This window comes from Streptopelia decaocto (assembly GCF_964273445.1).
Source record: "Streptopelia decaocto genome assembly, chromosome: 2".
NCBI classification, from domain to species: Eukaryota; Metazoa; Chordata; class Aves; order Columbiformes; family Columbidae; genus Streptopelia; species Streptopelia decaocto.
In genome coordinates, this window is record NC_138655.1 from 75,312,160 (window position 1) to 75,881,678 (window position 569,519).

The following is a 569,519-nucleotide window of genomic DNA, read 5'->3' on the forward strand; positions in this document are numbered from 1 at the left end:
TTCCCACACAACCCAGAGATAAACTGTTTACACAAATCATTAGCATGAATATTACTCTCCAACATGTGAGGAGATCTGATGGACCTCCATCAGTGAAATGAGTAGTCTAGGTTGCTGATCTCCTGGGAGCTGCCTGTGAGTAGCCACACTTTGGGAGGCAAAGTTCTGTGTATGGTGCTTTAGTTTTTGTTAGTGTCTCTTTCGGCTCTCATCGAAACTTTATAGACTGTAGTCTTGGAGCAGAAATGGCAGATCAGCTTACTAGCAGCCCAGTGGTACCCCTCTTAATGATCACTAATTGGCCCCTGCAAACCTGGTGATATTTTCTTTAATGAGAAAACCAAGAGGATGTTGAAGTCAATTTGTATTGACTGGCTGAGTAACGCTTCAGATGTGATAACACATTATTTAAACCAAAGGCTGTCAGCACCTACTGCTCAAATATTGAAGCAAATCACATTAACTACTCCCACACAGAAACCTGTTTTTCTGTTTTGTGTTTACATATCAGATCTCAGTCAGTGCGTGAGCTCCCAGTTATTGGTAAGAAACACGACCACAGGGAACATACAGAAAAAGATATCATTATGCACACACATTAAAAGCTAAAACTATGATCTGACAGTGTCTTCAGTAATCTTTGTCCCAGTTGCCCTTTGTCATGTTGGACATGTATGTGCTTATGTGCACGGGAAAGAGAACATGTGAGTCCAGATGGACAGGAACATGCACATTTTGTCACAAATATGCTACAAACAGCAGGGAAAAAGTCATAAGGCAATTCTGCAGTACTTTGTCTTTTGAGCAGGGACTTTTCATCCACAGACATCAGAGAGCAGAGATACATACACAAGAGAGTTATGCTAACAAACCCAGCCTTGAATCCCACCTGCTATTGGTTGCAGAAAATGTGCAGGTGAAATAAATCAAATCCTGACCTGTTCAGCAGTAGAATTCTTTCTGCTTTTCTAGTAAAGCTTTGAGGAACATTCCTTGTGTTAGCTAAAATAACTACCTATGTTTAAATGTTATTATCTGTAAATTTTCAAGGTTGATAATTGGATGATGTCGTCACACAGCTCTTGCAACACAATAGGAGTGTAGCTTCTCTGGATATTAGGATGCTTTTTGCTTGTTCACTTATTTAGCTGGGGTTTGTGAGGATCTAAAAACTGTCAACTGTCTTTAACCATTTAATAGATGCTGAAGTCTAGATCAAGTGGATGTGCTGAAGAGGTACGGTGGATGAACTTTCTTGTCTTGAGACTTCTTTGGCTTTTTTTGTGTGGTTTTGGTTTGGTTTTGTTGTTGTTGTTTTTTGTGTTTGTGTTGGTGATGGTGGGGTTTTATGGTGGTTTTTTTTTTTTTGTTAATCATCAAGCTTTCTTATAAATTTTAATCACAAGGGCTGTGTAAGATTTTGGGAATCTAAACCACATATTTCCATGCCATGAATGGCTGTTAACATGGAGGGTTGAATTCACTTTGTCTACCTACCATGTTTTTTATCTGAAAAATGTTACTATCTTAAAAGTTACCAACACCCTGTCCGTCCCTAAGTGCCCATCTGAACCTTCTGAAATCAAATGTTTGCTGAAACACAGGGACAACTTCTCAAGTGGAGTCTACAGTAACCCACTCACAGCAGATCAGGGAGTACGCACATATCAGATTTAAAATTCTTAACCAGAAACCAGCTTCTGAATTGAAACAGAGAAGGTGGAGGCAACCATGCAACTGTCTGGAACTTCTGCTGGAGTAAGGGCTGCAAGATAACACCAGCTTACTGCTCTAGCACAGAGCAACAGGTGGAGAGGCTTTGCAGTTACAGTGGGGGAAGGACTGCTATGCAAGAAGCAATCCCATTATGACTCAGAGCGCCCTAATTCCTGTGAGAATAAAAATTAAAAAATGATGAGCATTTGATTCCATAGCAAGGAAAGGCTATCCTTTAAAAGGGTTATAGTAAAATAAAGAACAATTTAAGCAGAAATAGAGATGCTCTTAGTTACTGCCAGGGGAGAGGTTTAAAGATGCTTTTGGTCTTACCCAGCTTGACAGCTCTTATTATGGCACATTAATTACTGTAATCTATGTGAGGGATTTATATTCCAAAACTACTCCCAGTGAACCAGGCTGGCTAACTTTCCACTGTTTTCAGTTCCTACATAATAGCCACCAATGTTAAGAATAAGAGAATGCCCTCCTCAACCTGTGCCTTTCTGCAGCAATGTGTATGTTAGTTAACAGAAATATCTTTATTATTAGAAAGTGTCTTCTGCTTTAATCTGCACCTCAGGAGAAATTCCACTTCAGGTTTCATGGGCAATCACAGACAAAGGTGGGCTTAATATTGCTATTAATAAATAATTTATAAGGTTTCAAAAATAAATGCACACATACAAGGAATGGTCTTGAGAAGCTAGGAATATTTCTAGGAAATCAAAGGAATTACTCTAATCTGTGTCTGGGGCCAAATCATAAGATTTGAAAATATTTATATCCATGTTTGTTGTGTGGGTTGATTCCAAGTTTTGTGTCTGTTTAAATATCAAACACACATAACATTTCACAGGATCAGGGAATCTCATGAGCACGGCTTTAACTGTAAGCATTGACTTGAAGAGAGGAATACATGCATATACTAAGGCCCCTGACTAACTCCAGGCAGGAAGCTTCAAAGGGAACATAAAAAGACAAGTAAGTTAATTTTTCTTTTCTTCTGTACAGAGTTCAAATTTATCCCTGCAGAACTTGGTATTCCCTTGTGCTTTAGTGCTGTTTCCACTAGTGCAAAAAAATGAAAAACAAAAAGTATGGCTTAGAAGGTTACAGATGTATGACTGAGATTTGAGTATGCATGTTAAGGAGAAGTGTTCTGATTTGGGGAAAAGTGTTAAATAAGTACAAAAGGATGAAGTTCAGGTCATGCTGACATTAAAGACCTGAAAAAAAAAGCAGTAAAATCCTTACAGTTGAAGCAAGGCAGTTAAATAGTATCAATATGAGTAATGGAGACTAGAAAGGTAGTACCCTCCCCAACTCCCCCAAACCAATTTGATTAAAGCTAATCCATCAATTTAAATAATTTAAAATATCCCAAAATATCACTGGTGAGGGAAATACAAGGTATAGACATATGATGGAAAAACACTCTCACCACTCATCAGTTGAAATTCCTTCTCTCTGTACCAGATGTTCAGTTAAGCATTATGCTAAGTTACCTCCCTGGAGTACTAAATAAGTCAATGGACAGACATTAGGATACAAATTTGGTGAGCTGTCTGAATAGGTGTAAATTCAAAGTGAACTCCATGTCAGAGGAACGACTCTGCAGCTGTAATCAGCTTAGATCCCTGCACCTGTGCTTCTGTGCTGGAGCCACCGCAGCAGTGCTTCTTTTTCAGCATATCTTTAGCAGCTTTCCTGAGAAATTTTGCTAAGGAAGCTGTTTTTGAAAGACTTAATGGTAAGGGAAAATCATTCCCTATGAAGTTCTGTACAGGGTTCATTTACTCCTATTATTGCAATAAGCAATGGCATTCTCCTGATATCAAACCAAAAGTGTTTACTGTTGTTAAAAATCTCTGAGCTCTATTTCATTTATTTTATCTTGGATACAACACTACTAAAAACAATTTTTTGACTGTACAAGACATTTCACAGGGCCATGACAAGAGAAAGCACTTTAAGGCACACACATATAAAAGTAATTTCTTCTGCAGCTGTACTGGGTTCAAAGCTTTATTTAAAAGTCAGAACCTTAAATGTCCCATTTATTTGAAATTTCATATTTATTTCACTTTCAGTCAATGATGCCTACTGCCATAGCTAACAAAAGGGAGAATTAATCCAAAACCATGGGCTTACTGATGAGCAAATATGGTTGCTGAATCCTGAAATGCATACCGTATTACTGTTAATTATCTTCCATAGTATTTTAAAATCCGAAGCTATTGTTGGATGAGGTTTGTGGATAAATCCTTTAGGAAAAAAAAAGCACAAATAACGTCTTCTTTCTGCATTCTCAGACTCTAGGATTCGATGTGAGAATGCTGAAAGCTACACTGACTGATTTCTTTTTTTCTGAAATGATTTTATGAGACTACTATCTCTGCTCAAATGTTCACTTCAGTTGAGGAATGACTATAGTGCATTCAGTTTAAGAGCAATTAAAATAAACTGGACTCAGTATCAGTAACACTTTTTGTACAGCCTTTGATATCAGTTTTACAACACAAATTTTCAGCAGGCTTCTGTACTGGTATAAAATTATTCCTTCAAATTGGTAGATTCTCATCTAGGTCGAGCCGCAATCACTTTAGCACAAGCAGAAGAGTCAATGGGTAAGTATTTGAAAAAGTATCCAACCTGGATCCAAAGAGCCAACTGGAAAAAGGTTTATCCATACCATTCCATTCCATTCCATTCCATTCCATCTGGGTGTTTTCTTTTTACTTTTTTTTTGGTTTTGTTTTGTTTTTTCTTTTTTTGTTTGTTTTTTTTTTGTTGTTTTGGTTTTTGTTTGTTTATTTTTTAATGAATGAAGGAAACTAAAGGAGTACACTCTAACTGGTAATGGATGTTCAGCCTGTGGGACCAGCCTGAAGCTAATCCAAAATCCCTGAGTTCACTCCTGGCTACTTTTCTCCTGTTGCCATGTCCTTCCTGCCAACACAGATACTGCCAAAAATCCACCAGTACAAAGGTACTTTTTGCTCAGGAAAGCATTTTGCTTCCTTCTGGTTAACTTGGTGCTGAGAGAGTCACCAGTTCATTTCTTCCCTGACTCTGAGTAACAGCCACAGTTTTGCACAGATACCTGTTGCAACGAGTCTGCTCTTTGCATGAGCAACTATTATAGTTGGCTTGACTACTTGGGACGTTACAGTCCCAACAGCCTCACCCTTGGCAGTTCCCAAAAAGCCTCTTAAGTTTCCGTGAAAGTTTACTGATGAGTTTGCCAAGCGTTCAGTCACATTCTTCTGCATTTCTGATTCCACTTCTGACTACCCTTGCTACTGCTGGGGTTGAAATCTTCACCAAAGCTCCCAGGTTAGCACATTTCCCTTTTTGTACAATCCCAGTTAGAAAATGTTGTCACATGGCAACACAACGCAAAGCAGTCATTCAATTACACAGAACAGTCTCACTAAAGGCCATTTCAGCTGCACACAGATTCATTTCTGTGGAGAAGTGAAGAAAGACAGAAAGGGAAAGCATTCACAGATCCCAGAACCCTTCTTTATTTGAAAGAATGGCATTTAAATGAAGTCAAGCAGTATCTTGTTTTATCAGTCATTTATTTAGCAAAGAAAGGAATGAATTCAAATACCCCACACAATGAACACATATCTATTCCCTGATATCAAGATGCAGATTTGCTTGTGAACAATTTTAAATGAATTGTTTTCTTACTATTGAAGTCATCTTGTACTGTGCATGGATTTGTGCGGAAGCAATATATTTTGGACTCAATCCTGCAAACACATTAAAATAAGTGTTACATCCAAAACACTGAACTCACTTTGGTTACTTATGTAATGAGTAAAATCATACTCAAGAGCCTAGCTTTCACCAGTCTAAATTTAGGCATCCAAATGACAGGGAAAGTTAGAAGTGTAACTCTCTAGGCTCACTATAGTGTTGGTGAAGAGACACAAGCTCTCACCAGGATGTAACTCTGTCTGTCTAAGGATGTTCTCCCAGACAAGATACAGAGGTTGCTGGTGGCAGCTACAATCAGAAATTGGTCAGATGTCTCAAGCAGAGCAAGACAAGCTTGGACCAAACAGTTTACAGAATTGATCTCGTACAGCAAAGCCACTATGCATACAATTGACTTAGGAATGTGCTTATGTTGCACTGATTTTAATAAAACTGGTCCCACATTTAAAGAAGTGAATATATTTATTCTACATGATGTTTCAAAAATATGGACCCAATTTGAAATCACTATATCTCTGCAATCACAAACCGCCCATGAACGAAACTCTTACAGTCTGTGCAGCAGGTGGGGGGAAAACAGGGCATTTATAAAAAGTTACCAAAACTTGATAACTCAGAAAACTGTTTGTAAATTTTCACGTAACTGCAATATGTTGGGTCCATCTTTTTGAAATACCTTGTATAATTATGAGGAAAAAAATACTGAAGCATTTATTCCCATTAGCATTTTGGTTTCAACTGTGATCTCTTACTTTCTTTTCTAGTTTGAACAGCCATACGATCTCATGCTCTGAGAACATTCTTCACTTAATATAAGTGCTTGGGTAGCTCTTGACTTGTACATCGATGCGGTATTTTCCCAGAGATTACTGTGGAGTTGTGGTAGAGCTAACTAAATGCACAGTGTCCTACACCCATCTGAGACTTTAATCAGTGCTGCTTAATAGCCTGGAAATCAAAGCCATTTAAGCCCCATTCTTTCTCTCACTCTCTTATGAAAATCCTAATCCTAGTCAAAAATCTCTTGATTAGTTTTAGCCAAACCACACTGCTCCAACAGCAGGTGACTGCAAATGGCTGGAAAAGCGCCCACATAAAGTAACTTCAAATTACCATAAAGGTCATCAGACTCAAATCAAAGTACAAGGTAAAACTGCAAGCACAGGAGTCCATTTTCTAAGCAACTGAAGAACATATGCTACATATCAGACACAAAAATAAGCCCAAAATGTGTACTCAAGCAAAATTCTACTTTGAGTTACCCAATGAAAGTATGCTGTGCAGAATCTGACTGGCAATCCTGCTTCCTCCTCATTCTGTGTAGCAGATCTACACAGAAACAGAGAATTTTGATCTATCTGCTCAAATGTTGCATTCAAAATAGAGAAACATGTTTAAATTTACACAATCAGTGCAAAAAGTGGTTTAGTAATATTAACTGTTGGCATCAGAGGTAATATTAATACAATTATTTATCCAGGAAAGATCACTTTATCCAAGAAAAAATATAAAGGGCATTTAATGAGCAAGAGAGTTGATCTTCCATTTCCAAGAATAGAAAAATGCTGTAAGAACTATATTCTACCCTTGCACAAATTTGAGAACTCCATCAGCTCAAACAAGATTTGCAGGCAAATGTCCACATTTGTTACAATTTTGGCAAAATACAAATAAGAAGTTTCATGGAAAAATCTGCTTTTCATCAAAAGTTGTGTGGCCTATTTTAGAAAAAAGAATGTGAAATAAAGTACATTGAAAATTAATAAAGACTGCACTTTGCTTTGCACCTTGTATTAAGAAAGGCTGTACTAATCTACCTGGCCAGCTGTGTAGAACTCAGAAGGTGAAAATACTGATAAAGTCATTCCATCTGTGCTCCTCTAAAATCACCTAAGACACAAATATCTAATGGTTGTAAAACCTATTGTCTCAGAATATAGCTTGACAAGGAGATTTTGCCATCAATTTTTTCTCATTGAAGTGCTGTGAAATTTCCATGTTTTCCCTACTGTTTTAGACAGAAGTTTGAATATACCTCTGCCTGCGATTTAGAACAATGTAAATTAGGAAGCTGAATGACCAAAACAAAAAGAAAAAGGAAAAAAAGATGTTAAATAGAAATACTTTTCTGACAAGTTGGCATGGTGTTTAAACGGCATCACATGGGAGCTGCTCGAAGATCTGGAACACCTGAAATACTCCTTTGGGAGACAGAAGCAGGAGCAGACTGAGCACGTGCTAAACGTACTTCTACCTATGATCATGCAGACTTAACCTAGGGTATCATTATGGCATATCTAACGCATATCTAACATATGTATCTACCCATGAAAAGAATGGAAAAGAGATCACTGTAAAGATAGGTGTGCCTCAGACTACTGAAGAGTTAAAAAAAAAAAAGGCTAATTTCAGATAATTTTAATTAAAAAGCTTAAAATTAAAATACATAGTTCAAATATTTTTAAGATATTGTCTCATAACTAATAGTCTAAATATAAAATCTGTAAGTCAGACTAATGTGCTCTTAGGGTCAGAGAGGAACAGTGTTGTGCATATGTGTGTATGCTGCTTTTTCTTGGCAGTGGCAGCAATATAGATTTTATTTTCTTTATTTACATGTAAAATTTTATCTTTTGGCATGAACAGAGTGATTCAGATATGGAACTGGTTATGATTTGGAGAGCTCTTCCCTACTCTATCTTTGTCACTGAATTTTCTTGCAGAGAAAACTTCTCTTACCCAAGGGCAATTAGCTAGTTTCTTCCTGGAAAACCCAATCTAATGTACAGTAAAAAAAATCACAAATTACGAAGAATCAGTATTATTATACCTTCTGGAGGTGAACTGCTGTGAGGGTGGGATGCTTTCTTTTGACTTAGTAACAGGGAGAACTATTCAGATGGAAAAAATAGGCAGCTGATCTTAATTATTTTTATAGATGGTAAATGTGTGTTCATTTTACTGCACAGGTTTTCAAAGACCAGTTGCTTTGTATTTTTTCATTTTACTGCAGAACAGAGATAGGAAGCATAGTGCTACATTCAGATCTGTCCCCATTCAAAAATGTTGCTCATTGCTGCCATTACATACAGTGTTTATTCTTGCTATGTAAGTGGCTGGACCACCAAAGCAGTGCTCAAATGCAGTCTCACGTGATCAATGTTTCTTGGCACTTTTTGCATTTTTGCACATATTTGTGACTCATAATCTGTACATTTTTCTCTATTTGCCTATCATAGTGTAATCTAATGATCAAGGGCTCTAACTGCAGAATTGAAACATTTCCACTCTGCTTCTCCTTTCATACCTTCCTGGTATTCTGGTATGATGATCTTCGCATCTAATATTCTCAAAAATACAAAAGTCCAGTTCTTTAATCTTCATATTCATTTTTCATTTCTTTTCACAAGCTTCTGAGAATAGTGAATGATGTCTTACTACTAAGTACTCTGGAAAATCTGGCCCAAATCCTGCCATTTTCTTTTTAGTTATACATCTGGAATTTCAGATACAAAAATAACAGTGTCATGAATGTGGGTGAAGACAGAACAAAGAAAAATGGTATAAAAAATTTTTGTGTCCTCACCTGCCACTACAAAAAGAATTAAAACTGATAACTTAAACAGTACTTTAAATATTTACATCAATGAAGTCCAACAAGATAATCACTTAAAACACCAAAAGAATGTTCCCCTAGGGGCTGACTAGCGTGGGTCAGACACAGCAGCAAGATGAGACAACACTTTGCAAATACATCTGCATTTTCTGAGCCAGCTTTTTTTTGTCAGACACGTGCATATGAAGTAGAAGCCGGAAAGAGAAAAGCAGATCTATGATTACACCTAGGTACTCCCGAGAGCCTGAGATGGCACACAAAATGCGGTGCAGTCACATCTTTTTGTGATCAGCCTGACAGCAAGTGCTGCAGCAAAGAGACGAGCGGGTTCCTGTACGCACGCACCAGGGAGAGGAAGCCTCTGGGTGCCACAACTTGTGCAAACCCACATGCTGCAGTGAGGCTGGTTTACTAATGACACAGAGAAAAATCTTCCAGTCTGTCTCTTCTATCTGCTCTCCTCCCTGAGGGACATGCCCTTCCACACTCTTCCAAAAACTGAACGGAATTAGGTAAAGCCTTTATGTGAGTGGGCTTGGCTCTCAACTACAAGCCACTGACCCTGCAGCTTTCTAGGTTAATTACAAGATTGTATCCCTTGCATGGCCTTCATCTCTGTGCTCTGAGCAGCTGAACTGCAGCTGGAGTGATTTACAGCCCAGGAAGATCAGTCCTGCAGGACCCAGAGCTGCTGCACTGCATCACTAAACCACCATGTCGCTTGTCGTCGTTCCCAGCACCCTGCAAGATCTTTTTGGTGGTGTGAGTTTCAGGAGAGCGCACAGAGGGCTCTGTGGCAAGCAGCAGAGCTCCCTTTTCAAACCTCATGGAAATAAAAGACAATTCCTTAAAAGAAAATTAGATTTGTACTCCTGATGTAGATTTAAGGGGTATCACTGTTGTTATTTTTTTAAAGCTCAGGAATTACTTAGTCACTTGCTAGAGAAATCTGAATGGAAGTTCATGAAACAGTGAAGTGATACAATCTTCATGAGTGGTCCAGCAACACTGAGGGGGCTACAGCTGCACCCAACACTGAGGCCAACCTTGCACTCTGCAAAGAAAACATCATGTCACAAACAGGTGTTTTGGGCTTTTGGCAGCAATGGGACATTGATGGCTTGGATCGTGCTTGAAATGTCTCTGAACTTCACCTCTGAAGCCTCAATCACATGAGCAGTCAAGTAGCACAGGCCTTGGGGACTGGGGAGTTACAGGAGGCCAGAAAGTACACAAGCCCATTAGTACTCATCATAATTATTGAAATCTGTAAAATAGGTATTAGAATAAGTCTTTGCAGTAAGATGTGGATTGAAGTATTTGTTTCTCTCCTCCAGAATCAGGTTATTTTTGTTAAATGCCTGGGGGAGGAAAAAAAAGAGAGATAAGAAAATGGGAAGGACAGAAGAAAGGCAGCCACTAAGTGCTCTTTCACCAAGGCAATTTTTGTGGCAAATATCTGTGTATAGTAAGTCAGTCAAAAATACATTGAGAAATACCTGCATTTGCATGTATCTGCTTACATAATAACATTCCTACAAAAAAGCAATTCTGCTCAATAAAGACAGGCACTTTTCCCCCAATATTATAAAACTAATTTTATGGCTAAAAATACTTTTTAATCATACATAGTCAATTCTAATTAGAATTATTCACTCATTACTTTTTTTTTTTTTTTTTTTTTTTTTTTTACTGAATAAGAATTATTTTCTCTTTACTGCATTAATTCCTTGATTTTCAAATGCAATATGTAGGAGAAACGTCTGAAAGTCTTAAGAGTGTAAATCCTGTTTTTTTTTAAAGTTATATGGATTCTCAGAGTATGAATTTTTGAATTTATTTTTTGGTTTTGTAGCTATCCAGAGAGATGATTAGTGGAATTTGCAAAAGCTTTAAATTAGGTATATATTCCAACACTGTTTACAAAGTCCAGACTTTTCTTGCCATTTTTAATGAAATTCTTTAAAATCTTTTTAATCAGCAAGAAAAATGCAGAAATTAAAACTAGATTATCCAGGTAGGATTTCAGAAAAAGCCTCATTTATAAAAAACTTTGCAGCTGCAGGAATAAACTGTTTAAGGAATAGACAAAGCTAGGTATTTTCAGAATGCTCATCCTTCCTTAATTCAGTGCATCTGAAAAGCAGAGCTATTCTAAAAGGTCATAAAAAGAAAATAGCTGTTTGGGAACAATGATCATACAATGTAGATATCATGCCTGACTCTCAACTAATGTAAATCTGTACTGCTCATTTACAGAAGATTTTGGGTGTGAACAGTATCTGAGAGTCTGATCCAGAATATATTCACCAGATACATCTCCTGTATAAAGACATAGTGCAGGAAGATGAACGGTGCCCTCGACACCATATCGTTGGAGTCAAAGCATTATCTTCAATATATGTCATGATGATTGTTAATGGTCCTGTTTATTTCTTGAACAAGCCATTAGGGAACACCATTATGGAAAAACAAAACAAACCAACCAAACAGAAAACTTGAGTGGTCTGCATTTTTCCAGGAAAGGCTGCTGCTGTACAAACTATACATACACACAAAATCTCACTTCCTGTGCAATAGGGAATGACAAAGGAAAGGATCTGTAATTACAATGCTTCTAGTTTTGTTATTAAAAATCAGCATAATTTGAGTCCAAATACCATTGCAGAAAACTAACAAGTAGCATTCTTTTAACACAACAGAACTGGTCTAGGACCATATGTGTTGTGCATTCCAGAGATCCCAACCCACTTCTCACCTTGATGGCTTCTACGGAATCATATTTGTCCAGTTTGTTGATATGGTTGGTAATGCTGGTATTGAGAGGAGCTGGTGACACTGGATGGATGACAGTTGCGTCGTGGGACTGTTGCTGATATCGTTGGCAATAAGTGTAAACAAGCAGGGTAAGAAGGCAACCAAGAATTGAGCTACTTAATCCCACTGCGATCATGTGAAACATGTTGAATTCTGCTGAGTGGAGAGAAGATGACAATCTTATTTTTAAGGAAGGAGCAATTGAAGCTTAAGTTTGGGGAGAAATGTAGATGAGTGCTTGATTCAAATAAGGATAAGGGAAATTTCATGTGTTTCCCAGAATAATCTCAACTGCAATGGTTTATCCCTACAGTAGCAAACACATTGTACTTCTCTGAAGGGATCATTGTAAGAATTTTAGATACCCATAGATCTCTGTAAGTAATAAGACTGAGATTTTTGAAAGATTCTTAAACAAGTTCAGAACACAAATAACGGATGAATTAATTGAATTTTGTATGTTTTGATAGTCTGCAAAGTATCTTTCTTCAGACTGTATACTAAAGCCTTGTTATATGTAAATTGTGTATATAATGTACACATCTAGCTTTTTTTTCAGTGAAATACAGTATCACCTCCTCTGCTCTTCTTCTAGTTCTTTCTCTTACACAAAGTGACTTGTGGCAGAACTAACAAAATACTGATACCTTCTAATCACAATCCTGCTTTCCCTGAAAAGTTTTCCATTTTCCCTTTATTTGGTGCATGTCCCAGAAGCAGTGGCATATGTTTTTTCCATCGCATACTTTGATTTTTGCTGGGTCTCACTGTTTCTGTATATTTGATATATGGCCAGTTTGACCCCTTATACAGCCTTCAGAATTCTTCCTATATGTAAGATGAGGGAGGCAGGAGAAACGGTAGCGTTTTAGGGGAAAATGGGAAGGAGAGAGACCCCTTGAAACTCGCTGTGCTTTTAACCATAGCAGCCAGAGTGCAGTCAACAACTCAGAACTCAGCACTCTCCTGTCTGCTCTGCCCTTCAAAGATACTATGGGATCAACGATGGGAAACTCTCTCCACCTATGCAAGGATTAAAACTGAGAGGAAACTCATTGCTGCATGAAACTGTAGAAAAGGAATCTAAAGCACAATCATGCCCTGACATTATTGAACAGAGATATCAGCTCAAATGTGGCACCAGTAGGACTAGCTGAAAATAAACAAATTACACAGCTTTTCATTGTTATTTCAAACTGGAGCTGTGATTTTAGATTAATAAAGAGGTATCAGTGAGAAGCTCATATTGAAAATTTCATCTTAACACTACCGAAAATTTGTTTGTGGTTGCCTATATGCACAAATCAAATATTTTAAACTGAAAAACTGGCACCAGTCTGAACAACATATGTTAGACCTTTTTCACTGTAACACAGAAAAAATGGGCCAGCACATGAGTCTCATTTTAGCAAATGCCTAAGGTAGGTTCTGTACATGACTACTGGGTATTTAGAAACACAAACTGATATTTAGGTGACTAGGTTGACTACATCCTAATAGATAAATTATCACTGAAATATCCTTCTGCACTTCCGTGAAGGTTTCTCAGTGTTGCAGAACTTAGCCAAATGTTTTCAATGTACCACTGATAGTTAGAAAAAAATCAAATTGTATTACCCTGGCTACCAGAGCAAGTTACCACACACACTAGTACCCCTGTATAACTCTTGTGTTTCCTTATTAGGTCAAAAATCCAGTTTATCTGTGCATGGAAGAACACTAGAACCAGTCAGAGCTATTACCATGACGACACAGACTAAGCACGATAACTTAGCACAAAAATGGTCATTTTTCCTTTTTTCTTCTTCTTATTGTTTGGTGTTTTTAACAGTTTTCACTTTCAAGATTTATTTTGCTAGCATCAGAACTCTCTGGAATGGAACTTCTTTGTTTCACTTTCTAGTTTCTTCTTTGGCAGTGAAGCAGAAACGGAGTCCCAGATGTAGTCTGAACTATTAAATGGGTTAGCAGGGTGGCTTTCTGCTGTTCATTTGAAGTCCCAAAAAAGGTTTGTGAAATTATCCTGAAAAAGGTGGAGCAACTTTAAAAATTTTGGCCTACTGATAACTAGCATATAATGGGAATGTCTTTTTGAGACAAAGGTGACTGCCATACTGAAAAAGAAGAAAATACAAACATCCAGTAATACAAGTTCTTGTCTCAAAGGTCAGTAATGGCAGATGGATATTTAATGAGAAATCCTGTAGTAACTACATCTCTTTTTTCTGCACAAGTGTAAATAATGAGAATGCAGCATTTGGAAGGAGGAATAAAAATAAGAGAGTGCAAAAGGTGAAACAAGAGGAAAAAATGCGGAATCAATATTTCAGCATTTAATACACATCTAGAGCTGAAAAGCTTACCGCCACATCGTTTTTCTTCTATGCTGCTGGATCTTGCCACTGATATTTCTAGAAAAATAAACAAACCACTTATGCCAAGGAGAAAAAAAATATTACGAACCGCTAGTTTGATTAACACAGTGAGAATTTAAAAATGTATTCTACTATATTATGTGCACAGGAAAACATTCTTTGTGGAGTTTAAACATGTTGAGAAAGTGCTGTTTTTCTGAATAGTAAAATTAATGAGACTTTAATTATCTTGTGTTCAAATGGGCTCATTACTTCTAGAAGTCATGTCTAGTGCTAATGTGAAACGAGGGAATTTACCAATCTTCAGAAAAGATGACTGCCAATTTCATGGGTTTCAATCGTAAACCAATAAAATATAATTCCAGCCAGTATCCTTACCACTTTGACCTTGGAAAAATTTTGAATAAATATTAAAAAAAATCTGTTAGCAGTCAAGTTTTCCTACACTTTACTTCAGGACCATGGCTTCTGTGAAGCAACGTCCTGTCTTACAAATCTCTTTAACCTCTCTGAAAGGGTCAGTGATCGTGTGGATATGGGTGGGGTAACTGACACAGTCTACCTGGATTTTGAAGGAGCTTTTAAGTTACATGTCAAAGGCTTTCCAAGCAATACATGAGATGAGGGGAAAAAGAGAAAACAGGGTAATACTATGAGCTCAGTTCCTCCAACGGAGAAAGGTTTCCCCTTTTGCAGGGGCCTAGGCTTCTCAGCAGAGCTACAAAAGCAGGAGGCAAATGTGAGTTTGAAGTTTGCTGATGATACGAAGATAAGGTAGCATGGAAAAGCATGGAAATGTGGAGACCTGCAGAAGACCCTACAAAACTAGGCAGTAAAATAACAAATGAAACAGAATGTGGATCAGTATAAAGTAATACATACAGTGGAAAGCAATCCCTAGTGTCACATATAAAATAGTGGGCTGTGAGGTGACCATTACTACTCATGAGTGTTACTGGGGTTTTATGACAAATTGTCCCATGAAAATACCAGTTTAATGCTCACAAGTTAATCAAAGAGGCAAACGAATGTGAAGAACTACCGAGAAAGCAATAGTTAACAAGGCAGGATATCAGCATTATGGCACTTTACAAATCCATGTATTGTCTACTCCCTGAACACTGTGTGCAGCTCTAGTTTTCTACCGGAGGACATCTCTAGTAGAACTGATAACAGACCGGAGAAAGACAGCAATGATGGCCATAGGTATGCAGTAGATTCTGTATGAGGAATAACAGTCTCTTCACCACCAAAAGATGATCCACATGCTGCTACTGCTAAAGGGATGACAATTTTTTACCTTTCTTCACATGCTAAATCAATACCATTTTCAAAATGAGAAATGATCAGACCTGATGGAACATCACTCCCACAGAGAGGTAAAGACTGAGAACAGACTTTGTCCGTCTGAGACTGTTAATTCACAATCCAAACAAAAAGAAGAAAAAAAAAATGTACCAGAAAATCATAAAGCTCTGCAAGGTGAAGTTGGTAAGGACTAACTCTGGAAGCACAGCAGCAGCAACGATGAGGAGTCATTTTTGCACTCTGTCAGAATCACTCTATATACTAAGTTCTGCAGAGGAACAGAGCAAAGATAAGCAGGAGGGGGAGCAGAGAACATGAGGGTGGACACACCAGCACACTAGATGAGGAGAGGAGGGAGGTGAAATAGAAAGAGAAGGAGAGAGAGAGGGAGGGAGGGAGAGAAGGAGTGAACTCTGAGTCAGAGGACCTGGAGGAGCAAAAACAAGCTGAGCATCCCAAGAAAGTAAGCTAGTTTGCCTAAGGTGAGCGTATTCGGCATGTCACCTGCTGGGATATGGGTGATCTGAGGAGTGGCAAACAAACCAGGAGGGTGAGAGAAAGGTGTCTCATTTCAGAGTCTGAAAATGTCTCCTTTCCAAAATAACTTGTAAAGATATATTGGATTAAGCAGGGTGATTCACAGAATGTGAATATTAGCAGAGCTGCTTCAAAAGCCTGAGGAAAAAGGGGAAAATACAATGTGGGAGTTTTTGCTTTCACACAGATATTTTTCAGATTGGTTTTGGAGGAAAAAATAGTATTTGGGAGTTAAAGCATTATGTACCATCCATGAAAACAGTTTTTAAATTCATTGATTTCTTTGTTATATTGCACTAACATAGTCACAATAAAAAAGAAGGTTGCTGCACTGAGTAAACACAATTACATCTCAAATGATATGTTAAAATGTAAATTTCTCTGTCTGTGAATAGACTGCTAGCCTTCTTTTCAATGTACACGGACAAAAAGATGACTTGTTAACAGCAATGCAGTGTGGCCACCCATGCTGTTGTGTGGATTTAGATGGCTGCTGTGATTTTAAAAAAAATAAAGTACAGTCATGAGTTTCGACAAATGCTATAGAATGATATATGACGTGATTATCCATCAGGTACTTAGCAGTCATGTGGGAGATAAGCACATGAGATACAGTTAATAGTATTTATCTTTCAAGCACTTATTAATTTAAGGCAATCTGATAAATGATTTCCAGATTAACTACCACACAACACTCACTTTTGTATTTGCAAACCACAAGACCTAGAGGAATGTTTCTCTAGTAACCTCAAAGTCCCAAAAACACTTAAAGGAAAAAGCTAACTATTTCTCCTAGCTGTGCTCCTAAGTAGGATGGGAGGAACCTGAAGAATGCTGTGACAGTGATTAACCAAAGTCCCTAACAGTGACAGTCAGGACAGCTCCATAGCACTTGGTGCCATGAGGCACATTTTCATGAAGACACCAGATCTAGCAGCATTGACTCTACACAGTAGACCAACACACTTTGGCTGACAAAATGCAAGTTGTGTTCCAGCTCTCAGCTCTGTGCAGCCGTCTGGGACAGTACTACCCCTCACTCCTGAAACGTTGAGGGATTTCACTAATCCTCCAAGGAGCAGGCTGATCTCACCTGGGATAAAGTTGGAGTCCAAAGCACAGGCTCGGCTCTCCGTGGTGTTGCCCGTACACTGGCTGCCTACGGGAAACAAAATGATGCACTGACGGGCACGGAACTGGAAGCCAGATGAGTCGCACTCGGACCACTCAGACCACTCGGACCAGCTGTCTGCAACAAGCAGAGAGGGACACACATGCAGACACTGTAAACAAATGCTTCAAGTACACCGAGGGAGAAATAACCTATATTTCTCAATTATGACAGAAGGCCTCATCCCCAGCTACCACCAACTAGCAGGGGAGAGGTCTTTCCTTACAGTAAAACAAAGGCAGTTTCCCTTTGGCAAAAGTCTCTGAAATTTAGAGTCAGATGGTAAATTTGTCACAGATGTATTATGGCTTTGGCTTCTGCCACGGCCTTTGTGTGTGGAAGTGAGAAGTGGGAGGGATCCTGCAGTGGTGACTGAAAGGGTGATTGCTGTGGAGTTAATTCCAGTCTAGGTCATTAGAGGGGACAATAATACAGTCTTTTTTTTTTTTTAATCTGAGAAGTAGCAATGAGAGATATAAGAATATGTATTCCAGGTCTGAAACAGCATGTTTATGTAACCACAAAATTAGTAATGTCTTGCAGATTTTTTTTTTTTTTTTAGCTTTTGTTATTTCATATCCATTTCTTTGCTGTAGATAGAGGAGTATTTTCTCCTCTTTTCATTGAGTATTTTCTCCTTCTCTTCTCCATTCAGTTCATTAACAGCTTCTATTGTTTCTCTATATTTCTTCCTCTGCCTAGGTAGTTTTGATTAAGAGATTTTTATTTCATGCCTGTGTGATCTCAGAATACTTCCCTTAAATGAAGTGAATTGATCTCATTCCCATGAGGTGCAGTGAGTTTACTGAGCTCAGCTTTCTTATAATTCAAGCACAAGTCTTGCCTTCATAGGACTCTTCTGAGTTTGGCATGTATAGTAGAAGACAGAGCTGAGTTAAACATTTTTATTTCATCTGTTGGCTTTCTCACTGAGATATGTTTTATGGTTTTCATATGCATTAAATAGTCCTAGTAAGCCAAACTCAGTTTGTTTCTACTTCAAAATTTTAATTGATTTTATGTCACTATGAAGCAAATTCAGAAATTTTATTTTGCTTCAAATAAAAAAAAAAGTATATAGTAATATAGTTTTGTTTCAAGTTAGATTGAAGAACATGATAATTTGTGAATAATTTGAAAAATTCATGAAGGCTTTGTACACTTTTTGTGAATCAGATGAAAAGTCAGGGAAGTCTTGCTCTGTTTTGGGCCCCTTTCAATACATTGCATAAATCCAGCATACAAGGTTTGCATTTACTCATTACTTTCCCCTAGACCATAGAGGAAAAGGTTAAAACTCTTCATCATCTAAAATTTAACAGATTCCAGTAGGAATACTTGAGATTGCAGTTTTGAAAAATGTCAAGTAATAGATGCTTTCCATGACAGTGTTGTACATTCAACTCCTAACCAATAGCATGCTAAAAAGAAATGGATGGAGAAGGTGGACATAACTTTAGCACAGAAGATCTCAAGCAGTGGTCCTGAAACCTCTCCAAGACAGTAGGAGAGTGCTGGTTAGAGACAGCAGCAATCAGTCCTAGCAGCCTGTTGTTTACATGAATGCCATCATTTGTGGAGTTGTTCATAAAATAGATTTACTCAGCAGCTCAGGTAAGAACCTGGATATTGATATTTAGGAACAATTAGCAACTGTCTGGATGGGGCCTCCTTTGAGTAAGAGAACAAATACCTTGACAGAAGCAGGTGATGTCAAACAGTAGGATCTTTTTATTGTAAGGAACAAGAATACACAGTTCTGTCCTTCAGCTCTTGTTTCCTAGGAGAGGTCCTGGGAGTGGGTAGTAAGAGCATGGAGGCAAATGATATAATGTAGTTGGATCCTAATTCTGGGGGGTAGGAGAGCTGAGGTAGGAGTCAAACAAATGGAGGAGGTTTCATCCTGTTTAAATAGTGTGGCAAAGCCAGGAGCTGCTGTTGTCACCTGCAGTGTCAGCTGCTAGACTTAAGTAAAGTACATGGATCCTTACCTTGAATAATTAGTAACAATAAAGCCCTGCTCATTCAAGTTTAAAGGAATGTTACTCATTACAAATCTTGGCACAATTCTCATCAGTGGCAGAGAGCATGCTTAAGCCAAAGCCAATACTCCTGCCCAATCCTGGTATAATTTGGACATATGCAGCAGCTGCCAAAATGCTTGTGAGCATCTTAAATGCAGCTTGTTGGCTGAGGTACTCTGCAGCCTCACCTTGTCCAACGTGCTTTTGGCCCACCAGGTTCCTTGCTGATGGGGCTACATCTCGTGATAAAACAGGAACCTTGGAGTACATGTACATGACTAGCTGGCGGCCAGTCACTAGTGGTGTCCCCCAGGGGTCAGTGTTGGGTCCAGTCCTGTTTAACATCTTTATTGACGATTTAGATGAGGGATTGAGACCATCATCAGCAAATTGCTGATGACACCAAGTTGGGAGGGAGTGTCGACCTGCTGGAAGGCAGGAGGGCTCTGCAGAGGGATCTGGATAGATTGGAAAAATGGGCTGATTCCAATGGGATGAAGTTCAATAAGGCCAAGTGCCGGGTGCTGCACTTTGGTCACAACAACCCCCTGCAGCGCTACAGGCTGGGCGCAGAGTGGCTGGAGAGCAGTCAGGCAGAAAGGGACCTGGGGGTACTAATTGACAGGAAGCTCAACATGAGCCATCAGTGTGCCCAGGTGGCCAAGAAGGCCAACGGTATCCTGTCCTGTATCAAAAATAGCGTGGTCAGCAGGACAAGGGAAGTGATCCTTCCCCTGTACTCTGCATTGGTGAGGCCACACCTGGAGTATTGTGTTCAGTTCTGGGCCCCTCAGTTCAGGAAAGACATTGAAGTGCTGGAGCGGGTCCAGAGAAGAGCAACACGACTGGTGAAGGGACTTGAACATAAGACCTATGGGGAGAGGCTGAGGGAGCTGGGGTTGTTTAGTCTAGAGAAGAGGAGGCTTAGAGGTGACCTCATCACTCTCTATAACTACCTGAAGGGAAGTTATAGCCAGGTGGGGATTGGTCTCTTCTCCCAGGCAGTTAGCAATAGGACAAGGGGGCATGGGCTTAAACTCTGCCAGGGGAAATTTAGGCTGGATATTAGAAAGAAATTCTTTACAGAGAGAGTGGTCAGGCATTGGAATGGCCTGCCCAGGGAGGTGGTGGACTCGCCGTCCCTGGAGGTTTTTAAACTGAGATTGGACATGGCACTTAGTGCCATGAGCTAGTAAACGGACTAGAGTTGGACCAAGGGTTGGACTCGATGATCTCTGAGGTCTTTTCCAACCCAGTCGATTCTGTGATTCTGTATGATCATGCTAGGCTACATACCAGTGACTAGACAAGGCTACTGTTCTGGCCTGCGCTTTAGGCATGGGTATTCTGTCAAAGTGTTTTGATCAGGGGGTCCTGTAAAAGACACTATGTCCACTGGGACTTTCCCACATACACAACACAGGCCATCTTCTTCCCATCTTGGAGTCCCGTGGTGATGCCCAGCCACTATAGCGCAGGTAGTCAGTGGGTCTGGCGCCATGCTGATCAGCTCCATCTGGCACACAGAGCCACAGCAGAGGAGAGAGGGGACATCTGTGCAAGTGTGGGAAGGATGGACATCTCTGCAATGGTGGATGCTGGTAGCAAACCTGTGTTCTGAGGAGTGACACTGTTGGGAGCTCAGAGAATGACAGAGAAGAAAGGCACACAAGACTGACATGTATCATTTCAAATTGGCAGACCTGCCCTTTGTGGAGACACTACATCTGCCATCACAGAGATGCTGAACTTGCATGCACTTCTACAGACCCAGTTATCCTGCCTCAACCCTTTAATTTCTTTATCTTAAAAGTATTTGAGGCTCTCTTGAACCTCAGGCAGGCTCCTCTCAACTTGCTTCTCAGTTCTTTGCAAAAGTCGTAAGGATGGGAAAGAAAGGGTGGACTGGACCGGTGTTTAATCTGGAACTGCTTTTCACCTCTAACACAGCAAGGCTTACTCAGATACCATGTTTTCTTCCTACAGAGTCTTGGCTGGCCTTTGAAGCCAGGTTAAGTCCAAGTACTTCCTGAAAGGTCCCTTGGTGAAGAATGCACCTCAAAAAGATCAGGCCACCAGTCTGTAAAAATATAAATTTCTTTCACACAGAACTGCACCATCATTTCTAAATGCTCAACTGCTTCATCCATAATTTGCATGTGTGAGTTAGCAATTCAAGGACAGAATATATTTTCCCCTCTTACAGGAGCAGGAAATACTTTAGGCATAAAATACTGTTTTATTCAGTACATTAGAGACAACATTGCAACCAATTATACTTACTGATAAGTAGCCTATAAACCACTACTGATCAATAGTGAAGCACTTCCATTCATACTAATGTGATTGCATGTAGAGAAATTAACAGAAAAAACACAAACACAGTAATATAACTTTCAAGATAAAAGATGAGAAGAACAGATGTATTTTGCGGAGACAAATCTGTTACTTTCTTTTAAGTGGATACTTGTCTACTTTTAGTTGGATTTGCCATTAACCCTCTATATCCTCAAAAAGTCCTTAGCACCAGGATTCCAGAAATTTTAGTTTTCTGCTGGTTTTGTTTGGAGAAAAAACAATCAAAAAAAAGTACTATAAAAAGTACTATTTCAAATGCCAAGAAATCTTTACTCTTTTCACAAATTAAGAAACATTATAAATAATTTCCATTTTTGCATATGCATTTTGGTGTTTCTTGGTTGTACTTAGATTCCAAGTGTCAGTGTCATTACTCTTCCCTTCCTATATTAAATATATCATTCAATCAGCAAATGTCATCAATGGTACTTCCAGATCTGCACAAGAAGGAACCACTGGCCACATGATCCTCACACGAAAATGGCTCTGCAGGAATGCAGGAGTATGCCCAAACTTGACATGTGTAGCACTATAGTTATCTTTGTCCCATACTAATGTGAAATAAGAACAGTAAACCAAAGTTTTGAAATCTACATTCTAAACATGAGGCAAGGGTCATTCTCACAGCTAGTTGATGATATGCTGTTTCAAAAACCTATGGCAAATTTTCAGTGAGATCAAAATATTAATAAAATATCACAGAATGTGAGAAATACACGTCACCCTCTGAAATTTTATTGCTTTATAAAAGTTTTCATTTTCTGGAACCAAAATGAAATGAACCTTCTCCTCCTTCACCTCCCACCTACTTCAAAATCTGGGTAACAAGCAGGTCAAAGATGAAGAGATTATTTATAAATGTTTGCAAACTGTCCTTTTATAGAAAAATGATGGTAGAAAATAAAGGTGCAGCAAGAGAAACAGCTACAATACCAGCACAATGAACGTGCCGGTTCTGACCTTTTAAAGATGCCTTAAGGATCCCAAGGCAGCTATGTAACTGCTACACACAAATATACACTATTTATCTTGAAAAATCAAATCACCAACTGATTTATATGCTTGGGGTTTTTTAAAACACAGTACAGAATGTTGCCTCTGCTTTAATTTGGATGAAGTAGGTACTTCTATTACGCTGCTAGACATGCAGTGCCCAGTAAAGAAAATTAACTTAAACTGTAGTTCAGCACAGGTAATACAATCCATAAATTCAAACCCATGGGGCTTGTGCCTTCACTTGCACAGTCTGATCATGCGAACAGAAAACTTTTGCTACGAAGTCTAGGAGCCCTCAATGAAGCAAGTAATAAAATGAAGCATCAGAGCTGCTGCTTTCTTTTTGCTGTCACCTGCAATGATTTGATCAGCAATGAACGAAAAATTTTCCCACTGGCTTTTCACTAATTATTTTATCTTTTTTGTTGTTGTTGTTTGGTTGACTTTTTGTTTGTTGGTTTGGTTTTGGGTTTGTGTGTGTGTGTGTGGTTTTATTCTCTGCTTCTCGTTTAAATTTCACAAAAAATAATTAGTTTCCTTTAATATGGTCAAAAGGCAGAGTCAAAGTTACAGGAAAAGTCATGTTCCATAATATCATACAACTAACAGGACTGCTGAGACATTTCATTTACTAAGTACTCCATAGGCATTCAAAAAGATGAAGCCTCTGCTGAACATCCAAAGTTGAAGAAGGTATTTTACTAAGACCAGTAGGTTTGCTGTGTTTCATATGAAAACAGGGCAAACTTTTGTCTATGTGAAGGACCTTGTGATAGCACATTGTTGAATGCTAACCTCAGCAATTTGCTTGCTGTGAATGTTTAGTTATATAACAAATGCACTTTGTGATATTGTTATTAAAAGCTCCCATGTTTACATGATCCACTTCAAATTTTAGTTTATCCAGACCTGGAACCTGGTAACTTAAATTTTAATATTTAAAGAGGGAGGTGGTGTCCTGTGGGCTACATCTGGCTATTATTTGATTTACTAAGACTGTAGCATATAAGAGCTGATTGTGCACTTAATAATGCTCCTGAACAAAAGATCAAGCAGCACTATGTTACCTAACTGTGAATGCTTTATTCTGTGGCATACAAACAACAGAGCTGCACAGGCTGCTTTGCCCATACCTGGACAGGGCTGTGTGTTGCAAAGTGCTTCCTCGGTGTGCAGTCCCAGGCAGATGTCTCCTCCATAGGCTGGTGCTGGGTTTGTACAGGAGCGGGTTCTCATGTAATGGCCTCCTCCACAAGTTGCTGAGCACTTTGACCAAGATGACCAGCAAGACCAGCCTCCATCCACTGAAAGGACAAAATATATCATATTGTTCCAAGTTAATGTGTGACGTGACATAATCCAACCCATCTTTCTCATGTTCTGTGGATCTAATCCATGGCCTGCTGAAATTATTGGACATTTTTAAGTGCCACTGAAGCTCTAAGGCCAAAACTCTTTTTTTCCTTTTCTCACTCGTGAGGAAATAAAATACCAAAGCCTTTTTAGCAGAAGTGTTATATGCTCGAAGTAAATTTCTATTCATAAAATAAATCTTAGTCCAATAATACTGAGAGACACTGAGGAAAACAGACTTTGTTTTGCAACCCAGGTGAGATTGCCTTAACCTTAAAACCCATTTCAATTGATCTAGCACAGTTGTCAGGTTTGATGGACCAATATAATGTTGCAATCTTAATGCAGGTCCAGCATAGATGTCAACAGCAGAATGATGGCAGTAGTTCAAAAAAGCAACAGACGAATGACAAAAAGGACTTGCCACTTAAAGTTTCAAACACAGGTTGTTGAAGAGTATTTTTCCCCCATTAGTATTTACCAGTTCAAGTATGTCAAACCAGATTTCAAGGGAGCACCTTTTGTCAGATGGCTTTCGCCACATAGCCACTAGACAGGCTTCTGACAAAAGTTCACCTCATTGCCTGCACTGGACAGGTTCCTTTGCAGCCTCTGTTCTTAAAGCTACTGCTCCAGGATGTATTTCTGGCATTTATGGCTGTATTGCCATCCGTCTGCCAAAGACTTCCTATTGCAGCCATAAGACAAAGCCAGATGTACTTCTCCCAGGGACAGCATTGCCTCTGTAAAGAACCTCACTATTTCTCTCTCTCTTTTTTTTTTTTTTTTTTGGTGGGGGGGGGGGTAGGAGGGGAGAAGTAACAAAAACCTAAACTTTCAAAATTTTCATATCCTACAAAAAAAGAATTTATTTTCAAACCTCTATTTAAAGTGTTATCATTTGCTCTCTCTATACAATACTTAAGTAAGGAAGAGATTTACCATGTCTGCAAGTGATTAAAAAAAACAGAATGTGTGTAATTCAACTGACACTAATAGATGAGACCATAAGTATAATAAAGGCAATGTGCCAGTAAAGTTTTGTCATACAACAGGGCCCTAAACTGAGGAGGAGTTTTGCCTTTTTTTCTCCCATCACTCAGAGCAGTAGTGGGCATTTTACCACACAAGACAGTAACTCTTTATTGCCTACCTTCAAAAATTCAAGGTGAATACACATTTTCTGTACACAATTTTTACAGTGTGCTCATTTAAGGCATTCCTTTTAAGACTTTACTTCACGGTTTGTTGAAACAATTGGTTGTCACTGAAGCCTCCAAAATATTCCTCCAGCATTTCACAATGTCTCTTTTTTGATGCTTTCTGTTCAATTAATCAAACAGCATTTTCAAGGAGTAAACCAATTTCTCCTGGTTTATTGAAATGCTATTCCATAATTATATCTTACCAAAAAAGGAGGTTCCAAATCAGAAAAAAAAAAATAACTTTCAATGAAAATATCTGTGCAATATTTGTATTTAAATTCTCTCTTAGATGGAAACGTCGAACATTCAAAAAATAATAATTTTATTTTGGTAGCATTGCATATCACAAATTCACCCACTGAGTTGAGTAGAATGATTTCTATGCAAAGGCTACAACAGTGAGAAAATGAGCTAAGAGAATTTGGTTATTGTGATATTAAAATCTATACGTGCCTTTTTGAATGCAATTTCAGACACAACATACCCTCAGGTTCTCATCTGCTAATCACACAGGTAATTCACTAGTGCATACCTAAGGCTATTAAATTATCTGCAAGTGAATTTGTTGAATATATAACATTTTATTCTCTGTATTGTTTTCATTATTATCCTGCAAATCAAGAAAGCATGGAGTTGGCACTACCTTACTAACAATAGTTGTAAAAACATTTGCAGGTAATATATCTGGCCTCTGAACAGCCTGACTGAACAGACAGGATTCATGGAATCTGGTACAATATTCCAAGTATGTAATCTAAATAAATTATTTCCATTATTAAGGAAATCAATGTTTGCTATATTTTTCCAGGATATATTTATCAGCAAAATCATCTAGCTATACAGATGCATAAGAAAGAGTTATACTACCTATCATAAATAAATACTGCATCTCAGTAGAGTGCTTGACTTGTTCTCTTATTCATATAGTCACTGGAAAACAAATGTGTCTTTTTGCCCAAGATAACTCTGTTAATGTAGTATTATGCAAGCTCATATTTAAGAAAGCCACAGGTTATTTGTCTTCAGTGCAGGTGAAATATACTGTGTGATTTTATAACAATTTCAAGACATGGTATCTTTTATTCTGAACTTGTCCTTTTTTTCTTTTTTTAAGTGATGTCAAGTTAAAGCAGAAACTGTTACCTAAGCTATTCATTTCATTCAGTATTAAGGTTTTACCTTTCCAGATATTGCCTTTCTTCTTCTCTTTTTTATTTTTTTTTTAATTATGATTAAAAATGATCCTTGATTAGCTGAAATGAATAATCAGAGGCATTTCTGCTGCAGTGTATAGACCTCCATGAAACAGAATGACAGTCTGAAGTTGCTTGGACAGTAGTTAAATTGTCTGCCAACATTACCTGTGGCTTGTTCACTGTAATGGAGACAGTGACCCCCAACACTTTCTACTTACTTTTCAATGGATCAGAGTGAGAATTACAAATGTGCCTTCAGTGGACACTGCCATCTGCCATCTATCTATAGGTGGTTGAGACCACAGAGACTGATGGGACATCTAGGAATATCAGGATGTCCCACAACTGTAGTGATCATGGCTATACCACAAGCCTTGAGATGTCAAGGGAGAAGTGGGTCTCAGGAATATGGGAAAGGACAGACATAATACAATAGACAACGTTAGATTTGATCATGGTTGAACTGGACATTGTAACTGTTTTTCTTAGTGACTATTTACTGACAGACTGCCATGCTAAATCTCTAGGCCTTTCAAGGATTATCATAACTACCTCCTTTATTTGTCCCCAGAAGTTTTCTTTCTCAGCAGCAAAGGATGATAAAGCATCATCACGGTTAAATAAGATCAAAGCAGTGGGTATTTACTGCTTGAGTTTTTACAAGTCCTAAATAGAGCTCTGTGGTTTCTTTCATCTTTCTTTTAAGTTGCTTAGCAACACAGCACCATCTGGGTTTTTTTATTATTTTTTTTTCCCTTTTGTCATGGAGTCCTTAATGTTATTTCTGCTTCTTATAGAAGGAAAAATACAGAGCTGTAAGGAAAGTTGCAGTCGCTATGGTTTCTTTACATAAGAGTTCTGTAGAGCTGTTGGATAAAAGAAAATTGTTAAAGCAGTTCCACAATGAAAGATACAAAGACTCTTTACATTTTCTGATAATTACTGAGATTGGTCCCTTTTGGAAGAAGGTACCCTTCAGCTAGCAGGGTGCTCTCAAACAATGCTCTTTCCTTTATAGTAAAGCAAACAACTTTTTGCTTACTGGCTGTTGTCATGGTTAATAAATATTTCTTCACCATAATGAAAAAAAAAAATCATAGGGAAGATGTTCTAGGGAGAAACAATACATAGAAAGGGGTTCTCCTGGGGACATGATAAAACATCCATACTACTGGAGAACTTCCAAGAGACAATTAAGTAAACTGGAGAGCCTGCTATGCACTTTTACAAGGATGTGGACATGTGGGCAGACATCGTGACCTCACGTGCTTTCATATGAACACAGATAGGGTTGCGGGCTCTTTTATACACTGTCTGGTCTCATTTCAGATTTAAGCAATTAAATATATATATATATATTTGGGCTATTTGGTGTATGCCTTTAGGTTTATAAGTTTTAATGTTCATCTTTTTGAAAACATAGCAAAAGAGAATAAAATATACAGAGAAATCAGCCTTTTCTATATGCATGAAGGAGTATAAATAGAGGGGCAGTAGACCCTTTCACCCACAGAAATGCAGATGGTGTGCTTCCCAGTAGCTGAAAAGAAGTTAAATCGAGGGGCACTGGCTGTTTTGCAGCCTTTCGACCTGAGAGAGTACTGCTCCCTTCCAGGCACCTGTGGATCATCCCATTCCACATCACTTAGTCTACTGCTTTTTCCTAATCCTGTGACATATTGTTGCATTTTTCAGGGTGAGAAAGAGTATTTTTTACATCATAGTTTGCAAAGTCTTGTTTCTGTTATGCTTTTATTCGTAAAGGCAATGCTGAACGAAACAGCCAACATAGCGCAGTGCAGAAACACAGAAGGCAAACGAATGCTTCTAAGGAAAGTACAACAACGAAATCTAAGAATCAATCCAGGTTTAAATCTGTAACTGAGATTCTTAAGTTAGAAAAGCAACAGTTGCTTCCAAAGGCCCATTCAGCCCCCTACTTACTGGCTACAGAAGCAGCCTAGTGAGATTAATCACTGCATGTGGAGAGATGGGCTTCAGAAGCCTCAGAGACAAGCTTTATTGGATCACAGCATTTTTTTCCCCTGATTTAGGAAGTTACTGCAGGATAAATTTTGTCTGTTCCTTTAAATATATTCCTGTTTCCTTGTGGCCAAGTATGATTGCAAGGAAAAAAAAAAAATAGGAGAAAAAAAATAAAAGCAATAATGAATAAAAAACCAACAAGCAATAACTGGCTTTAGGGGATGAATAAATAACTTAAACAGTCTTTCAGGGAGTTTTGTATATCTGAAACTCTTTATTGTTATTAGCGCATTTAGAGATATGTGAATTTATTCAGCTCTTCTCAGCCAAAATGTCATAACTAAACAAAACTAAAACTACTATAATAAAAATCTGAAACTGATAGAATCCAAATATATTGTCAAAAAGTATCAGAATTTCATGTCTAAGAGATGGCAAATGTCTTTTCCCTCTGAGCCACCACTACGCTCTCAGGAGAAAAGGGAATAGAAATTTGTGTAGCTCATGCTACTCAATGGTGCTCACGTAGCTACAATTTAAACTCCTAATTAAGGCACATTGGTCAAATGCCTCTATGTGCAAAAGAATCAAAGAGAAGGCAACAAGAAATAAAACAAAAATGAAGAAAAAGTTGCCTTTTCCTATGGTAATAACTGAACAGATGTGTAATACTGTAAACTAGGACAGAATTCCTTATGTTTGGTTATTATGTTCAGGCAAACAAATCTTCTAGTTAGTAAATTCCTGAAATTTTTGTAAATTTGCAGAATTTGCCAATCAAACAATGCGCCTCTTCATCATCTGTTTCTCTTCACAATGTAAATAGCTCGCAAGCCCCCAAGGGTAACAAACCCCTAAGATGTTTGATTACAGATTACACATACTAGTAACTGAAAGAAAACAGAAAAGTCTGAGTATCCACAGATCCTTTCCATAGTTACTGAGGCTGTTCAGTGCTTGCCAGCAAAACTCTATTCACCACATTTCTGAGCCATAAAAAAAGGGGCTGTGGCACAGGGCCAAAGTATAATTTGCTAGTGCAAGACAAAAGTGCAAATTCTCCTCCCTTATCCCTCAGAGCAGTTTGGCCACATAGAAGCTGAATACTGGGAACAGGCCTTACCTTGCACTGACTCCCAAACCATTTCTGCAGATTATTTGGGAGAGTGCTGGTTAGTTGAAGGAAAAATTGTATGAGAGATAGTTCTAAAACTTGCACAAAAGAGACAAATCATATTCCTGGGTCTGGGTACAATTTCTGGCAATTTTCTGGCACTGTTCAATTTACTATTACATATTCAGCCTTCAAATACTATGAATGAAAAGTAATCTGCCCAGTGACTGCTATCAATCCACACATCAGGAGACCATTTACTTTGCTACAAGCTGTATCACTTTCCCATGCAGGCTCAAGAAAGATTTAATAGTAGCTGCTAAAGGCAGATTCTAGGTGGTTTCAGTATTTCTTTAAGTTCTGGGATCCTACAGCACATTTAGACCTAACTTATTGGCTATTAATATACTAATATTTACATTTAAAACTATGTTGCAAGATGCTTAATGAGACAAGAGAGCCTTGGACACTCAGTCATTGCTCCATGGGCTCTTTCATTGTATCAGAGCATTGTATTCAGAGCACTTAGTATCTTCCAGGATGACACTGAGCCCAGATTAATTGATTTAGAAGCATCAAGTCCTATTGGCATTCAGCACGAGTTAGACACTGCTCAGTATATTTCTGTACCACTCGTCTTTCTCAGCAGTTTACATCATGAGGGTTTGATCCTGTCAGCAAAGAGCAGGGCAAGGAGCAACGCAGAACCTGAGCCTGCACTAGCAGGAAGGCTTCTTTACTGCTACCATCTCACCCCTTCCTACTAACCGGTATATTTCTGAAAGGCTATTGACTGGACTGGACTGTAACTAAATAGTTCTGTGCCAGCAGGGAGCATGTGAAGTTGTTCTTAACCCTGAGGGAGCTCAGGTAAATCTTAGAAAGCATCAAACCCTTCTTTGTTGCATTTTCATTTCTAGTACTATGGCAAGTATTTTTAGGTTGAGGTCACAACAAAATCTCCTCGTATTCCTTAGCTTTTCTGCCTACACCTCACTTACTTACACAGGCACACGCGCAGTCCCTCTTTTCCTCCTCAATGCTCGCAGTGCTAAGAAGGACCTGGTGTTTACTCTCCCGCAGTCCCTGCATCTCTTTCTACAGCCTCATCTATGTGAGGAGGGTACAGTCAATACCATGATGAGATTTGCACCTACACCAGCCTTTCTCATAAACATTTGCAAGGACTGTGTGATCCCCTAACAGGGACATTTTAGAAACTTACTTACATAGCTAGGCTAAGAGTGACTTTGTATAACTGGCCTACACGCAAGCACTCAGAAAATGAAATCCAGTGCCAAGCACTGCAATTGGGAAAAAGGCTGAAAATTGACCCAGCCATGGTTTCTCTTCCTGGTTGCTCTTCTCTGAGCCCCACTGTGGGGTCTGCCAGATTCGTACATGCAGGTCTGGAACAAAGGCACGTGGATTTTTTATGTCTCCCATTTCTTGATGAGTTCTTATGAACATCAACCTAGTAGATGTTCATGTTAACCATCCAATTTAACTTTCTGCCACTTTCATTAAAAATGGAGGTAATTCAATTTCATCAGTATGCTAGTCTAATAAAAAAATATTCCCTTTCTACAAATTTATAATGAGATCTAATTTCTGGATAAGCCTTATTCTGCAATCATTTTTTACTCTCCCATGTCTTAAAGGGAAAAATATAATCAATTGCATCTACTGCTTGCAATGTTTTCCCTTCAGATTTATCTGAGATCTGACTCAGCCCCTTATGTTTCTTCTTAATTACTGGCAAACAGTAGTTCTGTAGCTGAGAAACTTTGTGATTCCTTGCAGGCTATCATACATCTAAATACTTCATTCAAGCTCTATATCTTTCTTCAAATTTGCTTTGCACTAAAAAGAAAAATGAAACTTGTCTCTGAAGAAAGTTATTAGATAAAATAAGACATTCCTTCTTGCTTCAGAAAGGCCCACCACACTTTATAGCAAGTGAGCTTTAAGAATATTTTCAAATTCAGAGACAGAAGAAGAGGGAAAGATTTGCATATAAAGCATGATTTCAAGTTCTGCCTTACAACTTCATGTATTTTAGTTTGGGGTATTGGCTAACTCATAAGAAACAAGGACCTCTACATCAAACTTATGTCTGTATAACTGTGTGTTTTACTGGTGGGAACAAATTCTTTCAAAAAAATATCAGTGTATAAGCTGCCGAGCTAGTTAAAAATAACATTTCTGAAAACCTTTAAAGTATTTTAAATTTGAAAAAATGCAACAAAATTCAAGACAGCATTTAACTTGGGAACACAGTTTTAATTTGTAAGCATATAGACACAGATAAATACACACATGTTTGTATGTGTATCTATGTATTTATGGTAATATATTTATGCAATATGTATATTGCCATAATAATCCTATAGGTTCACACTTGAATAAATACCAAAAGCTCCATGTCTTCAATAATAAAATATGAAGCACTGTTCTACATGATTAATACAATTAAAGATGTATGAAATCTTATTTCTTAATTTACTTGTTGATACTGGAAAGAACTGGGTCTCTCAGTCATCATCCTTCTTCTTGTCTATTGTTTCATACCTTGAATTCCTTCCTCCTGTTCCACTTACACTTTCTTTTCTTTATGTGTTTTCCTATATCCTTCCTCTTTCTCTTTCCACAAAGCCCATGCAAAGCTCAAAGGCCTTTGAATTTGGATGTTTTTATGAAGGGTGAGGGGTAACTGAAACCAAGATTTTTTTTTTGCCCAAATGTCTAAGACACAGTGATGTTTTTATAACCCAAACTAGTTTATTGAAAACATATATTCTACTTGTAATCCTTTTTATAGAATCATAAAACAACTTTCAATGAAGGAGAAGCCCAATATTCCTAGAACAATCTTTATGGCCTACTTGAGATACCATCTAGTTTGCTGATCTGTCCTGAACCTTATTTGCTGGAGGCTCTACACTCAAAAGCTAGCACAAATTTAATGCCAGGAACCATTGTGATGAAAATATTTTGAGTTTAAATAAAGACTAAGCCAGATTTCTCAGACTTCTTGCATCTTTTTTTCTAAGTTTACTTATTAAAATTATACTTCTACAGTCAAATTCTCACAAGTGAAAAAACACACAGCTGTTAGTAATGTTGATGATAAACATGACATGATGACATCACTTAGGAATCTTACCCAAATCCACTGACATTAGAAAGGTAAATGTGAGCTGTAGTTTATTAAAAAAACCCAAAACAAATCCTAAATCCACCAAGTGAAAACCAAATCAAACCAACAAAAAAAAACAACAAAAAAAACAAACACAAAACATAACAAATAAAAATCAAAACCAAGCAAACAAAAACCCAACCTATTGCAAGATTCGGCCTTGAAGATGAGTCACTTTATTTTCACATACTTCTCTCATTTCTGTTGACTCTTACCTGGACAAGGCAGAATGTTGCATTCCTGGTACTCAAGAGATGGACCAAGGCAAGGAAGTCCCCCATACTTGGGCTCAGGATTGCTGCAGACCCGTTTGCGATTCCGTATACCTCTACTGCAGTCACGACTGCACTGAGACCATGGAGACCAGGGTGACCAGGCACCATTGATGGTATGAGCAGAGTATCTTCCAGAACGCAAGAAATCCCCTGACAATCCTAATAAAATAAGGATTGAAAAAAACATTAGAGAATTAAAACAGTATCTCACCCCAAAACAACCTTTTCCTCTTCAAATTTAGCCCTAGACTTCTAATAGTTACATGACCAGGAGGGTCTTGTCCTTTAGTTTCACAATCCAAAACCCTAGTTTCATCTCAAGAATCTCTTCCATAATAGGAATTTCATAATCATTTGCACAGAACTACAGTGAAGACTTGGATACAACTCTTTAGTTAAAACTATACAGATGAATTGGATTCGGTAATGACTGGACTAGAGTCAATGTACTCCACCTGAGGAGGATAAAAAATAACTTTCTCTTACACATCAGTTTTCTTCAGAAAATCTCCAGATACATTACATAGGTATTATTGAATCTGTTTTAGAGTAAGAAGCTGGCACAGAAGACAGGACTGAGCTGCCTGTGACCACTCATGGAGCCAGCTCCCTTGGTCCAGCTGCAGAGCTCTGCTCACTTTATCTACCCAACCTGCCTCCACTAGTGCTTGCTGTGCCCAGAGGGTCACGGCTGTCCTAGAAAGCAATGCACTCTACTTATCGTAATCATAGTCAGACTTCAGACAGTGTACAGCAATAGTTCCACAAACCCCAGTGGCCCTCTTGTGAAGAGCCGTGTCTTGACACTTTAAAAAACAGTTAATTTTCCACTGAATTGGGGCATTCTAAGACACATATAAGCTATGGAAGCATACTCTATCATGTATGCCTTTTGGAGACATACATGATAGAGTACTTCCTAATTTAAAAAAAACACCTTGCAAGTGGAAAGCATCTTTTCTACATGAGTTTACTACTGAGAAAAGGCATTAGTTTAAACACTGATGGACTGAAATCCACTATTTACTAGTGAAAGGAGAACACACAGAATCTTGTTCACATCATATAACCAATACATCTGGATGTAGCCCCGGCTGAAGTTCTAATAATCTGCAGTTAATTTGAGTATTTTGGTAACTTCCAGGCTTGGTCCTGCATGAAAGAAGACTCCCTCAACTATACTCAGCACAACACCAAACTCACTCTTGAGCTGTAGCATTAGCTCCAAGCATCACCACTAAGCATATCCAGTAACACTACTGGGATTTCCTACTATTGCCAAATCAGTTCACCTTCCCCAGTGCTATTATAGCATCACTGGAAACTCTGTGATCACTGGACCACTAATGCTGCTTTTATTACAAATACTCATTCAAGTAGTTGTGATGAGAGAAGGTCCTGTGAATTGTATTTTAAACAGCCTGCCTATGCTAGAACTTCAGTATTGCTAATATAAATACAGATGAATGGTGTATCATCAACAGTGGAAAAATACAGAGGATTGTTTGCAGATTAAACTGTAGCACAAACTTTTATTCTTAAGAAATTGTTTTATGCCCTACCTCACAAGCACAGGCACTGTGGGAATATTACATGGAGCTGAAGAAAGAGAAGATGTACTGAATCGCATACTGAAAACAGCCAAAAGTAATACCATGAAGACAGTGCCCAATGAGAAACCTGGGCTGAACAGGACCAGCACTCTGGATAATGAAAATGGAGGAGCCCCTCATTTGCGGTGTCGAGTACTGAAACAGTTGCACCCTATTTCTACCTGTGCTTGTGGCATTAGCAGTACTGCTTAAGTTCTGCCCCGAGAAGTACATTCACAATCATCCCAAAGTAGATGAGACTTTGCGTATTTTTATTCAATGCTTGATAACAACTGACAGTATTGTAATGATGATGCAGTGACACAGAAGCACTTGTAATAAGAAACGGTTGAAATTAAAAAGAAAACAGCAGAACAGCAATATAAAAATGACTAAAAATGGGTAAAATCTTTCAGTGATTATAGAGGGTAACTATTTCACTCCTGCTGAGCCAGTTTCTATTACAGAGATATTAAAAGCAGCATTTCAAGAAACATGACATACATTCAAATCCAGAAGGAGAGCAAGTACAGAGAAATAGTGTTGAAATTATGAGTACAGCTTCACTTTCCAGCTCTGTAAGAGCCATTTTTTATCACTTTGATCATGGAAATGCCCAGCTTATTCACACAGTGAGCTGTGAGACCAAAATAGCAGTAATTTTTATACCAGAATTTCAAATAAAGTTGTTGTTGTTTCTTTTTTGATTCTTTGTTGTTTTTCGTTGTTGCTGTGGTTTGAGTTTGTGGGGCTTTTTCGGTTTTTAAATTAACAGTAATGTAAACAATGGAAAAAGTGACAATCAAAGCAGATTGCCAGTAATTTTCGTAATAAAACACTGCAGCATGCATCACTGCACACCAACACTAGGATGTTCGAAAGACATTTTTGCAAGACAGGTGTAGCTTTTTTAGTTCTAAGAAAAATTATTTGCCACTATGACATTAGATGTCTTGTGATTTAAATTGGGGGAGTGGGGAGGGGAATCTTCTAAGGGAAAGATCTGAGGTACTTTAGCTGTGAAACAGAAGAATATTCGAAAGAATCTTTTCAGTGTGGAGTTTGGTCTGCAGCAAGTGTTCCCCTGTGTTTTCTTACTTCCACAGCATTAAAAGTTTTATTACAAGGAGCAGTCTTTTCACTGTTTTACATTAATTCATACAGTGTTCATAGACAGTCTTTTAGAATTTTCTTTTCAGACAGAACCTTCACGCTGAAAAATTAACATTATGACACTAATAGCATTAAAAATAACAAGATCAGTTTACACTCTGGAAATATAAAACTATATATTGTTTGAACAACCTTACAGCCTTCTACAATGAGGTGACTGTGTTCATGGATGAGGGGAGAACAGTGGATGTTAGTTTTCTCAACTTTAGTAAGGTTTTTGACACTGTCTCCCACAACTTCCTGATGGACAAGTCAACAAAGTATGGCCCAGATAAGTGGACAGTGCAATGGATTGAAAACTGGCTTACCAACTGGGCCCAGAGAGTTATGATTGCTCATACAAAGTCCAGTTACAGGAAAGCCACTGGTGATGTATACCAGGGGTCAGTACTGGGTCCAATCCTGTTTAACACCTTCATTAATGATGTACACAAGTGTGATGATGATACAAAACTGGGAGGAGTGGCTGGTACACCAGATGGTTGTGTCACACTTCAGTTTGGCAGAGAGAAACCTCATGTTGTTCAACAAGGGGAAACGTAAAGTTTTGTATCTGGGGAGGAACAACCCCACGCAACAGTAGTTTGAGGCCAACCATTAGAAAGTAGCTTTGCAGAAAAGGACCTTGGGGTCTTGGTGGACAGCAAGCTGACTGTGAGCCAGCAGTATGTCCTTGTGGCAAAGAAGGTAACAGCTTCCTGGGTTGCATGGGGAAGAGCCTTGCTAGTACGTGAAAGGAGGTGATCCTTCCCCTCTGCTCAGCGCTGGTGAGATCCCATCTGGAGTGCTGGGCCCAGCTCTTGGCTCCCCAGTACAAGAAAGATATGGATTTACTGAAGAAAATCTAGGGCAGGATCAAAGCATGATTAAGGGCCTGGAGCATCTTTCATATGAGAAAAGGCTGAGTAAGCTGTGACTGTTCAACCTGGAGGAGACCGAGCTCAAGGGGATCTCATCAATGTGTATAAATACCTGACGGGGAGAATAAAGCAGAGGGATCCAGGCTCTTCCCAGTAGTACCCACCAAAAGAACAAGAGGCAATAGGCACAAATTAAAACACACAAAATGTCATGTGAACGCAAAACCACCATATTTTCGCAGTGAGCATGGTCAAATACTGGAACAGTTTGTCCTTAAGAGGTTGTGCAGTCACCATCTGCAGAGACATTAAAAACACAAACTTACAAGCTCCTGGGCAACCAGTACTAGGTGACCCTGATCAAGCAGAGGGATTGTATTAGATGATTTCAAGAGGCCCCTTCCAAACTAAACAATTCAGTGATATTTAAGTACAATGGGAAAAGAAAAGGAAAAAAAAAAAAAAAAGAAAAGATAGTGAACTCACAACCCCAGCTTTACTTTTCCCTGGACTATTATGAAAAGTAAACATGATCCATTTACTCTATTAAGGAGGAGATTTGACTGATTATTCAAGACATGACTATTATTCTTGCATATTCATACTTTCCACACCTAAAATCTCCTTTGCTGATTATGTCGAAAATTTACCTGCAACTTCTTATAAAGGGAGAACACTATGAACAGACAAATTATAAATCTGTTTTATAGAAGTATTATAAGACATGGGGAGAGAAACTAGGCTGGTGGTCCTCTCTTTCAGATACATTGAGAAAAGAATAAGATTATTTATTTCAGAAGATGGCAAGGCACAGAACAGCTGCCTCTCTGTAAAGAGCACCTCTGACAGTGACACAAAACTCACTCTCCGTAAGTATCCCATCAATGCAGCCTCTCAAAAACTGTAAATATCTCCTTCAGGGACAATGCAAGAAGTGTGACCTGAACAAAATGATTGGATATAAACATAGCAGCAGATGCACCATAAACCAGACAGACACTAGAGAAGAAATCTAAGTGAAAAGAAGACATAGTTGAAAATTGAAGTAATGAGACAGCAGACTGTAACCCCTTCAGTTTCAGGACCTTGTGCTTCTGAGGCTTTTTCACTTTGTTACAACTCAGATCATGCAGTGTCTTTTAAATAAAAGTTGTTCAATATCCTATATAGCTAACGTTTAATAAAGGAACATCTCTAACAAGTTTTTAGTATTAGAATATTGATACTTTCACACAGTATTTTAAAAAGCCACTATGAAGTACGAATCTTCAGAGTGAATTTGGCTAGCATAATACCAGCATGAGAACAATCCGATAAATCATGTGTACATATACATGCATACACACAAATATGTACTTATATATGTGCATATATTATCAATACATACACACACACATATATATATATATAAAAAGAGCAGTCATGTCCATGGAAAAACTCTGTTGCAAATGGAAAGTACAACCATCCCTTTCTTTGGCCAACAGATGTGTAGTAACTTCTTAAGCTTTGCAAAATGGAGGGAGAGTAAGAATCATTGAGTTCTTCAGCTAAGAAGTCCTGTTTCTTAATTGAGGTGGTGCTGGGGAGAGGGGAATGTGGGATAATGCAAAACTAACCAGACAATACACTGTAGAACTTCTTCAAGAAAATCTTCTTCAGAAAGTGTCTATACAGACCACAAGTCCTATCCATATCACAGTTTACAACAAAACAGACAGGGGAATGTATAAATATAAAAGCATTGTAATATTTCAGATCAAGTAACATGAAACTACGAAAACTACTCTTCTCATTAAACTGTGGTTTTCTTGTTTGCCACCTCTGTTTGAGATTTGGGTCTCTTTCTGATTGCTCCGCCTCCAAGAACAGAAACCAGATGGTGCCACCCAACAGAAAACAACATTAACCCTTCAATATTTCTCAGATTATTGCCCCCAAGACAAAAATATCTGTCTAAAACAAAACGCAAGGACCAATGCCTTTGGCTTAGTAACAGAAAAAATCTAGTTGCTAAAACAACACCTAAATTCTCCTTATTTAAAGCCTGTCTACAGAAATAGTTGTGAAATTTGGAAAAAGAATGATCAGTCATAGAATCATCAGTGAACTAATGAATAGTTTTCCCAAGACAGACAGAACAGCTGTGAATCAAATCCAGATCTGGTCTTTATGACAGATTCATCATTCAAATGTTTTAAACTAAATCATTCTCAGAAAGGCTCTGGCTGACTTAAAGCCCTGTGAATGACTAGAATGTATGAATTCTGCTTGCAGTTTACTAGTAGGCTTATTTTCAGTTGTTTAGAAGTTGTACTCAAGTAATAAATGGCTAAACATTGAGGCTAGAAAAGGGAAGTTAACTATTCAATCACAATACAATTTTAAACAGGCAGCTGTGCTTCCCTAAAGCAAAAATTGCCACAAGTAACAAGTCATACTGCAAAAACTTCGGCAAAATCATTCACAGGGATTTAGTGGGCAAAATAACCACCAAGTTCTAAGACCATGGAAGACAGAAGATATGACCTGACACCTGAACAGAAGACTATTATCTCATTTTAGTGCTTATGCTTTGTTCAATATGGGCAAAATTACAGACCAATTAGTGCTGATTTGTTACTGACTGACTTAATCCATTATACTTAGCAAGCATGTATAATTGTCTAATTAAGTTAAATAATTCTGATCTAAATCAAGATGATTTGATAATTTCTAAGCACTTTTTATAAACTTTTTGGTTGATTTGGAATAGTCTTATAACTCCACAAGAAATTAATCCTGTTTGGAGACAGGTTAAGAGGAAAGTCACCTGCCCTGACTAGTACAGGAGAAAAAAAATATACCTTTGCAAAAGCCTGTAATGAGACTTTCATTGGCCTGATTCTTCTCGAAGACTGCAACATTCCCAGCTGTGTTCAATTATTTTGCCTTAAAAGGGAGGCTCTAATAAAATACACATATATATAATAATTCTCTAGTCTAGCCTGTAGCTAAGGAACACAGCTCTAAATAGGAGAGAAGTAGCAGTGACATCTGATAAATTATATTCCTTGAACTGATTTATACCTGTTCAAACCTAACAAAGAAAATTTAATTATCCAAGCAGTCTTGGTTCATGACTTTTGGAAAAGATGATCTGGAGCCAAAATTCAAGTATCCCGAATCATTTCTAAATGAGAAAATGAAAAACTGTTTAAAGAGCAGCAGGTAAAAAAGGATAACCAAAGACTGTTTCTGTGTCATCACTTGCTGAAGATAAACTGCAAGTATTTGAACATATAATTGAAGCATAAAATATATATACCTTCAGGCCTAAATACTTATAAAAACCTTATCAAAAGTTACTTAGTAAAATTTAAATGGTAAAATGCAATGCCAAATATTAACAAAATGCAAAGATAACATATTAAAAAAACAAACCAAACCAAACCCACAAAAAAACAGTATGCAGGTGGAGGATGTTATCAAAGAATGTTAGGGATTGGAAGGGACCTCAAAAGATTATCTAGTCCAAGCCCCCTGTCGGAGCAGGAACACCTAGATGAGGTTACACAGGAAGGCGTCCATGCGGGTTTTGAATGTCTCCAGAGTAGGAGACTCCACAACCTCCCTGGGCAGCCTGTTCCAGTGTTCTGTTATCCTCACTGAGAAGAACTTTCTTCTCAAATTTAAATGGAACCTCCTGTGTTTCAGTTTATACCCATTGCCCCTTGTCCTGTCATTGGTTGTCACTGAGCAGAGCCTGGCTCCATCCTCATGACACTCACCCTTTACATATTTATAAACATGAATGAGGTCACCCCTCAGTCTCCTCTTCTCCAAGCTAAAGAGACCCAGCTCCCTCAGCCTTTCTTTATAAGGGAGATGCTCCACTCCCTTAATCATCTTTGTTGCCCTGTGCTGGACTCTCTCCAGCAGTTGCCTGCCCTTCTTGAACTGAGGGGCCCAGAACTGGACACAATATTCCAGATGTTGGAAATAAAGTTCCACAAGAACTTTATTTCTTATACATAGCTTTTCTGTGTTTAAATATTTAATCCCAAAGTTCCACTGAAGACTTGTTGCTTGTGAATCAACTTGAATTTGTCATCAAATCTAGTTCTACCACAGTTAATTTTGTTCTTATCTTAGAATACCACAGTGTAGCTTCAGTAAGACAGTATAAGCGATAACAACTCAATATGTACTCTTCCTGACTACAGGACATTACTGATTATCAGCACCTTTTTTATTTTGTACCCAATTCTGGATGCACTATAGATTTCATGTGGGTAATACTAGGATTAATCAATTTCTTCACAAGACATCGTGGCCCCTAAAACAGTATTTCAGACAAAATTACACCTTGGCTTCAAAAATAACTATTGTTTTAAGTTTGACATAGAGAAAGCTGTGATAACTGGGAGTCAAAGTTCAGGTTTCCAGGTGCCTTTTTCTCCTTTAAGGAATTTGTGACTTTTCTTCAGATTTTGTTCTCCTGCCTCCTCCAAAAAAAGGGGAAATAAAACAGATAAAAGTATCTTTCAGACTGTTTGACTGAAATTAGAAGGGTTGTCTTTGTTTACTTGTTTTCTGAAAGTATTTTGGGAGCTAACCTTGTCTAACCTCGGCCATGTCAAATTCAAGTGTCTCATCTAAGCTCATCATTGCTGTTTCCTTTGTATACACCATGGAAAAACAGTGGTACCCCTAGAGCAGGGGTGTAAAACTCTTTGTCACATGGGGCTGCATCAGCCTCGCGGTTGCCTTCAAAGGGCCAAGTGGAATTTTAGGACTGAATAAATGTAGGAGTAGTTACATTTATGCAGTCCTAAAATTCCATTCGGCCCTTTGTAGGCAACTGTGAAGCTGATGTGGCCCCCAGTGAAAATTAGTTTGACACCCCTGCTCTAGAGGGTGACTTGTGCCCATTATATCAGACGCTTATCTTCAGATGGATCCCTCATTTCTCAGGGATGCTACTCATCTTTGCATACTACAGTGGAATCTAGAGATAGGTGAGATAAATTCAAACTGGAAAAATCAGGTAAGCTCATACCTTGTGACATTTTCATCCCTGGATTATACACTTACGTTTTCAATACAATTCGGAGTGCTTATGTATCAGATAATCCTACAGAAAGTTAGTATGTTTAACATAGATATTTAATATGTTTCATAAGCACACATTAAAGTGCATGGTAATATAATTCCTAGACTTTTAAGGCTAGACTGTACAGACACTTGCACTAAAATGTGCAACAATGCACACAATCTCAGTTTATTTGAAATAGCTGTCCCTTCCACCTTGAGCACTATCTGAAAACCCAGAGGCAGAGAACAAAATGTAGTTTTCTTTCCTCTTAATCAACTTTAAATAAGAAAAGCATGAATACAGTGTGCAAATGCTACTGCTTGGTTGATTGAGACAGAAAACTTACCACGCTCAGGAGGAGTCTAGTGGGTTTCTGGCAAGAAGTTCTACCTCTAAGCTGAGACTGGAAAGAAAGTTTGCTTTTCTAGCGTCTGACAGTGAAACACGATTCTGTTTAACGCGGCATGACTGTAGTTGCACAGTGGGAGATGATAGGCAATGGGAAAATTTCTAACAAATGGTCCCCTTCTGCAAAGAACAGAGAACTGATCTTTGCAGAACACATCTTTGGTAATGTGGTATGCCAAGCATGCTGTACCAGTATTGATCTTTCTATAAAAGCCAGCAAATCGCTACATTTCAACATGGAGATAATGAAAAGAGTATCCGGGCTGTGGTCAGGTGGAAGTAAGTGATGATATTTCCTTTCTGTCTACCCAGAAATTGTGAAAATGTCCCTCAAAATTAATGGTTCCCATTCTCATGAGATCCTTCTATTCCAAAAGCTACAGCTACACTACTTGACTCTTACTCACATATTTTCTTCTCATGAAGTCAAGGAGCAGCAGGGGGGTGGTGTGTTGACCTAAGTCCATATTTGGGAGCGGGCAAGTGCTCCTGAATCCTGCAGTTTAGAGGCTGCCAGTAGGTTTCATCACATCCGCAAAACCAAGCAGTGCGTCCCCTCCCCAAATGTTCTACTCCATGCTGTTCTGACATCCATGATCAGAAAATGCCTAAGCAAACAGGCTCAAAATAAAATGTGGCTAAAGGAGACATAACAGTAACTCTTTTTACCAGAAGCATATTGGATAATGCAGCCACTTCGAACACTGATTTGGTCTGATCTTTCACTACAGAATAACTAAAGACTTGTTGGCCAAAGAGTCAAAGACTGAGCATAATTAATGGCAAAGTTATGAGGGCACTCATGAGGAAGAATGGACAGATGTATAACAGTTTCTGCCTTGTCAACTACTTGATATAAAGTACTTAAATATTCAAAAGTTCTGGGATTAGTCAGCAAAAATCCATCTCTCAGATGAACATTTAAATTACTATGCAACAGAATCACTCCCATACATTGGTCCAATGATTAATTCTCTCCAAACAAAGCAAAGCAGCAGCAGCTTCAGCAAGATGCAGCAAATCAGCTACAATACCAGGAAATTCAGGAATCTGATATTCAAAAGTGAAAGAAAAATCTTCCTGCTAATCAGACAAAGGATGAACTTGAACCCACACCCTTGTCTCTTGCACTCTGAATGCTTTATTTAACAAAATGTAGGCACTGTCACTTTTGACTATATTCTGTAAGAAAGTATCAGCTTATGCAACCAACTCCAGCAGAGCCCTTATGATTATGACTTCAGAGCTGAGAAAGGTATCCTCATGCTTAATTTTCTTGCAGCAATGTGACCTAAGACAAACTGGCTCCTGAACTCATTTGTCCTACTAACCTGCTCTCCAAGTAGTGTGTTGGCTTTTGTATACTCCACTCTTACGTGCTGATATCTCAGCTGTCAGAGAACACATCTAGATTCTTCTGTAGACCACCTTATAGTTGTTGTGATGACTCTCCTAATTCTGTACTATCTGGTGGGAAAAATATTCTCTTTCTCTAATCTCATGAATTTTTTTGAAAGGTGTCATAAATATGAAAGTGGTGGAAGACAGCAAAAAGCAGCACTGCCACCCAGAAATCTTATTTAGGACAAGGTAGGTAATACATCAGTCCCAGCAGAGAAAAAGCTTTGCTTAATGCTAGCTTGAAACTTAATTTAGAATAAAACAGGAAAATAGCAGAAACACTTGTTACAAGAATTGCTCCACAAAAAAAGGGTCTTGCTATCCAGACCTGAAAAATAAATATTAGAGACTGCAGATTATCTGAAATAGGAATGACAGAGTAAGAGACTAAGTCTCATCTGGAGTATCATTATTATTATTATTATTTCATGTAGTTCACTACTGCGTATTTCTTTAAAAAATTAATAATGTCCTGCCACCTACAAAGAGCCACAGCTGTCATGTGAATCGATGAAGGTTTTAGACAGGATGAAAGGCATGGCATCTCACAGAAGTCACCCCTGCAGTGCCCCCACTACCAAAACTTTGCCACATAAACCCAGTACAGGCAGGAAATGCTTAACACTGATTTTCACAACAGTTGGTCTGTCTGAAAAAAAATACTGAGACTTAGAAGCCTTTCTCTCTTGTGGTCTTAGATAAGCTAAATGCCTTCAGGTGAACACTTTGTCAGCAACCTGGGTGTTGTGAAGATATAAAAGTGTAAGTGGAAAGCAGGACTATAAATATTAAAATATAACAATAAAAAATCAGTAGTTCCTTAGACTGTATAACTAAAATATAGTACCTAAAATGACACCTTGATGGATAATTAAAACTGGATAATTAATGAAATATATTAATAAAATTAGAGTGACTGTCAGAAGTTCTAGTTTTTACTTTTTGTATACATGCACAAAACCTTTATTCAAAACTCTGTATTACTGATAGGGAAAGAACAAAATTCTGATATAAAATAATTCCAATTTAAAGTCATCTGAAGTGAAAAACACTTTGAAGGATTTCAGTTTTCCATCTCAGAAATAAACAGAACTTTAAATTTCTAGCAATAGCATAACATAAACTTTTATAACAGAAATTATCCAGTTCATAAACTCCTTATTTGGTTAAACACCTGCATGAATCTTACAGTTGCTACTTTAGATTTACTGAGCAAGAAGTTCTTCTCAGCATCAATACTACATATTCTAGCTAAATATTTATCAGATACATTAATGTTGCACAAACTCTCCCTCAGTAAAAACCCAAGGGAGTATAACAAGGTGACAATCCTTCAAAAACCAGGCTGCCATGCAGATTAAAGAATGTTAAATGACCTGGTAAACCTCATAACCAGTTGTAAAAGACACTTGATTAGTCTGAATGACTTCCAGAAGAAACACAGCCTAGATCCCCAGTTGTGGTCATTTTATCCTCCTTTTCACTATCACTTCTGTTATACAAAACACCAGAAAGCAAAAACTTCTGCTCTGTGCTGAAAACGGAACTGCAGACACCTCGCTAGCAGGAGGCATCGTGCAGCCACTCTGGCTTCGCTCACCATCTGTCGAGCATCCACTGGTGCCATCGCTGGAACAGTAACGCATTTCAATCCTTTGCCTTCCCACCTCTAGCAAATTTGGGTCAGGCAAGCGTGCTTTGCAGGTGTATCGGAAGCGTTGTTCATAGTGTCCACCGTTGTCTGAAATATTGACTGGGGTCCAAGGTGTCCAAGGAGTTGTCTTTTTTAACTCTGGACAGGCATTGGTGTTACAAGGCTGATATTCCTGAAAGAAAATGGTCATAATGAATATAATCATTAAATATGACTTGAAAAAAATCCCCCCAAACCCTCAAAACAGACAAAAAGCCAAGCAATAAAAAAGTGTGATAGTTTTTCCAGGATTTCCAGTATCAGTGAACATCAATAAACTTCTAATTCCAATCTCAAACTGAAAGTGTTTCTTTTTCTGCTCATAGGCAAGCACAGTATCTCACTGCTAAAAGCAATAATATACCAGTTCAAATTAGATCTATTATATCCATAAAATCAGTAAGACAAGCACTGTAAGTACCATGATAAAGCACATCCTTATAAATTAATAGCTCCAAATAAGGTGTAGCTAAATATGTTAAAACTTTTAATTATGAGGAATTCTGATAAGATGCAAGTACAAGACAAAAACCAGCAAATAATTCCTTGGTAAAATCTAGTGGCATATGAATAAGCAAACCACTGTCCATTTTGTAAATTGTTTATGTTTATTGTGTGTTATTACAAGGGGACAATGGACAAAAAAAATTTTCTATTACAGAATCTGGCTCCCTGAGGTATATGTTACCCATAGCTCCAGCATTGCTAAACCTATCATCAGAAGCAAATTCCCTTTGGACTGATATGCACCAAAAGGAACTACACCTCAGAAACAAATGCAGAATTGCTAATATTCTCAAGCCCTGCAATATGTCTTCTGACAAGTGTCATCAAGATCTGTAGGTCCTGCCCATTCATTTCCCAGAGCACAATACGCTTTATCTGATGCAAGTGCTTTGTAAACTATATGGGTGAAATGAAACAATCATTAAATATAAGAATGAATTCACACTGAAAAATTATTTAAGACAAAAATAAATAGGCATCAGTTGGATGAGTTTTAAATTATCTCTCTACTTCTGACTTCTTAGAGAGAGATTCAGCAGAGGGTACCTTCTCAAAAGGAGCCTACTAAGTAAATTTGTAATTCTACTAAATACTAACAATTATGGACACAGTAGAAATAATGGTTTTATCACATAGCACAACCTCCTTCTTCCATAACCTCTACCCCAGTTGATACTACCATGTTCCAACAAGCAACAGATTATGTGCCTCTCTTTTTCCAGTGGTGATAATACCCTTTTATCTCATACTTAGTCCACTAACTCATAGATGATCTAACTTATTAACATATCCAATGAGGCTGAAAGAATTGCCTATAGTCTTGTTTAAAGGCTGTGTTGCTATTTCAGATCTAAAATAAGCTTCTTTGTCTGAAAGCTTTTCTAATTTTTCCATTGATTAGAGCTGGAAAAAAAAAATATAGCCCAGAAACCCCTGCCCTGCTAACACAGCAAGAAACCAGAGAACCCAGCTCTGTGTTCAGGACTCTCATGTTCTGAGGCCAGGTGGACAAAGTTCCTGGTTTGACGGTTTTGTGGTCCTTCAGGCAAGAATGAGCTCTTAGCCTAAAGACTTCAGTCCTTTGCCACCTTAAAACCTGGTGATCACTGCAGTGGTGACCACATGACTCATACTCAGGGACCAGCTATGAAAGAGGATCCCTTTAGAGCACAAAGGACAGGCTCGGTGTTTCTGGGATCCAAGTTTCAGTCTGGATTGGTTTCTGGATCAGAAAACAGCAAAGAACAATCAAACTATCTCGTCCTGTGTACAGCAGGGGAAGTAATTTATTCATGACTCTTCTAGGCAACTGTATAAATCATGTGTGTTTTAGACTGAGGACAGAATATGTATGACTGTTCTCGCAGCAAATGAACTGTAAAAAGGAAATAATAAAATTAGCAGATCCCAGGAACAGCCAGAACCACTCCAGTTGCTATCCCAACTGGTTCTTCACCTTCAATGTGCAGACCCCTCCAGTGGCTGGATCACAGTGCATCTTTTAGCAAGAGCGCTCTCTCTTTCCATCTTCTTGTTTTTAAAGGTGTCTAGCGCTGATGAGTCTATCATGTCCCTGCATCAGCTGTTCCACTATTTAGTAATCCTTGAAGCTAACAAATTGCAAGTTAATTCAAGGTTGCGATTTCCCCTTAATTTAATTTTCCAGTCACTGAATTTTGTTATGCCTCTATCAACGACACTGAAACTGTTCCTTGTCCTGTACCTACAAACATATTTTTCATGCCCAAGTATCCATACATAATGATAAACTAAGTTGAACTTCTTAAAGCTACACAGGATTTAAAACCTAATCTCCAGGTACTGTGCATTCCTATGTCTTCCTTTTGTCATATTTCCTTATTTCTCTTAAGACTGGACACCAAAATTTGACTTGGCACTCTAGAAGCAGTCTTATCAATACAGCATGCAGAGGCAATCAAGACCCTGTTCCACTTGACGATCTGACTTTAATACATACATTATTGCATTAGTGTTTTTTTCCTTCCACAACATTGCACAAAGAGCTTAAGTAGACCCAACTATCTTTGATAACCTGTCCTTCTCTAAACCACAGCTTTACAACTACATAGTTTCCTATCCCACAGAAGTGGATGATGTTTGGCAATACTGAAATACATTTTATTGCTTCTGCAATTATCTAGCATATTATTTACTACCTCAACACTGTCTGTCATGGTCAGGCTTTACTGAAGATGTCTTATATCACTGTCTAGACTGTTGATAAAAATGCTAAGTGCTATTGACCCATGAACTGATTCCAGACAGACTCTGCTAGATGCATCCCAGTCATTTATATCTGTCCATTAACACCACAGTTTTCAATCTGTCAGTGAGTCATTTTTTATCCATTTAACATTTGCCATATATTTTACTTTTCTAAATCAAAGTATTTTCTGTTGCAAAGGCAAATGCCTTGGAAAAATTGAATGACAGTCTGTGAGAAGTACTGTATCACTTTCGAACATCTTGAAACACAAGCTCTTTTCTAGCAGCATATGAGCAGGAATAATTAAATCAGTACAGCAGCTAGTACAGTATTCATTTTAATACAGTCACAATGGTCTAAAAGTCTCAGTTCCTCATTTGCTATTGATTTTTGTGTTTACATTTTTCAATAAAAAATAAAAACTGCTAGAATGTGAGGTCTTTCTTTACTGGATATAACGTAGACAGGTGAGGGTCAGGAAAAGCAGAATGTGTGAAACGTGCAGAGAACACTTTGTCAAACAAAAATAGGCAACAGAGGAGAAAGCTAGTTTAGTGGCAAACTATTGAATGTTGCTCTGAGATGAACATGTCAGCTCACTTGTTTATATAAAGACAGATTACCACTAATGTGTGCTTCAGGATGTGTAGTCCCTTCATACACCCTAACAGACGGCATACTCATATGTTGTTACATGAGCCAGAAAAGAGAGATGTTCCTTAAGAGTATCTATGGAGACCATTTGTTAGTTTTTCCTTTCTTCTTGTTTGGTGCATGGTTTATAAGAAAGTTTGTGTCTGTCATACTTATCTATTTAACCACTGGATAATTCCCATGAAAGCACCAGAATGGCAAGGGAAACAAAAGTACATGTCTCAGAAAATATTTACAGCAGAAAGTAATCTGTCTTTGAGAATATTCAGAGGAATATCCTGACAATGGATGACTCCGTGAAGTTCTGGCACTAATGATGACCTGCGAGAGCCTGCTGGCTTCTATCACAAGCAGGGAGTGTTGTGCTGCTCTACCAACTACTGCATCTACCACAGGGGAATTGAAATCTCACGGTGCCTGATGAAAGCATTGATGTGATGTGATGTTACAAAACTCCAGTATGAGCAGAACAGTGATTGTGCTCTGAATGGTCTTGGATTTGGAAGTAAGCAAAGGAGGGGAGAGAAAAGGTGCAATGCAGATCACACATGGGTATGACTGCCGCTAGCATGAAGACAGTCTGATTGGAAGGATCTGCCAGGAACTGGGAATACATAAACTGCTTTCTCTGCTTGAATTATCCTCCTCACCTTGGTCCAATGCTTGAACAATTTACTCAAGTGAGATTTCAGAAATGTGGCCCTCTCCAAAGCAATTCGACCAGCTAGAGTCATGGATACAATAATAAACCAAGCAAATAGTGGAATAAAAGTCTCAGATGAAACACTGAGGTCTCCTCTCAGCAAAACAGTGGTAAGAAAGAACTAGAAAAACAGTGCAGCATTCTGCTTCAATAGGGCTGTTGAGAGGAATCAAGACAGTGGCTGCCCAACTCTAACTCATGTGCTCCACGTGGACTGAAGGAAGAGATGGGGCTGAGCTCTTCTGGGAGGGGTGTCCGGGACCCATAGAGGAAAACTTCAGGGGCTCATATGGTGGGTTTAAGTATATCGGTTCTTAGGGCACACTTGTGGACTCAGAACAATAACTATTTGCAGGTATTTTCAGACTCCAAAAATATCATTGCAATAGTTCAAACTTAAACACATTTTCAAAGTTCTCTTTGCAACTTGTCCTAAAACTTGGGGCATAATTCAGCATATTGTGGCTTTTAATTTAGAATGCATTTAGTCAACTGAGATTGTTAAATTTATGCCTGGCAATGATGCAGTAAATCTTTTAAAGACTAAATTTCCAGGGACAGCTCAACAGTTAGCTTGAAACTTTACCCAAAATACACAAATAAAAAGATACATCAGAAAGTACATGTCTATGAAAATGATAAATTAACATAAAAAATTAACACAAAGCATACTGGTGGTAATATGAGAAAAGGCACCATAATTTAGAAACACAATTTGGAACAACATAACACAAGCATAGATTATGCTATTAACCATAACACATGGTCTATGAAAACTCTCACAAAATGGACGATCTGTGCAACGTGCTCTGAAGGATCACATATTCAGCTACACTCAAGAACACTGCAAATAGATATCCCTTCAGGATTTCTTTTTAGATAACGAATTTTATTTTCATGATTTTTACCACATTCATGCAATTATGTGTTTTTCTGCTTTTGTGTGCACCACTAATTCTAAGTGTCACAGGCATTTTGTCTGTCACGTAATTCTTACAGACTTGTCACTAAATAGGAGTCCAAGAAACTTAATTGCCAGACCTAAAAAATGATAAGTAGTAATGCAGGCACTCAAAAATAATTTTAATGGCTTAAAAGAACTCTAGAGAGGGGGCTGGAGTCCCTCTAGTAAAAGAAGCTGTTGAAGTTGTTTATGGACTATCATTACTAGGAGTGTGTCCCAGACTTCTACCAAAAATTACTGTTTTGCAGATAAGTTACTGTTCAGGAGAAAGGTGTCCAGGGCTTATTTGCTGCAGTTCATAGTCAGGAGTCTTACTGCAAATCCCCCCTTATCTATGGCTTTGTCTGCCATATTGCATTCTGGCACGGCACAAACCTGCCTCCTGTTCTAGCAGCTCTACTGTGAAGTAGGAACCTCCAGAAGGATGAGAGATGGGAAGCTGGGGACATCAGCACCTGAATACTCTGAAATTTAGTAAGTCCAGAGGTGTTTGCCAAAGGACGAAGGATTCGTTATTTTTGCCCTGAGTGTTGTCATTTAGACTGCTGCAAAGCCAGCAGAAAGGGAAGTATAAGAGTTGTTGATAATAGAACACAAAGGACCATAAATAATCATGGACAAAAGGGTGAAGGTATTGTCCATCTATAAAATTACTGTATGGATTTACCAAAACTGACTTGAAAGTTATTTCAGTTAAGCATGCACTATATTTCCATATAGTGAATGGATAGAACTGTGATAGAACAGACATAACTTCCAAATCTGAGCGACAATATGACAAGTAGATGGTGGAATATAAATACCATTAGAGGTAAATGATTTGTTACTTGGACATGAATCAATATTAATCTTTTCAGCATTTAAATCAGTATTTAAAATTAATGTGTAAACATCAGCCCCGAAATCTCAATTTATGCATTTAATTATAAAGAGAGGAAATTCCACTTTAAAATTAAGAATGTACTGGTTGCAATTCACAAAAGATGGGGGAAAGAAATGTAGCTTTCTGGGAGCTAAGATTTTGCTTATCTGATCACCCAGTACTTCAGAAGTGGGGAAAAAAGGGGGTTGTTCAAAATTTCATTTTGGGGGGTATGATCAGCTGATTGGAAACAAGTGAGTTGCTGCAGTTTAGTGAGTTACCATTCAGCTGTGCCTGTGGCTTTATTCACTATAAATGCAAAGGCAAGTGCAAAAGTAGGTGGATTAAGTCAGATGTATAAGGGGAGATTTACTTTGTTGTAATAACTCAATTGTTTGCAATTAGTTTCCCATACATTTACTGAGAAGCTTATGTTTTTCACATAGGCCCTATAATTCCTGACAAAAATATTTTAAATTGCTGAAATAGTGATTATTAATTTAAATTGTGGGGTTTTTTTTAATTGCTGGAAATCATGGCTATTTATTAACTGAGAGTAAGAATGTTGAAAGATAATACAATAGTCAAAAAGTCAAGAAAAGGCTGTCAACTTCTCAGTTTTAGAGACCGCTGCAGTGTAGGTTTTCCTTCACATGGGCTTCTAGAAAGATAATGAGAGCTATATTCTTGTTGTAGAAGGAGATCCTCAACAGCAAATTTTTAAACACAAAAAGTGGAAGCAAATCTGGGACTTCAGTTTTCACAGGCTAGAACTACTTGGCTACTTTCTGACCTGGAAAGAATTTGATACTTAGATTCCTGATTCTTAGAATCACCCTTTGCTAGCCATAATAATTGTCAATGTGCCTTTCCCTGAACTTACAATGGGAGAAATCTGCAAACAAGTTTCAGTTGGGTTTGTCTGCCACCATATATCACTGTCTCCACAGGCTGCTAAAACAATGTGTAATTGTGAAACAAGAACAAGAGAAGAATGTAAAAGCTGAACAGCCTGGAACCATGGGGTTGAGGATAAGGAACCAGGGTGGTAGTCCTACAGAGAGAAATGGCTCATTTATTTCACAAGGCAGTTTCAAATTAAACACAGTGGTAAAGTTTTTCTGGAAATTTACATTCTGAGGACACATTTACTTCCATAATATTTTGGCCTGGAAAATCAACTGTGTGAAAAGTCTTCCAACAAGTAATGCAGAAAAATAAAACAGTTATTACTATTTTATATCCAGCCATAGAGCACACTTTCAGATTCTGATTCATTTATCCATAGTAATTTATTGTATCATCAGTAGAGTCTTACTATATTAAAATTAATCCTTTTATCAGCCTATAGACCATCATTAATCTTATTTTCTACAATTACTCAATCTTTTTCATTCAGCTGAACTTTCACATCTTAAGCTCAAAATCCAAGGGCAAAAATGCAACTACTAATCAGCAGCACATCAAAACAGACCTTAGAGTATGAAATTATTAATTGCTTGTGAAGTCATTTAGACAACAAGCACTCAATTGCAGCTTGTCTGGTTTTTTTCCCCCACGCTTTTAATTATAAAGAGCTATAAACTGTGTTTTATACAAAAATGGCAGCAAAATTTAAGAAAGATAATAATGTAAAGAGCTGAAGTCTGAGTTTGCTCTGGAAATCTGATTATTCTAATATTCTTACTGTATTTTTCTTTGTAAGGAATGATTTGAATGATATACAAATCACTGAGGGAAAAAAGTCCTATAATGTCACCACTCCTGAGATAATACTCTAAATGTTAGAGCAGCGGGTAAACGACAAAGGCGCGATAAAAATGGTACAAATTCAATAGATGAGGAGCCATGAACTTTAACTCAGAGCTACCAGTCCAAACCCAGGAGCTGCAGTGAAAAGTGGAACTGCTTGTTGAAATGCATTAAACCGTGCAAGTATTTAAATCCACTGAAAACAGATTTAGCCTTGCAAATGAGGCACATTCAAAGATTTTTATCATCTTCACCTTCTGATGAGGTAGCAGAAAGGGTATGCTTTGTGTTTCCGGAAATGAAGCCACTTAGTAGGGGACCTGAGTATGGATTTGGAAGCCTAATGGAGGTGGCAAAATATGTTTGCCAGAGATCTCTCCAGCACCAGATGGATTGCTCTCATTTCCAAAAATTCTAAATATTAAGAAGCTCCAATTATCTACTAGTGGGGAAGTCAAGATTGGTAAGTTAATGTGTATACAAATATCCACATCTGCTTAGCTCAAAAGCCACGCTTATCTTCTGTAAATAAGTGAAAAGGGAAAACCAAACACAATCCACATCCCTAAATATCTTTCAAGCAAAATTTTGCTATATGTGGAGAAAGGGGACAACATCTGTGGAAAATGGCTATAAGAGGTAAGTTTAAAAAAAAAAAAAAAAAGGGCACTATGAACCTCTTTGACCTCTTTGTGCATTGACCCAGGCACACTGAAGAAAGCAGTAGTATAACTGAACTGAAAATGCATTTAAGTGCAATTTAATACTTTATCATACCACAGACATCTGCCTTTCCCCAGGGCAGAAGTTACAGTAGAGCTGACAGACATAAATATGTGCCCACACCTCAGTCACTGCTGCAACAGTTGAATGTACAAACACAAAATCATCTTAAGTTATAGCTTGCAATCCCTTGGATGAGGAAGCACAGCAACTGAGATGCTGACACATTTGCTGCTGCCAGCTCCACTATGGGAAAATATGACCTCTAGCAAACGGGGACATCTGAGCTGGTTAAATCACCATAGCAAGCGTCAGTGTGACTCATCTGTCAGAGGCCCTAGCTGTGCAGGCTAAAACACCCACAAAAGAATAAAAAGACAATAAAATAGTAGTATAAAATTTTACAGGTTGCCTGGTTGGAAAGCAGAAACACAGAAACAGATATATGAAAAATTCGCCTCTAGTTGTTCTAATAAATGTAAATTCAGGTTCCCTACACACTTTCACAGGTTTGTGCTTAGTATGTTCAGTAAACTGAAACTGCACAGGCAAATATAAATAAACAATTGTCTTTAACTTTCTCATGATACCAATTTCTCAAAGCTTGTACCCTTAATATAGTATTCAATTGCCCAAATGAAGTGCTCTGTTGCCATTTTAAATGCTGTGTGTTATCTCACCTGCCTTCCAAACTGCTCTAAAAGCATTTGGGTCTCTCACACAGACTCTAACATATCTGCCACTTTTACCCAGATGTTCCAAATCCCCTATGGCTTCTTAAAAAGCAACACGTGTTTCTATTTAGGCAAATCTGCATCCTGCCCTTGAAACCACCGATGGAGTATGGCATTTTTCAGAATCATGTCAGAACCAAATCTCCTGTTGATTTAAATAACTATTTCACATTTTCCATTTAATTTATGGCAATCTAAAAAACTCCCTATAAATCAATTTATCTCACACAACACTCTTCATTTTTAGCTTTTGTAATATTGTTGGGTTTATATAAAGTTTATTTACAAAGGGTTTAATTTGTCTATATTGTATTTTTGGAACTCTGCGGTTGCAAATAAAACACTTTTTTTTTGATCTCCAGCCAACTCCTGGTAAGACAGATGTTTCTGGGGAAAAAAAAATTACTAATTGGATGCTGGGTTCATATTATGTACTATTTCCAGTCTGAGGAAGAAAAAGGCAAGTACAGCTGTGTACTCCCATTGCATCTGCTCAAATATGAGGTGTTCTGTCACTGGTATGACCCTAGCACAGGGGTGTCAAACTCATTTTCACCGGGGCCCACATCAGCCTCGCTGTTGCCTTCAAAGGCTGAATGTAATTTTAGGACTGTATAAATGTAACCGCTCCTACATTTATACAGTCCCAAAATTACATTTGGCCTTTGAAGGCAATGGTGAAGTTGATGTGGCCCCCAGTGAAAATGAGTTTGACACCCCTGCCCTAGCATAAATCAGACCAGGTTTTAATTGACAACAGCCTGTGTGTTTCAGTTAAGAACTAAAGGGGCCTGTGCTCCACTGCTCTGGGGAAATTCCTCAGGAGAACATTAAAGCCCTTTTATTTTATACCTTGTTTGAAGTCTCAGCAAAAAGGCTAAGTGCTATATAGGGGAAAGGTGATACTGCTGAAGACATTAAAGCCAGTAGGTTAATGAAGAAAACAAAAGGAGAAAGCAATTGTAGACTGTATAAAAATAGGAAAGAAAGTAGTGTGATAGGAAAATAAACTGACAGAGTATGGTTCCCTGGTAAAACTGAATCAAAGCATGTTTGAAATGGAGCATTTTATGAGCTTCAACAAGTGGAATGTGTGACAACAATATATTTTCTTAATACATACTCATGAGCACTTAAAGAACTTTACTGCTTAATGCACACACAGGATCCTTAGCTTCTATACTCATCTATGCTCATCTCAGTCTATTTCTGTATGCCAGCTTTGCCCCACTTCTTATCATAAAATTCATGTAACCTCACTTAAAAGGGGAAGAAAAAAAGGAGATGATCAATGATTGATTTACACTGCAGTGATCAAATTGGGTAGTCAGTGAATATGTCACCTACCCAAATTCTTCTTTTCAACAAACCAGAAAAGGGATTTAAACAGCTCTGAGTTATGAGAATTGAGTTACATGGCAGAGACTGGAAAATTTAACAATGGTCTGTGCCTCCAGGATGCTGAAGCTGTAGATTGTCACTGGGTAGTAGTATTGTTGCTTATCAAAGCACTATGTAAACCCACATTAAATTATTGGAAAAGCAAGGGCTGGTCATCACATGACGTGTATTTCTGACATTCCTAGCAATGTGGAGAGGACTTACCACCAGCAACTGCATAAACACGGCTGGAATATACATGTCAAACTCACAGGACTGAATTTTAGCTCAGGTTGGGCCAGGATGGGTGCCCTGAACATACACTGTGGGCTTTGTAATACAGGCTTCATTGTGACAGCTCAGTAAGCACAAAATCAGCTCTTTGGCATTTTCCAGTAACTGGAAGATAAAAATGTTAGTTACAGACTGTAAATGGCTTTTTATAGGTAAATAATAAGAAGCATTTTGTATTTACATTATGCTTTTAAATTCAAAATGTCTGACCATTTACAAAGAGTTCTGGCTGATCAACAAAAACTTTGAATGCAAGTTTGCTGAGCACTATGCTATCGGAACTGGATGACTTAATAGTCTTGTCCTGCAGGATGATTAGGAAGTTAAAGCAGCCTACAGAAGGAGTTCTGTTTGGGGAAGATGAGGCAGGGATGCAAAGGCAGCTTGAAGTTGCACATATAGAAAGGGAAAACTATAGCAAAAGGGTTTTTTTTTCCCCCTTGGACAAGCCAGTAAGTCATCCTTTTCTCTTTCCACTGATCTAAGATACTGAGAGAAACTTGTTACTAAAATAGAGAAGTTCTGGGGAAAATAAGTCTTTCTTCTAGACACCCAGAGACAAGACAACACCAGTAAGAGCAGTAAAGGTAGAAAATGTTTCAGAATGGGTAGGAAAGGCAGTCTCCCTTGTTTTTAATTTTCGCTTAAGAATTCTAAGACTCCTTAAAGGGGAGGGGGGGGGCAGAGAGAAGGCAATAAGGATAATAAATAAAAGATAGTGAAAGATAATGACACTGAGCTGAGTTTGCAAACCCACAGACAGATGTTAATGTAACTACAAAAAATAAAAGCAGCAATAGCTAAAGAGATTTCACTGATAAAATGCAGGTGTTTGGCAAGAATTTGGGGATGAGAGTGGAAGGATGCAAGCTGTCAATGGGATTCCAAAGTAGAGGGAGGAATGAAGATGACAGAATGTAATTTTCAATAATCTTTGTTTTGCAGAATAAAATTCTCACAAAGCCTTAAAGCGAAGACTTGAATCTTAGTGTGTGTGGATTTTGGTGGTGGTGTTGTTTTGGTTTTAATGCCAACTAATTCACCTATTCATACTCCTGCAGTTTTTTAAAAAAAACACAGTAAATGGTATATATATTATCTTTCAGTTCTGTAAGTTAAAAATGTGTATAATGTGGTACTTAGTTTTGGTCACAGTCTCTAGCACATCTTAAGACAGCGGTGTCTCAGTAAGGTGTAGGTGTTATAGTAAATATTTTAGTAGCAGTGATGAAGTATATGAGGCCCACATGCCGTGCAGTTAATTCTTGGATCATAAAAGCAATCACTTTGCAGACACCGAATGATACATAAACTCTCTGTGTTAATGGATACCAAGATTACATGAAACCTAAGAGATTCAGCCCAGGTATTTGTGGAAAGCCAAGAGAAAGATGCCTAAAATGATTTCAGGAAGGAGGAACAACAGATTTAAATCTACTAAAGATTTGCTTAAGGTGTCCAAAATCATGCATCATTACACTGCTTTCTTACTCTTTAAAACACGTACTGCTTAGATGTATTGTTTCAATACATGTTATTTTGGAAAAGAAGTTTGTTGTTGTTGTTCTGGGGTTTTTGTGGTTTTGTTGTTGTGATATTTTTGTAAATGTTCTGCCACCTAAGATTGCATCACTGTCTTTTCATGTTTAGACAGGTCTGTGAGAAGTCACAACTTTGAAGCTATTGTTATTTGAACTGTAGTTGATGTAGCCAAAAAAATTCAAAAACTATGGAAGTGCTTTTTTAAACCCCATGAGAAAGGAAAAACAGTTATTGTGGGATGACAGAGAAAGTCTCTGATTTCACAAAATTTAAAGTTTATTACCCATTTTTCTCCTTTCCTTTCCTTTCCTTTCCTTTCCTTTCCTTTCCTTTCCTTTCCTTTCCTTTCCTTTCCTTTCCTTTCCTTTCCTTTCCTTTCCTTTCCTTTCCTTTCCTTTCCTTTCCTTTCCTTTCCTTTCCTTTCCTTTCCTTTCCTTTCCTTTCCTTTCCTTTCCTTTCCTTTCCTTTCCTTTCCTTTCCTTTCCTTTCCTTTCCTTTCCTTTCCTTTCCTTTCCTTTCCTTTCCTTTCCTTTCCTTTCCTTTCCTTTCCTTTCCTTTCCTTTCCTTTCCTTTCCTTTCCTTTCCTTTCCTTTCCTTTCCTTTCTTTCTTTCCTTTTCTTTTCTTCTTTTTTTAACAAGAACTCTAGAATGTATCAGTCCAAGGTGGCATGACTTTTTCCAGCTCAGAGGCAAACAGACATTTAATTTTGTACATGGAAATGTTCCCAAAGTGTTTAACTAACACTTGAACACAGGATCTATAATCATATGGCTGCTCACATGTCTCAAAGATACACAACATTACAGAAAATGTAAATTATTTTTGTAGGATTCAGTGACATTAAACCTCAAAAAGATTAAAATCGTTGAGTATTTCAGGTCAAATGAGAATAACATTCTCAAATACTTTACATCCCCAGCTTTCCTTCCATCAGTTTAGCCTCAGAGAACACTTCTTAACACAGGAGGAAGCTGAGATACAGGAAACTGTGTCTCTTGCACTATAATATTACTAGATGAGATTATTACATCCTAAAGTTGTGTTTTATCTGAAAAAGCACCCTGCTTTCTTTCTTCTACTGATAGCAGGAAGGACAAGCAGGCACAGAAATTGTATGCATTTTTAACAAAACAAAGCAATTCCTTGCTAGGGGGTCACACAGATTTACATGAATGCCCAATTCGGATTTCTTTAAGACTCTTTATTAGGTCTTGTATGCCCCTTTTATACCCTGAAGATCATTAACTTAAAAAAAAATACCATAATTTTAGGTACAGGGGTTTTAGAGCAGCAATAAGGAGGAGAGCTTTGTGGTTTATATCTACTTTAACTGAGTGATAAACAGAAGGATCTGACTTAGAGGGGCTTTTGATTACAGCACCAACATCTAATTTCATCTTATTTCTGGCAAAGGAAGATCAAATGGGGGCCTGCCTGGAATCACAGACAATGAGATAAGAATCTAAAACAGTTTCATTTGATCAAGGGAGTTACCTATCAATCAGCAGGTACATAAGAATGTCCAGCCTTCCTCTAACAGGACAAAAAAACCCCAGATGTATCTCTATTTGCCCATGGGATAAGACCATTAAGCAGTATTAAGAATTAGAAGTTCATGACACAAGTGATTTATTCCAGTGGATGTGAAATCTACTGCATAAATTCAAGAAACAGAGAACTTATTTAAAATCAAGGTCACTATCACAATCCCTAGCTAAAATGGGTTTTCTGAAAGACTGATGAGAATACTAAGAGATTCAAATACTGAAAATCCAATGTGTTCTGTTTTCTTCTCATGGTTATGACAAGTACCATCAAACCTTCTGAGGAGGCATCCTTGCATTCCAACACAGATGGTCCATCTGAAATCTAATAATAACTAAACCACTACCACGCTTCCTAGCTTGGCAGCTCAGCAAACAGGAGTCACCCCCTGTTCATAACAGGCCACAGGTTTCACATTAAGCAAATGACACAGGACACAGGCTCCAGGACCTGTTGGGCTTTGCCTGTGCTTGTCTTGCTCTGCCTGAAGATTTGTTTTTGCTTGCAATAGCAATTATCTAATGACCAGATCTCTATTACCTACTTAGTTTTAACTTTTCATTAGCTCTATATAATTGCATGATGTAATGTCTATAGTGATACACATTTAGTGATAAGTGGGTATTTGTAACATGTAGCTACTGTGAGTAGAATGACCTATTAGACCTTCTCTAATAAAACAGCACAGAGGATTATCAGAAGCTTTGAAGGAACAGGCAGAGGGCAATACCTGAGGCCCAGGGGCCATAAACACCCCACTGATGGCCAGTTACTGGTCATTAAAGGAATACAACCTCAAGAGCAAAGTAAATCAAGCAATTTGCCAAGCCTTAGGGGTAGCAAAGAAAACAAAGAATGGGCACCCAATGCATGTAAAACCCACTCTACGTAATAAATTTAGATACAATATGGACTTGCAGACCAATGACTAATAAGCAAAGGGTAGAGCTGTTAGCAAATATAAAAAAAGATCCCAACCACATCCTAAAGTAAGAAGAAACCGCACTGGTAAGTACTGACAAGTAAAGTACTGGCAAAGTACCTGGAATACTGACCAGTTGCTGGACACCCACCTTCAGATTGAAACCATCAACCTCAGCAGAGAGAATGGAGGGACTAAAGAGTTTCTGAATATTTGTTACCTGAACATAATTGAAACTATTTGATTAATCTGTTATGACCATTAAGACTGTATTTAGAGTAAGGATACATTTTTGGCTTTACGTGAATGGTGTATTCCTTTCTGCCTCTAACAGGACTGTGACTGTAACAAACTGGTGAGAGTCCAAGTAATCTACTCTCTAACCTGACTGCAACAAATTTTGAACACAATTTCTATATTTACTATCATGATGTTCTAAAAATAGGAAAACAAACAGACCCCTCTGGACTTGTACTGCTAAGATTTCACGTTAAAGGCTGTTAGTAAAATGGGTGCTAATAAAAAGGTTTTTCAGTACTATTTTATATTGTACAGATTTTTATATTTTCTTGCCCATACATTTTTCAGCTTCTTCTCCCAAGACACATTGTAACAGATGTCTTGCTGCAAAAGTAACATTTTCCTTTAGTAACTGTTTTCAAATTTTATTTCTTTATCCTTACATTGATACTAATGCATGTAAGTTGATTAAGATATGAGTTCTTCAACAACTGTGAGTAACTTCAAAACTTGCAGCAGAAAGATGTAAGCTACCATGATGTCCCTCTGGTCTAATGCTTACATATTTATTTGTCTCTAGGTTTTTTTTGTAACCTTTAATCCAGGAACAGAAGGGTTTAACAAAGATGAAACATCAGATATTGACCTTGCTAGATTGAAAAAGAAAAAAACAAAAACCAAAAAACTTGAAGAATGTCCCTAACCAAAAGCTAAGTTCAAAGCGCTTTTCAACAGGCATATTATCCTCCCTGATATCCAAATTTGACATTATAATTGGGAATGCAAGTGCAAGAGGGTATTTTTAATATATATATCAAGGTATATATTTTTACTGTTGATCCAGAATTAACTCTATCTTTATGCCATACATCTTTGTTGTAACTTCATTTTTTTCACAGTTTTAATTAGAGAGATTCACTCTCCTTGAAGGTGACCACAGTTACAAATTTTCCATATGACTGGAAATATTTTACCAGCATTTGGAAGTGGAAGGACTTGGAGGGGGAGGAGGAGAAAAGGCAGAGATAGTACATTGCCTCTATTGGGATGCCTCATAACATACTGTATGGTTAAAGGTATTTTTAAATTTGCATGGGCAACATTAATTTTTATTTTCATTAGATCAAGAACTGGAATGCTTAAGCTTGCAAATTCATAATTTCTTTAATTATATATATTTTTTTAAAAATCATGATTCTTTGCTGTTATTCCCATGAAAACATTACCATTATCAACAAAATTATGTTAAACACTGGTACCTTTCAATCCAGAACTACGAGATTATGCCAGAAAATATCAAACAAAAATCCAGACACTGCTAGATAAAACGTGCTCAAATCCTATACACCTAGGTGTCTTGGTTCAAAATATGCCTGGATAAATATGTAAATCTATGCTGTTCCTGAAAGCATCTCAGATGCAAGAAAGGATATTTATGTTGGGGGGGGGGGATGGTCTGTGGAAAGTGGAACTTCAGGAAAAATATGAATGCACTCATGTGCATTTACGATATAATGAACCCAAACTGATAACAATACTGGTTAGTTCTCTGTTCCTTCTCTCTTGTCTGCAGATGTACATCCAGTGGTGAGTATCAGCAGCAAAGAAAATTGTTAAGAATTGTAGAGGGACTTAGAATACATAATGAAGACTTTTTGACTTACAGGAGAAAAAGAACTACAGTGTATTTTTCTATTTATGGTTAAGAAAGGACTTTAAAGGGACAATTTTTGCCTGGTTGTGATTATACTGTACATGTACTAATCTAATACAGATGAAGCAGATAGGACCATAAAATGGAAATATCTTTAGAATTGAGACCTAAGACAATAACGAAGACAACTACTCTACAGGGTCATATTTTGTTTCTGAGTATTCAGATATTTTCATAAAGGTCTGGGAATTGTTGTGAGGCAGAGACTGACATTTCAAATTTTTATTTTATTCAGCCTTCATTTTCATACCATTTTCAGAAAAGAATTGAAACCAGACTTCTCATTCATAGAATGTAATTTCAGTGCTGGAGTGAAGAAAAATGACAGAAGGAACCCCCATCACCACCCAGTCAAGGGGAATATTGTAAATCATAAGGTAAGGAATGAGCATGAGATCCGAATCTGGTAGAGCTACTCCTTCATCTGCAGGCAGCCAGCCTTCGATTAGCAGAGGAGGGAGGGGAAGTTCTGCTCCAGCACTTCTCAGGACAAACCAATCCCATTAAACGCTTAGGCAGTGGTGAGTGAAAAATGTTTTCCTCTTTCTTCTATTTTTTCTGAAAAGGGTGAAATTATTTACCTCATTTGGTATGTTGTGAACAGCTAGCATGTAGTGATTTTACAAACAAAAAACCTGTCTAGGAAGTTAAAAATTTTAGGTAGTGGGATGAAGAGAATAGTAACAGAAGTCCCAGCACAATCCAGCTCTAGTTTCCTTAGTTCAATACTAATACACAGTTCAATACTGTGATGATAGGCACATAGTGAACTATTAAGCTGTAGGTTGTGCTGGTATAGGTAGAACTGCATTCATCAGACACTCTCAGCTCTTTAATTTGCCTCTTCCTCATTAATACATACTCTTCAGATTTATTTGTAATTTTGAAGCCATTTCAAAAATGCTCTGAACTTAAAAAATGTGTCGAGAATTCTTTCTCTAAACCTAAAATATTTTAATATTAATTACAGTACAGTCCAAATGTGCACTGTTCTGTCCTAGACACAGTTTAAGGGTAAGAAAATGGGGACATCATAATTCAGAAAGTCAGGAAGATGCTGTTCCAGTACAACAGGCATTACAGTTATTGCTCCTTGGATCCTCATCTGAAAATAACAGCGTTTTTATTAAACAAGACATTTAGGGTAAGCTTTATGTTTCCTAATGTTGTCTTTTGTCTAATCCGCATGTATAATCTGGAATACTGACAGTATAATGATTCAAAGTGTTGTTAGACAATGCTTTCAATTATAGATGGGACTATACAGGACCTAAAGTGACCAAGATGAAAATTTTATTGGAAGTAATTAATAGAAGTCATTCCTGCTCATTCCAAGCTCATGCAAGGATTGATACTATTCAAAGTAAGAGAAATGAGAACTAAGCCACAAACTGAAAGAGGTAAAGTCATGAATTCCAGTGATTCAGTCAAGCCAAAGCTATAAAATCAGTTTTGCATCCTTCTTCTTCAGTATCCTTTACCTCGAGCAGACTCCCATACGAACTGTGATTATGCTGCTCCCCAGAATGTGGTCATCTCTTCTACACTCCCAATATGGCTGTGTTTTTGATTCTCACTAAAAGCTTAAAATATGTTCAACTATCACGTATGAATAGTCCTGAGCATACACGCATCTAAGAAATATGCATTTACAACACAAAATATATCACATGTATACCTACATATATGGATATATATCTTCTCTAACTCCAACACTAACTGAAAGTTGGAGTCCACTGTTAGATTTTAACTGGAAAGTTTTAGGGGTGGCCTTTAAAGGCCCATCTACCTTTTTGAGGTTAAAATAAAAAGTCTTCTGACATAGTATAAACTCTGCAGAGTTAGAACTTCATGAGTTTTCTATCACAGCGTAACTACCACTTCCTCATTTACTTTTCAAAACTCACATACAGAAAAGCCCTGAAAATTATACTGCTTTTGTACTGTACACTAAAAAAATATACAGACATATGGTTTGTTTCATTAATTAATGGAATCAAATAAGCATGTATCAATTTATGAAAATCCTTTCTTTATGAACTCACATAATCTCTTCACCACTTGAAAAAAAAAAAAAAAAGAAGAAAAAAAAAACCAACAACAAACAAACCGCAGAGCACTTTACATTTTTCCAAGGAAAATGTTGGGAAGGAATCAATTGGAACAGCTTTATATTCAAAATCATCTGTGAAGCATCAAAGTTATGTTTGTTGGCATCTGTGCTCCAGCTGTGGGATTTCAAGCTTTTTATTTTTTTAATCACGTTCCTTATTCCAATGAGTAAGTACTTGATTTTGTGCATTGAAAGAGTTGGAAAGTGAATTCATCAGGGACTGTTCATACTCCCACAGCCTTTAATGGCATTTTACTAAAAGAACATGGCAACTTTAAAGCTTCACCAGGCATGTATTTTACTAGATCTTCACAAGTGAAAATTTCACAGTATTAAGCTAGATTAAAAAAAAAAAAATCTTGGTTATACTCATTGAACTGTGTAGACAGAAAAAGATGCCTAAAAAGACAATTAAACCAGCCAACAAACAAAAGCTTCCAGTATCAGACTCATAAATAAATTATGTTATGGCAATGTTAACCGATTCTTTGACTGTTGGGAATCCATTTGTGACCCAGTTCTTATCTTTATTAAAAAGCAGTCAGAATGATGGAAAGTCTGAGACTGACCCAGATGCCCCTGAAATCAAAGGAAGACTAAATTGACTTCAATGCCTTTTGGATGAGGCCCTGTTTTAGCAGTGACTATCAAGCACTAAAACCACTTTGTGTGTCAGTTTGACTCCATATGAAGTGTAACGTGATTTTGAAGAGCTACAGAAATCTAATGGTGCATTTTCTCCATGACTTTCAGAGATTGTGTACTGATTATTATCTTGCTTGACCTCCCATAGCCACCATAAGCTTATCAAGGTGCAAGTGGTGAGGAGGGGGTGTTTTGGGGTTTTTAAGTGTAATGTAGCTACTGCCCAGTTCAGCAGTTCCAAAAAGTGCCCTGCAGGATCTCATATTTGCTTTTGACTGAGTAGACTAGGTTCCTGGTTTAGGTGCCCAAGGTTAAGAAATATAAATACAATGACAAAAATAACTGTATTTTGGTCAACTATTTTTTTCCAGAGAAACATCAAAGAATCTTCTTTGCTGCTTTCTGCTCTCTTGAGAGGTGACTCCATTCAAGAGAAAAAGCATTAAGGGACTAGTTCCCAACCTCTTCTCTGCACTACAAATGAGCAAAAAAGATAGTCAAGTTCAGTACAACCATTGATGAGGGACATGAATCATGCACATGAACCAGCAGAATGCTATAGCAGGGAAGCTCATCTTGAGTGCTGTATTAGAGGCAGAAAGGAAATGCCTGCTGTCAGTCAAGAAACCTGAGGAATGGCAAAATTAAATCAGCAGAACTAAACACTAGGGAGAGAAAGGCTATTAAAAGCATGAAACCACTCTTCAAAAAGCTGCACGTAGGAATGAAAAATGAATGGAAAGAATAACGAAATTTGGCATATTACATGTAAAAACACAATACAAGAGGCCAGAAAATAATTCAACTAGGAGCTTAGAAAGGTATAAAAGCTAAAACTCAATCCTATATTTCAAGCACCGCAGGGACAGAAAGATTGCTACAGAGTCTACACGCCCCATAGATTATGAAGGTACACAAAGGGCATTTAGAAATGGCAGGGCCAGAGCAGGCTGTTGAAGATGTTACAGAACAAATACACAAAATTGACAAAAAATGTCACCAAAGACTTTAACTAAGGAAATGGAAATAAGTAAACGATACTAGTGACCCACACCTTCTTGCGTAAATTTCCCTTCTTGTCTGAGGCCTGGAAGATGGTAAATGTGCCACCATTTTTTAAAATACTTCAGGAAGCTCAGGGCAACTGTGAAACAATGAGAATGAAATCTGAGTTGGGGACAATCATAATAAAGCATGAAATTAGTGGACACATGAACAAATATGAACTGCTGAAGAACAAAACTATGTACTTTGCTCTTTTGTGAAAGGAAGCCATGAACCTATCAGTCTCTGAAGAAGTCAACAAACATGGATAGAGGAGGCAAGCTGATACAAGTTGTTTACTTTGAATTCAAGAAGACATTTCACAATGTCTCTCAAAGTGCATTAAGGAAACTTGCAGCCACAAGCTAAGAGCAAAGCTATTATTCTTTCACAGGCAATTAACTGCTTAAAAGATGGGAAATGGAAAAGAGGAATAAATGGTCAGTTTTCACAACAGAAGGTGTCCAACACAGTCAGTACTGGGTCCTGCATGGTTAAACATGTTCAACACCACGGGAAGTACTGTAGTGTCTAAAATGCCATCTACTTTCAGGAAAGCAATCTAAAGCGGGTATTGCAGGCAAAAAAAGAACGGAGAAGTATACAGTTAAGGAAGTGCACAATCTATATCAGGCTGGCACAGAGGGCAAAATGCAGTTCTAAGAACTAAACTCACCAATAAATTTCCCCCAGATAATCAAAGGTGCCTATATTGTTGAAGGCAAGAGATTAATCATCCATTTTCATCTCTATTTGTCTGACTATTTTAGGCAAAGCCCTTTTGTGACTTTAGCCTAAACAAACATTTTTTTAAAATCTTGCACTCTTGTGATATAAATTTTTCTTTCTTCTGCACATTTCACCCTACCTGCCTCTCATAACACAAAAAATCCTACTAATACTTCCTATGAAATTTAAGGCAACATAAATTAGTTTTTCTTGACATTTTGGGACTATCGTAGCAAGTCAGATTTTACTTTATAGTTAGAACATATATTGCTATACTTTTTCAGTTTTATTTACAAAACTAACCAGTAAATAAAATGCTATTAATTCTGAAAGCAAAAGAAGTGAAAACATTTCCCTAACTAAAGACAGCAAGATAGACTGTATTCTTTACTTTTTTTCAAAATTACATTTTTATAACCCCCAGCTAGGTTTTTGATGGATTAATTCCTATAATCTATCACTTGCTTTTTTTCTCACATTCTGTGTAACGAGTCATTTTTATACTTCATACCAAATGGTTGATGCTAGATTTCACTCTATGTCTAGTATTCCTTTTAGCCCTCAATTTCAGAAACAGCTTATATGCACCAATATTACTTCTTTTTCTAAGTACTTTAAAACCTCTTTAACAAAATATTAATGCTGCCTAACTATCTCACACAAATGTTTCGATATGTGAATGGGGATTCTGGAACAGCTTTTTAGTAAGGGATAGGACACATAAATTAACTATTTTTAATAGGGAGCTTAGTGAATTTGCAAAGAGGGTTATGTGCCTCTATGTGATAGCATAGAGTAGAATTCTAATTTTGTGAGAAACTGTCTGAAAATTTTTAAAACTTCTGACTGAATCTCTTTTCATGCTTTAAATAAAGTGAACATACTTCATTTCAGATTAAAGCAGGATTATAGGTCTTGGTTTTCTAGATAGAGTAACAGGCAGATACACTCTCTGGACTTCTGCTGGCCCATGTCATTCACAGCTGTCAAGTCAGGCAACAACGAGCGACATGGGTCTATTGACAAACTCTCAGGTTTTTCATATAGTTTGTATTGATTGGGCTGGGGACAGAATAAACTCAGGTGTGGGAATTGCAAATTTTGCTAGTAAGAGGTACATCCACAGTAGTAAGGCATTACCAGAACATTAAATTGACAGAGCCAAACTATCCAAGCTCCCACATTGCAGATCTGAGCTGTATACAACATCCTCACAAGTGCCGACATCCAAATGGCCTTTGGAAAAGAATCTTGGAATCTGCCACTACCTTCATAAATAACCTTTGTGTACTAAAAATGGGGTTGCTTGTGAGTAAAGCAGCAATCACAAAGAAGAGTCTCGTGTTGAGCACTGTGCAGATGTTGGCTACGTAACAGTCTCATAGCTGAGCTGGCATCTGGCAATCCAGCCTGAGTAATTGACAAAGTAGCCGTAGTGCCATAGGATCTGGGGAGAGATTTAAGTTTTCTTTCCCTCTCTAGTCCACAAAGAAAATGGGGTTCAAGTACTATCTCTGACAGAGCCTGTTTCTCTTCAATAATTGTGCACACGTCCAGCTGGCATAGAATCATAGAGTGTTCTGAGTTGGAAGGGACCCACAAGGATCATCAAGTCCAACTCCCGTCCCTGCATATGACAACCCCACAGTTCACACCATGTGTCTGAGAGCATTGTCCAGTCTCTTCTTGAACACTGTCAGGCTTGGGGCCGTGACACCTCCCTGGAGAGCCTGTTCCAGTGCTCCATCACCCTCTGCATGAAGAAGCTTTTCTGAATGTCTAACCTAAACATCCCCCGGCACATCTTCCTGCCATTCCCTCAGGTTCCCTCATTGGTTGCCAGAGAGAAGAGATCAGCAGCTGCCGCTCCTCCTCCCCTTGTGAGGAAGCTGTGATGAGGTGTCCCCTCAGTCTCTTCTTCTCCAATGTTGTGGAAGAGACACCCAGGCCCTGCAAAGCAGGATGAACCGCACAAGGAGCTGCTGATGAGTGTACCCTGAGTGAGGGATCAAGAATGCATTTAGGATCTCCTAGTACTGTCTTATTCTGCAGAAATTGTTCACAATTTGGAGATTAATATGTCAAGCTGTAACTTCCAAGTTTTCTCATGCACCCTAAGAGAATCAATAGGGTTTCATCACCTTGTACCAGCTGAGCAGCTGGTCAACTCCTCTTAACTTTAAATGTGAGTACATTGCTAGCAGAGTTTGCATGTCAACTCTACCATTTCTTTTCCACTTTTCCTTCTTGAAATTGATTCAAAGCCTAAAGAGATCAAACTGAGTCTGTCCTTCCTATTAGTCAGCTGAAAAATAAAGGTAAAGTCTACAGCTGCTTGTTTCCATCTAGAGCCTCTCTGACAAAGCAAAGAATGAACTGCATTTCTGGACCACTCCCAGACTGCATAGGGGCTTTACCAACTTCAAACAAAAGATAAATCAGCTCCTTTATCTTCATGAAGTAGTATATGCTTCATTGATCTCTCATGCTGTAAATTGTTTTAAGAAACAAAGTTGGAGATTTTCATAATGTAAACTGAAAGGTCTATTTTTATGACTTCAAATTAATTCACCTTTCTGATGTTTCAGATGATGTAACAAGTATTGTAGAATGAGAAAAACTCTGTTCTGGAATCTGATGGATTAATAATTTTTCTTTCAGCCACATTTCTCTGGCAGAAAATAAATTTGCTATGTGATACTGCTTTCAAGTATCGTAAGGGGTCCTGGATAGGGGGGCTGTGAAACTACATCCTGCCCTTCAGTCTGCAAGGGCGAATCACTGTGTGCTGGTAAATGAGCTCAGTGTTTGCGTGAGCTTATATTTTCAGACATGAAGAATACAATCCCATCTACTGGAGGATTCAGGACTACATATTATCATTTCAAAATGCTGCAACAGGCTGAGTCACTATGTCCTGAAGATACAAAAGAAGTTATAAATAAACAATTAAAATGTATGTTTACCTCTATAATGGCAACAGAGCATATTACTTTTTCAGGCTTCACCCATTCCTCAATTTACTGAGGCTGAAGTGAAGAACACTGAAACAAAACTCTCTTTTGTGTTAACCATCAGGTCTACATGTGAGCACATTTGTTTATAGAATGTGTAAATACAAGTACTATATTTGCACTGTAGTATTTTAACTACAGGTGATTAAACCTAAAAGGGACAAAATAAATCAGAGGGACAATTTGTTGTAAGCTGATTCAACACTTAGAAAGAGCAGCATTGGAAATGTCATTCTAGATCAGAGATGCTGTCCTTGATTATTGTCAAAGTACAGCACAGAAATAACCAGAATGCCCAAAGCAGAGCTCTTGATCTGATTGTAAATATTCAGAAAAAGATTTAAAACTTTAAAATGTGATTTACTATACTAAAATGTAACAATTTTTTTTGCTATTATAATTCTAGTTCATCCTGATATCCTGCTTGTCTGGGGGGTTTTTTGACTCTAAGGATTTAAGCCTCAACTATTTCTTGCAACAAGTTACATCATCTAATGATGCCCTGGACAGAAATTAATTCCTTTAATTGGCTTCGTATTTCCTTAAAATTCCATATATTACAATACAGACTGCACAGAAATTCCAGTGTTCCCTCTCTAAACATCTCATTACTTTATATACTAGTCCTTTATACACTAGGACCCTGCCTACTCTGATTTATCTTCTTTAGGACATTTTCCATGGCTCAGCTCTCTTCCACCACTTGCCACAGCCTTTAAGAACACTAAGCGTTGCTACAGAACAATTTTGTGTAACAGCTCTGTCATGTTTCTGAGGTTATTTTCAATGCCATGCTTCATGCACCAATTTTTTCCCATTTTGATTGCGACTGCAGAATGACTTAAGGTTGTTACTGAACCGCCTACAGTAAAATTAAGGTTTTTGCATACTTTCAAAGACATGTCTTTGCAATGGAAGAGACTTTGAAAATTTGTAGATGAAATCACAATGAGCTTCCATGACTACAGTCATTGATCCAACGGTGTCAGATAAATTCAGCTTCAAAATAAGCTCAGCTTTGAAGATAACAGCAGTGGTGGAGACATCACATTACTTGCAATATGTGAAACAAAAACTGTGATTTCAACTAGCTTGAGTCCAGACTCTTACAGTCATCACTTCTGAGACTAGTTTATATGAACCCTCAGACTACCTTTTTTAGTCTCTATTGGAAATACCTTGCTGAAACATCCTAAATGCTAAAACTGAATCTACATTTTTCACTGCTGCACAACTTTTCTGGCTTATAGCTAGTATCATAAACAACTCACACACCAGGGTCATTCTCCTGTGTTGCTCCTCACTGCTTCAAGGTGAGAGCAGGAGTTTCTGTTAATTTTACATTAAGTTCACTACTTTGTAATTACAATACAAGTCATTTCTATTACTTCAGCCCTCAAAGACGTCAATACAAATCAATCTTTGTATTGATGGTGCACCACAACTTCAGGTCACCAGCAAATGTAGTACAAAGTAATCAAAAGTATTAAGAACACTAATAAGCAAGATCGGTCCAAAGTAATTTCTTTAGGAAATCTGGAGTAATCTCCCAGTAATCTGACATTTTCCCTCCCAGGACAGCCCACTGGTATGCTCAGTTAGCTTTATCCATCTTTTAACTCCAACACCTTCTTGCTAGTATATTGCTTTAATGGTGCCCCTGGTTTTGTAACACCGTATCACAAATTTAACAGCATATACTTTGAAGATGCTTCATTTTGATGGTCAGAAACCCCTGTTATCTTCTTGAAGAACAATGCCCAAAAGATACAAAGTGGTCTATATTGGTCATATCTTAAGGGATTGCACTCCACTTTCCATTTACATCTGAATTAATTTTTACCCTAAAATTGTTCAGCATTTTGAAAATCAGAGATACCTGCATCCCTTTTTTATTTTCCTTGAGTTAGGATATGAGGCTTGCTATCTTGTTTTCCTTTCTAAAAACAAACAAATAAACAAACATATTAAATACAGCTCTAGTCTTTCTAGTACTCCAGGACAGAGATTACTTTGTTCTTCCTTCTTCCTTCCAAATTAGTGGTCTGTATAGATCTATTACATTTACCATTTATAAATTGGTGCACTACCATCGTCTAGTAATTACCATAACCAACTGTCATATTTTGACTTTTAGCCAGGTGTTTTCAGGAGTCAGGGAGGATGATTTTGTATAAGCAAAACTGTCTACACAGTTTTTGTCTTATTCCTTACCTTCTTTTTGGCATCTGAGACTGGTTGCCACTGAAGGCAGGGCCCTTACTGGGCTTAGCCAGGACTCCGAGACAGTACAGAAAATATTAGATGGGTCTGGTGTATCCTACTCCCATGATTGCTAGATAGAGGATAGGAATAAACTTCCTCCCAGAGCAGACTGGTAGAAACACTGCATGTTATGTCTGTTGTTCTTTTTTTGGCTTAAATCCCCTCAAAATACATTTTGGTTGCCACAAAATCACCAATTCCCTGAGTCTCCTGAAATCTCTCTGTAATTTTTTTTATAGTTCTTCTTGTTTAAGTCAGTTCTGATTTCATGCAAATAGTACTTATGTATCAAATAAAACCACAATAAACATACTACATAAGTAGATCCATAAGCACTGGAACTAATGAAGCCTCATTTCCTATAAGTTTATATTTCAAGTCTTTTACGTTTTGCTTCTCTCATTTCCCTTTCCATATCTCCTGACAGTAGGACTTAGCAGTCTGCCTGCTGAAAATTAAAAGACATGCAGTGGCTGGGCACAAGGTACACTTGTGCTAACATGTACAGTAACTGACCAGCATCTGATGCCACTTGGACCAAATAAGGGACTCAGCTGCAACTCTGTCTCTCATGGTGGGAACTAATTTAGGTTTTTGTCATCTACTGGGCCACTGTTTCTCATGCAACTTGTAATTATGTGTTCTCATCTAAGATTGCCCTCCAATCAAGCACAGTTGTAATGGGGTAGTTGGTTCCTTCCTTATGGGCGGAAGGGTAAGAACACCTGACAGACTACAACATGATCCTGTAAGCCTTATTACTTGATGAAACTTAGCTAAAACCGTGCCACCTTTTTTTTTTTTTTTTGATTTTTAGTGTTCAATGACAGAGTTATAGGTTACTTCCCAGAGATAAATGAATGTTCTAGGTTCACAGCAATGAAAAAATCTCTGGCTGTATGAAGCACAGGTCCCCAGGAAATATTCTCCAGCTTCAGTATCACTCATTAATTCATTCTACAATTAAAGCAGCACAAAACCTCAGCACTCAATAGCCTTTCTTCCTAAATATCTTTCTCATTATAATTCATATTCAAAAACGAGCTGAGTCAAAGGGAAGTAAAAAGTTGATGTCTCATAATGCTGAGCCCTTGATCCCAACTCTGCCTGTTGGGCACAGAATGAGGGAGGTTTCAGATACTTCTGCTTTCTATGGTTATCAGATACAGTAATGACGATCACAATTCAAACACAGAACCTCATATAGCCAGGTGTAAGGTATTATCTCTAAGTAACAGTAACAAAGGCTACATCTACAGCGTGGGAGCTGCTGAAAACTGCAACAAACAGCAATAACTGGGACAGGACACACTCTAGTGAACTCGGTGTTTTAGGAAACTGTGGGAAATTGTGGATGCAGCAAATTGAGTCTCCTATCTCTGATCAATACAACTCCTTAAGTGGATGAAAGCACTTGACTATCATCTGACCTTGAGGGACAGATCGGCTGTTCCCTACATCCAAAGCCCGAAGAACGTTTGTGCATAGGTACAGTAAAATTTGCTTCCTGTATTTTTTTGAATAAGGTTCAGATTTCTGAATGAAACACACATCACCTGTATCACAGGTATACATATGTCCAAAATAAAGCTGTTAAATGTGAGAATACTCACTTTGGAGAACCTTTCTAACTAGATTTGAAGGGGATTTCAAATCAGCTGGCATTGGTCCACAAAAGAATTTATCATACGTGACTTGGAAACTCTGATAGAGTTTCCTACAGGAGCCTCGGAACAGGAGTGTAGTCAATATCGATTGTCACGGGTTGGACTAAATTGCTTGAAGTGGAGTAGTGACAGTTTTCCAGAAGCTGAAGATTTGTTTCTCAGATTTAAATTGTTCTAAAAATTACATTCTCAAAAAACAGATGTTTCATACTGCTCTGTTTTAAGCAAGAAAGCAAGCAACTTGCAGTTTAGCCTATTTTTCAAAATGAAACAAATCAAATAGCAAAATGATCACTGGATGTGTAGCTGAAGACCACCCTGAATATCCTACATTTGGATACATATGCACATCAGTTCAACCCATTTATATTTCATGTTTACTTTAACTATGCATGTGAAGCTGATAACTCACTTTACTGAAAAAGCTGAGCACTACATGTACCATTAATTGATACGTGTTAGCATTTTCTGAAACTATTTTTTGTGATTTCAATGTTTTTTGTTTTACCCTCTTTAATTACTTGGCATTGCTCATAATTGCAGTAGCATATCCAGAAACAACAACAGGCTTTACTTTGCTATAATATAAATCATACAAAAAACATCTAATATTCAGACTTTACATTATAGCGAGAAAAAAGTAGTGGAAAATGAAATGACTATGATGCAGGCAAACATCATAGAAAAAGTAGAATCTTTTGTACCTCATGCTTGTGCGAATACATTTTCTGGTTTTGCAATGGATGACGTATTATTTCATTTTTCTTTAACTCAAAGAGGCCAAATGGAAACTTAAAAAAAGAACCATAAAAAAGCATAATAACAATCTTATTTTCTGGTCCCTTTTATCTAGGTTAGGAATTTGGAGTGTGTTTTGTGAGATGGCAAGTATTTTAAAGACAGACTATGTCCTTTCTGATGGACAAAGTACTTCTGAAAACCTTCCATCTTTGAACTCCCTCTAAAAACTTAACGAAAGAAAACATTTTTGTCATTTATTTTTCCAAGAGTTTGGTGGGGTTTTTTGTTTGTTTGTTTTGTTTTGTTTTTAATCTTGTGTCATAACAAAAACTTCAGAATACAGATAGTTTTTTTATTCTCAAAGTTTTCTGTTCAGCACACTTATGGAACATTGTAATAATAATAATAAGATGAATGTGTCACTAGTAACTTCTTCTAAGAGACAAAAAAAAAAAATTCCTCTTTTTTTTTTATTCCACAGCAAAACCCAACATGTTTTGTTTAGGTATATGAAAAGTACATACACTTCACTAGTCTTCCAATACAAAAACTAAAATTAATGTGTATGTTAGCATGCCTGAAATGAAAATACAGACAAAGATATGTAAAGTGTGGCACCCAACCTGAGCCTCAATCTAGATTTCTTATTCTAGCAATAATTCTTTAAAAAAATTGGTTTTTTATTACTGGCCTGAGGCAAATTCAACTGAGATTATGTTTCTCAGGGGAAAAGAAGCATTTTCTGAAGCAAATGTACAATTTATCTGAATATGCTATAAAATCTGGAAATATTTGCCCTCTGAGTCATATTAGCACAATCCACACAATTCCATACTTCCTTCTCCAGTGCACATACCACTTGAACACATTACAGTAATACCTGTTTTGTGATCCATTTAAGCTTTCTATTACCAGATTTTAGCTGGTCCTAAATTTGGCTCTGATAGTCCTATCTCTTACTAGGCAATTTCAAGCATTCTTTACCAGTTTTGATTAACAGACAGACCTTGACACGTCCTTATGTCTCCAGATCTGCATTTCAAGTTTCATCTTTTTGACCTTTAGGAGTCTCTGTGGTCTAATTATCCTATATCATAATGATTTATGTTTTTCTATATTCAGTGTCGTCCTAAGTTTCTGGCCATCTATTTTCATGTATTAAATGCACTTCAATAAGAGATGCATCTTTAAAATATCATCATTTTTTTCTCTCTTTGAAATATTTATATGTCTCAAAAGATCTATTATTAGTAGTAGTAGTAGTAGTATTACATAAGATTCTAAGTTTGCAATAATTGCAGGGAACTCTCTATTGAGTCCTGATAAAAAATATTCAGGTGTCTTGGTTGATTTCTGCTGTAAGACAGATAAAGCCAAGGAACCAACTGATGAGAAACATGCAAAAAAGCGAAACACAGGCAGGAGCCATCTGCTGTGATATTACTGACTAAGAGCGATCCAAAAACTAAAAGGAAGGAAAAATGCTCAGTAAAAATTATGTGGTATAAATCATTAGGTGGACACAGAAAACAGCCACGAATATGGTAAAAGCTGCAAAACGCAAAGAGCTAAATAGATTAAGATTGGCAATACTGCAGTCTCGCAGCCTGATTGCAGATTGGAAAACAGGAGAGGCAGGTTCTCCTATGACATAAAATCTGGTCTCCTGATACTGCTGGCAAACAAGCTGTAAGACGTCCCCTCTTAAGCTGTATAAAAACAGTTGTTGCTGTTTTTCTCGTCCAAACCCTACTGAAAAATAGTTCTAAAAGCAAAGAATCAGCATAGTTGAAAGAGGTCCTAAGACAGCATTTAGACTACCCTACACCTCTGATGCATCAAAAGTTTTTTTTCATTTCAAGATGAAATGAAGCCCAACACAGTTATTATCTTATTAAAGGATATGTTCTCCAGTCCTCTCTCTATACATTTTTCTTTCCCACTTTTTACAAACACAAGTCTTGACTCTACAGACCACAGACTCTGAACTACACAGTTGCAGAAGATCTATGGCAACTCATGGCATTCAAACATTGTGAAAGTTTCCCAGATTCCATACTCACTGAAGGTAAATAAGAAACATGGAGACTCTCCTTTTACATTAAAGCTATCACCTAATGGTTGAAAGGGAGAACTAGGCATTTTAAATCCTTGACTCTATTCTCAGCTATGCTTTTAGTTCACTCAGTGAAAGTTTGGCTCAGAACATTTTTTACTCCAGATCTGATCTCCGGTAGAGAGGGTAGATTACTAGCACTTTCATTGCAACTTTTCCTGAAATTGTTTAGCTTTCCAAGAGCTCTGAGATACCCAGAACAAAAGGTTTCAGAAAAAAATCAAATTCAGTAACTATATTCCATTATCTAAGTTTAGTATTACTACAACCAGTAAAGATGTGAAATTAGTACCAATAAGGTATATTAATCTCTCCTTTATTCACTATGGTAAAAATTCATAATTCTAATTGTTTTCAAAGATATATACCTAAAACAATAAAACCAACAATCTGGTTGAAGCAGAAGAACCTTTGATGTATAAACAAGTTTTGATATTTCTGCTCCTCATTCATTAGGTTTTTATTAATATAAGTATTAATAAAATAAATAAAATTTTAAAAAAATAATAAAATAAGTATTTCACATAGCTCTTTCCTACATTAATGAAACAAAATCTTAGAAGAAATAAAGTATTTTCTTCTCCAGGTACACTCATTGACAAGGTCCTACTATGGCTGCAAAATTTTTGACTGGAGACAGGTAACTTACAGGTTTAAATTCACTGAAACTTAAAACAGAACACCAACTTCATACCCAAGTCCTTTGTCTTGCAAGAAAACCAGGGTTTACAGAGGATTTCTAGCTAGACTGGTTTCCATTGGTGTCTGAGTATTAGCAAGACAACTGTATACCCCAAAGCTAAGCACTTTTTGAAACCATGAACACAATAAATTTCTTATTAATGAAAAAACCCACAAACTTTTCCATAGCTGAACCAGTAACTGTTTTGTGACACAGCAGAGACAACATGCTAAGACCGCCAATAAATTACAAAACCCAGTAACATTAATCTCAAATCAGTTATAATTAAGAAATTTTTACACTAAAGGTTTCCCTATGTTTCTCATAGAACCTCCAAAGAAAATTAGAGCTATGCATTTTTCATTTTAGACCGGGGAAGATTCTGTGCAAAACAAAATACTGCTTTCTTTCACAAACATTAGTATGGGATAAACAAGGATGACCAAGACAGAAAACCTTCAGACTGTGCTCTTTTCTATGCTAGTCAGGAACGTTTAGCAATAGATCTAGACCATACGTCTGCTTTTTTTTGTGTACCATCAGGGGGAGACAAATATTTTGGAAAACTTGGCATAATTCTAAGTGATTAGATTGCTTCTTAAAGTTCAACTGAAAGACAATAACAAACCTGTTGGATGTTTTCAATCTACTGAAAATGCGATTCTACCACCAGGATAAATGTTAGAAAGAGAACAAACCCTGGGAAAATGCACAAAACCTTAAAATTAGAAAAAGGTAACAAATGATCCTTTCTTCAGTATTGAATTACTGCCAGTCTAAAAAATAGACCACAGATGATGACAAACCTCAGAATTAAGCTTACTCTCTGAAATAAAGGCATGTAAAAATTGGTTTAATATGTGAAAAAAATGTGTTTTTCTTCTACCTCTTTAATATTTTGGAACAAAATTGAGTACTTGTTTCTCAGTGTGCAACATTAGGCCTGGATATTAGGCACAACATGGCTAAAATTAAATTCTCATTTTTCCTTTAAGCTGTGCTCATTCTTGGTCACTGGGGAGATTAAAACCACCATCTGTCATTCATCAGCGGAATGTCTTCTGCAGTTTTGGCCACTTCAAAATTTCACCCATGTTATGCTTTCCACATAATAAACCCTTCAGTGACAATCCACCACTAGAATTCAAATTATCATGAAACAGCATCCCAAGGTTCATCTTCTGATATTCACCTACACTTGCTATGACTTTGCTTTAGCTTTTCCTTGTCCTGCAACACTATTCATTCCTCTGGCTTCGATAGTATTACCTGTTCCAGAATGTTCACACCTAGGTTATCTTCCCAGTCTACCACGGTTCATGTGTCACCCTGCTCTCTACAGGTCTCTGCTACCTTTCTCTCCACCCATATACTACTATGCATCATCTCATTCACCTTCAAGGAAGCAATGTCCCATTTTGATGTTCCCATCACATGAAACGTACCACTTATATTTGTTCAGATATAAGAAAAAGCCCCTATATGCTTTCTCATATGTTTCTTTTCATAAACTGGGTATCCACAAAGCACTTCTATTCATTCAAAATCATCGCACTGTAGCTTCAAAGCCTGACAATGCCTAGCCTGCTGCTGTGCTAAGATCTCTATCATTATTCAAGCTTACTTCAGCACTTCCAGGCGATTCCATGTATATTCATTTATTGACTCTTATGCATCTAGATTTTAAACTCATCTTTTTTCTGTGCTCTGCAGGACCTGACACACTGGAGTCCTGGGCTCACAGGTAGAGTTCCTATGTACCCTGGTGATAAAATTAAAAACCACCATAAACATGCCAAGGACACACCCATCTCTGTATCAGTCTTGCCTCAGGAAGCTCATTGTCTAGACGATATTGTGAAAAAGCTGAGTTACACATATTTCTGACTGATAAACTGCGTGAATTTCAGCACACATGAGCAACACAGAGACAAACCCACTCTGGTAACTCATGTTAGGGGAAGAGCATACAGACATATACAGATGCCCTGTGGACACAGGGCAATGTATGGCATATAGCCATAGATATTTACTGAAGGGAAAGCTGCAAATTGCTTACCACACTGCAGCCAGGACAGTCAGGACCATTTTCACATGTCCTACGCCGCGCCTGGATTCCTCCTCCGCACTGAGCAGTGCAGCGCTCCCATGGACCCCAGCCTGTCCAAAACACATGAGGGGGGCACAACAAATGCTCATTGCAGTACCTGTGAGAAGAGGCAAACAAGGAGGCAAAGAATATATTTAGTACCAAGACAACACTTTCCCCAAAAGCCCATCATTTGCATTATTCAGATAGATGTTTGTACAGGGAAATATTTTATAAAAAGGGCCCCTCCCTATTCATAAATCACTGAAAAAAAAAGTTTTCACACTGCATAGTGTTTAAACATTTGAGATTTTTCTTTTTTTTAGGCTGTAATTGTGGGGGTGAAACATTTTTTTTTGCTTTATTCATGCCATTATACAACATATGTGACACAACCATGCTATTGTACTGTGAGCTCGTAAGGAAGGTTGACAACTACTCTGTTAAAACCAGTTGTGGCTACACATCTGGGACAGAAGTGAGTCAACCAAACAGAAGGCAACCATTTATGTAGGTGGTCTTTTATCAGTCTCCAGCTAAGCATTGATTAGCATCCATCTCTCATGTTCAGAGAGCTAAACTTGCTTTTTCTTTCCACAGTGTCTCCACTTTTATGGGTAAAATAAAAGCTAAAACATTGATTCTAGGCATAAAAAACTGCACTGTTTTCATAATGTTATTACTTTACTTTTTAAAGTGTTGTTTTAGCTATTACAATCTTTGAAGGATTTCCCAGTAGGCTTCAAACTGATTCAGAAGCCTACTAGGTTCTTGAGGAAAGCATGAATATTTTACTACTGAGCTGTCATTATTGTAACAAGACATTCAGGTATGTGGGAGGGTCCCAACTTTTAGTGAGTGTTTTCATTTTTTGTAAAACCCTAAGATTCGTGACTTTTTAGCATGCCATCCAATACCTCTAGCCCTAGCATATGCTGCTTAGTAACGATCCGCTACACAGGTCCAAAGGATTTGGGCCACCAGCAAGTGTGACTGGGGCTCTTAAAGAGACTAAGTTGTCATTTAAGATAAAGCAAAGCCAGGACATATTCAGAAAACAGATGAAGCTGAAGAAGTGCTCTGATATTTTATGGATGTGGCTGGGTGGCTCTTGCTCCAACTACTGACTGTCCTGAGCAAACAATCTGTTACAGTATTCATCTTTTACACCAGGCATCGAAATCCACTGTCTTCTTGCCTTTCTGACAAGTTTCCATCACTTTGCACTCTTCTGCAATGCAAACCAAATCTAATAATGCAGTAATTAATTTTCTACAAAAAGAGAAATGATAGTGTAAACTGCTGTCATTTTCAACAAGAATAACCATAATCACATTTTCTTTAAGAAAGCTCTAATTCTTCATTATGAAGGAATTCTCATGTTCAGAATTGTTTGGGAAAAAAATGTTGTCTATGTTATATCCAAATAGGTTTATCACATGTGCTAGAACCTATGATTCAGAATTTTTCTCTAGGTCTGAGCAACCCCATCAAAATTTAAAAGGGAGTGCAGTAAAGAGGGGAGTGACATTTAGTTTTGTGTTTCTGTATAGTTAAGGAAACTATTAACAGCTTGTATTGACCTTATCTGCTCTTTAAGTGGGGAAAAAAAAAAACAAAAACAACACAACAAAACCAAACCCTGAATATTTATTAATCTGCTATCTCAGAATTCTTCAATGTGTGATGTGGACCGATGTTTTTCAGTAGTAGCTTATACATAAAATACCTTTTTTCCTCCTGCATTTTCAAAATGCGCAGTTCACAGTTCACATTATGTTGTCACTAAAGATGAGGAACATTTTGTGTCTGGATGTTCTTCCCCCAAAACTCCAACAGCTGCACACATTCTTTATCACATGCAGTCATTTATATGAATGTTTGTGATAGTTTGTCTTTGTGATCATTTATTGAGAACGTGTACCAAATGAAACATAGATGCAACATCACCATTTATTTAGTCAAAAGAGTACATTTTTTGCATAATTTCATTAGGTCTTAATGGAGATGTGATAAGTTAATTTGAGACACACCACAGGATAAAGCAAGTTTGCCATGAAGTTGACAATTACCAACATTCAGCCATGCAAAAAGTAAAATTAAGGGTGGGACTCAACTTGCCTTTTACACTAGGCATGTACAGTGTAGCTGTCTATAAATAGTCAGCTAAACTTGAGACACAGTTCATGGACAGAAACAGCCCTTTTAAAAACATGATTTATGTCACCTGAAAGCAAATATCTAATGTAGGTCATACAAATACAGCCCTCAATATACTGATTTCTCCCTATTGACTATAAAGGCTGTGTGAGACAGCCAATGGAAATTTTGTCAATACAAGCTATGGAGGCTAGAATGATTAACTTGATCAAATTTAGAAATATAGAGTAAAAGGAGACAAATCACTCTGTTCTCCACAGCTTGAACTGACTGAATTTCTACAGACCGTAGTGGAAGTTCAGACACTTGACTCACACGTAAGCACTCACATTCATAGACACCTGAAGTTAGGTGCGAAAAATCTCACTTAGATGAGACGCATAACACTATACAAAGCCTCTTTTAGTGTCAACATGCCCTATCATCTACTCGCTCACTTAAGCAGAAGACAGAAAAGAAATCTAACAACTGACTCAGTCAACACTTCAAAGGCTGTTAAATTCTGTTAACCAATACTATTTAAAGATGCAGTTGAAAATACAAGATGAAACTGAAAAATAAAACAAACAAACAAACAAACCAAACCAAAAAAAGCCCCACAAAGACAATCCAAAAAAACCCTAAAATGCCTATGCAAGCTACTTAACTTCAATTTAGGATTTTTTTTTTTTTTAAACCAAATACAGAAGTGAGTTTTGGTGTTTTTTGTTGTGTTTTTTTTTTTTGTTTTTTTTTTTTTGTTTTTTTTTTGTTTTCAGGGAAAAAAAAAAAAAAAACATGCAGCATACAAGCAGAATCTTATTTTCATTTCAGCCAGCGAGCCTCTGAAAGCATCAGGTATGTTTTCACAGCTAGAGACATCCCTGCAATTGATCTTCAAGAGCTGTGCTACAGCATGGGGCTTTGAGCCAAGTTTCATTATATCTCTTCTTGGCTGCATTTCAAGTCATTCAGTAACCCTTTTCCCTTTTGCTCTTTCTGCCCCCTTAATGTTGTTCTCAGGACCCACAGGGCTAACATTTTACAGCAATTCAACAAAACATGCAATGCAAGAAACTTGAATCTGTGAAACCACTGCCCTCTCCCCTAATCTAACTGCAGTGAGGTCAAAAGGGAGAATAGCCTAGAGAAATGTGACCCTTCCCATTTCCCCTTGCAGTGGAATCAAGTTCAAATGCCCTAATAAAGAAATTATCATACTGGGACGAGAACATCCTCTGTCCAGTTCTGTTCATAACCACTGGTTCCTACAGTAATTTTTAATTTTTTACTCTAGGCAATTCCAGTAAAACTGGAATTACTATTCTTTTTCCTCTGAAGATCTCGACCTTTACTGAAACATCAATTTATCTCAGTGTTGCCATGTGTACCACAGGCTAACTACATGACAGTTACAAATGTGTCTTTTTTTTAATGCCACAGAGAAATGCTATTTAATTTAAACACACAGTTCTTAATTTTGACTTATATTATACTAGGACATATGGAAGAAAAACTAACCTTCATCACTGTCTGCCCATGCCTATGTAATATACTGTTACGTGGTAGGTACTTGTGATGACCAGCTGGTGACTTACTGGGAAGCACAGACTATACTGAGGTTGTTAGGAATGCTGGATCCCTTTAATTGGAGGCAGACACAGGATGCCCACACAAGCCTTACTGTAGTGAGATTGCTGAATTGACAGAAATCGCCACCCAGGAGACTGTGGAAGGTGGTGGGGGCTGGGGCGTGTGCTCCCATGGTCTTCTGTGGAAGAAGAGGATGGGGCAGAGAAAGCAAGGTAGATGGGAGCACAAGCTTCCCAGCAGACCAGACAGCCATGGGTGGACGAGGAAGCCAAAGCCTTGCAGTGTTTGATCCACTCTGGTGAAAGGAACCGGGCTCATTGGCACTGCTCAGAAACAAGCAGTGCTACACAGAACAGGCACTTGACTCTCAGCAGTTCCTCCTTCTCATGGAAACAAGCCCAAAAGCTCTGAATATTTTGTGAGGATTGTGTATGAAAATGGTGACAATATGTACTGCTTCTAATCTTCTTATACACCCCCAAATTTCCAGGGCTTTCAAACATGTAACTCCTCATCTGCAGACAGTTTATTTTTCTACTTGTAATTCACCATGCTTGCTTTTCTTTTTCTTTCTTTCTTTCTTTCTTTCTTTCTTTCTTTCTTTCTTTCTTTCTTTCTTTCTTTCTTTCTTTCTTTCTTTCTTTCTTTCTTTCTTTCTTTCTTTCTCTCTTTCTCTCTTTCTCTCTTTCTCTCTTTCTCTCTTTCTCTCTTTCTCTCTTTCTCTCTTTCTCTCTTTCTCTCTTTCTCTCTCTCTTTCTCTCTTTCTCTCTTTCTCTCTTTCTTTCTCTCTTTCTCTCTTTCTCTCTTTCTCTCTTTCTCTCTTTCTCTCTTTCTTTCTCTCTTTCTTTCTCTCTTTCTCTCTTTCTTTCTCTCTCTCTTTCTCTCTTTCTCTCTTTCTCTCTCTCTTTCTCTCTTTCTCTCTTTCTCTCTCTCTTTCTCTCTTTTTCTCTTTCTCTCTTTCTCTCTTTCTCTCTTTCTTTCTTTCTCTCTTTCTCTCTTTCTTTCTCTCTCTCTTTCTCTCTTTCTCTCTTTCTTTCTCTCTTTCTTTCTCTCCTTCTTTCTCTCTTTCTCTCTCTCTTTCTCTCTCTCTTTCTCTCTCTCTTTCTCTCTTTCTCCTTCTTTCCTTCTTTCTTTCCTTCTTTCTTTCCTTCGTTCCTTCTTTCCTTCTTTCCTTCCTTCTTTCTTTCCTTCTTTCTTTCCTTCTTTCTTTCCTTCTTTCCTTCATTCCTTCTTTCCTTCTTTCCTTCTTTCTTTCCTTCCTTCTTTCTTTCCTTCCTTCTTTCCTTTCTTTCTCTCTCTTTCTCTCTTTTTCTTCTCTTTCTCTCTTTCTCTCTCTTTCTTTCTTTCTTTCTCTCTTTCTCTCTTTCTTTCTTTCTCTCTTTCTCTCTTTCTCTCTTTCTTTCTCTCTTTCTTTCTCTCTTTCTTTCTCTCTTTCTCTCTTTCTCTCTTTCTCTCTCTCTCTCTTTCTCTCTCTCTCTTTCTTTCTTTCTCTCTTTCTCTCTTTCTTTCTCTCTCTCTTTCTTTCTCTCTTTCTTTCTTTCTCTCTCTCTCTTTCTTCCCACTAAAAGCAAAGAATTCTCATTTTAATGTCCACCATTTCTGCATAAATAGGAGGGAAAGCAGTGGACTTAACGAGCACATATCCAAAACATCTTCCACAGAGAGGACAAATATTTTCACTCAATGAAAAAGTCAAGACAGAATACCATAAACACTGTAAACTAAAATGTAGGTAGTTTTCCAGCAGCTTCAGTGAATATTTCTCATACAGGAAAAAACAGAAATTTTTGAGCCCCTAAGGAATTCATGAGGATGTCTTCCATCTGGAATATTAACTGCAAAATAGTTTTATCTGATTAGCAAACTTTGCTAAACTATTTTCACTCCTTCTCCATATTCTCTATAAATGCACATGAGCTGCACTTTTGACCTTTTTCTACAATGCAAATTGACTTTGTAGTATGAGTCTTTGCTGCTATCTGTCAACTGTTTTCCACTGCCCCACACGCCTTTAGCAGCAGAGCATGCAACAACTTAACCTAGCTGCAACACTTTAAATTGGTAAATATTGCCATTGATTTCAAGCGAATGACCAGCAAGCACAGAGCTGCCTGATACATTAGCCATGATAGAATCATGGCTTTTGTGAGGTAAAACAAACACAACGTAGGCAAATATTTAGCTCTTAACACATGAACAAATACTTTCAAACTAAATATGCTTTCACATCTGCAGGTGAATTTACCTCAGCTATAGGCTGCCTTCTCTGTGTTTGCTTTCCATGGAGTTATGCAAAGGACTTCTACGGAAATCACTGTTGAAAAGCTTTTTCAAAGTTTGGCACAATGTTGGTCTGTATTTATGCCCCAGAACATATGAAAGTGATGTGAATATACACTTTTCTAAAGACAAATGCACACAATGCGTAAACCAACTAATTTTTACTAATACTACACATAGAATAATTTTATATATGAGCTGGGACATGAAGAAATTAGTATGTTAGGCTATTTATAAGCATTGATTAGTTTAAATGAGAAAATCTGAGAAGCTGCTTATTGGTACTCTGGATACAAATCCAAGGTAAACATTTGTTAGGAGTTACTGCACATGGAATATTTGCCTAGCCTGCCTAAATGTACTGGGCCCAGTTCTCAAAGGAACTGTTTCCATTTGGTGCAAATATAACTCCGATGGTACTGGAGTGAAGTAGTGATTTAGGACTACTGTAAACACTTCATTTCCCTCACAGCTCAAAACTCTATGAGCTGTCAGAGCCCTGAGGACTCTCATAAAGCCTTAATGGCCCCCAAAAGCCTCACCTGGGACTGCTACCCACACCTGTGAGCCCAGGAGATCTATTTAAGCTCTGCAGGGACCTTCAACCCCCACCTGAGCTGCGCTGCTGGAGAAGCAATGGACCTTATCCCTGGCCCATCATGGCGCCCTATAGTCTAGATCTCAATGTGTGGACTGGCCTTGGCCCTGTTGCTATAGATCAGCCCCGTGAACACTGAACTTGACCCTAACCCTGGCCTGTGGCTTGGCTTCCCAGCTGCCTTCTTGTCATTTCACCTATGATCTAGGCTCTTGATTGAATCTGGCCACAACCTCCAGGCTTGCCCTGCTCTCCTGCTGGAGGTGGTGGGATGGGCCCTGGATGGCAAGCTTCCCAGGACTTTCTTTTTACAGCTCCGAAAAGATTTATTCAAGTACTTGACCTGACACTTAACAAAAATCCTGGCAAATAACTGGTGCCTCATTCATTTAGCTGCTTTAAAAATGATATGACAAATCTTCCTAACATATTACACCTTCTGGAAATAAATTTTAAAACTACTTCTAAAAAAGGAAAAAAAAACCAACACTTTAAAAGTATCAGCACACATCACACTTAAAATGAGGCTAGAGGAAGGAAGGTCAGCTGTGAGCAAGCTAGTGGGTGAGAGGAAGGTGCAGGGCTGGTGAGAGCGGAGGGTGTTTCAAGGCGACAGGAAACAGTGACAGAGGAAGTATATGAGAAAAAGGCATCCTGCACTAAACTCACAGGAACGTACATCCCAGATTCCTGCTGAACCTGGATGGAGAGGGAAACAAGTAACTGCAGGCTACAAAAGCAAAGCAACATAAGCTTGCTGTTCCTTCAGAACAGGTACATAACAAAATTCAATCCTTCTAGGCTGCTGTTATTTCAACTTATTCTAAGTATCACTTTCCATTTTGTAACTGCATTTTCAGTGCACCTATTGTATTAATATTGGATATTTTATCCTATAATTATGAGAGTATTTCTCATGGTTTTCTGTATTTCTCTGAAATTCTTTACTGGGCTTTTATTCCATGTTAAACTTAAGATGAACAATTATTTATAACATTCATAGTCCATCAACAAAAGGTCTATCAAAACTAAACTCTTCTATATTAAGTCTTATTGTATCCTGCCCTGGACTGACCTCTCAGTTCAGGAAAATCAATAACTTATTCATGCTAAGACAGAGCTATGTAATGACAGATATAATGTACATTTAGTGATGATGGCTTTTTGGTGGGGCAACCCACTTCCAGAAAGCAATTTACAAAATAACAAAATGCTCTCCTCTGCAATGAAATGGTAAATATTCATGACTCTGAATCAGCAAAAAGTGTTTTATGATACTGATCCTTTACATTTAGAGCTAGAAAGATCATGTCCCTGATGATCTGTTAATACATAAGTGTGTGACGACACTTCATCTGAAGAAATGCCAGAATTGGCGTTTAATTAAATCCCTCACTGAAACTCATCATAAAGATTACTGAATCTTGCTTTCATCCAACAGCAAATATAGGATACTAAATCATCCATACAGAAACAATGAAGTAAGCTGCAAGTACATAGTGAGAGGAAACGAATCCACATACATCTCTTTGAATGGATAACTATAGGACTCCAAATTCTTACACCAAAACAAGTCTTCTGATATCTCACTTTTTGGCATGCCTCAGGAAACAACATAATACATCTAAGAGTTGCAGTTTATCTGAATATATTCTAGTATTTAAATAAATATTTAATTCCTGTTAAAATTCCTAATGCACAAACTACAATTTAGAGAGATTAAGGTGCATGTAAAATGGAATCAGAGGCCTGAACTCTACATTCTGAGCTAATGACAAAATGCCCAGCCCAGTACCAAAGCAATAGATGGTAAAATCAAAATCTGAGCTGACTTGATCTGCTCAAAAGTTACTATATATATACAAACAATTTTTAAAAACGCTGAAACCTTACTAAAAGATAATTGACTTCAAGGTGTATTATATTTATTGAATATAAAAAAAGCCCTTGAAACTTCCTTTCATGTTATATAGGTGCTTAATTCTTTTATGACAGAAAAAAATGAACTCAAATCATCAGTAACATAGTGCTGTGACCTTACTATATTTGCTCTGAATTCCAGGTTCTGAGGCTGGGCGAGTTACAATACAAACGCACTGCAATCAGTTTTCAAGGAGAATCAATTTTCGGGGTCTCAAGGGACAGCAGCACTTTGCTTCAGCACAATTCTCTGGCACTACCAGGAGCGCTCAGCTGGCTCGGAAAGATGCAGCTAAGTGAAAGATGAAAGAACTGCTGCAGATCCACAGCCTTGCTAATGGGAATACTGCTACTGTGCAGCAGTGGAGTTAAAGCGCGAGTGAAAGGAAAGGGAAGAGAAAACCAATGCAGGTAAAGGAGAAAATGTCCTACGGAATACAGCTGAACAGAAGAAATTAAAACAGACAGCATAAAAAAGGTAGCTCACCTCTCCTCACGATTCTGTCCCACACAGACCCGTCCTCCATGTCGAGGGGTTGGATTGCTGCAGGAACGCTGACGAACTTGAAAGCCTATTCCACAAGTGGTACTACAAGGTGACCAAGAAGTCCATGGTGTCCAGCCTCCATTTCTGGTAGAATAAAAAGCTCAGGCTCTGTCATCTGTTATACATAGCGAATGGCTGATTAGGTGTGACTGACAGCAGAATCTTGCCCATTCATATTTCTGTAGAAGTCATTAATACTACATTGTGTTTCATTTCTTAAAGCATATTGAACTAAAAGAAAGGTGTTCTGATCCTTCCATATTTCATGCTTTGTAACCAGCAACTGTTAAAGTGACCTTACTACACAAGAAGTAGAAAGACGTGAAATTATTTAGCTGCTTTTGGTCACTTTATTCTGGGTAAATGTCATCTGCAAACTCATATCAAATTGATGAAGATAACTTTTAATTACATATTGTTCCACTTATTATTTGTGGGTCTTTTCTTCAGGGAGATTAAAATGTCAAGTTTTGCTTCTGAAAATGATGAAAGGAAAAAAAAAAAGCAATAAGTGTCAAAATTCATTAGTTTGCAATTTCAACAGGGTTTTCTCACAAGGCACCAAATACCTCGTTCATAATGTAACAAAAAACCTAAGAGAATTCAAATGCTGTACCCTGCACTTGTGAACTTTTGGAAAGGACACTCCTGTCCCTCCCCAATATACCCTAGGAAAAAATATACTAGACCAAACATCTCAAAAGGAATTTCATACCCTGTCCTAATCAAAAAATGATGCACTTCAGCAGTTCCCAAAATCTTTTGATGGCTAGCTTGAAGTTTCTGTATTGGTAGAAGACAAACAGAAATCAAGAAAAATAAAACTAAATTATAATTAGTTCTTAAGGTTTCATCATGAAAGCAAAGTTAAAATAGTGTCTTACTTGATTTTGAATTCACTTTTTTAGCAATGAAAACAAAATAAATCCAATAATAAAAATGATATGAAATTGTTCAAGTAATTTATCACAAATATTACCAGTTTAAATTTCACTCATCTTTGTGACCATTATAAGGGATATGAGAATTGATGATGCAGAAAAAGCTTTTGAAAAACAGAGTCAGATATCACTGGTAACACAGACAAAAAAATAAGATCTCTGTCAATGCAATATCTGACTCAAGTGGCAAAAGGAGTAAAGTATCTGGATACACTGCCAATGGTAGTACACGAATCAAGTCCTAAATCATGTTCCAAATTCTCTTCTAAACCTGAGAGCCAATAACTCTTGTTTGATTGTTCGGTATCTCACAGCCTCCTTATCTTTTTTATTCTTCTTCTCATCTAATGTTATATACTATATTGTTATGTTTTTAATAATTACCCTGAAATGGACTATTTCGACTTACATAGCTTGCAGTTAATTGTGCAGAAGGATAACCACTTTTATTCACTACCATGATGTGCTTCTGATGTTCAAAAAAGAAAAACATAACAAAACAGAGACAAAAAGCAGAAAGAATCACTGAAAATAAACAGAATGCACCACTATGTAAGTTTCATCTTGCAATTAAAGTTTTTATAATGTTTTGACAATGAACTCCTAATGCAGTTCAGAATATGCAGTGTTGTTTGCCTCTTTGAAGTGATCTGCTCTCACTGTTTTTTTTCTGGGACTGGTTATGTGTCCGAGGAAGACAAGACTGGCTGAAGAGTGCCATACAGGTTGGTAATAGATCTAGATGTCATGATACAACCAAAAAGATACAATTAAAGCAGTTTTCCCAAGGCAGAATGGGGGAATACAACAATGGCAAGAGATCTCAAAAAAAGTAAACATTTCTGACTTCCAGAAAAAAGTTTTGTGACTTACAAAACTGAGAAAAAGTATCATACTCTGGATATTACCTCTTTGTTTTTTTTTTTTTTTTTTTCTTTTTGAGCTTTTGTTAAAAGTAGCTGAGGACAATATTATTTGGCACACAGCTTTTGAAATCACTATTTCTCATCTGGCTCATTCTTTCTCCCACAAAGTCTGAGAAATACTCTCTAATGTCTCATTTGCTGTGGTCATTGCTATAAGCTGTTTTGTGCATAGAATGGGATCAGTGGGTTGCAGCCGAGATTTCAAAGGGTAGGTTCTGATTAAGTTTAAAGCATTTAAACCACAAGCGATAGAACCTGAAATTGCTTTGTGTACCTGGAACAGTTGGCAATCTCCATGGTTGGTCCTTCACACAGCCAACCTCCACACTGAGGAGCAGGACTGTCACACACACGTGTCCTGCAGAGGCAGGAGCCAACACTGGTACTGTCTGTGTGGGTGCAAGGTTTCCATTGTGACCATGTTCCAAAATGCCCATCCACTGTCAGATTCCTCATCTAGAAACAAACACAACAGAAAGGCTTACCTGGGACCTGACAATTCCTTCATACCACCTTTTAATTCTGCAGTACATGGAGGTACAGCCTTCAGCTACCAACAATAAAAGCTTCCACTGGAGAGATACACCTTCCAGACAGCAAGATCCCCCTAAAATTTCTGTAGCTGCCAGGCCACTGGATGTCACCTCTATAGCAATAACAATAATCACAGCTAACCATTACCTTTTGCAACCATTCCTGACTACAGTGATTCAATTGAATCTGTTCTGATTACCATATTCCCTGTTTCCTGAAATTTAACTGTGATTAGGTGCATGGATACTGTCTGTAAAACAGCATGTGTAAGAATGCTTGTGGAAACCTAAACCTAGATCAAAAGGCAGAGGCAGCAGAGCATAATAGTCCAGGGTAACAAACAGGGATGAATCAATTTCAAATCTCCACAATGAGTATCTTTTTCATAACAACACTTTTTCGAAGTACATATCATATAGCATCATTTCATAAAAGCGAAATGTGGTTTTAAATATAACTCTGTCTAAACATTAAGTGTAATTACATGTATAAATCCTAAATACATTTTTAAAAAACAGCATCAAACCCTACATGATGAGACAGTTTGCTCCCACTGAAGTCAATTCTCAACACCTTTGGATGGAAGGGTCAGACCATTTTCATCTTGACTGGAATGTTTCCATCATGCAGTTATAACACATGTTAATAAGAAATCTCTACTGTCCAGCCAAAACAAAATGTGCTAATGGAAATTACAACAGCCTCCATGGTTACTGGAACTTTTAAAGAAAATGGGGCTGGACATGGGGAATTCAGCTCTCTTAACAAAGACAGGAGTTCATATTATTAATTCTTTTAGCAAGGTGTTAATCCTGACAAAACTGTGATCATAAATGGAAATGTTGGCCACTTTTTCACCTAAATGCTGAAGGACTTGCCTTTTGATTGTCACGTTTTAACTTCCAGTCAAAACAACAGTACTAACAAGTGCAGGCTAAACAGCATTTAAAGTCACCCTTAGATAATAATAAATATGTACCAGTTGTAGTCAGGCATATTTTATCAAACGTGTAAGAACGTAACACTGTAAGATTTACTTATATATTGAAATAGGAACTACAGTTGTAGCTTGTCACGATGGTCTGAAATGGTGTCTCCCTTTGCTATTTTTAGTATTATTTCATTTTAACAGTGGTGAGGGAAGTATACATTTCGCTAATAACTTGAAGATACAAGAGATTCGATTACAGCACAAGAGATGTTTCCACTGCAGTGCTGGGTGCTGGCTGATTCTTCCCACTGTGGTAAAGGTTCCATAATTTCACTATTAATTACATTTCTCATGATTTATTTTTCACAGATATCACTTCACCGCAGAACAGCTATGTGTATATTCTGCCAGCTTCAACTGACATCAACACAATTAATCATTTAAAAATTCTGTTGACAGCTATTTATTGAAAATAACTCCCCAACCTTTGCTCGTGCAGAGTATACATTCCTGTTTTTCATAAGACAACAGGAAATACTTCTTATTAAGTGACAAGTAAACCCATTCTCTCTTACACTGCTAGTCTAACAAATACACAGTCCATAAACTAGTAATGATATATCCCCAATCCAATTAATGTCAGAGATGTAAAAATGCTTTCTATTTCTATGCTGTACCAAAGTATCTTTATTGTTGCACCTACAATTACAAACTAAAGCTACAATTGTCTATGGTTACTATGATTTACATCAAGTGGCAGGGAAAGTATCCATAAAACTTAGCTGAAATCTTGAGCGCAGAAGCACATACTGATGGCAGGTTTCTCTTTCTTGATTTTTTCCCCTACCTCTGTAAAGATCATCCCACTGCAGTCTCTGCTGTTCCCAGTGGCTTACCTGCTCTGTCTCTCTATGAATATCTCCCTTTCAGAAATGATATCAAACAATTTCATCATAAGACTCTAGGAAATAAAAATCTACTGGTGAGCCTTTCTGCATCCATCTTTCAGGTTCGTGCCTCTGTGCTTTGAGTAAAGGTCACATCTTGAGTGACCAAGTACTTACATTTGCTCTTTGGTTTGAGATTACTTTGTCTAGAACTCAGTGGCTCTGGAGCATTTCCTGAAGCTGCTAATGAATTAATGTAAGATCTTGTACTATACTCTTTCCCATCATTTGCCACAGCTGTAAAAATAAAGTCATTTCATCTTGCATACTTATGCAAAACAACCCCACAAATTAAAAAACCAAACCAAACCAAAACTTTCCTTGTAAAAGTTCTCTGATAGTGTCAGACTGTATTTTCAAGTGGTGGATTGCAAGTGGTCCCACTGGAAAATATTGCAGCAAAACAATGAATCTTCCTTGCTATAAATAATATTGGATAAATAATAAGGATATCTGACCAACTGGAAGAAGTTCAAAGTAGATATATGTGCCACAGCATGAGTTTCTATCTGTATTCATGCACAATTGGTGTACTCATGCCAACTGAAACAATAACCTGAAAAAACAACTTGAGAATTAAATCGAAGAGAGCTAATCAAAATAACCACATTTGCCACAAATTATCTTCAAAGTTCAGAGAGACAGTAACACAGATGCTCAGCTACCTCTCCTAGCCCACTCGCTGCTCCACCACAACATGTCAATAAATATTCAGAGAGATGAATAATTCCCTAGGAAATAATTTTTCAAGTGCAACTGGTCACACTTTAAATTTTGGGCTAAACTTGTGCATAAACAGGCCCTTCTCTCTGAACCGAGTTTAGAAGAAACTGGTCATGCATGAATCTGACAAAATTTCTGTAGTTTTAAAAAGATCAGTGTAGTTTCACTAACAATTAACATATTGGAACCAATTGGAAACAAAAGAGGAAGGGTAGTTGGTTTCTAATATTCTGTTATGTTCTGCATGCAACATTATCTAAAATGTATATAGTGAACATTAAGGATGTACATAGCTCAGTTGGCTACAAAATGAAATTCATTACGTCTTGGCTTATATATCCTGTGAATATAGCACATTAAAATGCTGTAAAATAAATATTTGAAAGCCTCACTAAGCAAAATTGTAATTGATTGCAGTTCACCAGAATACAGCGTTACTTTAAAGGAAAGTTTCTATGAAGTTTGAGAATTTGTTCAATAATGTGTTAGTTAGAGTTCAGGGATTTAAGACAGTGGTAAAACCATGCTTTTCAATTTACAGTTAATTCTATAATTTTTCTTACATTATGCAATCCCAATCTGTTCAACTCCAAAATTCCTTTGGAGGCTTGCTAAATCTTTTCATCTCTGATATGCAGAATAAGTCTCATAGCTGTGGATGAGTTTCTGAGCAATCCTTTGGTGCTCCCCTGCTTTCACTAGACTGTCAGGTCTTACGTAACTGTCATATAACAGACATTAAATAATTGTTTTTCCAGTTGAATGGAACACAATTGAATTCTGCTTTCTAAACCATTCCTCCCTCCCCGCCCGTCCCCTCCTGGCCTCATGTTTTGTATCTATGAAAGAAAATAAGGGCTTATGCCAGAGTTCAAAGATCTACCCATTACAGTAATCCTTCCTAATATAGTAACCCAGCCGGGCCACAAGCAAACCCTCCACATAACCTCATTTAGCCTGTGGGATTAGTGCAAGGAGATACAATATACTCCATGTACTTAGAAATAAATATACTGTACAGTGCATCCAGTTACTTGCCAGTCAGGGAGGCAAGGACAGCACTAGTGACTGAATCCACACTTTCTGTAAGACTATGACTATGTCTATGTTAGCAAGTGGAATGCATATAAACTGCAAATCTGGAAAGTAAAACAGTTGGTGTTGAAGACTTGACACGTACACCATATGTATTTTGTGGCTTTACTTTGGACTCACTCTGGCCATGGACCAAATGCCTAGTAGTAGTTGGAGCACATTTTTGATTTAATTTCATCTGAAAGTTATGTGTCTTGTCTGCTTCCAGACTGTTTTGTGATGTGAACCAAAGAATAGTAGATTGGGAAAATCAGAGTATTTGCCCCCAAACTGCTCCTGATTTGAGCTAAAATGCCAATGAAGATAAATGCATTACAAACCTTTTTTATTTGGCGACTATGTGAGAGCACGGATGCAAAGGACAAGACAAGATATTGTTTAAAAAATTCCTATTTGATGTCAAACACAGACAGTCAGAACACAGGACCTAGGTCTCAAGAACCTCAGAATCAGTGATTTGTATCTATTAGGCTGCTGCAACACACGTAGAGATCACAAGTGAAAGCTGGCAGGACTTCGTACTAATTTTGCACATCTCCAACTCCTTAAACAAAGCCCAGCTTAAGAGAAGGGAGTGTCAGTAACAGGTTAAAAGGAGCTTGTTGAACACAGGGACACTACAACATAGATGTTGTTTGAGCATAAATTCATAAATGCATGTACTCCAGTGGCAAGTGGGGACAAGTTCAAGAAGTCCTTAGCAAAAAAAGTAGAAATGATTTGGAAAGGTTTCCTCTTCATGGGCAGAAGGCAAAGATGAAGTAGCATCAGTCCCCAAAGGAAAGAGCTTAGTAACACAAAGAAGATCCTTCTTGACCCTCTTTTTGTGCTTTTTGGAGTGAGGAAAAAGAATCAATATTAAAACAACACTGGAACCATGTTAAAAAGGAGAGATATAAATAAACTTTGTTGTTTTGTTTTTATTATATTAAATTTATTCAAAATTATTTTTAAAAGAGGTGTTTTAAACCACTGTAAATATTAACACTAAGTCTATTATAATTATCACTCCTGTCATATATGTCTGTGAGTCTTCCAATTCATGGACTTCAAAAGATGTTATATGGTCTTTTGTACTAGCAATGATTCTAAAAGATTATACCACTTTTTTTCAAAGTACAAAATTGAGAAAAATTCTGCAGAGAAAAACATGTCAATATCACTTATCTTAGTGAACATTTGATTTCAAGGTGGGAACACAGACATTACAGGTAAAAAAACCCTACCCTTTGAAAGTACTATAAATAATTTGATCACATTATATAAGGAGTTTGATAAAAAGTAGAAAAGAAACTAAATATCCTGTTAAAATCTGATGGTAAGGCCTGAGGAAAATGGCATTAAATACAGTTTTCTGAGCTTGAAAAATCTATGCCAGCTCCTTTTCTTGGAATTCACATGGAATCAAACATTTTGAGAGACAAATGAATGTATTTGGACTTACTGGACACACTGTAATGCTTTGCTCCCATTGACTCATGCTCAGACTTTCTTCCAGCGTTGTGCATTTCTTCATCACCATGTCCCAGCCACAATAAGGGTCTTGGGATCCAATACATGCACTGTGAATGAAAACCAGCCAGAAAACATGAACACTGATCTTCATCTCTACTAGCCAAAGTTCTCTAAATAACTATGAAGCATCTCTTTGTATTTCATAAGCCTAAAACAGATAGTGAAATTGATCCACGTTGTGGTATGACAGAGATGAAATGACGAAACAGAAGAAAAATTAATTTGAGTGCTTACACAAAGCTAGGATTTCTTTTAAGTGCACAGCTGAATTTCTGTCTGCATGCATGGTATGTTGTCAAAACTTACTTTTGTACTTACTACTATAGAATTACAGCAATTCATATTATAAAATGTATACCTTGTCTGCTCAAAGTACAAAAGATTTCAGGAGTTACAGTTCATAGTCTTTTCTATCCATTTTGGAATTACAACTGTCATTTTTGTCAGAAATCAAATTACAATGTCTACTCTTTGAAAGTTAATTTGAAAACACTCTGATTTGTTTTCTTCCCTGCTACAGAATTCCTGGAAATAAGTTCAAAGGGGTGCTGGTGGCTGACATCACACCTCTCCAATATCACATGCTGCCCTATATCTTTCCTTCTAGTGGCAAATGAGGAGGAAAAAAGAAAGTTAGAGAGAAAGATGGAAGTCCAGCTTCTTACAGACTCTGAAATACCCACTATACAAAACTAGAAATTATTTTCTCTATTAAATGTCAGCTTTCTCTTTCTACTGGCAGGTCAAGCCTTAGCAGCCCAGGCAATAGTTCTGCAGCTTCATAGCTCAAGATACATAAGAAAATTGGTGGAAGTCCCATCATAGTGAAGCATAATATAATTAGCACTTGTAAAAATACCTACAAATTCCACATAAAAATAACAAATTCAAACATTTTGTCTAGGTTATAAAAAATGTTAGACTGATCATTCTTGTTCAACTTAAATCCATGGGTATTATCATTCTCTCTGTAATTGTCCATTCACATCACATATATCCAGTGAAGGATCACAAAGATGATTAAGAGACTGGAGCATCGCTCGTGTGAGGAGAGGTTGAAAGAGCTGGAGAAGAGAAAGCTCAGAGGATCTCATCAATACACAGAAACACCTGAAAGGAGGGGACAAAGAAGGGGCAGCCAGGTTCTTTTTGGTGATACCCAGTGACATGAGTACGTTATCACTCTGAGGGTGACTGAGCACTGGCATAAGTTGCCCAGAGAGGTTCCTGAAGCCTTCTTCCTTAGAGATATTCAGAAGCTGCCTGGATATAGTCCTAGGCAACTGCCTCTAGGTGACCCCACTTGAGCAGAAGTTTCAACCAGATGATGTCCAGAGGCCCCTGCCAACCTCAACCCTTCTGTGATTCTGTCCTTACAAATCCTGTGTTTTGTTCATATTTCTGTTTATCTCTGGCATTCCTCAGGTAGTTCCATGCTAACATCAGAAAAAATTCAGACTTACTAATTCCCATGGATGCTATTCCATAATACCATCAGAGAGGATTCTTAGTGCTTATAAATGTCAAAGAACTCGTTTCTACAGTATACTTGGCAACGTGGACTGCCAAGACTATGTGGGATCATGGTTCCCATCTGCAAAATGGGCACAGAGTAAGAGACGTAGTAGCCAAAACTCCCTAAGTACTCCTAACCAGACTGCCAGTTTGAAGAGAAATCTTTTGGTTTAGGGGATTCAGTGTTCAGAAGAGGGTTCCCAGTGATGACTCTTGCAGCTGTGAGCACTTAGCATTTTTGTAACGCAGGCTGCACATGTTTCCATTTAACTATCTAGAAAGTGAGGAGAACAATTAATGCAAATTACGGAAAGTTTTAAGTGTCTTGGCCTTCCAGTATTTGCAAGACAAGATGTTCAGTGATCTACTTCAGAGTAGCTCTGATAAAGCACGTGTTTTATGAAAAAAGAACAACAACAAAAGTTAAAGGCTGACATAATGCACAACTGGCAACTTTAGCTGTGTTATTTCTCAAAGCAGAAGTGCTCACTTTTCCAACTTCACTATTCCTTTATGTTAAGTGTTAATATTTTTTAAATGCAGCTAATACGCTTTAGATGCTTTTTATTTAAAAATATTTTAAGTCAGTATCCTTTCACTTAAAACCACACTCCCTCTTTCCTGAGAGTAAGCTGATCCTTCTCTCATTCTGCTCTTAGACCCCATTTCCTCTTTTGCTTTTGTTTCCACATTACTTTCCACTCAGCAAAATCAAAATGGCTTGAACCTTTCATTACAACTCATTTAGAAGTTACAAGTAGGGCACTAACAGCATATTTTGATCCATCTTACAACTTCTTGATATCAGAATAGATCCTAGTCTGGTGGAAGAAATAAAGTTTAAAAAAATGCTGAAAAGTCCTTGCAGTGCTGGGACAAAACATGTTCAATCACTCCATGAACACTGAACATGGCCATTTCAGTAAACAAACAGGTTCAGAGAGCATTGGACCAAAATAAGATGAGGCAGTTCTTTTCAGAATTTAGTTGAGAGTGTCTACTGAGCATATGAAACCCATAAACCATAATTTCAAGAAGTTAATAACTCAGCTAACCTCATGCAGATGACAGGAGGCTAAGTATGAAGAACTTTCTCCAAAACTGAGAAGTATTAACAGTCTTCAAGAATTATTTTATTTTTCTTTACACTAGGATACATAAATTAGTCCCGGAAACATGGACTATTCCAAACAAAGTAACACAAAATTTTGTCTGAGAAGCATACTTCACATGAAAAACTCCAGTTTTGCCAACTTTTTTTTTTTTTTTAATAATAATATTCTAATTGATTGTCCCAGACATTATTATATTTAAGTCTCATCTTGTAAAAAGCTTAAGTTTTGAAATCTTATGTTCAGACAGAAAAATCATACCACTAACATGTAGTTCAGCATCATCACTCTCTTTCTGGCATCTCAGTTCACCATGTCAGATATATTTATGAAATGAGGCAGGACTTGGCTTAAATAGCTGCCCTGTTCTCAGGTATTGGCAGAGCAATCCGTAATCGCTTATCACCCAGAAACTGATGCCCAGCCTGTTCCCAAGCAGCAGCTCTCCAGACAGCTTTCCCCCTAGTTTACATACTGAGCGTGACATCATGTAGTATGGAAGATCCCTTTTGTCAGTTTAGGTCAGCTATCTTAGCCATGTCCCCTCCAAACTTCTGGTGTACCCTGAGCCTACTCACTCGTGGGGTGGGGTGAGAAGCAGAAAGGTCTTGACTCTGTGTAAGTGCTGATCAGCAGTAGCTAAAACATCAGCATGTTATCAATGTTATTCTCATCCAAAATCAAAACCACTGCACTATACCAGCTACTAGGAAGAAAATTAACTCTATCCAGCTGAAGCCACGTCAGCTTGCAAATATGCAAATATCAGAACTTCTATCTGAAATGTGAAATCTAAAGGAAATATTATTTATCTCTCAAGTATATGTCGTTATAGTCCTCCATAAATGAAAACTGTATATTGTTTTAACTCTTTTTTAATGAATCTCTCTCCCAAGGGACAGCAATAAGAGGAAGAGCTTCAGTGCATACATGAAACAACAAAATGGTTGTCAAATTTGTGTAAGCAAGGAAAGCAGAAAATGAGATACCACTACACAGCTTTATCCCTTCCTCCTCCCAAATCTCTGTCTAAATTAAAGACACTTTAGATGCTACTATTGAAACATTAGATTAATTTTATAATTGGTATTAGGTCTTTCAGTTGACAGGGCCCTTTCAGATAGTGGCACTGGAAGTAGCAGAGCTGTTCAGTAAGCTTATCTTGTCTTGTTTACCTTACATCTCAATTTCACCAGATATAATAATAAATGTTTTGTCTGTTATTCCCAGTAGTCACCAGCTTACATGTCTAAGATGTCACATGATTTGACCCAGGACTGCTAAAAGTGGCAATTTTGTGCAGGAAGAAAATTCAGGAATAAAAGTGAATTTGTTCATTCTACGACTCTTGATGCCACTTACCCTGTAGAGTCAGTACTCTACAAAAGCATTCAACAGTTTTTGGCTTCTACTGATTGATTCTAATTTTCCTCTACACTGACAATTCACATTTTTTACCAAACGTAGATGGTAGGTAGTTGAGCGTCTCTCCTGCAAGACATTCATTTGGTTGTGATGATTCCATATGCCTACTGACAGTCATGCAATGATTAGTCATGACTGATTAGTAACAGAACCATAAGTTACCCCCCTCCAAAGGAAGCCAGCAATAGCAGGTCGTTTTCCTCAGCTATTTTATAATTATCACCAAGTGGACTAGCAAAACTGCTCTACTTCGATTACATTTGAGATGATTTATTCAGACAGAAAATGAGGCAGAAACGAACACCGTTCAGAGCAAAATATATTAAAAATCCCATACAGTTTTAGACTAAAAAGAATTCATTATGTTTTTCAAAGAACAACAAAAAAAACCCTTAATATTAAAAGCTATGTCTTGATACCTTTGATTTCAAAGAGATTTTTAAATCTCCTTTCAGAGGAAAAAGATATTCCCATATTAATATACACTTTAAATGCTAATCTGGTATCCTCTTGAGCCATAACATTTTATTCAGAGAATGTATAAATGTAAGAGGTGCATCTTCGATGACTGTTCAATGAAACATTCTTCTGGTTTTACCTATACACAGCATTTTGAAGAACAGAGGATATTTGAGCCTTCTGACTCGTTCAAATCCTTTGTACTGAGGTAGCAATGCCCACCTAGTTCCAATTACTGTCAGCTGAGATCTGGACACTTTGTATATCAGGAACGGAACATGGGGTCAACATCTTATTTCACAGAAGCCAGATTCCTCATTGCAAATTTGAACAGACAACTGAAGATAAAAGCCTGTCTCATGTTCTGAATGCACTGTCTTATCTGCTTCTGAATGAAGACATCAATCTGATGCTGGACTTCTGTACACAGGCACCTATCCGTGTTTTCATTACTATTGATTTTGTAGCTATATATATGTGTATATATATATAAATGCAATGAAGAATGGGGATGTAAAGATATAGATCAATGAAGAACATGAATAATAGGCACACAATTTATTAAGTCCTAGGAATTCAAACTAAGATCCTTGTCAAATATTCAGAATCCTGCTTAACCCTTGCATGTACCATTAAGAAAAATAAAATCCTTTAATTATCTCAGCCACCCTCTGTGGATTACCATTGCTTCTTCGTAAGCAAATTTCTATAAGGCAACAAACAACATCTAGGCACGATTCAATCTAGCAGTATGCACTGTCAATACTAGCCTTAAATTTACAAACTCCTCCTTTCAAATCCAGAATCAGAAATTTATGTTTGGTTTTTTTTTCAGTAAAATTGTTTATAACACACAATTCTCTGAACACAGATGTTTCCAAGGGAGTCTACCTGGGACAAATTTAAAAGACAACTTTCAGAGCATATTCTCTACAAGAGAAGGTAGGCTTGCCATTCATTGTAAAGAAATAACATCTGAGGTCTTCAACCATGTCAATCAGCCAAGACAAAGCTTCCAGCCCTCTGATTAAGAGGTAGGAGCACTGAAAGGCTGGGACAACCAGGTGCAGATAGGGTGTTCAGAGCACATTCGATGGGCTGAAACTAGAGCCTGCAAATCTGTGACTGGTAAACAGGGTCTGACAATCTAAGCTATCTACAAAACAAGACAACTCAAGAACAACAGATTTGGGGGTCTTCCTACATATCAATGTCTTCCTAGATCAGAACAGCAACAATAGTGCTTGCCCAGGTTGGACATATTTGCTTCCATACAGCATCCCCGTGTCCTTAAAAGACCTGTAAATCTTTAGCGGATATAAATGTAAACAGTGCACACAACTTCCATATACTTCTAGTCAGCTATAACCTAGGTTCTTTTAAACTTATATGTTGATATTAACTTTATACCAGAATATGAATCAGTTTCAAAGATAGCAGGCCCAGATTTAGCATGTACAATGTGACTCCTTAAAAGTAGTAACCAGATAGCAAGTATCTCAACATTTTGAGGGCACTGTTACCTCTCATTCCAAAAGTAACTGTAGGTGCCTCCACTGGCCTGAAAACATTGTGTAGAGCATATGGTCTTTAAAGCCACTCAGTTTGGGGTCATAGAAATGGAGCATCAAAACTCCTGTCTTGGAATCCTGCCCACAGTGCACACTACTGCATCAAGAATACTCTGTCTTTCTCTTCCATGCATTCAGTGAATTCCAAACTCAGATTTTAATTTTCTGTACAACTTCACATAAATGAAAATGTCCACAAAAAGATAATAGAATATTAAGAGAACTGCAAATAATTCTCATGAGAAAACAATTGGTGTGTAATGCAGAACATCATAAACTGAAATACATAGGATATGTGCAGGCCTGACTGCATAGCAGGCTAGTATCCGATATGTTAAATTATTTTAAAATAAAAAAGAAAAAAACCTTCCAGAATTGCCTTTGTTTGTTTGTTCATTTCTTTTTAAAACATCCAGTGCCTTGAACTTTTTTTTCCAGAAAATACACTTGCCAAGTATCAAATGACTAGTGAACTGATCTCTTGGAAAGTGGGTTGTTTTAACCATGTCAGGTGATTTTCAAGAAAAACTTGACAGTAACTACACTGAACATAAAATTCCTCAAACTTCTGGTATTTTTTAAAGCAATGACTTGGACCATGACATATGAAAAACATATGCTGGTTTTAAATTTTTATTTCTAAGTTCACTTCTTTCTTTAATAACTTGCTAATAAAAATCTGAATTGCAAATATACAGTCAAGTCCATCTGGTTTTCTTAAAACTTTGCAAACTAAAAAGAAAAGACATTTTCCTTTGTCCTCATAGGGTACTGCAATAAATACATTGGGAGCAGGCTGTAAAATTCTACCTGTTTATCAAAATTCCTTCTTGTTCGCCAAAAATTTGTGCTTTAAATATTATATGTACATGCATAGATCACACACTGTAAAGAGTTGTGACTAAATATTTCAGGTGCAGAATAATGTAATTGTGTAGTTTGTCCTCTGATGCACTTTGTGGGCCTGACAAAGACACTTTCTGCAAAAATGCGGGTCCTCAAAGAGGAAGAAAGAAATATAGGCCACCCTCAGACCTGTATAGCTTCAACTGAGTCCGTAGTATGGGAATCATATTGTACTTGTTTTGAGTGTGTTTATTTCGTAGTTTTTCTGACTTTGCTAATGTTCTCATAGTTTCACACCAATGGGAGATAATTTTGCAGCACGTCTAATACCTAAAAAACCTCTTCTCTTTTTTTTTTTTTTTAAATGTGCTTATAATCTAGACAGGATTATGTTTTTTCCTAGTTTGGGAAATTTATGAAGACTCTGATTCTGGAATACTACTCTGGAATCACTAATTCAGACTATGCCTCAAGGGGTTCCAACAGTCTAATGTAGCTGTGTGTTTCTCTGATTGAAACTGCAATAAGGCTTGCATAAGGAAATCCACCTGGAAATCTAAAAATAACTATTCTGGAATGATTATTTCAAAGTAGCTATTTAAATTCCATGTGTTGGCAAGCTCTTCTGGACACATTAGCACCTAGTAATAGTTTAGACCACATTACTCTTTGTTAACTTTTATAACCTTAGTATATAGGAATCGTTATTCTGCTATGTAGTGATAGCCATAGTGGTTTATTCCCAGGAAAAAAGGCTAGCACTGAATGAAAGAGTTACTTCTGAGGAAGCTGCATCTATGGACAAGGAAAAATAAAAGAATGCAACAGCAGTTGAAATACTTAATCCAATAATCTTGCTGGAGTTCTAGGAATGAAATAAAGCACAAGTAAATTTGCAAAAAATTTCTTACGTTAGTTAATCCAGTACCTCTCTTATAATTGTGCTGCTACAGTTATCTTTTGTGTATGTACAGATTGCATAGTTGATGGTTAACAATGAAGCCAAAATAAAAATGATGGAGTACAGAGAGAGAAAAGTCAGGGTTACAGTTGAATAGTTATGATAACATTACTCAGCAAAACAACGTTGTGACCCAATAATATTTTAAGTACACCAAGTAAGAAACAATACTCAAATTTTCCGAAAGTTGGTTTTTCACACTGTTTATACAGCTTTTAGCAGATGGCACTATTTATTTACTTAGACATAACATCATAGTGAGATCAGTTTTCAAGCCTTCTAAGTGTGTGAAACATACCTTCCATCAGAAATACCAATTCTTGACCCTTGCTTGGTAAGATTTTGCAGAACATTGGGCTGAAAAACCTTTCATTGCCCCTACTTTCAAAACTGATGCGCTGAAAATTCTACTACAAATTATTACATCAACAAATTTGCCTCAGAGAAATCACTGCCATCCAAGGTTGCTTTGAAGGCTACAGCTGCCAATAAAAAAAAGCTGACTAGTTCTCCATTTCAGGGCATGGAGTCCTGACCCCCTGCCACAGATCTTACTCCTTATTACAGATGGTTAGAGCCTTCAAAGTAAATAGCAAACGATGTAACTTCAGGGAGCTTAATAGTTATCTTCTCATGCTTATCATTCTATCTCGCATTATAGTCAATTAATGAGTATACAAAAGTCAGTTACACTTTATGCTTGGCCTACTCAACTCTGAAGAAGTACAGAGAGCTGGAGAATTCTTAATGAAGATAAAAGCTCTAGTAAATAATGTTGATGGTCTTCTGTAAAAGTTTGATGTGTAAATTACAATACCGAGGTGATAATAACCCGGTCAAATCTTAAGGATTTTTCCCAAGGAGAGCCAAACTAAGGTAACTGCTTTGCTGTTTCCTCCTGGAGCATGACAGTGGCAGGGCTTTTTGGAGAACTGTTTGTAAGAATTCATACGGCCCAAACTACTTTTCCCTACCTGATTCCTGAAAACAGCAGGATTATGACAGGATGTTCAAAACTATTCGGCCATTGGCAGAAGTCTGAGGGAGACCCCCTCCATGAAAACTGTCAATCCTAGTAACTAACAGAAGCTACTTATAAACAATGAAAACATCGTGGCATAATAGGAAGTGTTGAGTAATGCAAACTACAGGTGTGACAACAGGCTCTGCCTGTGGTATGGTCTGCTGTCACAGCAATAAATTGCACTGAACTGCACCTAGAACACACACACACAAAAAAAACAAAATAAAAGAAAAACAACAAAAAAAATCATTCCCCAAATGTAAAACAATATTTTCAAGGGCCTCCGATAACAGTGTCTGTGGGAGTGGAGCCATGAGCTGATAGAACAGGACCATCCTGAATCAGAGGGAATGTCTGCCAGAGGCAACACTGTGTCACAGAGGATTCCACTACAATAAAGTGCTGGAGGAACAGATCTACAAGGAAATACATGTTAGCAAAATATGTACAGAATATCAGGGTGATAACTAAGGAGACATAAGAAGTTACAAATAAAAGCAGTAACCACATGCTTTAGAGTTTGGTACATGAGGACAAAACAAGGAATAATGCAATAAAAATAAAACCCAGACAATCTCAAGAAAGTTCTCTCGATACTGAGATATTAGCTTGTGTAACAGTCTGCTCAACAGAGGGACTGCAGTTGCATTGTCTGAAACCCTTGCAATAAACCTAAACAAAAAGATTAGAAAAGATTAGACAGTGAGCAGTCTGCCTGTGACACAAAAAGGCAGGACAGATGAGCTAGCACATCTCCAGCCTTTTGGTTTTTTTTAGGCTGTTATTTATACACAAGCATGCTCTATTTCTCAAAAATTATGTGAAGTAGATACTAAAGAGTACACATGCCCTTGATCTGGGGAAGAAACTCTAGTTATTATTGACAGAAGTTCAGAATATAGCCTTGGCACAGTATGACAAATGTGAATAGATAAAATTAAAATAATCCAAAAAAAAACCCAACATAATGTCCCAAGGCATTTTCCTTAGGTGAGGTATACTCATTACTCTATTTACCCATTGCTTAGTATAGAAGTAATAGTTGGCAACATATAACAAGAATGTGAGTATTAAAGCACCCAGCAATGCAGTGACTAAGTTTCAGATGTCTCATCACCTAATGAAATTTATAGCCCCAAGTGATGTACCTACACTCTCTCCACATGCAAAGAACTAAATACACTTGAAATCCAGCGTAAGACAGGAAAAAACATGTCAAGCCAAAAGTAAGTGATAAGTGAGAAAAAGATTATGTCTGCATTTTCCAAACAATCTGAGTCTCTAATGATAGATGACAAGGAGATGACTTATTTCATCTAGATCACAGCTGTAAATCCACTCCTTTCACATGAAACAGAGCTAGAATTGCTGGTGAACTCTTCAACCAGGAAGAAAACATGGATGGCAACTATTCTGGTGCAGCAGTTAGTTAATTATTCAAATAAAAGTGATATAACTACAAAATATCTGACTGAAAAACACCACAAGTAATAGTTTTATGTCCTTTTACGTAAGTCATTCCAGTGGAAGATGAGATCTTACACACCTCTGGGCAGAGGAATAAATTATTATTTCAGCAGGATTTGCGTCTTTTAACTACTGTTCCACTCAGTAAAACAGGAACAGCACCACTTTAAAAAAAAAAAAAAAAAAAAAAAGAAAAGTAAACTAAACACCCCCCTCCCCCCCAAAAAATCCAAACAAACAAAACCACAAAAATAAGCTCTTAAAATCTAGTCAATTAGACCCTGCTGCTCAAAAAGGGAGAATAATGGCTAGGCTGCAGCTCTGTAGGGGGTCTGTGATTTGAGGCAGCAGTCCCTCCCTCTAAGAGCAGAAGCAGTTTGGGCCCTGCAGCTGGGGTACAACTGGTGTGCCTTGGGAACTATCTGGACAGAAGCACAGGTACCAGGGACCCTGTGGGACCCTCTGCACAGACACCAGTCAAAAAGGTGCTCTGGAACTATCACCTCTGGATATTGGAGTTCCCACATCACTAATTACATAATAAAGCCCCAGCCTTGAAATGTTTGAAGCAGAGTGCAGACTTGGTGTAAACATGGGATGCCCATATTATTGAGCTATCTGTGTGTGCAGAGTATACAGGATAGCATCCCAATCTCCCTTTCTGAAATAAACACATCGGTTTAAGAAAACATTTTTAATGTTTTGTACAACCAAAATGGCATAATCATGGCATAGTCAAGAAAACAGAGAAGCACAAGTATATGTCATTATATTTTTATCTTCTCCAGATACACACACACACTCCTCCCTCTCGCAAAATACATGTCCTTCACTTAACAAAAAGGAGGAAATGAAACAAAAAGGGCTACAGGACCAGCACACATCCTGTTTCACCTTGCAAAACCAAAGATGAATCTTGGTCCTATTTTGGCCCCTAAATCAACCAAAAGTTTGAGGCAGAGACTTGCCTATATACAACTTCTCTTTAAAGTGAGCTTTTCAGGACTTCCAATAGGGCTTTGAGTGTCCTGTCACTTCTATTTTAGTACAATATGCCTAAATATGCTACATAAGACCGCATAAGAGGCTGGTAAAAAACTGTACTAATGATAACACCTCCCTTCCCTGGTCTGCTCTGGTTCTTCAGGGCACACCTTTTTCTTAGGTCTTGTTCTCAACCCAGTAGCCTTTCCATGGCCTCCTGCATGGCAAGAGTCCCCACACAGAGCCAGGTCCCTCAGAAAAGTCCTTACACTGCCTCTGAGCCACCACTTTTCACCTGTGTCCTGCAGTCACCTCCCTGCTGTGACCATATGCGTGTTCCCTCCTACAGTCAGAAATGTCTTCACCTGCACATGGTCACTGCCTTTCCCGGCAGGTATAGTCTCTCTGTCTGCTGCAGAGATAATGTTTCTGTGAACCTGAGTGTAGCAGTCAAGAAAGGCTACTGGCAGCCTTTCTCCCTCCTTTAATAGCCCAGCTTTTCAAAGGAACGTATATTAAACAAGCTGAAAGCAAAACAAGTCAAAACACAACCAAAAGCATCTGTCACAGCTCTCAAAAAGCTTGTCACACTGGGTCAGAGTCTATCTGATACATAACAGACCAATTCTACTGAATTACCGGAACCATACTTGTATCAAAGAGAAGATATAACTAACTGGATGAAATAACCCATTTCAGTGTATGTTTCATAACCCAGGAGCACTTTTAAATAACCTATAGAAAAAGTTATATGCTGAACTTCAAATTCCTTCACTGCAATAATAACGTCTAAAACCAAGTGGTAATTTGTAAGTTATTATTTTCCTTATTCGATTGAACAACTGTTATCTGCATAACACCTTCACCTAGTATATTTGCATATATCATGGTTTTCTGATCCAGCACCACCTTTAAATAGCCATTTTTCCAGATAGTCTTAACTCTCAGTTCATCCAGTACAGTTTTCTTTCTGAAGTCACAGAGATATTGTTTACTCAATTATAACACAGCTTAAAAAAAACCCGAAAAACTTAAATTTGTCCAAGTTTCAAGCTTTAAATATATGAAACCAACAGATTTATTGCACATTATCAGATACTTGTTTTCTGTATAAACCATTTCTTACTGTTTCATTTCACAATTTAGAGTCTGTGTAATGGCATTTAAATGTCAATCTAATTCCCAGATTCATCTAGTCCTAACAACTTAGTACAAGAAGTCAGAGACACTTCTGATAAACAGTGTACATAGGAAGCCATTGGCGAGAGAGATAACTGGATTCCTAATTACTGTCATTTTTCCCCCCCATTTTTCCACAACCCCTCGCAAGGATTTTTCTCCAATCAAATCAAACTTGATCAACTATGAAGTTGATTCTTCATACCTGTATGTTTTGTAAAAGGGACATCTCTTCAGGGGGACCTTAATCACATGTTCCTGCAGGCCCACAAAAAGGACGCTCTGGCTGTGCAGGATCTGAAGGCTCCTGATGGGCTCTCGCTGATTTTTTGGCAGGAGTTCAATTTCCTCGAGCAGGCAGCTGCTTGAAGTCTGGTTCATTGGGGCAAGTACTTTCTTAATTGTGCCATAGTCTGCAAAGGCAATAGGAAAATGAGTTACTAAAAATCATACTAACAACTCTACATACTGGATGTCATTCAGTGAAAAAATCTTTGACCTATGCAGGATGCTTTCAAGAGCACTCTAAAATATAGGAGTACTTTGACTGGAGTTTTCTAAATGGCTTATAGTAGAGTGAAAAGAACTTGAAAGCATCCATTAAAGTTTTCTATATGAAATAATACAGTAAGAAATAATTTCACTTGTGCAGAACAGACTTCACAGCAGAAGTCATTAGAAAACAAGCTTTCAAAGTCTGGTTATTATAAACGCACATTCACGGCAAGGGTTACTGATTTCAGTTTACCAGAATGTACTACACTTTGTCTTTAAAGCAGTTTAAAAAGCAATAAAGTCCACCATTGGCCCAGTCTGTTCTAAAATTCTATCTGTTAAAAAGTATTTGGTTTAGATATGTATCGCATTCATTTAATAAAGCACACATGCATGAATATCTGTAGGTCTTAATTGAATTTAGGTGAATATAACAATAAAATGAGTCTGCTATCCTTCTTGTTAATTATCTGCATTTTGACTTTTGAAAAAACATGTCTTTTAGCATTTGCTCTTCACTTCTATTCTTATTGGGATTTTTAGCAAAGACAGTTAAGCATCACAAACCCATGTCATACAACTGACAAGATTTCTGATTCACTCATGCAAAGTTTTTAAAATAATTTAAAAATATAAGAGAACATATGTTCTGACCACAAAGGACCACATTCTCACACTGAGAAATATTTTAGGTAGCTGACTATAACTGCATTATGCAATCTTCTGTGTGCCAGAAATGATAAATATGAAAGATCCAACACTGCAAACACATTCTGAGATCAGCTCTTACTCACGTCTGGAAAGACTATAACATCTCTTGTGAGTTGGTAACAATTGCAAGAAAAATGTTTGGGATGGCCTGCTGTAGACATGGCAGTGCAGGGTCTCAGCACAGGTCTGGCCCTGTCTTGGCAGAATACGGTTTTAGCCATGGCAGCAATTGTCAGATGGCCACATACTTGTGACCTCCCTGAACTCAGGGCAGGGGGCTGGCACCCCTTCGTAGTCACTGTGGGACAAACAGCCACTCTGGGGTAACAGGGCTGGGGAAGGACAGCCTGCAGCTCCCAGGCTTTACTTGAGGAGCCAGGAGGAGCAGCAAGTAAGCAGCCTAGAGAAAATACAAAAAAGTAGCCTCAAGCAGATTCCAAAACTGAAGAGGAGGTGGAGAACTCAGGATGTTAATTACTGTTAAAATCTTCTCCCTCTTCCTGAGGAAGACTGAAGAGTCAATTTCTAAGACCTGGAGAAGTACTGGAAGGGGAAGCATAACATCAAATAACAGAGGAAGCAAGTAGGAAGTTTATGTATAAGCTTTTAACCATATTACTAACAAAACTTAAATAATTTGATAGTATGGACTTAATTTTATTAGACAGTGAAAACTAATTAGATGAACCATAAATGCTTAGCTCAGTGTCTAAAGTGTATTCCCTCTGCCCAGAATAAGATTTTGAGTGAAATAGTTCATGTCTACATATCAAAGTCTTCTGACTGACCTCTCAATTCTTAACATAATTACTTCATATAACTGTTTACATTTTTGTTATTTCTTGGTATAAACAAGCTTATCAGGATTTACTGTATGTATTATAAGAGTAAAAGTTAGAAAAATACTTTCCTTAAATGACGATTTTAATTTTCATTAGAATTCAACCTTTTTGATGGAAGAAAACCCTCTAATTTGACTATCACTTTTTTTCCAAATCATCTACAGTAAAATTATACTCAAAAAATAATTAAACCTTTGCCAAGAGTCAGTTTTGCCTCACAATTAAGTGATAACCAACTCAACCAAACAGAATAACAAGCAGTGTTTCCACTGGTGCTTGCTGGATGCAAGTACCAAGGTCAAAATATGGTCTGAGAACTGGTCAGGAAAAAAAAAAAAGTGAGTGTTTTTTAGTCATGAAGTGAAAAATTAATTTGGAAATTGTTCTAAGAGGAAGAAAAGCAGAAGCAAGACCATTTTACACACATGAACAAGTTGGTATCACTTCATAGATCAGTTAGTACAACTCTCTATCACTTGTCTAACTGGCAGGCAACAAATTCAGTATGATTCATGGCACATTGCACTTGGCTTGCCATTTGTTCCTGTATGAGACAAAAATCAGGTATGTATTCAACACTTGTTTCTCATATAGACCAAAATTTCTTCCTCCCACTTTGCCAGGCCTGGCATCTACAGATTGAGTCACTTGTTGTCACCTCCACAAAGATAAAAGAGATGAAAAAAAACCCATGACTGGAAGCCTCCTTGCCCCATGCCTACATACACATTTAATTTAGAAGCACATCTTTGGACAGAAGAATATGATCAAAATCAAATGGTTTGTGTTTCTTTTTTTCTCATTAAATTTGTTTATTTTAGAGGGCAGAATTAATTTTTTTTATGTTTAGGTCTATGACCTGGAGCATACTACCTTGGAACAAAATAAAACATTTTTACTGCAGCACTAACGCCTTTCCCAGGACACCTGTCTTTGCTCTTGTTCTTCCTTCTTATCTTTGCATGCAGTCCCCATTCCTTCCATTTCCTTTTGCTTTCTTTCAGCATCTCGCAAATAATTCCTTTCCAATTGCTGTCTGAGAAGATCAGCACTCATACAGAAGTGTCGAAAGTCATAAATGACAGGACTTTAAGTGAAGAAACAATGCCAGAGACCTCATAGATTATCACGAAGAAACACTACCCTTCTCAACAGCAATACAGGCCATATGCAAGTTCAGTAAAAGGGAATAAAATGTTAGCTGAGATCTACCTTTGCCTCAGTAGACTCTCCTCCTTCTGACCTCTTATATATTTTTTCCTTTAAATTTCTCCTTGCTTTGACTTTGAACATGCATGGACCATATAGAAACCCAAACTAGAGTGAGGATGTGTTTTTATTCTGCAACTTTGAGACAGACACAGATTGAACTGGTAGCTACATTTATCAGACTATGGTATGTAGCAAGGGTACATAGCTATCAGTCTCCTCAAACTACACTGGCATGTAATACTCGCTATACCAGGCTCCCTTGCAGCAGAAAATCATAGCCACTGCATCAGTACTTTGAAAAGCCAGGCGCTTTGCTCCAGTGTTTCCAATTCTACTACAATGTGTGCAACATTATGGATCCAGCCTCCAGCAAAGATTGCAGATTTCGTAAAGAACTTGTAAAAAGTCCCGTCCTCAGAAGTGTTGTCTGTTCAACCATTTTCACATCATACTTGTAAAGCAAAATAAAGAGAGAAGTAGGGAAAGAAATGAGTCTTGAATACACCTCTGGAGCATGGAGGTTTTCAGACCCGTCAAAATAACTCAAGTGAATATTTACTTTATAATCAAACTAACTGTTCACTTCTGCCAAGAAATACCTAAGAAGAATAGTAAACACAGACCTTCCTAATGGATGTAACTTTATTGCTATAGACACAGTGAAAGTTCGAGTTTCATCACAAATGTCAAGGTTGAGTCCAACAGCTATTTAGGAATGCAAATGAATGGTGTCTTCACATCCTAAGCATAAGCAAGACGGGCTGGAATAGATCCAGACACCTGACAGCCTTAGTTTAAAGATGATTGAGTATATACAGGAGTAGTGAAAGACAATGACATTGGCCAGAATGAGTAAATACTGTGCTTTGTTAACTTGTACCACAATACTTCCAAAGAGACTTGCAAAACCAGCAACTGAATATTAGAAAGGTAATGAATGTGAATTAAGATGAAAGAAAACTCATAGTTGAAATATCACTATGTAATGCACAGGAGACTGTAAAGAACTGAATGCAAAAACTGAGACGGAGTTTCAGAGAACAAGTTTGGAGGCAACAGAGTCTGTAAAGAACAAAATGATAATGGGCCAATATGAAAGGATGATCTGTAAAACTGTAAAGGAAAGTTTAAGATGTAAATGGTAAAAAAGCATAGCTAGCAACGGAGAACACTACAATAGTGTGGTTGAAATCATTATAACATCTATGATGACAACTGCAAAGGAAAAAAATGAACACACAAAACAAGTGGCAGATGCAACAAACAAATACACCTGTAATTTCTTAAACTCAAAGAAGCTGTAGCAACTTCTTACTATGGAGAAGAATAAATATTTATATGTGCTATTATGTTTACAAATATTGTTGCATTCTTCAGTTAAATCCATCTTTAACAGATCACTCAAAATGAGGCAGTTTGAAGTAAGTTCATTTAGCTTCTTTAAAAGAAGGGAAAGAACCTTTACCAGTTCCTTTATTGGGAAGGAAACACCTTCAGTCTTAACTCTTGCCATAGTTGACAGTGAAACAAAACCTAATGTAATCTTCATTTTATTACAGTTTAGTGCACTACCTTGGAGAGAGGCTTGGTCTCCAAAAAGCAGCTGAACCAGCCCCAGAACAAGGAATCCAAGTCAATGTTTTTCATTGGAGAAGTTTATGGTATTAACTTTCAGTAAGGTTGCAAAAAAAAACTCCTTAGTGCCTTCTAAATTATATGAGTTGCCAGCAAAAGAAACTTATAACAGTCTCCAGTATATGTTAGGCTAGTTGTATGCCCATGTTTGTGACTTTACAAGTATTCATGTACTGAGCACAATAGAGTGCCTTTACAGATCTGAAATCTCCTCGCATGTACCAAGAAAAATTCAAGGAACAGCAAGATCAACTGCAAATCATAAATTAAGAATAGCCAATATAAATAAGGGCCTATTTTACAATTTTCCCCAAAAAATATTGTTTAGAAAAGCAACATGTCTTAAGCAGATGAAAGAATGTCGTCAATATGGGGGAAAAGGGCAGTCTACGCAAGACACTGAAAATGGAAGCTAAAATTATATTGGGAACTTCAAGTGACATTTGTAACTGAACTTGGATAGATACCATCTATGCAAGAAATACACTACTCATGGATATTACAATATGTGAAAACAGAGTCATTGACATCCTTAACAAATTGTCAATGTAATAATCATGGCAGGGTTTTTTATGTTTAAATAAAAGTTTGGGATTCATAGATGGATATTTGGGAGAATACATCTTAAAGTGTGGCTGAAATGGATACAAACTACGTATATTTTCAAGTGTAACTTGATAGGCTTCAGAAAATTATATTCACTAGCTATTTTGATTTTGCCCATTATACATTGGTTTTGCATATTATTTGTTGTATACAAATTATGTTTCCTGTGAGTAAATAAACGCATTCAGACAGTATTAAAACTGTTGAAATGAAAAAACAACTGTTAATGTTAAATTCCTTGTAAACATCATCCATATGTTTATATAAACAGTGCTTACACTCATCATAACATTTGTATTAATTAAATACCATAGAAACAGAAAAACTAGGGTATTGGGGTTGTTTTCAAGGAAGAAGTCTTTCAGAAGAATAAACTGAAATATCAAACATGAAACTGATCTAAAGAACACATAGAGCACAAAATCAAAGAAAGTTCAAGGTGATTGATAAACATCATGTAACTGACAAAAAATGTATTATCAGTATCATTTTCCTCCACCAGAGGAACTGAAAGAAAGCCCTACCATGAAGCATTGTGCATTTGGTTAACAGCAGAAATTTATTGCAATGACAGAAAGTACGAGGTTGCATAAGGGCTTAAGTGTGCTCAATACAGAAAAAGGACACAGGAACAGCTAACGCAGCTGCTGGTTGAGCCTACAAAGGCAAAGCCTAGATTTAATAATCTGTGCAACATCAAAAAGATGCATATGGTACACAGAATCTGAGAGGATTTAAAATCTACTCTTTTTTTTTCCCTTCCTAAAAATAACTTTTAAATTAGCTAAATCATCAGTAGAATATGGAAAATTAAAGTCTTTGTTATAATCTGTTTTCCCATATCAGGGTGGGGTACAATTTGGTTTAAAGCAAAGCCATATTTAAAAGATAAGAAAATACAACCATTCTCTGTAACTTATCTCTTACCTTCAGGTTTCTGAGATATGTATTTATACTTCATTTACAGGAATAGGCTTTTAATCACACTACAGCCTAAAGGACAAGTGAAAGACTGATTTTCAACCCTTTTGCTTTAAAAATTAAAAATATATTATGAGCAAATGTAGTTCGCTTCCACAATGATACAGAAGACAAAAAGAATATAGTTCAATCTTAAAATTTCCAACTTAATTTTCAGAGTTTTACTTATTTTATTTTATTTTATTTTATTTTATTTTATTTTATTTTATTTTATTTTATTTTATTTTATTTTATTTTATTTTATTTTATTTTATTTTTTTATTTTATTTTTTTAATGTATATTCATTACTTCTTTGGCAGGGGGAGGGGGAAAAAGAGTGAACCCCAAAAAATCAATATGGAATTCTGATGTTTCATCAAGGCATAGATTTCAATTTTAAAAATTTTTTATTTTTATCTTCAGAGATGTTTTGTAAGTTCATAGTTTATCTCTCCAATTGAAATTAAACCACTGTTCGAACAATCTGGTCAGTGTGCTAGTTAATTTATTCTTTTCCTACACTTTTAATATATTTCTTGGTGTAGTAAAATATAGGATGTGATTTTTCTGCAAATTCCAGTAAAAAATAGAGGTTAAAAATCTGTACATATTCTGTTTTGCAGGCTTGATAGAGTATAAAAAACTGTGATAAGCTTATGAAGAACTTCAACAACAAACTACTCTGATTGCCTTGCTAATACAGCCCATTATCATCATGATGATAACAAGACAATGCTGGGTATTAACAGAAATGCAGATATAAAGCAGATTTATTAGATTAAAAGGCAATTATGTACCCATGTAAGAAAAACTTCTAACAAATATTGTAGCTGAAAATACTAAATAGTTTTGTTGCATTTCCCCAAGAAATGTAAATTATTCTGACTTGTTAATATGGAGACTTAAACACTAAATACACTAAATGAAATTTTGATTACCCTCTGTGCCATCACTTATTGCAGTGATGGCAGTAATCTGTGTGACAAACTCGTTACTATAAAAGCTAGTATTAATAGCACTGAAAATCTACAACAAAAGTAAATACTAATTAGTTTCTGTCACCTGCAGAAAATATACACAATCCACCGAGAAGTGAGTCTGCCCTAATTGAAGTTCTTAGACTACCTAATTGTTTTTTATAGTTGCAAGAATGCAAAATAACTAAACATCTACATAATCTACCAAGTGAGCGATATTTTCAGCTGAAACATTACAGCAGATACATCAATGTATCTCAAGAAATTGGACAGAATGTATCAATCAATGGAAATTAGGACAACTACCATCTCAATCCTCTATTTATTGTTTTCCAGATAAAGCTTTTAAAACACAATGCATTCTTTTGAACATTTCTTACCCTTGTAGACTTAGTTCAAATGTATTAAAATGTTTCAAAAGCATCAAGGACATATTGAATTTGCAGTTGAATCAGCAAAGGCTTCTTCCAGTAATTACCAAGCAAAGAGTTAAAACATGGCTTTAATACTGAAAATATCTGCCACTCCTTAAAACACAACAGAACATCAGTTGGTACAATTAAGGTTTCCACCAGCAATGTTTACTATGAATCAAAAATGTACTAAATATGAGCAAAACATGCAATTTCTGTATCATCTTCCAAAGTCCATTTCAGGTCCTCCATTCCAAATTAGAATTTAAAGCTAGCTTCAGTCAGATTTATCCAAAATCTTTCAAATCAATGAAGAATTCAAGTTCTAAAGTGAAATTCAGATATATTTGAGACTAAAATGCTGAGCAAGCAGCAGCTAAACCAAGTTTTGTGCCTTTTTTTGAAGGACTATGCCTACAATTTTCAAAGTCCTAACTGTTTGTTTGTTTGTTTGTTTGTTTGTTTGTTTGTTTTTCCCTTCCTGCTTTCCTCTTGCTCTTTTCTGGAAGTTTAAGCAAAACCCCATGCTGAACAACAAAACACATGCTGAATTACATCTCGGGCTCCACATCAGTTAGTTCTGTTTTCTTCACAGAGTATCAAACCAAATCACTCCTTCTCCTCAGCTTGTTAGACTGAAGCTCATATGCAGTAGTGGCAAATTTGTACTTTCCCTAGATCTAAACCAGATGTTTCTTCCTGCCTGACAAAAGAAACAAAGTAATTTCAACAGTCTTAAAATGTGTATATTTTTAATGATTCATGCTCATTGTTCACACCTTTATTTACTACTTCTCCTCTGTTGTCAATCTTATAAGAGGATTTCAGCTTGCCAAAGATGTGACTAAGATAAGATATAAATTAATTTTTATTTTCTGATTTAAAGTAGCTGTATATATTCATAACAGTTCATGCACTCAACTTAATTACAAGTAACACATATCTTTAGAATTCCTTTATGCAAAAGCTTTAGCAGCTACAGCTCCTTAATAGGCTATAGTTGATAAAAACCCATTTATTAACATTTTAATCTGTGGCACATTACTTTTATTTATATGACATAAAGCATTTATTATTTTAAGACTTTATGAAGCGGTATCTTTTCATGATATTTAATTTGCAATCTGAATTATTTTTCAATCATAAAAGTTTTAATAAAGAAATTGCTCTTATGGATCAAACTGTGAGATCTGGGTTCAATTGCCAGCTTTCTCTCTCCTAAGACTCTGTGTGTGAAACTGGTATTCAGAACAGCAATATTGTGTAAAGGTAAAAAAATAAAACTTGGAACTTCACTTTTTGCAAAACTCTTTCATGTAACTATAACAATACCTCAGTATAGGTACTTTTAACAGGTACCTTTTCCTACTGAAGATTTAAAACTTCTTTTGTTACCCTGTTTTTTGCTGACAAATTCAAAACCAGGGTCAGGCAGTTACCTTAGCTTCCCTCGATGCACAGGAGACAGAAAAGTCTCAGCTGCAACCATGAAAACTCATGAAGGCTTTGAGAGTTTTGTTAATATACACCAGAGGGAAAGAGTATCAAAGGGCTGGAAACAGGGAGGGGAGAGATAAGTAATGTACTGAGCCCGTGAAAAACACCTCTTCCTTAAACTCTCAGCAGTTCCTGATAGGATTTTACGCCCTGCAAGCAACAAGTGCTTTATGTGTCTTTAGGGAATTTTAGGGAGCACTTACTGCTTATTTAAAAAGGCATCCGAAAAATATTTTGATAGTCCTTGAAGCAGGGAGCAAGGCATCATCTCTCTCTAGCTGAATTCTCTCCCTACTCACCTGGTGAGATGCTGTGCGCCTGCATCTGCAGGCCAGATGAACCGTGTGCTCTCCAGATTAAAACACTGTCAGGGAGTGGACCTGGGAGGGCTCCTCCCCATCCACAGCAGCCCCTTCTCTCCCGCGTCAAGCATTTGGCAAAGAAGTGGCAGAGATAGCTGTCAACTTCAAAGCCCAGTAGAAAATAAACCTCAGCTCCACATACCCCATACGAGTGCTGCTACCATCTGATCACTGTATCAGTTTGTTGACTTTCTTCTCTCATGTTGCTGTGTTCATTGCAGAAGGTAATCTCATGGAAGTGTGTCAGATTCTCTCTAGGCACAGCTACTTGATAATGCCCCATACCAATTATCACCATCTATATCCCCTTCAGAAAGTTATATTAAAATGTGAGAAACTGAACATATAACAATATTTTAGACACTAGTATTGGTTTAAGAAATGCTGTTCATGCAGAGAGGATATGGTTAAAACTACAGCATAAAATCCATAGATGAGGTTTTAATGAGTATGAGAACAGAACATTGTTTCTTGGGACTTGGCAAACAGATGACTGACAACAATTCCAAGTTTGGCTCTAATGCACCATGCTTATTTTCCTTTTCTTCTTCATGGAGTTATCAGGAAATCTCAGGTCAGCAATACAGAGCAAAGACATGATTCATAATAACATCAAGTACAAAGTCCTTGATCTTACCAAGCAATAATCTCATTTTGAATTTGTATTTAATCTACCCAAGTTCTGTCTATAAAGTTAATCAATAATAGAAAATATTTACAAGGATCATGACAAATGAAGCCACCATCCCTTAAGAAAGCCAGTAAAACATCTTTTTCTCTTGCATAATACTGAGTTAACTTGGCATTCAAAAGACACATTCTTCCAGCTCAGAAAAGGAATGCACTTCAACAATGTCAGGTTCAAATAGAATATTAAGACTATGTTGGTCCATCAAACCTAAAGCCAAAACAAATTGTTCATATTTATTGCCTTTGACCATAGTTACTGTATTTGAATCAAACATCCTGCCAATATGCACATAAACCTGTGAACATGTGCTATGTGACTACCTTCAGCAAGAATCCCAACAGATGTTGTTAGAAGTCTCAAAGATTTTAATTCATTAGATACGAATTCTCCTTTTATATCAACACATTATCATAAGAAACAATTATGTAAGGATTGCTTAGGGTTATACTTAAGGTTGTAATTGATATAAGCCACCTAGTTTATACTTAAAGAAATAAAACAAGACAAATTAGGAAGCATTTCAGACACCGGTGGTTGAGAAAAGTGCGACTGGGAACACCCTCATTCTCAAACATGAAAAAATTGTACTCTCTAAGACCAGTTAGATGATACCTAAACAGATTCAGTATCAAGGGCTACCTGTGAATAACATCTATTCTGGAGAATGCCCTTTTGGCAGTATATTGTAAGGACAGCCACTTGTATTGGTAACATTGAGCTTTTACTGTACTAAAAATCACACATACATGGATAAAACCTGAAGCCCTGAGGCAAAGAAGACACAAGAATTCTTATGGATCTGAATGGGAAATGTTACACCTGTCAAGAGATGCATCATTTTGATGCCCTGATAAGGTTGGTATCAGGTAAGATAATTCACAATGAAAGAAACAAAAAAAAGTCCATGTTAATTTCCCAGAAGCTTCTTCTCAGGAAAACATTCTGATTTTGGAGAGACTTGCTAAAATGTTTAATCAGGAGGCAGGACTGGACTTCTCAGATAGTGGAGATGAACATTTCTAAAGAAATGCAGAACCTCTAACTAGAGTAGTAGAGTAGATAATAAACATAGATTTTAATAACAGGATGAAATGGTTCTTATAACTTAAAGCCTGCTATCTGACACAGAGCAGCAGTGAAGAATGTCACACTGTACACAAATAATAAAATTACTACCAAATACAGGCCCTGGATCTCTGCCAGTCTCCCAAAGTTGAGATGTGTTAACTCTGACTGGATCTGACCAGACAGGGAGTGCTTACTGCTCCTATTATTTTTTATTGCCTTCCTTCATGCCACCACAATAATAAATACTTTGTACTACCTAATGCATGCTATGAATATGATCGTGTTTTCCCACTGAATAAATCTTCCAGTGTCTAGATCAAAGAAGCACTTACATGCAAAAGTGGAGAAAAACTTCTTCTCAAATAATAACCCATGATAAACTGCCTGATTTCTTAACTGAGTCATATGTGGCTGTTTTCATTTGAAGTGTCAGAAATACAACTGACTATTGTACGGATCCAGAAGCATGACAAACTTGGCTGACTAGAATGTTTCAGGGACTATCCTCTACTCAAACACTTCTGCAGTTTGCATATTACATGCCTCTGTGTCTCAGTCCCTAGATGAGCCATATCCAGTACCTATATCCATTTCAAATCCAGTATGATGTGTATGGAACTTCAGCAGCAATTTCACCATAAAGCACACCTTTTGTTCAGAAATACAGAAGAAGGGAATAATTTTCTTTCTGATCCAATGAAAGTTAGGAAGTAAATGGACAAGAGACAGAAGCAAAGCTGGGATTAGAGACATGAACCTAAAAATCCTTCACCAGAAGATGTTAATCTCACTACTTTAGGACATTAAAGCAGTAACAGACATGGTATATAACATACATAATCATGTTATATTATATTCTTTATATAATAGTGTAGGAATTAGGACATCTGGTAATAACCAGGAAACCTCACACGGCTTGTTAAAAAACAGCTCTTATCTTCTAGGCAAGTGATCTAACCACTAAATTGGTTGTGGTCATGGTTAGTACTCCTGAAAGCATGTAGTTGTAGAACTAAATTTCCAAGATCCAGGGGATAAGAAAGAAAAATAAAAGTAAATAAAATAAGAATAATTAATCTGTAGATAAGCTAGCCTCTAATATTATTACTCTTACCCCATGACTGGATGGAGTAAAATGCATATGGAACTTAATCTATCCTTTTGTGAGTTTGTCTACAGGTTACAAGACTCTTCACAGAAAGGCCACAGTATTCAGAATAACACAACTTCACATTTTGATGACTCTTAAAAGTCACAGAACAAAGTAAATAAGGCGTATCTTTATTGAGAAATTCTTTAGCTTATGAAGATTTGTGATGCCCTATGACCAGACCTGAGTAAATACAAGGAAAAAATCCCCCACAAATACATGAGAAAACCCTCACTGATTACTGGTGGCACTGCTTGTATTTGCTTAGTTGTAAACATTTGGATTTATCAAGGTTTATTGGAAAAAATGCTGCAGAATGAAGAAACACATACATGTTAACAAAAACAGGATAGCAGAAAATTCCATCGAATGATTGCTTTACCGACAGCTCACACATATAAAGTCATCATGAGCGTGGCCCAACATTCTGAGTTTTTTTAGAGTCAAAATGAATTCAATATGTGGTTTGAACTTGTTTCCCCACCATGATTAACTATTCCACCTCTTAGCATGGCAAGATCACTCTTACACACATCCACCTTAAAAGAAAGGCTTTTTAAAATGCCTTGAAGAAGATTCTAAAAATGTTCACAATGCTCAGCAATGCATCAAGTTGCCTAATCTTTTCTGAAAAGTTCTGATGCAGTCAAGACCCTTCAGAGGGAAAGCTTCCTCCCCACATCTTCCAGGAAGAGTCCTGTGTACTCACTGTGTACTCACGCAAGAGTTACACAGTTCAAAGGTCAAAATTCACCCCAAGATAAGGCTAATTCCAATAGCCTGTTAATTGACACTGCACACTACCAGGGACAGAACAAGACATTTGAGTATAGGCTTAGATGCTATTAGACACCTCAGCTTTGAAGACAGCAGGATAACACTGAGTACCATGTAAGATACCTCTTTCATTCACAGCTTCACATTCTGTGCATTAGAATTATCTAATAACAAATGTACGTAGGGGTTGTCAAGTCTAGTGTCCCTGCCAGGAAGAAGAGATGATAGTACCAAAAAATCTTGAAAGGAAGGAGTGCTTATTTGGCCATTCTAGGTTTACAAAATAGTCAAACAGGGTTTAAGAGCTCAGTATCACTGTAATAAAGAGGAGCTGGTCTCTTTTTAATGGAAGGTTGAGACTTTGTCTCCAGCTCTTCACAATCTCCCTCCCTGCCCACCCATTAGTCTCGCTCCCATGCAAACAGAGCCAGCTGTTCTTCAGCCAGTAGCTGCTTCTTTCAGTAATTCAGACTGCCAGTGATGGCAAAGAAGTGCACACACCGTATGTTCTTTGAACATTTATTTATAGTCTTCATCTGAAAGAGCTGGGCAATCATAAAGACATAACAATGATTTGTGAACAGAAAAAAAAGGGCTTCTCTAACTTAAATTTGTCCCACAAGAGAACAGAATACAAATGCCATTTACTTGCAGCAGGCAATTGATGAACATGCTATCTAAAGTACAAACTGTAAGAGCAAATAGCAGCAACAAATTCACCAAAATCATTACCTATTCATGGGTTGATTATAATAACAAAAAATGACTACAAATAAGTGGTAGGTAATTTGTGAATCAAATAAATGGCTACAAGTCTCACATATAAATTGCTGCCAATGAATAATTTAAGCAGCTCCAGTTAGAGCCATCTATTTATTAAGAAACCTCTTTAGCACTCTCCAACTGGAGCTGGCAGAATGATTTATCTCTACCCACAGTGCTAAAGCCAAGGGAAATCAGTACTACTAGACATTTAAAATGCTGGGTTTGGTTCTCTAGAGCCCTATAATATCATTTATAACTCTGTAGCCTGGACTTTAGACATGACCGTTCTCATTTGGTAACATTTTAAAGCCACTTTGCCCAGTACAGATGACAAAATATACAAGGCAGTGGCAAGTCAACAATTCTGTGTTTAAATTACGTAGCAAACCAGCTATGGTTTACACTGTCCCTCTTTGTCTTTAAAGATATTGTACATGGAAAATAACATAAATATTCTAGCAGGAATATATAGCAAGCATCCGTAGTAACATTAGCATAAATACCAGAGTGAACATTAGACTCTTGAAGACAAAACCATGCAATCTTTCAAATATATTTTTTTTAAACTTTGCAGCAACATGTTTCCTAGAAAGACTAATAATGTAAACAAAGTATTAATTCATCTAGGGTTTTCTTTTATCAGAGGTAGTGGTCACTGCAAAAGGAGCACAGAATAAGGTTATTAGTTTTGTGGTTTACTGCTTGAACAAATAGTCAAGATCCTCATGTCGCTGTTAGGACTCGTGTCTTCCAACATGCACCAGTTTTAGACAGCAGAATAATTGATGACTGTCTGACTGTCCTTGCTTCAAGCCTCTTAAAATGACATTTAATAAGGCCAGAAGAATAAGAAGGAAGTAGTTTTAAAACTGTTGCAGGGATGCTTTACAACTGCATAAAAGCACACTATACCCTTGTCAAGGAAAGGCATAAGAAACAAAGCAACTACATGTTTTACTAGAAAATAAGAAAAATAATTTTAAAAGCTTTTTAAAAGTTTTCAAAGTTTTAAATTATTTTTTAAAAATAGGCTTTAAAGATTTTAAACTATTTTAAAATCGCTTTTTTAAAAGCCCAACACAGTGCATGTGTCTCATTATGCATCTGGTTTTGAACTAGGAAGTATTAATACATGCAAACATACTAGCTACCACTTTCACACTTGATTTGTAATTCAAATTACAACTGCTTCAATCATTACTATTATTGCATTTCTGTTACAGCTTCTAGACTAAAAAGGTGCTTCTGAGATGAAAAGCCTATGGTTCTTTTCTCCAAAAATGATCTGTAGATTATTTCCAAGAACCTCAACAAACTTGAGATAATACAGTCAGAAGTAGCACCAAATTGGAAAAAATGCAGTCAATTTAAGCTTTGCCCCTTTCTTCACTATGTATGAAACACACAAAAGCATATATTTTTGCTTATAATTTTAAGGTCCGTAACTTCATATTACTGCTTATATTGTGACACTATGTACATTAAACTGTGTAAGCTGCACAATTTGATTAGAACCTGTAGTCTGGCAGGAAAATAACAGTATTTCTTCTGAGATTTTTTAGCAAAAACACTTGCAAAACTCCATTTTTTTTTTTTTTCAAGATGTTGGGTTGTTCCCCAGCCAAAAGTATCATATATTGATTACAAAAACAAAAAGAAGAAGATAGCATTATTAATAAAAATCACAGAGCAAACGAATCATGCACTACTTTGCATGAATTTACTTCCAACTAGTAAGACTATCAGGAGAAATACACACTGTTTCAATAGCATTTCCAAAATGAGTTTCATGCACACTTCTAAATCACTTAATGAGGTGGGGACTGGTCTCTGGATAATATCCAGCATTGAGGCTTCATGAGAAAAATGTTACATTTGTGGAATTTTATTACTTGTTATAACCCTTCTGAAGGTAAATGTATGAAAAATCCATCTGCATTTTCAAAAAATGTCTTTTGAAATTTCTTTGGGAAACCTCTCCACTTCTTCATAATAATTGTGACATGTGTTTCATCAGAATTTTTTTTATCATTGTTCTCAGCATTGCTACCTGTAATTCTGAGGTCGTAAGAGCAGGGAAAAACACTTTCTTGAATTTATTGGAAAGGGAAGTACAAAACCTGTTGTAAAATCTTCTAGTCATCTTTAAGCCTCCGATAAAACCTGACTTTTGGCATAAAAATTCAGGTTCAGTTCAATGAACAACCCACTCTTCAGAGACATGCAATGTAGCCAAAAATAAATCTTTCTTCAGGTTTCATACTCTCTTTGTAAGTAAGTCATACCCCAACCTCATCAATGCCAAACTATTATAAAAATCCCAATAATCAAGATCCACCACCAGGTATATACTGTTTCTACTCAGGATACAGAGAGGACACCCTCGACACCCTCAAAAGTGAGACTGAAGAACAGAGAAAACATGGGAGCTTTTGCAACAAATCATTTTTAAGATAAGGCCTTAAAGTTTCTTTTCAGACAGTGCAAATATTACCTTTTCTGAACTCCCAAGAAACAGCAACCAGAAACTTTTTTTCAGAATACCCTCAAACTAGCCATCATACCTAATAATTTTCTTATTAATTCTAATAAATCAATATATTTTTAACAGTCTTCTAAATACGGGCTACTTGCTCTTGTTGCAGCGTCTTGTTTTTTGACAAATGCTTTGAAGATCTTTAGATATTGGCAAAGTTTTTAACCATGGGACATGTAAGCATTAAAATTGAAAAATAAAAGGGAGAAAGAAATGGGAGGGCGGGGAAAGGAACAAAAGGGAGGGAAACAAAACTATGACATACATAGCTTCAATTTGTTTTGATTTTTTTCTGATGAGAAAATACGTCTTTTAACCTTGTAAAGTTATTAGAATGTCATGTTATTTTCTAGCTTGCTCTACTTTGAGCTTATTAATGTAGATGATTTTTACTTCAGAACTTCTGTGAATGCTTTCCTTAATTTTTCTTTCTGAATCACTGAAAATTGTTTTAGGGATTTCCGGCTGCCTAAAGCCAGCAGCACTGCTAGTTCTAAGCAACACAAAATGTGCAGGAATTGATAGATCTTTTCATTCTGTGTTAAAAGTCAGTGCAGCAAAAGATTAAGAGGTACTAAAGTGTATTTTTGATAGGAGCAGTAGCTGTTAAATCTGAGCATATCAGAATCTTCTAGTGGAATGATGACTTGGCAAAAGTTTAGGAAGTGAAGACTGTTGACACAGCAGATTAATGCATTTATTTGCTTACTCCTGGTCTCTCCTCAAGTAATATTATATCTATTTAAGGTTTAATGAAATTAGATTACACTTTTATACTGTCAGGGTTATTCACTTCTGTAATATATGTATTCTAATAACAGGGTGGATAGGTAAGTGAATGTGAGGGTGGAGGAAGAAAGCCCATGTGCTTCAAAGAATGGGATTTTTGCTTTGAGTAACAAAGACAGCAGAGCATTCATTTATATTCAATCCAACCTACATGCCTGCCTTTCCACTGAATCAGTTTTGTGCATTTTAGAAGATGTTTTTTGTAAGAATATTGTAATGAATAGTAACTACAAAAGCTATGCCGAGTACACCACACACAGCACGGGTTGGATCTATCCTGCTTTATACCAGTAGGTGTAAATTGCTTACTGCCAGTACTCCTATTAGAGTTAAATGCACTTTCCTTTTGGAAGCAGGAAGTACAATGCTATCTATTATCACAGGGTTGAATAAAAACGTAATTTAGCCAATTTGCCCATTGCACTGGTATACAATAGACAGAAGATAATTGAAGTTGGAAAGGACATCAGGAGGTCTCAAGTCCAAACTTCTGCTCAAAGGACAGTTAGCTGTAACATAGACTGGGTTGCTGTCTGTTCTTGAAAACCTCGAAGGATGGAGACTACACAATCTCTCTGGGAAATCCCATTCAGTGCTTGACTGTGTTTCTTTATATCCAATCTGAAACTCTCTGTCTGTTGTCTCTTGTCTTCCCACCTTGCACCACTGTGAGCAGCCTGTATTGTGGGCATGGTATTTATATATAAACATATATGTGGGCATTTTAAAATCTACCAAAAAAGGTAATTATTTCTGAAAAGTGAATATTAATATTTCTTGAAAAATAAAGCTTAATATTCACACTCAGGGGAGAAGAAGGAATGTTAACAAAAACACTGTCCTTCAGTGAAATAGAATTGACTCTGTCAAGAAAACTTCACGAACACTATATTGTTACCTGGGGTCTTTTATCATATGGTTTCTCACAGACACTGTGTGATTACATAAAGAATGTGCAGGAGTCAGTCTAAAGATCCAGCTAAGGTAGGATCATGAGTGATCAAAATCCGAGGTATAGAGAAGAATGGAAGTGGAAGGCAAGCATACATTGTAAGGAGAATAGGAGCAATATCTCCTAGAACCTTTATTAAACACAATTTATTAATAATAGAATCATAGAATGTCCTGAGTTGGAAGGGACCCACAAGGATCTTCAAGTCCAACTCCTGTCCCTGCACAGGACAACCCCACGGTTCACACCATGTGTCTGAAGATGTTGTCCTGTCTCTTCTTGAACACTGTCAGGCTTGAGGCTCTGACTGCCTCCCTGAGGAGGCTCCTATTTTAAAGAATCCCATGCCTCCACCCCAGATAAATCCTGTTTAAAAAGAAAGCTCCCAATCAGCTGTTTCAGTATCTCCATTCCATGAGAGATCTGCTCCCATGATCTTCCTAGTGTAGAGGCGCTCTAGAGTTGATGAAGTGCAACAGGTAAGAGAAGAGATTCTGAAAATCTACTAGAGTTGGATCCCCCCACCATTCAATTGGAAGAATTAGACATAACTCACAGCAGGTTCAATGTGAGCATCAACTCAGAAGTAAGAAAGGACTAGCCCAAGAAAAAAACTGTCTTCAGCAGACTTTGAGAATCATGAAACAAAGTTTTAGATCCTCACTTACTGAATCAAACATAAAAGGAAACACAGTAAACTGAAATCAGAATTATGACAAAAGACATCATTCTCAGAGCTGCCATTATAATGTAAATATCCCACAATGCAGTGATAGTCTGTTCATATAAAACCAATTCAGTACATGTTTCTGTTCTGTCAGGAGACCTATTCAATACAAGAAGCATTTTGTATTGGCATGATTTCACTTAAAATGTTATGATTTACCAACCAGCAGTCTGCTTTGACAACAATTAGTCACATCCAAGCACAGTTTTAACCTACTGAAAGCTTTTATATTACTGTCTGTCTTTCAAGGAGCACAATGAGAAAGCTACGGGGATAATACGCAGAGAAGTACTGTCTCACTCAGATGCACCAAATTACCATAAAATTTCTTCAGACTCAAAAGAAGCAATCTGCTCAGAAAAAGAGTGTCATGCTTTCAAAGGAAAATTAAATCGTATATAGAAGCAAAATGCACATTTTTCTTGGGCTTTTGATAAATGATAAGCTAAAGAAGATACAATATTCATTAGTAGATCATGACTTTAATAATTAAAAGGACTGATCCAGTTTCTACTGAATCAATGACAATTTTAAAATTTACTTCATTGATTGCAAGACCAGATAAATAGGATTAGAATTGTTTTTTCCTCTTGTTGATCAACAGATTCTTTCCCTACATTTATTGTACTTTGTGCCTACTCATTGTGAGACAAGCTATGCATATTAGCAAACCATTACTCTGATGAGCTATCCCCTATTAATGTGCATGGGACTAAGCATTTGAGAACTATTCTGTTTCATGCCATGATGCTCTAAACATGCTACTTCAACCTAGTATTTCAGTCCCAGCTGGGGATATCCTAATTCTGCAAAAACAGTTCTCTGACACCCTCACTATTTTGAAAAAGCTTCAAATTTTGAACCAAGAAAACGATACTTCTAACCAAGGCAATTTTAGGTGAAGGATTAATTTTCTTTCATTGCTAAGCTCACATACAAATGGACAAATGACAAGGCAGGGTGTCAAACAGCATAATGAATGACTTAAAAATGAGATGAAAAGGAAAGGTGATAAAATATTTGTGAGCAGAAAAGTCAGAAACAGCAATAGCAGTAATCAAATTTGCCATTTGTAGAGATATTTCTGTCTCAGAGGATCCTAAACCATCTTATCTTGGGTGAGATTGTTTCCTGAACTACATAAAAAGGACAGAACACAGAGAAAATTACAAAGTCCCATTTGTCAAATTTCATGCTGTTCACTTCCCCAAGACCAGGTAGGCTTCATACCTTCAAAAGAGAATATGAAACAGACACCAAAAATTTGATTTCACAATCTAATATAAACAAAGACATTGCAAACTGCTGAAGACATCTACTCAGAAAAGGTAGAAGGTAGAGTTAACGCTGTCAAAGAGGAAAAGCTGTTGTTCAAGGTGCACTGTATATATTTCATAACCGATTCACAAGACATCAAAACTCACAGACCTCATCAACCTTTGCAGTTACCACAGCAACACAAAGTTCATACCTGTGGCAAGATAGATGATATGGAAAAGCATGTCCTTGCCCTGCACAACATCCACAACCACATGGGAAAATCGGCTGTTGTCTTCCATGAAGTAAGGAATTGGAATAACTGGTTGAACGACCTCATGCATTAAGAAGAATTTTTGAGCATCCTGAAGATTTCTTTCAGTCAGATTTACATACAAGCCCTGGTCCATGGTGCCACACTGTAAACACAAAAAAGTAACATTACTATATGTGTCAGCAATAACAACAGATTTACTCCCTGATTTACAGCATAAGGAAATAAAAAACAAGAATACATCTTGTAGTAACACTGTGGAATTCCACTTTCAGGTCTCATTTTGGTGCTGACCAGACTGTCCACACAGTGACTGAGGAAGCTCCACTTTCCTGAGGCAGCACTACAGAGGGTCCCTAAGCCTGAACAATATGGAAAAGCACCAGACTGACCACCACAAGTAAGCTACAGTAAATATTTTGCTATATCCTATGTTCACAGGGCAGGAAGGAGAAAAAACTACCATTCAGCAAACCCACAGAATTTTCTGTCTGTTTTTCTTTATAATTTACACAGACACAATGCTAAAGACACAACATTTTTTCAAAGGAAATCCCATGTCCTACCACAGCTAGCGGCTGACAGAAATCCCAGGTCACAGCATCACACACAGTTCTAGCAGCTCCTTCAATTCCTGTGTTTACTAGTCAAGAATAGACAGCGAGGAGCTCTAAGTATAAAGTGTTATCCATGGAAAAGACATTTTTGCTTTGAAACTAACTGTATTTTATACCTGAAAACTGTAATCTTTTCTTACAAGAAAGCATTAGCTAATTGCACACACAAATTTCAAGCACAAATAAACAAAGCAAAATAAGTGGCAGTTAATTTTAGCAACCTTGTGTTTAAGTCTTCAACAAACTGAGGACACAAAAGCGAAAGCTCCTTAGCACATGTGAATATGTAAACATCCATATGTTTACTCACATAATTGCATCAGAGAAGTAAAGATGTACTTCACAGCATTTATCAAATCTGTCAGCGATGTGAAAGGCAGAGCTAAGTCATACTTTTTGATTCTATTCTACTATGTCATAAATTATGCTATGAATTACAGCATGAGGAAAATAAGACAGTGTGCAAAACCCAACTAGTTATTTTTTCATTATTGCTATGTTTTCAATCTGAAATTAAATGATCATTCCAAATCCAAAAATGTTAAGAATAACTCAAATAAATAATTTCATTATGAGAGATCATATGATGAAGAAAGATGGTTAAGCAACTCGCAGGAAACAATTACTTGCTCTGTGTGCACCCTGCATGTCAGGCCAGTGAAAAAAATAAACCATGCCAAAGAAAAATTTCTCTGAATCTATTAAGCAGGAAAGATTCCAGCTGGAACACTCATAGTACACTGAAATACATATGGTACTTGGTCTTACGATGGAAATTGTCCTATGTAAAGAGAAAAGCAACAATCTCTGGAGAAAAACAGTGTTCCTCTAAACCAGGGTTCCAATAGTATTCTAATATGGAAAATATTTCATTAATATAATACAGTCTTGGAAATACAATGTCTAATGTAACTATCACTACATAGCAGTAGTCTTCCTTCAAGTCATGTAGTTCTTTCTGTTATTGTGAGTAGGTGAATACTCTGAGGATAAATCTACTTCCAAGACTACACAAACAGAACATCTGATATTTTATCACAAGCACTCTACAAAAGAAAAGTCCTTATTTCTGGGAAGGAAACCAGTGACTCAGCCAATGAATATATCCCATCTCTGTGCAGTGTGTACTTTAAAGCACCATCAAGTCACAAAAAGTGAGTTATTATACCTAGCTTTAAGAATTAGACTAGCTTCTAGTACACAACAGTGCTGCAGTTACAGAGCCAGATGTCTAAAAGAAAAGATCAAAATAACAGAAGTTTGACATCACTGATGATTTCTAGAGATGAGTTAATGTCAGTTTGCTTCAGTGCTATGTTGTAAAAGGCCACGTTACAGCTTTCTATACTAGTGCTGGTCTGCAAAGCTGTTGCTCAATGAGATGTGATACAACTGTCACCACTGTTCTAGTAAATTTTATTAAGTGCCAACCATATTAGAATCAGCCAGACTACTCAAGCAAGAAATTTCTTCAGTACCTCAGTCTTGACTGGGATTTAGAGTTGAGCACCAACAGCACAATAGAGACTTAAAATGTTTTACAGTAGAGACTTAAACTCAGGCTGTCATCTTCGTTTGTATGTACCATTCTGTATGGTGTGCTCTTACAGGAATTACCATTGTAATTAACATTGATACATTTGTAGGGAGAGGTTAATAACTTTTATTGGACTTGCTCACCTAGTTAGAAAGAAGATTATTACATACAAGCCTGTCTTCAGGCTTTCTCCTTCAAGAATTTAGCCTCGCTTAGACGCTCTTACTTCTATGTCGATAATACAAATATTTTTACAATATATAAAAAGCTATATTGAATTATAGCCCACTTCTGCAATACAGCATACTTAAGTGGTGTCTTGTCACTTGGGGCTAATGCCAAATATACTGTTTAGGAAAGATAACATGGCTCTGGCCTATAATTCAGGGCAAATTCAATGCTTTATTTTCCTTTGTTTGTATAAATCAGGAAGTAATTAAAACTATCTACACTCTCCAATGAGTGATTCTGATTCATGCTTGTAAAGATCTCGTGACCCTTAGAAGAAGACAGGGAAGGCTGCTATAGAAGCAGCACAGAACTGATGAAATTGCATTGAGATTAAGGAAGGGTAAAAGGTGGATAAAAGTGAATACACTTAAGTATCTTGGTGAAAAGCTGTTGTTGTTAATCACTAAATTAATGCAATTTTCCATTCTATTTCTCTTGCTAGAATCACACTCCCTAAAATTGTCCTTGTAGGAGTGGTCACTATGCAGAAGAAAACAATGCATATGTCTTTACCTGAAATATCCTTTTCTTTTTGTAGAAAGTTACACTGAGTGACCCACCTTGCCCTAACTAGTTTTACGCTGTCAGCCAAATGCAGATTATTACACTCTCTGAGATCTTAATCAGACCCTTCAGGGAGTGTGGGCCATATAGAAAATCCTGACGACTCCTCCTCTACCCCCCTCCTTTATTTTTTTCTGTCAAACAGTGACCCTTTTTCAGATTCTAATAGTATAAATACAGCATAAAGGATAATAGCAGTTTGACCATACTTCAGCCAGGAATTAACGTTACCTTGACAGAAAACTATGGTGTTTCTTTTGACAGAAGATTGAAGTTGAGCTTTTGTTCTCCTGCCGTTCAAAGAACATCTGCTTTTCAACCCAACTTATTTTGTAGAAGAATAAAAATTAAATATTTTGAAATAAGGGGACCTCTTGAGCCTTTTAGTTTGTTTCATTGTTTGGTTGTTTTGGGGGTTTTTGGTTTGGGTTTTTTTTGAGGTCTTAGGTTATAATATACTGAAAAACTGGATTTATTAACTATAATATGAACCATACAGCACTTTGAAAATACTTAATGTAAACTGTTGTTCTTCTCCCACATATCTGTACCTGGAAATTAGGGTTAGGATTGGGATATGGAAGCCAAGCAGACCGAGAGTTTTCCTGGTATTTGAAGGGTCCGTTAAAGGTCTGAGTTATGGCACTCAGGTTGAAAACACAAACTGCTGAGGCTGCTATGCTGTTCCTGCAAAAGAAATATAAACATTAACTTAAGTAACAACATTAAGAAGTCCACTTCCTGAAAAAAATAAATCAAAAAGCCAATCAGTCTTCAATCCTTCAAGTAATTAACAAAGCAGATATGATCAGCCAGGACATGATATCTCAAGATAATGATAAATGTTGTGCTGATTTGAACATTGACATAGGACTTAAAATTCTTGTCAGCCTTGCCAAGTAGCTGATGTGGGAGAAACTCAGAACTTCCTACCTTCTGCTGCTGCTCTAATACCACAAGACCATACTTCCACAAATAACCACATGCATGAGGCTCAGCTTTCTTCTAGTTAAAAAGTTCAGGATGAGATTATTCTCAGGACTCACTAATGTTTCTTCTACACAACCAACGGCAGTGCAATGGAGGTAAGGATTTTCAATGTATGGTATATCTCTGGGCCCTATGGAATCTCTGGGTAAGACACCCTCACAAAAATCCCATCTTCCAAAAGATGTTGTACAGCAATAAATATGCAAGTTCCAGAAACCCATCAAGAGAAAACAACTTGGACTGCACACTTTACAAGATACCCCATTAGAAGAATCAACGGGAATAAACAGCAGTCAGGCAAAACATAAAATTTCCTGTACTTGTCTTGAAAATGTGATAAACATGACAATAAAGTAATTCTGTAGAGTGTAAACAACATAATCCAGTGACTATGAAAGCTAGTAATATGGAAAACTGCATTGTTCTCTTTGACAATTTGAGGCAAAGGGATAGATAATGAAGATTGCAGTTGCACAAATTTCCATTGCAGGTAAAACCGCTGTTAATTGATTCACATAGTATTATTTTCTTTTTTTTTTTTTTTTCTTATTTCCCCCCCCGCTTTTTTAAACTTAACCCGTAATTTACACAAGGCTTAAGGAAGCCTACTATAGAAACTCCAAAATTATGGTAAGAAAAAATAACATCAGGGGATCAAATCTGACAACAACTGTAAACAGTTAGGATACATGAATTTAATAGCAGGACAAAAGAGCAATTTGTTTTTTTATACTTGTCACTCTTATTTCAAAGAACCCATGCATCTTGAAGTTCCACGCTAACAATTTCTGCAGAATCAACTATCATTTGATTTGATAATTCCTTGCCTATATAAACTATCACTAAAGGTAGCTCACTAATATAATTAACCACACCAATGTGTTCTTGAATTTCTTGAAGTCCTTAAAGGACATCAGATTTATATTTATAGATTTTCAGATGGTCTGAAAGAAACTAAATCAGCTTCATTATGAAGCAGTGGCCATAGTAGGCTTAACAGTCAACCACACATAAAGCGTGAAGACTTTGCTATTATTCAATCTTCATTGACAGAAATGCTTTATTTTTTTCCACACAGAATGATTCATAGTATATTTTAAAAAGCATTAGGGTACAATAAAACCATTGCAATTCTGAAGATACTGAGACTGACAAATGCTGAATGTGATTAAGTAATATCTGATGTTGTTATAAGAACAGAAAGGAATATCTTGTTCTGTCTCATGGGAAACCTTGACACTTTTCCACTGCCAGGCTGGAGGGCTGAAAGGTGGATCATACAGTTTGTGCAGATATCTTTGAATGGGTATTCAACATGGGGAAGTAACCCTCACTTTGTAACACTTCAACAATGTCCAAATATCTACTTACAATATTTGGTGGCAGGAACAAATATAATTTAAAGGGAGCTATCAAAAACTGCATGCCCAAACAGTTGTAATTAATTCCTCTTTGAATTGTCCATCTCTCTTGGACAAGGCAGAATGCTGAGCTACTGGGGAAGAGGCAAGTAGCAGCAAGGTTTCAAAAACTGCCTGCTTTCATGTGGCAAAGGTAGTCCTCCATTAGTGAGTCCTTTCTGAGAAGAGCCAAGGTGTGCTGATGGCAGGCCTGAGATCCCTAAGCAATCTCAAGAACTGTAGAATTTGTAGCATAGGAAAATCTACCATTCCCCAAATTGCTAGGACAGCCCTTCTAAAGAGAAGAGCATTGCTCCCCTTCCATGGCCAAAGCCCTGTGGATGTTCTGCAGCAGAATTCTCCAGTTAGGCTTTCCACAGTAGGAGAGTACCAAGGCTACTTTGACATCTCATGAAAGATCATGTTGAACAGTGAATGAGCATGCCACCTGAGAAATACCTGTCTTCTAAGACTGGAACTAGTTAGTAAACCAGGTCAATGAAATTAAAACTACTGTTGAAAACACCATCAAATTTTTTATCCCCAGTAGTCCCAAAGTTTTTACTATTCTCTTTTAAAAAGCACCATTTAGCTTCAGTGCATTGCTCCCACGCAGGAGCAGAGTTAAGCTCATCATCGTCAGAAATTATCACAGCCTGGTGCAAGCAGCCTCCCACTAGTCAGGCTCATCTCCTGAGTTGCTGGTGCAAGGGCCAGACTCAGTCTGGAAGGTGCTTTGATGTGTTAATAAAAGACTGTACTCAAAGCAGAAGAAATTAGCTCAAGCCCAAATTTATGTTCATGGACTAAAAAACTTAGGGATCATAATTTGCTGGCATTAATTTGTGACTGTTTCTACCTGGTTAGTGGATATTTATAGAAGGTAAGCTCCCTGCTGTAAGGAAATACTAAGAATTTTTCCTTCTTTCCTATGCCTTCAACAATTCATGTAGGAAGCATTTGGAACTGACACTTTTTCACAAGAGGACAGTGGATTGGGCAAAACAGTCATTTGAATTTATAGTGTTTACTTGGCATGCACAGAAGAAAGTAGCTCAGAAGCTTTAGTTTTGACTGTCAAAAATAGCAAGAAAATAAAATATGTCATAGAATATACTTACACATTAGTGGTAAAAATCCCATAAATCAAGTCCAGTTCAGGCAGGAAGAAAGTGCTCTGCAGTTCATTATAGTAAAATGGAATTTCTCCAGGGCGAGAGCAGTTGAGCCGAGCTTTCATGAAGGTAGTCCAGGTATCCTCCAGCACGAACTTGCCACCAATATCATTTTTGCACACCCGGGCAGCACGAGAGAAGACTGTTTTGCCACAATCATGTTCCACTGCATTCTCCCGGAAGAAGAAGTAGGTAAAGTTCCCAATGTCATAAGATGATACAAAATTTGGCTCTGAAAACAATAGAAGAAAATACTATTCATCACTTTCCTGTGATATGTGCACTTATGCTAACCTGGAAGATGGATTTATCTTCAAGCAGTAGATTTAGAAAAACACATCTCTTACTGTACTTGCAAGGAATCGATCCCATGATATGTGAGCAGGCCAGCTCACATCCAGCCAGAATGATGAGCTACATGAACATGGCTGGACAGACCATCTGCTCCGGGCATCTGTCCCACACAACTGTGCTGGGCAGCTCTGGCCCAGCTCACTGTGCTCTAACGCCAAAAGCATCCCTGAGTTTTTCTTCTCCACATACAGGCATAATGTACTCTTAAAATATAATTGCTCCATCAGTTGTGTTAACTCTGCTTCTGCTTTACCACCATGCCGTTACTTCAGATTAGAAGAATAATGGATGGTAACCAAGTGTGACTAAGAATGTGCTCAGAAGCTGTAATGAAAAGAGAACTCTACACAAGAGTATTTGATGGTAAGATAACCTAATTTCAGCTCTCAGTTAAATATTTTAATAGTATTACAGTATTTTTTCTTTTTTTTTTTTTTTTAATTGATTAAAAACTGACCAAAGAAAATGATGGTGATGCAGGAGATATTAGAGAATAGATATATATATATAAGTACCTAGGAAACAACAGATGGCCATATTTAGTAAAAGGAAAAAAAAAAAATGAAGGAAACAGTCGATATCAAAGACAATAAACATGTGGTCCATTTCCCATAAGGATTACTAAAAGTGAGGAAAGTCCATGACTGAGACTGATAACTTGATGAGTTACTAAAGGAAAGACAAATTCGAAACACAGATTTGTGGAGAAGAGCCCCTCTTGTGTAAGTAACTATTATAGAACACTGATATCTCTGAGAAACAAACAAAATTTTGTTTTCATTCCCAAATGTTATTCTGAAGTGGGAAAACAAAGAAACAAACAAAACTATTTTTAAAACGTCTATTGTAAGAAAACACTCCAAAGAAATTCAATAGGTGAACATTTCTTGACAGCACTATCGTATTGAAAGAAGCTACTGTAATTGAATTGAAGCATTTTACAGGAACATCTCAAAACTTCCAAAACTTTTGAGAGGAACTAGAAAGGCAAGCAAGCTGGCATTTCCATGCAGTAGCCCAAACCCTGTCGGACAGCTCTTCTCGAAAGAGGACCCAGTTCCCAGCTTACATGGCCTCTGGTGTCACTTCCCTCTCTATCTGTTGTGCTGAGGGTATCCAGGGCAGGTTTTTTGGCAGCAGCAATGGTCATCAGCTGCCCAGGATATCTGAAGCTGAGCAGATATGATAGCGTTCTCACTCTTCCCTGTAACTTTCATTCATTATCATACTTAGCACTTCCTTGAGATTAGTCTGTACTATCTCCCACTTTCCTCACACTCAGATCTGCACAGATGTTTTGCTGGAAGATAGAAACGAAATAATTTTGAGGAGAACCTGTTGGTATCGTGAATTCTCAGAAGTTGCATAGTACCACTGCGTTTGTGTCTTTAAAACAAACAAACAAACAAAACCAAAACAAACAAAATAGGCAAAATAGATTGACAAGACTTGTGAGAACAATAAAGGTGAACTTGGGTTGACAATATACAAAGAGCTAAACTATGAGTAATGTTTTCCCTATTAGAACCTCATATCTCCTTTCCAGATGTGTGTAAAACTTCCATTACAATAGGAATTTTGCTTCAAAGACTTCAAAAACCTTCCAACTTCATTATTAGAGTTTACAGATTTGTAACTTATCATAGTTGCTCATGAGCTCTTGTTCTTTAAATATAACATCTAATGCTGTTATACATTTGTACACTAAACATTGAAACTGGAGAAAGCTGAAAAAAAAAGACCTCAGTTTTTAACTTTGTTAATTTTTTTTTTCCTCTAAAAATGTACATGTTTGCAGAACAATACAGAAGATTTAATTACAAGTGTTAAGGCTAAGATATAAAAAATATGTTGCTAAAAATCAGATACCTAGCTGCAAAGCCAAAACACAACTGGAAATGTGGAGAAAAATTGATTACAAATAAAACCTTCACGAACTTTAGGAATAAAAATATATTAAATGCATTCAGAATGTTTTAAGGTTCTTGAAAAATCCATGTATCTCTTTCAAGAGACAATATTTTAAAGTTGTGCTAATAATCATAACACATGTATAAATAAAAACGAGTACTCCTATTCCGTGCATTCAAAACTGAGAAACAATACATACATCTTCAAACACCTATGCATATACTCTACTGATTATGAACTTATGAAAATGTGGCCTGCTGTCGAAACTTGTGAAAATTGTTTTCATTTGCATGAAATGTAATAACCTCAGAGCCACTTCAGGGAATTCTGTGGATATGGGGGGATTATCATGTCAGACTTTATTTCATTTTCTCTTTGGGAAAAGTGAAATGAATTGCTTTAAAGCTTCAAAGGAAAAAGGAGATTCCTGTCTAGGAAAAACTAGTTCATATGTTTCCAAATACTGTGCTGTGAACTCCTGTTTGTTGACATGGAGGAATTCCCATAAAAGTTTTTAATGCAGAAAATGAAGTGACTCTCTTGTTTCCTGCTGAATTTGCAAATAGTTCTGGAAGGACAAACACATCTCATTTGTGAATTATCAGATCACCAGAACAAGTGCAAGGATTCTAGTATGTGACAGAATACACCTAGTATGGATCAGCCTGAGAATGTCAATCTGTAATAGTGTCACAAGTGTTTTATATGACCTTCATGAATTTTTACATATTCAATTTACGGATGCATGAGGCTGCCTAGACTCTCCCAAATTAAATGGAAGCAACGGAATGAGGAAAGCAAGAAAATTATTTCGTCAGCACAACACAACGTAGATCTCCAGCATACAACAGAGAACAGTGCTACACACATAAACAAGCCCATGCACTAAAAGCACAAGGTGGCTACTTATTGCTGCCTCTGAGCAAACACACTGTAGTGTGTTATTTCTGATGTCTTCTTATTCAGCACAAAGTCTGGGAATCTCTACGGCTTCTTTCATAAACCAGCGTGACTGTCCTGCAAAGACGTTTTCCCACAGACTCTTCTAAGTTAATACAAAAAGATAACTGAACCATATGAAGTCCAGATAGTGCTTCTATCTGAAATACTCCAATTGTCTTCCTAACGTTTGGAGACAAACCTATGTTTTCCAGGGAGCATGGTGGCTGTTCTTAACACGCACTTACTAGGAAGAGACAATGGTTCCCTTTAGATTATTTTCCCTTTCCGCCAGCCCAGGGGACTCGGAGACCAAAGAGACCAAGCCCACGCTCGCTGCCAGAGCAGACACATGGTGATGCCATCTGACAGCACCAAATGCTTCCATAGGAACTGGCGGCAGCTCTGCCAGGTAGCACATGCTCATACTGCAGTCCAGAGAATGGCATTCTTGCAGCATGAAAGCAAGGATGTGCTGCATGCCCTGGGAGGTGGTGTAAAGACAGACGGGGGATTTGGGAGTGCAAAGCTGATTAGGAATAGGATGGGGCACCCTGGAGGGCAGAAGGAGCCAAAATGGTGCAGCCCCACCTGTACTGTCTCATGCTACCCGTGTGTAAAGCAAACTTCTCCCTGAGTTGCACTCAGGTTTCTACTGGGAAAGCAGTAGTTGGAGTGGTCCAAAACAAGGCTGGGAATTGAACGAACAATTAAGCAACACGGATGACCAAAGGTGTTGTGCATAAGCTTATTTCCTGGATCTTTTTTATTAAGTGGTGTAGGTGTAGTCTGAGTGAGTAAAAGGATGAACGGAACTGTACAGAAACCTTGTCTGGGAAGAGCAAATGGAAACAGGAGCCTGAGAGAGTTTTGTGAGAGCATCTGAAGGAGTTCTGGCCTTTTCTCACTTCCTGAGATTTGGAGCAAAAAAGTTCGCTTCTGCTTTTTATAAAACTCCACATAGTCTGAAGTAGACTAATATGACTTAATTTACCTAGTTAGTGGATGCTACGGTTTCCAGAGTAAACCAAGTAACAGGGAATGATCTGTCTGTCTTTCTGGAGGCAACAGCAATTAATCTTAAGAATTATAACATCCAAAGCTTACTCTGAGCATGAAAGAGCTGTGATTTACACTGACTGTCCTCTGACCACTCATGTTTGAAGTGCAATGCATTCAGAGTCAATGCAATGCAACCCAGTCAAAAGTGAAATTAATCCCAGAAGGTGAAAACTGAAATCAGAAGTTTGACAGATCTAGACACAGATCAGATTATATATATACACAAAATAAGACACACACATGGATTTACGCATGTATAATAGATTCAAAATCTTAGCAGTCTAGATGCTGGTCTAATGCTGAATGAGATCTATCTGGAGCTTGTTCATTCACCTCACCACGTCAATGAATCACACCCTCATACTGTTGGCATCTGAAGACCCATTTGTTCCAAATATTTGTATTCAGCAAAATATTTAATGGCATTAAATTCTAGAAGGATGCTTTTGATTTTTTTTTTTTTTTTAAATAAGGTTCAACCTCCATCTAGAAATGCTTGCCAAAAGGGAATTTTAAAATAATGGAAAAAAACGTAAGCTCCAAATGTGCCAGCCTGTTTTATTTTCTTTCACCTTACTGACATAATTAACAAAGTCAATTTCCTATTTAACTTTTGCCATCCTCATATATTCATTACTTATATTCATTTAGTGTAGCCCTCTGCAGCTGTTGAAAAAACAGTATAGATCTTGCATAAAGCTGACCAAGGTGTCACTGGTCATGAATATTTAAAGACAAGTCTTAATCATAGAGCAAAATTTTCCTACTGCATTAAACATCTTAAAAGTAATATACAACTTGTAGTCATCATAGCTATATCCATCCTCCATCCTGAACTGTGAAACGTTAAGTCCTGGTATAAAACTGGCATAAATAATTCTTTATTATTTTTCCTCTGTGTTTCATAATTATCTAGGACACATGCATAAAATGCTAGTCTGTCATAGCATAGCTGGCTACCAGTCTATTTTGACTACTATTTATTCTGCAATGCCTCAGCTCTCCATCATTTCTTTCACTTTTTATTTTGTTAAATTGAAGATTTTATGGATAATGAAGAGCAAGAACTTCAAAATACACTAAAACTGTGTATGCCTGACATTTTTTTCAAGCTTCTCTTATATTGCTGATAGATTTTATAATACGATTCAATATAATCATAAAAGTGAATGCACTCATTAGGTATTGCATTTTATGGATGTTCACTAATAAATTCTGAACAGCAATTATTTCATTTCTGAAAAAACATTTTAAAATATAGTATTTTAGAATTCCTTGGTTTATTGCCTGTTGTTTATTTTAAATAAATGTCCTTCATTTTCAAGGTAAAGCACTCTTACCTGGCATAAGATTTGGCAATTTATTATAGAATTTTACCGATGCAAATTTGCCAGTGACAAACTTAGTGACAGAAACCATTCTCTAGTAGGTAATACCTATGCAAGTCCTTGAGAGTGTCATCTGAAGTACAGTGGATTTTGCATCACATATATTCACTGGATAGAGACCTTGTACAGCATTATATTGGGAGAGAGGTGAGGATCATAAATATAGAAGACTACCTTAATTCACTCAACACCTCTAGAGGTTTGGGCTATAAGGATCTATCCAAAGATCCGGAAGTTTGCATGATTACTTAAAACTCTGAATCCAGAATTCCCCATACATGAGAAAAAAACCCAAACAAAAAAAAACCCAGCTTGTTTTCAGCAGATTTTGCCAAACAGCAAGTATGCTATGGAAAGAAAAAGCAACTATGATGGCTTACCCATTTCTCTCCAAACATTTGGGCTGCCATCTATTTTGTTTTCTCTGATCTAGTTTTGCAGGAAGGGAGATGATCAAAGGGCACTTCCTGCAGAGCCGGTCCTCTTTTCTCTCTCTTATTTTATTTTGTTTTATTTTTTTTTTCTATTTTTTTAATTTTTATAACAGAAAATTAAACAGAGTCCAACCCCTTCCCCTTTCACCTTAAGGCTTGGTATACCTGCTACTGAAAGTCTTGTCTCTGCCTCCAACAGTTCTGTCCTCCTCCCTTCTTTGGTGAATGCTGTTTTTCATGTGTTCATGCTCCCTGAAATGGGAAATTTTCTAGCCTCTCAACCCTGGGTGAGATGTATTTCAGTTCTAAGTTCTTTCATTCTCTCTGGCTCACTGTGTATTACAGTTTTCTGCACTAATGAGTGATGCTCCTGTCACACCTCTCTGCAGCTGGACACAGATGATCTGATTTCAGGGGTCCTTTCTTCCTTCCTCATTCAGCCTCTCCAATTGGCACCTGACATGAGGAGCCTAGATGAGACACAAAAGCACAGGCTCTGTCCTCAGTAGCCTCCTAATGGAAGACGGTCCTTCCTGTTTTACCTAGGGTAGATAAGAAGAAAAACAAATCCCACCTTCATGGATAGTGCTGCCTGTCTCCACCATTTTTGATGGGTGAAGGTCTGCTGTGAAGGTGTTTTGTAACAACAGTCTGGCACTGCAGAAAGGGAGTCAGAGGAGGCACCTTCATCTCACATCAACTTACTGCTCTCCTACTCTGTCTCTGCCATCTAGGAGAAGATGTACAGCTTTGAAAGGAAAAAACAGCACAACTGCTCAATTTTTTCCTCTGGTAGTAGCTCCACTGAAGAAGCCTAAGGATGGGTTTCAAAACCAGCAGTCATTTCCCTCTCATTGTAGAATACTGGCAAAAAGGATGATACAAGCAAAAAAACCCAGAACCTCACAGGTACACCACCAAAGGAAAGTAATTATTTATCTTCTTGCAAAATAAGCAACAATTGTTAGCATCTGTTTTGTATATTTTCAGTCAGGTCTTTTATCTGAAAGCTGAAGACCAAATTGCATGTCTCAAGAACACAATGGTTTTGAGTTACATGAAATATTACATAATAAAAAAAGCTTGCACTAGGTAATTACGAGGCTTTCCATTAAAAAACAGAAAAATGAAAGGATAACCCTGAATTATTATAGCCACTTCCATTAATCCTTAAAAGCAAAACTGAAAGGATTAATTTTTTTGTTCTTAGTTCATAATTTCTCTCCACATATCCTACTAAGCAGCAAGAGTTACAATAAGTCTTCTAACAAACAACAATAGTAATGGATCCAGAGCTGTATTAAACCCTGCTAATCAAAGCACCTGAGTAAGAATTTTACTTTTATTGTTCCTTATGAAGACTAAAAGTACCTGCTCTAGATTAATAAGGTTTTTATTAAGCAAAATGTTTTTTAAGAAAGTGACCTCAGAAGAACGACTTTAAGAGTATCTAATAACCAAATGCTATAAGCAGCAAGAGGAAAAAGTGATAATATTACGTCTAGCAACAGAGCAGAGAACTCCAAACATTCCTATACTGTTCTCAGCTGGAAAGGCACCTAATATGTACAAGATTTCACCACCACCCCTCCCCCCACCTTGTTTTGGAGCTACATCTGATATAAGATTACATTTTAATCATCTATGGCAGGAATAGTTACATTTATACAGTCCTAAAATACATTTGGCCCTTTGAAGGCAACAGCGAGGCTGATGTGGCCCCAGGTGAAGAGGAGTTTGACTCCCCTGATCTCTAGTCTGCCCACTGATGCCACTGATTACGTGTCTTGACAATTAGAAGAAAGGTTTTATTTATTTAATGTGTTCCAATATCATCTATCATTGTGTGTCATGGATAAAGAAAAAATTACAATGTATTTCAAGATAGATAGAGACCCAAGCAACTGTAAGCAAAGGTACTTGGAACAAATTGTCCCAGTATTTCTCCAAGTCATGAAACAGAAAGGTATTGATTGGGATTTCAATTGTTTCTTTCATCTGATTTGCCCCTTTATTGGCTAAATAAAGCAAACAGACATCATAGACTAAGGCAAACTTGCACACTGAGGCATCAGAACAAACATTTACTGATTCGAGGAGGTGACTCGAAAGGAGAAATACCTTTACTGACTAAATGTTGGACTACAGAAAAAGTTTCTAAGTCTAAGCAGTGAAGGCTTTTCCTTGCCTGTCTGGACCCACTGCAGCTGTGGAATACAAATATAAGTATTCCCTTCACCGCTGTCCTCTAGAGCAAATGGTGATGAAATCTGGCCCTACTGTACTTTGGAGATCAACTCTAAAGCGAAGTCCAGTTAGAAGCACACTACAAAAGTCAACTCTGGATATGATTTAAAGTCTATGTCATACTGAGAGTTTAAAGAGACTCAAATAAACAACATGCCAGCCGTAAATCAAAGTGTACTTTTTTCTTAATGAAAAAAATAATTTATTTGCTATTATTTAATCATGTCCAGAGCAGACTGCTAAGGCAGAATATTCTTTTTATGAAATACTACAAAAGTAATTTTGAAACATTCTAGCAACATGCTGCCCTTTACTGACTTGAGAAGTTGGCTGAAGCTCAAGGTCTTGCTGATTGCTTTGGTCAGGAGAAGAAATCAATGGAAGAGCTGTCTGCTTTAGACATAATCTTTAATGTGTGTTTTATTACCTCAAATCATTTCTCTGAGGCATCAAAGTACTTGAACAGAGACTCAGAGAGAAAGAAAGTAGGTAGCAGAATAACACATCTTGAAGAGTAAGTTACTGGTAAGCAGCCTTTCTGCCTTATTATCTGTTTGTGCATATATTCATGTCAGTAACTTCAGGCACTACTTTTTTCACTACACGGGAAAAGAGAGGGCCAAAACATCACATCATGAGGATAGGCAGGTTCTCTGCTTCACATTTTGAGTTTTACTACCCTGCAGCGAGCTGGGGAGTTGGATGAGGACGGCACTGTTTGGCAGCCGTTGTTAACTCCTCTGGGTGTTCCTCTTGACTGAGAATAAAGACAGTTACAGAGTACTGACAGATTTGGCAAGAAAGGTGAAAAAAACAGGGGGTCTGTCTCCTCACTGTCAGCTGATAAATTCTTTGTGAGCAACCTAACCTGTAGAACTGTTGAACTATGGTGAATACTCAGGTCATAACACTAAGGTAGCCTGGTCCTTCAATGGCATCTCTTCATGGAAACAAGCAGAATGGTGATGACTGTGGTCAAAAACCTGCTTTAGGCCAGTTGCATTTAATGTTGTCTATAGGAGCACCAAGAAGACAGAAATAGGCTCCATAAGCAGAGCATTAATTCCGTTTTGTAGAAGAGGAGGGAAGTACTGAGGTAAAAACATTATAACTGATCATTGTATTCAGAGATAATTAAGAGCTGAATAGATTACTACTCTTAATGTTAAAAGGGAGTAAGTTCAATAACTACCTACAGATGCTTCTTCCCTCTATCACTGAAGAAGACATGACTGTTTACACTCTAAAATTTTCCAAAATAGGAAAAACTTTTAGGAAGTAGGCAGATACATGTAACATTTGGCCAACTGTTCTTTCTGCCAATAAAATTGTCAAAACAGACAAAATTTAGGGGAGTCAAATCTCAGATGTTGTCAACAGATTGTCTAGTGGGTGAACAAACAGCATATTCAGAGACAGTCTAAGACGGCTCCACAATAACTAGCGCCAGTTATCAACAGGATTTGTGTTGGCAGTGTTGTGTTGTCCATCTACCTTTTTGGATCAGTGCTTGCTCAAGATCTTTGTGCTTCACATACTGTGTGTTCTTCAAACTTTATTTTTTCCTTTTAGTTATACTCTCACAGTATAATATTGTAGCTTACTTTTACACATATCCTGAATAATTCATATTTTTAACCAAGCTATCCCAACTCCTCAGCACCCCAGCTGAGTGTTGAATGCATCAAGACCCATGAATTCACTGAGAAGTGTGCCAGCCATTAGAATCAACAAGGTGCTTATTGCATAGCAATAACATGTGGACCAAGATAATCAGCTATGTTTTAGAGTATTGTCATTGCCCACCAAGATGGTTTGAATTTGTCCAATGTGATTTACAGAGTAGAAAAATCTAAGTGAGAAAAAAAAACATTGTGCCTCTGAGGCAAACCTGGATGTAAAAGAAAAACTTCCTTTACATTGGAAACATTCAGACGTGTGCATGTGCATGCACACCTCAAGCAAGGCTGAATTACAGGAACTGTCAGCTACTGTTGCTGAACAGATATTGACCAGAAAGCTTCCATTCCAGTTGATGCCTTACATTTTTTGCAGGATTATCTGTGTTACTTTCTCACTGAAAGCAGCAAAATCTTCACTTCCATCCAAGCACTGAAAAACTAATGCAATTTCTTGGCACTGAGTCACATATGAGCAGGCAAATTGACATAAAAGCAGAAGAATCCACAACTCCAGCAGATGAATCCCCAACTCTTAGCTACCCCAAAAGACATTCCCCTCCCTTTCATGTAGTTAACTGGGCTGCTTCCAGACTTTTATTGGATTTGCTTGAACAGGCTGCAACTACAAAACTCATCTTGTTCTTCCTCCTCGAAGATAAAAGCCACACTTTCCTGGTAACTTAGTTCTAAACAGTTTTGAGGCAGAAGAGTGAGCTCAGAGAATGTATAAGTGCAGCTGAAGCCTTAAATAGACAAAATGTAAATACAGTGACTCTAATTAGAGACGTCCGAGGGGGAATTGTAGTCTGCCCTTTGGAATAAAACATACCCAGTTAAACTGAAAATTCACTGTGAAGAATTTTTTTCCTTTTGACAGAAGGACCCAAGTGTGGCACGGGAATTAGTTCCAATATCATGTCTGTGTGGACTAAAGGTGCCTGAAAAGGGATATCTATTTGAGTTCATTTTTCCTCTCCCATTTCTTTTGCACTGCTATAATTCTGTTATGTTTCATACAGTTTGGTTTGGTTTTGTTAATTAATATTCTAAAATCAGCTGACCTTCAGAGAAGGTCACAAATTTCTCCAAGCTACCTCTGACGGCTTCTTTGTACAAGGAAAATACGCCAAGCAAATATGCACAATTCAGCATTCAGATTATATAAGACCTGAAATATTCAAAATAAAGTCTGTCACTTTCAGCTGACCTAATGTTCTGAAGCTAGAAGGATTTATGTTTGTACTTAATTTCAAACATGAGAATAATTCCATCATAATACAAAATGCACTGTGGGAATATTGACTGGTGTGTCATGTAGACTGCACTATGAAAAGATGGGTTTTTTTTACTACTGGGACAAGCATGGGCAAATTATATACATAATTTCACATTTTATGTTAAATAACAATTTTCATTTTAGAATAATCTGTTTCTCTTATAATACATAAAATAGCAACTGGACCTGTTAAAAATACATTTCAGGTATACCTATCTGTTCACAACTTCTCTCAGCTGGAAGTCCTCATCAGGTGATAGACATTCATGACACAGGAGTAATTTCTACAACATGATTTTATGATGTGTTTTGCAGACTAGCCCCTGTCCTTTGGCTATAATAAGCATCAAAAACATCAGTCTGACACCTAAGCAGCTTGAAAGCACAACCTGCTGCTTTTCAAGGCTGGAACCTGCAGGGAAAGCCAGGAGAATTCAGCCCATTCTAAACTGTTTATTTTCTGCATTTTGTTTTTGAAGGACTCAACCTAACAATGCTCCAGGCAAGCTACTGCTCTTGGCTGACTCAGCTTTGCCGTATACGCGCTCTTGAGAGATCCAGTACAGCAGGCAGTATGTCTGCAAACATGACTTATATGTAATACTTAAGTGCACATCTACAAACTGCAGCTATATTCAGTAAATGTCATAGTACTTACATTTGTAAAAAAAAAAAAAAAAAAAAAAAAAAAAGTATTACACAAAATAATTTTAAAATTAGATTAAAAATGCTCTAAAAACATTGAAATTCTCATAATGGAATTTCAAGATCGTTAATGTAGAGAACATGGGTTAAAAAGAGATGAGTCTCATGGTCCATCAGCACTCACCATTCAGCCACTTGGAGTTGTACTGGGCAGTGCGGAGAGGAGGAAGGGCCCCCAGACTGCGATAAATAGCAGGATCCCTTCCTGGAAAGTCCATGGCTGTAGCAGCATATAATTCCCCACTGGCAGTGAGAAGAGCAGTGGAGTTGTGCTGGGGACTGTAAGGACAACGAGCCATGCCACTGATTTGATCGTGGATCTCTGTCAAGTTACTTAACTGTAAAAGAGTGAGAAAAAAGGATTAAAATGACCTGAAAATTATCATTTCAGCCTAGCTGTATCAGTGTGAGGAATATCCTATTATAAATATCAGTTATCTGCTTTTGTATTGTACAACAGTAATGAACTGACCTTTACATCAATCTGAAACTGTCTCTTATAGAAAGCTTTACTGTAATGTCTGATCTTACTTTTGCCACTTCGGTGTGTAAAACATGTATCATTATCCACCAGGCCTAAAATGTTTTATATTAGGAGGGAATAACAAATTAATTGATTTTTATTATGACAAAGAAAACCAGATATGATTGTCAGAATCAACTAAGGTATTCGCCATAGCAAGTAGTTGACATTAAAAAAAAAAAAAAAAGCAAAGCTATTACTTGTTTCATTTTGTTAGCATGTTCTAAGAAAGAACCTCACATGAAAAATGAGATTAAAAAAATAAGCTTTCCAGTTCAGCAGAACTATCTCTCTGATTTTGTAGCCCTAATACTTTCAAAACCACAATATGATATTAATATGTTATTTGAAAATAAAAGTACAATAGGTTTAAATATAATAAGTGTGCAAAGGAGTTTTTTGGTGATGCGGCTATTCTTTGTATTTAAACACCTCTTGTCTCTTGAAATAAATAGCCAGCTTAGTCCAAACAGTGACATGTTGACTTTTATTATGACTGTTATTGATCCTTAATAGACTCTCTTTCCTTGATACATGTAAATTATAACTAGGTTTCTTTCAGAAACAGAATGGCAGATCTTCTCAACCAAGAATTCACATTCTCACCAGTCAGAAATCGCTAATACAGGTTCTCTCAAACTTCACATACACAGTATGCAGCTACCCATCTACATTTTACAACTAATACACAAATAGTGTGGATTCAAGCACAGCAGGCTCTGCCTTTTAATCTGCTGTCTCAGAAAAGAGACTGGAGTTTGCGGGATGAAACATGTAGCTCATACCGTCCGGTTGGTGCAGATCGGAGTGAACGCATTGGTTCCACAGGTGAAGAGATGGTTGCCTCCAACAAGAAGCACTCGAATGTAGTTCTGGCATTCCTCCTGCCACGCAGAAAAGAAATCCATTCAGTAATACTTAAGAGGACAGAGGAGACTAATTATGATTTGTTTTCCATGGTTGTGTGTCCACACATAATTTAGGGGAACGAGGCTTAAGCATACCTGATGTGTTCGCAATCATGACATACACAGACATCCTATTTAAAACACATGTATCCATCAGTCTTAACAGGATAACAATAAACCTCTTTAGTATTGAAGATATCTTGTAAGTGTATATTTCAAATGTTTGGCTAAACTAGATACCAGTATAAGTTGGGGAATAACCTGTTGGAGAGCAGTGTAAGAGAAAGGGACCTGGGGGTCCTGGTGGACAGCAGGATGACCATGAGCCAGCACTGTGCTTTTGTGGCCAGGAAGGCCAATGGCATCCTGGGGTGTATTAGTAGGTCGAGAGAGGTTCCCCTCTACTCTGCCCTGGTGAGACCACATCTGGAATATTGTGTCCAGTTCTGGGCCCCTCAGTTCAAGAAGGACAGGGAACTGCTGGAGAGGGTCCAGCGCATGGCAACAAAAATGATTAAGGGAGTGGAGCACCTCCCTTATGAGGAAAGGCTGAGGGAGCTGGGTCTCTTTAGCTGGGAGAAGAGGAGACTGAGGGGTGACCTCATTAATGTTTACAAATATATAAGGGGTGAGTGTCACAAGAATGGGGCCAGGTTCTTCTCGGTGACAACCAACAGTAGGAGAAGGAGTAATGGGTACAAACTGGAACACAGGAGGTTCCACTTAAATTTGAGAAGAAACTTCTTCATGGTGAGGGTGACAGAGCACTGGAACAGGCTGCCCAGGGAGGTTGTGGAGTCTCCTTTTCTGGAGACATTCAAAACCCACCTGGACACCTTCCTGTGTAACCTCATCTAAATGTTCCTGCTTCAGCAGGGGCATTGGACTAGATGATCTTTTGAGGTTCCTTCCAATCCCTAACATTCTGCGATTCTGTGTAAACTCTGAAGTGAGAGATGTGAAAGCTTTATGATGTTCATTTCTCACATTTCAGAAGCTAGAAACCAGCAGCAATTTCCACTGTTTATTCAGACAGAAAGCCAAATTCTGCAATACTAAAAATCTCCCAACACTGTATGTAGGAAAGATTGAAACAGTCCTCCTGCAAAAATCAATGTCCCTATCTAATAAAATAAACAAAATCAACAGTACACTCGGAAAAAGGTTTCTTGGAACCTTCTATTTGTATGTTCTCTAGCATTCATTCACAAGATAGCCTCATGTAAAGCATAAAACCAAACAAATAAAAACCTCATGAAAATACAGCTATGCAACTCTAACAGATATTAAGTGGAATCATGTAAGTAAATACATGGAATAGCAATGGTGCAGAAGTCCCATTATCTGGCCTACAGTTATATTAAATGTATTGCTTGTTTATCTTGAAAATAGACTCATCCTGGAAGACAAGAAATATAATCCTGAATAAATTGAACAGCTGCAAGATAGACTGCAAAGCAAGATGAGCAAAACACCAGAAAGCTCTCTGAGAAAACTCTCAGAATTTACTATCTATGCCTTTCCTAATAAAAAATACAGGTTAAAAAAAAAAACCAAAAACCTAAAAAAAAAATCCCCATGAAATCTCAGAAATAAACTACCTCTTTGAAAAAATACCCCTCAAAACCACATTTGCATTAGTGTCTCATGAAAATGTTGTTAAAAGCTTCTCTTTGAGCCTTTAAAGGTAAGTGTCAAACATCTTATAATCAAGATTTGGTTCCCATTGGGTAAAAATACAATGTCTTCATTTTGAATTTACCAAAAATGTCATCTTAATATATTTTTTCAAACAAACAGAAGCTAATATACTACCATATAACAGAGTTGGGTAGTGCAATAAGCCATTTAAAATGTAATTATTTCACTTTGGGGCATTTTCTCTATCACAAGTCAACTACATAAAAAAAAAAAAAAATGAAGGCAAATCTTTGGTGGGAAGGGTGTTCAAGAAGGTTCACAGAATATAACATAGTAATTTATTCTTCGGGCTGTTTCCATCTTGCCCTTTGCAGCAATTCATGGAATGTAAGTGTAGGAAAAATAAGTGGGTTCTGACATTAGAACCCATCCAACCTCTCCTCTTCATATTCCAGAGCTCCCTGAAATAATGGCACTGCCAAATTACTTGCACGCTGATCACCCACTCTTTCTGTTAAAAAATAATGTTAATTTTTTAAACTATGACATTCCTGGGATTCACAAGATTCTCTCTTTAATGTTCCCAAGTCCAGTGCCAACTTGACAACAATCCATACTGTAACAGTGTAAATAAGTTATCTCATATCAAAATTTTGTTGGGTACCTAGTACAACAAAATCAAAAGTGAAATAATAGCTTTTATAATTTTTTTCCATATGACAAATCCACAATAACACAAAACAAATTTTAAAAAATAGTAATTAATAAAACAAGCACCGCCCCAAAAAACCTACTGAAAACGGACTCTGTTATTTAGTCATCTGGATTGCTCAGAGTCACTATTCTAGCTCTGGAGTCAGGCCCAGCTCTACTGGTTCATTTTTAGATGTGCAAAACAGAGATGTGTGTTGTAGAAGTGGCAATGGTGAATGCAAAGGACTCCAAAACAAAAGGATTTTTAATTCAGAGTGTGGTGGTAGGTTTGGTGGCTATCTTTTATGTAGTCTTATTCTCCAGTTCATCTTGACCTCTTTGCCATATATTTTCCTATTCTCCTAGAAAAATACCTCTGAAAGAAAGAAATTCATTTAGCAAGTAATTTCTACCTTTATATCAGCATACCTGAAACAAAATACAACCATTAGAAACAATTCAGCAGCCAGCAGGTTAGGCTACTACTTAAGACTGACTTGACAGTTCAAAGACAATCTGGCTGCATATGGTTGTCCATTTGCAGCAATGTTTCTTGTATAGGCTAACATCTTAAACACACCTGTGCTTAATTTTTAATACTTTTACTGAGGTTCAGATGCTAACACACACAAACATTAGAATCTTAAATAAGCAAGAGGTAAGAGGCTCTACTTTATATATATATATATGTATTTAATTTTCTCTTTGGTTTATTTCAATTTTACAGTGCATATTTATACTTCTCCTTCTAAGAGTCCCTACCACAAGTGACAATATGAAAGGCCAAATTTATTATCTTACCCATGTGTGGTGTTTTAGATTTCTAAATGCTAACGCATGCTGGCCACAAGGATGTAATTTTGTCTGGCTCACCCTTGTAGCCACTAGTTATTTTAAGCAACAGTTTAAATTTGTGGATAAATGTCTGAAGTCTCAGTAACAAATATTAGCCTGCAAAAGTCAAGTACGCATTACACTGTCAAATGTGACAGATGTCCCTATACGTTTTCCCCTTCAGCTCTTTTCTCTCTTTGGCTCCTAAGGCATAAACCTCAGAACAACAACTACTGCTAACAGCCAGAGGCAAAAATTCTGTGCAGCTTCCTTCTGAAGTAGTAAAAAAAAAAAAAAGGAAAGAAAAAAAAGTTGTGTTTAACTGACCGTTATCTCAAAATTACTATAGCTGCTTCAGGGTTCAAAGCTACCTTCTAGTTTCAGGGCACTCCGCCAGCAAAGTGAGTTTTTGTTTTGCCACCTGAACTCATTGCCCCCATGCTGCTCGGTGGTCAAGAGAAACTGGGATTTGAATGAATAACTCGCCCACAGCCAGTCTGGGCTGGCCTTGTATATTTTGTCTCCAATCTTTCCTGTCCCTTCCCTACAGTCATACGTGTCTGCCCTGAAATCTGAATTTGCCCTCGGAAATGTTACAGGAATGCAAGCCCCAGCAACTGTCCAATTTGGGTTGAATCTATTTATACAACAACAAGCAAGCAAGCAGTCTTTCTGACAGCAGTAACTAGAACTGTGTATCCCAGGGTATTTCCTCTTTTCCTTCACTGTAGCACTGGAGTGAATTCCTCCTCATCTGATAATTCCCAGTTTTTCCAAGGGAAGGCTTTTGTGGTTTGACTAGGAAGAAGAGCACACCACAGACCAGCTGATTTCCTCATGTGCATGCATATGTGCTCCTTATGCAGAGAGTACAGTGACCTTGTTTTGGTCTTGGACATAAGGCAATAAAAGACAAACATCATTAGGCTATCCTTTATCTAGCCATAAATTTGTCCCTTGATTTTAGCCTCAATCACATCAGTAAAAGCAAGAGAGGCATGAAAAGTTCAAAAAGACAGTTGTCGTTCCAGCTGGGTAGGCTGCCTCAGTCGATACCTCTGCATTCTCCAGCAACTCCCACATAAAGTTTTCAGGCACACCAATAAAAAATAAGAAACAAACTATTTCCTCCCAGGATTACTTTCAAACATAATGGAATATAAGGGTTTTACTTCTCTTCTAGATTGTGAATGAGAAACAAGGCTATGGATACAAAAGAAACACTAAATCTTTATCCAACTAACAACTATACTAAAAAACAAACTCAGAGGTCATTATTAGAATATCACATATACTACTTTACGGTGACAGCATAACTTCCAATCACCACCTTCTTCAAAGGGTACCATCGGCATGAGTGAAAATCTGCACATACATACTATGTTAAGATCCATTCTTAAACGCATTTAACCAGTGTTGGGCGTTTCTCCTAGCAAAATTATGTAATACCAACATATGTTTCTGCATTGTTGAATCGAACATGGATTATACACCACAGAAAAGACTCCTCCTCTACTAGATGGTAGATGTTTTTGGAAAATGTTTTTGAGCTTGGGTTTTTTTGAGTTTTGCACATCAGTAATGTATACTGACATGTTCTACTTAATGTGTGTCCTAAAAGCCAGTGTGCTCTTCTGCAGTTCTCGCTGTTGATGTGTTTCTCTTTCTCTTTTCACTCAATTAACTTTAATGTTTAAACAGTACAACAATTACGAACATAAATTACATGCAATTTAAATTGGGTTTACAATTAATTTGATAACTAGCTTCAGCTCAGGACAGTCATAAAGGATGAGAGCATCAACATCTTAGCATTGTACTTACCTGTGCTGAATAAAAGAAATTGTAGTTGGCCAGATAAGGAATTGGTTCTGAATACTAAAAATATATCAAGTCCCATGTCTAAAAAGTTAGTGAATTTTGTATTATTTTCTTTATAGTGCCAGTAGATATGAAATATAAAAGTTTCCTAAAGCTGCACAGGGAAATAAATTGAGGATTTTACAAAGTAATTACACAGTATTTCAAGATTTACAGCACTGAAAATGAAGTGAGAATACAGTCCATTACATATGAAATGTTATAGAGTCAAAAAAAGTAAATTGTTGGAAACTGCAGTTCTTGATCATTTCAGAACAGAATCACATGACTATATCTCTCACCTCACACTCCCTATATTCGTTTTTATTCCTCTGCTTATAAATGAGCGTCAGACTCCTTTCCTACAACTCTTTTCAGAAAGGAAGACAGTGAAAATGCATAAGGTAGAGTAAGGTACACTAAATCACCCTGCTATTAACATAAATTTTATTAAAGTAGAACCGCTGTCTCATGCTTACCTTTGATTTGCCTTTACTGTAACAGGCTTTTTTAGTAGCTTCATCACATTGCCATTCCACTGCCTGCAACCAACAGGAATTAGTTAGAAATGCAGGGAAAACAGAAATATAAACCTCGAAACTATCTAAGCCAATGCTTTAGATGTGTACTTCAGGCATACTGATGATTAGGTGTGGGTGATTCTATCCATTAATGCCCTATGAGCTTTATCTCCATAGAAATGTAGTTCTGCTGTTGATGTTTTTTCAGTGTCTAAATTTGAAGTGAAGCTGGCCATTCCCATGATTCACTGTACCTACCATTACAGCAGAAATAACCACAAACACATTCGATGCTATTTAACCATTTTTGTATGAGTCTTCCTAATGTAAGCAGGAGGAACACAGTGAAGGGCTGAACCTCTGCTCCCAGCAGAGTTGAGCTGTGTCACCACAGCATCTGAGGTCAGCTCTGCTGGAAGACCTTGTGCCATGGGAAAGTGTTCCTTGTTGCTGTTTTTGCAGTATTTCTCTCAAACGTCAAATAGAGATTTTAGTTTTGCAAGGTATAGCTGCAGCACTAATCGGAATCACTAAAAGATCCATTCAGAGAAAGAAGCAATGGGTAGACACATACAAGACATCATCGAAACAGAGCACTGCAAAGCAGAAGCAATTTATCCTCATTTTTGAGCTGTCTCTGCTTCACCACATTTATGCCAGCTCTGTAACGCTTAGTCTGCAGTACTACAGTTTCACTGCATGAGTTAATTCCAATTATTTCCATATTTAACATTCAACAGCTATGACTTACAAACCCCACTGTTCAGTGGAGCAGGTCCTATGCTTGGTGTTTATGTGCCAAGACATGTACATATTTGAATGCACGTATATGCTCTGTAGTCAGAGTGCATTTTAAATCACCCTGCACTCTTTCACCTTGACAGTGCCCATCCATATGTTCTTTAGATAAAAATGCCACAAAACACATTTTATCAGGGTAACTGAGATTTCTAAACTAACCACTGCTGCTTATTTATTGAAAACACAGCATTTTCATTTTTATTTACCGGGAAATAATTAAAGACCATTCATTCATATTTAATACAGCCAATTTTTTTGTACCTGTTAATGGAGACTATATTAATAGCAAGCAGACTCTATAATTAATAAAAATAATAGGGTTGAAAGCCTATTTAAACTAAGGGGGAAAATGCCCTCAGAGTATACTATACAACACTCTTTAATTTGTGTTTCAACAAGACCAAAAATGAGCTCTTTATTTTCAGGAAAAAAAGACTTATAAAAACTAATGCCATTACTTCTCTTCCTCCACCCAAACCTTCCTACTTACAGCATTTGCTGTTGCAGATGAACAAACTACAGCATATTGGGGAATATCTTGAAAAATAATCCATTTGGGAATGACCTCAGGGTTTATAAGAAAATGTATCTAGCAGCATGAAAGAAATCTCATACTGAGTTTGACAAAAAAAAAAGCGCATCAATGACTTAACTCCTTTGACTCTGTAATACAAAAATCAATTTATGTCCATAATAGAGATCACAGTACAAAAGACTGCTCTTGGATGACCAACATAAATTCCTAATCAACCCATTAGGACACTCTGAACCTGTATGTATATGGCATTAGATACAAGTATCTGATACTGAATATATTATCTCTAAGCAACAGAAAAAATTCCAAATGCCTGGAGAAGCAAAAAAGTCACCAGTAGGAGGCCAGAGTAGAAAGACTAAGTGGAATACAGGTGCTTAAAAGGGAGGTTTGAAACAAAGTTCTTGCTAAAACTGAACGGAGAGGAATATGCCAAGAATGAACAGCAGGAAGAAAGAAGACAGAATGATTGGATTAAAGATAAAATGTTTATCAATAAATCAATTTTCAGTGGCAATATACCCAGTTTTCAATTGGTCACGGTAAAAGAGTAATTTGAAGGAGAAGGATGTGAAATGCAAAAAATACACATTACCACAAATCAAGAAAATTAAGTACATTTCTCAGGCACTGAAGTTTTGGAAAAGAAAATCAACAGACTTTGGAGAAGGGAAATTCAGCAGCCAAAAGTGCAGTTCTTCAAGCTTTCCACAAAATCCGAGAAAAGCATAAAATGCATCTCTACAAGTGGGTGATGGTTGGAGGATCTGGGACAAGTCAGGCAGAAGCTTTAACTCTGATCACAGTGAGAGAACATTAGGACAGTATCTTCCTGTTCTGCTCCCCTGTTCTCTGACAAGTGATTCCAGAGACCCAGACTATATATTTAAAAAAAAAAAAAAAAAAAAAGAAGAAGAAGAACAGTCATTGCAACATCAGCAAAGCCAGGTATCCGTCCCTTGAAGGGATGGACTCCTTAAGGAGATTGTTAACTGCCACACTTCTTAGAAGGAATCAAACAATACACAACGTGACAATATAGATATGTGGTTCTTGGTGGAGTCTGTGGAAGTGGCACACCCAGTATTACCTTAGCTCAGAAGTGGTGAGTTGGAAACAAAGACTGATAGCTTTTAGTCGAGTGTTCTTTTAGATAGGATAAATGGTCTCTCATATCTTAAACATTAATAATTTCAACACATCACAAAACACCTAATACCATTGTTAGAGTAACTGAAAATAAACATTCTTCTCTTTCTTTGACATCCATTAAATGCATAGATTTAAATAAAGATATTAACTATTAAAACATTGTGTAGTATTTCTGGATACCATAGTTAATAGCACTCACAAAAACCCAAATAGAACGAACTCCTGTAACTATCTAGAAATACATATGATTGCAAACTAACAAACCAGCAAACCTTCTGGGGAAACCCTGTTTCTGACAACATATGCCAAAGGAGTAATACTGTCTGGACAAGAAATAAGTGCAGACACACCAGTGACAAAGCTAAATGCCATCTTTGAAATCAAGGGTACTTATAGTCCTCTAGCCCCATGTTCCACTGTTGGAGGAGACAATAACAGAGCAGGCTGCAAATGAAGTCTATTACAAAGGCATTTGAAGAGATCTGAGTAGTTCAAAGTCTTGTACTTTGGTCCATAAGACTCCTGCATAATTCAGTAATGAATACATATGTCCCATTGATGATTAAAAGAAAAGAGCAGGTATAGACAAATATTTCTAGATATAGCTATTTTTTTTTCTTCTAATCTTCAGGAAAACTGGGGGAGTTTCCCACAAAATGGAAATTCAGATATTCAACACAGTCTACTGGTAACATACAGGGGGAAGATAGGTGGAAAATTCCTCAAGTTAAATGTCACCTTGTTGTGGGAAAAAGAACAGAAAAATGTATCCTGAATCTTCAGCACATAAAGACAAACTGTCTCAACAAAATAATATAAAAAGTGGTTTTTGTCAGTAGAAGGTTAAGACTTTAAAGTTTTAATTTTGAAAGACCAGACAGACACATACAGATTGTGTTATTTTAGAAAGCAAGTGCAAAACCAGGTTTACTTAAATATGCTACTGTTATCTACACTTCCATTAAATTGACATATTCTCCTGCTTGACTCCATTTGCTAATATTCCCATGAAGTTCAGATGAGCAATGTAAATATGATATCCATACCATGTTGGATATTTGACTCAATATGAAGACCCACACAGCTGAAGTTTACCTTTTCTTTATCTTTTCTTTCCTACATTTCTTCATAAGAACCCACAGTTTTCACATGGCAAAATACAACCTTCAGCATTCTGTGTACGGTTTTTCATTAATATTATAATTCTACTTCAGCTGGCAACAAAATTCATTGAGCCAGACTGCAGATACTTAAGTTTGTTCACCCTGGGGAAGGAGGAAACTGGGTTTTGAATGCTATTGCTAGAGAAAATAAGGATGAGTAAGATATCAGCTCCTGCTGCACATCTCCACAAAGAACTCAAAGAACGTAGCTGCGCAGGTTAAGGAGTAGGGGTTAAGGTAGCACATCAGCCTGTTTCTGATAGCAAACTGACACCATTTCAGTAGCATAACTTCTACAAATTATGCTATCAATATGGTCTTCCAAACAGTTCTATAAATTCGATGCCTTTGCTAAGTTTGTTTCTAATTTCCTAAACTTCAGCATAACTATATTCTAGCAGACGTAAATATATCTTAAGTATGTAATAGTCATGAGTAGAACAATGCAAAATGTCTGCAGTGAGATTTTTAGCCCTGTGAAAGTCAGTGTGGCCAGCTCTAAAGACTGAACTTGAGAGGTACAACTTGAACTCGACCTAGCATAGTCCCATGAGGAAGTCACAATTCACTTTTGAACACATACTGTTTTCTTCAGTTAAAAAAAAATACACAAACCAGAATGTTCCATACAGATTTGACAAAAAATCATACTGAACAGAAACATGGCTTTGGTGCACACTTAACTGTAAATTTGAACTCAAGTCTTAAACTCATGACAGGTACCTTTTTGTAAAAGTTCGGTCACAAAAAAAAAAATCACACTATATCAGTGTTTCAAATTTGACATAATTGATGTTTGTAAAGTGCTTAAAAAACTTCAGATTAAATACCTCCTAGCATTTTCAAGGGGTAGTGGGCAGAGAGAAATTCCAGCCAGAGAAGAAACAAATTCCAACTCAAGCTATATAATGAAACTATTATCTTCAAAATGAAGAAAAAAATAGAACCAACACATATCTATGTTAGGTTAAAAATTACAGTATTAAAATGTATCATATTCCTTAGAACAACAAATATATTTCAGTAACTTTTCTGTTTGGATGACTGATAATGGTCTTACTTAAAAGTTAAACTACTGTATCCTCAGCAGGCAAACTAAATAAATGCAAAGAAATTAGCTCCAATGGAAACCAAAAGAAAATCTCAGTCCAAACTGACTTATCCAAATACCTTAGAACAACGCTAAAAGAGATTCATGGAAAGTGTAGGAGCAGTGAATAATTTTCATGTATCCCTCCCATTTAAGAAATAACTGTAAAGGGGTTCTCTTCATGCCCATTATGCAGCAACAAAGGAGGTCCCTTCAAACCCAAATTATTCTATGATTTTCCAGAAAAATTACAAAATACAAAAGGAAAGCAAACGAACAAAGCCCTTATTAAATAAATATAGCCCCTTTCTCCAATTATATCTTTAATCAGTAAATGCAGACAGGAAATTTAAAATTTTAACACAAACAAGAAGACTGGTCTATTAGAATGTGTTAGGTGAGATGTACTTGCAAGTCAACCAAAAACTTGTGGCTTTCCTCTAGGGTAGTAGTTGCACATGTAACTGCATATAATCAGATCTCCTGGAAGAACTATGCTCCTATAACTACACAGATACTCAAGAGATATACGTGTATTTTTATATATGAACTTCTTTGAAGTTTAGAAACAGAATGTACTATTACGTTTCATAGAGAAAGAAGTTAATTAGTCAAGAACCAAAAAATTAACAGAACAGTATTCCAGACAGATGGTCCAGCACTTCTTAGGCAGATGGCCCTGCTAATTAGATACTGGCAAAAATAACATTAAAGAAGATGGTTTAACTATACAATGCCAAAAAATAACAACTACATGATATTTCCTTTTTTTGTTTTCATTATCTGCTTGCTTTCATCTCTTATATCATGTATTTAAACAATACTCTGGGGAGATGGGGTAGAACAGCAATAACCATAATAATATATGTCAAAAAACATGAGTAATATCATCTTATTGTTCACATCAGTCCAGCACTGGAATGGCTTCAAACTGTTGTGACGTGTTTGGGAAGGGTGTCTTGCAGCCTGCCTAATTAGCTCTCAATGAGCATGGGTGTTGGAGTCCAAAAGCTGAGTTTAAAGAGGCCATAAAGAAAATGTCAGGATTGTAAAGGCAAAGACAGAATGTAGTCACAGAGAAGTATAGTAGCAAGACATTAGCAGCAAATTAGCAGCCACAGAGTTAGTGGTGGTTTTGATGTTACCAGAAATTTCAAGGCATGCTTTGGTATAATGACATTCTTGCTTCCAGCAAACATGTAAAGCCACTTAAGAAAGATTTATACCTCTCTATACTTCAGAGGAACCATTTTGCTTGCTTTCTACAGTCATGACCCCTTGTCCTTGCAGCTATAATTTCTGGATCTGCCTATCTTGCCAATAGGCTCCTGACAAACAGTCAGCTTCAGGGAGTGATTATCCTCTGTAGGAAAAACTAGAGTAAAATATTAAAAAGGGACTTCCTTTTAACACAGCTTTCCCTTTTGGCTCACCAAAAAGAAAAAGCTGGTTTCTAGAGACAGAAGGCATCCTGGTTAGGCTTTCATACGAAGTGATAGGCCAGCAGCTTCTACAAGAAGTCCAACAGCATATGGACAACTTTACTAATTGGCTACAGTCACTGCAGTATCTCACCACCAATTACCACATGTAACAGCCAGTTCTCCTGGGAATAACATTATGTGTGTTTGTATTTGTTCGGAACCAGCCTTTACTGTTCATCCACAGTTAGAAAATTACAGTTTCTTATAAAGCAAGCAGTGTGAAATATATGAAAATAAACATCAAATCATGCCCTAGTTTTCTAGAGTTTGGAATTCAATAAGAACTGAGTTCCCCTGATAGTCCTATAATTTCTTACCTAAACTAAGTAATATGTAAAGCTTTATTTCGTTTCAAGAAGCTGATGTCAATTTAATTTTATTTCAAATATAGTGGACCAAAGTATAAAAAAAAAAAAAAGTGAGAATTACATACCCTGCCAATTAATTAAGTAGCCAAAGTTGTAATTAGCTTATTTTATTGACTATGCAAATAAGATGTTGCAGAAACTTGTCAGAATTAATATGATGAAATTAAAAGAAAAAGTTAAGCATATTAGTGGAAAATTTAGAGTTACTAATACTTTAACAAACTCTCAGTGTTGGACTACTCCACCAACTTTAATGACACAAAGCTCTGCCCAAGACTGAACTTTCACAAATGTCACCTATCCATCCACCTGTGCTTTGCCCTCTTTGTCTTCTACAGAGATTTCTAAATGTCAGAAAACTTCCACTTGGTTTCTACTTAACAAAGAGAGGTTTATAGAGGAAAATGCAGTTGGAAACTTGGAAGTTAGCAACTGAAAACTTGAGTATGTTCAGAACTAGAGGTTTTAGTTCTGATCATAGACAAACCCACAAAACTGTTGCACTGTGACTTTGAAAGTTTTGAATGTTCCAGTCTGGCATTTTGAAGCTTCTACAGTTTTTACGGACATTTAAAAACTGAATGCGGGATTTTGCTGAAGGGGTAAAACAACAAAATGCTCTTGCATTACCAAACTTGGCAGCCATTCAGCAGGTAGGAATGAGATTTCACAACACATTTTTAATGCACATTCTGAAAGTATACTACATATAGTAAATTTAATGTATTGAATAAATTATACATGAATCCTTTAAGATTTAACAACATCTGTGTTAGCACACTGAGTTTTAAAGTGTTTCCTGCTTTTTGGCAAATAAGACTCACTTTTAGTAGGCTCCAAGACCTTCCGATAGCAACATTTCATTTTATTTTTTTTACAACTAGTGTTTTAAACTTTTAGGTGCTGAGGAGAAATGTCAGGATTCTCTTTGTTTCAAAGAAGGGAAAAGTGTTTCACACTCCTCAAACCCCTAGGTTAAATAACAGACTAAGTAGAAAAAAGGGTCCCCTGGCACCGGGGTGCCACAAAATGTTGGTTTGGACCTTGTACATAGGCAAGCAGAATTTTCGTGTACACCTGCTCATTGATGCTAAGAAACATGGAAACAGGAAGGAGGAGGGAGCACCAGAGTGTGGGCCATCTTGTCCTGTGCTGACTTGCTGTTCAAGGCAGCCATGCTGGTGTGTGATGCAGGATTAAAGAAGCAGCTCACCAATCAGCCCCCTTTACCTTTCAGCCACAGGCAGTCAAGGAAGGTATGACACTTCAGAAGACTTTGTGCAAAACAAAAACCTTCATGAAATAATTTCTGAGAGGCACAGCCAACATACTATATCTTGTTGCTGGGATGCCAAAGAAAGCTGATGAAGGATGAAGGATGAAACTTATAACACTTTCAAAGTCATACTGAATAAGCAAGACTAACAAAAAAAAAAAACCACCAACCGCTTTGTATTTCTATATGTACATATATAATTTTGTACACAACGTCTCATTAGGAACAGAATAACAATTTTATCAAAATTTCTGTTTGCCTTTTCCTTATTTATTCAAATAGTATTTCTATTAGGCTTTAGTGATGGTAGGTTTGATGCCATTAATAGTAATACTCGTCTATAGTTCCAGAGAAAATACTACAGGGACTTCACAATAATTTCTATCTACTATATCAAAAATATTTTGAAAAGTTAGCCTAAAAATAGCAGGAAAGAGGCAAAAATTGTTGAAGGAACTTTAACATACATATTTTTCCATTCAATATGCAACCAAATCAAGGTACGAAGATTTTAGACAGGTGAAAGCAGAATGCTAACAACAGAAGAAATGTAAGAACTACCAATTTATGCAGCTTATCCAGTGAAGAAATGGTTCAATGGCAAAGAAACACAAACATGAGATTTTCTACATGCTTCTAGTTAAATTCATTGACCAGAACAGTGATTTTGGAAAATCAAGATGGAGTTTTCTTCTTCCCATTTAAGGATAACAGAGAAATATACAAGACATTTAGAAAGCAGACAGAGCAAAATGGAACATAATAAGAAAACATGATCAAATTTCCAAAGAGTTGGCAACAGGGTTGATGGCAGCATGACTGACCAGTCACTCAGGGAAACAAACAAACAAACAAACAAGTAATTTCTGTGTTGGTTATGTTTATTTTAAAGTAATTTGATTTAATTTGACAAACACAAGGTCAATTTGAGACATGAAATAGCAAAAATATGAAGAATAAATATGAAGAATAAAAAGTAAAAAGGCACATAAATGAGAGTCATGAACACATAGATATATTGTGAGCTGTGGAGATAGGCAAAAAAGAATGGCAGACTGAGAAAAAAAATCTCATTAAACACAGATATCAAGAGGTGCTTATTTAAACAGGGAAGCTTAAACTTATATCTACTAGGAAAATCACTGGAGTGTAGTTGCATTGTTAAATTATACAGAAATCAAGGGTGAGAAAGACAAAGAAGACCATCAGGACTGAGAAGAGTATCTGCTCAGAATACGAGAAAGTCTTCAAGAGAACATCATGTACTCCCATTGCAATGGAAGGAGCAGTGGGAACAAGGAGGCCCATAATGCAAGTTTATAATCACAGTTTTGTCATAAAGATTTGAGATAATGGGAGGCTATGAAAAAGCCTGAATGTTAGTTAATTTTTCTCATTTTTTGACGCAAGTGAATGATCTGAAGTAATGTCAATGACGCATGGAGCTCTTCACCTCCAGGTTATATGTTAAACATCATTCAAGTTATTAATTAGCAGAGGTCAGTGACATCCAGCAACCTACTGTTAGCTATGTGAAATGAGTGAGTCATTTCTATCCAATTTCTAAAAGACAAACATTCAGATCCAAATTAGTTGTAATTGGCCATTTTTGCAGAAACAGTAGAATAGTTGCACAGAGGGAAAACTTATCCCTGTTATATATAAAGGTGTTTAACTCATTCACATTGACAAGGATTCTTGGAAAAGCAGATAATCACTGAAACAATAATCGTCATCATATGTTAACAATTTTCCCTCCTATTTCCCTCCCTGCTGACTTCATCTTTCAGCAGACATAAGACAGTTGTAGGAAGCTCTAACTCAGTCTTTAGACTCAGACCCCTTAAGTGGTGAGAAAGTATCTCCAGAATTTCAGTGACATGCAGAAATTTTAGTAATAATCTCACACAGGGAGCCCAATTGAAGAAATTTATTTCTGAACCAGCTGTGTGATGTTTTCTTCCTCCTCCTCTAGCCTCTTTTCCATTTTTCTTGGTTTATAAATGCTTTGATTGCTACATCGGAAGAACAATATTGTACTTTGGTATTTTTCTCCCAGAAGCTGAAAGCTCAGTGAAGGTAGCTATAAAAACATGATAAATAAAGCTCATTCAACAGGATGCCCAGTGCAACTGTTAATAAGGCACTTCTGTGGAGTCATGAGGCTCTTATTTCTTTTTTGCAGATATCATCAGCTTTCCCCCATCAAATTAAACCTTATTAACGATTTCTCCCCTGATGGGTATGTTATAGGTCTTAGCTTTTTAACAGTGGTTTATATTGGATACTAGTTTAGCATTATAAACAGAAAGTAACAAAACCTTTTTTAATACTCTGAATTATTTCTTTAAAATTCTCCTGTGCTTTTTCTGCTGAAGTGAGTCCTTTGAAGTCAGTGTTCCAAATCCCAGAGCTTTTACTATAGCAAAACACTCCAAAAAGGGAGTTTTGTCTAAGAAGAACAGAAAAAAGGCTAGAAATTGTAAACATTCTCAAAACCTTTACAGAAAAGGGACAGCTTCTGTACAGTAGCTTATAATAGGAAACCCCCTTAGCATATGCCCAAAGTATTGAAGAACTTTAAAATTAGACCAAAGACCATTCATTTATAGTGCTTACTTTCCTGTGAATAGTGAAATGGGTACATCAGTGAATCTTTCTTGTTCTGCGTGCCAAAGGAAACTGAGTGATCCTCATTTTGAAAACTTGGGTGCAGACATACTTTTGGCCCACAAAGTATGGACCAAAAAACCTGAGACTCTGAATCTACATAACCAATCCCTCAGGCATAAGAGGAACTTCATGTTAGCAACATAGTCCTGTCTCACCACTAGATCTTTTTAAGTACAATGTCCATATAACTTTACATATGTATCGAAACAATGCATTCTTCCTTAGCCTTCCCTACAAATAACAACGGATAATTTGTTGTAGTGTTCATCACTGTAAGTATTCTGTGTTAATCATGGTGTTTTGAATTAAGATACTTTTAATATCACTTCTAATCTATGAGTTACTGGTCAAAGCAGAGGGAATGCAGGACAGAAAGAAGAGTGTGTGTATATTTTGAAGCCATGCTAGGATATAGGCAGCTTGGTTGGCTGCCAGATGCCCACCCAGCTGCTTTCTCATAAATTCATTTTATAGTCAATTAAAAACAGAATAGGATGGCAAGAAACAAAGACAAATCTAAAACACTTCCCCACAACCACTACCACCACCTTTTCACAGGATCAACTTCATCCCTTCACTCCGGACTCCTCTACCTCCTCCCGCTCAGTACTGCAGGGGATGAAGAACGGGAGCTGAGGTCAGCCCGCAACAGCTCCTCTCTGCTAATCCTTCCTCCTCACACTTTCCCCTGCTCCAAACAACATTCCTAGCTAGAGAACCTTCTTTTTAATCTGTAATGATTTTGCAAGTTGCAGTTCTGTAAAAAAGCAGATGCAGTTAATCCCACAAAATCTGTACTATACCAAGACATGGCAGACAGATTTCAATGTGAGTTGCATACAAGCAAGGACCAGCCACTCCACTGAGAAACAGAAGCAAGAAAAAACCCTGAAAACCTGGATGTCAGGCCACTGCATTGGAATTGTGGAATTATTACATGGGCATATATATTGCAGAGATACAGTATATATATGAATGATATTATTTTTATTTTGAATCATTATATGTGTGTTTGTCAATTTTTTGCTTTGATTCTGCACTTTTTTAGGTAATATTTTGTGTGCTGCCATCTCCAAATCACTAAAATTGAATGTGAATATCTTAATTCATGATGCTTTCCATTTGCCAGCCACTTTAGTTCTTAAAAGTATTGGTTCCGATTGGTTTTTAATCACTCTTCCAAAGATATATGCATGTTCCTATTCTTACACAATAGATTTGATTACACTGAAAATGATGAAGATCCATTAACACACATCGTATTTTTATGACTAATCAATAGGGCTAACCAGATCTCTAGTAAAATTACCTGCTTCTAATTCTTCTTGGTACTCCCATCTTTCTCAAACCTCCAGCATTTAGACTTAATTTTTCCTCTGCTAGAGAGGAAAATATAAGCAAAAATTTATTTGTAAGAATGAGAGTAGAGGAAAATAAACTTTTTTTTCAATTTTTCTATTTGTAAAACTATTTTCTGCCACTTTCTTCTTCCACACACAATCAGAAAGAGATTGGGGTAAAAAGAAGTTAACACAGTAGGTAGATTTTTTTATTCTGTGCTTGACCAGAAAAAAAGCTTATTAGGGTAGCAAAACTTCAGAACAGAATTAAGATTATGAATGCACATAAACTGGATTTTGCATTTTTTTGCTTGTTTTTCTGGCATGATTAAATAACATCTCAATAACTTCATAGTGATGGTTGATGTCCTCAGGCAAGAAAACCCAATTGTTTAAAATAAGCTCTTCTGCACCAAAAAAAAAAAAAAAAACAAAATGCCCTTGGCAAGAACATAATGAATTCCCTAATAGATAAACTGCTACTGCTAGTACTAATAACAACAATAACAGTAACAGCAATAATAGCAATATTAAAACAAATGAGTTAACTACAAAAGGAAAAAAGGGGTACCCCAAAATAAGATGGATGCTTCATTTTAGAGCACTGACTGCCCCCCTTACAGTTGGAAGTGACTGCTAGAGCAGGAGAACACTCAAAGCACAGCTGTATTAACATAATATGAAAGCACATAAACTAAAAGTAATGTAAAATAAAATCCATCATACCAGTAAACAAAAATAGGAAGACATAAGGCTTTAGTCTTTGCTAGTTTTCATCTCCTTCTCTTACTCCATTGTCCCAAATTGACTGCCAGCAAACTGCTGCACTTGATTAATGGCAGTTAAGAATAATTTCTGTATTTATCAGCTGAATTCCTTCCTTCCAAACATATCCGTGAACTCCTCTGAAGTGGAATTAACTCAGTAAATGTGCTAACTAAATTAGTACATTTTAACTAACCAGTCCAGTAACCCACCAAATGCCTCCTAATGCTCACATGAGCAACTTTCCATTTACAGTAGTCATAGCACAAATAAATAGAAACTTGTCTCAAAAAATGGATAGAGTAATGCATGTGCAATAGATGTTTTTAATCTCAATCTAAATTACATACAAAATCACATTTGATGTTGTGCTAGCTGACAGTGGTTTTCTAACATACATATTTTTTCTAGTATTGATGTAGCTTTTCATGTCTTACTGTCAAAAGAAAGCTAGCTTTCCAAATGGGATAAGCCAAGCAGGAATCTCAGTCACTTGGCTGTTGTTCTAGTGGAGAGAGATTGGTATCTCAAGAATCCTGGGGGGATAATGCAGATGTCATGCAAGGCAGAGCACTGATAACAATTCTGACTTGGTAACAGACTGAACATACTTAAAATGCATGCTTTCAAACCCCTCCCACTGTCCCCACCACAATAACATCTCTTATCAAAGTTCCATCTATTTTAGGATGTATGTTCCCCACAAATGCTAATCTGTTGGGATTCAATTCCAAACTGAAATATACCCTTGTATAAACTAAATCCATGCAACAAGCCAAAAATTTCCATGGGTTGGCTACTTTCTGCATACAAGAGGCAGATGTATTGTGCTGCACACTGAGTACAGAGGGAATTTCTTTGTATCTTAGCACAACAACCCAACAAAATTTTCATTTCACTTCCAATGTTATATGTTTCACACATGCTCCTAAACTTAAACACCACAAGTGAAAGCAGGATTGGATGAAGAGAGGGCACTAGCTAATATTACTGGCAGCCACACAGGGAAAAACGAAAACCTCCCTGCATTGGCCAGCTAAGAAGCCATATTCTAAGGGATGCTAGGAGGTCAGAAAGTGCAGTACCAATGGCAGGCTACAGTCATGAACTTCAGAATAGCAGATTTCAGTTTGTTTAGGGATCTTCTTTGTGTGATCCAATGGGAGACTGCCCTGAAAGGCACAGGGCCTCAGGATAGTTGGTTGATCCTCAGGAGCAACTTCTCAAATCATAGGAATGGTCCATTCCAATATGTAGCTATTTGAGCAGGCACAGCAAGGAATTCCTGATGGAGATGAAACACATAAAAGAAACATACAGAGGATGGAAGAAGGTATGAGCTCTCCATGAAAAATCTAGGGTCATTGCCTGAATACACAGGAACGGAGATAGGAAAGACAGAGCTCAGCCAGAGCTGAAATCAGGATGGAAACACATCTATAAGTAAATCAGCTTAGTGGGTAGGGGAGTGACAAGTGACACAAGCTCTCCATGAAAAATCTAAAGTCATTGCCTGAATATACAGAAACAGAGATAGGAAAGACAGAGCTCAGCCAGAGCTGAAATCAGAATGGAAACACATCTATAAGTAAATCAGCTTAGTGGGTAGGGGAGTGACAAGTGACACAAGCTCTCCATGAAAAATCTAAAGTCATTGCCTGAATATACAGAAACAGAGATAGGAAAGACAGAGCTCAGCCAGAGCTGAAATCAGAATGGAAACACATCTATAAGTAAATCAACTTAGGTCTCAGTGGGTAGGGGAGTGACAAGTGACACAAAAAACCCTGAGGTACTCAGTGCCTTCTTTGCCTCAGTTTTCACTGACAAGACCTGCCCACAGGTCTGCCGTGGCCCTGAGCCTATTAGCAGAGTCAGCGGAAGAGAAGCATTAATAAATGCAGAGGAAGATCAGGGTTAGGGGACATCTAAATTAACTGAATGTATACAAGTCCATGGGACCTGATTGGAAGTATCTAAGCATACCAAAGGAAATGGCCAAAGCCATTACAAGGTCATTGTCTACAAACTTTGCAAGGTCACAGCAATTGAAGGAAGCTCCTGACAATTAGAAAAATTAGATTTGTCCACCATTTTTCAAGAAGGACAAGGAATACCTAAAAAATTACAGGTTGGTCAATCTCACCTCAGTCCCCAAGCAGGTTATAGATCAAGTAATCTTAGAAGCCATGTTCAGGCACATGGAAGACACGAAGACAATAGGGAACAGCCAGCATGGATCTGTCAAGGCCAAATCACACCTTATCCACCCGATTGCCTTCTTTGATGAGAGCAGCGCACACTGTTTTACCTTAACTTTAGCAAAAGCTTTGCCACTGCCTCCTGTAGCATCTTCACAGGCCGGCTATTGAGATGTTGATTGGATTAATAGATGATAACACAAGTGAAAATCTTTCTGAATCATCAGGCTTAAAGGGTTGCATTCAGTAGCACAAAATCCATCTGGTAACTAGTTACCAGTCGGTCAAAGACTGATATTTGGGCCAATACTGTTTAATGTCTTTATTAACAGCCCAGACAATGGGACAGAGTGCACTCTCAGCAGGTTTGTAAATTATAGAAAAAGAAGAGAAAATGGGAAGTCGATATGCTGGAGAGCAGGGCTGTTTTTTCAGAGGCAACTCAATAGACTGGAGAAATAAACTGACAGGAGCCTCAAAGTTCAACAAAGACCAAGTCCTGCATCTGGAATGGAACAATCTCCCGTAACGCCACTGTCTAGAAAAATAGATATGGATATGTACAAAGTATGAATGAAGGATATCCAGATACATTCTGTTTGCATTTCCAACAGGCATGAGACAAGTTCTCTTACCAAAGGACCATTAAGAACCACTTCAAGAAACTGCAATCAGAGCATAAGAGAGAAGGCTCTTCCATGGATAAAGAACAGGTTAAAAAGTAGGTGAGGTAGGCATAGTGTCAGTTTTCAGAGAAGAGTAGGTCAGCAATTGAGACCCACATAAATCTATGGCAGAATTCATATAGGCTGAACATATCCTTAGGTGATACAGAAAAGAGAATGAACAGCAGAGTGACAATACTTGCTAAAGATACCAGGTTATTCAGGTTAGCAGAGACCTGACTTTATGGAATTCTACAAAGCCCTTACAAATCTGAATGGCTAGTTATCTATATTGAATTTAATTTGCAGTTTTAATAAACACAGTGTTGCACACCAGAGAACATAAACTTAAAAAATGAAATTCATTTCATGTATTCGGTTATGAGCTCTGAACTGCACATTCCTATTCAAGAACAAGATCTTAAGTTATACTAACAAAAAAGGGAATTAAGAATAAATTATGAGAAGTAGAGAAAACTACAAAATATCATTGCACCACAGAAAAAAATCCATTTACTGCCTTGTTCTGAACAGTTCGAGCATTTCTGATCCAAGCCCCAATTTCAAATCTGAAAGTAGAACTAGGAAAGATGCAAAGAAAGGGGACAAAGCACCTCCAGCTTTTTGTGTTTTCTCTACAGGGTAGGATTAAATAGACTGATTCCTCAGCCTAGGAAAAAAAGACACCTGAGGAGTAAGATTATAGACAGTTGTACAATCATGAGAAAAGTGCACAGGGAATATTGTTCACTCATTTTTCACAGTGAATTAAAAGTGTATTCACTGTTCTTTGAATAGTAAAGAATATTTAATTATGTAAAATACAGCAGTTCTTCATTCACATGATGAGCTGCAGAACTCTTTTCCACAGGATGATGAAGATGATATAAAAAGTGGACATGAGTTAAATGTCACAGGGTGAAACTGACATGAAAATATCATTCAGATAAGTGAGCTCTTGATTAAATACGCCCTGCTCTCATTATATGATTCTATTTTGTGATAAATAAACAGAATAAAAGTAAGAATGTAAATCCTGTCTTAAGTCTTTACTACACCCAAATGCGCTCTGTTTTCATTATAATATCCAGGTTCAAGCAGCACACAGTGCTTCCTCATCCTTCATATGTTGTTTATTTTACAGTGGAAGCACTGTTCTGTTCTAGGCAGGTTACAAGTCAGAGCTCATGGTCATGATACTTGAATCTGAATTTGCTTTCTACGTATGCACACCTCATTTCTGATTTGTTCTTGCTACAGAAATTTCCCTTCTGCAAAATTTTGCATATTCTGCACATTTCCTTTTTCATATTGCTTACCCTGATTCAAAGCAGAGGGAAGAATGTCTAGAGATCATTTTGCATCCTGCCTAATAAATTAAAGTCCTGTTTTCTTGTTGCCTGGCTACACTCTGTGTCCATGCCAGTGCCCATACAATAAACACATTCTTTCTCGCTGCACTGGCCTTTTTCATTTTGCCACCCCTTCTAGAAGTCAGGGAAATGTAAATGCATCCACTGCTTTCATTTAGATCTGATTGGAGCAGGCTGATTTTTGCAACAGAAGGAGGGAAAAAGACTGAGGATGAGATATCTTGGATGCTGCCCCAAAAGGACAGTAAGAAAAGACAGCTCTGAAAGTTGAGATAACACTTTCCCATGGTTCTCAGGGTCCAGAGATACCTGAAGGCTGGTCCTACTGGTAAAACCTGAGGTAAAGGCAGCACTGAGTATTTCATCCAAGTAATCTGTCACCAGCTACCCACGCCCATTCAGCAGTGGACCCACATTTGCTCCAGTCTCCCTTTGGCTGCTGAGGTATTTGTAAAATTCTTTGTTGCTCTTCACATCCCTTCCCAGATTCAACTCAAGGTCAACTTTGCCTTTCCTAAGGCTATCCCTGCAAGATCAGACAGATACTCTGTATACCTCCTGGGTCACCTGCCACCTCCTTCACCTTTTGTAGATGTTGGTTTTATGTCTTCTGAGTTCAGTTAGAAACTCCTTGCTCATCCATGCACTTCTATTTCTACTTGCCATACATATTTTTATCTGATCTGAAGTAAAAAAACAGGTACATTATGTTTTAAGAAAAAAAAAAAAAAAAAGAAAGAAATTTTAAAAAGCTATTTCAAATGAGTAACAGAAGCTTCAAGTTTCGGTATTCACTTTCTGGTACTTGAGTACCTTAGCACTGCATTGATTGCACTGAAGTGCTAGCCACCTGTTTCCACTTACATGGCACCAGTCCAGGAATCACATCACTGTGTTGTTTCTGTTTAAGCTTTTGCTGTGCCTTGTCTTTGTTCCATATTATAAATAGATTCGCTGTCTCATGGAACTAGTTATGGACCTGCCAGGCAGAAGCACCATTCAGCCTGCAGTAGGGACTTTATTTGTGTGATATAGATGCCAAAGTCAGAGCTTTGAATTTCTCACAAAGAATAACAAAAACAATGCTCACATTTCAAAGCACCTACCAAATAAAAAAAGGAAAGGATTTGGGCCTGAAGTACAGTTTGAAGATCATAGAATTATCAAATTGTGATGTTAGCAAATCCAAACTCAGAAAGTAGAGGGAATAAATGCCTATAGAGTCTCACGAAGAAATAGGAGTTAGCATTTGGAAGTCCAAACAAAATTATTAATTCAACACTTCAATAGTTTCAGAGCTTTTTTTTATCCAGCTTACATCCATATAAGTCTATCAATGTCTATCTAAAGTCTACCAATGGCCTCCATTCTGCTCTCCCTGTCCTGATCAAACGATTTCTACCTGGCCGCACAATGCTGCAATGGCCAGCAGGACAAGGTCCCAGACAGAACTGTAAAAACAATGGATATTTCTGTTTGTCTGCCAAAGCAAATGCAGAAAATTTTCTTCTTCGTTATTCTAAATAATTCAGCACCAACTGAATGTTTAATTCAAAATGTTTAGAATATTCCTTGTCTGAGTTTCTAAAGCTGTTTTCCCATTTAATATAAATCAAAGTCTATTTAAAACCAAACTATTCTGGAAGAAAAAAATCAAAATGCCCCATTGGAGAAGTGTTATAAATATACTGAGATTTTGTAAAGTAATCCCAGATTCTCTTACTTACAGCTCACTAAGTTTGGACAGAATTCACTTCTTTTCATCATAAAAATTCTCACCTGTCCTCAAAAATTATCAGGTCATAGTCTTCACCTAGTTCTGAACCTGTCTATCACTGTATTTTAACTACTTCTCTCCAGCTTCTGATAGTCTTCTCCCTACTCTGAAGGTCCTGTTACCACCATGTTTGAGTTTAAGCTGAAATACACAATTTTCAGAAAGCTTCTTTTATTAATACAGTACATAGACCTAAGTGTTTGCCCATGACAAAAAAGGCCAAAACAAAAGAGAACAAGCAAGGAATAAAAGCCATAGACAGCAATTCCAGATTAAAAATATAGGGGATACTCATTGGAAAACATCCCTTATCAATCTCCACTCAGGCAGAGAATGATTTATCCTTTTCAAGGCTATGCCCTGGATTGGGAATCCTACTGAAAATATTGAAGATACTCTAATCTAAAACCAGACAGACAAACAAGTGGGAAACTAGAGACTATTCAGAGTCAGCAAGTACTATCAGGCAAGAAAGGAGACATACAGATCAAGAGATCACACAAGAATCCAGATAATCCACAACTGGAAATTAGCTGTAGAAAGGGGAACAAACAAATTGTTACAGAGAAAGACTGAGGTTACAATTAGAATTGATACATGAATACATGCCTTTTTACTGGTTTTAGCCTTAACTTTGCCTTGTATTTTAGGAATAGGGTTAAACAATTATTTTATTTTGGAGAAGGCTCTTTCTGAATAGATCCAGTCATCTTGTTAGTCTTCCATTCGAGATAAAGGTTTACATAATGCCAAACACAGGTAGGGTTTCTCTTTGGCCCAAAGAGCAAACATGAGTGGCTGATCACTGTGATTCCAGTAAGAGCTGCTATGCCTGTCACTGAGGGAAAGCCCCAGGGAGAAAGGCTCTGAAGGAGACTGAGAGAGATATAGAGCAAAATGTTGTCCTTTGGTTATAACACTGGTTGGAACAAGCTTACTGAACATAAGTAGGTCTTCCCCATTTTCTTCCTTTAGCAACGTTACACCAAATCACATTATGTGTCATTGTTAATAATGTCAGTGCAAAATGACACAATTAAAATGACATAAAATTGGATTAATGACAACTTGACGAAATAAGTATCACAGAAAACAGTATATGGCTTCAGCTTTGAATTTGAGTATCTCAGTCAGGAAAACCGTGTGATGAGTTTTTCCCACATGAAGAGGCATAAATGTGAAAAAAAAGTCTATCTTTCTTACTCTGCTCATCAGTAGTTTTGCAAATCTGATACAGTGATGCATTATTGAAGTGTTCCGTCCAAGTCTCATGGGAGTACTAGTTTCAGGCTTCCAGCTGAGATGCTGTCATGGTTTAACCTGAGCTAGCAATACAACCATGATAGCCATTCACTCACTCCCTCCTCCACACCCCCCAAATAGGGAGAGAATCAAAAGGGAAGGGAGAAACTTAGATTGAGGTAAACAGTTTAATAAAATAACAAAATACAAATACACTACTAGTAAATATATATATATATAAATAAATAAAAGATACTCAAGGCAATTCCCATAAATTCCATCCATACCGAGCAACCAGTCCCAGGGAACAGCACCTGGTCCCCACAGCTTATCCCAAAGAGAGAAGAAAGAGGAAAAAAGGCAGAAAGGCCAGAGGCCTCTGCAAAACAGCCAAAGGCCAAACGAAGCATCTCGAGTTGTGCCTCAGAGAGAGAGCAAGAAGAACGGAAGAGATAACCAGAAATTCCTAACTCCCAGTTTTCCTTAAATAAGAAGCATGATGCTAATGGGATGGAATACTCTTATTGATCAGTATGGATGTCAGTCAAGCTCTACCCCATCTATGCCCCCCCTTCCTCGATGTCTCACACCTGTGGGCAGAGGACTCAGAGTGTCCTTGGCTCTCAGACCTGTGCAATTAAAAACATTAACTCTGTTCTGGGGTGTTATCTTCTTGTTTGCAAACTAAGTCCAAATAATGAGTGTGCTGGCTATGAAAAATAAAGGTTTCTAACTGCATGAAGAAAATGAACCCATTTGCAGTCAAACCAGCACAGATGCTCAAGAAGCAGTCCCAATTTTGAAATATAGCCAAGTTGTTCAGATTTAGTTTAGTCATAGACTATGTAACATGGCATATTGGTTTTGATTTTTTTTTTTATGGTGGCTTTTGGCATTGAGACAGTTGTTTGAGCCAAGTTACTATTTGCTTTCCATTTGAGATGTTATGATACCGAAAGCCAGGGTGCACATTTAAAGACATAAATATGCTGCTGTGATCAAGCCAATGTTTCTCATGAGGATCACACTGGACTGAGTTTATCACCAGACAGAAGTTTACCAGGCAAGTCCTTCAAATAAAAGTAGCAGGGCTGAACTGAAATTAGTGGTAGCCAGACCTCCACTCAACTTCCTAGGCACAAGACAAAGACCCACATAGCTTCAAGTTCAGCCAATAAAAATGACAGAAGAGCTTGGCAAGGACCAACTGCAACTGTTTTTTTTTAATCATAAAAGCGTTTTCCTAGGTATCTGTTCATCCTCTATGCTAGCCATCTAACATAAAACATTGATGCATGGTGTAAATTCAAACAAAAGACAGCACCTTACCTTACAGTTAGTGTATGAAAATACAATTTGAACAGCCTGAGAAACACAGTTTAAACACTGCAGAGAGGGGAGCAAATGGGAACTGATCCCAAAAATTAAGGACAGTAGGTGGAAAAAACATAACTATTTTGAAAATAAGCGTCCTGTCTGCATACAGTTATTTTCCTCATTCATTTTTCTTTAACACTTTCAAAAACATAATTTGAGTCACTGGTCCTCAGTTGTGTATTTTAAAAACCCCTTACTATCAATACATATTTAATTAGTACAATGAGTGCATCGTAGTTTGAGAATCTCCAAATTCATACAGCTCCATAGCATACTACATGAGAAGTGCTATCCGTGGTTGACAGTGAGATTTTCACTTAGTTTGACAGTGAGATTTCAGACAGTTGCCTTACAGCCCTGTGTCCATATCAGCACTTCACTGCAAAACATCATCAACTTACAAACAGAAGATTTTCCTCTACTGTGCCTAGGAGCTTTACTTGGAGTTGGATTTGGTTTCTGATTATTTTTTATTTCCTTATCCCTTTTCTACATTCTTGGGAGAGCAAGATACCTCAAACTAATTAAATTCTGACACTTCCAAGGGTAGCATACCAACTCCAGTTTGAAGGAAGACAAGGAGAAAACAGAGATTTATAAACTGGAAGAACAGATTTTTCAACAGAAGTAACTCTGTTTGAAAGGAAGCTAGCTATTTTAGTATGATTTTTTTCAGTCCAGATGCATCCAGACACATGGATTATACAAGACAGCAGAGACAAAAATGCCTTCAATAAGATAACAGTTTACAAGGATAAGTGATAGTAAGGGCTTGCAATTATCTAAGTAAAGAAAAAACAATGCTATTTATTCTCCCTCAAGCTCTAAACTGTGCAAGCGTTTGGCCTTTTCAGGCTGTGCTGTAATCTCCAGCAGAAGCACTGGGAAACAGCAGTTGAATGGCAGGGGAGTTCTGCCATGCTACTACTTTTCAAGCTGATGCACCCCTGCCTACCAGTTGCAGCTCAGAAATTCAGATTGGTTTTGGTTTTGTTTTTTCCTTTGAAGAACACTTACTCTTTTAAATAAAATTTAAGAGGTTTTAGATTCTTCTGAGGTTTTTGTTTGGTTGTTTTTCTTTGACAGCATGTATATTCAGAACCATGTATTTTTACCTACTATCCATTAACAAATCACAGCGCTCTCCCCTTCCTCTTTTCAATAAACAGAAACAAACAGACTAAAAGGATTAGTCAAAACAACACATGGGTTTTCATTTTTGTTTTGTTTTTAAGAGTTCATGTTTAGTAATAAGCTGGTGATTTGAAGAGTAGGTTCCCCTCTCCATTCCCAATTCTACCCTGGGATGAGAGCACTGTGGTTCCACGACCCCTTCAGGTGATCCTGATGAGTCCTTTCAGTGCTCTCCTATATCCCAAACTGATCTTGCTCCTGGTCACAAATTCTGCCTCTTCCTCTGGGCCGTCACATTCACATGGTCCGACAGTGATCTAGTTATGTCAACTCAAAGGGCCTAACAACATTCACTTTTTCCTTACAGACCAGAAAAGTGAGAGTGGGAAAGGAAGGCAATGCTCAGCCACAAACAGAGCAAGAGAGGATGGGTAGGACCACTGACATCCCCAATGAAATCAGGTCACATTGTCAACCTGAGCAGCTTGACCACTTGAGGATCTGTCAGACTAACCCTATCATTGTTCTCATCACCCATGAGGAATTTTATTTACTTATTCTTTTGTAAACATTTGGTGAAACTTTAAAGAAAGTTATTAGATCTGAGGAAACTATGAGGCTCAGACACTCAAAATTAGGAAACTACTGTTTGGATAGATGCAGCCTCAATTTGCAGATAAAAGAACAAAGAAAAGTCACCTCAATACATCCTTTCTCTTTGCTAGCCTCCATAGAAAATCTAGCCCTGAGAAAGAAGACTCTGTATTTAAGTACTCAAATTGACTTCAGAATAAATACATCATGCCTCAGATGCCTACTGCATGTAACAGAGAAGAACTAAGTACTCAGTATTTTGAGTGCTACTTCTTCAGTGTCTAACAATGGATTTAGGATTCTGTCTGTGAATCTGGAAATGCCGTATCATAGTCAAAGACACACAACATAAGGCTGTTCTTTCTATGTCCTTCTGGCAGCAGAGTAGCCAGACTTCTTCACGTGGCAGATGTAAAGCCTCTTTTGACATAAATGCGAATTTTGCCCAAGTCAGGATTACATACTCAAACCTTCATGAAAGACTGAAGTTTCTGAAAAAGATCAGTACGTTTTATGTCCTGAAGTTAACCTTTCATATGTTGCAAATTATTTTAATGAACCGTGGAAAGAAGACAAGGCAGTGGCATGTGGCAAGCTCCTACAAGACTATCCAACTGTTGAATAAAAAGTTTAACATTTGAGTACTCTCATCACTATTCCTCTAATCTTTACCATCCATGCTGTCAGGGTATTATCGTTTTGAAATAGGAGAACAGAGTATTTGTCTCTGGACTTTGACATTTAGGGAGCCATAAATTCCCCATTTATTGAACTTTAAAAGGTATATGGGACATAAGAGTTTGTGATTCAAACCTTCAGAATTTAAACTTGAAATGAAGCTGTCTAAACACTGTATCATAAAGACCTTGTTACAAGAGGTGCAACTGATAATGCAACTTGATGTAGCCGTATGCCATCATTCCATAAAATAAATGGTCTAGAACCTGAGAAGAAGGATTTCATAAGCAACCTTGAAAAAATAATAAGTGCCCCTTTACAGCCATCCTGAACATATGGAAAGATGAGCAAGTGAGAAAGACAGAAAAATAGTAAACACAGTATCATATAAATCTCTGGATATCTATGGGAAGTTTGCTGATATTAGCATACACTGGAGAACACTCATTATACTCATTCTACAATTCTCGTTAAGATTTGGAATTAGTGCTTGGACTGCAAAATCTCCTCACCAATGGTTGCAACTTCTCCACACTGTCAAAAACTGAAAAGATCTTATTGCAATGGAAGAAGGGAAACATTCAGCTCATGTATATGGAGACACTGGATATTCTTAAAACAATGAAAGATGGTTTATTGGATGGAATTTTCTTCAACATAGGAAATGTTGAATATTGAACAGAAATAATCAGTCTTGAACTATACAAAGACGAATGCTAGAATTAGATAAATATTGGCTAACCATGTTGATTTCTTTGCTGCCAAGTTTACATGTATGTAAACCTATGCTGAGAAGCCCTATCATATTACTTTTATCATTTAATGTGGCTTTTTTTTTGTAAAAATGGGGTTTAAATGTAAAGTTTGTGTTTTGTTTTTAAGCTCTTAGAATTACTGAATTACTAAATTAGAATGTAAATCCAGGAAAATGTATTGCATACAAGTTTTGTACTTTTTTTTTCTAATTCTCTGTTTCCCCTACAAGCAGAAATTAGGCAAAGGTTCACAAATCTAATGCAGTTTCTAGTACTTTCTGCTTGGGGTTCCTGGCACTTATGCATGCTGTAGTTTCACAATGAATTTACAGGAGGTGCAGGCATATAAGGAGTTTACAATAAGACACATTTTTCCATGATGTATGGACTTCTCACCTTATTGCCTCATTAGTACAATTATTACTTTAATTAACTCTCTTCGCCATTCTTACCATGATTTACTTTCCCCTACACAAATACTAAGGACAAAACCCTGCTTGTCATTAAATAACACCAATAAGGATATTTCAATGTGCATATTAGAAAGTTTTGTAAACAAACCAAAACTTTATTTTCAGCACTTGTTTTTAACATTACTAAGTAATTAAAAAGCTATAGTCCTGCTCACATTTGATGTAGTCCTTTCATACTGGTTTCTGACCAACTACTTTTAATGCAACCTGTCTGCTGTCTTCTTACTTAACATTACTCTGTTGTGTGTAAAATACATTTGGTGCTCTGCTCTGATGCGTGTTATGACACACGTTCATAAAAAACATGACTGTCTTTTCAAGAAATGAATCCTATCATAGAGTCTTGTCTACAACCAGTACAGTAAAAGATAAGCTTTTTCTCAGTATTACATTTTCCCTCATCTATATAAGAGTTAAACTTCTGAAATCTCTGTTTGTCTCCTAAGCCCAGAAAAAATGTCCCCTGTGCTTGCTTGAAGTCATGACTATGATGCCAAAGTTTGAAATGGCAAGCCTAGAGCTAGACGAATAATTCAGTTTTATAAGAACATGTGGAAGCCAAGAATCATTCTGAGAGAACTTCAAGAGAGACTGTAGCATTATTTTTTTAGAAATAGCAGTAACTATTATTGTTATTATTTTAAGCTTGTGGAGTCAGGAAAACAATATTGTTAAAATTCCTTGCAAAAGACTACATCAAAACCAACCAAGATATCAAAAAGACGTGGATTATCAAGAGTGACAAACATTCCAGAAATTACTGTAGAGGTCTCATACTTCTTACCTGGAAAAAGTAATAAATTGCAATAGATACAGAATTTGTACAGGCAGTAAACATTTAGGCTTGCCACTGAGTTATGTGTAGAGGATGCTCCCATATGAACATGATATGCTTTTTCTTCTGAAAGGTAACAGCAAGCCATGGGATGAGCTGAAAAGCTTCTGCTCATATAAGTATTGATTCTCAAGTCCTGTAAAATAGTGCTAAAAGCCTCTTGAAAGAAGAAAAAGTGCTGAAAATTTCTTCTAGTCATTAGGTAGATACTAAAGCATGTCAGACATAACTAGCTATGCCTATTAAAAGCAACAACCTACTCCCAGCATTAATCCATTCATAAATCAATTGCCGTATGTATTCAGATCCTCAACCATTCTCCAAAATTCATGTTTTCATTCTTCTTATACCAGACAGTCAGGCAGAGGTGACACCACCATGAAAGAGCAACCTCAGTTCTGCCTTCTCTTTGTCTACTAACAGGATTATTCATCAGATTTCCAATCAGTCAGCTCATTTTTATAAGCCATTTTCAGGATTCTCCAAGTATTACTAAGTATGTAATTCAGCCTGATAGACTGCTGGTACTAGCAATAAGGCACAGGAAGGGAAGAATATATCCTAGATAGAGCCTGTAAGGGTGGCATTTTTGTTCACTTTTTTTTTTACAAGAACTTTGCAGAGCAGTTGCACTGCATAATACATACATGGCACACAAACAGATGCACCTTGCCACTGTCTGAACTCATTTCTTCAAGGAGAAGCTTATTTTTGCACTCCAATTGTCCTATCAGTGATGACAGCAACAGCAGCAGTACTTATAGAAGAAATCAAACATTCCCTCCATAAGGGCCTTGCTTTCCACTGTCTTGAAAAATTAAGCAGTTTTTGGGGTCTCAGACATGTCACAGAGGTCTCTGCTAATCAAGCAGATGACAAATACAAAAAAGTCAATCCACTTCTCTAAAACTTGCTGTAGAAACCTGAAACACTCTATTTACTTTATTTACTTTCAAGACAAGAAAATGTAGATTTTGATAGTCCTTTTTTTTTTTTTTTGATGAAACATACAAAGCATGGTCTGACTGTTCTGAAGCCTACGTTGCAGAATTCACCTTTATCCTCCTCTTCTGAAAATTAAACATGAGGGAAAATAAATTCCAGTAAGAAAAGGGATTCATCCAATATTCCCATGGCTATCATAACAGTGCATTAACATCAGAATCAGTAATTACAGTATTTATAAACTTCCACACTGTAATTACACAGTCTGTTCAACAGGCATTTTAAAGCGATGTTTATACCACAGACAGGTGAGATAAAGGATATCTCAACATGCTTCAATTAACACAAACATCTGGTACTTCAATCCCATGATATTAGGAAGTCTGGTGCACAGTCTGTGTAGAGGTCCACTCTTCTACAGCTAATGCTGCCATCAATCCACGCACTACCCAGGTTAATGTACCTGTGGTATGCTGCATATGTGCACAACCACTGCAGAGCTTCTAGCAAGGTCTACGCTGCACTGTGAAGGTAGCGGAGCAGCACTATCCAAATCCACCCACCCGTTCATCTATCAATCATTCAAAACAGACATAAACTGCACGAGAGATCTGAAGAGTTACAAAACCTCAGCTATGTCACAAGAAGGTCAGCAAAACAAACATGAGCCAGCACTAACATCACACCAGTCTGTGGCCCTAGAAGCCTACCACAGGCACATCTGTGAAGTCCCGCAGCCTTCCCCTCCCTTAAAAAATATAATCCTATACCACACGAACACATTAAATCTGGCCAAGGCTTTTCCAACAATAGTAACAGAAATGCCCATGGAAAGTGTTGATCTGACACCTGTGTGCACAGGTGCAGGCACATCACAACAAGAGCCAGAGGCCACAAATGCATTTGCAAAGAGCAAGTTTTATTTTAGTCACCTCTCTACTGGGGAATCTCCGAAGTAGCACCTGAGCTCCCAGGCAGAGGTGACACAGGCGGGGATGCAGGCGCTGGTCAGTTCAGCCCTACTGGAAGATTGCTGGGCCTGCTGAGCTCACCTGTATTTCAAGGCTTCGGGTAGGCGCAGCCTCCCACTCCTTCTCACAACAAAGCAGGAATCTCAGACGTAGTGATAAGGTGCCTAGAGTTTCTCACAGGCCTGTATTATCTAACACAGAGGTTCTACTCATCAAGCACACAAGGTCAGTAAAACAATTAGTGTGATGTATGCGCTTTTTCTACAGACAGCTGCAAGTCATTTGAGCATATTTACATTTAACCAACCTCCTTGTCATTCTTCTGCTATATTCCCATACAACACCAAAAAATAAAAATAAAAAGTTCAAACCCAAAAGGTTCCCAAAACCTTTTCTGAATTCCACTACACCTGTACTAGAAAAGCTTCTTGAAGGTTGAATTCAGTATCTGCAAAACGAGACAAAGCAAGGAGTCTTCTGAAAGCTACTGTTTAGGAAACACAATTAAGCTACAGAAGGGACAGGTCCAAATCCATGCTGTGAATCAGATGACATGAGCTAGCCTTTTATACTCAAAGGCAGTAGGCTGGCTGTTTGACTATTGACTTCGTTTCACTTTCCAGCTCTCACTTGCCTCTTTGAGATGTTCCACTTTAAATGGACAATGAAAAATGTTTATAAGCGATGTGACAAACTACCTCTGAATGAGACAGGAAAGTAGTTAAGCTCTTTAAGTATTCTAATGCATTATCTATTTTCACTGGCCATCTCTATCCTGTTTTATCTCAGAATCATGGCTATTTCTGGGAATGAGATTGTTTGATACAGTGACATCTTCCAATTAATTAATCTTCATTTCATTTTAATTTCCTTTTGCTTTGAGGTTGTGGCCCCAAAATAGGTTCCAATGTAGATGGATTTAATACTTCTAAAAATAGGGTTTGATACATGTTTGCTACACCCTACTTTGCAGAAGAAGAGCAGGTAAGCTTATCAGCAGCACTAAGTCCATTCCACATGACAAAATCTACAGTGGTTTTCCTAGAGGAGGAGCAATCTGAGAATTACTTGATTCAGATGCTCTTTGTTTCAGTTTTCTCTTTCCTACTTTTGGTGCTAAAGGTATTTTTATTCAAGTATGCCATTTTTGTCTGCAACTGTCTGGTATCATTTGAGAGGCCAGTTACAGGTAACAGCGTGATTGTGCTGGGCCGTTTGGTCCCGGGTGGAAGGTACAACACACTACCCTGACCGCAGATTTAGGAGCTGTAAATAACTTCGGACAGTCCCTGGGCTTTTCTCAGCTCTTGGCAGACTGTGTTTCAGCCAGGAACCTTGAATGACTATACACTCAGGATCTGCACAGCCATTTGCATTCTTTGTAGAAATGTGCATCTGGAGAGTCTCAACCACCTGTTCTGTAAGAATTTTGCCTGAAAATTATGCATATCAGCCTTGTAAACACAGCATTAGCCTTTCTCCTTCAGTCTGCTCATCATATGCTTACACCGACTCCAACCTGCTCCAGCACTCTATGAATCTTCTCTGGCATGGTGATTGGGTGGGTTTTGTCTCTCACATTTTTTCATGTTGGCTGGCTCCCAGAGTTACTCTAGTTTTGTGACCATTTTGTGGCCATTTTTAAAGCCATGCTTTTCGTGCAATGTATTCAGCCAGACCAGATGTTCTTCTTGAGAAACCACCAGTTTTAATGCTCTTTTCTCCTCAGGTTTTATCTTCCAAAACTCTATTTTCTAAAGGTCTTTCATCTATTTGACTCTGATTTGCTACATAAACCAGATTCAACCTGTGCATTTTTTGGAAAAAGTTACCTCCAGCTTTCTGGTACTTTTCCTTCAGCTGGCTATTTAGACACAGCAGGGAGTTTATGCATGGCTGGTTCTCTCAGCAAGGACTCCAAGATCCTTTTTGTTATGTTCTGCACTGTACAAATACCTGCTGTCCTGGAAATGTCTGGTAAATATTACTTCTTCACAGATAAAAACAAATAACACAATTTTATTTCCTTCTTGCAGCAAACAATGAACTTTCCCTTCTATGATCTCCCTGACTACATCTGCAAGGTTTATTTGCCTTAGCATGACTGTATTCTCAGGCTAAAAAATGCATTTTCTTTCCTGATACCCAAGGGTGATTCACAGAGACAGGTCTTCCATAGCACTGTGCTGTCCATGAGTTTTGTACATCACATCAACTGTAAAATGCATTTACAGTGCCTCAGTCTGATCAGATTCATTCACAGTAATTAATTCATTTTTTTTCCATCCTGTCTAATTATTCTTCTCTGCAGCTTGTAAGTCCCAGTGAGAATGTACCTTCTAGAAAACAGCTTTTCGTCACGCTACCTGTTATCTGATCATGGATGTTAAGTTCTGGCAAATTTGGTCATGACAACATAAATATTTGTTCAACAGTTGCCTGGGTAGATTTATCATTCCTTATTCCCTTATGTTAATGTGCACCTACATTAAAACGTAATTGTATAATGAATAACTTCATCAGTTTTATATGTAATTTTATAGAAATATTATAGATTTTAATATAAATTTATATAAATATATATTTAATATAAATTGTATAGAAATAATAATTACTTGACTTTTTTTTCCTCTCCTATTAAAAATGAAAGTTGTTCTTCTTTTTGTGTGTTATAGCTCAGTGTGGAGCAGAAAAATCAATGAAGCTACAAATTTTAATGAAATAATATTCTTGGTTTACACAGCAAGCCTGCTTTTGTAGATTATTTGGACGTGATTTTTCATGTATCAGTTCCCAAGTTTCAACTTGCCTTCTCAGCCTCCTTGACTGGATAGCTGGAGTATTAAAAGCATGTATAATCTGAATACAACTTTACAAGAAACATGACAGCAGTTGGTTCTTATCTGCTTGATTTATTTTAAATGATGTTCTTGTTGCTCTTCCCATCCCTCACCAGATTCAACCACACATGTGCCTTAGATTTCCTCATCCCAACCTGGCCTCCTTGGACAGTGTCCATATATTCCTCCTGGGTCATCTGTCCCTGCTTCTACCACTTGCAAGCTTCATTTTCAAGCTTGAGTTTAGTTAGAAGCTCCTTGTGCATCCATGCAGGTGTCCTGATGCCTTTGCTTCACTTCCTGTTCATCAATATGGACCACATTATGTAAAAAAAGTCCGCTTATGGATGGTTTTGTCTACACACACATTAACATGTGAAATTCTCCATTCAGCTTTTATTTGTCCATCCATACACAGGGTTTGTTGAATACAATTCATTCAGCTTTATTTTTTCATGCTGAGTAGCACAATATTCTACAAGTAACGGTACTGACAGCCATGTGATAAAAGACTACAGAATCATGCCTAGAGCACTGTTCATAAATATATGATGAAATAGTTTTGATCTTCAATGAACTTACAGCATTACTGTTTCTTCAGACCTGTCCTGACGTATTATAAAAGTTTCATTAATAAATCCTAGCCTAATTAGAGCGAGAAAAAATGCCATTGCAAAAGGTTTTGTGTGTGTGTTTGATAGTATAATACTTAATTCAGATTTGTTCTTCTCTCATTTTTTTCTTAATTGCCCAGGTATTCAGACAAAACAGTATCCAAAATTCTACTGGAGTAACAGAAATAACCATGCAACTAGGAGTCAGAAAGGGTTTCCCCAAGGAAGCTTTAATCTCATCAATGGAGATTAAAACGTGTACAAAACTCTGAACAGTCATGCAGATGAGCTTCTACAGTTCCACTTCCCACAAAGTCTCTCTTCTTACTAGATCTTGTTTTCATCTCATAGTACCAGGGTCAGGAAAAAAAGGAATACTTTGACCTTTCATCATTTCAGCTCCCCAAGATGAGTGTGAGGAGGCAGAACTCAAAATATCTAGGCAAAGACTGAGAGCTTATGGGCCTAACACTATAACTCTTATATAAGCAGCATTTCTACCAACAGATATCCTAAAAGCAATTGAATATACAAATACTGGGCAGCTACTGTACCTTCCACTCAGTGTGGGTTCAGAATGAATGCATTTTCTTATTCATATTTAAATGTGGTTAATAGAAACCAATGTGAATTGCACATACCAGACACAACATTTAAGTCAAAATATTCAATTTAAAAAGCTCTGAAAGTCATAAAAATATAACAGCATAAATTTGTATCTCTTCCAAAACAGTAGAAAAGAGTGATTCAACTTATTTTTTTTCCTCCAATGAAAAATATTTACTAATAAATCAACAAATCTCCCATGTGATTTTGAAATTCTGGAAAATTATACACACCTTAGGTTTCATTTGGAGACCAAAGCATTAAGGCACTGAATCACAAACCACATAAAAATGGTCTATGTCATAATGAAGTTGTCTTTTAACTAATAATGAACAACAATTTGTTTTGCTTCTCTCTCAGTTACTGATTATTCCTAGAATTTATTTCCATAACATTGCTTTATCCTGGTTATCTACATAAACAAGGAATTCTGTGATTTTCTCAGGTCTTTCATTTGCCTTTTAATAAATCTAACTGAATCAGTCAATTTAAAGCCTAAACAATAACACAAACGGTTTTGGGGCTGACTACTTCTGATTACTACAATGGTAGCTATAGCCTGGGAAAAAGACTAATAGGTTTTCATCAAGGAAGTAATTTTCAAAATTGAATAGATACACAACTGCAGCTGTAAATATTAACAACTATCAAACTCCTTTTGTATTAATTCACTTTTTCTTTGAGCCATATTGTTGTCATTACTTATATCAACCTAAATTACCATACATATCTCAAGATATATGAACAAGCCCAAGTACAGTTCCTACAATTTCTAATTTCCCATAACTTTGTAATGAACTGTTCTTTTTATTAAGGTATTTTGTTCATTTGTTTGGAACATCAGTATACCAACCACCATCGCATCATATAATTATTCTGTAGATTTGGAGAAGAATCTGGGTTGTTTTCTAGACATTGAAGCAAAACTGCAATCCAGAAGTACTGACCAGACAAGCTAGTATTAAAATCTACTAAAAACAGGGAAGGTAAAAAGCAATAGAAAAATAAGGATAGACAAAATTAAGATAAAGTGTGTCTCAAAAGATTTAAACAACTCTTCTCAGTTCAGAACAGGACTAGCCTCCTGTGCTATGACTAAGCAGTGTCTCTCTCAAACAGGTGCAACAATCCACATCTTACACTGGGCTCTGTAGTGTTGACTGAGCAACTAACATGCTTGAAGTGTCAAAGACCCTCCCTTGTGCCCTGAACCACTTAGGAAAGCAGGACCCTCCCTTCTACAAACTCTTGCATAGGCTTCTCGACCACCAGTATTGTTGAAGGTTCCTCAGATCTTTCCTTTTCCTTAGCTTAAAGCAACAAGTGTCAGTGTTTCTCAGTCTCAGTATAGCTGCTTTGTTTCCTTGAATATTTCAGAACCCTGCTTTTCTGTAATCACAGTAGCAAAAATCTGGTCTCCTGACCTTGAAAAATTTTCCATCTCTTCCCTATGGATGAAAGGAGCAGAGCTTTTTGCCTTACGGAAAGAGCCAGTTCTTTCCATAGTTCAGCAGTTGCGCACATCCTCTAACAGCACTGTGTCAAAGGCTCCTTAGAGCTCAGTGTCGAGATGCATATCTTAATTGTTTCTGCTGCTTCACCATTTTCTCTTATTGTCATTTTAAATTATTTATTTATTTATTTATTTATTTTATGGGTCAGCAAGCAATGGCAGGGGATGCTACAGACTACATAGTACCTTTATGTTATGTACTGATGATTGCTAATGTACAGGTGTAAGCTGAACTCACCTCCTATATGTACAATTACCCAAAAGCATCTATGCCCATTAGCCTAGTAGAACTGCTGAGCAAATCTCTGCAGTACCAGAAAACACAATGCTCTCTGTGACTGAGAAGATGCCTCTTTAAGTTTGAATACGCATAGAATGCAAACTATGGCTGAAGTCAAATTAGTTGTTACGGGATGGAACACACATTGAAGCTCCATATCGGTGTCTGTAAGCAAAAATCAATAATCATGTTTGCAGATACTGTACTACAGATATAATCTCTGTAAAAACATACTGCATATTCCATCTTTTTTCTAAATTGCTCAGCGCTGCAGCATCTTAGGTGCCAAAGATCTGAAACTCTCCATGAGCAGCTGCTTGTGGCAGACTGTTCACCTGAGCAAGACAATATATGAATGAAGACAATCTGCTTTCAGTATTTTCCACTTTCATCTTCTGCACAGTCTGCTAACATTCCTGCACTTTTTCAGTGTAGAGGTGATATAGAAAGAGGCTGATTCTCAAAGGAGTCCATGTTCCTCCACAAATATTAACTTATTGTCACAGAATACTGCTTTAGTCCAGAATTAACTGAAGTGTGTCATGGTCCTATACAGTTCAGATGTTTGGAAAGCAGCAGCCTGATTTCAAACACTTGTTACAGCTTGTCTGTACACTCATGCTTGTGAAAATGTAAACAAGTGCCACCTTCTTAGGAAAAGACATTTCTGCAACTACTTCTAGTGCATATAATGCAGTCTTGGTTGACCATCATAAGTACCAGGAAAAATTATCATAAATGGTTAAATTATACCACTATAAAATCCATATCAGCTTTTTCATGGATATCTGCTGTAAAATGTACGCACATGCCTTTTGATATCACATCTATTTCTCAGGAGAACAAATGCACTCATATTATATATTCAGGCCATCTAGGCTTCTCCTTTATCTTAGAAACAAAACACAAATGTTTAATATCTAAAGGAAAGAGAAGCTTTACTCCCATGGAAATGAAAAATTTTAGTACCTATTTTTCTTCTTTACTGTGAAACCAGAACAGAAAATTACCGTAAACACACAAAAAATGCAGCCTAACAAGCAGAGGTAAGAAAGAAAAAACAAATAAAAAAGCTAAGCTTCTCTAGCTAAATGGATGTGTTCAGACTCATTTGTCTAGAAATGCACTTGCACTTCTATTTCAGTACTGGTACAAAACAATGATAGATTCAGCAAATAAATGAAAAATGACAACGTTTCTTCCTGGCTTTCTTTTTGTTCTCTTTTTGTCCATCTCCCAAAATACTAACACATTCTGATAAGCCAAAGCAGCAGCAAAGCCTTGCCAATTTGCCAATATTCTTTTGCTTCACTTAGACTCTTTGTAAAATTACGTGACAAATTTCAGCTGTACTGAAGGGTAGACAATTACAAATTCTGGAGATTTAAACCTTCCAATTATGTAGAAGCCAAGTGTAAATGAATAAATAACAAGCAGAAACGAGAAGAAGAGGAGTCGTACATCCAATTGGCCATCTCATGTGCCCTCTGCATAGTTTTGTAATGACAGTCTGTATATGAACTCAGAACATGACACACAAAAACCCCTCAAACAAATAGATAATATATGGAACTACACATATGCATGTGAAAAATCTCATGCATGAGAAGAATACTCAGAATGAAGATGGAATCAATACTTGGCCAAATATGACCAAAGGTGGTTTCAGGATAGTATAGGAAGAGGTATTGTACAGAAGTAGCATTGTGATAGGCAGATATTCTGTGCTTTGTCTTTTTTTTAATTTCTTTTTTTAAACTCAGCTCTCAGCAACACCTTATATAAAAGGTCCTTTTGTTCATCCCTAGTACCAAAGCAGAAGTTTGCACCTGCTCTATCACCTTTTGGTCACACTGCAACTTGCTCATCTCAGTTTTCTATGGAAAAGTTTTATGAGCACTAGTTGCTCACTCTGCTCCCAAGTTTTCAAGGAACTTGGAACAAAATCAAAAGTAACACTATATTATCTGCTCTATTTATCCATTTTTCATTCACACATCCCAGATACAAACATGAAAGGCCCAAGCAGAAATAAAGTTTTGGGGTCTTATTCTCCATTTGCATAAAGATGGGGAAAACACATCTGTAACAGGGAGGAATACTCTCTATTCCCTTCACCCTTAAGTAGATACTAGGCACAGGAGAACCCAACAGAGGGTTTTTTCATTTGTTTTGTTTAGTTTTCTCCCCTCACTTAGGGACCCAAATAGAATGTTAAATCTCAGACTGTTTTGCATTTCAGTATTGCCAATCAACAGCTGTCACAAATTAAGGACATCCTTAGGTTAGTTCCCTTATGCCTTCAAGTACGAAATAGGAAAACCAGAAGAAATAAGAGAAATTTCTTGCATCTCCTTTTCTGCTCAGGTAGCTTTACCCTGAAATAAAATCATGATTCATCAGGTTTCTTTCAAGTATTTCTCAAATTAGACATCTATTACACAACCAGTAACTGCAAGTAACATACAACACAAAAAACAATAGACTGAAATACAGTGAATGAAAGTTGTAGAAAAAGCATTAAAGTGCCCCTTTATAAGGGGTTCTATTTATTTGGCAGCTCAACAACTAAAGGAGATTAAAAGATGAAAGCTTACCTTCCTTACCTTTATCTCAAGTTGCTGTTGATCATAACTGAAAGTTTTTAATATCAGCACAAATTAATGATTTGATTCTACATGATGGCTTCTAACAAGCGTTCATCTTGCTCATAGAAAAATGGAACCCAAGGGCACTGTCCCAAAAATGAACTGTAAAGAGAGCCTGAGTGATATGCATCTCTATTGGAACACCTTTCTCCCTAGATTGGGTCAAATACCACCTTGGCCAAAAAGACAAATTAAAGTTAGGAAAGCCTTTCACAAAAGACATAATATGATCTCAGTTTACAATAATAACAAGCACTTGTTATTTTCAAAATGGGCTTACAATGCTGGTAAATATTAGATTTGTTTAGAAATGTTGTTAAAATTATATTCTGTATTACAATTAAGGTAAACATTCATGAAAATGTTTCAGATAATACATGTGAGTTTATTTGCAAAAAACCTCAATCATGAAGTCAGTTTCCCTCTTTGTTCACAGAATCACAGAATCGACTGGGTTGGAAAAGACCTCAGAGATCATCGAGTCCAACCCTTGGTCCAACTCTAGTCCGTTTACTAGATCATGGCACTAAGTGCCATGTCCAATCTCAGTTTAAAAACCTCCAGGGACGGCGAGTCCACCACCTCCCTGGGCAGGCCATTCCAATGCCTGACCACTCTCTCTGTAAAGAATTTCTTTCTAATATCCAGCCTAAATTTCCCCTGGCAGAGTTTAAGCCCATGCCCCCTTGTCCTATTGCTAACTGCCTGGGAGAAGAGACCAATCCCCACCTGGCTATAACTTCCCTTCAGGTAGTTATAGAGAGTGATGAGGTCACCTCTAAGCCTCCTCTTCTCTAGACTAAACAACCCCAGCTCCCTCAGCCTCTCCCCATAGGTCTTATGTTCAAGTCCCTTCACCAGTCGTGTTGCTCTTCTCTGGACCCGCTCCAACACTTCAATGTCTTTCCTGAACTGAGGGGCCCAGAACTGAACACAATACTCCAGGTGCGGCCTCACCAATGCAGAGTACAGGGGAAGGATCACTTCCCTTGTCCTGCTGACCACGCTATTTTTGATACGGGACAGGATACCGTTGGCCTTCTTGGCCACCTGGGCACACTGATGGCTCATGTTGAGCTTCCTGTCAATTAGTACCCCCAGGTCCCTCTCTGTCTGACTGCTCTCCAGCCACTCTGCGCCCAGCCTGTAGCGCTGCAGGGGGTTGTTGTGACCAAAGTGCAGCACCCGGCACTTGGCCTTATTGAACTTCATCCCATTGGAATCAGCCCATTTTTCCAGTCTATCTAGATCCCTCTGCAGAGCCCTCCTGTCTTCCAGCAGGTTGACACTCCCTCCCAACTTGGTGTCATCAGCAAATTTGCTGATGATGGTCTCAATCCCCTCATCTAAATCGTCAATAAAGATGTTAAACAGGACTGGACCCAACACCGACCCCTGGGGAACACCACTAGTGACTGGCCGCCAGCTAGATGCAGCCCCATTCACCAGCACTCTCTGGGCCCGGCCCTCCAGCCAGTTCTTAACCCAGCGTAGAGTACACTTGTCCAAGCCATGGGCTACCAGCTTTTGCAGGAGTATATTATGGGAGACAGTGTCAAAGGCCTTGCTGAAGTTAACCTAAACACAAAGTATATACTCAAAGTATATTTCAATTTACTTAATTCATTTTTAGCCTACCATCTAGTCATTAATGACTCATGTAAAAGTGAACTATCATATGCAAAAGATATTTCAGACACTCTTGACACATGTAGAAAACAATGAGAATTCCCTTTGGTAAAAATCATTTTCCAAAGTAGCTCAATTTCCTAACAATTCATAGATCAAATTTTGCATTTAATTGTTTGACTGCCTTGTTAGTGGGTATGTATAGATGTATATATACACAGACATACACAGACATATATATAAACACGTATAAACCCAAAACTTCAATATTCCAGAATTTAAAGCTGAATAACACACATGAAAAAGAACCTCCAACCTTCTTAGCCTGCATAAAGAATTTAATTTGAGTACTGTGGTAAACTAGGGGCTAAAATTGCCTTTAAAATGGACTTTGAGGTATGTGTATGTCTAACTGAAAGATGTGCACATTCAGCATGAGAATAAAATCTTAGGAGAACTATGTAACAACAGGAGGAGATGGAATAGGCATCTCAAACCTAGAATAGGCTTCACAGAGGGAAGATTCGGATGAGACAGATAAACTCAAGCCTGTGCCCTGTAAATGCCATAAGAACCTGAGTTTGTAAAGAAGCTCATCTTATGGATGAAGAAAAGATGCATCCGTTCCATCAGTTTTGTGAAAAGCTTATACATGCTGGTTTGTTAAAATATTTATGGCAACTGTGGCATAACGACTTTCTTATAAGCCAGCATGAATTAGCCTTTCACTCTTTACAAATACATCACAAAAACTTGTCATGTAGGTAGACACATATGTTTGAATTTAGAAGCTCTCTTTTCAAAGAATTTGGAAAAAAGAAAAGGTGAAAAGTAGACACTTGCTAGAGCCATCCTCTACATGATGTCAAAGCCCTATTATTAATCCTGACATTGGCTAGATATCAACTTTTTAAAAAACATTTTTGAAAACAGATCTATTAACTTAAACACTACTACTTAATTTTCTGCTTTTATATCTTAAAGAATATAAGGGAGTTTTCAGGAAATACAGCTTTCATCTTGGCCAGTGCTTTTAAGGGTTATTCTATTACTTGAAGTGCATAATAACAAAGCAAAACTCACAAAACAAAACCGTGCAGAGTCAGGCCTTCTAAGTCTGTGAGTCTACTAGTGCTGAAGCAAGAATTCGAAAATATTTGTCCTTCTACAACCACAGCCCATTGAGTGCTTTCTTCCTAATCCATCATTGTTATGCACACATTGTTCCAACAGCTTTGAACAATTCAACTCTTAGGCTTCTCCGGTAAGAGCTTAAAAGGCTTCGCTCATTTTGTTCTTCTTTATTCTGCTACACAAAGGAAATTGCTGAGACACATCAAATACTGGTTTGCGACAGACAGTATCATATGAAACCTGCTTAGTCAAACAAAAGGCTTTTCTTATAAAGTACAGAGCACAGAACCATGACATGTGGGATGGCAATTTTGATGTTCCCACAATGGGCAAAGATGTCTCACTGCATAGTCCTGGCTCACATTTAGATACACATCCTGTCTGATGCAATAGTAGCACTCTACCCCTCACTTCTGCAAGGGATTAACGTTCACTAAACTGATGGAAAGAGTATGCTTTTAATACATGTATCTCTGTTTTGCATGTCTTTTGTGAGAACTTGCATTTCAAATGGCTGTCTGGTTTTGTTTGGCTAGTTGGATTTGTGGTTTTGGGGTTTTTTGTGTTGTTTTGTTGTTGTTGCTGTTTCTTTTTCGTTGTTTGTTGGGTTTTCTGTTGTTATTTGGTGGGATTTTTTAATTTATTTTTGTTTGTTTGTTTGGTCGGTTTTGTTATTGTTTTTGCTTTTTAATGAAGGTTATTCTGTGTTTCAAAACTATTTTCCAAGTATATACTTGTAGAAAACAGTGCATATACATATTTTGGACCAAAGTAATTTTTTGTAGAATTTTACAACCAAGAACTCATTATTTTACTTTATTCCTTTTTATAGAATTTTAATATTACAAAACAATACCTCATAGTATAGCGCTGTCTGATAACATTCCAAAAGAATATCCATTTATAAAATGTCTATCTGAACACTGAAATGTGTAAACAAAAGATTTGCACGTATGTTTTTGCTATATATAAATGATTCTGTTTTAGTATGTTACATGTAACGTGAAGCTTTTTATCTTCATAACAGCAGTCTGTGGGCAAATGAACAACACACTCCAACAGACACATAAGCATGATAGACAAGGAAACTTGTTTATACAAAAATAACTGGATTGCATCACTGGTCAAGATTAAGTTTTAGGCATTCCCTTTATTTTCCATATCAAAAAGCACTATAAGAAAGATTAATCTAACGAATCAAACTAAAAAAAAAAAAAAAAACAAAACAAAACAAAAATCAATGCAAAGAATATAAACAGTTACAAAAGTCTAATTGAAAACTGTAGAAAGGAGGATGCAAATTTTAACAATCATCCTTGCTTCCATGCTGGAAGTATTTGATGTGCATGAGAAAAGGTCAGTAATTTTCTTCCTCCTTCAGACACAAAATAGCCAAGATCGAGCTTGAGCAATTTTCTAAAATAATTAAACAACAGGTATATAGGTTGTCTTGTTTTTAGTCCTTTCATATTGTTATGGTGTTACACTGAAAGCTTTTACAGGCACAACTTTACCATATGCCTTTTCTTCCAGATGTAAAAACATAGTTTATTAGCTTGTGAAATATCTGCATGTTTTTACAAAGCCTGGTTCATGCAAAAAAATCAAGTGAGCGACATAAGTAGAAGAATTAAACTGGGTTTTTACATTATTATTAAAACAATTATATGAAGAAAAAAACATTGAGAGTTCTACTGTCCGTACATAAAGAGTTAAAGAGTTCAGTCCCTCGGCAAACAAATGCTAACTAGCAATATTAATGAGTTAAACCACAGTATGCTTTATTTCTCCTGTGAAATCCCATCATTCTGTTTTGCAAGGATTTCACATAACTTTCACTTACTTCTCACTTTTGTTCCTACCTCCCTCAACCATAATAGAGTTTCACGTTTGGAAGATCTGGAGCTTCGAAGTACTCTAATTTTTAATTGCTAATTTGGTAATCTCTATATCCTCTAATCCAATTCAAAATTCTTCTTTCACTACTTGCGAATAATCGAAACTTCACATGCCCTAAAGTTTCAGAAATCAAAGCTTACTTCGATTATATGGGAGATAATCCTATACAACAAGTTGGGATGACTGATATTGCAGCTAGGATTCTGTTTTTGTCCCACAAAACTTATCTGAAAGGTCTGTAAATCTCAGTGAATCACTTGGTAAATACACTCTTGGCTCCAGGTGGGTTTGAGGTTTGTAGCTGGTAAGTCATGTCTTAACATTTCCCAACAAAGGCTGAGAAAAGTTGGGCATCTTTATGGCTTAAGACTTGTAAGAAGAGGACCGACAAGTAACTAACTATCAGTAAGGGCAGGAACACTGACCCCTGATCCTGCCCTGGGGCACCTGGAGAGGCTGAAGGACCTCTTGAGAATTCTCCCAAACCTACTTTCATGACTACCAGTGACTAACTTCATACTTGCCTATCAGATTACAAGACAACCTGAGTGTGTTGTGTAATGAGTTTGGAAGTCCTAAACATTACACCTTACATCCTGGCTTACTTGCATTAAAACAAAGGCTTCAGCCACCTCACAACTGATTTGGAGCCAACATAACTGGCACATCCAAGGAAGTATATCTTTAGGAGAAAGGTTGTCCTGGGGTACTTCAACAGAACCAGGAGGGAAGCAGAGGGAAAGAAGAGGAAGAGGAGATCTGTGAAGGACAAACATGAAAGAGACATAATGGTAGGTTTGAAATTAAGGGAAAAAAACTGAATACTTGGAGTAGGGGTAGTAAAGATATGCTGTTGAAATAAAAAATATTACATACTTTGGGGTTGATTTAGAAATACAGTCTCCCTAAAAGGTTGTGGAAAAAGGTTTGAAGATGCAAAGGCAAACAAGTTAGGTTACGACACTGAAGATGGAATAAGAAACTTTACCAAAAGTCAACTTGAGAAGATGGTTTAAAGGGTTCTGCACATTCATAAGACCAAAGCCTAGTATAACATCAACAGTATGCTTTGTTTCCTTATTTTTTGCTGATTAGGGTCGGAAGGTGTTTGCTTATATCAACCAGCACAGTTATTAAACTCTGTAATCTACAGATTTCTGCCTCGTTAGTGAATCCAGCCTACTAATGCTTATCCTAACAGAGGAAAGCTGTGAACTTCAATCTATGAATTAGTAGCATATACCATGTCAGAGACCTCTGAATGCAGACTCTCAATAAGAGTCTTCAGGAATTAACTCAAATTATTTGCCAGGATATTGAGTAGGTCACATAAGGTGAAAGTAGACAGTCTGAATTCCGGATAGTAAAAGTGTTTGGTGAGTCATAGCCTTCTGTGCTAGCAACAAAACTGAATATTTTTCAGTACTGCAATTTTGTTTAATTATAAGCCAGCTTCAAGTATTGTTTCTAGTAGTCTGGGAAGGTAAAGGAATTCTGCAAGCCTAATTAAAGCACACACAAAGTGTACTACAAATCATAAGCACAGCCTTACCTGAATGCATTTTGCTTTTCTATATTCTACTGTATAGTATTACTTGGTGTAATACTAGGTACAGTACTGAATCTACAGCTAGTTAATTTTAAACCGCATAAGCGAAAAATTATTAAAACCCATATATTTCTATTTCACTGTGATTCTCTATTTCCACACCTTAGTAAGTTGACAGACTCAGTTAAATTAACTAAAACAACGCTTAGAGCCAAGAACACAAGAATGATGAAGGTTAGAAATTATGTCAAGGTTTAAAATACTGAAAGAGAAAACCAACAAAACATAAGCAAGGAACATCACTGAGAAGACTAAGGGAAGATGAGGATTGCTGGTATATGGAAGTCAGATGAAATTTAGGGCAAAATAAATTGATCAGGGATTCTCACTCACCTTTCCATGAAGCCTAACTACATCAGAAAGGCTTTGTTTCAACTTTCATGCTCTAATAAGATTTAAACAATAGCTGCCTTATATACAAAACTGAGATCCTGATACCTCTGTTCACACTATATTTCTTCCTTGAAAATTTTCTGTTTCATTTGCCTAATTTCACTTCAGCAAGTATGATTTTTTAAATTTTTTCATTATTTTTTTAAAAATTATCATTTCTCGTTATTATAATAACAATACATTCTGAAAACAGAAGCTGCACAATAATAAGCTGGAACATTTTTATAAGAGAACATGATCCTCCTTCCCAGTCTGCATTTTTTATAGATCCACTCTAGCAAAATCACAACAGAGAGTAAGGTAACATCAGGTCTGTATCGCCTGGGAAAAAAGCTAATCTGGAATTAAAAAGGATAATATGACTTATATGATATGGGGCCACAAAGAGGACAAAAACAGATGCATACTTATCTGTAGTTATGAAGCTTATGAATATCTTGATTATCTGCTTTAAAACAACTGCTTACCTACATCATGCAGAGGAACTAAGAAAACAAACATTAAACATACCTGTATTAGAGAGAGATCCTCAAGCTGCAACCTGAAGAGGTAGTTTCTGGGGTTAAAAAAATAATAGATAAAAATTGTTATTAATGTCTAAGTAAAATATTTTACTAGTGTTTAAATAAAAAACATCTTACTAGTGTTTAAATAAAAAACATAATTAGTGGATATAAATGACAGGAAAAAAAATAAACCAAAAATTGACTGGTAGTAAGGACTCTCAGTTCTTTCAAGGACTGTTGTAACATACAGCCCTTTGGGCTAAGGACTATGGCAATTTCTAAAACAGATTTTCAGCTTGAAGGGCCAGTTGCATATGAAAAAAGTAGATATTTATACTCCATACATGTACATCTGAGTCGTTGCTCCAGTCTTCTTTTAGAATTAATGGGAAGAAATAGTGCTTGGGCAGAACCTTTGACTGGTGTTAGATGTCTACATGAGAGTAAGAGGACAGGCAGATCAAAGCTGTCCGTTTGTCACCACAGTGACTGGAACCTTACACAATTAACTCAGCCACAGATGTACAAAGTTTGAAGCAAAGGATCCCAGTATGATGGACTGTCTGTAGAAGCCACAACTGTGAATGAAGTCGTGTGATACCTGAGGATTTTTTTCCACTCATAGCAGGAGCTACAGACAAATCACGCATATAATTCAAAAGCCTATGCTTTTATTGCAAAAGGATTTCTCACTCCATTTTTTCTCTACAGCAATATCACTGCACCTACAGAACTTGAAAGGAGTTCAGGCAAACCATGAACCATGATGCAAAGGCACTGCTGGAAACCTGGGGATACGATGGGTCAGGATACTCAGAAAGGTGAATGTGCCCCATTCACCAAAAACGCTTCCTTCAGCATGTGCTGGTGCCATATATGTGGGGTATCACAACTCCTCCCAGCTTACTGTGTCTGTCTAGTTCAAGCAGCTGCCCTGTTACACCTGTTCCGACAAGCCAGCTCTGTTGGTATTAATCCATAACCCTCATAAACATGAGCAAATATACCACACCATCTTTGAACTGATTTCAGCACATCCTTCTCTAGTGGAGATTCTCTTTCACACTACGTTTACAATAAGACTCTTCCATGTTCCATGTCCACATTGCTCCCGCCCGTTTTTTGCTTTCACACCTGTTCATTATGTCTTGACTACATTTCACATATATAATATTCTTCAGTCCTCTTCTGTCTAATTTTTACCTTATTTAAAACAATTCTGGGTTTCCAATGCCACTACAGAGTGACTGTGCTTTATAGATAAAAATAAAAAGCAGTAATTTTTTGAAATATGAATATAAACTATTCAGGTTTAATTTATTAATAGGTAATCTGTGACATCAATTTCTAAGATTTAAACAAATTCACTTAAAGTAAATAAAACAACAAAAAAACAACAAAAAACAAACAGATGAAAGAGATGAGTAAATTTCAGCTTTAAATTTAAGTATTTGCAATATTCACAAATTATCTGCAATATTACATCCATGCAACTCATAGAAGTGCAATCCAAATTAAAATTAGGCCATGCTTTTTGAGATAACAATTATAATTGTTTCCAAAGAGGCATACGGTATTGTTAATGGGCACATGTGGGCAGCACCTGTAGTTTACACCTCTATTAATTTTTTAAAATGAGCCAGTAGGAGGTGAGTGAACAAAAACAAACTGTGTCTAAAAAACTAAAAATGTTTTTTTCAAAGCATATATCTCAGAAACACAAACACTACCATGGCAGACTTTATTTATTGACTCTGCGTTGCAGCTTTGTGTATTTATTTATTGACTCCAGTACATATATGGTCTATCTAAATTGTGGCTGTACAGGAATCAGATCACTAGTCTTTTCTAGGAATATTGCTAAAGAGATTTACTCAAAATGCAAGAGGCAGGCCTTAAGGGCAAGAACTAATGAGAAAGTAAAATAAAGTCAGAGTATTCGCTATTGGTACAGACAAATCGCCACAAAGTAATAGCTAAAATACTTGGGTTTGAGTCATTAAGAGATCTGAAGTGGGCAAACAAATAAAACGGTACATTGCAGGACAATGTTTATGCAAACCTTGCCCCGTAAGCTAAGTGCAAGTTGACATGAAAGACACTCACTGGAGCATCAGAAAGTGATGCAGATAGTCTTTCTAACCCACCTACATTCTCTCTGTAAGGACAAAAAATACCTTGCTGAGAAATATTCAGCAGGGAACATAGATACTTAGTCTGTGCCCCATCTCATTGCATTTAGCTTCCATCAACCAACATTGATCGTGCTTCTTTCACTCCAGATATCAAAGTTAAAGAAACCTACAACTGCTGTTGCAAATCTATTTTTCCACTTACAGAGACAGAACAACTTTTTTCTTCCAGAAAAATTGAACTGCATCCTCAGCAGGTATAAACTGTTTTCTCAAATCAGTGATATCAGACTCACAGGAGTGGCACATAAATGCTCCATCTCACTCTATAAATAAATGCAGTCTCTGTTGCAGAATATATGAGCAGACAATCTGGTCTCATACTTTGCTTTCAGGTCAGTACATAGCAGAGTATCATGTCAATCGCTATGCATACTTCATCTTGAGATGTCTACTGAAGATATATCACTGATGTCACATTTTAAGATAGATTATAAAATTATTAATGCCTTTTTATGGTCTTCCATTCTGACATCATTTCAGTCTATTAAAAAGTGAGCTATTGTCCCACACTGTAAAAGTTCTAATTTAATACATACATACACACAGTGTCATCCTGAAGAAAAACAGAGGCTAAAAGTTTTGTGGGTTTTTTTTTTTGTTTTCCTAGAAAATGAGATTTGGACCCTACACAGTAGAGTACAACACTTCTACTCATTAATATATCCAGTGTGGAATTAGAAATATTGACCCTATAAGTATTAGGTAGACTAAAATCTCTATATTCATGTGAATGAGCCAAGAGCCAGAGCTAATTACTGTACATTTTTCAACTTCCTGTGGATGCCAATAACCAATTAAAATATTATTTTCAGCTTCATAAAGCAAGATAAAGAAAATGGAATAAGAAGAAAAACAATGTGCAAGACATAGTAAAAGCATTACACCTTGGCAAGACAGAGGTAAACTGGGCAAATTGACAGGACGGAGTGACTGTGACTACATAAATAATCCTAGGATCAGTGGCAAACTAGCACTCAGAGCAATCAGAACTATTCCTACCTAAATGTGCCCATTTCATTAAATTTTTCAGGACTACATTTAGCTCTACAAATATAATAGCTTAACATTCTAAGACACACGTGTGAGAACTCATTCAGAAAGACATATGAGAATTTCTTTTAAAAGCATAGCAACGAAATACCACACTGGAAATATGATATTATTAAATCTGGCAGTACAAAGTAAAAATCAATGACAATTTTCATGGCATGTGCAGAGCCATTATGCTGCTCACGAGATAGGTGACAACATTTTTTTCAATATGTTATTTAGATTATGTCCTGAACTGCTATTTTCAATCTCTGCTTAGCTTTACTCTAGTGCATTTATGCTTTAAAGACCACAAATCATGTGAAATAAGAATGACAAAGTACATTTCTGAAGCATAGATACAGACCTCCTAGCATGCAGGCCTGTATCTTGGCCAAGTATCATAGGAACACAAAATGGTTTGGGTTGGAAGGGACCTTAAAGATCATCTAGTTCTAGCCCTCTGCCATGGGCAGGGACACCTTCCACTAGACCAGGTTGCTCAAAGCCCCATCCAGCTTGGCCTTGAACACTACCAGGGATGGGGCATCTACAGCTTCTCTGGGCAACCTGCTCCAGTGCCTCACCACCCTCATGGGGAGGAACTTCTTCCTGTATCTAATCTAAATATACCCTCTTTCAGTTTAAAGACATTACCCCTTGTCCTATCACTACATGCCCTTGTGAAAAGTCCCTCTCCAGCTTTCTTGTAGGTCCCCTTCTAAGTACTGGGAGGCTGCTCTAAAGTGTCCCTGGAGCTTTCTCTTCTCCAAGCCAAACAAGCCCAACTCTTCGAGCTTATCTTCACTGGAGAGATGCTCCAGCCCTCTGATCATCTTCCTGGTCCTCCTCTGGACTCACTCCAGCAGCTCCATGTCCTTGGCGGTAATAAAAGCAAGAGAAGTACAACTTTACATACTGGAATTAAACTGATCTGACCCTGGTGGCAATTGGTAAATTAGTTTCCATTTGGTGCCTAATGAATGAGGAAAGCAAATATGTTACATAAATCTGTAAATAGGAGGACACTGTAATGAGAAGAAAACATAAATAATTCTGAGATAAAGCAGCATCCCGCATTCCTTCAGATAGCCAGCAGGTAATAAGAATTTTGCTTTACATCCACAGCACTGAACAACATTTCTAGCTGAACTATGATAACTAAAACCTGTTAATCAAGACCCTGCTCTGGTATCAGTGAGAGCTGAATGAAGCACCACAAAAAGTGTGTTCCAGTCTCCTTCTAAATGACAATGTATTTTGATCTATTGCAGTGAATACATTCAGTATGACTCCAGTTAAAAGTATAAAACTAATCTTCCCTATATTCCTTAAAAAGTCCGTGTCAAAACACAACGGAAAACGCAAAAAGATTCAAAAGAATAGCATGTTAGTAATGGTTGTTGAATCCAGCACCTTACCCTTTTCTTTGTGAAATGGCAAGCTATAAAAAGTGAACACAAAATCCAAAAATACTGTTGCATTAAACACAGATATGAATTATAACAGCATTAAGGTGGTGCATACCAAGGTAAGCACATGATGTCAACACATCTCTATATAAAATGCAATCTTTCTCCCATCAGATTTTGAGAGGTGAAAGTCACATGCACAATATGCATCATTGCACTGTTAAATTTTCTGACTGTACGCTTGGAATGAGGACTGAGAGCCACTCTTTTACCTAGCATCTGGGCAGCCCTCTCACAAGATGAGTGTAGCCACTCACGTGCATCCACCAGGGCACTGCAGTAACTCATGTAAGGCACCAATATCTCAGAGACAGGGGAGAGTCCTTCACAGACCTGACTGCTGCTTCAAGTGGTACCTCTCTAGGACTCAGGAGAAAGATAGGGTCTAAAAGAAAGATGGGGATAGACTTTTTTAGCAGGGCCTGTTATGATAGGACAAGAGGTAATGGTTTTAAACTAAAGGAGGGGAGAGTCAGGCTAGAGAGGAGGAATAAATTTTTTTTACAATGAGGGTGGTGAAACAGGTTGCCCAGAGACGTGGCAGATCTCTGGAGACATCCAAGGACAGGTTGAATGGGCGCTCTGAGCAACCTGATTAGCTGAAGGTGTTCCTGCTCATTGCAGGGGGTTGGACTAGCTGACCTTTGAAGGTCCCTTCAAACGCAAACTATTCTATGATTTCATGACTACTTCTATATCACGCTTATCAGCCTCTGGCCAGCTGGTAGCTCCCTGTCCTGCATTTCAGTGCTATAAACGCACATACAAGTAGGCCAGAAACTGAACATTTGGACTAACATCTGTTGCAGAAGAAAGAGACAGCTAACTGACATGAGGACACAGTCTAACCAGGAACCAAGAGAAGGTGTGTTGCCATATTCTGCAGCAGGACATGTACTACTGCTAGCACAGATCAAGTGCATATACATTAAGTCATGACTTCAATTAAAGACAGGTACCTTCAGAACACGACTCATCTGATGTAATTTCTGAAGGTGGCTTACACAGAAATGGCAATGTTCTCTGCCAAAGAAGTTCCATTTATCCCTGCCATTTGTCTTTTCATCCTACTCTGAGTCAACTCCAGGGCTCCTTTGATGACATCATTTTAGCTCCACCAATTAAAATGGCAAGACATTAAATCAGCACAATAAAAAGAGTAATTTTTCTGGGGTTAGTGAATTGACCAGTATTACTCTGCAACCAGACTATTACCAGTGCTGATGCAAAGGAAGAGAAAATTGTGTAGTAGAACAAGGTATGAGCAGAAGTACAAAGCATTAGCTTTTAAAAATATTTAGTAACTCATTAGCAAGGTAGGAAAGAGAAGTAATAGCAGGAGAAAGACTTTCCTCTTTCTGCAGCAGTAGGATGACAACCTCTCTTAGATTTAACATTAAACCATACCTTAGATTAGATCAGATCAATCAGTGGAAGGACAGACATTGATTACCCTGAACCAAGTGTTAAATGAGCAATAAAACTCAGATGGATTTTGAAAGAATAAAGCACTAATTCCTGAAGCCTGCATGTTCTCCCAATATGTAGTGCTCAGAGCATCTCATTAACAAGAAGCTCTCAGATTCTCCTGCTGGGAGCAGACAACAGCAAGAAGCAAACCTGTACAGTTATTTATTCCTTTATTATAGATTCTTAAACCACTGTTAATGAATTCTTTAATTCGCCTTTCTGTTATTATGGCAAGTAGTAGTAATGGTTCAAATTAATGTTCCTGAACACACATCTAATTAAGTGAAAAGCCATACTGTTACAGTCCTTCATCAGCAAGATAAGGAGTAACTGAGGCAATAAGCCACCTCCAAGCAAGTTATAATCCTCAAAGCAAGTTTAATTAACTTGCAGGAGAATATACAGAAGAAAGCCACTGCTATTAGGACGGTCTATGTAAAAAATAATGTAAGCTATGTCTAAATATATATTAACCAATTAAAGAAAAAGTTGAACAGTTTTGAAACCCATTTCTGATAAGTAACCATATAATTTTAAAGTACAGCTGAACTAGCCTAACTTGAATTTTAAAAAATAAATTACCACATCTTAAAAATTAACTCCAACTAGTCTCCTAACAGTTTATAATTTCAAGCACAAGAAATTTGGAAAGAGGATTACTTCATTTTTCCTTTACATAAAGAAGTTTCTTCTGACATAATTGTTCTTGCATAATCTGAATAAAACCATTAAGGAAAAGAAAAATCTACAAAAGCAAAAAAAATATAAAAAGGAATCTATTAAAAGGAAAATGTAAATAATAATTTTGAACCTCAGCATTTTTGCCCTAACATACTGTGTTTGAGACATGCTTCTAGCTGACTCTTGTTTTACCAAAATGGCTAGTATACTTTTAACATTTTTTGATTTATAAAATCTAGAACAGATAAGTGTTTAGTTTATTGTCAGTGAACAAGGAGAAAAAAAGGCAATGAACAATTTACCAGGGCAATTCAGACACTGCTGTATCCTTCCCCTGAGCTGTTTTTCCCCCCTCAATTGACCTTTCCAAGACAGAAACGAAGGAAATGCTGCAGGACGTATGGCAAAGCATTTCCACATAGGAAAATAAGGCAAGGTTGTTCTTGGGGAAATCTATGAATCTTCATGCTTACTGGCATTTCAAAATACAGAAATCATTATCATATTTGATTAGATGCTAAGTCAAAATAACACACAGAGAAATATTAATCTGAAAATTTTATCAGGATTTATCAGAATAAGATAAGCAAGCAGTCTCTCATTTCCTTGAGCTTACTGAGGAGTTAATGCCCTGCGAGTAATCCTTTGTTGATGCCACTTAATTATGAAAGCAAATTCTGCCCTGCCATATGGTTTGGGTTTTTTTAAGAAAATAAATGAATTCCCTAGAAGGTTTCAGATTGCAAGACAACTCATTTATTTTTATCTGCCAGGTCATATGTGATGTTAAGAATGATGACTGGGGCAGATTTTAAAGATACAGTTTCATGGGAACATTGCTACATCACCCTGTGTCAAAAGCCAACAGTCTTCGTAGTGTACTAAGAACCGTTTTACATCCACACTGAATTTTCTCTATAGACTGTTTGTCTTTAACGTATTTTCCTTTTTTTCTTTTTCTCCATTTTACATAGATGTACAAACTCATTCAGTTTAGCACATACCTATTAAGAAAAGTAAGTTTTACATTAAATCTAGACCAAGTTAGCATAACACTGAGAAATCTGTCACATTGTTCAAATGCGAATTTTGAACCCCAGCAACCATGAGAAAAATCATTCTTCTTCCCTCCAGAAACTGAACTGTAATCTTTACTTTTCTTTACTACACACTTTGGGCTGTTTGATCAAAGTTGGGCAAGTTAATTTTCTCACTCTACCTTTTCCCTGTCTGTCCCCACCCCTGCCACCACACTCCCTCATTTCTCAAAGCTTTCTAAACGTTGTTTTTCTACAGGGACAATTTGTGCAAAAATGTCCCAGGCAACCAGGGCAATTGTAGGTTGTTACTGAGACCCAGGATAATTCATTAGTCATTTTAGAAGATATTCCTCTCCCTCTGAAGTCTTCACCAATGGTACACATACATCTCTTGTGCAGCAGATTGACAGAAGACCAAATGACACTTTCAAAACAAAAGTATTACAGCACTTATACTTCAGATCCAGTAGATGTTATTAAGCAGAACTGTTACACTGGAAGGTGTTAATGATTGTCAAGTGACTCTGAGAGAAAGTGCAAGTCCTGTTCAACTTGAAAGTTGTGCTAGCTCCTTTTATAATTACAGCGGGAGACAATTGAACCTGTACTATGTAGCAATATTCAGAAGCTAAAGCAGTCACTACTGAAAGGCATAGGACTTTGTGGTAGGAAATGTGTACGAGTGTGACCTAAGAAATAAAGACATGCCCCACAGTTGAAGTAGAAGATCTGTGAGGAATTTGAAAGGTGAACAACAAAACAGATTGCAGTTATTTGTTTCTATTGCATTCAGAGAAAAATGCCTGTGCATTTGGCAAAAATGCCAAAACCAAACTTCATGGGGATTAGCAGCCTCTCTCCCTAATGGGGGTGGTAGGAGAGGGAAAGAATGGGGTGGCTCCAAATTTTAGGCAACTCCTCAGCACAACAGAAATCACAGAATGTTAGGGATTGGAAGGGACCTTGAGAGATCATCTGGTCCAATCCCCTCACCGGAGCAGGAACACCTAGATGAGGTTACATAGGAAGGCGTCCAGACGGGTTTTGAATGTCTCCATTGTTCCTGTGAGCCTGTGAGCCTCCTGTGTTCCAGTTTATACCCACTGCCCCTTGTCTTACCATTGGTTGTCACTGAGAAGAGCCTGGCTCCATCCTCGTGACACTCACTCTTTACATATGTATAAACATTAATGAGGTCACCCCTCAGTCTCCTCTTCTCCAAGATAAAGAGCCCCAGCTCCCTCAGCCTTTCCACATAAGGGAGATGCTCCACTCCCTTAATCATCTTTGTGGCTCTGCACTGGACTCTCTCCAGCAGTTCCCGCTCCAGTGCCAGTGGATTGGATGAGTAAGGTGAATGCGTGTGCTAGTATTGCAGTAGTAACATTAATAGATTGCTGCAGATGGTGAAAGAAAACTGAAATGAGGAGAGGAGACTCAGAATTAATCAACTCAGGATCCACAGAAGAACTGGACATTTTGCAGAACAAAATACCAACCAGAGACTTCTCACAAGGTCTGGAAGACAGCAGTGGCAGAACAGATAAAATCGTAAAAAATCTATTTTTGCAGAGCAACTACAGGATTCCAACAGACATCAGAATAATACCTGTACTTCCCAAACTGGACAGGTAAGAGTAATCTTAGCAATATAAGACTAGTAATTACCTTTCTGGTCATTGCCTGCTATGGCAAATACTATAGAATAATGTCCCTTTCATATATTTAGAGATCTCTGTCTCAAAAATATTTCTGTTCTTGTTTTGTGTGCACTAGTAAAATGGGACAAAACTCATTGTTTCTTTACTAAATTACCCACAGCCAATTTGAACTGGTTTGGTTTTCTGCCAACACTACCATACAGTTTGTACAACTATTTCCTTCCCTACATGTACCTGCTGATGGATTTATGGGCAGGTGCTGTGCACACGCACAGCCTTTGTTTTCCTGCACTACAATTCCAACTCTTCATTTTTCTTTTAGCAGCCCTTCCCTAGATCTCTTTCTAATTTTAGGTAGCCTTGATTAAGCGTATATAAACAGAAAAATACACACTACTACCATTTAAGCCTCCCAAGGACCTTGTGCAACGATATCAAAAGTTCTCTATCACTATGGGAGACACCTTTTGAGGCATTATGGGACCATATCTGTCTTTTTATGTAGCTGCATGACATTGGCAGCTCCCAATGTGAATCCAGTCTGGATCTCAGCTGGGTTCTTCGCTACCTTGCTTATTAAGACAAACAAGTCATGAACCTCTTTAGAGGCTGAATAACTTCAAAAATGGAAGAGAATCACTTGCAATGAATATCAGTGATAGAAAAGGGATTTAAGGATTTCTAACAGTATTTAGTTTCTAAGAGACAAATTTGGGAGAAGAGTTCACTAAACACCACTAAGGTGAAAGAAATCAGTTATAAACTTAAGTTAAGCCAGAACACAACTCCTTGTTGCGAAAAGCATTCCTCTGGTTTAGAAAAACACCACCTCAGTGAAGCAGAAGCATAGAGGTGAAAGCATCACTCCCTGTTTTTATTTGGATGCTGGACAAGTAAATAATAATGGAAGTACTTCTCTTGACAGTGTAAACAGAGTAACCTACATTCATTTGTAGCTTTGCCATGTACCACATCACACATTTCCCTTATCTACCGTTGATTTGATAGAGGAGGGAAAACCATGGTAAAGGGCTACAAATTATTAGTTTCACAACTGAACAGGAATTTTAACTGATTAGATCTTTCAGAAATCACATTGCACATAGTTATTAGTGTGTACAAGAAGATAATTTAAAAGAAATGGCTGGAATATTTTAAGATAAATAACTTTATACCAAAAGATTTTTGAACAGGGAGGAGGATGTCCTTGTCACTGTCTTTATGAGACCACTTTTGTGGCTTAGGGCAGTAAATAAATTCCTCTAATGGCTCTTCAGATATGTGAATCCTGTGAGGCAGATGTGTGAGAAACTTGAACTAAAATTTTATTCACAGGCCATAGAACAAGTATCATAATATTAATGCTCTGTTCAGATGGTCCTGAGTGAAAAGTAACTACAAACAGCATATTAAGAAAAAAAAATTTCCCGACAACTGGTTGCTAGACTCTGAATCTATGACTCCATGACATACAATTACTTTCACTGTATAGTCTGGTACAATGCTTCAAGAAGAGAAAAATGTGTAGTAAAAAAGACAAACTAATATCAATAATATGTACAATTAGAGAAACCCACTGCCAAGTGCAGTCATTCTAAAGTCAGGTCTCCATGGCCAAACACAACATCACTGTGGAAAAGCTTAGAATTTAGAATGAAAATGCATAATAAGGAAAGAAATATCCAATAAAATCAACAAACTAATAACAGTCAAATATACTGGACTGTGGAAAACAAAGATTTCTGTTGTGGTTTTAAAAACATTGAATATTTTTAATTTTTCAATTTTAGCCAGAATATGAATATGAAGTTCTGAAGCAGCCATAACTTACAGAGAAACCAATGAATCCTATTGGGATCCTATTGTGTCTTTTGCAAAAGGTAGAACTGGCAGCTGGCATTTTTTCGTAGTCACTGCCTATTCAATAAAATCATCCAAAGCTGATCCATAGTGACTCAAAAGACTTAATCAAAAGCACAAGTTTAAATTAGCATATTCTTTGCTGAGATTTGGAGTCCAGATGAGCAGTATGGAGGTAAAAAAAAGAGAGTAAAAGGTAAAAAAAAGGAAAAAAATAAAATGTTTTTTTCATTGGATATTGAGATCTGTACAGTGTGCATCAATCCAACACACAGTTCCATGGGACTGAGAAGAAACTCAGACAGCTCTGACTTAATGCTGATTGCCTTTACAGAACACAGTTCACAGCCTCATGCCTCATTTCATTTGGCAGCTTACAGAATAGAAAAATCAACATGAGTGCACAGAATATGCCACTTCAGGTGGGCCAGAGATTTATATATATTTCCACAGAAAGCTTTGCCCCTGTAGATAAGCAACTTTCATTGCACATGTGACTCTCTATTTTGAACCTGATTTTCAACCAAGAAACAAATTGGAAAACAGAAGTATATTCCAATGCTAAATCTAACAGAAAAATGAAGTAACTAGAACTTTGTCAATTCAAGAGTAAAATAACTTCAGAAGACAGATTTAAATAATAAGTTTAAATAGTTAATTTTTTTGACAACCAAATGTGTTACTATACTTTATATACTGAGAAGAAAAAATGGTGTTCAAGGTCTCTCACGTCTTCAATGTTGACACCTAAGACAGTGTCACTGTTGATCACAGCTTGCAAAGTACTGTCCTGCTGTGCAAAAATTGTGATTAACACTGACTTTACCACTAATTCTGCAGTCTTTAAGACATCATTCCTGGCATTGTACTGAATAATTATTAGAATCATCCAAGCACAAAGAGCTGTATTGTGTAGCCAAAATTAGGATCATGGCAAGTTTTATGCTATGGCAACTTCTGTCACATTGTCACGCAGCATCTGCTTGTTCTAAGGTATGCTTCCAAAGTTTGAGAATACTCCAGGAACAGTTCTCTTAAAAATGAGAATATTGTGAAGACTTAGGATGCTTGATTGCAGGCAGTGCATCTTTTAACTTTGGTCAGGCATAAGAGAAATGAACACATACAATGTTCAGTTTAGTGGGTTTGGAAGGCAGGGCAGTCACAGTAGAGCAAGCTGATGTTAGAGTTTGGCTCAATATTAATTACCAACAAAGAAAAAATCCAGTTTGGTACAACATGAAAAGAGAACAGATTTCTCACCTTGCTCCAGCAATAAGCTCTTTTTGTCCTGGGTCAAATGTTAACTGTGAGAAGTCCACAGCATCTTCTGCTCTGAAGACATGTAACCATGGGGCAATTTCTAAAAAAAAATCAAGAAATACAACTGTTACTGTAAATGTCATAGTTGTAGTACATCAGGTAGCTGACATTACATTTGCACATACTCTGAGCTGCAAGTTTTCTCACTATGGTCCTCTAATGAAACATAAGAGACTTTTACCACCATACCACATAATTTACACCACAGGCCTGTAAAATATATAATCACCCAATACACGCTTGAATTAAGTATTCAAATTTTGGTCTGATTTATAAGCCAGATGTGTTTTTCCTCCTTAGGTAAAGCAGAAAACACCACAGTACAACTGCAATTCACTCAAGTAAAGTCAGATTGATTTTCCATGCATCAGAAGCAGCTGAGGAGTAGAGGTTTGGGGTTTTTTACTTTGTTCTTTAAAAAAGCAACAGATCAAGTGGAAAACAATCAGAAAAACAAGCAACTTTGACTTTTCATCATTTTCACAATAAAAAGGTTGAGACATAAGGGATGAAAAAAGGAAAATGCCTGACATTCAGGTGAACTCTTTGGATTATTTTAACCTGCCTTTCTCAGAGCAATTTAGTGCTACATGAGACAGGGCAGACAAGTGGGTGAGTTGCTGAAAATCAGCAAGGAGCATTACTCATATTCAGAATATGAATCTATTCCGGCTTTCAAAGTTTAACACATATAAACAACTGCACATCAAATCCTTAAACATTTGCATTAGTAGCAGTCATTTTTGCATTCACATCACTAGCTCGATATATAACAGTGTTGCTACATGAACACAAATGTTCTGGGAACACAGCATGATTTTCTTTCATTTCTTTTGTCTAATTGCTTGTTTGTTTGTTTTTTGTTTATTTTATTGTTGGTTTTTGGTTGTTTTTGTTTGGGTTTTTTGGATGTTTTGTTTTTTGGTTTTGTTTCCTTTTCTTACTGTAGTCACAAAGCAGTGGTATGGAAAGTATGTGAAAGGTGAAAAGGGCTATGTATGTATGGCACAATGGGCTGTGGAACTGTCTATTGGAAGATAATAGATGTGAAACAGTCAATAAGAAGGTGAGCACATGGCTATGACCACTTAGAACAGAGCCAACACCAACGCCCATGAGAGTGCTATGGCAGCATAATTTTTGACACTGGTATCACCGGTGGAAGCTCAGGTTGCCAACATCCATTCTAAGCTTTCTTCAGTCATGAGCATATTTTTCCATTTGCAAATGTCTGGGTTGAAATAATCCATGTCTGGTTCCCCTTTTCAGGATGATTTGTTCCTAATTTAAATATTAAAGTTTTAGCACAAGTAGGTCATCCATTCCTAAGGAGAGGGCCCAGAAGAAAATTGTTATTCTGTGTCAAAACATGTTCAGCCATTGCAGAGAACCATTAAACACGTTGTGCAGAAGCTGTAGCATCATATTCCTTGGATAAACAGATGGAACCATGCAGTAGAATCACTTGGGTGTCAGAAAAATAAAACTTCTTCATTTTTAATGACGGCTTGTATGCATCTGGGCAATTTCAGGCCTGTAATGCAAGTTTGTACAAGTTCTGCAGAACCTGCAGCTAAATTCAGTGTCGATTAAATCTGTACTGGATAGGTTCTCAAATCAGAGTCTGAACACTGGGCAGGAAAGAGGATGGGAAAGCATATTAGGTAACTATGAGTACAGCTGCCATCAGCTACTACTGCTGATGCTGTGCATAGAACCTAGTAGGATTCCATAGGAGAGACAAAAAAATATACACACACATATATATGTTATAGGCCTGTGTAACCTTACATATACTTATTTATCTATTTATATTTATATATGTAAGGCTACACAGTCAAGCCTAAAAGAGGCATTTCTTAACTTTTTTGTACTTGATTTTGCAACCTTAACTTTTCAGTCATGCATTTTGTATGAAACAATCAATTGCAAAGTTCTAAAAAGTTAAGAAATTAGGTGGTATATGAAGATAAGGAAATCCACGTGCAAGTCTTGAAGAATCTCACTTACTGGAGAAAAAGAGGAAAAGAAAAATAAAGCTAAATAAAATTCTGTTTAGCGGTTTATCAGCCAATATATCTAAAGTCTCTACAAATTTTCTCAGACATTTCCCATATGGACACTGAATACGCACTCCTTCTTCACAGAAAAAAAATACATACACACACACATACTCTCCCAGCCAGAAACAGCTCCCAGTTCTGAGAGATGGAGAGAGGCAGGCTACTTTTCCTTGTATCAAGCACTGTGACCAGGACAGAAATGGATGTAAAACCACTTTATAAAGTAGCAGAAATTAAGACAAAATGATAATACTGATGAATAACTAATAAAACCATAGAAAAACATTCTATGGAAAAAAAAAATCAGGGTTTTAAAGACAGAATAGAGCATCCAGGCTGGGAGTCCAACCAAATCAGTGGCCAGAAGTCACAAGAGGGGCTGAAAGGACAACCTAGGACATGACTTTAGTCTCTCAGCAGGTACATTCCCCTCCCATATGGCCACACAAGCCGTGGGAAGTTCCGCCTTGCACATACGGGAACTCACACTCTTTGAGATGGCAGCTGCGGCTCCCTAGGCTCTATCTGTCTGTGCTCACACCCAGAGGTTTCTGCTTCTGATGTACAACCTTGCAGAACCACACACAAGTCCACTCCTTAACTGCCAAAGCAGAACTCAGGCTATCAATGTATTAACATTCAAATTTGGATTGTTGTGAGCAAATACGCACAGCTGAAAATGCCATTGGCTCAGTAGCAGATCTGTACACAGGGAAAGCCAGAGCTGCTGTGGAAACAGCCATCTCTGAAAGAGAGGCAAGGCAAGCAGTCGAAGATGGGATCACTTCAGCTCCACGTTGGTACAACAAATGAGACCCTTGGTCTCCTGTAAAACAAGGAAAGCAGTAGCTCCCCATGGCCTGGGTATGCCAGGGACATTTCAGTACCCAGAGGTATAGTGGTGCCAGAAGACTACAAGGAAGACTGAGATCCAAGGAGGCAATTCTCTTCCACTTGTCCTGCTGTCTCAGAGAGGCACAATAAAGCCTCCAGGTACAGCAAGCAGGTGGTTGGGACCATTTTCAGGTTTGAAGCAAAGGGGCAAGGGCCACACAGTGCAAGACAAGCCCAGGCTAGAGAACAAGAAGAGAATGAGGACTTACTAAGAAATCTCTCTGAAATCTGATTCACCTCTGTCCCTCCAAAATATAAATTATTTTACCTTGCCTGTTGCGTTCAGCAGTGTTCATGCTTGGGGAAAATAAGGCCAGGAAGAGCAAATAGCAGCTAGAACAGCTTCTTTTTTCAGCAAACATTCTGAAACTGTATCTCACATGTGTCACAGTGGCATCATGCATCACACAGGAATAAGCCTTCATGAGATAAAGCTACTAAAACTTTGTGACACTTCTGTAAGGGAAAACAAACAAAAAACCTCCACAAGAAAAAAAAATCGAACAAATCAAACACCCATGTGAACTGTAAAAGTAAAAGCTTATTGGTGAAATTCTGCTTTGAGTTACACTATTTATGTAATTAAATCAATAGAATGATTAGACTTATTTTCATCTAAACAGCAAAATCTAGCAAAAATGCCTTAAGTAAAACAAGGCCTTTCCGTTCTGTTTCAGGTTATCTCCTTAGAGTTAAAACTGCATAACAAGCTGACCAAGTCCACAAATTATTTTTCTTTCAATTAAAAACTCATGATGAAGTAATATAAAATTATAATTTCACTTAATTAACAGTTTTCACATAAATGCAGCATGTCAAGCTTTACAAAATAACACAGCTATAGATTTTGTATATTACAACGGTACCATAAATAAATGTGTAAATTAATTAAGCTGGCCAGCTGATGCGTAACTTAATGGCACTGCCTGATGATCACAGGTGACAAACAGCAACAACCTTTCCCTTTCCCTCCCAGAATTCCCCTCCCTTTCCTCTGCCCCTAGATCAGGTGCAGTACAGTAAAATACCTGGTCCTTTAGAGACTTCTCTCTTCTTATTCCTGATACTGAAAACACTTATTCAGACACACTTTCAACCTGGATTTTTTTTGTTTGTTTTCACTTTTAAAACTAAGTATGCATGTTTACCATTCTGCAGACATCAGTCTCAGACTTAAACCTGTCCATGGAAAACTATATCACGGTATACATACAGCGATGACAACAGCTGGTCTCTTCAGCTGGTCTCTTCAACATGTGCTGGAGCCCTTTCGTACATTCAATAGATACTTACCCTTAGCAAAAAAAGACTTGTGTTTTTGGTTGGTTGGTTGGTTTTGGTTTTGTTTTAATATTATTATTACTATTACAGGACTGAAATCTGCAGGCTTTATAACTCAAAAATATTCCCAAAAGAAAATGCATGCTTTCCCACAGAACTAAAAGATGGATCCCAAAACAGTTGGATTCTAAGAAAACTATAGCTATCTTTCACATGCTGGGAATCACATGCTATAGGTTTTCCTGGGAGTTTCAGGTTTTGGAGGGTTTTTTTTGATAGCTTACATTTAATAAGAAACAAAGCTTGCTATGACACATAAACCTAGGGCAAAGCAAATGCACTGAAGTCCCCTCAGCTCCTAAGAAAGGACAAGGGAGCCTCCTTAGGAGCTTTAAAGACAAAAAGGGTTAGGAAATCAAAGCTGGGCAAGAGAATGTTAGATACTCATACAAAAAAAATGAAAGTCCAGATATCTGTCTTAGTTTTACTTTAAATTTAGTAACTGCCCAACAGGCCATAGCTTGTTTGGTCTACATTGTCCAAGTACTTGCCAAGGGCCAAGCTCTACAGTTCTTTGCAAACAGAATAGTAAAGTACACTCAAAGTTTCGTTACTCAGCCCTTTAAAGTAGAGCTACAGTAAACAGTAAAATAAATTGAGAAATTACTAATAAGGAATACAGTGGCATGTATTTCATTCAGAAATGATCTTTAGTGGTAAATAACAAAGTTACAAAACAATAAAGACCTCTGATTTCATTTAAAAAATTAGCATAGATATTAAAAAATTCAGTAGCATTTATGATGTATGTGTGTGACAAATCATGCCATGGTGTCCTTTTTGAGCACAAACTTAAACATATGCACAGTACCATCTTCTTGAATAAACTCTGTTAGCAAAATAATAATAATAGTTGTAATAATAATAATAATAATAATAATAATAATAATAATAATAATAATAACAATAATTTTGCTAACAGAGTTTATTAAAGAAGATGTTACTGTGCATATGTATAATAATAATAATAATAATAATAATAATAATAATAATAATAATAATAACAACGATCATAGTTGAAAACTAGCAGATATGCAATATTAACAGGAGTCTCTGGGTGGCATCAGTACAACAAATTCACTAATCTTATCGTAAGAAAATTAAAATATACTACTGTATGCTAAGGTTATTTTATAATGAAATGTATCTAATCTAAGAATGATACAATAATCCACATCTTCCTGAAGCTGTATGACGACTTTAACCTAACCCAGATCTTGCCATCCTGTGACACTCAAGTTACATTACTATCCTGGTCAAATGCAGTGAGACAAGTCAGAAGTCTCTGCAGTGAGGTGCCACGTTTACTCCATTCCATCCTACCTGCTGCCCTGGTGCCATCCTCAGTAGCCCCAGGGGAATCTATTAAACAAGGTGTCACAGCTGGCAAGAGGGGATCTACCTGTTCACTCGTTCAGTGCATCCCGTTTTGCATTTATTTACAGCATTCGCTCTCAAAGGACACAGTTATGTATTTTTGTAAACCCTCTACTGTGACACTTCTGGACTCTATTGTCCCTATCTATTTTAAAACTATGACTGAGAAAACCAAGATTTTCTTCAGTAATTTCTGTGTGATTGTTAAGTCATCCATTTAAAATTCCCATTATAATATAAATATATCTATGAATAATAAATTCAGTCAGAATAACTTCAGGAAAACAAGCATTGCTCTGTGTTGAAAAAAAAAAAAAAAAGAAAGATGGTGTGCCATGTTGCGTCTTTTACAATTCACTTCTGTCTATATGTTTTTTTCTTACACTTCCAATCTTTAATCTTTTCTAGCTCTTTCGCTGTATCCTCTGCTCACAGAAATGCATTAAACACACCCTTGCTGGTAAGTCATTGATTCACTGCAGATGAAAATGTAAAGAAAGGTGTCACAGCTCGAGTGAAAATAAAAAAGGAAATACATCCAAATACTGTTCCACAGATTCCAACAAAGAAAAAGAGGACTCCATCATGACAGTTCAGCCAAAGAACAGCTGAACCACTGAAACCAACCACAATCCACCCTGCTTATCCAAAATGGGCTGAGGCTTAGTTTGTCAACAACATAACTTATTTTTCCAGGACTTGTGTTGCTCAGCATTCACATACAATGATTCCGTGTTTTAAATAATTCTGAGAATAAGATTTTTTTTTTTTTTTTAAATAAGCAAATAATAGAAAGAAAGCAGCTATAGTTACAAACATGTAAGTGACAATATAAGATAGATACAGGGTTTTTTTCCTCAGATGAACTTCTGAAAACCTATCTGCAAACAGACTTCTAACTCAGGCATCAGGGCTTGTCTGGTTGTCACTGTAGTAGAAAGAAACACACGCTACACCTGAACACACTATCATGCGCTCCTCGGGCTGCAGTGCCGTAAAGCTCCACCACAACGATGGTGCTTCTATTTCTGGTACACATTGTTTGAACCCATATAAATGCAGGTTATTCTTTACATATTTGTAACATCATTCTTGACATATTTATACTTAATGTATATTGTTGTACATTACTTAATGACTTAAAGTCATTCTTTACATGTTTGTACTTACCTTGGACCTAATGCTTCCTCTATCTATTTGTACTTACTTTGGACCTTTTGTATCTATTTGTACTTACTTTGGACCTAATGCTTCCTCAACCTAGCCTAGCACTGCTGCATAATAGGCCAGAATGGGCTTTTCCCAATGGATATATTCCTGTTGGATGCATTAATCATTAAAAACGTCATTTCTTCTGAGAAAGACAAGCAAAGACAAGAAAATCATAAACCAAAAATCTCATCTAACAAAGAAAGTAAGGACAGCAAATATTTTTCCATTTCTCTTACAGAAAAGACTCATTCTAGGGGTTAGAAGTACCCCAGCAAAAACAATATTCAAATTATACTAATTTCAAAATCTGAGCATGAAGATCCACTCTGCTACTTAGAGGCCAGAAAGATGCCTTTTCTGTAACTTTTAGTGTAGTGGAAGGACTAACTACTTCATTACGAACCTTAAGCAAATGGACAAACAATAAAAAAGCAAGTCTCTAACATTTAAACCTTACAGAAAGAGACAAATCTGTTCTAAAAAAAAAAAAAAAAAAAATCAAAAAGCCAAGTCAATCCCAGTGCAATGCCTCACATCCAGATGTCAAGGCTAAAGAGGGTCATGGATGTAACAAATCTGACAGTCTTTGCTACCAGAAGGCTCTAATACACTAAATGGAGTACACCAGAAGCAGACTGGATGTAACATATGCAGAGAAAAGTACTAGTTTGACAACAAAAAGGTGGCATCAGCTGACACCATTTCTAGCTCCTCTGTAAAATGAAAGGATTAGGACAGATAGGTCCATTGCAATACTCAGTATTGCATTTTAATGAAGAAAACATTGCATGTAGCCCTTACAATCCAGAACACGTTTATACCAGGGCTTTGTATGCCACCAACTTTAGTAACACAGAATTAAGGGTATGTGGACATCATAATTGGGAAACATAAGAATATGTGTTTATAATAGCTAATCCCTAATTTTTAATACAATCACAAATTAAAAAATATTTCTTATAAAAATTAATATTTTTAAATCTAGAAAATACACTGAAAAATATAAGAATTCTGGTAATTAGACAGTAATTAGGAAGTAAGAACTGTACAGTTTCTAATAGGGATCCAGGAAGATATAAGAAACTAGACCACCACTTCTTCCCACCAAGGTAAAAAAAAAAGCAATTGTTTAGGCAGGCTTAGCTAATGCAATCCAGTTCTCTATAAAAGAAAAGACAGAATTACAACTTTGCCCATCATGATTAGACCAGCAACCACAAACTAAAAGATTCCTCTTTTAAGTCTTACCACACTACATTTGGTTCCCCTCTGGAAACATGAAAACACATTAGATCTCCATCTGCAGTTCAGAGCTCATCTTTGCTTATAGGAAGGGGGAAAACAAAACAACTCAACCCAAACATATGAAAAACAAAGCAAAACATAAGGAAAAAAAACAAAACAAAACACAAAACCAACAAAAAGACAAACTTAAAAACTACTGCACCCTTTCAAGATCCAGTATTCTGGAGGGCTCTTCAGATCACAAGCAAGTCAGCTGCCTTCCTTCCACTATGCAACATCACCTAATACAGTCCTAAAGCTTGCCTTTCCTTACAAAGAGAACTGCAAAGGCCAAGAAATAAATACATAGCTCTAGCCTTAACTAGAAGCTCTGCCAGCTCCTCAAGATCTTTTCCACTTTATTATCTGTAATAAAACAAATCTAAAGACCATAAACCTCTTTACATTTTCCAGAAAGTTCACCACCTGCTTATTTTGCCTCAGTTTTTTAAACAACTATTAGGGCTACAGAACGATTTTAGAGGTACTGAGGCAGAGCTACAAGTAATTTATTAGTTACTAATGGGAAAACCAGAAAATACAGTATACTTAAAATATATCTCTCTTGACTTCAAATGAGTGAACTTGAATTTTTTTCTTACACCTACTGTAAACTTACTTCCTTCTACCTGACTCCTGACATCTTTCATTCATTGGTTCTCTCATTAGGCACAAAGGCACTGCCCCCACAATCTGGATGCTGCTCTCCAGGCAGGGCAGGCGCAGCCACAGCAATTGCCTGGCCCTGGTTCGACAATCTGCTTCTACAGTCCACCTTAACCTTCTAAAATCCAGCCTGCATTCCTGTTTTCTTTTTCCTGCCAGAGCTTCCCCAGCTAGAAGTACAAATTTCTGCATTCTTACGTGTGTGCACATGTCTATTACTAGGATAATTAAAGGGAATTTGGGTTCTGACTGTCTGTGCCCCCGGGGAAGAGACAGTAACATCTGCTGCAATGACTAGTTATTTCTTATTTTTCTGAACAAGGGTTTAGAATTGTTTATGCTTCATTGTTCAAACACACACACTGCATACAAATACAAGAAGGTGCAAGGAAAAAATGATTGAACGCCCACCTAGATGAAAGAGGTTTCGGTGCTACGAGCCCAGTTTTTATACACTCAAAATCACTTGTGAGTTCCACAGAAATTATGCAGTGACAAGGCATCAACCATGATATATAATTACAGCCCCTTTGAGTTGTCTTTCTCACATACACAAAACCAGCATGAAAGTAGAGCCCCAGACCATTCCAGAAAGCAAAACAACAACAAACAAAACAAAAACAAACAAACAAACAAACACAAAAAACACACCACAACAATAAAACCTACTTCGCAAAGTTATGCAAGCCAGTTGGAAGAGATCTCATTAACCATACTCTTCCTCCTGACTTGATGTTATATTTTTAAATTATTCAGTATCAGTCATTTGAGGATAGCATTGTATTTAAAAATATTAACTAAGTATGCTTAACATTTTAAGTTGCCAAGAACTGTGGAATTGTGCTTAAAAATTTTCATTTGCCTCATGTTCCTCACCATATTTTGAACAACAAATGTAAAGTGACTGTTAAGCAAGCCAAGAGAGAGTTGAAACAGGATTTCAAAATCCTAGTCTGCTTTAAAGCAAAAGGCCTACCAATCTTCACTAACTGCTCAAATTAGGAACCATTAAAATATCGTGCCAGCAGAATACCATGAAGAAACAAAAATTAAGGAAAAAAAAGAGAAGGGAAGAACCAAACCTGAAGCATTTGAGTTTGGAGGGCTCAGTTCTGGGTTTTCCCCCATGAGCCAATTAAATGTAATATAGACTCATGTCTGTCCACTTGCAGATTGCATTCAACTATCATTCTCACTCCGTTTAGTCATCGAATACATCTGTTCTCATTATTTTGTAATGGAATATTCAGAAGTATCAGCCTGAATGACATCACCTTGACATAAACTCAAACCCACTCTTGTAAAAACACAGTAGGGATTGCAATCTGCCCTCTCATTGTTTAGATTCTCCACTATCCCAGCTGTGGGAAACTGCTCTCCTCCTAGTTATCATTAAACTTCATGTTCTTGAGGCTGCCAGAAGCAGATTTAGCAGCCCTGTTCTTTAATTGTATATACGCCTGGCTGTACAACAGATAGGAGCGCAGGGGCTGTGGAATCTTAGAGGAGAAAACAAACAGCAAAGGATTTCCAGAGGGGGTGCACCTGCAGAATGACAAGGCAGAGCTCAGGTGTTGTACTTGAAAGGGCAACCAAGGAGTCACCCCCATTGCATTTCACAGCTAGGATGAGTCTTCCATATATCAGTAATATGCATTAGAAGAAAGAACTTAGGAAGCAGAGACATTGGAGGGATCACTGGAAACTATTAAAACAAACTTGCTCTAGCAGGCTACACATGATCGAATGGTTTATAGGTTCTATCACTTCAACTCAAGATACTTATGTATAAACGTACATACACATATTTAGGCAAATGAGGAGGCATCCAGGCCAGAAACATAAAACACATACAAACTGCACAGTTTAAAAAAAAAATAGTTTTACGATTAAAAAGGACCAGAAGCCTGTCATCAGATTAGAAGCAGATAAAAGTAGAGATGGGATGATGTCCAGGTAAGGAGGCACAAGAAGGTCTATAACCTAAAAACATAGGCAGTGAAGTGCTAATGAAAGTCACTGAGGCAAAGATCCAGAAAGTTTAAAAAAAAATAATCAGGGAATGTTCTGGACCAACACCACCACACTGAGAAAACAGTAAGGGTAAGTTCACATGCTTCAAGAGACAAAGAAGCCTAGGGGACGGTGTATTTATGGAAATACGATGCTATGCAAGATTTAGATAGAGAGCATAGAGGGAAAGGCCATAAGAATGATGAAAATAAACTTGGAAGACAACAGAGGGGGAGAAAAAACCTCAGGGAAACACAGGAATTATTATCCTGCACCAAATTTTGTTCCTTCTGTTTTATTATCCCATTTGCATCGACTACTAGTTCAAGATGACCCAGAAAAGGAGGTATAAGGAGCCTGCTGTAAACAGCAATGGTGTTATTAGTCCAGTTTTAATGGGATGTCTCAATCCAATCCTTAAATATGAAGAATGGCCCAAAATTGAAACATATCATTTAAGAGTAGAAAAGAGGGAGGAATGAGTACGGAAAGTTAATCAATGCAAGAGATCTAAAATAAAAGAAATTATGAGAATGGAGTGAAAATTCTGAGAAAAAAAAAAATAAAAATCAGTGAACGAAGAAGGATGAACCAAGGGAGATTTTCACCCAATTTACACTGTAAATAAACTTTACAGATCAGCTGATCCACACTTCAGGCTAAGACTCATTCAGGGCTATAGGCAGAGATGAGCATGCTACTATTACAAGGGCTTTTTCTGCACTGTGAAAACTATCCCACAAAACTCAGCTGTGTTTTGACGCACTGAAATACTACTTACTGCATCTGCCCTTGGGAGGTTCTGCCACTCAAAACCCAGTAACTTTGCACCTCAGGCAGCACAAAGCCCACACCCTCTTCCCACCAAATGCAGTTCCTGCTTCCAGTTACCCGCGCTGGCCCCTGTGCTGCCACTGCCTGCCTCCCTGAATGTGATGGTGAGGGATGGACTGCCCAACACACTGGACATCCTTAGTCATGTCCTCTCTTCAGAGGGTCTTAAACCTTTCACTTTTTAACACTTACATGCTGGCTTTGGCAACCAGCTGCAGAATTCCTTTTGAAGGACATCATGTTGTATGGTTATGGGAAATCAGTATTAGGTCTCGACATGGAGTTTTATAAAAAAACCTGCTCAATTTTTTTTTATATATTTATTGTAGGGAACAGAAGCATAAAGTCAAGTGCCTACAGACAGTTATAACAATGCCACACTACTTTTGTGGGAAATATCTACGCTTCAGTTGTCAAAACCTTGTTTCTAGAACTGACTGTAATAATGCATTTTTACTTATGTTGGCATATGAACGTACTAAACTTTTTTTTTATTTACATTGCTTAAGCATAATACAATTTCTTAATTCTATCAATTCTGCCCAAGACTATACCTCATAAAATATTTGCAATACTTTAGATGTTGCATGCAAAAAATACAAAGACTAACACCACAAGCGATACTGTAACACAAAGGGCATACAGGGTAAAGCCTGACACTAATCTTGGTAAGAGCTTGAAATCAGGACTTCAAAGTGGAACATACTTCCCACCCCCTACACTCCCCCATCACAAAAACATACCCCCAAGCAAAAAAAAGAAAGCGACAATCAAGAAAAGAAAACCATAACTCACAAACAACGGGATAGCACTTGTCTTTGTAGAAATTGTCTTTGTTCCAAAGAGCACTGTCAAACTTCAGGTATTTGTCATTATTAACAACTACATTAGCTGATTAACTGTAGAGTTAGCTGTAAAATGGTGAGCTCCTAATTTTCAGAAATGGTAGAGAAGAACCACATTTCTTTGTCCTGAAAGCCTTTAGCACAAAACCTGAAGTTAGCACCGTAAGTGAAAAGATGAGCTTATGGCAAGTCAAAGTGAATGTGACAAATTGACATGTAACAAATAAGTTTCTACCATGCTCAGCTACATAAACAAAATAAGGTGCTATTTAGCATCATATAGTCTTGTCAATAGCAAATGAGCAGTGCTGCAAAAGGGAGGCAGGAAAGAAAGCATGTGAAAAAAATATTGCTTTGAAGAAGCACTAACTGCACTTCTCTACTTCCACACATTCTGTCAAACTCAAAGTATCTCTGGAAGTAGCAAGTGACAGGAAGAGATGAAAGGAACTCAAGTTGTGCCAGGGGAGATTTAGATTAGATATTAGGAAAAAATTTTTCACAGAAAGAGTTGTCGGGCAATGGAACGAGTCTTTCCAGAAATTTGGTCACTACCAAGTATGAAAACAGAGTTGTCCAGCTTCAGTAGGTCAGTAACTGCAATTGCCACCATCTTCTTTTTATGGGGATGCATACCAAAGAAAGTGGGTGATTCGGGGAAATAGTAAGGGGATAGTATTCTTCAATCTCCAAAGCTATAATGTTTTAAATTAACTGTAAGCAGTTGAAAGTTGCTATTCTTCACCAGGCACTTAGTCTCCTGTATGAAAGTAAAGGTAAACCTGATTCATTATTAAGAAGAAAAAAAAAAAAAAAAACAAAAAAAAAAAAAAAAACAAACCAAACCTGATGGAAGAATTATTTTCCTCCTTAAGAAGGGCTGGTTCATGGCAGCGTAGTGCAAGCAATCTCGTAGTCCTATTGTTAGGCAAACCAAAGTTGCAATATCTAGCAATCAACTTTTCTTTACTGATCAATCATCTTTATTTAAAAGAAAAACCCAAAAGAAGACAGAGGATGGAAAGCAATACACCTCAATCCCACTGCTGAAGCTGGCAGGAGGTCTTTAAAGTGTATTTTTGAAAACCAGTGGAAAGGAAAAGCAAAAACTGAGCACCTTAATAGACTACTATTAAACAGTAGCTTGCAACAAGATTAGGGGAAAGAGAAGAGAGTGCAAACAAAAACAAGTTCATACACCATGAATCCTTCTTCATTCAGCCCACAAGTTATTTCCTCTTGGCACATGTTAAGTGCATGCACTTCATATACAAACCACATGATAAAATAAGCAGAGCGATGTACTGAGTCTATATTACTTAGACAAACATAAAGTAAGGGAATTCTGTGATGGTTAGACAATAAGGTTAAGTAAATATATTTCTTAGGATTCCCGAACCAAGGAATCAAAAAATAACTTTGCTATTTTTCTCTTTTGGTTAACCACAAGTAGAAATGAAGGGTTTACGTTCATTTCTTCTATGGATTGAGACATGGTATTTTTGAACATGTTTATTCAATAGATAACTTCTTTGCAGCACAGCCTGTATTTAAAATATCACTAAATACAGTTTCTAAAATTATGCCAACTGATTTTTTTTTGTTGAAACAGCATAACCTTAAATTCTGATTACTTTATGGAAACATAGAATGAGATTTGCCCCAAAGCAGATTATCTCAGCTCTACACTCAACATCAATTAAGTCAAGGTCACAACTGCACTTTATTTCTAATAGAAAAGCCTAAGAAATCCATCTTTATGCAGTTAAACTGCAGGACAGCCAATACATATAACTTCACACTTGAAATTGGAGTTAGCTCAATTTTTTTTCCAGCTTACTCTCGCACACCATTTAGTAGTTGTCATGGCCCCTTCAGTTCTACCTCATTTATGGGATCAGTTTACAACACGAATCTTCAGCTGGGTGTGCAAGTTTTGACGGGTCTGACGGTTTCAAAGTTCAGCAAATATGGGGAGAAACAAGATGCCACTGTAACTACTTTTATACTTTCTTCTTCTTTCTGAATCAGTAATAAAATATCAGTTCCATCTACCACAGAGGTTCTGTAGAGTGGGTGGCAAAGTGCTTTGAAACCTATGGAAATATTTAAACAAATGTTACACTGCTCAACTGGTTTCCTTTGGGGATTTTTTTTGTGTGTAAGCATAGTTCAACTCTGATAAACAGTCGTCATTTCTCATAAGCATCTCATTTTTTTCTAAACACTGTTTGCCTATGATTTACCCCTCATTGTCCCTACCCAAAGGAAATTTGGTTCCCACAGCCTTTTCTAACTATTTAGGTTAAACAAAACCCTCTACTGTATCAAGAGAGCGTGCTTTTCAAAAAGCTGACAATCAGTAAACCCTAATACACTTCACAGATCTAACATTTCATACATGCAGGCACATGAAAGCGTATCCACATAAAATAAAATTTACTAAAAATGAAAACTGTAAGTCTCTATCTTTTATGTCTAGCTTATTTCAGGCCTTTTTCTCTCTTAATTTATTTCAAGGAAATATACTACTTATTTACACATTGTAAACATATGGAAATGTATGCAAGGACAAATAATCTCACTACAAGTCTCTGTGTCTCCATTCTGTCACTTGCCCACAGTTCTAGAAGTTGCACACAATTCATAACCTCTTGACTCTAACATCTCTATTGGATTTATGTTAGCACAGCTGTCGAATCCTCAGTACATGTATGTAACATATGCAGACAGATTTTTTTTTTTTTTACTTTATTGTTTTTAAAGCCTGAATTTCAAAAGACTAGCACAGCTTTGCACATCTGGAGGCAGAGTCCTCCTTGGGGAGAAAGGAACTTAAAAGACGGACCATGCATCATCACAGTTACTCCCACCACATAAAACACTGAACTGCACACTACCAGGCTGATCCTGACAATCAAGCTCACAACTTAGAGGTCTGCTTTTATATAAATCTGATCTCTGTGATCGTTCCTACCAACTTTAAATAAAGACTAACTGAAATATCCAGTTTCCAAGGAAGACACAAAAGTGCATTAGTCTAGTCTAGAAAGACCTAAGACAACAGATTTCAGAGCGGAAACATTTTCAGAACTGCAGCAGACTTTCTTTTTTAATATAGCCTCTGGGAGAGAGAAAAGATACATTATGTATTCCTAACAATTATGCAGATAAACAAATTACAATGTGATTATTACTACAGTGCATAACACAACTAAAATGAAAGAGATTTTTAGATCATGTCAAAAATCCTTTGAAAGTCTATGCATCTCACTCACTTCTGCAACTTACTTTCCTTTTCCACCAGCAAACAAAGTACTTGAGTAAAGGTTCCCAACTGGTGGGTGAAATTCTTGTCATTTGATATCAGGAGATAGATCAGCCTTTCAGCTAAACAATATTTAGCAGAGAAAAATCAGTGGTAGAAATAGTATATACCTCTTTACAAAAGGTAGCTTAATAGGATCATCACCTAAGTGAGCAGCTTTTGATGGGCAGTAGAAAGAAAGTAGGCTCTTTCGGGAGATACATTCCTTTTCCATATTTCACCATGACAACTCCTGGGGACTACTTTTTCTTCTTATTAGTTTTTTGCAGCCGTTCATCCATACGCTACACCAGACTCTCACTCTGTTAGTTTTATTTAATAGTTTATACTCCATCTACCATGCTTCTCAAAGGAAGACAAATCAAATAAGTACATTGCTATTTTGGCAACCAGAAACTACAAAAAGGGGCTTTAGTCAGTTATAAATAAAACAAAAGAGATGATATCTCTGTAAAGCTGGTACTGAGTTTACAAGCTTTAAAGTACCTACCACTCAGCCTTGGCTGATGTTCAGCATCCCACACAGCATTTAGCTCTGGTGGATCTAATATTATTATAAGATGACTTTACAGAATACTCTATTAATGCAGTATTCAAATGAAAAGTTTCGTAGATGTTAAAAATTTATTTCAGGACTCTGTGTTGGTCTAGCAGCACTAATAATAGAAAGAGAGGGCATTTTCCTATCGGCATTCATGAAGACAATAAATGTCACAGGAAAAATACAGAAATTGGGAAGGTGACTGGTCAAATCTTGCCAACTCCTGCTGCAGGATTCATTGACAATGTAGCTCCTCACACACATCTCTTTTTTATACTTTGAGATCTCAAGTAGTCCGTTCCTAATATATAGCTTCAAAGACAAACCTCTCAGTCATCTTTTCTTTTGATCTCATATCTTCTGTTTTCCCTTAACAAGCAGTCCTGCAGCTTTGAGCCAACTACTGTGTGCCCACACTAGTTATGTTACCCAGCTATCACATACTGTATGCTCCAGGGGTGTCAAGCTCATTTTCACCAGGGGCCACAATTGCTTCATGGTTGCCTTCAAAGGGACTTTTAGAAACTACTCCTACATTTATACAGACCTAAAATTTCATCGGCCCTTTGAAAGAAACCACGAGACTTATATGGTCCCTGGTGAAAATGAGTTTGACACCCCTGGTATACTGCATTACAAATATGTTTCCGTGTGTACTTTCTAAGATTCACTGATGATTCCCAACCAATTATTGTGGTGACCATGAACTACAGCTTGTCAGAATATTTTAAGTGAAGGAAAACTTTTTCAAGATATGTCAGTTTATAAAAGTTAAGTTGTGTCACGGATTCCTACTGATTAATGATATTTTTACCACAAAGATCAAGAGGGAGTCTTTCACTGAAAAAATTACTAAATCTCATAGTAACAATCTGACAATAAATGCCTCTATATAGTTGTATCTCCCACATACATTTACAGCAAAAAGGAATTGGTTTTGTTCAGTAAATTCTGTGTCACTATCTCTGGCTATATCAGAAGATGCAACTGAAATAAGATGACAGAGGAGGTCTCTGTCCCCAAAAAGCCTTAGCATAGTAACTTAGAACTGGAAGGACATCATTAAAAATTAAATATGTCAGAGAACAATAATGATCTAAAAGGCAGGACAAAGCTAAGTGCAAGATACTCTCCTAAATTATAGCTGAATCAGACTCATGAACCAACACATTTTCAATCAACTCTAGCATGTGGCTCTGGTAGTGAGTCTCAATTATTTGCTTTTACAGTTACATATGTGAAAGAAACAGACATGCATGTGAAAGTAAGAAGGTAAGTGCCAGAATTTTAACTGTGCTACTTTAATTTGGAACTTTGTGTATGTGTGTTAAGATAAAAATAACTTTTTTTACAACTAAATTACACACACAACAGGAACACAAAGAAAACCAGATATTGCATGAGAATAAATCATACTATTTAGTCCATCAATAAACAAGACATAAAGGTCTCTCCTTCAGAACAGACTGATGGTTTGGAGTTTCCAGGTACAGAATATAACCACTTTAGTTAATTCCCTAATGTATTGGAGAAAGAAACAGCTGGCACCATTAATCTTATTAAAGCATTAAAATGCCAGAGTAAAAATAGTTTCTGTAGAAAACACAACATTATTTTCGTTAACTTTATGAAAAAATGGAAACAAATCTTTTTTCAATTAAAATTCAATAAGTCCTAATTCATTGGAACAAAAAAACCCCCAAAAGTTACACATGTACTTTCTTAGAAAAACAGGAGTAATGCAATATGTAATATAATACATCTTCATCCCTACATCCTCATAGCTACAAAGTATTTGGAACTTGTTCTAAATTGCAACACTAATGGAAAAATCTCAATTCAAATAATTTTTTTAAAAAAGTTATTAAACGCCTCTTTTTTTTTTTTTTACAGACAACATTCAAGTTCCAAGCATTCTTTGCTTTTTTCCAACTATTTCTCAGTGGTCCATCCCAATACTCAAGACAACAACCACATGTATGAAGAGAATGGCTTGGGAAAGCAAGGAACTCACAGTGGAGCTCCAATGCAAAAAGGCTTTATGTATGTATAAGATGTAAGCAGGGACAAGGTGACTAACAAGGAATTTAGAAAAACCACATGGACATGTAAGGACTGTCTCAGGATAAACAAAGTTCAATGGGAGTTAAGGTTTGCACAGAATGTCAAGGGCAACAAGAACAGCTTCTACTGCTACGATAGTATTGGAAGGTAAACAGAAAATACAAGCCTGTTCTTGAACTTGAGCAGGTGATCTAGTGACAGCAGACACAGATGGTGCTGAGGGACTCAATACATCCTTTGTTTCAGTCTTTACCAACAAGGTCCCAAAGGCATCTGGTGTTTAGCGACAGGGTTCAAGAACTGCCAGAAGTAGATGTGGCCTGAGTCAGGGATGACTTGCAAGATGTCAACCTATATAAATCCATGGGATCAGACAAGCTGCATACACGGACGCTGAGTTAACCAGCCATTATTCATTTCTGAGAAGTCACAGAGATGAAGGAAGGTCCTCAGCAGTTGCTGGAAAACAAATGTGTGAACTACAGGCCAGTCAATCTCAGTTAAGTTCCCGGGAAAGTTATAGAGTTAGGCCTCTTGGAATTCACTTTTCTGGACATACAGAGGAGAAGATGGTGACTGAGAACAGTCAGCATGGATTTGCCAAGGATAGATCATTCCTGATTAACCCAATTGACTTCTTTAATAAAATGACTAGTTTTGCTGATGAAGGAAGACCAGGTGATGTCATTTATCTCAAGGCTTTCAACACTGTCTCACTGCAAGTTAGGATGTTATAGGATGTCTCTTCAGGTGGGCAACCAGATGGGTTAAAGGACTGATGGATGATTTAATGTTTTAATGGTTTAATGGACCTTACCCCACCATGAGGCTGGTAACAAGTGGAATATCACAAGGGTTGATCCTGGAACCTGTCCTGTTTAACACCTTAATCAACAACCAAGGGGAGGAAATAATGTAGTCTGTAAATTCTGCAGGTAACACCAAATTCAGAGAAACAGTTGATAAGCCTGAGGGCAGGGCTGCTGTTCAGAGGGACTCAGAATGGCACTGGAGGAATGGGCCAAGAAAAACCTCATGAAATTAGATCTACACATGCAGAGGCCTCCACCTGGAAAGGAACAACCCCATGCAACAGTAGAAGCTGGTTTTAATCACAGAGGAGAATGAGTCACCCATCTTTCAATGATGCATTCAGTACCCAATTGTGAACAAACTTTGCAAGCCTAGTTGTATTTCACTTGTATGGAATAAAGTCCAGGTTACTATATAACAGAACTGAATGTTCTTTTTTTTTTTTTTCCTCCCATACCCATTGCCCATTAAAAACATGAAAAGGTTACACAATCCTTAGCCTACTTCTGGAAAAGTATTTTTTTTTCTTACCCCTTACCTTTGTATGCAATAACTGGGTGCTCAGCTCTGTGGCAGTGAGTATCTTCTGTTGTTGTTGGCTCCAGTATTCCTAATACCCCAAGTCCTGCCAATAGCATTGCAAGGAGGCAGCTTCCGTTCATGGTGGTCATGCTGTCCTCCACAGCAGTCACTTCTTTTAACTGGCTACTCTTCTTGCACTCATGTGGGAAAAGCACCTGGAGAATTCAAAGAAATTTACTCAAGCAAAAGAGCAAGCCACAGAAAAAAAAATAAGACAATTCTTGATGTTTAAAAACAAAGCAAAACAACGTCACTTTCTGTTTGTGTCATATTTGACTCCTCAAAAGTATGCTATTACCTGTTCCTCTAATTACTTCATAAACTTCAGTTACACAATTTAGGAATATTGATTTATCACCCAGAAGGATTCAAAAACCGTTATTCATTCTCCCCCTTTTGTACTTTCAAGTTTCATTTTGTAATGTGTGGGGGGAAAATAAAGTTCTGCAAGTTTTTTGTTTGTTGCTTTTTTTTTTTTTAGATAACAGCAAATGTATCTAAATCTGTGTTCCATGTTCTCTTGGATCTACTGCCCCTTGCTCTCACAAAGGAGAGTGCTCTGCTTTACAGGATGAAGGCTCACTGGTACTGACATTGGCTTAATGCTTGCCCAGGTTGCATATTACAGATTCTAATGCTGAAGACACCTTTCTGCTAAAATCTAGACACCAGTCAAGGATGTAATGGTTTTCACTCAGTATCAGAACAAAGTTGAAGTTTCAACTCCCTGATTTTTTGAAACAGCCAATAACTAGACACTTATTTTATAAGTAATGGAATATTCACAACATCAATAGTATTTTAGATACTACCTAATTCCTTTAGCTTTATCATGACAAACATTACAAGCAGTAACAACCTAATGCTGCTACCCAAAAAACTTTTGCCAATATCAGCTTTATTGAGTCCCATAAGCTTGCTTGCTTGCACACAGTTCATAAAATCATAGAACACCAGGTTGGAAGACACCACAAGGACCATCTGGCCCAACCTTTCTTGGCAAGACAAGAATATGAGACATCACTGCCTTTTGGGGGAGAAGACCGGAAATTTGAGACGACTCCATAATGGTACAGATGTAATTCTGCTAATTAATGGAGCAATTTGAGAAAAAATAATCAGCAATATTGACTTCTAATACATTTGATCACACTGAACTGCAGCATGCTGTTTAATAAGGTGGAAAAATTCTATTTCTATAATATAAATGTCCTAAACACATGAAACCAAGGCCTGCTAATTAAAAGATATTCCACAATAAGATGTGTGCTTCAAAAGCTATACTCAGAAAGCAGAATGGGTAGTAAACATTGCTCCCTAACATTATTCTATCAACATCTGCCATAAGATGAACTGCTCTTCTCTTATCACTCTATTTTGCTGCCTTTAGAAGCCTTCCAGCTAAGACCTGGACACATCTAAATGAATTTGAACTAAAATAAATAGATCAAAGACATAATATATCTGAGCAGTACATAAATTAAATAGTCAATTTTAGCTTCTCTGCTAAATTCACTTTTGTTTCAGAAAAAAGGGGGTAAAGCTTCCAGGCAGTTAAAGTCATATTCCTACCTTTCTAAGTAGTATATGTTATGACATCATGTGCCAATATGAATCTGTCCCTGTAAATTGCTTGTGGTTCACAGCAGGCAGTATCTGCTCATAGAAATTCCAAGCACTTACATATATAGAGGCATGAAGCGCCTGTTCCAATGTTTTGATAGTTCATTTTCTGCAAGGGTGACATTTCAAGCATTATGCTCTATTCTTATCCAAATTCAACCAGTTTACGTGGGTTATATCATAGCTAATGGACATTACTAATTTACAGATCATTACCAACAGCTAGTTCCAATTCAGGTTTCTCTAAGATTATGTATGTGTGTTTAGGAAGCAAAATGAAGGACAGATACCACATCATAGACTCTCAGAAGCTGTTTTTCACGCACATAGCAGAAAATTCAAATAGTAGCAGGAATTTAAACACTAGGAATATGGTATTTCAATGTTAAAGAAGCACATACTTTATTTGTTTTAATGTGTAAAATCTCAGAAATATCCATAAATATATGAATATAATGGATAGAAATTGAACAAGAATGAAATTAAACAAGAACACAACTAAACATTAGTACTGGAAGCTCAGCCTTCTCTGTCTCCTTGGCTGTAAATGAAGCTCTATATTCTTTATGTAACCAGGTTTCTATATCCCAGCCAAGTTTCAAAAAACAGCTCTGTCCAGGACACAACAAAAAGAGAATCCTCTTTCTCTAGAAAGAAAGAAAAGGACCAGTACCCTTCATCCACATACTAAATCTGTGCATATTTATGGATGCCATGGTTTCCATTACAAAAAGCATACTGACTTCCATGGCACTAATTCTGATATTAATAAGGTCTAACCTGTAAATGTTGACAGGTCTGATGTCATGCAGGTATCAAGAGGACTTCTTGCCACCTACTTCCTATGTGCCAAACTCAGTAACAGAAGCAAGGATTCCTTCACAACATTACACCTCCTCAGCCCCTCAATCCAAACAACATTCTCTGGCAGGACAGGCTGCTTACATGCCAGAGTTGGTCTCTGACGTAATTGTTTAGATGTATCATCATGCTGTGAGAAAATTTTGAGACCAAAGAATTTTTTTCCTACTTAGCTGAACTCCTCTCACTGCATGTATCTCATGTGGTAAAAATGAAGGAAGGAAACACTCCCTTCTCCCAGTCAGAATACCCAAAGACAAGGTTAGGCTTTGAAGGAGACAGAAAGAAGGATGTGAAGCACTTCTGATAGTATATCTCAGAGAAAAACAGTCATGGTTTAAGTTAAATTAAGGGATTTAAATATATTAAATACATTGTGGGGAACTGCAAGTAGAAGCATACTTGCAACTACTCAGACAAGTGTCTTCAGAGACCCTAATCAGACAAGAGAACAGTAAACCAAGATAGCAGATAGAAACCTCATCATAAGTTCTTCCATGAGAAAAAGACAAGCTTTAAGCCAGTTGAGTAACTGAGAGGAAAAGGAACTCATTATCCCCTCATTACACAATGGTATGCACACAAGGAGAAAGAAAAAAGGGTCTGGAGACTGCACCTAATACACTGCTAAAGTAAAAACAAAAATCCCCTACAAACAGAACACACAGCTTCAACATGTACCCACAACATGAAGACATGAACAGACATCTGAGAAAAGCCTTCACAACCAAATCCTTTTCCAAGAAATTTGCAGGGGTTACATTGCTCCCTACTGCACATTGCTGAATAAGGACTGCTGCTCAAGTTCCACCTCTGCCTGAGACACCGGCTGTACGAGCGAGACTGTGGAGGCAGCACCTGAGCTCCATCCCCACACAGCTCTGAAACTCTGCAACTGAGCGTCAGAAGTCTTGAAACAGGCAAAGGAGTCTTTCAGGAAACAAGCCCTTCTCTTTACTGAAAGTGCAACTATTGCACCAAGAAGTGACGGTTAACCTGGAGTGGCAGACACAAAAGCCAAGAGAACCCTAACCATGAAAATTTTAGGCTAGTTTCCTTGATTTCTGTATAATTTCCATATTCATATCTCTCTCAACGATGAAATATAACAGTCAAGTTGAAACTCTTCAAAACATATCCATAATAGTGACACTGACCATCTTTTTAACTATTGCTATACATTTGGGAAACAGCACATTAACTTACATTACTTGTATAGTTTTTCTAGCATAGATATTTAATAAGACTTCTGACAAATTGCGTTTTTCAGGATTGTAAAATAACCTGAAGAGGCAAAAAGAAAAAAAAGATAATTATAAATTGTAATACATTTCAATATATTATTTCTATATTTTTGTTTCTATATTTTATTTCAGGGATGGGATGCCATTCAAAGGAACCTGGACAAGTTCGAGAAGTGGGTCCATGCAAAGCTCATGAGCTTCAAGAAGGCCAATTGCAAGGTCCTTCACCTTGGTTGGGGCAACCTCCAGTATCAATACAGGCTGGGGGATGAAGAGATTGAGAGCAGCCCTTTGGAAAAGGACTTGGAGGTACCAGTGGATGAAAGATTGGATATGAGCCAGCAATCTGCGCTTGCAGCCCAGAAGGGCAATCATATCTTGGGCTGCATCAAAAAAAGTGTGGCCAGCAGGTCAAGGGAGGTCATTCTGCCCCTCTGCTCTGCTGTGGTAAGACACCACCTGGAGTCCTGCGTCCAGCTCTGAAGCTCTCAGTACAGCATGGACCTGTTGGAGAGGGGCAGAGGAGGGTCACCAAGATGACCTTACTGCAGACTTTCAGTTCTTAAGCCTATGAAAGACAGGGACAGACATTTTAGCAGGGCATTTTTTAACAGGACAAGGCGTAATGATTTTAACCCAAAGAACGGGAGATTCAGACTAGACATGAAGAAGAAATACTTTACAATGAGGATGGTAAAACATTGGCACAGGTTGCCCAGAGAGGCGTTAGATGACCCATCCCTGGAGATATTCAAGGCCAGGCTGGACGGGGCTCTGAGCAACCTGATCTAGTTGAAGATGTTCCTGCTCATTACAGCGGGTTGGAATAGATGACCTTTGAAGGTACTTTCCAACCCAAAGTATTCTATGATTCTATATGTAAAGGGTCTCATACACTTATTCTCTCCATCCCTCACTTTTTTTTTTTTTTTAATCTAGCATGCCTAGAAGAAACATAAAGAAGAATGAGGCCCATGAGGTAAAGGTATTATTTTTTTACAAACATAGTATTGAATTTCTCCATCAACAGTATTTGGAGTGGAAAAAAACAGCAATTCAAGATTTTCTGTTTTAGCTGAGCCAACAAAAGATATCTATTGCTAAAAAGTGTCAACAGCTAAGCATGCAAGGCATCTAACTGTTACTGGTAGGTCCAAGAAGATGCTTTTAGAGACTATTCCCTCCAGGCACTGAAGTCATATATTTAAAATGAAATAATCAGGATGTCAATTTTTCTACATTGGTTAAAAAGTGTCTTGTTGGAAGTACAATTTACATCTGTATTGTTATATAAATGATGTTTTATTTTGTTTGATTACCATAATCTGCTGTGCAAAAAAAGAGAGTTTCCACACTAACTGCAGCTGTACAGAGGCAAAGATGCTTCCAAATAATTATCTTTGCTGATTCTGAAGGTGACAATTTAACTGCAATTTCAGTGAATGATGAAGTGAACTTATGTCACCATGAGTATGCAAACAGCAGAGTCTGGCATAGTTAAAAGATGTCAGTTTCAGAGGTGGTTCTGTGTACATGCATCCACAAGCTGGTCTGGGATTTCTTAACATGCTCACCAGTATCTACTCTCACAGACACTGCTCATTTAATTTGCTGTGGGAGACTCATCACCCTTTCCCTGGGTGCTTCACTCCACTTCTTGGTTTGCAGAACAGTAAAAGTCTGACAAAAAATTTACTCATGCTAACTACTCCAGAATCCATGCACCTTTGTGTACAAGCATAAACCTGAAAAAAAATACTTGTCTAATGAAACAGAATATACATTGTATGAGTTCATTAGAAGAAAATTATGAGTCCAAATAAAGTTGTTTTCCCATATTGCTACTGTACACTCTTTGACATAGTAATAATTATTCCATCTTTGGTCATATCAATTTTATTAAAAATACCTAGTTTGTCTACTGTACCGCTAGTGGCACCTTTTTACAATTTATTAAAAAAATAGAACACTGGCTTGCTGCTGCAACTAATGAGCAGACAGGGATAATTGTTTCCTCTTTATCAAAAAAGCCCAAGCTGCTGTGTATTGCTAGTGAGCGTACAGACAAATCAGGAAAGAGGGTATCAGCAGTCATATGGCCATAAAACTGGAAAACATGGACACCGCTAGGATGCAGCTCAGTGTCTTTTTCTGTAATGGCTCTTGATTTTTTAAAGCCAAACTACTCAAATTCATGCAAATAATTTCAGACGAAGATTGCTGGAGAAAGGAATATGTAAAAATGGCCCTGTCATCACATCTACCAAAAAAAAATTGCTGAATTCTCAGGCAATGTATGCTCTCCAAATTACCAGTCCGGCAACACCACTGGTGACAAGGCCTGGAGTCCATAAGGAAAAAGGAATGGAGGTGGGAGGTGGGGGAGGCAGGTGGGAGGGTGAGCAACAAGAGGAATTCACAGAATTACAGAATTAAAGTGGTCCCCTCTCCTCCAGTGAAAAATGTGAATGTTTTGTATCAAAGGCATTCACTTTTTTCAGAAATGGACTGTGATTTTTTAACTCAGTCATCCCACTTCTAATAATATATAGACAAAAAGTGAATAAGTATCAAAACTCATTTAAATCTTGTTTGTAAAAAAAACTAAACCATTTTTTTTACTATAGTAATTAATCCTGTTCCCCTGTCAAAGAACAAATAAAAGCTATCTCTTTATAACATAATTACTTTGAAACACACCCCTTATCCAATATACGTTTAGCATAACAATTTGTATATCACTCAGATACACAGTTAGATTAGAGCAAGAATTCAAAGATTGCCTCATTAAATATCAAGATAAGACTGGAGGCTATAGAGTTTCTTCAGTGAAAAAATACAGTCATACACTACTGTGTCTCATCACTGGACCTAGCAATACAGACTGTTTCCTACACAGCAGAGTAGCATATTCTAATCTGTATTCTCATAAAGTGAGAGTCAGCTTCAATTAACAAACTGATTACCAAGTTGCTTCAACTTTTTTTAAATATTGCCATTCATTTCTGCAGTGGCATGAATTTTCAGATCTGCAAGAGTCAGTCACTCATCAGCTGTCATTGACTAAGGCAGTCAAAAAATCAGTCCTTAAATTCATAGTGACATTCTGCCAAAAGTCTGCTAGTATCTGTAGCTGATGGTGACAACTCACAAAAGAAGAATCTGCCATCAAAGCTAGTTCTCCGGTGCTGCTCAAAGAGCTGTGATACTTGTGATTTCCATAAAGGAAGCACTGCTTCAAGAACAGTGGCCTGTGTGAAGCAAGAAATTTGTAATAACACTTCAGATCTCATTTATCGTGTCATGGGCATGTCTTCCTTGAGCAAGCACCAGCCAACCCAGAAAGTCCACAGAGAAGAGTTCCACAAGCATCTTAGAGGTAAGAATAAAAGCAGTCAAATCAGCACAGCCTAGGTCCAAGTTCCAGCAAAATCTCAGCTTTTGTTTTCAAATCCCTGTTTCTCTTAGTTATCCCTTAGCTCCTCAGCCTTTTTGGTATCCTCCCAAGCCCCACATTCCCACCTCTCATTTCCTTCCTCCCACAGCCAGTCTCCTGGTCCAGTCACCAGTGTACCCCCATGCACTGCTTTGAGGCATGCACTGAACTGTGATCCTCAGTCTGGCCATCAGAAGTCAGTCTGAGGTGATGGAAGGAGAGACTTCCCTCCTCAGACAGACTATAAAGCCAGCACAGTTTTTCCCTTACAAAACAACTTTAATGAAAAACAAAATGGTAACCGTTGTTTGCAAACAAAGGCCTGAAAAGCAGAGAAAGTTGGAAAGATGATCAGGGGAAGTTTCAGCCAAAGGAAAGGCATGCAGTGAGAGAAAATGAGCGAGGAGGGGGCAGAAGTGTAAGCTAGTGCAGGAAAAGCAAATGGAGAGGGAAGAACCAGAGCAATTCGGGAATCTACACACACATCCTTGCATTTTGTCTTCTCCTTTCTCTCCATACCACACTTGCCTGATGCCTTTTCCAGCTGGTACTATTTACCAGCAAACCACACACATTTTCTTCTAGCTCAAAACATGGCCAACACCATCAACATGGCATATAACACAGGTTGTTCTGTAGTAAAAACTATACTTCCAGGTGTTGTGACTAATAGCAGTTCAGTAGACAGTCTGTACCACAGGATCCTGTTGATTTTAAAAAATGACATAGCTTCAAAATGTGATTGGGCAATCCTCAGAAAAAGGATCCACAGATAGTTATAAAATACCTAAACACACCCATTTTGCAGTGTGAGATTCAGGAACTTCCTGAGCCTGGTACTGCAACAAAAAGTCCCACTAGTTGCTTACTGGGGTCTTACCCTTTTCTAAAGACATGTGCTGTTTGCTGCTGACAGAGACCAGATGCTGGTCTGGATGCACTCCTGACCAAGCACTTGTTTCCATCTTCCACAAAGATCTGAGCTCTGCACTGCACGACATTCACAGAATGCATTTTATTCACTTGTTTTGCCCATACAGTACATGCGAGTCTGTATGAGTTATTCATAAAGCCTAGTGAAAAATGAACAAATGCATCTGACTGTAAGACAAGGAAAATCCATTGCGTACCTTTTTACAAAGTACGTACTACAGTACATGAGTTATGACCACAAAGAAATAGCATCCAGAATAGCAACTCCATGGCAATATTCTTCTCACCCATCTAGTATGAAGCCCTACAGTTTGGAAAGAGATCTGTTTCCTGGTTGACAGCTGAGTCAGCAAAGACCTCAATTTCAACAGAATCACATAGTCATTAACTGGACTTCCTTACAAGCTGTCACAAAATATAACATAAATTACATTTCAAAAGTTTCTTTCAATTTGTTGAGCAATACTGCTAAAATATGCTTACCAAATATTCCTGGCACACTCTTGAGAGATAAAATTTAATATAAAAAGTTGTGGACAACAATTTTTAGAGCAACATATACTTTCAGAGACCTAATAATGGTGCCCCTCAACAAAGATGCTATACTGCATGTTTCTACATTTCAGTAAATGAAAATTATTTGTGAAAAATCTTATTTACCTATTAAACTCGAGTAATATAAAAGTATGCTAGTGTGGTGTGTTGACTGTGGCTGGACACCTGGTGCTCATCAAAGCTGCTCTTTCACTCCCCATCCTCAGCTGGAAAGTGAAGAGAAAATATAATGAAAGGTTCATGGGTTGAGGTAGGGACATGGAAGGCACTCACCTCCCAGGCAAAACAGACTCAACTCAGGAAAATTAATTTCATTTATTACTAATTAAATTCAGAGTAGAGTAATGGGATATAAAACAAAATATTAAAACACCTTTCCCCCACCCCTCCTTCTTCCCAGGCTCAACTAGACCTCTTCCCCATAAGTGGTGCAGGAGAATGGGGGTTGTGGTCAGTTCATCACACATTGTCTCTGTTGCTTCTTCCTCCTCAGGGGGAGGACTCCTCACACTCTTCCCCTGCTCCAGTGTGGGGTTCCTCCCACAGAAGACAGTTCTCCATGAACTTCTCTGATGTGAGTCCTTACCATGGGCTGCAGTTCTTCATGAACTGCTCCAGTGTGGGTCCCTTCCACAGGGTGCAGTCCTTCAGGAACAGACTGCTTCAGCATGGGTCCCCCATGGGGTCACAGGTCCTGCCAGCAAACCTGCTCCAGCCTGGGCTTCTCTCTCCATGGGGCCATGGGTCCTGCCAGGAGCCAAATCCAGTGTGGGCTTCCCACAGGGTCACAGCCTCCTTCAGGCATCCCCTGCTGCGGTGTGGGGTCCTCCCTGGACTGCAGGTGGAGATCTGCTCCACTATGGACTTCCATGGGCTGGAGTGGACAGCTGGCCTCAGCATGGTCTGCACCACGGGCTGCGGGGGAATCTCTGCTCTGGCACCTGGAGCATCTTTTCCTTCCTCACTGGCCTTGGTGTCTGTAGAGCTGTTTCTCTCACATATTCTCACTCCTCTCTCTGCTGCTGCTGTTGCCTGGTTTATTTTTTCCCCTTCTTAACTATGCTATCCCAAAGGTGCTACCACCTTCACTGATGGGCTCAAACTCAGCCAGCAGTGGACCCATCTTGGAGCCATCTGGCACTGGCTCTGTCAGACATGGGGGAAGCTTCTGGCAGCTTAAAGTAAAGCTGTGACTATTACTTTCCATTAACAATGTGCTGAAACTTCACTATATAAAAGACAAAAAGTACTCTTAAATTACAAAAGCTCATGCTTTGAAAGCTGGCCACATGTCTTGCTTCTACTGTGACCTCTACCCAAATTAAAGCATGAGACAGGATGGGAGAAGGAAGACATGCTCTAGTTTAGGATGCTTTTCATCTTCTTCTTTTCCCTTCACATTATTATAATCTATCTTGTACTGGGACTATGATTTAAAAAAATGGAACAAAGGCAGTAGTTTAGGACTGGGAGGAGATCCATGCAACAGAGCAGCAGAAGACAATGCACTGAGATAACCCCAGGAAAAAGTTTAGCTAGGAAGAGAGAAATTTTATCAGCTGAGAAGGAAAAAGATGACGTTTAGAGGTAGATGAAAAATTTGTGTAAAATCTTGAAGATGTATAAAAAGCAGTTTTGAATGACAGCACAGTTAATGGAAGCAGGTAAAAAAGAGGTAATATGAAAGTTTAACTGTTGCATTCTATATAAATTGGGAAGAGGCAACACAAAGACTGGAGTCATACATGTTGAATTATTAAGATCATCACATCACAGATTATCGCTGCAGCCATCTGGACTTACTTTTTCATATTTTTAAATTGTACATGAAATCATGCTAAAATTTGTACATGAATGTAAGAGAAAGCAGAAGGAAGACAGTGATACAGCAACTTCAAATACCTGGATTTTAAAATAAATTACATTCAGCTGAGAACAGTTCTCTACCATTTTGTATGTCACTGTACAAAAGTACTTGATAGTACTTGGAATTTAGCATTCATAAGAACTTAATATAATACATTTTTAAATGTGAATCGCCAATCTAAAGGACAAAATTGTACTGCTAAAACAAAACTATTAGTGGATATTCTGCACATTAATACTAGGCAAACTTCCAAAATAAAGATTATATTTAAGTAGTCACTAAAAATAACTGCTGGATGAGCTCCAAAATGTCATGAAATGATCACTGTGAGAGCTTGCTTCAGTCAAATAATACAGGCAAATATTTCCTTCACTTGGTGGGTTCAGTCCTGCAGTTCTCAGGTACAGTTTTAACAGGCAATGGTTATTAAGCACATTTCAGCAAATGCATAGCGGTCACAGGTTTGACAACCAAAATACCAGGGAGGAGAATACACTTTTGTATGTCAAATCCACTCGCCACCATGCCCCCATTTGCAAATGTATTTCAGACTCCCACTTCCTCTCAACTCCTAGCTGATTACCACCTTTTGATTTGTTTCTTCCCATCAATAACCAACATAGTCTCTATTTAAAGCAACAGCTTAAGTGACAGCAAGGTTTCACAGACTGATATGAAGAAAAGGCAGAGGTGAGGCAGTTCAGCGCTCACATCCCACATGACCATGATGAAGCACTTCTGCTCCCCACCTTTTTATTTATACGTAGTTTTTCTATCAAGGTAAGCACTCAAAGCACCCACTCATGTCACCAAGCTACTGGATTCCTCCTTCAGTTATTGGATAACCAGTAGAGAGAGTATCCTACAGAAAATGCTTACGTGACCTGATATATCCAATGTCTCTGCACCGATTATACAAAATGCCTGGGGTAAGTAGGTTACTATCTCACTTGCCCTTCTCTTTAACATTTACCACTGCAAACAAGACAATTTAGATTTTTTTATAAATCAGCAAAAGTTTTCCCACATACTTACCAAGATTTAATACACAAATGAAAGTACTGTTTAATGTTCCTTCTAATCCCATGATCAACTCCCCATGATTATAGGCAATAGGATCCAAAGGGGACCCACCAATCCACATGACATTTTTCCGTAATAGATTCAATTGAGAACTGCAACAGGAAAATCACATAACTCCATTCTGTGCCATATTCGATTGTGTTAATATGCAGATAATTCAGAGACATCATACAGACATTAAATGTGTGGCTAACCAAGCCAGCTTTTAAAGATGTCCATCAGAAACACAGGAAACCCTGACAAAGCTATCAGAATCCTGGAATAAGAAGTCTTAAGGGAAAACTATAGCTTCTGTTGGATCTTGCTGACAGTTCATCTACCTTTCGTTAGTTTTCCTCTAAATCCTGAATCCAGATACAGATAATTTACACTTTCTGTGAAAAAAACAAGTTAACAAATCCTTTCCTAAAATAAACCAGGTAAAATTACAAATAATAGAAGATGCAAAGATTTTTAAGGATCATTCTAAAGCTACAATGTCTACTCTATCAAAGTCTTCGAAAACAAATGGCAAGGTTCAAAATGAGTACAATGCTTATACTTAAAACCTCAGGGTTTCACATCCAAAGGTTTCACACATTTGAGAAACATCCCTGCACATAACTGAACTTCTTGTCAATATAACGTTGCTTACTTTTTGCTAGATCCTAAGATATGGCATGATAGGGAAAAAAAAAATCTTTCTAAAGAGAATAAATCATAGTTGTATTTTCTTCTGCCAACATTGTTGTTAAAAAAATAAGTTATATTTTTAAGTCTGTTTATAACTACTAAAACTTGACACAACAGAAATATGCTATCTAGTGGAATGCACCCAATGAAGCTGTCAAACAATGAATAAGGAGATGTCAACCTAAGGTTAAATGAGGAATGGCTCTTGACATATTTGTTTCAACACACAGAAACCTCTTGTGGGTTTCCTTTAGAGCATACATTGTGATGCTTTGTGTATTTGTGTCTCAATAAAAGAAATATACTCTGTTTTCCTACATCTGAAATATCCTCTTTAAAAGTTATTTTAACTTACATTTCCATGTTTTATCTAGTTGTTAATGATAATGCTCTTTTTAATTATTTCCATTTAAGACCTTTCAGGAAAAAATCTATTCTGTAAGGTTATTTCACAAACTAACTATGTTGTGAAATCCAATTTGTTTGGTGACATCTTTCCCAATGGCTTCTCAGTAACTGACAGTTTCCATCAGTCAAAGACTAAATTACATGAAGTGTCACTGATGTCTCCATCATATCCAAAATCACTTTAGACTTCTGTAGCTTTGTAGCGTCATTTTTCATTTAGCACTTTGGAATCTTATTAGAAAACACTGCATATGCACAGATTACACACATGGAAACATATGTTAGACTCCTCCTTTTGAGGAATCTAAGATTCCAAATGTGTCAAAGTCACCTTGAGCTTATAAATAGGAACATGTAGGACAATTATGTCCTCCCTTAGATTTTTCTAAAAATAAAGGCACTGTTTCAGCTTTCTTAGGCTGTTATGCTTGCATTCAAATTTTCTAGTACCCCCACAGGTGCTTCAAGGGAAACTTCTTGACCATCCCTACATTTTATGCCACACAATACACTCACCAGTGTCACAGCAATAGTCTATGGAAAATCTCTGTCCCCACTGTGCCAGCTCTCCAGCACACCACCAAGAAAAGCAGGACAACCTGCAGTCAGAACATCCTTAGCTAGTGTTGCCTCAGACCACCAAGATCCATATCCAAAAGCCTTATAGGATGGCCTGTATGTCTTTTTGCAGTACTTTCTGTACTTCTTAAGACCCTCACTTATTGCATTCCTCAAAAAAAAACAAATGAATATATGAGGGATTCCTTTCCTATGATGAACAAATAACCACAGCATCAACACACTGACATGCTATGGTTGAATGGCACATACTTTGCCAGGAGGACCACATGCCCACTTAGACAACAACCCACAACAATAAGCAAAAGCATTTCCCCAGGTAGACCAGTATATCCTCCTCCACTTCACTTTGCTGGCCTGCCCCTCAGTCTTTTAAGTGCTGCTTCACCAGATCCTTTAGAAGCATCTTCACACTGACAACTGAGGTTTGTACTGAGACTTTTACTGGTTCTCATCTCTTTTTCATCACGGAGCCTTGGGAGGTAATGACAGGACCACTCAGTGCCCATCATGTAGGTTACATGGCAGAGTCACACCACATACCACATGCTAAGTAAATAAGAAATCTAGAAAGTTGTATTCAAGATGCTGCAAATGATTGTAGAATAGCCCACTCCTTCATGATGTGTCCCAAGACAGGTGACCAGCTCTTGTACTGCGTGAACACTGCCTTCCACTATGCTCTATGAAACGGTGGAGTAAGGGAATGTAATAGCCCCCCTACAAACCGAGGCTTATTGACACATCTGCCCTTAGCTCTCCAGTCACTGTAGAGCTCAGTGCCTCTCCTTTCTGAGGTAACCAAAACCCTCTTTGACCAGCAGGAGAGGGTATTAATTTAAACACAAATAAAACACTAGAACACTACCTTTCCTTTCTTGTTATTGTTTTTATTTATTTCCTCAGTCTGTCAGTGGTACTAAGTATGCTTTTACTTCTGACAATCTTCACCTCTACTGCTCTTCTGTAATCCCTTTGCAGTTAAATTCCTTCTCCTTTATTTATCAAGTCTCTGCTTTGATGTAATTTGCATATTAATACAGAAAGATGTGTTGTTAAATCTACTTCCAGAAAAACAGTTCAAACATAAACCTCCAGAAGGAATACCAAGGAAAATGGCCATCAAAAACAAACAAACAAATAAACAAAACAAACAAACACCCTCATAAATGGCCTCTGCAATGACACTAGGAAAAACAGACGTACAATAAAATGTCTTCCAAATAGAAGTTCGACCAACTAAAACCTAATATTTGGCTGTAGGTGTGGTGTTGAAAAATTACTAAGTTAGAGCAGAAAAGCATTGGTTTACATAGCATTTGTGCAATGAGATACAAGCATCATAGTTATTAGAAGGATCTATGGAATGGAATTGTTGGAATCAAGAAAGAAAAATGCTGAGGATGCAAAGCCTTTCCACTTGAAGCCCTGTGTAATAATGAAATGCAGAATTTGACCTAGAAAGGGGCAAAAAGGAAAAGAGACTGGATTCAAACACCACCAAAAAAACCCAAGAAACTTGCTGATATTGTATGCACCTGGCCAAGTAAAAACTGGCAATTTATGGCAGCGTTAGGAAATACATAACTCAAGAAGACAGATTTAAAGTGTGAATGATACTTAACTTATTAAAAAGTAATAACAAACTTTCTAGCATGGTGTGCTTTCTATGCTCTACCACAGCATGTGTCATTCCAGAGAGAGGATGGGACTTGCATGCTACTGAAGAGTCCCAAAACTGGATACAACAACAGGTTCCCTCCATCCTTTCATACCTGGCCAACTGTCTCCTACATTACATGGCACTTCACCATGATGTTGATGGGACAGCTACAAAGTGATCTAGCAGAAAATCTGTACTGCTAAAGTCACCATGATGCATTCTGGCTTTTAAATGGTTAACTTTTGGAATACAAAATATCACGTTTTATCATGTATTAGTTAAATCACTACAGCCCTATCAATTTCTACAATTAACTATAGGCAAACACATCTCTTTTACATGGGAAACCCAAAGCAGAGCTCAAAGTTCTCTGATTTTTAAAGTCACTGTAAGAAATACAACATATAGAAAAATATTGTAAACAAAAATTGAAACATGACACTGTCACTGTGCAAAGCCTTTGCCAAACTTCAGTGTTCTGTAAATAATAAATAACTGAAGCAGAGGTCATCTCAGCAGGTTAATCATGAGTCGCACTGCCAAGACATGGAGTTTGTTCTAGATAGGCTGTGCTATCTAGTCCATGGTAAACAGGGATTTCAATTTCCAGGGCTGTCAATCTTGCATGTTTTCCAGGAATGGATTCCACCATATTTTATTAAGATGCAGCTTGAAGCTGAGTAAAAAATAATCCAACCTGCTTGCAGTGGCCTTGCAGAAATAGCCTCCAGAGCAAATAGATTATACATACTATATTAATGCACACATTACAAGTAAAAATATGTGTCACAAGGACAAAAAAAAAAAACACCAGACCCAGATCAATAGGGACAATTCACAGGGCCTCAAAACAGTGCCCTTTTCTATCAATTCTTTTGACATTTTCAATGATCAAGGCAAGAGAAAGCAACCCATGAGACTTCAGGCAATTGAAAGATATCTGGAATACTTAAAGGCAGCATATCTATTGCAGGAATTGTGACCTGGGGGAGGACAGTTGTGCCGGTGTGGGGCACATTGAACATTATTCCTAACTAGACTTTAAAGCCAAAGGAAAAAAAAAAAAAAAAAAAAGGAGATTGTATTTATAAATCAAAGACCATTTAGTTTCACACCATGTGTGGAATCCCTGCTCCTAGATGCCATTAATCTCACAGATTTAACAAAAGGCTTTAATGGGAAGAGTCTCATTCTCTGTAGCAAGAAACAAAGGGTCTTTCCATTAGACACAACGACCTCATCCATCCCTCTCTGATCTCCTTCACCTCATATGCAGAGTCAAGTACCGTGCAATTCATCACTCCAGTACAAAGCTGTCTGCAGCTCAGTGGTCCCACTTTTTTACATACCAGACACAGAGATTCTGAAAGAGAATGAAGCTCCTTCATTCCACTCTGAAATGGCTATTGCTGTTTTGAAGCAGGTTCCTTTTGACAAAGAACAACAACTACCACTAACGAGACTTTCATTGTTATGCTTCATTTGTTAAAATTCCCCCAGCCTGGCACAGAGGGAAACTTCCCACCACTTCACACACAATGCAAGGAAGACACCAGAAAAGGTAGAACAGCCATGAGGAAGAACTGTCCTTCACAGATGGATAAACTGGAAGAATTAAGTGGGTAGAGAAACGGCTGACCTAAGCAATACCTTTAATTGGTAATGACCTATGTTGTGCTCCTCTTCTTTTTTCCCTTGTAACTGCTCTTATTCTGCAATTCCTCTACATTTATCTGAAACGACACCCTTGTATCCCCTCTTCGTGCAAGAAAATATTCTTTCCTCAGGACTCTGTACATAACTATTTGAAATATTCATGTCATCTTTTTGCAAATTTTGACCATGTTATTTAGAAATCCTTTCAGTCTCCATTTCAGCTGGTTTAGTCTCACTTTTGCTACTCTTTTAACAAAATTCATTTTTACCAAGAGCAACTACCCTCTCTAATCTAATGAAAAAACTTTGTTCTCCCCTCCCATGTTTTCTGATTTCAAGTCTCCTTGGAAAACTTTCCAGAGGAAGTACACATATTGGTATAGGAAATTTGAACACTCTTTCCTACTTGCATGGATCCATCTCAAGTCCATAAATCACTGACTGAAAACCAAAGACATTGCTGCTTTCATTCCCAGTATCTGCTTCTCTCTATCCTCCTAAAATCCTGTTAATTCTTAAGAACTTTCTTCAACAGTTTCTCATCCTTGCTTACCTCTTCCCATTCAAATCCTTCAGTTCAATGTACCTATTTTTCACTAACCTTCTCCCATGACACCCTCTCTTCCAGTAGCCTTATCTGTTTTGGCCATTTCAACTGCTATCATTATGCAACCCTGTCACTTTTAGCATTGCCCCCTTGATCATCATAATACAACTCAAACACTTTGCCTCTCAAGCTAATTTATAAACACAAAAGTACTCTTTTCTCATCCTCTTTGCCCTTTCACCTTGCTCATCTCTGCCTTTTAAGTCTACTCACTGTACATGGAAGTGGGTGTCACTAGGACTTACGTAGTAAGAAAAGGTGTTTGGGCAATTCCTTGCTCTCTGACATGCAGTACAGACTGTAGAGGGAACACAGTAAGTTAAAAAAAAAAAAAAAATAGAAAAAGAACATAAGAATTGCAGAGCTGGCCAGACCGGATGTTTAGCCCAAATGGGCTCGGACTAAATATCCAGCCTGACCCACTCCCCCATCTCCAGGAGCAGCCAAGAGAAGATGTCTAAGGGAACAGTGAAAAACAAAGCAAGCATACAGAAATATTTTCTGCCACTCCCCCCAAAATACCTACCACGTAGTTTTACACAATTTGCAGCTCAGTAACTTCCTTACTTTGAGGTAGTACCTTTGTCACCTCCTTTTTTTTTTTTTCCCTCCTTTTTTTCTCCACCTCCTTTTCAAACTTCGCTCAGCAGCTCTTTATACCCGTGTAGCATATATAGCATCCCGTAGCAAGGAATTTCAGAACTGGCTTGCACGCTATGCAAAGAAAAACTTATTTACCTAGCTTTGAAACTGTTCCCTGTCTGTTTCACCTGATATCTCTTCTAATACAAAAATAAGATGGCATTGAGTATTAATTTCCCATCCACACACTCCACAGCTCTTGTGATTTTATCTAGCATCAGCATCTGGCTGCTATCTCTTTTCCAGTCTGGAGACTCTCATCTAGCCTGTTGTTCTTGCACAGAAGATACTCCATGGATTCCTTCTGCATCCTTCATTCTTGTTGGTCTTCTCTCAACCTTCTCCAGTTCTACTCCACTTGTTCTGAGATAAGGACACCTGAACATCAAACCATATTTAAGACACAAACAGACCACAGATTTAAAGAGTGGCCTAATGACATTTTGATGTCTCTCAGAGCAGCTCCTGATTTCTTCATTAGATTACTGATTCTAGCCCCAGGATCTCAGGCCAGCTCAAAATATTTTCCCATTACTGACCCTGAATTTCAACCACCATTTTAATGGCCACTTAGTTTTACAAGCTTATTTTGCAGTTTTTCATTCTGCCTCCTTTTCTTTTAGCTTTTTTTTTTTTTTTTTTGGCCCTGCATAACTTAGTTTCAGAATTAAACCTGGTCAGCACACTTCTGTTCCAAGGAACTTATGAAGATCCCCCTGGGCACTCACAGAGATCTCTGTGGAAATCCACCGGTGCTTTCAAACACATTTTTCTCCAGGTGTTTTGTTTCTTACCATTTAAACAATTATTTATTCAGCTGGCAATCCTCCACCTTAACCTGTGCCTGGTCAGTTCCTTTAAAAGTTTTTTTGAGAAGATTTTGAATACATAGTGCTTTTTTCAAAATTTAAGTAGAATAACACATCACAAAAATCTCTTTCAACTGCACACTGCTTATCTTCTTCAAAAGACCACAGCAGTTTATCAAGACCTGACTTCAAATCACAAAAATGTTGGCTGGAAGGGAGCTCCAGCCTGACCAACTAATAAAAGCCACAGTAGGTGAGGTCAGCTGCAGCACTGTCCTCCTAAGACTTGAAAGGCTCCACCAGAAGAGATGCCAGCCACAATACCACCAACCCTGAATAACTTTTTCCAGTGCTGCACTACCCTTCTAGTGAAAAAAAAAAGTTTCCTACAATCAGAATATTTAAATCTGTATATGTTAACCCCCTGTTACACAGTTTACCAGTACTAAGCACCTTAGTTTGATCACCTTTGTAAACAGCCTTCAAGTAGCTGAAGGCTAATATTAACCTATTTATAAATCTCATCATCATCAGGCATCTACACAGAAATAAATTCTTTCTCAACATGTCCATCATATTTATCGCAAGTCCTCTCTAAAACAACCACTAATCCATTTTTTTAATTAATTCACTCAATTTAAACAATAGGGCCATTGCTTTCTAGGCTACCTGATTCCATATAAATATTTTCTAAAACATGGCATATAACTAGACATCTTCAAGTTCTCAGCTGCTGAGATACTTTAAAGCACAAGGTTGCACTCCACAGTCTGTAGCCGGCCTATTTCACCCTTCACTTCCCAAAAACACATGGGTAAACTACATCTGGATCCACTAAATTGGGAACAGGCAATTCATTCCACAATCTCTCCTACAAATGCTTCCAGCTGAGAAAGGCAATCTCATAAGCCTCCCATAAGAAGAGCTCCAAAACAGGAACCACACCACGCTTTTCAATGGTGAGCACATACACACAAGAATTATTTACTTTTCTGTCATGGTTTTATCTCAGATCATTCATTTCATAATGTCATTGTACACAGACCCCACAGACTCTTCAACTGGCCTCCTGCTACTGGTGTGGTTGAAAAAAAGCATTTATTAATTTTATGTTTAGCCTGATAGGGGTCCTATTTACTTCTTCTAACACAGCCACAGCTTTTTTAAGATGACCTCTTGCTTTTAATAGTCTCCCCTACCTTGTAATTTAGCCATACAGGCTTCCTTTTCCTAAGTCTTTTTCAGACTGACGGTAAGCATTTGTGTGGAGCCTCCAAAACAGCATCCTGAAATAGTGTCTCTGCCACCTACAAACATGTTACTCTTACAGTTGCCATTTCAGTTTTTCTTTAAATAAACATCCCTTTTTTGAAGTTGAGCACCATTTAAAAGAGGGAGAAAAAAAGGATAATTGCAGGTAGTTTTTCTTGCATTCCTCCCATTTAAATTTCTTCCATTTCCTTAGCTTAGGGAAGAGAGAGAGGCAAAATACCTGTTATGGTCTCTAAAGCCACCTCAAAAGACTTTTTCCAAACAGCACCTTACAATCACTCCATGGCATCACCATCTATCTACTGAACAAAAGACAGTCTCTTACCTACCTTTTAGTCACCATCCCTCTGTAGTCATCTACTGCCTCTGTTCAGCGTTTATGCAGAGCCTAGCACAGTGGGGTCCTGGGTCTACCTTGTAGGGTCCTAGGAGATAAGGAAACACAAAAGAGAAATAATAGGTATTGAAGACACAGCTCATCAGCAATTCTCAGACGTTTATAGCAGCCATAAAACATCTGTCTTTCAAGACAATAAGTTAGAAATATAAGGCATTGAACTACACAGCGTGAACAAGAACCAAACAGAAAGAGGCAGAAGAAAAAAAAAAGTCATTCTTTAAAATAACTGGCAGCATGGGATGAGAATCAGAAAAGAAGAGTACTTGTCACAGAATTACTAAAATCCATGGGACATATGAGTTTGAGAAAAATCCTCACCGTAAAAATCTCCCTGGGTGCCCTAATCACCACTAAAATTAACAGGCCTAAAATGTGGACTGAAATCTGTCCCCAAGTGAAATCTGTGACAAAATTCACATCAGCAAAACATCACTATTCTTTCATCTTTTCATAAAACAAAGTTCAAGAGAAAAGTGCAGTTACTGTCTAATGTCTCAAAAAAATACAAAATACATTATCCAGAAAAAGAGATGCATCATTAAGAAGACTTCAAGGTGTTAACCCTTTTATAGGGATGATAAAGACAATATAATCATTCAAAAAATTATCTTGCTTTTTTTCTTTAATGAAACAAAGAAGGTATTGCTAATCAACCAAGAGCTATCTTTACTTGAAACTGCAAGATGGGAATCACATGGAAGTTTCCTGCTCTCAACACCTCAACAAAAAGGTACTTCACTTCAGAAGTAAAAAGCAATAATAGTCCATTCAATTTAAGCATTCGTTTCTTTGATTAAGAACGTCTACAGCATAGAACAAATACACTAGCAATCAACAGTTCACCCTTGAACCTAATCGGAGGCATGAGGCAAAAAGGAGTCATTGTTCCACTCTGTTTGCTCACTTATATAAAATGACTGTACTAGATGTCTGGAAGTGTTTGTGATTTTTTTTTCCAGCACTTTTCTGATCTATGAAAGTCTCAGGAAATCTGCCGAACGCATAAGCAGTACTCCATAAAAACATTTTATAGCAAGGAAACATCACATGAGCAAGAAGGACTCTCCAGGTTAGACAGCAAAGATTCAGATTTATATGCGCCATGGCAAAATTTCTCATTAACCTCCTGCTCCCTACCACCAAGTACTTCAGATTTTTATAATTTACATATTTTCTACCAAACTAAGAATTTCTATGATATGTGCACATATACACACCCCTCCACAAAATTCAGCAGTACCAAACTCTGCTGTAGAATCTGTCAAGAGCAGATTTAGATAGCTTTCTCCGTGGCATGGGGATTAACTGAAGCTAAAGGATGGAAGGTCACTTTGAATTTCAAGTCCAAGGTGATGGGTGAAGCTTATATTGTTGAGAAGATATTGCATCTACTTTTCTTTGCCCCTCACTTTTCAAAAAGGCAAGGACAAATTTGAATCTTGGAAAAGGACCAAGTTCTGCTTTTTATGTTACTAGGTACCAGCAAATACTTGAACACCTCAGCACAACGACCCGCCACCCATGCACGTTGATGACAAAGTACCCTGAGATATTCAGTCTGTCAAATAATTAATTATAACTGTTACCATGCAGCAAGTTCCATGGACAACTACAAGCATCCCATCTCCAATATGCAGCGTGCTAGTGATTTATGCATGCACTCACTACACCAGAATGAGCAGCTGAATTATTATGCTTTGAAACATTACAAAGAAGGCTGTATACCTCAATTTTTCTAAACAAACCTGACAGTACAGGGCTTTCTGTATGCACTTGAACCTGCCTACTGTCCCCTCACCAGTCATTTCACAATTCCGACTTCTACATAAGCACTTCAGATTTATTCTAGCAAAATAAAAACTTTAGCAAGTTTATTTTTATTCTAAGCTTAAGAATTACCTAGACAAAACTGGAAAGCAGAGTCTGAATACAGAGTCATGTCTTGTTTCCCTTATACCTCTTAATATGGCAACCCTGCGGTTTCTATGACTGTGGTAGCACCCTCAGCAGGCACAATACAGTAGGGTAACATCAGAAATTAGCCTGAGTATTCATTTAGCTAGGCTAAAGTTAGACTAACTCAGCCTACACAGCCCACACCAAACCAATTTTACAGAAATTGTAAATTAAAGCACCAAAATTAGAAGACTGATTGCAAAAAACACATCAGGTTTTTATTGTTGTGGTGGTGGTTTGTTTGGTTTGTTTTTTGGATTTTGTTTGTTTGTGGTTTTGTTTTTATTTGGGGGTATACAACCATGTTTTATTTTACTTTTGCTTTGGTTTAGCATCGTCTGCTAAAACAAAAAGGCTACAGTATCTGCGCTCCCTGCCTCTGTTTCCTACCTTTTCTTTCAAAATGAACAAGGCAAAACAGGAGCCAAACTCACTTTTCAAATAGCTGTTTTTCTCAACTCTCAGTGACAAACACAGGCACACAAAGCAGGAAATCAGCCATGGTACATTTGCCCAGAAGCATGTTAATTGAAAAGAACAAGGAAAAAAATGTTCTGAAAATTGATAAAAATATAGGTAAGTGTATACTAGTAGAAGTTTTCCAGAAACCTTCACTAGATTTAAAAATAAACACATAGGAGTGCTGTTTTCCACTGGTGTTTAGAATACGGTACTGAAGTCATCAGTACGACCAAGCAGTATGATTAAAACTGGGGCGGGCGTGGAGGAAAGCGCACATGCAGTTAACAGCCTTTGCTTTCATACAGATACGGGCACCGCTCTCACATCTGTCTAGTAGATTTGGAAAGGTATTTAGCTACACACTGAACTGGGCAAAGAAATAATCATAGCACGTCTAGACACCGCGGCTGGTTTGCAAGCTGAGACTTCCCGCTTCTGCTGTAGCCACACGGCGCTGCTGGGGCAGCTGCCGCAGCAACAACCTCACCTCACCCAGGCAGCTGGGAGCTTGCCCGGGCACCCAGGATTTCCAGACAATACCTAATGGTAACCATTGCTCACGTAGCAAGGCAAAAAAGGATACTAAAAGGGACAAGAACATACCTGCTCCAGTCCACAATTTGAGTTAGGCAAGCTGCTCCAAGTGACTTTGCTGATGTTGATGGGGCTGAAGTAGGATTGCGAGGAGCACCAGCGAGATGGGGCTTCTTCTCAGCTCAGTGCCCTCGGTATCTACACAAAATTATTTGCTTTTGTTTCTATCTGGCAGCAGGAGAAAAAAAATCATGTCAAAACTGAAAGCGTACCAAAGTTGAGAGGGAGGGAGGGAGGGAGGAAAAATAATAATAAAACAAAAAAATATACAAATATCTCCCTCCTTTTCCCTCTCTCCAAAAAACGCCTGCATTATGCAAATATATCCCACTTTCAGGGGTGAATCAAGGATGAATGGTTAGAACAGCTGCTGTATACAACCTTGGGCTCCTTCTACAAAAGCTAACATTTCTCCTTATAATGTACGCTAGCTAATATTACTATTTATCTCTTTTCATGCTGAAGAGGTCCTCACATAAGGAAAGAGATCTCATTAAATCCAGCTTATTTACTGGACTAAAGAATGGATGTGGAAAGAAGGCAATGATTAAGCTAAATCTAGGCATAAGGAACGTGAAAGAAATAGAAATACTCTTCTTATAAAGCTGCATTTTGTTTATTTGCCTTTCAAATCACAATATTGAGTAAAGTAAAACCAAAACAAAATAAATGTAGGCATTCTTAGTGGGGAAAAACAGAACAAAAGAAAAAACAGTAACATCTTTGAGCATGTTCTGGCCACCACTCTTTGAGATCACGGAGCCAGCCCACACAAACACATCTCAAACAGGCAGACACGCTGCAGAGCAAAAGGTCAATGTATGGAGAGCTACACCTATTCCTGTATTCCTCTCACTTGTAGGGCTGGGAAACATCCAGGTCTTCAAAGATATGTCTTCTGGTTCAACTCAGAAATAACACCTGGAAAAACAGGAGCAGTACCATGACTCCCTTAAGCTTTTACATTATTCTTGCCTTGCTGAACACAAGCTCGAAGCCACAAGGAGCCATGGACGTTCACAGACACGTACACACTGATGCACAAATAACGTTCGCAAGAGATCTGACTCATCCAGAGTTTGTCAGGCTTACTTCATAAGCATGGTAAAACCAATGTAATCAGAAAAAAAAACCAAACATTCACAGCTCATATAAAGATCACCATTGAAGAAAAGAATTAAAAGAAGAGTCCCATAAAGCAGATTCATTGTATTTGCTGTAACACACGCCAACACTCAGGAATATGGGCTTTGGTCATATTCTGCGAACTGATAGCTATATTAATGGCCACGTTATCTTTTGTTTCCAGTTTCTTCTGAAAGGGATGGTCCTTACAAAGAAAATTAGATTAATGAATTACGCACAATTTAACTCTATTTACTTTACTCTTCGCTAGGCCAAAATAAGAATAAATGTGAAGGCTGGAGTGCCAGGACAGGAAAAGTATTGCTGACAGGAAAGCATAGATCAGAATATGTGAAATCATCAGTCAGACGGAGTTCTTTGGCTGAAAATTATAAAACAAAATGACATAACATTTATGTTGTTTTGCAGGGATTTGACTAATAGTAGTTCATGAAAAGCCACTGAACTTGCCCTGCTTACTTGCTTTAACCCCATCTAGGTCAAAATGACAAGACATGTTAGTGTAAATTTAACCTTTTAACTAATCGTCACAGATTTATAGTCCAAGTGCAGCACTTAGTTCTTGCCAAAAACCACCATGATTCCCAAAATACTAATTTTTAAAGTATAATACATTATTAAGACTGCTGACAGAATGAACAGTATTACACAGTTTGAAATTGTAGAGATTAAGAAGAACTGAAAAAAAAGAGAAATTATTGCGGTCTGCTCCCACTAAAGTCATGTTTTTCATGAAGACTCCAAAGAGTAGGGGAAACATGGCCTTTATCCAACTTTCTGCAAATTACACATCTGAGTATTTTTATTTAAAATAAATCAGTTCTGATACAAATCTGATCTCCTTCAGTTTGACAGCAAAACTTCTTCTGAAATTATTTGTGCTTGAGTTTGACATCATTAATCCTCGTGCTTTTCTGTGCTTGACTGAAGCCTATAGGACATTTTAAGTGCTCTGTTGCCACTGATATTCACTGTCTACATAATTCCAAACACTAACATGCTTTCCTGAATGTTAAATTCATTGGATTGATAATCCAGACTGTCTTTTCTAGGTCTAGTATACTGATAAGAATAACACCTTTCAGCCAAGTCATGTTAGTACTGACAACACAAGTGGATGAGAGTTTCATGACCAGAGAAATCAACTTTCATAATGAAAGTCAATGAAGAGACTTATTAAACCCTGTAGCATAGTTTACACAAGATTTGTGTGCATGTCTACAAGACTTAGATAAATATCAATGTTTCTAGCATTTTTGTGTGTCCTTAAGATAGATGTGTCATGGTGGTTTGCGTTTTGTTTGTCTGTTTGTTTTGGGGGAGGGGCATGTTTGGTTTTTTTAATATCGCACAAAGTATACCATGCAACAATCTGCCTAAGAAATCTCCTTTCTTCCCCAAAATACAACAGTGTGCTGCTTCTAACTCACTCTTCTACAATTTTCACCTATAAGAAAAAAGTGTTGACATGACTCAGAGCAGTGTAGGGGAAAGAGACCTGGGGGTCCTGATGAACAGCAGAATGACCATGAGCCAGCACTGTGCCCTTGTGGCCAGGAAGGCCAATGGCATCCTGGGGTGTATTAGAAGGAGAGTCCAGCACAGGGCAACAAAGATGATTAAGGGAGTGGACCATCTCCCTTTTGAGGAAAGGCTTGGAGAAGGGGAGACTGAGGGGTGACCTCATTAATGTTTACAGATATATAAAGGGTGAGTGTCACGAGGATGGAGCCAGGCTCTTCTTAGTGACAACCAATGATAGGACAAGGGGTAATGGGCACAAATTGGAACACAAGAGGTTCCACTTAAATTTGAGAAGAAACTTCTTCTCAGTGAGGGTGACAGAGCACTGGAACAGGCTGCCCAGGGAGGTTGTGGAGTCTCCTACTCTGGAGGCATTCAAGACCTGCCTGGACGCCTTCCTGTGTAACCTCATCTAGGTGTTCCTGCTTTGGCAGGGTGATTGGACTAGATGATCTTTCGAGGTCCCTTCCAATCCCTAACATTCTGTGATTCTGTGACTCCACCCCCCCTGATAAGAGCAACTATCCATGGAATAAAGCCTTATTCTTCTGGAATTCTGCGAACTGATTTCATGTTCTGATTCTCAAATTTAAGTTGCGCACTCAAAACTGATTTTAGCATATAAATATTAAATCTCATTCATCACCATATAAGTTCTTCAATATCTGTGTCAATTTAGGAAACACAAGCAAAACAGAATGCCCTGTAATCTATGCACTTAGTCTACATGACAATAAATGGTTGCTCCCTTTCTTTCATGAACCAGTATATGGCTACTTTTCCAAAGAGGGCAAATAAGCTAAGAAAGGTAAAACCAAAACTATGGGTATCATAGAAAAGAAATCACAAGCAAAATCATCATTAGATATGTAAACATAAAATATTACATTTTATCTGACCTTTCAGCAGCAAAAGGAAGGTTAGGGAAAATGTAGGTCCACTGCTGAATGAGGAGGCTACCCTGGTGAAGGATGATACAGAGAAGGCTGAGTTACTGAATACCACCTTTGCTTCTGTCTTTATGGCTAAAACTGGCCCTTGGGTATCCCAGACCCTAGAGATAGAAGAGGAAGTTGGACAAAAGGAAGGCTTTCCCTTGGCTGAAGAAGAACAGGTTAGAGATTGTCTACACAAAGTGGATATCCACAAATCCTTGGGCCCTGACGGGATGTACCCGCAAGCGCTGAGAGGGTTGGCAAATGTTATTGCTAAACCACGCTCCATCACCTTTAAAAAGGTCTTGGAGACCAGGAGAGGTGTTTGATACTGAGGAAAAGCCAACGTTACTCCAGCCTTCAAAAAGGGTAAGAAAGACAACTGAGGAAACTACAGGCTAGCCAGCCTCAACTCCATCCCTGGAAAGGTGATGGAACAGTTCACTCTGGACGTCATCTCCAAACATGTGGACATGAGAAGGTTATCAGGAGTAGTCAGCATGGGTTCACAAAAGGGAAATAATGTTTGACCAACCTGATAGCCTTCTGTGATGGTATGACTGGCTGGATAGACAAGAGAAGAACAATGGACATTGTCTACCTTGACTTCGGCATGGCTTTTGACACCGTCCCTCACAACCTCCTGAAGAAGTGCGGGCTAGATGAATGCATGGTGAGATGGATCATGAACTGGCTGGATGGCAGAGCTCAGAGGGTTGTGATCAATGGTGCAGAGGCTGGTTGGAGGCTTGCAGTTAGTGGGGTTTCCCAGGGGTCAGAATTAAGTCCAGTCCTGTTCAACCTGTTCATCAATTATTTGGATGAAGAGACTGAGTGCACCCTCATCAAGTTTGCTGATAATACCAAACTGGAAGGAAGGGCCAACACACCAGAAGGCTGTGCTGCCATTCAGTGAGACATGGATAGGTTGGAGGACTGGGCAGAGAAGAACCTAATGCAGTTTAACAAGGGCAAGTACAAGGTCCTACACCTGGGGAGGAATAAACCCAGGCACCAGTACAGGTTAGGGGTGGACTTGCTGGAAAGCAGCACTGCAGAGAAGGACTTGGGAGTTCTGGTAGACAACAGGTTGACCACAACTCAAAAATGTGCCCTTGTGGCCATGAAGGTCAATGGTATCCTAGGGTGCATTAAGAAGAGTGTGACTAGCAGGTCAAGGGAGGTTATCTTGCCCCTCTACTCTGCCCTGGTGAGGCTGTATCTGGAATATTGTGTCCAGTTCTGGTCTCCTGAGTTTAAGAAGGAAAAGGAATTACTGGAGGGAGTCCAGCAGCGGACTACGAAGATGATTAGGCGCCTGGAGCATCTTTCTTATGAGGAGAGACTGAGTGAGCTGGGTCTATTCAGCCTGGAGAAGGTTGAGGGGGGAATCTCATCAATGTTTATAAATATCTCAAGGGTGGGTGTCAAGAGGATGGGACCAGACTCTTTTCAGTGGTGCCCAATGATAGAAGGACGGGCAACGGGCACAGACTAAAGCACAGGAGGTTCCATCTGTATATGAGGAGAAACTTCTTTACTTTGAGGGTGCCAGAGCACTGAACAGGCTGCCCAGAGAGGTTGTGGAGTCTCTTTCTCTGGAGACATTCAAGATCCACCTGGACACATTCCTGTGTGGTCTGCTCTGGGTGAACCTGCTTTAGCCGGTGGATTTGTTAGAAGACCTCCAGAGGACCCTTCCAACCCCAACCATTCTGTGATTCTGTGAAAAGCCAGTGAACCTTTTCAACCTAGTTTTAAAAAATTCAAGTGAAGCTTAGACGACAGACAACTTCTAGAGACAAAAAGTCCACAAACCCCAGGAAAACCCTGGGCTTTATTTACTATTCTGAAATAAATTTTCCATACTGCAGGATACCAGCTGATATGTTTTCTGTAGTATACTTAATTCAGAGACATCTGCTTGCTAGCAGACCAAGGATGAAGCTTGGGGTTATGAGACCTGGGTTGTATATCTGGCTCAGCAACTGATCTGTGGTGCAGTCTTGAGAACCTTGCTGTGTCCCCATTTCACCATTAAAAAATGTGAAGATGTTTAACATATTCCTGTTTCTTTAAACAAAATGCACATTTTTACATACCTCAGTGAACTGCACTGTGAAAACTGCAGTTCCAATTAAGAGTGAACTCCTGAGTATAGTGACAATTTCAGGAAAGCTTTATGGCTGCGTTCTCTCAGTCAGAGAGCCCAGCTGCCTTCTGGAGAAACAGGACTGAACAGATTCATGTAGGTGCTGCAGATGCCAAATAATAACAAGAAGACTAATCCTGAATATTGCAGCTGCTGATAATGCTCATTGCCTAACAATGCAGAAAGTATTACACTCACTATTGCCTACAGCATGCACTGCTACAGAGAAAAAAAAAGACATGATATGTAGTCAGGGAGAATCCAAGATGATAGTCTGAAGAGGAAAATAATTCAGCACATATAGCTTGAGGTTATGAGCAAAGCGTCTGCTAATATGCAGCAGGCTTCTGTAATTGTGCAGCTGAAGTAATAATACTCCAACAAAATGCCATTACAATGTACAGTGTTTTAACAACTGTGCCAGTTTTCACACATGTTGGTTTATTCCACAAGCCGGCTTATCCACTTTCTTAGTCTAAACGCTCAAAAATCATTTAAAGAAATCATATCCACTCCATTTTAAAGACAGGAGACCATATGAAATACTGGGTGAGTCTATTAATTTTAGTTGTGATGTATCAGGAAAAAAATAGGTCTGTACTCTCTTCTTCCAAATGAGGGGAAAGTTCTTAAACAATACAGGGGGACAGAAGGGGAATTACATCAAGCTTCAAACAATTTGGATTCCCAGCCCAAATGTACAAGAATCATTTATGATATAAGAATAAGAGAGAGAATTAACAAGAGTTTTTAATCTACAGTACTTTCATATTCTGCCTTATTTTTTTTTTTTTGGCTTAGATTGTTCTTCTTCAATTATGCATGCTTTCCCTTCCTCCATCTCAACATGCACAAGAGAAAGACAAAACTTGACATACCCATCACCACAGCCAGAACACATGGCACAGGTCCATCTGGTACTGTAAATTGCAAACTGATAGATGCTCCCCACTTCCCCCAGCAAGCTGCTTAGCTCTTCCACTCTCTCTTCACCATGGAGTCAAATGGTGTGGGTTTTCTTTTATTTTGAGGGATTGGTTTGTTTGATTTTTGGTTTTTGCTTTGTTTTCTAGGTGGTTGTAGAGATAGCATGAATATGGTGGTTGTGATCTGGACATATTCCAAGACTTGTCTGAAATATTCTTACCCAGGGCCAAATGTTTTCCCCATCAGCAGTGAAAGCATTCAATGCTTTGGCATTGTTCTAGCAGCCTATCCCTCCCTTTGCCACCCAACACGCATGCACACTCCCATTTCCCTGGCTGCTCCAAGTGCTGAAGCAATCACAAATGCCTCAGGCAAAGCAAAGATACAGAGGAAAATATTTTAGTCCTGGGCATCATCCCACTGAGGACACGTGTAATAATTTACAAGCTCCCCTTTAACAGATTTTTTTTTTTTCATGTGTTCAGTGCTAACAAAATTAAGGAAGAAAAGTCTAATGTACAAGTAGGAACTTTTTCAAGAGTTTCATGACAATGCCTAGTTCAACAGAAGCTGTTATTAAAAGCAAACATCTACTATCCCCTGCAGTGCACTCAGCTTAAATGACAAGGAAGGCAGCAGATCCCAGAATTACTCTGTACTGTGCCCACCGCTATCTTCCTTTCACAGCCCTCCTTGTCCTCCTTCACTATCTCTAGTCTTTGCAGAATCTATAGTTACTTTCAAGTGGCATATTACATTCACTTTCCTTTTTTTCCTTTTACATCCACTTTTTTTTTTATTTTTGAAGGTTAAACCATTAAGTAGAGCATGAAGAACATGATTCTGCATTTGCCACACTGATGTCCTACATGGTCACCTCAGGCAGCAGAAAAAAGAACACCTGGATCTGATTCTGCTCCTGTATTTCAACTCTGCTTGAGTTACTCTTTTCTTGTGAAAACATAACAGCAAGAGGTTTTGGTAGTTGGTGCTGGGGATGATCTGGAGTTTTTGCACTCAAGTGGTTGGGAGAACTTAGGCAGAAAAGTATGCAGAGATATTAAGCACATTATCTTGAGGTATTTATTAAAATATAAGGTTAACTTCAGTATCTGGTATTGATTCTCATTACCTTTGACAATTCACCAAGCAACACTTACAATTTAGATGTTAATTCACAACTTAATAGTATGAAACAGGAACACATACAGAACTAACTGCAGCAAACTGCCCAATAAACAGAAAACTTCTATTAGAAATGCCTCTAGGAACATTCAACAACTTGCACTGTGACACAGAAGATTTTGCTTACTAGGACAGGATGGGAGGATGTATGTGTTTTCTGCAAGCACTTGTACGATTCTGCTGTTTCTGATCACTTGTAATTATATAAGGAGAAAAGGGCACCTGATTTAGAACATCTGCACCAGGGCAAGGCCCTAAAATTTTCCTAGAACAAGTGCAGGAAATAAATAGCACAAACAAGGAGAAGAGAGAACTAAGACAAACCCAGACTTGATATGGAAATCCTGATGTTAGGACTGGTACTCCCTTCAGAAATACAAATAAGACTGCTGGAAAAGTTGCCATGCTCCAAAGTCCTCATCCTCTTTCAAAGGTAAGAGAACTTGAAACAATGCAACAAAGCAAACAGAAACATGCACCACAGATGAATCTGTGAGATAATCATGCTTTGTCAAGATAAGGTTCAGATTCTACCACTGACTAAATATATACATGTGGTGCCCATGCTGCATTTCCAAGTGCTTTTACCCACCCCATAACTTAACCTATTCTCTTTCTACTCCAAGGTCTGGATTTTTTCAAAACAAATTAATGTGGTTCTCACATGACATTGTGCTGGAGGCAGTAATACAGATATTGTGAATTAGACCACACAGAAAGGTATACTAAATTATCCCAGATAAAAACAGTGTTAAAATGGGATTTAAACAGAATAAAATTAAAGTAATAACATAAAAATATACATTTAGTTCTGAAAATAATTGTACTATTTTACCATCACTATCACAGATGAGATGAAACTGAACAAAAACGTGAAAGCATCAGGAAATGTGAAAGCACATTTAAATTCCCAGATCACTTCAAATTTCTGCTTTACTTATGCTATGCACTAAATGTAGATACAAATATTGCTTGTAGTTCCCCATATAGATGCAGCTGCATTTTAAGAACATCTGAGGTTTCATTATTCTTTTTTTTTTTTTTCATTGTTTTTCTTGTTTTGATTCTCTTAAGAAACAGATCTCATGGTGGAGCCGCTGCTTTCACAAAGATGAGGAATACACTACACACAATTCAATTTTGGAGGTTTTGTCAGGTATCTGAAGGTGCTGTTTTTTATATAATTTAGACAACAAGATGCGGGGATACATTTCGCAGCTCCCTTACAACCTTAACCTAAGGAAGCATTCTTATTCTCTCATCCAGAAATCTGATTAGATACAAAGACCCTTTCGAATTACCTGTGAACAGAATAGAAATGTCTAATTCCTCTTGCCATAACACAGGACTATTTCTGTCTCTTTTTGTGCATGGCACCTCTGCCTCCTCAGGGTTTGTACCTGTGCTGTTCTGCTGTCATGACACTACACCACCTTCACACATCCAGCTGCTCCCCTTGGGGGGAGCAATGGTCAACACTCTTATTAAACAGAATTCTAACTCAAAATTCTCCTTCCTTTAAATGACAGGAAGAAAGACTTAAAAGGGGAAATTTTCTTGTAAATATGCAGCCTTGACATACTGGAAGCCTTAGCATCCTAGAAGGGTACTCGACAATGTTTTTACCAGACACTGTAGAAGCCTCTTTGCTCTGCTCTGTATTAATCAGTTTAAAACGATGCAACTGTTTGAACCAGTCTCAGGACCATACTACACTCTTAACAGAAAAAAATTTTCTTCTCCAAAATCAAACCTTTTCATAAATAAATAAAGAAATAAATAGAATCAATATTTGTGTTGGATTTTCTTTTTCCCCTTCCTTCATTTTTGTTTATTTTTCTTATCTCCCTACTCCTTTCTCAGTGGTGGAAAAGAAACCAAAACACAGTTTATCTGCTACTGTTGAAGCCAAAAGATGAAAAATATAGAAAGATGTGTTTTGCTTTTGTGTGTGTCCACATATATCTATGCAAAGAGTTTTCCTCTAATGATATAATATAGAAAAGATTCAAGTCACAGTCTGAATTGTGTTGCATCTGGAAGACTTAGTCTCTGTGAGACCAAATACACCCCACCCCCCTCCCCCAGTTATTCAAAATCAGGCTTCAAATATGTAAAAATGTTCTTCTTCTTGTAACTTTAACCTATGTCACAGTTGTTCCTCATTCCCCAGAGGGACCTCTTAAGGACATGGTTCAAACTCAGTAAAATTTGTAAAAAAGTTTTCTCTACCAACTTCCACAGAGATTTTTCACACCGTTTTGTATACTACTAATGGGAAGAACTGGGAAAAAGCAGGAAAGGTTTCTCTATTCCCTTGTTGGTACATCCTCTTCCTGAGAAGACCTATGGGCCTTGTACTTTGCACTTAAAAGTCTCAAAGTAAGTTGAGCAAAGAGACAATCTGGCAGTCAGCATGGTTTGGGACAGAGTGTTGGGCAGTTCTGTAGGCAGAGACCAAACAGAGTAGGGAAAATAAACATGAGCACTCTATTTTTACTTTATTATGCACATCTTGTTATGGCAGGCTAGAGATATATCTCAGAGCAGTTAGAATGGAGTTTATAGGCAGAAAACACAAAGCAGAAGCTATGCTCCTGTGGCTCGGTAATTTCTTATCCTTTTATCCACTAAATGGCAGCTCAGAAAAATACTAGCAGCAAAATACAGTGATAAACACTTCTTGATACACTGGTTTTAGGTATACAGGCTGCCTTCCTTTTTTACAGAGTGTAAGTATCATCTGCTTTTATATTGGGTAGTCAAGAAAACACCTAATTTTCATATATAATGTTAATGGAAAAGTACTGCATAGCCTGTAAACACAAAAGCAGATCCCATTTGAGAGGTGGGCATTAAAGCAGAGGAGAAAAGAGGAGAAAAATCCTGATTTGATAACCAAAGGAAATCAAAACTAAGATTGAAAGAGAAATCATAAGGCAAGTCATGAAGTGGGAGGGCAATAAACGCGGCACCAAGTATCTTGTTCTTTTTTACACATTCTTAAATGCTTAAAAGTGCACCAAGAGACAGTGCTATTTGCTGTTTCCTGAAAAAAAATCCCAATTTATGCTTAATTTCTGCATCTCTTGAAACATCTGTAAATCAGAAGAGTCATTACAGGCAATTGGTTACTTAAAAATTTGAGGGATAGTCCATGTGCACTATGGTTTCCCCTTTTTTTTTTTTAATGCAGTAGAATTTACTACAGTTTCTAACAGATGATATATCACTGGGATTTAAGACATCTGTTGTTTTTTTTTCATGTTCAGAGCTTTGCTTGCAGTTTGTAAATTAAAGTCAGCTTTCTCAATAGAAGATGAAATTAATAAGTGAAAGCTAAAGAAGAATGTTACAGTAATCACAATATTTTCTCTATCACCTATTGAATGACACCTTTAGAAAATGTCAGTCTTTTGACAACAGTATGGCAAAATTAACAAGCTCATTTTCCAGGCATCTCATCTACACAACAGGATGCAAAGTCAATAAAAGCAATTAGTGCTGCTCAACAGCACCTCTGTTCTGACTCCCCAAAGCGCATGGTGGAAATCTTGTGGGGAAACTTGTATAAAGTCCCCGTTAGTTGCTCACCAAGTGCTGCTAACCATGTATGTTATATACTGCACAGGGACACCGTTTGTTTCTTCAGGCATCTTCTCCCATTCTGCATTAGCCTATTTTCCAACAAACACATTAAGTCAGTGCTTTATTAATGCTCTCTTACTTGCTTCTGTGTGTCAACAATTCAAAGAAAGGAAAATATGGAAAAAGTCAGTATGATGTAAAGCTCTCACCCCTTTTTTAAAACATGCTCTATAGAAATTGCTTCAGAAAAAAACATCACCTTCATTTGCACCAGCATAACCAAGGGGAGTAGTTTTTGTTTTCTTTAAATCTATTTTTAGAGACACACTACTTCCAATGTGTGGTCCACCTTCTTAGAGAAAAAAAAAAAAGAAATGTTAAGGATGCCAGAGCCGTCCCCTCGATGGCAAAGGAACAAGGAGAGTTGGAGAGTAGCAGCCATGGTAAAAATTCCATTCAGGTCACTATAAGGATTCCCACTGGTCTCCACAAAACACCAAACAAACAAGACTGGAATTCATTCAGCTCCAGCTTCAGCCTTTCAATACCTGTAATTACTCCCAAAGGGCTAATGAGGAAGCCAGTTCTCCACCTTGTAGGAAATACTGACAGACAATCAGAAAGCAAGACACTTGGTACTGTGCAGCAGATGAAGCTCACGCTTCAAATACTGGGAGAGGTAGTGAGGGAAGTAGATTTTTAATAAATCCAGCATTTCCAATAATTTCATCCTACAGCAGAAAAACACTTATCTGCTCTTTCTTCTCAGACAGTCCTATTTTTAAGCCATCTGTTTCACAAAATTACTCTATTTATATATTACAAAACACAAGAAGGCCTCTGAAACAAATGGGATATGAGACAAAGAATGGAGGAGAACTATCTGCTGCATAAGAATGGCTCTGGATGGATTTTGACAACTTGCTCTGTTCAGACAAGTTACATCATTTCAATTCTTTCCATACTCAAAGTGACGTTCCAGACTTAGACAAGACTGACTTAACTGAAGATGTGGGTGAACTCTTGTTTTCAAGGCAATTACTATGCTTGATCCTCAAGAAAACTGACCAAGGTGCAAAATCCTTTATATTTATTGAAATACTGGATGTTCTCCCCTTCCACAGAAGATCTAGTACTTAGGTTCAAAGATACGCTGCAGAGTAATTCTTTTTTGAAATGCATTGTAGGTATTGGAATTCTTGAACTTCAAACATATGATAAAAGTAGTAAATCAGTATTTCTGAAGCCTAACACATGATCACTCGCAATAAATCACCCCCAAATAAAATTATTCTAGTAAACACATGATTCATGGCCCACTTTTAAAAGGTTTTTCAGTGTTTTATTGCACTCCTTTAATGACATAATTTTACAATGTAATTTTCCCTTATTTATCTTGGATCACCTGAAGCTCTCATTTCAAAGACCAACAAAAACAAAGGTAAGTTGTCCACTGGAGTTCTTAAACATTTTTCTGAATGGCAACATTGGTCAAATTACAGTTCAAATATCATGGCAACTCTTCCAAAATTATTTTTTAAATATATCATCTGCAACACTGTGGAAGGCAAAGAGTTTTCTCCAGCAGATATTCAAACCAAAAACTAATTTTAAATGCTAGTACCTCATCCTGCAGATGGCAAGCTTTGAGTTCCGTTCTGATTTTTCATTAAAAAAAACCCTATAACTTAGTCCTGCAAAACAGCTCTAAGAACCACTTCTATGTTATGGATTATTAAACTGAACCAAAAGGAGAAATATGTTCAAAATACAACAGAAAGTTGCAATTCAATGAAAATCATCCCTTAAGCCCATCCGGAATTTATTTTTACTAAACTCTCTCTAAAGTCCTATGAAAACCTGGTCACTTCCAGGTACAAAAGAAGACAATATTTATAGTTATTTCTATGTATGCCAGCATCTCTTTTTGTTGCACTGTTTTTCCGATTTCCTAGAACATCACTTTTAATACTAAGGAGTAGGTAAGAAAAAGAAAGCAGAAGTTAAACCACCATGCCTAAACATAAGAGATGACCATTTAATTATATTTTATGATGTGTCCATGGATATGTAAATCACACAGAAACAGAGAAAGAAATATGCAGGTACTATTTCTAACATCATCTCCCATCACTCTTAAAATTCAAGTATTGTAACATACATACATATATACACACTTGTATGTATATAAAATATAGAGCAATGATAGAATGACTTATCATAATAATCCAAACCATTATATAAAAAGTTTCAAAACATTTTATCATAAAACAGTGGGAAAAATCAGTTACTAGAAAATTTCAGTAACTCTTTCATCCCTAGTTCTGAGCATCACATATGATTAGTTCAGAACTAAAACAACTGTGTTTCTTTTAAGAATAAAAGGTTGCAGTATACATTAAAATAAAAAACAACAGTGAGAGTCCCAAGGCACGATTTTAGAGAACCTTAGTTTTCTAAAATCCAGGCATACACACACTGTATTGTCATTTCAGCTTCTACCACCGATGGTGTTTGCAGAGCCACTGCTTCATCCTGGCCTAGTATGCAATGGGGATACTGAAGTTCAGAATCTTAGAAGCATTTCAAGTCAAGGCACAAAGTCACCCTGGAGGACAGTTACCTTTGCTAACACTTCAGTTCCTGGACTGGAGAAATCAAAGTTCCTTCCTTGTGCGGAACTGAATACTACAGATTGTATTATTAACAGTGACAAACAGTACATCTCAGAGAAAAGTGGAAAAACCTGAAAGCAGCAGCCATGACTCAGAACAATTTGGTAAATGAAGATAAGAATGCAGGGACAAGAGAAATAATCAAAAAAAGGGCCAGTGTTCAAAGTGTTGATCAGAACAGATAACACATCCTCTAAATTGCAAGAAGCGAATATTGCAAAGAGAGGCAGAGAAAGAGCCACACAATCTATTTTCCAAGCCCCACCCACCCCCAAACAAAAAAATCTTTAAACAAAAAAAAAATTAAGCCTGCAAGAATGATAAAGTATTAGGCATCAGCTCATGGGATTAACCACATCACCATCAAGATATTTAAACTAATCCATTCTCAGCATGCCAGTAAAAAATTACAATCTACTGAGATCTGATTACAAAAAGCAGCTGTTCCACCAAACCGCAAAAAACCAATGGCCTAATGACAAGGACCACTGTGCACTCTGTGTTTGATCTACACTATTTCCCCAGCTAGTAGTCCTCAGACTGTAAGTGCAGTGCAAAAATGCCTTCCTGGGCACAGGGAAAAATACCAGCAATGAGTCTTATGTACCCCTTTTACAGAAGGCCCAAGCACCAGTTGCACATCTCTCACCTGCTAAATACGTGATGCGGGGACAGTTTCTTCACCGCTGATGTGCCTGAAATGCATTGCTTACACTCAGCCACTATTTACAATAAACCTTGTTGTACTTTATGACCCTTCGTTTTCACTCAGTTGCAGCTCTCAGCATATTATTCAGAAGCTGTAGAAGCAGCTGCTTTTTTCCAACATGAGCACAAGTTTTTCAATTTGGATTCTGGAAAAGTTAAACTCTCCAGCAAAATGGCTGGAAATGGTAACTGCTTAGTAGTTTAAAACTTTCTCTACGTACTGGTCACAGTCATCAACAGTCCACCACTTCACCAGATGAAGCAGGACCAACAGAAGGGTACTTGAAGCAAAACAAAACTTCCTTCCTCTTGAAAAGTAAAATAGAAAAAATAAATCCAAACAAAATATCTAGCAAAAAGTGCTGGACCACTTCTTCTCCTAAATATATCAAAAACCACTGGGAATAGCTGGGACATACAGAAATACTCAGAATACATCTCCAAACACTACCAGCGTCCTCTTCCTTTGTGCCAAACTTCCCATGGGCTGAGCAAGCTCTGAAGCACGCAAAGGTTAGAGGGAAGAAGGGAATCCGAGGCCAGGAACAAGTCTGAATACTCCCAAATTACAAAAGCTCATAGTAAAAACCACACTGAAAACATCAAAGTTTACCCAAAGATACTTTGTAAAGTGATTAGCATTTTAAGTCTTGGGAAAATTCCCTGAGAAATGAAACTATTTCCTAGAGGTCCGTAATTCCTGGAGGCACAATTGTCTAAAAGCACTAGAATTCTTTATATTTTAAAAATCTTTTGTAGGTTTTGGGTTGGTTTTGTTTGTTTGTTTTTGTTTCATTTGGGGCTTGGGGGAGGGTGTTGTTGTTTTTGGTTTTTGTGGAGGTTTTCTGTTTGTTTGTGGGTTGTTTTGTTTTTTTTTTTAAGTGATAAAGATGTTTCTCTTTCAGCATGCAGCAGCAAGTAACTTCTTCAGCAGCCCCTTCTCTAAAGCACCTTCTCCCGTGCCATCTCCACTACCTTTCCACAACAGGTGAGAATAATATGTAACATGCTTTCTACAAACAAGGAAGTTGTCAAAGTCACTCAATATTTCAACAAGCTGAAAGCTCTTGCAGATTAAGGCCATGGACAGACATGAGGGTGAGGAACACTACATGCAGTCAATTCTCTCATGCTGAAATACACAAGGCAGCTGAAACTCAAGACCTTCTCTCTAATATATGAATAATCTTCCCACACACATTTTCCAAAGCCTGGTCCTTCATATCCATCTATGCAAAACGTGCTTGAGAGGTGAAATGCAAAGGATGTGCAAATACCACAACATCCCTCACTAACTGTGAAACATAGCTGTGGCCTGTTCTCATCCATTGAGATATATGGCTCTAAACCAGCCTTCTCCTAGCACATCTATTTTCACTAAGACACCATTTCCAACCCACTTCTGAAAGTTTCAGCTGCACTTAAAGAAAATAAAAACAAAAGCTGCCACACTTTCAAGGCCCCTATATGGACTGCTTTCTTTTCTTCCCAACCCAAATGCCAGTTTTACCTCCAACCTGCCTTTGCAACCAGCCACCACTGCTCATTTATCACCCGGCCTTCCTCCCACTCAGTCCCTCTGAAGAGAAGCTGCATGTAAGCATCTGCAAATCCCTTCACTGTTCTCCTATCCCTCCATGAACTACTTTGCTGATGCCTTAAATAAACCCAGCACAAGCACTGCTGTTTACAATGCAAGACAGACTTGTTTCACTACTCCTGGGTACTTGCTTCCATTCATCATCCATTGTTTTGTTTTAAAGTGGAAACATTTTGTCTTGTTCCAGGTTTCCTCAGGGGTTAACAGAACAGTTCTCATTAGAGCTCTCCATTATTAAAGATCTGCCTTCCATCCTCTGCTTCAGGACACAAACATGACAGTCAGGGACTACTTCATATGATAATTACCTTTTCAAAATAAAATATTCAGTAATAAAATATCCTTCATAAAAATCTACATACAATATTTACAGTGAGTATACTCACACAGAAAATAAACTGTTTACATGGATCTGTTTCAAAATGATGGAGTGCCAGGTAAACAATCCAATATATGTAAGTGACCCAGCATGACCGATATATGTCAGAAGGGGAACCACTGGAAAATTGCACCGACCTCGGGTACCAGCACAAGTGTGAAACCCAGGAAATGCTGGAGAAGAAATGCAAGCTATTAATTTTGTTTATGTTAAAGGATATTATCTTTAAAGACATACAGTCATCTAAGATAAAAAGTTCATTTTTCATAAAAGCAGAACACCATAAATACATTGTTGGATTGTGGATGAAAAGTTGTATTAACTGATTAAATTTTTTTTTTTGCATATGGCAAGAAAACACAACAATACAATTACCAGGATAAAAAGAAGTATCATGGCTTTACATGCTTGCCAGAGCCTATCCTTCTACATTAAAATTCCTAGTAAATTAGTCTAAATCCTTAAAAAGGAAAAACACCAACAAGTGATAGGAGATGAAGATGTTTTGTAAAATTCTTCATATAAAGAATGTAATTCTCTTTTCACTATAAGTCAAAAATCCCTTTAAGCAAGAAACAAGACTTATTATTTCTTATTTATTCTACTGTTATCATACCACAGTAATTAATCTCAACAATAATGGAGATGAAGCAGTTCCTTATTAATTAAGCACTCATTAAAGAAGGACAACTTTATCCATATCCCAGTGAAAAGCATTCTAAAACATCACAAAAAACTCATCTTTGTATTCAGTGCTAAATATTTCAGCCATCTTAATGATTTCAATAAGCTCAGTAAAATATTCTATTTAATGCAGCTGATTAATATTAAGAAAACAACCAGTCATCCTATTGAACTAGTGTCAGAATGATCAGCACAGTAGGCTTGTACAATTAGAAATGACCAGTTATAACTGAGAAATAAGCAATACTTCAGATAGAGTGACCTCTTATAAACCACAGCTATTTAGCTACTGTAGTTCAATAAAGTAATAAACTACGTGACTGGAAGGGTTGCAGAAGATCAACCTCAACAGAAGTTAATAAGAGGAGAACAGAGAGGACGAGACCAAGCTGCTGTGGAAGGAACAGCACCAGCCCAGAGCAGGCAGAGGGCAGCTGCTCTGGGTGCTCAGGCCCCTGGGTTCAATGCCCCAGGCAAGGTTGGCTACGTCCCAAAGGATGCATCAGGAAGGCCACACAACAAAACCCTTCTGTGTACTTTCAAGCAGGGAAATAAAACAATACTATGAGGCTTTATGATTTATAAGACTGTCTTCAGGAAACCATTTTTTACATAAAAATACTGTCCACAATGACACGTTTTGGTTTTTTTTTTGCTAAGCCAGGAATAGAGGAACTGGATGTTTCCTTCCTCTAGATCTTTCTCCTTAAGAACCTAGTAAGCAATTTAAAAGTCTTCCTGGCTCACCACTTGTCTTCACTAGCATCCCTCTTACCTCTGTTTCCATAATGCTTTTTCCTATATGAAACAATGTATAGTCACTTACTGTATATGTGTTACATATTCAAAACATGCACATAAAACATCTAACATTGAGGACTACAAAAAAACTCCACCAAAAACATTAAAATAAAATAAATAATTTTAACATATTTAAACAAAAGTTTATCTCTGCCTTTCAGTGACTCAAAGTAAGTGTTAACGTATTTATTAGATTAGTGTGTATGAACATACAGCTCACAAAATTTCCAGTTTCAATTTAGTTTTTCTTTCTAAGACAGGAACTTCATGACTTACCATGTTTGAGCTTTTAAACTAAGATAGAGCTGCACTAATTTCCTATGTATCTTCTAAGACAGTGTTACCATCTAGCACAAAAAGTCACAGATGGTTTGCTACTATAAGTGTACAGCAGATAAAAACAAATACCACATCAGGACTGTTTCTCTGTGTTCTAACACAGCAGAGTTTTCAATGCAATGACAACTTTAAAGGTTGCAAAGAAGGCGGCATTACTCAGTAATCTCATTTGCATTTCCTATACACTGAACTTCACAGTTTCAATGAAAAGAGAAAAGTGTTCCGCTCATCATTTAGGCATTTGAAGACTTTTTCTCTAAAAAGTTGGCATTCTGCCACCTTAGAGATTGCCTGCTAAACTGCCCATCTTGGCTTGCATTATGAAAAACAGGAACGGGCATTATTTTAGAAGGCGCAGAACCAAACAGAGTAATACCTTACAATTTATATAATTACAGAAAATACAAACTTGCTGAGATGCACTTAATAAGTAAATTTATTTTTATTTCCATGTTAAAAATATCTGTCTCACCAGAAGTAGCTATATAACCACAGTATTTGATTTCATAAAAATATTACGGATCAACGTCTATTAATTTCTAATACAAAGAGCATTCCATAACAAACTCAGGGCAAGAACATTATACTCTTAATACCTTATATGCAGGTATTTTTAAAAAATGCTGAAACAAACTCATACCAAGGGCAAAAAGAAGAATCCAGGTGTTAAGCATTCATTATCACGCAATCAAAAGAGTACCCCAGAAATCTGTCCCATCAAACATTTTAAAATACATTTCCTGTATCATTTAATACTAAACACTGAATATTTATTTAATGTTTATAAAATGCAAAGCATTAACTTCAGTGTTATCCACCACTATTATATTCCTCATTAAATACACATGACAGCATGAGGCTGTTAATAGTACTACTTGCCAGTAAAAGCAATCAGTAATTCCGGTTCTTCTAACACAGTAACAGGAGACTTGAGTACAAGGGCTAGAGAGCAGCAAACAGCTGTGAAAGAGTAAAAGCATCTTCATAACACACATTTAAATCTGCAATATCACGCCACATCAACACAGAAAACTCCTCTTTCTAGAAACCTGTGTCCCTGTGGTGTGAGTAATAGAGAGGGAAAGAACTAGCCTTGCAAAAAGTGAGCCTCCAAAGTCCAGATACAGATTATGGGAAAGACAAGATTAGTTATTCTTCATATAGCAAATCACCCCATATCACCTGCATTTCCAGTAATATGGATATAGCAATTCAGTGACATTAATATCCTGATTTCCCATAATAACAAAACAAAAGTACATTTCCTTTTTTAAAGGTCAATGCTTTGGGGTTTTTTTCTGATTCTGTACTTCACCAAAACACTTCAGGATCTGGCATCTGCTGTGATGGCAGAAGCTTATCTCAGACAATTCAAGTTTCACTTCAGATGAAACCTTCTCAAAAGTAACTCGAGAACTAACGTTTATTTATAATTGAAATTGACCTGAAATGCATGTGCAATGAGCTTAATGAGGTTTGCATTGGAGTTATTCTTCTAGACCAGGAGTGTCAAACTCATTTTCACCAGAGGCCACATCAGCCTTGCAGTTGCCTTCAAAGGGCCGAGTGTAATTTTAGGACTGTATGTCCTAAAATGTAACTACTTCTATATTTATACAGTCCTAAAATTACATTTGGCCCTTTGAAGGCAACCATGAGGCTGATTTGGCTCCCAGTGAAAATGAGTTTGACAGCCCTGGTCTAGACTCACACACAAGTCACTCCAACAATACTATCTTAGTTATTTCAGTGTCTGCTTTTTACAAACAACCTGGTTTTGTTTGTAATGAGACTAGAGCTCATCAAACCATCATTCCTGTAGTTTTATTTTTCTCCAGCTTCATATGTTGAACAGATAGCAACTGCTTTAGAAATTTAATATGCTTAATTTTGTTTTGCTTAAGTTCTTACTCCTCAGAGACATATGATTTCCATCATCTTACATCCCTTGCTTCTCCAAGATCTTGAACTTCTAAGACATCACAGCAGACTAGACAAATGTGGCTCACCCTTGTGTTTGCATCTACTGACATCACTGCAGTTCAACCATCATATATATATGCCTACACATGCAGATGCACACAATGGAGAAGATGATAACTCTTCTGAGACCACATGCAGTACTTTCTGCTCCCTTTTAGTCTAGAAGAGGGCAAGCTCATATATATACATATACATACATATATATATAAAAAACCACAATGCAGCCAGTTCAAGCTCCTCAGAAATGCACTGTAAACTTAAAATTTATCACTTCTGACTTGGCATTGAAAAGCAAAGATAAAAATCAAAGGACAGGAGATCACACTGGTTCCATTGTTTCTTATCTTCCTCAATTCTTCATTAAACTTCACATGTTTAAGATAATCAGATTTACAGCATTATTCCCCTTGAGTCAACTGGTTTACTGCCATGAATCCATTGTGTAATTAGCCTAAAACATACAAGTTACAGGTCTCTATAACTGGTCTCTACTTTCTTATTCCTTCCTTATCAGAGCAAACATCGCTTTCAAACAGAAATTTCAGAAAAATCATGAGGTAAGTAGTAAATACATTGCACATGACCAAGGAAGAGACAAGTATAACCCAAAAGATACATGTTCACATCAACCACATGTTGCTGAAGATGGAAAGTAAGAAGTGGGGAGGTAAGGAACAATTATCACAGGGTAGTAATAAACAACTTCCATTTGTCTCATGATTGCCAGCTGATAAATTTGGGAAAGCATCAAAGCATTAAGGATGTACTAACAATACCCTGTATTAGGCCTAAGTGCGTTCAGCTGCAAACTCACTTCTGAATGAAGTCAGTATCAGAATATTGAAAACACATCTCTACCAATGGAACAGGCTGTTTGTTCAATATGAAACAAGGTTAAAAATCACAATTTCCAAACCTCTTTTTGTATTTTTTTTTTAAATCATGTAATAGTTAGCATTTGTCAATAATAAAAATAACTATGCAAAATGCAAAAACTGAGGTAATCAGCCCATTATGTAATAAAAACATTCAACTTTTTGAGCTATTAACATTTACATTCTGGAAAGCGGTTATCCATCAAACAAAGCATGCAAGCATACCACTGGAGGAAAAACAAAAAGGCAAAAAATATTACCACTGAATGGATTTATTTAAAATAGCTGTTTCCTACTTAAAAAGGTAGAGAAGTTACAAGTTTCGCTTTTATATTTAGAATAGCCAGATCAGCAACTCATAGGAATGCACAAAGTTTGACGCAGTCCATGCTGAGATGCAATGGCTTGGTAGGGTCACAGTTCAAACAAGGACAACACAGCATATGCCAACATTTGAACTTCTGCCAGTATTGAAATAGCAGTTATGACTAAAAACCTCATCCAGTTTTGGCCAGAGTAGAACTTGACAACTAAACTGGATTTTGAAGTTTAGGGGGAAATTATAGCTTATTTTAAAAAAGCAGTATGTTAAAGTCACTTAATCCAAGCTAGTATTTGAAGTTTCAAATTGGATTTTAGCACTTAATTGGCAGGTGTCTGTAAATTGTTCTTTCACATTATCCAGCATTTGTAAATGTGTAGGTTCTTGGAGGTCTTGATAGTTCCAGCAAAGATCAAAACAATCTTAGGAATTAAAATTAAAAAAAAAAAAAAATCAACCCTGACCTGGCAATGCAGCCAATCCAATGAATTTATCCAAAAGCCCAGAACACTAGAAAGTACACTTCTAACGTGCCAAACAGTTATACTTACAGATAGTTTGTGTCCAGCAGAAGAACAGCAAAGGCATTTACACATCACTGAACTAAGTTAATAGATTTGTTTTGCATCCAGTCCACCCAGCTTGCAAGTTGGCTAGTCAGCAAGCACCCTAATCAGAAGAAAGTGCATATAGATATATAGATACACACAGAACAAGAACAAAAAGCCCAGAACTAACAAGAAGAAATCAAAAGGAAAGATTAAAAGTGAGATATGGCTTGCTTTTGCTAAAATCTAAGAGAAAAATGAACATGATTATCCCAGCCATGTAGAATCACTATATAAGGGATCTCTCGTGAGGTTCTCAGTAGTACAAGCTATGAGGACACTTGAGGAAGAAAGTTAAAAACCAAATCTTCCCCATAAGCGGAGAGGCCCTTGACTTAGAGAGCAACCACAAACTCTAGCTGCAGGCCTCGCACAAATTTCCTTCATAATTTCCTCCAAACTGAGGATGAAATATTAAAAACTTATGTGGCAGACTCTCTGATACAGAGTCAGCAAGACAGCAAAGTGGAGATGTCCTGTGCCTACTCTCAAGTGAACTCATACAAACGGAACGTGAGGCAGATATTTGCATTACTGCCATTTCACACAGGTGGAAACAATCAGCTGCCAAGTACTAAGGAATTGCTCATTAAAGGACAGGTCAATAGCATAAATGTGATTCGTCATTTCTTGAGAGGAGGGAGGTGGGCAAGCAATAGAAAAGCCTTTTGTTCCCATTTTATCAGGAAAAAAATAATAATCACATCACAAAATATACACTAAGTCCTCCTGCTTGAACTGTCTCTTAGTAGCAGCAAACAGGGAATGGCCAAGGGTCGGCTGATGCCATACAGTTGAAAAGCAAGGGTGTGATGGACCCACTGGGTCTGTGGCAAGTCAGCGGCCACAGGAAGGAAATCCCAACTTTCTATTTAAGTTCTGAATCTGACTTCTCAAAGTGCTAGACATATATAGGTAAAGTAAATACTAGACTTATAAAAACATAATTTTAAAGTACTGAAATAAATCCAGTGCAGAATTATTTGTTGGATTTATTTATGAATATTCTTTTCTGGCACAAACAACTGCTGCATTTCTGCAGCGCTGCTAATAATATTTTAACTTTATGGTTGCAATATTATTTGGAAAAAAAATTTAAAACTGTTCTGTGTTTAGTGGTAGTTGATAAACACCAAGAATTAAGATATACCTTTTAGTATGATAATAACTATATTTTCTTAGGATCCTTCCCAAAAATGTAAGCCCAAATGTCAGACAAAATGGAGATTTAAACTATTATCAGCTGTATATCTACATACATCACAGACCATGATGAAGTTTATTGAGCAAATATGGACAGGCAGCATGCCATTTTCACTTGTTCAAACTCGAGGTTTTTGGATTTGTAAGTCCCCACGGTATTGCTGCTATGACTAATCCATCACACCAATTATTTCATTCTGGTTATCTCTTTAAAAAAAAGTTCTATCTTCTTGCAAATGATCAAGCTCTAACAAGTTTGGGTTTGTTTTGTGTTTGTTTTGTTTTCTATTCTATGTGCTATCTGGCCAGAACTTAGTAGAGATGCTGAATATTTTCTTCAGGAGGGATATATTTCCTCAGTAAATGGCCTTGAGGTACAAGCACAGAAACGCAAATCTTGGTACACACACCTGTCACTCTATAGGCTTGATCCGCAATCCAGTTCCTCATGATGATGAAGAGAAAGTCTGTTCTGCAAGGGGTTCAGCAGATTTTGTATACATGGATAACCAGAATTTGGCTTCTAAATAAAAAGTTCACAGATGTGATCATATTGATGCATTTCTTCTTGAAGATTTCTTCCTATTTTTAATATCATGGTGAGAACACTGAGAACACCTCTGTGTGGAATTGCAGAAAACTCATTTTCTGATTACAAGGACCTGGAAATTACTTCCATGGGTAAATGTATTCTTGTAATAGAAAAAATCCTAAAATTAAAACCAATGTGTATTGCAAGAGTTTAACACAGTTGTAGAATGCTGTATTCTAGGTGGCTTATTTCAGAAGCCAGACAGATCATCTAGCAACCCAACTGCTGAGATGTTGTGGTCTTTTGGACTCACAATTAAAAACAATTTGTTTAAACAAGCATTAGTTTCATTCACTATGTTTCTTTTCACCATGTAACTTCTGGCTGCACATCCTCAAAGCTGTTCTATGATACTTCCACTTTTCAGTCATCCCAAGAGTTTGCTCTGGAAGCTGAGAGACTACCGGAACACAGAAGCACTGTTACCTTCTTTTCCCTCAAAGATAATCCCAAACTCAGTTTAGGAGCTAAATTTGATGGACAGCAGCTGAGAGAACTTCATTTTCCCTTAGCACTAACAGGTAAAAGAGGAGGGATTCAGTCAGACTCTCAAATTTTTAAATGCTAAAAATGCTCCACATGTCAATACTCTGCTATCTCTAAAAAGTTAGCAAATGCCCTACAGGGTCAGTCCGATGGTCTGTCTAGCCTAGTGCTGTGTCTCCAACAGAACAGTAAGAGATGAGTCTCAGGAACACCACAGTCCTGGCCAATTTCTATAGTCTATTCCCTTCTATTCCTTCAGCATCCAAAGCTCTTGAATAAAAGATGTTGGATGGTGGTATTTTTAGTATATATTTATGGACCTGTTGTCCATGAATTTGAAAAATACCTTTGTGATCCCGTCTGATGCTCTCTGTCTCCACTACGTCCTGCATCAGCAAGTGCCAGTTCACCACCATCTGGAGTTCCATCTAGTTTCAAGTTTCTCTCAGTTTTGTGCTGTGTGAATTAGTGAACAACAGTTCCCCACTTTCCATATTGTGATTTTCTGAAATGAAGTCAGGTTTTCACCCCTCACATACTCTGTTCCTCTCCACCATATGAAAAGTCCCAGTGCTTTTTACTCCATCCCACTGCATTTATCCATCTCTAAGTGACTACTCATCCATTCCTACCTCTCAAACAGCTCCGGGGAAAGGGGCTCAGTTATTTGCTGCAATGTAGCCCACTTGGAAAAATTTCAAAAGAAAATAAATTTGGAAACTCTAGTAAGAGAAGAAAGGATGTACATCTCACAGCCCCCTGACTTACACTTCATGTGCTGAACAAAGTTAATATTTCAAACAAAAAGCTCATAACAACATTAGTTGGAGTACAGACACAGTAATATCATCTGTTAATATTCAACAACATCAAATATTTTTCTGGTTTTAAAAGCATTTTTATTTAATTAGGAGTTCTCAGAATAATACTCATGTTTTTATAAGCATTCATAATAACATTTTATATAGTTAACTAGATGGTTACCTATCTTACTCCTGTACAAGAAAACAAAGATGGTTTGCTGTCATTCCTAGAACAGAGATAAAGAAACCAGATTAAAACCTAATTTTTAACCTTTAGGGCCTTGCATAGGTCAGAGCCCATTTTACCACTGTTTTGGTGTGGTTTTTTTCTGGGCATTTGCTCAGAAACTGTTCTTGTTATGCTGCAGCACTTCTTTGTGCACGTTCCTATTCAGATACAGGAATACTACTTATCACCATGAAATCATACAGTGCTCCAATTCCTCCTCCTTCTTCACAGCAAGGGTCCTAAATATATTCATTATGCTTATCTGCTTTTGGATCCCACCTATGCAAAACAGTTCTCAAAAAATATTTCCTTCTTTTTGTTTCCCCTATCCAGAGATGTTCTTCATAGTCACTGTTCTGAAGAGAATGAAATATTTCTTCTCTTCAAGAGCAAAACTAAAACCAGCTGAAATTTGGATGGTATTTTTCAGTGTTTCTCACAATCAGCACCATTTTACCAAGTGAATGGATAAAGTGAGCTACAAGTTAGCAGAAGTCTTCATGGCAACTTACCACTGATTGGAAAAATATTAATAGCCTCAGGCAAACCAGTCATTAACTGCTACTGATTTGGAGAGTGATATAGCATTAATAATTCAATAAAAAACACTTTGAGCAATAAAAGCTTAGGGTTATTTATTTAACCAATTAGATTTTTTTGGCAGCGTCCCTGCTCTTGAATAAACCATGCATGTTCTTCAATAAATCATGAGAATTGAAAACTACAAATCTGCAGTCTCTGCCTTCCAGACAAAGAGATACATTGTGTAAGAAGCCCAAAATAATAAGGGAGAATATAAGCGTAATTTACATTCTCTCTCAGTGGACAAAAGAGTGCTGGCACTTGAAGATGTGCTAATTAGTAAATCTTGGCTAGTGGTGCTTAATGATCTGTTCCTCATGCACCACTTTCCGAATACACTGAGAGACAGGTACAAATTGTACCTATAAAAAGTTATAAACCATTAGAATGCATATGAGGTGCCTCTTGCTGCCACTAATGTTCAACAGTCCCCTCTAATCTGCAAAAGAGGCAGAAAGATACAACTGCATAACTAGAACACTATACTGTATTACCAAGCATGTCATTTATTAACAGCTTTATTTCATTCAGAAACCTCAGTGTGACAAGCCATTACCACCATGACAGCCTAAAGTTAAGGGTTTGGGGTTTTTTTCAGTGTTTTTGAATGCTTCAGGTTTGGTCTTTCGCTCTCCAGGGAATCACTACAAGTCTCACAGTACATATAAACCATTTAATTCTCTACCATAAATTCTAAATTCCTTACAATACAGTCCAACACAAATTCCCTAGTTCAGGTCTCTTCTTCAGCGAGCCAAACAAACCAAACCCTCTGGAGTGCACCCACAACTGGTTTTACAAGCTGAATACTCCATTTTCTCTTATTCCTTTCATGGAACGTGTTTAGATTGGCTCTGCTTATTTGGACAAAAGCCAAAATTACCCATTATAAATCAAACAATCTGCTTCTTTCTGATAACTGAACTGGCCTTAGCAAATGGATGAAAGGGAAATATAAAAAAATAAGGGAACCCAGCCGAGTCATGGCCCTCAATTCCACAACTCAGAATGAAGCTGTGTCCTTATAATTAAGTCTTTTGATATTTAAACTGGGATTTCACGTAAAAAACAGAAGGCGAGGTTTATATATTTTTAATGTTAACTAATCCCAGCAATAAAGCTCGGGATTTTGAAAAACAATTTTTGTAATGATCATTTAGAAAGATTTCACCTTCATCACACATAGTCCAGTCTGTCAAACTCCCTTTTGAGATACATTAATGAGTGCAAAAGCAACATAGATCCTATATATGCACCTCAATTTACAACAATAAACTACAAAAAGAAAACAAAAACAAAACCTGAACAACAACCACAACTTCACCCCCCACAATTTTTCCAGGGTAAACTATTTCATTTTATCTTAATCCAGTAAGATTCCTAATTCTGGTGCAGAGCGTGGGGAGGTGTGTTTACTCATTTTTAACTTTAAATACCACATTTCTCTGTCATGCTTTGGCCTTCTGGGGACTTGGGTGTTGCGGTTTTAAGTAAACATTGTTTAAGACATCACCAAGTCACTGGCTAATCCAGCATTTTTGAGAAAGTGTATTTATACCGCATCCATATCTAATCACCTAGACACACATTCCAGTTTTCTGAGGGGAAGCATTTGGGTAACTAGCATGAACAGAGGACCTTTTGCTCTCTGCACCTGAAAAAATCCCAGACTTCTGGATATTTACTTCCACACACAGATATGCAGCTTTATTCAAAGGAATGCTTCTCCAACCCGACTTAAAAAAAATATCTCCCAATTTAAAATTAAACTGCTGTTTTCAATAACTATTCAATCAATCAGCTCTCAATGTAAAATTTTAGTATTGAATCAAACTGGTAACAGTTACAGTTGCTTTCTTTTAATGAATCCCCTACGCTATAAGAGCAAGGAAATCATCTGTGCTAGAAGGACAAGGAAATGCTTCAAATCTCAAATGTATTAAAGAAAAGGCTTGGGACCATATGAAACTACATAGTGATTCCTAGCATCTGAGAACAAAAGACCCATATAAATTTCACACCGAAAAATTTCTGTTTTCTAATAAGGATTTTATAAGATACAGGGTGTAAGTGTGAATTCTGTAGCAAAGAGTTTGAAAACAATCATCATCACCAGATTCATACTAGTGAATCCACAATAGGAGCACAACATACTTGCACCTTGACAATCCTGAAATGTCAGCGGCAAACATTTAACAAGTCACAGCAATAATAATATTACCATTATTAATTATTGATTGTGCATCTAGAAAGTCTGTTATATGGTTCCAGTACAAAACCCCTGGCCACAACAGAAGACAGTAACTTGGACAAAAAGCAAGACGCGCAAAAAAGGTGGAGAGCTGAATAAACAGCACTAGTGACAACAATACAATCGTACAGTCTTTCAAGCCAGCAAAGCATACAGCCTTTTTAGGGGATACTGTCAGCTTTTTAAACTGTTCTCAAGTCTTATGAGGAAGACAATGTGGTGCTGCCTTCAGAACTGAGCTTCAGCATCTGTTCTGCTAAATGATAATGATTCTGTCCCACTGTTTCTCGATGCCCAAACTAAGAGCACGTACACCTCTTGTGAATAAGTAACTGAAGCTTTCAAGCTACCAACACCAGGTGTCAAACAGCAGTTTCCACTTCCAAACTCCTCATTTCCTTTTCCACTTTTACTTTTTATTCTGGTGTTGGTGTCCTCTTCCTGTCACAGTTGCTCTTCACCACTCACTGCCTCCTGTTCTGCAGGGATCCTATTCCTATACGTCCTAAGCATCTGCAGTGGGACAGGCATACAAGGTTTTCTTCCTCCTCCTCCTCTCCTTTAGCCATGTAAACAAAAGGGAAACAGTGAAATATGTAGTGATACAGTACTGATTAATCTGGATGTGACCCTAGATTTAGAGCCATTCTTTTTTCTTATTACCAGGCAAAAAGAATTACTGCAAACAAGCCATAAAAAAACATGATTGATATGAGAGTACAGACCTGGAAATAAGACTGTTCACAGAGAAAACAAACCTTAAAAAGCAAAATTAGCTTTAACTGAAGAAACACAATAGCTTTCACCCCAGAAAGTTTCTGAAAGAATTGGCCCACAAAGTCACTAGTGAGACAGCAAAGAGTTTTAACCACAAATCTGTAAAGAAAATCAAAAATACTTGATTGAAATTAAAAAAAAAAAAAAAAAAAAAGAGTGGAAAACAAAAAAAAAACCAGCATCCTTCTTAAGTCAAGCAGGAGAAAAAAAGTGAACCAGCAATCAGGCAGACAGGGAACTACTTACTTTCAAGATGTAAGATGGTTAATTACCAGAAGTGGAAACATACTAGAAACCTAACAAGGACACAAATGCAAATAAAGCATATTAATTCAAATGTGAATGTGTATGGCATTTAAAGGAAAATGCATTCCTTGACTTAGGTAACAAAAGATAGGAGACTTCAGGATGAAGTAGAATTTGTAGGTAGTTTGTATAAAACCCTGCAGTAATCAGATAAGGATACTTTATAAATAACTATTTATTAGATGCAAAATATATTCTATGAATATTTCCTTTAGAATTCTACAGCATTCATATACAGTACAACTTCAACAGAAATTCTGCCTACAAATTTGCTCTAACAACTTTCCTTAGCTCTGTGCCAAACTCTTCTCAGCAGTTTACAGCCCTTGCACAGTATGCTAGAATGTTGTCCTTGCATTGCACTCATCACTTACCATTTCATATAACCACGGTGCCTTTTGGGGCGGAAGGGACCTCAGGAGGCCCCTAGTCCAGTGTTCTCCTCAAAGCATGAAAAACAGTGAATTTAGACCAGGGTGCTCTGGCAGCCTCCAGGAATGGATATTTTCCCAGTCTCTCTGGGCAACCAGTTCCAGTGCTCAATTATCTTCATAGTGATTATTTCTTTTCCCTTTAGAACTGGAAACTCCAGGCTTCAATTTAGGTCTTATCTCTCATTCTTTGACCATGTATCTGCTACTAGGCCTCCCCACACCACCTCTTCTGCAAGATGAACACGCTCAGCTTTCTCAGTCTCTTCTCTCTCTCTCTTACATGCTCCAGTCCCCTGACCATCTTGTTGGCTGTCTGCTGGATTCACTCATGTTTATCAACACTCTTCTTGTACTAGGAGGGCCAAAACCAGACACAGTATTCCACATGTGGTCTAACAAGTGCTGAACAATGGCGAATAAACACTTCCCTCCACCTACTGGCTGGATTCCCATTGACATATCCCCGTGCACTGTTAGCCTTCAGCATTGCAAGGGCAGACAGCTGACTCATGTTTAGACTCCTATCAACCCACCCCCAGACCAATTAAATTTAAATGAAGTCATCTTAGCTGCATGAGAGTTTTTATCTTCACAATTATATCTGTATACTGTAGCTCTGAGCTACAGTATAAACATTTTGATGAAAAAAAAAAAAAAACAACAAATAAAACAAACAAACAAAAAAACAGTTTGGAAAGAGTTATTTCAAAACACAAAGGTATGGTAAAACAAATAAATCAAAAGCTTTGCACAGACCAACAGGCACCCCAAAACTGATTTTTCCACTCTTTTAGAATTTTGTTGAGCCTGCAAGCTCAGAATTTGTGAAATGAAGCTAAGTTATCGTATTGTCACTTTGAGTGACTGTAGCACCTTGCACTTCCAGTTAGAGACTGAATTTCACAGTTGCAGAGGGGTTTTCAAAATCATTTTAAAGTTTAAGCAATCATCTGCAAGTGTCACTGAATTTTTAAATGTTCAGCAAAACTCCTGATGACCCTGTGTGTGTAAATCACTAAGTAGCTCCAATTTCAAACGTTGCACTTGCATTTGACAAGCTTTGGAAGAGCTTTGTTTTCCCACTTCAATATGCAGCAATTTCATTATTCCAAAGAATGTCAAAGCATGCAGACATTTGAACAAGTCATTAACAATTTAACAAACATAATCTGAAGACTAATGGATCAAAACAATGTGATCAACAAAATTATTATGCTTGCAGGATATCCAAGTAATTTCTTACTTCAATTAACTCAATATATTTAAATAATTGACTTAAATCAATAAACATAAAATATTTTGTCTTCATTTTAGCATCCTGCAGTTCACTGGAACATAATGTGCACTAATTAATCACATAAATAGAATAAAAATCACCCATATGAATGCTGGAATAATTCATTGTGCTTATAATTTGAGTTATAATATTTTTCATAGGGAGTGCATTAGCTTTCATCCTCAATGCTAAATATTTAAACTTGCAAAGTTTGAGCTTCATACCCCTAAAAAATTAACTTGTCAAACACAGACAGGTTTCACAGTAAATTTTCACATCGACCAAAAAAACTTTAAACAAATCACAATTTTGGTTATTACAAAAATCAATCACATTGTAAATACTGTTTTTACTGTAAATACTATTTTTCTGTTGTTTTTTTTCTTTAAGTAGCGTCTAAACACTTAAACATACACCATTCTTTGACTATATTAAAAACTAACCTTTTTTAGAGGTCTGTATTATCAGAACTACTCCACAATTTCAATACCCATGTATCACGTTATATGAAATAAGAATAACAACTCTTACTCTTGGCAATTTTATGGCCCTGACACCATGATACAGTGATGAAAGATAAAAACAATCTGGCCAGTGAGCAAAGAAAGAAAAGCATTGCCATTGCAGTGTTATGCTCTCCTTTGAAAATTGAACCCATCCCAAAGTAGATCTCAGTTGAGCTTGTGTTCGTGTTAATGGAAATCTGGATTAATGGATAGAGAAAGAAGAAAAGCATCTATATGAGTGTCTGTGCATAATTCACACTGTAACCACGAGGAACTATTTTCATGTCTCCTTGATTAAAATGTAGTAAAAATAATAATTGTGTGCTTGTAACAGAGTAACACACAGCAGTGACAACTGGGATGTGCTTTCAGGCCAAACACATGCAAACAAAAGATTACATCTATGCAAGCACACAACTGATAGTGACGAGATTTCCTTGAAGTCCTAACCCAGCATTATCTCTGCAAGAAAAACAGGATCAACCCTTTTAACTGTGTTTGTCAAGTCTTCTGTCTTCCAGAAGGCATGGAGATTCAGAATGTAGAATTTAGTGGAGAAACGTGCATGTAACACCTTCATAGGCAGCTCAGCACCACCAGGCAAGATAAACACTGTACAAAAACTGCTGCCAACTCTAGCAATGCAGGTAGAGCAAGACTTAAAATTCATCTACACGGATCCTCTAGGCGTAAAATTTCCTAAATGGAGAACGGTCAACTGACATTTGGAAACAGAGGGACCAAAGCCCTTGGGAGGTGATCCCTGTCTTGCCCTGGCAGAGCCTGTGGAAGCAGCACCTGCCACAGGTGGGAATGCTCCAAGTCTGATCAGCAACCAGCTGTGAAGATGCTTTTGTGCCAGTAGGGGTATTTGGCAAGTTGCCATTACAGTAAGTTAAAGCAGCTTACAATACCATAGTAATTGCCTCAGCCAGTGCAAGAGAAGGCCAGGGCCACACAGCTGGGAGCCGGAGGTGCTGGAGGACAGAGTTGAAGTCCTCCTTCATCAGGCACAGAGGCCTGTGCACATTGTACACAGTGCAGGTGTCAAGGTGTTGGCAGCAGCAGGGTCTGCAGGGGTTGCTCCTGTGAGGAGTGGCCGAGGCTGCCCTGTGCTGGACACAGGTGGTTCCAATGGCCCCACCACAAGGCAGAGCTGAGCCCCTCAGCTATGGGCAGGTGCCTTGGAGAAAGCCTGAGGAACAAAGAGCAAAATGAAGCCAGAGCTGAGGAAAAACGTGTGAGAAACAGCCCTGCCAGCCCCAAGGGGAGAGTAGGAGGAGGGGAGGAGCTGCTCCCGGTGACCCCACAGAGATGCCCTTGTGGACACCCGGTGGAGCAGGAGAGAGCAGCTGGGTGGGCAACTGGCAGACAGCCAGGGTCAACCCAGCACACATATGTGGGAAATACCCTTAGACTGGCTGAAACCAATGCTGAAATCACACTCTAACACAATATCAAGCATTGCTGTACACCCCTGTGTTTCAGCATCCATGTATAGTGCAAAGACAAACACAATTCCAATGCTGAATTATCAGACAAGAACATAAATCAACACAGAAACTTTAAATAAAGCCTTCAGAGTTTTGGCAAATGATGCTGCAAAAGGTGCTGCTCTGTAAAGAACATATCCAAATGTCACCAGCTTAGGAATTAAAAAAAAAAAAAAATGGTTCTTTTTAGAAATAATGTGGCTATAGAAGTGCAAAAATAAGTTAGAGACTTGAGGTCATGTATAACATATGCAACTATTTTTAACTCATTCGATCTCAAATGAATAGGCCCTTTGCAGCCCATCTTCCATATTTTCAAAATAATATTTTATTTAAAAGTTGGTCATTGTTTTGGGTTTGGGTTTGTTTTGTTTTTAAATCACGAAACACTATTTTTACCCTCTTCCTATTTAATTCCAAGAGCTCACACCCTACCACTATCAATACCCAGCATCCAGTACCATAATTACCATCAATTTCATATGAAATAAGGTTTTGATTTGAAAAAAAGGCTACTCCCATTTCTATTGCAGCCACTCATACCCTCTGACAAATCAGCTGTCCCAAAAGGATTCCCAACCAACTCCTACAAGACCCCTAGAAGCCTTCTCCAGTGACCCCATATGAAGTGATAGTACTTGGCTGCCAAAAAAAAAAAAAAAATTGGAGAATTCTTAACATGACATTGAATTTCTTCAATGTAGGAACATCTGCTGCCCAGGACAGGAAGGAAGAAGAGTAGAAATTCTGGGACCTACCAATCACTTCTGACACCAGAGGGTAAGCAAAAATTCCACCATCAAAAAGAATACTTGAGTTTAGTCCTATTTGTATCTCAGGCCAGGTATTTCAAGTGGCACTACCTCTTTAACTAAATTGACTTTTACTCTCTTAGATCATCATTATCTAAGCTAATAATAGTTTTCAATAGTTTTTCCATTACTAAGGAAAGTATTTCCATTAGTAAGGGAGACTTCACGGAGAAAGGTATTGAGTAACACATAGTGTAATCTGAAAAATATTACACTACCTTTTATGTGTCAAAATTGGCTAAATTAACACCTTAAGAAGCAGTTGATCCATAATAAGAGAAAGTCTATAGGAAAAAAAATCGCTGGCTTAAGTGATGTCAAAAATAAGGGGCAAGGAAAAAAAGAAGGGGAAAATAAAATATGCTACCAGTCATGTTTTTCTCATCCATTTCTTGATTCAGCAAGAGCAGCGATTCTGTTCTAGCCCTGGGACTCCTTCCAGTTGTACTCAACTGCTGCAACTGCTATGGCTGGTCATACCAGTATGCTGGAGTTTTCAGAATAAAACTCTGCCAAAACTAAATGTAAGATGAAGAACACAGCAGACCACTAAGCCAATAAACTCTGTTGAACAAATTATTTTGGGGTACGTGTTGCACAGAAGCAAGAATAAGGCAAGGGAAGGGAGGCCACCCTACTAAACCAGTCAAGATGGGAGAAGGTGGATCAGTAGACATCAGCAGCTCTTTTGGAGAGGTGTCAGCAGCAAGAGCCAAGCAGATCTGAGACAAGCTTGGGAATCCCTGCTCTAAGCCAATGCTTTTCCCCATAATAATGTGCTTATACTACCATGCTAAAATACAATAGTCCCAGGAGAAATGACCTTGTCTGAACATCACCTGCCACAAGTGGGTATTAGCAGAGAAATGACAGAGTTATATCACTCAGTAGATATTTATTAATTCTATTAGTACAACATAAAGATTTTTTTAAAGTAATTATTTCATTCAATTTTTATTTATTCAAGCTAGATATGAGGAAGATTTTTGAGTTGTTTGGGTTTTTTTTTTTTGTTTGTTTGTTTGTTTTTACAATGAGGGTGGTGAAACCCTGGCCCGGGTTGCCCAGAGAGGTGGTGGATGCCCCATCCCTGGAGACATTCCAAGCCAGGCTGGACGGGGCTCTGAGGAACCTGATCTAGTTGAAGATGTCCCTGCTCATTGCAGGGGGAGTGGATTAGATGTCCTTCGAAGGTCCCTTCCAGCCCAAACTATTTTATTATTCTGTGACTGTTTTCATTGAATGAGTATTATATTGAGAATCACATGAATATTTTATTGCATATTACTTATAATATTATAAAATACCTTCCAGCACTCAAGTTAAAGCTACTAATTAGCATCTTTCCAACTGTTTCAATTAAATTCACCATTAATTAACTACAGTTTAGTACTTTAAACAAGAAGTTGTTTAAAGAGTTACTATGTTACTCACATTTTAATAAAATTTGGTTTGCCAGGAAGCTGAAGGGGGCAGAAAAATGAGTTAGGGATGAGCAAACCAGGGCAGCTGCTACAGAGAAAGCTGATTCCCTTCCCTCCTCACCCTGCCTCTCCTGCAAGGTTATGTCCAAACGACTGTATTAAGATTTAAATTTAATTGAGTAAAATAAAAGAGTTTGCCACAACCATACAATTATCATATAAGAACATTCACACTATATTTGAATGTTCTAATATGTATTCATAGGGAAATTTATACAAAGTAGTTTTGTATCAGTTTCAGTGTTCTAGAATCTTGAAAATTATTCCACTACTAAAAAAGATGCAGTAGAGGAATGGGAATGTGTAGTTTTTAAACATTTTAAACATATTTTCCTTTTATTTTCCTTTTATTTTCCTTTTCATTGGTGATTTGTTCCTGAATGAGTTATTTTTGAGACAGCTAAATAAAAACAAAAAATATATACTAACTTGTCTACACTTATCAAGACACATACTGACTTTATTAAAAAGTGTTCCTACTATTCTCTGAGTCATAATTTCTTGTTAATTTATACTCAGTCTCATTGGTCATTTAAAGTTCTAATACAACAACTCAAGAGCTACCAGATCTTTCATCATAGACCGCGTATTAACACTTGTGATTTGTTTTAGCAGAGATTTTACAGAGAAACCAAGTAGAATTTCCTCTATGAGAGATACTGACCTTTGAAAATACTATCCCACTAGTCTCCCAATTTTACAAGAAGTAAACAAACCCTTCAATTACACTATGCAAACTTGCAGCTTCACTGATAAATGCCTACTATGTTTCAGGGTACTTTAGCAGCAGTAGTCTTATCTACCTAAGGGTACAGAATTATAAGTATATAAATGCCTTTTAAGAATAATCTCAGCCTTTAGCAACCTTTTCCCCCACAAATCTTAGGCATCACAGCAAATTATACTAAAAAAAAAGTTCAGTGATTAGCAACCACTGACTGAATGTAGAGAGTTTTAATACTGAAGCACAGAAACGTCTTTCCCCCCACTAATTTACAACACTGGATTTTGTGCTTCAAACTTTCTTTGATCTGGCAAGAGGTTTTCCTAACCTTTTGCAAATAAAAAGGTTAATATGTAAACTTTTCAAAACATAACCGAAAGGTCTATAATCTGCATTTTATAGATGGCCTCCTTAGAGATTTGTCTAATCCCTTGTTCTTCGGATGTCTAAATCCTTAACATAGAAAGTCTGGATCTGGATTCTATACCAGTTTGAGGCAACGTGAAATGACAAAGTTAAGCTTCATGAAGTAAAAACAAAGAACACAGGAACTGTCTTAAGGGGTGTGCCTGCTGTATCTTCCACTGGAAATATCCATAGATAAAATATTACTTATTCCAGTAAAGCTGAAAATACTGTACTTGTTAAATATAATTTTTCCTGAATTGTAACTGTGTTGAATTAGATCAAAAGCATTAATCCATGAGTATACATTTTTTTTAATTGAACACTGCATTTTTTACACCAGCTAAATATCTTTTGCTGCAGAACAATGTCATGTTTCATAAGAATTATGAATTTCACATCAGTTTAGTTGTTCAAGGTTACTCATTTGTGGAAGACATCTCTTTGTGCTTTAATTCAAATGGCAAGTTCTACATTTTATCTAAACATAAAAATATATCAGTGTATGTTAGTTTTAAAGTTGCAAAAGTATTTCAGAACTTTTGAAACAATAATTTCAAGCAAACTATCACAACAAAAACAGCTGGTCTGGTATTAAGTGTAATTTTTTAAAAAAAAATGCATTTCTATTGCTGTTAGTTATATTTAGGATAAATGAATATGCCCCTGCATTTCAAGCTATGAAGTTACAATGCCTGTAGTGCAGCTGTTTGCACAAGATCGTTCCCTGGCTAAGGCCAGGCATTCCTGCACTGACGTATCAATATTCAACTCAGCAGATGAGCAGAACCAGAGGCTGTCGAAAAGGATGATTCGGAGGGTGGGAGTGTGAAGTATATAAAAGATGACATCTATCTTTAGGAGGTGGTTAGTTTAATTATCTATGAAGTTATTGATCCTGAGTTAGGAAGAAGCTGAGCAAGTGTTTAGGGAATGCCACGAGCTGTCAGCTTGTGATTAAAGGAATACTTGTGCCCTTAAAGGAAACTGGAAAGCAAAAAATACTTTGGCATTTGAGAAATACGCCTTAAGTAGAATCAAAACAGAAACATAAAACATTAATGTGTGTGTATGCCAGGTCTATGGTGGATTTTTTTCATACATAAAATTCCACGTGACTTCAAGTTTTGAGAAGTGTTTTCCTATTTTCTCGTTAGATTTCCTCAAAAAAATTAATGTTGAAAGATGTTCTTGTTTCTACAAATAACTATTGGGCAAACTACAAGTTTCTAGTCAAATAACTTTCTCGTGAACCACACAGGGGCACGCAAGTATTTTGTGCATCAGGAAAAGAATAAATGTTTATGTTCAGTGAAACAGAATACTACTTTAGACCTAAAACATCACCAGCTAGGAACCCAAAAGTTTAACCTCATTCTATAAAACGAGCATCTTTAATTTCTCTTAAGATGAACTCTAAATTATTGGGTCAATCCCCCTAATCTCATTTGTACCTTCACCACCAACAATCCTGGGTATATACAGGTTATTTCAAGATCCTGCCAACATTACTTTTTTGGTCTCTTTGCATGAACGTACACAATTAACAAGCAGTAGAGAAATCACTTCAGTTTGAATTATAAACCAAATGCTGCCATTCCTCATTTCCTAAATACCCACAAATTAAGCTGTAAAGGACACAAAATTCACAAGGTTGTCCTAAGATATGGGATAAACAGAGTTCCTCATCTGCAACATGCTATGGCCCAAGTCTCAGTAATACAGCTGCACACTTAGCCTCTTCAAACAGAGGGTAGGGCTTGTTTACACAAAGAAATGCCCACACAATTCTGTGGCTACAGCTATTGTGGAACTTCTCATAAACTGGTCAGAAAAGAAATGTTCCTTTTTCCTTCTCATAAGGTGCTACAAACCATTTGCCAGTGGAAAACCCCAGTCAGCTTGATCAGGACAGCCTTTCACTGAATTTTCTTTTCTGAGTATCTATGCTGCAGACATACCAATTTAGCTCGATGTTGATTAGCACAGGTATCAATAGCAGGGCAGACATGAACCTGATCACATCCCTACAAATCTAAACTAGGGGTGAAGCTCAAGTCATCAGTGTTTCCAGCCTATCAGCCCCAGAAATAGATATATGAAAAATAGCCTGAGAACATCTGTGTGCACGTCGGTCACATTTCCCTGCTACAGTGCAGTCCTACCCAAGACTTAGTAACTATGGAAATAGTATCTGGCAGCTCAGCATGACTCACTATTAGTAAACTACTTTTTTTTTTTTTTTTTATTTTAGTAAAAAACTATTACCAAGAACAATCATAACAACTATTTTGATTTAAGTAATGAGTTTTTATCCACTAGTGCTCAAATATTATGATCAGAGAAGACATAAAATGAAACAGATTAGACATAATAATTTACTCAGTAAGGGGCTATGCCACAGATCCTGAGACAGTAGTAACACAACTGAAGCTAAATTTGATTACTTGGTTCCTCTCTGAACATTTGCCTTAATTATGTTTATTTATTTTTTATTTTATGGAAAACCTATATTCTTATTCCTTAATTCACAAACACTCAGGATGATTCCCTTTGAAAGCCCAAGCAGACTTTTAAGTTAATGATTAATTGTAAACAATAAATATGCATGCAGGATAAAATGCTAAACTTTTATAATACCAGGAGCATCGTTTTGTTTATTTCGAAATTATTGATCCTTACATCTGTTTCGCTAACATGCTTCATGAAGTCTTGAACTCCACCATTTCTACTTTTGAGGTCTATAAAATGAGAAAGAATGTAGAAGTTACTACCATAATTCTCATTTGGGAGCATTTTGCATATTTGAGACCTTAAAATACCTTCTCTATAAAACACAAACAAAAAAAGGAGTTAAACCTAAATATATTCCTGCTCCAAGCACATGCTTCTAGATCGGCCAGGTTCATCTTCTTAGTCAGCCATATCCAATCCAGTATTTCTCTATTCATTTCATCAATAAAATATTACCTCAATACATTATTATACTGTCACATTTCCATTGCCAACTCCTATGCTGTTTTTTTTTTAGTATTTCACTATTACAAATAGTTTTTCCCTTGAAGTCTACAAAATAAGAATACTTTTGTTTTAAAGGGAAATTTTTGACACGTGGTTGCACTTGGTTGGGTTGAAAACCTTTCTTTTTTTCCTTTTCCCTAAAAAATTACTTTACTCATCTCAATGTGCATTCCTTTTATGAAAACATTTAGAAGATTAGAAAACGTTCATATTTGAAAATGTCTGAATAAAGTCCTATTTTAACTATTCAGTTGTGCAATGATGACTTAAGTTTTGGGGTTTTAATTTGTATTATATGAATGTGTAAGTAAACGGTTAAGCAAGTATGAGGAAAAACACCCACACTGATTGTACTCTAGAAAAAGAAGTCTGGTATTCGTTCTTGATTTACAAAGAGAATGAAATGACTGGGTGTTTATCATGGCATTTCAGAACCAAGACTTCTCCAAAATCAGGTTTTAACAGATAACTTAGGTGCCTTTTTTTGTGAATATGTGAATAGAAGTGCTAGACACATTAGCATTGAAGTGCATGATGGAATTGAGAGTTCGGTTTCACTTCTGATGAGAAAAAAAAAAACACACACACACACACACACACAAAATAAAAATAAGTTGTTTTTTAAAACAAACAAACACAAACAAAAAAAAAAAACCCACCACCATTACTTGATCTATGAAACTCAGAAATTCACAGTAATTTAAACTGAACAAACTATTTTCTTTAAAGCCAGCTAGACAAACAGTCCTGGATACCCTAAAAGAAGACCAGATATGCTTTTCCCCTATCTCTGTGTGTATTTCCCAGTCACACGATACTTTCCAATGGCTACATAAGTCCCTTGCTCAGTGCTGAGCTCCATGATTATCATGACAGGAGACTGCACTAAACAGACCAGCCAGTAAAACAACAGACACATGAATGTTTGCAGCATAAAACAGAGACTGCTAATAGAAACAAAGCCATAGGCGTTGCAATCAAGGAAAAAGCACTTCAGAAGTGACTGCAGTCAGGTCCCTTCCTTGCACCTCTTTGCCATCTACCTTGGAGTCATCCACCAGCTGGATACAATTGGCAGAATTTAGCCCCAACACTGGCAGGCTAAAAAGGGGTCAGAAGTGGGGCAAAGCATTGTGGCCCTTCTCATTATTCTTCCAGACAGTACTACACCCAGCCAGACACCAAGGACACCAACATGAAACACAACTCATTCATCCCACACATCCAGAGAAGTGTGTGGAAGGTTTTTAGGAGAAAAACAGCTGGACTGTCAAGGACAGTTTGCTTCTGCAATAAACTCTATTTTAAGGTCTCATTGTAAATGCTACCTATATGTTTTTCTTTTCATTGCTCATTTCTGGAAAAAAAAAAAAAAAAAAAAAAAAAAAGTCAGTTTAGGGCCATCTTTACTTAGAACCTTAAGGATATTCCAAAAGGCAAGAATTAGCAACACTTAATTTTGGCAAGGCTCAGCTCCTGAAGTTTATCCTTTGCAGGAGGACAAAGCTGAAAAGCACTTCATTTTATTGAAGTCAAAATTTGTTGATTTGTTAAAATGAAAACTACTAAACAGATGTTTCTGTTGTTTATTTTGACAGAAACTAGCAAGCTTGTTTTTAGAACAGTATTATCAGCTATAAACAAAAGCTACTGATTTTCAAGATAATGGATTATGCTTGCCACACAGCTGACAAAAAAAAAAAAAGCAGAAATACTTTTTCCACCATCAAAAACACAATAAATGCACACAGAGTAAGAATTCTTCACGATTTCTCACCTGTAGGTACCTTAGTATTTTTATTTTTTTAAGCTCTCTTGGATGTCAGTGGTCACAAAAATTCCAGACTATCAGTACAAGAAGTTCTGTTAAATGTCAGCTCAGTGGATGTACAGACAACCAAAACACAGCTTTCTATACAGTATCCAGAGAAAGCCAAAGAGTTTAGGTTCCATTGAAATGCTTTAAATGCTTTTCCTAGCAAAAAAACTATTGGTAACAAGACACATCTTTCCATCTTTCTGCACAACTTCATTAGTCTTACAGTACTCAGGGAAGACAGAGGTAATTTTGCAATGAGGGTGGTGAAACACTGGTACAGGTTGCCCAGAGGGGTGGTGGATGCCCCATCCCTGGAAACATTCCAGGCCAGGCTGGACGGGGCTCTGAGCAACCTCACCTGGTTGAAGATGTCCCTGCTCATTGCAGGGGGTTGGACTAGATGGCTTTTAAATGTTACTTCCAACCCAAACTATTCTATGATTCCATGACTCTATGCAGGTAGATAAAGCTGATATTAAATGTCAGCTTGTCCTATCACTTCTGATGCATTCCATCAGACACAATGACATCAGTCAGCATGATCCAAGAGACACATTGTGCTTTCCAGACCATACATAGCTATGTACTAGCAATTATGGATACCGAGGCATCAGCCTGAGCTGCCCTAACACTCACAAAGACCAGGAGTGGAAGCAATTTTCATAATCCTATGCATCTGCTCAATGCCAGCAACTGTCACATTAATTTGGTATACAAAAGATAGGAAGGGGTCTCCAATAATTAATCTGTGACTATACTGGACTATCCTGAGTCAGAGTATTAGTCTCAGAATAGAGTGCCCCTATTCACGTTAGGTAGGATTACATGGAAGATTACTGCAATGAAAAAGTAGCACCTGGTTATGTTCCATTTGCAGGCATAGCAACTGTTTTTTCGGTGAAAGTTTCCCAGACAGGTACTGCATAAAGCAATTTTTCTAGTACATGCTGGTGTGTATTCAGTCTGCCCTTAATTCATGCAACATGTATTGTGCAGAGTCAAAAGGAAGCATCAAGTTTTGGTAAAGAAATTGGTTATGTTACGACAATTTGAGCAGTAAAACTTGGAAGGAAACAAATAAGAAAACTAGGATGATGTCTTAGGAATTAGTAGGAATTATTAACAAAAGAGAACACAATACTTTGCAGCATTTCTTCGTGAAAAAAAAAAAAAAATCAGAAAGCTACATTCTGCCTCTGTAGAAACACACAGGAATGGCTAAATTAAGCTATTAAAAAATAATTAAAATACGTGGTCTTAGCAAGAAATTACAGGGACCATGAAGTTGGTTCTGTGACAGACTGAGATTACTTATCACAAAATAAGAACAACAGCTTCTCACTGCTAGAATATATTGCCTGCACTTGTAAGTATCAGCAGAAGTGGCAAAGATGACTGCTATATCAGAATACGAAAAGGACTTTAAAGGATATTATTATACCACAACAAGATTAGATATATGGCTTAGAGGACATTTTCATTCTCAATAGACCCATGGAGAAAACTAAGAGGAAATTGAAAACGAAGAGGTTAAAATTTCCTATGCTTTTATCGAAGTCTTTTTCTCTCATACCAAAGTTTTCCTTCAAACTTTCTGACAGGTGATCAAAGAAAATGCACAGGCAACAGTTACTAGTAAAAAAATAAAGTGCATTTTTAATACATTTCTAATGGTTGGTTGTTAGGGCTGTTGAGGTTTTGTTTTGTTTTGGGGAAAACCTTCAAAATCTGAAGTTTCTCGTACTTACTACTAAGCAAAGATACACAATATGTCTTAGAAGAAATCTAATTCAATCTGACTTAGCAATGAATCAAAGAAACAATTTCTTCTAAGTCTTTAACCAAGACACCACTCGTCTTGAGGGAAAGAGTAAGAGGCTACAAGAGAAGTAGCTGGGAAGCATGCTCACTACCTCCCCATCACTGGATCTCCAAAATCAGTCTCTGCTCTTAGAGAAACCTGAAGAACTCTGGCTTCCTTCAGGTGCTCTATCATCTCATGGCACAAAAGAAAGTATCTGCACGGAGCAGTTAAGAGGCATAGCAAGAGTGTCAGCAGCAACATAAGAAGTCAGAATAGAGAACATATAGGACTGTGCAACTGTCATTCCTGGTCAACATAAGAACTGTGCACATGGATACAAAATTCCCCTATAGTTAACCCAGGACAAGAGCAAGTTTACCTGGCCACATCTGAAATCCATGGCAGAATGTAGATATAAAGGATTTCCTAGAGCCTGCTGACATGAATGCAAAAGCATCTGTGAACTCCAGACATCTTTTGCTCAGACCGCAAATACTGTGTTGTAGATCTAAAATTCTTAAGGCCAGACTGAGACTTAATAAACCTATGGTAACAATAATGTTATGATACACAACCATTATATATTATATAATACTTGGCTATTATTCACTTACTGATTTATGAGGCAAAGATGACCTGTTCTGCTCTCTGGGAGCAGAAAAAATACACCACAAGAAACTTCATAGGAAGAAGTGTATTTTCTGTTTTTAAAAGGCAAAGGCTTCATCTGCAGTTAAATAAATAAGAGGTTGAGGAAAATATATGGGATGTGATGCTCCATTAGCAAACATCACATCTGTTGCTCATATTTTAATACCTTCACTGTCACCCTGAAGCATACCATGTGCAATTAAGAAGAAATTGCAACACAATTTTTAAGTCAGTTATTGTCAACAGGCATACAGCACTAAGCCAAATGCAAATCACTAAATCAATTCAATGCCAGTTTAAAAAGTTTTGATTAATCTTCAGTTCATTGCTATGCTATTATAATATGTTATTAAACTCACCCCACCACTTTAAGACTCCCTCATTTCATTTGTAATTACAGTAAATATTGATTGCAAGGGTGGCCTGGAGACAGCTCCAAAATGTGCAAGTGTGGTCCCTGGAGGCAGAGCTTAGTGACAGTATTCTGTTCCTGTGACTGCCCTTCAGACAGACTCAGCAGAGATATAAAAATTCAATATATTAATTTACTAGTTAAAATGCATACCTGCTTGGATTTTGCTCAATTAAGCGGAGAAATTTGTTACAGCACGTATTTTTTTATAGAAGCCTTAATCAATTTTATCTTTAAATGCTGTTGCAGAAACTGTTCCATAGCAGCTCAGAAGACAGTCTGAAAAGCGAATCACAGTCTCATATTCCAACTAAGAGCACTGGCCACCATTAACTTTCTTCTCTCTGCTTCTTCAGCAAAACCAACACATACAGGTAACAGAGGCCATAGCCAGTTTGGCAGAGGAAAAGCTGAGCTCTTCTAAATAGAGTTCGTGACTATAACCTTTTTCTGCCATCTGTCCCTGCTGCTGTAGGGAGGCAAACACAACATCCCACTCTCCTTTTATGTCACCTCTTCTGCTAAGGTGGTAACTCCAGCCTCTCCCTATGAAACCTACTAATGCGCCCCATTCCTGAAAGGTACAGACACTCAAAGCTTCTTCACACTCTTCTTGCCAGGTTAAGGGGAAACCTAGCAGATAGACCTCAGTTACAAACTTAAAAGTATGTCCAGGCCCTGCAGCTCCAAATGGGACAGCAGCTATAAAAAACATTTTGTCCATGAAGTTCCCCCTACCATAACCAAGTTGATAGACTGCACATTTGGTCATAGTTTTCCATTCACTTCAATAAAGCATAAAAATAGGCTGGATTTTAATTTTCACACAAATAGGTTAAACAGTCCTGTGAAACATATCTAGAATGTTAGCATGTGTACACATACGGTTTATACTTCCTAACTAGTTATTTAGAACTATGCTGGTCTGACTGTAGGCTACAGCATGGGTTCATTTAAAGGCACCACCATCATTTATCAGATAATTCAGTCACACCTTGAATCCAGTTCCGTTAGAGTATTTTGCAGAGCACAAGTGCCACCCATGCACACAACAAACCAATACATTAAAAAATGGACCTAAAACCAGACAGCTAAAAGGTCAGCATGGGGCATAAACTAATCCATCTACAAGTAGTACCTTATTACATGAAAGAGCCATCAGTACAACTTGCAATTTTATTGCCATCAGAACACAATTATCATTTGTCCTGAACATTTTCACCTAGCTGTATGTGCTCTATTAGAAGCCACCAAGGCTACATCTGCACAAGTTGATTAAATAGTACCAATAAATATTCCCAGCCACTGGAAATTTCGTTATCCATAATGTTTGTTAGAATGACACCCCAGCATAGCTTCCACCAGAGCTAGCTATCATTCATCCCAACACCCCCAATGCATGCTCCAGGAGCCAGCAGTATCCAGGAAATATTCCACATATACAGTTCCCTTTCTAAAGGCTAGAAAATTTAACAGTATCAGTGCAGGATGTCTTGTGCCCTTTGGCTTCAGTGTAAAGGAGTGGTCCTGGGTACACTAATTTACAAGTAGAGATGCATCCTCAAAGATTTATATTTGGTACAAAATCATAATTAAAAATGAAGTGGAAGTCTATGCTTCTAAAGGTAGGCAAAAAAGAAAACCTCAAAGGGACTGACCCTTCAGCCCACAACAAAGAACTGTTTCCTCTACATCTTCCTTGCTATAATCAAATACAGATGGGATTGCTGTTTGTTTGTCATTAAACTAAAACACATCTCCCAAACCAAATGCCATCACACATATGGAATGCCAGAAATTACTAAAACAGACTTTCAGTAACCATATATGCCAAGGAGCAATCTACATGGAATTTTAAACTAACCAGACTGTTTTGTGACTTTGATATGATGTATTAAAGCACCATTTGCAGCACTGTAACTTGTCTTTCCTCTTGCAGTCAGCCATAAGATGAGAAAATGACTAGACTCTTTGTCAGTTATTTGAGGAAGGATGTTGGACAGCAATCAAATTAACAGTTTTGCAGTCCATCCATTTACATACTCTTAGGACTGAACACACTTCAACCAGGAACAAAATTTATTCTCTTCTTTCTCCATATTTGATGATTCAGAACGAAATACAGAGAGAGAAAAAAAAAAAAGTATGTGTATGCATGTGCATATATCATAGGTTAATGAAACTAAGGCCAGGTCTTGTGCATGTGTGTATGCTCAGAACAGCTGACATGAGTTTCCATAATGCATCCACAGATCAAACTCAGCTGTACTGCAAGTTCATGTGACACAGTACACATAAATAATAAAAAAAAAAAAATTAGATTTTTGGAACTTCACTCTCATTAAAGTACCTCAATTAAAGCAGCCAAATCTCCAGAAGTGCTCAGTAGTAAGTGGATTACATTTTTTGCAGGCACTGTTGGATGCTGAGAACTTTCAGACAAGGCAAATCAGAGACATAGCATGATCACTTTCGCCATCTGGTGCAACAGCTATTGGCTTAAGACTAAATAATAATTATAGCAACAGAAGTCAAAACTACAATGCTTGCATAAACACAGGCTAAAACAGTGACACTGCCGCTGTCTGATACAGGATTCTATTACCTTAGCACCACACTCAGGCTGAAGAAAGCTGCCAATCCCTGTGGACGTACCTGGAATCATCATTTCATGCAGGAACAGACCTCCTTCCACAGGCTGTTTGCCAGTCTAAGGACCACCTGTAATTCATAGGTAACTCATAATCTTGAAATGAGAAGGGCATCAAGCAACTGAAAACTAAGGAGCCAACAAGAAATATCCAAAGGCTCTTCTTCTGGATAAAACTTGTCCGTCAGTAGATAGAGAGCATCTTTTTGTTTAATTTCATTGGAAAGGAATCCAAAGCCTGTGACCCAAGGTTTCTTCAAAATGCAAGATAAAACAGTACTAATCAAGAGATTTGCTTCAGCTAAGCAGCCCAGGACTATAACAGTAATGGAGATGCAAGCCCTCCCAGAGGGCTTTCCATGACAAATGGCTTCCCCCAAAGCCAAGAGCAGTAGTTCAAATCTTTGTTCAGGTCAGGCTGGTAACTACCAGATCCTCTCACCTTGCATCTTATTTTACTGTGTTTAAAAATACACACATGTCCCCTCGGCTCCACAACCCGCACGACCTGCATACTCTGATACTCCAGTGAGCATATGAGTTGCTCCCTGTTACAGCCAGCAGATGTACAAACCAACCCCAGAAGGAGAAAGGAAAGCAATTTCAGCTGCCCAGCTCCCACACTGGCCTGAAGAACAAGCGACCAGCAAGGTCAGACAGTCTGGTGGGACTCTCACATTCCCTCCTACCTAAAGCAGAGCTGGACAAGCGATGGCGCAGTGTGCTCCTGTCAGCTGTCCCACAGCTAGTGGGACAGCACCGCCTCACACCAAGGTGACATCTACAGCTGACCAACCAAAATGTTTTCAGTGACACACAAAGGAGAATCCTTCAGGTAATGCAGTGCAAGGCAATCAGACAAGAGAGTTTTGGGAATCTGAATAATTACATTTTCCTATCACTTGTTTCTTACCACATTGTCCTTATAAAATACTAAGGAAACATAAAAAGCATGCAAGAGTTTATTTCTACTCAATTTCTCTTTTCCACCATTTTCTTTAATTCTCCCCCTACCATGTTGCTATCTTTTCCTCTCCTCACTCCTCGCTCCTTTGCCCTATGCCCAAGCCCCTCCTGCCTGTGCTCTGCACCAGCAGAGCTGCTGGAGCTGGTAGGATGGCACTGCCAACTATAATGTTAAGGCCACCTGACACCTCGCATGATAAGATCCTGTTTTCAACCACCTGGACTGCAGCTGCTCATGGCAACTGCAGACTGAACAGTTTGGGGAACTTTCAGCTGAACAGTTCAATCAGTGTCTGGACCAAGGTTATGGAAAATACAGGGACTTGCTCATGCAATACCATTGTGAAGAATATTCTCTGAGACACTCAACTGCCTTTGGCAACAGGGGAAGGACAGGACACCAAGCGTCTTCCTATTGCTGTTGTGAATTCCCTCTAAATTTGCTATATAGTCAACCAAGCTGGCTGAGCTAAGCAAAGAAGCTTACTGCCTCTGGAATGGATGGACATGCTTCCCCTTCCCTCTTGCTTTGCCCACCCCTCATTTCACTGTGATGCTTCACAAGCCAGTTTACCCCTCCGAGCAACAGAAAACTGTTCTCATTTTTGCATGAGTCAAGCCACCAGCCAAGCAAGTCGGTTCAATAGAGGATGACCCAGCATACCGACAGAACTAGGACTGCCCTTCCAGTGGCAACAAGCACACAGATAAATCTTGAGAGCATCCCATCAGGCTGCATCTTGAGTCAGGCTGGAGAAGGAAAAACAAAATCTATTTCCATATAATTACTAGACACCACCTAGAGCCAAACATCTGCAATGCTATCCGACTTCAGTATGTTTATGTAAAGGTAAATGTTGGCCAACGCAATAATTTTACAATTGTGCTATTTCATTTTCCCTCTGTTCTGGAGCACAGGCCAGAGATCAGAATCTTCCATATTAGTCAAAGTTTTATAGGGTTAAACTTTGGCACCTATGACTGAATGGTGACTGAGAGTTATTAAACCAATACTATCATGCAGTTCTCTAGTAAACACAAAGAAAAATTACTATCATTTAAAGCGCTTTCTGTTTGGAGTATTATGAATAAATTTTAAATGGAAATGAGAAAACAGAAAATCTATTGATATTCTTCACAGAGACTTTCCACCATTTGTTAGTCACATATTTTGACATCTTTTATTGAATAAGTGTGTTAAGTGATGGGAGAGCAAATGCAGCTTATCTCCTTTACATACTACTGTTATGGTGCACTATTAATAGGAAGCAAGTCACCTCCACTCTATGATGGTTCAGGAGAAAAAAAAGCAACATCAAGCTCAGGCCAAGCATTTCAGTCACATAAGTAACTTGTCTAGCAATCTCCATAGTCCTGGCCACTCTCCAGTCCTTGCACTACAAGCTGATCCCTCATCATCTGCTCGTGAAAACAAAAATGTCCAGAGTGATCTTGAGTGGTATCTATCATGTCGACATTTTTCCCCTGTCAGCACAACACTTTCACTCCACAGAGTGGAATAAATTCTTTCCTGGCCAAACTCTGGCTCCTTTGGAAAAGCTGTCATCCACCAGGTGTACAGCCCAGCTCTTGGAATAGCCTGTCCAAACTGACTGAGACATTTTGCTTTTATGGATCAGCCCTTCTGACACTGTGAGCCCCAGCTGGGTCACCTATCAAAAAGTGAAAGGGTATGAGCTTACTGCTGCTTCAGAAAATAAAAAGTATAACCATTAAATGCCACATTGAATTTCTGAAAGTTTCCAGATCCTTCTAGCTGAATTATCCTGGATCATAAAGGCAGTATGTTTGAAGAACAGCAGCGTATTTTATTTCAGCGAAGGTCTATGCTTTCTCCACTTACCTCTCTCTTTAGGCCAAAGCCAAATGCTATGAGAAAAATACATATATTATAAATCACGTGTTTCAACACCAACAGTTGGCCAGTCTGCTTATCGGTGGATGCTGCAGAACACGCTCCCTCAGATGATAACCGGAGTTCAAGTGACACCACAGATTCAGCTGCACTGGGGATGAAACTAAGAGAGGACTGAGAGTGGGAAGGAGAGATAAGACAGGGCTATCAATAGAGTCAGAAAAAAAAAGAAGTATGAAAACAATGTAGTCAATAAGTTTTTTTGTGGCTTTTTTTTAACCTTACCAAGATTAAGATTATTTAAAAAAAAATAAAAAAATCAATCAGTCTGGATGACAAAGAACATTACCTGGCACCAGGAAAACATTCTTCTGGCATGGAATGAATATTCATGTTCATTCTGCAGACACTCCAAAACCCTCCTTAAAACATTCTCTAAAGTTATGTGTGATTTTCCATCCTGATAAGTTAGTTTCCTGTCACTGTTCTTTAAAACAATCCTTAATTGCCTACTCTTTCTTTTCACATTTTCCTTTGCCTTCATTTAGTACTCACATAATCATCAACTGCATACATTTTGTATGATAGTATCACATACAATTTCTGTCATATCTGTATTGTCCTTTACTCCTTGCAATACTTAAAATTTTGTACAAAATAATAATAATAGTAATAATAATAAATATTTAAATAAATTCGTAAATTTTGAAGCTTCTTTTAGAGCTTAGAGAGGAAACCAGAGGCTGCACAAATGTAAGCTACATGTCTTGAACAAAAATTCAGATTGCTTTTTGATCAAAATCTGACACAGACTGAGTCTTTTGAAAGTAAATACAAATTTGAGATGTCATTGAAAGACTTAGCAAATCCAAGTCTGCGATAGCAAGGCCCATTTCAATCCAGCCTCAAACTTGGCAAAATGTGTGCCAGAGGTACGCGTGAGGACAAGCCCTTGACAGACAGATGGGAAGGAGCATCCCGCCTGCAACTGCCAATTTCTGATTAAATCTTCCAGATCAGACTGAGGAGCTGGCCTGGCAGTTATTAAAAACAATAGATGAAGAATAGTAACACAGCCCTGTGTCAATCATCCATTAAAATATCAGATAAAGAATACTGGGCAATGTGGTCCTCTGAATTGGGGAAGAGTACATAATCCCACCTTCTGGGGGGCAGGCAAAACGTACTCCCCTGCTGCTTCCTCTCTTCCCCGCCCATAAAATGTGTTCTATAATCTCCATTAAAAGAGAGATACCAAGTTCTACAGGTCTGCAACAGATGGCAACACTCATTACATTTAAGCTACAGTTTAAAAAAAAAAAATCAAATTCTGAAAGATAACTCTGTCACCCACAAGAACTTTTAAAGAAGTTTCAATCCAAAACTGTTTAACTTCAGTTATAAAGAAGCAGCAGAGTCAGGATCACTGAAAACTTGGTCTTGGTACTGCGACATACACAAAGGTTTGAAAAAATTAGTCACAAAGATGAATCAGAGGAAAATAATAGCGCGGGAAACAGTAATCCTTTATTTCCTTTTTTATTTCCTTCCCTTCTCATCCAGTCCCAATTAAAGCTGAAAAATCAAAATCCACAGTTTAACTTCTTCCTCAATGTGAAGAGCAGGAGAAAGTTACACATATAATTATCATGGTCAACATCAGACCTTCCAACCAAGTAGAACAAACTGCTAAATCTGAAACTCCTCCAGGTTCTTACACACACAGTTGTGAACCAAAGATAAGCAAGAGGCTGATCCTGCATACACATCAGCTCATTCTTCCTCCCACAACAACAACAGAAATTAAAAAGTTAAAAAGAATATGAAAATCTATAAATAAATAAATGGAGGCTTAAATAATTGAACTGTTAAATTTAGGTAACCAACTAAAATAACAATTAGATATCAACTTCTCAGGTAAGGATTTCTTTAAAATAAATAATAACAACAACAACAATAATAATACACCTTTCCAAATCAAAGTTAGAGGTACCAGGGTTGCAGACACTCACTCACAAAAAAAATTTTAGTTAATGAAACTCCCAGTCAACACCACCTTTGATAGACAAGAGACTCCTGTGGAATGAAAAGACAGAGCCCAGGAACTGCGATCACATCTGCGAATCCATCTATGTGCTGGAGCAGTCACAGGTCTTGACAGTGCCACCCACGGTAGGAGAAATGGGGCTGTAAATCACAGCCTTGCACATTTCAAAAAAGAAACTGCTACCAGGCTTTGGAGCAAGTGTTCAAAACCTACATTTTAATGGCTGACCAGGTCAAGCCCTTCAATCAAATTTCTACAAAAATTGAAATAAAGGTCTGGTGCTAAAAAGGAGCAGGTCACGCTTTAGTCTCGCAAGTGGAATCAGATTTCCTTGCTACAGATAACATTGTCCATTAATCTGTGGCTTTCAGTCCCAGCTAACAGACATGTAGAAATTACCAGAACTATCTAGAGGCACCTTTAGGAAAAAAAAGGCTTCTCTCCTCTATAGTTGTAAACACATGCTAGCTTTTCCAAATCATGAAGCAGCAGCCAAGGTTTCCAATTATGCAGAGAACACAGAACCTGCTTGACAGCAAGCAGGTCTGATTAATGCCTGCACCCTCCTTAACTTCATCACCCCTTCTTTCAAAATGATCGACCTTTAATTTCTGAAAAGGATCACTTCCAAGCTTCTGAAATGAGTAGAGAGATATTGTTGCTGACAGAAATAAATTCTGATTGTGTTCTCAGGAACATCACGACTCCCTTAGAGGGGAAAAAAAAAAAATAAATAAAAAGTCACCTTAGCTTCTGCTATCCTCTTTGAAGGGCCAAAGGATTCTGCTGGCCTGCCACCAGTTAAGTTTCTGCAACAAGTGGTCCCTTGCAGTAAACATGGAAACAGTTCAACCAAGCAACAGACCCAAAATTTTCTTGCAGGGCAGGAAAACCTGTTTGAACAATGAGCCCTGCAGAGCTCAAGCTGACGACAAGTACTTCAAATTCCTGCTTCCACTCCTTGTTACTCAGACACCACTGGTCTGTCACCTGATGCTTGGACTTGGTTGCGTTACATGCTCGAGCTCATCAGCCAGTGTTGGAAGCTGATAGAGTTTCACCCACCAGCCTGTTGCTGCTGCTCTAATCTTTTCCAGCATCTCCCATGTTGAGCCCTGCTTCTGTTTCACACTCCTCTACAGCTGGAGAGGCCATCTACGTGTAGGTTCTGACTTAGATAACGCTGAGGCTTATAGAGGAGAGAATGCTAGATTTGAGGCTTCCAGCCAGTGCTTGGGGACAGCACTGTCCCTTCACCTATACTAACTTCCCACAGGCACCTCCCTTGTTTTCTGGGTGCCTAGCTTGCAAGTAGGATGTGAGTTAAACTATCATGAAGCAGATATAAAACCTCTGGGTTAGATTTTCCAGTTTTAAAGTTAGCTACAACTTTTCTAACTTGCAAATTCTTGACTTTGGTTTTCTTCATACCTCATTTTTTAAGCGCTGCAGTAAGAAAAACATCAATTGAACACAAAAAAACCCACCATTATATGTTGTTAAAAGTTCCAAACAGCAAATGGGTTTGGGCAAGTAGGTAGAGGAGAAAAAGTGAACAGCCTTTAAGTTTCTAACCAATTCATCGCTTGCCAAAGAAACAAAAGGCGTATGTGACAAAGAGCATAGTTATGTCATCTTTCGCAGAATGGCTTATACCTCAGAATCTCCAAGCTGTCCAACAAACCCACGGGGAAAAAAAAAAAAAAAAGACTTGGAGAGACAGCAAAGTTGTGTTAACTTGAGTCTGGCACTGCTCTGAAAAGTTGCATTCCTCTCGGATGGGAGCTGGATCACAGCCAGCCAGCTTGAACTACAAACATTAACAGGCTTACTTCTGCCTTCAAGTGTTGTGTAGGCACGTTCAGAACATGATAATGAAATGCACAACAGAACACTAGGGAAGAAGTAGTACCTCGGTGCTTCTGATGATGCAAATTTTTTTTTTTGCTTATTTTGTGTGGTTTTTGGGGCTTGTTTTTGGTAAGAGTTTTTGGTGTTTTGTTCTTGTTGTTTGTTTTGGTTTTGTTTTGTTTTGTTTCTTTGATTTATTTTTTTTTTTAATACCAGAACACATTCAATGCAGCTGGTCCAAACAACATGGAAGCATGGTAGTGCTGGGAGCACCCTTAACAAACTGCCATCATCTTTCATGGTGTAGTAGCGTGAGTGAACAATTCAGATACTTTCGTGTAGAGTCATCTTTCTCTAGTTTTCTGGCCAGTTCAGATTAATTTGAAAGAGGGCTGAATTACACTAATACAATTAGCTCCAACTGACTTTATAGACAAATCAGAGTAAAAAAGATGATGGCCACTCTCTGTCCATATTCAGTATCACTTACTTCTTGGTCAGAGAAGGCCATTGGTGGATAATCCATGAGACATCCTCTTCTTCAAGGAGCTAAATACACTCCTTCTTTGGTAAATTCAGAGGCCAAAGGACTGTGACTGCAAGATAACCAATTCATCCAGAACAGTTACTTGCATAAGGATTGCAAAGTATGAAGTCACAGTAATGATTCAAGGAGAGGTAACTCCCAGAAATACAGTGCAGGAGACATTTGCAATGCACTTGAACAAGTCACACTATGTCAGGTAAGTCGTGTGATAATAAACAAACAAACAAACTGACACATATGGCAATACTAGGATTTAAATAGTCTAAGTTAACATCTACATAGTATCAAAACAACCTGAAATATATTTCATGGCTGAGGAATCAGTAATTTAGAAGTAAGCAACAGAGCCCCAAATTTCAGAACTGGAAGCATGGAACAAAAGATCAATGCCAAATAGTAAAGAAATTATTAACATATGTGGTAAACTCTATTAATGTAGCACAAACTGCTAAAACTGCAATATTATAATGAAGAACGAAGATGGTATTTGATATCAAACTAAATAAGAGCATCATTCATGCCTTCTAACCAAAAAAAAAGTCTATACTAGCTTATAATTTGTTTAGCAACAAATTAAGTTCTGTACTTCACAAACAAATAATTTATAATCAAAATATAAGTTAATAAGTGCACAAATCAATACTAAAACTCTGTTTATTAAAAAGCAGCCTTTGTCTCATAGATTTCACATGCCTGTACCCTGACGCTTGGGAGTATTTCCATATATGCTGAAAGAAATGGAAGCCAATGCTTGAGGCTGAGTAATACTCTTTTTCTAGCCCACTCAGAAGTAAAGAACAGCACCCTTCAAAGCTTTTGAGAAAAATAAAGGCTTCTCTTGACATCTTCCCTTGTCTACAGCTGAATATGAAAAGCAGACAACAACCCACTGGTCAGGGCAGAGTAGAGAGTTTGTCGACTCCCCGCTTTATCTGGTTTATTCCAAAGTCTTGAAACTAAGAAATAATTATTGTATATTCTTAGAAAAACTGAAAAAAAAAAAATGCTTGAGCATGTTTGTTTTATTCTGAAAGCCTATCTTCTACAATCCCAAGGCTGAAAATGTGTTTTCTATAAGGATACTATTCCAGCTGTAATTATGCTTGCAAGCATGAAAAAGGTCAGTGGACTTTTTGTCTCTACCTTAAAATATGGAAATTCAGTTAGCTTTGATGTCAGTTTCTCCTATACGCTTCTTTTACCAGTATCATTCACAGTTTCTAATGCAAAGCAGACGATAAAAGCACAATTTCAAATAGCACAAAATAGCTACGTGTCTCATTTCCACCATTGGCTCTTTACCAAAGCAGGGAATATTAATTCCACTCTAATTTTGGCACTTTTACACTGCAGTTCACAAAATTTACATGACTCAAAACAAAATTTAAAAAAATGCTTAAAGTGTTACTAGAAAGAGTCACTTCCTTTGTGTCAGGAAACTCACGCTGACATCTCTGCATAAGCCTGAAAGCCAAGACTTGGGCTCCCAGTGGGAAAGGGCTTCTATCACCAGCTCCTTCACTACACAACAGCTAACGGACAGTGGTTGCAACACTGAGGACATCTTGGCCAAGCTACCTTAGACACCCAGGAATACTGGACAGGGGGGACCTCCCCACACTTGATGCTGAAAGTTAAGCATTAAACTTAATATACCAGAATATTTAGGTTCCAGAACGATTTTACTGCTCCCTCTTGAAAACAGTGAGTTTTGTGCCAACTGTAGCACCACCAAACAAACAAACAAACCAACAATAACAAAACAAAAAAACATCACAACCTGCATACTGTTTTTATTGAAGAGTTCCCATCCAAGATATTGTGTCAATAAGAGTGAACATTGGAGACAACCCTAGTGCTATATTACACTAATACAAAAGTTGTACTTTTATTTGTGAAGCTACATCACATATAACTAACCTACAACAAAATAAGTCTGTCCAATTTATTAAATAATTTATCCCATTGTAGTTTTGATTAGAAGTTATTCTTTTTCCTTTAGTAGATAGAAATATCTTTTTTTTTTCCACATAAAGATTATAATGCTATCTTTGTTAGACATGTGAACTCAGGCCATCCAAAACCCCTTCCACAATTCCTTAAATTATTGACACACCATATACTTGTTTTAAGTACAAATATTGAAATTTAATACCGAGCACTAAAAATTCACATCTGAAGACGAAAAGTATAAAAGTCATGTAATAACTTAAGAGCATCTACACTCTATATTGGAAATGTAATGGACACAATAACCCAAATGGAGTCTGCAAAAGTAATTGCATATGCAAGTATTTCAGAATAAGACCAAAAGTATCGAAAACAAATAGAAGAGTAATGGATAAGTCTACAAAAAGAAAGATTTTTATCATTTCCAAATAGATCCTAAACTGACCACACTGTCTTTGTCTCACACAGCTGAGTGTATTTTATTGCAAGGCAACTCTTACTAGGCCATTATTCTTAAAAGTCACAGATTAGAGCTGTAAACATCAATTGGTCCTTCAAGTGGACTATTCCCAGAAAAAAATGTTCATCCTAGCACTTTGCTTTATCAGAACCTAGCTCACGTATTAACAAAGGTACTGTTTAAAAATTACCACTATAAGGTAGAACTCTGCAGAGACAGTAAAAATTGTTGATTTCAGGAATTTCCATGTCACAAGCCACAGCACAAGATTGCAAACAGCTTTTGCTACCACACCTAAGCCAGAAAAAAAGCAAAAACAAAGGACTAGGAACATTACAGAAATGAAGTCACAAAATATAGGTAGTTAGGATAGTTTAGTGATTTGTTAAGCTACAAGTTTGGGGGCATGATTTTTTCTTTTTAATATCCAGGCTTGGTTTTGCTCACACTATCTATTTTTCCCCAATGCTTTTCAGGAGTCCAGGTTTCAGCTTTTTTACTACCAACTTAGAAAAAAGCAAAATTAAAAAAAAAAAAAAAAAAAATACAACTTTGCTGCAAGCAGAAGAGATGGTGGCACTCCATAATTCAGAAGAGAAGCCAAGTATAATCAAAGGAAGCTGACACTTCAGAGGATTACATTACAGCCTCAGTCCAAAACCGTTAGAGTAATGAGGACATCTAGGAAGAAAAATGTACATGATTGATTATTTTTATTACCTTTTGTAAAGGCTGCTTGGTTCTGTTTAGCTTCCATTGCCATGGTCTCTATAGACAAAAGCTCCAATGCAGAGCATCTATGAGAATGAACCTGTAGCTCCAAGGAGAACGTGTTTCCCTTACTGCAGTATCCTATTCCTGCAGCTATCACAATGCATTCCCACAGCACAGCCACAGGGTCTCACCCTTCTGGGGAGCCTCCACCAGAAGCACAGCTGAAGCAGACCCTGCAGTGTGCAGGAGGCACCAGGGCTAGCAGAGGGAGACCTGTCCACCCCACATCCCCTGAGAGCCTGGCTGCTCACACCCTGCAATGAAAATTTTACTAGGAAAGCTCAGAGCCGACATAAAACAGCAACTGTGTGTCTGCAAGTGAGGAGTAAATACTCTGTCCAAAGCCGTCTGTCTATGAATGTCTGCATGGACCAAGCCTCAGTCTGTTGTGATTAGTTGGCATCACCATTTGCTGATTGCCTACTGAAAACACTGGTGGTTGGAAGCCCAGCTTTGTATCACCAAATCCATCAGCAGAACTAGGCACCAGTATTGACAGTTACAGCAGAAAATGGAACAGATCAATAACCAAGTTTCAGCCACCAATTATGGGAAGAAAAAAAAAAAAAAAAGAAAAAAAGAAAAACTATGAACTTTAAAGATAAATTCACAGCAAACTATTTGCAGCTGAGTAATCCAACACTAACTACAATCACTAGAGTGGGAAAAAGAAATATGAAATAAAAATATCATACAGGCTAAATAAGATTTCTTCACTTCCTTTGTTTTATTAGGAAAAGTATTCTACAACTTAAATATGATTTATGCTCTGTCCTCATCATGATCTACTGGATGCTCATGCAAAAGAGAGGTTTCATCTAGAGCCACACTCTTTTAATAGCATCTGCAGTTTATGTTCCAGGAGAAGTGCCAGTAGCTGATGATCCTCCTGTTATTGATTCTCCCTAAATGGGATGAAAACTCATTTTTCTGGTATTGACACACATAACCCCTGCCTAGTTTATTACAAATATATAAGTATATGAATAGCTTGGATAATGGAAGGCATGTAACAGGATCAGGACCATCAAATGGCCGAACATGAAAGCCACTTTTGGCACAGTGATTTTACAAGCAACCCTTGCCATGTAGATGGCTCAAAATCCTATGGCTACAAGAATTCTGAAGGGATGTATTTGCACATGGAACAGCTCTGTTAGCTTGGATTGTCTTTTCATCACAAAGTAACTTTCTGTATCTAAAGAAAAGGAAATGGGTAATACAATGTATGTACAGATGAAACATGAGGCTAGTGGGCAAAAAAAAGTGGCCCATCATGATCACTCTTCCAGTTGTGCTTTTTTTCCACCATTTTGTTATCAACTGTAAGAATGATCAGATCAGATGACAAGCCAGGATATGTTCAAGGAGTTCAAAACTCATGAATTCTGCTCAGAAGTGGGCAGCACCCCACAGGTACTTAGTCCAAGATACCAGGGGCGAGTACATTTCCTCTCATTTAGAACCATGGGCCACAAAGTTAAACAGATTAGAAGCTCACAAAGAATTGAATAGGATGATTTTCAGAGGTGTGAGATCTCTTAGGTGGCAAATTAAAGTCAAAGGGTGTCTCATCTCAGTAGGTGGAAAAGTTGAGACAGCAGGAAACATCTCCCCACCTGATAGTAAAGTGAGAACTCTAAATCCATGTAATATTTCCCATCCCCAGTAACACTGCTGAAAGAAAAAAGTCTCATCTTTTAAGATCATAGTTAACTTCATCCAAGAGGTATTTAACAGAAACTTTAGAAGTTCTATTCTCTCACTATACACCAACTTTTTTTTTTTTTTAACATACTCCAGAGGAATTGATACTAACCTAGGAGTCCCATTTTGCATAGCTGTTAAAAAGCATACACAGTTCATCTCTCTCCTTTTCATTATTGTTAGACTTCTAATTCAAGAATATCTTTATCTTACCCCAGTACCAATCTGATTAATGGATGCAAACCTTTCAATTACAAAGTAAATTTTCACTGCTCCATAAAACTGGTTAAGTCTGTCATATCATTGCCCACAGATAACATCAAATGTGTGTTCAGTACAGAACCAATTATTTTTGACCGACAAATGAGGCATTCTGTCTTCCTTTGGGTGTTTGGGTTTGGTTTTGCTTTTTTGTTGGTTTTTGTTTTGTTTTTTTTTTAATACTTGCCAAGTCCTTTTAGCTGAGTTTTTTTCACTGCAAGAACAGTGAAAAGTGAATGGTGAAACAGCACTACTAATCTCAGGTTTTCAATATGCTAGTCTTGGGTTAATTCTCTATGGGTTATTTCAAGACCATAAAGTTTATAATGTTAAGATACTCCATTAAAAGCACTAGAAGAGGCTAAATGCAAACAAACATGGTTCAAACAGGGATGGCTGACCAGACTATCTACACCAGTTTCAACCAACCCACACTCAGTGATTCTGTAATGGTAATGACAAATACACAGCACCCACCTGGGTCACAGTGAGCAACCAAAGCAGCACTGGGAAATACTGACAATAGAGAGGGGAAGCGTAGTCACTGCCCAAAGCTCTTTCTCTCTGTATTTAAATGCTTGTCTAAAAGGCCAATTTATAAATAGCAGGATAGCCTGGAGAAACTATTTTTGTTCTCTGTTCTGTTAAGCTGGTTTGTAATAGAGCTGGAACCATCAGCTTTGAATAAGTAATGCACTCTCTGCAGTGTCTATGGGCAAGTGGCTACATTTACTTCAAACGCACTGTTAAAACACAAACGTCCATGAGTTATTTGGCAAACAGAATACATTTTCTTTCACTACTGGATATGAAATGTCAGAAAAGAACCCATGGAGCCAAAACAATTAAAACAAATTAAAAAAAAAAAAAAACAAAAAACAAAAAAAAAAACTACTAATGCCATCAAGAGCATAAAAATCTAAAGATAAACCCAGATTATATGATCACATACCAGAGTTAAAGCAGATACATTTCCAGATAGTCCTTTTTCCAAAAAGCCACTCATGCAAAAACAAATTCTCCTTTTTATTTATTTTCTTTTTCTTCATAATATATGTCTCTGTCTGGGGAAGTAGAAATTCTTAAAGACACAGATGTTTGTGATTGCACACTAGCAGCCTGCTGGAAACCATTAATGGTGTAGAGAGTAATGTTATTCAATCATCTACAAGTCACTTTTCGAAACTGTTGCCCTCAGTCAAACTGGTGATTAACAGCATCCAGCAATAACACAGATTACCCCCTGCCCATGCAAGCTCTTTGATTTTAATGTAGTTAAGCTACTGAAGTAAACAAACCAATTTGGGTGTTCAACTAGCTCTTTGTCTCATGAAAAATTATTTGTCTAGACTAGCTGTAAAAGAATATTGCTTATGTCCCTAAATTCTGTTTGTCATTCTGTAATCATAGCAGCAATTACATTTGCAAAAAGTTAAGAAATTAAAAGTGGCAGAAAATGGTCAACCTTTCATTAGGGACTTTCATTCAGAACTTTTGTGTGTAACGAAATTAATATTTTCTAATCACCACGGTACAGCAAACATGCTTCTGTATGTTTCAAAGAGGGCAGCAGCAACCACAGTCACCAAGCAAAAGTCTCAGCAAGCATTTGCAAATTTGGTGTCCAAAACTAAGCAGTACTCTACACCTCCCAACTAGAACTTCTGCTAACTGCAAGCCCAGCATCCCTCGAGAAGATCTTCTGCACTCTGGTGTCAGGGTATGCTTGGCGTTTCATGTCAGGGCAAGTACAACCAAAATGATTAGGTGTAACCAAAGTGATCAGTGTGAATACAGCGAGTTGAATTATCAGAGCTGAGGCATTTTGTTTCTCTATTTAAATGCCAGGTGCCCCATAATGATTTGAGTTTGGTGTACTTTCAGTAGAAAACTTGAACGCACGATTCCCATGAGCAAGGATATAGTACCTTTGTGCCCCACATAGGTTCAGTGATGGAGACAAGTACCACGGAAGTCACAGGGAGATATCAGGTGGCTCCTACTCGGAGACGTGCTTCATAGCTCATGGCAAACCTCTGACCATGGAGAACCAGAGGGAGTATCAGCGTGGGCATGCCCTGATGATCCCTTTAATTCTTTTTAAAGTGATGCAACAGGACTGTGCTTCAGAGCTATTTACCAAGGTATTACCACTGTCTCACTGCAGCATAGGCTGCAAGACAGCGCCCTGCACCTGTGCAGTGCCACACCGCAACCTCAGGTGCCACTTGCAGCATGTCTCCATCACCTGCCCGGTGTATCTCACAGCATTATCATCATTTATTTCTATCATTATTACAGAGTACTGAAATAAAAGAGACAAAAAAGTCAGAAGTCATAATGCAAAGCAGAGCTGACAGCATGCCATCCTTGGTTTTAGAAAATGTCACCAGCCATGTATTTTACAAGACATCAAAGATTGCTTTCAAAACTTCGGACAGTTATCCTAGTCTCATTTTTCGTCACATTCCTCCCGACAAATTAATACCAGCCTTCCGCATGTTATGACCGAGAACAACGTTATCTGTTTCCCACACATCCTGATCAGCCTCTTTCCTCTGAACTCACTCCAAACCCATCTCCTAACACCATAGCACTTCATGAGCACTCATCTCAACCCACCTTTCATCTTTCTCACACAAATTTTTAGCAACTATTCTACATGTACCCACAGTATTGTAACCGGATAGAAACTGCAGAAAACCTGCTTAAATTCAGCAAAACGCAATAGAAGGCAGGGAGGATTATTTTTCTTTGGCAGCATAATGCAATCAGCATCCAGAAAGTATACATATAAATACAGTTTCCGGATCAATACAGAATAATACAATCCACATATAAAGATCTGATGAGCATTTTAATCTCCCAGTGTCTGCTGACACAGGACATCAAAGTAGAAGATGTTGTCCTCTGTACATTTACTGAGGAGGGATGATCTATGAAACCAAAAGCATATAAAGGTGAAAAAAAACAAAACAAAACAAAAGCTTAGAACATAGAGCCAATATTTTGTTTTGTTTATCAATACCTAACTTAAAGGGAATAAAAACAAAGGACTCAGTCCTCTCATCCCCAAAACAAATTTAATCTGTACCAAAAAGGCCAAAGGTTTGTTCCAGATGATACTATTAAACAGTTTAAGAAAGCAGCTTTTCATCACCAGCCTCAAGTTTCACAACCTGTACTCTGAAACAAAGGAGAACTTACCATCCCCAGACTGTAAAAGTCAATACGAAATAATTGTAACGATCTACATCTCTTTTTAACTTACTTCTCTCTAATCTATCAATTTACCAACTCCCTCCCTGTATGTAACAGGCAAAGAAACTTGCAGGTTTCTAAGGAAAAATAATATTTCCGGCAACATGTATCTGTATGTTGTTTTGGTTCCACATACAAAGTGAAATATAAGGAAGTTAAATTGACTCACTAATGTATTACAAAAAGAGTTTACATTTTTACACTATGCTTCTTTTTTAGCTTTTGTGTCCTGCTCTCCGGTTTATTAAAAGGAGTCTTTGCTTTTCAATTTTAATTATCTACTCTTTACCTTTTCTTCATTTCTTAGTATGACAGGATATTATCCCCCTTTATGGGGAATGTTTTTTGACAAATAGGACCACTACTTTAAAGCTGCATTTAATTCTTCTTACTTCCTCACCCTGAAGCAGTTTGCCATTGAGCACCTACTCTTTTGAAGGGCGTTCGTACATAAATCAAATTTCAAGAATCAAAACCAGACCATTAACTGTTACCATAAAACCTGAATTTCACCATGCAATGAAGCTATAGATATTGAAATCTAAAAATCTGAAGTCAGCATTAATGGATTTCTGTGTCACTTCCATTACAACTTTCTTATTCGACCTCAGTAAAATGTCTCTTGGTTTAACACAAAGGACAAAGCAGAAGAGGCACACAGAGTTTTTAGCAGAGATTCCTTTGTTTAAGCTGTTCTTACCGCTAGCGGATGCAGCTTCTTATAGCTTCATCTTGATTGATGTTTTCTCAGATAAAAATCTTCTCCAGTCTGTTACCTGTCCACAAAAGTTAAGAAATTTCATTGTTTTCAATAATGTGTTGTGGAAAGTGGCTAACAGTGATCTGACAGCATCAAGATAACGGAAGAGTGTTTAGAAGTCAATAAGTGTTGTTAATGATTTGTATGTCTGATAGTTAAATTCCAATTTTAGCTTCCTAACAGAGTCAGGAGATGGCAAAGAACTCAGTAAGGCAGCAGATAAAGTAAAAAAGCATCCTACTGCTCAGTCAATAACACCCTGAAATTATAAAAGCAGAAAGACATGTTGTTTTCTGAACAGTCCAGGTGTTAATCATACAAGAAAATAGCTTAAAGCATAGCTTGCTCTTAACTTCTCCACGATTTTTCTTTTTTAAATAAAAGCTTCCTTTTCTCCCAGCAGTGTTTACATTTAGCTAAGGCAGCCAGTTCTTACAACATCTTGCATTTTCAAATGTCATTCAAGCTGTTTATCAATCTGTCCTCAAATGTCACATCAGAAAGAACTAGTCGTGTTTTCTACTTCTTATGTGAGGCTACAGTTGTCAATTAAACAAGCAAGATGGAGGATTTTTTCTCATATATAAAGAAACCTTCCCTAAAATTAGTGTTAAAACTAACAACAATATGGGAATAATTTCTTTCTGTGAAGTTTAAATCCTTTTTATGAAAAGAGATGGACCATCCGAGCCACAGATGTGGTTGGTTCACAGAGATGAATCATGAACACTTCACTACTGCAGGGCACTTGTACTGAGAAGCAAAGGACCTAAGGGGTAGAGGAAAGAGAGAGTCCAGAAACAAGCTCTGTCTTCAGGAGTTTTCACCAGCCCTCCAGCTAGGCCAGCACAATAGCTGTTTTTGAAACAGGCATTAAATTGCTTATTTTCTAGGAGCGGAGGCGGGGGGGGAAAGTGGTGTTGTTTTGAGGTTTTTTGTCATTGTTGATTTTTTTTGTAAACAAGCCTTAGAAAACCATCAGAACTTTCTAAAAAAGAAATATTGAAGAAACCAAAACTCATCTGAATTCTCCTATTTTAAATGTGTTTTTCATCTATTTACATTACTGTCCACATAAACCCTAGAACACCATCAGGATTTCTTTCTTTATCAAAGTATTAGTAGTTTTTAAGTGCTTACTTTAAAAAAAAAAAAAAAGTTCACTGAACTTGGATATAACTGACCTATTCACCTATATAGCACCTTTCATTGAAGCAGTGTGAACTGCCTTACAAAAGGTTGTACAAAGCATGTACAAATTAATTTCTCCCTAGACAGAAGGGCATTATAGTCCTGATTTTTTTTAAATCTATTATACGTTATTTCTTTATTTATATGTCTTTATTATAGGTATCATGCTAAGATAATAACTATAACTTCACTAGATCCCAAGACACAGTATGCAGCTTTCTCAAAATTCATCCTGTACTTTATACTTTCTTAGAACGTTCTTTTTGGTGCTAGCATTTACTACTTTCCTGCAGGTGAAGAAAAAGAAACACACACACATACCTTACTACAGGCATGTTAAGGTCAGGTTCATTTCAGTGGGCAAAAGCTTACTTTTCTTCCTTAAACCACTTATTTAGTATTCCAAAATAGCTAAGATGTATAACTAAAATAAAAATCCAAACATGCTTAGGCCACTGGATTTAGGTTTACTGAGAAGCAGTACTTCAATTTCCATAAAGACACAAAACATTCGAAAAATTACTATTTCATAGATGAAGAGGAACTAAGAAATTTGTTATAGCTCATCCCTTTAACATGGGGTGGAAAGGGTAAGCTACTGTACAGGTGCTGGCTACCATTACACTTCCAAATCACTTCCCCTTCCCTGAGGGCTGCTTCCTGAAGGCAGAAAAGAGAGAAAATAGAACACTTCCATGAAGACCCACCTTCTTAAAAACTGTCTCATAACATCAGGAGAGAGAACAAATGCGATCACTTAAAAATATCTTTACTAAAGGTTTCACGTGTGTTTTTTTCCCCCCTTCAGCTATCAAAGCACAAGTGCATCTCGAATCCCATCACTATTTTGAAGCTTGACACTAACCTGCTATGGCAAATAAACAGAAAAAACCTCTGTCATGAATCTTTGGACAAATTACAATTCCATCTTACCCACTGTACCTGTTTTATCACCAATTCTGTATGTGTGAATAGCTTTCTCTTTGCTGTAGCAGTGAATGTTATATCTAAAAACTCAAGCTCTTAATACCAGCACTACCTAATCTCTTAGAAGTGATACTAAATGAAAATACTAGACATCATTTTAATTAAGGATGAAGAAATTTTTTGTCCCCCAAGAAGCTGTTAAAATGCTCACAATTATCCAATATGACAAAGAATTATAAGCATCCATGCTTTTAAAAAAGTGTGAGCAAAACAATAAAGACCTGCAGACAAATCTGAAAACATGGAATGGAAGTCTCTCACCTTTTTCAAAGATCATGTTTTTAAGAGCCAGAAACCAGTCTCTTCAGTGATAATCTCCAAAAAATTTATTAATATACTCTGAATTTTAAAAAATTATGGCCATGTATAATTAAAATATAACAAATAAAGAACACATTCATTTTTTCCCTAGATGTTTGTCCTCTAAGAGAATATTTACATCTACACACAGTTCTGTTTTCTCTCTCACATCCCTCTCCACACACACACACACACACACAGACATATATATTGAGAGCACATGACAAAGTGAGAGAAACACATGCTCTTTTTTACCACTCTCTGTAAACAAAAACAAGAAGTAACACCTAGACTCAATAAATAAGTCATAAGAGAATCCTATCTTATTCCTACAGGTCATTCCAAGGGGTTTTAAAGACACCTCCTGCACACAGTCCTTAAAAAGCCTGTGTCCCTCTACTTTTAAAGAAAAGGGCAGCGGGGTGCAGGATAATGGAAAGTAAAAGTCAATACAGTCTTTCCTCATATGACTAATCAGAACCTACTGTAACTTGCATAAGTATTCAAGCAATTAATCAAACCATAATAGCCAAGTTCTGTTTTCCCTCAAGCTTCACATTCCCCTTATACAGGGGACAGCACTTTTCCTCAAGCTTATTTGGCCAAACTCTACTGGAATACTACATGTAAAACAGTGTAATGTGAAATAAATTACCCTCAATCCCACCAACTGACCATGTGTTTATATATTATATATAATCAGAAATAAGTCAGGATCTACTTATACTCCCAGCTGAAGTCAGCTGGAACTGTGCCACTGACTTCCATTCACATAGGGCCATGTTAAACATTTCTGGCCAAGACATTGTTTTAATACCTGTGAAACACATTGCACATTTTGATGCCATATGAGGAACAACAGTAATAACAGTAAGTGAGCCTTGCATAGAACTAAAATGTATTTAAAATAAATATGTTAAGACCAGCTTGAATAACAGAGGGTGCTGAATACTATTTAGTGCCTTTGACCACCTACAGTATCATACCCAAGATACAACGCTAATTTTAGATTTCTGGAAGAATGCCACAATAGCATATGTTATTTTTGCTAAGTTCTGACATGTCCTTCCAATAGCACATCTCCACTTCTAAAGTGGTACTGTAAGGCTATTAAAGCTTCCCGTTACAACTTGGCTCAAAATTGCATACTACTACAAAGTTCTTTCACAAAACTCTTCTTCATATTCTGATTGACTTTACACAATAGAACCTATTAATAAAACCAAAATAAATACCTGGACACAGTATAATTAGAAGAGGTCAGCTGTGGTGTATATTAGCCTTCAGTCCTCCTCTAAAGTCTTTCTCATCAAAACCCAAAATAACAGTATTTTACATATATGATTGCAACTTTCAGTTCAATGCACAGAAAAATAATTCAGAAATAGCCTTCATTTTCTAGACTATTCCAGGCATCTAGACTATACTGACCACACCTGCCTCTGTCTTACTAAGTGGCAAAATAGAATAAAAAGTGTAACATACAAACATAGTAATAAACATATTATTATATTCCACATAATAACATAGATGTCGAGGACCATGATCATCAAGTCAACTTAGACCTGTAAGTCACTGAGTACAATGGACAATCGAATTTTACATAAGAGTTTATACTACAGATCTGCTGTTTAGTTTTCCCAAGGAGATATTTTTAACCAAAGTACAGGGTCAGCAAGTTTGGAATGAGCTTTAGCAATTGACCTTTCTGCTCACATGCACATCTTCCCTTACCTGCCACATTTCAACAGGTAGAATGAGACTGCTCTGAGAGCTGTCTTCCATCATGACAGATTTTAATACATTTTTAATCACAGAGATTTAAATGTGAGCATGGTATTTGGCATGCATCCTGAAGCAAACAATAAGATATATCTTCTGCCAAAATCTCCAATGAAGACAATCCCAATAGTTAGGGGGAAATGTCAGCCAGAAACAGTTACATGAAGCATAAAACCCCCCTGAGAAGGAAAAAAATCTTTATTTATTAAAGACAAATTTTTCATTCTAATACTTCTGATCTGTTTTTGTGGATTTTCTCAGGTATGCTTAATTAAACCCAGTCATCAACACCAACTTTGTTCAAAAGAGCAATTAATGAATATGGCACAGAAACAGCTTAGCCCTGGAGGAGTCTCTGACATTTGTTCATAGTGAAGGCTGCTCATTAATTGCTCCCTTTGTTCTAAGGTTCTTAATGATATTTTTGACACAACACAAGTCATTGTGACTTACTCCTCACAGCTAGCGACATCTGCACTACGTTAAGTTAATAAAACTACCTTTGAAAGATTTTCAAGGGGATATTTAAAGACACAGGGGAAAAAAGGTCTGGATGTGTGGAATAAAAAAGCTATATTGAAATTCTTACTAATATCTCCAAGTACACTTGGTATTACAGATAATTTAAGCAAACATTTTGTGTACCGTATTTGCCATAATTAATGGAACTCAGGTAGAAGTCCACCATGCTATTCCAGCCTATTTGAACTGTGCTCCCACACCAGACTGAGTCATAAGACTTCATAGGTTTTCTGATGATCATAAGTTCTCAGACAACCGAGAGGATTGGCTTTTTGATTGCTTTAGTAAAAAACATCATGACTTTTATTTGTTTGTTTGGGTTATTTTGTCATGGTTTTGGTTTTGGGGTTTTTTTGTGGTTTTTTGTATGTTTGTTTTGTTGTGTTTAAAAAAAAAGGGAAATAAGGTGGAGAATAAAGAGTCTGGCTCTGGGTTATGAAGGAACCACACTGAACCAAAGATCTCCCTAAGAGAGTTAAACCAGGGCTGTTGTAATTTCAACCTTACTTCTGGAACTCAAAAGAGATAAGCAAAGACATCCATAAATAAAAGCCTGCACTCAGTGTGCACTTTATAAGTTTGAAAAATTAACTTATCTCCATAACATGTCCATAGTATCATATCATCCATAGTAGAGTTTTACTGCAAAGCACACCATAATTCACAGAAGAAACATAAAGCAAATAACAAACAAGCTGCATGGAAAGTTCATACCTGGGGAACAGCTGAAGGCCCTGTAGATCCACAAACCTTCAGCACACAAATGAAAGAGTGTCCACCCTCAGAGCTGGTGACATTACTCCAATTATCCTGACCCAGTTTTTCAACTTGAGATTCAGTTTCTGTAATTCATGTTATATAGTAACCCCTTCTGCCTGCCAATTATTTACATTAACATAACCATCAAGTTTCACGCGGTTGTATGTGTGAGAAACTCTATGTTAAGCATTCCATTAGCTAATTGTATACCTCTAAGTACTAAAGTGCCACAGCAGCAAAAGATAATGTTAGCTGGAACCTTGTTTCTAGATGTAGTCCAAAAGGAGTCAGATCCCATAAAGAGCCAAGGCAAGCTGAAGAGGGTAATGCTGTGAGCCCAGGTGGGGTGCCAGGTGTGTAGTGGCAGAGAGAAGGAAGAAAGCTTTCACAATTTTGCAGTTGACCATATCCAGTCTCCTAGCTCCCACAACATTGTTCTCCTATGACACATGAGATCTGCTTTCCTCTGAAGCTTTCCATTCCCACTCATCCAAAACATCCTCTCCCACCTCTTATATCTACCAGCTGTTTCTCCCTTCTTGCCTGCTACCTCCCTCATTATGTTGACTCCTTGAATGAGGCATAAAAAAATAAATAAATAAAATAAAACCACCATCCCACACAATAGCAGCTGCTCTTCTCTACTGAGCTTCAGGACACGAAACACCAGGACAAAAAACAGACAGCCATGTGGATCACAGTAGGCTCCTGCCAGCCCAAGCACCCCTGCTTGCCCAGAGACCAGCAACTGCAGTATACACAGTCCAGGCTATGGGAATGCTGGAAAGGTGACCTATATGTCTTAGATGTGACAGAGGCAACATGACACTCAGCACACCTTCTCATGGCTAATTCAAGGCTGAGCTTGTGCAAGACTTGCTCACAGAAATAATTTTACCTGCTGAGATACCACCTTGGTTGACTTAGTAGAGAAGGAAAGCAGAAGAGAGTAATTCCACCTTGACAAAAAACTCCCAACAGGCTCTCATCCTTGATGGATTAGTTGGAGACAGATCAGCAAACTACACCAGCACTACCATTCAGACCTTTTTATTTATATGCATGAAAAAATAACTTGAGAATCTAGAGAATCATTTGTTCATTGCCTTTATAAATATATTATCTTTTAGCAGAATGTAGGAGTATCCTGGCCTGCCTTATACCTTAGGTATCGTCCCACACATGACAGATCTAGCAGATTTAAGTCAAGTTATTAAACTAAAAAGCCAGGGATATTCTGGTTGTTTAGCTCTTTTTGGCCTTAAAATCTACACAGAGGAAAAAAGCAATCCAATGGAGCATAAGAGCTAATTTCTTTAAGCATTGCTATACCAAAAGGCAGATAACAAACCCTGTAGAACATTTATTTCAAAATTTGTTTGGACCATGAAGCAGTGTTAATGTCAGCCTTCAATATTCCAGCCTCTTCATTACTATTAAACAAACTAAGCTTTAATTGAGAACCCTACAAAAAGCAGCATACTACCATATGTGTACCTGTTGATCTCACTTTTGGAACTATAGTTGCAGCCTGAGGGAATAGATGGGGAAATAACCTAAAGAATTTCAAAACTAAAACATAACAACTCTACTGAAATCTTACACAATACAAGGATTTAATCACAGCCTGCAGCAAGAATGCACAGCAATATATACCATCAAACCATAGGCAAACTATGGAGAAACACTTGTACTTAGAAATTGCTCATGAGCTCTCAGAAAAGCATATCAAAACCTCAAACTTCTGTGCACTTTCTTATTAGTGTAGTCAAATTATCTTGTCCACGTTACTAGTCCAACTAAATTAAAATAATCTGATAATTTACCAGTTCTGCTGATTTAGTTTCTTCTTCTGAATCCAGTCAAATGACATCATGACCTTTGCCTTAAAAACATCTCACTATAGTCATCATGAAGGATTAATTTAAATTACAGTTCTTTTATTGTTTTTTCACTCTCAAGCAAAGTTGCTCCATTCTTCCCTGCAGTCCAGCTTGCCAGAATAATGTTAAGAAGTTTATGAATTTTAGATACTACACATAATCAATATTTGATGCCAACATTTCTTTGCTCTTCAAAGAGATGAGCTCTTCAGAGCTCAAAATAAAACTATGAACTACCAGAACAGTGTCCTGATCTCTATTTCAGTTCACTTTGTCTTCTGGCATGGTCTTGTGCACTAACCACTGGACTGAAGCTGATTAAGTTCTTCCCTGCAGAAAGGCTTCTCTGTCTCTCCACTATCATTTTGTTTGTCTGAGATGCTACAGCAGCATTTTGGCTAAACAAAAGTAGCACATGATCTAGCTAGTCCTACCATTTGACAAACTGGAACAGACTGTAAAAATGTGTGTGTGAATCTATGTGCATGTGTGTACAGAGAGATATGCACATGCACACAGCCCCCCCTCAATAAATAAACAAAACAACAAACAAACAAATAAATAAATGTGGGAACTGGAAGGTGAGGTTAATTTTGACCATGCATACAGTAAACCAGGAAAAATTTATAAATACTATTTGCAAACATTTCTTAAAAAAAATAAATTACATGTGTCACAGATACATTTTATAATTAATATAAAGGTTTTAAATTATACATAGGTTTTATTGTCAGGAGGGAACATTACTGTGATCCAGTCATGTAACCAGAACAATTTTGGTCACTAAGCACCACTCAACAATTCCTACACATTAGTTATTCTTTAAATTACCTTTGTCTTTCAACACCTAGATTTAATTCTAATACATTTTTCACACATTACTAAAGTCTCTATCAATGTTCTAGTTTAACTATACAAGTGCCTTGTGCTTGATTTTCTTTGATGTTTCAGAACCTCAAGCAAACCAAACACATCGTCTGCAGGATACAGGCAACTTCTAGTCAACAGAATCTCTAGAGGAAGGCGTTTCACAAGCGTCTCCAGCTTACTTCATGCCACAGTGCATAAGACACACGAAATCTCATCATTTCAATGGTTCTGCACAGAATGACTCACATTCTTCACTTCACGTGCTGAGCTATAGTAGAACTCACTGGGAGGGATCATACCACATAGACAAGTATGGACTTCTCTGTGTGAACTGAGACACCATCTGCAGGGGCCTTAGGGCAGGGATACTGGATTTCCACTCATTTTTGAACAGCCAAGTCCACCACCATGAAAAAAGATACTGGAAAATTGATGAACAGCTTTTTCTGGGGATGAGCTCCTGGGACCAAAGGATAAGGAGTACAGTTATCACCCTAAATACTGTTTAAATTGTGATAATATCTTGGAAACTATTGCTGCAAAAAGCAGCTAAATGAAAAAATATTTCAGAAGAACATACCAGTAGCTTATATACCAGTTACCATCACTAAGGCTGAAAAGTTTATCAGCTAGGCCTGCTCATCACTTCCTCCCTGGTTAGCTGCCTACAAGAGCAATCTCAAACTCTTTTCAGTCACAGCATGACATGTAAACCTGAACAATATAATACTAACTCTTGTTAACTCAAATCCTTATGACTTGTTTATAAAGGTAAGGCTCCCATAAGCACTCCAGTTCACATAAGCCTAATGCTTGTAGGACTAGTTATACAATGATGGAAGTCAACCCAGATGTTATCATGAAGTCAAAAGTTTTTTGTTGGTTTTTTTTTTCTCCTCTTAATATTTGGAGGGTCAGATTAAAAGTACCTAAAAGAAGACATGAATGATAGTCAGGAACAGCCAGACAGTTGGGTTTTTTTGAAGATCATGCATCCCAGTTATCAACTATCTATAGATATTAATATACTCGCAGAAATACTGTTCTTCATATGAAGATTACTTTGTAGAAAATATTTGTCTATGTGGAAGCAAGAACATTCAACATTTATTATGCAGAATTTCTTATAAGACTTAGAAAGTTTTAGTCATCAAAGCAAGCAGGAAATAAGGGACTGAAGTGTGCCAGAAAGCAACGCTTCCCACAATGCAGAAAGTGGCAAGGGGAGACAAGCAGCTGACTCAGCACAAAGTAAACTAGGTCTGCTGGTTGAAAACAAAAATCTCTAGATCCTCAGGTTTTATTTGTAATCGAGTTATTTAGATGTGATCTATGGCGACAGATGAATCTTTGAAGGTGTCAGCAGAGATGGGAACAAGAGTGGTGTCAACTGCACTGCTCAAATCAAATGCCATTTTCAAGATTTCCAGTGTTGGCATTGTTAGCAGTTTGGGGCTTATAAAAACATCAAAGTTGATGATAGCAACAGGAAAAAAAAAAATCCCTTTTAAAAGACTTTTTTAACAGAGAATGCTACATCTACAAAAATAATAAACACACCAATTACAAGTCAGGCCTGATTTCTACAAAATAATCACAGTAGAACAAAAAGATAAGTTAACCACATGAATTGTTCCTTGTACACAAATGGAAACCCCTGTTTTGGAAGGGATATAATTCTTATATTAGCTTTTATTAAATTATTTGCAATATGCCTCTGCAACACACTAGAACTTTTTTATCTTTATCCTTCTTGAAAAAAAATCCAACACAGCATCTCTACAGCTGATGTTGAAGGACAAGCTTTGTCAACAGTCATCCTATAAGAAGATTAACATGTTTTGCTGAAAGGTAGATAGCCCATTGCAGGCAATGCATCCATATGGGTACTTAAAGGAAAATAACCCGTTTGTTCAAGATATTTTAAGAGCACTTTATGACCTCAGGTTTGGGAGACAAATATAAAGAGTCAAGTCAAATATCAGAATGAGGTGTTTACTTCTAGTTCAAGACTATTTTTCTTTAAACCCTGATACTGATCTTGTTGGCCTTCAGATTAAATAAATTTGAAAAATAATTTTCCCAGCCAGTTATAGATAAGAAAACAAAACCAGAATTTTCTAATAAAATCTAGTTGCAAACTCACTTATGGAAAGGATACTGAAGGAAGCAAACAAGTCCCTCCACCTAGACCACTAATTTAGTTTAGAACAATGGAAAACACCTGCAAAAATAACAGTGATTCCTATGTGGAGCCCAGATCTCTCTTTCTGGTGTTGTTGCTAGCTCCCCTTTTTCAGTTACCAGCAGTTAAAGGATGATGCCCAGGCTGCACTGGTTTGTGTTCAATAATGAAGGCCTATCTAATGCTTCAGGTAAGGAATCTAATACTATGCATTTGGGAAAGCAAAAGTATTAAATTTGAGAATCTTGCAATAGTCTTGGGCAATTCAGCTGAGTCTGTAGACTCTGGCCAAGTTTTACCACAGAACTACATTTCTTGAACAAGTCTCCAGGGCCTGCGGTAGCAACATTTTAGGACTCCTACCCACATCCACCAAGGGAAGCTTTTCGCCCCACATCACCAACTTCTTTACCTTTCACAGGTCTCTAGATCTGTATGCATGAACTCACGCTTTTGTCAAATCAATGTAGCTGTTCAGAACAGTTATATCATTTTGTGCTATCAATTCCAACAGCATGTACCAGAATCCATTATCATTTTTCAATAGAGTAAGGTCTGACAGACAAGATCTGGAAGACTGAACTTCAGTTTTTAACAGGTTATTACCCTGAATTTCCCCACTTCCTGACACACTCAAGGGCAACACAATAAGATGTTTCCTCTCAGGTTTCTCAGTGGATGAGTTTAGGCTGCTGGTGAAGACAGGCATATGTCTACGCCCCAGTCCACTTGCAAGCCCCAAAAGGGAGCCCATGGCTTCTTACAAAACTAACATAATAAACTATATGAACACACTTCAAACCACTGGGGAAAAATCCACCAGAGCTCTTCTGACAGTCCTAAATTTCATTGTTGAGGGACTAATCAGAATTTCTATCAGCACACACGATCCTCTTTTCCCCTCCTTCCTCACCTAATAATACTCATTGCATACCTGAAGTTACATGGTGGGACCAGTGCCTAAGGGCCTTACTGACACCAGTGGCCAAGAGTACTTCAAAGAGAAGAAGTGTTTTCAAGGGGATCTTCCCTGTTTATGGTGTGACTCCATGTGAAGAGTTACATTAGTGCAACTAAAAGGACCCCGTAGACAACTGAGTGACATAAAGATAGGAATTGCCAAGGAGGACAACAAACCACAACACTCCCCAGCTGGCACAGCATTCTGCACCTATATCTGCCTGTCTTCAGGGAACACAGCACCCAGTGGTTTTCAGGTCACAAAGAGAAACTTTTATTAAAGGACAGGAGTTAAAAGGGAGGTTCTGGATGACAGTTTTTGAAGTATTTTATCAAATGAGAGTCAGAATGTGGCTTTATAGTGTCAGAAACAGGTGCAAGAGACAACAATACTACCAACATCACCTTCAGCTGTTTCAGTATCGCAGCTAGTTCATAATGCTAATGGTTCAGACTCTTGAGTTACTCTAGGCTGATATGGCTTGAAAGGCACTATCAGGAAACAGTCATTTCTATTCCCTTCCAAAGCTGAAATACCATCTTTTGGCTAAACTAAGAACCCTGTGTTGCAGTACTGGGTAATATATCACCAAATGCTAGTAACACTTTAGAGTACTTACTCTCTCCTAGACATTCTTACCAAGTATTTCAATATCATTGGTTTAAAGAGGAGCAAGGAAAAGCATGCACTGGAGCAAGAGAAGCTAGATAAAAATTACAATACACATGCACTGGTTTTCACAATAAAATATAATAAAACAACCATATAACCTTAGTGCAAGTTTGGAATAAGAAAGGAAAGAGAAGAGGCTATCAATAACTGAACCACAATTAAGGAACATACCAGCCCGCTAACCATGGACACTCCCTTTTCACAGTCTCCAACTTTGACACTGACTTAGTAAAGAAAACCTAAAATTTTGCTATACTTTGAAAGAAACAAGGCAATAGACACAACCATTCCTCCTGTAACTGGCAATTTTCCTCAAGTACTCAGAAATTTCAGTTCTATTGGACAAGGTCAACCAAAAGGGGTTCACCCCATGTATCTTCTCCCATACCAAATCCATTTCAGCAGTGCTCCTAGGGTACACTTCTTAACTAGGGGGAATTGCCAGTGCAAACGTTAGTGGGCTTCCTTTGAAACCAGGTCACTGAGATGATCCAGATTATGAAAAACACACACACACAAAAAAGGCAGCAGGAATTTCTGGAGGGACTTTATGCTGGAGAAAACACAGCACAGAACAATGGCCTAAACATTTTTAAAACCACAACACAAATATTCATTCACATGCCTTTGTCCGTAGAGTTCACCAGCAATAAATATAAACAAAGTAGCTGTGGGTCAGAAGGACAAGGCACAAAATTGTTATAGTACTCTCTCTCTAGCTACAGAAGCCTTAGAGTTAACTTACATTAAGCATTCTTAAGGCCTCAGTGCAGACTTCATACCAATCCCAGCTTTCTGCTACTATCACTGATGAATATCAGCTCCTCTGTGAAGTTGCTCAACTTTACAGTATACACTGGGATACAAGCATGGCTTTCTTCCTAAAAGGTCCCCAAATAGAGATTCACTTTATTAATATATTTATACAAAAATAATGAGTATGGAAATAAAGAGCTGATTTACACAGCAGACAATTGGATTGCATCAGCATACCTCAGGTGAGACACAAAACTGAGACTAGATGCATTAATAAATCCACTAAATGGCAAGATATTTACAAGCTTTATACTTCGGAATATACATTCTAGCAAAAAAATCAAGAACAAGACACTAATTAGACTGCAGTTTTGGGGTCACTGACTTGGTTTGCATTTGCTACCTTCCTGAGAAATGTTATGTAAATGTGCTATACTTACACTCAACATGGCAAATTTCTTAAACAAATAGTTGGACACGTTTATGAAGCAAGCTAAAAGAAAATCCCCAACCTTCTTTAGAAACAATTTGCTCTTTCAACAACAACAGATTTAACAGCAAACTGTACCTCAATTGCACAGTTCCAGCTGTGACATTCCCCAGGTTTCTGTTAAGAATCGTAGATAGCAGACTGCCACCTGCCTTTCACAGGTCACAGCTGCAATGCCGCAGCCTGGAAATTAAAAGTAGCCTACCGAGAATAGTTGACAAACATATCTCCAAAGGGTCAGTTAGAAGAACGTTTATAGTATTTGACAAAAACAACTCCTCCTTTTGAATGAGTTGCAGCTTTTCGAAAAACATTTGGAGAGAGCAAATGTATAGTCTGTAACTTAAAACTGTTTCCGATGAGAAACGTATACACATGCTGAAGAGGCTAAAAGGATGATAATGAAAAGAAATTGACTGATTAACAGTAGTTTGGAGAACTCAACACTGGCAAGAACTCCCATTAAACATTTCCATAAAGTGATGTTACAGAAAATGAGAAGTTCCTTGGTGCTGTTTCCTATAATTAAGACAGCAGCAATAACAATTTGTCTCAGGAGCTGTAGTAACTTTAGAACAGATATTACCAAGCATCAAGATCATAGCAAAATTTTATAAAACAGATGTTAAATCTAAAGCTAAATTATATATCATTGATATTCAGAAGTCGGTCATAGCAACATATTAACTAATTAGTAGATACTGCTTTATGTTAACGGTATTGGATTACACACCCCCTCCCTCCCGCTATCAACCGATAGTGCTGGTAGTACACACCTACTATCAACTGATAGTACTATCAACTATCCACTTACGTGTCCTACAGCATAGAAATAACCCACAGCCAACACTCTGAGTGATACAGCTCTCGCAGACCAGAGTGCAGAAAGGGGTCTGTTCCTGCCCATCCCTCGAGCTCAGCTGCTCCCGTGGCTTAATTCCTTCACACAACCTCTAACACATAAACTGAAGTTCACAGGAGGCTCATGTTGTATTTCTGCAGTTTATGGCTTGTAACATACAGTTTACTCACTGGAAAGTAATGCATTTCATTCAGTGAAAATCCTGTATTTGTATAAGACTACATCAACAGAAGTTAGAATCCATGTGGTTTCGCCAAGTAACGGGGAAAAAAAAAAAAACACAGACACACACAAAAAAAACCCCAAACTAAAAAAACCCACCTCACACAAAAAACACACCAACACCACACTTTTTGTTCTGAAAACAGCAAAAAATACATAATTACCACCCCTTGCATCTCTGCCCAACAGGAAATGAGTACAAAAAAACCTGATATAACCAAAGTTTATGGTTCATTACAAAGTGCATGAGCACTCCTACTACCTGTAAGTATTTTAAGAAAACAGCACTAGTTAAACATTAAAAGAAATAAGACACTACAGATATTAATGCCTTCAGCTTTCTCAATCAAAACAAAACAGTTACAACATCCTAAGGAACAAGTAGTACAACTTAAAAACAAGTGTTTACATTACTTAGTTCAAAACAACCTCTCAAACAGGAAAGTAAACTGCCACCCTCCAGAGCAAAGTCTCAGATCTCAGCAGGACTCCTCACAGCTGTTCAGCATTAAAATGAGAAAATGAGATGAATCCATTAGTAAATGTAATAAAGTTAGATTATCAGTACCTGCTGGAGAAGAAGGTGGAAACACAGCACAAAATACAGAAGTCTAACAAACTCTCTCACTAGACAGAGCACTGTACCTGAGGCCATACCTCAGCCTTTTGAGACAGCAATACACTTTTGTTTGACATCATATATATGACATCACCAAGTTCAACAATCCTTAGTAAGTCCAACTTTGCCAGACTGAGTCAGTGTTACTCACATAACAACCAGAAGACACTGAAACTGCTACAACTAAGATTTGAGTGCAATTTCAATTATTTTTAAAAGATCTATTTTTATAGCGCTCTATCTGGGCTAGCAGCATACCTGCCTTTCACAGAAAAATTCAAACTAAGAGCAGTTAGCTTTCAGAAAATACAGTCTTCAAATAAACTACCTTAGGTCTGCTGGAGCACGCTATTACAATAACTTTAACAACAGGTTTCAGTTTCAGGATGTTTTTCTCAGCTGTAATCTTGCAAATTCTAACCATCTTCCCAAGAGTGCGTGTGCATGCATGCACTGACCTCTCCTGCCAATAGTCAGGTTTGCTGAAGGAATGGATAGCACTGAAAGCTCCCCCCATCCCTGCTGCCCCGCAGGAATAATCCTGGGTAGATAATCGTTCTGTAAATCTAACACGCATACTTAGCATTTAGAGTGACACAACAAACCCTAATAGCTGTCATTAATCTGGTAAGCAATCCTCACAAAACGATGGATTAATACAACAGACCAAGGTGTTTCCTTCTGCGTCGTTGCAGAACAGTAACTCAAAGTCAGCTCTTCACAAAATGACAAAATACGGTTACACTAGAGACCGAAGCCAGTCCAGTTAAGTAACAGCGCCAAGGAACACACACTGGGACTTGTACTACAAGAACATCCCACCGAATCTTCCACGTTCCTCAGACAACTGCCGGTGCCCTCCACGCCGCTTCTCGTTTGCTCGTACCAGAAGAAGCCGCGGAGCAAACTTCACTTACCGAAGTGTAACAAAACCCCACAAAAACGTTTCGGAGCCACCGGCTGCTCTCCCCGCAGTCAGGGCTCAGAGACCGCAACACACCTTGTGCTCCTGGGCGAGAAAACCCTCCCGCGGGTGCAGGGGCTCCCGCTGCGCGGAGCGCCGGAGGGAACAGTTTGGGTTTCAGCCCCGTTGGAGATACGGCTGCCTGCCTGGATGGATTTTCTTTTCCCGAACAAACAGCGCTGTCTTCGGGCAGAACGACCGCCCGCTTGAAAGGCTCGGTGGACTTTCGGGGGTGGAGCCGGGCACTGCCCGAGCCGGGTTCCTGCCGCCGGCCACACTCCCCGTCACCGGTCCCCAGCAGCAGCGCCGCTCCGCCTCGCTCCCAGCTCCCCCTGCCGGCACCCTGCCGCTGCGGCGGCCGGGACCCCGGCCGGCCTCCTCGCCCCCCTGGACACCCCGGCAGAGCCGGGAGCGCAGCCCCGCGGAGCCCCCGGGAGGCGGCCCTAGGGACGGAAGAAGCGGCCAGGGACGCGCTATCCCCGTGCCACTCCAGGAGCCCCGCCGCCCTCAGCCCGATCACCGCGAGGTGGGGAGAGGGACCGAGAGGGGGTTACCTGGAGGCGCCGTAGGGCTGCACGGCGCAGGCGGGCGCCGCCGCCGCGCTGATGCCCCGCTCCCCGGCGCGGCGCTGCCGCCTCACGCCGCCATGGCCGCAGTCTCGCCCCGCGCAGCACCGCTGAGCCGCCCGCGCTCCGATCGCTCCCACCAAGTTTGCGGCGAGGCAGCCGCACGCCTCGCTCCCCGCGCCCGCCTGCCCGCCGGACCCAGCGCCCCGCCACGGGGGCGGAGCAGCGGCAGCCGGGGCGGCTGCGGCGGCCGCCCGTCAGTCCCCGGCGATGCGCGGGTTGCCGCGCAACCCGCAGCCGACTCTGCCCCGGGCTAGGGTGATCTCGCATTCCCCCTTCCCCCGCGCTCCCCCCTCCGGGCCTGCCGAGAAGTTGCAACTGGTTGAGATGTTTGTGATTGGGTTTTTGTTTGTTTTAATTTTACTGCTTTTATCTATTTTCCCTTTACTTACCGCAGCCCAAAAAGCATGACCGGAGGCTTCTCCTCGCGATCGTTTCTGAGCCAGCGCCACTACAACTAAGCACAACAAATGCTGGCGAGCTGCGACAGCGAGAAGGGAGGAGGGACTGAGGCAGCGGGCGAGGGGCAGCTCGGCGGATGCCGGGGTCCGCAGGGGCTCCCGCGGGACAGGGCGGGCGCGGCGCTCCTGAACAGTGCTCGAGGCTCCCCGTCTCCCCGCCGAGTGGGTCAGGGGAGACGGGGCCGAAGCCGGGGCGCAGCAGGTACAGGAGGCGAAGGAGAGCCCGGCGTCGGAGGCTGCCCCGGAGCGGGAGGGACACGGGAGCGCCCGCTTGTACCGAGGCTGCGCGCCGCAGGCTCCCCGCTCCCGCCGCCGGCTCCTTGCTCCCCCACACACGCCGCCCGCCGGGAGTCGGCAAGCCAAAGCCAACGTCCCGCCCGCGGGCCTCCGCGGGACGGCACGCAGCCGCGCAGGCAACGGGAGCCGCGCATTGTCCCGTCCCGCGGGTGCGTGTCCGGCCCCCGCGCTACTCTCCGCTGCGCGTCTCAGCGCAAGCGGGCGGAGGAGCGCTGCGCTGACATTTTTGCGACCACGTAAAAGCCTGCGGCGAGTCCCTCTCCGCCCCCTCCCCTCCCTCTACAGCACGGATCGACGTGTCAGCCCCGAAAGTTCATCTGTGGGCCCTGGGAGAGTTCCCAGTAAAGGTCCCGTGGCGTGAGCGGAGCGGTGAGACGTGGCATTGCGGGGCGGGCGGCCGAGGAGTCCAAGTGTGTTTCCCCAGGTACGTACGTTTGCATTTCCGCGCTCACCGTATTTTCGACGCATGCTTTTGTGTTTAGCCAACCCATCTGTATTAAAACAGAAGGTTAGTTTTGCTCGTACATGTATTTAAATGAATTCCATCAAAGTTTGTTTGTTTTTCTTTTATGGCAGCATTTGCACATTTCAACTGCAAACCGCAGCAGAAACTGATTTGTGTTGTTTGCAGCAAGACTTCCATTTAGAGCACTAAAAGCACTGAGAGTTTATTAAAACAAACAAAACCATGGAATTGATCCATGCTGGAGTAATCCTATAAAAATATACTTAATTAAAACAGCTAGAATCAAAACTTATCTGCAAGCCAAAATGTTGCAAATCCAAATGGCCTGAAACACCCAGCTCAAGGAAGAATGTAACTTTGGCTACATTATAAAAAAAAAACCAAACTTGTTCAAGGAGAAACATTAACGAAAGTTTGGAACTATCATTAAAAATGAAGGTCTGGAATCTAGAACTTTCTTTCTCGTTGCTGCAGGCCAAACATTTTTTTCATTACAGTCATGTAACCCTGACAGTCAAGGATGTTTCCTTATTTATAACAATACAGTTTTGTAAAACACCGATTTAATTTATGTAGGATGACTTTCCTGTGAAATTTCCTAATCTCCAGAAAATACTTGTGTAGAAAATAAGAGTGCAATTTACACCTCAAAGTTGCCATCAGAGTAACTGCAGATATAGGACGATTCACATATATAGTCCCTTAACTTATCTGAAGTGTTTTTAAGATGTATCTGTGCACATCAGCAAGTCCCATGTTTTGTATTGCAGTAACTGTAGACTTTTCCTTTTTAAAGAGGAGATATACTTATTTTTCCAACTGCTGGGCAAAACAAAACCAAACCAAAAAAACATACATACTTTAACTGTGAAAAGTAAGCGATGTATATGCAAAGCTGACTTCAAAACATCAAAATTTTAGCAGCTAGAGTGATTTATGTTGTAGTCCCTAACAATTCCTCTGCAGTTTGGCTATAAAACAATGGGCACATTACATACATACATACATACATACATACATACATACATACATACATACGGACTTTTTATAGCTTTTTACAATACTGGCTTAATGATTTACAGATTTACAGTATCTCCTAAGGAGAACTCCACTGAGATCACACTTTATCATCCCCAGAAGTTTTTAGTCATGTACTTTATAACTACCAATCTGTCACGGAAGAACAGTAATCATGTCAATGATTAATTCTATTTTATTTTATTTTGAGAAGCTAGTGGGCAAAGGTGTATTAAACCGGCCATGAGATTAACCATGTTTAAAATAAAACTATAAAATGTAACTTTATTTAATGTTATATGTTACTCTGCACTATGTCTAAATGCAGTGATGTCTCAATCTCAGGCTAAGCTTCTATGTGTTACTATAACCAAAATAAATAAGGATATCCTAAAATAATCTAGGAGCATTATGCTGAGGATAGGGGAGAAAGAAGCAGGAGAAGCTCTGCAATGTGATTTAAAGCAGGAAAAAAGCCCTCAGAGTATCCAGTGACAGTTCTATCCAGCCATCCTTCCAGTAGGGACCTACTCCTCCTCTGCCCCATATTTTCTTGTTATTATGTTTCTCACTGTTACAAATTCTTGATCCCTACTTCCAACAAACTAGAGCCCAGCATGTTACGGGTTGGCAGCATGTGGAAGCAGTAAGGTACTGCAATTGGAAGAGGAAAGCTGCACAGCACCTTCAGGCTTTCGGCCAGTTTGGTGGGAAGCCAGATTTCGGCTCCTCCCTGTGGTGGCAGGATATAAGGAGTGTTAGAAAGCAGGGAAGGGGGTAGGTTTCCATCTGTTTAGGTAGGAAAGCCGTGGAGTAAGGGAAAGCCTGTCTTCACATTACCCATCAAAAGCACCTTGGATAGTATGTCTGTCTTTCATCATTTAGAAAAACAAAGTACCATACTGGCAAAGTTTAATTTAGGTAAAAAAGAAAAAGAAAGGGACAAAAAAAAGGAGAGAGGTGTTAGCTTCAGTAAAACCAAGTCTAGAGCTATGTTTCTGTCATAGGGAAAAGACCTCACTTGCTTTACAATGACAGAGTTCAAAGGCTTTATTTTAATTGTATTTTGCTTTTTTTTACTCAATAGAAAACATTATTTATTTTTGTTTAATTCATGAGAAACATGCAGAGAAAAGATTTAAAATCTCACATTTAATTGCCTGCTTTTGTTTTTTCAACCACATCATCTATTACTCAGGAGAAACTCTCCCTATGACCAAAAACTTTCCAGAGTAGACCAGCCAGGAGCATGGTGCATGTGAACATGCTCCCTTTCCTTAACTAGTGCAAAAGAACTGAGAGTTTGTGCAGTCTGGTATCTTGAATCCACCTTGCTTATATGACCTTGCTGAGAGATCTGTTCATCAAGTCTACATTGCTGTTCCTTCCTTTTTTTCCCATTGAGACTCAGGAATTTATTTGGTCTGCTGTACTTGAGTTGTATGAGTCCTGTGCATTCCCACCTGCATTGAGCAAAGTCATCTTCCAAGGCTGGATCATCACGAGTCTTCCATATTTGAGTGTCATCCTCAGATGGTTCTCGTAGGGTTCTCATAGGTTCTCCCTTAAAAAACAGGACATGCAAAGCTGTAGCTGTCTATGCCCAATAGTGCCTACCCCAGTAGCAGCCACAAGACAAGTTCAAACTGAACAAAATTTTAATTGTCTTAGCAAAAGACACCATTGCAATACTTGCTTTAAATCACAGGGGAATAAATGTCAGAGTTACAAACTCCCTCCTGTTTTCTGTCAAATTATTGTCTCATGTTATGTGCTGTATTTAAAGGTTACACTGACTAATATCTGTAATATCTATGAATTAGGAACAGCAAAATGAGTTTCTAAATTACTTGGCTTTTGAGAGCTAGATGTTCTCCTGATGAGTTTCTATTTACCATTTATGATCTAAAGAGAGAATAAAGTAGTATCTCTCATAGTATTTGTATGATTTAGACTTTTTATAAACAAAATGTTTTATGAATGCTTAGGTGATATTTTCAACACAACTATATTATACATGTAAATGTGCACTTGCATTTATAAATGTATGAGCTGATTTTTAGTGATTGCCTCTTTCTTTTCATTACAGTCTCTGACAGATAAGGCAGTTAAAGAAGTTGTTATATGACAGCCTTAAATAAGGGCCGTCTAAATTCAAGTCCATAAAAGCAGTCAGATATTTGGTGAAAATGATGAATTTTGGGGTACTGATTCATGTGATCTGAAAAAGCCATCCATTTCCTGATTCACCTTCATATCTCCTCCACAAAATAAAGGAATATTTTACAATTAATACCTGCAGTCAAAAAATTTTTATGTGTGTGTTTTCCTGTCTTTCAGCCACTTCCATGAATTGATACTTTCAAAGTGAAGAGGAAGATAGGAGTGAGAATGAAGAAAGCCTTGAAGAAATCCAGTCCAAAAGCTTGAGGAGTAGAAATAATAGGAAATGTTAATAATTCCGGTCTATTAAATAGGTCAGAATTTGGACTGAAATTATGAAAAGTTACAAATCTAAGACTAGTCTTATTATATTTGTATCTCTTTTCACAGATTTTTGAAGTAATACGTAAAAAAATATTAGCACATTTTTTCCCTCTACTTTAGATGATAATGTATTCTGCTTCTTTACACAACTTCCTTATATAGACTAATTTAAGTTTAAATTTTTTGGTTTTTAGCCCCAAGACACCTCCTTAAAGCAAGCCAGGGTATGAATCAGCAATTCATTAGTTGCTTCTCTCTGTTTACAGGTCCATACTCACTATATTGGAATACTGTGTTACTACCTCACCAAGCCGTACAAGTGGGAATTGGATAAAGAGTAGATATATATGACATTATCACTGCCAGATGATCTGAAGCACAGGATGTAGAGCTTATGTGGACCTCAGGCTTTTGTGCTGGCCTTTTTGGGGCCATGTGGGTAGAGATGATACTTGGCATAATTCCTGCCTTCGCAGAATTAGACCATCACAATTTTTGAAAGAAAAAAATGCATGTAAATTGAATAGAAATTAACTAAAAAAGACTAACAGAAAAGAGCTTTCCTACAAAGAGTCTCACTGACTGTCTTTAATGGGAGTTCATTTACCCCATTATTTAAAAGGAGCGAGCTTATTTGTGTGACCAGTATATCACTCTCTGCCCTTTCACTAAGTACTTGTCAAGAGGGTTTATGTAGAAAGTAAGACAGTCAGGAGCTTAACAAGTATTATAATTGATTTTTCCAGCCATACATTCCCTATCAGATCAGATAATTTAGTAGTAGCAATGAAAGTTACAAGTCCAATTCAAGTGATATTTTCCTCACTTGCTCCTACACAGTGTTCACTTGCCTGTTAGGAAAAAACTAGCTGGTGTTATTTACAGCCAGCCTTTTTAGTCTGGAATTGTTAAAAACCAAAATGCCTAACAACTTGAAAGTAGCTATAAAAGTAGTACTAGGCAAAGACAGAAGAGAAAATAAATTAAGAATAATGAGTGTTTATCACTGAGAAATGAAAAACAAACCAACAACACAACCTTCTGAATTTATTTACCTTGCTGATTTTACTTGGATACTAAAGCACCCCCTTTGCAGTCTGATATTCTGTCCCATTACTAGTCTGACTCAGACTAGAGCAATAGGAGTGTAAGGGTGTATCTACATCATCCTAGACTTGAAAGGAAGCCCAGTACACAGCCCTGCAAAGTTTTGTTGCATCTGGTTTGGCACTTGTGGATTGAGCAGCTCTGTTCTGCCTGTCTCTGTTCAAGGTCAAACATCTAAGTGTTAAATACACATGAGGGAGATTCCCCTACCACGTGTCATTTACAAGAGCAGATGCTGTGAATTAGGGGCAGTGCATATTGGTCTCACATCATGCTGTTGTTAATACCCCTGATTGTATCTGATCACTGTCCTAAATCTCTCCCATACGGTACACAAGTGTAATTTTTTTTTAATGTTTTTCAAATGTCACCTATAAGCAGCACCAAAAATCCGTGCAAAATCTGTGTTGAGCTGAACTCTCTGCAGTTACACCTTTAGCCTTCATGCAGTGCTCTGTCCCAAAGAGAAGCTCAAACCAAAGGATCCCACCGTTTTCCAAACTACTGTGAACTTTGCTGGCAAAGTATAGTGCATCTCGTTACTGCAGGCAGTCGATTTAAAAGTATACAGCTATTTTCTACTATAAGTTGTTTTTTTTTCATTCAAATATGCATAAATTAGCCTCCATCATGACTTTGTCAGTTCAGGGTATAAGGAAGATGACGTTCCTTGATGAGCAAATGTAGGAAGCGGTAGCATTACAGGAAAATGGAATTAATATGCACTTGGTGATCCTAATTCTAGTACTATCTAACATTTGAGTGTTTGTCTTATTGCCCTTAGCATTCTGCGAATGTCAGATGTTTGGTATAAGTTCAGGCATTAGGTTTGTATCCCTCTTATAGCTTTCCATAACCTGAAACAGTTGTAATTATTGAAAGTATTTTGATCAGAAGTATTGTATTAAAAATATTTTTAATTGGTTTTCTTTGTATTTTACTTAATAAAAACTGCTTACTTAAAATATTGCGGGTAAATTATTTCCAGGTTTGGCTGGGCACGTGAAAACATGTAGGAGATTTTGCTGAAGAACAGAACACTTAGCCTGAGTCTGTTACAAGAAGCCAAAATTTGATTTTCCAAACCTGAAGGTTCAGAAAATAAGCCTCATTCTAAAATACTTAGCAGGAGATGAGAGGTGCAAACATACTATTGAAGAAGAAAAGCCACTTTTTTGTAGTTAGACCTAGTTACTGTGTAATAAGGCTTAGGTGTTCATAAAAGAGATCCGGTTAGGAAGAAAACAGAAAACAATGTTAACCTTGTAAGTTGGTCCACCATCCTGCTCTAAATGCCACCAGAAGATACCAAAAGGAGACCGGGACTGTAATGTCCACATGCTCTTGTCTCTCAGCTGGACACCTCAATTCAGAGAAGCAGCTGAGAGTGTGAGGGGGGTAGAGTGTGCACTGATGGTGCTATATGGACAAAATATGGCTGTTAACTGTTGGTTCTTTCATCTGCCATATGTTTACAAAGACTTTAAAGGTTAAAATTTTAAAAGTAATTGTAGCATGATAAAACTTAGTGAAAAAAATTGAAAAAAAAAATTCAATTGGGTTTGGCAGCTGTGGACAGAGATTCTAAAAAGACAAGTAAAGGAATAAATAAATACATAGGAGCTACATGGCTAATGCTATCTTTTTAATTCTAATAATCAATCCCTTCTACTACCAAAGGAGAGTATTAATAATAGGACTCAGTCAGCAAGTGGAAAAAACTTGAATTCTCTCAAGAAAAAAAGGAGAAAATAAATAACATTTTTACAACTGCAACCCAAGGCCTCGATGCCTGCCAACATTCTTGACTTTTCGCAAAAATAGGCTCTATGTTATGCCCCAAAGACACAGCAACTTGGATGACAAGATAGGAACTAATTCTAAAGTTAAGGGCTTTCTGAAGAAAAAGCTTCCCAAAGACATTCATTTTGAGCACTTAGTGAAAGGGGGTAACTATCACAAAGGAAGAGACACGTTTGTTCCAAAGCATGTACGCATAGGAGATGAGCAAGCTGTCACTCAACACTGTAGATGATTCTTGTTGTAACATAATAAATCATTTGGCAAAAAAACCCCAACCCTGACACATGTTAATTAGCATCAGGTTCTGTGAGAGTTTTACACAGTGATTTCTCCATGAGATGGAAACAAATGCAATGTCATAGCAGCTGCTCATGGAAACAGGCAGCTCTGTGAAAAGACCTATTGAAACCTGTTTTCCCAAGACTGTGTCTTATGTCTGAATGGCAAAACCCTCAGGTCCTCCTGCTTTCCATACACTGGGAAATGTGTGAACTGTGATCCTCCATCCATCACGTTCTTGCTGTTCTCCCCATGTCCTTTGGCCTCCTGGCCTCTAAACCTAATCCCCAAACCTGGTTGGTCACCTGGGCAGGTGACAAGTGTGATGACCAGGCTAGACCTCAACACTGGATGCTGGCTGATTGACCAGTGGACTACTGCTGACCACTACCACGTATGCTGCCTCTAAAAGGCTGGTGGAGGTGAAAAATGTGCTCTGTGGCACAGATGGGACTGTTCAGTGATTTCAAATACTGTTAAGAGATTGACTGATAGCTTAATTATCATTCTAGACAACTAGGATAAAAACTGAAGCTTTTTAAAATCCTGACATTGCATTTTCATAAAGCAATGTCTTTGTTGTGGTTTTGTGTGTGTGTGTGTTTTAATTAGATAGACAAGTTTTATCAAATTAGAGCAACAATGCAAATATTTGCATTTATACCTGAAGTGTAATGAAAAAACAGTAAGTTAGTAGGTTTTATAACAATCTTTGCTCTTTGAATGTGCTGGTTTTGGCTGGAATAGAGATCTTTTTCTTCACAGTAGCTAATATGGGACTACATTTTGGATTTGTGCTAAAAACAGTGTTGATAACAAAGGGATGTTTTAGTTATAATTGAGCAGTTCTTACACAGAGTCAAGGCCTTTTCTGCCTCTCACACCATCCCACCAGCAAGTAGACTGGGGCTGCACAAGAAGCTGGGAGGGGACACAGCTGGGACAGCTGACCCCAACTGACCAAAGGGATATTCCACACCATATGATGTCATGTTCAGCATATAAAGCTGAGGGAAGAAGAAGGAAGGGGGGCATTCAGAGAGATGGCATTTTTCTTTTCAAGTAACCATTACGTGTGATGGAGCCCAGCTTTCCAGGAGACAGCTGAAACACCCGCCTGCTGATGGGAAGTAGTGGAAGGCATTCCTTTTTTGCTTTGCTTGTGAGCCTGGCTTTTGCTTTACTTATTAAACTGTCTTTATCTCAACCCATGAGTATTCTCACTTTTACTCTTCTGATTCTTTCCCTCATCCCACTGGTGGGGGAGTGAGCAAGTGGCTGTGTGAGGCTTAGTTGCTGGTTGAGGTTAAACTATGACATTAATTCACCTGATTTTCCTTCTTCTGACTTTCGAAGCACTATTGTAGAAGGAGGGGCAAGAAAGCTTAGATATTTGTATAGGATAGCCAAATTTATATATCCTTATTTTAAAAAAAAGACCTAGGTAAGTCATCTCACCTGGAGGAACTAAGCACAGAGCAGCTCCAAAAAACATGTCAGATGGTCAATTTTGTTACCTTTTTACCTGTTCAGGGAGTTCAGTGTATGTTAAGGAAGTTATTCCCTAACAGTGAAGGAACTCAGGTTTGATCTAGATGTATTAAACATTAGTCTTCTGAACTATTCACATTGATAGTCTTTTTCTTTTAGAGAGGGAACTGGAGAGATACGTTATTGTTTCAGGCAAAAAAAAAAGCATATGAACTGCAAAAGTCCTTCATGGTCACAAATGCTTTCATTCTGCTGCTGTGACCAAAACCAATGTGAACACATAGAATATTGATGTTTATATAATTTTATTTTACAACAGCTGAGAAAATTACAAGATTAGTGTAACTTCCAAACATTTTTACTCAATGTTTGGTGGTTGATGTTCCCAAGGTCAGCAGGCATGGAGCTGCAATCATGAATGTCTGGACATTCTTTGCAGCAGATTGCAGAAAAAGCCTCTTGCTTGGCAGAGTCAACAGGATCTTTCTTCCTCACTAGATGCAGTAAGAGCGTCTGTAAACATTTTGAAGTTCTGGTCAACAGTAATTCCTTGGCAAAGATTTTTTTTTTAACTTTGCTGGGAGCAAGAATGAGTTATATCATTTGTAGGTTGCTACAGCCAAAACCCTTTTAAGGAAAGGAAGTGCCTACATTTCTTGTACACCAATGGGATTTGCAATTAGAGAAAAACTAATAGATATGGTAAATAAATAAATCTCTAAGTTCCTTCTGTATTTAGTGACATTTTGCAGTACACTGCGCATCCTTAAAGTGACACAGTGTGAAAAAGTACCTGTTAAGACTCAATCACATTCTGCTTGGAACTCTTTATGAAGAAATGCACTTAACAAAATTAAAATGTATATTCTGTATAGTGAATGTGACTGAAGAAATCAGCAAGGGAAGACTTAGAGAGTGGCAAATACTCTTTGGATTTGTGAGTTGAGATCATGAAAGAAAACCAGAAAAGTGTCTTCTGATTTTAGATTATAGATTACCTTTCAGTTCTCAAATTTACATGACTCATCCAAAAATACAGATCGCTAACATGTATCTTATATTTGATAACTATGCAGCATCAAGAGTGCATTTTTTTAATCTATATAAGAGCACAACTATACTGGCTACTGCTGACACTACATTGTCATCCACAAATATATCTTAGGAAACCACAGAAGAGTTTATCTCTCTATGTGTATTTGTTCAGTCGTTAGCACAACAGGACTCTGGTCTGGCTTGGATTGACCAATGGGTGTTACTCTCAAATTAAAAAGAAAAATATCAGTCCTTTTTCACAGAAAGTTACACACTGTGATTTTCTGGGGTGGCTGTTACAGATCAGCTCTTCAAATCTGATGGGGAAAAAGCCATAGATGTTCAGATATTATGGTCATATGGAGATCGGAACCCCACAACACTGCCATGACCTAGGAATAGATTGTCTAACTATATCTAATCAAAATATCTTTAAGGGTACATTTGGTTTCTCAGAAATTAATTACCTCACAAACACATGTCTTTTCTCGGTATTTATTTTCTCCTTTTTCTTCAACTTCCTTCCCTATAACTGAAATTATAGTGCTGAAGGAATGAAAAAATCCTACTGATTTTTTTTTTTTTTCTTTTCTGGTAAGATTTTATAAATGAAAACACATTTCACTAAAGCCTGTGGAAAATGTAATTTGTTATGTCACAGCAATCACTCAGCATGTGTACAGCTGGGTTCAATGATACCAGACCCTGCTTGTTATAAAACCAATAGCAATGGCCTCAAGGAAGGAAGGATAAATGAAGAAAGGCTGATGTCTTGTGGGCTTAAACTAGTTTGGGTCATCAGGAGCTAAAAGGGAATGTTTTAACTCGCCAGTGAATTACTATTCCAAGGCAGGGGAGTGAAGACCGAATTAACATCTCATGTCCCATTTCAAAAACATTATTTGTCTTTTACAGAAGTCTTTTTGATTATTTCAGAATAGAGAAAAGGAAAAATATTGTTCTATATAAGTATATATCACATAAAGCACTTTCTAAAAAGAATAATGAGAGCATAACAAGAACTAAATATCAGATTTTCAACAGAGCTTGCCATAGGCCAACTTCAATTCCACCCACTTAAAAGGAAAGAGTACACACCATCAATGCCCCACTTGTTTGTGTTAGTCCATTTTAAGGTGACCTTATTAGAAAAGCTCTATCTTGGAAAAACCCGAAAGCCTTGCACCAGTGTCTGGATCCAAGCAGAAAAACTTTCATCCTTCCAAATGTTTGTTACTGCTGGCATAATGCTGAAAATGTAGTGGAAGCGTAGCAGCTCCAGTGCGAACAAGGCTGACTCCCCAGGACCCCATTGAGGTGTCAGCCACTGATGCTGGACCAGGAGCTTGGGCAGTGTCGCTGCTCTGGAATCACTTTTGTGAGGTGTTCTCTGAGTACTGGGTGAACAAGTGTACAACAGGATGCAAGTTCTTCTGCAAATAGTAATAACAGAGGACAATGTCAAAAAAAGAATCGTAACTTTCTACAAATCTCACCCTACGGCATCTCTTGATCCTGTCTGATAGCTGGAATCACAGACGCTAGGCTAAGCTCAGCACAGCTCCACACTAGAAAGCCAAGAACAAAGAAGGAAAGCTGGAAATGCTTCACAAAGTATATTCAGTAGTGTGACTGCTTACTTCTATTTTGTGTTTAGGGTTGGAGGATTGCTTTGTATGAAGAAAAAAAAAATGAAAGAATCACAGATTAAAAGCTAGCAGATGAGGAAAATCAATAAGGTACAAAAAAAGTGAAGGGTAAGGAAAAGGCAAAAATACGTCATAGTTCACTGTGTCAGCCAAAGAATGAAATGCTTTCTCAGTACTATGCCTGAAAACCGCCCATTCCTTCCCAAACAATATTCAGATAGCCCCTCCACTCAGAGCACTCAGATTCTTTAGTGTAAGAGCTAGAATTAGGACAATGGTCCATCTAGCCCAAGTATCCTGTCTCTGACGGTCACCCATATCAAATGCTTCAGAAAGAGTTTAGCAAGGCAAACATACAGCTGACCATCAGTGATTTATGAATTACAGGTGTCCAGTAATACAGGATTTTAGTACATTTATACCATCCTTCATAGACCTATGTTTCCATAATTTATTCCATCACTGACTTCATGTATCCACAGTACCCTAAAGGTGAGGAATGCCACAGCTGAGGTATGTTTTGAAAGACACACTTCCTTTTGTTTTGAACATCTTCCCACTTGGTTGCCATTGTCATTGTATCATAAGACACAGTGACTAGTCGTTCCCTATTTGTCTTCTTCAGATCTCATACAGTTCTTTGAATCTCAATTTTCTGTCTTCTCAGTCTCTTTCAGGTGGAGGGACCTTGCTTAATTTATATAGTTCACATGGAGAAGTAACTTCATAGGGTTGGTCACCTTGCCACCACTTTTTATATTCTTACCTCTTCTCCTGTATTCTTTTCAAGACAGGAGGAATCAGAAATGCAGGCAGCATTTTAGGCTTAGGCATGAGGTGGATTAATATGGCATTAAACCTCATACAGAAGCAAAAGGAGGTTCTCTGGGTTGCTCTCTATCCTTTTATATGAATTCCTAATATTCAGTTCTGTCTTTGACAACCATTGAGAGCTGAGATGATGTTTTCATTAAAGTAGCTATTGTAACTCCTATATCTTGTTTCTGGATGACAACTGCAAGTTCAGAATCCATTACTGCTCATGCAAAATTAGGGTTGTTTTCTTTTGTGTGCATCCCATTACACTTACATATATGTAATTTCATCTCTCCTCTTATTATCCACTCACGCTACATTCTGAGGTCTTTCAGCAGAATTTGTAGTTGCTCTTCATCTTTGCTACCCAAAATAACTCAGTATTATCAGCATGTGCTCAAATGCCTCTTGCAGTACATGAAGAATAACAGATGAATTTTAATCAGATTGTATTAAACAGAAATGCTAAAATTTGTATTAGAAGTACTTAAGCAAAATGCAACAGAATGCTATATCTACAAATCCAGAGAGCATTCCACCCCAATCTCTGACAGAGTTGGAAAAAATAAACAAACAAACAAACAAACCCACAAACATTATCAGGATTACCACCTTTACATAGAGGATATGACTTCCAAACCATTTTCTACAGATTGGATTATTCCTCCATTAACAGCATCAGATTCTAAGAGATCATTACCAATTTAGTTCAAAATCATCATTTTGAACCGTAACTTTAAGATTTGACGATGAATACTGACAAGAATTTTTTTAAGTTTGATGTTGTGACTAAAAAATACAAGCCAAAATTACATTTGGCATTCAAGTGCTTTAAACAATGGTCAGATAGTGAGTCTGGTTATTTCTAGAGCTCTGCTGTGGTTACTTAGGAACTGCAAGTACGATGGCAGAACTGTACCAATGAAAACCATTAAGTGTGAATGCGCAGCACCAGACTAGCTCACAGCTTGCATCTGTGCAACTTGTTTCAGCATCTAGTTACAGCTATAACTGGCCACAGTTTAAAACATGATTTAATGCTTTTAGTCACTATGTGCTAAAAAGATTAAAAATTCAGACACACAAATCTAGATAATAGGTTGGCCAGCACTTTCACATACTTTTTATTCCTCATTTTAACTAAGGAAATAATATTATTAAGTTAATTTATATAAAAATACAATTTCCAAAGATCCCCTCAGAACTATCTGAGATAAATAAGGAAAACTAACAAGAGGGGTTATGGTGATAAAAAAGATGGATGAAGAAATAACCCTTTCGTGGGAAAGCTTAGATTCTTCATGTAATATGTCTCTCTGCCTTCTGATAACATAGAAAAAATTTGGAAGAAGTCTTTACAATCAAAAAGACAAATACAAAAAGTTGTAAAAATGAGAAGAAAACAGAATATTTTTGAAAACAAACAGAACCTAGGATTAATATCCTTTCAAGGCACCTGATTCTGTTGTGATAATTCCTATTTGCAGGGATTCAATTAATGCTCAGTATGAAAACATGGCTGGGTCATTGATCCCAGTATTATACATACAGTGGATGCATAGCTGTCTGCATTTCCTTCCTCTTTATTCAGAGATTCAAGAAAAAAGCTGAACAGGTAGCTACTTGGGAGACGAAAGAGTGGGAATACTATACTCAAAGACCATGTTAAACAAGTAGCCAGAGGAGAGTTATATCCTTATATCAGTTTAATTCAGTGTGGCCTCCAGAAGAGTTTTGGCTGACCCAGGTTAGTCTTCACACTGTAAAGGCACCACCAATTTACACATTACTGTTAATTTAAAAGTCTATTAACACTGCTATTTTAGACTACAGAGGTTTTTCTGTATCACTACCACAGAAAATACCAAAGCATATCTGAGTCATGGTTCTTTAATACTCAAGGAATTTCTATTGCCTGTCTTTGAAATATGTCATTACAACTTTGTAGCCTATCCATCAAGTAGCCTATCAATTTTAATACAACAAAGCATTGACTAAATTAAGCAATTCTGTTTAAGAGGAAGGCATCAAATTTTTGTATGTAAAGATTACATCTAACAGGCAAGAGGCAAAATGCCACATATGTGCAGCTGAGGATTTATGGTGAATCAAACTGGTATCTTAATAATCTAGTAAAAATACAATGAAAAGTTATTATTAGTCTAGTTATACTAATATTTACAACACAAAATATACAGAAAAATCTCATTAATAACAATACTTATAAAACACTGCTATTCAAGAAAGCTTAATAAAAGCTACCCCTTTCCTCTGGTGTCATAGTCACCCTTCTCATTTCCCTCTAGCTCCTCACTTTTATGGCACCAGGCTTCCTTGGGCAAGAAAGGGCATCCCAGCCCGTTGGTAGCATCCCAGGTTTTTCATCAGGGTTAGATCAGTGCTGTTAAGTGTCACTACCTTCCCTGGGGTGCCCATAGAGCTGTTTGTTTAAGTGTTCTTGTCACAATCGTCCTGCTTCTCCCTGCTCCCCAGGCAATGTCTGGGATTTGCAGGCTGCCCTCCCCAGCCCTGTTACCCCAGAGGAGCTGTTTGTCCCACAGTGGTTGTGTAGGGGTGCCAGCCCCCTGCCCTGGACGCTCCCAGAGACGAGCCAGTGCAGGGAGGGCACAGACACGAGGCCACCAGGCAATTGCTGCCACGGGTAAAATGAGCTCCCACTGAGGCAGAGTCAGACACGCGTCCTGAGATGCTGGGCTGCCAGATGTCCACCAAACCTCTGGCCTTGTGCTAGTGATGGCAAAACCTGTATCTACTGGGCTATGTGTTAACAACCACAGTTGTTCATATGTATGGCCTGGCCTTTCAAATCATATTAGATGTGAAAAAGTGTTGAATATCAGTGAAACCAATGTATATAATAAGGGACGCATATGAACATTTTAAAGGGTGGAGAATATATTAGGTATCCAAATTTTGAGATTTTTCATGGATCTTCAAGTTCGCATAAACTTGGAAAAGACTGCAAGAATTCATTAGAATGACCTTCTCAATCCTTGGCAAAGTCAGTTGTACCTAGTCTTGTTACCTGCTTTTCTTGGCAAAGGTGTATTTGTCCCTAAAAAAACCCAGTGGAGAGGGCACCACAGCCTTCATGCATTGCTACCCATATTATTGCAGATTTTTTGTGTTCCTTTACTTAAACAGCCCTTGTAACAACATAAACTAACAACTTATTTTCCTGATTGCAATGGAGAGCAGTTAATTTTCTCCATTTTTCACCTACCTGTAATCCTTATGTAGACAGTAATCATACTTTTTTTTTTTTTTTTTTTGATGAAAAAAAATCCTAATTCCTTCATCATTTCCTCATAGGCCACATTTTCCACACTTCCAATAGTTCTTGTTGTGACAACCTTGAAGCACTTCCACCCCCATCCTTAGCAGAACAAAGGACCTTGTTATGCCTTAAACGTCTGGTTTTTGTTACTTTGGGAGGATAAGATAGATGGTTGTGTAGGCAGGCATCTCCTTTATCTTTCCCAAGGTGTTGTGTTTGGTGGAAGAGATAGATGGTTGTGGTGCAGGCACCTTGTCAATTGATGTGAAGGCCTCATGGCCTAATTGGAATGAGATGAACAATCTGTCAAACAACTAATTATCAGAAGAAACCACAAACCAACAGCTACCCCTGACGGGCAAGTCAACCCACTTCTGGTCAGTACTATGAACTTTCCCCTAGTTTGAAGACCCCAGATCCATTTCCAGAAGGGTCTTCCTAATTAGCATGAAGAGCGAGCAGAGAGAGGAGACAAACTGCCCACATGCAAATGAACTGGGTTATAAAATGACCCCGTGCGTGACATCAGGTTTAGCGTGTATATGCTGCGCAGCATGACCAAAGTCTTCAGCATGTCCACCCTCCCTTCCTCTCTCTCTCATATCTTAGTTTATATCTTACTCTTTTTCTCTCTCTCATATCTTAGTTTTCCTTCTCTCTTTTTTCCTTTTTTTTGAACATATAAACGTAACATCATTTTAGGTTCTGCTGTTAAAGTCTTGTTAAGTTTTGTATTATAGTCACTAGTTGTTGGCAATCCACTGTTTGCAGAAAGACCTTTGCTTCATTGTATTTATAAGTTTTGTGACATTATAACATACTTTTGCCAAGTCACTAATCTCTGTACTTTGTATCCCATCATGTGCTTCTAGTAAACTCGTAATTGAATTAGACCCCTGATGTGATTGTCTGTCATTCACTTCACATAACCATGCAGAAATACCCAGAGTTAACTCACACCTGATCTCATCTATTGAGTGAGGGTGTGTGTTGCATTCGTAGTTAACTCATCCCTCATACCATCTGTTGGGACGGGACACTTGTTCCTCTCTTCCCAATTCCCTCTTGGTTTCATCTTACCTACAAACCCCATTATCATTTTTATCTGAAGGATCTAATATACTGTTTAATTCCAGACCTTTATTCCCTTACAGAAAATGTTACCTTTATTGTGTAAAACCAAGGCATGCCTTGCTGACATGCCCTTGGGAGTGTCTGGCTGCCATTTCATGTTCATTATAGCTAAAACAGAGCTCTTGGTCTCACCTTTCTCCTGCCTCTTCTCTAGATTCTCAAAGGACTCTTCCTGTCCTGCCAGTTTCAAACACCCTTAAGCTGGGTGCCAGGTTTAATGTAGACTTTTTACTATGCCCAGAGAACCATCTCTAAACTTGGCATTTTTTGTCCAGTCATGCTGTTAAAATTCTCATTAAGGTCACAGTTACTTTACAGCTCACTTACTGTAACAACTTGGCCCTGACAAAAGCATTTTTGTCCCAGGCTTATCTATTTATACGCCGCTGCCAAGACTGTCTTCAAAACCCACCAGTTCGATCGGCTCGTGCAGCTCTTTGCATTTTTGACAGTTCCCCTCACAATAAACAAAAAAATCATTTTTTAAGACATTGACAGTTATTCTCATTCTATGAATCATTTTTCATTTATTATCCAGGGATGAGGTTCAAACTTTAATTAGCCCACATATTGCCCATCTGCTTATTTGTTCAAAAATGCTGCTCCTCGAGCTTGCATGGAACACCCCACAGGCACGTGCAGCTTTAGGCTTTTCTCTCCCATTCCCACTTCATGCTCACCTCTTCATTGTACTGCCTAAATATCTGCCCCTTGCCCCCCCAAATAACTTATAATGAGTAATCTGCCAGTGTGTGAAAGACCAGCCCATTTGATTTGCATTATCCCATAATCTCCTTGTATGTGCTGGTTTGTCTTCAGATTTTATCCTTTGTTAAAGATGGACAATATCCTCTGTTATGTGTGATGAGTGCCTTATCTGTGCTTTGGGGTCCTAAGAACAATAATGATTATAAAATTAGTAGTTATATTATATCATATGGAAGCTGAACTGATCCTACCCAGCAAATAAATTCCTCATCCGGAGTCTTGCACAAGCATTGTAGTTTAGAAAGTTTAGAAAAGCTCTAACGTTTGCCAGTGTTGCAACACATTTGTTCTCATTAGAGTTCCAGAGGCAGTAGTCCTATTTAAGCTAGTATAATTATACATAAATGATGTTGGAAGGCTTCAGAAAATATGTCAGAAGGACAGAACCAGATGTTTCCTGGACTACGATGCTCAGTTGGTTTTACACCATCACTTTGCAAATAAAAGTGAAGTCCTTTTAATGAAGTCAGTTCCTCTCATTTTCTTGGAAAGCCCACCTCTTTTCTCATATTGTACAGAGACTGGTACATCAGTTACCAATTAAGTTTTCAGTCACTCAGGCCTTCTAGGCAATTCTGCTAGTCTGACCTTGTATATATTCTATGCTAAAAATGCCAGGCCTTGTTTGTATTGAATTCTACATATTTCCTTAATCTTTGAATTTAGGGTTAATATTTTAACTCATTTGTGTTTTCAATCCTGCCTTCAAAGCCTAAGAACCTAAGCCTACTTGGCAAGCCTTTATTCCAGCTTTTACCTATATGCCATGTCTTGTACAAGAAGTGACTAAACAAGTTATGCTATTGAATAGGAGCCTACTCACATTTGCACAGTTTTTTTACCTCATTAATCCCTGTTCTCCATGCTCTCCATAAATTTTCTTTTGCAGAAACTGCAGCAGACTGGATTTAGTATGCATGTACTGCAGGTGCAGGCTTTTGTTTAAAATGCATTCTGCCACTGTATCTTGCCATGAAATCCAGTTTTTCTGTGCACAGCTTCACATAACTTTCACTACCTGTGTTTTTTAAATTATTCCTCAGACTGTAATACTTACATCTACACACATACAGATCCCTTTGTGATTGCTCATGTAGTGACATAACCCTGAACCCATCTCTCCAAGGCTAGGATTTCCCAGAAGCAAACACTTATCCTTTACTGATAGAAGTACATTAGGTATTCCCCATTTCAAAGACGAACACTAGTAATTAGGAAAAAAATACAGTAAAAATAAGTTGTTGAGGAGTTAGAAAGCATAAGGTCTTCAGCAAGTATCACTTAAGCCCATACACACGTCTGGAAACTTTACTGCTAGAACATTAAGGAATCTACTCATAAGGAGAGAGGTACAAGCCTCACTTACTATACACCCTGGGACTGTTTCTTCTTGATAGACATTTCCTGATTAAGTGGTCAGTGTCATGGTCTGACTTGCACTGCACTATTTAGGCTTTCTCAAGCAATGAAGGCTCAAGGTTATATCTATTTAATCTCGAGTTACACAGAAAATATTCCTCTTTTTTTTTTTTTTTTTTTTTTTTTTTATGGAGACTGAGATGAATTGCAAGAAATCCATTACGTGCAACTGCCTCAGACAAGTAGAAGCTATTAGGATCAACATAGTTGGATTCCTTCTGCTTTTTCTTATAGTCTGGGTAGGGGATTAGAAGAAACTCATGCATGAGACCTCATTCTTGATATTTGCAAGCATTCTGAGATCAGACTCTTTCTTCAGAAACAAAGAGCAAGAAAAAAATATTTTTGATAGTAAATACGTCTTTAACTGGACTTATTTGCTGTTGAAATATTAATCCAAGGATAGACCATGAAAGAGAGTATTTGAGACTGATGAAGAGATTATCTCATGAAAAAAACCCAACCAAACAAAAACAAACAGACAAACAAAAAAACCCCTATAAATAGTTGCCAGCCATTGGTTGGGAAAATAATGAATGGGATCTACCATACTTGTTTATATAATGAGTCAGAGACGTATTTTCTGGAAATATCTCATCATGGAAATCTTTAAAGAAAGAAGGAATGTCTTCCAGGTTACCCTGATTTCTTCGCCTTCCACATTGTTGATGCATCATCTCCATCTGGGTTCATATAGCAAGGATCATCCCATGGTCCCAGTGAGAAGCCCTTTATATAAGCCAGCAAGAGAAGGTTTGTGAGAAAGATTAATCTTTATGAACATCCTCAGTTTAAGCCGAGATAGGAGACATACATAGCTGTTTGACATTCCACAGCTTGATATACCAGCCTCTGCCAGCTCTGCAATGGAGGAAGAGTGACATCTGGCTTCAGGCATTGCATAAGTGCAAGCTGACATGTGGCGTAACAGTCTGAAACAGTCTGAAATCTGTGGCTGACAGATTTATCTTAAGGTTACAAATGACCGTCCAGATGGACTGGAAATCTCTCCTCTGGAAGGTATAAAATCGCTATTTGCAGTCCATTTGAGCTCCAAGGAGTGACAATTTGCTTCAGTTTCTCATTCGATTCAGCTGTTCATAACAAAGCTGAAGTTCAAGGACTATAGTGTTGTCCTGAAAGGTTTGGCTTTTAGTAAGTAATTGAACAAACACAACTAAATTAACTCCATAGCACAACTAGTTGATAAACACTTTTTGTAAACAACCTTAGCACTGGGGAAAGTCTGAATATTACTTTGCTGTGAATCACACATATGGGAAAGAAAGAACTCACAGTATGGAAGGCTGCATCTTGAAGGAAGCTAAAAAGCATCCTTAAGATTTAAAAAAAGAGAAAGGAAAGTAATGTTACCATCTCGAGTCTGAGGCAGTCCAGTTTTCTCAAGTCAAAGACAGAAAAAATAATTGTATTTTTATTGCGGATAAACAAATTGTTAGTAGTAGACACTTTTGCTTCTGCACCTTAATGAACTCAACAGCTAGTGTACTTGGATAGTACTGAAGAGGAGATAATTTGCACCAACAACAAATTAACTACAATCATTTTTAGAATACTGATTGTAGATTAGGATGATGATATAGAGCCTGTTTCAGTGTTGCCACTGCTATGGATGAGGATAAAGAAATTATATTAAATGTGGGGACTAGGCTACCCTTAAAAGCTGACCTGGCTGAGGAAGAAGCTACACTGGTGCTCCTACCAAAATGTTATTTCAAGCTCCGTTCTCAACCAGGTGATATGGATAAATGGGATCTTTTCTTTCTTTTTTTTTTAAAAAAAAAAAAAAAAAAAATTAATTTTTTTTTTTACCCCTCTATACTTCTATACTTCCTCCATCTTAGTGCAGGAAGTTCAGCACTAAGAACTAACCTGGTCCAGTGCCTTGCTACTTTCTGCCTTGAGAACTACATCAATGCTGACAGTAAGAGACAGATCACAGAAGTCAGAGTTAGAAAATCCTCAAGTGTGAGTGTCTGTATCTCCTTCTTCTGAGGGGATGACTGACAGGTGGAGTGGCTGAGTGTCTTTTTCTAAAACAATGCAGAAAAAAGCTCTGCCCCTCTGGGAGGAGCATGAGTCTCTCATGTTTTGGATCCACCTTTTGAAATCACTGTGATGCAAAATATGCTGAGAATAATTTTCTAAAGAATTATAAAAAGTCAGAATGAAAATTGGCAGACTTTATAAGGAATAAATGCTTATTGGCTTGAGAAGAACAGGCTAGACAATGAACTACAGACTATCAGACATTCAGAGGCAGTAAGAGGGACTTAATTAGCTGCCCTCACTCTCTTATTTATATCCTCATCGTATGAAGGGCTCAAAGAACTTACATTACTGTTCATATACTTGGGCCAAACAACAATACCGTTCAAAGACTTCAGTGTGGTATACGGGGGCCCATGTGTAGCTAGTGCGGTTTCCATATAGATGAGCACTTATAGAAGAACCACAGCTTCTGAGTCATAGAAACAAAGGTCATAAGAAGGACCTTTTGCAAAGTTAATAGCATCTGGTCAGAGAGCAGGAGGTTTAAAGCTTAGATATTTTTTCTGTATCGCTGAGTTCAGCACTGCCAGCTCAGTCAGTGAGCCATTTCTTCTTCTGATATTAACTTGGGAAGTACAGATTGCTGGTGTGGTTTGATTTTTTTGTGGTTGGGGGATGGGAGTGTGTGTGTTTGTTTGGTTTGGTGTTTTTGTTTGTTTTGTTTAGGCTTTTTGTTGTTGTTGGTTGGTTGGGTGGGTTTTTTTGATCTGGACAAATACTTGTTTCAAATGAAAGAGTTTAAGTGCTTGCACTTAATAAAGCTTAAAGTTAGGCTTCCTTGTTATTTTTACAGAATTATATAGAGATATTGTAAAGACATTAATTTCCCGCACTTATGTCCTCCAGGACATCAAGTAGATAAGATAAAAGGGAGCTGAATTATCTTTCTGATGAGCTCAGATTTCATTAGTGATTTCGAAAGGTAAGCATGATACACAAATGACCTGGTGGGTTATAGCAGCACACAGAAAGCACTTTCTAATTATTACACATACTCCCACCTACCACATGTTCGAAAAGACAAAGAAAGAGCTATTAAACAACATTATAAACTAGACAGTATAAGAAGCAGGGTCTGAGAAAGGAATAATGTGTAGGAAAAGATGAGCCTGTGACACAAGGATGATCTAGTGCAAGCCCAGTCTTAGCAGGTAGATATCCTATTCCAATTAGTGGTGCCTGTAGATGAGGTTCTTGTCTCCCAGCATCTTGTGACCATCACCTGCAAAAGTTGCAGCTACTCCTCCGCTAATGGTGTAGGTTGCACACCTCATGTAAAATTGACCAGGTTACCTCAGACAATTTTAATCATTTACTCCATATTTACACCAGATTAGGAAAAGGACGGTGGTGTGATTATTACAAGACAGTGATATACTTGAAATATATGTTTAACTTCCTCATCCCTAGTCCTCCAGCTAAAAACTGATGCTTGGTATGGCCAGAGCACAAACTCCAAACCGTTTGACGTGCTCTACAGTTTCCCATTTGCCTATCTGTGAATAAAGATCGAGTCGCTGATACTCCTGTTCTACCCTATTTCATATCCAAGCCACGAGACCAATATTTCTAACAAAGCTATATGAGAGTTAGTGGAGGGTGTTGCTCCCAGAGGAGAAATATTTCTTATTTTTATGAAAATAAGAAAATCAAGTATACTATTTACTTATGGACAAGCTTCTCTGAAATGTATTCAATGACCCAGAACATATCTCCAAGTACCTGAACCACATTCTTCTCTCTTACTTGCCAAAACAAGCGACAGCAAACATCTATACAGAAAATAAAGGAATTTCAAACCTCGCTTCATACTGTATGATCACTGTATTTGAAAGATTTATATTTTGTTGGTGTAAATATCATACAATAGACTCAAAAGTGAGGGCATTTAACTGTTGAGTTAAGCTTCTTTGATTCAAGATCATAGGACTGTTTTATTTTGCTGTAAATTTATTGCATATTTCGTCCCTATTCAACCAGTGGAACAAGTTGCATGCCTTTCCTTTACCAAGGGAAAATATATTTATTCCTTCATGTAAATTTTGCCCCATTTCACTTGTTCCTGTACAATGGAATCAGGTCTGATAGATCTCCCCTCTTAATCAAGCTTACACACATGCAACACACAGCTAGCACTTGACTCCAACAATGCTGCTACATGTGTATTAGATGGACATCAGAGTCAGAGACTGAAATGCTCAGTTCACGGTCAGCATCTGGTTGGAACCTTTCAGAAACCGGTCTCAGGTGTCATGTCTGGTGCAGCACTGGTGGGAGTTTGCCTGTGTCTGCAGCTGCAGCCAGACAGCATGCAATGCGGCTCACCAACCTGTTGCTGACCCTCCATCAGCTGCATTCTTTCTGTTGTGCAAATGAGACCTTATCCAAAGAAAAGTTCCCAAGGAATTTCCGTGCATTTCATCATCATATCACTCCAGGGGAGCATGTTCCTCTGAGGCAAGTCCTTCTCTTTATAGGAGTTCATACAATCCAGACAGGTGTTAATAGCCAAATTCTGGAGGCATCATCACTTCCCCTTTCTGTGCTGCTTTAGCAAGGCTGGAGGAGGCATTTGCCACTGTGCTGAGATAATGAGCTGCCTGTCTCAATTGTGTTGTGACTCTTCCCTGATGCTGATCTTGCCACAGCTGCTGCATGACTCTCATACTTTTTAACAGGACAGATCACATATTAATTTAGAACTCAAACAGAAGGACGCCTTCTCAACTGGTATTCAAAAGGAGCATTTAATCTCCCTTCGCTACGAAGTACAATACCGTGATCCAAGTGGGAAAAGGTGGCATAAGAGAATCCTTAATGTATTGCATTTACTTCAAATGCAAATTGAATTTTTTTAAAGGCCAAATCCCGCTTTGTGCACGTGCTATTGATTAAGAACTACCTGACAGAGATCTTAAATAGAGGTATCGGTAAAGAATTGTCCTTCACAGAGGGAATTTTTCATAAAGTTTCTTATCTACATTCAAATCTATTCAGCTTCTCTCAGCTAGAAAAGCCGACAAGAAAGTAAGCTCTGCACTCATCCAGCTTTTCATGCACTATCCAAGGGTGACATGGACCACATCATAAAAACCTCTGGAGTAGGAACTACAGAGGATCTTGCTGAAGTAAAGATCAACACATGCCCTTTTGCCATCCAAGCATTCTTCTGTTAGTACCCTTGACAGCAGGAGATTGTGAAGCTAATTCCTGCCAGCCTGTCTGGATGGACAAACTATTGTCTGCTTCAAGTAGGCTATCTTTTGCTCTGATGAGATACTTATCCACACATGAAAACAGACACTTACCTGGAACGTAAAGTAACATATGTTTCAGACAATATGGAGGAAACAATGCTATGCAGCCAATAATTGTTATGGGAAGGGTTTTTGTAAGCTGCATTGATTCTACATGATAACATTTCACAGCAGGATAAGACAAATGCTGCCTTGTCATGCACCTGTGTAGCTTCTGCACTGAGTCTCCTAAGAGCTGCCTGTTTCCACACCAAAAGACCAGAAATGCACACAGGATACTTCTGAAGCATTACAGTGCTTTCTACAGTACTCAACACAGTGATTAGCTACAAGAATTCCTGAGTAAAACATAAAAGATGACTTTAAGTTTCCTGTCAGTAAGTTACATTTCGTATCCCATCTCCTATCTCTGTAGCCCTTTCATTTATTTCCCAGCAAAATAAAAGAAAGACTCAGAAAACATTAATACAAAGGGCAACAAATCCATCATTCCCACAGGATATAGAGCAAAAATTATAATTTTCTGTTTGCTTTGTTAAAGTCAAAAAAGATAGGCAGAATGACATACACTACAATGGGCGACTGAATATGACATTGATGCCAGAGCAAGCAAAGAGAGAGCACTGTTGAGTCTTTCCCTAAGAGAACTGCAAGCAAAGCACTGCAAAACTGCCTTGACTTACACTATTAAAATTTTCACTGAAGATCTGGACTGCTGTAGTAAACTCAGATTAAACTAAAATCAGCAGAAAGACTAACAATAGATATGTTTGCATGGTATAGGATAGGTAGGTGCATACATGATCTGCCATGATTGCTGGTACATGCGATGTCCCTTTGCCCACAATTTGCCTAATGAAATGTCATATGAACAGGGTAGCAAGTGTGGGCTGGCTGACAGCTGGCTCATAGTGTTGGTTAGGAAAGATATTCATCTCTTGTAAGCTGACTGAACACAAAATGAAGAGTGTTTAATCATACAGAGCAAACTGAATCATGTACCCACATCTGAATGGGACATTCAAACAAGATGCATTTTCATACTAAATCATCCAGCTAACGAGTGACATCAGATCACTCTTGTGGGAGAGGGAACAAAAAGCTCAGCAATAATTCCCAGTGTCATACTATGCCAAAAAGGGAGATAAAGGAGAAAGCAGTGATCAGTAGTAGCAATCTGAAATTACTTCTGACTGCGACTTTAGTGAAACCGGTATTCAGATAACACAACCAGTGGCAATATTTGTATTTTCAAAAGGACTTTGAGAATTGAAGATGATCAAGGGCCACAAAAACAGTCTGTAGTTTGGGGGAAAAGGTTCTTACATAATTCAAACTGTCGTTTCATCACAGGTGAAAAATGAAAGGCGACTTGCTCACAGTACAACTATCTTTCTTGTGAAAAAATTAGTGAATACTAATGGAGTCTTGAAACTAAGGGGAAAAAAAAAGTGTACTAGTGGGTAGAATCTGAAATCAGACAAATACAAAATATAAATTGGGCACAGTTTTGACCTAGTATATCCTCTTTGGAAAAACATACACTAGTCAACTGTAAATTTCTTCAGACACAGGTTATTCAGGTCAACAGAGGCAGAAGACAGTGAAACAGAACGAGTAAGGCCATCTTAGAGCATGGGCTCATCAGGGTGTGGGATTGCAGTGCCCCAACACTTGATTGCAATAACTGTCATGAAACTGGTGCACATCATACACCCTTGATTTTCATGCAGAAGGTGAGCCTAAGGAACTGGATTTATTGTGCATGGAAGAGCTTCTACATCACTCACGACATGAACTCACAGTTTTGGGCCTTCTGGATTATTAAGACAAGCGTAACAGGATATACAGGTCAGTCAGTGTAAGGCAATGCTTCCTTCTGTCATTAAGCTCTATGAGTCTATGATAGCATGGCCTAAACAATAGCAAATAGTGTATTTACTGCCACAATTGAAATCTATGAACCTGTTTAGAGTAGGGTACTCAGAACTCAAATATTTGAAATGCTACTCAGGTTTACTTCCTTAATAAAACCTTTTAAGTCAAAACATAATTCACTTTGGGCTACCAGCGATTTGCTGAGTCAGTCCGTTTTGTTAGCATGCAGCACTCCAGGGCCTTATCCCCAACAAAATTACTCAGTTGCTAGCTTATGCTGCTTACTCCTGTGGTATATATTCTTTGTTCAAGTACTCTTGGACACGCTAGGTTAAGCTGTTAACTTTTCCTAATCCAGATCCTCTTTCTTGATTTGGGCAAGTAATCATTCATTTATGTTTTCCTCTGTGCAGAAACATGATTGCCTCAAAAAGGATGAGTGCAAGTATTAAAAGATGATACTAACAATGTTTCCTGTTCCAGTTAAGCAATGCAGGTATCAGTACTGGTGTTTTATTCTTCTATGTGCCTTTTGGTGTCCTATGTAAAAGATTTTCACTGCATATGAAATATGGAATAAGTCCTTTTCCCTTAGTACTTTGCAGGAAATTATGTTATGTTCCTCTTGAATATTATGGTTGATGTCACATATACCCAGATTCTTGCACAGAAAATGAATATAATTTCTGCCTGATTTTAAGAACACCTCACATTAAATCCATGCAGTTAGAAATCATTTATCCATCAGACACTGAATCTTATATTTAGATTTTTATGTTGTTCTAGGAAAGAAACATAATCTTGGCTTTCAAATACAAAAAGCTCTGAGCCTTTAATCCCCAAATCATAATCATTCATGCAGTACTAGTGAAGAGGTAATATAACATAGAAGTTTAATTTAATGAACATGCTTTCACACTGTGAAAGCCTTGTTGCTTTCTTTCTTCGCCATCTGAGTGCAACCAGAGTTGGAAGAAACTGAGAAATTAGAGTATTTGTTTGCCTGCAGCATTAGAAAAGCACCTGAAAAATTCAAAGTCAAATGAAATTACTGAAAGACTCTGCATACAAACTACAGTAAGAGAACTATCAACAGACACACTATAGGCACTAATCATAAGAAAATGTAACAAAGGGGATATTGTAGGAGCAGCAAATGGAAGTTACAATCAAAATGAGCTTTCTGCAAACAGCAATTAAAAGCTGTACCTGAATAAATCCAGGCAACCTATCAGAAAGAAATTCATCAGAATTCACATATACAGTACCTCTAATATTCACTTCAGTGTTCATTTATGACACATTTTTATTTTAACAATGTTTTAACACATTTCAGTTATCTGCCACTAACATGATACTACCTGTTGGGGCTGGTTACAACAAAGTACCTGTATTCCTGTCAGACAGAATGATCTAATCTTCTTCAGTTACAATGCTCTAGAATATCTTGCCAGGCAGTATTCTAAGCCCTTGAGGTATTATGACAGTTTATATCCCAGGACATACAAACTGCCTTGTATTTGCCAGATGTAAGTGCTCGTAAGCCTGAGGGCTTTCTAAATGTTATAGCAAGTCCCTCAATATATCTCTCTTAAACGGGTGAATATAACACATGATGGGCATATTTAAAATTTATTCAAGAAATGAGAAGTGGAAGGAGTTCTCAAAAGGGTAGAACTTTCAAGTGTGTTAGCTGTAACTGCTCAATGATGAAGACTAAAATTTAGACTGAAAATTACTTTCATGCTAAACATTACACCGGGACAAAAAAGTTCACAGAAAACAATGTGTGTAGTAGAGACAGTTAAATGAGCAAACACGTGAAGTTTATGCCTTAGCATGCTGGCTTTCAGAGACTTTGGTATCTCATTCCTTAAAATTAGAAAATACTTACATTTAATAAAAATGTGACTTGTGGTAACATAGCTCCTTGCAAAGCCAGAGTTTCCAACACAGCAGATGACCTCTCCAAATACCATCTTACTATTTATTTAAAATTGAGGATATTTTTTTCATCTTCTCTTTTCCAGCTGCATTTTACATGGTGATCCAAGTGTATTTTCTAATGAACTACTAGATTGAGCACTCTGAACAGTCAGCAAAACCATGTCTGCCTACAGGTGCTGTTAGGTCTTAGAAATCTAATTGTACAGCACTGTTAACACATCTAAGTGTGGGTATTAAAAAAAATAGCTAAGAACAGACACATAAGTATTTCTGCATTTAAGTTACCTTCAGAGTTATGTTGCACCCATATAGGTTTTGATAACATATGCAGTGAGATGTAGGTGAAGAGCAGGGTTTTTTAAGTGGATCTAGAATCTGTCTGTCCTTAAAATGTGTAATATATTCAATTAAAATATATCCTTTTTTATATTTCCAAATTCTGCAGTCTCCAGGTTTTTGAGGTGTAGAGGTTATTTCCTAAAAAATAGGGAATAGGAAGAGCCTCTCACAATGAAATAGATCATAATTATATTTGTCATTTTAACCTGTTCTTCACTTCTAATTTGCCATGTCAAACTAAATCATGATATTTTACTACGAGCAGCCCTTAATAGAGAGCAGGTTGACATTCTCAAGTCTATTTCATTGTATTTATTTCACTGGTGTTCACATATGTGAATGACCAATTGTTTGAAGAGCTGTTTTTCTCACAAAATGATTAAATAGCTAATTATACTATTCTGGTGGTAACAGTGAAAGGTGCAATATATCCTACTGGAGGGAAAAAATAACTTTCAACTAAAGCTTTCAAGAAAATATCATGAACAACATCAAACCAAATTTAATTAATTAATTCAGGATTCAATTTTACTCTCACTATAGTAAATGAGAGCTTTGTTAATATACTTAATGGAGGAGGAGCAGCAGGTTAGGAAGAAAACACTTCCTAGAAATCATTACTGAGGCAGACATGAGAACACACAGAACTCTTCCAAAAAGTGGCCACAGGCCAGAAGACCTGACCACCTCCTCCCAGCAGCAGCTCCAGGCCTCTTTTCAGATTCTCTCTATTGTCATTCTCTTGGCTGCCATAAAGGTTGTTAAAAAGCTTCTTTAAACACAGGCTACTAGACATAGGCAAAAAAACACAATTGAGAGATTTGACTTTTAAAACCTGATTTGCTGGAGCAGGCTGTCAAAATCAATGATGTGAGAGCACTGAAACAAGTCTATTCAAGGGTGTTTTAGTATATTTCACTGGGGTTTAAAAGTCAAATCACATCTGATGAATGCATGTGTGTACTGTCACTATGTGCCACTGTTTGCAAGTAATTCCAGTTTGAGTGTTGTGATAAAATCACTTATGGAGACATTTTTAAAAGAACGAGCAGAATTGAATTGGAAATGTTGGTGTCATTTTCAAGTTCAGACACCTGGAAAGGCTGGATTTGTCAACCTCCTGTCAGTTTGCCTGTTTATATTGCATGAAGCAGATATGAAAGACATCATTGTTATGATGGAGAAAGGAACACAGGGTGGTAGCAATGCGCTGGTTGAGTTGAATTATGCAGAGGACTGAAAAGCCTTTAAGTGAATGACCTGCCATATCCTGAACAGCCTTTCCATATGAAATTACTGAAGACAAAATATATCAATAAATTGCATGAGAAGGGGTGTAATTCTGAATGGTTATTGTGTGGAATGATAGAATATTTTGGGAGCACACAAAATGTCACTGGGAACTTAGGATGAGTTTCTCTAACCACTTCATTTTGTTTTTTTCAAAGGGGGCAGACCAAAGCCTGCGGAAGTAAAACATCAATGTAGCAAGATACAGTGATTTCATATCTTAGCAGATACATTTATAGCAGCATCAGTGCAATTTTCCAACACAGGCATGGGAGATGTCAATGTAGAAAGAAAAGAGGAGCTGACCAAAGGCCATCCACATGGGGAGTAACAACCCAGATAGTCAAATAGAAACGTGAAGAACAGAGGGCAAACAGACTTGATCGACGGCTAATAGAGTGATCACGAGAGACATAAAAAAAGGAAGATGCCATCTGCCATCCCATTCACCCTGTTCTGGATGAATAAAAATAGTCAAAGAATTCCAGAGACACTGTGCAAAGCTCTGGTGGTCTGGAGGTGGAAAAATGTCTGCCCCCTCAAACAAATATTCATGGCTGTAATACAACCCGCACATAAGAAAAGTTGCTCTGGAGCAGCCTCAGGCAGGTCTTCCTCTCATAGCAGTATCCAAGTGTGCATCAATGTTAATTCAGTAGAGAACAGGTGGTTACATTGGGTGGGAATATTATTATAGCAAGAGCTCCATTGTGCCAGGGAAATCTCTTTGGCAGAATTACAACTACTCAAGTTATGAGCCCTTAATAGCTCTTTTCATGTCATTTCTATTTGTATTCGTATATGATTCCTCATTTCTTGTTATTAAGCAGCTGCATTAAGACTATATTCAAAATCACATTATGGATCTGAAAAAAAAGTTTTAATTATTTCCATAAGTCTGACTCAACATATACAGTTCAGTCTGAAATGTGGATTCTAATTGGTGGGCAAAGATACTTTAATTATCTCAGAATTAGAAATGGTGCAGCTGCAGAAGATTTTTCAGGGGAATGGCCTTCAGTTAGCCAAAAGAAAGGTCTATGTTGGTCAATAACAAAAGATACTCAGAATGGAGTGAAGATAGTCAACGGCTGTTTTGCTGAAAACTGAAATACTGGAGCACACAAAGAAAGTTCATAAAAGGCACTGTGAAACCTTAGGGATCACAAACAAATATCTGGAAAAAAAAAAAGATGAAAACAACAGTAGACTATATTATGAAGTTGTTAGTAATATAGAACCTGTGGGAACAGATGGCACCGGACAGCATAGGGGGACAGAAAAACTAATGTAAGGAGAGTAAGCGCATGAGAACTCATTGCCACCTCATATGGTATCACATCTTATTATTTTGGTGCTGCTACAGAAATATTAGGTACTTTTAGTGTATCTAGACCATTTCATTATTACAGGATTCCACTGAATCACTATGAAAAGTCAACAGAATAGAGTTAACACTATCTGCATGGAGTCAGAAAATGAACAAGAAAGAGGGCCTAGGAAGGAACATCACAGAAAGGGCATGCACTGGGAACATGTGAAATGTGGAGAAAAAATGCGATCAGAACCATAAACATATTTTAAAAGGGAGTGTTTGACAACACTGCATCTACAGTATTATTTCAAGGTGACATAATGAACAATATACTTCTAGAACATAAAATGCACTCTGAGTCTAAATTGCAACAGTTAGGTAGCTGCAAATGGAAATACTTCCTTTTGTGTCTTACAGTCAGATAAAGGGATCAAACAAGAAAACTTGGGGTTTTTTGCAGATTGTGAATGAACACAGCCTGTGTATCAGACTTTATCAGAGTTAACCTGTTTTCCTCTCTTAAAGAAAGATGCCGGATGGATAGTGATAGCAGATCTCTTTCCTTTTACTCCGTGTTCCCAGCAATCTGTGGACTGAAGGTCAAACAGAAAAAAAAATCCTAATAAACAAGTCTAGAGACAATAAAGGTTTTTGGCAGAAAAGAAATGTCATTTTGTCAGTGACATTTAAAAAATACGTGTTCCACAGAACCTAGTATAAAATAGTCACCTCCAGCAATTACAGTTCAGCAGGAATGCACTTTGACTGAATCATCTCAATCTTCCCTAGATTTGTGTTTTAATAACAGGTATTGAGCAAAGAACTAACTTAACAAAGGTAGAAGGAAAAAGTATGTTACAGAAATACTACATCCTTTCCCAGGATGATGATCTGGACCTTCCGCACTGATCGGGAGAGAAGAGTAGGATGGTGCACAAGGCACCACAGATTTTAGAGAAATAAGTGGATCTGGTCTCTTAAAAAACACATTTTTATTTTTTCATGTTCAAAGGTCTATGCAGGGATTTCATTTCAGTCATCTCATAATGATTATTTTTAAATTTAACCTTGTAAAACAGAGACAACCTGCCACGGCAGCGTATTTTATATGGAACTAAATGTCTAGAACACAAGTAAAAGCAAACCCAATTAACGGACATGATGAATGCTTAGTTTGATGTTCTCTGGTTTAGTTTGTACAGACTACATGTAGGGTGTGGCGCCTTAGAGCGTGTCTATGCAATAAGATATGACTGCATCTAATGTAGAAATCAGAAAACTAGCTTTGCGCTGTCTGAATTGGGTGTTGTTAGCCCCGCAGCCATAGAACCAAGGCATGGGTGCAGTTTAGTCTGAAGTATTTACCCAGGTTTGGAGAGTTTACAGCTTGCACTGCACTTCATGGCACAGCATCAGCACAGCTGGAAGTACCTGAGCTGGCAAGTTCACAACTGAGACATTTTTACACAACTCACCATCATACTTCTGGCTGTAGCATTGGTATTCACACAAGCTTCAGGATTTGTATCCATTTCGCATGTCGTTGCTTGAATGTGGGAATAAGAGATCTTGTGGCCCATCTCAAAGCAAAGAAGACTAGAAATTTACAGCCCATAAACTTTTTTTGAAATACAGGTATGACTTAAGGGTGTTAATTACTATTTTCTAGAATGAAAACAATCATGCCCCCAAAAACAAACAAACAAACCAAAACAAAACAACATCCAAAACCAAAAACCCATGCCACCAAACATGAGAGAGAAAACCTGGAAATAATTTGTCTTTCAGTGTTCCTGCTCTTCCTACATCTAACTTCCTAAGATACCAGTCCTCAGGCATCAATCAGATCACTCAGCTCTCTGGAGTTGTATGCACATATAAACTGTAGACATGGTACAAGGCTTTCGATTGGATATTCAAAAGGTATGGTAGTAGCTACTGCTGTTACTTTGATTAAACAATAAACATTTCCAGTCATCTACAATGAGTAATCACAGGGGGGAAAAATGCTAAAATATTTGAAGGACAACCCCTAGGCAGAAGAGAGTCACATTGGTATTCAGTTCATTTTTCAGTTCTAGTGGAAAGGAACACTTTTTAAAAACTTATTTCCATAGCAATTGTTGGATAGGTATCGCCCCTTCTTTTCACTTGCTAGAAAGACAAAGCAATTGTCTTTCATGTTGTATACTAAAGAAAACAAAAAAACTATTGGTAGGCAGGAATCAAACTGAAAATGAACTATATTTTGATGCTTTTTACCCCATATGCTTCTTCATACTTGATTGTTATGGGGGTAGTTCTTGTTTTAAAGTACGTGTCCTATTTTTGTTCAAATTCTAAGCTTTCTTAGGTGAAAGAGACCTTAGTTTGAAAAACAAAGTGCCTCAATACACACAGGAAAAATTAATAACCTCCAGGAGAAATGACTGCCAAAGCCTTACACAATACAAGCCTAGTTCTCAGCCAATCATTATAATGTTTTCAGAAGTTGTTCATGAGACACCAGCTTTACAAAACCACAAAATTACTAAGTGGATGGCACATTTTAATACACTTAATATCATGTGCCACAAATAAAAATACCATGTCAGTGTAAAACACCTCTATGCACACTCCCTTCCCATAGTCGATTGTAAAGGGAAATGAAAGCTAAAAAGACAAAAAATCAAGGTATTCTGGAGGGAACAGAAGGTGAAGACAAGCAGTGGATGAGTAGAGTAGAATATGGAAAAGTAGCAATTTAAACTGACTGCAGTCTCAAAGTCCCAGCCTGCTTCTTTAGTAGCTGCATGAGCCCTGTTTAGCTATTTTTAACCCACTTTCTGGGGTGAGAAACTAAGCAGAGATATTCAGTAGTTCAGATTTATTTTATGTATGAGAGAAAGTAAGTTGCAACTGGCTATTAGTTTAGGAACTGACACTAGCAACAGCGTTCTTGGCATCAGCAAGGGAAAAATAATCATTCACAGAACATAAAAGAAAATGAAGAGCAAGGGTCACAAATGAATGGTAACATGCAAAATTTCAAATGGTCAAGAGAAGACTTCAACTGTTTTTCAATGTTTTTTCTTGCCGTTTTCTTTCACACTGGGAAAATTATTTGTAAGCCCTTTCACACAAACATTTTTAGAGAAAGGAGATTCTCTGTCCATATATAGCTATGTGTAAAAATAGTTAATCCATTCACTGACAGTAACAAGACACTCCAGGATAGATGTTATTCTGTTAAGAAAGAAAACTTCAGATAGCTAAAAATATCAAGATTATCAAGGCATGACTGTAAAGCTTAGTGCTGTGCAGGAAGACATGGCTTGTTGCCTCACGTGGGGCACAAGCATGGCTGGGGGTTACAGTTCACTGCACAGGGCAAGTCAGGAAAAAACTGCATTATGTGTAAAAGGTAATGGGCTAAAAAGACAACAGCACTTCCAGGTTTCACCTACACTGTTGAGCAGGTGAATCCACCAACCAAGAAACAACACAACCCAGTTTTACAGAGCAGAAAGTGACCAGTGAACCAAATCAACGTGAGAAGAATATTCACAGGCATCCACAAGTAGCAGAACTATGAAGTAAATGCAGTGATGGCCACAGTTCCTTGCTGGGTTTCACAGTGCATGAAAATACCTAACAGCTCTGCTCTAATTTGTGATATCTGAGAATCTATTTAACAGAACTAGAGTTCTTTGGTTTGGTTTTGCCTTTAGTTTGTATTTTTATAGCTTTCTGGAAGACTTCTCATGCAAAAGCCAGGAAGCTGCTATGGAACAGGCATGTCTTTTGTTAACGGTGGACCCAGGATTATTTATTTGCATTTCAGTAAGCCCAGGGATGTCTGTGGAAACTTCCATTTCTCCCTTTAGGTCTATTGATTTGGCTAGTGATTTGATTTATTAGTGGCATGCATTGCAGTAATCACACTTGGCAATCACAAACATAGATTAGCATAGTCAGGGCAGTTTCCTGCCCAGCCTCAGGCAGAAGGGGCTATTTTGCACAGCTGGCACTGTGCGTGTTTGCAGAAGCAACATAAACATGGAAAAGGCTCCATAGACTTCATGTTTTGACACATCCCAAAGTTCAGTCTAGTTGAAGTGCTTCCTTTTGCCAAAAGAAACTGTACATAATTGGGAAAAACAAAACAAACAAACAAACACAAACAAAAACCACAAACAAACAAACAAAAACCAGAAAACTCCACAAAACACCAAAAACTCAAACCAAACCAAATGAAAATTAAACAAAAACCCCAAACAAAACAAAAAAGACAAACAAACAAACAAAACACAAAATAAACAAACCCCCAAACCAAACCCCTCACAAACATGAGATATTAGAAACCCACAACAATCAGTCTAGCAGCAACTAGAAGTTGTGTCAAAAACTAGATCAACATCTGTCATTGCAACTGTATTTCCTAGAAGAGGGGAAAAACGTATGTTGAGAAATGCTGAACTGCTCAGTTTTCCTTTTTAATAATCATTCTCTCTAATGTCTTGTCTCTAAGTAACCTCAACCTTACCAAAACAAAAAGCATCACTGGCAAAGGATCTTCTATACAGTGGATGTAGTTTTGCACATCTGGTAGAGTGATCCTGGATTTACTAGCAGCATTTTTGTGAGGAAAGGAGAAATAACTGTAGTTCTGGTAAAACCAAAGACAACTTATTCTTTTCTTTGATAAAAAGACTGCTGTTTGAGCCTGCCATTCTTGTTGTCTGCCTCTGACCCATAATCAATTCTTATTTCCAAAAAGAAATTGTTAAAGTTTTCTCTGAAATTTGACTGGTGTTAGATAACGTTTCCATTATAAAGGGGTGTAGGTTTTGCCTATAGGTATTCCTCTATGGAGCCAAGCATGATATGTGTACCAGTAACCAATCAATATTAGATACTTTAAAGAAAGACATAAAAACTGAAGCTGATCAACGCTTTTTCATCAAAACGGTTTCTAGAAGAAAAATAGGATTTTTAGTAAGAAGTCTTGTAGGTTTCAACTAAAAAATACAATGATGCTTTCACTGACAACAGTAAACTCAAAGTGGTGGCTTTAGTCAGGGAAGTAAAGGTGACAGAAAGGTAAACAGACAAAAGAGCAGCTACAAACTGCAGAGATATACCTTTTCAGGGAATTGATGTTAGGAGGAAGGAAAATCTTTCGAAACTATCCCAGAACAAATATGGGGGCATTTCTGGACAAGTCTTCGATAAAAGCAATACTCATGGTACAAATTGTTCATCAGTAAATTGTCTAGACACTGTATCTGTAATAAAATTTATGAAACTATTAGGGACCTGCATTTACCTTCTTTCTCAACCCAGTTGTATATGTTAACTTGAAATAAAGAATAGAACCTTTTTACGTACTGGGAAAGAATACCAGAAAGTATGCAATTTCACTACCTCACATTTTTAAGTGGAAAGCACTTAGTGAATTACTCAACTCTTTAGAAAAATCAGCTCTGGGTTTTACCAGCTGAGACATTTTGCATGTGACAGTCTCAGAGTTCTTATCCAGCCTAAATCCTTGTCACATCAGGTATCTCTGGGTTTTGAAAACCTCTAGGGTCATAGACTCTACAGCCCCTTTGTGCAACCTGTTCCAGTATCCAACAGTCTTCACCAAACAAAACAAGAAACCACCTTATATCTAGTCAGAGACTCCCATTTCATTTGATAAGCACTGTCTCGAATTCTCACACCATGCATCTCAGTAAAGACTTTGCAAAGAAATGAAAAGTCATTTTCAAAGGAATGAAAAGTCAAGGAATAAAGTCTTGTCAGCTTCTTGTGTGTTTTCATGAAGACTTATTTAGGACTGCACTGTTTTGCATTTATTCTCCAATTCCAACAAACTCCCTAAAGTGGCACATCAGAGCTTCTTTCTCCTTCCTCTCCTGTTCTCTGCCTGTTTTCCCAGTAATCCCTTGCTCTGCTCTTTAATTTTTTTTCTCCAAGATCTTGGTTTTAAACATACTTCAAATTGAGCATTCATTCATGAGTGGACTGACTGGAAGCCTTTAAAAATGAATAGTCCAAGCTCAGCTTTTGCCTGTTTCTGTTCATTGTAAACCTCCTGAAAAGCGTATCCAGTCCCACCACTTGAAGTTTCTGAGAGAAGGCAACACACGGAGAGCCTAGAAAACTGTCTCCGTGTTGGCAAAAGCTGATGTTTGCCATCTCCATGTTTCTCTTTGACAGCAAATCCTTTTTCTATGAACAAGCAATCATCTTTAGGCCATGGATTTCCATGCAGAGATTTATAATGCACTGAAATAGTGAGTTAACGGACTGAACTGCTTTTAATGTCCTTTCAAAACAATGGAGAAGCTCAATTACTGATGTTCACTACTGTTCTTACTGCTAGTTATATGGCTTATTTAAAAGTCCTAAATACTCTTCTCAAATATCAAAGAAATAAACCTAACCCTTTTATCATTATTCCATTTCATGCATATTCTCTTCTCTGCTAGCTTCTTTTACTGCCCTAATTTTCTTTGGTCTTCAACCTCAGCTTCATTCTCATCTCTGTTTTCAAAAACGATAGTGTGAAACCTATCTCAACTTCAGTCTCTGAACTCCTTTTATTTGCTCAAATAGAATTAAAGGAAAAAAACCACCACCACCACCAACAACAACAAAAAAACAACAGCAACAAAACAACAACAAAATCAACACTAACAAACAAACATACCTTTAGTACACTTTTCCCTTGAAATTCCTTCTACTATTTTTGTTCGCCATCTTCCATAGCATTATTTTTTTTCTTTCTCTAGAAGGTGTTTGATCTTTCTGAATGTAATAGAACTTTTCCTTCAACAGTATCCTCTATTGCTCACAAGGGTGTCATTTGGTGTCTCAGATCTTTTCTTTCTGGGCTCACCTTTCCTTCTGCTTTTATTTAGAACTACTCAATCAACAGAAGTCCAAGCCCATGTTACTAAAAGTGTAAAACATAAAAATCCTCATTTTGTGTGTTTGAATCATGCTTTCACTTTCTCTGGGAAAACTAAGTAAACATGACAGATGATTAGGCATAGACTAGACATCTAATGGATCTCTATACATGCATATGTCCATATACAAATATGTAAGTACAATCAATGCAGTTGTGTTAGTTTATATCCAGGTGGCTGACAGCTTGAAAGACTGAGGCCAGAATGAAGATAAGCTCCAGATTTCCTGAAAAATAATAAACAAAGGCACACATGTATCTACATTTTATCGGGCCCTGTCATTGTTTTATTGCCCTAGACAACACTAGAAGTATATACATTGAGACAGCAGACTTTCTATGTGTTTCTGCCCTCATTCTCTCTATACTGGCTAGGTCTCTATATACACTGCTCAACAAGGACACACACCACAGCAAAATGAGGACTGTAGATTTTATATTGAAAGATATATGACTCCATTGCTTATTATAAGTGCCATACTCTACAACTCAGTAGTAAGTTAATGATCAGAATAATAGAAAACCAAATGTCAACATACTCTGTACAGTAAACTTGGATTTTGACAGTGAGATACAAGATTTTTGTATTTTACATAGTTTTCAAGTGTTGGACATTATGAAGAATAATCCTAATTCTTTTTACATGTATTTCCCTTCCATGCTTGCATCAAATGTCTAAGAAACTTTGAGAGGTCTCTATCCAATAGTTACTTTAAAATAAAATTGATAAAAATTTCAGAAAATGAAAACAGAAAAAATCTCACGCACTGTAACTGGAGTCAGACGAGCCACAACAAGCTACCTGAAATACTGGAGTATGGTATCCTGTGCCTTCTGATATAGTTAAAAGGATTTTTGAATTCTTTCTCCTCTCATGGCCCGGCTTGTCAAAAGAAGTTGAAAATGTCACTTCTCAGTGTGGGTGGCAGCCAGGACACTCAAGCTGAATGGAGGAGCAGAGCCTGTGTCCCCTGTTTCATCATTAAGCACTATAACCAGCAACTTACTGGTAACCTCCTGTTACCAGTAAGCTGTCAGGTAGATGGTAGGCGCTGACACACTTGCTATTGCACCTTCCAGATAGAGCTTGTGAAAGGCCCAGTGCCATCCATACATTTGGGAAGCTCAGAAGCCCCACCAGGGTAGGGAGGCAGGGATGTCGCTGCTTGGAGATAAGCAGTTCTGGCTATAAAACCAACACTGATTTCTATCATCAGCAAAAATTGTCCCTTCTTCAGAGACAATTAGTGAACGGAGGTATTTCTGGGATTACCTTACCACCAAGCAGATCACAGTGAGGGAATCCAATGCCCCTTGTTCACCTAAATTCTCTTCAGTCTTTCCTATTAACATAAAAATAAGCTCTCTGGCCTAATGTCATATTTCATAACATGCACAACATGTTTCTAGATACTTAAAGCATTATACAATCTAACAGAAATAATGCACAGTAAAGAAAATAAACTCCTACAAAAAAAATCTTCACTTGCAACTGTGTCATGACCCAATTATTCCAAGGTATCTACAAATGAAAGTGTCTACATAAATACACTTTGAAATCAAGACAAGGTATGTCTTGAATATACTAATGGTGAACACATATACCTTGAATATATGAATTATAACATTTATAAGTCATCCAGTATTATCAATTTTTAACCCATTCCCTACTGTTGTAAGTAGAGAGAGCTGACATAAAGCTGGTGGCATATCATGGCTTTTCCTTGTTAGATTTTTTACATTTGAAAGCAGTCACTACACACTTTTAGCCTCCCTTTCCAGAAATCTTAAAGGGTACCACTCCGAGTCCATGTGTCTCCCAGTATAACTCTATTCTTTGTGATTATTGTTTATCCTTTCTTTTTCCAAGTTTTTTTCCATGGACACTAAAATTGCAGTCACCCAGTACTGACATTTATCTGTCAATACTGTAAGTTCAGGTGAATAAAGGCAGTTGGGATATACATTATACACAGTGAATTTATTTATTCAGTTACGTGCTGCTTATATTCATGGCTACCACGTGTGAAGTCTGTAGTGACTACATTGTTTTGTATGGTTCTAAGCACACAAGAAATGGCATAATAATTCCCCAGTCTAATACAGCACAGCAATGTGCCAGGTAACAGCACATAAATGAAACCACCAGCATTTGAGGGTCATATAAAATGCCATCCTTCATATTGCTGATCTCTCTTAACACCTCACCAAAGCCCCTCTCTGAAGGGTCAGCTTCAAAGGCTGAAAAGCTGAGTGGCCAGCCAGGCTCTGTTTTTATTGCACCTCTTAAAACCTGACAGGCATGTCTAGCCCAACATCTTATTCTATTCTGTGGGGTATTCATCTGGGTCCCTACCAGCAGCAGAGAGAAATGTTGAGGACTGTGTTTGTCAGAGGCCAGAGCAGCCGTGGACTTAGGAAGCAGAACAAATACAATACCGAGATACTGGTCTGCTGAGACTAGATACGATCCTCCAAAAGGAGCCAGCTGAAGATGTTTGGAGATTGCTTTAAAAAAGCTCCAAGTATAACCTCCCTGCAGTCAGACATGGGCCTTCTGAGTCTGCAACCAGACCAGATAGGTTTTTTAGTCACCAATTGAGTTATTATTTATGAATTCACAGAGTTGCTTTAGAAAGCCATTTATAATTCTAGCCCTTGAAACGCTGCACAGGGAGTGAATCCACAACATAATGGTACATTGTGTGAAAAAGTACTTAATTTAGTTTTAAATTAAACAATTTCATTGACTGACTTAGGTTTCTGTATTTTAAGAAACTGATTAAATTATTTCACACTCCCTTCCTTCATGCCAGTCCTGATTTTATAGCTCTCTATGATACCCTGTTCTTTTCCAAACAGGAAGGTGTGAAGTTTCACCTTGTTCAGAACACATTCCCTGCTGCTGACCAACCTCATTGCAATTAATGTAGACAAGTTATGGAAAGAGCAATGCTAACACGATTAAAAGCTAAACCTGAATAATCGTCACACTCCAAATTTTGATTTCTCCTCCCTTCCAAGAGACTCTTGAAGTAGCTAAAGTTTACACTCATGCCTTGTATAGTGTCTAACAAACAGCTCAGCTGTCTGTCAGCCTCTCGGGCAATCTTGCTAAGGTGGCAGAAGCAGCTCCAGTTCAAAAAATGCTGAGCTCTCAGAGAGCTTATTGTATTAACCTCAGCACAGCACTTTCAGATCAGAGCTGGCTTAGGACAAAACAGAGCACAAATTGCCAAAAAGTCTGGGTAGGCAGGTTGCACGGTGCATAAGGCAGATGATGGCAAAAGGGCAGGAGCATCCCTGATGAGAAGAGGGAAACAGCACACAGGTGAAAGCCCAGGCCTGTTGATACACAAGCGGAATGTTCATTTGGAGATCCAGTGAGCAGAAATGCATGTAGCCTTCAAGTGTGACCTCAAGGACCCAGCTCCACGACCAGGACCTACAGAAAAAAAAAAAAAAAAATAAAAAATCTGCCAGACATTTTAACACGAATAGTATTTTTTCCTAAATGAAAATGCTAAAAAAATCTTTTTGTTTTATTTCATAAAAAGCTATTCCATAAAAGTTATTTAATAACTTTTCTGTAGTTCTCTTCAAGGAATTACAATAACTCAGCGTTTCCTGGAAGGAAACAATTACCTTCATAAAGAAAACAAAATAATTTTACCATGATAAATAAGGAGAAGAAGGAGAATCTGAAACCTTAACATTTCTGGAAAGGGGTTTGTGATGTATTATCAGAGTTAATCAGACTTAAAAACAAACAAACAACAACAACAACAAAAACCCAGCAGCAACAACAAACCAATGTGAAGGGGATAAGACTCCCTTAACTCATTTTACTGTTTACAGAGCTATTTAAGTATTTTGTCTCTGTAGCCCCTTATAGCTAGATATTAATGAACAAATGATTATACATAGCGTTCTTCTAAATTAAACTCAATATAGTAATATGAATGCTTTAATGATGTACTAGTAGTTATGTTTTAGTGGGAAAGAACATCAGTTCATTTGTGAGTGCTTATTTAGTTCAGGTGAGGTCACACTCTGTCTGACCTTGTGCATGCTTCTCCTATTATAACCACTCAGCACTACTTTGTTAGCTTAATATCCTAATGAAATCAAACTTAAATAAAAATAAGGAGCAGTAAATGTTATACCAGAATTCTGGAAATAAGTGTGTTGAATTCAGCTTTTATGATTTACAAAACTAAATAAATTCCTTAAGGTATTTCTTGTTTGATTAATATCATCTCTGATTTTCATAAATTTTACAGCATTTTTTTTTAATATTTACATAGGTTTAGTTGTGTAATATTTAACTTATTAATCATTGTTGAATTAACCTTTATAGTACTACAAAGGCATGCAACTTTTTCTAGGATATCCCAGTTTGCTGGGAGGTAGACATGTTGTATGTTTGGGGTTTAACACATTACATGTATGCTACTAATATAATTTATATTATTCCTAAACTAAGACAAATACAGCTGAAAACCGAATTTGGCTTAGTATTTATGCTTACTTAAATTGCTTAATTACTATATTTCCAAGATAAAAAATGTATGCTTTGCAGAATAGTTAGTTTCACTAAGAAAAATCTTTTGCTATCATTTTCTGATTTGGCATTACTACAGCTAGTTGTATGTAACGTATTACTATTTTACCTACTCTATAATTAATCTTGTATCATTTGTCAGCAAGTTCTAAATTCTTTAATAAGAAATAATAAGTTTATATATTGTGACTGAATATATCTATATTTTAATTAAAATCTATTTAAAAATATATCTTCCATAAAAAGTAGTGGGGAAAAAAGGCATTTATTTTTGTAAGCCCAAACCCACAGTCCTTATTTAACAACAACAATTGACTTCAACTGCTTCTTTTACAAAGAAAACTCAACACAAATGAACAAAAACCTACAGGGGTCTTGGCAAGTATCCAGTTTTAACCAAGTAAATAAATACATTGAAGCTAAGGGAATCAACTGCATGCAAGATTTAGGTAGTTATTGAAGTGGTACCACAGTTGTTTTGTCAACACTTGGAAAAACACTGGAACTGGCTGCCCAGGGAGGTTGCGGAGTCTCCTTCTCTGTAGACATTCAAAACCCACCTGAACACATTCCTGTGTAACCTCATCTAGGTGTTCCTGCTCTGGCGGAGGGATTGGACTCGATGATCTTTTGAGGTCCCTTCCAATCCCTAACATTCTGTGTTTCTATAAAAAATGGCAGAACAGGACTACAAATCAGACATTCACCAGGGTAATACACAGATGAAATGTTGTTTTAAGGTGGTGGTTTGGTTTGGTTTGGTTTGGTTTCTTTCCACCAGGAAAAAAGACTGCAATTGCAACAATGACAGAGCATCAGGAACTCCTGGGCAACAGACTAAGAGAAAGTGGGAGTGTTCCACTGATGCCCAGGAAATGTCTTGGCACTTCACAGCAACAAAACATAAAACATCTGATGGTCTTCCAGTTATTAATGTGGCAACAAGGGATATAATCACTGAAATATTGAAGTTGACCCAGCAAAACACTTGTTTGCAGCTCAAAATGGAATTCTTCAAGATGTTATAGTTGATTAAAACTGCTAATGAATATTGTTTAGTATTAAGTCTCAAGTCCGAATAACACTGGGTTCTCCTGAATTCCATTGAAAACACCAACATATGACAGTGCTGTCTTTAAGAAACCAAAAGACCAGAGCAAACATCAGGTGGTGGTATTTTGATTCTTTCTTTCTTTTCTTTTCTTTTCTTTTCTTTCTTTCTTTCTTTCTTTCTTTCTTTCTTTCTTTCTTTCTTTCTTTCTTTCTTTCTTTCTTTCTCTTTCTTTCTTTCTTTCTTTCTTTCTTTCTTTCTTTCTTTCTTTCTTTCTTAAAGACGAGACTAAGCCATTCTGCAACTGGAGGCCAAACCCTCACCCTTGACTCAACAACTTACTTGAATGCCCAGTCCATAGCTGAGACAAATTTCCCTAAATTATCAATAAAAGGATTCAATAGGGTTCCTGAAAGGAATCCTCTTTCTGAAGAAATTCTAATAGTGTGCATATTTTAAGTCTCTCTTCAAACATCAGTCTCCCAAGAAGCAACTATCATAAACACAGGTGAGTTACTTTATTTCTTGCTGCACTGTGTAAAGGTGACTCTCAATGCTTATCAGTGCAGCAATTAGCAGGACTTTACAAAATGTAAAATTTTGCTCTTATGTCTGAAGCTTATTGATGAGCATTCACCTAATAGACAGTTGGATAGTATCTGCACCCAAGTGATACAAACGAAACTTGCTTTACAATTGTAATTTAGATTTGAGAACAGCATTCCATGTCATATTTGAAATTGTCAGGGGCAGCTGTCTGAACTCTGATAGCCTGAAAATAAAGGTGGTATTCGCTAGCTTTTAAAATATAAAGGAATCACAGTATCAAAACAAATAAATAAAACAATAAAAAAGCAAACCCCACCACATCTGGCTGAACAGTTGGGCCCAGAGGATGGTGATCAGTGGCACAAAGTCTAGTTGGAGGCCAGTAACTAGTGGTGTTCCCCAGGCATCAGTACTGGGCCTGATCCTATTCAACGTCTTTGTTAGTGATCTGGATGATGTGACAGAGGGTACTTTCAGCAAGTTTGCACATGACACCAAACTGGGAGGAGTGGCTGATACTCCATAGGAACATGCTGCTGTCCAGAAGGACCTTGACAGGCTGGAGAAACAGACTGACAGGGTCCTGATCAACAAGCAAAGTCCTGAACCTTGAGAGGAACAACCCCATGCACCAGTACAGGCTGGGGGCTGACCAGCTTTATTTTCTGCTCCTCAAACAGGTTGAGTACTTGAGCAAAAAGAAGCCTTAGGTTATAACAGACTCCTGAGATAAGGTCTCAGAAGGAGTATAGGCAAATATATGTGTTTTTAATTAATTTACACTGGTTTATAAACTGTTCAACCCTAATGCTTATTTTTAAACAGGTTCTCCAGGTGAAAAACAAAGAAAAATATTCTTCTTTAACTTACCAAAACATGTTTTTCTTTAAAAATGGCCCTAATATAAAATAAGGTTATTAAGTTATTTATTAATATAGAAGATGCCTTTCATGGTGTAGATCATTATTTCTAGAAGCATTTTTTAATGTTTGAGAAGTTAATCAGTCATTTACAATACTTTAAAAAAATCCTTTCAGCAAACATGTCAGATGTTCTTGAAGCAGAATTTGATGTAATTCAATTATAAGTTTTTTTCCCCTGACAGATTTTGTTAGTTGCAAGAGCAAGTACTCATACATAACCCCCCTCTCCCCATGCTCTGACAGGAGAACATACACATTACTTTCATTGCTGACATAAAGTTCTGATAGCTGCCACGTTTACTTCAGAATGGCTCTTCCCTTCAGCTGTGCAAGTTACTGATATAAAAGACAGACACCTATCAGAATTTGCTTCTTGAGACAGCAGTGGGAAAAAATATTTTTCTTCTTCCATCTGTGCACTAAGCAGCTTTAAAGTTACAAAGGCACAAGGATGGAATGTATTAACGCCCTGGAATTATAATTTTGAAGATATTTATCAATAACAGCAAATGAAGACACTGAAGTAACTGTTATTATTCTTTACCAATCTTAAAACTTACCATAAATTGCACAAACACAAAAGTGCACTCCACAAAAGTGGAGTGACAGACTCCAGTTTTAACTTTGTGACTGATTTGCTGGGAACTTTAATCTCTTAGTACTCCAGCTTTGTTTTCTGTAAGATGTATCTGGTAGTTCATGCCTGATTCTCAAGACTATTGGAAACTCCAGAGAAAAAACTCTGATTTAAAACTTAACTTTCAACACTTACATTCAAAATGATGCTAACCATTTACTGAAATTCTCCATTTCCTTGAAGGGAAGGCTCTGTAAAAATGGAAACTAATGCTCTATTCAGGAGTTCAGCATAAATTCATGGTCAAGGAGTACACTTAAACACAGCCCTGCTACCTACCCTACAATTAGTTTCTGCAATACAGCAATGCAACATTCTTTTTGTAAGCCCTTTTTTTCACCACTCTTTGCAAACTAAATTATCTCTAGGATTTATAGCAGACATAACCCATTTTTTTGTGGTACTTGGTGTTATACAAACCATTGGGCAGGTTGTGCTGTGCAGAGACTGACAGAAAAAAAGATGTTTTCATTACAACCTTTGTGTTTGCAAAACATATCCTGTCATAGATGAAGTTCCTGAAGAGAGTCAAGATTACTTCAGTCACAATACTTTTTCTAATGATATCTTGTTCATCCATTAACAATAACTGATGGAAGACACTGCATCCAATAAACTGTAATACGGGATTACCTTTTTGTCTGGTTTAGGTAAAAAGTTTAGAAACAAAGCCTTCGGAACAAACACTGAAATATATTCATCAAAGCGACCACCTCTCAAAAAGCTGAGAACAATACAAAAAATCCCCATGGCCTCTGAAATCTTGTCAATGGTAGTTCTCTGACCGGAAAACTGCTCACTGGAACTGAAGATTTGGGAAGGGGGCAGGCAGGCAGTTGCCAAAGTAAAATGTCATGTCTTCTGGAGACAATGAGGAAAACAATAACACTCAAATCTAATAGTTCTTGCCAAATGTATGTGGCTTCATATAAACTAAATATCCACATGATATCATAAGACATCTAAAATTACACATGACACCTATGCCTAGGTGCATGATATGATCCCCAAACAGCTGCCACAGGTAAGCAACACACACACAATCTCTGTGAACTGTGATAAAACACAGTATGATCTTGAAAGCGTATCTCACTTCTGTTGCCTAAAATATATTTGTATTGTCAGTAGCAATATCAAGATCTCTTAGTAAAGAGAGCTTGCAAGACATGACACTTTTTTTGGCATTATCAAATCATCAGTTTCCAAAAGCAGCAGTGGACACACCATCCACACTCAGTTTGCTCAGCATGGAAAAGAGAAGGTTGAGAGGTGACCTCATCATGTTCTACACCTTCCTCAAGTGGGTAGTGGACGGGGAGGTGCTGATCTCCTCTCTCTGGTGACCAGCATTAGGACACAAGGAAATGGGATGAAACTACATCAGGCGGAAGTTCAAGATTGGACCTCTGGAAAAGGTTCTTCACTGAGAAGGTGGTCAGTCACTGGAAAAGGCTCCTCAGGGAAGCAGTCACAGCACCGAGACTGTCAGAGTTCAAGGACCATCTGGACGATTCTCTCAGTCATATGGTTTAGCTTTATGTGGCTCTGAGAGGAGCAGGGAGTTGTTGTCTACAATCATTATGAGTCCCTTTTAACTTGAGATATTATACGATTCTTTGACCCTTCAACTTACTGAAATTTGTTTCATACACCATAGCTTTTATTTTTATTCTTGTTATCATGATGCATTTTACTTCGGTTCCAGTGCCTGACACATTATTGCTCCTCTTGTTATTAAAGCAGGTGGGAGGCAGCGAAGCCTATGGACTTGATTACAGAAATTTGCACATTGATCCAAATAATTCCCAAAGCTCCTCAGAGGCTACAAAATATCCTGTCTGGTGGCCAGTATATAAACTATGCTTGTCCAAGTTCATCCCATCAGTCTCAAACCTCTCCCTGATGACTAGTAGAGAGGTCGGGAAAGAGCTGTATGTGCAGTAGAACTAAATAAAAATTAGTATCTTGTGCAGCAGTAATTGGAGCTAAAGAAGAACTCTGCTTGTGTCTGGAAAGCTCTATAGGTCACCTGACATGGAAGGAGACACATTATTCTATGTGTCTGTAACAGTAACTTCTGTATTTAAGGAATTAAATATTTTACTCACATCTAACATTTCCCTTGCACTCTAAACATTGAGTTTTCAGGCAGTTGCAGGAGGATCTCATAGTGATGAGCAATCAGGCAATAAAATAGCAGATGAAATTCAGTCACAATAAATACATGTAATTAGCAACGTGGCTGCACACAGAGTAATAAATGAGTTTACTACCCTCAAGAAAGAGGTCTTATAGTCATGGTAGATAGTTCTGTGGAAACAAATGGCAAAATGTTCACCACTGACCAGAAAGACAATAGAACATTAGGAATTAAGTAGAGAACAAAACAGAGATCATTATGCCATAGTATATATCAGTAACGTGCTCAAGTCCAGAATTATCTGCTCTTCTGCATTTCACAAATAAACTATTACTAGAAAAAGAAAAAAGAACAATAACAACACCTCTGGGTAAAAAATAAAGGAACACAATTAAATGCTACAGAGATGCAAAGAATGATAAAAATTGTACAATAGAAATCCATAAAACAAAGAGCAGCATGCAGTAGGTGAATAAGGAGTGATTATTCATTGCTGATAGTTTCAGTGCTAAGGGTCATCAGATGAAAAAAAAAACAGGCATTGGGCTTAAAGCAAACAGAACCAAATATTCTTTTAACATAGTGTAATCAAACAGCCTGGTTATGGTAAGATTTTCTAGAATATTAAAAATTATTTCAAGAAAAGGCTTAGGCAAACTAATGGAACAAATTTCCATCTTGAGCAGTGAAACAAAAAAGAGATATCAACACTGACTTAGGAAACCCTAACAGCAAACAACAGTTTGCTGGAAACAGTATAGTGAATCTATTGCGAAGGAGTAGACAAATGTACTGCAATTCCTCTCTGTAAATTTGCAGCAGTTCACCAGGATAATGTCTGAAAAAAAAAAAAAAAAAAAAAAAAGAGATATTCTGATTTTGAAATCTAAAATGCACAACTGGTCTTACAATTAAAATAAAATTATTTTTTGCTCCACAAGCGAAATAAACAGCAGAGAATTTGAAAACCTCATCAGAACTGCAATCCTGCAGAGTAAAGATGGGACAATTTGAAGAGGAGTCAGGAGGAAATTCTGGGATATTATAAAACCTTTTCCCTTTATGGTTCATATAAATTTTGCACAGGACACAGTTTCTATAAAAATTAATTCATAGGTCAGTAGTCAGGGCATTATTTTAAGAATCAAGAGAACTTCATTCTTGCCTTCTTAGCTCTGCTCCTGATTTACTGTGTAACAATCTTACATCCTTTGTACTTTAATTATTTCAGCTACAAAATAGAGATAAAATATTTTACAAAAACAGTCACTTTATTGAAATCTATTAATTAAATGCTTATTTACTGATCACCAGCCTATAAAATGAACCTGACAGAACAGCCCTATTCGGAGACAATACTGGACTAATTTGAGTAACCTGGCAGAAGTTAACAAAGAATGATTATACATTAAAATGGATTTAAAAGGTGTCATTTACCAAAGTCTCTGTGCACTGCTGATGTCTTTATTCATTCTCCTGATAACCATCTTTGCAACATTCTAGAAGATTATTCTCCGAGCTTTTAATGAAATTTAGCTCAAAACACATACATGTTCTTTCTCTGGAAAATGAGAAGATGATAGAGGAAAGAGACTGTCAGGATATTCTCTGTTGAGAGAATGGTCATACTTGCATCTCATTTTCATCAGATGTCTGCCTGCACTCTCTTAGGATGATGAGAACTAGTTTGAAGAAGTTTTCCAGTGTTATGTACTTGAATACTACATAACCAATGCCTTGTTTGTTCAAATAAGGTCTCAAGAATACATAAGTGTCAGGGTCTGAGTTTCTGTTAGTAACAGGGTTTTGTTCTTTAGCAAGATACTAGCCAATCCAAGGACAATTTTGTTAGCTACCGAAAGTAACATTTTTAAGTCCATTTGTATGCAACAATACACTCCAATAGTTTTGTTATTTCCTAGGGTTTTTTGTTTGTGGTGTTGTTGCTTTGGTTCTGGTTTTTCTTGTTGTGTTTTGTTTTTTAAGTCTGCATTTCTGTCAACCTAGCTCATATTAATCGTCTATAGCTGTGACTTTAGTAGAATACCGTGAGACTACTGGTAGAGAACAGGGTGGCCTTCCCAATACTGAGTTGATATTTGTTCTGGTTTTGGCTGGGATAGAGTTAAATTTCTTCATAGTAGGTAGCATGGGGTTGTGTTTTGGATATGTGCTGAAAACAGCATTGATAATACAGGGATGTTTTAGTTATTGCTGAGCAGTGCTTACACAGAGTCAAGGCCTTTTCTGCTTCTCACATTGTCCCATCCATAAGTGGGCTGGGGCTGCAGAAGAACTTGGGAGGGCACACAGCTGGGACAGCTGACCCCAACTGTCCAAAGGGATATTCCATACCATATGATGTCATGTTCAGCATTTGTCTTCCCAAGTAACTATTAAACATGATGGAGCCCAACTTTCCTGAAGATGGCTGAACACCTGCCTGCCCATGTGAAGAAAGTTAATTAATTCCTTGTTTTGCTTCACTTGCTTTCACAGCTTTTGCTTTACCTATTAAACTGTCTTTATCTCAATGCACAAGTTTTCTCACTTTTATTTTTCTGATTCTCTCCCCCATCCCATGGGGGAAAAGTGAGTGAGCAGCTGTGTAGGGTTTAGTTGCCAAATGGGGTTAAACCACAACAATAATACGCCATGTCCCTTCAGAATTTGCTAGTTGTCCATTTCTTTATGCATAAATCAGAGTGTTAATATTGCATTTACATATCCCAGTAGAGTATGACTTATCTTTCATACTTTCCCCTGTACTCTGACAAACTTGATTAGCTAGGTCATGGGTCATGCAACCTTTCTACATTGAGACCTGTTGCAGAGTGTTTCCCATTGAAAACATTTGATTCTGGAATAGATACCCTACCCATAGATTCTATGTGATATGTGTGCTTTTAGCCTGCAGGACACTGGGAGAATCACGTTACAACAAAACAAACATATTACAAAACCCAGCCAGGTTGTAGTCACAGATCACCTCAAGGCACTTTGCTTACACTTTCATAAAAGAAAAAAAAAAAAAAAAGAAAAAAAAAGAAAAAAAAAGAAAAAAAAAAAGATTTTTAAAAAAAAGTAGAGATCTATAGTTTGAAAAATGCAGTGCACCCAAGTCTGTTTTATGTATCTTTAGATTTAAGTGTAGAAAAAAATGTATCAAAGACCTGGTATACATATCTATCAAGATGACAACTTCAAATATGATTGAAACCAGTGTGTTTATATTTCATCAGCTGTCTCACAAGTAGAAAATATAAACAGTTAATATGCTATGTCAGGACAGTACCTGTGTGCAGTCAACAATACTAGAGAATTTATATGGCTGAATGTGGAATGATTTCACTGATAAATGAAAATACACGGAGTCAATTTGAACTGTAAATTCAAATTGATGACACATCTCCGCAGCTATACATGTAGAATAAACATTCCAGATTGCCCACAAAATGAAACAAATTTACCTTATGAGGAATCATATGTTGAATGTCAAAGACTGAATCCAAGGTTCACTGTGGCTGGTATTGTATGAGATATTTTGATAGAGTTCAGCCCCACATGACAACAGCTCATTTGAAGCTGGTAACAGTATTTAGAACAGCAAGAAGGAGGAGACAAAAAGTGAGAGGAAGGGATCTAACTCTAAAGAAAAAAAAACCTACCAGCCCCCAACATCCACTTCATAGGCATAGGCTCAGTTGCCTGAATCTAAGATAGACCTTCGAATCAATCTTATTGACCTTAAGGTTTCGTTAATATTGAAAATGCAGCAGTAGTCTTAAGAAAAATATTGCTTATTATGTCCACTTCAGTTTTCAGCATGGAGCTTTCTTTAATAATGCCTAAAACACCGAGTACTGTGACTCAGCTTGGTATGACTTCATTAAGCTGACCTGAATATAAGGACAACGAAAGGCAAATACTGCCTTTTAAACTGTTTTTCTGTTTCTTGTTAGGTTATACACATATACCTTGGTACACAATATCCTCTCCCAGGTCATATGAAAAGAAGCATAAATGCATTTTAAGAAAGAGAGTATGAAGACCTACAGCAGACTGGAGGGTTTGCTTTTAGACTGTGTGGTTTAGTTTTTGTGGTGGTTTGGGGGGAGTTTTTTGTTTGTTTCTTTGTTTTTGTTTGCTTGTTTTGTTTTTTTTTATTGACTGATTGGGTTTTTTTGTTTTGGTTATTGTTTTTGGTTTTTGTTGATGCTTGGTTTTGTCACTGTTCATTGGTTTTGTTTTTTAACATCAGCTTGCCACAGTTATCTCCTATTTTTAATGCAAGATATATTAGGCAATTTACACATAAAGTTTGATTTTCCCCAGAAAATGCTTTGGACGATGAATTTCAATAACTCTTCTTGAGATTATGATTGAACTTTCTATCGTTCTAAAAGCATAACTTAATTGTTAACTAGTATAATTAATTGATTTATCATAAATGTTAGCCACGTTTGCTTGGAAGAAATTTAATTTAGAATTCTTACTATCACCTTCTTTGTCTCTCCTAATAGTCTTCTAGATTTTTGTTGCAAGTGTATTGTTTGGGAAAAAAGTACATAAAAACCTAAAATGGAAATAGCTGAACCTGGAATGACACTACCTACAAATGTACGACTGTGTGCAAGTAGTATTGCATGATAAGTAACAGTGGTGGTAACACATGCATCCAAGATAAAAGTCCATTAATTTAAACCCTTTGAAAACATTAAAACAGTAACAAAAGCAGTAAAGGTAACATCAAAATAATCTAGAGGCAAATGTGCAATAGACATAAGCAAAAGGAGAAGACTGTGGTGGAAAGGCTTCTTGATTTTCATGACTGACATTGGATTCCATGAAAAAGTGGCCTTTTCCATGACAAAGGTAGACCAAAATCACTAGACTTGCATGGGCTGAGAAACACAATTCAAAACCAAACATACTGATTTCAGTGCAATAAGGAATCACATGCACCTAGAAAATATAACAGAATTCATATCTATTGGAACAAAAGCCATCTGGAAGTTTGGGGGTAATATATTTGGACAGTGAACATAGGTAAATTTATTTCCTTTGAAATAATGAGTGAACCTGTCTGGCTACTAGTGTCTGTCAGTGTTACTCTGAACAGAAACTCAAGTGGTTAAAAAAAAAAAACTTTAAAAAATCTCAGCTCACCTAAACTGACAAAAAAAATACTAAGATTTGAAAGTCTAGTACAAAGTATTTATCGGAGATGAGAAATATTACAGCCATTTATTTGTATGTCAGTTGAAAATGAAACAACTTAAATCCTACTGATATTATGTTTTAATATACTAGATCTCTAGCAGAATAAACTCAAGGGATTTACAACAGCATGCTATACTAAAGAAAACTCAAATTCTAATAATTTTACCATGATGGACATTACTTGTTTATTTTTTTGCTCTCAGATGGTATACACATTAATTTAAAAATAAGTGACTGGTCTCAGGGTAATCCAGCACAAAAAGTGTGGAGTAGCTCATTTTTTTAGGACACACTGGAGTCTATTGAGGGACAGCAGTCTCCAGGCTCCAAGGGACAGCTTACGGAAAAAAAAGAAGACAGGTACAGTATTACAGTAAGCAACTAGGATCTGTCAAAGAAGACCTATGAAGCAAAGGTCTTTGAATATAGAACAAAAAACAAAGGAATATTTTTAACTGCTATGGAGACTTTGTAAATTGTTCTGTAATCCACGCTACCACCAAGCTCACAGAAGAAAGCCTGAAAAGCAAGGATTCCTCTGCACAGCAGGCAAAAGGACTTATTTATAAATTGTCCTTGTTTCTAATCTGTCCTACCTACTCACCTTTCCCCCTCTATTTAAAAACTAAGCTATTCCTAAGCAATATTCTAATAAAAGTCAGCTCTTTTGCGTTTAAAAGCCATTTTGGTCATTGTCTTTGGGGAGTCAGTTAATAAGTGAATATCTAGGCAGATGCACTTCAAAGCTCTGGCCAGCTCGGTTACATTGCACTTACAATAATGTTTTCTGAAGTATGACTGTAATTATACGGGACTTAGACTCTGTCTAAAAATAGAACTCCATCCAGTTACAAATGGCATGGATATTCTTTGATTCTGAAGTTCTATATGATATAATTTCTAGTATCTCATCAGTTTGAAACTGGCTGTTAAAATGTTTATGAATCACATCTATTCTGTGACATTACCAGTTTGCTTCATACAAGCAGCACTGTTCTCTGTGAAGCCATGCCCAGTAAAACAGGCAATTCTTAAATCAGGCAAAGTAAGTTATATTACAAATAAAACACCACTGAGTAGAACTGAATGTAGAAGTGGGGTTTTTTGAGGGGTAGAAAGGTGCTAGCTCTGTTTTAGTGTAAATTATGTGAAGAAAAAGACCTTATAGTATTTTTTTTCCAGCTAATGTTTTTGGTAAATTAGTGATGATTAGAACACCACTGGCTGCAATAAAAATAAATTTCAGGACTGAGACCATAAGTTTTAAAATAGATATATCCTACGGAGACTCTGCCTGCTGTGATCATTAGGAATCCCCAGGCATAACTCACCTGAACAGAACAGATTAGATTTTAAATTAAGACTAGATTCAAATGTGAGAAGTTCAGTTTTTACTTTCTGGATGCTTTAAGAAAGGAAGAAGATTTGAGCAAGGTATCAATATCTCAAATATTTTTGCCGAGAAGATTGTGTTCAGACACATAAAATCGTGAATAGCTATACCTTGTTAACTGGTATCACAACTGTCTTATTGGGACAGGATGCCACCTATTGAACTCCCTCTTGACTCCGGCATTATTGTGTTTATTAAGTGGGGATGCAATGGATATATTTTATGTGTATAGTTTCACTCAAACATAACCCTTACAGAGGGAACCATATGAGCATCATTAGTTCCAGAGCAGCCAAGTCAACACAAACACAAGCAGAAACAAGCAAGCAGAGCTAAGACATAGTGTGATACATTGCTGGCTATGAGGTTTGTTCACATCCCTCATCAGTTCATGTGCTTGAGAACAGTTCAGTCCTATCTTAGCTGTGCCGCACAGTGGTCTGGGAAAAACTCTCATAATTGAAGCTCGCTGGCATCCAGATGAATATAAAACAATTTTGCTAGTGTGGGAATACTTGAGTACAATGCTTCAGCAATAGCTTTCTCCTCATGTGTGCTGATGACCTCTGGTGCACCACTGAAACAATACTCTGTGCAACACAAACCTCCATCTGCCCTTGTAACAGTATGGTTCAAAAGGGACAGTAAGAAGGCTGGTTTAAAAGCTACCTCTTTGTATTAAATTGGGAGAAAACAAACATTTACAAATCAAGTTGTTTTGGACTTAATTCAGAAGGTGCATGCAGAGTGGCACAGACACCTCACCTGTTCTCTTGGGTGCACTATTTGAAATAAAGACCATTTCCATGCAGCTTTAATTTGGAATGGCTGTGTATTTGACTAATTCCCAGTAAGACAGACTTCCCGTAGTTTGATAGTGCCTTTTCAGAAGTAGGCTACTGTTCTTCAAAAAATGTATTAAACTAATGGGAAGTAAGTCACTCTTACCATGGAAGAGATGTAAGCAAAACAGGAACCAGTCAGAAGTACCTAATCTAATATACATCATTGAATTATAGAATAGTTTGGGTTGGAAGGGACCTTCAAAGGTCATGTAGTCAACCCCTCTGCTATGAGCAGGGACATCTGCAACTAGATCAGGTTGTTCAGAGCCTCATTGAGCCAGGTCTTGAATGTTTCCAGTGATGGGGCATCTACCACCTCTCTGGGCAACCTGTTCCATTCCTGTTACACACATAAAATCTGTATTAACGCTATGCAAACAAGGCCAAATTCTCATGCTGTTTTAGTTGCTGTGCTAGCCTCAGAATAACCTGTTTGTAACTGATGTCACTAAATATGCCTGCATTTGCAGCCCCTTAGGGTTTACCTAAACTGGAAAGCTGTTGAAAATAAACTAGGAAATGAATAATACACCCCAGCTGTTGTATACAGACTCCCTGTGCGGATATTTTATTCTACCTGGAAGGAGCATCTGTACTGCAGTAAGAATTGAAACTGCAGCAAGAATTGAAACTGCAGCCTCCGCTGGCACACCTGATTTAATTTCAGTAGCTCATTTACCAACAGCTTCAGCAAGGGAGGTGTAGTTACTGACCATGTAGGCAGCAGGACAGCAACGCAGTCACAGACCTAAAAGAGAAGTGAGCAGAAGAGAAGTGAATGGACAGCGAGGACCATTTCATTCGTGACATCAAGGTTTGTGTCAGCCATACCACACCACTGTCAGCAGTGAGGTTCCTGTGGGCATCCTCTAACCAGCTTCAGGCAGTCAGGCAGATTAGCATGAGCAGCTTGAACAAGAGGTGGGAGGTAATTCAGTTTAGTTTGCTTGAAGCAAATGGTTGTCAGGATAGGGACAGAAATATAGTATCAGATAATCAAAACCTTTACATTCCCCAAGTGGAGCTGCTGTGGAAAAGGATATAGTGGATCCTAGAGTGAAAAGTTCTGGATTTTTTTTCTTCCCTTGTTCTCAATTCAAAATCTTGCACAGCTTTATTGTGCTTGTCTTGTAATTCCTTAAGCAATAGCTCAGTTATCTAAATAACAACCATAATTTCTTCTAGGCCTAGCATCTCTACTTTTATGGGCAGCTACAGGCAGGAGAAGAGACATTTGCAGAAAGATGTAGGAGATTTTCACAGAGGAACCTTAATGCAGAACACTAAGAACAAAGTGGTGGGAGTTTGGGCCAAGTGTTTTTGGTTTTGTTTTGTTTTGTTTTGGTTTTGGTTTTTGCTTGTTTGGTGGTTGTTTTTGTTTGTTTGTTTGTTTTTTGTTTTGTGCTTTTTGTTTGGTTTGGTTTTTTTTAGTTCATCATCCAGAGTAAAACAATGAAACTTTTCTAATATACAAAGGCCCAAAGTCAAAGGGCTAAAACAGAAGAAGCAACTCAGCATCCAGGTAAGCACAAGGCACCAACCATACTTGTCAATGGATTTATTCATCAATTATACTAAACTCAGTGGAATGATCAACAGTCTGGAGGGCAGGGCTGCTCTTTGGGCAGACCTCAAGTTTGGAGAAAAGTCCTGACATAAGTCTCAAGAAACTCAGCAGAAATATAAAAACAACAAAACAAAAACCCTTCAGCCAGGAGAGAATAAACTCAGACTCGGCCCTCGTTGGCTAGCGAGGAGCTCTGCAGACAGAGCAAAGTTCACAAGTTATATGTGAGTCAGCAGCTTGTCCTGGTGATGAAGAGGGCTGTGTTAGCAACAGTGCAGCCAGTAAGTAGGTCAAGGAAAGGGATTTTTCCTTTCTATTAAACTCTTGTGAGACCACAACTGGAGTACTACGTACAGTTCTGGCATCCCCAGGGCAAGACAGACATGGAAATACTGAAGCAAGTCCAATAGATGGTCATAAAGATGAGTAGGGAGCTGGAGCACATGACATCTGAGGAGAGCCTGAGTAAAATGATCAGATATTAACAAATTTCTTCACCATGAAGTTAGTCACACACTGGTACAGTTTCCCAGAGAGTCTGTGGAATCTCTGTCTCTGGAGACACTCAAACCTAAACTAGACAAGGCTGTTACAAGCAACCTCACCTCAGTTATCCCATCTTTGAGTGAGTGTTCAGGTGATATTCACAAGTCCCAACTAATCAACATCAGTAATAACATCCTTTTCATTTCTCCAAAACATACCCTTCCTTTCTCAGATGTGCTGTACTGTTCTCCGATTTACTTTCTTTCCTTAAAAAAACACCCTACAAAATGATAAACATAATAAATGCCTCCTATATCATACTTTTTCTTTTGTTTCTTACAAGAAGCCTCAAAACATCTTCTTATAGGCAACCTGCTTGGCTAGAAGTGTTCTGCTCCCTGTCATGCCAGCTAACAGCACCTCTCCGACATCTAAGGAATCTCTCAGTTTCTGGAAACCAGCTCCCTAGGAATTAGGTCATTACTTGAGAGAAAGTACTAAACTGTAAAGGTGACTTAGCTAAGCTATTTTTCTATGGCTTCTTCTATCACCTAGAAGCTATTCTAGGAAGGATAGACAACTGTTTCTTATTTAAGTAACTTTATTGATGACTGTAAGATTTATGGTTGATGCACAGTGTTTCCCTTACTAGCTGAGAAAAATAAGCCTTCAAAGCTGAAAGTGAGGTTTCTGTTTCAAAATTCATCATCCTTTCATCATTACTTTTTGTGCCTTTTGTAACATGGAACAAGATGTTTAATTAGCCATAATCAATACATATACTTCCATATACAAAAATGTCTGGAATGTCATTCTAGCGGAAGCTGGAAGACATTCTGTATTATAAACTCCTCTTTTATATTACTGCTTTCATCTGCCCAGTACAAGTGTTTCTTTTTCTATTAATAATGTTATATTTTTAGAGTTTCTTCTGGTTTGCTTTGGGTTTCTGTGATTTTCATGCATTTCAAGTTAATCCATGATGCCACTTAAATAATTGTATTGAGATCAGGATTTATTTCCTGCAAAATTATGAAGCAAAGTAGGTATGAGAAAAAATATAGGATGGCCAGTTCCAATTCCTAGTATAACTACATTTTCTGTAATGTTTCTGGTATTGGGTTGTTTTTTTTTTTCTTTTTATTCCATTCTTTCAGTAAAGTAAGGACTGAGCTACAACACTCGTGAGTTACGAATGTGTTAGGTGGTCAAAGAACCAGGAGAAAGAAGGGATATTAAGACATTGAAAACAGTGTCCCTGGGCCCAGACTTGTACTCAAAAATAAGCATTACATAATGTTTGCAGATAATTTTCTTTATAAATGCCTATATCACACAGTTCACACACCTCATTACAATACACATAAGGTCCACAAGTACATAAGGTACATATGATAAAACATTTTGGGGTTTTTCATCTAGTTTTAGCTAAAGTTAAGTCTCTTCCAATCCAGCAAAACAGCTCAACTGACAATTACAATTTAATTTATTTATAAAGTTTTTCAGGTCACAAAAGAAATTGACACTAATCACCAATGTGCTGGTCCAGCTATTTCACTAGCAATAATAATAAGCTAGCATTACTTTTAACATAATAAAAGACTGATGTAAACAAACTGTCCATCAATATTTAATTAAAATATAATGAGGATCAGGAAATGTAATTCTGGGTACTGTTTAAGGTTGTGTGGCACCATTAAAATGTTGCATTATGTGTCACATCTCCTTATTGACAAGGAAGTGCTTGTGACACCTGAGCACAGAGTTACTGAGATAACACTATGCATTTTAATATTCAGCTCTCTTTTTATGCACATTGAGGAAAGAATCATTTTACCCTTTCCATTCCTGCACAGATTAACCACCAATACAAAGGTCTCACCAAAAATCTGCTGATGTTTGTGTAAGTCTTTCCTTTGTGTACTATTGTGTACTATTTGTGTACTATTGTGTACTGTTGTGTACTATTGCTCCAAAACAGACTATAAAAAAAAAAAAAAAAAAAAATTCATTCTCAAAACACATGTCTATTTCACAAGAAAACTACCATTTTGTTGGTTTCACTTAAAAGGCACACAAAATACAGCAAGGAAGTGGAGAACACTGAGTGCAAGCACTTTGCTTTCAATTCACACAGATGCGCATTGTCAAAAAGCCACTAAAATCAATGTCATCATACAGAAATGTTCTTGATTTTATTATTTATAACTTGGGTTAGTTATTTATGGAGGCTTAATGGAAAAATTCACACATTTATCTCCAAAATTCTTCAGAGAGCAAAAACATATCTATTTTTAAATCTTGAAGGCTTTATACCTCTAAATTAAGACATTTATGGCATTGCCATTTTTCCCAGGATTACTCTCTCTCACACCCAAACAGAAGAGCTACAAGTGTAAGGTAGGGCTCTGTTTACATTCCTTCTGTCATACAGTAAGATGACGTGAACCTGGCTACAAAAACATGAAGCAATTATAATATTACCTTATTATTCTAAATATTCACTGGGGTAAATATACTGATAATAGATATTCTAAAACATCAATTAACCAAAAAAGTGCCCAGGACTAAGAAGTTCTTTCTTTATGTATTGCTTCAAATAGTACCTATCTTAGGACCTAGACCTACAAAAGAATCAAAACACTTTTAGAGAAGGAAAAAACAACAGCAAACAAACAAAAACCCACAAAACAAAACCCCACACCACCAAAACCAATAACAAAATACACCAAACCTTAAAGAAACTTCTGCATTACAAGGATTCACCTCAACAGTGAGTATGGTCACATTCAAGTGAGCCCTACGTGAGCTGGCTCAGTTCCAGGAGGTATGGGAAAGGAGATTATAAAATCATAGAATCATTGAATGCTAGGGATTGGAAGAGACCTTGAAAGATTATCTAGTCCAATCCCCCTGCCAGAGCAGAAACACATAGATGAGGCTACACAGGAACTTGTCCAGGTGGGTTTTGAATGTCTCCAGAGAAGGAGACTCCACAACCTCCCTGGGCAGCCTGTTCCAGTGCTCTGTTACCCTCACTGAGAAGTTTCTTCTCAAATTTAAGTAGAACCTCTTGTGTTCCAGTTTAAACCCATTACCCCTTGTCCTACCATTGTTTGTAACTGAGAAGAGCCTGGCTCCATCCTCGTGACACTCACCCTTTATATATTTATAAACATTAATAAGGTCACCCCTCAGTCTCCTCCAAACTAAAGAGACCCAGCTCCCTCAGCCTTTCCTCATAAGGGAGATGCTTCACTCCCTTAATCATCTTCGTTGCCCTGCGCTGGACTCTCTCCAGCAGTTCCCTGTCCTTCTGGAACTGAGGGGCCCAGTACCGGACACAATATTCCAGGACAGATAGTTGGATGTTAAACCTGGCAGTATGAGCCTGCAACAGGTGACTCACCAAATAACATCAAGTACCAGCTTGCAGACTGTGGCACAATACTCATCTGTGAGATTAGGCGAGAGGCTAAAGTTGATCTGATTAAACTTACACAATGTCTGCATCAACAAGCAGTGGCCTGCAGAGAAGTTTCACAAAACTCATTCAGCTAGAGTCAAACTGAAAAGCTGGATGATTTCCTTGACAAATCCCGACAACAGTAACAAAGAACTGTTTCATTTTACTCACACTCAGCCTCAGATAGATAGCTCATCAAAACTGTTTTACTGAAACAATCTGTGAAAGAAATCGTGCTCAGCTCTAAGGTCACTGGAGCCGCCAGGGGCTGGTGTTACTGCCTACGACCAGAAGACTCCAGCTGAGGGATGGGACTGCTGGTTCCTAGTCTCCAGTAAGCACCAATGTCAGAGTGTCTTGATGTACCTTATAACCTGTACCTTATAACCTGTACCTCCATAATTCTGTTGAGCTCCGAAATATCACAGAATCACAGAATGTTAGGGGTTGCTCCTACTTCCTTGACAGACTCACTTAAAACACAGATTTTAGCTTATTTAACCAAGGTAAACTGCTGAAACCACTAACTGGTGTGCTCTAAAATAACTACAGATCACCTTGGGCAGTCCTTCCATACACCAGGTGAATAAGCTACCACTGAATAAAAGGAGCATAGAGGAATACCCTCTTTCCTTTCAGGTTTCATTGTCTAGAACAGTGCCAGAAAAGTTTCCATCTAAATTATTTTTGAAATTCAGATAGAATTTGAAGTAGTTTTGGTTGAACAAAGCTGTACTTCTAGGAAATAACTATTAAAATAATAAATGGAAGTACAGCTCCAAAGCCATATAACATACCCAGCTTCTGGCCTAGAGAATTCAGACAAGAAGAATTTAAAACCAGTACCGTAATTGTAGTATGTTTTCTTCTTGTTGGAGGTCAACTGAACCAAGACATTCTAACAAAAACATTTCTTCTTAAGGTATACTATCTACTGTCTCTCAAACAAAAACTGCTGAAAATGTCATCAGTAAAGCAATTTCAAGAAATATCAATTATAAACTCCTATATAACTTCTGAAGACTCTTAAGAAATTGTATCCAACCACACAAGATCAGTTCTTCTGAGTTTGCACAGATAACTGTTTTAAGCTTACCAACTACCATTTCAAAAGCAGGGAGAATTGGAGCGAAGCATCTCCTTCCTTTACAGAGAGTATTTTTCTCCTGTTTTTATGGCCACATACAGAAAGCCAATATATGTCACAGCACTACAATTACAACAGATCCATAATACTCCTTCCAGCTTTATGTGCTTTGTTAATCCGCCCCTAGAACAGGATCCATTGAATGCATCTCACAGATAAATGTACTGCTTATTTTACAGGGACCTCTAGAAATATGCTACCATCATCTTTCCTAGATTTTTTCTCCCAGCTTTCATTTTGATCACTTCTACTGTCAGCTATGAGAAACAATACTCTTCCCTTCCTGAAGCCCCATTTTACAACACACTAACTGACCTGCTTGGTGCTGGGCACTCAAATCACAGTGACTTCAAAGTTCTTCTAGTTGAGCAAACACTGGAGAAAGAGGAGATCAAGTAACATTTACAGCAGTTCCTGATGTGGCCACATGGATCAGAGTCCTGTTCTTAACAATTCCCATGATGGCTATAGCTTAACAGTGATGGCAGCAGAACTTACGTAGTCTTTCCTTTTTCCTGTCGCTTAGTGAGGCAGACTGAGAAGGCAGATGCACCACACTGGGTCGGGATTATTGCTTGTCTGTCCTCTGCAGTCTCTATTTGATTTTTCTCCTTAGTTATTTCTTCCACAGAAAAATGCATACAACTCACGGTCTTCCTTCTACACTTTTTGTCCCACTCTTTCTGCAAATTTTAAGACTAAAATATATGCTGATTATACTTTGAAACTTAAAGTTCAAGCCCCAAAAGAATGGCAAAAGTAAAGAGCATTTCAACAGTCAGTATTAACACTGACATATACATCATGTTTTATTTTTATAGCTTTTCTACCTTTTTCTGTTTCTCCTCCTCTTCTCCAGTCCTGCACTGCTTATGTAAGCAAAGAGAACAACTTGGGTGCAATTTAGGTTGTCTCAATACTGTAACAAACTAGACTTTCTTCAAACTTTTAGATTCTGAATAACAGTTATGATTTCACAATTTTTAATGTTCTGCATTTGGATTTCATCCAAATGTGGAAGCAGAAATTATGACTGTTTCAGATGCATCTTTGATAAATATTGTCAACATGTTCATGCTAAATGGGACACAATGATAGATGTTGCCCATATCGGAGCCATGGATGTTTAAAGACTCACAAGGGAATACGTTCCCGCAACAGTTCTGGTTCACTTGCCTGTCTAAAAATCATCATTGATTTTTAGAACAAAAAAAATCATCTGCATGCATTTTCATGTACCTAAAACCTTCATCTCATGACTATAGCAAGATAACTGCATAAGTGAACAGATACATGCACATCATACATATCAGACATCTGAAAAATGCAGAATCTTACAACACAAAAACATCAGTAATCAGGTTAGTGTTTCCAAGCCTCCTTACCTCTGTTCAGTCCTCATCCATTTCGTATCTTTTTGTGGCCACTGACTGTAAGTATTTTCCTAGTATTCTCCATAAACTGCTAGAGAGATGTCCCAGTATGGCTCTTCATCTACTTTGCCACCTGCTGTTTCTGTTGTTGCTTCCCCCCTGCCACTTGTCACATCCTGGAGGACCCAGACTAACGTTCTGCTTGCTCCCTGCCAGCAACAGTTTCACTAAGACCGTTACATCTAGAAAGAGTCAGCTATGGGCAGAGATCGTGATTTCCTTTCCCTATTGCCACCCCTCCTCATCTAGTCCTATCCTGTCTTCTGCGTAGCATAGGTTCCTTAGCATGGCCAAACCAGAGAACATTCAGCAATAACCCACCAAGGGGAGGAGACCCTTGGGGCTCAGTGGTCCACACAGCACCCTGTCCCACGTCCTCATAGACAGCACAACACTTGCCAGAAACTAGCCTGGAGCACCCACACTTCTCTCACAAACCAGCATGGTCAACACCTCCATGCCTGGACAGAGCTTACCCCACCCCTCAGTAGCAAGGACAGACTTCTCAAAACCTTATGTCATATTTAGGGTGGATCATTGAAACCTTCTGCTATTATGGCCTATCCACACTGCTATACCATGGACAGAAGAGGGACAGCCATTGAATTAATCACACAAGACCCTCAATAGAGAAAGTTTGCTCTCACTGCCGACATGAACATAGAGAGCAAAAAGGGGTTGGCTTAAACATGTTTCTCTTGACTGAAATAATGCGGTATGTAACCAGTCCTTTTGTCCTGACTTGCTGTCCTGGGGACCAGATGCCTCAGCTTTCTCATCTCATCACCACCGGCATGCTGGCCCAGGGGCAGAATGGCCAACCTTTGCCACCTCTGGTCATGCTGATCATCTCTGCTCACTTTGGACTAGATCTGTAAACTATATCTGATGAAAAGCATCTGCACTGAAGGAAATCAAGGAAATAACAGACACACCAGGGTCTGGCATGGCCCTCACATCGTGAGGGAAGTAAGAAGTTATCTTCTCTTTACAGAATTTTGGGTCGGGCTGTTAGTAGGAACTAGTGCTCGGCACTGTCCCTGCTGTAGCTGAAATCCTCTCAGTCAGAGTCCAGTCCTTAATCTTCTTGGCCCTCTGCCCATTAGTGATCTCTTTGTGTCCTATGCTGTTTTATGTCATCTCAGAGGCAATATTAACTACTTACTTTACTCTCCAGGATGCCACTAAATTTGCAGGTTATTTCACCAGAACTATTCAAAAATCCCTTCTTATCATTCAATTATTTCTCTTCCCTCCTGCCCCCAATTATTTTCCTAAGTGCCCTTCATGCAGTGTTTTCTCTTATTTCCATGTCTGAATGTCTCTCTCTTTATTAATACTATTCACCTTACTTGTCCTGGGAGAGATATACTAAAATAAAAGAAAATAGAGCATGAATCATGCTTACTTTCTGATCTGCATCCTTATTTACATTAGTAACAACCCCATTATAACAAATGATTCATGTAATGGAGAACCACTGAGTCTGAATCCAGCTTACTTTAGCCCTAAAATGGAATGGTAGATAATGAAGAACACTTAGAGGACTAACATTTGCAGAAAGAACATGTTTCTCCAAGGCTTAATTTACTCCATGAAAAGTTTCACTGATTAGGACAAAAAAAGCCTTCACACCTTTAAGGTACCTGGTTCTGTAAAAAGACAGATTTTCTCGTGCTCAAAGCACTTTAAAAGAACTAACCAATAAATAGTTACAGACTTGTATCCACTGTACTTTGCAAACTTTTAAGCTTTCATGTTATTTTAAATGCAGCTTACTGTGGCCATTGAAGCTGATGAAAAACTCATTTTGATTAAAAAAAAAAAAGATTTAGCATGAGGTAAAAGAGTCAAAGCAACATTTTGTAATGTATAACATACACAAAGAAGGAGTTTTTTCTGTTGTTATTTTTGCTGGCTTTGAGAAAATAAGACTACCTTGAGAGCCACCATATTAGAACACAGATTTTCTTTTTTATTATTATTTTTATTTTAGCATCCACCTGGCTTAGAAATTAACTCTTAATTTGTTGCTTCTTCTTGCAATACCATTTTAAAAATACTTCGATAATTGCTTCAGAAGTATCACCCCCAAACTATCAGACATTTTCACTTTGAGATTAGTGTGTTATGATAACACACACAAAATTCATTGTGTTAATTTTGGTCACCAGCAGATGGATACAATTAACTCTTCTCTCAAATCAGTCACTTTATTCAACATACTTCATAATTTAATTAAATAATCTTATAACATAGTACTGAAACAGGAGGCTTTTTGTTGTCAAAGAAGAAAATCTTGTTCACAGTGTATGCCTAGGCAAAGGTTTCACAGTAAAAGAACATTGTCACCAATATTTGTCTTCTGTTCTTAGTTCCATCATTAGCCATGGTTAAATACGTGGTTCAGAATAACATGAAAATGCAGGCTGAGAAAAATCTTTAATCTATTATTCAAGCATGGTTTCAACCTTTTCCACTTGCCTCCATAATCATTCCAGACCGATGTTTGAGAGCTACTGATCATTGCCTTTGACACAGATCAGGTGAAAACAGGAAATCTGTTGTTTAATACACCATCACTTCCACATACTAGTTTTTGCCTTTCATCTGGGTTCAGGACACTACAAGAACTTAAGGAATGTTCCAGAGGTTCAGGCCAATAGTTCCTCGAGAGCAGTAAGAGACGTTTCTCAGGAATACCACAGGCCCACTTTCTACAGTCAGTTCCCTCCTCCAGCATCCAGACTTCATTAATTCAGAATGAAGTGCAGTACTAATCTCCTCTGTGCTTTTACTATCCATCTATGAAGCTATTGTTCATAAATTCATGCAAATCTCTTGAATCTGCTGATACTATCCATCTCCACAGTTTCCTGTGGTAGTAAATGCCAAAAGTTCACAACCTTCAGCATAAAATACTTTATTTTGAGCGCCTGAAATTTATCTACTACTGTTTTCATCTAGTGCCCCTCAATTCTTGTATTTTGGAATTAATGAACTACAGTTCCAAAAACCCTTATCTTTGCTTTCATGATTTTGCAGTCTTCAGTCACCTCACCCCTCAAACTTTTCTCCAGATTGAAGAAACCTGTTTTTTCAAGTCTCTCCTCAAAGTTGGCTGTACCCAGTATACCATTTTAGTCTCCTTTCCTTCTACTCCTTCTGTAATGGCATTATATCTAGGAGGCCAAAACTGCACAGAGTACTCCAGATACGAGTGCATGAAGACTTTGCATAACAACAAAATAATACACTCCATTTTGTCTTTAAAACCCTTCCTGATGATAGCCAAGACTTTTTAATTATTTTTTTTAAACAAATTTAATGAATTTCAGAGAACTGTCAAGACAGTCATGACAAGTCCAAAAGCTCTTTCCTGAGTTGCAACTGTCAGTTATGAGTACGTTCAGAGTGCCCCAATCTAGCGAATAAAGCTTTACAAATAAGCCAATGCCTTTCCAAATCTCTTCTGCAAACAAAATATTGGGCTGTGCACAGTTAAAGCATACTTGTTTATATGAGTTTAGCATCTACTTACAGACAGAATAGATCACTGCCTTGTTTTCTAGCCCTCTAGTCCCCTTGATCTAGGCAATCTTTCTGTAGGAAACCTCTCCTATGCCTTTTTAACCTGTCTTCTTGAAGCAGCAAGTTTCATGCAATTACACTATGTCTGTATATGATACTTTGCCACTCCATTCCCCAGTTATCTTTGAACCTACTAGCCAATTTCAAATACATTAAGCAGAAGGATAAAAATCTCCAAGGTCATTATATCCTTAAGTTGCACGGAAATAGGAAATTGGAAAGAAAAGAGACCCCAATCAGTGTCTCTACTAAAGGAAAAGCTATAATATGCAGTCATCCTTAACAGAAAGCCTGCAGAGAAAGATTTTCAGTGCCTCAGTTGCACAAGAAGTTTCATTTTGAGTTTGTACTTCAGTAGACATCAGAGAATGTAATCATAAGCTACAAATCCATCAGAGACCAATCTTCATTAATTCTATCACTTGTAGAAGTACATATTGATTCACCTCGGGTAATGACTCACAGGAAACCACTTTAAATTGTTTCATGGCAGGAGAGGAGCCTGGGCCAGATGCAACCTCAGCTGGAGTTGCCAACAGTGCCTCTGTTCCGGCTTAAATATATCCTTGGATAAAGTTTTCTAATTAGCAGTGTGACTAGCGCCCCACAGACCAGTTCAGCAGAAGAAAACAAAGAAAAGCGTAAGATCCCAACTTCTTTTTACTGCACCAAAATTCACACTTGTCAAACACAATTGCATTTAACTGCAGACCAGAAGCTGGCAGTCACTTTTGGTGGGCAGGATTAAGAGTAGGGAGAAAGAGGGGGCTTGTCTCATGCTTTCCACTGAGCAGGCTTCTGCTGGGAACTTTAGCAGCAAGGAGGTCAAAACTCACCTCCAGTAATAGCAACACCCAGCCAATGGCTGAGGCAGCAGCACTCAGCTCACGGTGAACAATTTGGTTGTGCTGGAGGACATCCAGGAGAAGCAGTATCACCCCTTTACTGCTCTGTGCCTATCTCAGCAAGGTCTGAATGGTGCTGCTACTCAAGGAAGCAAAATACTCCAATGCACCCAGTTCTCATGGTTCCCACTGAGCAACATCCTCCCATAGAGATACTGCATGTCAGGGCCATGAAGACACCAACAGGCCTGACATGGGTCTGGCTCACCACTGGCCATGTCTGGGTCTCCCAGAGTCCACTTGCAGCATCTGGCTCTGCCTGTGGTGGTCAAACCCCGTGGGCTTGTGCACCATCAGCAAGGTCTTGCCAGTGCTGGGGTGACCTCAGCTCCAGATGGCTGGCCCCAGCTGCCCCACTGGTGTGCCTTCCTGTCAGGCAGGAGCTCTGCCATGCTGCCTGTGCAAGTAGCAGTCACGAAACCTTGTTTCTGACCAGCTTTCCTCAGAGCAGCATCCCACTCTGAGCACCACCTGCCAGCACATTACCTGGTGTGCTTATACATGCATTTGCTACAGGCTTAAACAGAAACCCAGAGATGTTGCTCTCATGGCAAGTTACTTAACTCACAAAACTATGTGTTGGTGTTGGCCTAGGAACTCCAAAACTCATGGTTCTCAAGAGAGAAGAGGCAATCACTTGCCTTCTCGTTTCTTTGAATTTTCACTGAAAGCTACCATCAGCTTCTCAATACATTTCTCTCCTTCAGTGTCTGTTGCAACTTCCACAAGCATTCATCAATAGTTCTAATTTGTTGATGTTGTTGGGTTTGGTTGTTGTTGTTGTTTTAGGTTTTGGTTTGTTTTATGGGTTTGTTTGGTTTTTGTTTGACTGGTTTTGGTGAATTTTTTGGTGCATGTGCATAGCTACTGCTAGGTAACAGTGATTCAGTCAAGCTTCTAAATGATTTAAGTTCATTGTTAAATTTTTTTGGGTGTGGGGGAAGTAGCAGCTTATAAGACAGTTACCAAATTACCACAGGATTCTGGCTTTTGCATGAAAAAAAAAAAGAACCCAAAACAAAACATGTTATCTTTACTGCTAAAGCCAAATATAGTTCTAAAAAAGAACCCTGCTAATACTCTCTGTTTCAACATGCTGAGGCGATGCGAACAACACATGCCACACTTTTTCCTTGGAAAGAGTCATTCTTTGTTATCAGTTGTAAGTATAAAGTTTGCTTTGTTTTGTGTTGTTTTTGTTGTTGTTCTGTCTGGTCAAAACAAATTCTCATTCTAACAACCTGACATTCCATTAAATTTATTAACCTTCTACATATTCAGCCAAAATCAGGTATTCCCCTTAGTGAAGGAACTAATTTTCCTGTACACTAACCATCAAAATGTTTAATTCACTTGGGCTTATATTTACAAATTCAAAGTATTCCCTTGATAATTTCAATAAGGCTACTAAATTAGAGCTTTATGTACACAGGCAGCAGTCTCATGTGAGGAGAAGTGACCTGCATCAGATGATGCAATGCAAGTGGGAAAACAGAGAAGTTATCATGCTAGAACAGCTTTCCTCTTGTTTTTTGCCAAACCGATAACTGGGAAAATCTGTGTTAGTGCCACTGTACTAGCACCACATCAACATGATCTGATATTTCAAGCAAAATGATACACAGACGTTTAACTTCAGCCTTTAGGAAAATGAGCTAGAATACTGTAGCACTCATAATTATCATTTTGAGTACTACATAAATCCATGATGGAGAACAGCATGAAGCTTTGGTGCACACATGTCCTGTGACAAGGGAGCTGTCGCACATAACAAGTAGCATGCTATTTTCAAGATCTGCATCATTCCTTAGCAGGAATCTCTTCCATTCAGAAACACAGAAAGAGAAAGCACGGTTATTACAGCTTCCGTAATAAACAGCACAAGAATACCCAGTGTGTCCCAAGAAAATTGAGAGTGAACTGCTTGCTTGGCTATTTTAAAATAATCTAATTCCATCGAACCGTTCAAAAAGCAGTTATCAAAAAAAATCTAAAAAAAAAATGCAGAACTAACAGGGCAACAGCATCCCTTGGTGGCAGCAATGGTCTGCATGCTGGGGGCAGCAGCAGTGGGAAAGGAAAGGGACCTGCAAAGTGAAAGGCCAAAGATTAAATTAGTTTTATACAACAACAGCCTAAATCACCCAAGGATGTCATTCACTTGAATTTTGCAGACAGCCTGGGAGACCACAGACAAGAGAAATAAATATGGCTTCTGTCAACTTTAATGGCCTGTTAACAATACAGTTTTTGTGAATTTGACCTCTTTATTGCTGATTATTTTAACAGTAACATTCTACTAGTGAGCTCACAGTATGGTCCAAAGTTAACTCCCTGTGACACCTTTTTGGGTGGAAAGATCCAACAGAAAATGTCTTCAACTGCCCTTCCCCTAGCATTTTTTATAGCACAGTCAAAAGTTACAACACATGATAGAAGCACACCAAAAATTAAAACTGAATTCCCCAGCAGACATGCTGATTATGTTTCTGCTTAAGACTGTAACATGAACACACAAGGCTGCTGTAGAAATCTCTCAGTGTTGAAGAAGTCAAGGATTTTGCTACACAGCATATCCGGGGCCCTCGGCAGAGAGGAATTAACCAAGCTGAGATAATGCTGTGACCTGCATGGTTCATAAATCCCTAATCATAAAGGATGCACAGCAAGACATTGTGAATCAATGAGGCAGCACAGGAAAACATTTGCAGCTGAATTTTATAGATGCACTTTGTCTCCTTTTCCCTAAAACAACAAGACAATTCTACTGTAACCAGAATTTCAAATTAGGCTTGACTAGCAACAATACTTTACTAGTAATTAGTGTTAGTGGAAATGTGTATTTTATTTTTTTTTTTTTTATATTCTGCTCAGGACATCTTTCCTGCTAAAAACCTCCAGACTTCTAGATCATTCATTTTTTCAAATTACTAATATAGTGTTGGGAGGAGGCAAGCTAAAGTATATCTTTACTGATAGAAACAGTACAAATTTAAAGTCCTAAAAATGCAACCTGACTCATGCTGTTGCATGTTCGTTAAAAGAATGGCCTCCTTAAATTTTATCAGATTCCTTGGGTGAAATCACCAAATACATAAGAACAACTCAGGGACACAGAGGGCACATTTCACTGTAAAGAGATTACAAAAAAAAAAAAAAGATATCAGTATACTGTGGAATAACCCTGGTACTTGAAAAACTTTCCCTGCAGTCCTGTCAGCCTAAGTGTCCCTTGGAAACACCCAAGGGTAAGAAACACACAAGCAATAAGATAGGCAGGCTATTGCAATCTCCCAACTCCGTACTACACTTGCACATAACTTGCACATAACTTACACAGAATATAATAATTGAATGTAAGTTATTTTGAAATACAAACCATAAGAAATGAAGGAGAGCAGAAAATAATCTGGTATTGTTGTCCTGATACCTGCAAAACCCCACACCTGGATCTCAGCTCAATGTCCTATGAGCCTATTCCAGAATTGTAAGTTAACAAGAATCCAAACCACGGAGCTAAACACAGATTTATATCTTGGCTCTCTAATGTCAAACTAAGAAGAAAAGAGCTATTTTCACCTTAGAGGAAAAACAAACAAACAAAAGAACCCAGAAAACAACAAAAAACACCAAAATAAGTGTATTTTTAAATTCTGTTATATGGAAGATTCCAACAATGGAAAGAAACATAACTGTTACCATTTGGGGTAGGGGAAAACGTAATTTCTGAGGCTTGTGACTTTTGCATTTTTTTATAATATGATTTCTCGAAGCTCTGTGCATTTCAGCCCAATTTACATTTATCTTGCTATTTCCTAATAGATCGGCAGAAATAAGCTTTATTCCATTATAGAATATCTCTTTGAAAAGAGATAATCTGGAAGTGACAAATGAAGCGGGGCGGGGAGGGGAAGCAGAAAGCTTTTACAGAAATAAAAAAATTCTTAAGACAAAAAGGTACAACTTGATAAGGACGCATTTTTGATATAGTAAAGCGACACCTTTTTATCCAGTTACATAAAGTAGTATTACAGTAAGTAACAGCATTTGTAAGAGCAGCAACTGCATCTAAGTTAAAAGTAAGAGTGTGATTGGTTGTGTTTCACCAGCCACAGTAGACAGAACTGCATTTAAACTTCTAAATTTCAATACCTGCTGTTACTGCTTTTGTGAAATTCTAGACAATTCTTGGAAAATTTGTAGGCTTTCAACAAGTATGCCTCAAGCAGTGTCTTCCCTCTGATGGCCTGTGTGGCAGCATGTTTCTAATTCTTAGTCTTGAGGCTTGGTTTTAAGTTTTAATAACAACAATCAAGTGGATCTTTTTCATTTTCTAGTTTAAATGAAGGTCATTAATTTAAAAAATCTCATAGAATAAGAAAAGCTGATCAATAGTGACCCTTAATATTCTCACACACTGTGATACTAGTTGAATTCACTATTCTGCCTTAGTCAGTGAAGTCAGAAGCACTATTTTCTTTGCCTTCCATAGTTACATGGATAGTTATGAATACACATAGTCCATAACTGCTATACACCTATTTACCTATGGCTGTGCACTGTTTATAGCCACAGCAACATGACTTGGACAATCTTCATGACAGGAGCACAGTCCAGTCCTTTCATTTGTACAAGCACTTTTCTGCAGTGCCTTGAGAAACAAATAAACTTCTCCCAGCTACATTTCTCTTATACAGGAGAATTTTGCTTCAAGTCTCAAAGTCTGTCTTTTGTTTGCCACCCTGGCAGCTAAGCTGCCCAATGAATTCCTTCATTCCAATAACAAGTAAAAATACAGCAAGTTCTCCTTAAAATCTGCAAGGCTGCCACAAAGAAAACATGTATAAATCTTTCTTTAATGGATCTTAATTTGTACTTTTCAATTTCATTAGCCCTTACATGCCATGACACAAAAAGTGCACTTTCTGAAAATGTAATGTCTTGCTTTCTAATTCTGCAGGTGAACGAACCAACCACAAGGTCAAACTGATTGAAGTAAATTAAAAAAAAAAAAAAAGTTGCATGCACACATATTATCCACACATTTTTCAGATTTAAACTTATCTTTCATAAATCTCAAGTAAGGATTCAACCATTTCCTCAAAGATTGACAAGAGCATGGTAGCTTTTCTCTCTCAGAACAGAGTAGCTTTCAAAGCCTTCTGGATTTTGATGCACAGCTTGTGGAGCTTCAATAAGACCATACAGGTGATGTATTATATAAGGAACTGGTTTAAAACAATTCTGCACTTTTCAATATGGGGCAGGTTATGAAGCATTTGATGGGGGCTGAATATCTTCACATATATCCTGGTTTAGTGATAAGCAAAAGGGGGAGGGGGAGAAAGAGGAAATAAGTATTGACATCCAGCCATCAGATTCAGACATACCTTCTTCTAAAAAAGGAGACTGATGGAATGAAGGGGATTGTTTTTCATTTTTATGAAAAGAAGCTAATGCAGTATCTTATCAAACAAAAAATCTTCCTGGGTATTTCTGGGAAAGTTGTATAGTAGTACTGATATGTTTCTAATAATGTACTTCCAGTATTATTAGCTGGTCAAATTACATTAAAGTACAACACAGATGGGTAGTGTTATTTTAACTCAATCTAAACACAGCTGTAAAGATTTTTCTTTTCCACCAAAGCACTTTGATACTTACAATGAGTTTAATTCATGCAGACTCTTTAAGAGCATCATGCAATAAAGAATAGTTTCTAGTCTTTTTAACCCATTACACCTGTGCTTCAAATGATCTGCTACCTCTCATGAAATAATCTTTATTTATACAAAGTGCCAGCTGAGGTTCCTACCTTTAAGAAATTGGAAAGTCAGTGTAGATACTAGGATTTAGCTTTTGTTGTCAGAAGTCTTTGAAGAAAAAAAGAACTGCTTAGCAAGAATATGAGATTTAGAGTAATTTTTATCCATTTCTTTGAGTCTAGTTGTCTCACTGTGAGGAGAATTAGATGGTTTTAAGTATTGGACTCACAGGCACAAGTGAGAAAGAACATAATAGCATTTGACTTAGGAAGCAGGAGGTGAAGACATCTTTGTCAGGACAAGGGAGTGCTGTTCAAAATGCATAAGTCTATAAAAATCTTACTACAGAGAGAATATGAAAAAATCTCTGGAAAATCTTGGTTAGACATGGTTAAAGTGTGTCACAGTGAATAAGCTGGTCATTTAGTTCAGTTCATATCTTGAAATAAACTACAAAGCACTTTGGTGCTGTAAATGCTTTCAGAGCAGAGAAACTGTTGAAACAATTAGCTTCTCAAAAGAACCATACAAAACATGACTTAAATTTTGTTTCTCTTGCTTCTCTTTTGTCTTTGCTTCACACCTTCTCTCCTTGCCCATTGCACAGATCCCCACTCAGCTGATCACCCCATTTCCCGTGGAAGAATGCACCAGCAACATTTGGCAGCTCCAGCTTGTGTGTCTCAGCTTATGTTTCTCATGAAAGATCCAAGCTGCTGTTTAATGTTAAAAGACTGGGGGGAGGGCTATTTCCTACAGAAATGTAAGACAAGTAGCTGATCCAACTTCATCCAGGCTAAGGGTGATGGGAAGCTCTGGCCACTGATGTAACACACTTCAAATTTATCTCTGTCTCTGAAGCTGTGCTGCAAATAAGAGTTTCTTGACGTGCTCTTTCTAGAACAACAGCAGCTATGGAGTTTACAATTCCTCTGGGGGGGAAAAAAAGCCATCTGGGAACCATATGATGTTTCTGACTACATTTTTCAATCAAAACTGATATGGAGCTGCCAAAGAGAGTTTTGAGATGTGAAAGGAAAGCTGGGCTATACCTGAACAAATGGTAAAATTGGGGAGAGCGTATTGAAAGACGACAGCTCAGCATATTAAAAAGCATCTGGAAAACATTTCTTAAAAATCAGAAGTGAAAACCATGTATGGTGTTAATTCTTAACAAGCTGATACTTGAAGGGGTAAAAATGTTCATATGACCCAAAGACATACATGTATGCAAGTAACTGAACTATATGAATGAAACAGGAAAACTGATTATACAAGTGACACTGATGCTTTGAACCATCTTTAGAAGCATTTTCAGGTCACCAAGTCTAGTCCTCTGCTTTTTCCTGAAGACATCTCATATAAATGCGTTTGTAACACCAAGCTCCACTTACAACACTTTTTGATTAGTATGAAAAGATTTTTTTCATGCCTAACTTGCACAGAGAACATGATATGACTCAAAGGCATCCAGCATTACATGCATGAGCAAACAAGAGTGCATACATGCATGTGTGGCAAGCTTTGAAGACACATGCTTTTTTTTAAAAAAAAAAAAAAAGTGTAGGGGGGAAACACACAAAAGTATTTTAGATTCATGAATTGGGGATCTAACAGATGAACTTTGACAAACATAGCAGGAATGGTTTAATCCAGGGGTGTCAAATTCATTTTCACCGGAGGCCATATCAGCCTCACGGTTGCCTTCAAAGGGCCGAATGTAATTTTAGGACTGTATAAATGTAACTACTCCTACCTCTGAAGGCAACTGCGAGGCTGATGTGGCCTCCGGTGAAAATGAGTTTGACACCCCTGGTTCAATCTATCACCACTCCTAACTCTCCCCATGTCATACTTCCATGAGGGTTACCACACCACAACAGATGGAAATATATGACTTGGTTTCTCTGGTTCACAGTGAAGTATATCAACTTAAACCATTGATGAAGGTGTGGTTTGTGTGAAGACATCAGATCACGAACTGAATCTATTGATGCTATGCACATACATTTTAGCAAACCTGCAAGGGGGTGGCAAGTTTCTGGATGGCAAATTAGATGCAGCTGCATCTTTATAGGTGCAGCAGCATCTTTATTCACCCAGTAAGCATGAGCAAGACTACTCAGCCAGCTAAGTACACTCCTCAGATGAGCTGGCAACAGTTACATTGTCCAATTGTTTAATGGTGCCTATCTTCTGTTCATCTCTTCATTTCAGTTGGCTCACCTGATCAGTTTGTATCCTCTGCAAAAGGCTAAGCACAAGTGAGGTGTCCCAAGACCTTCACCATCTGATATGAGAGTATTTAAACGGATGTAATGAATATTGAGAAAAATAAATTAGTCATTGCACATAGTTCAGAATTAGATTTTTCTCAGAAGTAAACCAGAAAATCGTTTACTGCTTAAATCTCTGTATCCAGTCTCCTACTGTCACAGAATTATAGCCTTTCCATTTTACATAATTTTTAAGTGCATGTTACATCTGAAGAAAGACTACTCCAGTGTAATCCATCCCCATTACCAGTTTCCTCCAAACTTCTAGAAGTGTCACCTGAAAAACAGTAAAGAAAGTCAGTGGCTAACAGAGATGACTCCTCCCACCTCAAATTCAGTTGCCAAATGTGAAATTCTGATTTTAGAAAAAAACAAAATAACAAAACAAAAAAACCAAACCAAACCAAAAAAAAAAAAAAAAAAAAACCAAAAAAAAACAACAAACCAAAAAAAAAAAAAAAACACAAAAAAACACCCACAAACAAACCTGAGAGGAAATATGGAAATGTTGTTTGATTTGCATTTTTTCACATCTATATTCATGCGTGGGATTATATTTAAAACATAGTTAATAAAATGTGTTAAATTCAGCAGAAATACAAAGTTGCTTTCATTTTAAAATATGCATTGAGATTAAAAAAAAAAAAAAGTTGGAAAATTCAAATTAAGATGTAAAAGATGTTAGTAAGCTCCATGACATTTCATTCTACCTTGACAAAAGTTTCTGATGTAAGTAATGAGGGTTTTAAACTTATTTTCTTTAACAGTTAGAATTTTTTTTTTAAAAGACCTAGAATTTATTTGTTGTGTTCAAATACTCAGTACCCTTCTGCTGTCAGTCATGCTCTGTCCCAGCTGACAACTATTAATCTCCTTAGTTTTCATGAGTTCCTCTATGATGCTGAAACGTCAAAACCTGTAAGAAGTAACTAAAATGACTGCTACTAGTGCATTCAAGATGATAACAATTTGCTTATAATGCACAAAAACTTACAGTAAATAATGGTAATAGCACACAGAAATCACTGATAAAATCTACTATGTAGATTTATATATGCTATGTAAAACTCATTTAATGAGGCAAAACTAAATACAAATTTTATCCTGTTCGCCTAAGAGACAGAAGATATGAGAAACTGCAGGTGAACTACTCTGGAAAGAAAGTGTACATACTAAGTGAAAAAAAGCAGTAATGAAATGGCTAGACCATAAATTTGAATTAAAGCAGATTTTGTGTGTGGAATTAGTATGAGTAGGATGAAACATGTCTTCTAATTCCCCTGTTTCCCTGTACTTCCCAGGGCATGATCACTCAGTTAGAAAAGACAGCATTTGAAGTTGTGACATCTTTAGTGTTTGGTTGTACCAGTATCTCTCCACTGCAGAGTGTCTTTCCAGCCACCTCCTTGGCACCTCCTTTTTCCCTTCTTTATTTCTCCTTCTTTCATAAAACTCTTGTGCACCTAGTGCTGTTGAAATCTGGAAGGTCTGCATCTGCTCCGAGGCCAAAACCTATTTGTCATTAAATTCAAACTTAAAAAAAAAAAACCACCCACCCAACAACACAAAAACAAACAAACAAAAAAAACCTGGAAATACTCAAGTTTTCCTCTGTTCTGTCCCTGGCATCACAAGAACAACTGCTTGCCTGAAGTATATATAAAAAGCCTGAAAAAGCACAGCAGTGATCTTCAAGGATACATCTGGGAAAGTCAAATAATAACCACTAAGAAGAGTAAAATACATTGTTAAGTGCACTGAGCAAAAGCACAGCTAGCACTTATGGCAGAGCAATAAACTCGTCTTTGGCACTGTGCAGGAAGGAAACTGCTTTTGTACCCAGTATATCTATGTAGCCCACTCACTTGGATAAAAGAATCCTGCTTCCAGCACAGACCTTTCCCCAGCCCTTCCCTGGAAGGCTGCTTCATACACACAATTGATCCCTTCATATCTAGCTAGCCTGAATCAGAAAAAGAGGCTGCAACACTGTTAGATCCCCAATTTTCTTCCTTCCCAGCATTCTTCAATTAAGGTTATGACTTGTATGGAAGTGCATGGCTGCAGCTGATGGGCTGTTTCCTGCAGGTCTGATTCCTATCGATCCTCTCATTTTTCAGCTGCAAATCTGATCAGAAACCCTCTGGTCCTGCGAGAGAAATATAACCAGAGGAAAGGGAAGACACGCAGACTGCACCATAACCATCAGGAATGACTGAACACATCTCAGGTGTCCGCATCCCAAACTTCCAGACATCTGTCCCCTTGCACAGCTGTCGGCTATTTATCAGGGGGATACTGGAAGTACTTTAGGTTAAAGGTCTAGCACCTCATTTTCACTGATCCCCACATTATGCACTGCTCATAGAAGTTTTAACCTGTGGGTACTATTCAGGCTAGGTTTATTTTTCTCTTACAGTATTTCTCTATTCCGGTATGTGTCAGCTAATGTAAGGGTTGCAGTGGTAATTGATACCCTTCTGTGGAAATGCTCAGTAATCACTGCAGTAAACCTTGCATAACGTCCAGAAAGCAGCTTAAAGTTGGCTCCAGGCAGCCTTCATTTACTTATCCAAATGTGTTTTTTTAAACCTAAACTAAATATGTTATTACCAGACAAGTCATATACTCAAAACTACCATGTCTTCAGCCTCATTTCCACAAAAAGGCTTGTCCTTCCAAGGGAGCTGGAATTTACTACTGGGTTGTCAGATACTGTAAGGCAGAAGGCCTTCTGCCCTGAGAATACACGATAATCCCATTCTCAAACCAAACCTACCATCAGCCTGGGGTCATGATACTGTCCCTGTTGCATGAACAGTTATAACCCCAGGAAAAAAACAGACACAAAAAAAAACAAACAAAAAAACCCAAACAAAATAAACCCACAACACATACAGAAAACCAGAAGAGGGAAAAAAAAAACAAAAAACCACACCAAAAAAAACAACAAAACACAAACCCAACCAAACTAAAAAAACACAAACACTATTTCCCTAGGGTGAGGTTTTTACTAGGGTCTTGTGCCCATCTGTCATCTCACTAGCTGTTTGGTGATTACAGATACAGTGTACAGCAAAACTGAGGCCAGACAGCAAGGCAGAAAAATGTGCTGATGGTATACAGTTGTAAATTGCTTAATTTCATTAACCTGTTAAAATAATCAAAGTCTTCCAAATAGAACAGACAGTATTAAAGATCAAACTCTGCAGCACAGTCACCCAGAACTTCATGGCACTGAAGGTATCTAAAGGAACCACTTAAAAAAGGATTTCATCAACAGCTAACAATAATAATGCCCACCAGACTGAATAATGTGCATAGCAATATATGCAAAAACAAGCCTTTGAGGTTTTTTTAAGACAAATCACTTTCTAAAATAGAAAAAAAAAAAAAAAAAAAAAATCAGTAAGAAACAGAGAATAAATGAGCTAGATTTTCTTCCAGACAGAAACATTATAAAAGCAGCACAAAAGTAGAACCTTAATTAGAAGCTTCAATTGCAAACAATAGCCAAATAATAAAAAATACATATATAAATAAAAAACTGACTGGAGAATATGGAGTAGTGACAGCGCCACAAAGGTGGCAAAATACATAAACAAGTAACAATAAAAAAAAAGGAGAATTGGAAGAAAAAGTGCACTAGGGCCTCTGAAAATGATATGAAAGAATTTGAAGATCACTTGTAGGTTACTATTGTCTTAAATTAACACAGACAGAAGGAATATTTCCTTAAATAACTGTATAACAATCTTTGAAAAATAGAGAAAGTTATTCTTCAGTCTTTTTATCTGTGATTGTGTTTCAGAAAGGTGTTGGAACTGAAATGCATAAAACCAAATCTACTTACTGCAGAATTGCATTTCTGAAGGTAAAATTTAAAAATAGCAGGTGCATAAAATGGGGCTAAGACAAAACTGAAAGAGACTAGACCCTCGAGTGCAACCCATTTCTGCCTTCACTGATTTCCACTCAGTTGCCACATAATCTTGAAGGCATCTAAGCCCTCCCTGGACCTCAGTCTCTGATCTGAAGCCCTGGAACAGTAACTGCACGCCCAGAAGTGTTTCAGGTTTGTACAGCAGCCTTGCTAGTACCAGCTCCCTTGCTGGTACATCATGCATGCCATGGCTTGGATGGGATTCAGAAACTTCAATTTGCAGAACCACTAGCACGGCTGCCATCTCCAAGTAAGCTAACAAGATCACAACTCTGCAAATGCAACTGTAGCTCTCTGCCTGACTTGAGGATATTTATATTGAATTTTGTGTTAAATAGGCCTTGGATAAAATGCAGAAGCTGACCTGGAAGCAAGGACAGGATGCCCATACATTCCCAGCTGAACACCAAGCACGGAATTCAGCTCCTAATGCACGTGTCTAGCTTCTCTCTGTAGTCAAGAGAAGGCTAATCAAGACAGCCAGAGGGGACCAGACAGCAACCAACTTATCCTACAGCAGCCACATTGGCCAGATGAATCACTGCTGACTAGGTGACTCCATCATTGACTATGGTGGAGTTTTGACGCCATCCTAAAATTAACATCTACTTCCTGGCAGCTAAATTTATGCGTGAAAAATCCTGTTATAGTTTACTTGCGCCTCATTTACTCACTCAGGTCCAAAGAAGTCCACTTTCCTTGCTGTACACTAAGATACAACCAGAGGGAGAAAGATGCTTACCCAAGCCTTGCATGGCAACGAGCACATTACTAAAAAACGAGAAATAAACGTATGATCCCTTTCAGCTGAGAACAACAAGCACCAAAGTTTTTTGCATCCTAAAAAAGTATTGTCACTACTTTGTTAAGAAAAAAAAACACATCAGTTGCTTTCAAGTTTCGTCCCATAGGAAGTTTGTTTTTCCACCAGCTGTTTATTAGATAGGGGACAAAAACCTCCCAGAGCACCAGGGCTGCAAATCCCAGGCATATCTCCAAGACAGAAGGCCAAGTCCCAGAAAGGACAAGGCCTCTTACATACACATCTCTTCCCACTATTTTCTGTGGGCTGGCTGTATGTGGGATATACAGATATTTAGTACTGCAGTCCCATTTACATGCCTATACACTTAGTGGACCCTGGTCTAGACACACTTCTTTGCAGAAACCAATGGGTCTTTTCTGGTATTTTTACCTTTCTCTGTATTCCAATTGCACACGTATAATGACATTAGCTTTTCATATTTTCAGCTCCTTCTCAAAATACTTCCAGAAAGATTTACATAAAAGATGATATTCATCTTGTTGCCAAGAGGGGTAAGGTCAGCTCATGACATATAGGTAACTCAGTGGTTTACCAGATCATCATTTCCTTCCACCTAACATTAATATGCTTGAGTATGTTTCCCCTTCACTAAGGTATTGCTGTTTTGAAACTTATTGCAATGTTCTGTAATTTAATAAATGGTGAAGAAAATTATATGCCAGGTTGCTATATGTAACACACTAATAAAGCTAAAATAATTTCAGGAATGAAGGTGAAACTGAAGTCCTCAGCATCCTGTTCATGATTTCACTGATAGATTTGTCAAGAAGTGCACCACACTCATCCAACAAGAATAAACCTAGAGTTTATGCGGTTAGGAAAATGGCATCTGTACCTGAATCAGCTCTCACTTTGATCTGCAAAATGAAATCCCAAAAGAGGTATGCTCGAATTTTGTTCCGAAGGAGGATTAGCAAGGAAGACAGACAGTAGTATTCAGCAAAAACAGTTCTGTGAGCAGCTGTTTCACAGATTTCTAAAGAGTCTTCCCACAAAAACCACCAAGTGGTCCCATGGTTATTTCTAAGCTAAGGAAGATGACAACACAGAGCTTTAGCTGATCCCATGTCTGCACAGTTCTAACATAGCTTAAAGACAGAGAAACCTTGTCTTCTTGGAGGAACCATACAGGGTATTTTGAATGAAGATGGTAGATCTGAGAGACAGATAATGTTCTTGTCTATTTATTTTTATATATTTATGTAGTATCTATTTATATACACATTATATATAACTATTTACTTTTAAAAATAAGATAAATGCAGCTCTTCTGTACTTTTGAGGGACCCTTCAATAACAAATGTTGCCAGAAGGTCCACAAAGAGCCAGCCACATAGCTATGATTGGTGCATGGCAACGATAAGTGCTAGAAGAAGAAGAAACATTGTCTGGGTGGAGTAGGACTGGAAAAGTCATCAAGGACTGGAAAAGACCTAAGCAACCTGTCACCAACCACGAAAGAGGCTGCAGAAACAAAACAGGGGAAAACAACCAACCAGGGAAAACCAACAACCAGGGGAAAAATTGTTTGAAGGATGAGAAGTCAGAGTATCCACTGCAACCACAAATTGGCATCTAAGAATTGCTGACTGAAAAAGACAACACCTCAGGAAGGATTGCCAGGCCATTAGCAAAAGTCCCTATCCTTTTATTAAACAGTTTGACAAGCTGTTGGGAGGAAAGGAAACAGAGACATGAACTGATATAGAATTTACAGTGTAATGCTACGAGAGTTAGATGTCAAGGAACAGTCTCTCTGAAATGAGCAAGAAGAAGGGCATGGTACTCACCTAGTAAAATTAAGCATGCTCTGGTACTAGTATGACATAATTTAGCCCACAAATAATTAACACTGCTGAAGGTTCCCAGACCAGGGGGTTCTATGAGGGAAAGTATTATACTAACCCCTGCCTATAGCTGTTAACATGGAGAAAGGTAAAAGCACACTCTATCAGGCAATCAGTGTCCTACAAACAGCAACAGGCTCTTGCAGAAAGTTCACGGCACAGACTGACAATGTATTCTGCAAGTCAGATATGAAGCTCCTCTTCTCTCATTGGCTATTAATGGACAAATTCAGCAGCCCTCTTGCAGAGAATAATGCTACCTTTGCAGTAGGATGCATTGCCTTGAATAAATCCTAGTGGAAGAGCAAATGAAAAGACTTAAAGCTTTTTTTGACCTTTCTCAATCCAACTGTTATAGAAATGCAATGATCCATATCTCCAAACCAGACTTTTTTTAGATTATTAAAAACCTGAGATTACAACCACAAAATACCACACATATGCAATATTTGCCTTGCAGAGAGGAGGATGAATTGAGGTGGGGGGCTACTGAGACTTAAGGTGGTGCCGTTACAGGCTATTTTCAAACCAGAAAAATACAATGTATTCCTTGGTTTACCAAATAATATTCCAGTCCTGTCTCGTCCACACTAAGGCTTTTCATAACTCTTCAATAGGTTTTCCAGTGACTACTGAAATGTAGCTACTTATGTAGAATTACATTATACATACAGTACGTTCCTTCCTCATCATTGCAGTTGATCACTCAGTGTCCTGGACCAGAAGTAGCAAGTGACTTAAGCACTAGGGGAGAAAAACATAAAGAAAGAAGAGTCTTAATGAACAAAATAAGGAATTATTTGTAAAAAAAAACAACAACAAAAACAAAAACAACAACAAAAACAACAACAACAAGACCACACACACACAAAAAAAAACCACAACAAAAAACAAACCCCAAAACAATATAAAAAACACAAACAAAAAAACAAAACAAACACAAAACAAAAAACACACACAAGAAACCCCACAACACCCTGGCAAAAATCAGCATTAGTCCAAAAATGCACTATTTAACATTTTTTTTTAAAAACATTTTTACTGGACTGCAATACTGAAAGGCAGCCTAAGTAAGATATAGTAATATTAATAAAACACATAACGAGTTTTCAGGTAATGTTATTCCTTTGTACTATGCATTTATTACCTAAGACCATGTCCCACTACACAGTTTTGTAGAAATACATGATAATCCTCCAACATACACATTTACTGAGGCTGGATGAACTTGTGGAAGAATATTAACTTTGATTTTCATAGGAATAAAGCAACACTTTAAATCTACCTTTTCTGAGCATTAATAAACTTCATCACTACACAGAACTGCAGGATAAAAAATCATGACCCAGTATCTTTTTAGATTTGAAACATACCTCTGTTAAGAATAATCAATGGTATGCTTTATGTTCAATGTAATATTACATTCAGTGGTCCTTGCAAAGCCAGTTGGGTAAGTAATACACGTCCATATTTTCATACTGGGCTACAATCAATGCAAAATATCATACAACAAGACAACAGAAGCTGATCATAGCTTACAGCTTTAAACTATTAATTAATTGGAAATCCCAAGGAATACTGCATAGGGCATTGAAATATCTTGTAAAACACTACCATATACTCCCAAAGTGAATAAATTCAAGTTTGGCCATTTCTTTCAAAATTCTCTATGGTACTAGAAGGAGATTACTTTTCCTCATTTAAGAAAATCTGGTTTTAGCAAGTTCAAAGAAACATGGAAAGTGATTGGGAAAATGAAACCATAGATCAATAAAGACATGTACTGTAAAAAATATTTATTTTTCACAATAGAAAGACATTTAACTTATCCCATTGTAAATTAATCAATAATCATAAAAATAAAGATATCTCTCTTTGATCACAAAGTTACAGCTCAAATGCCTTTGTTTGCTCTGTTTTAAGCTAGCTATATCTAAGCAAAATTAATGGCTGTACAGCTTTATTCATACTATGCAATTTCAAAAACAATCAAAGAGCTTATTTTATGCCAAGAATGAGCACATTAAGTTAAGAACAAAAGTCACAAAAGTTAATGAATAAAGCCAACTATGAGTGAAGAGATGTAAAGAAAATTATCCTTCTGCATTGCAGCTGATTCTTTAAATTAAACGTACTGCCACTGAGAAAGGAATAGACTGCTTCTAGAAAACAATAAAATTACCTTCATATATACAAAGATAGCATCAACTCAAGCAAAGATGTCTGAACTGAAGTAAAAAAAAAATGGTGTATGTAGTGGGAATCAGAAATTCCCAACAATTGCAGTGATTCAGGTTCCACAGCCAGCTTCATAAATTGACTTGTGTGGTCAGCAGCCAACTGATTCCCCTGCTAGAGCTCCAGGAAAACAACCTTAGACACAGCTGCATGAACGCAGTCCCCAAAAAGCTACTCTTAAGTGCTGAATAAGACATCAGACTCCTGGAGCATGGGGACACTGAGCAGCTACACACAGAGAAGAGCTCAGTCTATGGCTATCGTTACAAGCTGGGAAGTTATTTCTGTTGAGCAGCTCATATCTGTTAGGCTGGGCATTGGGAAGGCAGCAAAGGTTAGGTGCAGGCAACTGATAAATCCCCATACTCTTAGCAAATCTCAGCTGAAGGAACAGGGGTCAGGCTGAATGCAGAGGACGTTAAAGAAGGCTGAAGGGCTGCAAGTTACTTCTGTATTCTGGCCATTGCTGCCTGCAGGATCTGGACATCACACAGGAGTGGCGGGAGTGCTGTGCAGCTGATTCACGCAAGATGACCAGCCCAGAGGAACCATAGCACAACCCCACAACGGGCAAGCAGAGGTAGGCTGGTGAGAACATCAAGCTTCAGCAGCAGACCAGCAGTTGCCAAACAAGAGCAAGGCAGCAAATGAGGTCTGAGGTTGTGCTAGGAACTCCAACAATTCAAGAATAGCAAAAGAAGGTGCTGGATACAGATGTACTTACAACACAGCTCATAGAGAAACCAACAGCCCCAGGCTAAGTTGAAATGGGGCTCCTGAGCCTATGGGCACGGGTTGTGGGCGGAGACCCAGGTGAGGCTGGTTAGGGCCTTAAAGGCTTATTAGTGTCCTCACACATATCACATGTATGTAGGAAAGTAGACAAATGTAACCTGCAAGTTCTCTATTTTCTACACAACGTTATTGCTCTGAACTATGGTTTAGACCTCTTTTGCTTGGCTGTAAGAGAGTGACCACATTACTTGGAGACTGTCTTTCTTCAAAGACTCTAGTGATTTATAGACTCTGCTATCTAGATTCTTGCACAGCATCTGTTTTACTTTTCCATATGGCACAGATGTACAATCTGGACTGAGTTCATGGAGAACCAAGAAAATATAACAAATCTGAGTTGGTTCTCAAAATGAACAGAGTATGACACCTACCTTTCTTCAGAGGTCTGTTTAGACTGCAAACTGTACAATGCTAAGATATTCTGTTAATTTACATGCATATTTTTGCTACGGAAAAATGTATAGTGTACCTACAGAACAAAGAAGAAATATAAAGAAGCATTACAATGATAGCTGGTGATCAAAAATAAATAAATACATTAAAATGGCCATACAAAACAGCCGCTATCCACACTGAAAAGTTTTCAAAGGGGTTGGCATAGCTTGCCACCACTGAATCACTGATTAAATAACTTAAGAAAGTTCAAGAATGCTAGATTTTATTTACATGCCAGAATTTACAGACGACTTAAATATAATCAATACTTTTACTCACTGTTCCCTGTGTGCTTCTTCCCTCTGACCCAAAAAAGTCGTAAAGATCTGAATGTCTGTTCAAAAGCAAGATGAGCCTCTGAGGTTTCTGAAGGACAAAGCAGTAAACAAGCACATTACATTAAACAGTACAGAAGGGTGAGCAATTATTATGATGCTGGTGGATACTTCTGAAATATGTGACATTTGTATTGCAAGAACATATTTAAAACTCAGCTGTTTTTTCTGCCCCATCCAAACTTTATTTAAATATTTTAAATATGTATTAAGATAGTATCCAAATGGTATCAATCCTAAGGCTGTCATCCACCCAAATATCCCCTTCTTTCAAATACATTTAATATAAAAAAATAAATTCTGTGTTACTTGGTAAGATTGACAGCTAACTATGAGAGTAATTCCATTGATTTCTAGAGCACTAAAGTCTGTAAGAAAGTATTTCAAGAGAGGAGCAGAAGCCATACAAACCAACACAGAAATAGTTGTATTGTCATGGCAATTCAGTGTTTTACATGAGAGATGGGGCTCCCATATGCCAGTTCTTTCCTTCTCAGTTTTAACCTTCCTTATCAAGTCCTGCTATTTGGAACAGACAAAAGCATAAGATATTTTTATTTGATAATTGAAGAAGTGTTGGGCTAGTTGCTAACTCAACAACGCCAGTCACTTAAGGCATGGAAGATATTTCAGGAGTGACTCCCAAATCTCTTAGGTTTGATCCAACTTGATTAATGTGATAACCCAAACTTTAAGAAAGTTGATGCAGAAATGTTGAGCCATGGGTCTATGTTCAAACTGAAATTAATATACAACGCTCCTTTGCAAAGATGTAATGGGGCAGAATAACATTTTCATGTTTTCAAGAGAACATGATGCTATATGTCATGTGCTGGCCAGGTCAGAACCAAGCCATGGGCCTGATTGCACTTCCTCTTTGCTGTGACTCAAGCTTCTGCAAATGCAAAGGCTATAATTGAGCCTGAGCTCTGAAAAGATAGTGGAATGACAGAAAAGCTCCTTTCCCTGTATGCATCCACAAGGAAGATCTCTCTTTCAGCCTTATATACCATGATAAGAATATATTTTAAAACAAACAAACAAAAATAAAAACAAAACAAAACAAACAAATAAACAAGAAGCTGTTCTTCTATACAGCAATGTCAAAACAAACATGGCAGAACTGGAGAGCTCTTTTGCAGCTCCATACATAATCAACCCATAGAATGAAGGTATTACCACAAGGAAATACTTCATGCAGCAATAACTGCAGAAGAAAGATTTTGCCAAGATTTGCAGAGAACATGCAAACTTTCATTAAAATGTCTAGAACGTATCACTTTAAAATCAGCCTATAGCACAAAGAAGGCTGAAAGAAGACTTATGGGACCTTTCCACTGTCTCTTGTTCAGGAGACCTAAAAAAGAAGGTCTCATGTAAGAGTTTTGTGAAAATCAAAGCAAAGCAAATCTGCACAAGTTTTTTCTCCAGCAAGTCAGTTTCCCCTCCCTTGTCCTTTCTCAGATCTCATCTTAGCTTCCCTGTAGCTTCAGACTAGATGTTCTGGGATATATTGGTCACTGCAGCAGAAGTAACCTGACACTGTCTACAGCAGCCAGACAGAAGTGTGTCACACCAGATGCAGATGAGCGCAGATGGCTGGTTATTGCAGAGTGCTGCCTAAAGAGTGCAAACCAGCTAATATTACCTACAACTCAGTTTCTGTTCGCAATAGCCACAGCCCGTTCTTGCAGCAGAAAAAACAATATTAGCTTTCCTAAAGCAACAGAAAATTAGTGCCAGAAAGAACTTCAGTAAATCTCTTAGCCCATACATGTGCCATAAAAAAAAACCCCAACCAACCAAACTAACAAAAACCAGAGAAGAATTTGACCAGCTTTTTTTTTTTAAATATACACAGTGACAGATAACTCCACAGCCTCTCTGGACAATCTCTTCCAGGTCTTCAGTATCCTAAGGATTTTGAAAAAATTACTAACATCTAATTTGAATTTTCCTTTCTAAAATTTAGGCCCATTGCTACCCTCCCCTGGCACAGTAGACAGTTTATTTCCTTCTTCTTTGCAGCACCTTTCATATACTTAGAGGCTATAACATCTTGTTTTCTTTTTTCTAAACATCCCTGTTTATTCAGTCTCATGGTGGACTATGTTTTGCAGATGCATTTTTATGTATTCATAGAGCTTATTATTTTTGCCTGAGAGAAGAAATTTGCACTGTTACTTTTCATCTGTATTTCTCCAGTCAGTTCAGGAAAAGTATGAAGAGGAACAAGGGAGAATACCTCTTCAGGTACATCAAGGATGTATAAACATGCGTTCAACTCCAGGCTGTTAAGTTCTGTAACTTTCTGAGTTATGATTAGAGAAGGAAACCAATAGCAGACTTCTGGTAAGCAAAATATTAGATTTGGTGGAAATGAGAATTATTTAAAATTGGTTGGAAAAGGAATAGAGCAGAATGCTAAGTGCCTGTCAAGGGTTTATGATTGTGGGGTGACAATAAAACCCTGGCAGATGTATTGTTAACCTCCTCTCCTCCCCGCTTCTCCCTTTTTCCCCTCCATCTCCGCGCTTCCCACTAAGGACAGGTGATTGGGAGGAAAAGGAGGACAGAGAGAAGAGAGTTGGAAAAATTAAAAATGTTTTACTAATGTTACTAATAAGAATAGAGAAAATAATACAAAATATACACAACCAATCTCGGAAGTCTCAGCAACTGCAGAGCTGGCACCCAAAGTCCTGGATTGGAGTCTGCAGCCAAATAGAGCTGGATTCACTCTCTCACTAGGCCTCAGTTCACAGGGACGACTAGCAAGGTCCTCTCCTAATGTTGGCCATAAGCAGAAGGGAAAAAGGAGGGATGAGATCCTAGTGATCTACCACTTTTATATGAAATATTCACGTGAATGGGATGTTATACACAGTTGGTCAGTTTCTTGGTCACCTGTTTCTTGTTGCCCCTCTCACGAGATGTCCATCCATGCTTATCAATAACCTCGCATTCCATTGCTATGTTTACCAAAACATGTATCTGGTTCTCCAGGAAAATGCAGCTAATATGAAGGCTTTAGCTGACAGGCAAATTCACTAAAAGAGAAACTTGTTTTTTAACAAAACCAGGACAGTGCCCAAGAAGTTCTGGGTTTGTTAAATATGGAAACGCAAAGAAAACATTTAGAAAACTCTTTCAGATTTGCTTCTAGTCAAGAAGGAAAAACTGACTGGGAAAGCAATCTGGGTGAGGGCAAACATAAGACAAGGAAATTCACAGTGCCTAGGAGAGGAAAAAAGGAATAAGGGCAGAACAAAAAAGCCAACATAAAGGAGACTTCTGTGACTTCCTGACATGGAACATGAAAAGGAAGCCCAGAAAAAAGTGAAAAGCAGAGTCAGATCACTATAAATAAGTATAAATGAACAGCACAAACATATAAGAAAAAAATAAAGGCACAAAATATGAGGTAACTAACAGAGGATACTACCAAGGCTAACAAGAAAAACTTGATTATTAGTAACATTAAAAGAGTTATAACATAAGCACATTACTCAAGACAGAAAACTACAGACATATTGCACTGGGAAGGAGAAAAATTTAGTGAAGTGTAAGGAAAAAGGACATTAACTATAGTAATCACTCAGTTTTGGTTGAGATTACATTAACAGCATAGGAGTTCAGCATAAAAGAAAGAAGAAATACTTCAGTTAAAATAAATATTCTCAAACTGCCGAGTTGGGATGAGTTTGATGTAAAAAACTTAAAGACCTGGCTGAAGTAGTCTCAAAAAAATTAAATTACTATCTGTAGAACCTCAGAGGAAAACAAAATATCAAATGACTAGGAAAAACAAAAACAAACACAAAACATTATCTTTATAAAGAGTGAAAGAAAAAGTCCGGGGAAGTTTAAATTAAGATCAATTCCTAGAGAAGTACTAGAATAAAAAATATTGTAAATGCAAAAATAGCACAAAAATAGCTAAGGCAGGTTCCTTATAAATAAGTCACATCAAGCCAAAGTAATATGTATCTTCAGCAGAATCATATGTCCTGTGAATAACAGAAAAGCAGTAGAATTTATAAACTACGAAGATTTTGGCATGATCTTGTGCAGCATTTTTGTAAGGAAGCTAGGAAAGAAAGGTCAAAAGCAACAAAAGGTGCAAAACTAATCGTTACATTACTGCTATGTATTAGCAGGGCTCCACACTGGTCTACTCAGAACTGTTGGAGATACTCATTAATCATCTGAATAATGCAACAGAACATCTATTGTTACTAAATTAAAATATGTCAGCAAGCTAGGCTGTAGAAAAGAAAGAACTCTGAAGGATCTTAAGATATCACTAAGTAGTAATGATTAATATCCAATCACACAGTGCAATTCCTGGGACCGTAATCCTCAGTATAAGCATCCTTGCTATATTAATCCTAGAAGTATTTAGAGTATTACATGAATGTAAGTGGAAAATGAAATATTAAAATTCACATTAGTTTCTGTTTTATTCAAACCATGGTGGAAAGAGAAAACTACTGTAATACAGAAATACACAGTATTAGGCTGGTTTTCAGCCAGTTTCCAAAGTTAGTGTGGAAAGCACAAGGGCCAAACAGAAATACAAGGTCACAGTAAGCATTTAGAAATCAATCTAAGTCAGTCTTAACTATACAGCTGGTTCTCATTCACTGTTAGAAGTCTACTGAGCAAAGAGCTGCATCCAAGCTAGCTGCCTGGAACACCTTTATAGTCAATAAGCAGGAGCAGGTACATTAAAGCACAGTTTACCTTATCCTAGGATACACACCTGACCACGAGTCACACCGAACTGCTGCATTCTTCTCTCCATGGACTATAAGTGAGACCATATAACTATTTCAGCCAGGCATCTTAACTTAGAGAAATGCAGTCTTGTCCTCGGTATTTAGGCAGATGTTCTGAAACATACCTGTTGTCAGAAGAGCATGAGAGTGGTACCACAGTTCTGTTTTTTTCTATAATAACTAGACTGCCACAAAACAAGTAAAGACCTTATCATGAACACTTCAGTCTAGCTTTCTGTTGCCAGTTAGGCTGAAGCTGATACAAGAAGGTTATGCAGGGTCATAAACAGGCCTTAATAACTCTGAGCTCATACTTTTCCAAAGTATTCAGCTGACATCCTGCCTTCTAAGCTTTCTGTGTTTCTTTTGAGTACAAAGACACTGACTTCCATGCTGCTTCTGGATAGAATTCCCTATTTGTTCACTTTCCAGCACGGCTTGCTATTTCTATCAGATGGTTCAGAAGAGGGAACATTCCTGTGGCTCTTTGAAACGTGTTAGGACTGCTCAAACCCTGGCCCAGCAACATCAGCAGGAGTTTTGCCTTTAATTACAGTAGCATTAAAATTTCACTCATACAGATTTTGGACATAGATGAATTTAGGGTGTGATGTTCAGCATTGAACAGAGAACCCCATAAAGGGAGTCTTCTTGCATTGTTCCTCTATAACACACACTTTCAGTAGAGACATACGGTTGGATGGTTGTTGTCACAAACTTGTGAGAATTTATATTTTATAATTAAAATGGCTAATAAAATGGTTCAACACCACCTTAGGGTAATCAGAATAAAACAGCTGCCACCTGTTCTTCAGAAAGGCATCTTCTTGTGTTATGCCCATTTGCTATTGATAATGTTCAATAGCCATTTTCAAATGCAGCTTTCAAATACTGTGTAACACTATGTACCCAGAGGTAAGCTGAGATAGTTCTTCCAAGTGGGAGGTTTGAGGAATATCTGTGGCTGCTGTTTACCAACAGAACCGTATACCAACCCAAAAATACTCCTCACTGGTAGGTGAGACAAGACAGCACTCTAGATTTCAGGGGTAACTGTGTACACATCCCTCCTATTTCATATAATATCTACTTCCAACTCTCATTGACTTCCAGACCTCAAAATTCCACAACAGTTATTTCAGAGCCAAAATTAAAAATACCACATCATTCATTTTCTTTCATGTGTTGAAGAACTGATGTCAACTGTGGCTGTGTAACCAAGGATCATCAGCATTTGACTGAAATATGGTGTTTGGATGTAGCTTCACAACTTCTTGGCTGATTTTAAGAAAACTGAGCAATTTTGTAGAAGTTAATGAATTTCTCTTGCAGAACACAGATATAACAGCATACTATGTTATATGACAGCAAGTAGGCAGCAGCAGTATTAAGTTTCAACTGAGGAAACAAAGAATCCCTTACTGCTTTTCTGATGTGGGATACTTCACTGAATATTGTTCACAACTGCCACAGAGTACTCGAGTTGTTATGATAGACCATTAGCAAATTTCCTCTTGCCAAAGTTCTGTATAGGACATGACAAAATACCAATACATATTCACATTAGGTCACACTGAAATAAACTCAGAATATAGTAGCGTAGCCCTTGAGACAGCTGGGAGTAGGTTTCTGAGAACGAGAAAGCTGGAGCTGTGCAAAACCGGGGCCGTAGCTGCAGGTCTGACCATTGGTTGTTTTTTCTCTGACAGTAAGTAGAGATTTTGATCTTCCTGGGAGGCTTCATTTTTATAACACTTCTGTTTGATTTAATTTTTCCCTTCAAATTTCTAACAAAATATCCTATTTATGAACATTTCAGTCTTAGATTTTTTCTTTTTTTCCCTAGCATTATTCATGGTGTCCCATTACTATCAGAGGCATGAATTTCTGAAAGGCAGATAAAACCCCAAGGTCAATACTTTCTGCACTCAAGGAAAGAAAAAATTTAGTTATCTCACCAGATACTGCTAATGTACTTTGTATATTAGCAGAATACATGAGGAAAGCGATGATTTTGTGTGGCCCAGGAGAAAATGGTCCCAAAGAATGAAGGAATTATTTCTTCCCCTCTTTTTTGCTGATAAGTACAGAGAGACACATTTCCAACATATGATCCCTGGAAAGCATAGGTACTAGGTTGTTAATTTGCCAAGGTTTTATCTCTGATGTCCTTAACACAGTGGCAGAAATAAAGGGCTTTGCTCTGAGTTTGATATTTGGTATTTAGTGACATGTTGATAACACTGTAAAAAAAAACTCTCAAACATAACATGTATATCTGCATGAAGAATTGGGCTATTTTAGAATTCTCACCAATTATTCTGTTGCTTTCTTACCCATACAGTTAATTATCACACCTAGTTTCCAAATACAAGACTAGAGGAACCCTGAAGTAACCCTGAAATTGCTCCATGCACAACATTCAGTCTTCCCAAAGAATGATAAAGAAAGATAACAAGCTTCACAGGAAGATGAAGGACATAAAACTGTTGTCCAGACACAAATCAGACACAGGAGAGAAGAAAAATTTGTCAATATAACCAGTCAAAAGACTGTTTGTCATCATCTGTGTCCTCTTTCAAAGCATGAAGTGGAAGATGAAAAATACGTTTCTGTACCTAATGGCCAACATCTAGGAGAATACATTACTCTATACTCACCCAATTTTTATCTCTCTCATTAAGCAACCCCAACTCTTTCTAATACGAAGTAACATCCTGGACCAAACAGACCTTTTGCTACCTACTATGGAAGCTATTTTTTTCCTAAATGTGCTCTGCTTAAAGACTGTGTAGGGAAAACAAAAGTAGAAAAAAATAAATATGTCTAAAATATTGGAATGATTATACCATATGAGTGCATCCTAATCAATACATGTAGTTTCTATTATAATGATTCAGCATTAATTTCGATCCATTTTTGTACACATTCATGCATAAGTAATTTTTCTCTTTTCAGTACATCTCATAGAGCTAGCAGAACTCCATACAAGTTATACATCTTCTTTAATGTCTGCAGGATTAAACCATCAGTAATTTAGAAGTATGATAAAATAAATTTATTTGCTTCTGAAGTTGGGGTCCTTTACAGCATCCCTCCAAATTTCCACATTCAGTAAGGTTTCTCATCATGAAATGAAGAGTTCTGGGGATACTAGAAGGGAAAAATCAAAGGTGTCATCACAAAGGGATTTAGTCTCTTGGATAATGTTCCAGTTTCCCTTTGTAATACAGACATTTGTACTTCCACAGCAAACTTCATGATGGAAGGGGGAGAGTAGCATTTTTTAATTACTTTAAAGGTCCCCATGAACCTTTAAAATCTCTATCACTTAATGGAATTCCTAAGCTTGCAAACTTTTTCTACTTCACTTCCTGCTTAGACAATATAATACAAAGTAAACCTATTAATTAAATCTTTTGGTAAAAGTCTGTTGTTAGAATTCTTTAAGAAAGAAAAATGAGTTTGACAGTAAGTAGGTGCTAAAACTGAAGTGCTATCACAGCTTCAAAACAAACAGCAGATTTCTAATCTCTAATTTGTTTAAATGTGAAATACTTAGAAACTTTTGAGAAAGTATTTCAGCCTTTTTCTAAAAACAAACAAACAAACAAACCCACAAACAAACAAACAAACAAGCCTCATTGTTTTCTCCAAACATTTTCAGTAAGGTATTAGAGAGAACTTCAAACACCTGTAACAGAAGGTACTAGAAATGATAAACTTAATCTAGGCATAATGCAGGATGCAACCATAGCTCTGGATAGTTCAGCTTAAACCTGACAATGTCTCAGAACCAGGTTCGATAACCTTGTTCAGGAACTGGGCTGTGATTAGGCTATGGTTGGGCTCTAGTTCAAAGCCTACAAGAGGGAGCCTTTGACTTAGTAGTCAAAATAGAGTACAACCCTTATTCCTAATTCACTAGTCATCTTCATCTTTCAGGGAAAAAAAAGAAAGAACAACAACAACAAGCTGTCTTCTACTCTTTTGGGAAAAAAGAAAAAAAGTTAGAAATTAAGAAAGAAACAATAAGTATTAGGAAAACATTGAGAAAATAAAGTTTCCATCTGTTACTATTTAAATCAGTCATTTGAACTATTGTTAATAAAGGCATAGGATATAGTTACTGCAATTCTTCTTGCCAGGTAAGGAAAGCAAATCTCTTTCAACACACGCTGAACACGTTCTGTGAGGCAGTCAGTTTCAGGAGCATTTCTCTGAATACATTTTGCACAGGAAAGAGAAAGTAGAAATTTCCAGGACACTGCCAACAGCATTACTGACATTTCCTTTCCTTCCTTTAAGCTTTCACTGCCTTAGGTTTCTGCCTTCACATCTACTACTAGTGATGCTTTCATGCACTGCTGGTGAACTAAAACAAATCCAAGCATGAAGAAAACCTATTTCAGAAATACAGGAATAAATACACCAATTTAAGAAAAATAAATTCTACCTCTTGTTTTGTTACATTGGATTTCTGCAACAAAGAAAATGAAAGAAGTAAAAAGGGACTGATTTCAAAATATAGCACCCTCTGACATGTGTCTAAGCACCTCTTTTCTGCTGCTCAAATCTTGGGTGCAGGAAGAAATTAATGGCAAATATTCCCCAGGTTCTTTCAAGCTTATTGTCCCCAGCAGTAATTTTTCCTGCTTTCACCAGAATATATTGTTAAATTAGTCACGTAAGCAACACCATTAACATGATGTATGTGAAGTGACACCAACTACAAGGCAGGGGTTGCCTGTCCTGTACACCGCTCCAGGATCAGGCAGAATGCTTGTGCTTTAAAACCTTCATGTTCCCTCTCCCCTTCTGAAAGTGGGCATGGTGAAAAACACAGGCGTGCTCTGGGAAGTGAGATGAGTCATGTACTGCATGCTGCTTTCTGCCTTTTTTACAATGAGATAAAGGTCAGCAATATTACAAAGGTTTAATTTACACCACAAACTGATTCAAACATATCCTATTATCACCTATTTGTTTTTGCTTTTTTTGGTTATAATATCATCCTTCTTATTAGAGCAGAAATGTTTACCCTGATGTGAAAACAGGAAGCTGACTCCCAGAAAAGTCTGGAAGAATGAGAAGTCTCACAGGTCATTTTTAATTAAATGTCATTTTACTGCAAACAAAGTTTGCCCTGGATCTTGGAAAGATATGAGGAAAAAGATATATATATATATATATAGGTAGATATAGATATAGATATAGATATAGATATAGATATAGATATAGATATAGATATAGATATAGATATAGATATAGATATAGATATAGATATAGATATAGATATAGATATAGATATAGATATAGATATAGATATAGATATAGATATAGATATAGATATAGATATAGATAGATATAGATAGATATATATGTATATGTGAAAAAAATTAAAACAAACAAAAAAAATCAGCATAATATATTGTCAAAATGCTGTTGATCATCAAACTGAACTATTAATTAAGTGAAACTCCAGTATTTTCAAAGGTTTTCATGCATGTATGTGTGCATATTTATTGTTAATAATAAGTCAGTACACCCACCTCTGCAGAAGCAACCAGTGAAATTTAAAGTACATCTTTGTATAGTTAACAGTTTAAATGAGAAAATGCTCACTCATGCTTACCTCAGAAAACTGAATGAAGAACCTTCTTTCTTGTCAATGATCAGAGATATCCTTCCTCAATGGGCAAGGAGTCCCAGGTCACAGATAAATGCTGTGTCTGTTTGTGTAGCTATATGATTCTACAAGATGGGGCTGAGGGATCATCTATAGTGATCCAGACACCCTCAGAAAATTAATTTTTGAACAGGTGTTGTTCATCCATCAAAGAATATAAACTAGAAATTTCTGTGCCTGCTTATAGAAGAGTGAAATCCAAAGCTTAAGGAATGTGACCGGGACATGGAGAACAGAACCAGGATGCAGTGTCCAATCAAAGCTATATGGGTATGCCAGTTTCCCATTTTCTATGGAGGACATTTCATTCAAACAAGACGATAGATGAGAAAAGGAAAAGGCAGAATCATTCCTCTTGATGCTGAAAGTTCAGGATGATCTAGAGCTGGTAGAAGACCAAAAACTTTTTGCAGTGAGCTGCAACACACCAGTCCCAGGGAATTATACCAACATGGCCTAGGAGAATATATATCAAATTGACTAGGAGAAGTGCATGGACTAGAAGGGGCTATTCAGATGCCAGGGAAAGCCAGGAGAAAAGGTGGTGTTTTGCCTGATGGTCTGAGATGAGCCAGCACTGTGCCTTTGTGGCCAAGAAGGCCAATGGCATCCTGGGATGTATTAGAAGGGGGGTGGTTAATAGGTCGAGAGAGGTTCTCCTCCTCCTCTACTCTGCCCTGGTGAGACCAGATCTGGAATATTGTGTCCAGTTCTGAGCCCCTCAGTTCCAGAAGGACAGGGAACTGCATGAGAGAGTCCGGTGCAGAGCCACAAGGATGATTAAAGCCTTGTAAAAAAAGGCTGAGGGAGCTGGGTCTCTTTAGCTTGGAGGAGACTGAAGGGTGACCTTATTAATGTTTATAAATATATGAAGGGTGAGTGTCACGAGGATAGAGCCAGGCTCTTCTCAGTGACAACCAATGATAGGACAAGGGGTAATGGGTTCAAACTGGAACACAAGAGGTTCCACTTAAATTTGAGAAGAAACTTCTCAGTAAGGGTAGCAGAACACTGGAACAGGCTGCCCAGGGAGGTTGTGGAGTCTCCTACTCTGGAGACATTCAAAACCCGCCTGGACACCTTCCTGTGTAACCTCATCTAGGTGTTCCTGCTCCAGCAGGGGGATTGGACTAGATGATCTTTCAAGGTCCCCTCTAAACCCTAACATTCTGTGATTCTGTGAGATCCCACGCTGTGGAGCAGAAGGACAGCTCCACCTCAGTGAGGACCAGTGGAAGACAGACCAGGACTGGGTCCAGACAGGGTTAGCAGCACAGCCTGGTCAGGATCACTCTTGGCAGTAGCAGAAACACCGAGAGGAATGGGATCCCCCCAAGTAGGGTAATATTTGCCTCAGCCTGGCAGCCTGAAGCCACAGGAGGTGGGGCAGCACAAGTCAGACTTCCAATCTTACATTCTCCTGTAGATAACAGAGAGGCTGAGAGGTCCCAGAGCCACCATATAGGTTTAGAGACTTATATTTTGTGACACAAAACTGCTTGCTAAGTATGCCTTAATCACCTTGATCTAGAATTAGGAACCTAGATATGAAATTCAAATGCAGCAAGTGGGGTGGGACGTTTTACTGGCTGCCTGAATTTACATTTTTGCCCCATTTTTACTGCTTACATGCCTTCCAGGCTGACATGATCTGCCAGCAGGCTAAACATTTTTTACATTGATGCAACATTGTGTCAATCACCCATCATAAGAAAAGTTCACATGCCTGCCATTCACTCTTTGTCTCCAGGCCATATTCAGCTCTTCATAGGAATCACACATGCTATATTAATAAAGTTGGGAAACTCTGTACCCCATGTTTTTTCTAAATTATTTCCATGCTGCCCACATCCCTGTTTGCTTTGACCAGTTTGGGAAGATCATGCAACTACAGTCACTGAATGAAGAATGCCATTGGAGTATAATATTCCAGGGGAAATAAGGACCTCCAAGTCTCCATTCTTGATAGCTAGGCTGCGAGCAACTTCTTATCGTCTTCCAGCTTGATAAATCAGGGGAAAGATAGTCAGTGAAGACTCCATCTATGCATAAACTGCTGTGAAGCCAAAGCAGAATACAGTATGGATATTTATTTGGTTTCCAAGTAGCATTTTTTCATAGAAATACAGAATTATAAAGGCTTGAGGTATCTAGTCTAAACACTTGCTGAAAGCAGGTCTCATTAGATGAGGTTGCTCAGGCTGTGTCACATCAAGCCATGAAAACCTCTGCAGTGGAGATTCTACAATCTTCCTGGCAACATGTTCCTGCATTTGAACATCCTCATGGTAAAAAAGGTATCTATCTTTATCTAACAGAGTTCCCTGTGTTTCAACTTTTGCCCTTTGCATACCATCCTACCACTGTGCACCACCGAGAGGAACCTGGCTCCATCTTCTTTGCATCTTCCAGTCATACAGTTGTAGACACTGGTAAGATCTCTCCTGAACCTTCCATTTTTTAGGCTGAAAAAACCTAGTCCTCTCCTCATATGTCATGTCCTCCACTTCCCTGCCCATCTTGATGGCCCTTCAATGGACTCATTCCCATATGTCAGTGCCTTATACTGGGAAAACCAAAAATGGACACCATTCTCCAGATGCAGTCTCACAGATGCCACAGAAGGGAAAGATCAGTTCCCTGGAGCTGCTGGTTATATTCATGCTTTACAACCAAGGAAGTGGTTGGCCTTCGATGCTTTAATTAGTTCTATTTCAAAGCTATAGTTCACTGAAATTTAAAATAAGCCAGGCGAATGTGAAATAGCACAGGGGTTGTCAGTGGTTTAAATACAACCAGCAGGAATTGGTTCAATTTCTACACATACTCACACCCAGTCTTCATTTATAACCATGAATTGTGTTAATTTAACTAGTATGGCTTACCTCCTACACTGTGGACAAAAATCAGCTTAAGAGCATTTCAGCAATTAAACTGCAGACATTGTCATACCACTGTCAGTAGAGTGACTCTTTGCTTCCCTTAGGGTAAATGACAGTCAAGTTCTAAGAGCTGTCAAGTAGAAATTAAATTTACAGTACTAAAAATGCAGTACATACTGGTAGTCATCCCCCACCACCCCAGACCCATACAATAAATTCTGTAATGAAAATGTTAAGACTTCTTAAACTTTTGATACTTTTCAAACTGGTAGACCATTGCCATACAACAACTTAAGTAATCATCTACTTTTTACAAGAAAAGGTAAAGTATCACAACTTTTCGCATAATATTCATTTATATCTTTGACTTAAATATAGAATAGTAGATACGAGGATCTCTTAAAGAGCAAGATAATTTTTTTTTCTGAAATTACTTTAATAAAAACAAAGGCATTAAAGTTTTACACAGAACATTCTAAAATGCCAAAGTATTAATTCAGAGTAATAATTCCTATAAGCATTACTGAATTATACATTTTAAATTACAATTTTTAAAAATGGGAGTATATTAAAAAACTGAAAATAAATGTCTCAAGACCTATTCTAAGTATGTTCTATGCAATGAGTTGTGTGAATTATTTAACATTTTCATTAACCTTGTCTGGAAATGTACGTTTTATCTGACTTATATCTTGAGATTCTTGTAATGTTAACGGTTCTGCAAGGTTTCCTGCATAGGCACACCAACAAAAGTGTACATACACATTCCTACATGTCAGGAGATTCAGTACTGAAAGTATGAACTAACGCTGAATGTCAACACTATTTGAATTGCATTATGTGTACAGTACTCACTTCCAAGCATTATACATTTATTCTTCCATATTACATTTAAAAAAAACCCCACAACCTCTCAAACTTCTCTCAAACTTTTGCCTGGTTTTCATGCTCTTTGAGAAGCCTAAAAATTTAACCTTGCAAATGGAGACAGAATTCCATAAAAAACAATATTTCTTGCATCCAGTTAAGCAACAGAAAAGAGCTGCATTCCTTAGTGCAGCACCTGGTTTGAAAGAGATGTGGCAGACCAAAGAATTCAATCAAAATTATTCAAACACCAATTAACATTTGACTAGAGGTTCAAGTAAAGATGTAAACTAGATCTTACATTATCAGAACCATCCAGACCATTTCTAACACATGAGAGAGGTGAGACATAGACAGATGATAACAGTTATTGAAAATTAAAGCTGCTTAATTGTTTGCATCAAGTAAAAGGCAGCCGAGCAACACACTGCTAAGGAGATTTTATTTCTCCCCTCCATTAGCATAGTCCTTTCAGTGCATGAAAAGTCTCAGCAAAATCAGTGGGTAAAATTTTCACAGGAATTTTCACCTAGATATGTGGAGGGGAACTAGGTACCTCAATGATCTCCTAGATACTGAAAATATCCTAGATAGATCCTTTTGTTACTGGTGAGCTTTGCAGATATCTAAACCTCTGCATGTGTAAGCCTCTGTCAGTTAAAATTCTGGTCAGTAAGCAGCCAGTAATGAGTGTTGCTGATCAAGCTTACAGATTACTTCAGTATGTTGCTCTTTAAAACCCATATACTGTTTGGAGAAAAAAACAGAACTCAGGTTTTTCTGTCCCACGTCTATCTAACCATAACCCCAGTGCATCCATTTCTCTTTTTCTAAGTTTACGCTTGTACATTGCTGCTGTGTCTCCTTGTCAGCAACTCCCAAATAAAAGCATTGAATTGAGCTTTTTTAATTAACATATTTGAATAAAACCCACATTCAGGATGTCATTGCATTAGCTGAACTATCTCCAGCAGGTTTAAGATTATAAGTAAGATTTAATTTGAGGTATTAATAGCTATCTTGACAATTTCATCTCTGCAAATGTTATTACTATTATAGGAGAAAAATTCTGTATCCATTTTGCTGAGGCCATTAGCCTGGAAGTTCATGTGGTGAGAGGTATTTCTTGCTCAGAATATAAATTCACTTGCACAGTATGTATTATGCAAAAGGGAGAGTACATTGGTTTCCAGCCTTTTTTAATGAGAGATAAAAAGAACTACAGATTTTTTTAAAACTTTGCCTTTGCGCTCATATGTTACAGCTGCCTGCAATTAAGTAGAGGTACACACAATATTAACATTTAAATACTTCATAATATGCCTATCTAGACAGGATGTGAGACATCTAAAGGAAGAATCTTGTACTGTGTCATTATACAAAATCTCACCTGAAATCATCTTGCCCACAACGCTGTAGTCATAGAAATGGAGAATATGATTATTATTTTCCAAGTAAAACTCTTAATGTAAATGTCAACAATTTTATATCATTGACTGATTGCCTATTACATGATTTTGTATCTTATGGTAGTCCAGTAAAAGTCATAATCTCAAAGCACAACTGCTAGATTTTACAAGGATATAGGATACAGATACCCATCTGTAGAAAAGTACGTGAAGCCACAATATAAATTACATGTTTTCCAGAGAAGATACCTTGGATCCACTAATTTTACAAAGAATGCAAAAGAAGTGAAGTGCAAAGGACCTACCAACAAAACCTTCAGAGACGTTGCAGTGTATTCACTCAATGAATTAGCTCAGGCTTATATCACAAAAAACAGCTGGTAAGAATCTCATACTCTCCAAATGAGGTGCACTAACATTTTTTATTAGTATAACATGGATAAAGGCAATTTCAAACATGATACTGAAGCTATTTTCTAAATTGCTACATCAATAAAATTAATGTGTATTATCTCTTTCAAGGTTATTACAGTGAAAGAATTCCTTTAAGATTTCTCCAAACAGAATTTTTTTAGAAGTACAGCTAAATAAGAGAAATTATATCACTATCTTTGCATGTAGACCCACACATCAACTCAAAATACATTTTTTTAAGTTAAAATCTTGTCATTCAGGTTTTGCACTCAAAAGGCCCAACAATATTTATTCTTGCCTAAAACTCACTAAAAGTGAAATAATGGTAAAGCCTAAAGCTATGAGAGTTGTTCAGCAAGCAGAACAGAGTAGCAGCAGGAAAAATGTTACTACCTGAAGTACAACAGGAAACAGGGCTAAGAGAGAGGCAGTCAATGTAAACTTATGTCTCGGCTAGTATTCACTCACAATAAAAAATTGTTTTCTCTGCAAGACATTCTAGAATAAGAACAAAACTAAACTTCTTGCTAATAATGTGAAGCACAGGCAGATTCACAAATCTGTTGTTGTTCACTAGCTATGCAAATTTGACTTTTGTAACACCACAGAAAGCCAGAAAATGATGGAGAAAGAAAAATAACTGGTGCCAACCCTTCTTCATATAACATAGCAAACAAAATAAAATGGTTTTTGCCTTATGCAGGATGGCAGCATTGTGCTTGACATCATTTAGTTGGTTGCTTAGCACTCAGGTCAGCAGGCTGAAATGGCAGTGAGAAGGCAAGACTAAGCATTCTACCATGTTGTCACAGTATTTCTATTTCTGGTGCATTTCTTCATCAGAAAGAAGATGCAGCTTCAGAGTTAGACTTTTCTATAGGCAATTTAGTATCAACAAATTGATATATTAGATCAAAATCCTCAAATTCTTATAACTAGTTCCAGGATTCTAGGAAAGTCAAACCTTCCGAATTTTTGCAGATTATTCCTTTAAACACGAGGATGGAATTCAAGCCAACAGGTTTGGAGGGACTTTTTTTTCTTAATGGTTAACATAAAGAGACAAGAGACTAAATCAGTGTCAGACACAAATGAATACTGAGTAGAGAAATTATAGGGAGCTAGAATCCAGTTTAATTCAAGACAAGAAAGACCAATTGTCACTGTATCAGCTGCAAAGAGTCGGCTGTCACAACAGCTCAAGTTCTTTTCCACAGACAAAGCTCCAAGACACATCTTGAGAAGGGGATGCATCAGAAATAAAAAGAAACAACAAAAATAAAATATTTGATCTGAAGATAACTCCAATTATCTTCATCAGACACAAAATCCCCACCTCAGAGGTGACAGAAGAAGAAATTGGTTTGAAGCTTAGATGCTTGAGGTAGATACCATTTCCAAGACAAAAGCAACCCTCTTCCTACCAAGGATAAACAAGAGGAAAGAGAAGCTGTTTTCTTTCCAGTAAGACAAAATATACAGCAAAAGTACATTCTGAACTCCAAGAACAGGAGTGGTCATTAACAAAACTGCCAGGCTCTACAAAGGAGACCAGCATTGTTCTCTATATCTTGGACTCATCATATAACTCATCCCAAGCTCAGAGATAAGACCATACAAAGGACACATCAAGAAGACAGTGTCTTTGGCACAGTCACACCCCACTGACAGACACAGTTCATTGTTTTGTGTTCCCAGACTGGTGCTGTTTTTACACAGAAGGTTCTTCTGGAAGCTTCTGTTGTTCGTGTTTTGCAGACTTCTCTGAAGTCAGTCTTGGCTAGCAAATATGTTTGTCTGAAACACACAGTGAAGTTACACTTCTCAAAGGGCATTAGGTCAGCTGAACAGATGGGCCTAAATATAAGAAGTGTCTGCTTCAAACTTTTTTTAATACATTTTCATCCAGACATGCTATATGCAAAAGCAAGTGGTGTCTATAACAACAGCAAATAGAGAGTAGTAGACAAAGGTAAGTGACTCCTTAAGGACTGAGCATAAAAAATGAATTCCATTGGGAAGAAAGACCACTGTTGCAACTTCAGTTGGAGCTTCACATAAATAACATTTCCTACAGTTCCTCTCTCATGTTACAGTCTCACCAAGCTCTAAGTTAACTATGCTTACCCCACCAGTGCCATCTTAAGGGGGCTCTAAGTTAAAGACATCCTGAGCATTGAATGGACTGGTCCTGACTCAGTGGGGCTCATAACTCCTTCAATTGTCACTCCTACATGGAGATAGGAAATGGATGTTAAGTTCAGTGAGTCTAAGATCAGTCCCTTCTTGAATGGCTATCAGAAAAAAAGAAAAAGCCAGTGACCTTCTTAAATTTACAGCAACAACAGTTTTATGCCTTTTACCCAAAGATGAATTATCATCTTTCTTTTCTCTTCAGAGAGAATGGAGAGCAACACTTCCTACCTGAGTTAGTCTGTTAGCAAGTGAAGAGGAAAGGAACAATTAAACCAGGAGATGGTGACAGGAGCAAAGGAAGAGATGGGTGATAGCTCTCTTATAGTCTCTCAGTGATGCTGGAAAGGCAACAAGAGCTCAGGTGAGGATACACTGCCAGAAGAGGCCTTGAGTGAGGGAATCTCTTATATCTGCTTTCCTCAACATGGAACCTGAGGTGATGCTGGCACTAAAAACTAGGGGTTTTACAAACAGATGAAACTACAAAAGCTAGAGGTATCTGGAGACAAAGGCACACATCAGACTGACTTTTTCAAATAACAAAGGGCACTATAAAACCTCACTTTAAACATGGTGATTCTAAAGAGTAGATCTTCAACCTAGGAATGCATATCCCTCATGCAATTAAAGAGATATAGCTAGGATGTATCATGTGTTTAGCAGAGGCAACTGAGTTTTGCGCTTAAATATGAAAGCTGGTTTGAACTAAGGCCAAACTAATATGAAATGTTCCCCAGAACATAGGAGCAGGTGCTGCCTCAGGTCTTTTATTCAGAGTAAACAGAAGGTGATCCTGGTAGTTGCCTGGGCAAACTAAAGGAAAACAAAAGATTACATTCTTACCCAAAGTCTCCAGTCACCTGCAGTCCATAAATTTAGACTTCTTGTTTTTTTTTTTTTCTCTCAGAAGGAGCTGTGATCATGAGGAAAGGTAGGAGCAGATGAATATCCAAAATAAGACCATCCTTCTGTTCCCTTATTAGTCTTTGTGGTCATGGAATGCAGGACATGGAAACAAAGTCAGTTTCAGAATGGCTTCACTTCTGGACAAGGAGTTTCAGGATGATTCTTGTTCAATGTCTTATTAGCCTATTAGAATGATCAATATCACTCTGCAAAATATAGTGTCATGTGGCTCAGAAAACTGAATATGACCGTTGTATATGGCATACTCAGAAAGGTTATCTCCAACATCTCTGTTGACACAGAGACCCGGAACTTGAACATAAATCAAGGAAGGCTGTAGTTCAAAGTCAAAACTGGGGCCACAATATCACTCAGAGGCAGGACAGTGATTTCTACTATCGAGGTTGTCTATGCAGCAGGCTGTATGACTGGAGAGAAATGCTTCCTATGTGCTCCACACTGCCTTTCCTGCATTCTTCATACAGTAAAGAATTGCCAACAAATAATGTGTAGAGGACAACCTAATGCAGTACAAGAACCTAGAAAGTCAGTTTTCTTCTTTCTGGATTCATTTAACGTAGCTCAGAACATTTTGCAGTAATACTCTTGATCCATACTTGATGTTTTATAAGGAGAAGTTGAAGATAACCCAATACAATCCCCAGCATACTTGCTACATTCTACCGAAGATTAGACCACTTTGTAAATGTTAATTTAGCTAATATATTAAAAACTGCTCATACTAGTTAGCCCTCAAAGATTAGCTTCCTACCACAGGAGGAAAAACATTTGCATGAGGTTTAAACTTCTTTTTAGTTGTCATGGGCATTTTGTGGGAATTATGAACTACCTGTCCTGTCACGTGAAGGTATTAAGAAATGAAATGGTGGGTAATGACCCACAGATTGGGCTCTCATCTATCTGCAGTGATCATGGTGGTCTGCAGTCTTGAGAGGTTACAGATTTTAAAAGCCATGGCATTACTGAAAAGAAAGTTCACCTAAGTGCATGTGGAAAGGAAGAAAACATTGTTTTAGTTTTTAAGGATAGCAGAGCTATAAAATATGCTATATCTGCATGAGCTACAGGATGAAAATAATTCGCTAACAATCCGCTTCACAATGATAACCAACCACCAAAATGTCAAATAAAAGGCTGGAAACCTTTACTGAATCAGATGCTTGTCAGTCTTCTGAAGAATGTGTCAGCTCTGGGTATTTTAGTCAGCAATTTCAGTAACAACCAAATGGCCTTTTGTACACTGAACATGAAGACAGCCTTCAATTGGCATGGAAAATAATAAATCTCAGGCTTTTGAACCTTTAATTCTCACTCTTCTTTTGGACGTGTTGGAAGAGATAAATGGGAGCTTTACTGATCTCCTTGCTCACATTGATCCAGAATGTAATTTTATTCAGAAATTGTATAAATGGCATGCCTCATTTAAAAATCTGGAATTAAATGTTGCCTTCCAATGTAGGTCATCGACACAATTCTCAGAACAACTTCAAGACAGCAGGGTATATGCACAGCATAACAATGCTCATAAATAACTACCCAACTAGCAAAGGAGAGCACACTGAACTGAAACCCAGTTTGAGGGGCAGATTGGACATGTTCAGACCCTGAATGCTCTGAAGCTGGATGCCTCATAAATGTATTGCTTTTGGAAAGACAGGTGTATCACCTGTATCTCTGTGGGTCAAACCTTGCCAATCACAGTCTGCCTAAAAACAACAAGAAAAAAATTGTCATTTCTCTTCAAAGAGACACAAGGAATAGAGGCAGATGACAGAAAAATTCAAAACAGATTAATAGTCTGCTTATCATCAGTAGCTATGCCATTTGGTGAAAATATGCCAAGTTTATTCCAGATTCGCACCATAGCTCTGATGAAAATCTGGGTATAAGGAACCCAGTTGAAGATGCCAAAAGAGAATTTTATTTTCCAAAGTAAATTTTTGTACCTGTAATAACCCTGATACTTGACATTTTCCATGATGAGAGAACAAAAGAGGTGGAGAAAAATGGACCATTTCAGACATCTATGCCAATTATGATTAGCCAGGAGAAGCACCCTCATATTGACAGGTCAGCTGGCTGCTATTTTCACTACTCAGCACCTAACAAATAACTTCCTATTAATAATGTTTTAGAGGGAGGGCAAAAAAATCTCCAGCACTCTTGGGATCACTAGCATGAGGCTGGCAGTTCTTAGCAGAAATCTTTCAAAACCAAAAGTTTTCAAAAAAAAAAAAAAAGTGATGACAACCATGGGGAAGAAGAAAGTTTTGTCTCTATGCCTGTTTAACAGTTGGCTGGCAACAGTCATGTGGCAAACCCAGACATCTCAGGGCCCAGGCAATATCTGGGCTCACAAAGGTGACATATTGCTCAGGTTTGCTTCCAGATGGCCCAGAAAGAATCAACTTGCAAGTCCAAAAGAGACTTTGTTCAGGAACTCCTGCTGTCACTGCTGTCAGTCAGTGTCCTGGTGATAAATTGTCTTAAGAGTTTGATTGAAACTGCTATTTCTTGCATTGCCTAGAACTTTGTATTACATTATCTTCCCCCTGAATGTCTCAGAAATGCTGAATATACACTTAAGACAATTGAGTGCATCATAAGAAAGAGAATTTTTGAGTAATTAATTTTTCTAGACATTTTGTTCCTTTTAAAAAGTATATCTCTGTAAAAAAAAAAAAAATCAGTAGTTACTATGAATGTTGCCTACTGTCAAATTTGAGCACTGTAACTCAATTTGTTCATGTAAAACAGCACACTATAGTAGCAGTATTCAATCAGTAACCTAACTGCACTTATTTTTTTTTTCTTACAGGATCTGATGTCTCAAATTTTTTTTTCTTTTTCTTATGTTAGAAAATAATTTTTGCAGCTTACACACTGTAAACTTATAGCTGCTATAAAGTGCATGTAGGTCGGAAACATATTTGTTTGCTTTCAGGACACTGAAGCCCAGATAGGAGCACATACATGTCTGTTGGAAGTCTTGTTATCAAAATGACTTCACTTCAGAATATCCACCTATTTTATGAAGAATAAATAGCATATAATGCCATTGTGGCATTATATGGCATTCAATGCCATTGTGGAAGAATGTGGAAGAATTACAAACTAAGTCTGCTTTTCTCTTAAGGCACATAATTAGAAAAAAATAATAATAGCAAAGCCTGAGTAATAGGAAATGTGAGATCTTTAAAAAAATCCCACTGTCCTGAAAAATAAAAATAATATTTCAAATGACTCTCATATCCCTTTTCCCTACTTTCTTGGCTTTTCAGAAACCATAAATAGAACTTTGAGATCTCAGAAAAAAATTTCAAAGGAGATGTTTACACAGTTTTTTTGACATCAGCAAATTTCCAGTACAAGTTTAGGGACTTAATTTTTTTCTTTACAAACATCAGACCTTCCAGAAATTTATTCACACACCAAAGCTAAGCCCATGATAAATTTGGTAAGTAATAGAAGGCTTCTAAGATTAAGAAGACCCAATTACAGCTCTGAATTATCATTCTCTAAATATTATGAAAGAGCTAAACTAAACATCAGAGGGAAAAAAAAGCCATGAGAGCAAGAGGGAATTTATTCAGGCTGCTCATCAATCTACGAACACTGATGAAAGCAGCACTCTGATAGTCATTGCATTTCAGTGTAGGCTTCTAAAAGGCCATTTACTCTTACAGTTACTCATGAACTTCATCAGAGCCTGACTTCAAATGTAATGCTAAATGCTGTAATTCAAATGCAAAACCAGAAATGTAAACAGCGGCACAATAAAGATACTGGTTTATACTAATTCATCACAGCCGTGATTACTTTCAATAAATCTACAAATTCAGATGCATCATGAATAATTAACCTTGGAAAATAATTGAGCTAAAAAGTCCGTTTGAAAAATAAACTACCAAAGGACTGGAATTTTGGGCTACCTCTTTTGCAAAGCGACTGTGGCAGCAACCTCAAAAGAAACATTAAGTCAAAATAATTGGGGACCCAGGGAGAAGAGTGTAGAAAGATTCTGAGAATGAAGAGGCAATACAACCTTTTTTGGCCAAGCAGATAACTTGTAAATACAGGAAAAATATGGAAGGGGTGAAAGGAAGGTAATCCCTTGCAGGTCTGGAAATGCAATTCTAATCCTGGTAAATGACACCTGGTTTACAGACAACTCTGACAAATGCAGTCCTTATATAAAGTTATCTGAATGTGCCAGTCTATGAGTCAGTACAAATACGAACTATCTGAGCTGATCTTTTCCCTGCACTGCCACCTGTCACATCTGTCACTTGAATGTGAATATAATGTACATGGTACATATGTTTTTTTTCCTTTGAATAGTTTACTGATTGTAATTTTCCTTTTGATAGCTATGGTACTGACTAGACATCATAAATTTCAATTATTGTTTCTCAAAACCTAGTTGTTTGATCACAATTTTTACTCTTTGTATTGCAAAAGCACAAAAGATAGGAACACTTTATACCTGCATTCTGCAGTGAAATGCAGTGAAGTGTCACACTGTGATTTGTGCCATAATTCAGTGGGTCAGGAGGTTGCTGTTCTGAAATGGTTATCCACATACCCACATCATCTAGAGCTGTTATCTGACATTTTCGTGCCCTTTTCCTTCAAAGCAGTAAGGAAGTCCCAGAACATTTCTGAACTGCTGCAAACCTCAACATCCATTCTGTGAATGTAATTCAACATACACAGAAAACATCCTTCTTTTCCCTTCATTCATCTTCAGATCCTACAATACCATACTTACAGCAGGATATAACACTCTCTTCACATTAAAACACACTCTTCACAGAATTACTTTCAAGAACAAATGCTGTTATTGGAGATGTGCAATGTATCTGACATGTTACTGCAGGACTGTCTGTTTTGTGCCAAAGAATTAGCCAATATCACCCATTCACCTGGAAGTTTTCAGTACAGTTTCTGTTTGCAATTTCTTTTAGACACATCACTTTGATGATTTCTACCAGGGAAAAGACTAGCACAGAGGAACTACCCAAGATTTTCAAGAAGTTATAACCAGAAATGTGAACACTTAAATCACTTCATATTTGACAGGTGGAAAGTTTCAAGAGGTGACTAGACATTTTAAGAAAAGGTAACATCAGAAGCAAAAAAGACCTGTTATGTCATCCTGCACAATCCTACTCTTAACACAACAAGTACAAAGCACAAAGATGATACGTGTAACACAACTGAAATAGAAGTGCTGAGGAGGAGAGCATCTCATTGCTGTGCTGGAGGGTACTATGAGAAATCAGCAATGACCATGTGGTTCTGAAATGCAATGGCACGCCAGAGTGCCAATCATGAACAGCCACTGCTACTGGAATAGGATATTACTATAAATTATTTGATGATTGCTGTTCACCATTAATAATAAATCATAGCATGACCACACCTGACCGACATGATAAAAATGGAACAAAAATAAGCCCGTACCTCAGACAGTGAAGGATTTATGATAAGAAACATAAGTAAGTCGGGAAATACAGTGAAACAGGTATGTTTGCAGTTTTGGTGAGCACTGAAGTCAAATACCAGCAGCAGCCCCAAAATTTTAGATTTCCCTGTCATCAAAGCAAATAAAGTTTTTTATGAGGGAGATGAAGTCTTATGGTTTTGCTAAGGTGTGCCTGAGAATATGAAGAGCAATTTGAAGACTATGTCATATATCACAGTTAAAAGGAAAACCTGATTGCATCTTACATATTTATAGACTTCATTCAGGAATATTCTTAGGTAAAACAGTAAACTTCAATCAGGGATTTGACTGTAATTTCTGTAGACAGAGGTATTCTTTGAAGCAACTATACAATACAGTGAGATAGATGATCAAATCAGATTACAATGATATACTGTTTACTTTGCGGTCTAAATTCAGCATGATTTCCTTAAAAGGGCCAAAATGACAAGCTGTAAAATGCAAAAATAATTATTAAACAGAAAAAGTGTTCAAGAACACAAAATCAGGGTTCAAAGGATTCAGCTGAGGAGAAGAAAAGGAATGAAAACATGAGAGAAGACATGGAGTTATGAAGACCTGTCCTGAGCAAATGTCATTTTTTTACTGTCCATTTAGATAGGAAGGTCTTTTGTTTAGACAGAAAGATAATATTTTTAGATAGACTGCCAAGATGCTTTCTCTACCTGTCCTTAGTGAAAAGGTTACCCTCTTACCTTCGCATTTTGACTTCTCTCCTGTTCTTTTTGACACTACCCATGAAAACTGAGACTGCCTTTGTTAATGGTTAAGCAGGTCAATGATTTGCTGCCAATATTCTAAAAAGGATTTCACGTGCCCCAGTCATGCACACATATCTATCCTCAGATGGCAACAAGCATTGGTTCCTGATGAGTAGAACTGGACTAGAATGAAGATCTCAGGAAGTCAACAGGCTGTTGATTTTTTCCCCCTCTAATTTAAAAGAGGGCATGCAAAAAGTAAACATAGATTGGAGCTGATTTATCTTACACTTTTAGATATTAAATGAAGAAGGGTCATGTGCACGTGTTAGGAAAGAAGTGGGTTTTTGACAAATATAATATCAGTAATGTCAAAATTGATGATTGTCCATTTTAAAGGGCTTTCTGGAGAGCCTTAGAACATTCATGGCATTTAAATTAAAGAGATGAGAATCCTAGGTATTTAAACAGGCTTTTCTCCATTAATATTATAACATACAGAACCAGTGATAAAGAAGTGGCAACAAGACCAAAAAAGCAGAATAATTTCTACTGTAAAAAAAATGAAAAACAAACAAATAAACAAAAACAACAAAAGCACACACACACAAACAACACACACACACACAAAGAAAACAACAACAACAACAACAAAAACACAAACAAACAAAAAAACCCAACCCATCTCCCAATAGCCTTTCATACCCTTGAAATAAAAATTCTGAGAGAAGGAGGCAGGAGGACAGAAACTCATGTTTCCTATTTTAAATTTTAATTAATGTACTTCCCATGAGACAAAGCAATAAACTACATTACTTATCATATTGAGGAATATTCTTATAAAAATAGTGACCTCTTGTTCCCTAAAAAACTTGCAGCCGAATAGGCAGCAAAGACCTTGTCTGTTGTGGTTTTAAGACTGAATGGACACACACATATCTGTGTTTGCATTATATGTACACATCACATTCATGTCCACCTATTCAGAATAAGACTAAGGGCATAAAGTTGTGACTACTCACTCTTAGCCTATCCTTTAACAGGTTCCAACGTGACAGCTTGCCAGCAGTGGAGGACTAGATATGTTGAAACAGAAGACAAAAATAATCTGGCAGACACTGATTTATGCAAGTCTGATATTTTATTATAATTTCCACACATACTCTAGATTGTAGATACTTTAAGAGTATTGTTATTAATATCCTTTCTTCAGAGGCAATGGTACACCTGCTGAAAGAAAATCTAGGCTTTACTCATAAAATCCAGGGGAATCTGTTTATATTTAGTTTTCTGTTGATTTACAATATTAGTCCTTCAGCCATGAGCTAGCTGCAGTTATCCCTGTAAACACTTACATTGTGAGAAAGAGGGTATGTACAATGAGATAAGGGTTAGACCTATGAAAGGACTAAACAGAGAGGTGCTGGAGCCCAATGATTGCAGTGATGCACTAGACACACACCACCAGTAAAATTCACAGGGAGAACAAATATCCTCATAATGAAATAGAGAGAAGTGCTGGCACCCTGGAGAGAAAAGAAGTAAATAAAATAATACCATGCAACACATTTAAAAAAAAATGACAGAATGCACAGCCGTTTTTTCTTTAAATCGCAATGAGCGTAAGGCACCTCCTCTCCTCTAAATCTCACTCCAATATTAAAAACCCAAGTTCAGCTTTGCTTGTGCTGAAGGGAATATGAACTAATCACTATATTCCAGGAGAAAGACTTGGCTACGGACTCATAGGGGAAAAGATCACTGTCACTCTTGCCTACTTTGCATACAGAAATAAATGATTCATTGAGCTGAGGGAGGAAGAGGTGAGCCTTGTGATTAAGCTGCACATTCAAGAGTGTGGGAGAGCAGAGGTTTTTTTTCCTTTTTCATTGTCTATTTCTTTTTTTTTTGAACCCAGGTAGTTAAATGTAAGATGCATTAGCCAGCCTAGATCGGGGATAAGGTACAATCTGTACCCTGGGTATTCTGTGTGAGCATTCTACCATATGGCTAATCTTTAAGCAGGAATACAGCACCATGCCCTCCTCTGCCAGCCTTCACCACCACCTCGGGAGCTGCACAAAAAAGTTGATGCATGCAAGGTACATTGGAAATGCATCTAGAGATTAGGACTCACAGGTATCACCTACCTTGGCAATCCCAGCAGGTGTCACATACAAGACAGCTACAGTCTTCCCCTTGTTTTCTAGCAATGCACCAGCATTTACAAAGCACAAAGCCATACTTTGTGTGAGAATTGCAAGCTAGTTCTGAAATAACTAAATCAGTTGCTAGTGTCAAGATAGCTGTGTTAGCATTGTGACTTTACAGAAAATGTATATTGTCTGTCTATATACGTGTATATATATGTATATATATTTATACATATATAAATGTTTTATATAAAAAGGAACATGGTGTTATAGAATAATATTGAAATTTGGAAGGCAGTAAGTAGAAGCCAAAAGGTCAGTCTGGATGTTTCTGCAAAATATCAGAAGATGCTACTTATTATGTGTATATGTGTATGAAATGCAGCACCTCAGTAGTGTAAATACAGAACAAGTCCTTTTCCTTCACTAGAATCTCTTCTGAAATTTGGAGCTCCTCTGAGAAACCTAAGGTCCCCTTAAGCTTCTATGTACCACACTAGTGGTAACAGTAATATTAGTGACATTCTGTGATTCCTGGAAAATAATTCTCAATTAGTATTTGCCAATACAGTACAAAGAAGGATAAACTGATTTCCAAGGAGTGAGGGACTGACAATGAACATTTCTAAGACACCGTCTTTCCTTCTTTTCAATTATGACCTGTTAGTGTAGGACTAGTTCTAACTGTCCTAGACCAGCAGGAAGCTTTGTGGGTTTGCATGAAACATGCCTCAGATGTCACCAATCATTCCAATTCACTTCTGAAGTGGTCAAGCAGTCACAATGTGCTTCACACCACAGCAGGAGGAACTGCAGCTACATCAATACCACAAGGAATACAATGTGTGAAGCTAACAGGGCAAACAGCAACCATTCACTGTACAAAGGCTGAATGGTTATTTAATCTGAAAAACAAATCCAAGAAACAAAGGTTGTAAAAAGAAGAGCTGGAGGTGGGAAAAAGAAGTCTTTACTACCTCAAGTTAGAATACAGGTCAAGTTCTGAGGGGAGGAAAATTTGTTCTTATTCAATGAAACAATTGCAGTGAACTCAGAGAGAAGTGTGTCTGCTCAGTCCCTCTCAGAGATGATTCATGGATAGCACAAGGAGAGAGATGGGTTAGGGATCCCTCTCACATATATTCCCAGTGAAAAGCTCTTCAGTAATGCTTGCATATAGATATATCCCCAGTGTGGATATATCTGTGAAGGAAAAGGAAACTTTCTGATCTGCCCAGAACTAGCAAGGTGAGAGTAGTATGTCTAGTACTGGTCACTCTTTTTGCGCTAGATGGAGACTTCCTGGAGAAAAGCAAGAATGATCAGACAAAAGACTAAATTACATGTGTTTATTTATACATGTATATATGTGAGTTTGTGTGCATGTATATTAATTCTTCCCTATATGGTAGGGGAAAAAAATGCAGGGAAGATAACCTGTCTTAACATTACTCAGAATAAACCATTCCCTATGTCCGTTACAGACAGTAAAATACGTAAACTACACAGAGAAGAATCAGGCAGGGCACTAGTAGAACAGTAAGGATATTAAGGTACTAGAATCTCCTGTAGAATTTCTGGCACGGGAAATGTCCAATAACAGATCAGGAAGTCATCTGTTAGCATAAAATATACAGCTGACACCTACTTGCAGGGGAATAACATCTATAAAGTAGGAGAATTAATTATTTGGCCTCCTGAGGTCTGTTCCAGCCCTATCTTTTTTACTGATGTTGAAGGAAACAGTTCTGAATGAAAACCTTGCTACAACAAATCTTAGGAATACTTTGGTTCTGTGGCTAATTCCTAGCTCACTAGTGTGTGTTTTCTTGCAGTGGTGGACTTCAGAGATAAGGTTCTAAGAGTGAAAATGCTGGTTTAGCTCCCTTGAGACCTCTTCTTTGGACAATTTGTCATACACAGACAACTTGCAGAGGGAACTGGAAAATTCCAATCAAGTGATAAGCTGTCCTTAAATAATTCATGTGTCTGTGGACAGTGACCACATATGTCTTCAGGGAATTTTGGAAAAGCAAGAAGCGTAAGTCCTTACTCCCCACAGCCCAAGTAGCTAAAAAACATCCTAATCAGCTCTATTGGTTAAGCTACAGAATCTTCCCTAATGCCACCATGAATGGTTTACCAAATAACTGTCCATTCTCATAAACAAAGTGTCTCCATCTTGAAATGCACCTCAGGTAAAACCTTCCTGGTGATGTAAGTATTGAGAAAACTAATTTAGTCACATTCATTATAAAAATTTTTTCACCCATGCTATGAGAAATCACTATTTGCCCTTGAAATCACCATCAGATTTCTGGGTACATTATAAGTGTCTTCAGCAAGGCACAAAGGATAAAGTGTTCTAAGATTAAGAGATATGTTTTAAAATCAATGTTAATATTATTTACATTGTAGAGCAAAAAAAAGTGCAATTCAGTTTTTTGCAAAGATACATCCTTTCTATTAGTTGGAGATTTGACAGCCCAAAACATACTGACTCTTAACGTATTGTCTGTTCTATTGAAGCCTTCCAGAGATCAAGAGATGTTTAGGGATAATTTCTGACACCTACTCAAAAAAAGTTATTTTTATACAATGGAACTGCCTTAGCTGGAAGAAGAACAACCCATCTTAGTCTAAACCAGATCCTGTTATTTTTCTCTGTGCTTCTCTGTGTTCTAATGGTGAAGTTTTGCTGGACTCCAGCCTTGAGGCATCTATTCTTCCCCCTGCATAGATAAGGGAAAATGATGCTGATTAACATAGAAAGTCCATAGATCTACATTTTATAGTACATTTTTTTGATTTGGGAACAATTACCTTTTTCCCATTGGAAAAGACATCAAATTTTAATGGGGAATTCTTTGAAGAATGTATCCTCGTTCTTTGTGATTTTTCTTCAGTTTTCGTATGTCATTTCTTGATTGCAAAAATATCTCCTCAGCCTCACCTGACCTCTGATTTTATTGGTTTTCCACTTTTTAAAAGCTGGCTTGTTTTGACTGCCTAACTGCAAATTTCTTTGTCCTACGGCTTTTTTTTTTTTTTTTTTTTTGGTGAGAACTAGTAAAACATAGCTCTCAATGGTCATTTAAGCTTATTGCTTTTGTAATTACTCTAGGAAAGTGGAAAGTGAATTACTTCATGTCTAACATAGCTTGGTTTTTTTGTTGTGCGGATTGATTTCAAACACTTAATCTCTCTGACTGATGAGCCATAATACTCTTTTTATTAATTGAGGCATTTAGAAGGAGTTTGAGAGAAAGATATGATTAAACAATTAATCGAAAACATCTTTAAGGTGGCTGCAACAGTCTCTTATCTCCAGTCTTACACACCACAATAAGAAAGCTTTAGATTTTCAGCTCTTTGCCTTCTAGTTGTATCCAATAAAAGGATAAGTATCCATAAGGATAATACTACTGTGCCCAGCTCAAGACCATTTTATGCCTCTGCCCAGTCACAACTTGTGCAATGAAATGCATTACAATGTCAATGGTACTTATTCAAATAGCACTTGGGGAAGTGGTGAACAAGATGGGCTGCGACCTGCTGCAGAGTTAGAACAAAATCCAATTAATCACTTATTAAAATTAAAACTCTCTGTGTTGGTTACACATAAACAACCAGGCTTTGCATACACATTCATTCTTCAGATTTGATTTATGACACTTACTGGAGTATACAAAAATATATAGACTACATAAGGTTAAATAACTAATGGCACAGTTATGTTACACTTCTTGATTAACCTACTGATAAAACTAAGTGGAAGAAAAACCCTGTCACAAAGTATTTGCAACTTGCTAATTTAGGAACTAGTTTTATGGGCCACAGCTCAAGCAGTAGAAGTCATCCCTAATAAACAATCCCTAAAACATGCAAAGAAATTAAAATTTATTTAATAATGAGAATTTCCCTAACTGCTATAGGTAGTTTCAGTCAACAAGTCCAAAAATAAAGTGGGAATAACACTTAAAACCATGAGACAAAGAAGGTTATCAACATTTGACCTGTAAATAAAGAATAATTAGAGAAATTAGTGAAAAGCAGATAAAAATGAAAAAAAAAAAAAAGAAAAAAAAAAAGAGAAATTGTGAAGAAACTCAAAATAAAATTTTGAGGCCAGTCTGCTTAATACAGATGAAGTGATGTATAATTTTGTATAAGATTGGAGATTTTTAGTTGTTCAAATATTTTAAAAGTTCATGCTTTGTCACCAATATAAGATTCAGAGTGGAATAACACAGCTTTCGCAGCAATCATCAATCCCGTCTTCATTTAATAGCAAAAAGAATATAAACAATGCAGAAACAAACTATTGAACTTTTTTAGTTCCAAATATTAGTGCATCTTAAAAGCAGTTAAAATATGAAAGGCAGTTATATGAGCATTTATCAGTTATACTGTTTTATGCATTTTAGTTTTTATATTCTGGATCCATATAATTAGGGAATTGTAAAGCATAATCCCATGCCCTGTGGCAATGTGATTATGATTAAGTACTGTATTTACAGTATTATAAATAAAAATATGAGTTTTGCATGTTTAAAGGTTCATCACTTCCACTTACAAATAAGTGCATTTCTATTTTATTTTTCAAAATAAAGCCCTGTTTTTGAAAAGAAGTGTTATTTTCTTGTTTCATCAATATTCTATAAACAATTTTTATGCTGATGTATAAAAATTATTTTGTCCATTTTTCTGATTAATCTCTATATAAAGAACCCTAGTAGACCTAAAAGTACCATACAGGAGAAGAATGTATCACTACAAATAAGGTACCATCCCCTACTCAGACAGTAGCTTCACACATTTTTTATGTAGTGTTTCCTTAGAATATTAGTAACACTTTGCATATCACAACTTCTAACAAAAAATAAGACAGCTATCAGAGCATCAGATGCATAGAAGTTCAAAATCTCCAATTTCTTCCAGCAATTGTTGAGAATGAAGCAACTTCCAACCCAAGCTATTCAGTGACTCTATAAATATGAGAAACTTCTAATTTGACCCAAGCACCAAGCAGACAATCCAGTTTCTTTTTAATTCTCTGCAGCACAGTGCATTCAATAAAAGTCAAAGCTGGAGTACAGCTCAAATCAATGTGTGTACAGATGCTGGTGTCCCCGTTTAGGCATGGCAAAGCAGTGACACTTTGAAATTCTCTTGTACGCAATAACCACAATCTGCACAACTTGCCTCTGTGTACCCGAAAAAACATCTGTACCTTTTTCTATTAGTTTGTCGTTAACATCAATAAATAAATAGAAAATTTAGCAATACGCTAGAAGAAATTGGAGTTTGATGGAAAAATAAGGTTCAATAACCTGTAAGAGCCTTGGGAACCATCACCTTCTGTAGTAGTTTGCAGTTTCCAAGTACTTAAGACTTTCACCATGTTTTGTTTTGTTTTGTTTTGTTTTTTAATTTTTATCACAATGACCATATGATTAACAACAGTCATACTGCCTTATAGGAGTAAAACGAAAACTTTATTTGCTGTCCTACACATTAATGTCAAAGTTTGGCACAGAAGAATTTATTGATGGTGGAGTCTTTCTTGCCCATGACTCCACTGCCACAGAGCCATACTACATTCTCAGCATAATTCACGAGCAATTCCCATTCCTTTCCTTGATTTGCCTACTTTAACTTAAGATGCCATATGATGCAGCTCAGCAGCACAAGAAAGCACCTTAATGTTTTCTGGTAAGTGTAGCCCCCTTATAGAAATAAAACCCTGCACCTTATGTATCTAAGGGTTGTGAAATTGTTCTACTGACTGCATTTGTGCTCCAAAATATATTAAGACAGCTTGGAGCAGGAGCATCATCATGAAACACATGCCTTAAATTGACATGGCTGAGACACCAAAAGTTTCCAAACTCATTTACATGTACTAAACTGATGCATGTCTACAGACAATACTTCATTTGACAGGCTTGGCAGAGCTGATTATACTCTGGCTCTGTACTAGCTCTTCTCAGTCACTCTCAGTTTCTGTTATCCTCTGTGAGCAATGCATGCTATTGTATAAAATCAAAGGGCTACAAAGACGGCATACAAAGTATCTCAAAGCATGCAACTTATGTATTTCTAAGGCAGCTTATGCTACTTTGTTGAAAGAGAAAGCCCTTGCATCCAATTTTTTTCCCTCTGCATGGGAAATAGGCATTATGGTTTTTACCCTAACCATGTCAGACACAGAAGCTACTGACATTAATTTCTTACTTGAAGTTCATTAATAAGCCAAAGAACCAACAAATGTGATCTATGCAGAGAGATGCCTATTGCCAGTATTTTCTGGTTTAGATTTTCCATTACAGTGGAGCATATTGCTAAGATCATGATTTAACTAAACCCTGGAGTTTCACTGATGTTGGTTTCTGACATAGGTATTTTGCTATCATGGTTCACTTGTCCCAGGGAGCTGCTTTTTAAAAGTACAGGATCCGTCCCAGTTAGATGGGTAATGCATGTGGCTTTCTCAGAACTCCCACCCCAATGCCTTGTGCCTACCAGAAGCATTTTGCACTTCTAGAAGATGTGCAGAAAAAGCAGTAAACTCAATCAGGGTGAAGGCAATACTGCTGACACCAAGATGTCATTGCTAATGCATATCAGAAAGTGTCCCTGAATGTGTTATCACAGTGTTTTTTTGAAGGATCTTGAGTCATGAATCCTAAAGCAGTTCTTCCAAACTCTATCCTACATTACGGTCTCAGGAGCCAGGGTACAGAGATTTAAACCAGCATCAGTCTTGGTGATACAACCATACCCCAAAATCTCTTCTGGCTCTCCAGAAGAGATGTACATCTGTGCTACCTCAGAGTTCATTGCTGTCCTAGGTCTTCCCAGAGGATCACCTTCACTGTCTGTAATTTTATCCACTGTTGCTCTTGTCTTTTTCATCTTGCAGTAGCCATGAGATTATCAGTTGCCTGACAGAGCCAATGGGTCACTCTGCCACATGAGAAATTTCCAAACCTAATAACACAGATTAGTAAGCAGCAGTATCTCCTGAACAGCCCAAGTGGCACCTTACCAGACTTAAATCCGTTGACTTTGCCACAGCAGAAGAGGAGATATGGGAGAAAAAAGAATTTCAAATATGGTGAAGAGGGAAAACAGGGGTTCAGCGAAGGACCATGATAACAGAAGTAAAATAAAGGAAAAAAAAGAGAGCAAGTCACACACCAGGAAAAGTGTTGACAGATGAGGAAGGAGCAGAAGTTGAAACAAAGCACTGAGAGTTGCCAAAGGATGGCAAAGAGGTAGATCAACATGACATTTAGTCCCTCATACAGTGTGAGAACCTCTTCAACATGTTGCATGGGTTCTTAGTGGTTTGAGAACCTCCTGCTGCATGTTAGGCACTTCATGGTGAGGTGGCACATTTGTTGGTTCAGACCCTTATGGCTGCTCCAAAGAGGCTCCGGTGTCTGAAGAGTTATTCTGGATTAGTTTCCTCTATAAGATGTCTCATTCATATGCACCATGGCCACCCTGAAAACTGAGTCCACCATGCTGTAAATAGAGACAGTCGGGGGTTGCTTCAGAAACGCATTACTGCTCAAAACCAGACTGATAATACACACATAGCCTCAGAGATGGAGATCAATATTCAGCAGTTGTTTACTTAAAATACTGACACCTGAACACAGAGGAAAAACAATATAAATGTTTAGATGGGTACATGATAATGGACTCCCTAAACAATTAACTCCAAAATGATAATTTTATGACAATAAGTTCCCTAATTACAAAAAGAAGTGCTACAGTCTTCTAACCATGACTGAACACAGGAAGACCTCTCCATCATGCATATTTAAAAGGACTCAATCACAATCCTAAGGTACGTAAATATAGATCTCATCTCTGGAAACATTTGGGGCCTATTGGGAAGGTTTAAATTACTTCAGCAGTGAGACTGAAAAATCGTTCATGGAGGTGAATCCAGCACAACAAAGGTATAAGGCAAAGCAAAGCAAGGGAAACTGAAAGGTAAATCTAATGTCTCTGCAATCAGTAGGAATAAAGAGAGCTGAAGAAGCTATATATTACCATATCAAAATTCCCTGTTGAAATAAAACGATACAGAATCACAGAATGTTAGGGATTGGAAGGCACCTCGAAATATCATCTAGTCCAATTGCCCTCTGGAGCAGAAACACCTAGATGAGGCTACACAGGAATGTGTCCAGGTGGGTTTTGAATGTCTCCAGAGAAGGAGACTCCACAACCTCCCTGGGCAGCCTGTTCCAGTGCTCTGTTACCCTCACTGAGAAGAAGTTTCTTCTCAAATTTAAGTGGAACCTCTTGTGCTACAGTTTGAATCCATTGCCCCTTGGTTGTCACTGAGAAGAGCCTGGCTCCATCCTTGTGATACTCATCCTTTATATATTTATAAACATTAATGAGGTCACCCCTCAGTCTCCTCCAAGATAAAGAGCCCCAGCTCCCTCAGCCTTTCCTCATAAGGGAGATGCTCCACTCCCTTAATCATCTTCATGGCTCTGCACTGGATTCTCTCAAGCAGTTCCCTGTCCTTCTAGAACTGAGGAGCCCAGAACTGGACACAATATTCCAGATGTGGTCTCACCAGGGCGGAGTAGAAGGGGAGGAGAACCTCTCTCGACCTACTAATCACCCCCCTTCTAATACACCCCAGGATGCCATTGGCCTTCCTGGCCACAAGGGCACAGTGCTGGCTCATGGTCATCCTACTGTCCATCAGAACACCCAGGTCCCTTTCCCCTACTCTGCTCTCTAATAGGTCATTCCCCAACTTATACTGGGGTTGTTCCTAACCAGATGCAAGACTTTACACTTTGCCCTTGTTATATTTCATTAATTTTTTCCCCACCCAACTCTCCAACCTGTCCAGGTCTCGCTGGATGGCAGCACAGCCTTCTCGCGTGTCAGCCACTCCTCCCAGCTTCGTGTCATCAGCAAACTTGCTGACAGTGCACTCCGTTCCCTCATTCAAGTCATTGATGAATACATTGAATAATACTGGTCCCAGCACCGACCCTTGAGGCACTCCACTAGATACAGGTCTCCAACTGGACTCCACCCCATTGACCATGACTCTCTGGCTTCTTTCCTTCAGCCAGTTTGCAGTCCACCTCACTACCTGATCATCCAGACTGGACTTCCTCAGTTTAGCAAAAAGGCTGCTGTGGGAGACTGTGTCAAATGCTTTAATGAAGTCAAGATAGACCCCATCCACTGCTTTGCTATTATCTATCCACCTCATTATGTCCTTATAAAAGGCTACGAGGTTGGTTAAGCAAGACTTCCCATTGGTGAAGTCCAGGTCAATGGAATAGCACCCGTTCATATCAGGAGAGGCCCTGTTGTAAGAGTTGGTCTGAAGATGGAACAGTATTTGCCTGAAACATTTGCCATCAGGGACTCGGAGAACTGAGGCCCTGACAGAAAGAACAGATGGACAGTGACTTGGAGAGAGGCCTGAGGAGAAGAATTGTGATGCACAGGTCTCTCCAACCCAGGGATGATAGCTGCCATCCAGAAGATGGATTCTCACCTGCTGCCTCAGTCACACCTGTCCCTCACCGCCTCCCTGAAACAAAGGCCAACGAAGAAGAGCATGCACAGAAGTTCACCAAGGGTCCTGAGGTCACTCAATGGACCAGAAAGAGACCCCTGAAGGTGAGGCGACGCAGGCACAGATGGGTCCTGGCAAGCAAAGCAGGGACATTTCGGGCCTGCGCAGTTAAGCCTGGATTGAAAAACAAAGGTGGAGATTAGCCTTAAAGAATGGGAGCGGGGAGGGTGAGGAAACATAAAAGTTGACTCCCGACTGGGCATCATTAAGATCTTCCCACCAGAGGATCCTGGATCACAACACAAGACCGACAGGACTCTATGGGACTGGAGACCAGAGGGATGCCTTTGGGACTCATTGGTGGTAATCAAAATCCTCATTTCTACCTTTTTCTTTTTCTTTCCCTTTTTCCTTTTCTTTCCCTTATTCTCTACTCTCTCATTGTTGCATGCCACTTTACAGGCAAAATAATAAAGTAACACTGTTTGATTGAATTATAACCCCTTGGCATTTTGGTTGCCTTAATTTTGCGCTTCAAGATAAAGGTAAACGAACTATCATGAGTCTATCACCAAATGGACTGTGACACCTGTGGATATTGTTTCATTTTTTTCAGCAGAACAGGAATATAAGACTTGTCTTTTTGCAATAGTCACTACAGCACACTAGATGTACAGCAAATATGCAAATAGGAAAATGTGTTTTGTTAAACACAATGAACTTATTAAGGCCAAATAATTTTAAGTAAGTCATTTGCACACTAATATAGACAAAAAAATCACAATTATTTTCAGCCTTCCAAATAGCTTCTCAGTTGAGGTCCAGCAGTAATATTCTTTCACAAATAACTATAAAGTCTGTCCCCAGGTTTTACTGGTTTGGGGTCTGGCAATGTCAAGCCCCTACTCATTTTCATTCTTTGTTCACATATCCCAGTGTGGTGTGTAGAAGGGGTTTAATGCTTCTTATAGTTCTATCAAGTCACATTTTACAACTCTGAATTCTGAGGGGTGGGGATTATAGAGGGAAAAGAATAAAATACAATAAAATATAATAAAATTTGGAACTAGGTTACTCTGCCATAGTTCAGAAAAGAAGAAAACTTTATGAAGAAATAAAAAAGTGTGTCTCAGGAGAGTGAACTAGCACAAATATCATCTTTTATTATTAGAGTTTTCATTAAAATAAGCACAATCCCACAAAGCATAGGACTTTCTGACCATACAAAAATATGTATTTCGTTAAACAACTGAAATGTGCTATTCAGCCTGCATCTACTCTGAAATAGCACATAACTCTTACCAGCAGATTGTGTCTATCAAAGGGTAAAAGACATCTGGAAATGTTGGATAGTCCGCAAGACAAGGTTTTGCCTCCCCGCACTTCTTCACCCCCAGTATTGGAGACCAGTAGAGGTCACTAAAACAGTCAGGCACTAGAGCAGATGATGTAAGGCAAAAGGCTGAGGCAGCTGAGTTTATTCAGACTGGAGAAGGCTTCAGGCTGATCTAGTCAAGCTTGAGCAGGAGAGGAGACAGAAAAGACAGAGCCAAACTCTTAAAAAGTGCACAGGAAAAGGACACAACATTATGGTCACAAGTTGCAGTAAGGGAAATTCTGACTAAATATAAGGAAGAAGAGAACTTACTATGAGATTGTTAAGAGTTGGAACAGGTTGCCTAGAGAAGCTGTGAAATTTCCACCACTGGAAGCTTTCAAAACTCATCTGTATAAAACCCTGATCAATCTAACTATGAAATTACCCAGCTTTGAGCAGGAGGGGTGGATTAGATGACCTCCAGGGTTTCCTTGCAGACCTAAACTGACTTCATGGTTCTAAGTGCCAAAAGTTATAGTGATACCAAGGCATGACTGTAAATCAATGTGCAGTATGGATGAATGCATATATCTAAACCCATTACTGTTCACCTTAGATAGATGTAATCCATTATTACTTCATTACAGTTTCCTTTAAGGATAATAGTGTAACCCACGACAAATACCTATAGCTGTGCAAAATCAAACCTGTATACACTGTTACACACACAGAGCTTTTCATTAAAAAAAACAAAAAAAAAAACAAAACAAAACAAAACAAAAAAAACAACAACAACAAAAAAAAAACAAACACAATTTAAGTTTCAATCTTCTAAAACAGCAAGAAAAGAAAAAGTATTCCATCTTTGAAAGCATTCTTATCCCTTTAGCTTTTTCCTATTAATAGTCTTTCTTGTCTGGCTAAAGTTTAGAGTCTTAGATCAGAAGTCTAGGCTAAAAGTCCTTGTTTATATCCTGCTCTACAGCATAGCATCTTGGATACATCAGTGGACTTCAGGGTAAGAAGAAGAGGTGAAAACCTTTGCAAACAGGCTAAACCAGGAATGCAAAGAGTCTGCAGAGTGCTTGGTGCTGAAAGGGTCTGCCACATCCCCCTGCATAACCAACATACAGAACAAAGCCAAGAGGGAGTCTAAGAAACAACCATGAATCCTTGACGTGCAGCACTTCAAAAGTCATTCAAGGTTCCACAGACCACAGCAGAGTTTAAGGTTTATGCTATGGCTTCTTGAAGAGTGCCTTTCTTACCAGTTTGTTGGATATTTTGAGATGGCTGTCTGTCAGCTTTTCCTGGTGAAGTATTACTAGTTCCACTTTATTCAAGTATTCAAATAGCATCAGAAGACGACATTGAGCAGGAATGACTTTATGAACTAGTGGCCAAAATGCTCCCTTGAAAACGAGAACTTGGCTTCTGGTTGAATTCACAGGTAATATTTATATGTACTAAAATAACGTCAATAGCATCTGAAAATGTTTTACAGTCTTGCCTCTCTGTAGAAGATTAAATTTTTTTTTTTTTCTTGGAAGGCAGAATATGAGTTTTAAAGCCTCTTCAGATAGAGGAAGACCTGAGTCTGTGTTTTTTGTATTCTGGACCAATACTCTGAAACTTGCATTCTCTATTAGAAGGATGTTACTGTCGTTACCTCCCATTCCTGACGGTGTACATCAATTTCTGTTTTTTTTTTCCTGGAACCTCTGCCTAAATCCATCTATCACATAAGGCTTCATGTATGCAACAGGCCCAAAAGCACATTAAAGCTGCTTCTTCCCAGCACAATACCAAAAGTAGTGCCTTTTTCTTTAGCTATTATCAGTTTCTTTCACTTTCTTGAACTCTGCTACATGTGGAAAGATAAATTATGTATTGATTTTTTCCCCTGTTCAGTAGCCTCATGAACAAAGAGGCACTGATGTTGGAGATGTTACTTCTGGGAGAGAATGGACATCACCAGCAGAGCATTTTGAATCATGGCTCTCTTCTGGGTGTTTTTTTTCTCAAAGTTAACAGACTTATCACCACAGAAGCACACTTCCAGAAAGTGCATTCTGCTGATTGCTGCTCACATCAGAGCAAAGGAGAGCCCTGTGCATCTATCAGCATAGTTTTTCTGCCAACGGTACAGCACAACTAATGGTCTTTTGCTGGCTATGTCCCCCTCCCTTTGCTCCTTCATATATTTTATGAGAGTATATCATCACCATCCTCAGTGCTGGTGCTTTTGTGGCTGCTCCTGTACCTGGTGTCATTAATGTGCTCATAAAAACTATTCTCCTAGTAGAACTGCCCCAAGTAATCCATCACTGGCAATTTCAGCCTTAGGTGAGCAATCACTTTGCCATAATTCACTGTACTGTGCACAACCATAACTAAAATAGGTTACTTCTTTATTGAACACTTCAAATCCCTCAGCTATAAATGGCAGAATTTTTGGCATCCAGTAGTTCAACAATATTCCATTTCTCTCCTCTTCAAGCATATTTTATGATGGTGAGTTAATTTAGCTAAGTTAACAAACACCATGAGGATAGTTCCCTCAAGCTATTTTGTTATTTCTTATTTGTTTTCTTATTTGAAGTCCTTAACCAGAATAGAGACTAGCTATGCTGGAGGGTGTACAAATAAAGGCAAATTGTTTATTAAGACATGCTACCACAAAAGAAATGCCACAGAGTTTTAGGCTTTGCTTCAAAAACATACTAACAATGTCAATCACTGTTTGGTCCATAAACTAAATAGTAACACCTACTCCATTGGAGCCACTGCATTTCTTACCAACATTTAAACACTAAAAATTTCTTTCATGTTGAAACAAAAAGCTCAAAATATTTCATAAAGCACTTTTCAACAATTTAGTTTTCTGGTCAGAAACTAGGAGCAAGCCAAAGACCTTAATAAAAAAGAGTAACAAAATTTGCTGAAACCAATATAGATGCTCAGGTTTTGAGAAAACAAGATAGCACATCAAAATTTTATCTCACTGCAAACATTCTGCATATGATCTTTGGACAATTTTTTAGTGAGGTAACATCTGGGTTTTTTCCCATTCCTGTTCAGGGTTTGTTGGTTTTGGTTTGGGTTTTTTTATTTTAATGTTTCAAATGTCTGAAATTTTCCAAATATTTCATTTGGGACACTTCCAATAGAAGTCATATAAAAAGGTCCACAGTAAAATTCATACTTCTAGTGGAGAAGGGCAATCGATCACATTTTGTTCAGTAGCTTCATTTTTAATGCATTCAATAGGGCTGGGAGATATGTGGATTCTTTTCCCTCTCCTCTCTGAAGAGACCATGGTTACATGTCTCCTTCCTCCAGAAGAAGACTCTAAGCAATGGGCTTAATCTTTCCCACTCACCATATTTGGCAAATATTTAAGGCATCAGTGAAAAAGGGACCTCCAGCAGCACCTGGGGTACTATGATGCAGAGACCATCACACCTAGAATGTCCCAGCCCAGGAATTACAAAGCACTCTGGAGGTGTGGATATCAATCTACTTGGCCAGAGGGTCAGACTGATAGTCTGTGTTTCAGATGTAGGTTAATGCCCATGTCTGAAGGCTACTGGCCTCTCCTTGACCTCCTTTTTCTGGCATTATGCCCTGTACTATCCTTGCTCTTATTACAAGTACACAAAACAAATAGACTGTTTAAGATCACAAAAAAACCTTCAGTCATCAAAGCATTTTCCTGATATTTCATTCAGCTTTTATTTATTTGTTTGTTTGTTTAGTTTTCCATTTTGATTCACTGCATTGGGTCCTAACCCCTGCTTCAGCAGCTGACTTGAGCAAAATAAAAGACTGATACACAGATTTCTAGATATAGCCAACAAGGAAAGAGATTGCAGTCCATTCCTCACAGCTTTACTCCTCAGCCTCCTTCCTCTCTTCCTGAAAGCTCAGTCTCTGTCCCACAGAATAGTTTATGACTTTACTGAAGATTTTACAAATGGGGCAGCCACCATCTGGCACTGGGTCATCTTGCCGAGACTGTGGTTATGCCAAGAAAAGTTGGACCGAATGATCCTTGTGGTCCCTTCCAACCTGCTATTCTATGACTCTAGGATCTGTTGACCCCATCTAGCAAGAGCATCCCACAGCAAAGCTTCATATATGTCACTGTAACCTCTTTCTACTTGCTTATTTCTCCAAAGAGGTCACTCAAGGATGATTTCTTTAACACTTATAAGAAACTTGTCTATGATTTGCTGAGAGATTCTGCAACAGGCCTTGGCCTACTTTGCACACGTGAAATATTCTGCTTGTCCTAAAAAAAAATGTAGGCACATTGTGTGCTGAGCTAAACTATAGCCTCAACTCTGCCCTATACACATAACAGAGCCAGCTACCCTTATGCATAAAGCAACTTCAAAAGCCAGACCAGATATTTTATCTTTGTGGTGCAAAGGCTGTTGGTGGCATAGACATAGTTTAAATGTAAAGCCAAGACACTGTTTGAAAATTCAAGAGTCCCTAATCTAGTTTGTCCTTTTCTACCCTACATGTCCACCCACTCTGCACATTTTTAAGGGTTTAAATTATTGTGACAAGTGGTTTTATGTGGAATGCTCAAAGTGCAGGGTTGGCTTTCATTTAATCAACATTATGTATATAAAAGTATTGAGGTACTGAACTCTTTATTATAACACTCATCAACATGACAGCTGATACCTGTGTCATGATGGTTCTTGTCTAGTTGTGCAATAAAGGGGCAAGGCTAGTGTTATGAGTACACCAAACATGGAGAAAAGATAGGGAAACTCATAGACTAACAAATCCCTGAACTCTGAGATTTAGCTATCAAAAAAATGAGTAAAGTATTTTATTGTATTTTGCTCTTGTACTTGAAGGTACAAAGGAAGGTATTATTTTACCTGTACCAACATGTAATGTTATCAAATGTAATGTTGTAAAGAAAGTGTTCACTGATAGCTCAGAGAAATGTTTTGTATTATTTTACAGGTTGAAAAGTACTTTGCTTCACAAATGACCTCCATTGGAGTAAACAGTAAGGTACTATATCCAGTATATAAAAGCAATATATCTAAGTTCATTAAGTTAACCATTAGGAAAACTATAACACTTAAGAAACCATTGGCATAAATGATTTTTTTTCACTCTATATGGAATCATTACTTCCTGTTAACCATGCAAAGAAAGAAATACAACAGGACAAACACAATTTTGGTTAGGTTATACAAGTGTAGACCCTATCAAAATTCACAGGAACTACAGCAAGAAAGCTGAAAGCTAATCTATTCACACTATTCCTCTCCACTCTTAGAGATCCCGTATCCCATACAGTAATTCAGGCTAAGTATCAGTGAAAACTGATGGACATTTGTGACAATGCAATTTAAAATGACAGGATTCCAAGAGATTTGCTACACCCATTGACATTTAGAAAAAACTCATTTCACACAGTTTATTGTTTACCAGTTGCTTGTGTGCTTCATGTGCAACATGATTGCACCTACCATGGAACCACAGAGTGAGAAGTCATAACATCAGTATAAAACACACAATCCTACAGCATTAAAGCCTAATTTACTTTTGTTTACATTAAAGTATATAATTGTGTCACCAGCCTAGCTGAGTTTCTCTGCTCCCCACCCCTACCCCGCCTCCTGAGCACTTCTTTTATTTTTTTAATTTGAAAATCCAATAAAAGTAAAATAGGCTTAATGCAACATTAAGGGCAAACATTTAAATATGCAGAGGTCAAGAAAATAAAAAGTTATGGCTCCCAGAGCAATATTAATTTTACCACACTGAACAGTTTCTATATATAATTGTATGCATAATTGCTACTAACAAAAATGTTACATAATATAAATCTCTCAGAATAGCCTAGTAATTGATACTATGGGAACCTTTATATTTGTCTGACTTTTTATATATATCTTAACCATTGCACTAGAAGGATTTTAATTTAGTCATTTTCTTTATGTTATATTTTTACAATATACTGTAGCTTACTCCAATACTCTCCACTATTGGGACCACTCAATATGGAGAACTGGATATTTTGGGATGTTTTTACTAGATAAGGTAAACTTTAGGAAATTTCACAAGTTCTCAGTGATGGCTAACTGGACACTAGGAGTGAATCAATAGAAATTTTGAATTACATGCAGGACAAATGACACTGACATTAATATAATAATTAAAACTATGGTATTTTACTTTTTTAAAAAAATCAGGTTTTACTGTTTTCCGTGATAAATCCTCTTGTTCTGTCTTCCTCTATTTCACCTGCTGAGGACCCTTAAATTAAAGAAATGCTAAAACAGCATCTTTCCAGAATTGGACTGCATTGCTTTAAGTTTGCAGAGAGGTTTCTTTACGAAGAGTCTAACACTGAAAGCCACTTCTGCTTTTTTAAGGCCTGATAAAATATAGTTGCTATGACCTGTGATGACTGCAGAAGAAGCTTTATCCACATCTATTTTACACCACGTCTGAACTGGTGAAGTGCCATTAGTTTCAGTGGATTTATTCCCAGTCCATGGCTGTATAAACAAGAGAAACAAGCCCACAGTGGTAGAGTGTTCAAGCTCAGGAAAAGGAGGCCTTGATCAGAACTAAACACAAATCAGTCAATGAAGAAGGAAACAAATGTTTTTTCTCAGTAGTTCTGAAACATAAAGCCAACAAAAATATTGTTTATCAACCATTTATCAACTGCAAAATAAAATGTGTCATAAAAAAATAGCTGAGTTTAATTTTTTAATGATTATAGATCAGACTAAAGATATCTTAATTAAATCAGTCTGCACATACTGAGTTTGAGTCAAGAGTCTAATAAGATATCCTGGGTCTGGTTGGGATGGAGTTAATTTTCTTCAAAACAGTCTGTATGGTGGTGTGTTTTGGATTTGTGAATTTGTGACTAAAAACTTAAACAGAATTGATAACACATCAGGGTTTTTGCTATTGCTGGGCAGTGCTTATACAGCGTGTAGGTTTTGTTTTGTGCAGCATTTTTCCCCTTCCTTTTTCCTCTTCTGCCTTGTCCAGCCACGGGCACATAGCCTGGGGGTGAGAAAGAAGTTGAGAGGGGGCAGAGCTGGGACAGCAGACCTGAATTTATCAGAGGGATACTGCATACCATAGAACAACATGCTCAGCAATAAAAGCTCAGAGAAAGTAGTTGGAAGGGGAAACATTCGTGGCTACAATATTTGTCTTCTCCAGGAACCATTATGTGTGATGGAGCCCTGCTTTCCAAGAATTTGCTAAATATCCACTTGCCAATGGCCAGTGAACTCCACATTTTAGTTTGATTGTGCTTGCAGCTTTGCGTCACCTATTAAACCGACTTGATCTTGAGTTATTTCCCTTCTGTCCTTCCATTTCTCTCCCCCATCTCACTGAGGTTAGGGAGTGAGTGGCTAGGTGGGGACTTAGCTTCCAGATGGGGTCAACCCACTGCATAACAGTAAAAAAAAACCACAATAAACACACTTCATTCCATATACAGAGTCCATGTAGACATATGTGATTCTAGATCCCAGCTTTTAGATTGAGAAGAGTTGTCTAGAGTGATCAAGTTATCTGAGAGTGGGAAATAGCAGAGAATCTGTCCAGCCAAGTAGAAAGTGAAATCAGATTCTCAGTATTATTCATCAGATTCATCTATTCTGATACCAAAGGCTTAAGGAGGCAATATTGGCTCCCAGGCAACTCTAACCATTAAGGAAATTAATTAATAACAAACAGAAAACTAGAACTAAGTGCAGAAAATAGTGGAAATATCTAAAGCAGGGAGATAGATTACCCCGAACATTAACATACTGATAAGGAAAAGGAGAGAACTCAGAGGAAATGGTGTAAGAACAAAATGTAAATAATTCTCTGTTAGGGATTTGACAAGAATCCCTTCACTTTGGGGCTGGCAGAAACCTTTTTCAGAGAAAAGCTGTGACGACTGCTGGTGGGACTTAGGAAGGAAACTTTGTTCCGTAACCAGCTAATTGATTAATACACTAGCCACGCATAGCATATTTATTACTTCTGCTGACGAAGTTTTGCTCTCTAGTGCAAGGACACTTAACACTCTGGGACCAGAATCTTCCAGCAGAAATTAGACTGGCACCTCAGAAACGTCCTACTGTCAGTTTATTTTATTATTATAAAAAATGTTGAGCACTCAGCAATTTGCAATTTGCATTTATACATAGGCTGAGGTTCTTATGCATGGCTGATGCATGTGCATCGTATGTGCAAGCACATATATATTCAGACCTAAGCTACAAAAGGGAGAGCACAGTGAGCAGAGACCCCACCTCACAGTGCTATGCAGAGAAAAACATTTATAATCACTTCTTCCGCCTCAGTAATAAGGGAGTTATCAGGATTCTGAACTTCATCATTTCAATATCTAAATCAATAAGGGGTGGGGAAGGAGCCCAGAAGGCGTGTCATGCACAAGGGAAAAGGAAGAAGGAAAAGTCTTGAAAAATGTTGCACTCTTTGCTAAGAGTGGCATATCCTAATGAATAAAAATTGAAAAAGCACTGGAGATAATTTTGCAGTCCTCATATTGAAGTCTGGCTCTGATCCACTGCACTGCATACAGTGAAGAAAGATAATACAAATGTGCATAACTTTTGAGTGTCTAGTGAAAAATTAATATTAGCTACCTGAGTTGCCTGCTTCAGTGTCATTCTCCATGAGTTCTGCTACATCTAATTGTTCTAAAACAAATGAATCGAGACATGCTCTTGGGTGTTCTGCAGTTTCTCCAGTAATTAATTCCAGCCTTTCATCACCTGCATGTGAAAGTGGAAATGAAGGTAAGAGTGGGTTTGGGGATTTTTTTCCCTAAAGCTTGGCTCATTATGCAGCTGAGTTTGATCGAGCCTGTGTTGGTGCAGTCAGCAAGCAGAACAGAACTGCTGAGCACCCACAAATGCTGCTGAAATCAATAGGAACTGCAGGGACATTGTGACTTTGAGAAACAGTTCATCCTTCTTCAGGAGCCTACTTATAGGTAGAAAGGCTTACTCTGAAGCTGAGTAAGAAGATTTTAGTATTGCTGGGGCTTTTTCTGTTTTGTTTTAGTTCCAGAGGACAAAATCAGGCACACTGTGCCAGACAGGACAAGTCCCAGGGCAGAGTGAGAAGGAAAGAAGAAAATGTCTGTCTCAAAAAGATGAGTAGAGCTCAGATACATCCCTGAACTCATTTGTGCACATAAGCAACAGACCCACAACCAGATTTACTCCGTGAGCAACACATCACTGAACACTGCAAATTAACAGGGCCAGCAGAGGTTCCTAAAGAGAAAAAGTTTTCTGTTTTCTGTTCTCATGCATCAACTCAGTTGAGTGTGGAGCATTTGGTATTCAAGGACGATGCAACAAAGAAATCCTATCAAGAGCATTTTACAGCTTGTCCTTATTCCATCTCCTGTTAAGCACTGCCATCAGAAGGGTCATAGCACAGGGGTCATAAGCACTTTCAAAGACAAAAGGCCAGGCTGTGCAGCCTTCATCATTATTACTAGAGGTTGAGATGTCTCAGTATTAGCTAGATGAGTGCAAAAAAGGCAATATTACTTGTTTAATGAAAGGTCCTTGTTTTAGAGTACAAGCACTGTAGTTAGCACTGCAAAACATGTGGCATCAAAGGAGGTGAAGGAGTCAAGAGGGAGGTCTAAGATCTGACAACATTATCTTGACCTTTTTCAGCAAGTTCTCCTGGGGTTGGGTTGCATCCCTTTGCCAGCATAGAGCTTAACTGAAAAGCAGAAACACAAAATACAGTAGAGCCCTAGACAACACAAACAGCCAGTACGTGGCTCAGGCAGTTTAAAGTGGCTGCCAAACAAAACCAAAACATAATCTTTAAGATACTGTGTTGAGCCAGAAGGTGCAGAACCTGGCAATAAGCTCAAAAAGTTCTGAAGAGAAAGGCAACAACAGGATAGATAAATGAGGCCATCATCTTCAAAAATGCCTGATGAGGAAATTAATAGTAACTAAAATGTCACAATACTCAATTTGCCTTATGTGTACTGTGTACAATGGAAGATAGGAAATAAACATATTCTATGCACATGGAACTTCTAAGAGGTCCAGGAAACCTACAATGCAAATAGAGATAAGAAGCACCATTTGAAGTACAAGAAAAACATCCAGCTCATGCAAATGTTTCAGATTACTAATTCTGAAAATAAAAGGTTTTTTTCCCCCACTTATTTTAAATCAGTATGTCCTGATGTTGGAAACTGTCATCTTACACATTGCAATGTATTAGGCTACATTCAGAAGACAGCGCATTTGAAATGTTTACTGCTTTGAATTTTAATGCATTAGAGGTTGAACTTTATCAATGATCTCTAATTTTTGTTTCTTAAGACATCCAATTTCCCCTCATCCATGCATTCATGTTCTTGCTGTTTCTCCAGAGCATTTTAGAAAAAAAAAAAAAAATGTTAATATAGAAATGAGTATTAAAATGAGTATTAAAAGCCCAGATAGTTAAACCTAGTGGCTCATTTCCACTCTTTTGTCATAGTGTCCTTGTCACACCAGTCCTTCGTCCCTGATTAACTTTAGTAATGTCCCCTATTTTCCTGCATCAGAATTTATAGATATGATTAATATGCAGAACAAATGCATTTAGAAGCATACACCAGAGTATTCTAGAGTAATGTATTAAGAGCCTATGTGAAACACCTAACCAATTACTGTTTAATACAGAATATTTGAAATTGCCCTCATTTTATAAGTGAAGAGAGCTTTTTCAGAAAAGTCACTATTGGTTGCTTTTAGAGGAAAAGAAGATCCCCAAAAGGCACTACTGGAAAGATGATTTGTGTCAGGCAGCAGCAAAAAACAGTGGCTCCCCTTGGGGTGGAGAGGCAGCAGGGCCCATCAGTCAGGGCCTGTCCCACCGCCCCAGCCAGGAGCAGGGCAGTTGGGGGACACCAGGGAACTCTCAGCTCCAGGCACTGGGCACCTCCCTGGGGATGGGGATAGGCCAAGGATGGGCTGGAATATGAGCCCAGCTCAGTGGAGCCCATGGCTGGGCAAGGCAGGGCTGTAGTGAGCTGGAGACCAGCCTTGCTGTGGCATTGCTGGGGCAGGGCTGGGCAGGGACTCTCAAGGCTGGTGGCACCTCTATGGCCATCAGAACTTGCACAAAACCATCAGCAAGAGCTGTAAACAGGAGCATATGACTGGTTTTGGTTTAAACCTTCCAAGTGTCACAGTCACCTAATAAAATTTTACCTGCTACTTGTAAATCTTGCAACATCTGGTTGAAGGTTTTCAGATTTGTTTTCCAGTATAAGAAGTGCATCAATTTACAATGGCTTCAGTGATAGGCAATGTCTCATTGGAAACTAGAAAAACAGCTGTAAGGATGAACAAGGAATACGTAGGCTGCTGAATGAGGTGAGTGATTTAGCAATGGCAGACACAAGGCTAAGGTATTCAGTGTCGTCTTTGTCTCAATCTTCACCAAAGTCTACCATATATCTGTGATTAGTAAAAGGGGTCATGGAGATCTACCAGCAGTGCATGAGGACTCAGGCAGGGAGTTACTTGAGAGAATTCAATGCACACAAGTCCATGAGTTCCAGCAGGCTGTATTCAGGAGTGTAGAGAGAGCTGGCTGACATCCTTACAAGGCTGCTCTCTATTATCTTCGAAAGCTCATGGACATCAAGTGGTTCTGCATGACTAAAGAAAGGTAAATGTACCCATCTTCAGAATAAGCCAAAAGGTAAATCCAGGGAACTCCAAGTCTCAATTTGATTGCTGGAAAAAATCACACAGCAAGTAATTTTCAAGCATGTTTCTGGGCACATTAAGTAGATAACGTGACTGGGAAGAGTCAGCACCAATTTACTAAGGGTAGATTAGATTGTCATATAGGATAAAACTACCAGATTTGTAGATGAAGAAAGAGCAGTGGATGTCATTTACCTTCAACTTTAGAAATATGCTTGACTGTCTCACAACATTCTTGTATGTAAGTTATGATGGTCTGGATTGGTAGGCAATTAGACAGGAAAAAACTACTAGGATGATCAGTCTCAGAAGACACCAGACATAGCCCATCATACTGTACCATCATATTGTACCTGGAGGCTAGTAAGTAGTACCACACAGGTCTATCCTGGGACTTGTTCTTTCTTGTATACTTACCAAAGACTTTGAGGAAAGTGGTTGCATGAACTTTCATCAAGTCTGCAGATTGTACTTTCATCAAGTTTGCAGATGACATCAAATAAGGAGAAATGGCTGATATGCTTAAGAGCAGGACTTCTGCTAAAAGGGACAAAGACAGACTAGAGGAATGGGCCAGAGGGAACTTTATGAATTTCAACAAGGACAAATATAAAGCCCTGACCTGGGAAGGAATACATCCTTGCAACAATGCAGGCAGGGGATTGACTGGCTGGGGAACAGCTGTACTGAAAAGGATTTCAGGTAGAAAGCCAGCAGTATGTCCTGGCACCAAAAATGGTCATGTATCCTAGGTTGTATTATCAGGAGCTATTATCATAGCTAGTAGATAAAAGCAGCTGATAAACCACATCTCAAATACTGCATGCAGTTTTGCCCCCTCAATACGAGACCGACATTGATACACTGGAGAAAGTTCAGCAGAGTTCAGTGGAGAGCTACCAAGATAGTCAGGAGTCTGGAACATTTACCCTACTAGTAAAGGCTGACCTAAGAGGGCTTGTTCAGCCTGGACACAAGAAGGCTTCAGAGGAACTGAATTGCAGCCTTCTAATATCTACATGGAAGTAACAAAGACAATGGAGACAGGTTCTTTATAGTGATGCATGATGGGAAGAAGAGAAACAGGAAGCATGAGTGAAAATGACAGACAGACTGGCTAAAGGGAAATTTTTTTCACCACGAGGACAGACAAGCATTGGAACATGCTATTCAGAAAGGTTGTGCAGTCTTTCTTCTTGGAGATTTTTCAAGACAGAAGTGGATAAAGCCCTAAGTAACATGGTTTGACCTGATTGCTGACCCTATGTTGAACATGAGGTTGGACTAAAGACCTGTTTATGTCCCTTCCAAACTGAATTTTCTTATGATGCTATGATTATATTGTCTGCCTAGTACAGAAGGTCTCAAAATCTTTCTACATCAAGGTTTTGGAGCTCTTGCAAGTACTGTCATGAGACAGTTATACAATTCTTCTCCAGAATATGCTACACTGTATATCCTCTTGACCAGTCAAAATTCGAAATCATAGCTGAATCACAGAATCACAAAAGTGCTGAGGTTGGAAGGGACCTCTCAAGATGTCTAGTCCAATCCTTCTGCTCAAATTGGGTAAGCTAGAATAGGTTGCCTCAGAAAAGCGACATATGCAGAAATATTTCCTACAGAAACAAAGTGGAACTGGTCTCTCCAAGTTTTGATTTAAAGTGTCCAATCATACTTTTGGAGGCTTACTTTCTTTAAACTCATTTAAACTAACTGCAACATATGTAGCTGAAGTTGAGAACCAAAACCTTCACAGAGCAACCCAGAAATAGTGCCATGGTCCCCTAAGCTGGAATTGTCAAATGCTGTAATAGCAGAGTATATCAGGCCTTTGTTGAAATTGAAATGTTACCTAGGATTTGATACACATTTGTACAGCTGTCTTCATATATTGTGAATGATAGTTTATGCCCACCTTAATATTGGCATAGGAGAAGGTAAGAAAGCAATTAATTAAACAATATGGAGGTAGGACTAAGAAGTTTTCCTAAAGTTATTTGGGAAGGTGAATTTTAAATATACTAAAGAATAAAATTATAACTCACTAGATATTCAGACAGTATATTTCTCCCTCAAAAAGGTTTATACTTTCTCACCTCAAGTGCCCAATGCTATTCTTAGGAAGTGATTAACTTTCAATTTCACAATCTCTAGTCAATATTTCATCCAAAATAGAGAAAGTTATAATTGTTTTTATTAAAGATCTGGAGATTTACTCATTTACTTTCATAACTCAGGGGCTGAAATTATAATTTAGATGTCAATGAATTCTTCTGTATCTACCATGTAATATAATGTTTCCTAAGTGAATTACAAATATGGACTTAATAATACTTTTAGGACTCTTTTCCAAGTTCAGTAAGTTTCCTACAGTGTCACTAAATTCCTGGAAAAATCTTACCTTAGCCAAACAAAGACTAATCTCTAGCAATTATGGAGTTATCTCTCTTACTCATTAAAATAGACGTTATCTGCACCAATAAAGCAGGTCATCCCTGCTTCTCTCCTTTGGAGATAAAATACCTCTGCTGCTGTCAGTAGAACATTACATTTATATGCCTTTATCTCAAAGAGACTCTATCTTTTCTCCACTAACACGTATTAAGATAAAAGAGAATTGATTTTCAATAACATGAAGGACAAAGTTAATCAGGAATAGTCAGCAGGGATTTATCAGGTGCAAATCATGCTTGACCAACTTGATTCCCTTCTATGATGAAATGACTAGCTGTATGGACCAGGGTGAGAGCAGTGAATATGATACACATTGGCTTTCCTAAGGCTTTTTACACATCCTCCCACAACACTGATTTGGAAGCTGAGAAACTATCAGCTGACTGGACTGTTAGATATGTTGAAAATTTTCTGGACACCAGGTTCACAGTAATCAATGTTCCAAAGTCCAGTTGGCAGTCAATAATACAAAGAGAATCACAGAGTTTCTTCTGGGTCTGACAGCATTCCTTATCTTCATGAGCAACCTGGGTCATGAGGAAAAATGCACTTACCAGAAAACACAAGGACAGTACTAAATGGTGGGAAAGTTGATACACTGCATGGTGGAGTTTTAATTCACAGCAGTCTCCAGAAACTTGTGAACTAGGCCAATAGGAATTTCCTGAAGCTCAGTAAGGAGAACTGCAAAGCTCTGTGCCTGGGGAAGAATAACTTCATGCACAAATACAGCTGGGAACTGGCTGCCTGAGTCACAGCCCTGCTGAAAGCACCAGGGCCTATGGTGGATGTCAATGTGAACATCAGCCAAGGTGAAGCCTCCCTGTGAAGGTGGCAAGCCAATACTGAGCTACAATAAGAAAAGTGTAGCAATCAGGTCAAGGGAGTTAGTGCATTGAAGAGGCTGGATCTGGAAAGCTGTGTTCAGTTTGGGACTCTACAGGTCATGAAGGGTGCTGAGAAGTTGAAGAGCATCCAATAGAAGGCTATAAAGATGGTCAGCACTTGGCCCATTAGAAGAGCCTGAGAGAGCTGGCAAAGAGGGTGATTTAAAAACAGCCTACAGCTACTTCAAAGGTAGCTACCAGTGCCAATGGAGACAACCTCTTGTCAGATATGGCTGATGGCAAAACAAGGGGCAACAGGCAGTAACTGCACTTCGGAAAACTGGGGGACATTAGGAAAAATGTCTTCACTAGAAGGACACTTTAGCACTGGAATATGTTATTCACATAGGTGGAATCTCTGCCCTCAGAGGTTTTCAAGATTTGTTAGACTGAACTGCAGCCGACTTGATTTAGAGTTGCTAGCAGTCCCGGTTTAAGCGGGAGGCTGGACTAGAAGGCCTCCAGGGGTCACTTCCAAACAAAATTGTAATGATTCTGTGAAAAATCTGTGAAATAAATCACATTGGCTAGTGTAACTTGCTTTGTACAGTAATGTTTACAGGGGTTATGAAAGCACCTTGTTCATGAAGTGCCTTGGATAAATGTAACCACATTAGAGAAAGGACTAATCTGAAATGGCAGGATCTACATTTACATAACCTACATGAAGAAACAGTGATAATGGTTTAGGACAATACTTGACCTATTTAGGAACTACATGAATTTGCTGAATTACAAATCAACACTGGAAGGCAATTTTAAATAGGCAGAATGTGGCCTAGACTTTCATCATAAACAGTGTGAAATGCCATTCACTTTCTACACGCTTAGACCAAACATTTTTTGTTTTCTATAAACATGACACCTTCAATACAAGAGTGCTAAAAGTGTCCAGTATTTGCTCAGAGAAAAGAATTGTGAACATTATCCTTAAACTTTTTGGAAGCTCTCCCATGCAAATATTTTCTGCTTCTTTTAAATGAGACCGAAAACAGTATGCCACCAAACAAACAAACAACAACAACAACAAACCAAACAAACAAACCAAACAAAAACACACCAAAAAAACCCAAAACCAAACCAAACAAACCCCCCCAAAAAACAAACACAAAACCAAAAAGCCCAATCAACTCCCACCCACACAAAACCTTAATGAATTAATAAACTACAACTTTAAAAAGTTAATTTAGATCTATAAGAAAGAAATGAGATACTAAATTTTGCTCATGTTTTTCAATATTTCAATATAAGCACGGCACGGCATTGCATTCTCACTGCCAAGTAATAAACACATACCACAGAATTTGGCTGCTTCTTCCTGACTACGAAGGAAACTCCTGGATATCATGCCTGCCCTGGCAAGCTCTCTATTAAAAAACCTGCCTCCTACCATGAGCATCATTTAATATCTGCATATTCCAGTTATATGCCAAAAGTGTAAGTGGTTTTGCCTACCATTGGTCAGCAATTTCAAATAACAGAAAAATAGAAATTTATTTGTAAACAGCATTAATTGGTGGGATCCACTTTATCTCCTTTAGGAAAACAGTTTTCTTTTTTAATCATTGCACTAAAATTGAACCATTCATCTTTAACAAAGCCAATGAGCTACTTAGTAGCTGCTGCAGGCATTTGGTCTTTCTGAGTTCAGTGTTATATCTACCTACATATTGAGAACATATGGGGGTAGAAAAGGCAATTTGTAGTACAAAATTGGCTCTGGGTTAAATCCCAGGAAGTCATAGAGAATACTCAGAAATGGTAAAAGGATACTCAATTCACTGCTTATGTCTACATTAATAAATTAAAGAAAGGCAGGGCAAGGGCTCAAATACCAGCCTACACTCATCCATAACATTTAACTACTAACATGTATTCTCCATCAACAGTTGGCAATTAGTACTCTCCCAGACACTAGGAGATTAAGTGCAGCCTGCAAGATAAGACAGGTCAAGGACTGTGCATTGTGAAGGCATAAATACCTTAGAGTACATTTTATTTTCTACTGTAGGCACAACTCTCAAGTCTACAAGAATGCTATTAAAGACAGGCATCAGCACTGCATTCTCCCATGCCCCAAAATCAGAATGGATATCAAAACCACAGATAGCACAGGTAGCACCAATGCAACCAGTTTGGCCTTACTTCAGAATTAGTTCTCCAGTGCTCTTTATTCTTCAGCATACATTCACTATGACACTTCGCTGCTCCTTCAAGGAACAACGGATATGCCTGGCATTCACTACTGTAACCACAGCTCACATAGACATTCTTGTTGAATTCAAAATGCAGAGCCTGGATACTGCCGACAATGCAGCCACAGCAAGAAAGAGCCAACCTGGGGCCAGCAAGTAGTATTTAACCATTTTCTGCTGTGGCTTTTCTGCTGCAGCTATAATGCTGACAATACCTAAGCTAAGAAGCTTCTAGCTAGCTCAGCATGTTCACCCCAGCTGCAGCTGCTGTAACACAGGCAAAGTTCAGCACTTAGAAGCCACGGCGATCTTCAAAAGCTTCTCTCAGTTTCTGGCCAACCCTGGAGTCCAGACTGGTTGGAACTCATGGGTGGACATGCACAGATGAGTTCACATCCCGTTCTTGCCAAACAGAAGTTAAGGCCCTGCACAGGCCCCAGCTGGATTGACAGAGATCCCCAGTGGCACCCCCCTGGACCCAAACTGTACCCAAACACTGAGCACACCCAAGTGTCAGCCCCGCAAGTGAACAGGCAGGAGCAAGATTCCCACCTCTGCCACACCAGAGGGTTTTTCTCCAGTGATTCTGGACAGACGTAAACTATTTTACATGTGTGCACACAGTCATACAACCTCAGCTGGAAAGGTACTGAAAGTCCTCCAAAGCACAATCACCGAATCACAGAATCATAGAATGTTAGGGATTGGAAGGGACCTCAAAAGATCATTTAGTCCAATCCCCCTGCCGGAGCAGGAACACCTAGATGAGGTTACACAGGAAGGCGCCCGGGCAGCTCTTGAATGCCTCCAGAGTAGGAGACTCCACAACCCCCCTGGGCAGCCTGTTCCAATGTTATGTCACCCTCACCATGAAGAAGTTTCTTTTCAAATTTAAATGGAACCTCCTGTGTTCCAGTTTGAAACCATTACCCCTTGTCCTATCATTGGTTGTCACCGAGAAGAGCCTGGCTCCATCCTCGTGACACTCACCGTTTACGTATTTGTAACCATTAATGAGGTCACCCCTCAGTCTCCTCCAAACTAAAGAGACCCAGCTCCTTCAGCCTTTCCTCACAAAGGAGATGGTCCACTCCCTTAATCATCTTTGTTGCCCTGCGCTGGACTCTCTCCAGCAGTTCCCTGTCCTTCTGGAACTGAGGGGCCCAGAACTGGACACAATAGCCTTACCTACATCCAGTATGTCTAGGCAAGCCCAAGTAGCAACACAGTGAAGGCAAATTTTTCTCAGGTAATTGATATGAATGTTCCACTCACTGATGTTATTTCCATAATAATAAAAGAAAAATGGTCCATGCTGTGTAGTCCTATCAAACCAGTGAAATTTGGTAAGTGGTACACTGCTCAGTTTAACTGCTTCCAAAAAAACCTAACCCTGCTTGGTTTTATTTTCTGCTCCTAAACACTCTAAAGAGCTTTCAGAGTGATGCTTGTTTCAATAAACCATATCCTGCGGTTCTGATAGTAAAATTTTTATTACTTTCCTGTAAGTAGATAAAAACAAGTTAAGCTGCTGAGTTATGAGACAACAGCAATAATGCCTGATTTTTTCATTTTCCTTCTAATAAAATAAAAATATAATAATTCTATGCAAAAATGGGAAAAAATGCCACACACCTAGGACTGGAAGTGATATCATCATACTTCTGTGAAACAGGATCTTGACTACCAGAGGCTGCTCCCATTTCACTCAGCGGAGATTCGTACTTGCTTCATTAAAAAACCCTCTTACTTAAGCTGACATTAAACTATTTTGTTAAGGTTTAAACAGCTGCCCTAGTAAAACATTAGTTCCTCAATTGGATCAAATTAATTTGACTTACAATAAGTGGGAGGAATGGTTTAATTAGCACTGTTGAATATACTCTGCATTAGGCTAGATTTTCTTCTCAGTATCAGGCAGAACTCATTAAAAAAGAGAACTCAACCTTTTGCTCGTAATTACCTTTGGAAGACCAGCACTTGAGACAGTTTTCTAATTGCAGAAGAGGAACTGCACAAAACTACCATTCAAATGCATTTATTAATTTAGCTTTATTTTCTGCTCAGCCTTTCAAAACTAATTATTTAACATTGAGGTTAGAAAATTGGAGAGTGAGCCTCAAGAGGGATGGGGCAGAAGGTCTTCTAAAAAAATGTCATTTGAGCCTTGAGGGGGAACAAGGATTCTAAAAAATATCTTTTGTGAAATTGTGTAAGAAAAAAAAAGCCCCACCAACAAGCCCTGTAAAGGGCATGCACTTCAGCATTGATTTTGTCTTCACACAGATATCTTATTAGATTGGAGTTACACGGCAGATGAAATTCACGGTTGATAAATGTAAAGGTATGCATATGGAAAAATAAAAGAGGTTTGATATACAGAGTATCAGCCTCTAAAACGACCATAACTAGCCATAAAATACAACTCAGATTTGCTCTACAAAAACCAGTAGCAGGCACAAAAGCAATTTTTTTAATTGAGATTGCCTCTGATGAAGAGAAGAACAACACACATGGATAGAGGCACAAACGTAGGGTTTCCTACTCTGTATTTATTATCTAGAAGGCATGCCCTGACCTCACAGTACACACATAGCAATGTGCATACAATAAACCATATGAAGCCACCATTTTAAATTAAATCTTAAAACAGAGTTTGTGACTGTGAGGAAACTACTTTTACGCAACATGATTCATCATCATCTAAATGGCCAGCACAAAGTTCACTCATCCATGTTCCCACTGGGTACCCTTAATCTGGATGGCACTTAGAGGAAAAGGCACTAGAGTTACTACAGTAACCCCCTCAACCAAATATTTTCCATCACAGGAAGCAATGCTTACAGCAAGTTTAAGAGTTGCTTTGGCTAGGCTAAAAGCACAGCCCAAGATGAAACTAAGGAGTCCTTAACAGGACAAAAAGGATCTCTGAGAGGATCCTCAGCATCTTCTAAGATTCACTTCTAGGTCGACAGGTTCTCTAGTGAGTGATCTCAGTATTGGCTTGCACACAAAAATTATTTCCCTTGCTTAATCCAGCTTAATCTCTTTCCTACTGTCATCACACTGTGTAGATCTTAATGAACAACACTTACTGTACTACAGCTGCATCATAGATGGGAGGCTGCTATTAAGAAATATATAGGCACCTTCTAAAAAGGCCACTTTCTCTCTGCTAACCTACTTTGATTGCATCTTGACCTATAAATTTATTGACAACCAATGCTTGTTTCACTGCATAAGTTCAAGTATTGGTTTCTGGATAATAGAAAGGAAGAAGTTAATATGTAACATTGTTTATTACCAGGTGCTGCAGAATCATGCAAATCTTTGAAGTTTGTTACTTTCTTTAAATAACATGTCTAAATTAGACTTCAGTACTGACAGCAGCGCTCAATACATTTCATAGCTACAGTAGTATTACTGTTTACAATTACCAAATATGTTTAATCAACTACTTTCATAGAAGCATCAATAAGGAAGATGGGCAAGGGCATCACAGAAGTTCTCTCTGAGACAAGCTTCAAGAAGAGTAACTGTGATGGCTGTGGATCCTGTAATAGAGAAAATATTGGACAATAACAAGAAGCACAGAGACTGATGAAAAAGTCAGCACTGTGGTTGGATGAGACCACTTGAAATCCTCAGATACAGTCTCACCAGAACTCTGCACAGGAATCCTATCACTCAATGAAGTATTACCCAAGACTCACACAAATTATATAGCCTATCTTAATTGCACAAAATCAGCACAACAGTAATCTCTAACAATATACTACTTAAATTTTAGAAAATAATTCTATCTACCTTAGACAGTCAAACTGGATTTATCTTTTTCATTTCATCTCTTAAATTTTTGGTTTTCTTTACCACATCTTTCATACAAACCCCAAGCAATCCACTCATAAAATGAGAAGAATAATACTGTCCCATGACAAGAGCTTCAGATTTGCCTGGTAAAAATAACTACTAGACAGGAAGCCTATGGCTTGATGGTATTTTCATTTAGTTCAGCATATCTTTCATTTAATTTCATGGCTGAATGGGCTGAAAGAGCTCTTCATTCAGACCAACATGACTGACACCAGAAGCAGACATTTTCTCCTCAGAAACAGACTTAGATTCACTTAAGCCAGGCCTAAGCTTTTGATGTTCTTCTCAAATAAGAGACTGATTTAAGAATTCACACCACAGAAAAGCACAGAAAGATTACCCTGTACTACTGAGGAGAGTAAGATTTCTTATTAAAAGAAATATGGAGAAAATGCAATTTAAGAAAACCCTAACTATAAAAAAAGGTACTGTGTTACAAGAAAAGCACAGGAATTATACCTAGAAAAATGCAATTTTATAGCTGCAATTCAATTATTATGAAGTATCTTAAGGTGAGGTTTGAATGTAAATGGAAGGAAACAAGATTAAAATCTAAATCATAAAAAATACTGTATTTTATGCTATTTTGCCAGAATTACATTCTGCAAAATAGTGAATTACATAGTTTCACAAGCATAATTCATATGAAGATTTGCTTTACAAATCTAGCCACAAAAAGACTTTACAGTAGAATCTAAATAAAAGCCTTTATTTTAAATTCAAGATTATCTGTAGCACCCAAGTGATTAGAAATTAATATAATTTAGAATTGTTGAAGGAAAAAAATCTATTTAGGATTAATATAAGAAACACATTTCAGAAGTTCAAATCTGTCATCGATGAGTCAATATTGCTGTCTCTCAGAGCAGCATCCACATGAACAATATTCCATATGAACAGAAATGTTATTAAATTCATATCACTATTAGGGGAAAAAAAAAATTGCTTCTTCTGTAAATGTGTCTCCCCTCCTACAAAAGACTAAAGACACAAAGAAAAGCATGTTTGCAATAAATTAAAGCCCCAGATGCATCTACAAATAATTATAATATGAATTTTCCAGCACATAGACGCCCAAAGGATTTCTTAGCTCTGAAGAAACTCAGAAAAAAATCTTTCAGTCTATTAACCTCTTGTAGAGTAAAGAACACTAAATGCCTGAAAGGCAATCAAGACAATTTATTTGGGCTCCACTTTCTGACAAGCTTAAAGAACATTTCTACTCAAGACACAGAACTATCTAGTAAGTAACTGAGTTTCCTAATCTTCTTAATCCTTTTGTTTAGTTGTTTGTTTTGGTTTTGGTTGGTTGGTTGTTCTAAATCTGTTCATCTCTCCTAGGAGCTTTCCTCATACTACCAGATACAGAGGACATTTGTTCCCTTCGGTGGGTTGTGGATCTGGCTCTTAATCACAGACCACCAAATGTAAATATTCACCATAAAAATGATGCAAAACAACTGAGCCTGAACTTCCTCTTCCTAATTCCTTTTTTTCTTTGTAATCACACCAGTACTGTAAGTCAGACCAGCAGACAGAAGCTTCAGCAGGGTTGAGAAGGAGGGGAGCAGCTGCCTGCAGAGATGTACGGTGGTCTGTGGATGTGGGGATTTGCCTCAGCCATTTGTTGCTTTAGCCTGGCAAAGATGGACTTTCTCTGAGAATACACCTCTCTGTCCTCTGATGGAACTGGTGCAAACATCTCCTCCACCCTGGCAGCAGCTCCCCGCACAAAATGACTGACGTGTTTGTGGACCGGTTGCATCTACTTGAACAGATGAAATACAGTCCCACTCTGGGCTTGTGCTGTACAAACAGGGCAGAACAACTGAAAGAGGCTTCTTGTTCAAATAGTTTATCAGCAAGTTCAATTAGGTTCTGCTTTTAATGAACTCTACTAAGCTCTACTTATTAGCAATGCTATGAGACACTACTGACTTGCTACTGACTATCTGGACACCGGGGTCCAAAACCATCTCCTGCATCTGCAGCACTGGGGCTGCAGGTGCAGGTTGGGCAGGGGGGGAACTGTTGGGCTGTGGGTTGGGCTTGGCAGAAGCAGAGCTGAGGCTGCGGCCACCAAGAACATTGCAAACCATGGCTGGCAGCAGGGAGGAAGCCCAGCCCCAGGGGCTTCTGGCTGCATGGGTCCAGAGGTGGGACATCCTGGCCCATGTAGAAAAGTTGCAGAATGTGATGGAGAGGCATAAGAAGCATACTGGAGGCCACCTGGGGTTTGGCTACTGTGCACTGTCCAAAGGGATGAACCTTTTGCTGTCTGCTGCTCCAGCAGGCTCTGAAGTGTGGGAGTGGCTACCTGTGGAGATATATGGGCACTGCTGAGGCCAGGAGGTGCTGTAGCCCGTTGCTTGGTGGGTGCAGTTGTCACGGGTAGAGACACCTGCAAGTGCCCTGCAGGTTGACCATGTGGGCTTCGGGAGGGCTGCCTTTAATTCATCTCTGCACCCTGCCCTGATGCAGCTGGAGCTCTCTGCTGGAAGCCAACTCTTCTCCTGCATCTCTCCAGAAGGTGGGGATGGCCTCAAAGTTGTGGTTGTAGCATAGTTGTAGAGCAACTGCAAAAACCAAAGGAGAAGAGTTAGTTGCCACCACATAGAGACTGGAAAACCCCAAGTGATGAGAATTAAGACTTGGAATTGCAAGAGACAAATATAGATATTGAAAAGGACTCTCAGGGGTGTTAGAACCAAAGCTTAGGCTAACACATTATGAAATGGTTCTGTCAAGTCATAAACACCCTTGGGTTTTTGCCATCTGGGAGCAGAGCAGTGTCAAATTTTAAAAAGCATAAGAACTGCTTTCAAAAGCAAAATACCACTATTTTTCATCCACCTGAGTGTGGTAATACTATGATCCTTAGATGTATCTTCTTGGCATTCAGCAGGTGCTACAGGAAGGTTTCAGATTTGGTACATCAAGATACGTAGCAAATACTTTCAAAGAAATCTGGTTACACTGAGTCTTTCCACTGAACACGTTCGATCTAAGTAGATAGAACCAAAGTGCGTATTTTTTGTGTTTCTACTAGTCAGAAAGACTAACTCAAAACTTCCTGAAAACAACCTGAGAAGGAATTTAAAACCAGACCACTCACTACTATCCTCATATTGCAAGACTTTATCATATGTGAATGTCAGCTGGTTCATGTACAGAGCAGCTGCTGTACCTTGTTGTGAGCAGAAGTTGCTGCTTCTACTGCTGGGAATTCAGGAAGTGAGGCTGATCTTTGGAAATCTTACTGCATTTTGATGCATTTATAGACACTGGCCTGTCAAATAAAACTCCTCATGCTCTCAGTTGCAAAAGTGTGCAGAGGTCCTGTCCTGCCCAGCCTAGCACTTCCTGTTTGAGGAAGTCTTCATTGATGGCAATGCATTTTCCACCCTCACTCCACCAAATGGATGTAAACTGGTTGTTTTCCACCATTTTCCAAAGCTTTTTTGGAAACAGGTGTGATGGGAATTTGTTAGCTTCACCCACTCTTACATTAGAAACAGGAGTGTCTTGTTCACTCTTGTGCCCATCGCTGCAAGGTTGAACAATCCGCCCTTCCTTTCTGGGCCGTATGGCAGCGCCCCAGCGTGCTCTTTCCTCGTGTCCTGGAGGGCCGGGAGAAGTTGTGTCTGTCAACTCATGTATTGTCATCTAAATGCAGAGACCAGTCACAAGTATATAGGAAGGCGGCTCTGCTAGGCATAGAACATTGTCCAAAGCACAGGAAAACTGTTGGATAAAAAGAGGAGGGGAATTTATGCAGTCCTCATGTTTTTCAACTGCTATAAACATATGGAAGGAAACAGCAGGAAGAAAAGATTTTCTGAAAAAACAGAAAGCAAAAAAAGGAAGGAAAACTATTAGGCAAAGATGTGACAAGATCAGCATCAGCTTGCACCTTTCCACTGTGGCAAAGCAATGCAGAAGCACCACGTCCAGTACAGAGAATCCTCTTCCAGACATCTCCTTCTCTAAAGAAACAAAGATGCCATTTCCCAGCACAGGGCAGGGATTAGGGACAACCTGTTTTCCTCTAACTCCTTTCCACCACAGACAGGGACAAGAAGGCAGTCCTTGCATGAGTCCAGCTCCACTTCCAACCATTATACACTCCACAGTCAAGAAACAACCACAAAGCATCCACTGCTCAAACCAATGCTGAAGGTAGCAACTGCATCCTTATCTTCCTTCCAAGATGGCCTGCTCTTTGCTGGGATTCAAGGAACAGGCCAGTTGGAAAGTCTAGGTTTCAAAGACTAATTTCTCCAAAGCATCTGTAGCCCAAGAAAATCTGTCAAATGCCTTTTTAAATGAGAAAATGCTATACCAACACTGATTGTTTCATACTTTAAAGAGTATGATAATTGACACTAGAGCTATATTACCAATTTTTGGTAATTAATACCAAGTGATGATATTTATATCAGGTAAGTAACAGCTATAAAAACTACTAGTACTTCTGGCATTGATTACAGATGCAACACAAGCAGAAACAGTTTATTAAACAGCTGAACAAATGGGACATTGAGGGGAGGAGTGCATTGCTCAAGAGGAAGTAGAAGAATGTGCAACTAGAAAAATGACAAACCAGCACTAAACTCTCAAGCCAGGGCAAAAGCTGAAATATTGACATCATAATAATGTTATCTGACAACCATTCTAGTGCCAAAAAAAAAAAAAAAAAGCATCCAATTCTTGCCTGAGAATCCCAACACTCCTGTGCTTCTGTAGTGAAGACCGTGATTGTGGCTGCAGAGAAGTAACAAAGTCCTGTACTAAGATATATCCAAAACACTTAGAGAAATCAAGTGTATATTCAGGACCTGAAATACACCCGGTACAGGCATTTCATACAGGGTTTTATAAAAATACTTTTACATGATGTTTATACTGTACATGACTAGACTGTTAAATGATATCTGACATTGCTAAAATGCTCATCTAAATACTAGAAAGGCAAGTGTGAACCCAGCCCGTTAGGAAGGTTCACAAATTATACAGCCCTTATCTCTCTGGACAAGAAGTGCCAGGTAAGAATGTAAGGTCTGGAAAACTAGAAAAGAGCAAAGTTTTAGGGAGTGTTTTCCAGATGTTTGGGTCATCACAAGTCAAATATTCTCAAGTGAATTTAGTCAAAACCATTTTGTAGTAGGCCTAAGGGAAGGAGACAATTTTGTAACAGTGGTACAAAGTACAGGTTAAAGTCCATAGATATTGCCATGAAAAGGAATATAGCCTTTTAGAAGGTACTTAGATGAAAGAGCAATTTTAATAAATTGATGCAAAGTTTTACATTAGCGTAATTGAGAAAGACTTGAAAAAACTCTGCATCACCACAGTGCATTTGCTGTCTATAAAACATAGTTAACTTTGGTGAGTGGGAGCAGTCAATATTGTCCATAAGGGTGAAGAGTAAAAAGATAACCTATTTGTATTTCACAAGTCTTCTATCACCATGTTAGAAGAAAATATGAACCTTATATAAAGAAGAAAGCTAAACAAAGAATTTGAGTGTACTCTGGTTTACTTGTTTCCAGGAGAGTATGTGGCTTAGTACAAAATTATTTAAAATATTTTTATACAGTATGAATATTGGGCACCTAGTGTGTACAATTTACATCTGTAAAACATTACCCGCTGTAACAATTTCATTCCAATCCTGCATTTGACTGAAATCTCTGAAGGTTGATCAAAACCTCTGGGGAATAGAACTGCCCAGCATTTCTTCCCCTTTCTCTGGGGAACATCCTCTTTCTTCTCCCACCTTTTGCTGTTGATGGTATAATAACTGATTTTTTTCAAGTCCAACAGAGTCCCAGGGAAAATTTATAATTCAGATCCACAAAAGCCTGACCTTTGTAGGAGACTGTATAAGTCACTTGTTGCTTGCAAGTCCAGGGCAGAGCATGGTGATCATGGTAGTTGTTTCTACAGCGCTGAGAGTGCACTGGGATGCAAGAACTGGGCAACAGTATGCCGACACTCATGGTGAGTGGATGGGGCTGCTTGTATGAAATGTCCCAAACTGTCACCAAATACTAAACGCTGCGGAAAATTATTAGGAAGGATGGAGTACGCAGTGAAGATGAGGGCAGGCACACCTCTCCTGGAGGTCAGAAAGGCTCTCTGGTGGTAGATAAAACTGGGGTGAGTTTGTGTGCCTCGTTTCTTCTCCAAGTACTCTTCACTCTGCCCTCATGACAAGCCCAACTTCCTGCCTACACTAAATGTAAAAGAAGAGTAGAGAAATTGTTTTTGCTAATGCCAGCTACATGGGCTCCCTAGGCTGCTCAGTTCTTTCTGCTCTTTCCTCTTGTGCTCCAGATGAGAGCACAGCCTAAGGGAGGAGGGGTGCCTCCAAAAGTGAATGAGTAAGGTAGCAGAAGGCACCTACAAAACAAACAAACAAATGAACAAACAACAAACAAACAAACAAAACAAAACACAACCAAACTAGACAGCCTTCAAAAATAGACAGACAAGCTGAAGGTCCCAGTTCTGATCAACATCCCAAACACTTAAGAAACTTCAAAACATTCAAGAAGATTCAAAATACTGACAAACTACCCACCTTAGTCAGGTACTCAGGAAGCAAGGGTCAAATTTAGGTCTTCTCAGGAGCAGCAATCAGGCTCCTGACAGGATGCAAAAACATAGCCAGAAGCAATACTTAAGACTTTCCACACAGATCTGTTTTCACTCAGAGAGTAGTGCAGCTCAGTGGCACCACTGCCTCTGGCAGAAAAGGATGAGAAAAGAAACACCACCAACATTCAAGAAGACCGGGGAAAAAAAGCCACTTAACAGTGCAAAATTAAGAGAACTGATGAGGAATTCTGTAGAAGCACTGTCTTAAAAAATGATTAGGACAACTTCTTCTACCATGTGCTGGAAAGCAGATCTCCAGCATCCTCTGTAGCATGCAAGTAATGGTTGCTGCTGATAGGACTTTTCAATAGTCAGGTGTGGCATTAGAAAGAGTTTGTGAAGATGATATGTACATTAAATTTCCACACAGCATCTAAAAACTGTGGGAAAGGAATGACAGGAAAGAGGAATCTATAAAGGACAAAGAACAAAAGGGTTACATTTTTGTTCAAAAACTGAGCTTGCTAATGCCTGTGTAGAAAACCAAGTCTTTTGTTAATGATAGCAACAATGAAGTCCAATAATTCCATGAAAGAGCAACTGGTGCAGAGCTTACAAAATTTAAACTTAAAAAAAAAAAACAACACACAGTAAATTACTGAACTTCTGAAAAATGTTCATCATGTTATGTACAAAATATACCATTGAAACTTTTCTCAGCTATCTTTGATTCAATACCTATATCCGATAGCTTTGCATTTGTGGAGATCTTTCAGAACTTCGTTTTGTAATTTATAAAATACTAGTTTCTAGTGTTTTAATTAAACATCAGACATGTAACAGAACTAATCTCACTTTTCTAAAACACAGTGCACATCAATATGCCATCGACATCATTCATTTCAGTCAGTCAGAAATTTGGGCGGCTGAAATGTGAAGTAAACATTCATTTGAGATAAAACTGGAATTGGTAGATTTACATTTTAGTCACAATGCTGCACTTCCGTACTGTGATCTTGTGCTAAAAGATACTAGTGCTCTGCTCATTTTCAAAAGTATGTGCTTCATTTTACTTTTACATTTACTGATGTTTACTCTTATAATTCAGAAATAAAGAACATGGATTTACACAGAAATGCTCAGAATAAATTTGAGATAATTTCTTGGTAGAAACATGTAGAAGAATAAAAGCAGCAGCTTCTAAGAATGGTAAGCTCCTCCATATTTTAGGTCTAACTCATGGGCAGCAGCATATTAAGGATCTGAAACCTGAGTTATGACTGCAGTGTGTTAATCTAGGATGGAATTCTTAATTAGCTGTTGTAAAAATTCGTTCTCAACACCATTCTGAATTAAGTATGACTTTTTTTTTTCTCTTTCTAAAATACAACTGCTACTGAAGCTTAAGTGATTATGGTGTTTAATATGCTCTGCAGTTGCTCTCTTAAAGACTTAATAACTGTGTGCACATACACACATTGTTTTGAGACTAAAAACCCCAGAGCTAAATGCTGTACCGTTCCAATACTCCTTGATAAATAAAGAGCGGACGACCTACAGCCGAAGTCTGACATTTGAGTAGCCAGTAAAATTAATTCCTTTACTGAAACTACAGTAGAAAGATCACACTTTCTAACTAAATGGCCCTCTTGTCATTATACGAGTAGTGTAAGTACTTTTGGAAAAGTAAGAATCTGTTCAGGAAGGAATGAAACCACAATATATTAATGTCAAAAATCAAAACAGCAAACGGATTTCACATTACACTATGAACATTCCAATTTTTAATCAGCCCTGCTAAAAGAGGAGTGTGCAAATGGGGACATAGAGGAAGGAGTGTTTAGGTTTAAAAGACCATTCAGAATAAACTAAACTTTAAAAATGCTTGGGAAACAGCATGAATGAATGAATAAATAAATAAATAAATAAATCTATTACTATTTTAGTCACAAAATTCTATTTATTACACTACCTGAGAACCAACAATGTAGCATCTGATGCAGAAGAATTCTTTTTAAAAGCTATAAATTAGAATGGTAAGAAATAACCTCTTTCCCAAATACAGAAGACTTGCAAGGACCTAATTCAAGTAAAATAGGATAGAATTGCATTTGGTTTACATGAAAGAGATCTCATATGACAGCCAATAAAAAATAAGGCAGAACTGTAACTATGGATGTTTACTTTGTCTCTACATTGAAATATACAAAATTATTTAATAACTATCCCATCTAGCTTTTGAAACTGCTATATTACTACTGCTGTGATCTCTTGTCAAAACCTAAGTGGAATGCAAAACTTAATAGTGGTCATCTGATCAAGTTACATTTCAATTACACGTGCCTGATGTTTCTATGATACAAGGTAGACCCATTCATCGATGACCTAGAGGAATGGAACAAATTCTGCTTAAATTGCAAATTGCAGGAAATTGTTTCTGCATGTAATGAATTCCCCTTTAAAAGCAGCCCTTTTTGTTTTTAAAAGCAGAGAGGTACGACTATCCAGCTAAACAAGAGTAGATACAAGAAACCGGGGGGAAGGGCAGGGAGGCGGGCAGAAGGAAACAATCTATTACACTATTAAACTAAGTCAGTAGGTAAGTAGTGTTTCTGTCAAGAAGACAGGATCCATGCTACAACAACTGGGACTGGAGTCAAAAGCCACAGAATCACAGAATGGTTGGGGTTGGAAGAGGCCTCTGGAGATCATCTAGTCCAACCCAGCTGCTAAAGCAGGTTCACCCAGAGCAGATCACACAGGAATGTGTCCAGGTGGGTCTTGAATGTCTCCAGAGAAGGAGACTCCACAACCTCTCTGGGCAGCCTGTTCAGTGCTTTGGCACCCTCAAAGTAAAGAAGTTTCTCCTCATATTCAGATGGAACATCCTGTGCTTCAGTCTGTGCCTTTTGCCCCTTATCCTGTCACTGGGCACCACTGAAAGGAGTCTGGTCCCGTCCTCTTGACACCCATCCTTGAGATATAAATAAGCAATGATAAGATCCCCTCTCAGCCTTCTCCAGGCTGAACAGACCCAGCTCACTCAGTCTCTCCTCATAAGAAAGATGCTCCAGACCCCTAATCATCTTTGTAACCTGCTGCTGGACTCTCTCCAGTAATTCCGTGTTCTCCTTAAACTGGGGAGCCCAGAACTGGCCACAGTACTCCAGATGCGGCATCACCAGGGCAGAGCAGAGGGGCAGGATAACCTCTCTCGACCTGCTCGTCACACTCTTCCTAATACACCCCAGGATACCGCTGGCCTTCTTGGCCACAAGGGCACATTGCTGGCTCATGGTCAACCTGTTGTCCACTAGGACTCCCAGGTCCTTCTCTGCAGTGCTGCTTTGCAGCAGGTCAAGCCCCAACCTGTACTGGTGTATTGGGTTAAGAATTCTTAAGAATTATGTGTAATGGACACATGTACTCAGCTGTCACATCTAATCCACACATGCCTTCAACATAAAATACTAATGTTATATAACTATTTTAAAAAAAATAATTTTAAATTATTTCCTTAAAAAGTGGAACAAATTCACAAGAAAAGAAAGAGGCTCTTCTTTCCACTTCTGTCAAAAAATGCACTTGAAAGATAGAAGGATTCAATTACCTCCAATGGGAGGACTCAAACCTAGAACACCTCTGGTTTTGGTGTGTGTGTCCCTGACAGAAAGGGATTCATATCTGATGCTGTTCTCTCCTTCTGTATTTTTCTTTTTGCAGAGTGACCCACATCCACACAGCTTCCACAGGAGATGTCTGAAGAGTTTACTTGCAGTAACTTCAAGCTGTGGTGCCTGGATGATTTCCTGATACAGGATAATTCTTCCATTAGCTCCCCAGACTTAGGAGCAATGTTAAGGGCTGCAGAATCACCCCTCACAGAAATAAAACCAAAAGACCTGATGAAAGAGCTAGCAAAAAGATAACTATAAAATATGATAGATTCTTACACTTTCAGTAATGGTCTTCTGCTGAAATAACATCATGTCAAGCATTTGAGCCTTACACAGGAACAAATAAATTTTCACTGTGGCACCAAGATTAGGTCTAGAGTTTTGAAACAGCAAACTCAAGAAATTTAGGGAGTGAGCTCCTGCACACTAGGAAGATCTAGACTTGAAGAGAAATTTGACATGGAAGAAAAAAAAAGGAAAAAAAAACGCATACATACATAGCACCATAAGAATCTCCTTGATGTCCTTGTGTGAAAATGCAAACTGGTAGCCTCAGTTTGTAAATGGATGTAACATTAAGCCTTTCCACATCTCATGAGGGAGCAGCCACAACAGGAGTGGAGCAGGTGGCAGTTCAGCAGAAGCAGCAGCTGCTCCAGGAGGGGCACAGAAGCCATGTTGCCATCCTCCAGCGCATCACAGATCAGAACAGACTCACAGCAGACTTCTCCATGGCCACCCCAGCTACCCAAGCCACCAGGTGTTGTTTCCCTCAGATTTCCAGAGCAGAAACATGGTCCTGTGAGTCTCTTCTCTGGAACAGATCCAGGCTGAAGACTTCAACAAGCACTGCAAATGTGAAAGTACTTGAGGCTGTTCTCTGAGATTTAAGTCTAGCATGAAGGCTTCTGGCAACATTTCCACTGCACACTCTTGTAGCAGGGCACAGCAGATCTTGCAGTCCCTCGGTTCAAACCTCATGTCTGGGCAGGAGTAAAATTCTTGGTTGTGTCACTATTGACACAACTAAATCCAACGGATATGGAATGTGTCCAAATGTGCATGGGCTAAAAGGTGTCAAACAAGCTACTGCAAGCAGCCATATCCTTTCATTTTTCCTCATAGGATAGCTGTGAATCTCAATTGGCTGGAACTGCCCCCAGAAACTCCCAGATGAGCCAGTTTCAGGGGATGGGCTGTGGTCTTTACTTTTATTTCATTTGGATAAACGAGCTGCCAGGGAGGTCAAGATTACGCTCCCAATTGCTTTGTAATGGAGAGTTCAGACATTATTTTAAAGGCTGTATAGGTTCTACATGTAGAATTAAGTACAGTGCAAATGCAAAATGAGGCAGGATTTTTTCCATCCAGACTTACTGTGAACTCGAGGCATACCACCACACTCAGAGCTGACTGACAGGATTTTTTCCTAATGTGTGTTTGAATAAATTCACATACACTCCAGAAGAAACTGAAGGTGTTTTCTTTAAGAGGAATACTGTACTAAATTACACTTTAACAGAAACACAATACACCAACTACTGTGGAAATTCTTGCCAAAACGTTTTAGCATTAATTGTGGAAGGCCTGGCAATAAGAAGAAACAGTGAACTCACACCAATTTACAACATTTGCATTACACTGCAGCATTGCTTGGCTATCAGAGCATTGCTGTATGACTGCATCAAGTTTGACATCATGAAGACACCAGCTACAACGCACTATTCTCTTTGTGTCACCTTGTGGCATTTTGGTGTTGAAAGTCAAATACATGAGAGCACTAATCAAGCAATTGACAGTGCTAATCTCTCTCTTTATCTGAGTTTTGAACAGAATATGCATTTTTAATGTGTTTGGGCTCTCAACCTGAATTTTTTTCAAAAAGCATATGTGAGACACTATATTGTTACCTGGAACTGTCCATGTACACCAAATAAGTGTCTGTTTTATAATTTGCTCTTAATTAGCTTACAGAGAAAGCAGAATGTATTATGCAGGAAAAACTATATTTAAAAACTTTACAGCAATTTACTAGTATAATATCAAGTTGATAATTAAGCCTGGAATAACAGCATAGCATTACTGGGCTGTAGCGAGGCCTTTACAACTAAGCTTCAGCAGAGAATTTAGAAACCAGCCCAATACTGTTTAGTAGACAAGCAACTAATCTTCTACATGGAGTTCCCAGTTGTGATCCAACCGAACTCTGGACTAAAACTTGGGACACGTGGGCTCACCTCATGACTTTTGACAACTTCATGTTTATGTAGGTAAATACTTGGCTTCTTCTGAAAGATAAACAGCAAGAGGGTTGCTACACTTTTCTAGCTGAAACATCCCTCTCACTTCAATAAAAAATACTGCCAAACTTTAAACAGTCTATTGGCATGCTCAATTTCTGCTTCCATCTCTTGCATTTTCTGTTGTCCCCACTCTTGTATGCAATTCTGATGTGGTATCATTCAGTTTTTCTGTACCTTCTCTAATTCCAGATGACTTTTTCTGTGCACAAGATGAACAGGTTTCTCTCCTGGAGAGTCACCCACCCAAGTGGCCTTCTGCCTGTGGGATGCCTGCACCCCTGGTTGCAGGACGTGGGAAGGTCAGTACCGAATGAGCCCCAAGACTGCAAGAGACAGAGGATGGTCATGTAGTTAAGGCAGCTCAATGTCTTCCTGGGAGACGTGACTGATTTGATCTTTACCTCATCAGTCCTGGAGCTCTCAGTCTTGGCAAACTAAGCTTCTCACAGCTGCTCACTGAACATTCTGTGTCCATCTGCTAAGACTCCAGACGTGCAGAAATGTTGATCATGCAAAAAGGTACAGCTGAGGACACTAGGAAGTCCATTTTAATAATAGTAACAATAATAATAGAAATAATTCCAATTACTCCGAGCCTTTAAAAAAAAAAAAATACAAAATTAGAGAATATGATAATTTCAGCTTTAAATCTCTCTGTACTTTTTTTCCTTCTTGTTGAAATTAATACGAATTATTTCTTCTCTTAGCATATTCTATTCACAGCATCTCTGTGATACTGTTGTGGGGGGGGGAGTTTTTAATTCTGGCCATTCAAGTGTATCTATCAGTGCAGAAACTACAGTCCTATTTGCTCAACACTTTAAGGTTTGTAGTTAAAGACTATCTTAATGCTGAACACTGTCTTAATGCATTTCTATATTTCCTAGTTTCTGCAGACTCACACTGCCTCTCTGTTGTCCCAAAGCTAAGCAAGCTTTATATCACATGAAAAAAACAGACATAAAAGGGCATGAAAATGACAAATATTTTTCTGAAAATTAAAAACTACTGAGTTTGGTTTCAAGTTCAGATTGAACTTTCACAATAATTCACATTTGATGTGCTCCAGCTCATCCCTTCTCAATTAAAACTTGCACATTTGTCAATAAAGATTTAGAGATCAGCAGTTCATTTATCATGTTTGCTTAAGTTACTCATTTCTAAATCATAGGTCTATCCCAGCTACTTAGCACAGAGCAGTGTTGGAAGGACTGATTAAAGACCATGCCTTTTGTTGCCAGTGACAACTATGATAAAAGGGTGAGTTAAGAAAATATGAACAGCAAAATACCTGTTTCAGCTGAAAAAATGTTAGCTAATCCAGTAGCTGAGATGCAAAAAGACTTCACAGCTTGTTTACAGTTTTCTAAAGAAATGTTGTCTTCATGTTCGGATTAAGCAGCAAAACTCAGAGAAAGACACAGCAGCGAACACAGAAATAACGTGTAAAGGGAAACAAAACAGACTTCTGCTTCAGGGGCAGGCATTCCTGCAATCATACTGATGAAGTAGCCTGAATCTGCTTGCTTGCTACAGAAAATTCAGTGCTTAGCTGTGAACAACTCATCCTCCTTATTTGTAAGAATAACATCTGAAATCTAGCTCTTACTTATTCTGCTGTAGGTTTTTTGTTTGGTTGGTTTTGGTTTTGTTTGAGTTATTTTCTTTTCTTTTTGATTTGGTTTTGTTTGTCAAATTTGACAAAATTGAGTAGTGATTAACAGTAATAATATACTGGTCTCTAAGAAGTAACATAACAGCTTTCTGAAAGTAACTTAGCAGACACGCAAAATCACCATCAACACCAACAAGTATTAGTCTGGTCACGTGTTTGTCCCATTACAAGTGGCACTCTATAAAGCATGCTGAGCTAAAGGTTTCAGCTCCATGACTGTACACACAACCTTTCAAATGTACCACGCTACATAAAACAAAATGGTAACTTCTTCAGCCTGCAAATCCATTGCGGAGTGAGGGTAATGCAAGATTTGGATAGCCATGGTCATCTCAGAAACTTTAATATTAACTTTGTATTCCACTGCTAAATTTATGGCAGCATCAGTCCTATTCAGTGCTATTAAATTTATGGCTGATAATTCAGTACAAATAACACATCCATTTGTTCTGTTAGCCAATAGTAGAATATGCAAGTGGGTGCACCTGAAACTTTACAGAATGTGCAATTGAGTCCAGAGTCCCCAGATGTCACAAAACAGCTCTGTGTTCAGCCCCTAGGGGAAAGGAAAAGGGCATTGCATGGGCCAAAAGCCTTAACTGACCCTGAGAATGCGAGATCCGAAACTGGTCCCAGTGATCACATCTGCTGTTCCCTACACAATTACAGAAGTCCACAGCTTTTCCCCATACTCGCTCCTACAATGTAGCTATGGGCTGTAAACACAAATATCCATGACAAGTTGAAACCTAAACTGTTCAGATAAATAAGAAAAAAGCTCCATAATATAAAGCTATAACTACCACTAATATTGATACTAGTTCCATTACCTAGGTTTAATAATTAACTTACAGTTTTTAATTATAATTTTTAATTGACACAAGTTTTACATTGGAAAAAAATGATACTGAAATAAAGAAGCTAATGCTTTGCTTATTTTACTGTCTTTATTACTAAAAGCACTTTCACCATCTCCAGGCCATTGGTGGAATTCAATAGCTGAGGAAACAGAGGTTTCTAAGGAGTCTAAGGTGAGATAGTGTAGGTTATAATCACATTCATCAGATTCCCCCCACAGGGACAGTATCAAACGTTCAATATCTGCCTGTGGGGTTTAACTGTGATTTGAAAAATGTTTGTGTGGATTTTTCAGAAATTACATTTTCTCCAGTCTTCAGAACTTTCAGACTGTCATACACAAGAACTTTCTTTTTATGAAGTTAACTACTGTTGTGAACTACCAACCAATTGAATCTACTACTAGAAGATAAAATAAACAGCAGATGCCAGAAAACACATTCAGAGTGACTGGTTTGTATTCTGATACCTGCATGATGGTTTAATATTTATTCTTCTGATCCATCAGCTGGCACAACATGCCACACAACACAGAGGCTATGTTCCACATCAAGACTGTTGCAGCAAACATAATTAATTGCATGCCTTTCACAAATCTATTTATTTGGCTTGACCCACTATGCATTAAGTTAAATCCAATATAGAGATATATAACAGAAAGATACCTCAAAGAAGCATCATGTTGAAGTAGGCAACGTAATTATTCAGCATATAATCAGCTTGATATATTTATACTACCTAGCTTAGAGCTGTCTCCAGAATGGAAGAATTACAGGGAATCTGGAAGGTAGCACAATGTTCAAATAATTTATTTTTTAAATAATGCAAAAATATGCTAGAAAAAGGCTTCTATGTGTTAATCTAATTGGAAAACTATGCACATTGCCTTTGTATTATGCCAGCAATAAATTATTGCATAAGAGCTATTAGCGATTACTGAAAGACATTGTTTTCACAGTATACAATGTGGTGATATAACGATCCCATCTTTTTTGCTGAAGTCATAAAATACCTATTTTCAAACAAATCTGTTTCTAAATTACCTGAGTACAAAAACTGCCGGCATCTTTTCTAGCTCTTCCCATATATCCATATTCAAGCACCCATTTAGAGAAAAGATGAACAAATTTCTTGTGAAACTTTAAAAGAAACATGACACCAATCTGAAAGCACATATGAATCTCAAAGCAAACATACCCTTTTGTGGTATTTAGAAGTTTTCAAGTTAGAAAATCATATTCTCTTCACCTAACATTACAGTTTATACCAGCAGTGCCAACAAGTTATGCTTCCCAGCAGCAACGGCAGGTCTTGCTGTGGCTTGCAAAAGTCGGTGTCACAGACAGGATTTTGAAACATACAGGAACTTGGGAGGAAATTCCTGATGGTTTCATAATCTTCCTTGAAGCAAAGAAAGATGACCAAGAAATATGAGCTCTAAAACACCCGAAGGAGACCACTAAACAGTCTCCACATACACATAGTAGGTATAAGAGCAGGACTGGAAAACATTAAAAAGATAATTTAGATTAAAATATACATGTTTTTGAGGAAAGAAGGCATTTTGGAAGACCAGAATTTAGAATCTAAGTGAAGAACATAGAAATAAGTAGGAAAAGAAATTACAGGGACACAAAAATATACTGTAAAGAATCTGCAGGTTTAGAAAGGGTTCTAGGAAAGACAAAGCACAGAGTAAGACACAAGCCACTTTTCTTTCAATCTGAATGTTGGATGCAAGCAAAATGAGAATAAGAGAGATAAGGAGGCTAAATCAGGCAAATTCATTTCCTCCTGAAGTACAAATTTACCTCTTCTCACCAGCTCAGGAATACTGAGGTTTCTGCAAACCCTTTCCTATCCCACAGACTCATAGTGATTCAAAAAAGCCCAGTGGGCTGGGCTGCGGCTGCTCTCACCGTTGAGCAGGAAGGCAAATGAAGCCTCAGGCAATGGAACTTCACTGACAGGAAATTAAATGAAAACTGTTGTATTAATTACCATGAAACAGATAAGCGCAGGGAGTCAGTGAAAGCCAGCAAGATCCTGTCATTTTCCAGTCCTACACAGTTAACTATGCTTCAAAGAGCTGAGTGCATCTGCTTTGTCTCATGCCAGCTACCACTGGTAAATCTTTCCGCAGCCCTCTAATAAAGAAAACACAACTAGAACATTTTAGGTTTAAAATAAAAACCTAACTTAATGTTTCAACAGCACAACATTCGTCTGCAAACCATTCAAAGCACCTTTCCCCTCCCCATGACATCTTCGGAAGAAAAAAACATCAGCTGAGCTGGGCTAAAGCTCCTGTTAAAATTGGAACCTTTTTTCTTAACACAAGACTATATACAAAAAAGTAATGAAACTACCAAAAAATATAAAAGCATTTGATAATTTTTGATGCTGGCTCTCTCAAATTCATTGCTGGACATAACACGGTGTTTTATCAGTGACTTTAAGACCTGGCAAAAGGACACCAGCCTCAGACTAGGCCTGGCCTGGTCTTAGTTGTCCCATTGTCCCAAGATGCACAGCGAGGCCACAAGACACTCAGCTACCGACTAGCAGTGCTAGAGGCTCCTTAATAGAAGGCAAACCCTGTAAAGGAGGAAAAACAAAAACTAAAACAATGAAGAAACAAATAAGAAAGGAAAGGCAGAAAAAATCGGCAGTTAAATTCCTGTCATCTGGAATTTAATAAAAAAAAAAAATCAGTGAAATGGTGGTTAGAAATTTCACCTTAAAAAAGTATTACATTATATAAATGCATGAAATATTTAAAGCAGAAGATGGAAGAAGATCAAAGTTTATCTTCTGTACATTTCACAGAATAATCTTAAACCGAGTCAACAGGTTTTACTTTCACAAATGTTTTTTTTCAGATACCAATGTTTTTACTGAGCTTGAAGGTTTGCCTGGTTCAGCAGTTCCTCCCTCTTGACTACTCAAATTAACCCTGAACCTGGTTCCAATTGGAATTTAAAATTTATAAAATAGGTCCCTGCTGCTCCAGGTAGGGTGATTGGACTAGATGATCTTTTGAGGTCCCTTCCAATCCCTAACATTCTGTGATTCTGTGATATTCAATCTGTTGGCAACACAACAGTATTATAGAGTGGGTAGCAGAAACTTTTGAGCAGATTTTAAAAAGACCAAAGAAAGAGGTTTCCACAGAGGAGACTGACGGGACTCGTACCATAAGCACACTGCAAACTGACTGCTGAAATACTTGCTAATAAATGTAATTTGTGTTGGATGTTCTATCCGGATTTTTTTACAGCAGTCAGAAGGAACTGTGAAGGGTTTACAGCTACTGTAAAATCTCCTTTGATGCTTAGAACCACTGAAGAGGATGGTTGGCCTTTCATAACTCTTTGTGTTCTCCAGTTTTCTACAAGTACCTCTAGAGTTCACAATGTCCAAAGAACTGCCAAATGTCCTGACAGAGGTCCAAGTAAAAAATTGTGAATAAGAAATATTAATACCTGGGATTTTTTAATAACAATTTCTAACACTAATTCTGATTCTAAAAAATGATGCAAGTAGTTAAGTATTCACCCTTCTCATAGATGAAATTTCAGCCTTTAAGAAATAATCTACTTAAGAACTTCAGTATACTTTCATCCACACTCACATAATTAAATTCCAGATATATGAACAGTAATTATATTTTTTTAAATTAATAACTCATTACTCTTCTCCCTGACTACAAATTGCTAGACATGGCACTATCTAAGTAATCACCTGAATACTTTTAATGGCTTTTTTGAAGTGCATTCACCTCCCTGAAGTAACATAATCTTTTATCTTCATCTGTTAAAATAAACTGAACACAAACTCAATATTCATGGACATCATTGGCAGATAACTGAGTTTAGCTAATGACCTCTCTTCACTTTTCCAATAACCTCATGCAGTTCTCTTTATTTACCTATATGCATTTTTCTGTTCAAAGACTAAACATGCTTAAAATTTCCTGATGATTACATGAAAATATATAACATTAATGCAGACAGAACTCTCTTCTGACACCCAGCCTTCTGAAAACAGATGACATCTCTCACTGGCTAAGCTTAAGTCTCCAAACTATTACTAAAAAAATTAATTTCTTTTTATATCAAAGTTTATTTTCAAATGTATTAAGAAAACCATAGTTTCTCTATAATTTGCATTATTTAGAAGCTATTGTGATAACCTTCCATGACGTCAGGGGAAAAAACCTTAAAGTTCTCATTTTTCCCTTATAATAATGTCATCCCTATTTTGTACAGTAACTGTCTCTTAGTTTTTTTTAGGACTGAGCATACGTTCTGAAAAAGTACAAAATTTAACTTCACAAAAATTCAAAGAAATTTAATGTGGAAGCCGATATTTAAACTTCACCTCTTTTTAAGATGCATCCATTGATTTTTCTGCAGTAAGGAAATCAACAGCTCTGTTCCAATTGTTGTGCTTACATGACAACTTAATTCTAGTTAGCAAAATCACTTTGAAATTGCTCTTCAATAATAAAAATCCTTTGTTTTCCCGTGGCAACATCAAAACAAAGACTTTTTGTTACGGAACAGTTTTGAACACAATCTGTAAATGATGATTTTGTTCTATGTCAACACAGTTTCACTTTTCCATTGCAAATCAACTTCTAAAATTATAGCTAAGCAGGCAAGTAGTGAGGGACTTTTTACAAGTATAGGCATGTATGACCCAAAATCATTGTTAAGGCAAAGGTTTCCTAAACAGCTCATTTTTTGAAACAGCTATTTACCATAGGATTAAATCATAAGGTAATATACTGCGTGAAAGCTTTTGATTTTATAAACACCTTCACATTTACTGATTTGCCATTTTAAAGAAAAACTCCTTGATAATCTTCCAACTACAGATTTTTATCAACAATTACAGGAAAACTGACTCTGCAAACAAATCATCATTTCCTTTTTCATGATGTGCAAACACAACGAGAAAGTATTTGCTGGGATGAGCAACTGACAAAAAAAATATAGGTATGCTACAAATGGATTTATATAGGAATCTTTCCTAAGAAAAAGCAAGCACTATAGCACACATGAACTGAGCTGCTAAATTTACTTTCAAATTATAACATTCTTGGTATTATTCCATTCTGTTTTCTTACAATTTAGCTTGATATGACTAGTAAATTTACTGCACCCTGAAATTCTGTTTGCTTTACAAAGTCACCTCATTCTTACAAGAATTGTAACTTGAAATCTAAACATACTTTCCATGGCTGCTTTTCTTTCATTTTTTGCCTCAAATTCTTCTCCTTAGCATCCAGCTTTATTAATTTCCAAATAACACCCATCTTCACAAAATACCATCATAGTTTTGAGTGTCATTCAATCACAGATTTTGAATTCCATTTGTGGAAAGAAATTGATGACTGACTGTTGAAAGTTTTCAAGTAAGTGACATTAAATACGAAATACCTTATTCACATTCTTGGCATGAATGTAAGATGCAAACATGTTAAAATAACAAAACAGGCACCCTAGTTCCATCTACTGACCAAATATTCTCAAGTAAAAGATATCACTCTCTTGACTTAAAAAGACTGTTTAGAAATTAATGTTTAAAATAATTTTGAAGACAAATAAACAAATTTTTTTTCATTAATTACCACAAATAGTAACATTTCCAGTTGCAACACTGTAGTAGTTAAATCTTTGCCAGGTTTTTGGTTTGCTATCCCAAGGCACGTTTAAAAATAAAGTATTTCAAAAGGGAAATAAAATTCCACATATGTAAAATATAATGGACTACAATAAATATATTAACCTGGTAGTGTACATGTTTTCACTCTGTTACAGGACTGCATATTAAGAAGCTGTTAATTATCCTCCACATTTAAGTTTTTGTATTATTTAGTTTATCTATAAGACAAGAAAATCAAGACAGCCTTTCCAGTTTACACATACCGTGTAACTGGTAGTCAGAGCTAAGGACTTAGGGCATGGTCCGAAGTGACACTTTACTGGATAGCAACACAGGTATCTGTCTCTTGTTTGTCATTTAAGTCCAAAAAGAAAAGATTTACAATGAGAGAAAAGGAAGCCTTAGTGTTGCCCGAAATCTTTACAGACAGAAAATGAAGAGGTTTGTCCTCATCAGCAATGGCATCATCAAAATCTGGGGGTTGGGTGAAGCAAGGAGAACCATGCTCAATGTCAGCAATGACCTTTTCCTGCACCCCTCACTCTTCATTTGGTTGAAAGAGGAGACAGCAGAGGAGACAGGAGTTCCTCAGTGGGGAAATGCTGGGGAAAACCTCCCTAGGACACGGAAGTTTCCATGTCACTTCTACACCATGACAATGCACGGAAAATGCTGATTTGCTGAAAATATGGGAACATAGGGAGTACAAGAGATAAGAGAAGTTTTAAAAGGAGTTGCTAGTTGTGCCACTCCTCTGATGGCAGAGAAATTGCTTTGTCGTTGGTTCAGATCTTAATGCCAACACTATCCTCCAGTACTGGTCACTGAGATGTGGCACTCCCAACTCACAGCCCCTGCAGCAGGGGATGCTTAATCATTTATATAGAATTAAACAGTTGTGTGACCCAGCACTAAGGGGCGCAGACCTCAAATTCCCTCATGCAGAGAAAGAACTAGAATGCAGGCAACTAGACTATTTTCCTCTGAAAAACAGAAGACTTTTTTTATATTTAATTTCAGCAAGGAAAGATATTTCAATTCAGTTATATCTAACATAAATCCAAATAGTGTTTAGGCTAAAAACTGGGAAAATTATGCAACGTAATAAAAAGATCTGACATTTACATAAATGAGACATGAATATTTCCGTTATATCAAATAGTACTCTCTCAAATAATACATTACCTGGATAAAAATAGCCACACAATATATGAGTTCTCCTTCTCAGCTTTTGTAAAACTAGCAGCTACATCCACATATTTTAGAAATTAAAAGAACCCAGCCAGAGCAGAATTATCTATATGCAGCTTTGTATGGGATGTTGCAGAGAGATCTGTGCAGTGTTTATCAAAGCTCGTTTACTTACAGAAAATACAGTTCCAGTGTCAAAGCTATTTGTGAATTAGGTCACAATTCAGTGAATAGATTTAACCAAGAAAAAAAAAATACAGAAGTCAGAATATTTTCTTTCAGCATTTTCGTTCAAAAAGTTTAAATCCAAGAACATTTTGTTGCAGGCAAGCTAAAGTATCTGTGCTATTCTCAGGATATCTACACTTCTTTTATTTAACTATATAAAACCATTTTGGGTCTGCTCTTTCCATGGCCTTAATCATATTTGGTGATCAAAGACTTAAATCTCATTGCATCATTATAATTTCTTCCTACTGCATACCTTTAGCAAAAGGCAACTTAAGTGCCTGTGCCCTAAATCCACCTTTTAAAAATATCCTTCACAAATAAGAGTAATTTCAGACACATATTGTCTTAATGACAATAAACGTCATTAAGGACATTTGCAGAAAGCAAAACACATTCTGTCATCTTTTCTGGGTCAGGTCCCAGCAAATCAGTGTTTGTCTCCATGCAGTGACTAGGAACAACACCAGAATATACAGGAAGAGGCAGAAGTTAAACATTTAACATATATCATGAACAATTCTGCCTTTCACAGACACGCTACCATTCCCATAATTAATGTAACAAATTAATTATTAAAAAAATAATCAGGAAAAATAGGTGAAATCCATGAAAGACAGGTACCAGCTCAAATATCAGATTTTCCAGGAGGAGGAGCAAATGCTGCAGAAGCAAAGACTGTGAAAATGTCAGAACTCAGTCGCTGTTTTTGTGGAGAAGCAGCATTACATATCTCCATTGCTTAATCTTAATTCAGCTGATGAAACAGTGACATGAAGCCTCTCATGTTACTGCCCAGCAAGTTCTGAGTATAGAAAGCAATGGCAGAAAACACAAAGTCTGTGCACTGAACAGGAAAAGGTAGTTTATTGCAAAGCAGATGTAACACAGCATCTCATCTAAAACATAAAAGAGATACTAGTATAAAAGTTTGTTGTGATCATTGCATTTGAATAATGGCTTAAGAGTCAAAAGTATTATTATAATGGGCAACTTTTATTTTGCAACATTGAACAGTCAAATTATGGTCAGGGTTTCAAGCAAAAAAGCCTCAATCTATATGGTTATCGTGACAAAACCAGTAGGAAATGTACCCAGAATGGTGAAAATATGGACAAACACACAATACAAAGGAACAGCTAAACAAAACAGAGGTTTGCAATTTAAGTCTTTTGAAGAACATAGTTTAGATTAAAAAAAACCTACATTTTTTTTCAAGAGAGAATAGTAACACCATAAATGTCTCAAACTAATGAAAAGCTCAAAATCTTACTCAAAGCAAACGCAGGGCTGTGCCTCACCATTAGCTCTTGTTACACCTGATAAATTGATGGCTTATGAGAACCACACTGAAACACCAAGTCTCAATAAACTTTCAAGTCCTTGTTAACCAATCAGTGCTGGCAGAGGTCAGTCTGGCAACCATCTCCCAGGGCAGATGGAAGTCCAGGGCCAGGAGGGAAGCAGACAAGGCAGATGCAGGCTGGTAACAAACAGATATCAGGACTGAGCACCATGAGACAACACCAGCAGCCAGGTCATGAGGAGCAGACAACCAGAATGTGGGAGCCCCCATGAATCCCATCTACAGCCCAGTGCAGTGAGCATCAAGAAGCAGAAATCTCTTACCTACAGAATGGATAAAATAAAACCATGCATCAGACCAACAGCCCCATTTCCAGACAGTCACGCTTGAGCCTTCGGATGCAGGTCAGGATGGGAAATCACTGATACTCTCGTGACTGCTGAGTCCCTGCCCCTGACATCACTAAGCAATCTGAAGTTTCCTTCAACCATTCAGAAACACAATTAGCAGCCTACTGCATTATAAAAGATGACCCACATCCTAGCTGCCCAGCAAAGTTCACTGACCAAATCATGACTTTTCATCGAAAAGAGCCAAAGTGGTTACCAAGGGCCTCTGTGCTTACTATAGCTGGCAAAAAGTTGCACCCAACTTAATTATGCCAACAAAGTGTCTTCACTTATGCATAAAGATTAAAGAGTAAAACAGGCTTCAGTCACAGTTCGGTCTTCCAATTATTACTGAAATACAAGTTATACTTGATAAAAGAATTTAAGTGTGGCCATTTACCTAGCTAATTCTGTGATAGAAGAGTTACATCTGCCATGCATGTAATTACTTCCAATATCTCAGTCTTCTACCTAAGGAGACCAATTGCATACTATGAGAAAATTAGTATTTGGCTACCTCATCATTAATAATTTCCCTAGGAAGTGAGATTCAACTACACATAGAAAAGCTTAGAAGCAACAAACTGAACATGCTCTATAAGGATTATAGTGTAAAACATATGCTGCATTACAAATACTGTGACATGCAATACCAACCAGTAAAAGGCTAAGGACTGTTTTTCTGCAGTTTAATTGAGTATCAATAAAAAGACAGTCTTCTAGGTACAAAGTTTACTATTGATTTTAAAGTCTGCATATGTCAATAATTGTTTCCATATTCTTTTGAACAGGTTCAAATGTTACTCTTTTAAGTGACCTCCACTAAGATTCACATATAAAAAAAAGAGGGCTGCAACCAGCTGAAAGAAGTCATTTATTTCCTGTATTTTTATGTTATCCATGCTGAATGAACACTAACAATGGAGAATGTGTAAGTAATATCAGGAACCAGGTAAGCAGAATAATCAAAATGAGACTTCTAAATGATATAAATGCATGCAAAAATCAGACATAGAATATTGACCCGGGTAAAACTAATTCAGGTTTTGTTTTTGTTACAGTTTCATTAAATTCTAAGTAATTTGAGAAATTCAGAGTAGCTCAGTAGGACTCAGCACATATAGATCCTCACCTGCAGAAGTTGTCTGCAACCTCGGTGTTGAGATCAGCTTCATCCTTCATAGGCCAAAGGACAAGAAACTGTTCGATCGGCTAAGAGCCAGCAAATATAAAAGTGTAGTAGGTCCAAACCAATTACACTTCAGGGGGATTTATCACTAGGAAAGGCTAATTAATATCTTTACTCCCTCCATCTAAATTTATTTTAGGAGACAGAAAGTTAACTCTACTTTGTAAGTCAGAGGACGACTACCACTATTAGTGCCTTGCCAAGAGCAAGAAAAAAGCTCTGAGCTTCTTGCTGTAATGTGCAATTGCTATCCACCTCTGCAGCATTCACTTCAGAAAAGGCTGCACCTTCTCTTCATGTCTCATAGTATTTCAGTCCTTGCAACCAGGTCTCCTGTTTGGCATGTGGCATGCTGGCATACACTTACCCAGTTTGTTTCAGAAAACACCAGGAGATAGTGATTAGAAGAACCTGATCCTCCCAGAACAGGCAGAAGCCCATGTGAAAATTCCCCTGGGTGAGTATCCAGGTTCTCCTCGCTTGTTGGACACATGCTGAACTGTGGCTTTGAGCTGCTCTAGCTACAGCTCTGCCAACGCACAGGTACAACTGGGACCTCTGAAAAAAGGGACAAACACCACCTCCTCAGTCTGTTTTGCAGATGGTCTCTGATGCTCATATTCAGGAGAGCAAGAGTGTTTAAGAAAGAGCAGTATTAACATGAAGACCATTCACTACAGCTTGTATATTCAACATTTCTCTCTTCTCTGCAAATTTTTGATGGACATATGGTCTAGCAATATTCAGGATAGTAATAATCTGATTTTTCAGTCTCTGCTTTTATGCCCACCTTCTTTAATTGATGCAATCAGCAACTGCAGCCTGGAATATATTTTAAATATTCATTTTGGTCAGGTATTAAGACAGTTCTTTATAAACTTTGTTCTCTAGAAAATACCATCTACTTTACTGTTTTTTCAGTCTGGCACCTCAAAAAATATTTGCCATAAGGTGCTTTTCTATCCAGAAATAAGGCTGCTTTAAAATAGACTTCAACCTGCTCGGTGAAGGCACTGACTGAAATCCTCCTATTGGTGTTGGAAAGTAAAATGTGGGAAAGCAAGATGTGTTCCAGCCACCTGGATGATAAAGAAAGATCAATACTAACATGACCATTTGGACAGTCTAAGACATAACACTAACATAATAATATATAAAGGGCCCTGGACAGATTACTTTGAAGTACGTTTCTCGTAATTGTAAACAGTTATAGCCCAGACTCATGAGAATGGTATCTCGGGCCAGATAACCGCCCCCAAGTGCATGGGATGTGTGAATGTCCTTGGGCCTGGTCTGTGAATGAGTGGAAAAACAAGTGAGACAAACATCACATGAGTTTAGCGTGTTCTTAGTAAAAATTAGTGGAAAAGCACCTTTTTGTAAACATCTTAGTCCAGGCCTGTACCTGTAAATCCTATAAACTGTCAATGGTGAATAAAGAAAGCAGCCTAGGCCTAGGCCAGCTCTCGGCTTGGCCAGGCTCTGTGCTGCTTCATGTACAAGATCTCTGCCTCTGCATGAATTTCTGTCTGCGCCCTAGTATGCGTCGTTTCTAATCGCCGCATATTGGTGTCTTCTAAACCAAGAAATTGTATCTAATTTAGAAATAAAAACTGTGCCAATTGAGCTAGAACTCCACAAACTCCACAGCACCTAGGAGGGGAAAAAGGGGGTAGGTGGGGAGGCAGCAAATGGCAAACAGGGCACTGCTGATATACCGGTCAAAGTCTGACCCCTCTCTGGAGACCAGCTGACAGATTCTGACCCAGAAACTGGAAGAGAAGTGAAACCAGCATGTACCAATAACATGCCTAGTCTACTACATAGAAGAAAATAAATTTTTATGGAGAGTAACTAGCATATGGTATAAATTCAAACTCCTCCGTGCAGTAAATGAACTTAAAAGTATTATATTTGAGCAGATTATCCATCTAAACATGTTGAAAATTGGCATTTGCAGTACAGACATTCGAACCTCAAAAATTAAAGTTCCATTGTACAGTTGCTCAGGAAAAACAAGCAGTTTGCTTTATGGTGAAACTACACTACAGATAGGCAAAGTTTTTACCAGTTTCCTACATTCTTTTCACCCTTAATGAACAAGTCTCATTTTTCTTTTTAATACAAACTGCAGGACAAATGTTTTCTTTCAGATAGTTTCTACCACCATCATGTTAATATTAAAGCAGTCTATGGAACAGGCACTTCCCAATGCATAAGGATATAACAGACGGTATAACAACTCTGTAATAAGGAAAACAATTTAATTCAAAAGATACATTTTTCCTCTCTATCATTTTTCAATAAATATTTTGAAAGCAGGTAGCACCAAGGCTTCTTGCTCCTCAGAAGCAGGTTTAATCTTTTTCAATTCACCTGGCCTTGCTCTGGTGTTCATTCCCTTCTTGGCCCTAGCTGAAAAAATGTATTGATTTTTACCTAATCTTATGGTTCTTGCTGTACCATCAATGCGGCATGACAGAAGTAGTGCAGGCTGAACATCCAAGTGCTATTATGGCTAGGTAACACTACCTAATTGGTATTAATTACTGTTCTCCCTAGCACCTCTTCCTGTTTCATGTAATTCTAGTGGTATAAATGACAGGCATCAACATATTGAAGCAAAATTGTATTAATAATAAGGAAATGCAGAGGAAAGTCCTTCCATCTCAGGGCTGGGGAAGTGCTGTCACTAATCTTTCAACTAGGGGAAAGAAAAAAAAAAGAACATGTTGCCATGCAGAAAACTGTCTCAAGCAGCCTCTTCTGTATATCCATTCTGAATTGCTTTTCTATTTGACTAGTCTGATTTTGGGATCACTTTTCATTATTCAGTTATAAGAGGCAGAAAGGAGCAAGGTTTTTTTATTGCTTTGTTCCTGGACTAACAAACTTCAACTATATTTACTTAACTGGTGATTAGATTGCCATGGTGGAGGTAGTGTATTTGTTCATACATTGTTCAATATGGACTTTCCTGAATATGATCAAGTATTTTTGTCTTAGGTTTGTTTATATTTAGAGATGACATCGAGTTGTTGCCTCTTACTTTAGAAAAAAAATAGAGAAAGCAACTAATCTAGGAAGATCTACACATCATTTTAGCAGCTTGTTTTCCAAGCAGATAAATATAACATGCATTGGTTCTGTTTTTCAGCTGGTTAAGCTGATCACTATCAATCAGCTTCTTAACCAGAAGATCGAGACAGTAACTGTACTTTAAACTAATGGTTGTGTCAGGGAAAAATGAGTTTGGGCTTGTCAGGACAGAAAGTTAAAACAGCAAGAGCTGTTGATGTCTCACAAAACCAGAAAACTTTTTCATTCAATTTTACATGCCATTTTGATAAAGGTTCAGTTTTGGAGGCCTAAAGAAAATAGCTCTTCTCTCAGTTCATCTCATTTGTACCCATGAAGAATTACAAACACAGAAATAAAAGTGAGAAATGAGAACATGTAGGCTTACCAACATAGACCATGAAAGATCAATGTGATGACTTCACCAAGAGAAAAATCAAGTTTAATTTATGTTTAGTGAAGTGTCCTCAGGGAATTAAGACATAGACCATGCACAAAAATTAAAACAAACAAACAAAAAGTAAAGCAATAAGATACAGAAGTCACAATACCTACCCTGGATTGCAGCCAATTTATATTTAATACTGCCAGTAACAACATATTTAAGTTGTCCAAAGATTTGAATTTTTCTGCCAGAAAAAATGGAAATAATCAAAACAGAGAAGAACCAGACTGACTCTTACACAAAAATAGACTAAGATGTAGTACATGATGCAAAGTTGTGTACTTCAATACAAATCATGTGTTTTACTCCCAAAGTAGTACCTATAAACAGTGACAGACATACCCAAATACAGTCAAAAGCAGTAACCATTAGACATCAAATGTAGTTAGTAGCTAATAAAAAGGTAAGAGTGAAGAAAACAAAACCAAGATCATTAACCTGACAGACACAACCTCTGTAGGCGATTTATTTTACAGTCGTAACTGCTAAAAAGCCATTAAGTGGCACATGTGAGCATCTGACCTTTATACCTCTGGCTCCACCAGTTGTGAAAGTGCACAGGTATTGCCATGCTCCAGAGCAGCCAATTAAAAAAAAAAAAACATTCTTCCAGCTGTCAACATCAACGTGCAGTTGCAGACTTAAATAATTTTAATCAAAGCATCGCCACCAATTATGTCTGTGGCTTGAATAAATTATCTCTTTGCTTCGTTTTTTGCAGTTGTAAAGCATGAAGAATACACCAACCAACCCTACAAAATGTTGCTAGATTTATCATTCAGTAGCAGTTTGAAAATGAATACTGGTGCATAAACACTACATTTTATTGCAGGGCAGAATGTACACTAATAACTAGCATTTCAACTGCCATCTTCTGCCTCTACTTTTTTGTTGTTGTTGTTTAAACATGCACAAACAAATTCCCTCGAAGTTAATAGGAACAACATATGCTTGCTGAAGGCAGAACAAACTTCTGTCTCTTTCTCCAACCTAGAAATCTCTATTCAGTAACATTCAGCTTAGTCTATCACCAGAGTATTACTATATGATTATTCTTATATTTTCATTTAATCAATATGATATTTTTACTGACACATAAAAGAAATTTTGCTGCTGTAAAGAGCAAAACATTCCCCAAAAGGCAGGCAGACAGAGAGTCCTGCTACTCCAAGCATCTGTACCAGATCCAGTATCAACCCCCTTGAACTAACCTTAAGCCCTAAGTAATTGTATCAAGTCTTGGTGGAAAACCAAGATGTTCCTAGAAGTGGTCCTAACAAATGGTATTTGTGTCAACAACAAGAATTTGAAAGAAAGCATTCTCCTCTCTACTGGTACAGGATCTTCCTGCTGCTGAGAGACAATCCAAAAGGGAAGCCTCTCAGTTGGAGAGCCTTGCTCTCAGGTTTGTGCTGCAGAGGGAGGACACTGGTGTCAGGTCTTTCCCTCCAGTGAAGTTTATGATTAGCTGTACCAGAAACAAACAGCAGTGTAACACTAAAGAGCAACATTCTACTACTATCAGGCAGAGAGAAAAAATGGAGTGAATTTATCCTCTGCTTTGCAGAGTTCTTTGACTGGGGGAGAGATCAAATTCAGCAGCACTAAAGCAGTATTTATAAAAGCCTGTCAAAAAAATATGCCGTATCCCATCATGCTAAGACAGCAAGCTTCAGAAGCCTACAGCACCCAGAGCCCACTTGTTTCAGTGCCTTCAGAGACTATGGGGATTTCTTAGGCAGACCCTTGAGTGAAAAAGATGAAACTAAAACTGAGCCTGCTTAGACTGAAACAAAAGCTGAGAAGGCCTCACTAGGCCCATGGCCTAGACAAAACTGGAAAGTAACATGGTCATTTGCACCAGCAGCTGAAAACCAAGGAGCGCATTCTGACAGATGAGGCTTGGGGGGGGGGGGGGGGGGGACTCTTTATTTTGTGTGTGGGACAGTGATCATGGAGGAAGAGGTTATTAACAAGAATAACTGCAAAGTGAAGCTCAATACTTTTGACTGGGTTATCTGCTATGGAGCTTGAGCTCCAGTATCCTCGGGTTCAGCACTGCTTGGAGCACACCCCAACACAAGAGCTGCATCATTCACAACCCTGGTACTGACAAGTTCAGACAGTGAATGACCTGCACATCCAAGACTGGGGGGGAACAAGAGTCTCACCACAGTGATGAAGGTGCTTAATGCTCATAAGACATCCACTGCACATTTTGCACAAAAATGGAAAGAGACTTGTATCACCAAGATAGATTCTTCAGGCAAACAACAGAATAGAAAGATAAATGAATCATAAGCACTATCTAGTTTTGCACCTGTGGAAATGAAAATTTTACCACAGTCAGATTAAAAAAAATAACATAAAAGAATCACTTCTGGCTAGTTATTCTGAAAGGGATTAAATGTATGCTTCTACCTCTAATTTGTCCTTTGTCTTTACGCACTAAGTATCACCCAAGCAGAGGAAAGTCCCCACTCCAATCATTCTATTGTTTACAACCATCCAAAGTGCAGACAAACATGAAGAAAACACCTATAGGCAATGCCTCATGGAGAATCCAGTGTCCAGGTTTCCTGTTTCCTGAGAAGTACTCAGACTACCTAATTTTCATGCAGCAGACAAAGAATCCTGAGAAGAGTGCTGTTTGATCAGCATTTTTATTAGAATGAGCACAACAACCTAATTCAGATTGCATTTCCAGGAGGCTTACAAAAAGTGCTAACTTCTTCTAAGAAACTTAAATCATTTGTTAAGTCAGTCTTAATCTGACCTACATTACAGTCAACACACTCTGGTAAATACAACCCAGTTGCTGAAGCCAGCAACATTTTTTATATTAGAAGCTGCTTCCTAATCTTTAATTACTAAGGGTGAATAAATACATTTTAAATCTGTATTGTTGTCACTCTGAAGGTATTTTGTTGGGAAAGAAGAACGGGCAAACAAAGAAATTATCTGAAAGCACTACAGAAAACATTTCAAGATGTTCACTGTAATAAGTGATGGTCAAAATTGTTATTGTTGAACAAATCCAGTAGGATTCAATTATATTATGCATATTGTTGTAAGCAGTAACTGCGCTTGTGCAAGTTTGATTATGTTTTGTAGAACCTTGTAGTAGTAGTCAAGCCAACGCCCGGATGGTGCAACAGATAACAGAACTCCAGAGGCAGAAACACCCAGCAACACCCAGCAACATCTTCCACCAATCCGGAGCTGGTAGACGCGTGTGGACAGCGCGTGGACACTGTTGACTAGCCAACCAGGAGCTAACTCCTCAGGGTGTCCCAGCACGTGAACGAGTGTATAACATATGTAAGCACATACGAAAAGTTGAGTGTGTGCCGTTGGCGGAACTGAGCTTCCCCCGGTCACCCAGCGCTGTTTTGCCTGATTACCGCTTGCTTTAATTTGTTAACTTTATTAAAGTTGATTGATTGACTCAAAAACACGACTTTATTTATAACATTCACTAGCTGTATTAGTTCAGCCCATCATGCTCTCCCACCAACATACCCTTTACCAGAACAATGACAGTACTTCACAATCTAGAAGAAACCAGAAGGCTGCCTCTGATTGTAGTATTAGAAAATTAATTTATTTAAAAATAGCACACAATAGTGCTGCTTTGCTACATGTCTTTCATTCCCTGGTTTTACTTGACACATCAGACTGACAACTGAAATTAAAAGTACCTGAGCAGCAGGAGACCTTACTGTCCCTGTCACTAAGTAACATTAATATTTTCATGTCATGGCCATTACTTGTTCTTTTCCTGCTCGAGATCTTTTTAGAACTGTTCATGTGAGATCTGTGTTTGCAAACAATGTTAATTGGTACTGATTGCACCCAGAAAGCTTATTTAGGCATTATGCATAAAGTCAGAATGTAAATTTGGCTTCTACATGCACTGAAACAAAAAGGAAGAAGCCAGAAAATATACATGAACACAGATGATGAGGGTCTCTGTAGAGAACAGTCCATATGGACACATAAATGATTTTGATCTGTGTGTACAGTCTGAAAAGCTTGAAAAAAATTGGAAAGACAGAAAAATATTTTCAATAAGAGCTACGTAATCTTAAGGATGTTCATTTTGTGTGCTCTCCTCACATTTCCATTTCCAGTCAAGAATCAAGAGAGCTTATGCCAGAGCTAGGCACATTCCCTTAAACTAAATCTATCAAAAGCAAAATTAGTAAAACATAATGGGAATGTGCAAAACCATGCAGCTGTTCTCACATAGTGAAATATGAATTTCCATGCATGGAAGAGGCACAGAGCCTCACACATTTGTACACTTCAGAGGTCCAAGGCAAGCAACGAAAGAAAGAAGAAAAAGATTCCTCACTTTGATACACTAATTTCCAGTTAGTGTAAACCCATATCTTTAGTGCAGGGATTCTCAAATGTTAATTTCAGACACACTAAAGTTTTCCAATGGAAGGACACAACCACGGGTAGCAAATCTGCTTTTTTAAATTACTTTTTGTGGATTCCTCGGAAGGTACCCACAAACCCGAGGTTGAAAGCCATTGATTTACTGCTTCTGACCTTACAAAGACCTCTGCTCACCTCAAATCTTTAGGCCACAAGCTTGCTTTCTATGTGTCTTCAAAAACCTACTTTGTTTTTAAAAACCACAATATATACAGTAAGCTGAAAGATATCCCTCTACATTTACTGGTAAGCAGGTTTTACTTAATTTTTACCAGTGCTAGAAGTTGCTGGATTGTATTACAGTGATTTTTCAAGGACTACACAGCAATTTTCAGGAAAAACATCAGTCTGACATTTCAACCAAAGCCTCTTAATAGAAACCCCAACATTATAGTTAGAAAAAGAAATCAGCAAAAGTCCCACCTGAACAAATAACCGAAATTCAAAGAACTATTGAACGGATAAAATGCCTGTATTCATTTACTGAGTGATGAAATATAATAAAAATGTGAAACTAAGCACTTAAAACTAAATAGTCAGAATTGTTGTAGACCCAAGGCTATTTTCCAGCCTAAATACCATAGGGGTGGATGTGTTTTTCTTTCATTTACTGGAAACAAGAGTCATGCTATGTCAGCATACAGATGGTTACATAAATCAAGAGGGCTAGTAAAATACATGTTAAAATGTTAAAAAGGACATTCCTTAACATAGTCTTCCTGCAAAACTGATAAAAAAGGTAACTTAGTTTACAGGGAAAAAAAAAAAAAAAAGAGAATATCTGATGAATTTGTGAAGTTGAATAGTCAAAATGGAAAAATACAATATGAAAAAAAAAAAAGTAAACACTAAAATAAGAGGAAAAATTCAGAAAACAAAGAAGGAAAAATGCTAACTATAAGTCTCCCTCAGAATACAAGGTTGAATAGAAAGATTAGAACTGCCTTCTCCCAGGCAGTTAGCAATAGGACAAGGGGGCATGGGCTTAAACTCTGCCAGGGGAAATTTAGGCTGGATATTAGAAATTCTTTCCAGAGAGAGTGGTCAGGCATTGGAATGGCCTGCCCAGGGAGGTGGTGGACTCGCCATCCCTGGAGGTTTTTAAACTGAGATTGGACATGGCACTTAGTGCCATGATCTAGTAAACGGACTAGAGTTGGACCAAGGGTTGGACTCGATGATCTCTGAGGTCTTTTCCAACCCAGTCGATTCTGTGATTCTGTGATTATCACACAAAGAAAAATACTGAAAATATTAATTCTGCAGCTATCTTACTCAAGGATTATTTTTAAGTTAAACACAGAGGCCATGTTGTCTAATCAAGAAGTCTAGAAGTCTTCTAGAATAAATATAAGTAGGGCTACATTGTAAAACTAGAGAACTATAAACTTGGAAAATGTAAAAGAAATATAACTTGCTCAAAGCAGAATTTACTGGCATTAGATCTGATATCTGGCTGCCCTCTTCAACCATGACTTTGAAGAATTCATGTCCTTTCTTGAATAAATGCTTCGGTATTTGTAAACCATCATGAAAAGTGAAATTACAGAAGTCTGAGGTGATCTATCAAGAATTAGTTTCCATTCAAGTCTAATTGTATAAGACATGAACCCATTTCTGAGTGAATGCTCATCATAGCCCACTCTTAGTATGGATGCTCCTACCCAATGAGAAATACACACAGCTGATTGTGCAAGTCTGCCAAACTGCTTTGAAATAGTCCAAATTGCCATACCTTGGCCATAAGATTCCCTTCCTCCTTTCTCCCCATACCTCAAAATAGAAAAGATTAACAAAATGCTACCTCTGCTTATTTCCCCTTTAGATCTTCAAGTGGTATTGCAGTGGTAATAATTTTTAAAGAACACACATATAAGAAAAGCAAAGCTAAAGTCATTATTTAAAAATGTATGCAGAATTCAGTTCTGTCACCTCCTGAGCTGTGTTCTTTAAAGGTGAAAGACTTCTCCCAAAGCCTGGGCTTTGGCAGTTTTTTTTTTTTCCACAAGACCATACTCGTTCAACCAGCTTGTGAAATGTGGTGCTTTATTTTAAACTTGATTCTGTACCTTTTTACCTGGCTATAATGCCTGAGTCAGAATTAAACAGTGGCTCAGAGACAGAGAGTTAATTTTCTTGGAGCAGTATTAGATTAAGTGACAACATACAATCAGACTCCAGAGGGTAAGTCAGGAACTTCAATACACCCAGTAACACAGAAACACCTAAAGCTCAAAAAATATGTGCACATTTTACAAACAAATCTGGACAAGCTCAGTTAACATTGCTGTGTAGCTGTAGTGACTGTGCAGCACACTGCATATCAAATGGCTGACTTGTAGCTGTACTCCCTATTTCTCCCTAGAAAGCAAATTTATGCAAAATAGAAAGCTACAAAATTGGAATTGTAGCACTCAAACTGTGCATTAGCACAACTGTTTTTGCATCACAAAGCCTGCAGGGACATAATGTATCTCAAGAAAAAAAGAAAAAAATAAAAGAAAGTCTGATTCCTATAGAACTCTGACCCTACCTAGGCAGGGCAAGGAACAAATAAAACAAGTAATTCCCAAAAGGCACGTGAGTCTACTAGAGAACGTAAACAAAGATAAACTATAGGTTTTTCTGTGTATCTGAATTTGGTATTGAACAGCACGTGTAGCTTGAAGGTTTCCATCTTTTGGCTTCAGAACTAGACTATAATTTCATTAAGACCGTTCTCTAAGGCTTTCCTGGTTTTCAGAAGAAAATAATTTGTATTTTGAAGTAGTATATCAATGAAATCGTAATACATGAGCCTAGCAATTGGAAGCATATCAATATAATAATCCATACAGTGATAACTGAAGTCACAGTTAAGTATTTAATCTTGTAAACTATCAAATAAACACAGCAAGTAATGGAAAAATTGAGGACAACATGACAAGAAAATGCTTTCCCAGTCCCCCTGTGTAAATTAGAGCAATTCGCTTTCCATTTCACACTTCAGCCATCGACACAGAAATACAGCTTGTTTCCTTATGTAACAAGGAATACTGCACCTTCGGATCACTGTCTGTCTCAGTGTAGGCCCCCAAAAGTAAATGGCCAGAGCAAGAAACAGCCCTCTGCTTTACTTTAAAAGCATTCATAAATCTCTCCTTGCCTTGAGGACAGCGCTTAGTGCCCCTAAAGCTCAGGCCATCACGTCATTAATTCTAACTTGCCCTCCTTAACAAATATTTCTGGAGCAACAGATGGTAACTAAGAAGTACATTCCCCAAAGCCTTTACCACAGGCAGAACTGAGAAATTCAATTTTACCTTTATAACTGGCAAATGATAATGCAATAGACATAGTCAGACACAGCAGAAAAAGTAAATATCTGCTTCATTCCCTGCAAACCAACTTCAGTGAAAGCAGGCAGTAAAAACTTGGGTCAAAGCACTGCATTACAGAAGAGTCACTATTCAATCAATCAAAATCTTTTGCTTTTCCTTTATAATCATTCAGGGAAGGATTTGGCTTAATAAGCTAATTTCCCTGTTGTATGGTCTTTTTCAATAGAAATAATTTCAGATTTCCTTTGTCTAAGGTTCCAGTTTTATGGCCTTGGGATATTAAAGTAAATTCAGCCATTTCAGACAAGCCACTGTAGTCCTGTCCTGTCACTGTGCAATAATGATAACACTTAAATCATGGTAAAAAGAATTTACTGTAGTTTTACAAGATGTACTACATTACACTGTGGTGAAAGGCTGTAAAAGGCTGCTGACCAGAAATCAAGTATTATTCAGTACATACAGTATCCATGTTGACAAATGTGCCTTCCCATGTGAGGCTGAAATCATCTCTCCTTCGCAGACTCCAGAGCACATACATTTGCCCCCTTCTTCTGCTTTGTATACATTACCAGAACAAAACCATTCTACTGCTCTATTTCCATTCTTCAGTGTAGACTGCAGTTTAAATCCTCCTTTCTCCTCCCCTCCCACCAGAAAAAAGCCTCAGACTATACATCCCAAATAACACCTGACTTCGCTTCAAATCAGATAGTGTAGCCCAGCAAACAGGCTTTCCCAACACTTAATAAAATGTCACAGGCTTTGTATTTACCTGAAATTGCATGGTCTCAGCACTTCTCTTGGCCTAAATTAATTTCAGTTGTGGTAATAATTGCTTAGAAGTCAGATGACAATTGCCTACCCTGTTTTAGCTTTGTTCTATGCATATCATAGATGCAAAAGGTCTGACAAACTTATGTAGTCATCACTTAACAAATAGACTATTTGTTCATGGGGGCCAGAGGAGGTTAACTATGAACTCTGACTAGTTGTTAATGTGTGAAAACAGTCAAACTTTGCCTGGGAACCAAAAGACCAACTAAGTAAGCAGACTGTTACAAATTAGTAAAAGTTCTCAAACCATGTTAGAAAAGGAAAATGTCATGGCAGTGACAGTACCCCACAGCAAACCAGTATCAGCAAAAAGGCGGGGAGAACTTGCTTCACTTCCAAGAAAAGCCATGCAGCGATGCCAGGAGTTTTTGAGATCTCATCAGACCTCAGAAAAGTACAAGGGAAAAAAGCCTGACTGAAAACCTCCCTTCCTATCTCACTACATATTCAATGAAGTCTAGCCAAGTTTAACCAAGCCAGCTGGACAAACTAGCCCTGGAATCAGAAACAGTCTTCACTACCCATTCAAGTAAGCAACTCTCACCCACACCTTGTCTAAGGTTTAAGCACACAGAGTGGTGACGCTTCACTTCCAAGTAGATGACTTTTGAAACCCTTCCTAAATCAGAGGGGTCAGGAAAAATTACGGTCATTTGAAAAGGCTTATACCAGTAAGTATTCAATAAGAGCTCATTTATTCAATTTTGTCTTCACATAATAAAAATACATTAATATAATAAAGGGCTGCACTTGTGTTAATGAATAAACAACTTGTTATATTTTCTTGTTGTGTCATATCCAACTTTAAAAAGTACATATTGAAGGCCGAGGTGTAAAACACTGGCATCATCACCATACTCAATCTGCATCAGTTCAGTGTATGCAGCACTATGCCTACTTGGCATACACAATGAAGACGTTAGGGAACCACAGCTCATTTGAGAAGCTACTTGCACACCACTTCCAACACCAATAACAAATGGTACACAGGCTCAGAAAGAATGCATGTATTAAGTTCACCAATTTGAGCATTTTAACTTATACATATGTTCCCATCAATAGTAGTAAACCATGTTTTATCTCATTTTTCATATTAAAGTTTTCTGCTTCTATAAAACTTTCTCATGATTTTTACTAACTACACTAAGCCATTTAACTATGCTTTTCACTAACCTTTGTGTGCTTTCAGATAACCAGTGTACTTCAGTTATTGTAGAGAATATCTCTCTCCATAACCTGGGGCCATGTTCACATTAATCTTATCTTTAACAAGCAAAGACAAAAAATTTCAGGACGAAAATTAATTAGATGTTCATGATTCTGCCTCTGGTGTAATTTCCAAGCTTTTTGTTTCACATCCTCTAGAATGTTTCAAGTCATAGGCCCATACAGTGTCTATTCCCTCTCCAGTAGTATGATCTGGAATCCAGCAAGGGAAAGGAAAACGACAGGCAATGATTCTGGCATTACATTCAAGTTCTTCTTCTAGCTTCTTCTCCAACTGTGGCATCTGTTGAGCAACAATAAAAAGCTTTCAGAAGCAGTAAAAACCAGAAACACTCTCTTTAAAATCTAATTCAGGTGTTCAAAAGAAGGACAAGGTTTGAGGAATTTTTGGAAAAAATAATAGGAAAGTATTCACAAAACACATTTTGGCTTTGATGTATTGGCAAATAATAAAATGGTGAGATCAAAAAAAATCATAACTCTAAATTCTAAAAGTTCAATCAAAAACCATAGATAATACCTTAGATTGAAAAAAAAAAACAAAATACCACAAAAAAACAAAACAAACAAAAAAAAACAAAAAAAAAAAAAACAAAAACAAAAACACAAAATAGGAGAAGACTTTCCATGTTCTAGTTCATTATTCTCTTCAGTGTGATTCTTCTCTGAAGGAGAGTTCAGCCTCCTGAATTTATACTATTTAAGACACCTCAAGTTGCATGAACTATTATGTGATACTCAAAGGACAATGCCTCTCATAATTCTAGCCTAACCCCAGGACAAATCCGAGGACACTCAAAACATACAACCAATAACCCAAAGCAAATATTCTGCTGTCACTGTATGATAAAGTACTGGTATGTTACATAGCATTGAAATAGAGCTTTGTTGGTTAGAGCCTGTTAACATACACATGTAACTCCCCACATTTAGAATCATAGAACAGTTCGGGTTGGAAAGGACCTTCAAAGGTCATCTAGTCCAAACCTTCCTGCAATGAGCAGGGACATCTTCAACTAGATCAGGTTGTTCAGAGCCCCGTCCAGCCCGGCCTGGAATGTCTCCAGGGATGGGGCATCTACCACCTCTCTCCGCAACCTGTGCCAGTGTTTCACCACCCTCATTGTAAAAAACATATTCCTTTTATCTAGCCTAAATCTACTCTCTTTTAGTCTAAAACCATTACCCTTTGTCCTGTTGCTATAGGCCCTACTAAACACCCTGTCCCCATCTTTCTTATAGGCCCCTTTTAAGTACTGAAAGGCCACAATAAGGTCTCCTCAGAGCCTTCTCCAGGCTGAACACGCCCAACCTCTCAGCCTTGCCACACAGCAGAGCTGTTCCATCCCTCTGATCATTTTCGTGACCCTTCTCTGGCCCCTCTCCAACAGCTCCATGTCTCTCCTGTACTGAGGGCTCCACAGCTGGAAACAGGACTCCAGGTGGGGTCTCAACAGAGCAGAGCAGAAGGGCAGAATCACCTCCCTTGACCTGCTGGCCACATTCGCTTTGATGCAGCCCAGGATACAACTGGCTTTCTGGGCTGTGAGTGCACATAGCCAGCTCATGTCCCACTTTTCACCTGCCAGCACCCCCAAGTCCTTTTCCACAGGGCTGCTCTCAATCCCTTCAGTCCCCAGCCTGTATTAATACCAGGAGCTGCCCTGACCCATGTGCAGGACCTTGCACTTCGCCTTGCTGAAACTCACGAGGTTTGCATAGGCCCACCTTTCCAGCCTGTCCAGGTCCCTCAGGATGGCATCCCATCTCTCCAGCATGTCAACCACACCACACAACTTGGTGTCATCTGCAAATTTGGTATTAAACAGTACCAGTCCAAATATGGATCCCTGAAGGATACCACTCATGACTGATCTCCATCTGGACACTGAGCCTTTGACTACTACTCTCTGGATGCCACCATCCAGTCAATTCCTTATCCACTAAATAGTCCATCCATCAAATTTGAATCTCTTCAATTTAGAGAGAAGGATGTTGTGGGGGGCCATGTCAAATACCACTATGCAACTCTCCTTGGTTGAAGACCTGCAGTCAGCTTTCCTCTATTCACAAAAATTGAGTGGACATGAAAGCCAAGGGAAATGTCACTACTCCCCCAGAAGAAAGCAACACCCTGCCCAGTCAGATACTCTGTCTCCAATAAGCATAATAACTTAGAAAATTCTGCTATAGATTAAGTGAGAAATGAATTAAGACACCAAGACTTCAAAGAAATGTCTTTCTCATCCCAAATAGTGATTATGTTCTGAAGGAAAAAAAAAAAAAAAAAAAAAAGAAACTTGATAAATTTAGCCATTTTTGTCCTTTGAAGAAGTTTGAGGTTATGCCTAAGTAGATCAGTCCACATCCATTTGGAATTCCTCTTATTCTTACACACGGTACCTATCTCAGGGAGTAATTATAACAGCAAGCACCACAGGTTACTTCTATTACATGTAAAAATCTATTTACTTTGGTACCATGAAATAACATTCAGATATTAAAAGGTTAAAAGGACAGAAATAATTTACAAATACAGCTTAATTTAAGTCACAAAGGACACAAAGTAAATTTAAAAAAAAAAAAAAAATCACACACACACAAAAAAAAAAAAGCATTATTAGAAAACAGGACTGACTAAAGAAAATGTATTTCCAAAGGCTGCAGATAGCTTCCACTATCACACACATGCAGGGTGTACCTTTGATGTAACATCCTATTATAGCTACATTTAAGCTTAAAATTGAGTATTTTAGGAAAATTATAGTCATAGATCTAATATATCAAAGAGTTACCTCTGAATATTTTTAAGCATTCTATGCTCTGATTTCATCCATACAGCAAATGCTTCTTTTAAAAATTTTTGCTACCGCACCTTAAATAAACTAGAGAAATAAGCCCACTTTGGTATCTCATACTGAGCTGAGACACCAGAAAAAGAAGGAATAATTTTTTACAGGAATGACAAATATAGGCATAGCCTAATTTTTAAGAAGTAATTATGAAAATTAGTGACATCTCATGTCTACATTAGCTCAAATTAGAAAACTTCATTAATTGTTCCGCCAAAAAGAACTGTATCCTTGAACCACAGTCAAACTAGTTTTTAAGCTAAATCTCTTGGTAACAAGTGTTATAATCCTACTGTACTTGTATATCAAGACAGGGTTGGGTTTTTTGCTATGTCTACATAGAGTTCAGTAAACATTTTGTACAAAATATAATGTTAAAATACACAGAAGTGGTGAACATGAGCACCTGTTAAAAATTGTCATCCCACCCTGAACAAGTGAAAGTTTCTCTGCAATGACTCATAGATAAACACACCTTCCCCCAGATTCTTGCAAGAACTGAGAGGTCTTAATCTTCCCAGAAGTTCAATAAATCTAAGTCCCGTAAACTAATCTCAGATATGAAATAAAAGCTTTGTGTGACAGCATCAAATGAGACCAGTATTATTTAAGAAAGCTAAAGAGGTCTATTATCCTCAATAAAGAAAGAGAAAATGCATTTAAGCTTCTAGAAAATCAATGTAGTCATCCAGGAAGCTAAGCATTCGCAACTTCCAAAGTAAATTTAAAGGGGATCATTAGCCAACTAAGGCTCAGGAAACACAGTAGTTCATAATTTTGGATCTATAACATTTATGACAGTATTTTCACTGGGAGAAGTTAGGCTTGTATTTACTGAATTTACTGAAGTTATTCTGAGCCCTTGTGCTGGTTTGACTGAAAGTGAGTTCATTTTCTTCATGCAATTAGAAACCTTTCTTTTTTTGTAGCTAGCAGAGTCATTGTTTGAATTAGTTTGAGAACAAGAAGAACACCCCAGGACAAAGTTAAAGTTTTTAATTGTTGTTGTCTGGGAGCCAAGGACAATCTGAGCTCTCTGCCCACAGGTGTGAGGCAGCTGGGAAGGGGGACATGGATGGAGCAGAACTTGACTAACATCCAGACTGATCAGTAAGAGTATTCCATCTCATTAGCGTCATGCTTCATATTTAAGGAGAGTCAGGATCTTCTGGCTAGGTCTGTCAGAGCCAGCATGGAAACCTGTTTGGTGGAGTTATGTTTGGGAGTTTCTTTAGTTTGGCCTTAAGCCAAACCTCCAGGCATCTGGGCCTTTCTGACTTTTCCTCTCTTCTCTTTCCAGAACCAGGTGCTGCTGCCTGGGACTGGCTGCTCAGTGCGGACAGAGTTCGCGAGGAATTGCATTGAGTATCTTTTATTTTATTTTCTACTCTCCATTTTAGCTATAGTAGTAGTATATCAGTAATATTTTGTTGTTTTGTTAAACTGTGTTTATCTCAATCCACAAGTTTCTACCTTCATTTTTGATTCTCTCCCGTATTCGGGGGTGGGGGAGGGAGTGAGCAAGCAGCTGTCGTCGTTATATTGCTAAGTCAGGTTAAACCAGGACAGCCCTATAGCTACTCTGCTATCACTCAGCTATCACAGCTGTTACTAATTTATCCCATTTTATACCATTACATTTAAAGTTAAGCCAGCATTTCTGCTAGGTTTACTCACATTTTACCAGGGCATTTATTTATTTCTGTTTTACTGAAATATCTTTATTCACTTGTACTTTTCCCCTCAGTGCTATTGCAGAATTTCTGACTGAAAATTCAAATATTTATAGTGCCCCCTCCTGGAACTCAAGCTAAAGAACACTTAACATCCAAACCTGGCAACATCTGCAGCACAAATACCATCATAGTTCTCACTAAATTGCCACCCACAAAAGCAGGATGAAAAAGGCATTTTCACTTCAGTTTCTAACACCAGTTACAACTTGAATCTGAAGCAGGTATTTAATTCCAATGCTGTTAAAGGAAAAGCTGAGAATAGAGAAGCTTTATTATACTTCTTGTTGCATCTTCCTGCTGCTACTACAGAGATATTATCAGTGTATGTTGTATGGTATAACATCACATAAAACTTCACTCATTTCATCCCACATCTGCCTTAGCAAATTAAAAAGCAATACAGGGGCACTTATAGGATATTTCTGATTTGCTCCTTGATATGCATCCAACCTCTATAGAAAATTCTAACAACAACAACAAAAAATAAAGATTATTTAAATATTTACTTTTTTTTTCATTTCAAATAAAGAGAGGAAAAAAAAAACAAGATCGAGCTGAAAGCCAAAGTAAATGTAGTGTCTGACTTAATTCATCAAATATATGAGTAAAGCAGTCACTCTGCAACTCAATTTCTACAGCAATTTTGAAGAATGCATTTTCCACAGGGACACGATGAACATAGGTTACAAAGCCTTCCTAAAAGCCAAAGAATTTGTGTACTTGTCCTCTAGCAATTATACTTGAAGTATTTGTCTCCCTTCCTAAATGCTCACAGTCTAACACAGGCAAGGGCCTATTTGAGGTGATCCAGTTTTTGGAGAACATAAGCAACATTCAGTACTCTCCTCTAACAAGCTACCCAAAAATCAGCTGTAGCAAATTTCCTACTCCATTCTCTCCCTGCATACTGCTCATTGTTTTCAGTATGAAAACCTGATATTTTCAAGAACTAAGCTATCACCTTCCCGCCAAGCAACTTGTGCACAGCAGTTTTCATTTTGGGTCTAAAATAATGGACAGAAAATGCTTCTGAAAAAAAAAAAATCTGTATTTTTAGAGCTCCAGTCCACACACTGTCACAAGTTTTACCAGGTTTAATCATAGACATTAATAGGCAAAAATGAAATATCAAAATATTACTACTAACTACCTACGTCAATCTCTAGTTTGGTTCATTCTGCAGATGAATGTACTAACACTGCATGCCTTGGTATTAAAATAATTAAACAATAGAAAATAGAAAACTTACCATTTGAGGTACCCCGAAAACAACAACATTTGTATAATGGGAAAAGGAAACCTAAAAGAAAATTTGAGAACAAGTCTTAATGAAAATGGCATTTATATTTGGAGAAGTTCTCAACATTGTTTTCCTCTAATCCTTCTAGCTACACTCCTTTCAAAAGGGATTTAGACCAAAAATAAGAAAGGAGATCCCACATTAACTTTGCTTCACAGAGATTTCCACATAAAGACAACTTCAGATTGTGGAGCGGCAAAAAACTTCTACTGCCTGGCAAAGACTATGACACTAATTCTAGAAGCATAGAGTATCAGTTTAGGAAATACCTATATGATATTACTCATAGCCAAGTTTTTCCACAACTCCCACATATATTAAAATGAGGTATGTTTTAATTGTGCCCCCACTTTTGCTAAATGTTAGCTAGCTATAAAAACTTCCCAGGCATTCCAAAGCCTGGGTTCTTCAGTCAGTGTCTGAAGATTTCCTATACTCTTATCTAAACAAAGATAAAAACAGTACATTCGCACTTTTCCCAAAAATTCCTGGTATCCACTTTACCCATTACAAAATGCCAAAATACAAAAATAGCAGGGGAGAGGTCCACATACATATGACTCAAAATAGCAGACCTCAATAAAGAAGCAATTGTAACTCAGATGACTGAAAATTGTGAAAAAATTCTCAGTCACATGGACGGAAGTTACTTTCAAGCAACACTCAAAACCAAGGTAACACATCGCATGGCTAGAAAACAACATGTCTAATGAAATGGTTATTTTGCACATTAGGTGAAGAAGAATCTTGTTACTGACCCTCCCCAGAAATCAGCTCTCAGTGAAGTCTGACATGCATCAGGCACCAGAATGACATCACACACTCAAGGAGCCTGTACTGTAAAAAGACAGCACTTCACTGAAGCACAAAACCAGGACAGTAGCGTATTGTGCCTATGGGCTCAAGTACTTTTCTCAAAGCCCAACACAGCACCTTGAGGCCAGTCAGCATTCGGGTTCTTTCAAGAAACTATCTCCCAATTACAGAAATCTCTCAAATATACCAGATTCATTCTTACATACATCACCACCTACCTTCCATAAGTCTGAAATATAAAATCTGGTGTTCTGATGTACCCCATCTCTCCAGGCTCGATATCTAGAGTACCAGACTAGCCAGGGATTTAATTCATAACCAACAGCTTTGAATCCCCTTTTTGCAGCTGCTATCACCTACAAGGAAGAAAATATATCTCAACACAAGCTCAACTTTTTTTCAGGACAGATACATTAGGGCAACACCAAGCATTCCATTTTAGACATCTGGCTCTCCAAGAAGTCTTCAGTCTCCATTTAGAAACCTATATATATACACATACATACATACAAGGTCAGAATTAAATACATAGTACCTTTCCAATTTAGGTGCCTCGAATGAGGGTCAACAGCCAGAACGCTGAGCAGAGAGAACATCAGAAGGAGTTCACTCGCACCTATGTGCTTTTCTCTCTCCTACTTAGGCACTCTTCCTAAGCCATCTTGACAGATTTGGATTTCCAAATAAAAATTTTTAGTGTGGAAAAAAGGTTGACTCATTCACATGAAATATGGACAAAGGTAGCATTCAAGAACAGCTTGAGGCAGATGTTCAGGAAATGCTACACAAAACATCACAGTTAAAAAAAAAACCCAGACCATTCTCCACTATGTCCTCACCATCACAATTCACAAACATGGCTTCAGACAAGGTCCTGGAAGCACAGTATCACTTTGGCTTGATAGATTCTCACCATATCTCTTGGTAATTATTCCAGTTTTGCCACATTCATTTTGAAGCAGGGCAGGCAGCGGTGCACAAAGGTGTGAAGACTACAGTTGTAATATCACGATTTTTGGTTTTGTAGTTCATCTCATCCTCCAAAAGCACAGTGCTATTTAATCTCACAGCCTCACATGTTGCAGCTACAAACCTACGTGGAGTCACAGCTCTTTCACAATCACAACACAAATACTTCGCATCTTTTCACAAGAATGCAGTGCAATTCTCTCCAGCCAAAAGGATAAGGTTATAATTTTGTACCTTGTCAAGCTGCTGGTAACACTGCAGCAAAATATTGATGACTCACCTACACTGAATGTAAACCTTTCTCAGCTTTGAGCCTTCTCATAGGACTCAAAACACTGGATGCCAAAGACAAGACGTTCATAAATATGAAGAAACAACAGCAGTCGTGGTTACGGGATTTGGCACTTTTTTTTTTTTTTTGGTGAAAGAAAAATAATGCAATGTCCATAACTTACAATACGCCCATCCCCACTACCAATGTCAACTAGAGAGCCGCTTCTGTTTTCCAGCATTTTCAGCACATTCTGGATCTGAGCAGAAGTCGCAGGAACGAAGGGCAGGCACACCTTCCTCAGAGCCGGGGTCACGAAGGGGGTGGCCACAGCATAAAGTGCCACCAAGGTCCCCCCAACACCAGCGGTGACCAGCAGCCCCCAGCTCCTCCTCCTGGAGCCGCCTTCGCAATCCTCCTGTGTGCCCGCTGCCTGGCTCCCGTTCGCCAGCGCCTTGGCCATCCCACCTACAAACAAACGTTAATGAGCATTTTCTCTAATCGCTTTATTATGCGATTACACTTAAGACACAGCAGTGTTTTGTATCAAGGAGTTAGGAAACAAGGAAAAATAAACTTATATCCCTTCAGCTGATCCCTAGACCCAAGCGAAACGTCACCATTACTGCTTGTGAGGAGCTGAAGCGCTAGGTCACTATGTCAGTGTAGGAAAGCGGTTTCTGTTTAAGGCCGTAGTTCTTCCCGCCCGGCCGGCCGGCAAGCAGCGCGCCCCGGAGCAGCTCAAGGGCGGCGCGGGCAGAGACTGTCCCACCATCAGGGAGACAGGCATCCCTGAACGGTTAGTGCTTTTCCCTACAGGAGAAACTTTTCTCCAGAATACGGCTCTACCAACCCATCATCTGGCCGCCCTCTCAGCACCAAACCACTTCCTCATCACCGCGCTCTCCCAGCACCAAGACAGACGCTCTCAGCCGGCTGTATTTATAGAGTAGGGCAATACCACTTCGCTTTGCGGGAGGGACCGAAATCTTTCTGAAGGCGCCTCGGGGAGAAGCAGCACGTTCCCTTCCGCCGTGTGTCTGTTCCCCCTCCTTTATCTTCACGTCACTCGATGCAACCCACTGTTGCTGCAGTTGGCGCTTGTATTCTACCTAATAGTATGCACTTCCCCGCCCCTGCCACTCAACTCCCACCGTACCGAATGCTTCCAGAAAGGTCCGCTGGCGGCGCCACATATGTCCCGCCCGCCAAATGTGTCGCGGGCTGCCGGCTGCGCAGGCGCGGAGCCGTGCGCGGGCGAGCGTGCTGCGTCACGGCGCGGCGGCGTCCGGCTCGTGCTTGCCCGGTCGGTGGGAGCAGCAGCAGCAGCCATGTCGGCCGTGGGGACTCTGGCGTTTGATGAGTATGGGCGCCCCTTCCTCATCCTCAAGGACCAGGAGCGCAAGACGCGCCTCATGGGGCTGGAGGCGCTCAAGGTGAGCGAGCGGCCGCCGGGGCTGCCGGTCCGTCTGCAGGCCGCCGCTGGGCGGGCCGCGCCATGCTGCCGTTAAGGGCGGGGAGCGGGCACCGTTAGGCCTTGGCAGGGAGGACGGGGCCTGTTGGACCGAGGTGGTTCCGCGCTTTGTCTTCTGCCCCGTGTCAGCCGCAGGGCGCCTAGAGTCTGATCTAGGCCCGCGGGTGTGGGAAGGATGGAGAGAGAGACAAGGCGTTGCTCCCGGGGCTGGCAGTCCTCCCTTCTCTGTAGGTTCTGGAGCCGTGTCCATCCCTGAGTCTGCTCCCGAGTCGCTTGGCTGCGGGGTCATCTCCCTTGTAGGTGCGGCGGGACCCTCCTGGGGGCTTCTGGTCGCCGCGGGCAGGGAGGATCCCTGGAGCCGCGCCTCCCCCCCCTCACGCTTTATTTTTTCCGCCTTCCGCTGTCTGAAGCTCGGCCGTTGTTCCCAAGAAAGGCGCTGGCTGAGCGAGTAGGCAGCCTTATGTGAATGCATGTGATTTAAATACTGATGAAAGAGGGCAGCAAAATTATCCTGTCTTCTCCTTTTAGCATTGCTTGCTTCTGTTGCTTCCCTGGCTTGAATCTCAGGGCTGTCATTTTAGGTGCCCTGCTTTTGCATGCTGTAGCAGCCTAAGTGTAAGCTGTGCAAGAAAAAACACAGAAAATGTTTTTCGACGTTAAAAAAATACACATACTGATTTATTTTAATTTTTTTTTAGCCATACTTAGATGTTGTCAGTTAAATTACAATATTTGCATTCGCTTTTTTCCACCTTTTTCAGCTTAATATAATGACTTTGGGATACATGATAATAATTTCACTTATTTCTCCTTTGTTTTATAGTCTCACATAATGGCAGCGAAGGCTGTAGCAAGTACTCTGAGAACATCCCTTGGGCCCAATGGTAAATAATGCAATAATGATTCTTTCACAGTAATTGGTTTTGTGGATTTTACAGATTTTCCTTGATGCGTTGTATATATATATTTTTTTTAGGCTTGGATAAAATGATGGTGGACAAAGATGGTGAGGTGACTGTGACAAATGATGGTGCTACCATCTTGAATATGATGGATGTAGATCACCAGATAGCCAAACTTATGGTGGAGCTGGCTAAATCTCAAGATGATGAGATTGGTGATGGTACTACTGGAGTTGTTGGTAAGAAAATATTTTAAATTCTAAATTAAATTCTAATCTGTTCTTATAACTCTTTTAATCAGAAAGATGTTTTTGTGTCTTTTCTGTGTATGGTTACATTTGAAGTCAGTGTTGAGACTCCTCTTTGTACATTCAAAATTTTGCTGCGTAATTTTCTCCCATAATCGTCTACCTGTTCCGTGTTGGTGCCCATGCTTCTTCTTGCTGTAACATAATGCAGTTTTCTTTCTCAGCATAGTAAGTAAAGGGTTGTTTAGGGTTATTTTGTCATTTAAAAAACCTTGAACTGCTAAAATATTACAAAAAAAAAAATGAGAAGGCATACTTTTTAATTGTTTGATTATGTGCTAAAAATGATGTTTCAATCTGTGGGAGAGTAACTGTTATTTTAATATTTTGTTTTGTAGTTCTGGCTGGAGCATTGTTGGAACAGGCTGAGCAATTACTAGATCGTGGTATTCACCCAATCAGAATAGCAGACGGTTACGAGCAGGCAGCCCGCATTGCTATTGAGCATCTAGACAAAATCAGTGACAGCTTTCCAGTTGATCCACAGAACATTGAACCTCTGATCCAGACAGCAAAGACAACACTGGGCTCTAAAGTGTAAGTCACAAAAACTACAGAAGAATATTTACATTCCTCTTAAAAACATTTTTAATTGAAAGGAGAAGTCCTGGTGTTTGCTTGGTGTTTGGATGGATTATTAAATTGTTGTTGTTATTGGAGTAGCTGCTGAAAGCTCTATTATTTTTTACTTTGGTTAATTTCTCTATGTACACGTCTCAGAGTAAGAAATTGTTAACTCTTTTTCTCGAAAGGGTCAATTCTGTGAGGTTAAACAGCTGTAAAATCAATTTCATTCTAACTTGTTCTGTTGGTTCCATATTTCTGCATCATAGCAAATTCCAAAAGTAATAGAAAACTTTTAAAAATAATTATGTGTTATCTTTCAAAGGTTTGTTTTAGTGGGTTCTTTTTCCTAAAAAAAAAAAAAAAAATCAGTAGGATAGTTCCATAAGTGCATTTTTCATTATAGGTACTATGTGTATTGTATAAATTCAGACATTGTAAGGACTTTCTTTCCAGAGCTCTCTTAAAAGTGGTTTCTGTGACTTGAGTGTTTCTTAGCAGTTAATTCTCCTTGCTTGTTTCAAATCTGTATCTTGAGAGTATGTCAACAAAAGCTCCTTGGACAAACAACATTGCATGGTCTGCTTTCTCCTATATTTAGCGTCTTTTATTTCTCCGAACAAACAAGCAGGACCCTCTCTTCATGCAGCGTACAAAAGTAATGTGCTGTATTGATCCTTTTCTGATCAAGATTGATAGAATCACTTTTTTCTTCCAAACTATGAAAATACAGTGCAACTTTTTTTTTTTTTTTTTAATGCAGAGTTAACCGTTGTCACAGACAAATGGCAGAAATTGCTGTAAATGCTGTACTGACAGTAGCAGATATGGAACGTAAAGATGTTGATTTTGAGCTGATCAAAGTACAAGGCAAAGTGGGAGGGAGACTGGAAGATACGCAGTTGGTTAAAGGAGTGATTGTGGATAAAGATTTCAGTCATCCACAGATGCCTAAAGTAAGTGATGTTCCTGTGCGCGTCTCTCATCTGTAATGGGTTAAATAAGATTGTTTAGCCCACTTCAAATGCTGTGCTAGCATTTCTTAAGTATTTAAATGGTGTCATCGTTTGGCTTGGTTTTTCACCTATATATCAACAGAGAAAGTGGAGAGTAGCATTGACTTCTTCATCTTGAAATACACCAAGTTAAAATTTACAACAATCTTGAGAAAGGGATGGCGGGGCAAGCGGAAGGTACTTCAGGAATTGAGAAAGGCAAGGGGTATGATTACTGTACAGCTACATGAGGGCAGTTGCAGAGTTCTGTGTTGTAGAAATAATAATCCAGAGTGTGTAATATGCTTAAGATGTTTAATGCAACTCAGTATCAAGAGATGCTTCTGCTGTTCTTAAGCTTTGTGTTGCCCTGTTTGGAACACTCCAGAAGATGTGCTTTTACTACATTTGGTGTATGTAGGGTCTCCAAGTCTTTGTGCTATGTACTTCAAGCAAGATGGAGACAATTTAGAATTTCTGTTATTCTAAAATATTTTTTCTCGTAGGTGACACTATTTATCCTATAAGAAGGAAGACTGGTGGAAAATACTAGTCTTGTAATACATAAAAAATGTCTTTGAAGATGAGTATGTAGTATTTTTAATGGTCACAGAGGTTATCAGGGAAAATAATGGTTTTATTGATTTTGTTTACCTAAACTATAAAAAGACATCATTGTTAAAGATTGTAAAGTGCTTAAACCGTATCTTGAAGCTGTGGAATTTCTTGTTCTAACTGGGTTAGAGAGACTTGATGGAATTGTTTGAATATGGTTAGTTTTACTTCAGAATCAATCAAGTGGTCTTCAGGTTTCTTTAAGAACATGGAAATAGAAGGATATGTTGTTGCAAATGTGAGGAGGAGGTGTTACTGAGGTGAAAACTTGATTTTTTTAATTTATTTTTTTTAATTGTACAGGTGCTTAAAGATGCCAAAATTGCAATCCTTACTTGTCCATTCGAGCCACCTAAGCCTAAAACAAAGCATAAGCTTGATGTCACATCTGTGGAAGATTACAAGGCACTGCAGAAATATGAAAAGGAGAAGTTTGAAGAGATGGTGAAACAGGTAATCTTCAAGATTGTTTTTCTCTGGTTTTGTGGTTTTTGTAGCCTTCACACAAAACATTACAGTGTGTTGACTGATTTCTGGAAATAAACTAATGATCCTGCTGGGAGCGACATAAAAGCAGTTGTAAGGCTATGGATAAAAGTTAATTTTATGTAAGTAGGAGATACACCCTAGTTTGAAATTCACTTTCATCTCTGTGTATGGCAGATGGTTCTTGTGTTTAGAGAAAATTAGGAGAATTAAAATCATAAAGAAACTGTTTTTCATTTCTGGGCTAGTTCTGATCAGAAGATTGGTGCTGTGTGTTGCTTTCAGATAAAAGATACTGGTGCAAACCTTGCCATTTGCCAGTGGGGTTTTGATGATGAAGCAAATCACTTGCTGCTCCAGAATGAACTGCCTGCTGTTCGTTGGGTTGGTGGACCCGAAATAGAAGTAAGTAGAATCTTAAAACTGGATTTTGTACCTGCTGTCAAATCTTTGTCACGTAATGTGCTGTACCAATTAAAAGTTCACGCTTTCTGGGTAGAACTGCGTAATTGTGTGTACGGGTAGGTATTGGAGAAAAATCATTTGGGATCTGTGGAAAAAACCTATAATTACTGGGATTATTGTTTGTAATTGGAGTGTATACATATTACTTGTTACAAGCTTTATGTGGCTAGGAATGTTTCTGCTTTAATTCCACTGTTTACAGAAACAAAGCATCACCTGAAATGATGGGAAGATAACGTTTTGGAGTAGACGTTTGACATTCTCTTTCATTAGTCTTAAGTTATGAAAAACAAAATATAAAAGTCTTCTCAAAATAATTGATGGTTGTTTAACTTCAGTTAATTGCCATTGCAACTGGAGGACGCATCGTTCCTCGCTTCTGTGAACTCACGCCAGAGAAACTGGGTTTTGCGGGTATTGTCCGAGAGATCTCCTTTGGGACAACAAAGGACAGAATGCTTGTCATTGAACAGTGTCAGAATTCCAGAGCTGTGACCATTTTCATTAGAGGAGGAAATAAAATGGTGAGATGTTTTGTTTGCTACAAGTGTTTGATATGTAAGTTGCAGAATGTGTAGTTTCTTTCAAAAGCATGGTAACTGTTCTTATTTTTTCTTATTATTTTTCAGGGGAGGCTTGTAGGCAGTTGTGACTGTGTTAGCAGTCACTTGTTAGATTAACGTCCTATGTTTCTGAATGAAAAATTTGTTTTCTTACTATTAGACCATATAGTTCATAAACATATAAATAATTTTACCTGTGAATGGTCTCATTTGTTTTTTCTCATGGGGGTCACTTTTATACATAAAGACATATTAGCATTTTTGAAAGATTTGGTTTATTATGGGTCTAGGTATGTCACTCCTGATTTAGTCCAGTTAAAAAAGTTAAAACCAGACTAATCTACCCTCCTCAGCCCCTCCTGCAAATGCTTATGTACGTAACCTGGTTCTTGGTTGCACTATTAGTGTTAAGTTATATTTAGTATAGGTGAAGTCTTACTGTGAGTGAAAAACCTTAGGAAGAAAATAACGTAACTCCTAGTCTGAAGAGTTCTTTATGAAAGCAAAAATACTACTTCAAAGGTTAGCATAATGTGTTAAATCCTTCTGCATGTGTTGATGTTGGGAGTTGACGTGAGCTGCAGCCTGAACATAATGTTGGCATTTAAATATAAGTGTTTTGTATCTTGAAATATGCAAGATTGAAAACCTTATTATGTAAGTGTTTGTCATTTGAATTTATAGATTTAACAAATAACATTGAAAAGATGTGTATGAGGGGTTTTTTATCCCTTCTCTGCCACTGGGTGTGAAATACTCTAACATAGCAGCAGTAGAGCTGCATTAGAGCCATGAAAAGATCCTACAGTGTATTTGCAGTTTCCATGTCTGTATTAGGAAGTATTCCTTCATAGCCTTCAGTTGTGTATATTGTAAAATACATGCTATTTTATAATTCCAGATTATTGAAGAAGCAAAGCGGTCTCTTCATGATGCATTGTGTGTAATCCGGAATCTTGTTCGTGATAATCGTATTGTATATGGGGGTGGTGCCGCTGAAATTTCTTGTGCCTTGGCAGTCAGTGAAGCAGCAGATAAGGTAAGAAAGGAGCAGTTACAAATTGCTTTAATTTATGAGTGGAAAATAAGGATTAAGTCTGTTTCAAGAGATTGCAAAAATCAGAAAGTGCATGTTACGGAACTTCCTGACATTTGCTGATAAACAATGTTAAAAGTTTTCCTTCCCCTCTCTGTAAAAAGTCATTACCAATACCTGTTTCCTTTTATGACAGGAGCAGTTTAAAGTTGTTTTAATTTGCAAGTCATTATCATTCAAAGGTGTTTGTTCAGTTGTTGAGATGTATATTGCCAAAATAATCTGCATATCATGTATATATTTTATAGCTAGTGTGAAAATTTGCTTTTGTTGACAAAGTTAATAGCTGTATGAATTTAAATTTCTTTTCCCCTAGTGCCCGTCTTTAGAACAATATGCTATGAGAGCTTTTGCAGATGCGCTGGAGGTAATTCCCATGGCACTTTCAGAGAACAGTGGTATGAATCCAATACAGACCATGACTGAAGTGCGGGCTAGACAAGTGAAAGAAAATAATCCTGCCCTCGGCATTGATTGTTTGCAGAAAGGAACAAATGGTAAGAACTGTAGTGTGGAGAGAGAGGAGCATAACAGGGTTTTCTTTCTGAGATGATCAAAACGCTTAATATTTTGCCTCTCAACCATAGGAGTTCTTTTGTTGTTTTTTGTCATTGTTGTTCTTTTTTAATCTGTGGATCACTTCAGTGAAGAACTCTTGCCCCTTGTCATAATAAGTGGAAATGCAGGTGGAGAGAGAGTGTGTGTCTACTGGGTAGAAAATGTAAAATTGCTTGAAAACCATTATTTGGTGGAAGGATTAGTTGAAGATGTTGGCTGACCTTGTAGTATGGGAATCAAAGCTACTGTACTATGAGGCAAGAGCAGGCTATATTTTAAATACTGCAGTTTTAGTGATCCATTTTACATTGCAGCCCTACAAACAATTGTTTGGAGAAACAGCTTGTGAAGAAGTAAACAAAAGATTGGAAATGTCTTTAGATAGTGTTGTTCACACCAGTATATGTGCATATATAGACCTGTAATAAGCATGTGAAGACTAGGAAACCAGTGTCTAAAAACTTATTTTCGTCTGGACATGCACTTCACACTCTTAATTCTGTTGCTTTTTTCAGAAAATAAGGTGGTAAATTTTGGAACACAATGTCAGACATTTTGTTTATGTAAATTCATAACCCTTCTTTGATTAGGCGTTTTCTGCTTTATGGCATATGAACTTTCACATTTTTAGTGGTTGCTCAACCCTTAGGATCCTTCTAATGTTTGTGTATAGAAGCTGTACTCTTTAAAAATAATGCAGAAAGGTGAAAAGCAACAATTGGGGAAAACTGAGTTGGGGAAAAGAGTTTGGATCTTAATGTTCTAAGATCTTTGTTAAGAACCCAGACTTAAAACTCTGGTTTGTACAAATTGTTTGTCAACTGTGGTGGCCAAGAGAAATAATTTTAAAAGGTTCTTTAATATTACATGAAAATTACTAGCTCAGGTTAAATGTTAAATCTAGATTTGAGGAGAATATATAATTCTTGTGCTTTTTTTTGGCAGATATGAAGCAGCAGCATGTTATAGAAACCTTGATTGGCAAGAAACAGCAGATTTCTCTGGCAACTCAGGTTGTTAGAATGATCCTGAAGATTGATGATATCCGTAGGCCTGGAGAAACTGAAGAGTGAAGGCTGAAAAGCAAGGAACATTAAGGGGGCCACAGCAGTAGCGAAGATGGTAGTATTATGATGTTTCATCTTCAGCTATTTATTTTGGACACATTTTGTTTCAGATACTGTAATGGCTAATTGTTGGAAATAAAACATGATTTAGCACTGGCGGTTTCAAGACTTGTTTCAGAAGTTTCTTTGCATCATTTCTTAGGTGTGAGTATGCATAGAAAACACTTCTCAAATGGGCAGGAAAAAAATCAGTCATTTAGTAATAAATTTCCATGGGTCCTTTTCCATGGCTTCTGCAACTAGCCCTCTTAACTGCTTGTGAGCAGAGCCTACAACTTCTCAAGAGGTCTTTCACTCTTTAGTGAGAAAATTGTTATAGCCAGTAATTCTCATATGTTAAATACACGAAGTATGAAGTTTCAGTCTGAAGATTTAAAGCGCCTGTATTTCATGCTTCCATTTTTTTTTTCTCGGGGGACCCTTTAAGCATGTTCCTGACTTGAGTCAAAATCCTTCAGTGGGTGTCGATAGAGGAAGAAGGATAGAAATAACAAGTCTGAGATGTTGGGGGAGTTCCAGGACTGGTTACAATAAGGTGTATTTCTAGAGCTGCTTGGGGAAGAATCTTGCAAATCTTTATTTTCATTGTTAGAAAATGAGTACTGGGTGTTCCATTGTTATTCTTTGGCTTCATTTACGTGTAGTTCAGTAGACAACAGTTAATCAGTTTTACTTCTGCTCAAGTCTGGCATTTTGAATCAATTCATGCTTGTAATTGCGAATCTAAAATCCCATAAATACATTAGATCACGTAGAGTCATCTCTTTGTTCAGTAATACAAGAAAAGGGGTGTAGTTATAACTTAAAAGGGAATTGTTTAATTACAATAAAGGTGTACATGGGACAGAAAGGAAGTGACAAAACATTTGCTCACATTTTATTAATTTTTCCCTTCAACGCCTGTCCCATTGTTGTATTTAACCCTGGTAGGCAGCCAAGCACCACACAACTGCTTGTTTGCTCTCCCACAGCCATTGGGGGAGAGAATCATAAGGGTAAATATGTGAGAAAACTCGTGGGTTGAGATAAAGACAGTTTAATAGGTAAAGCAAAAGCCGTGCACACAAGCAAAACAAGGAATTCATTCACAGGCAGGTGTTTCAGCTATCTTCAGGAAAGCCAGGTGCCATCACATGTAACGGTTACTTCAGGAGACAAATGCCATTGCTCCGAACGGTCTGCCCCTTGTTCTTCCCCCAGCTTTATATATTGAGCATGATGTCACATGGTATGGACTATCCCTTAGGTCAGTTGGGGTCGGCTGTCCCAGCTGTGCCCCCTCCCAGCTTCTTGCACAACCTCAACCTGTTTCCTGGGGGATGGGGACAGAGTGAGAAGCAGAGGTGGCCTTGGCACTGTGCAAGCACTGCTCAGCAACAGCTAAAACATCTGTTCTCAGCATTAATTTGGTCACAAAATCTCAAGCACAGCACTATACCAGCTACTGTAAAGAAAATCAGTTCCATCCCCACCAGAGTAAGTACACCTGTCCTGTCTACAATGGCGAATCCCATTACCAAATCTTTTCAAAGCTTCACCTATCAACTTCAGTTACGTTTTATTTTCATGTGGCTTAGAAATCTTGTCTCCTTTAAAGTGTGAGATGCCAAGAAGAAACAGGCAGGACTGCACGTCAGTTCTACTGCCCTGCTTTAGGTTGTCCTGACCAGGAGATGTGGAGGATGGGAATGATGGATGGCTCTGTGCAGGTAACACTGCAATGGGAGGGAAGAAAAGCCCTGCAGGTGGTTTACGGGGTTGGTTCACAGCAATTTGGAGCTTACAGTCAGTAAGGGACAGACATGCTGGTAGTTTCTAAGGATGTACGAGCTGAGATCTGGTCAGAATCAGATGGTGGTGTGTTGGTTTGGGTTTTTTTTTTTTCAGTTCCAAGGGCGGGTCTTGACTAAACTGCTGCCTAATTCAGAAGCCTCTAGGAACACAGGACAATTTATTTTAAGAGTTGTGAAATACGGTTTTGCTAATCTGGCTTATGGAAGTAAAGGTTTTGTGCTCTGTACATAAATATTTTTTAACGTTCAACCAGATCTTAGTATGAAAAGTCTGAAACTTGGTGATGGAACCTTGATAAAATCATAAGAAAAGGAAGGGGTTTTTTTAGACACTTGTACTTCTGTTCTTCAACATAACAAATGTGTAGCATTAGCATTGTCAACAATAGTGACACAGAAGCAATTGGAGGACAAACGACTTTCATCACAGCATGCAACACACAACTGAATGTATTAAACCAAATTAAATAAACCAGAGCAGCTCAAACTTTCACAGCAGGAGTAATTGAATTTGTGCTTTGACAGAACAGTGGGAATACCAGTATTGTGATTTTATGCTGTGGTCTGCCTGTGGTCGAATATGCCAGAGCAAACAGAGCTGAATTATGATAAGGTTGTAGGAGACAAACACATATTCAAATTATGCATGGTGTGGTTATAACCATCAGGAAATAAAAGCCTTGCCTAGTTGTGTATTTGGGGCACGGTCCCTTCAAGTACTACTCCCTTACCCTGAAGAAAATACCGTGTTCACCACTGGAGGGCAATACAGGCGTACCTGCCTTAGCACACTGCATCCAGCTTTTTTAAAAGCGAGCTGAAGCAGCCTGGCAAATCTTTCCCAGCATCACCGACATGGCACACGGATGTCACCAGCAAGACCGAATCTTTCTGAATTATACTCAAGGGCTCCGTTACTTGAGCTAGTTTGATGACTGGCCCCATGTGCCCTCTTAAATCCGAATTTCCACATCTTCCTAGAATCCTTAACCTGGCCCTGCCTCTTTGTCCTGCAAGTTCTCGTTCCCCTGTTGCCAGCTAGCTTTGCCCAGCCTCATTTCTTAGTCTCTCCTGCTGTGTTCCCAGGCCTGGGCTTCTTTCCTTCTCTGATGTCTCGCATCTCCGCACTAATACAACCCTTGTCTTTGCAGGCACAGGAGGTGAGGCTGCCAGGAGCACAGCACGCAGGTTCCTCTCAGTCCCTCCCATCACACCCGGTGCACAGCAGCTGTGCAGGGTGCTGGGCGCCAAGGCTGAGCTTCTGACTTTCAGTGAGCCACAGTTATTCACAGAATATTCCTAACTTGTTAGGAATAGGGTTAAGCAGAGCTGTGAAACAACGTTCTCATTTCTCTACAAACTGATACTTTTTAATACATATTTTTCCTTTGCTTAGGGAAAAACAAACCACCCAAACAAATACCTGCTGTTCAACCATTTCTGACTGTGTTCTGCAAGGGGAAAGGTGCTTCATAACGTTACCAGTTCTTCTCCGAACAGTCCGTTCTGACAAGCTCACAGGCAACCACAGATAGGGTCTTAAGGGGAACAAGTCAAGCAGTCTTGCTAACATGCGGGTCTCCTAGTTTTCCCTGTAATATCAAGACACCTGGATATCAGGATACCTAGACCCAGACCTACCTATGCCTACCTGTGCTAAGCTGACTGGCTCCAGAACCTGCCCGGCTGTATGCCACTACACTAAGGCTGTACAGAAAAGGAGACACCATGGGAACTGCTCTCTTCTGTGGCAGAATGGTATGACTGTCCTTTGTACTGCTAAAAATTGCTGTTATATTGGTCATAGGCATGGTTATTATACCCCCCAGCCTCTTACCATCATCCAAGGAGGAGTGATTCAGTTGTGAGGATTGGGTCCTGAGAGACTAGCCTTGTTTGTCCTCCCTGCATAAAAGTACCTCTCCATTTCATATCTTGGAGTGTTTCCCAGGAACTCTCTGCCAGGGAACATTTCTCGCCATGTTAAAGAGCCAATTAAATGGACTGACAGTGTTTGCTTTGTAAACAACTCATCTCTCTGATACAAGAGACACAGTTTGCTAAACTCAGATGACTGGGGCGTAAAGCTTTAGTACTTTCTCTGTAAGATGCGGACCCTGCAATACCTGCCTGGGGTACACACACTGGAGTCTGTATCCTTGTGAGATTCCTCTCTGAGCTATTTGGGACCAGTAATTGTGCTATGGTGAGGCTCTTGCCCCAGAGTGTTGAACAGCAGCAGCACAGGCATTGAAAGAAACATGTCTCTGCCAGTTCTCTGGTGCCCAGGCACTCACTGGACATGGAAACTGCTGTCAGGGCCCTGAGTGCACACCCCCTTGCTACTCCTCAGGGGTGTGGCTACACAGCTCTGACATGGCACGGCTGTGCCACCTTGTATCACACTGCTGGGGAAAATGCTGGGGGTTAGAAAAAAATAGAAGAAGCCCTGGGAGAAGTCCCCCTGCTTTCACTCAGGACATGCTTTTAAGCCCAAGCCCATGCCCTTGTTCCTTGCCTGAGCTGTGTTTCAGCTATGCCTGTGCCTTGCTGATACAGATGCTGGCTTGACTTCCTGGCTTGTCTTTAGCCTTGCCTTGTCAAGTTGGACTTGCCTAGTGATCTTGACTCTTCAATGACCTGGTCACTGTAACTGGACCTGCTCTGCTTTTCTTGCTTGGGTGTAGTCGTGTCAAGGAGTTCTGTCGGAGAACAGTGGCCGGAAGTTGTCTGGAAGGAGCACCTCAGAAAGCCATTGAAGGAGTCCTTACCCTTCAGGATCAGCAGTAGAAAGATGAAATATATAAGCAAGAAAGGCTATGCAAATGAAGGTAGAGTAAGCAAAGGAAAGCTGGAGAACCTCAAGGACATCAACAAAATCTGATCACTTGCTTACAGTGAATGGTGGGCACTTGGGACTTCAGTCAGGGAAAAAATAACAAAATATTAGAATTAGCGAAACAGATGTCAGTATGAGTGATGTTATCAAGGATTGCTTAAGGCATCATCTCTGTGGGATGAGGTATTATCATAAGCACTCTCTCTCTCAGAAAAGTTGAGCAGCTGAGTAACATAGGATTATAAATGCTTTGTGTGGATTCTAACACTTTTTCTGTTTACAGTAGAGCCCATAATGGGATACACTGTGTTCTGTGAATAGGAAAAGATCATAACTGCATCAGCTTCATCTTCAAAGTATCCCAATGCAGTGGTGAAAGAGCAGCGAGGAAGAACTTCAAAATGCTAAGAGTGAACTAAGATGCTGGACTTGGGTACTCACCTGTACTGTGGTCATATCTCAGGGGTTTCCATTCTACTTGGCTGGAGCTTTATTTCCTCTCTGCTTTCGCCAAAATCAAAGGAGATTTCTTTCTTCCTTCTCTGCATCAACTGGCTGTGCTGCCAAGGACTATATGTTCCCTTCCCTGAACTTCAATGTGTAATAAGGACCACTAAATTTAAAGTTTCAGTTTCTCTGCGGGCTCCTCTTAAGTAAAAATTTGCTGAAAGGTGAAAAATTTCTTTGAGGAATTAGCACCATATACTTGCCCTGTTCTTTATTTTTTTAAGAGACAGAATACTGGATTGTGTTAGACTGTTAGTCTGATGTAGTACAGGCATTCTTATTTTCTAAGTAAAATGATGTTGAAGCAAGCTTTTAAAAAATTGTTTTATAGCTAAAACTAGCAGATTTAAAGAACTGGCTAGCACTGGTGAGCTGGCAGATTGTTTCTGATTCTCATAAGGCAGATTGCGAAAAATATGTAGCTGCCTAAGGGTTTTAATGGTCATTTAAATGTATATCTTTTCCTGGAACATAGTTCAAAGTTATATGAAGAGCACGTTCTTTCCACATCCTAATTTCTGGCAGAAACCAAAGAAAATTGGTTTATATTTTGGTCAATATTTTACCACTCCAGTGAAGAAAAAAAAAAACAAACAACAACTTTAACTCATTAAAATTTACAGAGATGTCACTGAAGCAGCATTGCTTTTTACTCTTAAAATATTTTTATTTGTTAAATACTAAATTAACAGGTTTGAAAATATTTTCCTGAATTCACATTTAATTTTAAATAAATTTGGTTTTAAACAAAAAATAAATATAACCCAAATATTTAAATGTTTGGCTTGAATGTTAAGTTTTAGTGACTTCTAATACAATACAGTGCCCTTTTACACTATGCAAAGAAAACTATCTATTTCTGTAAAACTCTAAAGTAACCAAGTTGATTCCTCAAAAATGACATTTATTTTTTTGCCCCATAAGGAGAGAGTGGTTTCTCTGCTGGCGCAAACAGAGCCCACGTACACAGGGGAATATCTAGTGTCACCTCAGCTGCTCTGATATCAGCGCATCAGAGCCTCGGACTGTCTCAGTTTCAAGGAGCTGCTTTGATTTATGTGCCTTATGACACCTAGTTCTCAGAGTATCGTAAAAAACCTGTCCAACGTTAAAATTGCTGAGTTCCCACTCTCTAACTGGACTGTCTCGTGGTGAATTTCTCTGCCAGCTGCTCATATTCATCACTCACTGACCGTTCCCATCACCCAGCTCGCAAGTGCAAAGCCCTCTGCAATCTCCTGACCTTTCTCCCACGCGTACACCACCAACGCCTCTGCTGCCTGCTGCCAGGTATGTGTCCCCATAACCCACTGGCAGGAGCTGATGGTCCTCGCACTCAGCTGGGTTTTCTAGTGAATATAACATTTCTCCAAGGACCCTTGAACCAGCACAACAACTGAGTCCATCAGGGGCTCTTGACGTGCTTGCCCCAGGTGGTCATCAATTCTCCCTGCTCTCTGCTGCTGTTTGGATTTGAGTCTTGGTTGGAGCTGACATTAGCTGGTTTCTTGTTTTTCACATCTAGCTACTGTGCTGGCTGGTATTTTGCAAGTGCCTTGACTAGACGGTTAGATATGAGGTCTTCTCATTAACACGTCTCCTGTAATCGGAAGAAAGCCAAAGACCTGCGAAGTCAAGTTTCCAGCACTGCCTTTGATTTAAGGGCAGTACTAATAGTTAAGTGAGTACAAGTGCTGGTGACCGGGAAGGAGCTCAGAGGGACAGAAGGTGATACGTGGAGGGCACTGAGGAAGCAGGAGTGACCAAAATGACTGAAAACTTATTTAGGAAAGATCCTTTGCTGAATAACTTCAGCACAAGGTTGCAATGGCACATCCTCTTAATACTTGTCGCACTGCCTTGCTTTTCAGCTATGTTGACTCACTCTCTAAGAAAAGCTACTGCTACAAATCCTATGGGAGCTCCATTTCTGTCTCCTCAGGATCTGGATCAGGTTCTCTCTCTAGCTTTTTCATGCTGGGACCATGCAAATGCCCAGGGGATGGAGAGATCAGCACAGCCTTGTCTTGTCTTCCTTGACAAAGAAAGTCTGCAGCAATTTTTTCTCTTTTGTTAATATAAAAAGTATGTGCCCTTCAGCTCCTGCTTGTTTAGGAAGAACAGAGAATGTAAGCAGAGATGTGCCTTTTTTCAAATCTGAGCACTGTGTATTGTTGCTTTTGAGTAGAAGTGCAGAAGCTAATAGTGCCAACAAAGTTCAGTGAATGTTTAGCAGTGATTTCATTTCTTGGCTGAATCTAAGCATGGGAGAAGTTTAGAGCTGGTGGAAAACAGGTCATGTTACTAAGTCCCAGGCAAATCTGGATTCCTGAGGCAGGGGTTAGTGGGTACGGTGTTTGAATCCTTGGCACACTCTCAGCACTGGGAGCTTCAGCTACTGCAACACAGCAGTGCGAGCATCCAAGGGTCTGAGATATGGTAATGAGAATCCCTGTACTGAAACAGTCCCATTAAGGTACTGCAAAAACCTGATCCCACTTTGTCTCAAGAAATTGCTCTGTGGATGAGGCAGAATGGAAACAGGAGCTCTGCACACCAGCGGTAGTGCAGTGTGGGATTATAATCCTAATCTCCAAACCTGAGCTGTACGCTTTGCTCCAGGTCATTAAAGGAAGACAGGCTAGCTCCTATGAGGGTTCAAGTAGTGCCACAGATGAGATAACAGAGGTCTTGTTGAGCACACATTGAAGGTAATTCAGAGGCTCTAGTGTCCTTATTGTCCAAATCAGGGATGTGGTCCTGTTGGTTTCTGGTCTATGTGCCAGGATTTCTATGGAAGATGAGACCTGAATGACCAATAGCAGCACACGCCCAGGCTGTGCTCCTTTCTGGAGAAGGGATACAGAAAAAGTGTCAAAGAAATCATTTACGTGTATCCCAGTTTACATGCTGCCAAATTTTACCAGCCCCTAATCCAGACACGTTGAATCTATCTTGCGTACAGTTTACTCACTGACAGAAAATACATACATTTATCCTCTCTATGTACTAACATGACCGAATCTCATGTCAAAGTTGCAGGCCTGAAAAAATCTGGATTTGAGAAGGCTATAAAACCCTTTCTCAGTAACTATTCATAGCTATTTCCTGATCATTAGCCTACTCAACAGCACTGTAAGGAAAGAAAATGTGGGGATGTGAAGACAATCCAATGGATTTCTCAGCTTTGAGGCTCAGAAATCTGTCTCAAGTTGTGCACTGGCTGATTTTCTGTTCTTAAATGCTTTTCAGCCCCAGGACATAGGAGAGAAATTATCTTCTTTAGTGTCTACCCAGACATGACTGGTGTGTTAGTGCTTGCCTGACAAGCTATACCAAAGGGTCTTTGAATCTAAGCAATGTGTCTGTGTAAGTTCTTCCCTTGTCTCCAGGTTGATAGGTAGTAGCCCTTGGTTCCTAATTGCAACAAAATGATCTGGCAATGAAATGGCGAGCAGATTTATCACTGAAGTAAATACATGTTCACAAGAAAATGAAAGACAGTGAAGCTAAGGCTAATGAAGGAGATATGCAAAGCAGCAGCTTTGTGAATGAGCGTGGAAATTTCTGCCAGCATCCTGTGAGACCATGGAATAAACATGAGTCAGAAAAGGGAGCTGAACACTATCCATTCGAGAGTGACCCTGTCTTGCAAATGGTCTGGTTTTGTTCTTGGTAGGGAAAGGTTCCTCATCTCTAGGGCAGTTTCCCATTTCTCATTCTTTACCATCATCTTACTAGGATTACCTATGGAAAAATAACCACTTCCCTGTGCCATTGTCCTCAGACCTTAAGAACAAGTTGAAATTTTAGAAGCAGAGATGTGAAATCCAACCTGCTCCAACCTGAACATTGGTCCTGACTCGCTACTCTCCCCTGCATAATTCTAATGTGGATGCTACCCAGTCATCTTCTGCTAGCAAGCTGAAAACTGTCCCAAGAGCCACTGAAGAACAACAAAAATCTGTATCAGAGCTTGGCAAAATGAGTAGCTGTGCCAAAACCCAGGAACCCAGGAACCAGGACCTGGGCCCATACAGGCATTGTTGCCTCCGCTTTCCCCAGCATTAGTAATTTAGAAAAGGGACTACTGTAGCTGCCCAGAGGTAATTGTTTTGACTGAACAGAGAAGTACTGGTTTTGGTGCCTTTCTTCCATTGGGAATGTAAGTCCAGCAACAGAAATGCCCCCAATATTTTTTCTTTAGTGGAAATACTGTGTGAAGTTGTGCAGATAGATATCTTTGTTAGACTTCATGAATTATCAGCCAACCAGCCCAGAAAAAATGACTGCAGCTACAGCAAAATGCTAATGTCTTAAACTTCCATGTCATTCTTTCTATAGTGATTTGGTCTGTGGCAAGAGATATGGAATTTAAGTTGCTAGTAAGAAACTCAGGTTTGTCCTACAGTTATAAGTGTTGTGTAGATAGGTGGCAAGGCTCTGTCTGCATCCACACCTCACATATTAATTTCCCTGGTGGTCCAGGAACTCTCCAGGTATTCAGCTACATGGATGAGGCAATGGACTGATGTGAGACAGTGGACTGACTTGAGACCAAGCAATCGACTGAACACCTAGCCACCTTCACAATTAGATGATCGACTGCAGGAGTCTCCAAATGGGAATTTTGCACTGCTCTGGAGATCCCATCAGGCAGTCCCTGCTGTGCCCCAACCGATAGCATTTTGGCGTCTAGATTAACATCCTGAGTGGATAATTTGACCACCCCAGAGAGTTCCAGGGAGGTTCTGATATAACACTGATCAAACTGTATGTAAATCCTACTTAAGGACTAAAGTAATTGTCTTCTGGAGCTGTGAGACTCATTACAGCACTCTATGGGAAGAGACTAGTGGCAGGTCTCTTATGGAGGAGCTCTGAGGAGGGCTACAGTCTGCTGACTGAAGTAGTAAAACACAGAAAGCGCTATTGAAATTCTTCATATGTTGCTGAAATCATGGAGTAGTGGGAACAGACAAGAAATATTGGTTCTGACCTCTGGAGACAGTGGGGTGTTGGCATAGACAATGCAAAAGTGATGGCAACTGCAATGCAGGCAGACCAATGAGTCCAGGGAATTGTAAACGGAAAACAAGGTGTAAGGAAGTCAAGGCTTTTGTTTCAAAGAATGCAGTCCCAAACTGAAGTCCAAGGGGTGAAAGCTAATGGTAAGAAGGGAAGGGTGGAAAGGAAAATGATAACTCAGGGTCAGGGCTTCTGATTCCTTGCCTAATTCTGGGAGAGCCATGATATGTCTGCTGGTTAAGGAGACCTGAAGTCAGGATTACTGAATACTCTTTCCAGCTCCTGCCTGCTGGGTGACCTGTGTTGCAGCTCAGGACTTTCTGTCCAAATTTGTCATCCATTGAATCAAACTGATTCTTGGTGGTGGGTGGCCAGTTACCTTCCCATTTTAAAAGGTCCCATCATTCCTATGACCACTGACACCTGGTAGCCCCCACATACCGCATGACATAAACTCATCTCTCTCCCACAGTGACAGAAGGAAAGGACAGGACAGGGGCATCTAGTTACAGACAGGTCTCTGTCAGCCCTGTGCAATTCCTGACATGCCCTTGTGCAGCCAGGAACCTAGTGGGAGGGTGGGAGGCTGCTCAGGGACAGGACAGAATCACTGCCTATCGTGGTTCCCACTTAATTCTCAGGTTTCCATTGTGGAGCAGTCCAGAAGAGGCCAACTGGTTCAGCAGATCCTGGGGTAGCCCAGCAACAGTAAACTCAGAGACTGGCAATGGCTACTTTCAAAGACATGCAGTGTCACCAGGAGGTCCACCTTCTCTCTGCCCTAACCTCCTCCAGCACTGGGAAGAAGCTGTCCAACCTGCCTGCTGAAGTCAACTCCTACCCTGCTAGCAACAGTACCCAACCAGCAGCTGCTCTTCATGCAAGTGTTTTCTTATGTTTCCAGCTGAGTGATGAACAGCCCTGGTGAGATAAAGGTGCTACAGTCTTCTCTAAAGTTCTATGAGCAGTATGGATATGAGGGAGGGAAACCTGAGGACATGAGTACATGCTTCTTCTTGCTACAGCTCCCCAAGTTAGCGGTGCAAGGAAATTAAGTTATTCAAATGAGACATGAGTGAAAGAGACTAGCACCACTTGCAGCTGGGTGAAAGGAGATGTTGAGTTGTACATTGAGCATAAAGTCTTCCAGGGTTTTTATCAAGGGATGATTATTTTGCAGCAGCATGAACCCCATGAAGGTGAAATAGTGGATAGGCAAGTGATAGGGAAACAGGGCTGAAGGAGTGAGAAAGATGGAGCAAAGAGCAAGAAAGGGAGGGAAAAAAAAACAGTAGCACACAAGGAAGAACTGAACCGGAAAGCTCCTTAGGAGCTGACAGAGGAAAGAAGTTATAAGTGCCTTTCTTCAGCATGAAGGATGTTAGTCCATAGCAACATGAGCACTGTAATGTTACCAAAGCCTCATATACATGGAGCAACTCTCTACTCAGCTATGGTAACTTATACCTTTGAGCATAGCAAAACTATGACTGTCATGCCTCCATTATATATGTGTGGCTATATGCAATAACACTGCAGGTCCTGGGCTAGGACAGTCTCGTGTCTGTCTGTGGTCAGATTGATGGTATAAATCTGGTGTATAGTGGAACTCCTGTGTTCAATTTGTTTTGACTAGTCTAAAGGTATGGAGGTTTACCATCTGCTCATCTAGCTCAGTTTCAGGGATTCAGGCACGCAAGCACATCCACCACCATAAGCCTCTGGGAACTGACCTATAGGTCACACAGGACTTAGACTGGAGAAGTCTCTGGGGAGACCTTATTGCAGTTTTTCAGTACTTAAAAGGGGCCTGTAAGAAAGATGGGGACAGACTTTTTAGCAGGGTCTGTTATGACAGCCAAGGGGTAATGGTTTTAAACTAAAAGAGGGGAGATTCAGGCTAGACATGAGGAAGAAATTTTTTACAATGAGAGTGGTAAAACACTGGCCCAGGTTGCCCAGAGAGGTGGTAGATGCCCCATCCCTGGAGACATTCCAGGCCAGGCTGGATGGAGCTCCAAGCAACCTGATCTGCTTGAAGATGTCCCTGCTCATTGCAGGGGGGTTGGACTAGATGGCCTTTGAAGGTCCCTTCCAGCGCAAACTATTCTATGATTCTATGACTCCATATCATAAAGGTACAAACAAGTGTTATGGTTCCTACCATGAGGACCGAGCCACCAGAAGTTATCCAGTAGCTTCATAGAGCAGTTCAAAGTAAAGTGGAGAGAAGGTCTGCAGAAGAAAGGGTCAGAAGTTAAACCTGCCCAGGATAACCATGTGGAAGATGATTGTGTGTTAGCTCTGTGTTTGCCAATCTCTGCAAGATTTACTGTCCTGAGAAGGAAGATGAAATAATTTCTCGAGGCAGAGTGTCAGCTGCAACAACTGTTAATGGCAGAACAAGGAGATGTCACTTTTTCCATCTCTGGCTTTGGAGAGACCAGCTGCAGCAGATGTCAGCCAATGCCTGCACATTGCTGTCCTTGCTCTGCTTCCACCTCCCACTCTGTCAGTGAGGCAGGCACAGAGCAGCACTGGGGACAAGGACAGGGGACTTGGAGCTGCCTGCTCAAAAAGCTGTTTGCAGACTCCTCAGCAACCTCTAACCGTGGTAACAAGACTGCTTTTCCTGAAGCCAGCTCTGTATAGCTACAGACCAGATACACAAAATAAAAACCAAACTATTTTATCACTTACGATAAATTTTATCATAGGCAAATAGATAAATGGTTGGTCAGAGATCATCATTCTCACTATCCCCTAAGAAATCTGTCAGCAAAGCTCAGGGGGAAGCTGTACACAGTCAGAGTTAGCACACAGAAAGTGACTAGCAGGGCCCAGCATGAGAGCAGGAGCCTTGTGTGATTCTACCCTGAGACACAGGAGCCAGCCAGAGACATGAGTCCTTGGTGGGGGGCAGCTTGTGAACAGCAACGAAGGGTTAGAAGTGCAATTAGTCTGTGTGACAACTGTGACCACCTTCTGTCACCACCCTCAGCCAGGCCAAATCCTCCTTCCTCCCTCTCTTGCACAAAGCTGGAACAAGGCACAGGCCTTATAAACATGCCCAGCTGCTTGTCAGCCCAGGGGAAAAAAACAACAAACACAGCCACAGCAACCCGCAGGCCTGTATATGGGCAAGCACAGACTACTGGCAGGCGTGGCTGGCTCACATGGGCCCTAAGTAGGGAAATCTAGGATACTGGAGAACTCTTACGGGATTTAGTAGCACTCAGTCTTCTTCTTGTGGTTAATACTAACACAGGTAGCCCAACACAGCACAAAAGAGACTTAACATTATACTATGGGTACAAAGGTACTGTGCAATTCAAGCTACAGGATGTGGAAAACACTGAGGCAGTTCCTTTGATATTTTTGTGTAAGGCATTTCCCTCTGGCTCACACATCCCCACTGAGGGATGCATTATATGGGAAAAAAAAAGGCTGATGGCTGAAGCTTCATGAGCTATTGCATGTCAGGGACCAGATATCTTCAGATCCAGCAAGCTTCAATCCTGCACGCCTTGGTCCCTTAGCATGGCAATGGGGCTTTATGATTTCTTGTGGCTTCTCAGCTACAGGCAGCTCTAGAAGACATCAGCTGGGTTGCAGTTATTGCTGACCTGCCGCTACATAAGTAAGAATGAAAGGTGACAAATTCCCGTCATCTGTATCCCTCAGCTATTGTCTTTCCACTCCTGTGCTCAGAAGGACACTTGTTCAGAACAGGGTCATATTTTGTGGTTTTTATCAAAGCTCTGGTGTGCTATGTCTTTGAAGTGAAAGTCAAAACTCCAGAACAAGCAGTGTGGGAGGAGGCAGGCACTGACACTATGCAATCTTGCATCTGCCCTACCATATTCCCTGACCTGAAATTATTTCCCCCACTAATTTTTGGCATTTGGTGCTCAGTCCCTCTGCAGTCTCAAGACCTGACATCTCTGTGCAGAATGGGAAGGGTCACACAGGAGACTCAGTATGCACTCTTGCTCAGGAGACAAGGCTACTAGAGAACTCTGGGGAATATGCAGGATTAGTCCTTTACCACTCTTCCTAAGAAATTTCAGTCATTATCTTAGCAATGATACTTAGCAGGATTTAAGTGGGTAACATAGTGTCAGAGTCGACAAGGCAAAAGGAATACTGTATGTTGCAAGCTTCTAGAAACGACACCAGAAGCCTAACTGGAGAGGTCATGAAGGCTGGACCTCTGCCCTGCCTTAGGTCACTGGATCAGCCAGTTTAACAGACTGACTTTCCTTAGTCTTCCTGTAGAAGGAGATGGCACTAACCCGCTGTCCAACCTGGTCCTATCCTCCCTTTTGTGTCCTGAGTCCAGCCAGCATCACAACGTGTTCTATATGTTGGAGATACTGCTGACCTGTGGTTAACCCAAATAGTTTGCCTAAGTGCTCTCTTCAATAATCAACATTTTCTTTCTGAGATGACTCATCTATGGCATTGTTGGACCATTATCCCAACCTAAGGCAATGCATGTCTGCCTGCACTTTCCCATCTCTGCTCTGTTCTAGTAAACAACTTCCACTTCTTCCTGCCAACACTTCCTAGCTGGAGGGATTGTTATGACCAAGGGCTCTGTTCAGATAACAGATCCAGGCTCAACCCATCTCCTTGCCCCTGCAACTCCGAAGTGCTGGCCCATGCCTTCCCACACCCTGCAGCCTCTGGTCTGCATTGCAGTCCCCAGGCTGCTGCTGAGTGTGACAATTCAGGAGCCATGAGGAGTGTGCAGTGCAGAAGAAGGAGCAGAGTCCATAGTGAGCTGTGTAAGAGGAACCAGCAATATAGACCATGCATTCTACCACAAGCCATGCAGAGTGCTGCAGGCACCAGGGCACTAGGGCCTGGATTCACACTTGGACCACAGTCGCTGCAGCCAGATCTCACATAATGCAATGTGTGATTACTTGATTTATCTCTTAATTCCATCCTGAAGAGGAGTGAAGTACTGTGTCTTTCTCTTCCATCTGGGGCCACCTGATGCCCCTTTGGGGATGACACCAGATCCATCCCATACCTCGTGCCTCCATGAGCTGAAATGTTGCCCTTTAGGGTGTTAGGCACATGGCCAGCCCCACTGCAGCCCGTGCAAAGCGACAGCATTTCTGCACGCAGCTCCGTTCCATTCAGCCTCTCCCAGCAGCTGCTGTGGGGGTGATGGGGACAAACGGATCTTTTTTCAGACCCCATGGGGACAGGCTTCAACAGGTATGTTTATTCATTGATTTAGGAAATCCAGCTGAAATTAAGATTAAGCCACTGAGAAAAGGAGCCCAGGCTGGGCACTTGGCTCAGGGCAGAGCTTTTGTCGCTCTGCTCACTGCTGTGCTTGCTTCATTGGAACCCTGTCCATACCACCATCAAGGACACGGTGCAGTCAGAGTGCTGATTTTATCACTTAGCTGCATATCACACAACTTTCTGGCAGCAGACACTCCCTCTGCCGAAGTCTCAAGGCTCTGTGATGAAGGAGACAGAGAAACAATCCTGGCCATTGCCACTGCTCGGTGACAATAGCCTCTGCCACACTGTCTTCTTTGGGCAGCACTGATCCTCATCAGCATGATTGGCTCCTGCAAAAGACAACCTTGGCCCTGATGGAATTGGATAGTTTGATCTGTTTTCCCAAAGATGTCGGTGTTCCACCAGTTCAAGTCTGCCTTCGTTTGGAAATAAACCCTAAAATCTTGCTAATCCTTTCTTGTCAAGCCAGTTTTGCATCTTGTGCCCAGCTCTGCTGAGACCACTTCCTGCCATTCTGAACAGTTGCAAACCGGAGAAGCTGGGAGCCCCATACATTTCCAGTTGCAACACAGAGTGTTCTCAAAATGAAAAATGTCACAGAATCACAGTATGGTTGATGCTGGACAGGACCTCTGGAGGTTGCCTAGTCCAATCTTCTGCTCAAAACAGACACAGCTAGAGCAGGTTGACCAGGGTCTTGTCCAGTCAGCTTTTGAATATCTCCAAAGACAGAGACATGACAACTAATCTTCCCATGTATGTTTGTCCACCATCACTCTAAAGCCATTTTTCTTATGTTTGAATGGAATTCCCTGTCTTTCAGTTTGTGTACATTGCCTCTTGTCCTGTCACCCAGTACCACTATGAAGACTCTGGCTGTGTCTTTTTTTTGGTACCCACTCATGGGTTGTTTATACAGATTGATAAGAATAGAATAGAATAGAATAGAATAGAATAGAATAGAATAGAATAGAATAGAATAGAATAGAATAGAATAGAATAGATTTCAGTTGGAAGGGACCTACAACGATCATCTAGTCCAATTGCCTGATAAATTCAGGGCTGACCAAGTCAAAGCATGTTATTAAGCGCATTGTCCAAATGCCTCTTAAACACTGACAGGCTTGGGGCATTGATCACCTCTCTACGAAGCCTGTTTCAGTTTCTGACCGCCGTCTTGGTAAAGAAATGCTTTCTAATGTCCAGTGAGACCCGCCTTCCCTAATCCCATGGGGAGTGGGGTCTAGGGCTTTGCCATAGCATCTTCATTGCGCCAAGGGGAATTGACATAGTGCAGCACCCCACTGACAGGGCCTCGCTTGGATGGATCTATGGCCAGCAAGCTCCGCAGCATCAGGGCAGCCTCAGCCGTCAGGCGTTTCCAGTGGCGGGGCAGGTCCTCCTCCAGGCCCGTCTCCTGCCACTGCATGAAGTCCTCAAAGAAAGGGTCATCTGGCAGGCTTTGCTCCCAGGGGAAGTAGCCAGTCAGCAGGCAGAAAAGCAGCACGCCGAAGGCCCAGGCGTCTAAGCTGGTGTCGATAGGCACGCCCTGAGCATCAGCAGTGTTACTCAGCTCAGGGGCAGTGTAAGGGATCACCCCAGCCACCAGCTTCAGCTTGGTACCCTTGGGCCGCGTAAGCCCAAAGTCAGTCAGCTTGATGCGTCGGCACTCGGGATCAAAAAGCAGCACATTCTCAGGCTTGACATCGCGGTACACGAGCCCCCGGCTGTGGATGAACTCCAGCGCACTCACGAGCTGCTTGGCACACTGCTTAGCGGCTGGCTCAGGGATCCCATTCTGCACAGGGAGAGAGACAGGCGATACAGAACACACAGGGCATCTTGGCAGACCTGCCAGCTGGGCTCTCACCTGCATGCTCTGCATTGGGGAAGACCTCTGCATTACTGGTCTTGCAAGCCTGAAGCTGCTTCAATGCTGTAGACCCCAGAGTTGAGAGGCCCACACAGCCCGTTACCTTTATCTCCCTTCCCTCCAACCCAACCAGCCTGCACAGGGGCCAGATGTTACAGTCCCAGTCCCCGTCCCCATGGCCTTGTAGCAACACTCACCCGGGGTTTGATGATAGAGATGAGGTCTTTGTGCAGTGCTGGTTCATAGAGGAAGCCATAGTACTGGCTGGACTCAATGGCAATTCCAAACATGCTAATGATGGCGGGGTGGGTAGTGAGGGAGAGAGCCACACAATATTCATACAGAAAGGTGTGCAGCTTGGTACTGGCTTTGGGTAGCAGCTTGAGAGCCATAGGAGTCCCTGCAGATGGGGAAAAGTGGGTTAGACTCCTCTGAAAGTCACTCACATCAAGGCAAGACAGAGAGGGTACTGAGCAGCTGTGAGTCCAGACACAGTCACAGGAAGGTCTCTGGCCCAAAGCTTCATGTGGATATGTCCCATGGACGCCTGATCTGGGAACAGGCACTGCCACTGACGTGAGTTTTGAGCCAGTCAGTGCACACAAAGGAGCAATGCATAGAGGAATGGAAATTCAGGCTATGTGGGCTCATCAGTCTGAGCTGAGCCTACTGGGAAAGAGTAGCGTCAGGGCCCTGTGGGCACTTGTAGGCCTAAATGGCCTTGGCCAACCCCACCTAGAACCTCCACTCACACCCTCTGTCCTGAGGGCATCGTTGTAGTTCAGGCTTGGGGGTCCACTCCTTTCCTGAGCTGCACGATGGCAGTACTGGTTTCCAGCGGTGTCACATCCATGTCAGTGCCTAGCCATGAACTCTATTGATCCTGACTTGTGGATTTACTTCCTAGCTTGACCTTCGACCTGCTTCATCACTATAACCTTGCCTGATGGTCAGAGCTGCCACCTGGCATCACCTGCACCCTGACTGGGTTCAGTGGGATGGTCCCTGGCTGGGGAGGTCCCTATCCTGCCAGTCTCCCTGGGGACCCCACATCATGCCTGGTGCAAAGCCCCAAGGAGTCACAAGGCCACCCAGCACCCTGGTGAGTGGAGAGGAAGCAAGGCACAGTAGTTCGTAGAGAGAAGTTGGTTCCTTACCTCTCTGCCTGTGGGTCACTAGCATCACATGGCCATACTTGCCCCTGCCCAGCTCCCGAATAACCTCATAGTGCTCGGCCACCTCAGTGCGCACCAGGCTCTGAGCTGTGATCTCCAGGAGCTCCTCTAGCACAGTTGGTGCTGTCGCAGCTGAGCTCTCGGCCATCGCTGAGCACTGCAGAAACACCACAGCCCAGGTCAGGAAAATCACAACATGCACAGAGAAAAGGAGATTGGACATGCCATGCAAACTGTGCTAGGCAGGGTGTGTTTCTGCCAGTTGGAGCCTGAGCATTTTCACAGCTGCGCTAGAGCTGAGCTTGTGCTTTTTGCACAGTATACCTCCAGGCAAAGCCCCTCATCATATAAAAGATCCCTGTACAGAAAAGAACCTCCCTCAGCCCTCTGATCTTTTCTGGCCTTCAGGCAGACGCTTGTCTTTCTCTAATTGTAGTCCCTGGAGCCTCTAACTTCAAAGATCTGGAACACCTTTCTGTGTCTGTACTAAAGCTTGGCCTTCCAGATCCCTTCTTAGTCTACTCTCCAAGGTGTCAGGCAACAAGCAAAACACTAATAGAGCCCCAGATTATCAAGCATGACCCAGTTCTCTTGCTCTCCCTAGCCTACTGGAGAAAGACCATGTCTCTCTACACAGGAACCCACCCCTACTGCTTATTGAAGAAAGCCCTTGAGGTAGCAGCGACAGACTTCCCCCTTAGGCAGAGGCACAGCTAGCCCATGACAAAAAAGGGATTAGTAGTGAGAGTCAGTGTGCTCTGAGCAAGCCAAAGGGAGCTCAGTACCTCACATGCCTGCTGACATTTCTGACCCAAAGTCACTCCTTGGTGCATCTGAGAAACTGAGGCAGGAAGGAAGCTTGGACACCACTGGCATTTTGAGCTACAGTCAGCTGCTTCAGACCCATTTCAGAGTAGTGCTTTTTTCAGCCCACCCATCCAGATACAAGTTAGTATTTTAAGGAACCTGTGGCAGCACTCCCTGATTACCTCCCACTGCTGTGAACACAGGCACCTCAGACCTGGGAGTGCCCTCTGCCTTCAGAGCAAGGTTGTAGAACCACAGAGTCACAGGATGGTCAAGATTAGAAGATCACCAAGTGCAACCTCCTGGTCAGAGCAAGGTTAACTAAAACAGGTTGCTCAGAACTGTGTCCAGTCCAATTTTCAGTATCTCCAAGGATGGAGACTCCACAACTGCTCTGGACAACTAGCTCCACTGTTAGATCACCTTTGCAGTAAAAAAGTTTTTTCTTATGCTTAAGTAGAAATTCCATGTTTCAATCCATGCCCATTGCCTCTTGTGTTGTCACTCAATATCACAGAGAAGACTCTGTCTGTGTCTTTTTTACACTTTCGCATCAGGCATTTATACACATCAATAAGGTGATCGCCTTGAGCCTTGTCCTCTTGACGCTAAACAAGTCCCAGCTCTCTGAGTCTCTCCTCATATGAGAGATGCTCCTGTATCTTAATCATCTTCATGGACTTTTCCAGATTTGTTCCAGTATGTCCACATCTCTCTTTTCCTGAGGAACCCGGAACTGGACCTGCTACTCCAGATGTGGCCTCACCAGTGCTGAGTAGAGGGGAAGGTCACCTCTTTTGACCTGCCAGTAATGCCTTTCATAATACAGCTCAGGATGCAACCCAAGAGCCTGAGGGTTGAAGCATCCTTGGGTATGTCTTAAAGAGTATGCAGTAAGACAGAGCTGTGGTGTAAAACAAGTGGCTCACCTCTGCATATAAAGTCTGGATCTCTTCCCATGAAATATTCTGACTCACATGACACCTTTTGGGAGAGTAAAGTGGTTGGCCCTACATTTCTGCAAAGGCTTTGGCTTGGTGTGAGCAGCCAAAGTTAGTATAGTCTGCAGGGAGTTCGACACTGAACAAGTGCGTACATGGGAGGAGATGAATGGAAGGCTGGGGAGAAACTCATAGGGAAAGTGTTTTAGAGATTTTGCAGATTGCTGCCTGGCTGGCACAGCCTGAAAAATTGCACACAGCAAGGGCATTGCAGAATCCACAAACAGACCCACTCTGCCACTCACTTTTCCAAATTGCTGTTGCCACTTTTAGGTGTCAAAAAGAATAGCTGCAAGAGTCCTAGCTACAAATAAATTTAAAATGTAGCAGACCTTTGAAAGACATATAACTCTCCTTGATATTACATAGGTTAAAGCCACACTGAACAGGGAGTGGAACAACTGGAGAGATATCTGCTTGTCTTGTGCGAAACACATTAGATTTATATTTGTGAAAAAAATATCAAAAGATCTCTTTTGTAAGACAGTGTTTCTCTTATATCGAATTCATGGTCACACACAAGTTCTTGTCAGCAAATGGTTCACGATCTTCTCAGATAACTTAATTTCTCAAACTTGAGTTAGATAAAATTTCTTCCCTTGTAGCCCAACCACCTGTTAGTGCTATCTAATCCAAAGGTTAGAATCTTCTCACTGTATCCACTTAACGTATTATTCAATAATGATATGATTTTCAAGTATCTATTAATTAATCTGGTTTTGTTTATATTGAATTCTTTATTATATGGCTTATCTATTTTTTTATATCATTCATTATTCCTCACCTATTTACTGTCTGAAAACTTGATTTATGAATGGGGCAGTATGCTTCTCTGTATATTCCTCGTTCTCACTCCAGCTTTGGGAGTCAAAACACTTCAGTCCATAAGCTTTTTCAACTGAAAAAAAGAAAAATAAAAAAAACTCTTGTGTTCTTCCACTCCATATTTCAAATGAACTGCAGTACAAATGGCAAGGATCTTTACTTCCATGCATAACCCCACCAGTATGGGAGGACAGATTGTCTGGGTACAGAACAGAGCATCAAACTGAAATAGCCAGCTTGGAAAAACAGATAGCCAGAGAATATGGGTAGGGTGTCTTGAGGAACACTGACAAGCCTGTGTATCTGATCAGGGCTCCATATGAAGCCCTGCTGCAGTCACTCTAGAAAAGTCTGCAGGCTTTGGCCGTTGCTGCCCTTGAGGAAACTGATTACAAGACACAGTCTGTGCTTCAGGAAATAGCCAAAGTTGTCAGGTCTTTCTCTGAGATGCCACCACCATTAGCTAGGAAGCTAAGTGACAGCCAAATCTGAGTCACCACTGAGTAAAGTGTGCCTGGGTCCTCTGCAACTACCTCAGTTACCTTTCAGAGTGCCATTTGTCCTTTGCAGAGTGACAAGACTGGGGAGGAGGCCACCAGGGCCCTGGCCAGGGTGGACTCACCATTTAGCTGTGCTGTAATGAAGGCAGCAGGCAGGGTCATTTTCAAAACGGTTCTTTCCTCCGCTATCCTTCCTGTGCTTCATCCCTACTAGAGGTACTTGTTCCAGGCTGTCAACATGTTAGAAACTCTGATTCCCTAAAAGAGTCTCTAATTATAGCAGCAAGAAATTCACATCCTTTCCACCATCAGGAGATGTTTCCCAGCTTTCTGAGGAGCTGAGGAGCACCTAGCCTATGGAGATACAGCATCTTAGTCTAGGTAATGTTATTATGGTTCTTCAACCAAAATTATTAATATATTTGGTCCAGAACAGCACTTCCTACATGTCAACAGCCAAAGACAGTGCAATCTCTGTATAACAGAGATGGTGCTATGATGACAGAATCACAGAGGTGTTTAGGCTGGAAAGGACCTCTTGAGATCATCTAATCCAATTTCTCTGCTCAAGCAGGGACAGCTAAAGCAGGTTATCTGGGAAGGTGTCCAGTAAGTCTTTTAATACATCCACACATGGAGCCTCCATAACCTCTCTGGGCAGCCTATCACACTGTTTAGCCACCACAACACCATGATTAAAGAAAAAAAAAAAAAGTTTTCTTGTGTTTAGATGGAATTTCTTGTGTTTCAATTTGTGCACGGTGTCTCTTGTACTGCCAATGAGCACTACTAACAAGTCTGGCTCCCTTTTCTTCATTCCCTCTCATCAGGTCTTTATATATACCGATAAGATCCTCTCTGAACCTTCTCTTTTCCAAGCTGAAGAGTTTCAGCTATCTCAGCCTCTCCCCATGTCAGAGATGCTCCACTAAAAATGGCCTTGAGCATATGGCATGTAAAGTATGTTTTCTCATCTGAGCTTCTACAGAGCTTTAACCCAAACCAGATAACCAGCAACAGTTGGGGCATCTGTCACAAAAAGTTGGTCAGACTTGATCCAAAGTCAAGCTTTGGTCACCTATAAAAGCCGGTGTTAATATTCTTGCTGTTACATATTTGTAAGATATCCTAATCTGAATTTACCTAACCTGCTGCTGAAGTTTCTCAACCAGAGAAAAGAGTTTTTTAGTACCTGTTGTATTTCTCCTGACTGTTGCAGGCTTTATATGTACTATGATCAGAGGCGTGACTGCAGCCTATGAGAATGTATTTTGAACTACTTAGATTGAATAAAACTAGCAGGGTACAGTCTAAAACTCAGGCTTTGTATCCAACCAACATTTTACTCAGGCTTCACAATCCACCTGGTACACTACCTCTGCAGTGCTCACATCAGTTAGTTTTAAAACAGATAGGATGCTTCCAGAAATCTTAGTCACATTTTGAACAAACATCTCCATGCTCTCTGATCAAGACACCTCTTAGTCTTCTTACTGATTAAATGCCTTCATCAACTTCTGTCCAATTCTCAAACCAAAGCCTTTTGTCCAACTCTCGAATCTGTTTTATGGCTCTTTTCTAAAACCTCAACATTTTTTTCAGTCCCCAAAGTTAAAACACTGACTGCTCCTGGGGGAATGCCTCCTGTGAGGCATTGAGCCAGAATTACCTTCTGCCTCAGGTTGTGGCCCCAAGATCTCTTTCTGAAAGAACACGACACTGAGAAGCAGCACGACCTTATATATACCCATTATGATTCTAGAGCTTTCACAAATTACTGTTTTTCTGGGGAAAACTCCACTTCTCCATAGGTATCCCTGGGTGCCTTGTTTCTACCTGAATACTTTTCCATTGCTTTTAGTAAAGCGCATTTTGTTCAAATGGACTTAGTTTATCAGGTAATTCAGATCACTTAGTGTCTCTGTTGTTACCAAATAATTGGGTTCGTTTTTGTCTAGAGTCTGTGCAAGGATTCTATCTGAAGGGGTTTCCCATCAACCTCTAAACTGTTGACAGGGGTTCGGAGCAATTGCCAGACCAGTATTGGTTTGTACAGCATCTTCCAGAAACATCCCATGCACTGATCGTTCCCTGAAAGCTATCTGTAGAAATTAATCCTGATTTTGGTCAAAATCAATAAGGCACACATTTATAATGGATTGAAAAATAAGTCAACTATTGTGGAAATCATCATATTTTATTGGTGTCCTCACCCTACACAATTAATTTTGTTAAATCCTGACTCTGTTATAATACTTTGTCAACGATCTAGAAGACAGCACTGAAATCATCCAGAAAATATTTGCAAATGATACAAAATGGGTTTGGGTAGTGTCACGGTTTAAGCTGAGCTAGGAATTCAAAACCATGATAGCCACTTGCTCACTCACCTCCACCCCCAAATAGGGCAGAGAATCAAAAGGGAAAGAAGAAACTCGTGGATTGAGATACATACAGTTTAATAAAATAAGAAAATAACACTAATATACTACTAATAATACTAATACATATATAAAATGGAGAATAGAAAATAAATTAAGATATTTGATGCAAATCCTCACAAACTCCATCCACATCGAGCAGCCAGCCGCAGGCAGCAGTACCTGGTCCCAACCGCCGATCCCAGAGAGAAGAGAGAAAAAGGCAGAAGGGCCCAGAGGACTCTGTAAAACGGCAGGATGGCAAAAGGCCCACCTAAAGAAACTCCTAAACAGAAATCCATCAAAACAGAGCAGAAATCAAAACTAGTCTCCTTCTCTGTCTTCCTCCTCCCTCCTAGCCGGAAAATTCTGACTCTCCTTAAATTTGAAGCGTGACACTAATGGGATGGAATACTCTTATTGCTCAGTCTGGATGTCAGTCAGAGTCTGCCCCATCTATGCCCCCCTTCCCAGCTGCCTCACACCTGTGGGCTGAATCCTCAGAGGCCTTGGCTCCCAGACAACAACTTAAAAACATTAACTCTGTCCCAGGGTGTTATCTCTTGTTCTCAAACTAAATCCAAACAATGACTGCACTAGCTATGAAAAAGAAAGGTTTCTAACTGCATGAAAAAAATTAACTCATTTTCAGTCAAAACAGCACAGATACATAACACGTTGCTTGATAAAAGTAGTGCATGCATATACACACATACAAAAGTGTTTCACATGACCGAAGAAGCCAGGAGTTTAGTCTGGCATTGAGTAACCAATTAAAAAAAAAAAAAAAAAAAAAAGAAAATTCAATTTAATCAGAGGAATCTAAGTTCTTCATGCTGCTTTGTACATAAAATGTGCATTGTGTGAACCCAGAAATGTAGGTCTGATATAGTCTCAGTCTCACTTCCTTTGCAGACCTTAATATGTAGGATGATACAGAGTTGCACTACAAATAATCCTCAGTGATGCAGATACACATCTTAATGATACAGATTGAAGTCTAAGAGAATAACTGTACAAGGGTTACTGATCTTGCAGGTTCAGCTCTTGCATTAGTTCTGCTGAAAAGAATGCCCAAAAAGCATCAGATGCAGGAAATATCAGCAATGAGATACATACTAGCATTTTCCAGATGCTAAATTAGGAAAACAAAATTCACTTTAGAAAAAAATAAAACAAACAAACACAAAAAAAACCACACACAAAAAACCAACCAACCAACCAAACAAAAAATCTGCTTTACATAGAGTAACCTAGATAATATTGAGAGATTTGTTCTGATACGATGTGCTTCTTGCAGTTCACTGTAGTTCCTGCTGAGGTTCTTACAAACAGATGCCCTGAGACAGTCTGAAATTTAATCTCCGAAAATCAGCTGAGTTAGTAAAGCTGTATTTCTAAGAGCTGGCCACCTGCTAATGACTTCTGCACAAGTATTGAGAATATCGTGCATCAGTGGAATTTGTATTCTTATTAGAAATGCATTCCTTCCATTTGCTCTGTTTTGCATTCTTATTTATCTAGTTTTTTGTTATGGTTTTTAGAATGTTAAGAACCTATTGATGTGAAAGCCTTGTTTCTCTAGGGTAAATTTTCTGAACTCTTTTGGTGGCCAGTTGATGGGTCACCACAATTAGCTATTGGATGTTTTCTGTATTTTTAATGGTATCAGTGAGACCACAGTACAGCATGTTAGTGCTGGTTTCCACAGTTTGACAGAAAAAGGCACAGAGAGGAACTACAAGAATGACAACACAGCAGACAGTTACAGGGAAATCTTAGAGGGGAGCAGTCTTTTTAGCTCATCAAATAGACAACAAAGAAGTGACTCTGTCATTTGTATGTATGTTTGTGGGTACTAGAAGTTCACTAAAGAAGGCATTATAATAAAGCATTATAATAAAACCAACAGCTGAAGCTGAAATGAGGCAATTTCAGAATTCAGTTGTCATGCAGTTTTTGTGAAGAAGGATATTTGCCCCTAAAAATCTCACCAAACAGTATGGAAAAATACCCTTCCATCTCTGCAACTTTTAGCTCAAGAATGGCACCTTTTCTTTTTCCTCAAAAGGTATACTTTAGTGCAAACCACTTTTAATACAGGCAAGAGATGAGAACGGATTATCGCAGTGGTTGTTTCTGGCCTTATTGCTGATAGATTTATGAGCTTCTTTCTAAAACTGGTCAGCAGGCTAGTACTGAATCTCACTGCAAAGAACAGCATGACTGTTCCCTTAGCAGAACTGCGTATTGCTCTTCTGAGGAAGAAGCACCTCGCAACCTCCCCAGAGAGACCCCCGCCAGCCTCTCCCCAGCAAGCAGGACACCACTATCTCCATGCAGCGGTCTCCTCAGATGGAAATCTGCAGCAATCTTTCTTGGACCAAGCCACATCACACCCTCCTCCCAATCAACCAGCTGGTACCGCGGCACCATCCCACTGGACATAACCGAACACAAGGCAACATTTTGGGGCAGAGCCATCTAACAAGCTCACCATCAACCAGATGTGGAAAATGGGTGCACTCCACGTTGTGCCGGCACACTAGGACAGTCTCCAAAAACAGTTTGCGAGGGGTGGGGTCCCAGTCATGCCTTTTTATATGCCTGTCCGCTCTCCTTCATCCTGCCGTGCTGTGACCTTTCATCCCACACTCCCTCCCTGTCTGTACCAAGCCTCTCACCTTCTCCAGCAGCGCAGCACTGCCGGCCGGCTGTGGACTGCCTGGCTTCCCCGCGGCAGCCTCTGGGCTGGGTTCAGCCTGTGCCGAGCAGCCGGAGGGGGCTGCCAGGCACTACGGGGCCAAGCGTGACGCTCCGCCCCTTCCCCATGTCTCTGCTCCTGGGGGCAGACTGCCTCCCTGCTGAAGGTCACCTCTGGGGGGAGGAAGAAAAGAGGGGGAATGGAAGGAGGTAGAGGGCTATCCATCTGCCCTGTTTGTGGAGGGGGAGGTGTTGCAGGGATCAGGGCAGGGTTGTTGTTTCTGCCCTAGCCATATCATCATACACCCCAGGGACCCTTCAGCAGACCCACCCTGTTCAGCCCTTCCCTCCAGCCTGGGCTGCCATTACAGCTGAGGGAGCAAAGCTGCTCCCCAGGCTGCAGGGACGTAAGAGCACGTCCCTGATGGTAGAGCTCAGAACAACCGTTGGCTGCCAACACTTGCTCTTAGCCACCAAAGGGGCTGAAGACATGTCAGTCACAATTGCCTGTGCCAGTGGACACAAGAGAACAGGCACAAGCCATAGCTGGTTGAAAGCCCCTTCACAGGGCCAGGCTGCTCACACAAACCAGTACTACAGAGCATTACGGTAACTACAATGACTTGCAGTCGTTTCGCCTGTTCTCAGCACCTCCCCCAAGACTTTATTCCTGTACCAAAGTCCTCTTTCTTCTACCCAAGTGTGGAGAAGAAAGCAACTTCTGGGGACACAGAAGCCATGCAGGTCTTAGGTCTTGGCTCTGAAGCACTGTCTTTTTCTTTCACAGAAATGGATCAACTTCTGTATCTGAAGGAGTGATGCATGCAGCTGTGATATAGGAGTGTCACAGCACAGGTCCACCGTTCCCTAGAACTGAGGCCACTCAGTGGGCCTATAAGGCTTCACCTGCCCTGATGAGGCTCTGTGCTCCCTCTGGGGGCACAATATGGTGAGGAGGGCTGAAAGGGGACAGAGGTGAAAAACAGTGTAACAGGAGAGAGCAGAGCAGCCCCCATAATCATAAGTACTCTGGGTCTCTAGCACAGGGCTGAACCTTCTTGCTTGCTCTCTGAAGGGAGGGTAACTACACCAAAGGCTTGTCACTCAGTGCTCTGCCCTCCATAGGGGCAATAAGGTGAAATGCACTGGCTCACCATCACAGACCTCTGAAAAGCTGGTCTGCTGCCTCTCAGAGATGGTGTGAATCAGAGGGCAGGGGGAGTAGCACAGTCAGGATCCCAGCTGTCCCTGTGCTTCTAAAGAAGAGGTGGGGAGTGAGGTTGTGGTGTTGATGACCTAAATGTCTTGTGCCATTCAGGGCTGCTCCATCACACTCATTCTTGAAGGATACTCCAGTGACTGGGAAAGGCCTCCAATGCACAAAGTCTCTTCAGGCAGGAACATTACAGCTGAGTGTGGCATAAGTTTACAGGAGAAACCTATCCAATATCCAAGAATTCAGCACTAGGATAAATGGTGTAGTCTAACCACTGCTCCCCAGGCACATGGCCCCCGTATTATCTAGTCTTCTTGGGCACAAGAATGAGTGAGACTGTTGCCTCTACTTGAGACACAAGTCTGAAGTTGAACCGCAAAGTCTCCCTTAAGACTTGTTTGAAGTCACAGTTACAAGTCAACACTGGGAAAGGAGCCCAGATTCCCTGACTCCCCAGTCTTTCTCCCATCCACTGCCATCAGTAACTCAAAGCTGGTTCCAGATCTAGGAACAAAATATAGTAGTCATCCTGTTTTTTCAGATAATTTTTTAAGAGACAGATTCCCAATGTTTTCCATTCCTGCTGAGAGTGAGACCTGCTGAGTGGTTTGGCTTAAAGAAGAGACCTGTTTCACAGACTTACCTGCAGTCCAACAAGAAGTAGCAATTTATTTGAGGGCTGGTCCCCTTCCTGGAGTTCATGTGCCATGACATCTGCAGGGCTTGTCATGCATGCCAATGACACAGGGAAAATGTCACATACCGTTTATCACACATGCATGTGAGACTCCCCGCACTCTATTCCCTGAGGATTCAGCACAGAGCAGCTGTGTTGGAGGTCCTAGGGCCTGCTGTCTTACTAATGAAGTTGGCATTTGTGCATTTCAGGACTTCTTTAATTTAACACCTACAACTATCTCACCCATGCTGCGCACATTTTGTCCTGCTGGCAACCAAGATATTGGTCAAAGTCAACACTGGCAGAGCTGGAAATATGTTGTATCCAAGATTGCCTTTGTCTTTCAGAAAGTTGGTCCCAGGCTGTGGGCTTGAGGATACGCTGTCTCCAGTCGTACAGAACCATTTGTCTTCAGCACTATAAGCAGACCCACAAAGAATCTTGAAGTAAGTCAAAGTCAGTTGTGGATGTCTACACATCCTTCACGAAAACTCTGTAGGCAACCATTGGAGGTGAAGAGGAAAAGTGGGAGAAATAAGGAATTACAAGTATGTATTATTGTCCACTGCTAAGACTCCTTTCAGATGAATGTTTAAATTTTGTGACACACAAGCATTGGAGATGGCCTATGATATCGAGCAAATAATTAAGAAAATGCATCCTTTTCCTCCTCTGAATTACTGTTGGGTTTAGCATGATAAATATCCTGTCCCTTGCATGCCTAACTCAGAATAGGCAACACAAATTAAAATAATGGAACAAGAACATTCCCAAGGGCCAGACATGGCAACCGGTGTCGCAAAGTCATCACAGTGACAACCGCATGAGGAACAGCTGGAACTAAAGCAACTGCAGTGAACGGACCTAGTCAGGGAAGGACTCTCCCACACCTCTTTAGTCCTTGCTTTACTTCCCTTATCACTCTTCCTCATCAAACACACAACAGTCCATTTCACTCTCATCAGAACATCAGCAGTTCTTCAAGTACACGCCATACATAACTCTAAAGTATCGGGGTTGAATTCCTGTTAGTGAGTGCTCTAAGTCAGTAATGCCAGAGGTATGGTTGCAGCTGGAACACTAAGGGGATTGGCTATTCAAACACACCTTTAACAGGACACTCAGCTTCTCAAGTGTTTGCCTTAGTGTTAACTCTTTTTTCACAGTATCCCTGGCTAATGACTCTGGTGATTTCCACAGAAGGTAAGTTGGGTGAGGAGGTCTGTACTCCTGTTTCAGGGTTGCCCAACCCCACATGGCTGTTTAGTTTCTGTTCTCTACTTTGAGAGGCACCAGCAGTGTCTAAGGTGATAGAAGATTTGATGCCATTTGAATCCAAGAGAGCACTCTTTGGTTGTATGGAGGCTTATCAGTAGGGATATGTGTGAGAGAAAGCTGCTGAAATATGAACATCTAGCTCCTTTACTTGGATTTAAGATGGCACTGCTCTTTTAATATTGTTGTCCATGGCAATACTCAAGTTGCCCATATATATTCAAACTGACTATAAGCACTTACCCAGAACATCACTGAAGACAGCTTTTCAGAGCAGTCATGATTCTCTCATTTCCAGCACTCAGTTTTGCTCAGCCCTTTTCAGAACCAGCTTTGCGCCTGATGCCAAGTTTGGAACAAATCTTTGACTTTCCCCATTGCCTTCGTACTTCTTCTATCAATAATGCCGTGAGCTGCCAACATTTTCCTCCCCTCCAGTCTCAGCAGGCAAGTAAGCAAGCCAGTCTGCAGGGTGCTACGGGGTGGGGGCTGCCTCCTGGCCAGAGAGCTGGGGCCCTGAGCTTTTCTCTGCACAGGCAGGGTGATCAGAGGAGTCCACCAGCTGCGCAGACCATTTGTGCTCTGAGGTCATTCAGAGCTACCCCATCGCTGAGGAATCCGCTGGCTGCCTTCCTGACAGTGCCGTACAATGTCCCACCTCGCCTGCCAGCTAACACAACATGCTCATGTTGAGCCCAGGCCCTGCTCCCCAGGGGTGCTTCCCAATCATGTTCCCCAGCTTCAACAGAACGCCTCACACCCAAAACCTCCTCCTGTCACCTGCTGACTACCATATCTGCTTCAAAATGCCCTGGCCAGTCCCATTTCAGCCTCCTCCCTTCATGTCGCTATTGGGTGCGTGGGTGCACAGTGGTTGCAAGAGTCAGTACTAAGCCACTGGGATCCATAAGCACTGATCCCTGTGCCTCAGACAGATGCTGGGATTGTGTTGTTCCCCCTAGCACAGGGACAGGGACTCACAATAGCTCTGTGATTAACCTTTTCCATTGTGATCTCCCTCAGCCTCTCCTCCAGGATTTAAAAGGATATACAATATCCAGGGTACACATCAGCCTTCTTGCTGAAGCTCAATGGCTTGTTTATCACCATGGGTACAGCTAGGTACTGTGCAGGTGGCAGCACACCTTGGAGCACCCACCCTAGCCTGGTGAGATGGTGAAACAACCTCTTTGGCCAGAAACAGCCACAAAAGAGTGGAGACAGACCACAATACAGCTCAGGCAGGGACTGAAAGCCCAGGGTTAAGCTGAAATGGGGTTCTTGGTCCATGGGCAAAGGTTGCAGATGGAGGCCCAGGTGAGGCTGGTGGAGGCCATCCAGTGCCCTCGGGGAAAGGCAAAACAACGGCTCCTGCCTACCTCTCAATTTTTCAGCAGATTCACATCTGCCTGTTGCAATGGACTGGAAAGCAAAGGATACTCCCACTCTCTGAGGTGCTACCTCACCTCATTTCTACAGCTTCATCTGTATGGGGTAGGCGGCCAGCACCCTGCTAATCATCTTCCACCAGACAGCCCCCAGACACCTCTGATGCTGGGACATTGCCTCCACTGATGGTGTCTCTCTGTACATGGGTTTCTCCTGGGCTCATCCACAAAAACAGGAGGGAGATGTCCCCCATAGGGCATCAGCAGTGAGCACCTGCTTTCTGACAGGTCTGGGTGGTCGGGGGGTTGGGAGAAGTTGTGGGTGCATGTTTACAGCACACAAGTCACCTGGGCTCTGGTGCTGGCCGGGGGCATTGCACCATCACAGTGCCAGGAGGTCTCTTTCATCGCCACTTTGTGTTTCCTAGTGCCCACTCTGGGGCTGCTTCAGCCAAGGTCATTCCTAGAAAAAAGTTGTGTCCAATTTTCTCTGAAACATTTCCACTGATGTGGGGTCCCAACTGCCTGCAACACTGTCTTCTTCTCTAAAGAAAACAGAGGAGGGAAGTTGTAATAGCTATAATAAATAGATATAATAAAACCTTTAAGGGAATAAATAAGATAAAAATAAATTACTTTCCACTGTCTCTTAAAAAGACAAGACACAAGAACTAGAGGCAGGTCCAAAACAAACAAAAGGCTTCCTCACACAGCATGCCTTCAGCCATGGACATCTTGCCCCGGGAGACTGTGGGTAATAAATGTTTATGTGGTTTCATAAAATAACTGGATGGAGACACTGCAGAGGAAAAGCACAATTAAGCACAAAGATTCAACATCTGTCTCAGACTGCTGTAGGCTAGGAGAATATTAGGGGGATTTACTACATACTTCCTTGCTCTTATGTCTTCCACAAGGAAATTGCCACTGGACAGTCTCACAGCCAGGATATAGCATTAAATGTTTTTTTTTTTTATTCTGATTTGTTTCAGCTGTTCTCATTCATTCCACTAATGAAATGCTGTGGTGGCAGGAGTATGCTGCAGCACCCCCTGGCAAAGCTAGCAAGGCAATAAGTTTCACGGCCCTGCTCTGCAACCACTCCTCCCAAACAGCCCCATACCTGCTATTTAAATAGCTGGCAAGTGATTGTCTTTCCTGGGCTAGCTTGTCACCTTTGCAGTCTGTCCCTGCCAGGGTAACAAATTTCAGATGGGTCAAGGAGGTAAGATGAGAGGGAGTTTGCTTTGTGCATGTAATAGAGACCTCAGGACAGAGGGTTTCCAGAGAAGGAGTGGATGCCAGCCCTAAGCAGTAGCATCCTGGATTATTTGTCTTTTTCTTAAAGGAACACTTGCGAGACCTCTATGGGTCAGTGTCGGAGGTATGGGCAGTGAGCCAGCATTTTAGAAAATAACTCTTTGGTAACTGAGGTAACCTCTCAGCTTCATGTTGCAGAATTTGGTGAAAGATAGATCTGCATTCATACTATCCAATCACCTTTGAGATTTTATAAACCTCACTCATACACTTTGCCTCTTGTCCTTTACTCAGCTTTCATTCCATAAAGAGACCTTTCCTCCAAGTCTATAATAACTTAATTCCTTTAATAACTTCTGGTGAGGAACCTGCATGTCAATGGCTTTTTGGAAGTCCAAATTTAACATATCCTGCATGCCCTCCCCTGTGCTTATTGAGACCTTTACAAAACCCAGCATGGCAAATACACAGGCTTTCCCTTTATAGAAGCCTCACCAACTCTTTCTTAACAGACTACTATTCACATACTCATCAGTCTTACTCTTTATTATAGACATCACTCTCTTACCACAGATGGAAGTCAGACTCACCAGTCACTTTTTATAGTGGGGGTGTTACACTGACAATCCACCAGTTCTCAGGCACAGAGACATTAATGACAGGTCATACAGCCTGACCAGCAATTCGCAGTGCCACATTTGAATTCCTTCAGGACTTTCAGGCAAATGGCATGCAGTCCTAAAGATTTATTAACATTCAAAGTATCTGTCTAGTCTTACTTCAAACTAAGCTGTCTCCTTTGACCAATCTACTGCAAATATGGCATCAGGAGTGGAAATCTCCCCAACAAACAAGACTCTTCTCTGCTGGA

General features: G+C 38.3%; 5 protein-coding genes and 1 long non-coding RNA gene across 19 annotated transcripts; 2 read left to right on the top strand and 4 right to left on the bottom strand.

Annotated features, from left to right (window-relative positions):
- Positions 1 to 5,230: 5,230 nt before the first annotated feature.
- SEMA5A (semaphorin 5A) lies at positions 5,231 to 334,055 on the bottom strand. 9 transcript variants are annotated; one of them, XM_082045296.1, is made up of 26 exons: positions 333,908 to 334,055; positions 330,066 to 330,108; positions 317,269 to 317,344; positions 250,635 to 250,730; positions 234,583 to 234,691; positions 230,352 to 230,550; positions 210,479 to 210,578; positions 197,812 to 197,857; positions 154,428 to 154,490; positions 148,798 to 148,896; positions 147,614 to 147,827; positions 135,438 to 135,723; positions 132,478 to 132,613; positions 128,918 to 129,122; positions 108,486 to 108,693; positions 95,667 to 95,784; positions 90,267 to 90,448; positions 88,066 to 88,209; positions 79,019 to 79,166; positions 45,087 to 45,312; positions 32,919 to 33,137; positions 23,784 to 23,954; positions 17,195 to 17,350; positions 14,245 to 14,292; positions 11,823 to 12,037; positions 5,231 to 10,425 (listed from the first exon to the last, which is right to left on the bottom strand). In XM_082045296.1, the coding sequence occupies exons 6-26, from the start codon at positions 230,482 to 230,484 to the stop codon at positions 10,306 to 10,308; spliced, it is 3,237 nt and encodes a 1,078-aa protein (XP_081901422.1). In that variant the 5' UTR covers positions 230,485 to 230,550; positions 234,583 to 234,691; positions 250,635 to 250,730; positions 317,269 to 317,344; positions 330,066 to 330,108; positions 333,908 to 334,055; the 3' UTR covers positions 5,231 to 10,305. The 9 variants fall into 9 exon arrangements, with proteins under 9 accessions (XP_081901422.1, XP_081901424.1, XP_081901416.1 ...); XM_082045298.1 differs by lacking the exon at positions 234,583 to 234,691 and having other exon boundaries at positions 11,823 to 12,034; XM_082045290.1 differs by lacking the exon at positions 234,583 to 234,691.
- On the top strand, positions 333,664 to 340,773 carry LOC309436269 (uncharacterized protein). 3 transcript variants are annotated; one of them, XM_082045310.1, is made up of 3 exons: positions 333,664 to 333,879; positions 334,377 to 335,161; positions 338,561 to 338,821. In XM_082045310.1, the coding sequence occupies exon 2, from the start codon at positions 334,450 to 334,452 to the stop codon at positions 334,975 to 334,977; it is 528 nt and encodes a 175-aa protein (XP_081901436.1). In that variant the 5' UTR covers positions 333,664 to 333,879; positions 334,377 to 334,449; the 3' UTR covers positions 334,978 to 335,161; positions 338,561 to 338,821. The 3 variants fall into 3 exon arrangements, with proteins under 3 accessions (XP_081901436.1, XP_081901438.1, XP_081901437.1); XM_082045312.1 differs by lacking the exon at positions 333,664 to 333,879 and adding an exon at positions 338,974 to 340,773 and having other exon boundaries at positions 334,197 to 335,161; positions 338,561 to 338,697; XM_082045311.1 differs by lacking the exon at positions 333,664 to 333,879 and adding an exon at positions 334,212 to 334,237.
- A 139,189-nt stretch (positions 340,774 to 479,962) lies between these two features.
- Positions 479,963 to 496,962, bottom strand: LOC309436188. The gene is made up of 3 exons (XR_014183303.1): positions 496,863 to 496,962; positions 482,867 to 483,125; positions 479,963 to 480,230 (listed from the first exon to the last, which is right to left on the bottom strand). It is a non-coding gene; the product is annotated as an uncharacterized lncRNA (long non-coding RNA).
- Positions 496,963 to 514,691: 17,729 nt separating this feature from the next.
- On the bottom strand, positions 514,692 to 528,257 carry ATPSCKMT (ATP synthase c subunit lysine N-methyltransferase). 3 transcript variants are annotated; one of them, XM_082046178.1, is made up of 5 exons: positions 528,098 to 528,257; positions 527,234 to 527,406; positions 525,917 to 526,054; positions 524,832 to 524,882; positions 514,692 to 519,277 (listed from the first exon to the last, which is right to left on the bottom strand). In XM_082046178.1, exons 1-5 carry the CDS (start codon positions 528,132 to 528,134, stop codon positions 519,080 to 519,082), a joined length of 597 nt encoding a protein of 198 aa, XP_081902304.1. In that variant the 5' UTR covers positions 528,135 to 528,257; the 3' UTR covers positions 514,692 to 519,079. The 3 variants fall into 3 exon arrangements, with proteins under 3 accessions (XP_081902304.1, XP_081902302.1, XP_081902303.1); XM_082046176.1 differs by having other exon boundaries at positions 514,698 to 519,277; positions 527,123 to 527,406; positions 528,098 to 528,254; XM_082046177.1 differs by lacking the exon at positions 528,098 to 528,257 and adding an exon at positions 527,900 to 528,042 and having other exon boundaries at positions 514,699 to 519,277; positions 527,123 to 527,406.
- Positions 528,197 to 536,197, top strand: CCT5 (chaperonin containing TCP1 subunit 5). Its single transcript, XM_082046175.1, has 11 exons — positions 528,197 to 528,374; positions 529,236 to 529,296; positions 529,389 to 529,553; positions 529,961 to 530,159; positions 530,950 to 531,142; positions 532,100 to 532,249; positions 532,568 to 532,687; positions 533,086 to 533,271; positions 534,212 to 534,349; positions 534,723 to 534,903; positions 535,910 to 536,197. The coding sequence occupies exons 1-11, from the start codon at positions 528,270 to 528,272 to the stop codon at positions 536,035 to 536,037; spliced, it is 1,626 nt and encodes a 541-aa protein (XP_081902301.1). The 5' UTR covers positions 528,197 to 528,269; the 3' UTR covers positions 536,038 to 536,197.
- A 15,278-nt stretch (positions 536,198 to 551,475) lies between these two features.
- LOC309435793 (serine/threonine-protein kinase SBK2-like) lies at positions 551,476 to 562,877 on the bottom strand. 2 transcript variants are annotated; one of them, XM_082044537.1, is made up of 4 exons: positions 562,812 to 562,877; positions 554,557 to 554,731; positions 553,597 to 553,799; positions 551,476 to 553,324 (listed from the first exon to the last, which is right to left on the bottom strand). In XM_082044537.1, the coding sequence occupies exons 2-4, from the start codon at positions 554,720 to 554,722 to the stop codon at positions 552,770 to 552,772; spliced, it is 924 nt and encodes a 307-aa protein (XP_081900663.1). In that variant the 5' UTR covers positions 554,723 to 554,731; positions 562,812 to 562,877; the 3' UTR covers positions 551,476 to 552,769. The 2 variants fall into 2 exon arrangements, with proteins under 2 accessions (XP_081900663.1, XP_081900662.1); XM_082044536.1 differs by lacking the exon at positions 562,812 to 562,877 and adding an exon at positions 557,167 to 557,220.
- Between the last annotated feature and the right edge of the window lie 6,642 nt (positions 562,878 to 569,519).

What these genes read in the sequence shown, in the direction of transcription:
- LOC309435793 (XM_082044537.1), bottom strand. Translation starts at nt 554,722, where the DNA reads ATGGCCGAGAGCTCAGCTGCGACAGCACCAACTGTGCTAGAGGAGCTC. An exon ending in AGTGACCCACAGGCAGAGAG is followed by an intron (nt 553,800 to 554,556) that starts GTAAGGAACCAA and finishes CCCCATCTGCAG; the next exon opens with GGACTCCTATGGCTCTCAAG. An exon ending in TCTCTATCATCAAACCCCGG is followed by an intron (nt 553,325 to 553,596) that starts GTGAGTGTTGCT and finishes CTCCCTGTGCAG; the next exon opens with AATGGGATCCCTGAGCCAGC.
- SEMA5A (XM_082045292.1), bottom strand. Translation starts at nt 230,484, where the DNA reads ATGACCACCATGAACGGAAGCTGCCTCCTTGCAATGCTATTGGCAGGA. An exon ending in AGGATCTCTCTCTAATACAG is followed by an intron (nt 154,491 to 197,811) that starts GTATGTTTAATG and finishes TGTTGGTTGCAG; the next exon opens with GCAGTGGAATGGCAATGTGA. An exon ending in ATCCTAACCCTAATTTCCAG is followed by an intron (nt 129,123 to 132,477) that starts GTACAGATATGT and finishes TTGTGTTTACAG; the next exon opens with TGTGGCACCATGGACCAGGG.
- CCT5 (XM_082046175.1), top strand. Translation starts at nt 528,270, where the DNA reads ATGTCGGCCGTGGGGACTCTGGCGTTTGATGAGTATGGGCGCCCCTTC. An exon ending in TTGAAGAGATGGTGAAACAG is followed by an intron (nt 532,250 to 532,567) that starts GTAATCTTCAAG and finishes TGTTGCTTTCAG; the next exon opens with ATAAAAGATACTGGTGCAAA. An exon ending in TCAGTGAAGCAGCAGATAAG is followed by an intron (nt 534,350 to 534,722) that starts GTAAGAAAGGAG and finishes CTTTTCCCCTAG; the next exon opens with TGCCCGTCTTTAGAACAATA.
- LOC309436269 (XM_082045310.1), top strand. Translation starts at nt 334,450, where the DNA reads ATGCTGGCGAGCTGCGACAGCGAGAAGGGAGGAGGGACTGAGGCAGCG.
- ATPSCKMT (XM_082046176.1), bottom strand. Translation starts at nt 528,134, where the DNA reads ATGTGGCGCCGCCAGCGGACCTTTCTGGAAGCATTCG. An exon ending in GACCTTTCTGGAAGCATTCG is followed by an intron (nt 527,407 to 528,097) that starts GTACGGTGGGAG and finishes GTTTGTTTGTAG; the next exon opens with GTGGGATGGCCAAGGCGCTG. An exon ending in TTTTCGGGGTACCTCAAATG is followed by an intron (nt 519,278 to 524,831) that starts GTAAGTTTTCTA and finishes GTTGCTCAACAG; the next exon opens with ATGCCACAGTTGGAGAAGAA.